This window comes from Girardinichthys multiradiatus, chromosome 2 (genome assembly GCF_021462225.1).
Source record: "Girardinichthys multiradiatus isolate DD_20200921_A chromosome 2, DD_fGirMul_XY1, whole genome shotgun sequence".
In the NCBI taxonomy this organism is placed as follows: Eukaryota; Metazoa; Chordata; class Actinopteri; order Cyprinodontiformes; family Goodeidae; genus Girardinichthys; species Girardinichthys multiradiatus.
Genome location: NC_061795.1, coordinates 19,794,462 through 20,362,267, shown reverse-complemented (window position 1 = coordinate 20,362,267; position 567,806 = coordinate 19,794,462). Strand labels below are relative to the sequence as shown.

Here is a 567,806-nt window from a genome sequence, read left to right as displayed (position 1 = left end):
CCTCAGTAATAGTGCCTATGCAGGTCTTCGTGTAACATAGAACACTGTCTGTTGACAGCTCGTGGTCTGGGGCTTCAAAATCTCCCAGTTTGTCCTGTCAAAGCAGTCCTGCAGCTGTTGGGAGGCATCATCGGGCCATGTTTTAACAGTTTTTGTGATGATAAGAGCAGTTTTGTTAAGGGGGGAATAAGCAGAAATACAAAAAAGGTGGTCAGAATAGCCCAGGTGTGGTAGTGTCCTAGCCTGTAACCCACCTTGATGTTGCTGTAGACCAGTGTGGTAGCTCTTCTGTAGCCCACTTAACATGCTGGTGGAATATGGGGAGCACTGCCTTTAAGCCCGCATGATTGAATTTCCCCGCTATAATGTTCACAGTGTCAGGGTTGTTGCTCTACTGGTCGCTGATGCCGCTGTGTAGAAGTCTAACAGTCGAGCTAGCATTAGCATCTGGTGAGATGTAAACAGCGGTTACCTACACTATGGTGTCTGCTCAGCCAAGTTAGCCTGCCGGCTGTACAGCCTTGATTCTGCTTCTGCTCACAGTGCTGCCTTCGTCTCCTTCCCCTGGGGATGGTAATCCACGCCAGGATTGTGGGTGCGTTAAGAAACTCAACATGCCGTTCAAAACAAACCTATTTTAAAGAGATTGAGTCGATTGTAGTTGTTGGTTGCTCCACAGAATCGAAACAAGAAGCAACACCCATAAATAAACAAAAGCACGGAACGGGAAGGACTAGATCCACTGCAACTGTGTGCGCTGCCGTGCCGAGACAAACTCCTCGTCCATTTGAGCCTTTCTAAGAAATAAGAGCAGGAAATCATAGAGATAAAGAAACAAAGAAGCATCAAATGTCTTAGCTAACCTTTAACATGCTTCACAAATAAGCTTCAGATTCATTTTCCAAGTAATACCAGACCTATCCATTTTGTTTGAACATGCTTTCTTGTCTTTCAAGGGTCTCTGGATGTGCAGGTCTCTAACTCCACCAGCTCCTCTGTGTGGACAGTGGTTGGAGGTAGTATTTAAGTGGCTCCCCACCTGTCCTGACCTTTTTGGGGGCTTTTTGGGATGCTGTTGCAGGACTCAAGCAATCGATGCCCACATCAGCCCCCAAAAAACAGCACTTCAAGTATAGTTCAAATTTTCCACAGCAGATTTGCCAATGAGGTGAAAGCATAAAAACTGTTGAGCCCTTGAGAAACACCTCTTAAGCTTTCTTTGTGTGTAATTTACACAGAAAAAAAGGCTGTGGCCAAGAATCATACAGAGACCCTCTTTAAGCAACAGTCATGGCCTCTGAGAAATTATCAAAGCCTGCTCTTTAATCGTTAGCATTCATATTTTCAGAATGAGCTAATCTAAAATGGAACTGCTCCACCTAAAGTCAACCAGGCAGAATATTTGACAACATTTCTTCACAGTCTATTCTTTACTGAACCCGGTGAAGAAATGAAACAACTCGGCATCGACAGGCACTAATAATTTATTGAACATGAAAACCAGTCAGCAGTTACATAAAGTTGAATAGGCAAATTAATTATGAAATGCTATGTTGTATTTGGAAATGACAACGTATCTCAAATGAACACGAGCACCCCTTGTACATGTCCTAAAAGAGGATTTCTGATCATTTAGAAATATGTTGAGCACAGACTCCTCGGCAGAGTTTGTCTTGGATTTTCAATCATTTCTGAACCCCAGTTGAGCCAACCACAGAAGTACCTTAGGAAAAGTGAACCTTTACCGCCCAGAGTATGTCTGATCCAATTCCACTGACACAACAAAACATGCACTTGCAAAATTAATCAATGCTACAGTGTTTCAGCTCCCTACAAGATAACAGGCATGTCCCTTCTTTGGTATACACCACATGGATCTGCATAATTCAAACATTTTGGATGATAATGCACAACAATATATTTTTTCTTTCTCTCCACTAATCTATCACAACAATCTCTTATTCCCTAAGGATGCTATTACTAGTGCCAAACTAATTACGTTTAAGCCCTTTGCAGTTTCCTGTACAAAAATGAGGGTGGGATGTGGGCAACAGGGGCAGTGTTTTTCAACAGAGTTGGGATTTGTGTCTCCTGGCTTCGGAACAGCCCTGTAGTAATGCTAACACAGTATATTTTCATCTGTTGACAATCTAAACTCTACTTTAAGGACACACACTTACTTACTTAGACATTTCTGTCAAAAGGAAAAATGAGACTGCTTCTCTGGCCTTGTTGATGCCCATTTGGCTACCCGCCTGTTTGTATCAAAGGCACTACTCCGTTTATTTGCATTACTATTATTTTTTGGGCTTTTCCCGTTTTATTTGGCGCTTGAATATGAAGACACACTTGCTCGTGTCCTCACTGAACTTAGGGCAAACATCATTGTGCGTGAAGTGAGTAAAGACACCCACACGGAGGATGCCATGGAACATGTTGCTGGATCATTCAGTGGAAAACTTACTGTCAATCTCAAATAGATATAAACTGAACCAGACTTTTACATAGACTGTAAAAAAACATACTTATTTTCCTTGCTGTATGACATTAAAACTGAGTAAAATTTTCCTGTTTTACGTTAGTTAGGATTACCACAATTATTTCTATTTGCTGCTGCGTCAGCTCAGAGGTTTACATACTCCAAGATTACTATACCTGTAAACAATTTGGGAAAGCACAGATGGTGATGCAATTCAAAACATTTGAGTTAACTGGAGGCACACATGTGGAGGTTTTTAAGGCAACACCTCAAACACACTGCCTACCTGTGTGGCATAATGAGAAAACTGAGAGAAATCAGCTAAGATATCACAAGGACAATTCTGGACCTTCACAAGTCTTTCTGCTATTTCTAGATGCCTGCAGATGCCACGATCATCTGTTCATAAAATGCATGAGTGAATTATTAAACGATGTAACTTAGTGTATTTACTCCATTTGAACTTCTGTGCACAAACGCTATGGTCTTTGTGCCCATGAATGGGTAGTGGTCTCTGGTAGGAATCTATCTATCGGTGCAAAAGTATTTTTAAGTCTGTGGTTGTAATCTGACCACATGTAAAATCAGTTCAAGGAGTTTGGATACCTGTGTAAAGCACTGTAAAATACATCAAGTAACTAGCAGCAAGGCCATACTTGTAGTGAAAAAGAAATACCACTTAGCTATTTATTTTATTTTTTACTTTTTTTTAACAAAATAAAAATAAATCTTCTAACATTATTAGTTACCAGATTCCTTACAAAGGACATGATGTCGGTGTTGTTTATGCTGTTCTAGTTATTATGTGTTACGAGGAATTTCTGTTCAGTTTTGTGTGTGTGTGTGTGTTTTGGTTTGTCCTGTAATTCTTACTCTCTTTAAATTTCCAGCTCCTGAAATCTGTCGTTAAACTGCAACATCTGTTCTCATTCAGTAATCACCTTGCCAGTTATTCTGCTAAGCAGTTTTTGCAGCTCACTGTCAAACCCTCCTGTTTTCACGCTGTCTGCTGAATGGCCCTTGCTTCTTGTCATGGTTTCTTTTAGGACAAATGACTTTCAGATAATTTTTAAAAGGTTCAATGTATCCTGATAGCCTACCTGTCTGCTCACATTTGGGTCCATCCTCAGCATCAGCACTTGGGACAACTGTGTTTACGTGTAATCAGTTTTGTAACGAATTAAGGGGAGGTCCAGAGGAAAACTCTGCACTTGTGTAGACTCACATTGGCAGTGCACTGATAAGCCTGCTGCAATGTTTTTTTCTTTTTGGTTAGTAGTTAATTATTCATGAGCCCTCTTGCATTCATGGAATCTTCACTTGTCTAAAGTGATTTCCATGTTCATTTTTTATTTAATGTGTCTTGACTGTATGTGTGATTCTGTATGAGTGTTTTCACCTGCCAGCCATTGCACTGTAGTAATGTAGAAGTAATTGCTTACAGTGTTCCTATATTTTGATACCTAATTTATTAGTGAACATAAAAAACTCAGAGTTGTATGTATTCCCAGGTAGATATGATTAAAAAGGTTTAAGAGTGCATTTGTAAATGGTAAATACACTTATAAAGCGCCTTTCCAGTCATAATGACCATTCAAAGCACTGTGCACTAGAGCCACATTCACCCTATCGCACTCACAAACGCGAACACATTCATGCAGATCAGTAGGCAACTTGAGGTTAAGTGCCTGGCCAAGGGGCAAATTAGCATGTGGCAGGAGGAAACTGGAGTCAAACCCACAACTTTCAGGTTGCGAGACGACTACTCTTCCCACCGAGCCACAGTCGCCATGTATTGTAGAAATAGTGGAAAAAACATTAACATAATTGTAGCAGGTAAAAATATACTTTAATATTTATAATCCCTAAACTAAGAATCTTTTCAGTCTGAGACCAATGTGATAATCAAGAAATATGGTATTATTACCATAGAGTATATTACTAAGAATGGCAATGGCAAATGGCTGCAGCAGAGCACGAGCTACAACTCAGATTGTGTGAATATGCTAGATTACAAAGAAAATGGTATACTCTAAAGGGTGTTTGCTTTGAAGTCACAACGATGACGACACAATCAGGAATATTGTAGAAGGTTTAAGGTGTAAAGCGGATAAATATTTTAGAAGATATTTTATGAAACTTTCTGGTATGAAGCAAAAAGTTTTCACAAAGACAGTTAAAGGCACCATCACAATAACGTAACCTGCTATTAATAAAAGTATGCAGCAGTTCTTCTGTATCCTACGCAGACAGAACAACTCTTAAGTCATTATGTCTTTAGGACGGTAGAAGGATAATGTAGCAGTAAACTTTACATTCATGTTAAAATTTAGCTTTGGGTCTGCCATCACCAAGGTTTCTTGCGTACTTTGTGGTTTATAGTTTCCATGAATCTGGCAGAAGGCTGATCTCCAATACTATATTTTGTGGGATTAATTCATTTCTGCCCATAAACTGGAGTAAATTCTGAAAATCCCCTTATCGATACCATGGAAACATTTGCTTAATGACTGCAAAAGCCTGTGGTCTTGTGATGACACAGGAGTATAGAGTTGTGTGTCATCAGGATTTGTATAGAGAGGGCATGGATACTTCATGCCCAAAAGTCTGCACAGCCATGATTCGAACCCTTGAGACCTTCTTGCTGTAATGTCTCAAAGGTTCTGAAGCCCAAAAAGTCTTTTTCAATGTTTAAAATTATACCTGGATGTTTGGACATATTCTGAAACTCATTGGTTCTGTAAATTAAGTGTAAAATGTATTTCAAATCTACGCAAACCTTCACTTAAGGTCCATCAGCAGGTGGGCCTTTCTGAAACATGTCTGACGAGGTTGAACAGTGCAGCAGATGGACTGAAATGAGAGGGCGACCTCACACAAATGACTACCAGACTCTTGGGTTAACAGGAAAGAAATATTTCTGTGCTTAACTTGGCGGACGCGCTTAACAGACCTGCCACTGCTTAGTTTTTTTGTCCGCATGGATGAACACTGGTGCTGGACGAGTTGTGGAAGAGCCAAAGAGCTCTCAGAAGAGTTGATGTGACACTGCTGTACCCTTAACTGTTTTATGTCCTTGGCTGGTGTCAGGGCTGAAAGTGCATGGCCTCTCTTCTAATTGAGTCATTTTACCTCATCACTAAGCTAACCTTATGAATGAGAAGTGGATAATTAACAGAGGCTTAACATTGCTTGTCGGTGCAAGTGCCAGATGAGCAAACATGCCAGCAATTCAGTTGTTTCAACATTTTTTAGCGAAGGTTGGCAGGCTTCGAGCTCAATTTTCAATAAGGTTCCTGAAAAGAAAATGAAGTGGATTTTATCGAAGCTGCCAACAAGTTACCTCTTTAGGGATCTTTGTGTGAGGTGCCTCTATAGACTGAGTTGAATGTGCTTCTGATTTCCTCACTGGTCGATGTGGGGTTTTTTTTTGGTGTCAAGTTATTCTAAGTAATAACCCTCAACTCTATATCTATAATAGCCAAGACAAACGTGGTACTTCAGCTGATATAATCGTATCTGTTTAATCTTGAAAATGGAAACTTTTAGGCCTCTGTGTGCCTCTCGCTGCAGATATGAACTGCTCCCAGACTGGCCCCCTTCAGCAGAGCTCATCATGTGGGGAAAAAGCACTTGCTGTCATGTTTACCATTCTTCCAATATAATAATAGAGGCAGTTGTGAAGGCTGGAATCTTGTAACCCCTCATAGTTTTGGGAAGTAAAACATCAGGGTTCTATCGATGCTCTGAAGCCTCGCAGCGTGGCTCAGCCGTGCCAGCGGTGAAGGACAAATGTGCCAAAGTCTGCTGTGTTTGGCTCTTTTGGCACCCCTGGCATCCAACACAGATGTATCCAGCTGAGGTACAATAATTTGACACCTCTTAAGCAGTTGGACGCTTTAGCGTGACAACCACTGCTTTGTTTTGTATTCCTCCCTATTTTGAACGCAATAAAAAAATTACAGTCAGCAACATCTAAACTGTGTTTTTATCCACTTTGGACCCCTGCCCCTTCAATTCCCTTTATTCCTCCCTTTCCTATGTGGGATTTAATGTACACTTTGTGGTAACCTTGCTAGGTTATCATTTTTTTTCTATGTTCTCTCACACTGAATAAAGGCTTGTTTCTCAGAGCTTGCTTGTTAAGACTTCAAGGACAGCTCCCTCCATCTGGTATTAAGTATTGCCGGTGCCAGTGTCGGGTTAACTGACACTCCTGCACTTAAACTAATGGCAGCAAACATTCATCTCCTATGCGGTGCTCACCTTGGAAAGAAAAAGAAAAAAAAATCACTAAGCCCCCTCATCCCCAATCACAGTGGGGCTCTCACCACCCACTGAATCAGACTATGGTCATGAAAAGGTGGATTGTTTCACGTTCAGGCATATGAGAGCCAAAAAAGTAATATGCATGTTCTGTCATGGATATGCTCTCCTTCCCATTTCAGCGAGATGTTGAGAGGTGTTAAAAATAAAGGGGAAAATGAGTACGTATAATAGGTTCGTTTTGGCTATGAATGACTATTGATAAGTGCCAAAGGCAATTTAAACACAGTTAGTAATTTTGATCAAGTCGGGGGACCACTTGATTAACAGAAATAAATAGCCAAGCAGCTCTCAGTCTCAGTCAGGTACCGTTCAATGAATTCCTGCCTGGTTAGGTGTGGCATTATAGAACAACAGATGAAGGAGTGAATTCACGCACTGGCTTTTCAAACAGCAAGCCCTTCACACATTTACACAACCTCTCCAAAAAAGAACAGAACAATTATTAACAAAATTATTCACTTCCAGTTAAAATACTTTATTCAACAAACTCTTTAACTAGACTAGTAACATCCAATTGAACTACTAGGAAAAGATGAAAAGAACAAGGAAACTACAAAAAAATATTAAAAAGAAACAAATGAGAATGGAACACAGCGGTTGCTTTGTGACACCTTTATGTCCCACATGTAGTTTTGAATTCCATTAATAATAAATATTATAGTGTGTATGAATGCTGGCGCCGTTCTACGGCTGATCACAGCACGTACAGAAGGAGCTCTGTTGTAAACACAACCGAACTAATGGTGGCTACCTTCTTAGCGTTAACAGAGCTTTTAGCTTTATCAACAGAGAAACAATTAAACATGTTTATAAGGACTATGAGCACATATTTTATGCAGGTTAGTGAGAGAATATGGAGTGAAAACACAAATAGAATGGGTTAATCTCATATTGCAGGAATAAAGTGACTCTTTAACAGTCATCAACTTTAAAAAAACACATTTGCAGTGCAGTGGTTGTTCCTAATGTCAGGGCTTTTGTCCTGTGCATATGTGGGTTTTCCATGGGTACTCCTATTTCCTTTCAAACTTCAAAAACCTGAATGTTAGTTTATTTGGTGATTCTAAATTGCCCTTAGGTCTGACAGCAGTAATAAATGGTTGTCTCCTGTGATAAGCTGATGTTGGTATCTATCACCAGAAAACTCCATGCAAAAAGACCCCAGGCCAGGAGTTGAACCCAGGAACTCCTTGTTGCCGTGCTAACATCTGCTCCATTGTGCAACCCCAGCAAAATTCAGTCATGGAATATATTTTGGGCTAGTTTACTCAGACAACTCATGTAAATCTTTGTTAGCAAATATAGAATAGGTTTAAGGTTGGGGTCAAGGTTCCAATCTCCACTGGAACCTTGACTATGTTGCTCAACAGAGCATAAAATGATGAGCACATCTCTACCCCCCCGAACATGTCTTCCTCATGTCAGGAAGTAAGGAGAGTGTCTCTGACATCAGAGCCCTGGGGGGTGATGGAGTGCAGTTGAATGTTTTGGAGCTCAAATGGGGTTATGCTTGAAATAGTCTGAGAGTGTAAAAGTGTCTGAATCAGTGCACAAATCAAATTGACCGCTTAATGGAGCTTGCACCTGTTTGTTTGTGTTTTTAGTTTTCAAACAGTTCGTACTATTTTCTGTTTTCCAAGGTTTGAGCTAGAGGTGGAGAAGTGGCATCAGAATTTTATGGTTGTGAACCGATCCAACAGTGTTGTTATCACTTTTCTCATGCAATCTTTCTGCTTGTCTAAGCTGACACCATTGTGGGTCCAGGATGATAAAAGATCTATGATGAAAAGCAGTTTTATAATTTATAAATATCCTGTCCAGATGAGTTAGGAATAAAGACTAGCACTTCTCAAACCACAGCAACACAGCATCAGCACCCGTCCTCCCCTGAACCCCCTTCTCCGTGGAAATCTAAGCAGCTTTTTAAGAATGAAGAGGTTTTTCGGTTTGTTGCTAAATATAGGCCACCTGGTGGGCGGCGACATGTTCCAGAGCCATTTTCAACAAAGATGAGCCCCAGGTCCAGCCCAGGGCCTGGAGGGTGGCGAGTGCCGGTGGTCCGCCTTTCTCTTATGCACTGGCTCTTAAGTAAACATTGCAGTCCTGCGGTCAGCTACAACATGGCAACGAGCGAAAGGCCTCTCTGTGCAGAAATACACAGCTATGGTGTGTTGTCTCTCCTGGCCCTCTCAGTCTTGGCCCTGCCCATCACAGAGGCCTGGGCAGGGGTCGAGGACCAGAGACAGACCTTGATGTTTGATTCCAGAACTCTGCTGAGAACTTGGTGGTGGGGCCAGTGTTGGACTCCTCTAAAGAAACATCTAAAAACTGTCTGTTATATACACTCATTTTTGTTCATTTTGATTAATAGAGTTATTAAAATCTGACAAGAAACATAACCTTTGTCGACCATTATCCAATTCTGTCAGCGATACTTGGAATCATGCCAAAACATGTTTTTTAAGTTTGAATAGAAGAGTTTTGTTTTTTGTTATGTGTATCTTAAAGAAAAGAGAGCATGGGGACAATAATCTGATATCCATTGAGGAACTGTTTAAAAGCACAAAAAAGCTTCTTGTTCGCACATTCATCTTTTGCTATAGAGTAGTGACAGAAGTATCAAGACTGAAATGGAAATGTATGAAATCTGAGCATTTCTATCACAGAGGCAGGGTAATAGGCCATTAATCTTCACTATCATTTCCAATAAAGACTCAAATTAATCAAATCGGAGGACAACTGAGGACCCCAGTCCTTATCCACTGAGGAAAATAATGGGCAACAGGTAAGCCTTTATCCATTCAGCGCTGTTCTTGCATTGCTCTCTCATGCACGAAGATCATAATTTAGAGAGTATCAGTGGCTACCTGTGAGGACCACAGGGGTGGCAAATAGTAGGGGCTGCGGCTTTCTGAGCTTCTTAGCGGTGCGAGCAAAAGGATTTACAGTAACTCTCAGACAAGCGTTCACAGCTTGGACGTTTGGCCGGGAATTGATATTGTGCCTGGCTGAGGATCAAACCCACTGATTCTGAGGTCCAAAAGTACCTACACAAAACTTGAGGATGTTTGAATGATAAATCGCCGACATTTAGTGGTGAGGCAGAAAAAATACTGGCCATGCTGGGGATATCAGCTTTAATCCTAATTTACAGTGAGGACAAATGCTGGGTGGCTTAATTGAGCAGAGATTGGCTTCTGGTCTAATTTACATGCTTCTTAGCTTCAGAGTAAGGATATGAGTTTTCCTGCAAATTTGGCACAGGTGTAATAAGAGAAAGCAAGCTCACAGCGGATAAAATGCAGTCAGTGGGGGCAATTTGGAATATTAGTCATTAGTTATTGACCAAGCTATCTTTTAGTTAATGTCCATTCCTTTAAGAACACCCAGTATATTTCTCAATGCAGCAGCAGCTTTTTTAAGTACCCCTGTTAGCCCTCAGTCATGAGGAAATTGTAGTTTTGATAATAGAGGAACCAGCTATGTGAAAGGTTCCTGAAAAGCATTAAATGAGAAAACCATACGGCTTCAATAGTTCAGGAAGTTAATATCTGACATGCAGAGGAACAAAATAACCCAACTGTTCAACCATTTCTGTCAAGAAGAACAAATGGTGACATAAGGATCTTTTGGAAATACTTGATGGTATTTTCTTCTGTGCTATGCTCTGGTAATAGCATTTTCAAAAGTATTCATATCCCTCGAACTATTTCACATTTTAAAATTACAACCAGAAACCTCCATGAATTTTACGGAGATTTCCAGCAATAGACCAACAAAGGTAGACATTAGTTGTGCAAGTGAAAGGAAAATGATATGTGGGTCACAATTTGTTTTACACAAACAACAAGGAATCTGAAAAGTGTGGCTTGCATTTGGATTCAACACCTGCCCTGATACCCCTAAATAAAATGCAAAAATTTATTGCATTCATAAGTCATGTAAAAATAAAGTCTGCTCACATGTAATTTAATCTCAGTATAAATACAGGTGTTCTGTGAATGTCTAAGAGGTTTTCTAGAGAAAGCATTAACCAGAGAAGCTGCCAAGAAGCCCATGGTGACTTTGGAGGAGCTGCAGAAAACCACAGCTTAAGTGGAAGAATCTGTTGATGGGACAACTTTTACCTATGGACTGCCCAATTCTTTATGGAAGAGTGGGAAGAACAAAGTTCATCCATTTATTTTCTATACAGGGTCGCAGGGGAACTGGTGCCTATCTCCAACGGTCTGCGGGCAAGAGGAGAGGTACACCCTGGACAGGCCGCCAGTCCATCACAACACAGAGACACACAGGACAAACAAGCATGCACACACCCATTCGTACCTAAGGCCAATTTCAAGAAACCAAATAACCTAACAGTCACGTTTTGGGAGGAAGCCGGAGTACCCAGAGAGGATCCACGCTTCCCTGGTCGAACGTGCAAACTCCATGCAGAAAGACCGAAAGTTGAACCAAGGACCTCCTTGCTGCAAGGCAACAGTGCTCCCAACTGCACCACCGTGCGGCCCCAAGAAGAAAGTCATGAGCCCAATTTGTAGTTTTCCAAAAGCAGTGTAGGCAAAATAGCAAATGTGGATAAAGGTTAGATGAGACTTCAACTAAACTTATTGGCCTTGACTCAAAATGCTAAGTGATACAGAAACCTAACACTGCACATCACTCTGAACACGTTATAACTTTAGGAAAACATGGTGGGAGCAGCATCATGCTGTGGAGATTCTTTTCTTCAGCAGGGATTGGGAAGGTGATTAAAATTGATATGAATCTATATGAATATGGATGGAGCTGAATAGAGGGTCATAATGGAAGAAATCCTGTTATAGGTTCCAAAACACTTGAGGCTGGGAAGGAGGTTAACAACCTTAAACATGCAGCCAAAGCTGCAAAGTAATGGCTAAGATCAAAGTGTATCCATGTATTAGAATGGCTTAGTCAAAGTCCAAACTTAAATCCGACACTTAATCTGCGACCTCGAGTAGGAGTAGAGCTTTGCAGATACTATCCAATCAATCTGACTGATCTTAAGCTATCTTGCAAAAAGAATGGTATAAAAGTTTGTGTAAAACTTTTAAGACAAACCCCAAAAGACTTACAGTTGCAATTGCAACAAGAGTTGGCTCTACAAAGTCTAGGAATACTTTTGGAAGACACTGTTGGCCTAATCAAGTGCTTTACACATCCATAGCACTGAGCTTAAGTCAAGAGAGGATGCAGTAATCCAACAGACTAACTACCACCCGGGAGAAAAAAATAACCATGGTGCTAATATTAGGAGGGGGACTGATTAAGGTGCTACTATTAGGCTTTGGCATCAATATTGGTCGAAAGTAGGAACGCCCTCAGCACTTTTCTTTGGTGTTCATGCCCTCCGTATTCAATGGCACACTACATGAAATTCTGAGGAGCCAGACCAAACATGCCAAGGCAGACCACAGGGTTACTCACAGCCCCTGCACATTCTTTTGAGGCTGAAATGCAACCTGGTCCCATTTTTCAGCAGCTTGTCAGACTCTATGCGGTGCAGAGAGGCAAACTAGGGAGAAAAACTGTTGTCACCTTTCTATAACTTTCACCCCTGCAGACGAGATGGAAGCCTTAGTTGTCAAAATGAGCGGGCTGGCAGTCACCATGTGTTTGGAAACAGATCTACTTAGAACCTCAGCAGGAGTAGAGGAAAATAAAATAAATAGAAATAACAGAAGTTTATTAGTGAAACTTTGCAAGTTGATGGACACACTTTGGCAGAGCAATAAGTGTAGTAACCACAAATAAACAATACCATATGCTAGACTGAAACTGAAGCGACAACATAATAATTTGAGGCAAATCCAGTAAAAACCGTTGTAAAAACTAAAGGAAACTGCACCTATTTGGTTGTTGCTAAAACTAGTTGTATTTAATTAATGCCTTGTCTGAGAACATATCTGTTTCTTTTTCCTGTCTCTTCTGTCTCCCATTGGTCCTCGCTGGAGACCCGTCAGACTTGGCCTGAAAACAGTGCAAGGCACTCAATATGTCCGAGCTTGTCATCAAATCATGCTTACTTTGAAAAATGCTTGTTATGACTGCAGCCAACCGTATCCACCAACACTGCGCCCAGCGAGAGAGGACGCAGCGGAGGAAGACTTTCAGTCAACCGCGTCATAATTAATCTAAGGAGACTTTGAAATTATTGGCCAGTAACAGAGAGTGATGCAGTACTAAGACAAAAAGTAGACCAAAAACTTCACATAGTGCCTTGCAAAAGTATGTTTAAGCTCCTTGAACTGCTAACGTCATGGTACAACCAAAAACATTTATGTATTTTATTGGGATTTTATATGATAGACCAACACAAAGCAGTGCTTAATTGTCAGGTGGAAAGAAAAAGGATACATGCTTTTTGAATTTCTGTTACAAATGAACATTTGAAAAGTGTGATGTCGTTATTGTATTAAACCCCATATACTATGATACACCTGAATAAAATTAATTCCAACCAAATTCAGAGTACACTTGCCTGTAATTTAATCTCAGTAGAGAGTCAGCTGTTGTATGAAGGCCTCAGAGATTTGTTAGGGAAGAATAGTCAGCAGCATTATGATGGCCATTGAGCAACCCCAGACAGGAGAAGAGTCTAAAGAAATCCATGAGAAGTCTCTTCCAAAGTTTGACACAAGCCATGTAGGGGACATAGCAAAAATGTGGAAGAAAACCTTAGGTCTACATGCAAAACACAACATGTGGTGGAAATCATCTCCCCTATAGTGAAACTTGGTAGTGGCAGGATCATGTTGTGGGTAAGCTGGGAAAGATGGTTTTACAAAGTGGGGCTAAAAACAAATACATGCCACATGTATCATTTCCTGTCTGCTTTACAATGTACAATGTACAAATCTTTGTTGGTCTATCACATAAATTGCCAAAAACACAGATTGAGGTTTGTAGTTGTAATGTGAAAATGTATGAGTGTGTAAAGTTTTCCACTGTAAGTACATTCAAATTCATTTAAAAACATTTTCTTCCTTTTGTAAAATGATTTGGCTGTTCTTTTTGGCAACAATATTGCCAATGCTGCAGGAATATTCCCTGTCCATTCCAAGGGCTTAAGCATCCGGTCAAGTATGTTATGAATAAACCTTCCACAGAGTCACTGGGATCAGACCACTAAAATCTGGCTTCACCATCTACATTTACTATTATCCACTTACGGTCGCCAGACGACAAACTTCAATCCCTTTAAACTGTCTGGTCCATTTTGTTTTAGTATTTTCTGACATTTCCTTAAGTGCCTTCTTGCATCGGCTGCCATTTTCACTGTTGGTTTCTGCTGAAGAGCTGTCGACTGATGGAAACAGAACGGCTCAACTAAGAAAGTCAACACTTTAATCAGTTCAAAGAGCATCAGGGTGGTATAACTCAATTTCAGACACGTATTACAATAAACCTACTGTGTATGATAGACTTTTGAGGTGGCTTTTGTTTTGTTCTTCAGCCAGGGATTGATGTTCTCCAGATTTGTGGGTCTACAAAAGCCATAAAAGTCATCAATCATCAGTCCAAAATAAAGATATCTGGAAAGTGAATTATAATACCACGTCTTTTTTCAAATTTACTAACAGTGTTTATGAATTGTTGCAAGATTTGTCCAGGTTTGTAGATAGACAAACTGCCAACAAGCAACCTTCTTGACTATTCCTTTTCTCTAGGAACACTCAAACACTGGTGCTGATGTGACAATTTCCTGGCGACTCAACTGCAGGAACCGAGAAAAAAAAAGCAGTTTTCATTTTAAACACGAAAGACTGCTGATCAGCTTATATTTTGTTTTTAGCACGCCAATCTACAAGTTCCTCTAAGTCCAGGCTTCCAACGGCCGCAAAACCTACACATTCCTCCTCTGGGTCCGACCGCAGAGGCAGCTCACCTCCTCCGTTGACCAAAACTCTCTGTGAAAGTTTCAAAGAAGAATTGACTCTCCAAGAAACATAGCCAACTTTACCACCGAAATAGATTTCAATAAATTTTTATTTCCGCAGCCACTTTTCTTGGTCTTGAGAAGGTAATGAATTAGCAAACAAGGGCCTCAAAAGAATTCCCTCCCAATACTCTTTACTAAATGAATTACTGTCGACCACACAAGAAAAACAAAAAATGGCAAGTTTATTTTGCTGCGGTGGGCCGTTTCAACAGAGCAATTATTCACTGACACCACCATCAAAGGTTTTTCACTCAAAGACATTAGACCACTCTGTAATGCATTGTCACATCATTATTAATAAAAAATTGAGGCATGTTTTGTATATTTTGACACAAGGAAAACTTACAGTTACTGAGTATTTCTCTTGGAAAAATGTTACCACAGCAAAACTGACTAAAATGACGTAAAAAGGTGTCATATAAAGTCAATAATCAGCCTAAACTATAGAACTGATAAATCTCTTCATAAAAACGCAAATTTATTTATAATGCTGTTATTTGGAAGAAATAAAGCATTACACACAATTAAACAAAACAAATGTCAGTTCAGTCTTATAACACAAAGTGCTTACAGCCAGGAACAATTCAGATCAGGTCAAAAATGTCTGTAGAAAACCTTTAAAAGTTACAATCATGACACAGATGATGCACAAAAACATGTTTTTTGCATATACTGCAATTTATTGGTATTTTATTTGAAAGATCAACATAAAGCAGTACACATAATTGTATGGAGAATGCCTGTAGACAACAATTATTACCTCTTCTTTCCTCTTTGACTGGGCCATTTTAACAAAAAAACTATCCTTTGATCAAAACCCTTCCATTGTAGATCTGGCTGTATGTTTAGGGTCGTCCTGCTGGAAGGTGAACCCCAGTTGTTTGTGGCCTCTTACATGTTTTCTTTCTGAATTTTCCTGTATTTAACCCCATCAATCTTCTCAGCTCTGGAAAGTTTTTCAGTTCCACGCAGAATAAAAAAAATCCCCTAAGAATGATGCTGACACCAGGTTTAAACATCCTGAACACGTGCAGGGATTGTGTTTTTAGGATGATGTACAGTGTTAGTTTTCCTCCACACTTTGCAACATACTTTTTGGCTTAAACGTTTAGTTTTGGTCTCATTTGACCAGAGCACCTTCTTCCACATGTTTGCTGTGTCCCATACATGTCTTGTAGCAAGCCTTAAATAAGGCTTCTTCTTGCCGTTCTTCCATTTAGTCCAGAATTGTGGCGTGAACAACTCATACTTGTCCTATATGCAGATTCCCTGTCTGAGCTATGGATCTCTGCAGCTCCTCCAGCGTTACCATGGGCCTCTTGGAAGCTCCTCTGATTAATGCCCTCCTTGCCCAGCCTGTAAGTTTAGAGAGAGATACATTGAACTTTATAAATGTAATGTGACAAAGTTCAAGGGGTGTGGATATTTTATGCAAGATACTGTACAGTATCTTAAAATATTTGCATTAGGATTAACTGATAATTTTGAGGATTTCCCAAATGTGAGAAAATATGACTTGTCTGGTAAATTTTGTTGCTACTGTTGCAAGAAATGTGCATGTTTTTGTTTGTGTTAGCTTGTATAACTGTGGCCGTCTGTATATGTACGTGTGCGTTTAAGTGGCCTGTGTGTGGCCAGACTCAATGGGCTGATTTTGGCCCCTGGCTCCTGCTGGCGTTCAGCGTGTCTGTAAAGAAACAGCTGGAGGCAAAGCCAACACCAGTCCCGCTCAGGAGCTGGGCCCTGCCAGCAGCGACAGATTCCAGAACTTTCCACGGTCCTGCGTTGCCATGCCAACAGGTCTTGGCATGCCACAACTGTCTTCATCTGCACACCTGGCCCACCAAGAGTCCAGAATCACCTCTCTTGTCACTGTGTGATGAACAGGTCATTTACAACCCAAGTGTTTGTGTGTTTTTTAGAGTTATGGGCCCAGGTAAAGAAAACAGCATGGCACTGGACCTCCTGTGCATTGCTTTAATCAAACAGTGCTGAGAATCTTTGCACTGTAGAATAGCTGAGCTTAAATTTGTTCAGATCTCTACTGTGGAAAACCTACAAACGGGAACAATTAAAAAGAAGACTGCATTTTTCAAGTTATGGTTCAATGAGGACTTGTTTTGATTGTCTTTGATTAGTAGTTTGAGTTGGAACCTTAAAGAGCAAGTAAAAAACTGGGATGAAAAAGCAAAAACTGCAACTCCTAAAACAGAGAGGTCCAGCCCACACTTCCATATATTAATTTGCAACACAACTCTTTTAGAGGCAACTCTCTTCCATGTGCAAAAATGGTTTTTGGTACATTTTGCTACATTGTGCATGTCTAAAACAACAATGAACCTGAAAAAAAAAACTAAACATTTGTGAGATTTCAATGTACTTTTCTGATATCCCACAAATGTTTTCTTCTTGTCTTGGAGTTCCTACCTGCAGACAAGATGGAGAATCTCCAACTGAAAGATGGAGCAATTACACCTGTAGTCCTCAGAATTCCTTGTTTGTTTTATAGATTATTATTACTATTTGAGAGTGCAATCATATCCTGGTTGAGAGTGCAATCAGGAAATATCGGGAAAGTGCAACATTGTCATTTGTAAGGGTTAGCTTATGTAATATACTTCAACAGAACTTATTACAAATTTTATGAGAAACTATTAAAATAAGAATCTAACAAATATCAGGAAAATGTGTATATCAATGTGTGAGTTATATACTGCTAGGAGCAGAAAAATGCTAGTAAAGCAACACTTATGAATCACGAATCAAGAATCTTTATTGTCATTATGTTGGACCCATAGTGGAATTTTTGTCCAGACACTCGGTTCAGAACACAGACAAAATCCATATATATTTATATGAGCAAACTTTTTTTCTTGTTCTTGTGATATATGTATGGGTCTTAACTCTGGATCTTTTGCAGGATCTCTCAGAAGTAACCCTGTATCTTGAAGAACTCTACTAGGATTTACTAGGTTTTGCAAGATCTTGCAAATGTAATTCTGGACCTCACAAAATTTTTGCAAGATCCTAAAAAAAGTATCTCTGGATCTCAAAAAACATTGACAGGATCTTGCAAAACCTGCATGAAATATCACAATGTAACTGTGGTTAAACCTCACAAAATTAACTCTGGATCTCCCAAAACCTTTACAAGATCTCAAAAAAGTTACTCTGTATCTTGCCAACATTTTACGAGATACACAGTTCTTCCGGTAAAGAGCATGTTGTCTTTCCCTCCTAATGTGTTTTGCAAAACTTTGTACTGACACTATTGCAGTTAAACTTCAAGCGTTTGCTAAAATTGTTCCTGTGTGAGAAGAAATAATAAAGCTAAAACTGTAGAGATGGAATAATCCAAACTCATTTGTGAAAATTCAAACACACTCCAATCACCTCACGCAAAATAAGTAAAACCCAAGAATACAACAGAGCCGTACTTTTTCTATTTTTACGTTCTGTTCAGATTAATAAACATCATCCAAGATATCATTCTCCTGCTGTTATTTTAATTACTTTTTAGAACTCTTAACACATCAGCTAATTGACCCAACTAAAGTATATTAATTACAAATACATTAACTGATATTACTAAATAAAGACATCAGCTTGAATCTGTGGTGTGAGGTTTTGTACAGTTAAGGTTGAATCATTTTAGAACCTGATAAAGACCACATGACTTTATGTTTAAACCCTTTGGTGTTACCATGACTCATAACATAAAAGTAAAAACATCTTTACACATCTAGCGTGACTGATTCCTGGTTACAAAGCAATTTTACTGTTGGAAACAAAAAAACAAAACAGAAAATGTACGAGAGAAGCATCACATTCCCTGACAAAATTGATTCACATCGGTTAAGCAATGAGGTAGGTGTAAGTGAATAGGAAAGTGTTTCTCAGACTACAAACAAGATAAAAGATTATAAAACCAGATAAACATACTATAACCTCAGCATAAAATAGTCAGGCTGAGACCATTTCTCTCATTAAAGGGGCTTAATGTTGCGTTATATTTACCTTGGGGGTTAGGGTTGGAACTCAGATTTAGAAATGACCTCACACCCTTAGCTATGTTTCATCTGTAAGTCAGAAAACAGGTTGGATTTGCCTATTGCCTTGCTACATGAACCTGGTAATACTTAAATGAGCAAATAACTATCACCCTGCTTTTCACGTTGTTAAACAAGGTATTCAGTTAAATTTAATCAGGTAAAATATATTTTTCAATGAGGCTTGTCTGTCAGACTAAAAGTACTTTTGAAAATAAGAACATTTAAGCAGGCATTGAAGACACTTTTCATTAAACCCACATTTCTGTATTAAAATGCTTTTCAATGGTCTGATGTAATATTCTAATCCTAAATGTCTGCATCTGTTTGTGTTTCTGTTGATTGCACTCAGTTGTTTTTAATGTAGTTCTTTTCACCTCAGTTGTATTTAAGTTTCTGTTTTCTGTCCCTTAGTTGCCAGGCTTCAGAGCTCCTCAGTTGGTCCCAGGCTTCAGAGCTCCTTCGCAAGCCTCCTGGCAAGGTTCTCCATGGGTGCCCCGTGCAGCATTGCCTTCCTCCACGGTCCCTGCATCACCGCTGCTGGCCTCCAGGACTCTGTGCCTCCTCAAGATGACCTCCTGGTCGCCCGCCTGAACTATTTTATTTTATTTTTTTAAGGTTCTTATGTAGTCACACAGGATCCAATTGTGAGAAAAAAGTTATTTTACCAAAGGAAGCCTGATTGTATCAAGTCATTAACTTTGCAGCATCCATCCTCCAAAGAAAGCATGTGGTAACAGTGGAAAGGAATGACTCCTTCTTCACAGGAAGAAATCTCCAACAGTACCAGGCCCTGCTGTGACTTACTGGGGTTGAGAGGCCAGAAAGAAGACAGACAAAATACGGCAGTTTTGGTCCAGGGTGATCTTTTAATCTGGAGGCATAGCTCTATCAATGTTTATGAGCAGAAAAAAAGAAACTACTAACCACAGAAGCAATGAGCTAAGAGTAATTGCTATAGTAGAGAAAAATGAAGTATTCATAATGAATTACAGCAATAGCTGTACTAATGGCTTTGTCCCCGAAAGAGACACAGGTAACCACAGAATCACTGTATCACAGGTTACTTTTTAGAAATCCTGCAAAAATCGTGGAATAAACTGAGAGACAATAATAAATAAAATGCCAGTCCAGTGTGTGTGAAACGCTGGGGGGAAAGTAATACTTATTTGAGATAAAAGAACCTTTATAAAACCTTTTCATCCTAAACTGTTTAAAGAGGTTTCCTTCATATTACTTCAATTGAAGCTTTGCTGACTCCAAACTTTTCACGTTTTGTTTCCCTGAGCAACAGTAGCTCTGTTTTTAGTAAGATATGTCTCAGTTCATTTCGTTTTATTACATCCTATTATTCATTTTACTTCATTTATGAGTCAGGTAACACTAACATTGGCATTTAAAACAATAAGATGGTGGTGATTATTACCATTATTTTTAATGTTAGACAGACTGTGGCCTTTATGCTATTAGATAAATGTATAATTACAGCACAAAAATACAAAACAATTTTGCTACCAACATATCTCTCTATGTTGGTAACAAAATAAAAACATCACCTGTCAAGTGGAAAACTGTTTTTGGAGTTTTGCTAACAAGCTCTTTAGTTCATGGCAAACTTTGAAGTGCTTTGAAAGTGAATGAATTCGCTCACGTTTACACTTTGGCATACGGATTATAAGGGATTTTGTGACATCATCCTTAATGATTACAATTCAAATAAATAAAACTGATTGGTAATTTAGCATATTTTGTTCCTTAAAGAGGAAATTAAATGAAGGTACTCATTTTAATTTGACAAACTGCTGCTGAGAAAGGATGACACATGATGCCTTGAAAGGGGATTTTATCTTCAAGACATTGAGTTGTTTTCACACATAAACTTGGGATCTTGTCTGCAAACTGTTAATTTGGTTTTGTTGTACTTGTGACCAGCCACTCTAATTCATTTTTGGGAAAAACTATGTCATAGCCTGATATTCAAGGAGGAGCAGTAAGAGGTTAGGCACATCATAAAATGCACATTTCACCTGGTTTCTTTTGGCTCAAACACTTTTAAAGCAAGCTTACTGGAGAAACTATTTTGAATTTGTGCTGGACATAGTTACCACCCAGGATTCTCGAGTGTAAATTTACACACAAACATTCTCTCCCACAGTTGAGGTGGAGTGTGGAGAGAAAACATGATTTGTGTATGGATGTTCAGCATGTGAACATTTTGATTGATGGGCAGCCACAGAACACAAGCTGATCCTTATTAGAGGCTAAAGGCTGCCAGTTCTGAAGGATGCGTGGGTTTGTTCTTTTTGGTAAATGATCAGGTGTTTGACTGTCTGGTAGGAAGGAAGTCCTTATTAATTTTGAGAAGGCCACAGCTCAGCAACCTCAGGCATGCCTGCTCCCACACACAGATACACGCTTACACACATACATAATCCCATCCAAACAGCACACACCTGCTCTCACTGTGGTTCATTACTGTACGGGAGAGCCGGTGTGCTGTTACACGAAGAGGCCTGATTGGGAACAGAAACGAACAGCTGCTATGGTGTTAAAATAAATCTAAAAACATCTCTAGCAGTTTTTTTTCCAGGTAATTTTCTTGTTAATTCCTAGATTTTGTTGTGGTAAAATTTAAATTTTTTTAAAACTGGTGGAGTTAAACCCATAGAGTTAGGACTGTCCCAATATGATTCCAACTGTCGCTGTATAAACCGAACTCCAATTTATTGATTCGATATCAGTGTCATCCATAGTGTGGACAATAAGCTCATGTGTAACCAATTTATTTTCACGTCTTGCAAAACTGCATCACAGGCCTTGTTCATGTTTTGATGATCTAACAATTGTGGGTTTTTCCTAAAAATCTAAATGTTTTTTCACCTCTGACAATGACTTTCACAGTGCAATGTGCTGTCCATCTGTTAAATTATATATATATATGATACCTAATCTGCAGAGTTCAGATATCACTAAACAACTGCTCGTGTTGATTAAATTGTATGTCTTTTAGACAAAAGCATTAAGTTATCAAACGTTTTAATTAACTGGAAATGCACTTAGATGTGATGAGGTTGATTATCAACAAGTCACATCAACACAGATTGATCAACACAGACCAGCATACATGGCAAGATAGAAAACAGTGATGGCAGCTTAAACCTTAATTTTTCTTTTTGTGGAACTGAAGAAAACTTTTATTACCATATTTTTTTATGTAGAAATTAAATCTGTACTACTATTAATATCTATATAATCATAAATACACAGCAGAAATATGTGAAACTAAACTAAAAAAAACAATGCTAACGGTTTATTTGATATATATTTTTTATGTACTTGATGCTCTACAGAGTTGTTTCACAATTTAAAGCAGTTTCAAAATGCTCTTTATGCTTGGTAGCTAGTATGGAAATTCCCCCTTACCCCACTGATGTGAACAGAAATGACTGACCTGCAAAACGAGCATATCACACCTACGCAGCCACTTCACTCCCACCATTAACACCAAACTTTAAGCGTCTACAACAGCTCCTTTCCCCTGTAATCCATCTGCACCACAAAGCTCCGCTCTCCCTCGGGGCAGAGTAATATAAACATGTTCAGCTTGCCTCACTATTTCCAATGCCACCCATGCAAGCCTTACCCCATCTGAGAGAAAGAGGATCTCAGTCTGAATAAGTGCTGCTTTATTTACGATTCTTACAAAACAAACTTTAAAAAGCTAATTCCCTTTAGCTCATGCAGTGGAGACGCAATGAAAGCCTGGGGTTATGTTACAAGGGCTGGGAGACCATGGGCAGCATTAAATAAACAGTTGTGAGCTTGGACTTCCTTCCTTGCATTACAAGGGGATGCAGATTGAAGAGATGTATTGGCTGTTGTGAGCAAATTTGCTTCATGGATTTAGACTGCTGGAAAACCACATTCTGACAGAAAACAAGATGTCTGGCTAGAACCAATGTTTTGAATTACACTTGGTGTTGATTCATCTCCTGCCCAAGGTGTTTAATTGAATGTTTAATAGACCCACTGTTCATTTCTAATTTTACATTTCTGTACATTTACATTATCAGAAACTTAATACAAGAAAAGGCTATTTTTGAAGTTTCTGCATATTGTAAAGTAAAGATACAAGTGAGACCACAACAAGGTAAAACATTCACAATGGTTGTCATAACATTATGTCATACAATATATTTATACATTTTATTGTTATGCTTAACATTGCTCTTTTAAAACAGTTTGTGTTCAAAAAAATGCCATGTAACAAAAAAGAAAAGGTAGTATCACATTTTTATAACCTTACTCTAGTTTCAGTGCCAACTGGGCTCCTGAATGTGAGGTACACGAGAGCAGGTCACAGTTTGTACATGTATGTCATTGCACAGTGCACACTCACTCATTAGACAGAACTCCTTGCTCCCCTATACTCTGAATTTTTCCTCAAAGCAGTTTAACATAGTATAATAACTCCCCTCCTTGAACCGCCACCTTAACGTGGTGGAGGGGTTTGAGTGCTCAAATGATCCTAGAGGCTATGTTGTTTGGGGCCTAAATGCCTCTGGTAGGGTCTCCCATGGCAAACAGGCTCTAGGTGATGGGTCAGACAAAGAGTGGTTCAAGAATCCCTCATGTGGACCAAAATATCGAGGCACGTGACGTCGCCCGGTATGGTGGAGCCGGGGTCCCACCCTGGAGCCAGGCCTGGGGTCGGGACTCGTCGGAGAGCGCCTGGTGGCCGGGTTGCTCCTCGCAGGACCCGGCCGGGCCAAGCCCGAACGAGAGACGCGAGGTCATCCCCCAGTGGGCCCACCACCTGCAGGGGGAACCGTGAGGGACCGGTGCAAAGAGGATTGGGTGGCGGACGAAGGTGGAGACCTCAGCGGCCCGATCCCCGGATGCTTAGGCTGGCTCTAGGGACGTGGAATGTCACCTCGCTGGGGGGGAAGGAGCCTGAGCTTGTGCGGGACGTCGAGAGATATCGACTAGAAATAGTCAGGCTCGCCTCCACGCACAGCGTGGGCTCTGGAACCCATCTCCTTGAGAGACCTGTTTCACCAGCTGTTTCAAAATTCATAAGCAAAGGTAACAATTTTCCGAAATATATTAGAACCTTTTCTGTCTAGGATTTTCAGCAGGCTACACAGTGATGCAGTTATGAAAACTGTTGCCTTGAGCAAAAAGGAATTAGCTTTTTAATTAAAGCTAGAGTTATCAATAATATGTAATTGCAGGCTCATATCCAGTCTACCATTTTTGGCAAAAGTAATTAAAAAAACAGTTGAATAAACTGATGTCAGCATCGTCGTCATCCAAGAAATGTCATGTTATGTTTACTCCCGTAACATGCTGCTTCAGGTGAACCTCATAAGTTCTACCCAAGTGACAGATGTCACTCCCCAGTTGCCTGCGTTACTTTCGAGGAACCTTAATAGCCATGCTGTTTATACGAATAACACAAAGAGAAGGAAGCGTGTGAAAAGAGGAGATATCAAGGTGCTCCTAAGGAAACAGCAACTAAACCAGGCTCCCCTGCCTTCGATCATAATATAAAGGTTCAGTCACTAAGGTAAAAAACAGATAAACCTCAGTAAAAAGTCTACATTTCAAAGAACTTTAAGAACTGGTATATTATGGCCTTTACTGTGACATGGCTTGGCGGGCAAGACCATGACACCACTTTTCATATCAACGGCTTCTGGATCCCCCTGTGTCTCAATCGCAACGCTGAAGAGACAGGAAAAGTCCAAGGTGGTGGGGTCTGTTTGTATGTGAATATACAATACTGTATCTCTATGACTGTTAGAGAGCAAATCTTCCTGGTAGATATCAAACTGCTCCCTGTGTCGCTGTGTCCTTTTTACCTGCCCCGTGAATTTCCCTAAATTTTTATCACAGTGGTCTACATTCACCCCAGGATAAACGCCAGGAACAATTCAGATCAGGTCAAAAATGTCTGTAGAAAACCTTTAAAAGTTACAATCATGTCACAGATGATGCACAAAAACATGTTTTTTGCATATACTGCATTTTATTGGTATTTTATTTGAAAGATCAACATAAAGCAGTACACATAATTGTATGGAGAATGCCTGTAGACAACAATTATTACCTCTTCTTTCCTCTTTGACTGGGCCATTTTAACAAAAAAACTATCCTTTGATCAAAACCCTTCCATTGTAGATCTGGCTGTATGTTTAGGGTCGTCCTGCTGGAAGGTGAACCCCAGTTGTTTGTGGCCTCTTACATGTTTTCTTTCTGAATTTTCCTGTATTTAACCCCATCAATCTTCTCAGCTCTGGAAAGTTTTTCAGTTCCACGCAGAATAAAAAAAAATCCCCTAAGAATGATGCTGACACCAGGTTTAAACATCCTGAACACGTGTAGGGATTGTGTTTTCAGGATGATGTACAGTGTTAGTTTTCCTCCACACTTTGCAACATACTTTTTGGCTTAAACGTTTAGTTTTGGTCTCATTTGACCAGAGCACCTTCTTCCACATGTTTGCTGTGTCCCATACATGTCTTGTAGCAAGCCTTAAATAAGGCTTCTTCTTGCCGTTCTTCCATTTAGTCCAGAATTGTGGCGTGAACAACTCATACTTGTCCTATATGCAGATTCCCTGTCTGAGCTATGGATCTCTGCAGCTCCTCCAGCGTTACCATGGGCCTCTTGGAAGCTCCTCTGATTAATGCCCTCCTTGCCCAGCCTGTAAGTTTAGAGAGAGATACATTGAACTTTATAAATGTAATGTGACAAAGTTCAAGGGGTGTGGATATTTTATGCAAGATACTGTACAGTATCTTAAAATATTTGCATTAGGATTAACTGATAATTTTGAGGATTTCCCAAATGTGAGAAAATATGACTTGTCTGGTAAATTTTGTTGCTACTGTTGCAAGAAATGTGCATGTTTTTGTTTGTTTTAGCTTGTATAACTGTGGCCGTCTGTATATGTACGTGTGCGTTTAAGTGGCCTGTGTGTGGCCAGACTCAATGGGCTGATTTTGACCCCAGGATAAACGCCTCATCTGCTTTTGAGCTGGTGCAAAAACTACAGTCCATATTTCCGGATGCTCCTAACTTTATACTGGGCGACTTTAACCATGTTCTCCTGCAAAGCACCCTTATAAACTTTCACCAATATGTCTTCTGTCCAACCAGACAGAATAAAATTTTGGATCAGTGCTACGGGCCTGTTAAAAATGCTTTTAAGTCCCTTCCCTTACCCCACTTGCTGATCTCAGCTGTGTGCACATTCACCCTACACACAGACAGTTCTGAGAAGAGGAATAGTCCAAACTAATGAGGTTAGAGTCTGGACAGATGATGCTGTGGCCTCCTGTTATGAATGCTTTGACTGTACTGAATGGGGGATGTCCTGTGGGGACCTAGACAAGCTTACAGGTGTTGTTTGTTCATATGCTGTATTTGGCAGAGATATGCTTATACCTACAAAGAAAAACACTTAGCATTTCAAAAAGAACACAGGTTTAGGAGTACAAACTTGAAATTTTAAAAGCAAAAAATATTTATTCAATAGCTTTGGAGAGTAAAATAATTTCTAATAAATTTGGGTCAGCTTGCTCCAGCATGAAAAGCATTGCTGGCCTTCACAATACTAAAGACACTAGTGCGAAACTGAAACTAAATGGCTATAATACAGAACTTTTTATCCAATTTGAATAAATAACTGAATCTGACTGCACTGTTCAATGGTTAGGATTAATTGGAATGTATGTACCTGACTTTTGTGAAGTGCCTTGAGATGACATGTGTTGTGAATTGGCGCTATATAAATAAACTGAATTGAATTGAATTGAACTTGACCTTGCTAATGCTCTCAGTTGTTTTTATAATGATTTGAACTCTTTCGCTTTTAGTCAGGACGTAAGGGAGTTTAGTCTTCAATTGAGTCATAACGAACATATCTTTGTGAATCAGCAGGATGCTGAAAAGACTTTCGATTGCACTAAAATAAGCAAACTCCCTGGCCCAGACAACATTTCCGGCCACTTACTGAAAGTCTGTGCACGAGAGCTAAGTCTGATCTTCCAACACATTTTCAACCAATCTCTAGAGACACAACATATTCCTGCTGTTATTGCCCTGGTCCCTAAAGGCACCTTCCCACAGCCTTGAATGATTTCAGGCCGGTGGCTTTGAAATCAATTGTTATGAACATCTTGGAAAAGCTGGTTCGCTTGGAAATCCTGCTAAACACAAAGGAGGAACTGAATCAACTGAAATTTGCTATAGGCCAAAAAGGGGTGTGGAGGATGCGGGACTCACGCTTCTTAATCTTCTTTACAAACATTTGGAAGGGAATGGGTGCCATGCTTGTTTTTTATATATTGACTTTTCATCTGCTTTAAATACAATTCAACCACACATATTAATCCAGAGGTTTTTAGTTAGCCAGTTACAGCTAATTTGCATAAAATGACAGAGCCCTAAAACAGCTCATTCTGAAAGGAGCTCAAAATAGGGGGAACTGAGGAGGTGAAATCTCATTACCTGAGAATGATTTTGTGCAAAAAATGTAATTAACATGTTTTGTATAGCCCATAGACCTTTCCCAAATGATTAAAAGGAAGCATAATAAGTCACCTTTAAGAATTGTTTTATCCTAAAGTATGCAGATGATTCTGTAAAGCTTTCTTCATAGTCATGAAGACCGCCACAGACCAGTTGTTGACTAATTTGTTCACTGGTGCGAAGACTCCCACCTGAAACTCAACACAGGACAAACAAAGGATATGGCAATTGATTTTAGGAAAAGGGACACTCAACCGCAGACCACCATTATAAAAGGACAGAAAATTCAACAACTGCAAACATATAAATATCTTGGAACCATTATTTACTCAAAATAACTTGTAAAGGAAACCGAAAGGTGTCATCGCTTTTCTAGCTGCTTTGACCCACATGCAGAAATACACTCAGGAAAACAGGAAAAGTTTATTAAGAAATATTTGTGATTGCTGGAGCAACAGGAACTCGCCGCTGTATGGAGAAGGGATTAATGGTAAGTGACAGGTAATATTTTGGGTTGTTGATCTGGTTGTTGAGTGGGTAATTAGAAGATCCGCCAGGGGGGAGGAGAAGTGAGATGATGGAAAGCTCCGGAAGGACTTGTGATGACAGGTTTGATCTGAGAAACGTGGAATGCTGGATGAATGCGGAGACTCGAAGGAAGCTTCAGGCGAACAGCTGAAGGACTGATAACTGCCTCAATCTCATTTGGGCCAATGAACCTGGGGGCGAGTTTCTTGGACATAGATTTTAGAGGGATGTCACGTGACAAGAGCCAAACCTTCTGACCAGGCTGGTACTGGGGAGCCGGAACCCTTTTCCTGTCTTCATATCTTTTGTTCTGCTCTGTGGTGCATTGAAGGGCTTGTACGGTGGCTGTCCAGATGTGTTTGCTTCTACGGATGTGATGACGTACAGAAGTGACAGAAATCTTTTCTCGTCAGCGGAAAAAACAATGGTGGTTGGTAGCCTAGAGAAGCTTTGAAAGGGGAGAAACCTGTGGCAGCAGAAGTGTGAAAATTATGAGCGTACTCGACCCATGGCAGGAATTGGCTCCAGTCTGTGGGGTTGGTTGATGTGAAACAACGAAAGATGGATTCCAGCTCTTGATTCATCCTCTCCATTTGGCCATTGGACTGTGGGTGATATCCTGAGGTTAGAGAAAATTTAGCTCCCAATGCTAAGCAGAATTGTTTCCAAACCTCTCGGTCTGAGAGGATCTAATTCAATTCAATTCAATTCAGTTTATTTATACAGCGCCAATTCATTACACATGTTGTCAAGGCACTTCATAAAAGTCAGGTACATAAATTCCAATTAATCCTAACCATTGAACAGTGCAGTCAGATACAGTTATTTATTCACATTGGATAAAAAGTTTTTCTATCTAAGGAAACCCAGCAGATTGCATCGAGTCAGAGACTTGTAGCATTCACTCCTCCTGGATGAGCATGTAGCGACTGTGGACCATCACTGCTGTTGACTTTGCAGTAATCCCTCATACTGAGCATGCATGTAGTGACAGTGGAGAGGAAAAACTCCCTTTTAACAGGAAGAAACCTCCAGCAGAACCAGGCTCAGTGTGAGCGGCCATCTGCCACGACCGACTGGGGGTTTGAGAGAACAGAACAGAGACAAAAAAAGAACACAGAAGCACTGATCCAGGAGTACTTTCTATGGGAAGGAAAAGCAAATGTTAATGGATGTAGCTCCTTTAGTCGTTTCACCAAGAAAGAAAGAACAGATAAACTCTGAGCCAGTTTTCAAGGTTAGAGTCTGAAATCAGAATCAGAATCAGAATCAGCTTTATTGCCAAGTTCGTACATACAAACAAGGAATTTGACTCTGGTACACTTTGCTCTTTTGTTCTGTTTTTGCATTACAGAATATAAAAATTTACAATGTACAATATACACATATATAATAAAGAGAGCACATAGAGTTAGTCACAGTAAAAGCTCAGTCAATCGCCATGTCTAGGAGAGAGAAAGGGTTAAACACTGAAAGACAAGGCCAAGTGGATCATCGGTAGAGGGTGAGCATTAAGTTGTTGTCAGCAGAAGCTTGGACGATGCCCCTCTCCAGAAAGGTGTCACAGGTAGACACAGAGCCAGGCCAGGTGTAGCTTCTAGGAAGAGAAAAGAGAGAGAACATAGAGTTAAAAGTTGAAATAACAGCAAATAATGCAAAATTGGAGAGTAGTGTGAGAATGTAGCGAAGAGGGTGAAAGTGGTTATTATGTCCTCCAGCAACCTAAGCCTATAGCAGCATAACTACAGAGATAGCTCAGGATAACCTAAACCACTCTAATTATAAGCTTTATCAAAAAGGAAAGTTTTAAGCCTAGCCTTAAAAGTAGACAGGTTGTCTGCCTCACGGACTAAAACTGGGAGCTGGTTCCACAGGAGAGGAGCTTGATAACTAAAGGATCTGCCTCCCATTCTACTTCTAGAGACTCTAGGAACCACCAGTAAACCTGCAGTCTGAGAACGAAGTGCTCTGTTAGGAACATATGAAATAATCAGATCTCTGATGTATGATGGAGCTAGATTATTAAGGGCTTTATATGTGAGGAGGAGAATTTTAAATTCTATTCTGGATTTAACAGGAAGCCAATGAAGGGAAGCTAAAATAGGAGAAATATGATCTCTGTTTTTAATTTTCATCAGAACTCTTGCTGCAGCATTTTGAATCAGCTGAAGGCTTTTAACTGCATTTTGTGCACATCCTGATAGTAAAGAATTACAATAGTCCAGCCTTGTAGTAACAAATGCATGGACTAGTTTTTCAGCGTCACTCCTGGTTAGGATATTTCTAATTTTGGCAATGTTCCGGAGATGAAAGAAGGACATCCTAGAAACCTGTTTAATATGGAATTTAAATGACATGTCCTGGTCAAAAGTAACACCAAGGTTTTTTATTTTATTATCAGAGGTCAATTTAATGCCATCCAGGTTAAATGACTGACTAAGCAGTTTCTTTTTCAAAGACTCCGGTCCAAAGACGACTACTTGTCTGAATTTAAAAGCAGAAGATTTGAAGTCATCCAAGTTTTTATGTCTTCAAGACATGCTTGTAGTCTATCTAACTGGTTGGGCTCATCAGGATTCATGGATAAGTAAAGCTGAGTGTCATCAGCGTAACAGTGAAAATGTATCCTATGCTGCCTGATAATTTTACCTATTGGAAGCATATATATAGTAAAGATAATTGGCCCAAGTACTGAACCCTGTTGTACTCCACAATTAACCCTGGAGTTTAAAGATGATTTATCATTTACATGAACAAACTGGAATCTGTCAGATAAATAAGATTTAAACCAGCCCAGCGCTGTTCCCCTGATCCCTACAGAATATTCCAGTCATTCTAAGATAATATTGTGATCGACTGTATAAAATGCAGCACTGAGATCTAACAGGACAAGTACAGACACAAGTCCATTATCTGAGGAAATAAGAATATCATTAGTGACTTTCAGCAGAGCTGTTTCAGTGCTATGATGAGCTCTGAAGCCTGACTGAAACTCTTCAAACAGGTCATTAATGTGTAAATGCTCACACATTGGATTGGCAACTATTTCCTCAAGAAGTTTAGATAAGAATGGAAGACTGGATATAGGTCTGTAATTTTTCAAGTCATCTCGATCAAGCGAAGGTTTCTTAAGTAAAGGTTTAATTACAGCTACCTTAAAAGCTTGTGGTACATATCAATTTACTAAGGATAAATTAATCATATCTAAAATGGGGCTGGTAACCAGAGGGAACACTTCCTTAAATAATTTGGTTGGGATTGGGTCTAACATACAAGTTGAAGGTTTAGATGAAGCTAATATTTCTGATAATTCAGGAAGCTCCACAGGATCAAAACAGTCCAAACACAGATCAGGTTCTACAGTTATTTCCAATGTTGTCTCACTTGCTGAGGATGATGTAATCATCTTCAGGAGTATGTCAAAGATTTTATTTTTAATAGAATAAATTTTATTAAGAAGAATCCCATAAAGTCATGACTGCTGAGAGCTAAGGGAATGGATGACTCAACAGAGCTATGACTGTGTAAGTTTAGCAACTGTACTAAAGATAAACCTAGGATTATTCTTATTCTCTTCTATTAATGATGAGAAATAAGCTGTTCTAGCTTGGCGAAGTGTGTTTTTATACAACAGTAAGCTATTTTTCCAAATTAAGTAGGAATCCTCTTGGTGTGTAGAGTGCCATTTTCTCTCCAATTTTCTAACATTGTGCCTTAAAGTACGCAGATCTAACCAAGGAGCCTGCCTCCTATGAATAATTACCTTCTTTTTCAAGGGGGCTGCATTGTCTAATGCATCACGCAATGATGAAGTAACACTATGAACAAGAGAATTAGTTTGTGAAGGGGAAGAAACAAAATGATTGCCCTCCACTGTGTTTTTCTGTGATAATGAGGAAATTAAAAGTGGAACAGATTCTTTAAAGGTTGTTACAGCATCGTCTGATAATGATCTACTATAATGAAATTTTCTTTCCGGTGTGGAGTACTCGGTTAAATTAAACTCAAACATTATTAAAAAATGGTCAGACAGGACAGGGTTATGAGATAATATTGTTATGTCTTTACACTCAATGCCATATGTCAGCACAAGGTCCAGAGAATGAAGACAATGGTGGGTAGATTTGTTAATGTTTTGAGCAAAGCCAATTGAGTCTAAGATAGCATTAAAGGCTATATTTAGGCTATCACTTTCAGTGTCAACATGAATGTTAAAATCCCCCACTATAATAACCATATCTGTATTTAACACAAAATCAGATAAAAGGTCTGAAAACTGATCTAAAAATTGAGAGAAAGGGCCTGGTGGACTGTACAAAACAATAAACAGAAGTGGTTTTAGTGCTTGGCAATTTGGATGAGGAAAACTAATGATTAAATATTCAAAAGAGTTGTAGCGATTTTTTGGTCTGGGACTAATCAATAAATCGGACTGAAAGATGGTTGCTACTCCTCCTCGCCCGGTATTTCGAGGAATGTGAAAATTTAAATAATTAGTAGGAGTTGACTCATTTATAGTAATATAATCCTCTTGCTGCAGCCAGGTTTCTGTGAGGCAAAATAAATCAATCTGATTGTCACAAATCAGGTCACTAACTAGCAAAGTCTTTGAAGAGAGAGATCTTATCTTCAGTAAGCCACATTTAATTGTTTTATTTTTGTTTTTAGTCTGAGTTGTGTTTATTTTATGAGATTTTCCTGATTTCCTCCTTTTAGATTATTCTTTAATCTATAAAATTTTGGCTGTGGGCGAGACACTGTCTTAATAGAGTAATGGGTGGGTAGCAGTACAGAAGCTGCAGAGAGGAGTGTTAAACTACGACCCTGCTTCCTGGTCTGAACCCTGGGTTGTCAGAGTTTTGGAGAACTAATAAATTCGGCCAGATTCCTAGAAAGAAGAACTGCTCCATCCAAAGTGGGATGGATGCCGTATCTCCGGATCAGACCAGGTTTTCCCCAAAATGTTCGCCAATTATCAGTGTAACCCACGTTGTTTTCTGGACACCACCTAGACAGCCAGCGGTTGAATGACAGCATGCGGCTAAACATGTTGTCACTGGTCAGATCGGGGAGGGGACCAGAGAAAATTACGGAGTCCGACATTGTTTTGGCAAATTTACACACCGAGGCAACACTAACTTTGGTGACCTCCGATTGACGTAACCAGGTGTCATTACCGCCAGCGTGAATAACAATCTTACTGTATTCACGCTTATCCTTAGCCAGCAATTTCAGGTAGGATTTGATGTCGCCGGTTCTGGCCCCTGGCAGACATTTGACTATGGTCGCTGGTGTCTCTAGTGCCATGTTTCTGACTATGGAGCTGCCAATTACCAGAGTTGGCTTCTCAGCGGGTGTGTCGCTGAGTGGGAAAAATCTGTTAGAAATGCAGGTGGTGACCTGTGGGCTGGGATCTGGGACTATGCTTTCTATGTATCGTCACTCAGCCAGTCTGAGGCCCCAGCTGCGCGGGCTTAGCTGAAGGACTGCTATGGGGAGCTACCCTCGGTGGCTCTGTGCTGGCTAAGGGGCCTCGGCTATCTGATGGTTTTTCAACAGCGCAGAGTTGTGCCTCCAATTCCAATACCCTCGCCTCCAAAGCTACAAAAATGCTACATTTATTACATGTACCATTATCTGTTTTTTCTTTCTAGATGAAACCACTAAAATAGTTACATCCATTAACATTTACTTTTCCTTCCCATAGAAAGGACTCATGGATCAGTGCTTCTTTGTTCTCTTTGTGTCTCTGCTCTGTTCTCTCAGTCGGTCGTGGCAGATGGCCGCTCACACTGAGCCTGGTTCTGCTGGAGGTTTCTGCCTGTTAAAAGGGAGTTTTTCCTCTCCACTGTCGCTACATGCATGCTCAGTATGAGGGATTGCTGCAAAGTCAACGCCAGGGACTGTCCACTGTCGCTACATGCTCATCCAGGAGGAGTGAATGCCACAAGTCTCTGACTCGATGCAATCTGCTGGGTTTCCTTTGAGAGAAAAACGTTTTAACCAATTTTAATCAATGACTGAATCTGACTGCACTGTTTGTTAGGATTAATTGGAATGTATCTACTTGACTTGAAATCTATATGATTTGACTGAATTGACTTAGCCCATTTTAAAGTTACCCACCTTTCACACAATGCAACAGGAAACAGCACTCTCCAATTACTCTTACCTCTGCCTTCCTCCCTCCCTGTTGGATGGAATATAGGGGAGTCAGGTTTAGCCTAAACCGGCTCAGTTATGGTTGAGGTGCAAACACACGCTCCATTTCTGCAACCAAAAATCATTACTTACTTGTTTTGATTATGGGCTCAAAACTCTTAATAATTACAATTAGTTATTTATCATTAATAATTGATAATGTCACTGTTTATTCAACCGCTTCACCGAAGGTGGGGGAACTTCGAACTTATTTTGACAGATAAATCACTCTTGCACAAAATAAACACAAACACTTCTCTTAAAAATATATGTGAAGATTTACTGAAGCCATATAGCCCTGCTGTAAGACAGAGCGCTACAGGAGATTCTACCGGCCCACAGCCATCAGCATCTACAACGGCTCTTTGAAGAAACCTTCATAATGAGCTACAACAACATTTAATTTCCCTTGGGGATTAATAAAGTATTTTTGAATTTGAATTTAATTGAATTTACCACCATTCTGGTCCAAAAACCTTCACCTAACTAACAAACACTATTCTACACAAAAGGGATAAAAATGACTACCTAACAATAATAATAAAAGAAAAATATATGCACATTTAGTGTCTAAGAAGATCAAACCGGCAGTTTTATGGACAAAATGTGCAATTTGGGTAAACTTGGAAAGTGAAGCCCTCCTGGTGTGCTGATGTCTCGATTGTGACTATCAGCTGGTAAACGGTGGGCTGCGCCCTTAGCCACTAGCAGCTGATTGCCCTGAATCTCAAACAAAGGGTCACAAAACTCTGAGGCGGGAACTCAGTGGAGAAACTCCAGTACTAAAACTGGGACAAAGGAGTGGTCAGACGAGGCCCAAACCGCAGCTGCTTTGAATGGAAAAACTTTAAAAGTCCAACTTCTAACTCCTGCCTGATTTAGGATTAGCCAGGTACAAACATAAACACGCACCTTGCTTATTGCATCCACGCTCCACGATTCAGCACACTTGCACAGCAGATTAAAACAGCTCAGCATAAACCACTTCAATCAGTATTGCATGCAACTAGTGGATACCTTGTATTAACTACTGGTGATTCTAAATCACCTTAACTATGCCTCACCCTACCCAGACCTCTTAATACACCTATCTGATATAATATAAAAAAAGGAACAAAATTACTTTGATGAAGATGTTGATTTCTTCTCTTTACCGGTTGGGTCAGGTCTGAAGAAAAACGAGGGAGGGGCGGATCACGCGTCCGTGACCAACTCAAAAAAAAAAAACGGTAAACTTCTCATCCGTCCAAAAGGGGAAAATGTGAACACAAGGGGAAACTCCTCTCCTTGGAAATAAAACCTCTGTGGGTTTTTCACCTGCGCCGTATCTACGCCAATCTTCTGACCTTCTTGTATCAGACAGATTTCCAGCTTTCAAGCTCTTGCGGGAATGGCCGTGTGGAGGAAAAGTTTGCCTGTGAGCTTTTGTCTAACGAGATATGCACCTCCGTTGCGCTGTCCTGTGAGACACGCTGGAAATGGCAATGAAAGTTTATTTTCCGCAGGTTTTTATAATCCCAGGTGAATTGAATAGATGCTCTTCTTTCAATAAGACTCACATAATATCCAAATAAAATGTATTTAGGTTTATGGTTGTAATGTGACAAAATGTGAAAAGTTTTAAGGGGTAAAAATAATTTTGCAAGGTAGAGCATCTAATCTTAAGATAAAAAAATAGAAATAAACCAACTGAAGTTTTCTTTCTATTATATTTTCTTGTATTTTGAGACCTACCACTCTGGTTTATATATTGTCCCCTTAGGTTGTCCAAACTCTAAAATCAGTGCCACGTTCTCCAGTTCTCTTGGAGAAGCAGAAAGCTGAGAGGTGAAAACTGAGGCCTTGGAGTGCCTTGCCAGTCACTGTACCCTGGTGAGAACGAAGCGGGTGGCCTCGTTCGAGTCAGGATAAAGCTGTCCAGAGGCCGCCTTCAGCATCCGCGTCCGTCTGCCAAGCACTGTTAGCATGTCCCAGGGCAGGACGAGACTTCCCAACAAGGCCTCTGCATTGAGTGCGGTCCATTTAAAATAACCTATGGATAAATAAATACAAGACCAAAGTTCACTGTGCCGTAATTGGCCAGGAAACCAACAGAGACAAGCTCATTTACTGTAAATGGATCAGCTTTGAGTCTGAGAACTACACTTGGCTAGGGCTGTGTTATAATGATTTAGACATTTTTAAGTGAAGCATAGTTTCTTGCACTGAAATATTCACACTAAGATGGCTTGTATTTTTTCAAAACCACAGCCAAACTCTATCTGTATGCCAGAGCAGGTAAATATAACATGATGTCAAATATAAAATGACTCTTATGATGTAGAACAAAGTATCACGCACACTCAAAGGATGACAGATTCTGACATCAGACTTCTTCAGCTAAGGTTTTTAAAGTATGAGTGTGTAAACCCTCAGACACATAGTGGTTAGCCAAGCCAACCTTGTTGACCCACTAGCTTAGCTGTGGTTGCACGCTGGACGCAAAGCACTCATTAACAATTTGAGCCCGCTCTTCACTTATGCAAACAAACAGAGTCAGCCATCATTACTGTAACACCATGTGTGTGTGGTCTTCTTAGTCAAACCTCTATTGATTATTTAGTTTTGTTTTTTGTTATTTTTTGCACAGGCTTAGGCACAAAATAACACAATTTGTCAGGTGGGGAAAGGACAGGAAGAATGGCAACTTGTGGTATATTACCAAGCAGTTTAAACACCAGTGGGCCGGTTTAAACACCAGTGGGCATACTATTATACTCAGATATTACAGAAGTTATAGTAGTTGCTGCAGCTCCACAGCCAGCCCCACCGCATCACCCAAAGCCACAGAACATAAAGCACCACAGTGGGTTTTATGTTGTGTGTAAAATGCCATCATAACTTAGAGCGTTTGCCCCTCTCCACCGGCTCCGTTTTCTGCCGTGAGACAGAGCTATCTTTACATGAACTAGTTTCGACTGTGAGCGCTGCCCTGTATGTTGTTTGGCAGCCGGGCAGATGTTTATGGTAATGGTTTGGGTTATAGGTCAGGGGCATGAGGGTGGTGGTCACTGTTGATGGCTGTGTGGGGTGTCAGGCCACGTCCAGCTGGCCTAGCAGCTACTTCTGAGGTCAGTGTGTTTGTATGTGGGTGGGGGGTTTAGACATTGGGCATCTTGTGGTTTAGGTTCGCAGGACAAGTGTGGGCTAAGAGCCCTCCCGCTCCCTTCTTCCATTAAGCCTGGAGCACAGGGCCAACTGCAGAAACCATTAACAGCTGCCAAGAGAAAAATGCTAATGTGCAGAGCACCTTCTGAGGCCAGGTCAAAGACTGAAGCTGTTAACTTATTTTCTGCATTTGGAATCAATCAAAAATATGTTCTAGGACAAGATCAAAGACACTATTTTTAATCACAGCAAAACAATGCAACTTTCTCTTGGAGGCTGAACAGATGAGTGCAAAAACACTACAGGTCAGATGGGCATAGCTGTGCCAGGCGGGAATCATTTCATCTTAGAAATACATTTTACAGGCAAAATGTCCAGTGGCAGATATTTCCTGTCTGAAAAATAATGACTTAAAGTACCTGCACTCTAGTCTGAGTCTGTACAACATGCTTTTGTCCTCCCAGGACCTCCCCGACTCGCTGTCTCCAGGAGTTTGACATTTATGGTTAACATAAAAACAACATGTAGTTGTAAATATGAAATCAGCCCTAAAGCACTACCTGAGGTGGATTATCATATATCAAGCAGCTAAAACAGAAACAGACAAATCCTGCAGCTACTTTAGGATCAAATAAACGCACAGCACAGAAGGCCATGTTTGGATAACCCAGAGCAGGAATTAGGTAATGTTCAGGATGTACGCTCTTTAAGTGGTGAAGTGGCAACTCTTCTCCTACACTCTGACTAAACAGTCCGTTGTGCATTGTTGGTCAAATGTGCATTTGGAATTGGAAATGAACAGAGTATTTAACTGAAGTGTGTAATGCAATTGACATAAAACGGTTAGTAGCCTACTGGGGTATGTTTTAAATTGTTAAAGTAATGTTTTGGATCTAAATTCTCAGTTTTATAGTGGGGTTTTTTTCAAGGTAAAATGTTTTTCTTTAATCTCATTATTTGATTGCATTTTCAAAGGAGTATTGGTAATATTACCACACATACTGTGACAAAAGGTGTTTTTTCATACTTCACTGGCATAATGACATTTCTAATCTCAATTACTCCAGTGTTTTTACATATTTATAAAAACTAGAGCGATTTAGATTTTTTTTTTAGGTTTGCTTTTTTTTGTTTTTTACTGAGAGGGACCCTATGTTTGCAATAATGTATGGCAACAATCAAGCCAAGTCCACATTTTATTCTGGCTTAATGATCGATAATATACATTTTTCTATAATAGGTTTAATAAAAACATGTTTTAAAATAAATCAATCGCCTCCTTATTGATTAGTGAAGCATTGTGAAGCTACCGAAAGTGATGTTATCATCTTTTCGGTTTGGTTAAGACTTTTGGTCTGTCTCCTCGCTCCATTTCTATTTTAGACACTCTTTCTGGAAAATGAACTGCAACTTGGACGTACAATTTAATGAAGTTTCAATTTGGACAAGCTGAAGAATAAGAAAAACTTAAAAAAACAGTTAAAATTAAAGCGATTGTTCAGATCTTTTAACTGAGTTTCCGTAAAAAGTATATAAGCTGTTAATATCTTACCCAAAGTGGATTATTCTCTTTTCATCACTTCATTTACATCCAGATTAGTTGGTTCCCGAGGCTGAAGCAAACAGTTACTCTGAAAACATTAAAATACTAAAGCAACAACTTCCTGGCTGATTCAACAGATCAGTCAGGAAGCTACAGTTTGGGAAAAAAATCGGTCTTCCAAATGGATAAAAGCCCTGAACATAGTCAGTAACACCAGTTCTGTCCAGAGGAATGGGCCAAAATTAACCTAAAAACAGTTTAACCTGATAATTGTTCGATAATTGTACAGCTACAACAACAGAACTACTGAGTTTTGAAATGCATATCAAAATCTATCTTGAGTTTAATAATAATCATGAGATTATTGTCACTGCTTTTCTTGGGATATGACAAACAAAACTTAACCATTAAGCTTATTTGTGTTATGCAAACAGAATTCTATTCAGTCATTAAATCATTGGCCTTTTTTTGTCAAATAAAAGTAACCGTAAATTATGATGCCGTGGTCAAAAAGCAGCCTATGATTATCTAACCCTAGCCCTAACATGTAAAACTGTTTTTATAGATGGTTTGAAACCTGGCAATAAAAAATGACCAATAAACCACTGACTGAAAAGAGAACCAGTTGGATCAATTCAACGCTTTGGTCTGCTGAACATTTATTTGATAAAAAAAAAAATCCAGCCTCAGAAACAGAGCTGCTGAAGCCAGCTGAACCAGGGAGAGGTAAAGGAGGCTAAAGAGCTTTCCTCAGATGACAGTTATGATTAGTAGGTGTGAATGAGCTGCAGAAGACTCTCCAAAAAAGGCTCACAATGCAACATTATAAGCCGTGCTTCAAATGAACTAGCTGAAATGATCCGTACAGTAACGCGTGTTAAGAAACCATTAAGAAAGGAAAAGTAACTCTGCAAAAGTCATTTTTCAAGTGAAGTCTTCCAGGATAACAAACATTAGGTACTCTTGTGAACAATTCAAAGCCATGAATGCACCATAAAGGGTCCATTATCAAATATATTTTTAACAGCTTGAACAGTTTTACTTTGAAAATAAGATTTTTGCTAAATATGACATTTCAGTTGTCTCAGTTTGCTAGAAACTTTATTTCGAAACTGCTTTAAAATGTTTTGAGTTTTAAGACTCTGATGAAGTTAAAGCAAAAGTTGCTGTTAAAAATAGTAGCATATATTGTCAATGACTGATGATGTGATTACGAATAAGAAAAATTGTAACAAACACATTACACATGCATTAATGACATGGTGAATAAATGTAACAAAAGCAGGAACCGTTGCCAGAGCAACCTAAGCCAGAGTTTATGACATAACAGGGTGGGTCTTTACAGGGAACCAGCACAACGCTTCTAAAAATAGGTTCTAAACGTTTTACATGAAATAAGTGTTTCTCTTGATGCCTAGTGCATGGGCCAGTTGTTTGTAGAACAACAGGCCCATGCAAAAACTTAGAAACCTAGATGGATGGGTGACTGAGTTTAACGTTTTGGACGTGTGAATATGAAGTAGGTGCAGTGCAAAAGGGATGTAAAACGAACAGGAATACTGGTCTGTGTTGAGAATGCAATTTAGCTTGAATCAAAAGCAGCTTTCCTGGCTCCCATTCCACAGGCTTCAGCCTGCCAAGAAATGGGATTTCTTTCTCTTTTTTTGCAGGTAAAGTCTTTGCAGAAAGGAATCAGATGAGGTAGTTTTTCCCCCCACGAAATGTTAGGGCTGACTTTCTGGAAACAGAAGAAAGTTTGATTTTGGAGAGCATGTGGGGGTCCCACAACTCCAAACCCTTTCTGGACAGGGCTGGACTGAATGATGACTACTTGTAATACATTCAGTCTTTAATTAAATAATATACCACACAATGAGATATTTTACAGATTTATTCAAGATAAATAAAGCCAAACAACTACTTCAATTTTACCTTTTTAATTGAATTTGGGCTTGTAGCTCGTGAACTTACGTGATACATGATTCATGTATTAATTTCATGTTCAATAAATAATAAAGACGTAATAGTAAGATAAAACTATGTAATCCATTAACCCAATTATTAATTATAGTGACTGTAAAAAGAACATAAAAGGATCGCTGAAATCTTTGGGTTTCAACACTGTAGCCCACAGAGTACTGGTTAAGACCCAGAAAGATATATTTAAATGGGTCGCACCAGACATAAACTGGATTGAAGCAAAAGTAAAAAAAAATAAATAAAGCCAAACAACTACTTCAATTTTACCTTTTTAATTGAATTTGGGCTTGTAGCTCATGAACTTACGTTATACATGATTCATGTATTAATTTCATGTTCAAGGTCAAATATGTAAAAATATACGAACGAAGGAAATCAAGCACAAGGCAGCCAAGAACATAAAGAGTAATACAATTAAAAATGGAGCCCAACTCTCCACCTCCAGTGTGGTTCATAAAGTGATGGTTCACATGGTGATTTCTCCAGTGTGATGGAGGAAATCAGGAGAAACTCTGTCTAAAAGGGAGCAACTTGAAGACTTAACAAACCAGCACCCTACCCAGGGATTTAAAAGCTTTGTGAGATGAGGCCAGTTTTTGTGCTATTTGCCACAGTGGCACATAACTGCTTGTGACAAAAATTGTAATTCAAAACACTACAATTCTAGTACCAGTCAGGTAGACATTGTAGTTTCTACTCTGGTTATGACCAGCTTTGTCACTTCCATTTCTCCCATTATCGATGTCACCAGAACACTTTATCTTGGTGATCTGTGCAGCGGCTGTTTAAAACATAGTGCCAGTGAACTGAGTTTTCTACACATAATCAGTGCATGTTTTACTTGTGAGGCTTTAATTGGACTGCAGTGTAGATGTCATAACATCATTTTCAGAACACCATTGGTGCTGTTCCCACAGGGAGCACTGAAGAAATTTAAATGTAATATACTTTGGGTAGATATCACAAAACGTTTGCAGGGTTTTCCAAAAAAAAATTCAGATCTTGCAAAAGTAATGATGTCATAAAAAAATATACGGAAATTTGAAGAAAAAAAGTTTTGCCAATCCACTGTTAAGGGCTGTACAAACTACGCAAGAATAGTCAAATTTGCTGCCTTACTCAAATTGCTAAGAACAAAGTTTTTTCTGGCCAGGAAATTTCCTTCTGCAGTTGAACTCTAGTGTTCCTCGGATGTCTCCATAGGTGCCGCCCACTGCAGCATTTGTCTGTGTGGCAACCAACGGCAATTAAAATTTCTTGCAAATTGCAGGATATTTATCGAATAAGGCACGAGAATAAAGTGGCCATGCCACTGCTCAGTGGATATATCAAGAACCAGCTGCAAGAACTCCCAAACCCATCCTGGAAGAACAAAATTATGTAATTGTGTTCCTTAGCTCTCAAAGAGAGAGAAAAAAAGTCTCTGTTCTTGCGGAGTATGTATTGGTCTTTAGTTTTCTTTCATACTGTTTTATCCATAAAAGGTATTTTTAAAGATTATGCTGTGCAGATTGAGGCTGTAAGTGAAGTAAGCATTTTGGTATACAAGCTGACAGTTATGTGACGCAGACAGTGGGAAAATTAATCCCTGTTGCAGCTTAATACCATAGATAAGCATGCATAAAGAATGCTTGTGGGGAGGAGTAATTAATTGAATTTAAGAATGATGATGTGACCTGCGGATCTTCACAGTTCCTTTGAACCTTTATGCTCACAAACAAACTCGTCTGCCATCTCTATGGGCTGGTTTTTTTGTTAATCCTGGAGTTATCTGTCATAGCATGAATTGTTTCATGTCTTTTTTTCTTAGCCTTGGAGCCTTGGCCACGATTCCATATGTTTTATGAACTTTTGGCAAAAAGTGTCTTAAAAAACTGAACTTTACAATCATTTTAAGGATCTCCAATAATCGGCCACATCTATTGGTCATTTTCCTGTTAAAAAGGTCTTTTTGTCAAGAACAATGTATGATTTCTGTCTCAAATAATTGGTAGAGAAGCTCTGCAGTCCCAGACGAAATGTCATCATCCTTATATGGAAGTGCATATTTATCTTAGAGGATGTGGCTCCAAAGGCCCTTTTTACATGGCTATGTGGTTAGCAAACATTTTTAATCATTAAGTCAACACCAGCTACTAAAGGTTAAAATCATGATAGGTTTAAATTACAAGCCGAAATGTTGACTGTAATGACCTGACAATGAAGCACAGTTAAAGTAAAGAGACTACCAGCATTATTTTAGTCCACCAAGGACACAAATGTCACAATAAATGTCATAATTCTTTGTCAAATAAAGACGTAATAGTAAGATAAAACTATGTAATGCATTAACCCAATTATTAATTATAGTGACTGTAAAAAGAACATAAAAGGATCGCTGAAATCTTTGGGTTTCAACACTGTAGCCCACAGAGTACTGGTTAAGACCCAGAAAGATATATTTAAATGGGTCGCACCAGACATAAACTGGATTGAAGCAAAAGTAAGTGACTTCTAAGTGCAACCACACTAAACCCAATTTTTACTTAAACTTTATGTAATGATAACTTTGAAAGCTTGAAGACACTCCAGAAATAAAACAATAATTTTAATAACAAAGCTTGCCAATTTCATTGTTAAGAAGAAAAAGAAGAATAAAATAGGAACACAGTCCTAAGCTCAGGGAACAGGTGATTTTGCCCTGTTAGAAGTATCTATAGGTCTTTCTGTCAAGATGGTAATGTGAAACAAGGAGTCCACAACAGTTTAACTGTTTTTTGCTTATTTAGGCTCAATAATAAATGCAATGTGTTGCAAAAATACTTTGACCCTATTACAACCAAATGCCTTCAAAAGTCACATAGTGTGTGTAATTTAAACTAATAAACAAATAAATAGAGCTTTTGTGTAAAGACCCCACAGGTTTGTTAGAGAACATCAGTGAAAAAAACAGCGTCATGAATACCAGGAAACACAACAAATAGGCCAGGCAACAAATATCTAAATGTTTAGGGCAGAGTTAGGTTATAAAACAATGTTACACACTTAGAACATCTCATGCAGCACTGTTCAAGCCATCATCTGAAAATAAAAAGAGTATGGTACAACTGAAAACCTACCAAGATATTTCTGCCCACCAAATCAGACAGGCCAGACAAGGTGAATGGTAAAAGGTAAATGGCTTGTACTTGTATACCGCTTTATCAAGTCCCCAGAGAGCCCAAAGCTCTTCACCCTACATTCAGTCATCCACACATTCACACACTGACAGTGGTAGACTACATTGTAGCCACAGCTGCTCTGGGGCACACTGACAGAAGTGAGGCTGCCAATCACAGGCACCACCAAGCCCTCTGACCACCATCAGCAGGCAAGGCGAGTGAAGTGTCTTGCCCAAGGACACAACGACCGAGAAAGACATAGCGGGGGCTCGAACCGGCAACCCACAGGTTACAAGACGAACCCCTGCCCCCCATGGCGACCTAGGTGAGCATAAGAAAGAGACGCAGCCAAGAGGTCCATCTCTAGAAGAGCTGCAGAGTGCCACAGGCCAAGTGGCTAACTTGTCAAAACGTCAACTATAAGTTGGTTTCTCCAGAGATCAGGCCTTTGTGAAAAAGCAGCAAAAAGAAGGCCATTGTTGAAGGAAAGACAGTAAGTTTAATTTGCAGTTTCTAACAAACCATGTAGAAAACAAGGCAAACATAGAGGAAGGTGCTCTGTCATGTGAGAACAATGTAACATTTTTGAGCTACATGCAAAATACAATATGTCCCAGGAAACGAACAATGCACCTAACCCTGAACACACCATTCCCATGGTGAAACATGGTGGTGGCACCATCATACCGTGGGGATGCATTCTTGACTTGACTTCAAGACTTGAGACTGAGGAGGACCTTCAAGGCATTCATTAATTTTAGACCTTCCTATAAACAGCGGTAACAACTAGTCAGTAAGAAAATCAAAAACATGGAAATACCAAGCAAAGATCAAAGGAGAATCCATCATAGATAGTCTATCCTAACAATACAGTCTGCTGTTTAATACATGTAAGGCTTTACAATATTTCAAACACCGTTGTTGCTTTCACTGCTGCTCTGAAGCAAGCAGCATGAAGTCATTGTGATACTAAAAATACTTGAATATTTCATCCCATATGCAGCTCCAACATCAATCTTTTGAGCTTGAATATTTCCGTGTCCTGACATCATCCACAATCCAAACAGTGAATCTGGGAATAAACAGAGCCACCATAAAACAGTACTCTTTCACTTTGCATTTGCATTTGATGAATATGTGATCCCCCCCCACAGAAGCCACTGTGACCATTCGGTGGTGAGTTGGTTTGCTGAGGCAGAACGGCGGTGAACTGAATGGTCTGCAGCAAGAGGCTGTGGGTTGGATTTCTTTGAGGTTATGGTCATTCTCCCCTGGGAGAGTGGTTAAGCCGAGGTGTTTACGTTGGAGGAACCCTGCCTCACCTTAAACCGTTCACTCTCCACTTGGTTAGCTTATGGTCACCTCTATACACCGGTATTTTTCTGAAATAATTACTTATTCATACTTTATTTATGGCCCTTTCTTGTTCAAGTACAAATGAAATAGTCTGATGTTTGTTAAAGAGTTTCTCGTCAGCATTGTTTGTGTGTGGTGGTCTGTGTGTTGCACATGGACGAATTTCCATGTCACAGCAGGTGTGTGTGTGTGTGTGTGTGTGTGTGAGGATGTGTGTGTGTGTGTGAAGGGTACATGGGGGAGGGACAAAGGTGAGGGATTGGAAGGTTGGGGAGGCTGCACAGCCGGGATCGGGGCTGAGGTTGCTGCATCTTCACCTAAAGCGGAGTTTGACTTTCTTGCAGGTCCTCTCTCTCACACAGGCTCTCTCACTGTGTTGGGCTGAAATGTTTTCTTTCTCGGCTCGGGCCACCAGAGATGATGATGATGATGCTTCAGAGTAACTCTTCATAAAGCTTGCTGGAGAACAGGGCAGAGTTGCAGCTCTGCAGCTAATGAACTGCTGCAGCTACTCTTTCTATCTTTATCCCTCTTTTAATTTGGATACTGGGATGAAATAGATCACTCCACACACTGCTGGGAGGCAAATGAATGGAGGAGACTGGTGGGGGATTTCCCAAGGCTGAAGCGACACCAAGAGAATCTAAATGGACTAAAATGCATTTGGCAAAGTAATTTCAAATGTTGTTTTCCAACATATTTTCGCCTGGAATTTAATTTCTCAATCTCTGACATTTCTTTGTGGAATTTACCTGGAAAGGTGGTGTAAGTTAATTTTTTTAAATTAATTGTTAATAAACATAAGAAATCATCTGCTGTAGACAGTGAAGCATAAAATCTAAACAATATTATATTTAATAGGTATGTATGTATGTTTGGTTGTTTGCATTTATTTATTTATTTATTCATTCAGTGACTCATAATATGATTTTGTTCTTCAGATGTTTGGGTCAAGCATGTTCTCATTAATGTTGCTTCGCCACTGGAGTCTGGCTGTGTTCTTGCTGTGCTTCCCAGTGACTTTCGAAGGAAGACCAGCTGACGCACTTATTAAGAGAACGTAAGTTATATTTTACAGCATATGACTAAATATATAACCTTTAGGATCAACATGAAAAACTATTGAAAATATTTTTACTTTTTCAGCTAATCTTATTTAGAGAGTACAGACCCATTTGACATGGACCTAATAAAGTGAGGAACAGGGGGTTTCTCTCTTTTAGACTGGTCTTAAAGTGAGAATACTGACAGGTCTCAGACATGTTTGTGCTGCCACCTACTGTACTGAGGTCTCCTGAAATCCTGACCATAAATTTTAGCTGCCCCACATAAACTTAACACTGTGGAGTAAAAGAAAACTCACTAAGAGCTCAAACAAAACAAAATTCATAAGAATTTTAATTCCAAATGTTTAGGATATAGCTCATTTTCAAAACTTTCCCTCTGTTTATGATCTGTTTTTATATCTTTTTGCTCCTGTAAGGAGAAGATCGGTGAGCCATGCCCAGCTGCTGCATGACAAGAGCCGCTCCATCCAAGAATACAGGCGCCGCATATGGCTACAGGAACTGCTGGAGGAGGTGCACACGGCCGATGAGCACACTCCATCTACGCAGAGCAGAACCCAGAGCCAAGTGTTTAGTGGGACCACTCTACACCAGAAGCCCCAAGGGGCCAGCAAGGACCTCCTAGAGAGGGTTAATATGGAGAGACCGGTTCCCCATCTCACCCAGGAGACCAACAAGGCTGTGGCTTACAAGGAACAGGACCTAAAAGTCGCCACCAAGAGGAAGAAAAAGGTCCGGTTAGGCCGACGCAAAGAGATTGACAAGAAGAGGAGAAGAGCCCGCTCTACCATAGGAATGGGTCCATGAAAGGACAAGGACCCTGCTTATAGACCACAGGACCTTTTATTTAATGGTGCTGCACTAAGACACTGACACAGACTGATACCTGACAGACGGTTTCTGGAGTCAGGGTTGTGCTTGTATGATAAAACTTGCATATTTTTGTTTCATTGGTTCATATTTATGAGGAAGATCTTCACACCTCTGTAACTTGGATGTCCATTGGATGTCCTTTGTATGCATTGTAATCCATAACCAAACCCGTACATAGACCATTCAGACGAGGAATGGTCTATGGTCTCAGTTAATACAGTCATGGTAAAAAAAAAAAAGGTATGTTTTCTATATCAGAATTTAATGATCTTAGTTTTACCATCTTCTAGAACAATTTTTATTTTTAGACCTTCAGGTGTATAAAAACTCACAACAGATTTCCAGTATTTCACTATTTATTAAACAAAGATACAGCCAGTATGGCTGAAACTCCACCATGAACGTACCGCCATGTACAAGATTCAGTAATTTGTTGAACGACCTTTAGCAGAAATAACTCGATATACTCACAAGTCTCTAGCATCACTGTGGGTGACCTTTTGGCCCACTCCTTTCTATATTATATTGTTTCATTTTTGTATATGACCCAATTCTATCTGAGTTTTATGTGATGGAAATATGGCTCCACAATAGCCTCCAGAATCCTTTGGTAAACGGACTAGTTCAAGGTCAGCTCAAAGGCCCAAAGGTGTGCCGAGATCCCGTGGGTGCAAATTGAGCCCCAATCATCAGTCCTCCTCCACCATGCTTGACAGTTGGTATGTGGTGTTTGTGCTGACGTGTTGTGTTTGGCTCCCACCAAACGTGGCGTTGTGCCTTATTGACAGACAGTTGGACTTTGTACAGAAGACATTGTTTCGAAAGTCTTGAGGTTCACACAGATGCATCTTTGCAACCTGACAAGCACTTTTCAGGCTACTCTTCTCAATAAGTCACATTTGTTAAGTCTTTTTTTACGAGTACCAGCATAAAAGCAAACATTTAACCTGCTGAGGCCTGTAGAGTTAGAGATGTAGCTCTGGGAAGTTTTGGCATTTATTTGGACATTGCACATTTGATGGAACGTCCTCTTCTAGGGAGACTGTTTTAAATATTTTTCCCTGAGAAATACACTTCTCACTGTAGACTTGAGGGCAGCAACAGCTGGTTTTTCTCCTAGACATAGTAACAGACATCAGCACACTCCAGATCACCAAACTGCTAAAACGGTTTTTATAGAGGTGCGGTTTTAATCAAGCCGGTTTGATTTGTGGAGGGCACACTCTCTTCTTGCGTGACTGTACCTCTGTTTAAAGGGTTCAGCCATAATTTATTTCACTTTGTTAGTCTATATTTATTTTGTGAATGTATCATGGAGCTGCTGATTTAATTCCATTATGCACTTTAGTTACATCCTGAATGAGTTCCTTTGTGGTTGAATTTTAGCGTAGGGACTGTTGTTGATGGTACTGCTTTCCTTCCTCACCTCAGATCCCTCATGGACTCATAACTTTCAGAAGCACCATCAGAAAACGCTTCTGTTGAATTAAGTTACAGTTTGTTTGTTTTGCTTGGAATAAGCCAAAGTCAAGGGCCTGACCCAGCTTCATTGTTCTGCACTGAGGGAATGCTGTACATGTTTCCAGTTAATCTATCATTAAAAATGCATCTATTAGGTATTTTTTGCTTCATAGTGTCTTTTTTTTTTTTTTTTACCAGATACACACATAGCCTACTTTGTGTTGCAAGACAGGTTCAATTCAAGGGATTTCTTGATTCTACAGGCCTAGCAGTAATCAGGCCTGGGTGTGGCTTGTGCAGTTGATCTCAGCTTTCCAAAATTGTGGTCAAAAACAGTTAAATCATGACTTAAATAGGGGCCATATTGGGATCACTTTGGTTTGGATAGCTCCTTTCCCTTCATAAATTACATCTTTATTTGACAACTGCATTTTGTATTACTGGTTTCTTTGTCAATAAAATGTGTTAGATGTTCTGAAATATTCAGGTGTGACAAAAAGGTAAGAATGGAAGAAATTGGTAAGGGAGCAAATTCCTTTTCTGGCACTGCTGCTCCCTGGACAGACAAAGACTTCACACTACAGATGAAATATGAACATTAATAAATATGTATGTAATTTCAACTTCTTTTCAAAAATGTATTCTACAACCTTCACATATAAACACCAGTGCTAAAACTGCAGATTAGGTATTTCTTCCTAACGCACTCACAACATGTACACTGAAGCATGTGTGGCAGAGTATAAAAAACTTCCTTTAAAAAAAATTTTTAGAGGGCTGTACAGAAATAATAAAACAAACCCATCAATGGTTTTTGTTGACCTTTTGGCGCAGGCAGCAGACAACCAAGCTGTTAATGTCCCACTTGAGAACCATGTGGTTTTTTTAACAGCCCCCGAAAGAAAGACACAGATACTGGTAATGGTCTGGTAACCAGATGCATCAACGTCAGCTATATCCTGTGCTAACAGTAGCAGTGTACACCACAAGCCATTAGCTGACACAGAGCCATAAATGCTGTAGAAAGCCTGATAAAGCCACTGTTCATAGCCTGCAAATCGCACTGGAGAAATCAATCAGATCAATGCAGAGAAACATCAACATCTCTGTTCTGAGAGGAGCTCATAGTGTTATGCGTGGCTGAAAAAACAAAAAAACAATGTTTGCACAGACAGTTGGAGTTGGGTGATTTCTAATCAAGGCAAGAGAGATCAGCACATAGGTAGATTTTAACGTAGCATTTAAAGACTAAGAAAATGTTACACAACAAACTGGAGAGCAGCTGTAAGAACTATAAGAGCATTTATGTTTCATCATGCTAAATAATCTCAGACTGTTTCTATCATGAAACTGCAGAGCTGTAATAATGCAGCTTTGTTAAAGTTTAAAATGCTTCCCTCTAAACACAGCTCGGGTGAATAATTTTACCATGAAATCCTTTTTTAAAATATTAAACAGCAGTTATATGTAATGATAAATCATTGCAGTGAATGAGGCAGATATAATCAGGTTGAAGATCTGGATAATTTATAAGAATCAGCACTACTGAAGTCATTTTATTTAACATTTGTCTAACAGGTAATACAGCATCATCAGGCATTTGTCTGGTTGACATGGGTGTAATAACTTCTTTAAATCATTGAGCACTCTTTGAAATGCTCCATATATTTGTTTGCAGCTACAGCATAATATAGTAAAGTATTTATTAAAAACTATCCGGTATCAACCTGCCAGGCGTGTATAACATGTTACTTCTCTCGCGGTCTCTAGACGCCGCAGAACATTTCTCTTTAAATCCAGTCAACTAGAATCAATTTGGTCTAAGTAATGTTTACCTATTGTACCTTCACCTTTAGCTTTCACACTTTGTAATCGGTCCAAAGAGGGTGGCCGCCTGCTTTGATTGGAACGTTTCAACAGGACAGAAATCAGCAAAACAAAAAGACGTATTCCCCACACTTAATGTGGGTCATTCATTTCCACCTGCAGCAAAAACGAGTCAGCTGAGGAACGGCAATGGTGGGTTTAACTATAATTATTCATCTTTTATTGTATTATTATTGGTAAGCTATCACTGAACTTTAAATATGCTTGTTTTACTCTATTGATATCTTGTCTTTACTTATAAACAAGCAACATTACATTTGAATATCTTTCCAGGATTAATAATATGCCATTTTTATTTTCAGAATATTTATTATGTTTATTATTTTCATTATCAAATGTCAGATAATTATTAACATGTTTTTAATTTGTTGTATCAATAAACACCTAAATATCTGGTATTCTTTATATACAGTGCTTTGCAAAAGTTGACAGGTTGATTGTTTAAAAAATGTACACAACCCAGCTGAAATGTCTGATTTTTGTGATGTGCAAAAATGAGACTTTGATGAAGCATTTCACAACTTTTTACACATATAATGTAACATATATCCAGTACGATATATGTATAAAGTATACAACTTAAAAAGCTATGATAAACTAATTGTATACATGTGCACAACTTTAAACAAAAATGGGTAATTTAAACCTAATACTTTGTTAAAACCCATTTTGAATTTATTTTCAACATTGAGTCTTCCTGGACTTATATAAATTATTTTATTTATGTCTGATAAATCTGAAATAAAGTTCAGCTGTCGTAGGAGGATGCTCCTGACATCTGCTCATTTGCATCCTTTAACTAAAGCCATAGTTGTAAAGAGGTTTCAACAAATCTTATTGTAAAAAGGTATCAGTCATGAGAAAAAATTTTAAAACTTCATTCAATAGCATCATCAGAGCAGAGTAAAGAATATATACGGCAACAGTTACATTACAAACACTGGATGTTTTTCCAAAACTGCTGAAAGACAAGACTGAATCTACAGACCCAGTCAATACATTGGAAAGTTTACTTATTTCTGTTAATTATGAGGATTTTCTGTTTACATCTAATGGAAACACAATATTTAAGATTAGAATATTATTTCAGAACAATAAAAACAACATATCATATAACATATAATATAGAAAAAAAGTACCAGCTTAAAGGTACTTTTAAACTGAGAGACGAGCCTCATAGGAATGCATATTCTAATTGACTGAATATGATTGTAGTCAGGGAGGCTGCCAAGAGATTGACAATAACATTGAAGCAGCTACTTGTTTTGTTTTACATATACATCTATGTGGTCTAAGAAGCAGGGTTACAAGAATGTATTATATGCTGTGAATAAATTACATTTAAACTTGTAGATCATTATTTCCAATATGTTTGGCACATAAAGCCACAGTAAGTGTACAGATTGAAAGATGATGGTGGCAGCATCATGTTTCTCTTCAGATGGAATTGAGATTATTGCAAGATGAATAAAATTAGGAAAATTTCAAACAGAACTTTCAGGCGGCCGTTAGAAAGCTGAAAAAGGACTTCATTGTTTAACTTTACAATGATATATGGTGCGTTTTAGGCAGAAAAGGTTTTGAAACGATTCATCAGTGTCTTATTTATTTACCAAAAAGTCACAAAAAGCTGCTATTTTAACAGTGGGGTATAGACTTTTGACAGTAACAGTACATATTGTTAGCCTAATAGTATAATTACCTAAATCATAATTTGGAAAATATGACTTAGGCATCAATATATTGAAGCTAATATGCAGGCCATCCATCCATCCATCCATCCATCCATCCATCCATCCATCCATCCATCCACTACATCTGCTTATCTTTACAGGGTATTCTTCCGTGGTAATTGGGAGAGAGATGGTGGATACCCTGGACAGGTTGTCAGTCCATGATAGGGCCAGACCTTTCAGATTTTTCTTTGAAAGACAAAACTAAAATCATGGATCCTTCTACTTTCATTTTGAAATTACAGGCTACTCTGTATCTGTATGTCACATAAAATGACTGTGGCTCAGTGGGAAGAGCAGTTGTCTTGAAGTCTGAAATTTGTTGGTTTTATTCCAGCTTCCCCCTGTCACATGTTGATGTGCCCCTGGTCAAGGTACCTTCCCCCAACTTGCCTACCGATGTGTATGAATGTGTGAGTCATTGGGTGAGTGTAGCTCTAGTGTAAAGCGCTTTGAGTGGTCGGTATTACTGGAAACATACAGTATGAATTTAAGGGTATACAGACTTCTGCAATGCACTGTTACATTTAGAGGAAATACATTAAGAAGACTTGAGAAACTTAAATAAATAAACGTTTGGAAGTAATACACAGATTTTTTCACATTTTTTTAGGTGTCTGGCTAGTGGCAACATGGCTTTTCCCAATACGTATGGGGTGATCTTTGCCTGTGTCTGCGGAGTGATCCTAGGCATTGGTTTCTGTGCCAACCTGCTAGTTTTCTCTTTATTTGCCAAGAAAAACACACTGCGTAAGAATCGCCTGGACATCCTTCTTCTAAGCATGACTCTGGCTGATTTCCTAACCCTCCTCCTCATTCCCTTCACTCTGCACTCCGCTGTAAGTCACTCTTGGCCCCTGGGCGACATCTCTTGCAAGGTTTACCAGTTCCTGCTGGCGTTCAGCCTGGCAGCAAGCACGTACTCACTGTGCGCAGTTTCCATGACTCGAGCCATGATCATCACCAACCCCTACCAGCCTCCCACCATGGACCTGGTCATCCTCATGTTTGTTTTGGTCTGGGCCCTAAGTTTCTTCATCAGCCTGCCCCTGCGAATGTTTGCTACCAAGGAAAGTCTTAACCCAAGCCTGGCAAAATTCAGCTTCTGCCTTCCAACCATTCATGAGCACCACTACCAAGTGGTCTTAAGCCAGTTTGTGCTTTATTACTTTATTCCAATGCTGGTCATCGCCTTCAACTATGTTCGCCTGGCACTTTTTCTCCACAAGAGCCCTGTAATGTCGGTGTCCAGTGCCAGGAACACCCGCAGAGCCTCTGTCATGGTATTTTTGGCTGCTGCTACCTTCTCTGTGTGCTGGCTGCCTGGATATGTGCTGGAGCTGTGCGTGTACCTGGGACTGTACCACCACGGACAGGCTTGGGAGATGTTCTACTTTATTTGCACTATGCTGCAGTACCTGCACCCCAGCATCAACCCGGTGCTCTATGTGCTGCTGTCCAAGCGCTACCGCCACAGGAGGGCAGCCTGGCTCTTCAGCTGCAACAGGAACAGAGTGCAGCCGCAGGTCACCAGCGTCACTACAGACAGTTTCTGAATACAGATATGTGTCATTTACACCTGCTGCCTGTACTTTAACACTACTGTATTTATTTGTTTTCTGTTTTGTGAATATTCTCAAAAACTGCTATTATTGTCAAAGAATGAACTATAAGAGGTGATTTTATAGAATGGATGCAATGCAAAGAATTTTAGAAATGATAAACCTGTTAAGGTCTTTGATTAAAACATTTTTTAAGGGTAAAAACAATTTACAAGTACCAAATGATGAGCTTAAATTTTCTAGTGTTTCGACATCTTAGTAAATTTTTCCTTTTGCTTTTTGCACCATCAAATCATCTTGCCACCAGTTTTCACAAGAACAGAACATGTATTATGATACAAAATGAAGGATCGGACATTTATCATTTCTTTTTTTGTGTACCAATTTTCACACAGGTTTTGCTCTTTTCACGAACAATAATAATACACACTGAAGCGAAAACATATTGCTGGTCACTTTTATTGGCACCCTTGGTAAAGATGTGTAAAAAGCCTTCAAATAAATTCATCTTTTATGAGAGTAGCATGATTTCACACTGTTGTTAATACTTACTTCACCCTTTTGCCAACAGGAAAGCACTTAGATTTTTCCAAACGATTTCACAAGCTTGGAGCCTACATAGACAGGGTTCTTTGATTCCTCTTACATTCTTTCTAAAGATGGTACAGAAAAGGCTTTCACCTGACATGCCTCCCAAACAAGCTTGGACATACTTACATATTCGTGCCTCGGGGTAACAGAAAGTCATGGCTTACTAATGAGAAATTCCTACAAACTCTGACTGACCTAAAAAAGTGAAGGACAAACTACAAGGGACATTTATTTTAAATGCAACTTTCAGGGATGCCAATAATTTGGTTGACAAGCAAGCATTGTTATTAATATTGGGATTTTTCTTCCACTGAGGAAATTAAAAAGTTGTATTTTTTTTAAAACTTTTTTACAGTCTAAGATTATCTTACTCTAATAAAAGAGCTTTACCTGAGTTGCCAAAAAGTGCAACTGGCTCTCTATAGCTGGTGTTCACTTCAAAGCAATTGTGTAATTAAGGCTATATGTTTTTTTGCTGAAAACAAAGGCGACAATCTAGATGACTGCTGGATTATTACAGTTAGGGCTCAGCAACATTGTTGTGGGGCAGCTTGGGAGCTATATCTGCCTACATGCTATTAAACTGTAATATATACAAGGGCGAACTGATAAATTTACCCCCTACAGCGATCTCTGTTCACAAGACGGCTATTCTACCAAACAGCAATAAATCACTCTGTGGGATCTGCTGTAAAAGACGGCCATTAAATGCGAGCCACATGATCCTGCACTCTGAGGCTACAAGAAGAGAAAGGTAAAACCGTGGGCTGAGCTGCAGCCTCTCACCTTTAGCCTGCTTTAACAGAGCCATCAAAAGAGACATTTCAATACCCCAGAGCTTTATTCTACACTGAACAGATTTAAGAGATTTATTTTCGCTAATGGTTGCTTTAAAATGCTAAAGCCTCAGTTAAATGCTGAAGATGTTCTCATATATTTCGGAAATATTTCTGCAGCATCCTTTGTGCCATATCAACTTTTCATTTTACATTTTATCAATTTAGTTTTCTATATGGCTTAATTCCTCCTACCAACATGTTTTTGTGTTCTCATACCACACACAATGAATGTATTTTTTCTGGCTTAAAGTCACTCAGTTAACTTCACCTGCTGACTAATGCTGTCATTATGTTTAATACACAAAGATAACCAATCAGTCAACTCGTTTTCAGATTTTCTCCTGTAATTAGTGAACATTTTGGACACCAGATGTAACACATACACTCCAGTATGTTGCACATTCAACAGAACAAAAGAGGTTGGAGTCATCTCCTGTTTTAAAATTATTGCTTCCAAGCAGTTAAATGTTCGTGTAATCTTAAAGTTGTCATGATAAATATTTTTATGTTTTCTAGGGGGTCTTTCATTGTTTTTCTTTGAACTTTGGCAGCTTTGTTTTACTCATTTTAAGTTTAGTTACAATTTTTAAATTCAAATTCAGACCAATTAGTGCTGTGTCGACACATGAAAGAGACCTTAGAAATTGGATATGTTGACACCTTGTTACCAGCAATCTGCCCAAAGAGACTATATGTTCCCATTTTGTTAGCAGAACCATTAAAAATGCAGTTTAACAGAGAAAAATGGACATACAATTCTATTTTAGCTGCTAGCTACATATTTGACATATAGTCAAAGCTCAACCTCAGGATGAGCAAGCTCCCAGGTCCTATGGATTGTTCCTATTTTTAAAGGCATGACTTTCAGAGACTGTTCTGCTGTAGATATATTTTCTACCTTTGTTTGTTTTTTTCTCTGCTTGTCCAAATTCCAGATTTTTGCTGTCATGAAAAAGCAGCCCAGGTCCTAAGATTTAATTCTGAAAACCTGGATATCTATTGGATATGATAAGGCCAAAAGGAATAACAGATGCTTCGGAAGAAGGCCCAACCAGAGACTGTACTTCCTGAGGCAATTCAAGAAGTACAACCTTCCACAGGAGCTGCTGGTCATCTTCTACACTGCCATAATTCAGTCTGTCTTGTCTTTGTCTATCTCAGTGTGGTTTGGCTCATCCACAAAACAGGACAGGTCCAGACTGCAACGAATAATCAGGACTGCAGAGAGAATCATCAGGGCTGACCTTCCCTCCATCCAGGACTTATACAGGTCTAAAGTCAGGAAAAGGGGCAGCTAAAATCCCTGCAGACCCCACACATCCTGCACACAAACTGTTTAGGCTTTCACCTTCAGGTCGGCGCTACAGAGCACTGTCTGCTAAAACCAGCCGCTGCAGAGACAGTTTCTTCCCCCAGGCTGTTTCTCTGATGAACACTTGACAGTCCACAACAACACCATGCATACTTGGACTGATCTCACATTATATTCCATTGTAAAGTCAATTGTGCACTTATGTACATTTAAAACAATATTTTCTATTTCCATTATTATATATATATATATACAGGGGTTAGACAATCAAACTGAAACACCTGTCATTTTAGTGTGGGAGGTTTCATGGCTAAATTGGACCAGCCTGGTAGCCAGTCTTCATTGATTGCACATTGCACCAGTAAGAGCAGAGTGTGAAGGTTCAATTAGCAGGGTAAGAGCACAGTTTTGCTCAAAATATTGAAATGCACACAACATTATGGGTGACATACTAGAGTTCAAAAGAGGACATATTGTTGGTGCACATCTTGCTGGCGCATCTGTGACCAAGACATCAAGTCTTTGTGATGTATCAAGAGTCACGCTATCCAGGGTAATGTCAGCATACCACCAAGAAGGACGAACCACATCCAACAGGATTAACTGTGGATGCAAGAGGAAGCTGTCTGAAAGGGAAGTTCGGTTGCTATCCCGGATTGTGTCCAAAAAACAAAACCAAATCACGGCAGAATTAAATGTGCACCTCAACTCTCCTGTTTCCACCAGAACTGTCCGTCAGGAGCTCCACAGGATCAATATACACAGCCGGGCTGCTATAGCCAAACCTTTGGTCACTCATGCCAACGCCAAACATCGGTTTCAATGGTGCAAGGAGCGCAAATCTTGGGCTGTGGACAATGTGAAACATGTATTGTTCTCTGATGAGTCCACCTTTACTGTTTTCCCCACATCCGGGAGAGTTACGATGTGGAGAAGTCCCAAAGAAGCGTACCACCCAGACTGTTGCATGCCCAGAGTGAAGCATGGGGGTGGATCAGTGATGGTTTGGGCTCCCATATCATGGCATTCCCTTGGCCCAATACTTGTGCTAGATGGGCGCGTCACTGCCAAGGACTACCGAACCATTCTTGAGGACCATGTGCATCCAATGGATCAAACATTGTATCCTGAAGGCGGTGCCGTGTATCAGGATGACAATGCACCAATACACACAGCAAGACTGGTGAAAGATTGGTTTGATGAACATGAAAGTGAAGTTGAACATCTTCCATGGCCTGCACAGTCACCAGATCTAAATATTATTGAGCCACTTTGGGGTGTTTTGGAGGAGCGAGTCAGGAAACGTTTTCCTCCACCAGTATCACGTAGTGACTTGGCCACTATCCTGCAAGAAGAATGGCTTAAAATCCCTCTGACCACTGTGCAGGACTTGTATATGTCATTCCCAAGACGAATTGACGCTGTATTGGCCGCAAAAGGAGGCCCTACACCATACTAATAAATTATTGTGGTCTAAAACCAGGTGTTTCAGTTTCATTGTCCAACCCCTGTATATATATATATATATATGTGTGTGTGTGTGTGTTTCTAGAGAGATCTGAATCAGGGGCACTGAATACAAATCAACTCCACACCAATCAGATTTTTATTTCGGATTTTATTTAAAAGCCATGTATGAATTTTTTTCCAATTCACCATTGTGCACTACATTGTGTTGGTTTATCATATAAAATCTCACATTAAACCTGTGAATATTTTAGAAACACTCCTTAATATTTTTGCTGTAAGTCGTCAAATTTCTAGGATCTAAAAGAAATCCACAACCTATTTCTAAATATTACCATCGGAGGCACGCCACTAAATAAGAAAGTAATTACACCTTTACACCATGTTAATAAATAATAGCTATATGAGAAAAGGCAGATTCTGTGCATTAGATTATCTGCTTTAGGACTTGGTTCTTTTCAAATATACAGAATATCAAAGAGTAATTTTTATTTGTTGTTATAGTAAAACATTGTTTATAATGATCTTGATCAATGTAAAACTTACAAGCAAGAAAATCCAAAATTCAGTCTTATTTTAATTGATGAAAATTATTATTGACACTCTTTGAGCCTTAAGTACCAACAGCAGTGCTTGTGCCACCCTATAAATAACGTCTATACCACTGCATTCAGATTGATCAACAGATTCCTTTACAAAGAGAATGGAAACTAATTTACCAACATCAAGATAAACCAAGATTCTCCCAAAGAAGAATAAAAGACCAAAACATGCTGCAACCCAACCGCATCATCTGAATTCCTTAGAGACCGCATTCTCAACAAGCTCCATGAGTTAACCAACGTACATAGCTGACAGAAAATACTTGCGGCAACAGACGGTAAGATCAGATAGCTACTGACATGAGCTAATCATTCCATGTGGCGAGCAGGCGAGTGCTGAAGGAGCGCTGGCTGTTTATTTATAGGAGTCTCTAAGGTTCCACCACAGGGCTTGCACTTTACAGATAGATTCAGTTACAGTACTGGTGAAAGACAAAAATACTGCATCTATACAGACACTACCATGACTTATTGATATGAAGCTACAGGGAGATAGTTTAGGTACATATTATACTAAATAAATGTTCATATCAAATTAAATATAGCATAGTGTGAAGAGCTATATGAAGTTAGAATAATACATTCAGCTACTCTCTGGACTTACATTGTAACAGTGCCTTGAGTCTTGATACCCCTTTGACTTTTTGTCCCTTTAAAATTGCAGACTTACAACATATTTCAATACGTTTTTAGATAATAGGGTAAAAAGTAGTGCATAATTGTGGAGTAGATGTAAAATTATACATGGTTGTCATCAATTCTTACAAAATAAAAAGCTGAAAAGTTTGGAGTGTATTTGTAATCAACCTCATTTATTGTTAAATGAATCTGGACAAACAATTCAATTTAATTAATCATACAGCTTCATGAAAACCAAGGAACAAAGCAGACAGGTCAGAAATAAAGTGAAAAGGTTTAAAGCAGGTTTAGGTCATAAAGCGATATCTCATGCTTTAACCATTTTACTGAGGATTGTTCAGTCCATCATCTGAAAATGGATAGAGTGTGGCACAACAGCAAACCCAGCCAAATACACCTAATCTGACGGGCCAGGCAAGGAGACGATTACTGTAATCAAAGCAGCTCCCAAGAAGGCCATATTAACTTTGGAGGAGCTGCAGAGATTAAAAGTTGTTGACAGATGAATACTAGTCATGCACTCCACAAATTTGGCCTTCAGGAAAAGTGGCAAGAAGTAATCCATTGTTTAAAGATAGTCATAATAAGTCCAGTTTGTACTCTAAAGGAGACATATCATGCTTTTAAATCCTTCAATTTCACCTTTAAATTATTCAGTTGTGGTTTGTATAAAGTGGAACTGCAATGATTTGGTCTGAACTCCTTGTTGCTGTACAACAACAGAGTGTCTTCAGTCAGAGGCTTCTTCAGATCTGCTGTAAGACGGAGCGCTACAGGAGATCCTTCCTGCCCACAGCCATCAGCATCTACAACGGCTCTTTGAGGAAACCTTCATAATATGAGCAATAACAACATTTAATTTCCCTTTGGGATTAATAAAGTATTTTTGAATTGAATTGAATTGAATGAAAACTAAATATAACCAAGCACTTCGAAGAGGTTCTGATGCTGGGGGACGTTGTAATGAATTCGCGCTAAAATGGTGGATTTAGCATGATATGTCCACTTTAATACAGCACATATAGGGGACTCAGCAAAACTGTGGATGAATGTTCTCTGGTCAGATGAGGCCAAAATTGAACTTTTTGCCCTAAATAAAAAAAAAAGAATTGAAAAATGTTTGACAACTAACACCAAACATCACCATGATAACATCATCCCCACAGTGCCATACGGTGATGGCAACATCATGCTGTTTATGCTTTTATCAGCTGAGAGGGAATCTGGTCAGAGTTGATAGGAAATTAAGGGAGCTAAATACACAACCATTGTAGAAGAAAATCTATTGGAGGTCTGACTTGAGACTATAGGATGGAGATTCACCTTCCAGCAGGACAATGACCCTAAATTTAGAGCCAAAGTTATAGTAAAAGGGTTTAAGATATTCATGAGCTAAAATGACCTAGTAAAAACCCAAATGCAAATCTAATTTAGATTTTGTGGCAGGATTTAAACATTTTCACATATGCTTTCCATTCAATATGACTGGGCATGAGGCATTTTGCAAATAAATAAATGGAAAGATTTCTGTCTCTAGATGTGCAAAGCTGGTAAGGACATGCCCAAAAGACTTGCAGCTTTACAAGTAGCAAAGGTCGATTCTACAAAGAACTGAATAAGGGAGGCTGAATCCAAATGCACTCCACACTTTTCAGATTTTTATTTCCAAAAGGTTTTAAAAAAACAAAAACACTTTTGTTTCTTTTAATTCTGTGTTATGCACCGCTTTGTTTTGGCCAATCATATACAATCACAAATACATACCCTTAATTGTAATTTGGAAGGTTTTAAGAAATATTAACCTTTTTTTAAAGCACTGTATACAAAAATCTGTGTAACAGCAACTAAAAGGAACAACTTACCGAATGCTGCTACCTTCCCAAAAGCAGGAAACCAGTTTTTTCAAAAACAAATCCAAACTCAAAGACTATGCAAAATAAAAAAGTCTGAAAAAATCCTCATTTTAAATTGATCCATTTGGATTCATAAGGCTTGCTTTATTCACATAAAAAGGCAAGATAGAGGATTCCCGTGCAGTGTGTTCAGTCACAGGGCAATAAACTGCAGCCCCGAGGCCCAGTGTGACCTGAAACTACAGTCCAGAAGTCTGTTGACATTGTAGGGCTTGCTGGAATATGTATGTACATGACAGGTGAGGTGCAAAAAATGGAAAATGCTGGAGTTAACACAGAGTAAACTGAACTTCAGAACAAGCGAGCCCTTGTAATTGCCAGTGTAAATGTGGTACTTCCTACAAAATAAATAATCAGGAGAAGAAAAATCTGTGCTTGCTTCAAGTAACTCCTGCAATTATTGTTACAGGCAGAACATTTTAATGATTTGATGATTAAAAACAGCCCTGGGCTTAGATTTGTTTCGGAACATACTTCTGTTAAGCATCCAACAGACTATTTAGGTTGCAACAATAAATAAACTAGAAATAACTTTGTATGGGATGGGTGTCCCACTAGCCTCACAGAGGAAACCATGATTTTTTTAGTGCTACATTCAGTGCATTTTATTGCCCAAAAACCAAGAAAGTCACACAGTAGCCGATGCTGGAGCTCACAGTGTTTGCCTTTGGATTTCCTAGATTGGAATTAAGATGTATGCTTTTGCTTTTATTATTCACTCTAGAACATAAATGTTGCACCAAATGTAATTTCAAAAAAATGTCAAGACAAACAGGTCAAAGTCATGAAATTATACACAAACCTGATTGGCCTAAGTCAAATTGGATTCAATCCAGTTAATTCAAATACATAATTACTAATTACAATCAGGGAAATTCAATCTGAATTATAATACAATACAGTCAAAATAAGATTTTTATAAAAACAAATTAGCCTGGTTGATTGAGTTGAGTCACCGACTCATTCCAAGCAGCAATCCCTTACAATCAACAGGCTTCTGGCTTAACAGACATGCCTGTTAAGCATAGTCCACAAATTTTTAATAGTGTTGAGGACAGGCTTTAGGAATTTTTTTTTTTTACCTCTTCTTTCAGCTCAGTGATATTTTCTGTATGACACGGAGCTGTCAAGTATAATTTTTGGGATAATATAAAAACCCCATATTTTCCTAATAATTTCTGGGACTCCCCCAGCTTTTCAACTCAGTCCATCACAAGAAACAAAAATCACCAATAATCAAGACAATCCTACACTGAAACTATGGGAACACCATGGCTGTAGTCAGAGCTCAGTGAGCTGGCTGGAGGCTGCAGGTACCAACGTTGGGGCTCTGGAAGGATGACTTGGAGGATGTAGAGGCAAGTGGTAAAGCTGTCATTGAAACATCTCAGGAGTCCATCATTAGGGACAGAAACTTGAGGGGGCTGACACTCCTGGGGTCCCTCTTCATGAACAACAACAGGGAAACAATGAGACGGACCCTCCTGGGTCTGTTCAGCAGAGACAGAAACTTAAGCTCGAGGCGGACCCTGCTGGGCCTAATTGTTCAAGACAGAAGTAGAAACTTGAGCTCAAAGTGGACCTTCCTGTTCCCCATTGTTGGAGATAGGAATAGGAACTTCAGCCCAAGGTGGACCCTCCTTGGCTCTCCTGGAAACCTACAGTCAAAAGTTTCAGGAAGACCTGATGGGATGTGTCTGCAAAGAGTTTGTTGATTTCAATCATTAAAGAAAGGAATTGACTTAGTCTTGAAAAAATGACTTGTGAGCATATCTGGTCAATACGTTCTTGTTTTCCTCTTAGGATTACCAAGATAAATCGAACTATGAGGAAAACTATTGTGCGTGATGTTTTTTTCAAATGCATCATACATCAGTCACACACAAAAATATGACCTCATGCTTAAACAAGCCAACAGGAGCTCAATCAGGTGGCTCTGCATGCTTATGTCAGAGTAAAGGGATAGCAAAACAAAGTTACCAATAAAAAATGTCTTTTGAAAAGAAACCTTTGAAGTTGCCCTTGATTAATAACCCATGTGTGGTCCTCCTGTGAACTGATCCTCCTGTGGGCTCCCCTAGCCTGAATGTTGGGCAGCCCAGTCTGCTAAAAAAGGACAAAGTTTGATCAAGGAGTGAAACAATAATTCGAGGTGGGTGTGGGACCTGCAATGCTGAGGTAATTCCAAGGAACCTAGCCCTCAGGATCCGAAATATCCAGTTTCATCTCTTGCTGCATGCCTCGTTGGTGATCAGCAAAAACATGAATACCAACTTCAGATGACACCAGGCTAAATTTGGTGGCTATCAAAACGCAGGAACTGGCAAGGAGCTTGGCCGGGGTGTCCGCTTTCCTGCGTGGAAGCCCTTGGTTTGATCACCTTAACGTGATGGATCTCTGCACTGTGCTAAGTTGCAGTGTGGGTAATGAGGACAGCATAAACATAGCGTAGGCTCACTGAAAGTTTCACACTAATAATTAGATGCAGCTGTGCAGACCTCAGATTTTTGCCAGGTGATCGGGTTGATGAGTATGGATTACATGTAGTGTTTACGTGTTTGCATCATTGATAACCTATCGCTTTCTGACTAAGAATAGCATAACTTCATCCAAATTGTACAACAAGGATCGAGCAGAAGCATAGATTCTTCAACTCTGCAATTAACAGCAGTCTCAAAATGAAATTGTTATTTAAGGCAGGGGTTCCCAACGCAGTGGTCAGAACCCCCCCCGGCTGGGTCAAGAGATACAGAGTAGGGGGTCGCGAGCTGATTTTCAGAACCATCGTAATGTGACCGCTCAGGTGTATCCAGGGCCAAAAGGGACAATGAAATAAATGCATTTATCATGAAATAAATTGATTTATAATAATATCAACCCTTATACTTGTAAACCAAGACTAGGAGATTGTGAGAGTATGTGTGGGAGTTTGAGAAAGATTACCTACATACCTGTTCTCAGTCACCCTGTGTCATTAACTGAGCTTATTAGTTTTGCTTTGTGGCAGCTGGCGGACCCCTGCCTCTTCTATAAAGTATTTGCAATATCTTGGTGCCAAAAAGACCTTCTTGTTTAGCAGCCTTTGTTTCTCTTAACCAGTTCTCTTAGACCAACTAGAGATGGATTAGTACTCCTTCGGAGTGTGTTATTTCGCTGGTTAGACTGATGTGTTCAAAGATACAAGTACTCCCTAACACACATCAGACATTAATGGGCCTGACTTTCAACTGCTTTGGCTAATATACAATTGGACAAACAACACACAACACTCGCTAAAAAAGTCACATTTTCCACATTCGTTTGAATAAATAAGGACAATAACTGGGCAACCTGAAGCACAAAGACATCCATGCATATTCAATGTTTGGAGGGAAGTGTTCCTCACTTCCCAGCATCGGTAGTTTATAGTTATATCATTGGTGCATCAGCTTACAGTGCTGATTTCACCACTGTACTTTCATCAAAGATGCCAATGTTTAAGACAGGAACATTAGGCTCAGTTTCAAAGTAAAATGTTGTGAATATTAGTCAGTGCTGAGTAATCTTACAAGATTTTTTTTCCCACTAACTTAACTTAATTTAAAAAGCCTTTCACAACGAGGCAACCTGAGAGTTCACGATGGTGTGGGTTTGTGCAAACAGAAAGCGGTACTAGCAGCTGCAGCTACTTCAAGTCATATTTTGTTTTCAAATATGATCCCATCACTCACATGCACTGTCCAGAGATTATCAAAGTTTTTTTTTTTTATGTTAAGTATTGCAGAATGAAAAATGGGACTAAGTATTTCTCTGTTTGGAGGAATGAGCTCATTCTTTTAAAAATACTGCTTTTCAACACGTTTTTTAAAGAATGTGAGGATTTAAATTTCTCAATAAATAATATTTATTTACTTGGTAGATGCAGTAAAGTAATTTACAAGGAGGGAGAGAGCAGACTGTACTTCTTGAAGAAGCTTCAGTCCAAAATGCTGCATATCTTCTATAAGTCTGTAGTAGCGAGTAAAATCTCTTCTGCCATTATTTGTGACTTTAAAAACAAATTCTGAACAAGCTGATAAAGAAAGCTGGCTCTGTTCTGTGGACTGCTCTGGAACCTCTGGAGATTCATAAAATGAAGAACATTATGGACAACCCAGATGTGTTTTCAGTCAGAGGCTTCTTCAGATCTGCTGTAAGACAGACTGCTACAGGATAAGTATTTTCTGGTAAAGTTCAGGAAACTACAGAGTAAGTTCAAGTAAAGTAATTTCAACATTACTGGCATTATTCAGTAAGTACCGTCTAAGTTCTGGGAAAGTAATCTGAAAGCTCTGTTAAAATTCTGTAAACAGCATGTAAGCTATGAAAAGTGCCATGGAAGGTGTAGAAAAATAATGTTAAAATTCTTAAAGGCGTTGTGTTACTTCTGGGAAAGGAACATGTGAACTAGAGGAAAGTTGCAGAAAGTCATCTGTAATGTCTGGAAAATTAACCTGTAATTTTCAGTAAAGAAACCAGTAAAGTTGAAAGTACATAATTAATGGATAAACAAAATGGATTTTTATTGAACTCATCCTCGTGTAGCTGTATACTGTTTAAACAATTTCAAAAATGGTGTTCAAAGGCACAAAATACGAGATTTCAAACCTGATATATTTTTCTTATTTACATTTAACAGTTTTTACTTGTAATGCATTTATTCATAATGTGACTTTAACATAAACATAAACATTAGACAGCGCTTTTTTAAAACAGATGTTTAGGCAAAAGGTGAACTTCAATCAAGTGCAACAAATTGGTTAGTAATTTTCGATCTTCAGCAATAAAGTTCACATCTGAGTATTACAGTAATTCAGAGGTGAACTTTACGGCCCAATTTTAGTTTAAAGCATTGGTGTTTGGACTACATGCCAATTATTTCAAAAAAATCTTATGTTTGTCATTTAAGAGTAATATGAATTGAAATGCCAGCAATTAATGTTCAGTGAAGGTTATTAAAAGCACTGGCAGTGTCATCACACACACTACACACACATCAGCCAGGGTCTATTTCTCTATTTTAATTTGAAAGGCTCTAAAACAATGTGAGAAGCACTGCTGACCATTTAAAAACTTCTCTTTCAATTTATTACAGAGCCTTTTACACTCAAACATAATATGCAGATGCATTCATTTACCAGTCATACTTCCACACAGACACAGACATGCATGCACACAGTTCAAATAGTTGGCCTAGGGTTCAGGAATACATGAAAGCCAAGAAGAGCTGCTGACACAAGTAGTTATTGGGATTACCTCATGTCTGTCATGGCTTCGGAAGGATCTCATCTTGAGTATATTTAGACAAAGGCAAGCTTTAAAAGAAGGAATAGAATAAAGCCAAATGCTAACAAATACTACTATATAGTCTTCCAAAAGTATCTATACTGTCTAAATATTTTTATATTGTGTCGCTTTATAATCACAAACTTGATGGTATTTTATTTAGATTTTGAATGCTGGACTAACACAAAAATTGTGAAATTGAAGGATAAGGATACATGCATTTCACATCTTTTTCCAATACAAAATTTTTTACTGTGTTGTGGATTTTCATGAAGCCCCTCTTAGTCAATAATGTGTAGCACCGCTTTTTGCTGCAGTTTATGTGTTTATGTGTGTTTATGTATGTCCCTAACAGCAAAGAATGGTAAATGGACCATTTATCATTCCAGTTATACTGGCCACTCTAAAGGCATTACACTAGAGCGCCATTCATCCAGTTGTACTCACATACACTGACACGCAACTCTGTAGGCAATTTGTAGGCCTTGCCCAAGGGCACATTGGAGAAAGCTGGAATCAAACCCACAACTTGTGGATTGCAAGATAACTACACTTCCCACTGAGCCACTGTTGCCTCAGTTTTGATCATTTGGGATGGAGAAGGTCTGTTAACAGCAATGTTCAGCTGCAGTCACAAATTTGTCAATTGGATTTGGTTCTGGACTTTAACTGGGCCCTTGTGGCACATAAATATTCTTTTATCTAAACCACGTCATACAAGATCTGAGTGTATGTTTAGGGTTCAGGTTGCTACTGGAAGATGAACCTCTTTCAGTCTCATGTATTTTGCAGCCTGTAACATGTTTTCTTTCAGGATTTTCCTGTATTTAACTCTATTCCATATCCTCATCAACTCTGATCAGCTTCCCTGTCTTTGCTGTGGAAAAGGATGCCCACAGGATGACGCTGCCACCATGCTGTTTCACTGTGCAGATGTTCAAGGTGAATGAAATTTTATTTTATAACCATACATTGTGTTTGCATATAGGCTAATAAAAAATAAAAATTGGACAAAATCTGATCAGAGTATGTTTCTCCACACGTTGCTGTGTCCTCTATATGGCTTGTGGTAAACTGCATATAGGACTTCATATAGTTTACTTCTTGTTTCTCTTCTATCAAGACCAAATTGAAAGCTGTCTTGTCAGCAGATTCTCCTACCTGAGCAGTGAATGTCTGCAGCAAACCTCTTGGCTAGGTTATGCTAATGTTCCATGCTCTATCCATCTCAAGATGATAGACTGAAGAGAGCTCTGTGAGAAGTTTAAAGCTTAGGATACTCTTTTATAGCCCAACCCCACTTTAAACCTTTCAACAGCTTTATCCCTGATCTGTCTGCTGTAACCCTTGAATTTTATGATGCTGTTTGTTCACATCCAAATTTGTATCTTTAACATCCTTTGAAAACCATGTTTTATTGTCCTTCTGTTTCACAATTATGCACTACTTTGTGTTGGTCCTTTAAATACAATCCCACTAAAAGACATTAAGGTTTGTTGTTGTAACATGACAAAATTGTAAAAAAAAACAAAATGTTATAAGAAATACAATGAGAACAAATGGCCTAAAATGCCTTTAATTGTAAGAATAAGGAATGCTGATGCTGATATCATAATACCAGTTGACAAATATGTTTCAGAATTATGTTGCAAAATCCAGTTAAGTTCCTCTTTACCAACAAAAACGATGTTCTCCTGCTTTGAGTAACTTGACGGTATCTTTTTGCTGAGAGGTTGTCCTGCCTTCATAGGTTGAGCCATTAATAACGATGGGAGGTTCCTCACTGTCAGCAGTCATTCGTCCTGCCAGCTTTATACTCCCTCAGGCTTCATAAGGACATTTAGCCACATGGCCACGTCCATGCTATACCCCCTACATAGCTATCCTTTATACAAACAGAGCAAACAGCACACTCATGTCAAATGGCTGCTTACAGCCATGCTTTTTAAAGTGGAGGAATGTCACGGCGATGCATTTTAAATAATTACCCTCTTCACATTTGTTCGGACTGAAATTAGAGTCACGTGTCTGTACTTGTTTGTTATTGTACGTTTCCGTAGATACAGTCATGGCCTGACATGGCTGCGTGACCCAGACAGACATTTGCCGCGTGCTATATGCTAACATACAAGCAGCAGGTGGCACAGAGTTCTGAAACTTGATATTTCAATTTAAATCCTCCTCTTTGTTCAGCAATGACATGAAAAATCACACTCCTGTGATCTTTCTGTAAAATGTAATCTCTGTGAACATAAAGAGCTTTTTTTTTTATGGCAAGTTTGGAGCTGCACATTAATTCAAACCATCCGTGTTGCTTTATTTGCACTGATTAACACCCTCTATGCTATTCTTGGAGTCATTGTTGAGCCTACAACTGTGGTCTCTTATTTACAATATTATGAAATCAATGCAAGTGAAAACAACTAGTTATAATTAGATCACAGGAGTTTACAGTCTGTAACTAGGCCACATTGTCTAAACCTTGAGCCACACACTCTGTGTGAGAGAAAAATGAAACTGAGAAAGACTAAATGTACTTTTAATCCAACATTTCTGCTTTTTCAGGAACTTCACCAGACCTAAGATTTTATATAGACATGGATGTATTATTTTCACTCATCAAAAACACTGAGACCACTTTGCTGAGTTCAAAGTTTTCAACTAAGCCTTTAAAGTGCAGCTAAGGATGAGTGTTATTTTGGCTGTGGCTTCCTGAAGGTGCTGTCCTCTCTCACTACTCAGGTGTCAGAAAAGCCAACACTTTCCACTGGCTGGGTCTGGGATGGACACTGCTTATACGAGCGTTCAGGGAGTTTTGGCTTATTAATTCCTAGGCACATCTAGCAGGAATAGAGGAGTGGAGAAACAACTCACTGTGACGCCAAAACAAATTCCTTGTATGTCCAAAAACGTACTTGGCAATAAAGCTTTTCTGATTCTGATTCTGATAACAAGCTTGATCTGTTTCTCAGGTTTATCTGTGCTCAAGAAGAGGGGCTGTGACTCAAAGTAGATGCAGTCTGAGTCCCGGAGGTTCCCTGTGAGACAAGAATAACCTCTTGATTTCATGAATGAAGGACTTGCAGGGAGCAAGATTTTGTTCCCGAGCTGAAAACAGCCTGGGTCTTCTGTCATAAAATCAATACTTGGTAAATATATTCACGCTCCTTAAACCTTTTCACATTTTTTTTCATGCACGCAAACTTCAACGTGTTTTACTTGCATTTTAGGGCCAACACAAATCGGTCTGAAACCCCTGATTTAAAATAAAGGGCAAATATTTGACTACAGATTTCACCTACTGAGTAAATAGAGTTCACCTTCGTATAATTTCATCTCAGGCCTCAGAGGTTCGGCAGCATCTTAAGGAACCTTTTTTTCAGCAGAGACAGAGTAGTGGGTCAGAGTGGACGGGAAGATAGATTAGGCTAATTGCAGAGCTCTCTTTGAAGAAAACCTCTTAGAAGCTGCAAACGACATATGACTGGGGCTAAGGTTCACCTTCCAGCAGAACAACAAAGCTAAGCATAAAGCCATGTTCTTGTGTTAGAATGGCCCAGTCAAAGTCCAGAGGTAAATCCCATTGAGAATCTGTTGCAGGACTTAAAAACCTATTGTCCATAGATGCTCTCCATCCAATCTGTCTGAGCTTGAGCTATTTTGCAAAGAAGAATAGGGAAAAAAAATCTTTATAACATTTAGAAGCCACGCATGATTTAATTCATTTTCATTATGTTATTTTTAAGTTTGTTTGTCACATGACAAAATATGGAAAAGTTTAAAGGACATAAGTACTTTTGCAAGGCATTGTAAATCAGAGTATCTGGAAGCAAGACACTGTAAAGAAACTACCAATAATTTGAAGGTTTAAGTTAAAGAGTGTTAGGACACTCACTGAAAACAAAATCCCAGTGCATACTCTGAAATGAAATAGTACGAGAGGGACAGCAGCAGCAGCAGCAAGTGTCACCCGGTCCTATAACATGGGGAGGGCTTTGGAGTTTAAAACGGTGTGAATATGATAGCCCATCTGGAGCCTTTGGTCCTGCTTATGCAAGTGGAGATCTCTGTGCGCGATTGAAAGTTGTCAGTTCGGAGGCACTAATCTGACAAGAGGTCGGTTTAAATACACTACAGGGAACGATTTGTGGATATCAACAAATACAGCTGCTTAGCGAAGCAAAAATAAGGAGACTGATTTCATCTTGGAAGAGAAGGGCCCGCATGAGAGGCAGATTTTGGAGGACAAAAGGCAGGCACCAGGGAGGTGAGTGGCGGATTTACCCTCAGAGGGGGTAAAAAAACATGACTGTAGTGTCCCAGGACAATAAGGAAGAGGCTGTGACGGTCACCCCTTTGTTACAAGATGCTGCGGAATTGGAACCGGCGGACCAGGAGTGCAGCGAGAGGGTGGTCATCAACATCTCGGGCCTGCGCTTCGAGACGCAGCTGAAAACACTGTCGCGCTTTCCGGCCACGCTCCTGGGGGATCCGCGTAAAAGGACGCGCTTCTTCGATCCGATGAGGAACGAATACTTCTTTGACAGGAACAGACCAAGCTTTGACGCCATCCTGTATTATTACCAGTCAGGGGGGAGGCTCAGGAGGCCCGTGGGTGTACCTGTGGACATTTTCATGGAGGAAATAAAGTTTTATGAACTTGGGGAGGAGGTTATGGAACTGTACAAGGACGACGAGGGCTTGCCGAGAGAGGAGGAGCGGCCGCTGCCGACTAACGAGTTCCAGCGGCAGCTCTGGCTCTTGTTTGAGTACCCAGAGAGCTCAGGACCCGCACGGACAATCGCCATTGTGTCTGTTATGGTTATTTTGATATCCATTATTATATTCTGCTTAGAGACTTTACCGGAGTTCAGAGAGGTATCCCCAGAACCAGAAAAGTGCGCCAATGGAAGCGCAGACAGCAAAGCGCCCAGTCCATTCACAGATCCCTTTTTTATGGTGGAGACGCTTTGTATCGTGTGGTTCTCCTTTGAGTTCACTATGAGGTTCCTGTCCTGTCCCAGCAAAGCAGCGTTCTTTAAAAACATCATGAACCTGATAGATGTGGTGGCCATCGCGCCCTATTTCATCACCCTGGGCCTGGATCTGGCAGAGCATGAGGGCAACAGTCAGCAGGCGGCCTCCCTGGCCATCCTGAGAGTCATCAGGCTGGTGCGCGTCTTCAGGATCTTCAAGCTCTCCAGACACTCCAAGGGTCTGCAGATCCTGGGCCAGACTCTCCACGCCAGTCTCAGGGAGCTGGGTTTGCTAATATTCTTCCTGCTCATTGGAGTTATTTTGTTCTCCAGCTCGGTTTATTTCGCCGAAGTGGAAGATCCCGAGACGGTATTTTCGAGTATACCCGACGCGTTCTGGTGGGCCGTGGTGACGATGACCACGGTGGGCTACGGAGACATGTATCCCTCCACTATCGGGGGGAAAGTTGTTGGATCCTTGTGCGCAATTGCCGGAGTGTTGACCATAGCGCTACCTGTCCCTGTCATAGTGTCGAATTTTAACTATTTCTATCACAGAGAAAACGAAGAGGAGGAAAATATGCAATACATTCATGTGACCTGTGGGCAGCCGGAGCAGCAGCTCTCATTTGGGGAAACGGATTCCACAAAAAGCAACCAATCCATCTCCAAAACCGAGTCCTATCAGGGGAGCGACGACCTGGAGATCCTGACTCATCCAAATGCGACTCAGTCGGAGACGTACACAGGAAAGCTGACAGAGGTGTAAACAGCAGAAGTTTTGTTTCTGGTGAGTTATAGTTGCTGGGGGTTATTACTGTGAGACACAGCCGGTCCAAGGTTTTATGAGGCCCTAAGCAGAATTTTATTTGGGGGCCACTTCCAGCTTAGCTCAAGGCAATACAAACTCTAAAACATACAGATTTTGACAGATCAATTTAATCGGGGTGCAAGTCACAGGATAAATCTTCTTTCTCAATCAAATATCAGCAAGAAAATTGCAACCAGCAAACAATAAAGTGTCTAAAGATCTACTTTTAAAATGAGAAGAGATTCAAACTGCTTGGATAGATTGCATTGTGAAGCCAATTATAAATATTTTTAAATCCTCCATAAAGATCAAAGTGTTTAGAACGGTTGCATATGTGTCCAAACCTGGAAACTCAGTAGCCACTTTATTAGGTACACCTTGTGCCGGGTTGGACCAGTTTTCAGAACTGCTTTATAGATTCAACCAAATATTGGAAACATTCCTCTGAGATTTTGATCCATATTGATATAAGTTCATCTCAGAATTGTCTAAGAGTTGGCGGCTGCACATCCATAATGCATATTTCCTGTTCCACCACATCCCAGAGGTGCTCTATTGGGTTGGGATCTGCTGACTCCGGAGGCCATTTGACTACAGCAAACTCAGTATACATGATGTTCAATTTGTACTAATAGGGCCTCGGTGTGTCAGGAAAATCTCGTCCAAATTGTTGAGCAGCCTGAATCGTTGATATATGGCAAGATGGATCCATGCCTTCGTGTTTATGCCAAATTCCCTACCAGCTGAGTGTTGCAGCTGAAACCAAGACTAATTGGACAAGATGATGTTTTTTTCCCCATTTTCTTTAGCCTGTGCAAACTGCAGCCAAGGTGTCTTGTTCTTAGCTGACACCCAGTGTGATCTTCTGCTGCTGTAACACCTCTGCTTCAAGGTTCGAGAAGTGGTAAATTTGCATTCCCTGGATGATTATTTTAGCTACTGTTGCCTTTCTACCATCTCAAACCAGTCTATTGCCCATGGCCTCTGAAATCAACAAGTAAATGTTTGTCCACACAACTGAGGTTCACTGAACGTTTCACAATTTTGGAGCATTCTCTGTGATCCCGAGAAATTGTGTCGTCTAGATCCCCTTCTTCCCCATTCTGATGCAAGTTGACTTCATCACCTCTAGATCTCTCCATTTAGCTGCTGCCATGTAATTGGACAATGTTAACAAGCAATTAGACAGGTGTACCTGACACAGTGACCAATGAAGCATCCATAATGCATATGCATATATCCATCCATCCATCCATCCATCCATCCATCCATCCATCCATCCATCCATCCATCCATCCATCCATCCATCCCCAGCGGTCATTGCAATGCCCTGGACAGGCTGCCAGTCCATCACAGGGCACAAAACATAATACAAAGAAAAAAAAAGAACATATTAAGGATTTTTTTAAACAACATAAAAGTCCATGTACAAATATATAACAAAAATCGCCAGATTTGAAGCAGAATTTAGATGTTAAACCATTCTTTTTAGCTTGATGTCTTCATGATTTTAAAGTATTGCAACTCTTCTAATGTTTCACCTAAATATGTGGTCCTGGTGTGATTGGACTGACTTATAGAGATTTACAAATGGGCACAAAACAAGAACAAAAACGAGCGACTAAAATAGACTACTAAAATAGATAAATATTACAACTCATACAAGGTTGTCCTTTCCGCTCTTATTAAGCATATATAAGCCTGTCTGGCCAGAAGGTACCAAGAAGTTTGTACATTTTTGCATTTAAATCAATGCATTCAAGTTTAAAAACACACAATTTCACATATGTAACTTCTCACTTTTCCCACCCAGTGGGGTTATTGTTAGAACTACATGATATCATGACAGCACACATGAATAAGGGCGCTACTTTTGGCACATAGCACGTGTCATGTCTGTGCCTTTAAGCTGTTCTGGTGTCATTTTACAGTGTTAAATATCAGGCAGGCCATTTTAAGGCGTTAAAATGATGTTGAGAATGATCTGGGGGGGTAAGATTTTAGGGTGGGCATCATTCCTTGAGACTGTCGCGTACATTTTTACATGTAAAGAAAAAGGGAGGGTTTATGGGGCACAAATATGAGAACCAAGCTATTTGTGACAAGAAATAAAAACAGGAAATAAAAGAATAAAAACATGGGTAATAAGTATACTGTCCTAAAACTAAAACAGAAATAAATACCTGAGAAAATCAACTAGCCATTAATTGCTTTTCTTTATTTATGCAAAAACTAATGCACCAAAATCTACACATCACATCTGTCTTTTTACAATGCATTACCTAAAGTTAGTCCAAAATAGTTTGGTAAAGTGTGAGAAAGTAGCTAAAACATCCATAACGCACAACGGGCTGTGGAGGAGAGACGGGTACACACATACTGACAAAGACAATGATAACTCTGTGTCCCAGTAGAGCTGGGATTGCAGAGATCATGGCTTGCCTGGGTTACAGCCTGCATGGGCTACTGTATGTATTTTTCTCTTGCACAACCTTTAACGTCATCACTCTCCCACAAGTATGGCATGCTTGCAGTCACAAAGGCTTTGAACTTTAAGAGATGGTGATAAAGTGTTACGATTTTTCTGATGACCATCTAAACCCATATTTGTATTTTATTTTATTTTAATTTATTTTATTTACTCAACTTCTCAGCCTCTGACCCACAACATGAAAGAGGCAAACCTGGTATACAAACATGTACAAACAACAGAAACATCTTTCTTTCTTTCTTTTTTTTTTCTTTCTTTCTTTCTTTCTTTCTTTCTTTCTTTCTTTCTTTCTTCATTAATTTATTTATGGGGGATCACCTCAATAATTCACACTGAGAAACATAAATAAATAAACAATAAGTTTTACTGATCAGTTCTCACATTTGAATGAATATTAATATTATTAATGAGAGCTTGCAGCGCGCAGCCATAATCTGATCAGTGCCGATCGAATAGGTGAGGCATTAGCGCCACTGTGTGGAGGATTGATGTTCTGCAAACAACAGAATAACTATGGAGTCTCTTTGCAATGCTGTCCTTTGGCTCACTGAAGCACTTGTATTAGAGACCGTGTTCATTAATCTGGAAATATTTTCTCCTCTATGTATACTTAACTTAGTTATCTTTGTTTTTTGCTTATTTGCAGGAGGCAGAAGACTGAATGAAGCTTTTTATTCCTTCAATCACAAGATATATGTGTGGCATTCTCTTCTTCAAAATCTGATGGATTTAATTTTTTTTTTTTTTTTTTTTTGTAACCTACAGAGACTTTAAGTGAACACGTACGGGAAAAAGGCCTCAGTCAGTTGTCATAAACATTATGTGCATTATCTGTAGAAAGCAACATTATTTGATTTTGGCTTTGTAAATTAATTTATATAAAAAACTTGATGTAAATATTTTGTAATTTTGTAATTCTCAAATTTCCATTTCTTATGCTTGTAATGCAACATTGTACCATGACTTTTTGTAGTTGCAAATATTCAGATTTTGTTTTGCAACCAGCTTCAAACAAAAACTCCTGGAGCTTTATTGTGCCAACATGCATGAGATGCATTCACTGTAAACTTTTAAATGCAATAAAATACATATATTTTTCTAACTTAAGCACATATCTGAATGTATCTTATGTTTTTCTTTTTATAATTATGTGTATGATATCATAATGCTACTAGCTTTATTAATTCAACTAGTCCAGTACCTGAACAGTGAGTTTATGTACAGGTGCAATTAAACAAATTTGAAAATCCTTAAAAACTTAATTTCTTTCAGTAATTCTATTGAGAAAGTAAAATTCATATAGATTAATTACATACAGAGGGATATAATCTGTTCTGTTTATTTCAGTTAATTCTGATGGTTATGATTTACAGGTCATATAATCTCCCAAAGTGAGATTCACCTTAAATTAGAAAAATTACATAATATCAATACATTACATAGTAAAAAGAAAGGGTTTTGAATACAGAAAAATCAACCTACTGATAAGGGTGTCCATGTACTGTACAGTATATCCAGTCAATACTTGGTCAGGGCTCCTGTTGCATGAATTACTGTATCAATACAGCATGGCATAGAGGTGTTCAGCACTACTGCTGTGTTCAGGAAGCCTAGTTTGCTTTGATAGCGACCTTCTGCTTGTCTTCATTGTTGGCTCTGGTGTCTCTTCTTTTCTTCATGACAATCCACTATAGATTCTCTGTGGGGTTTAGGTCAGGCCAGTTTTCCGGGTAGTCAATCCTAGTCATACTATGGTCGTTAAAACAGGTATTGATAGTTCTGGAAGTGAGGCCAGGTTAAAGCCCTGCTGGAAAAAGAAATCAGTATCTCTTTAAACCATACTCAGGAAATTGTGAATTCCTCTAAAATTCCCTGGTAGATGGCTGCACTGACATCGGACTGAATAGAACAAAGTGGACCAACAGAAGCAGATGACATGCCTCTCCAAATCATCAATGACTGCGGAAACGTCCCACTGGATCTCAAACAATTTGAAATCTGTTCCTCTCCACTCTTCCTCCACGCTGTGGTACCTTGATTTCCAAAGGAAATGCAAAATATACTTTTGAAAAAAGCAGTAGGGTTAAGGAATTCCTTACTACAAGGAATGTCGCATATGTAGCCATACTGGATATGCCTTTCTCTGGTGGCTCTTGAAGCACTAAGTCCAGCCAAAGTCTATGCCTTCTTATCTCCTTAATGGACATTTTTCACAATCCTTTCAAGGCTACTGTTATCCCTGTTGCTTATGCACCCTATTCCTATTGTGCTTGAATACATCACCGAATGTAGATCCAGCGTTTTCTAGTAATGAATTTTTAAGGCTTATCCTTCTTGTGGAGGGGTAATAATGACTCTCTACTGAACAACTGTCAAGTCAGTAGTCTTCCCTCTGATTGTTTGGGCTGTGGCAAACATTTTTATATTGAAAAGGCTTTCATTCGTTTTATTTAATAACTTTCTTAAAAGCTGAATTGTGGGTTTGCATTAGATGTAAGCCACAATCCTCTCTGTCAAATGAGCATACATGAATGGTTAAATATATATCACTATGTGTATACCAAATCTATTCAATTAACAAAAAACAAACAAAACAAAAAACAAAACACGTTTGAAATGAATAACTTAAATAAGCTAACTTCCAGATTGTATTCTAATTTATTGACATGCATCTGTATGAAGTTAGGACTTGTAAGATTTAAAACCCCATGGTGCCAAATGATGGGAAAAGAACACAGTAGCAGAGTTTGATTTGTCTCGCTTGAAAAGAAATTCCTATATGTGATGTCATAGGTATACGTGGATAGATTTTTGCAAATGAACCTAAAGTTTGAGGCAGTCGTTTTTGTTTTAAAGCGCCATTTAGAAAGTTTTGAATCCGGTTTGAGTGGGGAATATTTTGGTTTTCTGAGTTGGAGCCAGTTTTCGCGCTATCCGTGGTGCTGAAAGTCTTTTCTGTCAGTTTGCAGAACGTTTTGGTTTTCATCTCTACATGAGAAACGCAACAATATTCTCCCATAATAGAGCTGTCAAGCTTCAGTCAGTATAATAAAAACATAAGGTGTAAATGTTAGATGTCATAGCAGTCCCGCACAGCCGATCAATGTGTTGATTTCCCTCACTAGCTTTTTCCAAGCGAAATATTGTCTGAGTTGTCATAAATGGAGACTTTGGATGATCTGTATGTGCTTGCAGTCTGCAGTGCTGGCACACAGGCGCTCCTGTTTTGTGCTGTGTGGAGAACTTCTGCCGGCGTCCTTTAGTGGAGCCGGTCTGCATTGCGTCGAAACCCTCCAACTCCTCCCCCTCCTCCTCCTCCTCCTTCCTCCCCACTGCCTCTTCTTGTACTTGCATGTTAAATGATCAAACCAAACATGCTTGACATTGCTGAGAATCCGTGCGCACGTCGATGCTGCACTTAACCGTTTTACAGCTCTAATTTTTAATTGTTTATTTATTTATTTTTTATTTAATCGTGTTCACCGTCCTGCGCTGGAGCACATCCTGCCCGTCATATCGCCTTGTGGCAGATTTCTGCTGATGCAGGGATGTCTGGGAATGACAGGGGCTCGCTTATTGCCCCTAATGCATCTCTCTCCGAACTGCAGCGCAACATATGCGGTTTGCTTAAATGCTGTTTGCTCTGCTCACCGCCGTGCCGCTGCCAAAGCAAGTAGGGGCTTTGCAGCATAGCTGTTCTCTCGGTTTTTTTCAACCTCTCTTCTTTAGATCACATAGATTTCCCGTTCTGCTCTAATTTTGGAGGACAGATTAAATAATGCGCACTCCAACGTTTTAGGCTGGTGCAACTTTAAAGTTTCACATTTTACCAATCTCTGCTGCTCTGCAGTTGGATGATTCTACTCCAAGCCATTCAAGACCTCTCAAGATCAGACCACGGTAAGACTCTTAAACTGAATACAAAAGTTTATGTAGAGCTTTAGAGCTGTTTCCCCCTGCAAGACTAACATACTGCTGCAGTGCTGTGCCCCTTGCATTATCCATTTGCAAATTGCCACTAGCTCTGTAGGGTTAGGGGCATGCAGAAACTGTACAAACATTCTATGCGTCACAGTCCAACTCCGACTGGTGAGTCTGGTGGGGGATAAATCACTGCCATGCTACCTTAAGACAAGCTGAAACAAACATTCTTGTAGAGACATGATGTGACATGAGGAAAATGCTACCCCCCTCCCCCAACAACAATAAAAAGAGTTTGGGCTTGAAAACAGTAGAAAATAGGACAGATACTCCAAACTTGTACATAGAGCTAAAATGTTTTCCCTCTATAAACAGGATTGAAAATTCTTGTTGAATGAGATGTGATTGTTATCATTACTAACTGCTCTAATTGCAGCCCCAGGGAAGAAGATGACTAAATAAATAAACTGCAGAAAGTGCTGAGCCAGCAAATATCTCGGCTGTTTGATTCCATTATTCCCTCCATCCCTCCCTCCTTCTCTCTTTGGTTGACAGAAGCAGCAGCAGCAACTGCTTCACATGCACTGGGGAACAGCAATGGTCAAGTCAGCGAGAGCCGCAGTGGAGCCGCACTGAGGCAAAGCAGCCAACCGCCCCCCCCTTCGCAACTGGGGACGCCTCCAACGATCTGTGGGGTGTGGGAAGCTGAGGAGTGGAAAAATTTCTCCTAACGGTGAATGCCTGGTTAGTCAGACTAACCGACACTCCTGCACAATTCCTGCACCAACTCTTGCTCCACTGTGCCCTCCACCTCTCCCCCCCCCCCAAAATGACCGTTGTAGCGGGGGACAACATGGACGAGACCTCAGCTGTCCCAGGACACCCTCAGGACACCTACCCTCCGGACCACAACGACCACGAGTGCTGCGAGAGAGTAGTCATCAACATAGCTGGCCTCCGGTTTGAGACGCAGTTGAAAACTCTCTCACAGTTCCCGGAGACTTTGCTCGGTAACCCCAAAAAGCGGATGCGGTACTTTGACCCCCTGAGAAACGAGTACTTCTTCGACAGGAACAGGCCCAGCTTCGATGCAATCTTGTACTTCTACCAGTCAGGAGGTCGGCTAAGAAGGCCAGTAAACGTGCCCTTGGATATGTTCTCAGAAGAAATCAAATTTTATGAGCTGGGAGTGGAGGCGATGGAAAGGTTCCGCGAGGATGAGGGTTTCATCAGAGAGGAAGAGCGTCCTCTGCCTGAGAAGGAGTTCCAGCGACAGATCTGGCTTCTTTTTGAGCACCCAGAAAGCTCTGGCACTGCAAGAGGGATTGCCATTGTATCTGTGATGGTGATCCTCATTTCCATTGTCATATTTTGTTTGGAGACTCTACCACAGCTAAAAGGGGACCCGATGGGTCGATTTGAGACAATTGGGAATACTACAATTTACTACAAACCAAATATCCTTACTGATCCCTTCTTTGTCATTGAGACTCTCTGTATAATCTGGTTCTCATTTGAGCTGATAGTACGCTTCCTGGCATGCCCCAGCAAACCGGCCTTCTTCAAGAACATGATGAACACGATTGACATTGTGGCCATAATCCCTTACTTCATTACACTCGGCACCGAGCTGGCAGAAGACGATGGAGTAGAAAAGGAGGGGGTGGGGGAGCAGGCAACTTCTCTGGCCATACTCAGGGTGATCCGTCTGGTCAGGGTTTTTCGGATCTTCAAGCTGTCGAGACATTCTAAGGGACTTCAAATCCTGGGGCAGACCCTCAAGGCTAGTATGCGAGAGCTGGGATTGCTGATCTTCTTCCTGTTCATCGGAGTCATCCTGTTCTCCAGCGCTGTCTACTTTGCCGAAGCTGAGGAGCAGGGTTCTTACTTTGGCAGCATCCCGGACGCCTTCTGGTGGGCCGTTGTGTCCATGACAACTGTGGGTTACGGGGACATGGTCCCAGTCACTATCGGTGGCAAGATTGTCGGATCTCTGTGCGCGATTGCTGGAGTCTTAACAATTGCCCTTCCGGTGCCTGTCATCGTGTCCAACTTCAACTACTTCTACCACAGAGAGACCGAGGGAGAGGAGCAGGCGCAGCTGCTCAACGTCAGCAACCCCAACATCCCCTCCGAAACCAACTCCAGCCGCCGTAGCTCATCCACCGTCAGCAAGTCAGAGTACATGGAGATCGACGGAGACATCAACAACAGCATCGACAACTTTAGGGAGGCAAACCTTAGAACTGGAAATTGCACTATTGCCACTCAGAACTGTGTGAACAAAAGCAAGCTGCTCACAGATGTATAGGCATCAGCTGGAAACTCTTGCTCGTTCAGTCACATGGGGGGTAGACCATCTGATAGGAATGCTTCATTTAGCTCCCAGAGCGCTCTACTGGCATTAGGCCTACAACTATCCTCAGTTAATAAAAGAGAAACAAAGCTGTTACAGTATATACCAATGTAGATAGAATAATTAATTTGACTGATCCAATAACTATAATGTTAAGAAAACACTGATTATCACACAAAAACACAGCTCCCTAGAGGATGCAGAGCACACCCTGTCTTGTCAGATGATGCTGTGATAACTAAAAATGTTATGCATGCACTACAGATAACTGATCAGCAAGCTGCACAATGCACCAGAAAAGACTGCAGACATTCAAGCCTCTAAGCCAAGTGGTAGGGGTAGATGAGAGGGGTAGATGACCCCTCTCCTGGCCCCCTTCCTCCTTCCCCTCTCCCCCTGCAAAGGATCTGCTACTCAGCAAAGCACCTTATAGTAGGAAGATTGCTCTTCTATCTTGTTTTGGATGTGAACAGATGGTGAACTGCTTGCTTCATGGACATCTGCAATGCTGCTGGTCTTGCAGCAGCTGCCGTAATTGTGTTATCACCAAGTGATCCGATGCCATGCCCTTTAGATGCATCACAGCACAACTTGTAAAAGTGAGCTTCATGCGAGCATGATTTTAAAGACTTTCCATTTGATACCGGCATGCATGAGGCATAAGTCACAAAGTGGGGGAAGGATGTTCTTTTGGATGTCCACCTACATTTCCCACTTCTTCCAATATTGCCATACAGAGTGCACTGGATGAGTTCTTTTCTTTTGAATTGCTAATCATTTAAAAGTATAGAAACTGAATGTTAACTCTTAAGGGAACAGTACATAAATGAGATCATAGCATGAAAAAAGTAACTTGCATTATGGCCTAACCACTAAGGTACTTTTGTATCCTGGTATATTTATTGTACAATGTATACAGCATGATGTATACAGCTTGTTGCAATTCATGCATTCTGCAGTTCCCTGTCATTGGGGAAACTGGAAGAATCGAAAATCTGGGTCTTTTTGAATTGTGATCAGATTTACAGAAATCCACCGTTTAGGTTGTGGAGTTTCTCATTTATAAGTAGACAAAGAAAGTTACTAAATAATATTGGAAAAATGCATATAACCATAATAAGCACCAGTTACAGCATTAGTCAATAGAGCAGTGCATGGACCTTCTTTGAGAACAAAAAAAAGTTTAGATATTTTCAGTCATACTTCTTACTTTTTTTCATCGCTAAGTTTAGTAGAAATTAGTCCACAGAATAGATTCGTGTTTCCTAGATGTATTCTGAGATTAGTTTCCAGTGCCTTTTAATCCCCCGCCCCCCAAACAACAGGATCAGTGAAAGTGCCTCAGTATGCAAACGATGTTTGGGTTTAGATCCAGAGAATATCAGTGTTAAACACTGTTGGGTGTGATGTTAGTGATGCCACACAGGTTCACACAGCAGGTGACTGCAGTACATGCACAACCACATTTTCATGCTGGCATGTGTTTAATGATGCCATTAAGCAGCAATGGATTGTTCTCTGCATGTTTACCATATTCATTCAATAGAGTCTTCATTCACTCTGGTATTACTTTTTTTGTGCACCGTGCATCCTTTCAGGGTTTCTACCTCAGCGAGGTCATTGCAAACTTGCGGAGCTGAACGCTTCAATGCAGGGCTTCCGATAACAGTACCTACACATGCACATGCACACACACACATATATAAATATATATATATAGAGAGAGAGAACAGAGAATAGAACCTTAAGTGTAAACTGCAGTCATGCAATATTGAATGTGAGAGTTCCAAAGCAAAGCCTTTACGCAAGCACTTACATGTAGAGAAAGTAGGGTTTTGCAATCCTGCTCCCTTTTCCACTTAAAGCTGCGCACAATCAGCCCATTCATTTGTATGAAGTTTGTAGGGAACACATGACTCCCCCTTATTGTTGTAAGTGTAAGTTTCTTTGAAACAGTGCCATGTCAGCGGAGTGTGTATGAATACATTTGTGTAAAAGAAAAGCTGAGAGCTGTCATATTGCAGCAGTCATGGGGCATTATAATGCACAGCAAAATGCGGTCCATCTCTTTTGCACAACTGCTTCATTCCATCGCTGAAAGAAAAAGGCCATTTTTGATTTGTTTTGTCACAGTGCTAGCTCGCAGGAGAACAGCAAGCAGATTGGTACAAAATGTACTTGAAACTCTTCAGCTACTGTACACCAGTCTGCTCTCTATACTGGGAGGAGTTCATCCATATAATAGTAAGACTCTGTGCTGTACTGTACTGTAATGCTCTTTCTTCTTATTTAACACTCTCCCGACAAAGATCCTTGGGAAAAAAAGCTGCACTGCAGTGCTACTCGAATGTCTTAGCTGTTTCTGCTGGTGCAGTGGCCATCCTTTGTGGTGCTAGTACAAGACTACCACTGTTGTCTTGTTTCCACAACATAATCTGATGCAGAAAAATGACCCCCTCATTAATTATGGGGAGATGAATTATGCTTTTAATGCCTTTTTTTGAAGCAGGAAGGTTGCTTGGTGTAGGAAACTGTCGTTTTGTTTGAAATTGATCTTTGTACTGTACTTTTGAAGAGCATCTTCCTCAGGCATAGTGAAAAACCTTACTTATTACAAGTTAAAAAAGGAAGTGATTCAATTTGTCGTTTCTTTGTAGATTAGGATGACATATATATCGAATAACATAGAATATACAAGGAAATTATATCAGCCTCAAATGCAGCTGCAAAGAAACTGTCTGGTGTCATCACATTTTTCATGGAAAAAAGTGCAGCGATGAAGAAAATACAAATGATCTTAGCAGAGAGGACATATATGGATGGTGCTATGCATTCAGTTACCCAATGAAAACTGCATCCTTACAAGCAATAGTACAACATATAACCTGTTCATGTAAAAGACTGTACGAATCTGTTTCCACAACTGGACTGCTCATGTACCAACACTCTGATTGTTCAGTCTGGGACTTTTGTCCTCACATGTAGTAACTGACATATAGGGCTTCACTGGAGCAAAAAGCTGCTAAACGGCTCAGTCAAACCAACAAGGAAGAGCCTATAATGCACTTAGAGAGAATTGGCCTTCTGTTCTTGGGGCTGTTATGGTGTGAAAATAAGAGAAGGTGTCTGAATTTGTCTGTTGGATGTTATGCTTCTGTAAACGTGTAATCAGAGCTAAATATGGCTAAAATTTATAGGAAAAAGAAGTTAAATGCGTTATTTTCATTTTTTATTGTTTTGTCTAAGCAATGGCAATGTAACCTGACAAGTTTAGGACAAACAAGCCTTATACTGGAAAAATAAAAAAGAATGTGTTCATCCAGCAAGGCATGAAGAATGAAAACCACTGTATAATGATCACTTCCTGTACATCAGATGATAAGGAACAGTTCTAAAAGCACGTCTGATTTGTGTTTTTTAGTTTCAAAGCGAAAAAACAAAACAACCCAAATCATTCCTGCTGTTCACATTATTTTTCCAAGCTCTACTCCCCCTGTAATGTATCTCTACAAAAACCTACTAACTGCAAAAACATAAAAAAGAAACTGCATGGGCGATGGAAGACTGCATGAGCTTTAGCTTTCAAGCTGCGGATAAACTACAACACAGTTGCATCATTTCTGGAAAAAGAAACCCTTGCTTTCATCTGCAACCAAGCTCAATCATGAAAGCTGTCGTGGGATTTCTGAAAAGCACCTTAGTGCCGGGACAGAGCTCGGCGTCAGAGTCGTGGTCACCATCTGACGTGGGATTGATGTGCAGGTTGGTGCTGAATGTGAGCAAGGACAACAAGGGCTAGTTTCTTAGACTCTTAACAGCTCTTCAATGTGACACATTGTCCACTGTTATCTCAGCCAGACTGAATTGCTAGTGTGTTGTGGGAAACATGGAACACACAATCCTCTGTTCAGATTTCAGGGCATTCTGGGTTTTAAGAAGTATCAATGCTGGACTGATTTTCTTTGCCTGCTGCAGAAACACTAAATGGGATACATTTTTTGGGATGTTGTGTACCTTGCTCAAGGAGTTCCTGTTTGTTTAAGGAAGTGTGATGGTTATGAATTTGTGTTTTCTTTCCCGATCGCACATTTACCTGCTGTCAAGGAGCCTAGCGCCGAGGGACTGTCGATGCATTCTGCTCCTCTTTCCATCTACAAACAAACCAAACTTTAACTGTCATTCAATCCAGCTGCCATTGTCACGTTGTGTTTACCAAGGATTATGCTGGAATGTGTTCAGTTTGTCAGATGATGACAAAGGCATGGTCTGTGATCTATGCAAGGGTTTTGTGTTTCTATTTTTCTTTTGTTTTTGTTTCTTATATCACCTCTGACTTCATCTTCCATTAACCTAAATAAATTTTTAAGGATCAGCTCGTGTAGGCTTTGATCATTTCTGCTTGGGGAATGTTGGGGGAAATTTACACTTGAACCAAAATTTACATAAATGCATAAATACGGCCCCGGTCAGAAGCGTCCGTACACTCATCATTGGCATAAATGTTGTATTAACCTTGGTCTTTTAATGATGTTTTGAAATTTTTAATTTTCAGGGTGGATTGATGCTAAATTCCAACATTAAATTTACTGTTTATCTTTAATTCCCACAGGCTCAAATATTTAGTCACGTGAACAAATTAGAACACCCCTTTAAATATTCAGTTCAGTATTAAGAAATGTTTATGAATTAATGTATGTTTTTCTGGGGGTTCTTTCTGGAAAAGAAATGGATTTTTTTTTACATGTAAACACCAAAAGTTAACCTTGTTTTACCAATCAAGCCAAATATATCAACACTGGCAGCCAAACGGACCTTCAGCATGATGCTCCCACCTCCATGCCTTACTGTTGGTATAGTGTTCTTATGTTTGAAAGCTTCACATTCACTCCTTGTCTCTGTGGCAAAATAGCTTTGTGGGTCTCTTTCTCCTTTAAGTTTAAAACTTTTTTGATGAATGCTTGTTTCTGTGAGCAGCTGCAAATTTCAGTCATACTTGCGGATGTGAAATTTGGATGAAGTTCTACTCTCCTGGTTGGCACCCTCTCACTTTCTGCAGACATAAAACTGGCTTCAAAATGCACAGTGACACTGGTGTTCCAGTATTTTTCAGTTTAATCCAGACCTGAGCCTCTTCCTGGTTGTTCCTGAACATCCTGACCAACTTCCTTTATCTAAGGGTAAGTGTTTTGGTCAGATATAGAATCGAAACAGCAGCATAACATTAATGTTCTTTTATTTAAATTGATTGAAATTATTTATTGTGTCATAATTTCACCTTAAAACATCATTGTTACCTCTATGCTGATGATGAGTGTATGTAAACTTCTGACCAGCACCATGTTATACAAAGCCTTCTCTGCGTGACACTAGCAGCAGAAATATGCTGCAGTTTTTCAGAATTGAAGGTGTAATATAGTACTCTCTCCCAGGAGCCTTTAGTAGTGATTGATGGGAATTATGAATTAGTTTTACTTTAATCCTCCCATCCCAGGAGGGGATCACTTACCTCTGTCACCTTTTGCTTGCTGTCTCACACCTCCGACGCCTGAAGAACTGCTGTCTCTGCTTTTCTCCCAGACTGGAACTCTGATGTGCTAGACGGTAGTTGACTAAAGCTAGTCTAAACTTCTTATTCTGTAACACACGGGATCATGCTTTGTAGAGCTCCAAATCTCATCTAGACTGATGCTGAAAAACTTCAGGATTTAGTAAAAAAACAAAAAACAAAAACCCAAAAAAAACACTTAGCTCCTCATAGCGTAGAAGCTGTTACAAAATGGTATTTTTAACACAATGTGTATTATATGACCAATATTTATCAATTTCTTTGATGCTGTTTTGAGGATTTATACATTTTTTAGATGATGAAAATTCTCTCTGGGAAAGTGGAATTACTAAGATGTTACTGGTATAAAAATTATATATATATATATATATATATATATATATATATATATATATATATATATATGTATATATATGGACAAAGAGAGATAAATGGTTAGATAAATAGTGTTTTGTACTGGGGGAGTCACAGTACGTTCTTTTGTAGTTAGAGGGCAAAGTGGTATTGTCTTATGTGGCTGTTCAGAAGGATTTTTCAAGAGGCCTCCCATATATCTCAGTGTGTGTATTGGGAATATACTAACTGATGTAAACAATTTCTTTGTGATAACAATTTCACTGGCACAAAAAATGTATTTTATACTGTACTGTGTGCTATTGTTTCATTTGTTATCACTGCTGGGAATTCCTAACCAGCAATTGAGATACTTCTCAGTTAAAAACTGTTTTTACTCTGAAGAGAACAATCATGAATGTACTTGCTTGGTATCATTGTTAATTCTTGTCAACATACAGAGGAAAACAGAAAACGTGGCAATATGTGAACTCGCAAGCGACAAGTGCAATATCGGAATAGTAGATGATTGCTTGGAGGCACTATTTGATGAGATGTTATATTTTATGTGCCATGCATGCAAATTTTGCTTGGCAGAAACATTCATTGGCAGGTGGACAGACTTTCACTCCCCTCAAGGCATATGCCTGATGTATATTTTTAGAGGTTAAGATGTTTTTTTTAGCTTACAAAGCTTTGTAAGGACAGTAAGAACACAGCCCGGGAAAATGTGGGTTGATTGTGATTGCTATCGCTATCGCAATGTTCAGCAAAAGTATCGCAATTACATGCTTTCCTCATATCTTACAGCCCTAGTAGCAATACATTTCTAAATAAATTTTTTTTTTTAAAGAATAACAAACTAACAAAAACATCCACTGTTTTTAGTTTGATGTATGGCTGTCATGGTAAAAGAAAAGTTGTTCTTCAGCCAGTTCTATGGTTTAACATGTAAATGATCTTATCTTTACCAAGTTTTAAAGCTATTTAAATCTTTTATCAAGTATACAAAGCCATACGTCACAGAATTATCCGAATCAATATTCTATAAGTAAAGATGAACCCAATAGGAAAAAAGCTTTTTGAAAAGAAAAAACTAAGTACACCACCCCAAAAGCCAGAGAAGTACAAAATATGCAAAATCTTAAGATTCACCATCTGGAATGTAGTTTTTTTATCAGTGTGGCTGCGTTCAGTCGTAAAGTATTAAGTCTGTTTGTCATTTGTACTTAAAGGGACTGTTTGGATCCTGTGAAGTGAGGCTGTGTAAAATTATAAGGAAAGGTTTTCTGAGCTGTAGTGCACAGATGTCATATTGCACCGACTAACAAATCCTTAGAGTGGTGGAGGGCTAACAGCTAGTCAGAACCTCTGATACCGCTACAATCAACTTAACTCAAGCTAAGTAATGGACATTGTTCAGCTAAGAAAACAGCAACAAATGTTTACAAAGTTCTCCTGTGAAAGCGTAACCGCTGAATATTCGCTGGAACAGCAACGTGTCCCCTGGCTATAAACATTCTCATTTTGAGATGTTCCTAAAATTTCTAGAATCAGCTCAAACGATTCAATCTGTCTGACTAGCTGGTAGTCCGACACCTCTCAGAAGATTTAGTTTTCAACATATCAACATTTTTCTGCTTTAGGTAAGAGAAACTGTGATAAGAACTTCACACAATCAAACTTCCAATATATCTAAACTACCCCATTAAAAAAAAACGTACAGAAAGGATTTTGAGCAGTAATACATTTAAATTGTTGCCATCTAAACCTTATCATGATTACTTTTTGCAGAAGCTCTTTAAAATACACAGATGTTATATTTTCGGTTGGCCACTTTCATTTGTCTTGACCGATTTTCAAAATCACCAAAATCAGGAATAAGTGCAAGTTCTGAATATTTTTTTTCACTGCCAGTCAGTTTTTTTGTGCTGCTGACTTTGATTTTGGGGGCTCTTGTCAGGTTATAAAGAAATTTTTCCTCAGACTGTTTTGTGACATTAAATTAGTTTTAATCTTCATTGTTTTTTATTGTTTTGTTCCTTTGATGCTTTAAGTTCCTCTGCAGTATTATCAAAGCAGTCCCACAGCATGATACAGATTCAGACATATGTTCCTTTTAATAACGCCCCTCATTTGATCACTCGCAAACAGGCTAATTCCCAAACACCTCTATGTTGGTTTCCTATGTGAATGCTTAAGCTAAAGCATTAGTACGAATGTCATCTTTAACTTGAACTTATGGAGATTTAAATCCTGCTCCAAATGGCTCGCAATCAGCTTAAAGCTCTTAAAAATAATTTGTGTTTTGTAACCTTCACACACAGAAATGGTATTTTTAACAACAATAAAACTTCCCAGTAACTGAATTGTATTTAAGTTTCTTTGATTTGGACCAGGTCAAAAATTTTAAAAATTTTTTATGATATCTTATTTTTTATAAAGATATTAATGAAATGAAAAATCCCTCTTGCCTTCATCGGTTTAGGAAATAAAACCAGAGAAAATCTGTAAAATCACCTTTCAGGTTAATCTTGGACCATTTGATTCAGGTGAGTCCAATTTGTTGTCTATTTTTCAGAATTAGTTCCATTAAAACCCTGCCATTACCTTTGCAAAATGAAAAAATGGAAACAAGTCACGTGCCTCTGTCCTTCTCAGGTGGCTGCTTCTGTTTATTTTATAGTGTGTGGTGACCTGAACAGAAGTGAACCTCTTCCCCCTTCCTCTGCATTGCCCTCAGGAAATGCAGTACTCCTCTCTGCAGGCAGCAGCAGCAATAAGGGTGGGGTAGGTTGGCACTGGGCCCACTCTTCTTGCACCAATGCTCTCTCTTACTCTAACTCTGTCCATATCTCACTCTCTTCCTCACTTTACATCTATTAAGTGATTTCGGCATCTACCTGCCATTTTCCAGATTCAGATTTTTAATAATACAACATAAAAAAGAACATGAAATTAATATTTTTCGTTTTTCAATTTGTGATTTGATTGTTGGAACTGATGAGCCGGTCTGTTTAAAGTGTTTCAGAGCTGAAACAATCACCATAATACTGAGTCTTACTGTTTATATCTGATCATATAGCTAATTAACTTAATTAGGAAAGAAATGTCTTTTTGTTTCAATTCATCTGTCAAAGCTCTTTAAAATCACCTCGTCAGCATCATATTAAGAAAAGAAAAATCACACATTTTTACATTCATTTTCCTGCTCAGGGTCATGGGAGGTCTGGAGCTACTCCCTACAGTTAATGTGTAAAAAGCAGGAAATGCATTCAGGACATGTCCCCAGTTCAACTCTGATTAACAAACACTCATTCACTAACTTTCATGCTGTTATTAAAGAACAGGACTGATGTGTTGTTGGACTGTTGGTGGAAAAATTGGAGCACCTAGAGAAAAAGTCACAAGGAGAAGATGCGAAATCCAAATACCAGCTTTTGTGAAGCAACACCATCTTGCAGTCCTGATAAGGTACTGTTGGGATTATGAATCTGAGAATATTAAATATTTAAAATTAATATTTTAATATTTTATCAAATAATATTTCGGTCTGTTAAGGGTTGTCCTGCGAATACCAGCCCAGTAAGGCGATGGTATTAGGACAAAATAGAAAGGTGTGACACGAGCTCTGACATTATTGAACAGCAAAACTCTGCACATATATGGATTGAATTCACACAATTTCTTAAAATACAAGAATTTATCAACAAAAATAAGTCAACTCAAAGTCAAACATATTTCAATCAACAAACTCTTCACCATGCTAAAACAATCCAACTAAACTACCAAGCAGAATTAAAGAATAGGTAAGACTAATGGGCTATGTACAATATAAACAAGTTGATTAAAGATGTTTGAGAACCATGACCAAAAAGAGTGATGCAACATTACCATGCAATATTATTTATGTTTGAGAACCAAGGATTATCTTGAAGAATCTGGAAGTAAAGTTAAGTTAGTCTTTTAACTAATTTAGGCAATAATCAGCAAACGTTTAGACAACAATTCACAATGCAAGATCAGATAAAATATTATTTTAATAAAATAATGTTTTAAAGAATGATTTGCTGAATAAAACCAACCTTCTGGATGAATTCTCATTAGCTGCCTTTATTTATTGAAATAATATTTGAAGAAATATTAAGGGAATATTTTGGAAAGAGCCTAATCTTTTTGGAGAAATGGGGCTTAATGGTGTTTACTTAGTTATCAAATTTAGTAAAATTATGTTAGTGACATCAGTACGGAATGGATTTATCAACAGCTGCAGCCCCACAGTGCCGGGCTCTGCTTCTTCTTCTTTTCTTTTCCTCAATCATGGGCGGGCGCATTGGACTATTCAGCCAATCATGGCCGTTGTTCTGAGGCCAACGCATCACGTCACACGTAGGTCACATTTAGAAAAGCACGATTGGCTGGAATTTCCAGCATTTGTTTCCGAATCCGGAAACAGATGCCTTCAAGGTTCACAAAAAAACTCGGACAGACTTTGGCGATAAGCTGATGACGACTGATTACAACCACACATTCACGGAATGGTCAAATTATCGTACATTTGGCCTTTTTTAGGAATATTGATCGTACATCGTACAGAGAGCAAAATTATCGTACAAATACGATAATTATCGTACAATTAGCAACACTGGAGAGGGTGCTCTTATTCAGACAGTGGCATCATGGGAAGAGGCATCTGATCTGCTGCTACCCCCCCCCCCCCTCCCCCCATTTGCTGGAAGTCAGTTAAATGCAATTTATTTTGAAAGTTCGGGAATGTCTGTACCGGAGTTTAATGTTGAAATCCATGGCTGGGTCCCAACAGGTACTAAGTAAGATAAGGTCCCTTGTAAACCTTGTCATACCCATTGAGATTCCTAACATTTGTCACATTACAGCAAGAAACGCCAATGTACCTTCTTGTTTTGTCATAGATCAATACAAAGTCGCGAATACGTGTGAAGTGTAATGAAAATGATGACTAGTTTTCAAAATGTTTCACTTTTCTTTCACAAATAAAAGTCTGAATAGGAAGGTGGACTTTTGCATTCAGCTCCTCTGAGCCAATCATTTGTAGAAGCTGGAGCTCTTTTGGGGTAAGTCTCCTTCCAGGTTTGCTTATCTGCAGACTGAAATTTGTTTGCTCATTCATTTTACCAAAACAGCTCATTCTCTGTCAGATTGAATGGAAAACCTCTGTGAACATCATAACATCAAAATACTTAAAATAAAACAACAATACAGATAAAACTGATCCTGTATGAACATGTGCATGCTACGTCAGAGAGTCACCTGCAGTGCTGGAGAGCAAAATGTTCTTTGTGGTCATCATTTTTTTCTGTCAACTGTTGGCAAATTTATCCCTCTCTGCTGTTGTGAAAACTGCATTTGACCGAAGTTTGTTGTTCTATGAGAATGTTTTATCTAAATGGCTTTTATATGATTCTGCATCTACATCTGAATAGGTAAAGAAAAATAGCATTCAGTAAACTCAGGTCTCGTTTACGGAAAATCATCTTATATGCATGTATTTGAATTGTTGTTTATTCAGGAGCTTACAACAAACTGATGATGAAAAACTGAATGCACAAGTTTAAATGTATTTAGGACTTTAATCCATAAAGACTGAAGATTATATAGATAGACTCAAATGTATACACACACCCCCACTAATATTTGAATAAATACCTTTTAATAAGTTGCATACTTCTTTGTAGCCATAAACAAGCTTTTGGGATATGTTTTAGCTGGATACTTGACCACTGTTCTTATCAGATTTGGTAGGGTTGATTCCCCAGCATGGACCCAGCTTTTAAGCATAGTCCACAAATTTTTAACAGTGCTGAGGTTGGTACAGTTTCAGAAGCTTGATGTTAGCCTATTTTATCCATCCCCAAACCAGTTTATGTGTGCTTAGGATAATTGTGCGGTTGCACTTACCAGTTTTGTCCAAGTTTCAACTATCTGGCCCAAGAACTACCATAAATTGGAAACTCGAGGAACTTTATACTCCTTTTCCACCAACGCGGTTCAGACCCCGTTCCGGTACATGAACGTGATTTCAAACCGGTGATGGTTTCCACCATGTATAGAGGTTGTAGAGCAGCTCAAATCGGGCACCACAGAATACTTGGTTCTTCTGCGTGAAACATAACGCCAAATGTGGGTGGGTCAAAGCTGCAGACAACAGAAGCAACAAGTACGGTAGCGAAGACGAAGAATGTACCATATAAATATCATTTATATGTTTGCAATAACACACTAGACATGCATTTTATAACTTGTTTGCGTTACACTCGCAGATGCTGGACATATGCAAAAGGAAACATTGTACATACCATTGTTCTCGTATTGAGTGTAGTTTACGGATGCTCTGCTTTTGCATTAAAAGAAACATTGCGAGCAGCTCAGTAGGTTCCACTGTCTTGCGACCAAGCTGAAATGTGCAACTGTACAAATCAAATACCTTCTGGAAAGGTGCTTTGTTGCCAAGCGAGAGAAGGATGGAAAGGCTTCCAACAATTACAAAAATTGTTTGGAGGAGGAATTTAGGTGAGGCTTGTGAACCTGTGAACATTGTCCCAACTGTTAAGCATGATGGTTGTAGCATCACTCTGTGGGACCTTTTGACCATCAGTGCACTGCACAAAGAGAAGAAGTCAAGAAGAATGCTACGTCGAAATTCTTGAATATCAGTTTAAATCAATAGGTAGATGGTTCAAACTTGGACACACTTGAGTGTTCCAGCAGGACACTGATCCCAGGCACACATCAGAAGTGGTTCTTAGATTGGATAAAGCAGGCTGACATTGAGCCAATGGAAAGGCCCCCAACGGAGCCGTGAAGATTTATGAACTTTCTGGAACATTAACCCCAATCAGTTAAAATGAACTATTTCAAGAAGAGTTGTCAGGTACACAGCCTGAGTGTCTATATTTGATCATGTAGCTTTAGTCCTGTGTGGATCAGAGAACATCCACAATATATTAAATATTGTTCACCCAAATCTGGGTTTTAAAGTCACTGATGTGGTTTTCAGCCTGATCATGACACAACCGGAACCGTTGGTTGTATTCTAGAAGTTCTTGTGCTAGTGATAAATGAACAAACAACACAACCAAGTGTGTGTGTATCAATGCTATTGCAAACTGCCGTCCAACATGGCGGTGTCAAAATTTGTGCTCACATTAGTAGCGCTACCGCTAAGAGAAGGTAACTCTAATAGTTTTTGATTTTGGCGTAAGTATAAAATGTTGGTACTTTACTTTTTATGAAAAGTTGTTTTCCTTTTTGACCTTTGTGACAGAGGTGAACATCAGTTTTATCAGCTAACCTGGTCGACTGTTGGACTAGTTAGACAAAAACATATTTTGTGTAACTTGTCCTTTGACTAGTCAACATGAATTAGGCAAAATGTTAACACATTTCTGAATACATGTTTAAAGTTTAATGCTAAATGGTTTAGTCTCTGAGTAGGAACTAACAGGACATTTCTTTCTTTGTGAATGCTCATCTCACAACTTCTCCGGCATGTTTCCTTGACTGAAAAGTTACCTGTCAGCTATTAGGTAGGTGTGTTTAAGGAAAGAGAGCGTACAGTTAAAAATTTCCATTCCTGCATGTACGGACTCACTCTCCATTTTCATTTCCTTTCACCTTTACACACTCACAGACATACACACACACATAAAGAATGATCAGTTCGCCTGAGTCAGGCTTCTTGATATTCCCACATCGATTTCTCTGAAGACAGATGCTCATCCCATATCCTTTATACAAAAGTGCCACGCCATTCTTGTTGATGTCATCCAAAATGTCTCTCAGAGGGCTTTTTCTCTCTGACTCAATCAGCTGTGCATGCACAATATCATTTGATTATTCTATATCAAATCACAAGTGACCTCTGGTGTTGACTTCACAGCTCTGTAAAGCCAAATTGCAAAGTTGCCAGTGCACATTAGTCCATCTTTAACAGCAACAACTGCTTCTGAATGTTAACAATGTCCAAAGTAGCTTTGACAGCAGTATTGGATCTCCCATGCTTCATTTCAAATCTCTGGTGTCTAACACTACCCTACCGAGGTCCGAGGGCCCCCTCCTTTCCACACTCTTGGTCCCTGAGGCCTGCTCCCTGCCCCACTTCCTCTTTGCATTACCTCCATCAGGCCAGGCTGCTGACACACTTGTTTAATAATTAAGGGCAGGTCCATAATTTTCTCGTCCTTGTGGAAGTCCACAAATGGTTTCTGTGAAATTCTAGACAGTTAAATGTAGCTCTTCAGACTACTGACAGCCCTCCATCACTGTAGTAAATCATCGAATAAATAAATATGAAACCAAGGGAAGATGGCTGCAGCTCAGAAAGTTTCCACTGCATTACCAAAACTGATGGTGCTCACAACCTGGGAGCTATGAATGATCAGACCTCCACAAAAAAAGATTTCAAAACAAACCATCTACTGGTGGAACAAGTTCATATTTCTATCTAAAGCCACCAAGAAATATACACTGCCTTGCAAAAGTATTTGTATGCCTTAAACATTTTTATGTTTTGCAACCAGAAACTAAAATGTGTTTTAAGTGGGATTTTATGTGATCGGTCATCACAGGGTAGTGCATAATTGTGTTTTAATTGTTTTTCAAAAAAAATGTAAACATCTAGAAAGCATCATGTATGCTTGCATTCATCTCATTTTCCTTTAGCATCCCTAAATAAATGCTATTGCCATCATTGCTTTCAGAAGTTGGCTAATTAAAACAATACAGAGTCCACCTGTTTATGGCACATCTGCAAACCTACCAAAACACGGCTGTCCAACTAAGCTAACACGTGATAACTGTAGAGGAGCTGCAGACCACAGCTCAGATAGAACAATCTGTTGACATGAAAACAATTTGTCACTCCACAAATCTCCCCTTCCTGGATGGTGAACAAGAAGAAAGGCATTGATAGAAGGAAAGCCATAAAAGACAACTTACAGTTTGCCAAAAGGCACATAGTGGACACAGCAAACATGTGGAAGAAGGTTCGCTTCCCTTGTCAGAATAAAACTGACATGGGAAAAACCTGTAAACGCAGTCAGAGCTACAATGGAATGGTTAAAGTCAAAGCGCATTCATGTGTTAGAATGGTCCAGTCAAAGTACAAAACTAAATTCATTTGCAAATCTGCAGCAACACCTGGAAACTGATTTTAACAGATGTCGCCATCCAAACTGATTGAGCTTGGTTTTGCAAAGAAGAATGGAAAAAAGTTTTAATCTCTAGTTGTAAAAGGCTGATAGAGACATACCCTAAAAGAGCTCCTATTGCAGGGAAATACACATGCCACTTCTTGGATTTTAATTTCTAAAAAATCTTAAGATCTTTGGAATTTTTTCCATTTATCTCACCATGGTGTGTCACTTTGTGCTGATTGGTCACATAAAATTCCTATAAAACACATTGAAGTTTGTGGTTGTTAATATGATGTCAAATAAGTTCAAAAGGTATGAATCCTTTTGAAAGATTAACAACAGCTAAGACAACTTATCCTAAAAATTGTAAAATTTTTCTTTCAATCCATCTCTGCATTTTATCAGGTTTCCCATCCTGAAAATGTCCTTGTGGTTTGGGGCAATGTGGATCTCATCTTACATGCTTCAACCGCTCACGGTGCAGAGTCAGCAAGCTTGTCTGGGTGAGAAACTGTAAAACTTAACATCAACGAATCTGCTGCTGTGACCTTCCTGCTTCAGTTACATCACCACGCAGCAATCAGGGAGGGTGGCAAACACAAAACCACACAAAGATATCACAATGTGGCACGAGGGTCCTGCTGAGATAAAGACAACCTGAGCACAGTCTCTGCATGCTGACTGGACTTGTGTGAGGCAAAAGTCGGTATAAGTTCTGAATGTTTAGAGGAAGAAGGGTGTAAAATCTCATGAATAGTTATTTTCTCAAATAGCTTGACATGGGTGGGTTTATCATAATTAGGCTCAATAGATAAAAGGATGCTGATAGGATGAACTTAGCACATCTTAGGATTCTACAACTACTTTAGGATTAAAACATGAATATTTTTGTTTGCCTTTTAGCTTTAATATGAAGGAAAATGCAAGAATGAAGGGACACCCTTAAAAAACTACGAGGTCCTGATTCAGAACCACTGATCTTCAAAACACATATTAGCAATATGATTATGTTCCCTACAGAAAGCAAGTCCCTAAACCTATTACATTTTTCTCCTTTATTAAAACACAGGCAGTGTTAAGGACTGATGCATCGAAGAAGAATGATGATGGTAGTGATTAACTGCTAACATGATGATATACATACTCAGAAATGCTTTTTTTCACTTTGTGTAGTAGCTAACTCTGCTGTAGTGCTAACACTAGCTTGAATGTAAAACAGATGAAAAAGTGGAGATTTAGTTTCAGGTGTGATATTTCTCTATTTCTGTCCTACTTTATAAGAGTGATATATTTTATGCCTAACAGGGCCCGATCGGCCGGTCCTAAACCAAAAAAATGCACCATGCCAAGTGTTTCCTGGTCATGTTAACAAAGACACTGTTCAGGGTGGATGTTGTTACTGAGGGATGAAAACCTAGGTGATTTCAGTACCAGTGTTTAAAATGAAGTCAGAGGAAGCACAAAAGCTGTAAGAAGCATCTAGAAAGTAGTGTATTTCCCACAGAAGCATGTGGGATGACTGCCACAAGACACAACTAGACTTCAACACAAATAGAAAACTGAATGTTGTATGTGTTAGACAAGCTGCTCTGTTGTCCCCATTGGAAGAGTCCAGTCGAATTTGTCATAGAACATGCTGGATTAGGAAATGTTTCCCACCGTTTGAAAATCTCAGAGTTGAATTTGGTCATTTGGATTTTTTGAAGTGAGGTTCAGTGAAGTTTTTATCAGTTATTGTTCCCTTACATGTAGAAGAAAAATGTCTGTATGAGCTTGTTAAAATGTATATAAATCCTTGGACGTACACTGATCGATTTAGCAGACTTTAGCAAATCAAAACAACTCAAGCTGAATATTTATTGCAAGCACAAATGAACAGAAGTTAATGAAAAATTACATTTGGTACAGTTTTCTTCAGCCCATTCCTGTGTTCCTAAGTGGCGTTACTTACTAGCCTGTCTCTAAAATGTTTGTTTATTTGTTAAAAATCCTGTTTAATGTCCTTCAGCAACCACAAGGAGGCTGCAGACATTGCGGTTTTCCTGAAAACCATCAGACAAAAAGGTTGCTTTTTTACTGTAAAAATGTGGATGCTTTTCTACCGCTTCTTCCATAGTGGGTCGCAGGGAAGCTGGTGCCTATCTCCAGCAGTCTACAGGCGAGAGGCGGGGTACACCCTGGACAGATCGCCAGTCCATCGCAGGGCAACACACTAACAACCATGCACACACTCATTCATACACCTAAGGGCAATTTAGAGTTACCAATTAACCTAACAGGCATGTCTTTGGACTGTTGGAGGAAGCTGTAGTTGCTTTTATATGTCTTGATTTAAAGAAAAAAAGTGATGCTGCTTAGAATATCAATGAAACAAATTCAAACCTTGTCTTGCAAATCCGCTGGTCCCTTAACTAATCACAGAAACAGAAAATGTGACTAAATCGGCTGCCCAAAATCCAGCAAAAATGAATATACTGTCTGTTTCTTACAGGCAGAACTCATCGTTGGATTTAAAAGTGTGTCCATGTTGCGTTAAATTAAAAGAGTAGTTAGCTGCTGCTCAGTGTGATGATGGAGGACCATGTCTGACCAGGACACATTAACTGGATTACTGACTGAATTTACAGTAAAGGCTTGTGTGAGCCAGCTGGGAACTGTGTGCTGCTCTGCCAGATTAATCATTCTTCTGAACAGTTTGGGTAAGTACAGTCTCATCAAAATGAGCCAATAAAAGGGCTCAATGATGCTAATTTCCCTTTTATTGATATTAGCAGGGCTGCATGGTGGCGCAGTTGCCTTGCAGCAAGAAGGTCCTGGGTTCAACTCCCGGCCGGTGGTCTTTCTGCATGGAGTTTGCATGTTCTCCCCGTGCATGCGTGGGTTCTCTCCGGGTACCCTGGCCTCCTCCCACAGTCCAAAAACATGACTGTTAGGTTAACTGGTCTCTCCAAATTGCCTTTAGGTGTGAATGGATGTGTGCATGGTAGTTTGTCCTGTGTGTCTCTGTGTTGTCCTGCAATGGACTGGCGACCTGTTCAGGGTGTATCCTGCCCATAGACCATGCTGGAGATATGCACCAGCTCACCTGTGACCCTGTACAGAAGACCTGGGTATAGAAAATGGATGGATGACATCAGCAGACTTCAAGAGATGAAGATGCTGGAATCAAATAACCTTCATGGACAGTAATGGTTTTCAGGGCATCACTTGGGTAATCTCTTATCAATTATTTTGATCTGTATTAAGTGCTTTTGTATATTTCTCCAATGATACAATCACCATTTACCATCATTTATTATTTAAAGTTTTTTGCTCTGTCAAATATCCCCTTTTGACCTGTTTCAGCAGCCTACTCTGAGACTGAGTAACTTCTTTGTAACTAAAATGATAACTATTTGGAGTGCAATGAGAGGGCAATGAGAGGTCCTGTTAAAACAACAGACATATGGACAGTGTGCTCTAAGATAACTCCTCTAAGCCAGTCTCAAGTCTTTTGTAGTGTATTATGGATTTCCTCCATCATTGGTCCAACACATCTTCCCATCAACTTTCACCAGCTTTCCTGTCCCCGCTAAAGAAACGGTTCCCTACAGCATGATGCTACCACCACCATGTTTGTCCTGGGACAGTGTGTTCAGGTTAGTGTTTTTCTTTTTTTTTTTTTTACCACATATAGCTTTTGTTTTACTGCTGAAAACTTTGGTCCCATCTGACCTGACCACCTTTTCTCACCTGTTTGCTGTGTCCCCCCACATGCCACACTTTAGTAAAGCCAGATTTGTAGAGCTCTCAAGTCAACAGACAACCTAATCATGTTTTTAACTTCTCCACAGCTTTCTCCCTGACCTGTCTCCATGAAGCTGTTTGTTCTCTAATGTTCTCTAACAAACCTCTGAGGACTTCACAGGACAGCTGGATTTATTCTGAGACTAAATTTAACACAGGTAGACCGTATTTATTAATTAGGGAACCTCTGAAGGTAACTTGCCTAACTGGATTTTATTTAGGGCTATCAGAGTTAAAGGTTCTGGAAACAAATGCATGCCACACTTTTTAGATTTTCATTTGCAAACAGGTTTTGTGCACAACTTTATGTTGGTCCATCGTATGAAATGTCAAACGAAATAATATGAAATGTGTAGTTGTAATGGAACAAAATGTGAAAAGAAGTTCAAGGGGTCTTAATACTTTAGTAAGACATAATTTATATGAGTTTACTGGTGTATTAGAGGCAACTTCATCTCAAAAATATTTCGACTGAAACCAGATGTGTACATACACTATATAAAAAAGAAGCATTGCCTTTTTCTTCCTTGGTGTCTGACATAAGTAAGGGTAAATGTTTCATGTTTAGGGTCAGAGATATACCATAATTATTTGCTAAAGGCCAGGATAAAGAAAAAAAACTATTTCAAGCTAATTTCTTTTAACTTTCTTCAGATTCAGAAGTTTACATTTATTTCCTGCATTTATACTGAATGATTTGTGTCAAACATTTTTGGTATACTTCCTCAAGCTTCTTATAGTAGTTGACTGGACTTTTGACTCATTCCCCCTGACAGAACTGGTTAAACTGAGTCAGGTTTATAGGTCACCTTGCTCTCACACACCTCCAAAACAGTGTCCCTAAGCCACTTTGTAAATTTGACTGTGTGATTAAGATCATTGTCCATTTGAAACTACCATTTATGCCCAAACCTTTGTCTTGACATGTTGCTTTGTACTTCACAGTTGCGATGGTGTTCTCAGATTAGAAGCTTCCCAGTTTTTCTTCCAAAAGCAACAATGTTTAAATACTTTAATTGAAGGTTCATTCAGTTCTTTGTGAATTACTCTCTCAAAAGCTTGCACAGTCATTACATTATCATCTGAGCTTTCCCAAATTATTTAAAGGTATGATGATCTTAGGGCGAGTTTTAAAAATTGAACAAAGTAAAAGAAATATCTCATTCATTAATGTAACATTTAGCAAAGAGAAGTATTTTTGGTAATTCTAACAGACCTAAAACATGAAAATTGTATCCTGATTTAATTTTACACTGAGGAACTGTTTTATGTTTGTATACAGTGTATGTAGATATCCATGCCACGTTCAAAGTCACTTAAATCACCTTTCTTCCCCATTCTGATGCTCGGTTTGAACTGCAGCAGATCGTCTTGACCATATCTACATGCCTAAATGCATTGAGTTGCTGCCATGTGATTGGCTGATTAGAAATTTGTGTTAACGAGCAGTTGGACAAGTGTACCTAATAAAGTGGCCGGTGAGTGTATACAGTGGCTTGTAAAAGTATTCATACCCCTTGAACTTTTCCACATATTGTCACATTACAACCACAAGCATAAATATATTTTATTGGAATTTTATGTGAAAGGCCAACACAAAGTGGTATACAATTGTGAAGTGGAACAGGAATTAAACATGATTTTTTTTTTTTTTTTTTGCAAATAAAAAACTGAAAAGGGCATTGTGCAAATGTATTCAGCCCCCCTGAGTGAATACGTTGTGGAACCACCTTTTCCTGCAATTATTGCATATTTGACGGTGAGGATGGTGTGTTTTAGAGTGATGTTAACTGTTAGTTCTCTACCACACACGTTTTGCATTTTGGCCAAAAATTTCAATTTTGGTCTCGTCTGACCAAAGCACCTTCTTCCACATGTTTGCTGTGTCCCCAACATTGCTTCTGGCAAACTACGTATGGTTTTCTTTTAATAATGGCTTTCTTCTTGCCACTCTTCCATAAAGACCACATTTGTACAGTGCACGACTAATAGTTGTCCTGTGGACAGATTCCCCCACCTGAACTGTGGATCGTCCAGAGTCACCATGGGCCTCTTGGCTGCATCTCTGATTGGTTATCTCTTTAAACTTCTCCACAACTTTATCCCAGACCTGTCTGGTGTGTTCCTTAGACTTCATGATGCTGTTTGGTGCCTAATATTCTCTTAACCAACCTCTGAGGCCATCACAGAGCAGCTGTATTTGTACTGAGATTAGATTACACACAGGTGGACTCAATTTAGTCATTAGCAATTATCAGGCAACTTCTGAAGGCAATTAGTTGCACTCAGAGTAAAGGGGGCTGAATGCTTTTGCACACGCACTTTTCAGTTTTTTATTAGTAAAAAATGTTTTAAATCATGTATAATTTCCGTTCCACTTCACAGTTGTATAATCACTTTGTGTTGGTCTTTAACATAAAAATCCAATAAAATATATTGACGTTTGTAGTGGTAATGTGACAATATGTGGAAAAGTTCAAAGGGTATGAATACTTTTACAAGCCACTGTATCTTTGCAACTTTCAGGCTTGTTCATTCTTTTCTTTTGCAGGGTATGATTATAATTTGCCTTGTCTTTTCCTTTATGTAGACACAGTTTGCTTTCAACACCAGCCACTGCAGTTCCTGTGCCCTCTGAACATGCCCTCATCCGGTAGCTGCAGTCCTCAAGGAGCCCACAGCTTCAGCAGTTTAGTGGACTGAACCCCTGCAGAGGGCATCTCAGTGGAAGAAAGTAAAAACCTCAACGCTACTTGTATTTACCCATGGATTTAATGTACTTTAGTGCAGATCATATCATGTTTGGATGTTTTAGGACAGCAATTAAAGGTAAACTACAGGGGTTGGACAATGAAACTGAAACACCTGGTTTTAGACCACAATAATTTATTAGTATGGTGTAGGGCCTCCTTTTGCGGCCAATACATCGTCAATTTGTCTTGGGAATGACATATACAAGTCCTGCACAGTGGTCAGAGGGATTTTAAGCCATTCTTCTTGCAGGATAGTGGCCAGGTCACTACATGATACTGGTGGAGGAAAACGTTTCCTGACTCGCTCCACCAAAACACCCCAAAGTGGCTCAATAATATTTAGATCTGGTGACTGTGCAGGCCATGGGAGATGTTCAACTTCACTTTCATGTTCATCAAGCCAATCTTTCACCAGTCTTGCTGTGTGTATTGGTGCATTGTCATCCTGATACACGGCACCGCCTTCAGGATACAATGTTTGAACCATTGGATGCACATGGTCCTCAAGAATGGTTCGGTAGTCCTTGGCAGGGAAGCGCCCATCTAGCACAAGTATTGGGCCAAGGGAATGCTATGATATGGCAGCCCAAACCATCACTGATCCACCCCCATGCTTCACTCTGGGCATGCAACAGTCTGGGTGGTACGCTTCTTTTGGGCTTCTCCACACCGTAACTCTCCTGGATGTGGGGAAAACATTAAAGGTGGACTCATCAGAGAACAATATATGTTTCACATTGTCCACAGCACAAGATTTGCGCTCCTTGCACCATTGAAACCGACGTTTGGCATTGGCATGAGTGACCAAAGGTTTGGCTATAGCAGCCCGGCCGTGTATATTGACCCTGTGGAGCTCCTGACGGACAGTTCTGGTGGAAACAGGAGAGTTGAGGTGCACATTTAATTCTGCCGTGATTTGGGCAGCTGTGGTTTTATGTTTTTTGGATACAATCCGGGTTAGCACCTGAACATCCCTTTCAGACAGCTTCCTCTTGCATCCACAGTTAATCCTGTTGGATGTGGTTCATCCTTCTTGGTGGTATCCTGACATTACCCTGGATACCGTGGCTCTTGATACATCACAAAGACTTGCTGTCTTGGTCACAGATGCGCCAGCAAGACGTGCACCAACAATTTGTCCTCTTTTGAACTCTGGTATGTCACCCATAATGTTGTGCTCATTTCAATATTTTGAGCAAAACTGTGCTCTTACCCTGCTAATTGAACCTTCATATTCTGCTCTTACTGGTGCAATGTGCAATCAATGAAGACTGGCTACCAGGCTGGTCCAATTTAGCCATGAAACCTCCCACACTAAAATGACAGGTGTTTCAGTTTCATTGTCCAACCCCTGTATATATCTGAAGTAAATACCTCTTTATTATTATGATAAATAAAAGAAACAACAGCTGACAGCTTTTGTTTAATATTTTCTTTGTGCCCTCCCTTGTGTCATAATAAGCTAAAACACAACATTTCAGTGAAGATAATCAATAGACTAATTGTTTTTAGAGGTTGGGCTTTAAAGGCATGTTTTGTACCAGTCTTTTCCCACCAGAAAAAAAAAAAAAAAAAAACTCTGCTGCTATTTCCTGCAGCTCCATGATTAACAGATGGCATTGCTGTTTACGTCAGGCATGCATCATCTCCCCGATCACATAATCAACCCCCTACTACTCCACTCCCCCTATCTTCGCCCACTGTATTGCTGACTCATTGTCATAGCCCCTGAATCCTCTGCCTGTCTGCATTTCTCTGCCTCCACGCCGGGTGCCTCTTCGGCACCCACAGCTACAGACCAGATGGGGCTGCCCCGGCCATCCTGTGGTATATGTTTAACTATGTCTTGTTAGACCATTACAGCTGACTGCTCAGCGGGGGTCGTTTTTGTATAACTATCATCATGTATTTTTCTCATTTAAAAACTGTCTATTTTGGCCATGTCAACCATATTCTTGGCTGTTAGGTCTTACCATTGCTGTTTTGCTTGAAAGCCTTTACATTATAAGGCAAGTCTTCAAACGCTGCGTAACATATTATACCTTCAAAACAAATATCTTGATTTATAATTGTTATGCTGAAGTCCAGTTCCACCACGAAAGACAACAAAGCACCTCCATAGCATGCTGGATCCTCCACCAAATATTGGTGTAGCGTTTTCTGATCCCAGAAGTTTTGTTTAGGTTTATAAACAAAGTATTGCATTTACATTTTCAGAGAGCTGGTCAATGATGGTTCTTACATTGATAGTGCTCTGGACAAGCCCTTTCTTCTGTGCCAGATTTGTTGTACCAATAGAAGGCTCTATAATATTATTTTGAATTAAAGTTTCAGAAATCTCAAAGAATCTGCATAGTTGTCTATATAGCCCAGCTTTCACTGTTCTAAGTATACTCCATACAGCAATTTTTTGTGTCTTCACAAGTAGAATGAAGAATTTTAAACTATGTTTTGAAAAGATCTTAGTTGCGTGTAGAACAATCCAGAACAGGCCAGGCTGGTCGAAGCATTTTAAACTCTGATATAGAGAAAATAAAAGGTTCCAGATAAATAGGAGCACCACATAAGAGGCAGAAAATGGCTAGTTTCTTACTGTGTGCAATACATTTTCTATTGTCTGGGCATGCAGCTGACAGGTAACCAGTTTTTTGTTTTTGTTTTGAGTGTTCGTACTGCTCCATGATGGGATAACGTCCAGAGTGGTGAGCCATATTACCCATATTAAACACAGCCAACAGTGCTGGTTTCCTCTGTCAGGTTTACAAATGATTGTGTGTCTGGCCTTTTTTTTGCCAGAAGTAGTTTTGCCATGTTTTTTACAGATCTCCGCTGTAGATAGCTCCAGGTCAACCAGACCATCTTGGCTGGTGGTCTCCTCAGACTATTACATAATGTTTCAGTCACTTCTCAGTGTGATAAATGTATATTTTGTTGTTATCCGTCTTTGTAACAACATACAGCCTGATTAAAAAGAAATAAAAAAGCAGAATTGTCCAGTCATTTGTTGAGTATTTTTGAGCGTAGCAACGTTGCTGAAAATGAACATGATTTGTGTTTTTGAATTGGGTTTGAAACATGTAAATTCAAAATTCAGGTTTAACTTGACTGCAAAAAATATTTTTTTAAAGGAAGACTTTGGTTTTTGTTCTTTAAAGAAACATCAAGAAATATACTGCATTCAGGTTTTATAACGTTGGTTTGAATCTATATTTGTGTTTGTGTTATCACACTTTAAAACATTAATTTATCAAAACACAATGTTTTCATAATATATGTACCTTGCAGATCTAATTTAGAGTAAATCCATTTCAGGTTAAACTGCAATTTTAACAGAAAATGCTTGATTTTTTCTTCTATGCAGGACTGTTGGCTACTTTTCAGGTGGAACAGTGTGTGGCAATTTCTAAATAGTAATCCATGACTTTCTTCTTCTTTTGGGTAAAAACATGTGATGTAGAGACCCATTTCTTTTAGCCACTCCTCCAAATGGGAAAGACAAGTGAACGTGCTTCACCTTTAGAAATCAGACAACAGTTACATCACAATGGCTTCTTGCTTAAACTCGCCCATATCTACGGTGAGAGAAAAGCTCCTTATGGCCACTGATCGGTAATGCTGTCTGTGGGCCAGTTTCTCTTCCAAAGTCCTAGAGAATGACAAACAGACTCTCCACATGAACCAACTCCTACCCTTAAACACCCTAACTGGATTTAAGATCTATGAGGAAGATGTAAATAGGCTCTTTCAGCGTCAGAAGACCAGGAAGGCTCCAGGACCTTACAATGTCTTCCGCTCATGCCAGAGAACCAGCACTGACCAACTGGAACCCATCTTAACTCAGATCTTGACGTCTCTTGAGCTGCATGAGGTACCCTCAAGCTTAAAACACTCCATATCACCCAGGTCCTCAAAAAAATGCATCATTATGGGGTTAAATGACTAAAGACCTGTCATCCTGACGTCTGTGGTTATGAAATCCTTTGAGTGACTGGTGTCGAAGCATCTGAAGAACATCACAGGCCCCCTGCTGGACCCTCTGCACTTTGCTTACCAGGCAACAGGTCATCAGATGATGCTGTCAATTTGGGACTAGACTTCATCCTGCACCACCTAGACTACACAGGGACGTAGGTCAGGATCTTCAACACCATCAGCCCAGATATTCCCCACCAGAAGCCCACCAGCTTCCTGATTGACTGGCAGTTGCAGGTGAGGCTGGGGAGCATCATCTCCAACACAAGAATCATAAGCACCGGCACCCCCAAGCTGTGTGTTCTCACCCGACTCATTTTCCACTACATAAATGACTGCAACTCAGCAGAAGTCTGTGAAACTCCTGAAGTTTGCAGATGACACCGCTATTATTGGTCTGATCCAGGACACAAGTCTGCGTGCAGAAAAGAAGTGGATCGGCTGGTCCACACGTGCGGTCAGAACCACCTGAACTTAACCCTGTTCAAGACAGTGGAGAAGATTGTGGACATCTGGAGAACACCTTCTCACCCTCCTCAACAACATTGTATCTACAATGTCCAATGGTAGCTGCTGATCATCTTCTACACTGCAATTATGCAATCTGTCCTATAGTCATCCATCACTGTGTGGTTTTGGCTCATCCAGAAAACACGACAGGTTCAAACCACAACAAAGAATTAGGTCTGAAGAATCATCAAAGCTGACCTTTCTTCCATCCAGGACTTGTACAGGTTGAGGGTCAGCAAAAGAGCATCATATAGAAAACCTGTGGGGTGACTTGGAGAGAAAAAGAGAAGACATAGGACGGTCTAGAGACATTATGCACGGAAGAATAATATCAAAGGTCTCTCTCATAAAAGAAAACTGTCTCATTAGCAAAAAAGGGTTTGTGGCAGTAGTGAGTTTCTTAAAAATATATATTTCTCCACTCAAATGCAGTCATATTAAAGGTTTGGGTTTTTAGTATGAAAATATATGACTGCAATGGAAGATTTATACATTTTAAGGCTTTCAGCCAATGTTTAGCTAGTATGCCAATTGTGCAATTATATTTAAATTCATTTTGAAAAACTATACGAGTAATGATTTTGTTCTGTACCAAAACCAGAAAACTGAGACTAAAAATACCCCAAACATATCTGATGCAGGTGTTCATAAGCTGCATTCACCTGGGATGTTGCAGAGCTGCAAACCAGCGTAAAGCACATGCTCTTCTTTCTGCAGCGATGCTTCCCTGACTGAAAAGTCAATGTAATTATGGATCATTCTGGTATGTATTTACATGAGTAACTAAGCAAGAGTGTTAAATGTGCTGTCTGAAATACTGTACCATTAAAGTCATTCAGTGTCACCTTGTGTGCTCTGAGGTTTGACTGCTGCAGAGGCTCCAATGTGAGAGAAACCAATCTGCCTCCTAGTGGTGAACAGAAGTAAAACGCAAGGCTGATCTAAACTGGATAAACTTCCCGATCACCCTCTGGTGTTTTCTATGGAAGCAGTTTAATATAGTCAGTGGACACGTTTGATGAGTGACGGCGAGAACAGAACATCAGTCAGTGAATCACAGGCTCTGAGTTTTCAGTTTTATTTAAGGTTTATTTATCCAGACCTGCAGAGGACAGTTCATTTCCGTTAAGCGCCTCAAAATTGTTTTTTTTCCTCGCAACATCATGTTAAAACCCACTGAATGATGACTTTGTGTTGATTTCTCCTGGATGAATTTGTTCATCTTTGTGAATACTGTTAAATAGGGAACAGCGAGGGAGAGATGGTGAGAGGTGGGAAGGGGGGGGGGGGTAAGAGAGAAAAGACAGAGCGAACACAAATCAGAATTAAGACTTCAAAAAGGAAAAAGACGGCGGTCAGAGAGGTTGATCTCATTTCTATAGGCTTAGGGCTCTTTGATTTATCACTACAGTACTTGGGACAATCTTGCAGCACTTTGTTTTGCAATGCAATCTTGCATACAGCTTCTGAGGTCACATACAATATTGCGCAATTCTCAGCAGTCAGTAACACTCCCTTTCGAAATACTCCAGCTCCATTCTCTCCCGTTTCTATTTTAAGGCCTCGTTTAAAAGCCCTCATGGATTGAACAATGGGGCCTGCTATCCTCTTTACTACCCTCATTTGTATTTTGGACATTTCCTCTACCACCTGGTCACTGCCGCTCCCCCATCTATCTGGTGGCTGCTTATGTTAGGGCTAGCTATTGTAGGTACCACACAGTGGCACTGTGAGTAAGACTCTAACCCTAGTGCTCAGGATGTGTGCCATGATTTTCCACAGCCCTCGCTCCCTGTGGTAAGGCGCTGCTCTATCCTCTGATACAGAGGTTCAGCAAAACTCTCCCTCCAGCAGGATGGGGGCCCATGGGAGCCCCTTACTAAAGAGAGTATGAGCCAAGTGGCCTCCGAGGCTGGCCATTTGTGTCCGTACCCAACAGGGAGCCCATGCATAGCCTGTGCCCTAAACTTCTGCAGTATCCGAATCCGCTCTTCAACCCAGTGTAGTTTGTTTTCCACTCGTTTGCGTTTAACAGTTCATAAAACTTACTCATGTAAGCGCCAACCCCTCTCATCTCTCTCCGTCACCTCCACCAATTCCCAACAAGCCTGTAAGGCTGAACTGTTTTACAGTCTCCTGCTTAGAGGGGGGAGAGTGAGCGTCTTTGGGGGAAAAGCTTCAAAGAGCTGATTCACAGCTTGTTTCCTCAAAAATCTAATCATGACTTCAACTTTCCAAAAACACAAATGTTATCATGCTTAATCATGTTATGTTTTTTTTTTTTTTTTAAAAGACTTCACTTCTGCTAATTTGTTTCTTTGCCTGTTTGTCGAGTTAGCTTGTGTCACCACTGGGCACTTAATGCTATACTGATTCTTGTGCTTTCTGCTGACAGTAAAGCTACACAATGAATCCCAAGTTACACCCAGAACTAGGTCTAAGAAGTGGTGATGGCAGCAGACAAAGGGTACTGATAATCATGTGCCACAAACAGAAACAAAACTGCCTTCAGAGTAGACAAAGGAAGGAGGAAGAGAAAAAGAAGAAAGCAAGTTTGTTATTTAGTTAATTTTTCATACTCTGCAGATTGGTGTGTATTGCATTAGGGAAAAGGGCGGGCAGGGTACAGGATGAGTGGGTATAAAGTAGGGTGGGGAGGTGGGATGGTTTGTCTGCTCCAGTCTGTATTCAGTGGCGATCCACAGCAGCACTCTGTAATAGCTCTGTGGCAGGCTGTCCTGGGGGTCTGAAGGCGGTCTGGAAGCCTGGTGGAGGGGAGTGGAACTGACCGGTGGGGTTGGCTGTGGGAGGGGGCAGGTAGGGAGCCCAGCCGCTGGGAGCTCTGTGGTGGAGGGGGAGGTGGCCGTCGAGGAGGCCGCTGTGGAGGGGCTGGGGAGTGGGCACGGCTGAGCTGGCGGGGCCGTCCATCTCTGTGAGGGCCTGCAGGGACTTGAGCCAGTGTGGCGGGTTGTCGTCTTGGAGACAGTCTAAACTGCTGCCTGTCGAGGCCGGGATGCCTGAGGTGGAGACAGACCAGGCATGAGATAAGAGACAACAAAGCTTCAAACTTTACACTATAACAGAAATTCTGGTTTCTTCAGTAACGCAGCTTATGGTTGGCAGATCCATTTAAGTTCTGTTGATGTACTTTTTAGAGGTAGAATCTGTATCAAACATGTGGCTAATTGACGCAAAAGTAAACTACATTTACACCTCTGATTCAAAATCTAAAATGCTCCTACAATTAAAACAGGCATGATGTTATTACATATTTCATGGTTCAGGGTCCAAGAGTGGAAACATTTTAAAACGCCGGTTTCGTGTTTCCACGTGTACACAAGAAACGCATCTAAACTGAAACGTTGACATCCTGGCTCCAACCTGCCTGCGCCACTTTGGCGCCATGTTGCTGTGTTTACCTCGCATGAGTTGTATGGAAATGCCTGGTGTTTTTGGTGGTTTTCTGTGGCAGTGTCACAGCGCCACCAATGGACCTGGCATACATACTACATCGTTTTCAGTGGTGCTGTATGCATGCACGTTACTTTTAAATAACGTGCATGCATACAAGTTTTCATCTTTCTGTGGACTAGGCCTCAATTTATTTGGAAAACACAAAGGGAGCAAGTTGTTTACATCGTTACACGTTGCAAGCAGAAAACCGCAACTTATGAACTAATCAAACCTGGACGTATTACATATTAAACTTATTACAGATTATTTAAAACACAGTTTGTGATTTTAGAAATCTTCAGCTTTGGGAAAAACAAAAACGTGGATTCTTAGTTTTCCTATAAATACTGCTAAACTCATCTCATATTGTGAGCTTATGGTTACAACCACATGGTCAATCGAAGCTGCAAGTTTGATTTAGGACACACACACACACACACACACACAAAAAAAAAAGCAACGGTGCAAGAAAAAGTAGGAGTATGCATTAGATCGTTACATTACATTTTTAGCAGTGTCCATTCATCACCGTGTAAAATCTGTTATACTCATTAATTGGTTATAGGTTAATGAGTGTCATAATATGTTTCCAATTTAAAGATGGCTGCATTCTCAAATCTTTACCACTTTAAGGTCTTTTCTACACATGTCCGCTGATTAACTGAGGTCGAACGTTTAAGGTTTCCTTCAATAAGCTTCTCACAATAGTTTGCTAAAATTTAGGCCCATTCCTCTTGACAGAACTGGTGTAACTGGATCAGGTCTCTTAGCTGCATTGCTTACACACACCTTTTCAGCTCTGCTGACAGTTTCTCTATGGGACTGAGATGTGCGTTTTGTGACGGCTACTCCAAAACATTTGACTATTTTTCTTAAGCAACTTTGTGACTAATTTTGCAGCATGTTTAGTCCCTCCTGCAGCAAAACACCCACACAACATGACTCCACCATCCCCGTATGTCTCAGTTTGCAAAGTGTTCTGAAGCTGGCAAGTTTACATCTTTTCCTCCAAATGCAGCTTCAACAGATCACAAACTGTAATCGAACTTTTTCTGTCTATTTTTTGGCCCATGTCGGTACGATACTTGACACTCTTACTTACAAGCGTCAGGCAGCATCTTCACAAGGTCTTTTGCACAAAACAAACAACAACAAAAAACATGTTCATCACTGACACCGAGCTTGACTCCTTTAATAACACCATGATGGCTGAACCTCCCCATGCTGTTTGTACTTCCAAATAATTGTTTGCACAGATGCACGTGGCACCTTCAGGCATCAGGAAATTGTACCCAGGAATTAACCAGGCTTCGGGAGGTCCAATATTCCCTTCCTGATATCGACACCAATATCTCTTGATTTTTCCCTGATGTCACAAAGGAAGGCAGCGTGTTTGGTGTGCCATAAGGTCAATCTACTAAAATGTCCATCTACCAGAAACTTACAGTTGCCTTTGATTAAAGGAGTAGTATTTTTAGGATTCAAGGATTTTTATTTTTATTGTCATACCAGCTCACATTTACATGTTAAGGTTCGAAAGTATCTACCTTTAAGAAAGTAACTTAAAAAAAAAAAGGTTTCTCTCTCATTATTCTGGTATTTATATATATAGCAAATATAAATACTGTTGGGAATCCCAACTGAGGTAAAAAAGGAAAGGTGCAGTGTGATGTCATGTCCGACTGTGAAAGATAAAGTGTTTGTCTCTTCCTAAACAGTATATATGAATATCTGGTTCTAGTCAGACAAACCATAAATGGAAAAAAGAAAATGAAATCAGGTTAAACAAAGATTACCGCAGAGTCAATATATTTGTACCTGTGATAATAGCAGGATCCATCCAGCTGGCTGTGCCGTCCCAGCTCAGGCTGTGTGAAATGCCTGCCGGCCCGCCGATGTGGTTGACACTGTTGGAGGATGAGGACGATGAAGAGGAGGAGGAGTTTGGTAGGCCACCGAAGTTGATATTGATGTTGGGCAGGAGAGCTCTCAGGCCGTCCTGCCACTCTTTCACATTTAAGCCCTCTATAGAGCTGCTGTTTTCTGCGGGAGGCGACAGAGACACAAATGGATCAGTTCCTCCAGAACTGCATACAGCACAGCTTTCATTTTCTGTCCTCAAGAAAAATCAATATACACAAATTGAAAAACATCCATCTTAAATGTTAAGCAGCAGTGTTTTCATGTCGTGATATTAAATGTTTTCATAATGCATCTCAGCTAATCTCTGTTTTAACATGCACTACTATTAAAGGGACACATTAAAGTGACCGAGCCGTTTGGTACCTGAGATGGGGATCCCTCCCAGCCCTGTGTTGTGCTGAGGGGGCAGATTCAGGTCCAGGATGTTACTGTGTGAGGCAGCACTGGCTGAGTGGTTCAAGTGTGCGAGGTTATTTCGTGTGGGGATGCCCATCCATGGGTGTCTGGCTGCTGGGGGCTGCTGCTGACTGGCCTGGCTGTTGTGACCACCGGGGAAACTGAAGGAGCTGTAGATGGCTCTGTGGTGGAGCTGGTGGATGCGCGGCAAGCCGCTGGGGAAGTGATGGGATGTGCTGGGATTGGATGACGGCAGGCCCGAACTGTGGCTGCCCCCCTGTGAGAGTGGCCCGGAGGACAAGGGGCTCTGATCCTGAACTGATAACTCCTTCTCTATCAGGTCAGCTAAAGCCTTGCGGGTAACGTCAAAGGGATCAAAACCCAGATCGTCATCCTGCTGTTTGCTGGATGAGCCGAAGCCAAAGGCTGCTTGCCAGTCTGTTGAGGAGGACACTGGTATTGTCTCTTTCAAAAGGAGAAGAAGCAGGTTAGTTTGGTTAAAAATTTAATCAGGAGGTTACGTTTACATTTCAACAAGTGTTCTTTTGTTTAATTACTGCATCTTCGGTGACAGTCCAACAGCCACTGTATTAGGAAGACAAAGATGCACAATAAAGCAGCTGCAAGGCTATGCGGTGTTTTGCAAAACGCTTCATAAATCTTGGACATTGTCCACATTTTGCCTCATTATAACCACAAACAATTATGTATTTTCTGGTTTATAAACACAAACTAGTGCATAATTGTGAAGAAGAAAATGTAATGGTTTTCAAACTTCTTTTGTGTTGCACACCTTTGTATTCAAACTGAAATATTTGCCCATTCCTCTTTGCAAAATCCCCCCAGCTCAGATAAGTTTCTATGAACATCAATTTGAACATCAACTGTTTTTCCACAGATTCTACAATGAATGTATGTCTGGACTATGATTGGGCAATTCTAACCTATATGCTTCGATCTAAACCATCACATTGTGGTTCTTGTCGTTTGCTTGGTGTTATTGCCCTACTGGAAGGCGAACCTCTGCCTCGGTCTCAAGTCTTTCGCAGCCTCTCGCAAGTTTTCTTCCAGGAGTCTTCTGTATTTAGCTCCATCCATCAACTCTGACCAGCTTCCCTGCCTCAGCTGAAGAAAAGCATTCCCACAGCATGATGCAGCCACCAACATCTGGGGGTGGCGTTGTCAGGGTGACGTACAGTGTTAGGTTTTCTCCACAAAGCAATTTGCATTTTGGTCTCATACTGTCACACCAACTTCTTCCATATATTTGCTGATTTTCCCTACACAGTTAGAGGCAAACTGGGATCTTTTAAGGCTTTTTTCTTTGCCATTCTTTCATAAGGGTCGGATTTGTGTAGCTGTGGATCTCTGCAACCATATCCTGTCAGTTTACTACCATGTAGTACATTAAATTGTTCTGGTTTATGTTGGTCTATTACATAACATCCCAACACTGAAGTTTGTGGTTGCGAACGTGACAAATTTAAAAACATTCAAGGACATTTTTTTTGTTTTGCAAGGCATTGCATAGTTGAACAGTGTTTCTAGGATGTAATTCAAATGTTTAATGAAACATTTTACAAGACGTTTAAGCCACACAAAAATGGTTTAAATCAATACCTGGTGTGAAGAGTATCTGTGGTTCCGGTGTCATGGGCCAGTCAGAACTGCCGCGTGGGGAGCTGGGGAAGGGGGGAAGGCCAGCAGGAAGCGGGTTTGGATGTCTAAAGTTACTGTTGTCTGAAAAGAGCGACTGGGATTCTGCTGCAGCACCCTCAAAGGGTGAACGGGCCGACAGGTCCGACATGCTGATAGGCACCACCAGGATGGGCTTTGTTAGTCCCGGGGGAGGGGAGGGGGAGTCACTTGTGGGCATCTACAGAATGAGAGAATTAACGCACGTAAGATGACAGAAGATCTGACTCAGCTTGATTTTTTTTGGCCCAAAGGAACAACGCCCATCTGTTTCACCTGTTGTAAAGTTTCTCCATTCACCAAACCGACTGATTCTGGAGGTTTGTCATTGGGACTGCACACAGAAATTGTGGAAACAGATTAAAAAAAATAAAAATAAAAAAACAATATATATATATATATTAAAAACTGCTGACTGCAGAGAGCAGATACTTGTGGTGTCTTCATTACCTATTACTGTCACAGTTGGAGGAGAAGGGGGATAAGGTAGGACGCTGGCCAGGACCCAGCTCTGATTCTAGCCCATCTGAATTAATAGCTTCTTGGTCTAAATAGTCTAACAGCGGAGGGGACTTGCGGTCTTCTGAAAGTCCGTTGGCCAGTTTGTTGTGTCCCGACAGCGTCGGCCAGCCATCTTTACCATTGCTACTGTTAGTTCTGTTACAAAGCAGGAGAGAATTAAACCATCAAGCACTACGCTGGGAGGAAGCAGCACAGCAGATAAAGAAAACTAAGACTAACCTCTGTGTGGAGTTGGGTTTACTCTTTGACTTTTCTGTGCCACATGTTGGAGGTTGTAGAAAACCCGGGTTAATTTTATAGAGGTCTTGGAGGAGTTTCTGCTCGTATTCTTGATGCTTCCCCGCCTTAAAATGAATTCATAATTACATGAAGAAAATAAATACATAAATTATCCCCTTCAAGCAAAAATCTAAGTAACTTCACATATTTTAAAGAGAAAACCTTGAATTTACCTGCATCTCCTCTTTAGTAAAGCTAGCCGCTTCATCCCCCAACTCATGTAGATACATACAATCAGGTTTGGGACATTGCATACTTTTGAGGAAGTAACTGCAGTACTTTGTTGTGCCTAAAGAAGCCTGTAAGTGGAAGACAGAAACAGGGACTCTTATGAAAACAATTCCCTATATAATATACAATCCTACAGTCAATACACAGGTGTGATAACTGTGCTTTGGCCTTTTTAACAGCAGCATTAGAAAGTAAATGTCTTTGATGATGATGATACAACTTTTGATTTCATTTTGTATGATTTCAACATACAAAATGAGGTTTAAAAACCTGGAGAAAACCAGACGTTTACCTTGAGCGTTCTGCCATCGACGACCACATTGTTCACACACTGTATTGCTCTTAAAGCATCTTCAGAACGGATGTAAGTGACATAAGCGCTGGCACTAGGCCCCTGAACGGCAAACAAAATAAAAGTAAACACATAAATGAAACAGAGCATTCATGGTGGTTTTATGTTCATGTACTCTTTTATTGTTTCAATGGAACCTTCTGTCCATTACAAACTTATTACACAACTTTTAGTTTGTTTCCAATTGATCACAAATGTATTCAGAAACACTGAAGCTTTAATTCACAAACAATTTATTCCTTGGAATATTCACACACTGACCTGTGAACCTGCATACGATGTGCTGTTGTTGATGACTACTTTATGAATTTTCCCAAATCTCCCAAAATACTCTGGTCGTTTTAGGACCTGCGAGGAAAAAAAAAATCAAACAAAGTGTGCGATGTATATTGTCAGTTCTTTCATACACACTAATCATTGTCAGTCCTATCAAAATATTATTTCTAGTGGGTGACTGGTGCAATCAGTCAGATTGATTGGTGCAATCTGATTGCACAATTTTCTCTTAAGCTGTGAGTCAAATGCAAAAAAAAAAAAAAAATTGTCTGACTTTTTTACCTTATTCATTAAATGCATCAGAACTAAGCAGGCCCACCATTTTTGGTCTAGAAATGTATCAACTGGTATTTGTTTTGAAGCGCTTTTTGATTTTAAACAAAATTAGACAACAGTTAGGGACATGTGCATTGATACATACAATGACCAAATCTTGTAATTCCTTTAATTTCTGTTAAATGTATGCGAGATTCATGGTCCTTGAGAAAAACAATAAAACCTGAAACAAGAAATCGGTCTTGGCCAAGAAAATCATGTCTCGGTATCTCACAGATGTAACAGAGAGCACCTTTGGTTTATTGCAGCACACCATTTTTTCACTAGGCTAAAAGGCTAGAATTTCCAACCCAGCGTTAAGGCTTGGTATATTCACCGAGACTGTAAACCATGATGTTGTACTCACTTCAGGATCAGCGAGTCGCTGCGAGAGCCCCACCACAAACACCAGGTTCCTCTGGACCACCCTCACGCTGGCCAGGTGCTTGCGATTTTCTGTCACCTTCTGCTTTTTTTCGTTCTGTTTCTGCTTCTTTTCGTTCTTTATCCTCTGGATCTCCTCCTGTGACAGAGGCTTGTACACAGCAGGGTCTTCTGGGTATGGCTGAGTACGTGACAACAAACAGAATTTAGACAGTGATTTATGGGTAATGTAAAGTGTATAAAATGATGAACTTAAGAAAAAGAAGTATGTGAGCACAACGCAATCATCCCTGCAGATGAATTCTCTCTTATCACGATAAATCTCGTCTGCACCTTTCTGCAGGCAGGGCAGAGGCCATTCTCGTCTGTGCGGATGCGGTGCCAGCAGAAGCGGCAAATCTGGTAGCCACAAGTGCAGGGGAAGAAATTGACGTCATCAATCTCCAGCGGCTCCATGCACAGAGGGCACTCCATGGGGTCGTCCTTCATTTCAGGGCTGTGGGACATCCTATTGCACAGCGATGTTTAGTACTGAAGCTGGTCACAGAGCGCGGGGCTATGAGAAGGGAAAAAAATAATAATAATATATAGGAACTATTAGCAGAGGAGATCTTGGCTACCAGTGGATTAAATATAATAGGTGCTGTTTTAGTCAAATGGCCTCTTTTAAGAGCTACATTTGTGATGCGTTTGAACTACCAAAAATATATCACTAATATACTATCTTCTTTAGAACCCAGTAGCATACTAAAGCTTTTGTGTTTTTTTTAAACTGGATGTGATGTAAAGATGGCATGAGACTTGTCAACATGTTCACAGAACCCATATCTGTGTAAGCAAAGATGAGATCAAAGTCAATTTTTGTACATTCAGGTCACACTATTTTATGCCTTCAGAAATGGGACAGCTGAGATAGAAAACAGCTTTAAACCTTTAAACTATTTGTTTAATTTTTAATAACAAAAAAAAAAACTTAAACAACATGGAAACAGCAGGTGATCTGGAAATAAAAGAGCAAGAAAAATCTACTCAATTTAAGGCTGGAGGAAGCCCAAAGAGATGAGGGTCAAATATTTCATGTACCAGTCTTGATAAAACTGGTGTATTAACTGGGGATAGGGACGGGTACCTAATTCGGTACTTTTATAGGTACTGACCGAATTCACTCAGTACTGCCGAGTACCCATTCACGTAAAATCAAACAGTACCATGTTTTGGTACCAAAACGCATCATTGTGACACCGGGGGAGTGGAACAGTGGCCGATGTTCCATGCCGGACATGAACACAGCATTCAAGAGTGTAATGACGTCAGTAGCCGCTGGTACCGTCAACAAAGCATGGCTGATAGAAAGCGCTCGAAAGTCTGGCTCTACTTTTCAAAATGTGGTGCAGATTACGCTCACAGCAATATTTGTGACGTGAAGTGCATGGCCTTCGGCACCGTTAGCACGCCTGCATCCGTTAGCAACTCGTCTTCAGCAACATGGGAAAAGAAATGTTTGAAACAACTGAGATGTTACAATACAAACAACTGGATGTTGTTTTGTTATATTCATTATAATTTACTCGTACTCGTCGTCTTCAGCTTATCCGGGACCGGGTCGCGGGGGCAGCAGACTCAGTAGAGACACCCAGACGTCCCTCTCTCCAGACACCTCCTCCAGCTCCTCTGGGAGGATCCCGAGGAGTTCCCAGGCCAGCCGAGAGACATAGTCCCTCCAGGGTGTCCTGGGCCATCCCCTGGGTCTCCTCCTGGTGGGATGTGCCCGGAACACCTCCCGAGGAAGGCGTCCAGGAGGCATCCGGTATAGATGCCTGAGCCACCTCAACTGGCTCCTCTCGATGTGGAGGAGCAGCGGCTCTACTCCAAGATCCTCCCGGATGGCCGAGCTCCTCACCCTATCTCTAAGGGAGCGCCCGGCCACCCTATGGAGGAAGCTCATTTCAGCCGCTTGTATCTGGGATCTCGTTCTTTCGGTCATGACCCAAAGTTCATGGCCATAGGTGAGGGTAGGAACGTTTATATATTGAAAAATAAATATGTTGAATTGAAAAATTTTGAGATTTTATTAATAGACAAATTAACATTTATTACCACATAAACACACACAAGAGTACTGAAAACCGGTGCCGCTGAGTACCGATACCGATTCCCAGGGCATCGGTGCTGTAACGGTTCAAATGTGAAAGGTACCCATCCCTAACTGAGGAACAAATAAAACTGTTCAGAAGGACAACCAAGGCAGATATGGATGCACAACTAAAAAAGACAGAGGTCATCAGCAAGAGGGAATGAAGTGACACTAAAATTTCATAAAAGAAAACCATGTTTTAGAGGATCTCCCATTCATTAAAGCTGTTCTATATCTGAAACACAGTAGCGTGTGTAACATTTATGTGTTACACACTGAACTCAAGGGGACCTGAAACAACAGCAGCAGCTTTACATTTACAACTCAGCCAAAACAAAGGACTTGGAAATGGGTTGGGGCACATCCTCCTAAGCTTAAGCATGCTAAGCATATAAAGCACTACTTTGTCAGTGTTTCATTTAAATTCAAATCCTGTTTTATTTTTTTTTTTGGTTTTATTTCTGGAAACTCCCTTTGAGTCAATAAATAATTTAACTGTAAAATCAGGCAACCTGGGACTTAAAACATATCCGCTTGCACACCAGACAAATAGTCTCTTCAAACTTTCCAGCAGCTTTTTATGTTATTTGGCACAAAAAAAAAAAAATCACCAGAGATGTTACTGTGTTTGATTTCTCAAGTGAGGCGCTAATGTCAACAGATGCTCATTTAGAAGCAGCCTGTTGAATATTAAACGCTTATTGGTATTAGCAGCTGGGGTCAGAAGAACCACAGCACAGAAGCAGATGCACATAGAGGGAGAAGAGTGACACCATGACCCGTGTGTCATCTCTAACATCTTTCATGAGCACTTACAAACAACGCTTACATGGGCCAGGTTACAATAAGTTACGATTTCAAAACCACTAAAGCTTCCCGTCACACAGATCCTACAGTTTAAAGTCACCATTCAGATATGACAAAGTGCCAGGGTGACCGGAGCTTTCTCCCGACTGTATGTATCATAGAGTAGCACAGCACTCCCTCTCCCTTACGTGTTGCCGTGCACTGCTGGTGAGCTGGCTGAAACAAGACTCCTACTCTCTTCCTTGACAACAACGACACAGTCAGCTGTCTGGAAGTGTCTCTGGTTCTCTCTGGACAGCCAGTGTGTACAAACAAAAGAAGCACAACCAATTACTGTTTTTACGGTAACACGGTTTCAAAACAACAGTTGGTTAAGCTACAAGCAATGTCTGTCAAGCAGCAGGCTGCAGCTGTGTACCTTTATAAAAAACAATTATTGTTAACAATAACTGTTATTTCAGGTGCAACTGCAATAACTGTTGCTTTCCTGTTTCAAAATAAAGCAGTTGGACCAGTTATCTGTAAATACCAATGATAAAGAGGTATTTTTAGTCAAGGTTTTACTGTATGAATCTCATCTCTCACCACTGCATGCTCAAACATTGTGCAAAAATAACGCAACAAAGAGGTTATGTAATGATTTTATAGGCCCTGTTGACAATAAACAGAAGCCATCCAATGGAGAACAAATAGGTACGCTTCAACATAACTAAAGCAATCTGAAAGCTCAGAAAATCTGTTATGGACCACATTTCACAACATAGTGAAACATGTCAAGCAAAAGCCGTTGTAACGTTGGTGGGGTTAGAATTTACTGAAGGGACCTAATTCTTGCTAGGTGAGTTTAAGTAATTGTCACACATCTTCCAAACCGAGCTAAAAATCAGATCTGAAGCATATATGTGTTAATGCGGATGTTGTGCATATCTCTAGCGGGCTGACAATACCTGACACGTCATAATAAACGTTAAAAGGAAACACAACAAGACGGTAGCTTTATAAAAAGACAAAAAGAGCCAATTTTCTGCAGATGAACGCCAGCTCTGGGTTCTTCGTGACAACACCGCAACCAGCAGACGCACTCTGTGACCAACACGGACCGACAAAAGCTAAACGGGAGGAAGTTAATTTAAACGAAACGCAAACATTTCGGATGCTTTGCAGCGGTCCGCAAATAAACTCACATTTACAACTGTATCACCATCTCGCTGTATCGTTTATAAAGCCAGAATACATACATTTAACCCCCGGCGGGTAACTTAAGCGGCTCTGCCAGAGACTGACTGTGTCTTTTGGATCTGACGTTATGACAGATGTTATTTGACTGACGCTGAGCTAAGCTAACATTAGCTACGTATTGGTAAGAGAAGCCGGTCCGCTCGTTGGCGCATACCCAGCTCTACGGTAACACTAATCCCCAAAACAAAACACAGTAAACCCTAATATTGACGTTCGTGATTAATGAGAACATGACATGACGTTACAGAGCGCAGAAAGTGACAGCTTCGGCAATGCTAGGCGCTTAGCCTGCATGCTAACAGTATCACCAGAAATGTACGACGCGGCCTAGAAGCTAGCACTAAACTCCTGGCCTTATAAACAACTGACATTGGTCTGAGGGTACACAGATTATCTGGACAATAGTTCAATGGGTTTGGAAAAAACCTTCAATCAGTTATTGAGCATCAAACGGAGCCACCTATCTTTTATTCACTGGATGTAGGATGAAACCCAACTTGGCTATCGTTAGCGTTACTTACCTTGTCCGTTTTTAGCTTAGGACTCCACTCCAAAGGAGTCACACCAAACCGGGCGGGGGCTGCAAGCCAATGTACCTGAAATGGCAAAATTTCTAAATATGGTCACTTACGATAGCAGTAATTGCGGGGTTCTGTTCTAATCGGGAGGCTGTAAAGATGTTTTACCCTTTCTTTTTTTGGTATTGTTAAGACAAATTACGCTCAAACCACCATCTTAGCTAGCATTATAGTAGGGAGGAGGGAGTGGGGCAAGTATTCGGTGCCAGTGAGTCTGCGCAGATGAATAGAGGCATTGTGGGAAAATGAGTTTTTAGACTGGTGTACACGCCCGCTACCGCCCGGCATATAAATTTAAATTTATTTTGATCCTTTGTTGAACACTATACCCATCTGGAGAGTTTGCTGCTGAAAGGCTCGATGCTAGTCTAATCTGCAAATCACACAATTCCAGTTAAAGTCCCAACTGAGTTTAGCATTTTCCATGTTTAAATTTGTGGTGGTAGGACAGAAAGGGCTTTTTTCCTGGCCTGCCTTCTAAACAACTGGTTGGTATGTATCCAGGTGCTTTCCAATGGCTATTGTGGAGACTCGATGCCATTCTTTGCTGCAGCGCTTTAACAGTGAACTTTGAGATTTTTTTGTACCTCCATTCTCATCCTCATCACTGTGCATGGTGGCAAGACAAACATGGGTCCTCATCCAGCCTGTTAACATTTAGGTGGCTTCTAAATTATCTGCAATGTCCAGTTTAATTAAGGAAGTTTTCTCTTTGGAGTTACTGGCTAAAGTTAGTAAATGTGAGACACAGAATTTATAGAATTATTATAAAAAATTTCCAAAATTACAGTATGATCATTAGAAACTGTGATTGTGAGATAACAGAGTTAAAAAAAAAACTGAACTCTCTGTGAAACTGAGGCCAACGCTTCAAGTATTTTATTACAGAACAATAACAAAGTAACAGACACATCTGGATGAAAAGCTTGAGAAACAGGGAACCACATTAGATTCTGCAGTCACAATTTATATCGGTTTCCTGACAAAAACAGTGTTTATATATTAAAAATGAACAATTAAAACTCTGAAATTTAAATCTTAGTCTACCCAAATAAAGCGTGGTGTGGGCCACTTTTGTGCCTGGACTTTGTTGGGATCCACAGAATCTAAGGTGAGAATGGGTGAGATGGGATGTGGTGATGCCAGGGACATCCTCGCGGCCAGCAGACCCATCCGAACGCAACAGTCTGTGTCTCTTCCATGAAGAATCCCTGCCATTAAGGCACCTGCAAAACTGCCAACACAACAGGGACAATAAATAATTATGAATAAAGTAAAAAATAAGCTGGGAAGTGGAAATACAGAAGATTAATTAGGTTGTGTAAATTTTTAGCACCTGTCTCCTGCTCCTGACACATTCATTGTCTCTTCTGGGGTCACAGTCAATGCTGGGTAGTGTAGCGCACAAAGCTGCCTCTTCTGCAAATGCAAGCACAGTAAGTACCATCCTCAGTGTTGATGTTGTTGTAAATATAATCTTCATCATCAAATTGCATGAAAAGGTGCTTACTATTTTTTGTTTCCTTGGTTGCAAATTAACTGAGCCTGCATTGTGTTCGCCACACAGCAGCACACCGTCAGGCCCAAGAGTCACCACCAGACAGTGAAGATTCTCCAGAAGAGGGCGTGAGAGAGCCACAGCAACCATCAGGGTCTCATCAAGAGAGCGTGGCAGCACTGGCACGAGATCAACCCCAACCTTAGCTACCATCAGATAATGTGAATTCACGAGAACTCTAGCTGTGCCAACTGTAGAAACTGAGGCAGTTTGTCTTTTGCCAAATAAGTGAGTGCAACGAAGGGGAATGTCTACAACTTTTAATGTTGATTAAAGATCAAGGGTTACCTTTAGGAACCATGAGACCCAAAGTTTTATTGATCATGCACAACTCTGCAAGGTTTGGAGACGAATAGGACAAAGACTTCCAAGCATCTGAGAGGAACGGTTTACAAGCTTTTTCTGCATCTGTTGGTTCATACCAAACTGTGACAAACACAGGGAGCATTATTTTAATAATAACAAAAGCTTCTGTATATGATCATTTATTATTATTGGGTCACCATCTTTTAATGCTTACTGTTTAAGTTGTACTTCTCAGTCAGAGAGCAGACATAGTTGATGGTGGGGACGGGGATGTTTCCATCAAGACACACAAGTGTGGCGGATGAGATCTGTTTTTCAAACTGCGAAACCTATCAAAACACATTTCAGGATGCATAGTAGAAGTGGTAAATGAAGTTTATGTTGTGGCAGAATAAAAAAAAAATACAATGTAACGTAGAGGTATTTCAATAAGTCAACAGACAAAAAGTTATTAAAAAGGTTAAAAAAAATTAAGATAGATAGCATTTAATTACATAAAATGATTAGTCATTCAAAATACAAAATTAAATGGTCCATTTCAGTTTTTGAAAAGCCAAAAGATTCAAATAGGTTTACCTCACTATACTGCACTCTTCACAATGGATACCTCACATAAAGATGTTTACAAAGCCTAAATATAAACCTTTTTCTCTCCCTTTCATAATATGATATAGGAAAATCCAAACTTTAATGTAGGTACATTTATTCAGTAGGAAACAAATATTTTTAAAAATATAATGATTTTTTAAAATAAATTACTGGTGCCACAATAAAATGGACTGCTGGTGTAATTACTTCTCAAAATCTCTTTTTGGCCAAAGGACATTACTTTTTTGTCTGCTTAAACATTTCAGAAGTTTGGGGCATACAGAGAGAGGGATCTTTAACCATTCCTCTCTGCACACTCTCCCTGAATGGTCCAGACACCTGGGTTCTCTCTCTTAGACTCTTTTCTTCAGATCACCCCACAGGTTTTCTAGAGGATTTAGGTCTGAGGACTAAGCTGGGTGTGGGAGAAGGTTGATTTTATCTCTTTAATAACCACTCCTTTTTAGTGTACTTGTAGACATCAGTAGATTTCTAGTTCAAATCTCTCAATCAAGTTCATGATGCTATAAATGAATATTTACATCGTGGCAAACATCTGGAGTGTTTGTTGCTGAAAAGCTGAAACTAACGCCTGGACGTACTGGTGGCATGACTGATATATGTTGCAGTAGGACAGCTCTTTTAGGATTCCAAGGAGTTTTGCACGTTTGTTTGTAGTGAAGTTTGAAATGTCCTGTTCTTGCCATCTCAAGGAAAAGAACACATTTCTCTGTTAATGTGGAACATGTACAGGTCTTTTGTCCCATCTGACCAAAGTTCATGGTTCCACTTAAAGGGGACATATGCAAAATCCACTTATTAGCTCTTAAATATATTTTTTTGTGTCCTTGGAGTCTGTAGGAGTGCAGAAAAGTTTAATTTAGTCTCTCCAGGTGTTGCGGAGATATCTTTATATTCTGTTTGGGTCATATTTTTCAGTCCGTTCAGTTTTCTTTATTCTCTGTTACGTTTTCCAACTGTTATGTTACAGTATTTGCTGCAAAACAGCTAAATAACGTCATGGACTTCCGGTTGATCAGTTTCACACATCCTCCATGTTTATTTCTCGCTGTGATTTTGTAGTCCAAGGTGAAAGAGGATAAGTTTGATTTGGTTGTTGTTTGGTTGTTGGGTGTATTAACCCATACAAATCATTACACTGTCCCCCAGCATCAGAACCTCTTCGAAGTGTCTGGTAAAATTTTATTTTTCATGAAAATGTTGCCACATCAGTGGATAAATTCTTATTCCCCCACTTCAAGGACAAGTTCTTCAGCAACTTCTGCCAGTGTCAAGAAGGATTTGCTGAAAGACTTCATTTAATTAAGGGGTCGGTTCCTTCTGTCTATGGAAACGACGGACGCTGCAAAGTCATAAGCTAAAAATAATAATAAGATGACAACAAACTTTATTTTACACATGAATTTATTATGTGTTGGCATGACATCCTGGCCATTGTTTTGATAGCAGCAGCATTGTGTCTTCTGCTTTTGTTAGTTCTGTGTGCTGATTCAGGTCCCTAACCCTAACACCGCATTGTGTGTTTTGAATAGTTTTATTACATAATCAGTTTTGCATTGTATTGCTGTTTTTGTCTTGTTTCTGTGGCACTAGATAGTTGTTATCATACTACAAAAATGGCCAAACTGGTCAAAGTGCAGTGCTACTTGACCTGAATGGGGGCGGGTTGTGAAGTGCCTCAGTAGCATTTAAAGAGACCGCACCAAAACCTCAGAACAGGTCAAAGAGGAGCCTGTGGAGCTATAATAACAAGGAGTTCAGACCTAAGCAATGCAGTTCCACTTTATACAAACAACAACTGAATGATTTAAACATGAAAAGGAAGAATTTCAAAGCATGATAGGTCTCCTTTAGAGTACAAACTGGGGGGTATTCCTACCCCCCAGTGAATACATTTACTCAGATTAATGGTTGCTTTAAGTATTTATTTTTACAAATCTTTACCAGGGTGGAGTGTGCAGTATGTAGGACAAAGTAAGCAGTCGTGTATTTAAATCTGGTCACTAACAAAGTTTCTTAAAGACAAAAAGCCATGGTTTTAGTGCTGAATGTTAAATGAACAAGAATCTAAATTATATGACATGTTTTATTACAATAAGGTGAACCTGATTATTTAGATTTTCTCTTTTAGCTGAAATGATGCTTGCTAGTCCAGCGCTAAAACTGCAGAAGCTGCCCCTTACATTAAAATCTACAGAGGCAACTTTAAGGGACTGACGCCAGGTTTGATTAGAATATTTTTTTACCCGGTCTGTAAGACACTCTAATACTATTCTGGCAGAAGAATGACTTGCTGGCAAAACTTACATAGTGTTCAGTAATTTGCTGATGAATGTCCATGTCTCCCAAGCCAAGACTCAGTTCTCCATTTTCGTTGATAACAGCACAGTATGTTGCTGTGTTCTGCTTCTCCAGCCTGGCCACGCCACTTGTGTTCTAAACATGACATAAGACATGTGTTTTTAATACATTTTCAAGTGACAAGAGTTTAACTGTACTTAACTGAACTAGCTGTTCATGTTCCCTTACCATATGTTTGCAGTAGTTAAAGACTGCATCACTGTTTGCATCAGCTCCTGTGGCTGAGATGAACAGAGGCTTGTTGTCTAACCTACTCAAAGAATCTTGGAGGAAAACCCACGAGTCAATGTGTGGGATATAGACAGATGCGTTGAAAACGTATCAGATAAGTAAAACCAACCAGCGATGTTCCGCCCCACGCCGCCAAACGACTGACAGACGCTTCCTGGGTTGGTCTGTCCAAACTGAGAGACAAAACAGATTCTCGGAACCTGTTCTCATCTTGTGCTCTGTGGTATTTGAGATAAACGTGTGTTGTGATACTTACATGAAGTGTTTTTGTTTTCCCCTTGGCGATGAAATCTACATTTATTCCTCCTATGACAACCTGTACAAAGGTTTTATAACTTTTGCATCCTTCTTGGTTTTTATTGGACACATTATTGATTAAAAGGGAAAAAAAGAATCTATATTTTTTTCATACTTACAACATCTGAGTCTTTTGGGGGTTTTCCAGGATGCTGTGCTTGACTTTTTGATCTTTTTTCACTCATCCACTTTGACAGTGCACAGGCTATCTGACTGCCAACTTTAGCATTGTTATAAATGAGAGCAATGTCTTTAAACACGACATGTTAAGGACATGATGGTAATACCCAGCGGTTGGACTGTAGACATCAGTGCTGATGTTAAAAGCTAATATGCTTTGTCATTGTTAAGGTAATATTCTTAAAGTTGTCTCATCTTTTCCACTGAAATATTTCAGATAGTCATGTAACTAGAAATTCAAATGTTTCCTAAGGATACTGGCCTGGAGGGACTTTCCTTGAGTCAAGTCGTTGACCTTTTGAAGAATAAAAGGTGTTACGTCTCTGCCTATAATACCTTCAGAACTGAGGAAACCAGAGAGACAACAGAACGTGATGAGCAAACTTCTGTAGATATGATTGTTGTTCCTCTGAAGTCATTGATCAGTATCTTAAAACCAAAGATGGCCTTTACCATGTTAGCGAATGCAACCAAAACAAAGAGACCTTCTGTACCTGACTGCTGTCACTGCAGTTTGTATAGTTTCCTGTATCAGATGGCCTACTGCTGCATGCTCCTCTGGGATGGGGACTGCTAGCAAGACACCACTTTGAAGACCCAGAGACAAAGCACTTGCTGTTAAAAATAACAGACATGCACATAAACAATGTTATGCAATCTTTATTGTAAGACAAACTGGCTGACCAAACAGAGTTAAATGTACAGTCCTGTCAGAAGATTACATCCAGTAACCATCAATGTGAATGTGATTTAATTTAATGATGTATTTGAACCATTCCTTCTCCACTGTGGACTGATGATACAACAGACCACTTTCATTACTTTTAAAAGCAAATATTGGGTTCAAAAGTTTGAATTTATTGTGGATTTTCCCTGATCCACACAAGGTCAGAATTATACATACACAATTTGATATATACATCTTATTGGTAAAATCTCCCTTCAAAAGTTGCACCTCAACCACACACTTTTTTTAGCCATCAACATGTTGCTGGTAAAATTCTGGTTGGATATCTGACCACTGTACTGTACAGAATTGGTAAGGTTCCTGCTATTGACCCAGCTTTTAAGGATATTCAGTGGGATTCGGGAGGGAGCGATTTAGGAAGCCCAAGGAACCCCTTTCAAATGTGATGTGTTGGATCATTGTCCTGTTGGAAGACCTGATTGGATCCAAGTTTCAATTATTCATCTGACTTACAATGGCACCGTCCTACTAAAGGAAATGCTTTAGAATGCTGAAAATTCATATAAAGTGGAGACAGATGGAACACCAGCGTTAATATCCACAGTGAAGTTAGTTTAACATTAACATGGACTGAGAGAATGCAATGCGATTAATAAGCCCTTGCTCCAAAAGGGACATCTTCAAGTATGACTGAAATTTGCAGCTTGCAGATGCACAAACCAAATGATTCTGGGCAAAAGTTTTATTGTCAGATGAGACAAAGATTGAACTATATGGCTACAATAACGATAAATATATTTGGAGGAGTCAATGTGAGGCTTTTAGACAAAGGAGCACAGTGCCAACTATTAGGCATGGTGGTGGCAGCATCATGCTGATGGTCTGCTTCTCTCCCATTGGCACTGGTGCATCACACAGTTGGTTAAATAAAGAGGATGGGCGACTACCTCCAATTTTTCCAACATCACCTCATATTATTAGCTAGAGATCAGAAACTTGAACATAATTGAGTGTTCCAACAAGACAATGATCCCAAACACAGATCAGAACTGGCTTTGAAGCATCATAGCATTAAGCTTCCAGAATGACCCTGAACCAAAACCTTTGAAAATGTGTGAACTATGCTTAAAAGTTGGGTTTGCCATGAAAACAACTAAAGATTAGTATGGGCATATGTATATATTCGAGCCTGTATGTTTAATTTCTACCCTGTGTGGATTAAAGAAATTCTATTATAAATCAACCCCCCCATGATAACTCTGAAAAAAGAATGATTTAAAGAAATAATTACGAGCCCCGAATTAATATGGCGAGTAAGTGCATTTAAACCTTTGCCTGTAACTGTAATACAAAAAGAACATAAATCATAAACATTTAGGATTTGAGTGTTAAGGCTTCATGAATCAGCCAGTCCGTGTCTACAATATAAGATGATGATTTACCAATGAGTTCTGCAGCCTCGCTAGGGTTGTGGACATTGCAGGATGAGGTGAATCCACTATTTGGAGTGAAGAATGCTGGGAAATTCTTAGATGCTCCATAAGTTGCAACACACACACCTTGTGTCTCCTACTTACAGAGAGATAAGGACAGCAATAAAGGTTGTTGACCTCTGTAAACTTCAGTCACACGTTAGAATCGTTGTCATTAATAAAAAGCTCATTTACTGTTGTGTGACAACTCTGCCAAACACGTTGTACATTTTATCAGGAATAATGCATATTTTCTCACAAGAAACTCCAGGGTACGACCAATATCTAGGATAGACTTGACTCCAGCAGAGACGACAGCGATGGGAGTTCTGCCAAGCTCTGTTAGGTCTGCACTGATGTCCAAACCTCAAGGAAGGATAATTTAGTCAGCGGTAATACACGTTTTGATTTTGATTTGATGCCAGAATTAGACTTTTCAAACACTTTATTTTTCAACAACAGAAAACATCCATCACGTTTTTCCTTCATAGTTTTGATTATCTAACCTGTAGAGACCTTTCTGTCCTGAGTTTATCTTGTTCTTTAAACCAGCCAATTACTGACCTTTGTTTTGATGATTTCTTCTCCTGAAATCTAATTTAACTGATACTAAATGACACCTATGTCTGAATTTCTCTGTAAAAAAACTCCTTGTTTAAAGGATGTAAAAACTATATGCTCATTTTCAGTGACAGTGAGCGTGGTGTCATTTAGCAGCAATGTACAAGTCAGCTCACTGTTCTGTCCATTTCTGTGAACTCCTCCGATGCCTCCTGTGACAAAAACAGGGATCCCAGCTCTGTGTGCTGCTATCATTGTGGCTGAGACCGTTGTTCCCCCAGAGAGACCCTGAAAAACAGTGACAGATATTGGATGGATCAAGATGTTCACTGAAACTTTTCCATACAATGCCTTGCAAAAATATTTAAAACCTTTGGCTTTTTCACTTTTTGTCAGATTACAAACACATATTTCATTGTATTTTTGTGGGATTTTATGTAATAGATCAACAAAAAGCAGGGTGATATAGTTTTTACAACTTTTGCAAATTAAAATAAAAGTGTTCTGTGCATTTTAGTCGACTTCCCCTGAGTAAATACTTTGCAGAACTACTTTTCCCTGCAAAGACATCTGCAAGCCTTTTTGGCTATGTCTATTGCAGCTTTGGACATCTTTGCAAAGTAGCTTTTAGCTCATTCAGATTGGATGAGAATCTTAGACAAGACCTCAAAATTGATTTTTGAGGTCTTGTCTAAGATTCTCACTTGGATTTGGGTCTAACACATGAATATATATATATATGGATCTAAGCAATTCCATTGTAGTTATGGCTGTATGTTCTGCTGGAAGGTGAACCTCTATCCCAGTCTTTTGCAACATTTCTTCCAAGATTGCTCCCTATTTAGCTCCATCTACCCTACCATCACCTCTGACTAGCTTTCCTGTCTCTGCTGAAGAAAGCCATCCTCACATCATGATGCTGCCACCACCATGTGTCACAGCGATGATTCTGTGTTCAGGGCGATCTGCACTGCTAGTTTTTAAGCTGCTCCTCACCTTTACTGACCTGTCTGTTTTAGTGACAGCCATGTCCTGTTGGCTGTTCACCTGTGTCATACTCTTTCCATTATCAGTTGATGGATAAAACAATCCTCCATTACACATTTAATCCTCTGGAAAATATATTCTAACCATTTTTTCCAAATAATTTCTGAGGCCTTCACAGAACAGGTGTATTTATCTACAATGCCTTGCGAAAGTACTCGGCTCCCTTGAACTGGTCAACCTCTTGCCACATTTCAGGCTTCAAACATAAAGATATAAAATTCTAATTTTTTGTGAAGAATCAACAACAAGTGGGACACAATCGTGAAGTGGAATTAAATTTATTGGATGTGTCAAACTTGTTTAACAAATAAAAAACTTAAAAGTGGGGCGTGCAATATTATTCGGCCCCTTTACTTTCAGTGCAGCAAACTCACTCCAGAAGTTCAGTGAGGATCTCTGAATGATCCAATGTTGTCCCAAATGACTGATGATGATAAATAGAATCCACCTGTGTGTAATCAAGTCTCCGTATAAATGCATCTGCTCTGTGATAGTCTCAGGGTTCTGTTCAAAGCGCAGAGAGCATCATGAAGACCAAGGAACACACCAGGCAGGTCCGAGATACTGTTGTGGAGAAGTTTAAAGCCGGATTTGGATACAAAAAAATTTCCCAAGCTTTAAACATCCCAAGGAGCACTGTGCAAGCAATCATATTGAAATGGAAGGAGTATCAGACCACTGCAAATCTACCAAGACCCGGCCGTCCCTCTAAACTCTCATCTCGAACAAGGAGAAGACTGATCGGAGATGCGGCCAAGAGGCCCATGATCACTCTGGATGAACTGCAGAGATCTACAGCTGAGGTGTCCATAGGACAACAATCAGTCGTACACTGCACAAATCTGGCCTTTATGGAAGAGTGGCAAGAAGAAAGCCATTTCTCAAAGATATCCATAAAAAGTCTCGTTTAAAGTTTGCCACAAGCCACCTGGGAGACACATCAAACATGTAGAAGAAGGTGCTCTGGTCAGATGAAACCAAAATCCAACTGTTTGGCCACAATGCAAAACGATATGTTTGGCGTAAAAGCAACACAGCTCATCACCCTGAACACACCATCCCCACTGTCAAACATGGTGGTGGCAGCATCATGGTTTGGGTCTGCTTTTTGTCAGCAGGGACAGGGAAGATGGTCAAAATTGATGGGAAGATGGATGGGGCCAAATACAGGACCATTCTGGAAGAAAACCTGTTGGAGTCTGCAAAGACCTGAGACTGGGACGGAGATTTATCTTCCAATAAGACAATGATTCAAAACATAAAGCCAAATCTACAATGGAATGGTTCACAAATAAACGTATCCAGGTGTTGGAATGGCCAAGTCAAAGTCCAGACCTGAATCCAATTGAGAATCTGTGGAAAGAGCTGAAGACTGCTGTTCACAAATGCTCTCCATCCAACCTCACTGAGCTCCAGCTGTTTTGCAAGGAAGAATGGGCAAGAATTTCAGTCTCTCGATGTGCAAAACTGATAGAGACAAACCCCAAGCGACTTGCAGCTGTAATTGCAGCAAAGGGTGGAGCTACAAAGTATTAACACAACGGGGCCAAATAATATTGCACGCCCCACTTTTCAGTTTTTTATTTGTTAAACAAGTTTGACACAACCAATAAATTTCATTCCACGATTGTGTCCCACTTGTTAATTCTTCACAAAAAATTAGAATTTTATATCTTTATGTTGAAACCCTGAAATGTGGCAAGAGGTTGACCAGTTCAAGGGGGCCGAGTACTTTCGCAAGGCACTGTATGTATAAGATTAAAATGCTGACAGGTGGACCCTATTTACAAAGTAAGTAGCGTATCAAGGCAAACAGCTGCATTGGATTTTATTTATTTAGTATTAGGGGTAATTAGGTATAGCAGGGCTATATAGATATACTTTAAAATCCTTAGAATTGTATCATTCTTCTTTCACTTCACCATTATCCATCACTTATGTTGATCTTCCACAGAACATCTCTTTAAATATATATTAAGGTTTGTGGTTTGACGTGACCAAATGTGAAAGAGCTTAAGAGACTTTAAGGTTTGAGAATTATGTTTGAAATTCAAGTGTGGAAGCCTCACTTTGCTAATAACATAAGGCAGATCTCGTCGCGACACCTTCAGGGGGCTTTTGGATCGAGCGAGGTGCTCAAGCTCCTCTGACGACAATCCGACACAGATTTCCCCTTCAATGACACCGACCGTGGCAGGAGTGGCTCCTTCGTCTCGCACAATGGCCTCAACCTCCTTTGCAGTGCTGAACACAAACAGCAGCCAAGCTTATAATTAATGTAAGAAATGCATTATGAAAGCTCTAAAAATCTGATATAGACTTTTTATCTTGATGTCACTGAAGGTACCTCAGGTTGTGTGGATAGGGCATGCCATGTGTGATAATTGTGCTCTCGAGTGCAACCACTGGCTTGTTTTGTGCCACAGCCTGAGACACAGATGGATGAACTTTGAAGAGGAAATCTGAAAGAATAGGTGGAATCATCCTTAACTTGTCTACAATGAACAATGTGAACTCCATAACTCTTAGTGCTAGAGGTTTGAGGTAGTGTATTCACCCTTGGTCCACATAGTTCTGTGAAAAGTCTTTCCTTCTCTTCTGAGGAAGAGCTGGGAGACTCTCTTCAGGATCCTCATTCTGTTAAGACTATGAATGAAGTAGAGTAACCTTACAATCATTTGGAATAAATCAGGTTTCAGGCAGCTGAAGCTCAGATTTGTGGACGGCTTGGCGCAAACACAGAAGTTCAACCTAAAATATTACTTTTCCCAGAGAATCAGTTACAAATCTACAGACAATACCACTAGTCAGGTCGCTTCTTTAAAATCCATTAAACAATACAACCCCACAAGATTAAAGTATGTTACAAGAAAATAAACCAAAGTTCAAATTTTAAAAGACTACAGCTTTTGTTACTGAAAGTGTAAAAAAAGGGATTTCTGGGAAATTATCTCAAAAATATATATTAAAAAAAGATAATAGAATTAAGAACAATTTAACCTGAGGTTCTTCAAGAGTAAATGCACTGAAGGGTGAGTCATTTCTCACCCTTCAATGCGGTTTTGCCTCTACAGGGTACAGATGCAATTCAGCCATTGTGAGGATTTTCTTTATCCCAACTAGCTGGCACCAACTCTAATCATCCTCTCCCCCTTTTCTGGGGCCACTCACCCAAACAGACACAAAAGCGCCAAAACAAGAGCTCTTTCATTCTGTCCTACTCTACTGCACTGCAACAACAGCAACAACGAAAAATGCTAAAACCTGGAAAGTGGTGCAAAAACACACCCCCCCCCCCCAAAACAAATCCTCTTTTGTCTCTTCTTAAGTTGAAACTACAAAACAAAAAGAAATAAAATAGGTTGTTCGACAGTCAATGTTTTAAAATACAAGTCATCCTTTATGTTTCAATACATTGTTTTAGTTTTGAGGCACTTTAGAAAAATCCCCCCAAAAAAGAAACAAGAAAAACATACTTTGAAAAAAATGGCCTAATACAAAAAAAATAAGCTGTGAAAAAAACATAACTAATGTCCAAAGAAAGGGTTTTGAAATCCTGAAATATACTGTAAATATGTTAAGACTAAATTAACTGTCCCTCAGAGTAGTATTCACTTACCTTCCAGTCCAGTGAATTATTAAAAACTAATTTTTCAGGAAAAGTTGGAAGCTTACCTTCTCCAGTCCAACAAAAATGCAACAAACTTTGGCCAGGGAGCTAAACTTTGACCCAAACACTGTTTACACAGCTCACAACAATCAACTACAGATCTCTACTGTCTGAGCAGTATCCTGGCAAAGCCCATGATCACACTGCGATATGGAAAAACAATTCAAAAAGAGAAACAAATAAAGTAATCCAGCAAACATGTTTGTGTAAGAAATGTCCACACAATGCTAAGTCCTTAATTATTCATACCCAGATAGATTTAGATTTTAAAGGTATTAATTTAATTTAAACACAAAGTTTTCGATTATCTCTTTAACACCTCTCAAGAGATAATTAAACTATGAAACAAAAGTATCATTAAAAAAAAACGTTTTATTGACATTTCATGAAAAAAAAAAAGCATGTCGAATATCATTTGCCAATGATAGAAATAAGTTTTACGTAAACTGTAAATATAATGCAACAATGACAACAGAGTTATATGATTTTCCCTTGAAATAATTGGGGGGGATGAAAACTTTCAGGTAATCTTGTTAAAGCAGCCGCATGCCCTCTACAGTGTGAGATTTGAACTCCGGAGTTGAGCACATCTGATGTGTTTCAACCAGTTGAACATTTGTTTTATTTACTGTGACGGCACAGTCTTGGATCTCCATGTCGCTGATAATTTGGACTGAATTAAGCACAGAATATGTTAGGTGGTCTGTGATTGTCATTATCTGTTTTTCATCAGATGCAGCCGTGGCCTCCTCATCCTCCAGCTCTGGGCATTCCAGCAACTCCTCCTGGAACCAGTGTGGATGCTCCAGCTGATATTCATGAAAAGCCTCTATAGCATCTTTTAGGGCCCTCCCTGAAGGGCACTCGTGGTATGTATCTTCTGAGAGTCCATCAATTTGCTTTACTCGACCTGGTTCATGTTTTTCTGTGTTCAGGATTCTGAAAAAGACCTCCTCAAACTGTTTCATTAGCTTGTAGCGCACTGTAATCTTAAAGGGCAAGGGAATGTCTTCCTCAGAACAAATGTCATCAAAGTAAGCCACAATATACTTTTCAAACGATGCAGACCGGATAAAATAAGGCACCAGGAGAGTGAGGGATGGAGTGAGTGTGTCACCTATTGGAGAGAGGGTGTCCTCTCTCAAAAAAACCTGTTTGCCTCCACACATGGCTCTCCATTTAGCTTTTACTCCTCGGGAGCAAAGAATTAATATCTTATCTGAAGATCTCTCTATTTGCTCTTTGTGCCACTCGAGCCACTGGATGCTCCCCAGTACTCCCAGTCTGGTTGAATCCAGCATGTCCAGGACCACATCTGTGCCACATTTTGCTGCTAAGAAGGACGCTAACTTCAGAACAATGTTCTTATATAACAGATGGTCGAGGGAGTAAATGACGAGGACACGTTTTCTCTCTTGAACTTGAACAATTTCTGGTTGTTGTTGGTCAGCAGAGGGAGATGTGGTCGGAGGTCCTGAGATACAAATAAAGTCACCATATTATTTATTTGCCTGAGCTTCTTGTTATATACTATATTGCCAAAAGTATTTGTGCTGCAGGTGTATAGAGTTTGTTGTGGAGAAACTTGACTGGCCTGCACAGAGTCCTGACCTCAACCTTCTTCAACACCTTTGGGATGAATTAAAGCAGAGGCTGCAACTCTGGTTTTCTTGTCTAACTATGAACACACTCCTAAACCTTGTGGAAGATGTTTACAGAAGAGTTAAAGTTGCTATTGCTGGCAACGGTAGGTCCATCAACAAATTTGACCTTATAGATTAAGAATTGGGTGCCATCAAAATTAATGTACATGTAAAAGTAGACAGACAAGTACTTTTGGCAATATATTGTAAGTTTTCTATTGAAATTAAAAGAAAACCAACCTCTACGAAATGCTTTCTGCAGGAAGTAAACAAGAAAACCAACAAAGATCAGCAGCAGCACCAAACAGATCTCAATAAACTTGCTGCCTGTTGTTGAAGAGAATGGTGAAATATTTACAAATGAAAAGAAGTATTATTAGAAGTAAAAGATAAGCAAAAATACATAAAACAAAATTTTTCATATGAAAACTTACAGGCAAATATGCAACTTTGGGAGAGTTTAACAGTTTTCCTAGCACTCTCACAGTTATTTTTGCAGCGAATAAAAAATGGCTGGATCTGTTAAACAAACAGAGTAAGATAAGCCCTTAAAATGTTCTCACAACAGGAAGAGTTACTTCATTAAGATTTTTTGGAAATCTGTCTCACCGTTATTAGCATTTCACATTGTGAGAGCTGAGAAAAACCACGCCGCAACGTCACATTCAGCAGCGTTCTGTTTTCCTGTCAGTTTGACAAATACAAAATAATTATTTCTTGCCTCAAAATAAGGAATTTTCACTGTCAATGTTTTTCTCAGTTTAGATATAAGGAACATTGGCATGAAATTTACACCTATGGTTGGCAACAACTGAATTAATCTCCAGACACAAAGCAATCCAAGCAATTTTGTTAATAAACAAAGCTATGGGTAAACAACTACAATGACAAGGAAAAATATTAAACACACTGACAGAAAATGCTGTGAAAAAAGACATAAAAAGACAAGAAGTCTGGTAAAATCTGTTAATATTTTGAAAGCAATCCTTCGGTTGTGAGTAAATTGATAAAACACAGTGGACCTACACCAGCAAAAGACATAGCATGCCAAATCATCCCTGACTGTGGAAGTTTTTCACTAGACCTCAAGCTAATTCAATTCTCTGCATCTTCACTATTTCCCCAGACTCTGGAATCTTGATTTCAAATGGAATGCAAAATTGACCACCTGAAAAGAGGACTTTGGACCACTAAGTTAAATTCCAGTCTTTTTTGTTATAATCTGCCTGGTTTTGAGTTCCCCGTCTGTTTTCTCTACACTTTCCTGTTTATGTTCTTTAGTTGCTGTTACTTTAGTACATTTATTGTAGTTTAGGTTCATGATTCATTCTTGTGTTTAGATGTTTCTGTTACTTCCCATGACTCCCTGCTCATCTGTGTTAATTAGCCTCTCTCCTACCATTGCCTTGCACTCTCCCTTTCACCAGCTGCTCCATATTTCTTCTGATTAGCCCCCCTTGTTTATTGATTCATTCTTCACTTTACCTCTGTACTCATACTCTCTGGTTTTCTTTGCTTGTCATTGGATTCTCTTGATTGTCATCCCTAGTCTGTCCATGACTGCTGTCCACCTGCTCCATACATGTTACCCAGCCAATGCTCCATAACCAACCGCTACCTGTAAGTTGCTAGTTCATTTATTAAACTTAATACTCACCATGTGGCTCCCCCGCTCTTGTCTACATGTTGGTCCACCAAAACCCCAACATATGCTGACACTTTTGTCTTTAGTCCATTGACTCTCCCCAAAATGCTTAACTCAGCTGTACTGCGTAATCATCTCAAGGCTGTGGTTATATGTGCTGCTTATGCACATTTTTTCTTACTATGTGTACCTTTTTTCTTATCATGCTTTACAATAAAATGCCTAGATACAGTTTTCCCATGATTATGTAGGCAACAATATAACATTTCTGAACAGAAATACATTTTTGTCAGTCATATATAATTTTCTTATTTTACACATTACTCTCTCTGTAATTAGTCCACACAGTTTGAAAGTTTCTCTTTTTTGATTTAATTCCTGGAACACATACATTTTCAGATAATGTTTTTTATTAAGATGCATCTGTAAAGTTATTACCTTAAAGATCCATCGGGAATCATTCAAACTGCCACTCTGGATGAAAACTCGATATCTCTCTGAAAACTCAGAGGAGTAGAATTCCACAAGAATCAAATTTTCCTTCTCAGTAAACACAGTTATCTTGGGATCCCACAGACTACCTAAATTATCCAAAGACAGACCAAAACAACATGGGTTTTAGTCCTCCATCTCCCCAAGTACTACATTTAACTCGAAAGAAGATTAAAAAAAAGGAAACATTTACCACTCTCCTGACACAATTGGGCCTTTTTGATCCTCTGGTCTTCACATCCTGGCCGGTACAAGAAATATAAAAAATAAACTGATTTGAATATCACTGTCAAGACCACAATCAGTATCAAAAGGTGTCTCACCTGGTATAGTAGTTTGGTTTGACATCCTATAATGTCCCTTCTGAGGTTCAGGCAAGTTTAACACTACCGTGGTATATGTATGCTTAGGCTCGACCAAAACATCCAAGGAAAAAGTCCACTAGCAGCAATAAATAAAATATACACAATACTAGTTACACAAGCAAAATTCATTCTTGAAATTTAAATGAGTTTAATTAAAGGTATTTATGTAACGCCCATTCACAACAAATGTAATTTTAAGGCAGACGGATTCAAATTCAATAACAGAAAGTTATGATACAATGCAGTCAAATTCAGTGTATATTACTAATTGGTAAAACGTTTTCTAAGGAAGCCCTTTCCACTGCATCAAGTCCCTTAATTTAAGGCATACCCATAAATGTACTCCAATGTTCAATCACGATAATTCTGTCATAAATATTCTTAAACACCAACTTTTTACCAAAGAACACTGTTGCCAGGTTAAAGTAAAGGAAGTGTGAACAAAGAGTTGGGCATGTGGTTGCTCATTCCCTCTAGACTGAAGCTGCATTGTACAGAGGGATGGTATTTCTCTAAGGAGAATACCATGGTCAAAGGAAAAGCATAAGACTGGATGATTGTGTCCAGACCTACAAGAAGAGATGAGGTGAAGTATAACTTTGCCTCATCAGCAGTTGGGTGGTATTCTGAGTCAGAAATTAGCAGAGTCCGTTTATAATGTCAAGAAGAAAAAATGGTCATTTGCTATGACACTCAGATTTCCAAAGCCACAGAAAACAAACAACAGCAACAAAATAAAAAAGAAGCATCAGTACACATTGTCTTTACTTTAAAACACCAATGTTTTTATTGTTACAACATGCCAAAGGTTACATGCAACATTTTATTGCAATAGTATGTGACAGACCAAGATAAAATAGTGCATAGTTGCCAGAAAGAAATAATATGATGCATGGTTGTAAAAAAAGTTTACAAATGAAAAAGTCTGGTGTATATTCAAATGAGATTCTTACTCGAACACCCTTAAATGAAACCCAGTAAAATGAACAGTTTTCAATAGTCACCTAGTTTGTAAATAACTGATCTGTGCAGGTCGCACAGCGCATGCTCGCCGACCAGATACTGAGTGTGGAGCGGACCAACCCGGACTCCTTAGTAATCCTCGCTGGTGACTTTAACAAAGGTAATCTGACCCACGAACTTCCCAAATATAGACAGTTTATAAAATGTCCGACCAGAGAGGACAACATTCTGGATCACTGTTACACCACCATCAGAGACGCTTATCACGCCGTCCCATGTGCTGCACTTGGCCAAACCGACCACATCATGGTCCACCTGATTCCTGCATACAGGCAGAAACTAAAGCTCTGCAAACCTGTTGTGAGGACGACAAGGAAGTGGAGCAGTGAGGCTGTGGAGAATCTCCAGGCGTGTTTAGGCTGTACAGACTGGGATGTGTTCAGGACTACTACCAACAGTCTGGACGAGTACACAGAGGCTGTGACTTCCTACATCAGCTTCTGTGAGGACAGCTGTGTACCATCATGCACCAGGGTGAGTTACAACAACGACAAACCCTGGTTCACAGCTAAATTCAGAAGGTTAAGACTGGATAAGGAAGAGGCCTTCAGGAGTGGGGACAAAGACATATACAGAGAGGCAAAGTACAAGTTTGGCAAGGCAGTGAAAGAGGCCAAACGACTGTACTCTGAGAAGCTCCAAAACCAGTTCTCAGCCAACGACTCTGCGTCTGTCTGGAAAGGGCTCAAGCAAATCACCAACTACAAGCCGAAAGCCCCCCACTCCATCAACGACCGACGCCTCGCCAACGACCTGAACGAGTTCTACTGCCGCTTTGAAAGACAAAGGGACAGTCCTGCAACCATCCCCCATGACGCCCCCCAACAGCTGCAGCCACAATCCACCACCCCCATCTCTCCAACCTCAAGAGGGGCCATGGCACCTCCAACCCCCACCCTGAAGTTCCCCCCCACCAGCCCCCTACCCACGCCGAGGACAGCTCTTTCCATCCAGGAGAGGGACGTAAACAAACTCTTCAGGAGACAGAACCCCCGGAAAGCTGCTGGTCCGGATTCTGTCTCACCAGCCAGCCTGAAGCACTGCGCTGATCAGCTGTCTCCAGTCTTCACAGACATTTTTAACACCTCACTGGAGACATGTCATGTGCCAGCCTGCTTCAAGTCCCCCACCGTCGTCCCTGTCCCCAAGAAGCCAAGGACCACAGGGCTTAATGACTTCAGACCCGTCGCCCTGACCTCTGTGGTGATGAAGTCCTTTGAGCGCCTTGTGCTCTCACACCTAAAAGACATCACCGACCCCCTCCTGGACCCCCTGCAGTTTGCCTACAGAGCCAACAGGTCTGTAGACGATGCAGTCAACCTAGCCCTTCACTTCATCCTCCGGCACCTGGACTCCACAGGAACCTATGCCAGGATCCTGTTTGTGGATTTCAGCTCTGCCTTCAACACCATCGTCCCAGTTCTGCTACAGGAGAAGCTCTCCCAGCTGAGTGTGCCCGACTCCACCTGCAGGTGGATCACTGACTTCCTGTCTGACAGGAAGCAGCGCGTGAGGCTGGGGAAGCACGTCTCTGACTCCCTGACCATCAGCACCGGTTCCCCCCAAGGCTGTGTTCTCTCTCCTCTGCTCTTCTCCCTGTACACCAACAGCTGCACCTCCAGTCACCAGTCTGTCAAGCTTCTGAAGTTTGCGGACGACAACACCCTGATCGGACTCATCTCTGATGGTGACGAGTCCGCGTACAGATGGGAGGTGGACCATCTGTTGGACTGGTGCAGCCAGAACAACTTTGAGCTCAACGCTTTAAAGACAGTGGAGATGGTTGTGGACTTCAGGCAGAACCCAGCACCACCTGCCCCCATCACCCTCTGTGACTCCACAATTGACACTGTGGAATATTTCCGCTTCCTGGGAACCATCATCTCACAGGATCTCAAGTGGGAGCCAAACATCAGCTCCCTCATCAAGAAAGCCCAGCAGAGGATGTTCTTCCGGCGGCAGCTGAAGAAATTCAACCCGCCAAAGACTATGATGGTGCACTTCTACACAGCCATCATTGAGTCCATCCTCACCTCCTCCATCACCATCTGGTACGCCGCTGCTACAGCCGAGGATAAGGGCAGGCTGCAGCGTGTCATTCGGTCTGCTGAGAAGGTGATTGGCTGCAGTCTACTGTCGCTCCAGGAACTGTACACCTCCAGGACCCTGAAGCGGGCAGGGAAGATTCTGGCTGATCCCTCCCACCCCGGTCACAGACTCTTTGAGACTCTCCCCTCTGGCAGGAGGCTGCGGTCCATCCGGACCAAAACCTCACGCCACGAGAACAGTTTTTTCCCATCTGCCACCAGCCTTGTTAACAAAGCCCGGAAACCACCCTGACACTCCCCCCTTTTTTTTTTTTGCTGACAGGACACCTGTAACCTGTAACTCTATGCGTTACATTAACGCTCAGCTTGGACTCCTGCTTTACTTGCACTGCCATACTTGCACAATGATCACCTGCACTGTTGTACTGCTCTTGCATCTTATACTGCTCTATATTTATCCTTGTATGTCCAAAAACGTACTTGGCAATAAAGCTTTTCTGATTCTGATTCTGATTCTGAACTTAATCTGTGAAGGCCTCAGAGGTAGAGAACATTAGTAAACAAACAGCATTATGAAGATCAAGGAACACAACAGACAGTTGAAGGCTGAAGTATTGAAGACGTTTAAAGCAGGGTTATGCTTTAAACATATTCCCAATCTTTTTGGAACACTGTGCAATACATCATCTGAAAATAAAAAAGAGTATTGCACAACTGGAAATCTATACATGATTGTTCCAAGCTGGACAAGAAGAACATTAATCGGAGCAGCAGCAGACAGGCCCATGGCAACTTTAGAGGGACTGCATAGTCCAACAGCTCAGGTGGGAGAGTCTGTTTAGGGCAGCTATTAGTCATGAACTCAACATGCCCTTTACAAAAGAGTGGAAAGAAGAAAAAACGATCTAGAAATTAGCCACAGAGAGGTCCTTTGTGCAAAGGCACGTCAGCGGCATGTTCAAAGTTGTCAAGGAAGACTGACTTCTTTTTCTCTGCTCCATTAACCTGGAATCATCTCCAAAAAGAACTGAAAATTTATCTGGGTGAATTTAATAGGAGGGTCAAAAATATTGAGAAAATGGCAGCAGGCTCATGTTTTTGTTCTTGCTGTGTAATTATTATCTTAAATCAAACAGCAGACCTGACAACAGTGTTTGTTCTTTGATTTACGCACGTCTGGAAGTGGTAATAGGAATACATTTGAATACAGCCAATTTTAAAGAGATCCGCTGTGACTTGGGAATGGTATACAGGTGAAATACAGTCATATTCAATAAATTAGAATACGTGTTCCGATGAGGCTTGTTTGTCAGATTAAAAGTACCTTTTGAAAATAACCTTTACAAGTTTTAAACATACTTTCCATTAAGCCCAGATTTAGCCCAGAATTATTATTTTTATTGGTCTGACATCATATTTTAATCTGAACTGACATGTTTTCTTTAGCTGTGAGTGGAATAAAAGCTTGAAAACATCAGTCTGTGTGTAATAAACCTATACAATGTGTTTCACTCGGTGAATTGAGTTACTGGCATAAATGCACTAATAATAACAATAATAATAATAATAAATTCACAAATTTATTAAATATGACAGTATAATAATAATAAGGACAAACCCAGTTTCAAATGACCTTTATGTTGCATTGAAACAGTAAAAGCATGTACCGTTATAAGACAGTCACATCAGTAATTTGAAATGTTTTAAATATAAAAATGCCAGAAGTTGCAATTGTCTGGTGACTAACCAGTTTCGCTCAATGCCATTATTATAGGAATTATTTATAGGCTTTCCTAGATTCCTGTTGCACTGATAAGAATTAAATCAAAGTATTACAAACGAAAAAATTTTTATTCTAGATTTTCTAGCTGAAAAGATCAATGGAGTGGATTCTCCAATTTTTCAAGTTGACCTCCCTCCTGAGAAAGAAACATTTTCAATACCCCTCAACAAGACCTTAGAGGAAAAAAAAGAGTCACATTTAAATTTAATTAAAGGAATAAATAAAATTAAACGATTCAGTTTTTAAAAACCCTCCTTTATTTTCTAATATTTTAGTTGTGTCAACAAAAAAGTAGAACTAGAGTATTCGACTGTTTGTTATTGTGTTGTTTTAAACACAATAACAAACAATGTATACTCAATGTATACTGTACACACTGAGAATTTACTCAAAGTAGTGGACAATACTGGGAAACATTACGTGTTATACATTTTGTGAATTTCTTAGCCGTATGAATACCTTTCCAAGCCACTGTATATATGAAATAAAAATATCAGGAAGGATCTTAACCTCTCCTGTTATGACATCCATGTCAGGACGTCAAAAGTGTTATCAAAGTTAAAAAGTGTCAAATTTATCCTGATGGCTGTATTTTAAATGCTCAGGTTATTGTGTTTTTGAAATCCTCATTGGTGAGCTTGGTGGAATCACGTAAGAGTAAAAAAGCGTAAAAAACAGAAACAATTAATTAAAAATTAAGAGAGCAAATTCAACAACCAAAAGATACATTGAGCTAAGTTTAGTGAGACAAAAACTTTTTTGGCCTTACCCTTTTATGACTTGGATTTAGTAAATCACCAACAGAGTAATGAAACTGCACACACACACTCTGATTTGTATTTTCTTCTGTAACCTTTATCTCTGTGCCGCGGATTCTATAAATGGATGCTGTGAACAAAAACAATGTGCAGTTTGTAAGGCAACTCTTTATTTTGCCAGTAAAATACATTAACCAGTCCCAGCTGGCTACATAGTCTACAAAAATAAATAAAACAAATATTGCTTTTTGATGGAACAGGACATACTCACCATCAGCTTTTAGATCCCAAGCCACATTCATGACAGGAACAGGCCCATCCTGGCCCATGCTGGTTTTTATTTGCACAGAAACCTCTTGTGGGCCGGTACAAGCATTTTGTCGAGGAACCTTGTCCATGTCTGAGCAGTTGGCTAACATTGAAGGGTTTTGTATTACTTTATGTCATATACAGTGCCTCATAAAAATCTTCACAATCTGCCCTGTTAAAATGCCAGGGTTTTGTGATGTAGAAACATTTGACCAAGACGGATAATAAAAACAGAAAAAAAACAACAATGTGACATTTATGCAGGACAATTTAACAGGAAACTCTAAAACTTTAGAAGGAAAATATAAAGATGCAACAGCCCAGTTCCAAGAGTGTGCACACCTTCAAACTAATAGTTTGTTGTTTGGCGTCTATCAGCATCCCACATATTGACTTAGTAATTTATGCGCACTCCACCCAATAAAGGTCCTGAAGACACCTCTTCAGGCGACCCCGTGGGTTATCTTTTAACTTTAGCTGTAGTCTCATGGTTAGCTCAATCCAAAACATGATTTTCCCTCAACAAAGTTATTTTGTTGATTTGGATGTATGTTTGGATTCACTGTGATGCTGAAAAATAAAATATTTCCTCAGCTTTACAGCAGAGAACTGAAAGTTTTGAGTCAAAACTAACAGGAACTATTCATAACTTCATCCTGCTTGACAAAAACTACAGCTCCACCTGAAGAAAAGTAACCCAACAGCATTATGCAGCCATTCCCATCTTTGACTGTGATGTGAAATGTTGGTTTTGTGTCAAACATACATTTGGAGTTGTGGTCTCAAAGTGAAGTTTGGTTTTGTCAGACTAACACATTCTCCCGCATAGATCTGGGAGAGTTTGGCCAGGCATGGATGTTTCCTTTGAAATAAAATTTCTCTGTCTTTCAACCTTATTCCTTGTAGTCCAGACTGAGATTGATGTCACGCGTAGAGCATTTCCTGTAACTCCTGCAGTCTTGGCGTTGATCTCTTGGCAGCTTTACTGATCAGTTCCAGTCTTGTCTTTCATCAAGTTGTAAGAAATCTCCAGTTTTGTTGTTCTACATTTCCTCCAACAGTTGGTGTCTGTCTTCACTGTGCCATGGTACTTCTATAATGCAGTGGAATTTTTTTTTATCTTTCTCCTAACTGATACCTTCATACAATAATATCCATTTGAACTATTTTTTTTACATCTTTGCAACTGTCAGGAAAACCTTAAACTATAGTGTGGACATTTATGCAACAAAGTTATGGCAGATTTTTTTCTCTGGTTGAATTGTACAGGATAAATGTCACATTATATGCGGTAAAGGGAAATGATTTATCATCCTTTTACATTACAAAAAACTGGCATTTTAAGAAAGGCGTGCAGACTTATGAGAGCCACTGTACATTTAAGTGACACGTTTGAGAAAAGTAAAACGAGTTACAGAAAGTATTTATGCTCTTCTTAAATACTTCAACATGTTGCTTTTTTCTATATTATTGCTTAAAACATCTACTAATAACTTAGCTACCTCTATCATGTAACAGCAATAATTATTCTTCTCAGTCATAAAACAAAAATGTCCACACAGAACACAAATAAAAGTAATCTTTACTATTTAAATCAAATACTGAATGATGAGCATAGTTATTAAATAGAAGCAACATTTTCAGGGAACTAAAACTTTTTTTTATATCGTTAAATCTTTCTGCTGAAGTCAAGTTAATCTATTGATTCACTAAAACACTTGTCATATAAGAAAAAATGTATTATAATCACTCACAAAACTGATTTATCTGATCATTGTAGTATATAAAATTGGTATTAAAACTTTATCCACCTGATCTGGTAGAAAATATACTTACAAACTGTGCAATGGTGAAGGCCCTGTAAATACAAAAATAAAACATAATACATGCATGAATTCAACTAATGTTTCTCATTTGAGCAGAACCAACAGTTCATTTGAAGGCAATACTTAAATCTCACCGTTTGGTTGCAGACCAGATCCAAAATCCTAAGAGATGAAGGTGATGATGATGCTGTGAGTCCAGCCATCAAACCGAAAACTAGAAAAAACAAACTGATCATTATGATGTTGTGGACACTTGAAAAACTGATCAAAGCATTTGAGCCATTGCAGATATGTATATTTTTTAACATAGTTTGGAAAGAGAAATAATTAGCTTCAGGCAGAAGTAGAGCTCAGAACTGTTTGCCTTCAGCCAGTGTTGATTTGTCTGATTTTATCAGGTTCTGATTTCTGAGTAACACAGGAAGGAGGTGTTCCCAGCTGTGGTTAATGACGTCAATTGTCACAGAAAAGACAGCACAATGCGCTGTGTTCATTGTCAGTCATGTCTGCACATACAGGTCCTTCTCAAAATATTAGCATATTGTGATAAAGTTCATTATTTTCCATAATGTCATGATGAAAATTGAACATTCATATATTTTAGATTCATTGCACACTAACTGAAATATTTCAGGTCTTTTATTGTCTTAATACGGATGATTTTGGCATACAGCTCATGAAAACCCAAAATTCCTATCTCACAAAATTAGCATATTTCATCCAACCAATAAAAGAAAAGTGTTTTTAATACAAAAAACGTCAACCTTCAAATAATCATGTACAGTTATGCACTCAATACTCGGTTGGGAATCCTTTTGCAGAAATGACTGCTTCAATGCGGCGTGGCATGGAGGCAATCAGCCTGTGGCACTGCTGAGGTCTTATGGAGGCCCAGGATGCTTCGATAGCGGCCTTTAGCTCTTCCAGAGTGTTGGGTCTTGAGTCTCTCAACGTTCTCTTCACAATATCCCACATATTCTCTATGGGGTTCAGGTCAGGAGAGTTGGCAGGCCAATTGAGCACAGTGATACCATGGTCAGTAAACCATTTACCAGTGGTTTTGGCACCGTGAGCAGGTGCCAGGTCGTTCTGGAAAATGAAATCTTCATCTCCATAAAGCCTTTCAGCAGATGGAAGCATGAAGTGCTCCAAAATCTCCTGATAGCTAGCTGCATTGACCCTGCCCTTGATAAAACACAGTGGACCAACACCAGCAGCTGACACGGCACTCCAGACCATCACTGACTGTGGGTACTTGATACTGGACTTCTGGCATTTTGGCATTTCCTTCTCCCCAGTCTTCCTCCAAACTCTGGCACCTTGATTTCCGAATGACTTGCAGAATTTGCTTTCATCCGAAAAAAGTACTTTGGACCACTGAGCAACAGTCCAGTGCTGCTTCTCTGTAGCCCAGGTCAGGCGCTTCTGCCGCTGTTTCTGGTTCAAAAGTGGCTTGACCTGGGGAATGCGGCACCTGTAGCCCATTTCCTGCACACGCCTGTGCACGGTGGCTCTGGATGTTTCTACTCCAGACTCAGTCCACTGCTTCCGCAGGTCCCCCAAGGTCTGGAATCGGCCCTTCTCCACAATCTTCCTCAGGGTCCGGTCACCTCTTCTCGTTGTGCAGCGTTTTCTGCCACACTTTTTCCTTCCCACAGACTTCCCACTGGTGCCTTGATACAGCACTCTGGGAACAGCCTATTCGATCAGAAATTTCTTTCTGTGTCTTACCCTCTTGCTTGAGGGTGTCAATAGTGGCCTTCTGGACAGCAGTCAGGTCGGCAGTCTTACCCATGATTGGGGTTTTGAGTGATGAACCAGGCTGGGAGTTTTAAAGGCCTCAGGAATCTTTTGCAGGTGTTTAGAGTTAACTCATTGATTCAGATGATTAGGTTCATAGCTCGTTTAGAGACCCTTTTAGTGATATGCTAATTTTGTGAGATAGGAATTTTGGGTTTTCATGAGCTGTATGCCAAAATCATCCGTATTAAGACAATAAAAGACCTGAAATATTTCAGTTAGTGTGCAATGAATCTAAAATATATGAATGTAAAATTTTCATCATGACATTATGGAAAATAATGAACTTTATCACAATATGCTAATATTTTGAGAAGGACCTGTACCTTAGTAGAGCTTTCTTCACTGCAGAGTGTGAGGTGTGTCTATTAGCTCCAGTGCTACCTTTACATCTCAAACCATGAAGCAGTCACAAGGGGGCAGCAACTGACAGATATACAATAATTTTTAGGTCATTGGGACCTTGCACTGTTTTATTAGTTTATTTGAACACTGAATGAAGGGATTACAAATTTAGCACAATGAACTCTCTAGGTCAAACTAAATGTCTCATCAACTCATTTTCACCCTCAGACTGACTCAGAGCCAAAACAGACAAACGGCAGAATACCTGAGAAGAAAATGTTCAGAGTTTTAAGATTTTGACAGCTAAACCTATTCATTATTCTTCACCAGGGACTAACATAGAGAGCCTTGCAAATGTTTCCATGACACTTTAAGCTTTTCACATTTTGCCATTGAATAACCACAAACGTAAGCCTATTATATTGGGATTTGATGTGCAACACTGACAAAATGTAACTAATTACCTCTAAGAAGTCAAGTAATCATCAAATAGAGTCCAACTCAGTAGAAATGCAGCTGTTTTATGAAGGCCTCAAGGCAGCATCATGAAGACGACAGGAAACAGCAGTAAGGTCAGAGAAAAGGTTGTAGAGAAGTTTAAAGCAGGGTTAGATTATGAAAAAAAGGCAGAGGTGATGCCCATTGTAACTCTGGGTGAGCTGCAGAGATCCACAGCTCAGGTGGAGAAACTGAGAGAAACTGTTAGTTAGACACTACAAAAGAGCTGCAACATTTTAGGAAAGCCAGTGCTATGCAATCATATTACTGAAAATTAGGATAATTATATTACTTACATTATATTATATTACAGGTCCTTCTCAAAATATTAGCATATTGTGATAAAGTTCATTATTTTCCATAATATAATGATGAAAATTTAACATTCATATATTTTAGATTCATTGCACACTAACTGAAATATTTCAGGTCTTTTATTGTCTTAATACGGATGATTTTGGCATACAGCTCATGAAAACCCAAAATTCCTATCTCACAAAATTAGCATATTTCATCCGACCAATAAAAGAAAAGTGTTTTTAATACAACAAACGTCAACCTTCAAATAATCATGTACAGTTATGCACTCAATACTTGGTTGGGAATCCTTTGGCAGAAATGACTGCTTCAATGCGGCGTAGCATGGAGGCAATCAGCCTGTGGCACTGCTGAGGTCTTATGGAGGCCCAGGATGCTTCGATAGCGGCCTTTAGCTCATCCAGAGTGTTGGGTCTTGAGTCTCTCAACGTTCTCTTCACAATATCCCACAGATTCTCTATGGGGTTCAGGTCAGGAGAGTTGGCAGGCCAATTGAGCACAGTGATACCATGGTCAGTAAACCATTTACCAGTGGTTTTGGCACTGTGAGCAGGTGCCAGGTCGTGCTGAAAAATGAAATCTTCATCTCCATAACGTTTTTCAGCAGATGGAAGCATGAAGTGCTCCAAAATCTCCTGATAGCTAGCTGCATTGACCCTGCCCTTGATAAAACACAGTGGACCAACACCAGCAGCTGACACGGCACCCCAGACCATCACTGACTGTGGGTACTTGATACTGGACTTCTGGCATTTTGGCATTTCCTTCTCCCCAGTCTTCCTCCAAACTCTGGCACCTTGATTTCCAAATGACATGCAGAATTTGCTTTCATCCGAAAAAAGTACTTTGGACCACTGAGCAACAGTCCAGTGCTGCTTCTCTGTAGCCCAGGTCAGGCGCTTCTGCCGCTGTTTCTGGTTCAAAAGTGGCTTGACCTGGGGAATGCGGCACCTGTAGCCCATTTCCTGCACACGCCTGTGCACGGTGGCTCTGGATGTTTCTACTCCAGACTCAGTCCACTGCTTCCGCAGGTCCCCCAAGGTCTGGAATCGGCCCTTCTCCACAATCTTCCTCAGGGTCCGGTCACCTCTTCTCGTTGGGCAGCGTTTTCTGCCACACTTTTTCCTTCCCACAGACTTCCCACTGAGGTGCCTTGATACAGCACTCTGGGAACAGCCTATTCGTTCAGAAATGTCTTTCTGTGTCTTACCCTCTTGCTTGAGGGTGTCAATAGTGTCCTTCTGGACAGCAGTCAGGTCGGCAGTCTTACCCATGATTGGGGTTTTGAGTGATGAACCAGGCTGGGAGTTTTAAAGGCCTCAGGAATCTTTTGCAGGTGTTTAGAGTTAACTCATTGATTCAGATGATTAGGTTCATAGCTCGTTTAGAGACCCTTTTAGTGATATGCTAATTTTGTGAGATAGGAATTTTGGGTTTTCATGAGCTGTATGCCAAAATCATCCGTATTAAGACAATAAAAGACCTGAAATATTTCAGTTAGTGTGCAATGAATCTAAAATATATGAATGTTAAATTTTCATCATTACATTATGGAAAATAATGAACTTTATCACAATATGCTAATATTTTGAGAAGGACCTGTATATTACTTTTGCGTGGGTTCTCACCGGGTACTCCGGCTTCCTCCCACAGTCCAAAGACATGCCTGTTAGGCTGATTGGTCTCTCTAAATTGCCCTTAGGTGTATGAATGAGTGTGCGTGGTTGTTTGTGTGTTACCCTGCGATGGACTGGCGACCTGTCCAGGGTGAACCCCGTCTCTCGCCCATAGACTGCTGGAGATAGACACCAGCTCCCCCGCGACCCACTATGGAATAAGTGGTAGAAAATGACTGATTGACTGACTGATATTACTTACAATAAAAAAAGGTGTAATTGTTTTTCTGCTATGGATTCATACCAATAATAGACACCAGATAATAAGTAATCTAATCAGGGTTTATTGAAAAAGTTGCTTCTGACTGATTCTGCTGTTTTGGAATTGAAACAACTTAGTTGCAATTTCTGAATGACTTGGCCACCTTACCTCCTCTTTACTTGCTAAAACTTTTTATGTTGCATTAAACAACAGAAGTCACCAACTATATTACAGCCTGAATGCATGGCATTTAGTTAACTAACACATATTGCAGTCCAGGCAGTTTTTTGAAATTTGTGTATTGCCCACCGTGATTTTGCAATACTGATAGTTTTTTATTATATTACACAGTCCTACACTACACAAACATGTTCTTAATTGAAGACTGGCAAGAAGTGAGTCACTGTCAGAGACAATGAAGGTGCTCAAAGGTGAATGGAAGATGGATAGAGTTAAACACAGGGAGCTTTTCAAAGAAAACCTATATTATGCTGCATATTAGACTGTCCCAGTCAAAGTTCAGACCTAAATCCATACTGCAAATATGGGCCAAGAGATGTTTATAGAAGCTCGTCATCCAATCTGATTATACTTGAGCTATTTTGCAAAAAAGAATGGAGCAGCAAAGGTGGTTCTGAAAAGAATTGGGTTAGAATGACTGAATGCAAAACTTCAAAAAAATCATGTGTAATTTTCTTTTCATTTTACACTAACCTTCATACCCAAAAAGCACGTAATAGTTTGGTTTTAATGCAACAAAATGTGACATAATTCAGTGGGTGTGAATAACTTTGCAAGGGACTGTGGTAAAATGGTCTAAGCCAGTCATGCTGACCACTCAAAGGGCTCTACGCTCGAGCCAAATGCACCCAATCGCACTCACAAATGCACATACATTCATATACCGATACGCAGATTGGTAAGCAACCTTGCATTGAGTGCCTTGCTCAGGGGCACCACATAGACATGTGGCAGGAAGAAGCTGAAATCAAACCCCACAACATTCAGATTGCAGGATGTCTACTCTCCCCACTGAGCCACAGTTGCCTCTGGAGAGCATAGAGATGGACCTGTGACAGTGTTCATTCCTATCGCCTTGTCTCGAGGTTAGTCTGTCTCTTGCTGGACACTGAGGTCAGATGTATCAGTTTACATGTCACCAGACCGACAGATAGACAGGTCTTTTGAAACCCTTCCAGAATAGAGGGTATGCATTGTGTCCCTCTACATACAAGGGATGTCAAGGTGTTTATGAGTTAGAAAAAAGATAAAAAAAGCATTTTATACAAACAATAATACACTTTATTAAGTGCAGGGTTTCTGGATGCACTTCCAATGTTAAGGACCATTTTGCTACTTTATTCACATCACGTACTTTACTTAATCCATGTCGTTAACCAGAATAAAACTGTGGCATTCATCTAGTGTTTGAAATTTATAATTACTTACCGGACCATATAGCCTATTGTATTACCAACATTAAAAGCTTCCTTAGAACAACACATATTTCAAAGTATCCTCTGACCACTGCTTGGCAACACCATGCCACCAGTATAAAAAGACCACGTGCTCTGAGTTCTTAGCTTTTGGAAAGAGAGTAGCTCAGCTGTCATTGCAGAGACGTGTGAGGTGTGTCCGTGTGCAAGACAATCACATGAAATAAATGGGTCATGGGTTGAGGGCAAATCAAAAAGGCATTGTGGATTGTGATGTGGGAACTGTCAGGTGGACAGGGGTCTATTTTAATGAGCCAATAGCATGATTGCTTGAATACAGACAACTTTTGCTATTTATCATAAAGTGCTTTTCCTTTATGTGACCTGCAGCTAAACTGCTGGCCTGTCTGTTGTTCTCTCGCCGTCAAGGTAAGCACAGCAGTCATTGACGTTTCTCAGTATCAAATGAAAGTCAGTTAGGCTTATTGAGAACACTGCATGGAAATGTCCAACTGGCACTGCAGGATAGTGAGAGGGAGAGAAGGCAGTGACAGCAGCCGAGGCATCTACGTAATAGTATCTACAATATTTGTCTGGGTCAAGTCAAGTCTAGGTTTGCTTAAATAATGAAGGCTGCATTCCCTGAAACTTACACTGCCCTGGTATTTATTTACAAGAGGTACGGCCAGGTCATTACTTTTGTCAAGGTCTTTACATGACTTTTTGAACATGGCAGCCTCCTCTTGACTTTCACCTCAACCGTCTTTATAAATTCTTGATCCCCTAGGTTAGCCAATGCAATATGAGACTAACAAATTTTGGTTATTGATATGACAGCTGATAATAATTAACCTTTATAAAATGATTGGCAAGCTGCAGACTATTTAGGAGCAAGCTCCCTTAAATAGTCTGCTTTTTTGTTCAAATTTGCCCTTCATTGCTTCAAAGTCAATGACAAGAATAGGCAAAAAAAGCAGATCTGACTGCAGCTGCTCGGGCATTTTAATTAACTGTTGTTGATTTGTAGCTTCTCTGGAATCATCAAAGCAACAGAAGAATTGGTCACTCAGGAAAGAATGGTGGCAATGTGGTCAAATATAGCTGTACAACAGGCTCCTCCTCAGCTCTTTTTATCAAGTGAACTAAACAAGTATCTGGAAGAGAACAGAATGTATTTTAAAATTACTGAGATTAAATACTTGTATACAAAATTAACTCACATGAAATACTAAAGGAGGTATCATAAATGGCTCTAGTTAAGGAATAAATATATTAAAGTTAAAATGGCTGGTAAAATCCTTTGTTTCTTCTCAGGAACGATAAGCTGCTGTGATGTCTGAGGGGTGAGTAATAACCTCATAACTTGCAAAAAATGAGACTGAGAAATCATTTCAAATCTTTATCAGCCAATAATGTAATATATATCCTGTACCATTCAAGTTAAAAATTATTAGAGCCAAAACCATAAAAAACACCAGAATAACCTTGAAATATAAAGGTGCCAGCTCTAAAAGTAATAATTGGTTGAAGCATCTTTTGATTCAGTTACCAAGCTTATCGAGTTCACAGAGTCTTGATTGATTTGAAATTAAGTTCAGTTGTCCTAACACGATTTTTCTCACATTTGCTCATTTGCACCCTTTAGCAAAGCCAGACAGGATTAGTTTGACAGCAAGTTAAATTGGATCAAAGGTGTCACCAAAAACTGGAGAAAATATGGGACAACGGGGATGCCACAAAAAACGCCCATTTCTCCAAAACTAATGAAAAAACAAGTCTGGCACTGGCCAATGAGGTTACCAAGAGGCCGAGGGCAAGGCTGTAGGAAATTCCAACAAGGATTTGTCGTGTTCTGCATGTTACAACAATCTCCTGTATTTTCCATGTTTAGACTATGTAGCAGGACGGATTTCATTCCCCTCCCTGGCTAAAATTGTCCCAAGCCTTGTAGGGGAATGCGTTGTTGTATGATGAAACAAACCTGGAACATTTGGGCCACTCTTCTTTAATGTATGTTTTGGCACAAAAACAATACCAAACATCACCAAAATAACACCATACCCACAGTGAAACATGGTGGTGGCAGAATCATGCTCTGGAGCTACTTTCCTTCTGACAGAACAGAGTCTTATGTCAAGGTGGATTAATTATTTGTGGATAGTTCCAGCCATCTCTGGCCAGAAACCTTCACATGTCTGCTGACAACCGGAAAGATGGATTTTATTTTATATCACCACAGTGAGACAGAGCATTTGTCAAAATTGGAAAATGAAGGTTTTAGATTAGCTTAGGCAGAATCCAGAAATAAAACTGAGAGAAAAGCTGTGGGGTCACCTGAAGAGGACTGTGGAAAACTTCAACAAGATAGAGTGGGCAAATATTGTCATGTCAAGATATGGCATGCTGACAGACTCTTACTAAAGAAGACTGAATGCTGAAATTGAAACAAAACATCTAAGGGTGTGCACACTAATGCAACTGGGTTATTGAAACTTTTTTATTTATTTTTGCCCCATATTTGTTTGTTTTTCTGTTGAATTATACAGGATAAATGTTGCATTGTGTATGAACACGTTTTAAAAGGATTGATGATTGTCTGATTTTTTTGCATCTCAAAAAGGCTTTTTCAAGGCATTAATTTTTTTTGTGTATTTTGGTCTGGTTTTTTATGTTACATGATGATGAAGACCGGTGAGTCAAAGTGCTGTAATATAAAATTACTAAAAATACAACAGAAAAGAATTCATAGTAAATGATGCAGAAATGTGTCATGTTTTTTATTTATCACAGAGAAGGCCAAAAAGAAAATTTGCAGCTACACGTCGACTGCTCATAAAGGTAAAGTCTTGAAGCTTTACTATGTGGGAGTACTCCAAAGTATAAATCTGATATCCCAATCTCAGGTATGGGATTATGGATCCCAATGAAGGCATTTTTAAAAACTCAGCATCAGAGTCCATGATGGTCCTTATATTTGGCATACTGTCTGAATTTATTTTGCTGCATTCATAGTGTTAGCCAGTTTATTTCACATTCTTCATCCCAACATGCACACACTATACAAAATGGAGCAATCTGTTTAGATATGCCAACATACAGTTATATGAAAAATTCAGGATAACCTATGAAAGCCTGTGTGTTTTTCTAACATATTTTGAGATAAGGATGCTTAACATCAATTTTAACAAGATTGAAGAGTTGAAATAATATGAATATGTTTTAAAAACTGATGAAGAAAAACCTTTTCGAAAATGTCTGTAAAATGTAACAACAAAAAGTGATGATGAATACATTAGGACACCTCTACATTTATTGCAGTTTAAATTGGCTGAAATTACACAGAATAGTATCACTTCAGTACTTTCAAAGAGGTTTGCCTTGTTTAAAGCTCAGGGATTTAGTTTGGTGCTCTCATGACTGTTGAAATGAGAGTAAACACCATGGTGAGATTGAGACAGGTGTTTCTTAGACAGTGAGAACGTAGATCAGGCTAACTAACACTTTACCAACACGCTGTTGTTAGCCTAGCACTTCAGCAAACGGCTCCGCACAGGCATATTGTCAGCAGACACAAAACGTGAGTTGCATTTGAATGAGTTTATTTGTTTCAAATGTATCTTTAGAAACCTAAGGTACTGCTATGAGCATTTTAAGGGATGTGCTGTCAGAACATCATAGTAGCTTTCCTAACCTGGTCAGTGTTGGAGAAGCTTATTAAGGCTGTCATACAGAAATGCTAATAATTGTAGACCATGTAACAGTGAGGAAACAGGAATCTGTTATGTTGATGCACTTTGCAGCTGTGTTTTTAAGCCTAAACACTGTATTGATTCAAGCAATGATATAGATCAGTGTCAGGGACACTAATCTAGGCATCCCTTGTTTATAATGCTTTTTGCAAGCCCAAGTGGTCTTCAAAGGCTCTCTAATACTGCCACGTTGTCTTTCAGGAGAAGCTGCTGAAAAAGGCAGCGTCTATGCTGGTTGCTGAAAATGCAGAGAAAGAACTGGAGAAGGAAAGAGTTGTGAATGAGACTGTTCCTCCTCTAAAGCTGTCAGGCCTGTCTGTCCAGGAGCTCCAGGTACTTTAGCAGAAAATACTGGTAAGTAACACATCACTGTTTTACATCCTTTTGACTGCTGTATTTTCCTTTCCACAGGAACTTTGCAAAGACTTACACCAGAAGCTAGACGTTGTTGATGAGACGCGTTATGACATGCAAGTTAAAGTCACCAAAAATGAGATTGAGGTAGGTCTGGATCTGGGTTTAAGAGATGCTGTGGTCTTTCCTAAACTAAGATGCTTGTTGTGCAGATTGTGTCACTGAAACAGAAGATCATTGAGCTGAAGGGTATGAAGAAGCCCAGCCTGAAGAGGGTGAAGAAAACCACAGACGACATGCTGGGTGCATGCACGGATGCTTCCAAACTGAAGAAGGCCGACTTCAAGGCTAAACTCAAGACGGTGAAAAAAGAAGATGATAAGGTAAAATAGCAAAATCCACTTAAGTATGAAAACAAAAAATGACAAAATTGTTCACAATCATTTGCATTTTTTTGTTTTTTTCTAACAGAAGGAAGAAGTGACCGACTGGCGAAAGAATGTGGAGGCCCTCTCTGGCATGGAGGGCAGGAAGAAGCTATTTAATACAGGGCAATGAAACAATACACATTTTATAAAGTTATTGTTAGTCATTTCTAAATGCTAACGTAACAGCTTGTAAGTGTTGAATCTAAGCGTATTTCTCTGACTGAAACCAGAATTATTGTGTGTTTGAAAAGTTCGAAATTTTATGCTGAAATAAAGTGATTACAACAATGTTTAGTCATGATTAAATGTAAATTATGCTATACCTGCAGGAATAATAGCGGTAATGTAATGCAAATTGATTGTGATAAAATAATAGTTTTATGCATTAGGAGTTTTATGCAATGGAAGTGCAGTATTTGTAATCGACAGATGATGGTGCCGTCTCCCTATTTGTGATACACATAAAGCTGAATAAAGCACAATGACCAAATGGCTGAATTATCGCCCTTATTTTTTTCTTTTGTTTCCTTTTTTATTTTTTTAAAACGATTAAATATTCAGTTTGTAACCTTCCCCCACCAGCATCAACAGTCTAGATTACTTTTTTATTAGTCGCTTACAGTCGCAACCACCCAAGACAACCCACAATTGTTTCAAGGCACACAGATTACTTATTGTCCACAAATATTGGATATATATATATCTTGCAAAATCATATGAAAAACCACTTGGGGAAAATTTGCAAACACATACAACTTGCTCTGTAAATATTGTTGTTTAGACTATAGTGTGCTACAGTGCTGCCATAAACCTGGCATGAGGAGATGGGAGAGTAGTGATATACAGTTTGCTGGCTGTCAGGACAGAAGACGCTATTTTAGTTGGCCACTCACAGAAGGCAATAAATTGGAGTCTTGAGTTAAGTTCTTGTCATTTAAAGTCAGAGACATATCATATCAACTCATTTTCCCGCAGAGATTAAAGAAAAGGTACGTTAATCTTTCTCGTAATGATAATGTGGTATATATAAAATAATTTATAGATAAATTTTATCTGATATAATATGGTAAATAGCCTGATCTGAAGTTTGAGTCTGATTAGAATATGATAGCATTTTCAATGGGAAACTAAAAGTTAGCTAACTGCTTATACATTTAAATATTTTAGAAAGTGATGCAAATATACCAATTTTTAAACCAAAACCTATGTGTTTTAGATAGTGATGTGACTTTTTTACAAAGTAATTGCTGAGATCCTGAATTTTAATAAAGGCTTCTATAATTTTTTTAGCATTAAAAACTTGCTCAATGTTCACTTTACAAAAGCTAAATTTCCTCGTGATTTTGAGATGTCTACTCTCTGGTTGGATAGAGTCCAAATAGGATTAAAAAAGGAACATCATTCCAACTATCCACTGCACTTGCATGAAGTGTTACTAATTTAAACGCTCAGTGTTAGTTTGTTGCAGTTCCGAGATCTGGATGACTTGGGAGAGTGAATAAATGTGAATAAAATGTGCGGGTAATGGCAGAAAAACAATAAAATACGTTTTGTTTGATCAACTGTAGCAACTACCACCGATCTGATAATAATAAAAGTACAATCTTCCAACAGGAGCAAACAAACATGTCTGAGGCGTAAGTGAAACATTTTTCCAATTTATGAGAATGAATATTTATTAGCTAAATTAATAAATTCGTAAATTTACAAGATTATAGAAATTGTTAACACTAAATCTTTCCCCTATTTGTTTTTGTTTTCTCATATCTTAATGTCCAACGCAGCCCGGTAAGAAATTTATATATTTCTTGCAGCTCATATAAAACCTAATTAATAATTTTGTTCTAAAATCAGCTTTTCTTTTATTTAAGAAAAAATCAAAGATCACTGCATCTCGAAGACTATTTCTTAAGGTAGTGTCTCCTTTTATTAAGTGTCTTTTTTTATCCAAATGGTGGATTATTTCAACTAAGTTTTTATGCATGCCAGACCAAGCTGCTAAAAACAGCAGCAGAAATGTTGGAGAAGACGAAGGAGGAGAGGAGGCTGCAGAAAGAAGTAACTCTCACAGAGAAAGTTCCTCCTCTACAGCTGTCTGGTTTGTCTGTTCAGGACCTTCAGGTAAGCATACCGGGTTATCTGCTTTCCAAGAAAAGTTAGTCAGATGCTTTACACATTGTAGACCTGCTGTGCTGTAGATTGTATATTTAATAATGGCTTTAACTGTAATCTCATAACATTAGCAAGTCTCAATAGTTTTTTAAATTTCAAAAGGTAGAAAGCACATTCCATAAGTGGTTTTATATTAGTGGGTTGCCTGCTATATCACCTCAGAATGATGCTAAATGCAACATAGTTAGACTGAGTAACACATGCAGGAACTTTGAGATGCATGATGTTAAACCAGACAGGAAATTATAGGGCTCTGGTCTTTGCTCAAAGAACGTGTTACTGATCTCAGTTTTTTTTGTCTGTTTTCAGGCTTTGTGCAAAGAGCTCCACCGAAAGATAGATGTGGCAGATGAGGAACGCTACGACATTGAAGCTAAGGTGGCCAAAAACGTCAAGGAGGTCTGGATTCATTCCTTCATGTTGTCTGATTTATGTGTCGATTCAATTCTGAATTGAACTGAGAATCTATTCTTTATACTGTTATCAACAAGATATGTTGAACAGGTTATTGTAGTTGACTTTTTTACATTTGTTTCCACAGATTGAAGATCTGAATCAGAAGGTTTTTGAGCTAAAGGGTAAGATGAAGCGACCTGCTCTCAGGAGAGTGAAGATCTCTGCTGACGCTATGCTGGGAGCTCTGCTGGGCTCAAAAGTGAAAGAGTCTGTGGATTTTAAGGCCAACCTGAAGACTGTGAAGAAAGAGGAGGAAAAGGTAAATTTCCTCACTCTAACAGCAAAGTGGTTCAAGTGTATTTACAGTCATGTGAGAGAACCAGAACATCACATCACTATTTCAGTTCATCATTCAGAAATGTTCATACATCAATGCTTAATTTGATCTTTTAATCTCTGGAAAAGAAAGAGATTTAGTTGCACTTAAACAACAAAGGTTATCATGATTTTCTTTTTTACCAGAATATATCAACAAAATTGGGTCTTCCATCTAAAGAAAGTCAGGACACCCTGCCCCGTTATTAAAGTCTAACCCCCTTTGGTAGAAATGACTTCAGTGAGACACTTCTTGTAGCCATCAACCAGTTTCTACTACCTGTTTGAGCAAAGTTTCTCTCCTCATTGTTAGCTGTGAGATGTTTGAGGGCTTACTTGTATGTAGAGCCCATTCCAAGTCCCTCATGCTGCCCATGACTTTCCATTTCTCAGTTCTCAGCCAGTTCTTGGTGGATTTACTGGTATTGATTACTTTACTCAACAGACTCATGGTCCACAAGAAAACAACAACACAACATATAAAAATGTATGTTTTGGGTCATTGTCATATTGCAGGGTCATGGTCTCATGTTTTCCTCAAGCTTCCTTCTGGTAGATTTAATTATATGATGGTGAGCTGGCCAGAGTTCTGCTTCAGCAAAGCGTCCCCAAATCATGACACTTCACCCTCTTACAGTTGGTATGGGTTGCTTTTCCATGAATTTAGTATTAATGTATATTTTTAAACATGTAATTTGCTCTGGTGTCCAAATGACCCATTTTAGACTCATCTGTCCAAAGAACAGCATTCCAGAAGTCCTTGTCTTGGTCTACTATCTCTCTAACAAACTTTTTTTCTCAGAGAGCACACCGAATATGAAAGTTAAACTAGTCCAGTCTCTTTTTGAGATTATACAGACATGCACTTTCATTTCAACAGTTGAGGGAACCTGCTGTAGGTCCTGTGATGACGCTTTAGGGTTTTTGGAGAATACTTGTAGCATCTTGCAGTCAGCTCTTGGGATGAACTTGTTTAGACTGCCAAACCTGGGCATGATAGCAGTTTTTCAAAATCTCTTCCAGTTGTGGACTGTTTTCCGTACAGTTCAATGGCTGATTTCAAATTCTGACCTTTATAAAATTCTCTACCAGAGTCATAGGTTGTTAAAGCCCTCTCTCTCAGGACCTCAAACACCTTTTTTGATCTCACCATGGTGGTCAGTCTCGCTTAACAGTGCATCAGACCAAATGTCTAAGGTTTCAATGGGGCGAAGGTCTTTTATAATGCCGGCTAATTCTGCTCAGATAATATGCACTTATGCACTTTCATATGATACACCTGTGTGTTATTTTTCACAATTTCAGGTATGAATATGAGGGTGTCCTGTTTTATTCCTCACAAGAAATTGCATTTTTTTTCCCATCAATATAAAAACAATTCAAGGTCTTTTCTTCAGATTTTATTGTTTATTTATACGAATTAAATTTTTCATCGTTGTTAAAAATGGAATTAAATATAAGTCCAAATATGTTAGAAAACATACAGGCAGTTGTAGAGTGTCCTAATTTTTCACATGACTGTATGCTGTATAGTTTATCTACTTTTCTCAATATTGCTGAGAGTTGTTCTCTTTGCCTTATCAGAAGGAGGAAGTGACTGACTGGCGGAAGAATGTGGAAGCCATGTCTGGAATGGAGGGAAGGAAGAAGCTTTTCAATGCCAACCAGTAGATTTATCTTTGTGGACATGTTAAGATTAAACACTGTTTTACAGGATAAGAAATGATATAAGGCAATGCAGAGATTGTCTTTACTCGGAAATAGCAAACACACACGACATTTAGTTTAAGCATGATTGTGTCTGTAAACTTCACGTGCAATATTTAAAGTTATTCAAATTATTAGAGAATTATAATTGCAGCAATTTTTTAATTAGATTTTTGCACATGTGAAACATTTGAACTGCCCTATGTCAACCCTAACAAGGAAATGTTTGACCTCAAAAAGCCTGAAAATAACAGTGTTAATAAAACCTAGTGAAAACTGAAAGACAATCTTGTAGTTGTTCTTTTTATCCCTATTTTATGATGCTGACATAAAATATTTGCTTACATAAATAAACCAAACGACTCTAGCAGTTCTGCAGGTACTTGTCAGCAAAAGCTAAGAAGAGAACATTAAGTTCTTGGCTAAACAGAGAAGCAATGTTGACCAGCAATCTCCCAAATCCTCAACTTTACTGCAGCATCAACACTTGATTAGTCAAAATGACTGAAGGTTGTATAAACACAGATTACTATAACATCAACGTGGCCTGCTGGATGCTGGATTGAATCTGGACTTAATAAACTTAGTCACGCAAAAGGGATACAGTCTTGAGATATCCTTTTTGTAGAGCAAAACTGCCTAGGCACATGTAGGCAACCATCTTCTCCATAAAGTATGACTGAAATGCCTCAACTGTACACGTAAAAAAAAACAAAAAACAACGAAAAATAAAACTTTTAACTAATTAAAATAAAGACAGGAAGTGAATAATCTTTATACATCCAATAATCCGTATATCTATATATCTGTGCTGGAGCACATACTCGTGTGTTTAAAATTAACACAAAACCATCTGCATTAACTTCAATTCATATAGAATCCATTTTCTAAGTGAAGGATGTGTAAATTTAAATACAGTGCCTTGTAAAAATGTTTACAACCTTTGAACTTTTCCACATTTGATATGATGTGGAAAAGTTTACAGGGCAACACAAAGTATAGGGACTGGGAAATTCTGCCCAAGTCAAAGGTTTTGCACTGCAAGGATTGTACTATTTTCAAATCCCCATCACCTATGACCAGATGGTGTGTGCATGGCGAATTGCTGTGTTGGATTTCCATCACACTCAGCATTTTGCATGTAGGCGTAAAGTTTAATTTCTGTCCCATCTGACCAGATCACTTTCTTCCATTTTCCCTACATGACTTATGGCAAATTTTAAACAGGACCTGTGATGGTATTTGTTTTACCGATGATTTTCTTTTTGCCATTCTTCCATACATGCCAGGTGTGTGGAGTGCACAACTAAATATTTTCATGTAAAAACATTCTCCAACTTAGCTTTGGATTTCTGCAGATCCTCCTGAATAACTATTGGGCTCTTGGCTGCTTCTCTAGATAATGCCCTCCTATCCTGGCCTGTCAGTTTGTGGACTGCCATGTTTTGGTTGGTTTGTAGTTGTGGACTGAATAGAGCACAGCAACCCTGGGAAATTGTTTTATAAACTAATTCTGCTTTAAACTTCTCTACCATTTTCTAACTGGCCTGTCTGCTGTGCTCCTTGATTTTCATGATGCTGTTTGTTCACTGATGTTCTCTAACAAACCTTTCAGGCCTTCACAGAACAGTTGCATTATTACTGAGATTAAATTACACACAAATATGGCCTCTATTTACTAAGCCAGAGACTTCTGAAGGCCTTTGGTTGCACTGATTTTTATGTAGGAGTCTCTGAATAAAAGAGGCACACCAAACCTTGAAGAATCCTATGTTAAAATGTAAAATTATGCACTACTTTGTGTTGGTCTTTCATGTAAAAACCCAAAAAATACACTAAAGTTTGTGGTTGTAAGGTGACAAAATCTGACCCAGTTCAAGGGGTGTGAATATTATAAATACTAGAAATCAGGATATCTTAGTGTATTATTTTCCTTCTTTCCAGGGTAAAACAAAGTCAATAAAGGTAATGGTATAAAAGGTTCTTACTTATGTAAATATATGGAGCCATTCAACCCAAGATGTCTGCTTGGCTGTTTTTATTTGATGGTTTGCTTCCTATGTGTCCTTAAGTGAATGTAAAGGTGTGTGAACATGGAACCACGCCAAGCTTACACTTCACTGTCCTTGTTCTTCTGCAGGCCAAAATTAAACTGGATTAACCTTTGGCTTTTGTCTTACCTCAATTCTGTTTGTACAAAGTGTTTTAAGTCTAATGCCATAGTTTGCAATTACAAATATAAGGAACAATTGTGCTGAAAATGGTTGATGGATGGTGTGCACTGAATATAAAATGAACATTGAATATTGTCTGTTTTATTGACATGTAAGACAGGAGAAAGCAACTTTATGGAAACAACATAAGGCATTTTGTGGCAACTGAACATATGTGGGAATGAAACACCAGTTTTAGTTAATATGAAGATTAGATGACCAGAAATGGATACTCTGGGATAGTCTAGCTCACTTCTGGACCTCTTGGACTATAATATTTTTTCTATAAATAAAGCCAGTGCATAAATGACATTTTTCCTTTTGCTCGACTCCTTGACAACTTTATCTGAACTTTACCAGCTGGCCCTGCTCAGTCATGGACATCTGACACTGTTTTTAGCCCTCTCTAAGGATACACTGCCATTTCCACTAATAGATCTTGCAGAAATATTTCAACATACCCAAATATCTGAACCCACGTGGCAGATTTTATGACCCCCTTTGCCGCTTGAATATTGTTGCTAACCCCTGTAAATGCCACTGTTGGTCGACCAACAGTGGCAGTAAAACAGATATGACTCTATTTCAGTAAGTCATTCTCCTTTACAGGAGACACTATAAATCTGAGTGATGTTTTTCCATCGTCTTTCAGGAAGCACAAGGAGCTCTTCTAGGAGGTGTGTTGCTGCCTGTAGGTACAGATCCTTGTGTTTGGTGTATTGATTAGTGTTGCATTTTCAGTGTAAGTATTTTTCTATTTATTTTATTACATTTAACAGCTACTGCTACCCCTCACTATGTCATAGCAGCATCTTGTCCTCTCAGGTCATGTTACTGGGCAGTGTTGTTGTTTAACATTAGCAGCTGGTTGAGCAGAGTCTGTGTCACATGCCTGTGGATTATCTGGTCACTCACCTGGTTTTGTCACCTATGGAGAAACTTTCATCACTTATATTAACACTTGCACTGTTTGTGCTCTTCAAACGTTTTGAAACTTGCTAAAGATTTACTATGCAAATCCACTTAATTTTAGCCATCATAAACATTTCTAATTTGCACTAGTTTGTAGAAATGCTTGCATATAACTTGTGAAAATTACGAAAGAAAATGTGCAGAATGTATTATAATGCAAATTAAGCAGCAATGTTGTCTACAAAACATTTATGTTTATTATACCTTTATTTTTCAAATTCTAGAGTGGTGATTTAGGGCAGTCATGTCAGATGGGTAAGTGCTATCATCTTGAGAGTGTTTTTGTTTGCTCAATAAATCAAACTTCACTGGTTATTGTGCCGTAATGCTTAAGATTGAAAACTATATTGTGTTTTATTTCTCCTAAATTACACCCCGAAAGACATGTAAATATCAGATATAGTACATTTTTTATAACGCACACACATATTTTTGTTTGTCCCTGTAGACTTTAGTAAAATATAGATGTAACCCAGTCTGTCCCTCTGTGCGTCCGTAGCTTGTGGAAGACACTCCGTGAACTCTGCGTTGTGTTTTAGATGTAGGTGAGGTGTGTTCCAGGCGGAAACAGAGGCACCAGACACAGGATTCTGCGTTGTGGCGAGACCTTGAAGCATTTATTTCCTCCAGTCACTCTTCTTTCACCTTACAGGCAGTAAAAGCAAACTGTCTTTAGCACGTTCAGTCGTTTAGAACAAAATAAAACAATAAAATAAAGTAATTGTCTTCTTCAGTTCAACAGCATACAACAGACAATAGTATGCACCCACATTGCACTAACTGTACTTTGTAACAGTGGTTCTTCTAGCGTCATCTTCACCATGTCAAATATCAAGCATAAACACTGCTCTAATATGTGTCTGTGTGATAACTTAAATCTTGTCAATAAAACAGTAGTTTGGTAAACATACATTAACTCAGTTATTTAACCCTTCTAACATGCTAAATAATTAGCTGCATGAACAATATTAGTCACCTATTGGCGTATATTGTATTGTAGTACACAGCAGATGCAGCCCTCCTTACAGGAAGTAAAAGCAAACTGTGTAGGATATGGTAGCTTTCGCGGCAAAACCTCAGAGCTACGGTGTCCCTACTAGGACAAACATCCCAGAACTGCTGCATTTCCAAAGAACACCCACAGAACAACACCATCTGTTGGAATATTTATGTCACTATCTTACATAGACATATATATTTGATGCCAGACAATAAAAAAGCTCTTTATGTGTGAATTACAGAAAAAAAATCAAAGATCTGCTCCTCTAGAAGGCCTCAGTTAAAGGTAAGACTTTCAAATTATTTTTCTTTTTTGGGTTGTGTTAGATTTTTGATTTATTTGACATTAGTCCCTAAGTTCATTTTTTTAAATTATGCAACAATGTCCCTAACTACTCTATTTTGTTTAAATTGATGTGCACAGAGTTCTGTAGTATGAGAAATGGGTTAATGATTCCATTAAATCCATAGTTTAATTAAAGGCATACAAAGCAAATAATTTTTAAAAACGCAGGTTTATACTCCTAGTTAGGCTTTAGCATGAATTATAAATATTGTACATTTTAATAAACTGGAAAAGAATAAATGCTGCTTAAATCCACACATTTTAATGGTTTTTCACTCTTAGATCAGACTGTTGGCCATTGCTGCTCAGATGCTGGAGGAGGAAAAAAAAGCAGAGGATGAAGGAGAGTGAAGCTGTTCTGGCAGAGAAACTTCCTCCACTGAATCTGTCTGATCTGTCTTTACAGGAGCTGCAGGTGTTTCCACATAATCACAAAACCATTTTCTCTGTTTCATCCCAATTTATTTTCAGTTTTAGGTTATTCAATATTAAATATACCACAACATTGTGCCTCCTATACAAAGAATTATACGACAAGATTGATACAAGAGGATGGTTACTCTACATATACCAATACCGATGATAAATACTGCCATTTTGTGACTCATTTGTTAGGTTATTCTACAATTATATCTAAAGCTGTTTTTTTTTTTTTCCTAAATGACGGTTGCCTACAATTACCAATTATTGATAGAGTCACTAATTACTTTTGAAATTTCACTCATTCTGGAGAGGAATGCATTAATTTTAAGGGACGTTTAAAGTTTAACGTTTTTCTTTATAATACAGCTCCCACTAGTGGCCAAAATCATTATTTTATGAAAACAATTCCCAAAATTAAACTTAAAATTAAACTTTGTGAAGCTGAGGGGAGCAGCATATTCTGATCATTCAAACAGACTCAATCACCTTTTCACACCTTCCTTAAAGATACACTAGTGTTTTTGTGCATATTTTCAAAGAATCTCTTAAAGTATGCTGAAGCAGAGCACAATTTACAGTGGTGTAACAGAACAGAAAATTGGCAGAAACAGTAAAGTTAGTGTGAGCAAAGACCTATATCTTTAATGAGAAGCTCACATCCCTCTACAGGCTTAAACCAAGTACAAATATGTTGCTCCCTAACCCCTACTCATGCTGCACATGAAGGTCACTACAAGAGCTAAGAAAGATACAAACAATAACTAGTGCTAGATATGTGGGGCTTATATCTCCAATTATGCCAGTTGTTTCAAATTGAGATTTATCCCACTACATGTCTCTACATCCTTTATGCTTAAAATCAGCTGCAAACTGTGCAAGCATCCCTAAGTCATGTTCACAAAGTAGACATAACGCGATGAGAGTACAGAAGTAGAGCGAGTAACACACGTTCATTGTAATAGAGCTGCATAGGTCAACTGGAAAACCCCTGCAGCCTCACCAAGAGGGTCTGAAGGCATCACACAGCTTGCCTGTAAATTTTGTGTATCTTAAAAAATACCACTGAGATTATTATGCCTGCCTGTACATGTTCATTTATTATGTTGATATAATCGTGTGCTCTCTTGGGCAGATTGAAAACATGAATTTTAAGATTACTGAGATTCAGAGTGAATTCGAGAAGGCTCACCTGAGGAGAGTAAAGATATCAGCTGAAGCAATGCTGAGTGTTTTGCTGGGCTCTAAAAACAAAAAGTCCTTTTACTACAAGGCGACCCTCAAAACTGTCAAGAAGGAAGAAGAAAAGGTGAACATGGTTTTCAACAACCTGAACATAGTGGCGTATTTTCCTCAAATAATTTTTTCTAATCTGTGTTTTTGTCCGTGGTGTTTTGTTCTCCAACAGAAAGAGGTGTTTACTGACTGGCGTAAGAATGTGGAGGCCATGTCAGGGATGGAGGACAGGAAAAAGCTCTTTGATGCTTCTGGCAACTAAAGAAAAATAATTTTTGCTTTCTGTTTTATCATATTTCCAGATTATGGAACAGGCTTTACTATTAGAGAAGCATTGAAGAAACATGATCTTATCTGCACATAATTTTGCTGTATGCAAACAGACACTGATAACTCTTTTGGAAAATAATTGCTGCGGAAATATCCTTTTAGCTCCAGCAGGTGGCAGCAAAGCCCTTTAAAGCACCTGTAGAAACTTGAGCGTTCAAAAACGTTTGGCAACTTTAAGCAATATTGTTTGCTCTTTATTAACCATTATCTGTTGTAAATGCCTTGATATAGTTCAGCTTTAAAAAATGCAACGGCCAATAGAAAAGCGTCTAAAATCCAAAACAGACATTATTATCATTCTGTCAGACTGTTATATATTCATATGCTCCACAAAAAGGAAATTATATGTTTTAGGGTTTTTCTTTCCTATTTATATCTAGAAATCTTCTTGGTATTCTTGATAAAAGTTTAATTTGACCCACTATGGTAAAAAAGGAGAGTAAACAGTCTGCCACTTCTGGACTTTTTTTGTTTTCAAACAATGTGGTCCTTATCAGGTTTTAAAATTATTTTAATCTCACCTCAAGTGTACAAAAGCACAGAACTTCAATTTGTCTGACAGATGCATCAAAATAAATTAAAACATCACTGAAAGTTAATTTTTTTCTGCCATTCAGCTTACAAAGTGACATAACATGATATATTTTAAGTATTTATTTCTGCTCATTTTGATATTATGGCTTACAATGAAAACCTGAACAAAAATAAGTTTTTCAGAAAATGAGAATATTACATGATTTTAGCCTAAGTCCAAGAGTTGTGAAGATCTCTCAAGATTTCTCAAGGCTGTGGTTATCCCTGTTGCTTGTGCAACATTCTCTATCACATTTTTTATTCTACTCAAACAGTAATTGATTTGTATGTTTAAATCCTTTTTTAATACTCAAAATGTATGGTTTTCATTAGCTGTGAGCTATGATCACCAAAAGTAAGTGAAATAAATGCGTCAAATAAACAAAAACATAAAAAAATTACTTTTAGAAAATATTTGTATTTATTAACGTGCCTGTATAGTGAACCCAGAGTCCAAAATGGAAATGTCTGTGAAAAATTAAAAAACCCTTCATACCTGGAAAATGTTTAAACCTCAAGAAGTTGAAGGAGTAGCACATTGTTTTTTGCGTATCTGTAAAACACTATCAGATTTCACCTCCTCCTCTTAAGACACACCAAGAAAGCATCACAGGTTGATGAACTTCTAAGAATTTCCCACCTCATACATGTGCAGTCTGAGAGATGCAGACCAAGAATGGTGATCACACAGAGTCTATTTCAGTGAGCCACTCACATGAGCCCTGAAATCTATATATCTGCCCTCTTTCGTCCCTTGTGTCACAGACAAGGGCACTCTTGACCATTTGAAACCCACTTTTAAAAGGTAAGGATTTTTTAAGGAGGTATAAACATGAATCAGACCAAAGGAAAACAATTTACAGTAGTTTTAACTGAAATTTAGTCACTTTTTTACATTCAAATACATTGTATGTATACCCTAATATACCTCTCTTTTACTTATTGTTCATCATTCACATTTTAGCTGCAGTTTTTAATGATCTTCAGGTTTAGGTTCACTTCTGATTCCAACTGTACACAGTAAACATGGAGAAAATAACCAATTCTTTTCATCCTATCTGTCTGATGTTTGTAGATCTAACAAGGAGGAACTAGGACTGTCTACCATGTCTGAAACGTAAGTTCTTCTGTAGAACACCTATTTATTTATTAAATAAGTGCATATCGAATACAATTGATCTATTCTTTCTCTTTGCATTATTGGCACAAATTCTTACCTCAGCGCCCATTCGGTGAGTCAGAATAGTTTTGATGGGTTTATGTCAAATGTTGTACAGACATGTCAGTGTCTAAAAACAATGTGTTCTAACAGCTTGAACCTTTAACTCCACAAATATTAGCCAAATAGATGACAATCATACCAAGAAAACAGTTGGTTTTATGTTTTAGTCTGTGTGCTTTAACTCTGCTTCTACCATTGTGTGTGGAAGGTAAAATAATCTTAATTTTTTTCATGATGTTACAGAAACCAAAGCCAAAGATCTCTGCATCTCGTAGACTGTTCTTGAAGGTATACCCTGAGTGAATAATGGCCAACTTTGCTAATGTGTCCACACCCGTTGAGAACAGAAAACACTCGTTGTCTTTCCAGACCAAACTGTTAAAGAAGGCAATGACCATGCTGGAGGATGAAAAGCAAGACAGACAGGCTGATCGAGAGAGGATCCTAGAAGAGAGACATCCAGCCCTCCAACTGGCAGGCCTGTCGATGCAGGAGCTACAGGTATACGTATTACTTTTAATTGAATACATTACGTTTTTTGGTTGATGATGTAAAAAGAATAGCATACATTTATCCAGCTGTCCAACCATTTTTAATTGTTTAGTTGTCTCAAATAACCTCTTTTATACACACTAATTCCTGGTCATCACACCTCAAAGCAATTAGTTTAAGTTTTATTTGGTCTGGATTGGTCTGTATTTAACTCCATCTCTTCCCATTAACGCTCTAATTTTGCTGCCACAGATTACATTGTGCATCCATTTTGTGCTCTTCTTCATGATGCTGTTAGTTAACCTATTTTCTCTAACAAACTTCAGAGGCCTTCACAGTTGCATTTATGCTTAGATGAAATCGCACACATGTGCCTTTGTCAATTATTAACCTTGATTTTATTTAGTGGTATAAAAGTAAAGGGGGCTGGATACAAATGCATACCACACTTTTCAGAATTTTATTTGCAAAATCATTTCTCACCATATAGGTATTACATTTTACTATTGAAACAGGTTACCATTAAATAAAACCCCCTTTAAGATTATTGCAGCAAATTCACTTAGAATTATTGTTGGTCTTAATGCAGCTATGGTGGCGTATCAGCTGATTTGATGAATCAGCTGATTGTGAGTCTGCAGGGATAAGGTGCCAAGGTCCTTCAACGAGCATGATAAACAAAACGTTTCTATCCACAGAATCTTTGCAAAGAGCTCCACCAGAAAATTGACATGGTCGATGAAGAGCGCTACGACACTGCTAGCAAAGTGGCAATAAATGAGAAAGAGGTGAGTGATTCCACTAAATAGAGCACAATCCACTTTTATTGCCCCCCTGTTGTAAAGATGTGCAAAAAGCTTTAAAATAATGTCAAGTTGCATTGAAGAAGCACAATCTCACACTATTTTTGTTCTTAATAAATCTAATTATAGTTATCTATTCAATGTTGTTAAAAAAAATAAAAATTCCTAAACTAAGAAAATAATTGTTTTTAAGCAATAAAAGTATCACTTACTGGCACTATAAAATAAATGCAATTGAAGCATTTTCTTAATTTAGACCTTACTTTCTTACGTTGATTAGAGTGTCTATGAACTTAAATAATAATCTATGACTTCCTATTTCCTGGGAAATAAATATGGTGTGACAAAGAGGCCCATTCTCTTTGCCTTTCTTTAAGATAGGAAAGACAGTAGAACATGCCCTTTGAATGTGCATTGAACTTGAAGTCAGAAAATGGATACAAGAAAGAAAATCTTCAAAGCTCGCCATTAGAAAACTGCAACAACAAATGGCATCTTGGTGTTACCAAGTCTCCATAACAGCAGTGCATTTTAAGATGATTGAGTGGGATTGTGGAGAGTGTTGAATTTATCTTAATAGGAAAAAAAAAAGACATCTCCAACAGCAGACATTTAAAAGAAACATATGCAGACTGCATACAATGGAAATTTAAAGTGTTTAAATGTAAAGACGGGCTTGTGTTTTGTTTTGCACAGATACAAAACTTGTCTCAAAAGATCTTTGAGCTGAAGGGCAAGATGAAGAGACCGAACCTGAGGAAGGTGAGAGTGTCTGCAGGAGCCATGCTGGGAGCCCTGCTCGGGGCGAAGGTGAAAGAGTCAGTAGACTTCAAGGCAAACCTAAAAACTGTGAAGAAAGAGGAGGAAAAGGTAAGTGCGCAAGATGTAGACTTGCATGTTTGGTGGTGTCAAATATTTATTTAAGCAGTTTAGGGGAAAACACAATGCATTATGTGCTTGTGTTTTTAATTAAAAGAAATCTGAAATCTATCTATTAATAGAGGAGTGATAAATAATTTCGGAATGCTTTACTGATAAACTATTACTCCTGTCTAGAAATAAACCCTAATCTGCAACAAAGATCAGTTACTGCGCAACGATATTTAATGCAGCAACGTTAACAAGCATGCACCTGCATCCTCACTGAGCTTAGAATCATCTCAGGTGTATCATTAGAATAAACCGATTCATATTTTCTGTTCTAACGCCACACAGAAAGAAGAAGTGACTGACTGGCGTAAGAACGTGGATGCCATGTCTGGGATGGAGGGCAGAAAAAAGCTGTTTGATGCTGCCCAGTAGATTTGTGATGACGTCACAGTAGTCACTGCTGTAGAGGGACTACCACTCTGTAGATTCAGTATAAATTCTCATACAGTTTGGATTTGTAGACGACAAACTGACCATGCTGACTATGGGATCATTTTTGCTGAATACTCATTAATGCATAATGTGTATTCAACTCTATTTGTGTCTGTTCCACTTAAGAAATATTACCGTACTATTTCACCTTTTCTTCTTCATTATAGACTTCAAAATCAAACAGCCATAGGACAACGTATGTAAAACAGTCTTAAGAGTGTCCTAAAAGCTTACACTTCTTTGTTTTACTTGATTAAAATGACAACGAATAAACATTCTAATAGCAGTTTATACTGGAACCGGCCAATCGTTATTCACACTGAGGTGCTTATCCTTGAAAATATATGGAAAACTAATGTGCATTATTGAGATAAACCAGTCTTATGATTTATGTCTAAAAGAAACACATCTGAAAGTTCAGAGTACTGTTGTTTTTATTGAGAACACTTGCAAAATGTCTGTGTATCCTCAAAAATACTTGCAGTACCTTTACTGTATTTTCTTGGTGTCTGATGTAAAATGTTGCTATTCACATCTTAGAACTGTTTTATAAAAATATGTCTAACATTTTAGTACATGTACCAGTTTTTTGCACTCTGCAAAAAATCTAAATAAACTACATCATAATTTAATGGCTTTGTCTGCTTTAATAAACAGTTTTCTGCAGAGGTTTGCTTGAAGCCTTTTGTAAATTGCATTTATAAGACTGTCCCATGGTTTTTAGCATAGTAGAAACACACTGAGAGTACTTTACATCCATGCTGTACTGCGCTAATGTTTAAAAATTTAAAAAATTATCATTTTGCCTTGCTGCCAGTCGCATTGTTTTGTTATGGCACAATATTGCTTTCTGTCAGCATGCTCAATAGGCACTGTAAGGAAATATTGCTGTACCCGAGCTGTAGGGGCAAATGACAACTAAGTTAGTATCTCACTAACAGCTTATATAACCATTGTTTTGTTCAGAATCTTAAATACTGAAAACTGGTCCCCTCAATGGGTTAATTCTACGGTGAACACAACCAAAGTGTGGCAAGCATTTGTATTTAACTCTCCCAAGTCAGTACTTTGTAGAACTACTTTCTGCTGCAATTACAGCTCCAAGTCTTAGGGTATCTCTCTGCCAGCTTTGGATTTAAATCTTTCCTTGACTGCACCATTCTTTTACAAGAATATGCTGTGATCTAACCACTCTATGGTAGCTCTGGTTCTGTGCTTAGGGTCATAACCCTTCTGTATTGCAAGCCTCTGCCTATAGGTCTTAAGCCTTTGCAGCCTTTACCAGGTTTTATTTCAGGATTGCCCTGTATTTACCTTCATCCATCTACCCTGCATTTCTATTCAGCGACATCCTCCAGCTCATTTGGGGGAATATCAAGGTGTTCCCAGGCCAGATGGGATAAATAGTACCTCCAGCGAGTTCTGGGTCTTCCCTAGGGCCTCCTCCCAATGGGATGCGCCCGCAAAACCTGTGATGCGAGGCGACCAATGGGCATCCTGAACTTTCACATGCAATATTTGTCATTCTGCAGGCTAACACAAATTAGTACTCCTAAATATATTGTTGTATTATAGTTTGAATATCATTTCAAGAGGGAGGGGGAGCGGGTCGTTTGTCTTCCTTATAAGGAGGGTCTCGCCCAGGGAAATTGATAAAACTGCCAATGCCTGCTCTTTTAGTACTAAATGCATACATGACTACAATAATAGATCCACTGTAATTGTACACAATTGAAGACAATACTGAAAATATCTTTAAAGAAGGGAATCACTCCTCTACCCCATGTAAATAACAAACGCATCAACAGTGCGCTAGTTCCGTCTCTTCTTCTTCTTCTTGTTGGTTTTATTGGCGGTTGGCAACAAACTTTTAGTAGCATTACCGCCACTTACTGGTATGGAGTGTGGTTCGTGTCGGTCTATCTATTTATATATATATATTTAATTCTACAAATTAAATAAATAAATATATCTTACCTATATGTATATATATACAAATAGACATTCTTACACATTACTTTGTATTCTACCCTTCTATATCCTCCATACTTTCACAATTTTATCTACTATAATCAAATTCTATGAAATAATTTTGTTTTCTTTAAAAAACAAATCACTATTTGTATATGTTTACTCCCTAAATTCTTCCTCAAAATATCTAATAAATTAACCTTTTCCTTAATACCTTCAAACTCTCTCCTCATATATCTTCTTTCTCTTTCATATTTATGACATTCTAATATAACATGTTCTATTGTTTCATATTTTCCACAGTAATCACATTTACCAGTATCATGCTTTTGAATTTTAAAAAGTGTATAATTAAGTCCTGTATGCCCAAATCTCAACCTTGTTATCACTCTTTCCTCCTTTCTATTTCGTCTTCCATTTCTTCTTTCTCCTACTATCTTCTGAATTTTATAAAACCATCTTCCTGTTTTTCCTTCATCCCACCTTTTTTGCCATTTTTCTATCAGCTTTCCTTTAACAATACTCTTTCCCTCAGATTTACTTGTTTTAACTATAAAACTAATAGGTTTTTGAATTATCCTCTTTCCTATTTTATCTGCCCTCTCGTTTCCTTCTACTCCAATATGTGCTGGAACCCACACAAATATAACTATTACGCCCATTTTTTGTATTCTGTATAATGTATGAAATATTTCTAATAAAATGTCCATCCTACTATCTGATTGATTATATTTTAAACTTAATAATGCAGAGCTTGAATCTGAGCAAATGACTGTTTTTAATGGTTTTATGTCTTCTACCCATTGTAAAGCTAATAATATAGCCAACATTTCTCCTGTGTATACTGATAAGCCGTCTGTAATTCGTTTTCCTATTTTTAGATCGAATTCTGGTACTACAAAAGCTATTCCTACTTTTCCATTTATTTTTGATGCATCTGTATATATTTGAATATATCTATAATAATTATTTAAATGTATCTGTACTGAATAACTATCTACTATGGAAGATTTATCTTGCTTCTTTTCCATTATTGACATATCTACTGTTGCTTCTGGTAGAATCCATGGTGGTATAATTGATGTTTGACTAATTTCTAAATCAATCATTTTAAATTATTTTACTTTATTTTCAATTGTCCATCCAAAACTCTTCATTTCTTTCTTTTCTTTTTCCCAACATGGATTTAAAATTTCCCAAATTGGATGATCCAAGTTATTACCTTTTAAATTTAACCAATAATTTATTTCTAGTTTTATTCTTCTTAACTCGAACGGCATTTCTCCCATTTCTATTTCTATTGCTGCTGTTGGTGTAGTTTTAAATGCTCCAGTACATAATCTTAATGCCTGATGTTGGATAATATCTAATTTAACCAGATGTGTTTTAGCTGCTGAACCATAAACTATACAACCAAAGTCTATGTTAGATCTTATCATTCCTGTGTAAATCTGTTTTAGTGATTTCCTATCTGCTCCCCAGTCACTGCCAGCCAAGCATCTCATAATATTTAAAATTTTCTTACATTTATCAACAACTTTTTGAATATGTATATTCCATTTGAGTTTTTCATCAAACCATAATCCTAAAAATTTTATATACTTTACTTGCTCTAATTCTTGGTTATATAATTTTATTTCCTTGTTTATTTTTTTCTGATTAAATATCATTACTTTGGTTTTTTCAACTGAAAACTTAAATCCCCATTGTAACGCCCATTTCTTTATTTCAATAATAACCTCTTGTAATTTCTTTACAATGAAATCTACATTTTTTCCTCTTTTCCAAACAGCTCCATTGTCTGCAAAAAGTGAACATCCCATTACTTTTCCAATATCTTTAAATACATCATTTATCATAATTGAAAACAATAACGGACTTATAATACTCCCCTGTGGAGTTCCATTTTCTACTATATATTTTCCTGAGATCACTTCCCCAATTCTAACTTGTATTTTCCTATTTGTTAAAAAGTCTTTAATCCATTTAAATATTTTCCCTTTAATGCCCAGTATTTGTAATTTAATTAATAATCCTTCCACCCACATCATATCATATGCTTTTTCTATATCAAAAAATACTGCCACTACACTTTCTTTATTTACCTGTGCTCTTCTAATTTCATGCTTTAAGCATAGCATTGGATCATTAGTACTCCTCCCTTTTCTAAAACCACTTTGATACTTTGACATATATCCTTTATTATTTAAATAATATACTAGTCTACTATTAATCATTTTTTCCATTATTTTACATTGATTTGATGTTAAGGCTATTGGTCTATAATTTCCTGGATTTGATTTATCTTTTCCTGGTTTAGCTATTGGTACTATAATTGATTCCTTCCAGCTCAGTGGTAACTTTCCCTCCTCCCATATTTTATTATATAATTGTAATATTATATCTTTTGATTTTTCACTAAGTTGCCTTATCATTCTGTACCAAATTTGATCTTTACCTGGTGCTGTATTTTTTGTCTTCCTAAGTGCATAATTTAATTCAGCTTTTGTAAATTCAACATTTAACAGATTATTTGTTTCTTCAACACTCTGTAATGCATCTTTATATATAAGTTTTGTATTTTCTCTTCCTTTTCTTCCCTCTTCACTAATATTATTTGAACTGTTAATTTTACTAAATATTCTTGCCAATATTTCAACTTTATCTTCATCTTTTACTATATTTATATTATTTATTTTTAATATAGGATATTCAAACTCTCTCTTTATGCCATTCATTCTTTTAACTATTTTCCAAATTTTTTATATTTTTGTTTCTTTCCCTATTGTGCTACAGATATTTCTGCAATATTCTCTTTTTACCTTCTTAATAGTTCTCCTTACTATTGCTTGCTTTCTTTTATAATCAATTAAATTCTTATAAATTGGATTTCCTTTTAGTACCTTAAATGCTTTATTTCTTAACTTTATTGCTTCTTTACATTCATTTGTCCACCATGGTACCATTTTCTTATTACTTTTACACCCTGCTTTCTTTATAGAATTATCTGCTGCTTCCATGATTACCTTACAAATGTTTAAATTTACATCATTTATATCCATTCTCATATCTACTTTCTCTAAGTTTATTTGACTCAAGTATCTAAATTTAGTCCAGTCTCCCTTATTAAAATTTAGTTTTTTATTGACATTTATATTCCTATTATTTAAAGTTAATCCTACTCTTATTGTAATGGGATAATGATCACTACCTATTGTTGATTTTTTATCAATGCCCCACTCACAACTACCAGCTAAACCATTTGAAACCATTGTTAAATCAATAACTGATTCCATCCCTGTTCTTACATTGATTCTTGTTCCCCTCCCATCATTAATACATACTAGATTTTTTATTTCCATTAATTCTTCTATAACTTGTCCATTTTTATCATTACAATTACCCCACAATGTACTATTTGCATTAAAATCTCCACACCAAATTACTTTCCCTTCCAAATATTCATTTAACTCCTCCATTATTTCAATTGACAATGTTTTACATGGATTATAAATTTTTTTTATTTTAAATTTACATTCTTATTCCCATATCTCAATTACTATATATTCAAGTTCTTTCCCTTTTCCTAATACCTGATATTGTATCCCTTGCTTAATAAATATTCCACATCCTCCTCCACTTCTCTCCTGTCGATCTCTTCTTACACCATCATATCCTTTTATCACAAAATCCAATGTTGTTTTTAACCATGTTTCCTGAACACAAATAATTTCTGGTTGTTCTTCAAGACTATCAATATAACCTTTAAATTATTGTCCGTTAGCAATTAAACTTCTTGCATTCCATTGTAATATTAACATGTACTTTCACCAGATGTTCCTTGTCTCCCATCTACCTCCAACTTTTTATTTATGTTCTCCCACGATCCCTCCTTAAACCCCAAAAACTTTTCAGCTCCTCTCACTATTATTTTAATCTTCTCAGTTTTATGCTTGGCTTGGTCAGTACAGTTGATAACATATGCTACGAATAATATTAGTTTTTCTACTGATATTGTAACATTTTCTTTTGACTGTACTTTGCTTTGCTGTGGAATTTGATTTGCTATTTGTTCAATCTTTCTTGTTTTCTGTTCCTTCACATTTTTAACTGCTTCTGCATAGCTTATGTTTTTAGTCATTTTAATCTGTATGATTTCTTTTGCCTTCTTCCTTACTTCACATCCTCCATACGTAACTCTATGTTGCCCTCCACAGTTACATTTTTCTTCTACTTCTTCTTTACATTCTTCAAACTTGTGATCTTCACCACATTTAGGACATCTCTGCTTCCCTTTACAAACTGCTGCTATGTGTCCATACCTTTGACATTTGAAACAACGAAGTGGCGGAGGGATATAAGGTCTAACCTGAAAGCTAAGATAACCTATTTTGATGTTTTGTGGCAACTCTTTTTCGTCAAATTCAATGAAGATTGACATACTTCCTACTTTTTCTCCATTTATTGTTTTTGACAATCTCTTCAAGTTATTCACTTTTGCACCAATAATACGTCTCTTAATTTTATCAAGATCTTCATCTAGAGGGATCCCATAAATCACTCCTCTAATTTTTTTATTTTCTCCCATGATTTTTTTCTCCAACACCGTTTTCTTGCAGATATTATCCACCTTTAAAGCCTTGTTCTTTTGTTCTTCATTTTTACAAACTACCAATAAGTTTCCATCTCTCAAAATCTTTACCATTTCAACATCTCCAATTTTCTTTTTTTATCTCTCTTGACACCACAATGGTGCTGATGTTATCCAGTTCTTCCTCGTTCTTAAGTTTCAATATTATTTTAAATTCCTCCCTCATAACTTTCCTCCTAACTATCCTTTCTTCTTCTGAACTGCTTCCTTCCAATTCTCGCTTGCTACCTTGGATATCACCAATTCCCTTTCCTTCATCTATTTTATTTCTTCCACGTCTTTTCCCTCTTCCTCTCCCAGCTGGCGTCCACCCTTCAAAATCCATCTCTTCCTCATTTCCTGTCTCCATTTCAAACCGAACCATTCACATACCAGTTTATGCCCAAATCCGATATATTTCTATTTTTGTTTTTCCCGCGCCGCACCAAAACCGTTCTTCTTCGACGTAGTCTCACCACCGACCCTCGCCACCTAGTTCCGTCTCCTCGTCCTCTTCCCCTTTTTTCTTCTTCCGCCACTGTCAGCTTGCCTGAACAGATTCTGCACCTCCTAATATGGGCATAACATGCACTGGAGGCAACGCCCACATGGGGTAATAGACCTTTGCGATTGGACGACCGCCACATAAATCACCTGCTGTGGCCTGGTGATTGCTGTCCACAGTTTCAGCTGCACTTCTATGGGGTTTTAAACTCATCCAAGGTAAGGTGGCGCATTATTTTTTAAATGCATTCTGGTTGTTTCGGGAAAAGACTCAAGATTATATGTACACGCCGGCCTTGTTTTCCTGAACGGCGGTGATGACACGTAGTTTTAAATGAGCCGGTCACCCATCCTTTAGCTGCACTGTAGACCAGGTGATGCTCATGTTGTAGATAGCGGTTGTTTACACCTGCTGTTGTTTTTGGGGCTTAGTGCTGTTGATGTAGCCGCCTTCAGGAGCTCTCTGTTTTGCTCAAACTGGCTCTCGAAGCATCCACCGCTTCTGAACTGAGATCACCTACTTGTGACTTGTGTTAATACACCTGTAAAAATTTTCCAGCCCTGTTATTGTCACACACATATCCTGCTTTGTTTAAATGCTGTTAAATAACGTGCATGATATTTCTGCTGCCAGTTCTTAGGATGTCAACGTACAAACTGGTTCTGCTGAGGCATGGAGAGGGTACCTGGAACAAGGAGAACCGCTTCTGCAGCTGGGTGGACCAGAAGCTGAGCGAGGATGGGGTGAAGGAAGCCCAGGATTGTGGCAGGCTTCTCAAGGAGCAGGGCTACAAGTTTGACTTGGTGTTCACCTCCATACTCAGCCGCTCCATCCAGACAGCATGGCTGGTGTTGGAGGCTATGGACCAGGAGTGGGTCCCCGTTGTCAAATCATGGAGGCTTAATGAACGCCACTATGGAGCCCTGATCGGACTCAACCGGGCAGAGATGGCTCTGCAACATGGGGAGGAAAAGGTGAAGCTGTGGAGAAGGAGTTATCACATTACTCCACCTCTGATTGATGAATCCCACCCTTACTATTTGGAAATCTACAATGACCGCAGATATACCACATGCGATGTGCCAAAGGAGAATCTGCCCCGAGCAGAGAGTCTGAAGGAGGTTCTGGACAGGCTGCTGCCATTCTGGCACAGCACTGTGGTCCCTGAGATGCAGAGAGGCAAGACTGTGCTCATTTCTGCTCACGGAAACAGCTGCAGGGCCCTTCTTAAACACCTGGAAGGTATACTACTGTGTTCCACTTCTTTGTGTTTGACTAATATAGTGAAATCAGCATGTACTTCTCATCTTTAAAGGCCACTATCACTCATCAGAGTCACTGAATTAAGAAGTACATACAGCATTTCAGGTCCAGAAATGGAAGCCTGAACTTGTGGAAAAAGGTCAACAAGTTTATGTTACATTTAAGTGTAATATGAAATCTGGGCTGACCTTTAACTACACTTGTAAGCGTTAGGGTCTCACTGGGTCATGTCACACTCAGCAGCTTATCAGTGGTCATCGAATAATTATTGGACAGCAAAAGGTGCTGAATAGGAGATTATTTTTACAGAATTTGAACTAGGTGAAGCTAAAGCTTTGCCTCTTGAGGTGTTCTGGATAGAGCATATTTACCATCAAAGGTTTTTCATCTTAAATGCAAAATGTACATATTTTTGAGCAATTTTGGCCTGATTGCTGCTCTGAGTGGGTTGTTCTTTTAGCAAATGGCATATTTTAGTGTCTATATAGTCAATTTAACAATTATTCAATTACTAAATTAGTTGACGATTATTTCAATAATCAATCTGATTAATTGTTTCAGCCCTACTAAAGATTGGGTGTTTAGGGGGATGAGCAGTATTAGCTTGGTGTCACAAACATCATTTTGCAAAAAAGTTAAATTTTCAGCTCATCTGATCACAGCATTTTCCTTTTAGTTCCAATCAGGCACATCTTTGTGTTTGTCTCTACTATCATATTCCAGTAAATCCGTAAAGGTTTCTGGTTGTAATGAGACAAAATGTCTGCAAAAGTACAGGGAGTATAATTATTTTCTTAAGGCACTGTAGACACCAGTCTGCCCACAAGAGATGAGTCTAGGAAAATATTACTATTAATGGCAATGGTGGACAATTAATTGCATCAAGCCATTAGCTTTGCAGCAATACCTCATACTGAGCATGGATGGAGCAACTGAGGGGAACAAAAAAGGTTTTAGGAAGAAACCTCCAAGAGAAGTTGACCATTGAAAGCAAAAACATAGAGAGAACTTATTGCTAATGCAATATTGTTAACGACAGCCAAACCTGCAGATGATGCATAATTGAGGAGGAGTAGTAGGAGAAAGTATAAGTGAGGAAATGTGGTCAGTATGTCCTTCAGGAGCCTAAGCATATAGTAGCATAACTACAGAGATAGCTCAGTATTATCTAAGCTACTCCACAAGCTTTATCAAAAATGAAAGTTTTAGGTCTGGTCTTAGAACTGGAAGCTGGTTCTGCAGGAGAGGAGCCCGATAACTGAATGATCTGATTCCCATTCTACTTTTAGAAACAAGTTAAGATGCAGCTTTATTAATCCCTATGGGGAAAATTTAGGTGTTGAAGCAGCACAAAATAAGTCACAGATAAAGGTAAAGGCATTAGACTGAGAACAGCTATATGTAATTACCTTTTAAATGTACCATCACAATAAAGTGGCGTTATGGCATATGGTCTTGTAAATGTCACAATAATAAATAGACATAACTATCTTCATACAAAATACTGCAAATATACTATTGCGACACGTTATCCTAATGATCATAAACTTATACACAGAAATCCATTCTAGACAGCTGGCATGAATACATCAGCTTGCTTTATATGTTTTCTTTCAATTGTTAATTGTTATCAACTGTGAATGGACAACAATTCATTATATTTATAATTTAAATTCTGTTACTTCTTCCAACAGGTGTTTCAGATGAAGATATTGCCAATGTGACTTTACCAACCGGGATACCTGTGCAACTTGAGCTGGATGAGAACCTCAAACCATTGAAACCTCGACAGCTGCTGGGAGACCAGGCTAAGATTCAGGCAGCCATTAAAAAGGTGGAGGACCAGGGCAAAGCTAAACAAGCAACTTAACTACATGTGCACTGTTCTTCCTGCCTGCTTGCTGGATCATTACATCCGTAGAAAGCCAGAGTCTTAAACAGACTTGAATTACTCTGTATAACAATAGCCAATAACAACAACACATTGCAGTTGTGAGATGGCTCTAAATGTTACAGATAAGTTGTGTGTGTGTGTGTGATTGTTGGCTTAAGCAGGATATAGTTTCTGTGCACTGGAGGTCTAGGTGATCATTAAAAACTTGTACTCCAAATGTAGCAAGGTGCTGGACTGTTTTGTGTGTAAATGTTGAGGAAAACACTGGTCTTTGTCTTGTCTGTATGTTGAACCTTATTTATTTGTTCAACATCTTCTTTACTGTCTTGCAGAAAGTAATGAAACAAAATAACATTTAAAGCTCATATTATTCCTTTTAATGTCAATTTTCCTTTTACATTAGGACTTGTTCCCTTAATGCTAAAACTGTGCTTTTGGTATTTCAGCTGCTTTTTAGGTGTGTTACAGAGCTCCAGATACTGAAACACCTATCATTTTAGTGTGAGAGGTTTCATGGCTAAATTGGACCAGCCTGGTAGCCAGTCTTTGATTGCATATTGCACCAGTAAGAGCAGAGTGTGACGGTTCAATTAGCAGGGTAAGAGCACAGTTTTGCTCAAAATATTGAAATGCACACATTATGGGTGACATACCAGAGTTCAAAAGAGGACAAATTGTTGGTGCACGTCTTGCTGGCGCATCTGTCACCAAGACAGCAAGTCTTTGTGATGTATCAAGAGCCACGATATCCAGGGTAATGTCAGCATACCACCAAGAAGGACCAACCACATCCAACAGGATTAACTGTGGAGGAAGAGGAAGTTGTCTGAAAGGGATGTTTGGGTGCTAACCCGGATTGTATCCAAAAAACATAAAACCATGGCTGCCCAAATCACGGCAGAATTAAATGTGCACCTCAACTCTCCTGTTTCCACCAGAACTGTGCGTCAGGAGCTCCACAGGGTCAATATACACGGCCGGGCTGCTATAGCCAAACCTTTGGTCACTCATGCCAATGCCAAACGTTTGTTGGTTTCAATGGTGCAAGGAGCGCAAATCTTGGGCTGTGGACAATGTGAAACATGTATTGTTCTCTGATGAGTCCACCTTTACTGTTTTCCCCACATCCGGGAGAGTTACGGTGTGGAGAAGCCCCAAAAAAGCATACCACCCAGACTGTTGCATGCCCAGAGTGAAGCATGGGGGTAGATCAGTGATGGTTTGGGCTGCCATATCATGGCATTCCTTTGGCCCAATACTTGTGCTAGATGGGCGCGTCACTGCCAAGGACTACCGAACCATTCTTGAGGACCATGTGCATCCAATGGTTCAAACATTGTATCCTGAAGGCAGTGCCGTGTATCAGGATGATAATGCACCAATACACACATCAAGACTGGTGAAAGATTGGTTTGATGAACATGAAAGTGAAGTTGAACATCTACCATGGCCTGCACAGTCACCAGATCTAAATATTATTGAGCCACTTTGGGGTGTTTTGGAGGAGCGAGTCAGGAAACGTTTTCCTCCACCAGTATCATGTAGTGACCTGGCCACTATCCTGCAAGAAGAATGGCTTAAAATCCCTCTGACCACTGTGCAGGACTTGTATATGTCATTCCCAAGACAAATTGATGCTGTATTGGCTGCAAAAGGAGGCCCTACACCATACTAATAAATTATTGTGGTCTAAAACCAGGTGTTTCAGTTTCATTGTCCAACCCCTGTAATTTGTGCAATACCTGTGTTTTCATGTTGTGTTTCCCCATCATGGTTTTTCTGTGCACTGGCTCGCTCTGTCATAAGAGTAAATGGACAAATACTTGAGTATTTGCAAATACTTAAGGGTAGGCAACACTGATGTTTTTAATTTCATGTTATTTGAACAAGTTGCCACTAGTTGAAAGGTTGCTATGTAACCTTGACTTTAATGTGTTTTTTATGTTGTTTTTCTAAGCTTTGTCCTATCTGGTTCAATTTTATTTTACTACATGGAGGTATGTTTTGATATGGCTGATAATATTGAAAACAAATCAGAAAATGTTTGATTGTTTGGACAGCGCACAAGTTGGATTCTTGTTGCCCACAATAGCCTGGAAGCAATAAACAGCTATGGGATAAAACAAATGGACCCAGACTATTTGCTCTTCTTTTGCATCCAATATTAGACTGATGATTCAAAGAGTAACTTGTTAAATCTATATAAGCTAGGCAATTCAGCATCATATTAACTACAGTGCCTTCTAAAAAAGTTTTAAGATGAATTCAATCTGGTTACATTTTTTCACATTTTGTCAAGTTACAACCCCAGACTTCAATATATTATATAGGGATTTAATGTGAAAGAGCAACACAAAGAAGTGCATAATTGGGAATTGGAACGAGATGACATGTACCTTTCAGAAAAAACACTGAAAAGTGTAATGTACATTGGCAATCAGCACACCTGAGTCAAGACTTGGTAGAACCATTTATTGCTGCTGTTGCAACAAAGCAGGGAGAGACATACCTCAACGTTTTTTGAGGTATGTCTCTCCCAGTTTTCCATGTGACTTCCTAACTTCCATCATGTATGTAGAAATGAAACAAAACTGGGACAAAAGTACAAGCTCAGTTGATTGGATAGACATGAATGTCAATTTTCAATTTAGGTAAGGTAAGGTAAGTTTATTTATATAGCGCTTTTCAGCAACGAGACACTTAAAGCGCTGTACATACAATTACAATACAATCACAAAGCAAATAAACAGATACAGACACAGAAAAACAAATAAAATGATAAAATCAAACAGCAGAGGTAATTTAAAAATGTAAAATAAAATAAAGAGAATAGAATGATGGACAAGAAAATGAAAGGAAAATTGGACTGAAAACGCAACTAATCATGCCTAGATGGCACAGTCAAAGGCCACTCTAAACAAATAATTTTTTTATCTTGATTTAAAGCAACTTAGGGTTTCGGCGCTTTTACAGTTTTCTGGCAGTTTATTCCAGATTAGTGGAGCATAAGAACTAAAAGCTGCTTCTCCATGTTTGGTTCTGGTTTTGGGTACGCAGAGTAGATTTGAGCGAGATGACGTGAGAGGTCTGGGTGGTTGATACACTGACAACAAGTCTGTAATGTATTTTGGTGCTAAGCCATTCAGTGATTTATAGACTAACAGAAGTATTTTAAAGTATATTCTCTGAGCAACAGGGAGCCAGTGTAGGGACTTTAGAACTGGGGTGATGTGCTCCACTTTCTTAGTTCTAGTGAGGACAGCAGCGTTCTGGATCAACTGCAGCTGTCTGATAAGTCTTTTTAGGCAGACCTGTGAAGACACCGTTGCAGTAATCAATTCTACTAAAGATGAACGCATGAATTAGTTTTTCAAGGTCCTGCTGAGACATTTGTCCTTTAATCCTGGAGATGTTCTTTAGGTGATAGAAAGCCGACCTAGTTACTATCTTTATGTGCCTCTGAAGGTTCAGGTCTGAGTCCATCACTACACCCAGGTTTCGAGCCTGACTGGTGGTTTCTAGCTGTATTAACTGAAGCTGTGTGCTAACTTTTAAACGCTCTTCCTTTGGTCCAAAGATTATTACTTCAGTTTTGCTTTATTTCAGCTGAAGAAAATTTAGGCCCATCCATGCATTGATTTCTTCTAAGCATTTACCCAGCGCTTGAATGGGTTCATGGTCACTTGGTGACATCGTAACATATAGCTGTGTGTCGTCTGCATAGTTATGATAACTTATGTTGTTGTTTATTAAAATCTGAGTTAGGGGGAGCATGTAGATACTGAATTGGAGGGGGCCTAAGATGGAGCCTTGGGGAACGCCACATGTGATTTTTGTGCTCTCTGATGTAAAGTTACCTACTGACACAAAAAAGTCCCTGTCCTTCAAGTAGGATTTAAACCAACTGAGTGCTGTACCAGAAAGGCCGACCCAGTTTTCCAGGTGCTCTAATAAAATGGAGTGATCAACAGTGTCGAATGCTGCACTAAGGTCCAATAATACCAGCACTGTGGTTCTTCCACAGTTTGCATTTATACGGATGTCATTGAACACCTTGACAAGAGCAGTCTCTGTACTGTGGTGAGCAGGAAGCCCGACTGGAAGACATAGAAGCGGTTGGTCATTGTTAGGAAGTTGTTTAACTGCTGAAACACAGCTTTTTCAATAATCTTACTGATGAAGGGGAGGTTTGATATAGGCCTGTAGATCTGTAGTATCAGCTTGTCCAAGTTGTTCTTTTTCTATAGAGGATTGATAATTGCTGTTTTTAGGGCCTGGGGAAAAACACCTGAGAAAAGGGACGTGTTTATTATTTGTGTTAAATCAGATGTTATTACAGGCAAAGCTTTCTTAAGGAAAGCTGTGGGTAAAAGATCGAGACAGCAGGAAGGAGAGCTTATTTGCTGTACGATTTCTTCTACGTTTTTGTAGTTTATTTGGTGAAATTGGGAAATTTTGTCAAAATCAGTTCTAGTTGGAGACAACATTGGTACTGGAGTTGATGTGGATGTGCTGACTGCCCCTCTGATCTTTTGGGTTTTTTCAGTAAAGAATTTAGCAAATTCATTCCAGGCCCTGGTAGAGAGGAGTTCAGATGCTACAGTTACAGGAGGCTTTGTTAACCTGTCGACCGTGGCAAATAATGCACGAGCATTGTTAATGTTTTTGCTGATGATCTCAGAAAAGAAAGATTCCCTTGCATTTTTCAGTTGTAGGTTATATCTGTATAGTCTCTCTTTATAGATAATATAGTGAACCTGGAGTCCAGTCTTTCGCCACCTGCGTTCAGCTTTTCGACACTCCTTTTTTTCACTTCTGACTGGTGGAGCATTTCTCCACGGAGACATTTTCTTCCCAGAAACAACTTTCGCTTTAATTGGAGCAATTGAATCGATGAAGTCCGAGATTTTAGAATGAAAGTTATCTACCAGCTCATCTACAGTGTCACAAGGCAAAGTAGAGGTAGAAGAGTAAATCTGGTTAAAGGTTTCAGCAGCACCGTCCTTAAAGATGCGTTTTCTTATCATGTCTCTTCGGCAAACTGAGTCATTGCAGATGATGCTTTCAAAAATAACAGAAAAGTGGTCAGATAGAGCAACATCAGTTACAGACACCTTGGAAATGTTTAGACCCTTAGTGATGATCAAGTCCAAAATATGTCCCTGTTTGTGCGTTTGCTGTTTAACATGTTAAGTCAAACCAAACGTTCTAAGAGTGTCACATAGTTCTATTGCACTTCTGTCTTCAAGATTGTCCATGTAAATGTTGAAGTCTCCCACAATAATTAAGCAGTCATAATAAACACATATCACAGATAAAAGCTCACTAAAATCACTGATAAAGTTTGAGTTGGACTTAGGAGGCCTGTAAATATTCAAGAACATGGTTCGGACCGGGCTCTTTACCGAGAGAGCCAAATATTCAAAAGAGTCAAATTTGCCCAGAAATACTTTTTTACACTCTAATAAATCTTTAAACAAAGTGGCCACCCCTCCACCTTTTCTTTGCTGTCAGCTCTCACAAAGAAAATTGTAGTTCGGAGGCGTCGCCTCTATCAGAATGGGAGCTTCATTAAATTCATGTAACCATATTTCTGTTAAAAACATAACATCAAGACCGTGGTCAGTAATGAAGTCATTGATTAAAAATTATTTTCCTGACAGAGATCTAATGTTCAGTAAAGCCAGTTTATATGACTTAGTTGCTGATATTAACTCTGTGTGTGGTTGTACCTGAGAGTTTATGGCTTTCCTTGATTGTTTATTACTGTCTCTTATCCTTTTGGCTTTGTTCTTTCTGCCACCTAAAAGCACACAGATTTTACAACTATCTCCTTTTAGGGGCCCAGGTTTTTCCTGGACATGCTCATTTCTGATAGAGTTACCACTGGGGCTCAGACTGTATCACAGAGAAGTGATTTGAAGGTCCTGATTAGGAGGAGATAGATTAGGAGGTGGTGGAGGTCTGCGGCATTTGGAAGATGTTGGTTTAGTAGCAGGGCCTCAACCACGGGGGGTGTTGAATGGAGAAGATGTCAGAGCCATTTGGGTCCCCATTTTAAGAGCTCCTTTCATCTTATCAGAATCCAGTAAAGCAAAAAGAGGGCTCAGTGGGGAGATGGGAGAGTTCTGTGCGGTGTGGGTCTGGGGTAAAGGGGGTTTACCGGGGGTGTCGGTCTGGGTCTGGGTTTTGGGGAATGGGGTATAATGGGGGGGTCCACTTCTCCTGTGGATTTCGACGGGGAGACCTTTTGTGATGACCTCTCTTTCTCAGCCAACTGGCTCATTGTTTCTGCTGGAGCTGTTGGAGGCAGCGTTATCATTGTTGTTGATACTCCATGTTCTCTGCTGAAGGTCGAAGCTGCTGGCGGATTATTTACTGTATAGAAGAGATTAGATGTGAGACGTCTGGCTCCTGGCTTGTTCAAACAGAAACCATCTTGCTTGAAGAGTTGTCTTTTTTCCCAAAAAATATTAAAGTGGTCGATGAAGTTCACAGGTGTGGTGGCAAATGTTTTTTTCAACCAGTTATTAATCGTCAGAAGTCTGGAAAAAATCTCATCTCCACAGAAAATCCGCAAAGGGTCCGCTGAGAAACACCTTGATATTGAGACCTCCAACAATATTCAGAAGACGAGTGAAATCCTCCTTCAATCCTTCTGATTTTTTCTTAGCCACGTCATCCATGGCTCCACAGCGTATAATAATGTTTTCTAGAGACGGGCACTTTTCTGTGATTGCAAGAATATTCTCTGAGATATCAGAGACCACGTTACTGGTACCAATCATAACTTCTGTGTTTTTCTTGTTGCAGAAGTTTTTAATCCCATCCACAGCTGTGTTGCCCACTATTAGGGTTCTTGGTCTGGTGGGGAACATTTTCTCTGGCAATTTAGGAGAAGACGGTTTAGAATGAAGGTTATTCTCAAACCTTTTATTGTTCTCAGAAGATGGATCATTTTCCTGCTTTTCATTCTGTAGTGGAGCAAATCTGTCTTGGACGGGAACTCCATTATTTCCAGCTGTCTCACTCCTATCAGTTGTTGTGACAGCAGCTCGCTGTCAAAGTCTCCTTTTCCCAGGGGAAACAGGGGCATTTCTCTGTAATTCTGGCCCTTCTAATTTATTTAATTGCTGAGATCTTCCAGTGAGTCATCCACCTTAATTTTTTGGGCATGCCCCTAAAACATGCCAGGGGGGTCTGCCGGTAGGTTTATTCTCAGTATTCTGATTGCCGGCTGAGTTGTTGAGCTGGCTGTTACTGTTTGCGATCACAGACGGAGTTGAATTATCGTTATACCCCATATTCCCCTCCACATTCACTTCTAGTCAGTGGATTTTCATCTCCAAAACAGCCAATTTCTGTAAAGGTTTGTCGAAGTCCTCTGTGGTGAAGGGAGGAATTTTGTGCTGATTAGCTGGCATCAACTTGTCCTGCTTTCGAGTTCGAAGTTCTTTAAAAACAAAATAATAATAATAATAATAATAATAATAATCCTTGGGAGTCGCTGGTAAGAAGTTGTTTTAGTCCAATATTTCCGTAATTTTGGCTAAGAGATAAAAAGTTAGGAGTAAAAGAGTGCAAGCAAGCAGGGAGCTTAGGAGAAAAGCGTCTGAGCAGGCAGAGAGGCGGAAGCAAAATAGTCACAAATGCATTTAGGTCTAAACTTTGACTGGGCCTTTGCACTACATGACAATGCTTTGATCTAATCTGTTTTTCTATTTTTCCTCTGTAGCTCTGGCTTTGGAACACCAATTTCAAGTCTTTGTATCCTCTAACAACTTTGTTATAGGATTTATTTATCGTCTTATTAACTTTGATAGGGTGTGTTGGTGGTAATTAGTAGTGTGAGTTTCCCCTCACACAGCATTTTGCATGTGAGTCAAAACGTTCCAATTTTGGTCTTAGTGGACCAAATCACTTTCGTTTTTTTGCGTCCTCTATCAGGTTGTGGCAACCTGCTCTTATGACTTTCCCTCAACCGTGTCTCTCTTCTTTCTACCCTTCCATAAAGTCCAGATTTGTAAATGCATATTTCTACCTAAACTTTATGCCTTTACCAAGGCATCTGCCCTGTGCAACATATAAAGTATTGCAGCTTCAGCAGGCGGAGCTCGACTACTTATGCTTTGCTTATAAACCCTCCGGCTGGTCTTCATCTGCTGATTTCCAGCAGGAGCAATCACTGTCTGCACCCCTGGTAAGTTTGATCATCAGATTTGGTGCAATGATATGTTATGTTTTCTGTGTGAATAATAAGGGACGTTAGCTTTTGCATTTAATATACTTATTAGATAAAAATATGAGGTTTGCAATAAAACAGGGTCAGAAAAGGTTTTCCACATTTAAGTCTGCCTGTCTTTATATGATGACTAGTACAGAGGTCATTAAACAGAGAACTCGAATGGAATACATTATGAACAACAGATAATCTTAAAGAGGATCTGTCTTTTAGGTCAATTGCTTTATCTAATGAGAGTTTTAGAAACTGATTTTCCATCCCAAAGCAGCTTAATTTATTTTCGAAATAAACAAGTTAACCATTCACAAATCTACCACTTGAGGAATGTTATGAACTAAACCGATCTAATTCCCATGTAAGACTAGGATGTGGAAATATATTCACGTTGAATTTGAAGACACAAGATAGTATAAAGGCATCTGGTCAGAGACAGGATAAAATGAGATATGTGAAGAATATTTGTTTCATTTGTATCAAAAAGACAACAGTTACACTGAAGCATGAATTTTTCTACCATTTTCAGCTGTAACCTGTAGCAATTAACTTTATTTTACCTCAGTATAAAGTGTTGCGGCTGCATGGTGGCGTAGTTGGTGGCACTGTAGCCATGCAGCAAGAAGGTCCTTGGTTTGAATCCTGGACTGGGGTTTTCTGCATGGATTTGCATGTTCTCCCTTTGTTTACTCAAGCTTCCTCCCATAAAAACGTGAATTTTCGGTTTGACTAATTAGGTCTTTCTAGGTTAAAAATGTGCGTGTGTGCGTAGTTGTGTGTCCCTGTATTGCGCTGTGATGGACTGGCGACAGCATTAGTTGTGAAAACGTAAAATAAAAAACAAAACAAAAAGTGACAAAAGAATTCCTAATTTCTCGTTTACAAAAGCTAAAAGTCTGTGTTTCTTCTTTTACCCTGGATCTGACTTATTACCATAGATATCTTGTATCTGCTCTGTCCAAAACAGGAGTCAGGGCCATTATATGTTTTTAAAACCTGTTTCTCATACACTGAGCAGATGTGTGGCTGTGGACACTCAGAGGTGGACATGCCAAGTCCAGTTAGACTCCTATTCCTTAGATGGTCTTGAAGGTAAAAGCTGCAACCACATTGGACTGCAGTGAATGGAAGCACAGGCTCGTCTCGTTGGGGACTGAAAATGTGTTTGGACCTCCAGAGCCTGCTCTCTCGCTTCTGTTGATCACTAAGGTCAGATTGTGTGAAAATGTAAACGGTTGTGCATGTGCTTAAAGATCTACAGCTGTTTAAGTCCCTCGCAAAAGTAGTCACATTTTCACATTTTGTCACAGTATAACCATAATGTTAATGTATTTTACTGGGATTTCATGTAGACCAACACATAGAAGTGGATGTAAACGGAAACATGGTTGTCACAATACTTTAAAAACATGAATCGCTGCTGTCAGACGCAAACCTTGCATCTGCAATAATGTAACTTTTCAGAAAATGAAGAAATCTTCTTGCCACTAGATGTAAATCTAGATGTAGTGTTAGGTCAAAGGTACGTCTTGTTTTTGATTCTTTTTCACTGGAAAAGTAAAAACAAAAGCAAAGGCCTAAGTTGAGGGGGTCAATAGATTTACGTTTCACAAGAAAACCAAAATGGCTGAAAGTGGAGATACAAGGTTTTTACCCAACAGAGACAAAATCTGAATAGTGCAGCCTGCATTTGTATTCAGACCCTTTTATTATGATACCTGTAAATAAGCTCAAGTCTAACCAGTTGCTTTCAGAAGACACACAATTGTAAATAGAGTCCACCTATGTTTAACGCAATCTTAATACACTCTACCAGTCAAAGGTTCGGACACCCCCTTTTCATTTAATGGCTTTTCCTTATCTTTATTTCTCTCTACATTGTAGTTAAATAGTCAAGACATCAACATTTCTAAGTACAATATATAGAAGCAAACAAAAAATTGTGAAATAGCTCAAGACATCTTACTGCTTCGCACACTCTAGTCATTCTCCTGATAAGCATCATGAAGTAGTCACTTGAAAAGCTTTTCCATCAGTTTTAAAGGAGTTCCCAGTGGTAGGAATAAAAAGAAAGAACATTATTGAGAACATTAGTGAATGAACAGCATTGTGAAGATCAAGGAATACAACAGACAAGTCAGGCAGAAAGATGATCAGAAGTTTAAAGCAGGGTTAACACTAATTTTGGACATCCCACGGAGCACTGTTCAATCCTCTATCTGAAATAGGAAAATGTATGGGACAACTGCAGACCTACAAAGACATTGCGGTTCACCTTAACTTACAGGGTCGGCACAGAGCTTTAACCAGAAAGCAGCCAAGAGTCTGGTGGTAAGTCTTATGACCCTGGAGGAACGGCAGGTGGGAGTATCTGTTTGACAGAACAAGTATTTACTGTTTACTTCACTAATTTAGTCTTTATGAAATAGTGTCAAGAGGAGAGCCAGTTGTGTGAGAAAGCCATAAGTAGTTCCATGTAGACACTTTTTAATCCACATGCAAAACACTACAGGTCCTTCTCAAAATATTAGCATATTGTGATAAAGTTCATTATTTTCCATAATGTCATGATGAAAATTTAACATTCATATATTTTAGATTCATTGCACACTATCTGAAATATTTCAGGTCTTTTATTGTCTTAATATGGATGATTTTGGCATACAGCTCATGAAAACCCAAAATTCCTATCTCACAAAATTAGCATATCATTAAAAGGGTCTCTAAACGAGCTATGAACCTAATCATCTGAATCAACGAGTTAACTCTAAACACCTGCAAAAGATTCCTGAGGCCTTTAAAACTCCCAGCCTGGTTCGTCACTCAAAACCCCAATCATGGGTAAGACTGCCGACCTGACTGCTGTCCAGAAGGACACTATTGACACCCTCAAGCAAGAGGGTAAGACACAGAAAGAAATTTCTGAACGAATAGGCTGTTCCCAGAGGGCTGTATCAAGGCACCTCAGTGGGAAGTCTGTGGGAAGGAAAAAGTGTGGCAGAAAACGCTGCACAACGAGAAGAGGTGACCGGACCCTGAGGAAGATGGTGGAGAAGGGCCGATTCCAGACCTTGGGGGACCTGCGGAAGCAGTGGACTGAGTCTGGAGTAGAAACATCCAGAGCCACCGTACACAGGCGTGTGCAGGAAATGGGCTACAGGTGCCGCATTCCCCAGGTCAAGCCACTTTTGAACCAGAAACAGCAGCAGAAGCGCCTGACCTGGGCTACAGAGAAGCAGCACTGGACTGTTGCTCAGTGGTCCAAAGTACTTTTTTCGGATGAAAGCAAATTCTGCATGTCATTCGGAAATCAAGGTGCCAGAGTTTGGAGGAAGACTGGGGAGAAGGAAATGCCAAAATGCCAGAAGTCCAGTGTCAAGTACCCACAGTCAGTGATGGTCTGGGGTGCCGTGTCAGCTGCTGGTGTTGGTCCACTGTGTTTTATCAAGGGCAGGGTCAATGCAGCTAGCTATCAGGAGATTTTGGAGCACTTCATGCTTCCATCTGCTGAAAAGCTTTATGGAGATGAAGATGTCATTTTTCAGCACGACCTGGCACCTGCTCACAGTGCCAAAACCACTGGTAAATGGTTTACTGACCATGGTATCACTGTGCTCAATTGGCCTGCCAACTCTCCTGACCTGAACCCCATAGAGAATCTGTGGGATATTGTGAAGAGAACGTTGAGAGACTCAAGACCCAACACTCTGGATGAGCTAAAGGCCGCTATCGAAGCATCCTGGGCCTCCATAAGACCTCAGCAGTGCCACAGGCTGATTGCCTCCATGCCACGCCGCATTGAAGCAGTCATTTCTGCAAAAGGATTCCCGACCAAGTATTGAGTGCATAACTGTACATGATTATTTGAAGGTTGACGTTTTTTGTATTAAAAACACTTTTCTTTTATTGGTCGGATGAAATATGCTAATTTTGTGAGATAGGAATTTTGGGTTTTCATGAGCTGTATGCCACAATCATCCGTATTAAGACAATAAAAGACCTGAAATATTTCAGTTAATGTGCAATGAATCTAAAATATATGAATGTTAAATTTTCATCATGACATTATAGAAAATAATGAACTTTATCACAATATGCTAATTTTTTGAGAAGGACCTGTATGTGAGACAGAAAACTAACACTGCATCTCATCCACAAACTCACCATCCCCAACATGGTGGTGGTAGCATCATGATGTGGGGATGCTTTTCCTCAGAAGGGGCAGGGAAGCTGGTCTGAGTTAATGTGAAGATGCATGCAGCAAAAATAAACATACAGCCTGAGCTACCACAAGACCAGACCACAATCCAATTGAAAATCTGCAGCAAACTTAAAAAATTGATGTTCACAGATGCTCCAAATTAAATCTGACTATGCTTGAGCTATTTTGCAATGAAGAATGTATAAATATATACTAAGTCTCTAGATGTGGAAAGATGTAAAGACATAAAGTGGTTCTACAAAGTTTAAACGTAGGTGGTGTAAATACAAATGCACGCTACTCTTCTCAGTTTTTGTCCTTGAAAAAAAAAAAAAAGTGTGAAATTAATGTATCACTTTCCTTCAAATTCCCTCAAAACATAAAAACTACAACTTTTTTAAAGTTTGTGGTTGCAAGGTACAGTAATGCCACTCCTGGCTTCCATAATGTATGTAGAAAGGAAATAATGTTGGAACACAAGAAAAGCATTTGCAGAATAAACATTGCCTTTAAATGACCGGTTCTTCTGTTTATGACATATTTCATGAGAATAACAGTTGCTCAATAACCATGCAGATGTCAGCATGGGGGCAAATGCGAGATACAAACATAATGGAGATGTTCCCTTTCTTTAAAGTGTGCATGCAGAAAAGAAGCTGTTAATCATGTATGCCGAGTGAGAAATTGATACAGTTTTGAGGCAAGTGTTGATGTATTACTCTAAACATAATTGGACCTGGTGATACTGAATGGATGCAAGGGCTGTTTTCTCTTTGGTTAAAATGGCTGGACCCTCTAAATGGGAGAGGATGTCAGGTTACACATTAGCAAATCATGGAATGATTGTAAAATGCTTTGATGTTATTAATCGTAAATCCACCATTAAGAAATAAAATCAAATATAGATTAAATTTGCTCTTGAAGTCCTGTGTTTAGAACGCCCAAAAATATCACACCAGCTTCCCAAAGCCTTTGTATTCAGTTTATTTAGAGCACCAACAGTATGCCAAACAGCAGCATTATGGGAAACTGTTTGTTTTCAGGTTGCCACTTTCCACAGCAGCAGGTATTTACTAAAGTAAACTTTGCTCTCATTCTGTGGCTTTGTGCATCACCAAGCTGGGACACTACAAATGACACTGTCTGTGTGCTTCCATAAAAGGAGGCTGCGTACACCGACTTGGGAGGCACGTAACCACATGCCATTTATTTCCACTCAGTCCTCTGTTGTGGAGACAATTGCAGTTCACTCTAAAATTTAGGAGTCTTCCGTCCCAACATTTTTCAATACAGTTTCTGCATCTGCTTGCGAAGTTGTTTCATGAATCAGTCTCCCAAAAACAGTTAACAACAGAGTACTGTCATTATACATTAAGACAAAAATGCACAAACAGGAAAAGAGCCTGAGCATCTTCTTGTGCCTACTAAAGTGCGAGATATGCTTACTTTTCTAACTTCATCAGCCAATGGGCCACAAAACAAAACACCAACCTGTACACAAACAATCCAAGGCGCCACATAAAAGGTCATGACTGCAGCATTTTGTGGCTTGTAAACTGTGAGGAATTTGTATCCTGGTCTGGGATCTTTTCGTGTCTGACCATGTTTGGTCAAGTGGAGTAAGGAGCTGCAGCTTCTTGATTGATTGCAAACGTTTCTCTGGCAAATGTTTATCTATAAGCATGTTGAAGTGCTTTCCCCGTCCTACTGAGAGACTCATCTGGTTTGGAATATGGTCAGCTGATTATCCATATACTGAATATATAACATATGTGATCAATTACAGGGAGAGTGTTAAGAAAAGCTTCTATAACATCTAAATAACCAGAAATAAGCTTATACAGTAAAAGAGAAAATATCAGGTTTTTGTGACATAAAAAATACACTATTGTAAGTCATCTCAAACCTTTTTTGATCTTTAATTTAAGTATTATTTTGTACTAGAAAACAAACACATATGTTAGGGTGGGGATATAACAGCTGTAAAAGCCAAAGCAGAAATCTGCACACTCTTATACTAAACCTTATTTTACTGTTCAGTTTCAGTCTTCTTTAGTTGGAGTTTATCAACATGCCACATCCTGACTTTTCAATATTTGACCCCTCTACCTTAAAAAGGATTTCCAGGGTTGGACAATCAAACTGAAACACTTGTCATTTTAGAGTGGGAGGTTTCATGGCTAAATTGGACCAGCCTGGTAGCCAGTCTTCATTGATTGCACATTGCACCAGTAAGAGCAGAGTTTTGCTCAAAATATTGAAATGCACACAACATTATGGGTGACATACCAGAATTCAAAAGAGGACAAATTGTTGGTGCACATCTTGCTGGCGCATCTTTGACCAAGACAGCAAGTCTTTGTGATGTATCAAGAGCCACGGTATCCAGGGTAATGTCAGCAAACCACCAAGAAAGATGAACCACATCCAACAGGATTAACTGTGGATGCAAGAGGAAACGGTCTGAAAGGGATGTTCAGGTGCTAACCCGGATTCTATCCAAAAAACATAAAACCACGGCTACCAAAATCACGGCAGAATTAAATGTGCACCTCAACTCTCCTGCTTCCACCAGAACTGTCCGTCAGGAGCTCCACAGGATCAATATACACGGCCGGGCTGCTATAGCCAAACCTTTGGTCACTCATGCCAATGCCAAACGTCGGTTTCAATGGTGCAAGGAGTGCAAATCTTGGGCTGTGGTCAATGTGAAACATGTATTGTTCTCTGATGAGTCCACCTTTACTGTTTTCCCCACATCCGGGAGAGTTACGGTGTGGAGAAGCCCCAAAGAAGCGTACCACCCAGATTGTTGCATGCCCAGAGTGAAACATGGGGGTGGATCAGTGATGGTTTGGGCTGCCATATCATGGCATTCCCTTGGCCCAATACTTGTGCTAGATGGGCGCGTCACTGCCAAGGACTACCGAACCATTCTTGAGGACCATGTGCATCCAATGGATCAAACATTGTATCCTGAAGGTGGTGCCGTGTATCAGGATGACATTGCACCAATACACACAGCAAGACTGGTGAAAGATTGGTTTGATGAACATGAAAGTGAAGTTGAACATCTACCATGGCCTGCACAGTCACTAGATCTAAATATTATTGAGCCACTTTGGGGTGTTTTGGAGGAGCGAGTCAGGAAACATTTTCCTCCACCAGTATCACGTATTGACCTGGTCACTATCCTGCAAGAAGAATGGCTTAAAATCCCTCTGACCACTGTGCAGGACTTGTATTGTATTGAAGAATTGACGCTGCATTGGCCGCAAAAGGAGGCCCTACACCATACTAATAATTTATTCTGGTCTAAAACCAGGTGTTTCAGTTTCATTGTCCAACCCCTGTGTCCTCCAACTGTACCTGTCTCCTCCATTGCTCTGTCTGCAGCTAATGTCCAGTCAGTTAACGTTTTTCGGGAGGCATGCACTCTTTCTGCAATTCAAACAAACTTTGCACATCTATAGCTTGAACATGTGGGAAATCAGAAAGAAGGGGGAAACTCCCCCAAAGTTAAACATGTAAACTTTTAACATGCAATGTTTTGGTCACAGAGTCAGGCAAACATGTTACAATGGTTAAATATAGATTTGATTGGTCAGGCACTTAGAATCACTTTCTATTTAATGGAGAATTTAACCATTGTAACATGTTTGCCTGATAAAGGTCTGTAACCTAAACGATGCATATTAAATGTTTACACGTTTAACTGTAGGGGAGTTTTAGAATGAGAATGTTAGATTTATCGACCTCAGGAATGAAGCATTTTATAATGGAGCAGACTGAAAAAAGTTTATTAATTTGGTTTTCTAATGCTGGAGTGGGGTTGCTGTGGAATGAGAACAAGCCAAGTGAAGATTTACTTGTTAATAGTGATGCAAATGAACAAACGTCAAACTTAAGGTAAACTTTAGTGCCAGGAAAAAGAAAAGGCTAATGTACTCTTTGTTCATCTTTCACACTGTCTTCTCTCTGGGTCATATGTCTCAATGCTCTGCAGTAATTATTCAAAGCTCTGGATTCATTTAACTTTTCAGGATTTGCTGTGAAAACATATCAAAGCTGTTGGAAATTGAGGCTTTCTTTCTTTATCTGTTAATTTTTACTTTTATTGCATATTTTAGAACACTACTGAACCACAAAAGTGCTCATATGAATGCTTCTTGCTTCATGAACATTTATTTGTCAAAGGTACCTCAAGTGCCCTAAAAAGTGTTTGTCCCCTTACAGATTTATTCTGTTTAGCTTTTTTGTCAATACTTGAGATCATCAGTTGAATGATTATTTCATTTATAATAGGAAAAAAACTAACCAAACATACCCTATGTAAAGAAGTAAATGCCTTAAATATAAGAACCATTTGTTCAGCCACAGCAACCACCAGACCTTTCCAATAAGTTGTAATGAGTCATTTATATCACTGTAGGAGTTTTTGGTCCACTCCTTCTTGCGTAATTGTTTTGACTCGGCCACTTCAAAAGGTTTTTAATCATGAACAGTCTGTTTAAGGTTGAACATCAGCATCTCGATTTAATTTAAGTCCAGCCTTTGACCTGGCCACTACGAATTTCCATCTGTCTGTCCGTCCTTCTGTCAATCTGTCCATCCATCTGCATGCAAGGGGACAACATGAAAAGCATAAAAGACTGGGATGTTTTCCAAACAAGGGAACAAGGCTAATGGAATCATTTTTTATCTTCAGTGGTGGGCCTTCTGGTGTGCTTTGCTGCATAACCCAAGTGTGCTTGGGCTTAAGGTCACAAACACAAGTTTTTTGTTAGAGATTTTAATTTATGGTTCCATCAAATACGACAAGTTGTCTCGGTCCTGAAACAGCAAAGCAGCCACAGACTGTCAGTATCATGCTCTTGTTCTGAAATACGGAGTTAGTTTTACACCAGATGTAACAGGGACACATACCTTCCAAAATGGTCCACTTTTCACTGGAGTCCCCTGCAACCCATTTTATTGTACCAGTCTAGCAGTAATTTCACCTGGTTTGGCTAGTAAAATTTAACCAAAAATGTGATAAATTATAGGGGAAGCAATTATTTTATAGCATATATGGACAGTTTTTTTTAGAGCCTTTTCCCCAAAAAATGGGGGAAAACTACATTTTAAGCTATTTTTGTCTGATAGAGTAAAAAACAAAGGCTGAATTGTGTAGGGTGACACTTTTTCAGAGCATTGTTTGTATTAAAGTCTGTCCTCTCGACTTGCCATGAGAGTGTGATCTGTCTTAATTTAAATATATGAACAAGATAACTATATACCAAGTGTGTTTAAACATATGGCATTCTCTGAGGGTACTCTTTGTGAACGTCTGTGTAAATCTTAATGCGAACATGATAAATATTTTCCTCTAAGTGAGGCAGTGGTACTGCTTTTAGAATATTTCAGTATTAGAGCAGAAATAATTCAGCCCAGCAGACTTTAATCCACACAAATCATCTGTCTGCTGATCGATGGGACAGCTGTTCCAGGTTAGCACTTGTGTTCAGGCTGAATGTGTTTGCGCTGACATTTAAACACAAAGTGGGTAGAAAGCTATATTCCTGCTACAAGTGGTGACTTTTCACTCTTCTGAGATCCAGAGGTCTTGTTGGACCCAGGCCGGTTTAAACAATGCTGGGTCTTTAATTTAAAACATCTGACAGCTATATTAGTCTGAATGTTTTATCTGGTGTGTTCTGGTTTTATCTGGCGCCTCAGCAAAAATACAAGTAATTCTTTTATGCCCTATAAAAACCAACTAGAGCATCTTTTTTTGTTTGTTTGTTTATTTACCATTCTTTGACTAATGCAAAGGAAATCTGGCAATAATTTGGGCATTTAACCAACATGTTGTATTTTTATTATGTACATTCCTCCATCCGTCCACTAATAGTTTTTATTTTTCAGTGTGTGAGGTGCAGAGCACACATAGCACACACTGTTAAAACAACACGGATTAAAGAGTCAGAGATTATTTCAAATGTTCAAAGAGAAAAATAAATGTTTAAGCCTAACATCCATCAAATTTTCATGAACATTAAATTTTCCGTGCCTAGTGTGCCTTACAGTTTGGAAAATCTATTTATTTAACAAATGTATTGGTTTTATCACATCATGTTACTAAGGTTTTGCACCAGCATTAACTAGCTACCAATAAATGTGAAATAAACATATATATTTTACGTAATTGGTGAAATATTATGATGGAGAGTCATAATTCCTTTCATTGTAGGGGACATACAATAACATACAATAACAAATTCTATTTTAGATTTTTGTCTCTTTTTCTATGTTATATGTTGTTTAAAAGCATCAGTTTTTATGTTCGGATGCAAGGTCAGGTGTAAACCTCTAAAAAGCTTTTAATTGTACTTCTAACAATACTGTGATCTATCTCCTGGCTGTTTCTTTCATTCCCTGAAGTTTTTCCTTGTAAGACTTCAAAACAGGCTTCATGTAACTGAATTTACTTTCTTACACTGCAGCTGGTAAGTGTTCAGCAGAAGAAAATAGTTATCTGGGTTTTATTGGCCATGGTTTATATTTAGTACTAAATTCCAAGCTTGTTAACTTAATACGGAAAATTTTAATATACATATTACAAATAACATTGCCAGGGAAACCACCTAATTCTTTACTCCACAATGCGTACCAAGTCATTCCTTTGAGGTCATCATGTTTTGCACTTGTTTGCACCCATGCATATGTGATCATATATTCTATATTCTCCTTTCACACATAAATGGGTTGTAGATTATCAGAGTTGAATGGGCTTCCCAGTTTTCCAATTAACATGATAAATAAAGAGTTCAACCTCTATTGCCCCCCCCCCCCCGTGTTTTGTAGACACTAAAATAAAGTGTGACTTTTTATTCCTTCTGTTCCACAAGTAAGACTTCAGTATAGCAACAGAAAACCTCCAATTAATTAAAACAAACTTGTGAAAATGGGCTTTTGGCTTTAGAGCAAGGGAAACTGAAGTCAGCCTGAGGAGGAGGAGGGAGAAAGAAAATGGGGAGAGCAGAGAGACAAGCTTTGCCTTTTCTGGTAGTCAAAGTCACTGAAAGAATAAATAGGAATTCTTTAGCTGCAGAAGAGCTGAGATACAAACCAGATTGTGGAGGCTGATGCATGACAAGGGAAGAGACTACACTTCAGAGCTGCTAAGGTATTGTAAACTAACATGCACTGTAGTTTTTTATCTCTTGCATATATCATTGAGTTGTCTTTGGTGGTCTGTGTGCCTGGTGGGCCACATATACGAAGCTGGGAATCACTGATGCTTTGTCTTTCAAATTTTTGGATGGTGGTAATGATTCCCACAGAATTGCAAAATGAACATACTGGTATAACTGTATGCTGAAGTGAATAGCAAACATGTAACCATCATATTCGTGTATTGCAGTGAGAAAGTGAGCCAAATCCTTGGGGCAACATGGACGACGACTTTGACCGGCGCATGGAGCTGAGGAGGCAGAGGAGAGAACAGATGCGTCAGGACGCAGAAAAGTGAGTAAACCCTGAAATATGTGCACACATGAAAGAGATTTCGAATGCAAACATGAACACAGTTATACATGTAGAGTTCCTGTCAGAAGTTTACATACACTAATTATGGGAATTATTGTCATTTTAATATGAGTCTTTTAACGAGGCATTTAAATAGTTCATGATACAACATACAACCTTTATGCATTTTGAAAGAATTGGGTACATATGGTTGAGTTTGTTGTTGTTTTTTTTTTTTTCCAATCCACACAAAGCCAAAATTATACATGCAGGCTCAAGCAGATATATAAACCTCAACGAGGTTAGCTTGAGCAAATGCTTTTTTGTCACCATTAAAATGCTACTGGTATAATTCTGGCAAGATATTTGGCCGCTTTACTTGGCAGAATGGTAGAGTTTAAATTGTTGGGTTGGCAGCCACAGACTGAGCTTTTAATCATTTTAATGCAGGGTTGATATTGGGGCTTAGTCTGTTATATCCATTCTAAAACCAGTTCTGTCCAAATCATTTTCCTGTTAGAACACCCATTGTGTTTATGTTTCAACCATATGACTCAAAATATCACCCCAAAAAAATAGAAATTAGTTAGGATGCTCAAGAACTGCTCAAGAACCACAAAACCTCAAAGGTATCATAAACTGGAATCTAATGAAGCATCTGTGTCCCTGTCTGCAGGGGAAAGAAAGAAACCCCAAATCCAAGCTGAACTGTGCAAAAGATGCTGACATGTGCAAAGTTTGAGGCATTTGTGCACCATGACAAGAATAATAATTTTTAGAGGAGTCAATTCGGGGCTTTTAAGCCTAAGAAAACAGTACCCACAAGCATGTTGGTGTTACTATCATGGTGTGGGCTTCTAGAGTGGATGGAAAATGGAAAATGAGGTAGACTTGCAACATTCTTTAGCTTCAGATCAACAGCTAGCCTATCATGAGCTTGAAGATCTTTGTACATCAGTGCTTTCTCCAAACAATGGCAGTATTACATCAACATGGTTTGACAGGCTTTCCTCCAAGAAAAATATCCTTCTCCAAAATGGGCACACTGCAAATTTATGCCAACTAGAATTTTGCCTATATTCGCTGTTATCCACATGGACAAGCCAAACGTTTACAGATATGTGTTTTAAAAGCCAGTTGAGGATTTCAAGCCTAAAAGGACTGTATCAACTGTCATGGTAGTGGTAGCATCATGCTTGGGTTGGTTTTACTGCCAGTGGTACTGGTTAACTGCACAAAGTAGATGGAATAATGAAAAAGATTTGTCACACATTATCGTTTACTACAAAACGCCAGTGGCTTCTCTGCAACTGCAGAAGGGATAGTTCTTCTGAAACTTGGGCAGTTGTACTGTGTAAGTCTTTAGAAAGGATTGTAAAATATGAATGACTTACTTTTTCATAAAGAATTTAATTGGATTTCAAACTATGATGTTGACTTATGCAACAGAGATTTAACTCTATAACTGTAGGTCAATATAAAAAAACAACTCAAATGGCTCTGAAACCTGGAGTGAAATTGATTTTTTTTTTTTTTTTTTTTGATCTGGACCATAAGATTTCCTTGTTTTCTGTAAGCAGTAAGGGAAAATGCCCACAGAAATAAACCTTAGCATTTCTTAATTATGCAGCTGGCGTGGTGAGAGCTGTTTACAAAAGGCTAATTTTATGGTCGTCCGTTTTATGTGACTCATACATGGAGAGAGTGGAAGTATTGACAATAGAGAAAATAAGCAACAGCCAAACAAGACTCAAGTTTCCTTCAGCAATAACAACTTTTCTGCAAACAAATTGGTCTGTTCCTCAAATGCAGTTTTTTCCAAAAGGTGTTCACCACTAGGACTTTTATTAACTGCTGTTTGATTAGCAATACTCTCCCTGGTCTAAATGTTCATTGTGAACACAATGGTAGTTCTAGTATCTTCCACAAATGTAGGCAACACCTTTTCAGAAGCAAACAGGGAAAACTGCACAAAATAAGAAGACATCCACATCCCTATTGGCTGAGCATTCAAATACGCATTGGAAAACTCACTTAGTGTGTAATTTACAGGATTTGTTTAGCACTTATTCCACTACTGCCCAGATGCTGCCCTGGGCAGTGAGCCCTGTCATCCATATCAATAACTGCAACTGGCTTCCTCCAAAATGTGTGCAAAAGCTTTTCAGCATCAAACAGGGAATCTGCACAACATAGGAGGATACAAACCCCCATTGACTTGACATTTAAATAAGCAACAAAAAACTTACTTAGTTTGCGAATGACAGAAACTTATTTTTGCGCCACCCCTGACAAGATGCTGTCATGGGTGGTGAATCATATTACCCTTATCAAAAATTGGCACTGCTGTGAGCACAATGATTCACAAATAACATCCAACAAAATCTGAAAAACAAGTGTTTTAACAGAACTTGGCTCCACTTTCACATAAGATATCCATGCACCATATAACGAGTGGGTAAGCTCTGCTAAGAGAGTTCAAATTTGGTTCCCACAAAAAAGAAATAAATATGAACAAGCATTTGGTTTTGGAAAGTTAAACATTGTTTTTCAATCACAGTATCCCACATGAATATGATGCTTGGATGCTTTATATTATAGGTTAAGCTATGGTCTGCAGTATATTGCTGACAATTAATAACATTTAAAATCAACTCTTTAACAAAACAAATACAGGGCCAGGTATAAATGTGCTTCATGTTTCTCTTATTGTGGAGCTCAGATTAACATATTATTTACGATTTTATCTCCATGTGAATCAAAAAATACATTTCAATGACAGTTAGTTCATGGGTAATTTTTTTGGTACAGAGCTCTAAAATTATTTATTGAGTTTTTCTTAAAATGCAGAACTATGACGTTTACTTTTTGAAAGACTTGAACGAAGATTTTTGGTAAATACTGTAATCAAATCAGTATAATTGACTTGATTCCAGATCAGAAGCCATTTGTGTTATCAGAGCCCCGGCAAAAAGAGCATTCCGAGCTATTTTCTCACAGTCTTTCTGCCAGCTCCTGCCAGTCAGGTCAACTCAGCCTGCCCTCCAGCCCATCGGCTTCTCTTCTCTCTAAATGTGGCAGACACTGGAATGTTTTCACTGTCTTTCTATTTCAGCACACCATGACTTGTGCTAATACTCTCAGGCTGTTTTAGTAGTTTTTGCTCTCTTCATCTCTTTCTCTTCCCCTGTCAGCAAAACATTTATCCTGTTTCTCTCTATTTTATATGTGATGTTCCATTGGTCAGTCATCTAGATGTAACAACATTTTGAGCCCTGCTGTGTCTAATGGCCTTTATGTTTGGGTTTTGTAGCATCCTATTTAATATATTGGAAGAGGACGGATGGAAGAAGAACAGTAGAAAACAATAAAAACTAAAAACCTTAATGTCACTGTTCAGTGGCAGATCTAGAAAATTTTACATGCAGGGGCAAAGTAGGCACAAAAGGTCTAGGCAGGGTGGCAATACTGGACCTCTTCATTGATCTAAAAAAATATGTAGCGACAATTAGAATGATCTAATACTGTTTCACTGCGTTTCTGCGTTGTAAGATTTGCTTTTATTATAACATCAGATTATAACATAAATCGACTACATCTTTAAAGCCTGGACTATAATTTCATAAAATAACGGGTACACTTAAACAACACAATGTAACTCCAAGTAAATCAAACTTCTGTGAAATCAAACTGTCCACTTAGGAAGCAACACTGATTGACAATCAGTTTCACAGCTGTTGTGCAAATGGAATAGACAACAGGGGGAAATCTTTGGCGATTAACAAGACACACTCAATAAAGGAGTGGTTCTGCAGGTGGGGACCACAGACCACTTCTCAGTACCGATGCTTTCTGGCTGATGTTTTGGTCACTTTTGAATATTGGTGGTGCTTTCACACTCGTGGTAGCATGAGACGGACTATACAACCCACACAAGTGGCTCAGGTAGTGCAGCTCATCCAGGATGGCACATCAATGCGAGCTGTGTCAAGAAGGTTTGCTGTGTCTGTTAGCGTAGTGTCCAGAGCCTGGAGGCGCTACCAGGAGACAGGCCAGTACACCAGGAGACGTGGAGGAGGCCGTAGGAGGCCAACAACCCAGCAGCAGGACCGCTACCTCCACCTTTGTGCAAGGAGGAACAGGAGGAGCACTGCCAGAGCCATGCAATTTGACATGTTGTCAATGGCATGTGTCTGCACAAATACACAATACTGAGCATCATTTTGACTTGTTTTAAGGACATTACATCAAAGTTGGATCCGCCTGTAGTGTGTTTTTTCACTTTAATTTTGTGTGTGACTCCCAATCCAGGCCTCCATTGGTTAATAAATTTGATTTCCATTGATGATTTTTGTGTATTTTTGTTGTCAGCACATTCAATTTTGTAAAGAACAAAGTATTCAATGAGAATATTTCATTCATTCAGATCTAGGATGTGTTATTTGAATGTTCCCTTTATTTTTTTGAGCAGTGTATATAGTTTACAGGTGGAGAGTAACAGGTGCCTGCCATAGCGACCCATAAATATTTTTTCGGTTACTTAATGTTTAATGTGAAGGTTGTAAGAGGCTTTTGGACAAACAGGCTATTAGTGATTCTTGATATTTTAAGGACATAAAAGTAGGGGCGCAAGGCTCTACAGCAGGGAGGCAGTTGCCTCCCATTCGCCCCCGTAGATCCGCCCCTGTACTGTTGCTGTTCAGGTCTTTTGTTTTTGTTATAAAGAAGGAGGCAATACCTTAGATTTGCTCAATGTATTTTTAGTTTTTTCCAGAAAAGAAGTTCTCTTCAACATCTTACAGACTCACTCATCTAATTAATGGTTCACAAGTTGGAAAATCCTTTTTTCAATGAAGTGACATAAATCTTTGCTTTTTAATCCATAATGTTTAACTGTTAGAATAAACTCCTCCTTATTGGAAAAAAAAACAACTAATAGATTTATTTCTCTGCTGTTAATGTGAACATGTTCTGTTTGCATGTTGTTTAAGGGGTGTTTACAGTAATGATGATGATGATGAGGAGGCTCGGGAGAGAAGGAGACGTGCAAGAGAAGAAAGAAAGAAAATGAGAGACATGGAGGAGTCTGGGACAATGGACCTGATCAACGCTAACAGGTACAGGACAGTTGCACAAGAAAGCTAATTTCCCAGGGCCTTTTAGATAGACATGGGATTTATATTCTATGTAATGGAAACTTACAACCAATATTTCCAATGCAGCTGTTCATATGTTAACAGTAGAGTACTGTAACCTTTGCTTATTTTTGTGTTTATCATTGCAAGAATACTGTCAACATAAAGTAAACACTTTTTTTTAAGGTGTGCTAGTAATCATCAGTTAGTATAACATCCCATGCAACACCAATGTTAAAAACTACTGGGCACACTCACCAGAACAGTTATCTATTTAAATGGTGCCACTTTGCGCAATCTAATAAATGGATCATAAACAATCCCACAACTTTTGAAGCAGTGGCCCTTGAAAGTTTTAACAGGCTAGTTTCATGAAAGGTCTGGAAAGTACCTGAAAACATCCAGGAATATTTTGGAAGTTCCTGGGAGGTGCAGGCTGTATTATGTAGTGCTACCAAAGATGTTTTCTGTAAAAGGTTTTTTCATAAAGGATATTTTTTATTTTGGCAACAATAATTCACTCTGAGCCTCCGCAGTTTAAGGCTAAAGCATTTTCTCTGTTTCACCAAAGCTGATAAAGCATCCACTCATTGATGTGACATTTGATTGTAGTCAGAACTGTGAACCTATGTAAAAATTTTCAAGTCTTATGAAAAAATGTACTCATGTTCTTTCAGCGTGACAGAGATCGAATCCTCTACAACTGCTACTGGAGGAGCAGAGGACGACCAGGCTTTGCTGGAGCGTCTGGCCAAGAGGGAAGAGCGCAGGCAGAAGAGAATGAAGGAGGCTATGGAGAGGCAGAAGGACCTTGACCCTTCAATCATCTCCACAAACGGCATGGACAACAGCCTGCAGGAGCAATCCTCCATTAACAACAGCAACAAACAGACAGAGGAGGAAGATGGGAAAACAGAGGAGAAGTCTGCTGAGGAAGAAGTCACAGATACTGAAATTAACTCTTGGGGGAGGGAGGAAGAGGAAAACAAGGAGGATGAGAAGGTGAGATAAGAAGTGATTGTATTTTTCATGTATAAGTATTAATAGTAATAGAAAAGAAGAAATAGCTATTTTCTCTTTATAGATATCAGCATATTACTAGAATGTTCATATGTAACTTATTTTTAGGAGACTGAAGAGAAGAAGGTAACAACTGAAGTGGAGCCTGGGGAACCTGATTCAGAGAAGAATGATGCTGAGGAGGAAGCTGTTCCTGATCAAAACAAGGAGGAAGAAGAAAGGAAGAGGAAAGAGGAGGAGGAAAGACAACGCAAAGAAGTGGAAGAAAAGCTAAGGATGGAGGAGGAAGAGAGGCAGAAAAAGGAAATGGAGGAAAAAGCAAAGAGAGAAGAAGAAGAAAGGAAAATAAAGGAAGAGGAAGAACAGAAAAAAAGAGAAGATGAGGAAAAACAACAAAGGGAGATGGAAGAGAAGCACAATAAAGAGGAAGAAGAAAAAGAAAGAAAGGAAATAAAAGAAAAAATGAAAGATGAAGAAGAGGAAAGACATAGTAGGGAGATGGAGGAGAGACAAAAGAAAGATGAGGCAGAAAAACTAAAACAGGAAGAGGAAGAAAGGCTGAAAAGGGAAGAGGAGGAAAGACATAGAAAAGAGATGGAGGAGAAGATGAGAAAAGAAGAAGAAAAACAGAGGCAAAAGACTGAAGACCAGAAGATAAAGGAGGAGGAGGAGAAGCTAAGGAAGATAGAGCTGGAGGAGAAGAAGAAAAAAGAAGAAGAGGACAAGCTGAAAAAGGAGATGGAAGAGAAGAAGAAACAAGAAGACAGGAGAAAACAAGACGCAGAACAGAAACAGAAGGAAGAGGAGAGGAGGAAAAGGGAGATGGAGGAGAAAAAGAAAGATGAGGAGGAGAAGAGGAAAAAGGAGGCAGAAGAGAAGAAGAAAAAAGAAGAGGAGGATAATCGCAAAAAGAGAGAGGCCGAAGAGAAGAAGAAGAAAAAGGAGGTAGGAATGTGACTTACAGCAAAAACTCCAGTATTCAGGTTGTCATTAAGGAAGAAACATTATTTGTATTATAACAGACACTAGAAGACAGTTATTTTGATTTTATAGATTATCAGATTTATTCTGTTTTTATGCTGAGGGCACAGGGCAGTCTCAGAATCATCACATTCATAGAAGAGCTGCTATTATCCATAGATTACAATGCTTTAGTCATTATCATTGTTTATCTGTCTGTTCCTTTTCTGTCTAGGAGGAGAAACCAAAGAAACTTGGCTTCAAAGAGAAGGTAAAGCAAAACTAGTAGTTCTTTGTATTTAAAGTACCAATCAAAGGTTTACATACCCTGATCATGGGCATCAGCATTGAAATACACCTTTAAAAATGTATATTTTTTTGGTGGTATAAATATGTTTGAATTTATGAATGGGTGCTACGAAGATAACTTCAATTATTTTAGATAACCGGAATTGGGTCGGAAAGTTTAAAGTTGTTCTGGACGTTCTACAAACACAGAGCCAGAATCCTACATACAGGCATAAAGATAGACAAACAGCTCCATTAATATCTGGATAAATATCCATTAGCAAACTGCAAAGAAACCATAAACTTTTTGTAGTCATTAACAAGGTGGCATAATTCAGATATTTGACCACAGTTCTTATTAGGATTAGGTAGAGATCATTAAACTGGTTAGTTTTCTGGCCTGAGCCAGACATTTAAGGACGGCCATATATTTTCAGTTGGGTTAGGGCTATTTGAGTATTGTGTATTTGGTTTAATTTTCTTGTTGAAAAACCCAACTATGATCTGTTTTTTTCACCCATTTTGTGCAATGCTCCAGTGCATGTGACAGCAAAACTGTCTCCATAGCAGTATGATGCCACCACCGTGCTTACCCACAACGTCACTCCTCCAAACAGACTTCATCAATCTGGCCAAATAGCTCAATCTTTGTCTCTTCATAAATATTTTCTCCAGAAGACATCTGGACATCTTTGTCTTTTTTGACATCTGCAAATTTCAATTGAGCCTGAAAGAAGTTTTTCTAACACAGGCTTCATTCTTGATCAGCACCCTCTTGGGTCATAGCAATTTAAAACTGGCTTCACTGTGGACAAGAACAGTGATGTTCCAGAATCTTCCAGGTCCTACAGACTACAGTCTCTATGATCATTTCATCCTGAAAAAAACAGATATATCTCAACAATAGATGATACTCTTGTCTATGATGAGGGTATAGACATTTCTCACTTGCACTGTGTTTTTTCCTTCAGCTTAGGTAATATGTGTAACTAGTTCTTCCTCTTTATTCAAGAATGAACCTCCCAAACTGAATGGAGCCATCTTTGAGAATAAACTGAAGAAAACAGAAAAAACATCAAGGTAAAACTTGAAAAAATGTTTCCCCACACTTTTATTATTATTATTGGACGGGCAAATAATGTGTTAATGTGTTTTGCACATCTATAGCAGTTTTTTCCACTTTTTTACTTTTACGCTCCATGTAAATAAACTTGAATTAGAGTCACTGATACACAAAATTAATGCTAAGCTGACAGAGGACCTACTGTAATTCGACACTCTTTAATGTTCAGTGCTGGTAGAAATAATGGATTTACAATACTGTGCTAGCAGGGACAGTGTTCCTTCCAGCAAGGCAGATGATGCTGAGCGTCAGGAGGCAGAGCGTAAGCTGCTGGAGCTGAAACAGCGACGGAACAACACGGAAACCGAGGAGCTCGAGAAGATGAAGCAGAAGCAGCACAATGCAGAAGCTGAACTGGAGGAGCTAAAGAGGAAGAGAGAGGAGAGGAGGAAAATCCTGGAGGAGGAGGAGAAGCAGAGGAAGAAGGAGCAAGAGGAAAAGAAAGCCAAGGAGCAGGTGAACGTGTGCTTCTTGTAAAGGAAATATTTGCAGTTCTAGTAAGAGGGTTACATGGAGTCAGGGTCCTGTTGAAACACTTTGATGTTTCAAAGCCTCAACCATCTCACTGATGATTGCAGGTAAAGTTGAGGAATGAATCTAGTCTTCCTTTTTCATTACTCTTCCAACTTTGTGCAATGCATTAGTACAACTGGTAGTGAAACAACCCCTCAGCATGATGCTACCATCACCATGCTTGATAGGTGGTACTGTGTTGTTGTTGTTGTTGTTTTTTTTTTGCAGCACTAGAGGCCTTTATTTTAGTTATTTTTCCAGAGTAGGCAGACAGGGGGGTGGAGAGGGGGAAGACATGCGGCATAGGTTCCTGGGGTTCTGACTCAAACCCAGGATAGCTGCCCTGAGGACTGAGGCCTCCATATATGGGTTGCACAGTCTACCACTATGCCATGCGCCATGCTTGGTGATACAGTGTTTTTAGGTGTAAAGCCTCATCTTGACCCATTCAAACACCATTCCTATCAATGAGGCAACCTAGCGTAATCTTTGTGTTCTCTGACTATAAAACATTCCTCTAAAAGGCATTTGGCCTGTCTATACCAGCAGCTGTAAATTACAATCAGGCTTTTTTGATCTTGCCATGTCTTTGTTTTCTTAGTCCATGTTGATGTTAGACCCACTTCCCTGTGGACAGTGACACCTGGGTTCCAGCATCCTTCAGTTTCTAAGTTCCCTGGATTTCGCTTGACATCCTGACCAATTTCCTTTATTCTGATAGTCATAGGTTACGTCTGATCATCAATGCTAGGATATACCTGGGTGTTTCAACAGAAAAATGATCCCAAAAATGCATCAGAACTGGTTTTGGAATGAATAAAGTGGACAAACATCAAACGTCTAGAATGGGCTTCCCAAATATCATATCTGTCTGGAATGGAGATGATTGACCAAGAATTCAAACCTGTGTACCATCATTCTTTCTTATTCAAATGACTAACCTCTAGATCTGCAGTTATAAGCAGTTTTAAGTGGTTTACCACTAAAACTTTTTAAAACTTTGTTCAATGTCTTTTCTTCCTAAAACACACAGGCTAAATATACATAGCCATTTTGAAAAGACTAAATCAAGGCTTGACCTGGCAATATCTGAATTATAATTCATACAATTCGATTATATTTAACAACACGCTGGGATTTTTATAACAGGAGGAGAGAAAGAGGATGAAGGAAGAGATAGAGAAAAGAAGAGCAGAGGCTGCAGAGAAGAAGAAACAAATGGGCGAGGAAGCAGCAAAACCTGATTTCACCATCAGTCCCAAAGGCTCCTCTAAGGTGAGATTTGGAGAAAAAGACTTTCAAATTTAACATAAATTCAAACCACACAGCATGTGGTTTCTGAAAAAAGTTGCAAATGTATATTAGTCATTTTCAATCATTTTCAGTACATATAGTCATCTATGTGGAGAGCAAGAGGCGAGGTTACTGAAGAAACATTGGCTTATTTCTTTCTTTGCAAATATGCAAAATACATCAGAGTAAAATAAAATATTACATTAAACCGGAAGCCTGACCTTGAATTTCTGCAAGTTTGGAAACTATAAATGACAAAGTAACAAATGAAGTTACATAAAATAAACCATTATACTGTAAAGAATGTCAGCGTGTAAAAAAAAAAAAAAAAACCAGCATCATTTGTCAATCCTTAAACATTTCCTTCCAAATAGCAAAATATACAGGTCCTTCTCAAAAAAGTAGCATATTGTGATAAAGTTCATTATTTTCTATAATGTAATGATGAAAATTTAATATTCATATATTTTAAATTCATTGCACACTAACTGAAATATTTCAGGTCTTTTATTGTCTTAATACGGATGATTTTGGCATACAGCTCATGAAAACCCAAAACTCCTATCTCACAAAATTAGCATATTTCATCCAACCAATAAAAGAAAAGTGTTTTTAATACAAAAAACGTCAACCTTCAAATAATCATGTACAGTTATGCACTCAATACTTGGTCGGGAATCCTTTGGCAGAAATGACTGCTTCAATGCAGCGTGGCATGGAGGCAATCAGCCTGTGGCACTGCTGAGGTCTTATGGAGGCCCAGGATGCTTCGATAGCGGCCTTTAGCTCATCCAGAGTGTTGGGTCTTGAGTCTCTCAACGTTCTCTTCACAATATCCCACAGATTCTCTATGGGGTTCAAGTCAGGAGAGTTTGCAGGCCAATTGAGCACAGTGATACCATGGTCAGTAAACCATTTACCAGTGGTTTTGGCACCGTGAGCAGGTGCTGAAAAATGAAATCTTCATCTCCATAAAGCTTTTCAGCAGATGGAAGCATGAAGTGCTCCAAAATCTCCTGATAGCTAGCTGCATTGACCCTGCCCTTGATAAAACACAGTGGACCAACACCAGCAGCTGACACGGCACCCCAGACCATCACTGACTGTGGGTACTTGACACTGGACTTCTGGCATTTTGGCATTTCCTTCTCCCCAGTCTTCCTCCAGACTCTGGCACCTTGATTTCCGAATGACATGCAGAATTTGCTTTCATCCGAAAAAAGTACTTTGGACCACTGAGCAACAGTCCAGTGCTGCTTCTCTGTAGCCCAGGTCTGGGGAATGCAGCACCTGTAGCCCATTTCCTGCACACGCCTGTGCACGGTGGCTCTGGATGTTTCTACTCCAGACTCAGTCCACTGCTTCCGCAGGTCCCCCAAGGTCTGGAATCGGCCCTTCTCCACAATCTTCCTCAGGGTCCAGTCACCTCTTCTCGTTGTGCAGCGTTTTCTGCCACACTTTTTCCTTCCCACAGACTTCCCACTGAGGTGCCTTGATACAGCACTCTGGGAACAGCCTATTTGTTCAGAAATTTCTTTCTGTGTCTTACCCTCTTGCTTGAGGGTGTCAATAGTGGCCTTCTGGACAGCAGTCAGGTCGGCAGTCTTACCCATGATTGGGGTTTTGAGTGATGAACCAGGCTGGGAGTTTTAAAGGCCTCAGGAATCTTTTGCAGGTGTTTATAGTTAACTCGTTGATTCAGATGATTAGGTTCATAGCTCGTTTAGAGACCCTTTTAATGATATGCTAATTTTGTGAGATAGGAATTTTGGGTTTTCATGAGCTGTATGCCAAAATCATCCGTATTAAGACAATAAAAGACCTGAAATATTTCAGTTAGTGTGCAATGAATCTAAAATATATGAATGTTAAATTTTCATCATGACATTATGGAAAATAATTAACTTTATCACAATATGCTAATTTTTTTAGAAGGACCTGTAAGGTTAAAGGATTGCTATTTGTGCTCCTATACAGTTTTAAGTTTAAATTATCCTGTGAATGTATTATTCGGACATCCTGTTTTTTAAACACCAAAATGCATATCTAAAGTTAAATTACCTTAATTAGTAGATCAGAAAAAAAATATTTCAAAATTATGTGACTTAAAATGAGTAAAAAATAAGTTAAAAAAAAGTCCAAAAATGTATCATCTGAAAGGTATCATCCAACATCAGCAGATGTGTCTGTCTCTATAAGCCAGCTCAGTTGGTCCATTCTGTTTCTGTGTGTCAACAAGTCCTGCTTGCTGACATGCACTGTTAACTTTCAACAATGCTGTCTTGTGCAGATTGGGGAAAAAGCCGAATTTTTGAACAAGTCAGCTCTGAAAAGGTGGGACACAAGATTACTAATACATGAATAAATATAAATGAATGAACCAGTCACTGTTTCATCACTAACATACAGACCTTTTTTTTATCCACCCAACAGCCCAACCAGGTTGTCGCATACTCCATTGGTGCCCAAGATTGGTAACAGATTGGAACAGTTTACCTCTGCCATTCAGGTGAGACATATTAGTAAATTTACCCTCAACAAAAAATAAAAAAACATTACTGGAAATTCATGTATTTAAATTCTTGCTGAAAATAAAAACAAATAAATTCTGTAAAGTTAGACATAGCATAAGGTGCATTGAAGTTATACTCTAATTACAACCACAACTTCTGATGATTTCATTGAGATTTTAGGACCAAGGAACGCCACAGATAAAGCAGTGGAGACTCCTAGAGCAGAGTTAAGTGAAGTTATTCTTAAAAACAATATCCCAAGCTTTAAACATCTTATAGAGCACTGTTCAATCCATCACCCAAAAATAGAAAACAAACCTACTAAGACATGTCATCCACCTAAACATATAGGCTGGGTTAGAAGTACATTAATCAGAGAAGCAGCCAAGAAGAGCATGGTAACTCTGAGCTGCGAAGATTCACAGTTCAGTTGTGAAAATCTGTTGAAAAGAAAACTATTAGTGAGGCACTCCAGAAATCTGATGGTGGCTGCATCACAATGAGGGGATATCGTTTTAAGTGGGGACAGAGAAGCTGGTTAAAGTTAATGGGAAGACGGATGGAGCTAAGCACAGAGCATTCCTGGAAGAAAACCCAGTAGAGGCTGCAAAGAGTTCAGGCTAGAGTCGAGGTTCCCCTTACAGCAAGACAATGATGCTGAACCTAGTCAGAGCTACAGTGTGATGGTTTAACTTAAAGCATATTTGTGTATTAGAATGGCCCAGTCAAAGTTAATTTCCTAAACCCATTGAGAATCTTTGTCTAGACCCTGAACTTGATGCTCCTTAATGTGCTCTAACCAATCCGACTGAGACCAAGCTATTTTGCAACAAAGAATGAACAAGTTTTCGTCTGTAGATACGGAAAGCTGTGATCCTCAAAAGACTTGTTGCAGCAAACAATGGTTCTACTAAATATCGGTGAGGCTGATTTCAACCCCCTCGCCACATCGGTCCTTTCACAAAACACATGGAGACAGCAAAAGACAAAGAAACACACCACACACCACAATGTCTTTTAAAATATCCAAAACAGTCATCTTATGTATAAGACAAACATACTTTCAATTGCTGACCCTGAATCTGTGCATTGCTGTATATGTACAGGTCCTTCTCAAAATATTAGCATATTGTGATAAAGTTAATTATTTTCCATAATGTCATGATGAAAATTTAACATTCATATATTTTAGATTCATTGCACACTAACTGAAATATTTCAGGTCTTTTATTGTCTTAATATGGATGATTTTGGCATACAGCTCATGAAAACCCAAAATTCCTATCTCACAAAATTAGCATATCATTAAAAGGGTCTCTAAACGAGCTATGAACCTAATCATCTGAATCAACGAGTTAACTCTAAACACCTGCAAAAGATTCCTGAGGCCTTTAAAACTCCCAGCCTGGTTCATCACTCAAAACCCCAATCATGGGTAAGACTGCCGACCTGACTGCTGTCCAGAAGGCCACTATTGACACCCTCAAGCAAGAGGGTAAGACACAGAAAGAAATTTCTGAACGAATAGGCTGTTCCCAGAGTGCTGTATCAAGGCACCTCAGTGGGAAGTCTGTGGGAAGGAAAAAGTGTGGCAGAAAACGCTGCACAACGAGAAGAGGTGACCGGACCCTGAGGAAGATTGTGGAGAAGGGCCGATTCCAGACCTTGGGGGACCTGCGGAAGCAGTGAACTGAGTCTGGAGTAGAAACATTCAGAGGCACCGTGCACAGGCGTGTGCAGGATATGGGCTACAGGTGCCGCATTCCCCAGACTTGGGCTACAGAGAAGCAGCACTGGACTGTTGCTCAGTGGTCCAAAGTACTTTTTTCAGATGAAAGCAAATTCTGCATGTCATTCGGTAATCAAGGTGCCAGAGTCTGGAGGAAGACTGGGGAGAAGGAAATGCCAAAATGCCAGACGTCCAGTGTCAAGTACCCACAGTCAGTGATGGTCTGGGGTGCCGTGTCAGCTGCTGGTGTTGGTCCACTGTGTTTTATCAAGGGCAGGGTCAATGCAGCTAGCTATCAGGAGATTTTGGAGCACTTCATGCTTCCATCTGCTGAAAAGCTTTATGGAGATGAAGATTTCATTTTTCAGCACGACCTGGCACCTGCTCACAGTGCCAAAACCACTGGTAAATGGTTTACTGACCATGGTATCACTGTGCTCAATTGGCCTGCCAACTCTCCTGACCTGAACCCCATAGAGAATCTGTGGGATATTGTGAAGAGAACGTTGAGAGACTCAAGACCCAACACTCTGGATGAGCTAAAGGCCGCTATCGAAGCATCCTAGGCCTCCATAAGACCTCAGCAGTGCCACAGGCTGATTGCCTCCATGCCACGCCGCATTGAAGCAGTCATTTCTGCCAAAGGATTCCCGACCAAGTATTGAGTGCATAACTGTACATGATTATTTGAAGGTTGACGTTTTTTGTATTAAAAACACTTTTCTTTTATTGGTCGGATGAAATATGCTAATTTTGTGAGATAGGAATTTTGGGTTTTCATGAGCTGTATGCCAAAATCATCCGTATTAAGACAATAAAAGACCTGAAATATTTCAGTTAGTGTGCAATGACTCTAAAATATATGAATGTTAAATTTTCATCATGACATTATGGAAAATAATGAACTTCATCACAATATGCTAATATTTTGAGAAGGACCTGTATATGAAAGATTTGGACTCCTGGCTTTTGTCCCACAGGGAAACAAAGAGGTGAAATCCCCCAAGTCTCCTTTGGCTGATATTCCTGCAGGAGGCACACGTAACATCAAAAGCATGTGGGAGAAAGGCATCGTGAGCAGCCCCCTTGAAAGTCCAGCTCCTGCAAACAAGGTGAGGTGCAATGTCTGACAGGATTAGATAGGTTATCTAACATCAGAAGAAATATTAAAGGTAAGAATCTCTCCCAACTTTTTCAGGATGTGGTTGGTATCAGAGGAAGTGTGGCAGGACGCGTCAACAGCTTGAAGGCAAAGCCAGCAGAAACAGAGAAGACACCAGCTCCAGCTCCGGCTTCAGCTCCAGCTCCAGCAGCAGCAACATCACCACCACCAGCTGCAAAGCCAGCAGTAAGACCTGATAAATCCTTTTCTTCATACAACTATAACAAGACACCCGTGTTGCTTTGTAATAGTAATCCTTTGATATTCTGTGCACGCTAATTTCTTCCTTTGCACGTCAACATATCGGTCTTTTTGTATCAGAGCTCCATGAGTGAACGTTGGAGGCGACAGTAGTCTGGTGACCCCACATGGGCTGTTTAACCAACAGCATCTGCTATCACAGTTCCCTTTATATTCCTCACAGCTTTTCAAAGATTTATTGTGTATTTTTATCAAAACATATGAAAGGCTCTTCCAGAAAAAGAACATACTTCCAATGCTGCAACCTTTTGGGGATCAGTTCTGTGTTGGTGTTTTGTTTTTAACATTCAAAACATTATACTTTAGGTTCACTTTAACTTTATGTACTTGACTAAGCAGCAGTGAGTTGTTTTATTCTTATTACCTTCAAACAAAGAACTTATAATTCTACATCACAATGTTGACAAAAGAAAAAAGTCAAAGAAACATGAGAAACTGAGAGACACATTTACTTTATTTCCACATGGTACCTGTGAATACATGAGTTGTGTCACTTCAGAACCTCTACTCGGTGCACAATGTGTTCTTTTCCAGAAGTAGGACACAAGCTGCTAATCCCACCAGCTTCTCTGGAGACATCACACCATATCCCCTTACGGCAGCCTTTCTGAATTACGTGTCACATTGTTCTAAAGCACAATTTATGAGCAAAATAACTTTGAGGTCAAATGTGTTGGCCAGGGTGGGACTTGTTGGCTACGCGTGCTGAAACTTTTGCAGCAATACTTCCCCCTGATGGGAAAAGGCTACACAGCAGTCTAAGAGGATGGCTGTCATTTACTATTTCTGGGTTTATTTGGTATGTTTCCTATTTGTTGTTGCCTTTGCAATTTCTTTTTTATTCTACGTTATTCCCTCACTGCCTGAATTTATTTACTATTATGTAAAAAAATAAGTGGTTTTTTTTTGTTTGTTTTCCTTAGATTGCTTTATTTTGCCATAAAGCAGATGCTAAATTCAGTGGAAATGGTAATTGAACATTTTGAAAGAAAATGTCTATATGAATATAATTTAAACATCGTACATACAACAGAAAAATGTAGGTAGGTTGCAAATTAGCAACATTTGACATAACTGGGCACAATAGTAATCAGACCAATTTTCCAGTCTCATGTATGTACATGTTTCATTGATGCTGCTTGCAAAACAGTGCTATAAATGACAACATAAGTTTGTATGCAATTCATTCTGGTCCATCATCTGAATTTTAAATACAGCTTAATACTGTAAAATCACAACTACATGTCGTTCACACTGACCGCCAGATTGCTCCCAATATGATCCTTGGTGGTCTACAGGGAAAATCAGCTGATTAGTGACTAGCAATGGCAGTTAAAGGTCTCTTAATTATATTGCACCCCATGCAGCCTGGGGTCGGCTCTGCAGGACGCCATTTTTGTGATCAAGATTTTAAATTTATGTGTTTTCACATGCTTATTTAAATCCACTTCTTTGTCTAATATTGAGTTCCTTTAATGTAACAGGAAGCCAAACCAGGTGAAGTGGGTAAGCGTGGCATGTGGGAAACCAAAAGAGCCTCTACACCAGCCAAGGTAGCACACACAGGCACGCTTTATGTTGATGTCTTCAAGGATAATTGCTGATGTAGAACTGTTAATAAAATCCATCAGGCTTCTTGGGTTTTTATGTGACTTTTAAGACATTTAATGTGCATACAGCAACCAAAATGACTCCTAAATATAACTAAGTTATAGCTGTTTGGAAAAGTATTAGTTTTAGGAGCTAAATTCAACTAAGGTATGCTTGGTCTATCTAGCATTGTTAATGGACAAACTCTCTTCAGCTTGCTATGACTACATTTGATAATGTAACAGGGTGTTATTGGGATTGAATCGGCCTATATGATTGAATTGAAATGAATTGGACTGATATAAAATACACTCGGGCAGAATTGTATTTTGCATAACTAAAAATGAATTGGACCTCTTTTTCTTTTAAAGTTCCTTCAAACAATATGTTGTGAGTTGACACTATATGAAAAACGGAATTAAACTGAAATAATTTATGAAGATCCTTCATAGCTGGAGTAAAACGCAAGCTTATGTCATTAGTTCATGCTGTCATTCTTGTTTCTAGGTGGCGGTCGGAGGAAAAAGCAAGTTTAATTAGGAAAACGGAAACTGTGAGTAACAGATACACATATCCCAAAATACCTTTATCCATGAGATTTATTTATCCCAAAGTACATCTATGCCGTTTTAGAGTAGAGGCAAAATTGATAAAGCAGCTGCATGATAAATGTACCTTTAAAATTATTTTAAAAATGGTTGTGCTGATTACTAATGAGCAAATTGTATTTTACCTTCAGCATACAGCACTCAGAGCAGTACGGATTTAGGGAATCAGTTATTCTAATGGAAGAGTCTAGCTTAGACCTACTCAGAAGAGGATCCACAACCCAACTAAAACTCAAACCTTTCTTATTAGCTCAACAGAAAGCTTTTTAAACATTGTTAAACCATATAACCTTTGCATTAAACAGTTTTCTTTACCTATACTTGTTGTTATGACATCAGTCTGGATGTCATGGCTGTACCAACTGAGTTGTCGTAGGAGTTATTTAAACAAGCCATGTAGGGAAGACAGCAAACATGTGGAAGAACGTGCTTTGGGTCATATGAGACCTTCATTAAACTTTCATGCCAATATGCTAAACACAACATGTGGTGTAAAAGCTACACATCACTGTGAACCCATCAGCACAATGATGAAACACGGTGGTGGCTGCATTAGGCTGTGGAGGTGCTGTCCTTCAGCAGGAATCTGACTGAGCTTGAGCTATTTTGCAAAGAATGGATAAACATTTCAGTCTCCGAATGGTTCAAGCTGGTAGAGACTTACCCCAAAAGACTAGCATCTATAACTGCAGTGAAATGTGGTTCTACAAAGCATTGATTTAGGAGGCTAAATACAAATACCTGCCACACTTTTCAAATTTTTTCATTTGCAAATGAATTTGAAAAACAAGTATCCTTTTTGTCCACTTCAGCATTATGCTAATGTTTTTTGGTTAAAAAAAAGCAAAGGTCAAAAACAATAATGTGATTTTTTACTGGGCTTAAGTGAAGGACTTTGTGTCAGTTTAATTTTGCCTACTTCTACTTATCAATGTTGATTTAAAAAAGGTACCTTACTAATTGAGTCAAATGAAGGGCCAGATCAGTTTTAGTTCTCTCTGCAAATGTGTTAGTTCATGTTAAACCAGTGTTTACCTTTATCAGTCTTGTTGAAGTATATTTCCCTGTCATATGCCTGGTAAGAAGAGCAAGCTATGACTGATTTATACACCATAGGAAGCCCATTACTACTAAAGCCCACCTACAATAGAAGAGAAGCTGCTCTCTGTAAATCAGATCTCCTGCAGAGGATTTTTGGGCACAGGTTCAGATCTGTGGCACCAAGGCCTATATTTAAAAACGTTCACCATGACCTTGTTTCCCAGTATAAAGAAAGTTCCAGACTCCTGACGTATCTGTCGTGTTTTTGAAGCACACTGTTCACTGAGTGCCACCTGGGTTGCAGAGAGCCAGTAAGCTGTCAGGCATACCAGAGTGCAGCTGTTTGATTTTCACATTAAACCTGAGTGCTGGGAAGGATTACTAACACTTTGTGCAGCAAGTCAGCCTTGTTCACCAGGCTTATTCGCATTGTAATGATTAAGACTTTAACTTTATTGAACAGCTACACAGGGCAAGATTAAACCAGTGAAATTACCATAAATTTGTGCAAATTATGATATTGAAGATTTATTTTTAATAAATATTGATATGACTTTCAATTGAGGTGTGAACAATATGTTGTGCATCCTGAAAGGCTTCGCAGTGTTTGAATTTTTCCACATATGATAGACTCCACATTTTATAACATTACAGACCTATTCTAACACCGTTTGAGTAAAGTTTTCTTTAAAACAATCCACACAACACATCCCGTTATGTGAAAACATGTATCAGACATTTTTTGTAAATTTGATTGAACATTATTTGGAATAGAACAAACCTGTCTACATAACCTCACAGCTGACAGAGCATATCAGAGCAGAAACCAAGCAAAAAGTCAAAGCACTACCAGTACTGGACTTGGCCCCCTCACCACAATATGTAATCAAGAAAGAAGGGCCTTGGTCTGAGAGGTGACCAAAAACCCAAGGGTCGCTTGGATGGAGCTCCATGGTTATCTTGTGGAGATAGTAGGATGAACCAGAAGGTCAGCCCTTGCTAATATTCTCCACAAATCAGGCTGATAGAGTGGCAGACATGGCAGACTACTTGAATTTTGCAGAAATGCACCTTAGAAGTTTTGAGAAAAGGACAAACAAAATTCTCGAGTCTGATAAAAATCGAAACAGAACGTTTTTGTCTTAACTCCAGTTGTCTAGTCTGCAAAAAAGCAGGCACAGCTCATCCCCTTGCCATCATTGTCTCTACTGTAAAGCATGATGGTGGATGCAACATGCTGTGGGGATGTTGTTTGGAGGCAGAAACTGGGAGCCGTGTTCATATAGAAGGACCATGGTGTATTCCAGACTGACAGTGACCTCTTTCCTCATATCTTTGAGTGGCCTAGCCAAAGCCCTAACTGAAATCCAACAAAACATCTCTGGTAAGACCTATAAGTGGCTATCCAACAACACTGACCATTCAACCTGGCTGAACTAGAAAGGATTTGCAGAAAGACTGGTAGAAAATACCCCAAAATGGGTGCGCCAAACTTGTAAAAACATAGACAACAAGAATTGTGCTTGTAATTGCTGCCACAGGTGCTTCAACAGTAAATTAACAAAAGACTGCAGATAAGTATACATGTGTGATTTTTTTTTGTCTATTTTGAATTTAGTCCATTTAGTAATAAGATTGTGATATACAAAAATGTGGGAAAAGTGACCTGGTGTGAATACTTTCTGGATGCACTGTAAATGGAAAAGCGTTTGTCAGGTGTCAGCTTCAGCCATAAATAGTGATCCTTGTTTGTTCCCTTCCAGTGTCTTCATGAGTAATGACAGCTGAGGAATGAAGTGAAGGGCAAATGACCAAGTTTCAACCACAAAAACACTTGTATTGACTTTGTAGTTAAAGTGACTAAAAAGTGCTAGCTTGAGCCAGAAAAGTATATTCACAAAGGAAAAAGGGGTGGGAAGGTTTTGATTAACGACCTTGAGACTAATGCTGTTTCAAACCCACTAAACTTTTTGAATCTATACATAGCAACTTTGGCAGATGCAGTGACTAATAGATCTGATGTCTTACTCTCTGCAGGCTTGAAACAAACAAAAAAAAAAACAACTGGTGAAAGTTGTTTCCTGACTGAAAAGGTTTCTGCTCTCCTTCGTGCTCCTTTACCCTTCACCACACTTATAATTCCCACGTAGGCCCCACCAGAACGGGAACAGAGGATCCAGGCTGCACGTCACCAGCATCAGCTACCATCCACGCTCTGTAGTATCAGTAATTCTGCACTGTTGCATATATAATGACCTTTAACCCCAATCAAGGTGAAGTTGAAATTATTACACCTGATTCCAGCTATCTAGATTACTGCCATGACTGTTAGAGAGGAATCATAACCACTTATTCAACTCATTACAATATGACATAGAAATGTTACAACAAGAATGAACATTTAATAAATAAATAATTTATTTAGAACAATAACGGTAATCTTCAGACATCATTGTTGGGAGTTACTCTTCACAAGAACTGGCCCAAGGAATAAGTGAACTTAGCAACTTCTTAGGTCCTCCAAACCAACTGGGGGACCCCAACAGCACTACTACTGTCACCCAAGTCGAGTTTGCAAATGTTATTTTATGTAGAAAGAGACGCAGGCCTAATTATGACTTAAACGATCTTTGCTGTCATCATCACATAGAGTAACATTAACTTAGTCTTAACACTTTTAACTTGACTATGACACTGCTCCTGGAGACAGCCCGTCATCTGGATATTAGGAGAAAAGCCTGTATATAATACATGTGTTTCGGTAAAATTATTACCTTCTACGATGATGCTCTGTAGATCAGTTAGAGGCCATCAGTTTAAAGAGCTATATAGCTTCTAAATGTTTGAAATCTGTTTGTATCACTTAGTTTGTTTTCCAATGAATATGTTTTTCTTTAACAAATCTTTTTTCCTGTTGCACAACAGATCAGTTTTTCTATTAAAGTAAGGACCATTTTAAGCTTATCAAACAGACCACTGAGTTTTTTGTCTATTACTGCTCCTGGTTATACAAAATGCTTCACGTTTTGTGCAGATAGCAACAGAATCCTTACATGCCACCTTTTTTTGTACTGTAGCTCAGTCTGTGATACGTTGGATATCTATGGATCTATTGGTTTATCATCTGCACCAACAACCTGTTTTTTTGAAAACCTGTAATTAAGATCGAATGTCAGCAGTGCACATTACAGTAGTTTAATCTTGCCCAAATGGTGTTGTGGTTGATTGCCTTGCTTGATTTGTTTTGACAATATTGGTTTTGGCAATAAAAAAAATGAAAAAAAGTATTTTGGTTTTGTTGCATCACTTTTTACCACCAAGACCTTGTCCCTTCAAACCACTGGTGAAATTATGGCTTGTTGAAATTTGAGGAGGTGGTGAAAGTTTAAATGGCTGCATGATGTTATACCAGAGCAGGAATACACCTGCAGAATGTGTGTGTGAGTGAAACAGCGCTCTGATGTCCAGCTTCCTAACAATAGACTGGTAAGCCATAGGGTGCAGCAGTCACATGACTAGGGAGGGTTGGACCGTGTCTCCTTGATGCTCAGCCTGCTGGTGAAGCTCAAGGAGCTGAAGTCTGAAGTTGCTCATCTCTGAACTCCCTCTGTCTGGGTCACAGGTAAGACTGATCAGAAAGATCATTAAAAAAAAAAATTGTGAATTCAATTATTTTACTGCTTGTAATCGTAGTTTGTGATCCTCATTAGGAATTTCACAGTGAAACTTTTCTTAAGTCTTTCACAGTTTTATTCTGCCTGTTCTCTTGGAGTCACTTTGATTTTCTCACTAATGTTTCTTATTGGCATTGCAAAACAAATATTCATAATTAATAGAAAATGAGTGGTTAATTGACATATGAGTGTTTGCATTCAAAATACTCATGAATGGATTATAAAATAGTTTTGTATTTATCTAAAGCTTCATCTAATCTGGAGGTCATCACTGTATTATTTGCTTTTTAACATACACAAAAAAACATTTTTGTCATCATTGTATCATTTTAGGACACATTTATGTCTATTTTTCGGGTGACAAAGGCTTTATGATCCCTTTCTTTTACCAGCGCTCTGATATTTAATCCAATCCTAACTCCAATATTGAGTTCCCTGTGAGCTGTTGCCAGCTCTGTTGTGTTGTTTAATGATCAGAAATAATTGCCAGTGTAAATATAGTCTGATGGGAGTCCATTTTGCAGAGCTCAACCTGAACCAAATGTCGGACACAGAGGAAGTAGCGGGCGAGGAGGCTCAGTATGTAATCAGTTTTACTTCAGCTGTTGGCTACTTTTGGTGAAACAATTGTGCAAAATAAAATATTCATTTAGTGAATGTAAAGTACTTTATTGAAGATGTCTTTTGTTAATGTCTATTTGTGTGTGTGTGTGTGTGTGTGTGTGTGTGTGTGTGTGTGTGTATGTATGTGTGTGTGTGTGTTTCTGTCTTTCTGAAGAGAGGGAGAAGGTAAGAAAATTGGCAGTTTACATACGTGATCTATATTAATATATTATCTACAACTTATTATTAATTATATAATATTATATGTCTCTTGCAGTTTATACACTTTTTTCAACCAGCTGCAATTCCTTTTTTTATTTTAGGATATTTATATTTATGATGGACTCAAACTGAGGCCTTTCAACAATTTCCTTCTTTGTTAGCAATGCCTAGCTGATTTTTGAAATGCTCCTGATTGAAGATCAGCCTCTTTTATACCTTCAGCTGTTGCAGCTGTTGCAAAGAGGAACATACTATGGCTGAAAATAAATGTATACAGGGTATTTGTGGTGCTTTTCTTCCTGGTTCTGGGATGGGTATGAATATTTGAGATTACTGTAACTGAATTTTCTGGGACACTTTGTCAGATCCATTGGCAACTCATGTCATTGATAAACATCAGTCTCACCTATCAGCGCTATATACCCTGGCTTCATTGAATTTATGTTTTATGGTGGTAATGTGCAAATGAGTGTTTACAAACCTTCAGTTTTATGAACTTTGTGAACATCCACTTTAGTCTGCACTGTTTCGAAAGAATAAGCTGCTTCCATGAGATGCCCTCACTTTTCTAGAACATCCATGCTTTTCCTCTTTTATTCTGTAAGCCTAGATTCACCAGACACACCCCAGTACCATGTATTGGGTATTCAGTTCAATTAAATTAAATTGAAAAAACTTTATTTATCCCCAGGGGGGCAATTAAAAGAGGCATGTAGAGCATACATAAAGAAATACAAATAAAAATACCTAAATAGAAAAAAGTGCAATATACATTAGCAAAGTGGAAATGGGCAATGAGATAAATTAGTCCTTTGTGCAACTAAGGTCCTGTGATAATATGTACGTGTATGCATACGAGGGGTGGGCTTGTAGGGTGTGAATGTACTGGTCCTTCTCAAAATATTAGCATATTGTGATAAAGTTCATTATTTTCCATAATGTCATGATAAAAATTTTACATTCATATATTTTAGATTCATTGCACACTAACTGAAATATTTCAGGTCTTTTATTGTCTTAATACGGATGATTTTGGCATACAGCTCATGAAAACCCAAAATTCCTATCTCAAAAAATTAGCATATTTCATCCGACCAATAAAAGAAAAGTGTTTTTAATACAAAAAATGTCAACCTTCACATAATCATGTACAGTTATGCACTCAATACTTGGTCGGGAATCCTTTGGCAGAAATGACTGCTTCAATGCATGGATTGCATGGAGGCAATCAGCCTGTGGCACTGCTGAGGTCGTATGGAGGCCCAGGATGCTTCGATAGCGGCCTTTAGCTCATCCAGAGTGTTGGGTCTTGAGTCTCTCAACGTTCTCTTCACAATATCCCACAGATTCTCTATGGGGTTCAGGTCAGGAGAGTTGGCAGGCCAATTGAGCACAGTGATACCATGGTCAGTAAACCATTTACCAGTGGTTTTGGCACTGTGAGCAGGTGCCAGGTCGTGCTGAAAAATGAAATCTTCATCTCCATAAAGCTTTTCAGCAGATGGAAGCATGAAGTGCTCCAAAATCTCCTGATAGCTAGCTGCATTGACCCTGCCCTTGATAAAACACAGTGGACCAACACCAGCAGCTGACACGGCACCCCAGACCATCACTGACTGTGGGTACTTGACACTGGACTTCTGGCATTTTGGCATTTCCTTCTCCCCAGTCTTACTCCAGACTCTGGCACCTTGATTTCCGAATGACATGCAGAATTTGCTTTCATCCGAAAAAAGTACTTTGGACCACTCAGCAACAGTCCAGTGTTGCTTCTCTGTAGCCCAGGTCAGGCGCTTCTGCCGCTGTTTCTGGTTCAAAAGTGGCTTGACCTGGGGAATGAGGCACCTGTAGCCCATTTCCTGCACATGCCTGTGCACGGTGGCTCTGGATGTTTCTACTCCAGACTCAGTCCACTGCTTCCGCAGGTCCCCCAAGGTCTGGAATCGGCCCTTCTCCACAATCTTCCTCAGGGTCCGGTCACCTCTTCTCGTTGTGCAGCGTTTTCTGCCACACTTTTTCCTTCCCACAGACTTCCCACTGAGGTGCCTTGATACAGCACTCTGGGAACAGCCTATTCGTTCAGAAATTTCTTTCTGTGTCTTACCCTCTTGCTTGAGGGTGTCAATAGTGGCCTTCTGGACAGCAGTCAGGTCGGCAGTCTTACCCATGATTGGGGTTTTGAGTGATGAACCAGGCTGGGAGTTTTAAAGGCCTCAGGAATCTTTTGCAGGTGTTTAGAGTTAACTCGTTGATTCAGATGATTAGGTTCATAGCTCGTTTAGAGACCTTTTTAATGATATGCTAATTTTGTGAGATAGGAATTTTGGGTTTTCATGAGCTGTATGCCAAAATCATCCGTATTAAGACAATAAAAGACCTGAAATATTTCAGTTAGTGTGCAATGAATCTAAAATATATGAATGTTACATTTTCATCATGACATTATGGAAAATAATGAACTTTCTCAAAATATGCTAATATTTTGAGAAGGACCAGTATATGTCCATACCCTACATGCTGTAGAATACAATCCTCACACTTATTAGTCCCAACGTTGTGTGAAAAATTAAATATATAAATAAAGCTCATGAGGAGAGAGCCAGAAACAAACGGAAAGTTGTTGATGATGTTGCGGGCCAGTTCAATATGTGAAAAGTTTTGGGGTTTTACTTGTGGTGGGTGAGTGCTCCAGTCCTACGCACATGAACACATGGGTTTACACACCGTTGACCTTTGGACAAATCCTTTTCACTGAAGAATGGCAGGTTTTGAGAAGGTGTGTGTTCTCACACCATCTTTTATAATTCAGAAGAACTGGGCAACTCAAAGATCTGGGATATTCTGAGATAAATAAAACAAAATAATAATAAAACATTTTGTGACTGCTGCATTGCTAGCTGTGCCTTTTCAAAAGTATTCATACCCTTTTTCACAATTTCTCCCATTATAACCACAATTTATTGGTATTTTCCCCTACAGGCCAACACTTGTGTAGGACATAATTGTGAAGTTAAAGTAAAACAATATTTAACAAATAACTTTTTCAAACAGATTTGTATTCAGTTTTTTTTTCCTGTATCTATGAATCAAATCAAATTTTAAGTCTTGCCACAGACTCTCAATGGGATTTATTTAAATGACTGGGCCTAATACAGTAATATGTTTTGATCGAAGCGATTCCATTGTAGCTCTGGCCGTACATTAAGCACCATTGTCCAGTTGGAAGGTGAGTCTCTGCCCCAGTCTTGAGTCTTTTAAAGCTTTTAGCAGGTTTTCTTCTAGAATTGTCCTGTATTTAGCTCTAGCCACCTTCCTATCAACTCTGACCAGCCTCCCTGTCCCTGCTGGAGAAACGCAATCCCACAGCATGATGCAGCCACCTCCATATTTCATGGGCGGGGGTGGTGTTCAGCATAAGGTGTAGTGTTAGTTCTCAGTGACACACAACGTTTTGCATTTAGGCCAAAAAGATACATTTTTATGTCCCTTTCATGGCTTGTTGGAATCCGCAAACAGGACTTCTTCTGGCTGTAAATCATTTCTTCTTGCCTTTCTCCCATTAAAAATGGAACTAACAACGGTCCTCCCACCTGGGATGTGGTCATCTGCAGTTTCTCCAGAGTTTCCACGGGTTTTTTGGCTACTTTAATGTGTGACCTGTCAGTTTGGGTGGACGGCCATGTCCTGGTAGTTCTGCCGATGTTTCATACTCTTCCATTTTGAAGCGATGGACTGAACATTGCTTTTTGAGACCCAACCCGGTCTTTAAACCTCTCAGTAACTCTATCCCTGACCTGCCTGCTTTGTTCTTTGGACCTCAAGATGCTTTTTGTTCACTATTGTTCTCTATCAAATGTTTTTACAAATTCTTGTATGTATACTGAGATTAAAGAACACACAGATGGGCTCTATTTATTATTTTGGTGACTTTTGAAGTCCATTGGTGCTACTGGATTCTATTTAGGGGTATTGGAGTAAAAGGGGCAAAATACATGCGCAGGTTACATTTTCCAATTTGTGTTTGTACCCTGTTGGTCAATCACTACCCTAAAAAGAAGTTGCTTGTGGTTTTACTTTGACAAAATGTGGAATAAAAGGGGTGTAAATATTTTTGCAGAACACTGTATATGCTTAAGTGTTTTCAATAACTGACTCACAATGATCTTAAAGATTTATATTTAATGATATATATTTGTTGTAAAAAACATACAACTCCTTCATGAATAGAATGTTTTCCTTTTTTCAGATGAATCCAAACCCAAGCCCAAGTAAGTTTAGTTTCTTTTTATTTTAGCAGTTTGTCCACTTCCATCAGGATATATAGTGTAGTAACAAATCTTTACCCTCTGTAGGTTCATGACAAATATTACAGCCCCAAAGATGCCTGAAGGTGAAAAAGTAGACTTTGATGTAAGTTTACTAAGTATATATTAAGTATAGTAGTTTGAATTTTATTAGATATTCTAATAGATGGCCCTTCGTTCCATTTCTGCTGTCAGGACATGTACAGGAAGCGACAGGAGAAAGATCTGGGTGAGCTCCAGGCTTTGATTGAAGCTCACTTTGTTCAGAGGAAGAAAGAGGAAGAGGAGCTCATCGCCCTTGTTAACAGAATTGTGAGCATTTCTGTTTTAGGGGAGTCAGGTTTATTTGACTCTTTAATAAGCTCTAACTGTAAATCTTTTGTGTTTGTGTGTGTTTGTTGGTGTGTGTTGCGGATGTTTTAGGAGAATCGTCGTGCTGAGAGAGCTGAACAGCAGAGAATCAGAGCAGAGAGGGAGAAGGAGAGGCAGGCCAGACTTGCTGTAAGGTTTCTCTGTACATGTACTCACTTCTTCACTTTGCTCAGTTAATACCTGACAGCATAGAGAGAGGTTTTTTTTTTCTGTTCTTCTTAATTCATCTGCAGGACGAGAAGGAGCGCAAGGAGCAAGAAGAGCAGCGTAAGAAGCTGGATGATGACGCTAAGAAGAAGAAAGCCCTCTCAAACATGAGCCAGCAGTACGGCGCCGGACAAAAGGTCTTCATTTGAACTTTAATTGGCTAAAAGTTTGGATCTGAATGATGAAACAGCTTTGAAAACATTGCAATCATAACACATCTTCACTGAAAGTATATTGACAAGTTAAAAACAAGTAGGTGTGTCAAAAAAGTTAAAGAGTTTATTCGTTTTAATTAGTTGATTTTAATTGAATGAAGTTTTTATCATCCTCAAATGAAATGATAGCTGAATGTATTTTCACATATGGAGGGCTAAAAGTGCCACAGTTAGTCATAAATATTACTAACGTGCATAATTATTTTCATTTGTAAAAACAATTTCAACCATAAATATTTTACTGTGTCAATAATTTCTGAAAAAGATAATTAAGTAATTAAATGTTTTTTTTTTTTAATGTATATACATTATATGTTAAAAGCATATACAATTACTTAAGTATTTATTAGTTTGGCAGCATACTGTGAAATTATTTCATCAGCCTTACCTATCATTTTCAGTGGGCGGGGTTAACACCGCCATAGACAAAGCTGATTGGTCTGCAGTTGAATAGCTGTGCAGGTTGACATATCAGATGTTGACAAACGATGGACTGCTGTGAGATATGAAATAATTAAATACTGAAACAACTATGTGTGCTTTTAGCACGTAAAGAATTCAAGTTTCAATTCATGATTTTAAATTTTTTTTATTTTGTATAAACAGTTATCATGTTTTGATTTATTTAAAATATTTATTACATTTGTATTAAAATTGTATATACATCTTTACAAAAAAAAAATTCATGACAGGCATTGCAGCAATTTTGGTATCATTGATATTGTTTTTTTTAATTTAGACAACCTTTCTAAACTATAAAACCACTCTGTGATCAGGAAGGCCACCTTAATCACAGAAGATCCTTCCTATACCCTCCATCACTCGTTCCAGCTCCTGTCAGGGAGAACGTGGCCCGTAACGCCATTTACAAAAAGTCATTTATTTTGTTTGCAATATCCACCTTGAACCCTTTGAAATAAGAACTGTACTTTAACACATTTTAGCGGTTGCTTTTAACAGCCCCTTTTATGTGTTTTAATGTGTTTTTTAAGTACGTTTTTAAAATGTTTATTGTATTTTAAGTGAAGAAATACAGTTGGTGGAGCCCTGTCAAAGAAGAATTTCTGTCACCATCTGGGACAGACAAAGTTTTCTATTCTATTCTATTCTATTCAAATTAAACTCCATCCAATATTGTTTTTTTCCCCGTTATCTTATGATTCATGGATAAAAAGAAGCCCATCTGGGTAACAGTTGTTTGCTCTTGATCTGATGAATGCAGAGTGACACCAGGAGAGGAGGCAAGAAACAAACTGAGAGGGAGAAGAAGAAGAAGATCCTGGCTGAACGCAGGAAGCCTCTCACTGTTGATCATCTGAATGAGGACAAACTTAAGTATGAGACGAGCGGGCTTCTTTTTTTGTTCAATATGCCCCAGAATATTGGTCTCGTTTCAAAAACTTGAATATGTTATACGCCTTTAAAAAGAGAAATTAAGACTTGTCTGAATTTAGGGAGAAGGCCAAAGAGTTGTGGGATTCACTGAGGGGCTTGGAGTCGGAGAAGTTTGATCTCAGCGAGAAACTCAAAAGACAGAAATATGATGTAAGTCTGGCAAAACAAAAGAAGAATCTTCATTTTGTTTTTGGTCACAGTTTAAGGTATTGCTTATATGTCAAAAATAAATAATATGCAGGTTATGCTAGCTTCTAATGGAAATCCTTTCTGTACCTCCATGATTTTCTGCACGCTGCTAGATACTTAAGGTTTGTTTCCTTGCAGATTAACCAACTTCTCTGTCGCGTTCAAGACCACCAGAGGTAAGTTCTCAGCTCTGAATAAAAATTAAAACCTAATCTTGAATCTGTTTTGGAAACATTCAAATAATGTCTCTTCACCAAATACCTGCTATTCTTTTCATTCCCTCTAAGGCAACAAATTGATCGAACAGAACTTTCAATTTGAGTACAGATTCATTGGGGGAAAAATCTCTTTAGAAACTAAATATGTTTTATAAAATTACTGGTGCCAATTACTTCTTGGTACTCCTGCTGTTAATACTTTGCACAACTCCTTCCGCAAACAGAACAGTCTTCTCAATAGGTATTCCACCAAGTTGGAGCTTACAGAGCGAGGAATCGTTGACCCTTCTTCTATGCACATTCCTGGTTCCTCTCATGCTGTCCTCTCCAGCTTACTCCTCATGTTTTCTGTAAGATTTAGGTCTGAAGAGTCCGGTGGTCTTGGGAGATTTTTTTTTGTGGTTGCGGAACCATTTCTCTATGGATTTGACTATACGCTTTAGATCATTATACAACTGAAAGACCCAAATGTCCTGGTATTTTGCAGAGTTCATGATACCAAAGATGTTGCCAGGGCATTTGGAGGAAAAAAACAGACCCACGAATTGCAGATCCATATATTTATCATTTGTTTGTTATATTTTTTGGTGTGTGAGATTATCCTACTGCAATAAATACAACAAATATATTCAGAAGCGTTTTAGACATTTTAAATTGCCAGTCTAAGTGAAAGTCCATGCAGGGTAATTTTGTTACTTTTGAAAGAGGCATAAAAGTTAAGCAACAGGCTTTTTAGCCATATTATAATGAAGACAAATCATATAGTGCATTTATTAAATATGACCTGACCTAAAATCAGCCCTCAAAGTGCTGTAAAGTCAAAATTAAGAAGCAAAGGACATGTTCAACTAAAGTCCACAACATTAGGGCAAAGAACAAAAAAACATTTCGAAATATTTACGTCTGAACCTGTGAAAGAATTGCCCTAACACTAATGATTAGGATTACTGCTTTTACTGCAACACAAGCCAAATACACCCTGTATGCTGATGTTCTGTGTGTTTAAAGACTTTTTCCTGCATGTTTCAGTGCCAAAGGTCGTGGTAAGGGCAAGATGGGCCGGGTGAGGTAAAGCTGCTGCGAGACCGAGTCAAGGAAGACCTTCACAGCAGTGGCTGACCTACTTTAATACTCAAATTCTGTTCATTTTCCTGATGTCTTGGGGTACATGTCAACCATCATGAGATCAAAAGAATAAATACATCACTTCACCCACTCTGATGCCTTTCTATAAACCATTAACACCCCATGTGTACATTTGTCCAAAATAAGGAATCAGAAAAATAACACTTTGATAAAGAAAAATGTTGAACATCAAATGTCTTATTCAGCTTTGTTCTATTGCTAAATAAATTGGCAACAAACGTGTAAAATGGTTATTAGATCTAAATGACAATTTAAGTAAATAAATTATGGAGGCTTCTAATAAAGAATATCGACATGTTTATTACCGTTTAATCATTTATAACTTTTATTTCAATCTAAAATAAGAGCGGAGGTTTCTCAGCAAGGCTCCACACAGTGGTGACATAACATATGAAGTTTCATATATTTCTGCCTTTAATTACATTAACAAAAATATAATCTGCAGTATGTCCAATGCTGATAAAGAGGGGCGAACTTATACCATCCCCTATTAATAGACAGTCCTCGCTGTTTTCTACATTACAATGTTGTACTGGTTAGAAACGTTTTCATGTCAGTGCATTTTAAAGTGGCCTCATAGCTCTGAGATGCAGCATGACTCGGTGGGAGGTGGATGGTCTGTGAGGATGAGGAGGGTCCCAGAAGCCATGAAGAGTACTAGTGCCATTGCTCACCACATGTGGGTTTCTCTGATCTCTGCGATCACCTGGCTGGCTTTCTGCAAAGCCTGGAACACAGGGAGAGGAGAATTGATGAAAATTAAAACAGTCTTTAATATCATTCACCACTGAACATGCATCGTAGCGTTTCTACATAAAACTATATTTAACAAAGCTTCCACTGTTTTTATTTTTTGGAATACAGGTACATCTAAATTAAGTAGAATAAAATGAAACAAACTGATTTATGTTCAGGGGACTCCTCTCGAACCTCTGGAGATCATTGTACAAAGAAGGATGATTCATAAAATGAAGAACATTATGGAGAACCCTGAGCATCCTCTTCATGAGACTGTCCTACAACAACAGAGTGTCTTCAGTCAGAGGCATCTTGAGATCTGCTGTAAGACGGACCTCTACAGGAGATCCTTCCTGCCCACAGCCATCAGCATCTACGACTCTTTGAAGAAACCTGCATAAAATGAGCTACAATAACATTTAATTTCCCTTTGGGATTAATAAAGTATTTTTTGAATTGAATATACTGCGCAAGGGCTCCATTTGAAGGAAGAACTGCATCAATGTGGCAGCATGAAGACAACAAGCCTGTGCCTGAAATCAGCATCTCTATAAAGCTCGTCAGCAGAGGGAAGCATTCAAAGATTTACTTAAAAACAGCTGCACTGACTTTAGACCTCGAGTACTTGGACTCTTAGACCCTATGAAAGGCAGCATTAACTTTCACCTGCCGACTTTGGACCTCTTGGTCCTTCTTACAGCGCCCTTTAAATAATAATAATAATAATAAGCTTTTAATCCCTGGAGGAAAAGCTGATGTATGTCACCAGGATTTTACTAGCTAAAATTATTGTAACTTATGTAATATTATTTCGGAAATGTACATTTAGTGACAATGTATGATTGACACAGACGCTGGTTTCTGCACATTGCAGTGATATGTAAAGAATCTGTCACCTTTAGCATGTCAGCGGCCTCGTTGCGTCTCTGAGCCATGTCCACAGACTCTGTCAGCAGGTCATTCAGCAGAGCCGTCTTGTATAACTGACCCACCAGCTCGCTCTGCAGGCTGTCCTTGACGTGGTTCACCAGGAAGTGCATCACTGCCTTTGGTACACTGAGTTCAAATAATAACATGTACCAGGGAGTAACAAGGAATGTCAGTTTTCAGCATTTGTTTAACGTGGTGAGCAGATAGATATAATAAAACTAATAAAATAAAATCGGCTGGGTACCTGTCTTGGATATTTTTCCGAACAATAAGGAAGTATGACTTGATGAGTCTCTCGATGACCTCACAATCTCTCTGCTCCCGAGCAGACAACTTCCTGGATACTGGGACAGGCTGGTGGCAAAAGGCAGAAAATTATCTTCTTAATTCTGTAACAGATTTATCCAAGAAAGGTTTATACCAGAGCTAAAACAACAAATGAACCGAGCATAAAATATGTTTTTCACATCTCAGTGTGAAAAATTATCTATAGCAACCTTCTTAACGCAATGTTTTATGAAACTTTGTTGTTCATGTCTTTCTCTTCAGTAATAGCACGGAATTTATGCATATTAACTAAAAAATAAATTCCTTTTTTATATGTATATTTAAAATGCCTTCATTAAAAGCTAAGTGAAACTTCAGTTAAATTCCTTGTTTGTGTGCACAAATAAAGCTGATTCTGATCACAGAGTAAAAACTGACCTCTTCAGAATTACAGCCCTTCCTGTCTGTTAGTGGTTTCTGACATTCAGTTGTCTTGTCTCTCTCTCTCTTTACAATTGAAGTCAAGACTCTAAACAGACCATCCTATTGTTCTCTTTGTTCTTCATGAAGTTGTTATCCTGTCAAAACAATTCAACTCTTGGTCTATTTTCCTTTTTCTGTACAGAAAGCTAAGAAGGCAGAGTCTTTTCCATAAATGGGGCCAGCTGAATGGTTCACAGGTGGCTTGAGATCAGAGAGATGAATTACAAGACAGAGAAAAAAGTGGGAAAAACTATTAAAAAAAACTAAGCAGTACATGTGAAAATATACAGCAAATATAACAGCTGCACAGGGCGGTTTTTATTCTTTTTTTACTTTCCTTTTAGGCCAAACAAACAATGGCAGTCTTTTATAAAGCAAAAATAACAAACTACTGTAAAAAAAACAAAGAAACAAAGTGCATCCACAACTGTCCCCAAATAATGAGACTGGCCCCAAGTGTCAGCAGTATGCAACAACTTGCTAGCAGATCCGAAAGTTGCCTGTAATTGTATACGAGCTGCATCATGAGCTTATCTTCTTGGGTTCCTGAAAGCTCTCATTAGAATATTCTTTAGGATTGAACAAAAACAGATACTTCTTACAGCAGATTAGATCATTTGTAGTCACTTCTGAATCTGCCATAACAAATACAGCCATATTTCATTGCAGTAAAAAACATATTTAAAAAAAGACTGAACTTATATGCTGATTCAGAGAACTTACCACATCTAGCAGGTTGACAGCATGACCCCTCTGGGGGCTTACAGACAGGGGCTGAGGTGTTGTCCTGTCACCCAGTACACCCTCCTCTCCTTTCTTGAGCATGCCCCTCCAGTTGCCTGTCCCACCATCTACCTGCTCACCAACAGGAGGGCTTTGAAGGCTACTGGATGCTGCCTGATATCAGAAGACAGAAGAGAAGAAGCATTTGTCAGGAAAGGAAGTCTCCCTTACATAATGGAGGTAACGTAACTGATCATGATCAAACCACATTATTTTCCAGCATGCCATAGGTTCTCCAGACAACAAAGTAAGTTAAAGATATCTCCTTTGACTTAAAATCGACAGGCAGAAAAAATGACAAGAGACAGACTATAAAGACGCTACTTCAATTTTGGTGTCATCTGACCAGAGTACCCTCTTCTGCAAACTTGTTGTCTCTCCAATATGACGTGTGCCAAAATGTAAGCAGCACTTTCTGCAGTTTCCTTTCAACAAATGCTTTGACGCCCTGATCTGTGGCGAGCATCACCAATGGCTGTCCTGTCATCAGATTCTCACACCTGACCTGTGGATCTCCGCAGCTCCTCCAAAGTTAGCATGGGTCTTTTGGCTTCTTCTCTGATTAATACTCTGCTTCCCAGGGCTGTCAGTATAGCTGGACTCCCATGTCTTGAAAGGTTGTGCCATACTCTTTTCATTTTGATGGTGTTACAACAGTACTCCATAAGATGTTAATTCTACTTCTTTACTACTTCATTCCTGACCTATTTGGTGTATTTCTTGGTCTTTGTGATGCAGTAGGTTCACTAATGTTCCCTAAGAAACCTCTGAGGCCTTCAGAGAACATCTGCATTTATACTACGATGACAGTAGACAGGCAAACCGTATTTTTCAGTTCAGTGCACTTCTACGATTAGTTGATTAGTTACACTGGATTTCATCAAAGGACATCAGAGTAGATGGGACCGAGGTAATGAACACAGATGCATGCCACATTTTTTAGATTTTATTTGCAAAGAATTTAGTGAAACACAAACCTTGTCTGTGTTGGAATCACAAAATCCCAATAAAAACACATTGAAGTATGTAATTTAAATATGACCAAATGTGCAAATGTTGTGGGGGTATTAATATTTATGCAAGTGACTGTAAATCGGAAGTATCACAAACAGCACAATTAACCTTGGAGAGGTTTTAACCTCTCCTACAATCCACCAGACTTTTAACAACTGAATTTACTATTAATTATACTAGAAATGGCTGTAGGTGTTTGAAAACAAATAAAAACAAAGTTTAGAGATCATGGGAAGCCAATGCAGGTTATGCAGGCAGCAGGAGAAAGTGACACACCTTAATGGCCTCACCCTCCAAGACAAGTGGCTCAGTGGGGGCCACAGACTGCCCAACAGGGCTTTTAAAGGACTAAACGCAAAGAAGAGGAGGAAAAGAGCGAATAGAAAACAGGGTGAATATGCAAACAGCCACTTAGGAGGGAAAGATACTATACTGTGGAAAGAATCACTACACTAGACTTATATAGAAGCAGTTGAACATTGGCAAAAGCTTCAGTAAAACACTGAACTGCATGAATGACAAGAAATCTTGGCGAGGCTTTAAGAAGGGAAACAGAAGTATTGAGACATTCACAGAGGCAGAGTGTACCTTATCCCTGGGAACGGAGGGGGGTAAGTCTCTCAGTCTGTTGCGTCTCTGCTCCTAAAAAAGTTAAGAAATTATTTGAAAACGTAAGAGCAATGTGCTGCCAACAGCATTAAACATTCTACAGACAGAAGACTCAGATCTAATCTCCTTACATCCAAATTATTGTTCATAAGGCCAATGGCATCAGTGAAGTCGGGGTGTTTGGTGTTGATATAGGCCAGCTCAATGGCTACCAGGTTATGAACCTGCAGAGAAATTAGAGAAAAAAAAAATAAAACTGGTCAGATTGTAACTTACTGGTCTTAACTAAGACAAGACTCTCACCATGTCATTTGTGACTGGAAGTCTCCGTCTAAGGAGGGAGGTGACCACCTCCACTATGGCATCATGGAGTTTCGGAAATCTCAATAATTCCTGCAGAGAGAAAATAGATGTTTAGCACCAATGTTTTATTTTTCTACATTTACAGTATGCTTGTGTACATTTATGCGAGTATTTCTTACCTGTGTGCTGTAATTGCTGCAGTGCTGGATGATCCTCTGCATCTCTTCATGAACCAACTCGACACAACGCAGACTCGGCTCCTCCAGACGTTTGACCTGCCGCTTCACCAGCAGTTCAAACGAAACCTCGGGCACGAACAAAGCCGGCCTCGGGCCCTGTCAGAGATATTTAAACTGTAATCCACCCTAAAGATCTCAGTTAAGACAGAGATTGGTATAGAAAAATGTAGCAAAAGCCACCGTTGCGTTTCTGATTGCTGTCAGCACGTCGATGGTCGTCAGGCCACCCAGAGGATCCACAGACTCTAAAGTGCGACCAAACGTCTCGTGGAAAATATAACAGATTCTTGCACCACCACATCTGAAAAAACATCAAAACAAACAACTTTAAATCGTTTAAAATGGTGGAACAATTTGCATTCAGCTCCATTTCCTTGAGTTACAGATGAAGGCAGCTCAGAGAATTGTGCAACTTACAATTCAGCTGTCTCAATGTACTTGGCTGTGCCCTCTATAGTGTTGCAGTACTCTGCAGCAAACTTGGTGATGAGCTGCAGCAACGTGGCACTTTTGTCGTCGATGGGCTCGCCGTAACTGTTCAGTAAAGACTGGTACTGTGCCGCCAGCACGTTGATCCTGGTCTTCAGCTCGGGAAGACAGTCTCTGATGTGATGCATCAACAACCTAGGATGATAAAACACAGACGTCTAGTCAGCGTAGCAAGTGGCAACTTAATTAGTAAGTAACCAAACTGTTCATAAAGAAAATGTAAAAGTTAAGTAAATCCTCTACAGTGCCAGTGAAAAGTTTCCAAACACTCACCATTGGTATCCCTGTCCTTTTAGCCATTTTAGCATTTGAATCGTCCTTTCTTCAGGGTGGAATATTTATAGGTACATCTCTCAAAAGACTTAAATATCGTGAAAAAGTTCATGTGTAGGATTTGGTTAAATTTCCCTTTAGCAATTTGCACCTTAATGGCATGCTTTCTGTAACCATTACAAAGCTTCTGGAATATTTCTTGGATAGTTGACCCCTCTTATTGGCTGGTTTCCTGGCGCAGACCCCATTTCTAAGCACAATCTATATATTTTTAACAGCATTAAGCTGAAGGGCCTTTCCATTCATTAGGCTGCTTTATCCATTTCAGAACCAGTTTTGCCATGTATTTGGGGAACATTTGATTTTGTCATTTCAATCATGTAGCTGTGGATTTGAGTATTTGGAGGTAATCATCCTTCATTATTCCATCCACTTTCTTTAATGCACAACAACCACTACTCGTAAAACTGCCCAAGACCTTGATGCCAACACCACTGTGCTTCTCTGTGGTTGCAGCGTTCTTAGATTTGAAGCCTTGCCATAACTACTCCAAAAATTATTCTTGTAACAGTTGTGTCCAAGAAGCTCAATCTTTGTCTCAATTCCATAAACATTTTTTCCCCAAAGGCATTCAGCTTGTCCATGTGGGCTGCTGCTGATTTCTGTTCTGCTTAAAGGTGTCGATTTGGAACAAGGGCTTTTATTTTGGTCAGCACCCTCTCAGTCCATGTTGATCTCATTGATGTTCTGGGAGTTTCCATTTAGTGTATTGTCTTGCGCCTGGGTGATTCCTGAGTCGTTCCTAAACATTCTAACCAATTCAGGGAAGTTCGATTATTATTACAACTATTTTGGTCAATAATAATCTATATTATTTAAAAACTCCATTTTTAATAGAACACAGTTGCCAACTGCGAGTGTATGTAATCTGTCACTGGCACTGGACTTTAACTTTATACCTGTTTAATGTTCTAGCCAGATATTTGGTTCCATTTCTGTTTGCAAGAGACGGGTACTTCTTCTGTAGGAAGGCATATTCATCACGAATTGAATCTGCCACTAATTTCTTCTGATTAATATCCAACTGACTCCTGTGAAAATGCACAAAAACAGCTATCAGAATATGTTGATTTACAAAATTCAGCTCTATTTTCAGCTATTACTGCCTGTAAAAGAACTGTATGTGAATTTGACATGCTTCAGTAATACCTGTTAACTACTCCAATAATACCCAGTTTGACAGGAATGACTCTGCCCATCAACACGTCCATGGCATCTGTCCCTGCGTCCATGAGATCCAGCTTGGTCACCACAGCGAGCGTCCTCCTGCCTAAACATAAAAACACACTCATGAGGTACAAACACAGCACTGAGGCAAGGAATACAGAGAGCACACGACTCAAAGGCTAAATTATAGATAATAAGATATCAAAACAGACAAAAGGGAAAAAGACAAAGATGGCATTTACCATCTGGGTCAACCTCTCGGGCCACCTTAAGAGCCTCAGATGTTGCCATGTCGGTGTTGGCAGCAGTCACAGCCAGGATTATAGAGTTAGGGTTGGAGATGTATTTTAGAATCAGCTCCCTGATCTGGAGCTCTATATCATTAGGTTGGTCTCCTACTGGCACCTATTTACAAAAATAAATAAAGGTTTGAAACCAAAAGGCAGTACAAATAACAACTTAGACCTGAGCTAACATGTTCCAATTAGTCATAATCTTATAGTAATTACACAATAAAATTACAGCTGGTTATTTAAGAAATCTAAATTGTAAAATAGATCAATTTTGAAAATCTATTAATTTACTTAAATTTTGACTAAATATATTCAATAAAATCCAGGTACTTAATTAGCAGATCCAAAACTGGCCATGTTTTGACCCAGATGTATTGTTCCACAGAGGGGATATACAGCAGTGGCCGCAGCAAAGTGAGAGGCAAATGCAAACATGTAGATTTACACGAAGGTAAAAAAAATAATAGAAAAACAAAAAAGAATAAATAGAACAAGTGCCTGTGCTGCAAGACAAAACTCTACAACATAAGAAAAAAATACTGTACAATCATAATAGGGTGATTTTGAAAATGTACAAAATGCGTATGGATAATTGTGCATAAAAAACAACAACCGACTATTTACAAGAAGATGAAAACCTGCAAAAAACAGCAGGGATGAAAACACTTGAGTTCGCTGGAAGCAGTGATGGTTATAATGTCTAACAGCTGCTGGGAAGAAGAATCTGTGATAACGCTACTTTGTGCGCCTTGGATGCAGCAGTCTGTCACTGAAGGAGCTCTCCAGTTCTGATAATAATAGAATAACAATGTGTAAAAAAAAAAGTGTATAGATTTTGTAAATCACATTATTTTTGGGATCATTTGGAACCAAAATCAAAACGGAGCAATAAATTTGATTAAATGCACAGTCTTAAGATTTCCCTTCATCAATTTATATTGAAGAACTGAGACTGATGGCACTAAGGTGTAACATGCCATGAAAAGTTGTGTTACCGCAGTAGACTAAATATTTTTAGAAGCTTTAAGCAGAAAGAAAATAATATAATGCATTGGTATCGCAGTTTTCTTAGTGATGACTATTAAAAATCTCAGGAGACTGCAGTACATCCTGATCTGTGCTGCTCGGACCCTGATGAGAGAGCGGAAACATCAACATAGAATACTCAATCTATACTCGCTCCACTATAAGAAATGAATATAAGGTTTCCCTTCTCACACACCATGGAAATGCCCCGCCCTATCTAAAACACCTGTTACCCCACAAACCTCGATCCATTCCCTCCGCTCCACACAATCGAAGTTTCAGCATTCTATGCTGCTGCCACCAGAGTGAGGAGTCATCTTCCTCACACTTTAAGGACATCGCAGCTTATGAGAAGTTTTAAATGTGATCTTAAAACAGAGCCTGTCTCTAAATCTAAGTTGCAAATATCTGTTGTGAAATTAGGCTTTTTGTAGCACTATGGGATTTTCCTCTAAAACTGTAAAGTGCAAAATAAAAACAATTTCATTATTCAAATAAATTGCATGCATGCCTTATTTGACATGACAGAAGATAAGGAAGAAAACAACTTTTAGCTTCTGAAAGACATTTTTTTAAACAGCTGTGATGGAGCTACAGATTTCTCAGGTAGATGCCTCAAAGACAGAAGCGATTAGTCATTAATACAGACGTCCAGGGTTCAGGTCCCAACCTTTGGACTTTTGCTGTATGTTTTTTCAGCGTCTCTTAATGTATCATTAATCTTCTGTTGCGATGCTGTCACCTTAGAATTTTAAAGAAACATCTTTCATTCATCCTTGTCACAAATTCTCTGGACGAGGCCAATCAAACTATGATTAAATAAGCAAGAAAGTGTAAAATAAATCTTCATATTTAAAGGCAATTTAAGGTTTCCAACACTGCATAAAACAAAAATCACACACGTAAGCTGGAGACTTTGGAGGTGAAACCAAAACTTATCTTACTTTTGTGATGCCAGGAAGGTCCACTAATGTGAGATTCACAACATTTGGAGAGAAGATTTTTAGGTGAATGGGTTCATCACTAATACCCTGAAACAAAAACACGAGGTTTATGATTATTTGTAAACAACATTTTCAAGTTATGCGACTTTTTGTTTTAGTTTTTAAGCATACCTTGTTATTACCCGTAATTCTTTCTGTCTCCACTTCAATTTCTTTCCTGATCTCCTCAAAGTCTGCGTAGATCTGAATGTGAATTTTGACCAAATAACTTAAGGACAGCATGAACAGGTAACAACCATTAAAGTAGCATTTTCTTAACAAAGATGAAGGAAAGGAGCAAAATAAAAACAGAAGATTTAAAAGGAACGCAGTGATATCTTTATTGTAATGAGGAAGCTGTGAGTACTTTAAGAATCACTGTTCATGGTAACTAAACATGGACGCCATTTTCCATCCAGCCAAATATATTTTTAGCAACTATGAGAAACCTCCACAGCTCTCATTACAGATTAAAGATCTTGCTGTTGTAGATGTAGCACAAATGTAGAATATACCCCTCCGTAGCTGAGGGTATATTCAGATGTAAGAGCCTAATATTCAGACTTTTATATGCAGCAGACTGTCTGTGGAAACCTCCATAAAAAGCATAAGGATGCAAGGAGAAATGTTGGTAACTTCTACCTTGTTTTTGGTGTGCAAGAATTTACCCCATTCCTCTCCTTCGATGCCTGCAGAAGTAAAAAGATAAGAACAGATGTGGTCATGAAAACATGGCTGCTGCTATGGCAACAGTCCCCTTGTAAATGTCTCCTGGGACGATTTTTCTAACAGCAAAGATGGTAACGGAAAAAGTAAATTTAATGTGGACAGCTGCTGCGTTTACAGGATGTTAGCAGAAACTGCTACTGCCAAAAGGGGAAGAAATAAATAAATCAGGTAAGCGAAACACAAAGGTTCTATGAAGCAGAATATACAGTGCTAGATATATTTATTGGCACCCCAACAATCCCTTTAAAAGAAATGTAACTAAAGCCGTTTCTGATTTATACTTTACTTGTTTAACTTTGTCCAGAGCAATCAAGAAAAATGTTATTTATAGTTTGTCTTTATCCATAAATTTCTGTTGTATAAATATGTAACACAAAGGTTTACTTTTTTGCTAGTTGCCACTAGGATGGATAAAGGATCCAAGTTTATCTTGCAATCACTCACAGGATGGTAAGGCAGATGAATAAACCTCAAAGAACTGCAGGACAGAACACCATCTTAGAGTCACAAAGTCTCCATAGCAACCATTAGACGCCATGGTGGCGTGGGAGTGATGGCAAAGAACTACGTCGGTCCCACCATCACAAATGTAAATAAAAGGAGTTTTCTCAACTCTAATGGGACATGCGATTTGGTCAGATGAGAACAGGTTTGTAGCTTTTCAGCAACAAACACTCCAGGTTGATCTGGCATGAAATAATGACTGAATATGTCAACAAGTTGAGTATGGAGGAAGATCCATGATGCTGTGGGTTGTTTTGCTTCCAAAGGAGACTTGATGAAGTGTATGGAATCACAAACGTTTTCAGACTGGAGGATATTTTAAATAACAGTATGGTAACATCTGCTAGAAAACTAAACAACGGTTGTCACTAGGCAGGAGAATTATCCAAAACCTTTGGCCAAATCAACAGAGAAAGGGTTTACCAGACAAAACCTTCTTCTTCTATTGTCTTCTCAGTCAGCAAACCTCAAGCCAACAGAACATAAGAGAGGACCCGGGACTCTGGAAGTTCCAGAGGATTTGTGCAGACGGGTATGATCAAAGGTCCCTCCCTCTGTATGCTGTAACTTTGCAAAACATTTTAGGAAAAGACTAGTGCAGTCCTACTGGCAAAAGACGACTGTACAAAGTATTGGCAGCAGGGGCGGACATAAATGGAGGTTTTTTTTAAAGCAAGTATTTCTTAAAATTGGATTTTTTCCCTCATTGAATAAATGTACTTAAATTAAAAAGTAAAATTCTTCAAAAATGTTTAGTGTCAGATTATTTGCCAATAAATGTATCCAACAATGTATCAATTCTGGCTACAATAACAGGGTGGAGTGTGTTAATCATTACCGAATTCATAAAAAAGATTTTTTATTTAAAATGTTATTTAAAATTATTCATTTCTATTCAACACAAATATGCCCCATTCCTTTCTTTTTCTTACTCCCGCTGACACAGATCCACTTGGAGTGCGCAAATGAAGAAACATGATCAGGCACTTTAAAAAAGCTACAAAAAAAAACAAGGGAGGATGACGAAAAAAGAGCCAAGAGCTGAGCAAGTGGGGTGGGTTCACACGTGGGGGTGACAGACAAAGAAAATGGAAAAGGAGACCTTTGTGAAGGCGGCCATTTTTCTTGGATGCTGTGGTTAAAGAGAAACACAAAGGTTAGCCTGGCTATCTGCAGCATCTGTATGGTAGTGAAGCAATGCAGCATCACTCTGAGGCAATTCCAAGAGGAAGAGGACAGCATTAGATAGACCAAAAGAACCTGTTTACAGAACTTTCTTGGAGTGTAAACCACATATGTACTGAAATAGAAGCATATCAGGAACTTACTGTATGTTGTTTACAGCATTTTAAGACATGTATAATTAGTAACACCTAACTAATTCTAGTCAACCAAGGTAAAAGCTTGAAAAGGAAGGAGAGGTGACTGTCAGGTTACCATTCTCTTCATTGGTTTTTCTGCGATCCTCTGCGTCAATGTGTACAAGCTGCAGGATGAGGGGCCGGCGTGTGACAATGCCGGTACCGCGTGGTAGGATGTCTCTGCCAACCAGGCTCTCTAAAACAGAACTCTTCCCACTGCTCTGTAGACAACAGCAATGATAAACACTGGTAAGCAACAGTAACAACATATGACTTTTGGAACAAACTAATCCTTTTTTGACAGGAAAAACCAGTCCCATCAAGATAGGAACAAAGAAAAGAACGTATGTGACTACGGGTTACACCTTCAGTGGCATTTAATCCGGTCCAATCTTTGAGGTCACTTCAACTGAGTAAACACAGAACTTCCTGTTTAAGTTGCACAGAGGAATTAGAGCCTCAAATTAAGCTGCTACTTGTTAAGGGAATCCTAAAGGGGTCATTATTTTAGGGTAGGACTAGGAGGACACTAAAGCACTATAAAAAACCAGTGCCAGTAAAGAGGGGAGTTGCTCAAAACTGTTCCATCAGGTTTGTGACAAAGTCTTACATTTTCTGTCCGCTCCGTCATCCGTGCAACAATTCACAGCGGATGCGTTTTTGCATTTAGGATCCATTGATGCGTCCGACAACAGAGCTCGGTCATCTGTGATTTTTAACCCCATTGAAATTCACGTGTTTGTGCTCCGTCATTCGTGAAAAACAGACTGGATCCGTATCTCTGACTGACGACGAAGGAGGGCTCTCAGTCATGCCGCAGCGCCATCGAGCCAATGTGAATTACCGCATCGACTAGAATGGTTTCTATTTGCGACGCAGAGCAAAACGTATCAATGACGGAGTCAGTGTGAACAAAGATCTGCACTGAAATTCATCACTTTCCTTGTTGGTTTCTCGTAAAATGTAAAAACTCTTACAGAGCTTTGTTTGTGTATGTAAAAAGTCTTAGATTTAACCAATTAAATTTTAGGCCTTAAAAAGTTTTAAATTTGCCAAAATGTTCTATAGATTAAGTTACATTTTGAATTTGTAGGCCAATTTATACATCGCTTCTATTAGCATCTTTTTCTTTGGTGTTGTTTTTGGGATAAATGAGCTGGTGGTGTTGATTCTGTGATTTTTACCTCTTCAGGTGTTATCATGCTGCAACATAACTACAGATCCATGGTTCAAGATGCACCAATAAATCAGCAAGTTTTGCTTGATCAGCTCGGATCAGAAATTGGAACGTCCGATGCTGAAAAATCGGACATCTTTCCCTGTTCCATTTTTCTAACAACACTGAAAACTCCCAACATTTTCTGTCTAGAAACACATCAACCAAAAGCATGCACATTTTTGAGAGTTTAATAATGAGACAAAAGTCAAAATCCCCTGCTTTGATAAATAAATAAGGATTATCTTGTAATTCCTTCATTTTCTTTTGGATTTAAAACTACAACCTCAATCAAAGAACCATCAGCACATGTTCTCATTTATGTGTCACGGCCCTAAGAAAACAAACTTCAGCACGGCTGGTCTGAAAGAAAAACACAAATCAAAACTGGCCAGGAAAAGCCTGACTGATGCATGTGTACATTAACTGCTGGAAAGCAGCAATGTATCCTAGATCTTTAGGTTTCCTTGTAAACCTAAAAGTAGTTCTACTAACTTACTGACTTAAATGTAAACATATTTAGGCAATTAAATTCAAATAATTTTTGTTATGTTCCTCATAACCAGTTTTTTTGTAAAATAAAATGCTATTAAGATGTACCTGTTTACTGTAGGAAGCTCCTGAAATAACGTTGTAAAATACCTTAAAAATCAAATGCCAGGCCCCCCCCCCCCCAAAAAAAAACACCAATTTGAGTTGATAAAGTCATATTTAACTTCCTTAAGTAATTAAGGAAGTTAAAAAGGCTTTCATTATTGATGTATGTTCTAAACTAAGATTATAATGGTATTAAAAGGTTTTACTGAAACTCTGTCTTATTTACCTTGTAGAAGAATAGATGAGATTGTGACCCTGCAGCTCTAATGTTCTTTAGAGAACACAGACTAGGCCAAGCAAAACAAAGACATTTAAAATATCCTTCCCCTTGCCTTCCCTCTCCCTGACAAGCCAGGGCAGACTGTCTAAATTAGTCACATCCCATTAGCTGACCAGTGAAGGTAAATCTGTTAGACAAAACTTGTCACTTTAAACCAATTAGGCTCGAATGTTTACACACGCTAGAGACTCCGCATCGTTTTGATTTTTAAGCAATAAATACACATGTCCACAAACAACAAGCTTAAAAAAAAAAAAAAAAAAAAGAGAGCTTCCTCTTAGGCTGATCCGTGAATTATGCATTCATTATTCATTAGATTGATGTACCTTATAGACTCTCAAATTAAACAAAAAAAGGATCACCATGAATGCGACAGGCGGATGAAAACAAACCAAACTCTATATCTAACTAAACTGGTCAGATAATTAAGAGGGAAAAGAGCAGTAGCTGTAATGTCTAAGGTTGAGATAACGTAGATTCATGTTGACTGTCAAAACAGACAGGCGAGAATATCCAGCTAACGCTAACTTAGCTCGAGCGGCAATTGTTCAAATAAAAGATAAAACTACAGTGTATGGTCAAGTGAGTTAGTTGTTAATACTGTTAAGCTGAAACTGAAAGGAAAATCATGATTAATTCAACACTAACAGCCACAACAATTAGTCTACGCTGGCTGAAAAACTTGCTAGCCTTTTAAGCACAGAAACGTTTCTCACCTGGGTTCCAACAACAACTATCTGGGGCAACTGAATAATATCCGCACCGACAGTGTTAAACACATCTTGTAACTTATTAATGACAGGTATAAGGGCCTCCATTAGCACCGATACCAGCACCGAACTGTCCTCTACAGAACCTTTCTTTCAGTCAAAGAAAACGGGGACAAAGTCATTCAATGTCCCCTCAGCTAAAGCTACTTTCGACTCTTAGGATTTGCCAACAACTACGCAGTTTACCAGAGTTGCATTGTGGGAGTTGCAGTTCGAGAGACCCCGCTCACCATTCAAGAATGAGGGGCTGGAACTCGGCTATATTTTATCTGATCTTGCATTGTGATTGGTTGTCTAAATGTTGCTGATTATTCCCTAAATTAGTTCCAAGACTAACTTAACTTCACTTCCAGATTCTTTAAGATAATCCTTGGTTCTCAAACATAAACATTGCATTGTAATGTTGCATCACTCTTTTGGTCATAATTTCCAATCTTTAATCAACTTGTTTATATTGTACATAGCCCATTAATCTTCCCTACTCTTTAATTCTGCTTGGTAGTTTAGTTGGATTGTTTTAGCATAGTAAAGAGTTTGTTGATTGAAATATGTATGACTTTGAGTTGACTTATTTTTGTTAATAAATATATATATATATAAATATATATATATATATATATATATATATATATTTGTCCCGCTGTCAGTTCTCGGGCGCCGTAACACTGTTTGTTGCCATAAAAAAATATGCATGAGCCAAAAGGTTAGATATTTTATTTTACAGGTTTCTGTCAGTAAATTACAATATTATCAAGAATTGATATTATTTAAATAATTCTATTCAAAGAAGTTTAAAAGAGTAATGTACAGACAGAATAATACATTTCAAGTAGTCTACTGAGAAGTGTGTCCATATACTGTACAATATATGCACTTAGCAATTGGTGTGTGCTTTTTTTGCACGAATGACTGCATCAATGCAGCATAGCATGGAGGTAATTAGCTTGTGGCTCTGATGAGATGTTAAGAAAGTTCAGTTTGCTTTAATGACGTTTTACAGCTGGTCGGTATTGTTGGGTCTGGTGTCTCTCATCTTCCTCTTGAAAATCCCCTTTAGATTCTCCCTGGAGTTTAGGTCAGGTACGTAGGCAGGGAAATCAATCATACCATGGTCGTTAAAGCAAGTGTTAGGTTGAAATCAGCATGTCAATAAAGCTTGACAACAGAGGAAAGCATGAAGTGCTCCAAAATGTCCAAATAGATGGCTATTTTGATTGTGGACTTAATAAAACACGATAGATCAATGTGAGCAGATGACACGGCTCCCTGAATCATCACTGACTGTGTCAACTTCAAACCAGACCTCCTTTAACTTCTTTAGTCTTCTTCCAGACTCTGGGACTTTGATTTCTAAATGAAATACAAAATGTACTCTCATATGAAAAGAAAAGGACTTTGGACTACTGTGTAAGTCTTTAGGATTGGCCTAACACAAATAACGTCCCAGCTGTAGCATGTCTAACACGTTCTTGACATGTTTGTGTGTGATGGATCAGTTAGCACCGACTCCACAAGAGTCCATGCCTTGTGAATTTCCCCCAAACTCTTGAATGGTATTTGTTTCACAATCCCCTCATAACCGTGGTTGTCGCTGTTGCTTGAGCATCTTTTGCTACCACATGTTTTCCTTCCACTAAACTTTGGTTGCATGCAGCACTCTGAACAGCCAGCTTCTTCAGCAATGATCTTTACGTGGGCTACCCTCCTTGTGGAGGGTGTTAAGTCAGCAGTCCTCCCCAGGCTTGTGTAGGCAATGACATACATAGGTTTTATGTCTTAAGTAAAATAAAGAGTCTAATCTTAACAGGATATTGTTTTTTTTTTAGCTTTAAGCAAAAACAAGTTTAGCAGTCTGGTGGTTTGGCTGAAGGTAGCAATGTAAAAATGTTTATGGAGAGAGTGTAAGGAGTCTCTGATAATGTTCTGAGCCCTTACCTCAGACCAAGGGTGTCCAAAGGGCTGCACAGGGGGTATTTACGCCCCTTGGACTGATTGTGTGCCTCGACCAGATTTCAAGAGCGATACAAAGTTGGTCTGCCTGCACAGGTTGTTGATGCAGATGGACACTTGTAAAAAATTTTTAGCACAAGATTTTTACCCATAAACTAAAACCCTCTGCAGCAGTTTTTTTTTTCTTAATCACGCTTGTTGCTTTTCCTTTAATAGTAAATAAGGCCACGCAACTTTCACTCAGGAGCAGACTTGGGCACACATACCCATTAAACTCGGCTAAATACAGCAAATGCTTTTCAAGAAAGAGTGACCCTTCTGCATTTTATGTTGCTCAGCCACAAAAAATATGTTTCTGAAAAGGAGAAAACAATCCAACCAAAATAACATTTCATTTAATGACATTTGAGCAAAACCCTTTTTATTTATTTATGCGTGTTTAGTTTATTCTTAGTAAAACAAAAGATAAATCACAATACATTTACTTTTGCATTTTTAATACAAAAAATTTGTTTTTGGGCCCTCGAGTACTTCTGACCTGACGATTTTGGCCAACATGGCAAAAATGTTTGGACACCTCTGCACTAAACAGGGGGAAAGAAAAACAAATGACGCTTTCAGTTCTGCTCACTATTCACGGCTTGTCTGCCATGTCGCAGCTGGAATGCCACACTGCAGTGTAGTACATCCACTCCATCTCCACTGTGGTATGGTAGTGTGTTGTAAGGATGCTGGTAGGAAGTGATACTTGTCTTAGTTTCCTCAGAAAGTGGAGTCTCTGCTGCACCCATTTTACAACCGCAGTGGATAACTGACACCAACTAATAATATTAGTATGAGCTCAGCTGTGTGCGTGTCTTTAAGGGAAAAGCCATTAAGATTTTAATCAATGCTTGTTTTTAAATGTAATTGGTCATTTATTAATAACTCAATTAAACTGCAATCTACACTTTGTCACTATTAACAAATAGGTACAACTTTTTTTCTTACAATTTCTTTACATTTAAAGTGCCTTTAAATATTTTACAGTAACAAACCAATATACGAAAACAAAAATAACCAACACAGGGGGCAGAATAAAGTTAAAGAATACAAAACAATCTTTTGGAAGATGTGTTTTCAAGAACCGAGCCAGGAAGTCCTGCTAATCAAGCATTATCTTTAGAGTGCATTGTGGTTATCTTACAGTTTGACTGCCTCCATGATGTAAAATCTGACACACAAACACATCTATGATACTAGAATTCTCTGTTTCACTGATATTTAAATTACTTTGCACTAAGTGCGCTGGCAATGGGTTGACCACGAACATTGCAATAAAAACATGTAAAAAGGACATTACTGGCACCATACAGTGTAGGAGTGTTTTAGGAGGGTGTAGAACATCGACTGAAACAAAGGTTTGAACAACCAACATGCAAAGGATGTCAAGTTATTGTGATTCCTGCTTTCAACTTAGAAGCCCTAAAATAACTCAAATTGCTAATGTTTCTGCCTTCAGTTGTAACAGAAGACAAAGCAGATCCTAAAGAACATTTTAAAAGTACAAAACTGAAAGGTGCTTCGAGAGAAAAAACAAAATACTTTCAGCTTACATACACAGTAAGCAACATTTACTACATTCATTCACAATAGCCTTTTTGAAATTAGAGCAACACTATCTCTAAAGTGAAGGTCTGCTTGCAGCCTACATACTGCTAAATGACCCTGACAACACTGCTTTAACAATCTTGTTAAAGCAATTTAAGTCCTAAAATAATTTTATGATGCAGTGCAATCCGTGTAAGTGGTCACCATGTTTCCTCTGCGCTGCGTTACCGTTCTGCAGTGTTGCTTCGTTGTACCCTGAAACCTGCTCTCGGTCTGTTTCGTTTGTCTCTCAAAAGTAAACATTCTATCGATGTCGTCAAACATGTCATCGAGAATCCCTGCCCCAAAGCCACCCTGAAAGTGTCTCCTGTGTCTGCTGTGGGACTCCTTGTGGGACCTGGAGTGTTCTTCAAAGTGTCTTTTGTGACGAGAATGTCTGTTTTGGCTGTAGATGTTGAAGTCCTTAAACATGTCATCAAATTTGAAGGTGAAAGGTTGGTGGGTGCCTGGTCTCTGCTTGCCATTTTGCATCTCCCCAGTGAAGTACATATTGTTGCCGAACTGATCATACTCTCTTCTTCTGCTCTCATCGGACAAAACCTCATAAGCTGCACACACAGTAGAGAGAAAAACAAATCAGTCAGTGAAAACCCACAAAGACGCTGTATTTTTTTCCAGCGCTTTGCAAAACATTCACACTCTTTGAACCTTTCCACACTGTTTCATGTTACAACCACAAACTTTCATGTATTTATTAGGATTTAATGTAATAAACCAACACAAAGTAGCACAGAATTGTGAAGTGAAATGATACATGGTTTTCAATTATTTTAAATAAAAATCTGCAAAGACAGGCAAGCATTTTGTACTGAGCCCCTGCTACCATCAATATAAAATCCACTGCAAGTGCTTGCCTTAGAAAAATCATCTAAATTAGTAAAGAGAACACAGGGAACACAGCAGACAGGTCCGGGATAAAGTTATGGTGATGTTTCAAGACAGGCTAGGATATGAGCAATATCCCGAGCTTTGGTTATGTAGATCTGTGATCATTTGAAAATGGAAAGAACAACTGGAGACCTACAGGTCCTTCTCAAAATATTAGCATATTGTGATAAAGTTCATTATTTTCCATAATGTCGTGATGAAAATTTAACATTCATATATTTTAGATTCATTGCACACTAACTGAAATATTTCAGGTCTTTTATTGTCTTAATACGGATGATTGTGGCATACAGCTCATGAAAACCCAAAATTCCTATCTCACAAAATTAGCATATTTCATCCGACCAATAAAAGAAAAGTGTTTTTAATACAAAAAACGTCAACCTTCAAATAATCATGTACAGTTATGCACTCAATACTTGGTCGGGAATCCTTTGGCAGAAATGACTGCTTCAATGCGGCGTGGCATGGAGGCAATCAGCCTGTGGCACTGCTGAGGTCTTATGGAGGCCCAGGATGCTTCGATAGCGGCCTTTAGCTCATCCAGAGTGTTGGGTCTTGAGTCTCTCAACGTTCTCTTCACAATATCCCACAGATTCTCTATGGGGTTCAGGTCAGGAGAGTTGGCAGGCCAATTGAGCACAGTGATACCATGGTCAGTAAACCATTTACCAGTGGTTTTGGCACCGTGAGCAGGTGCCAGGTCGTGCTGAAAAATGAAATCTTTATCTCCATAAAGCTTTTCAGCAGATGGAAGCATGAAGTGCTCCAAAATCTCCTGATAGCTAGCTGCATTGACCCTGCCCTTGATAAAACACAGTGGACCAACACCAGCAGCTGACACGGCACCCCAGACCATCACTGACTGTGGGTACTTGACACTGGACTTCTGGCATTTTGGCATTTCCTTCTCCCCAGTCTTCCTCCAGACTCTAGCACCTTGATTTCCGAATGACATGCAGAATTTGCTTTCATCCGAAAAAAGTACTTTGGACCACTGAGCAACAGTCCAGTGCTGCTTCTCTGTAGCCCAGGTCTGGGGAATGCGGCACCTGTAGCCCATTTCCTGCACACGCCTGTGCACGGTGGCTCTGGATGTTTCTACTCCAGACTCAGTCCACTGCTTCCGCAGGTCCCCCAAGGTCTGGGATCGGCCCTTCTCCACAATCTTCCTCAGGGTCCGGTCACCTCTTCTCGTTGTGCAGCGTTTTCTGCCACACTTTTTCCTTCCCACAGACTTCCCACTGAGGTGCCTTGATACAGCACTCTGGGAACAGCCTATTCGTTCAGAAATTTCTTTCTGTGTCTTACCCTCTTGCTTTAGGGTGTCAATAGTGGCCTTCTGGACAGCAGTCAGGTCGGCAGTCTTACCCATGATTGGGGTTTTGAGTGATGAACCAGGCTGGGAGTTTTAAAGGCCTCAGGAATCTTTTGCAGGTGTTTAGAGTTAACTCATTGATTCAGATGATTAGGTTCATAGCTCGTTTAGAGACCCTTTTAATGATATGCTAATTTTGTGAGATAGGAATTTTGGGTTTTCATGAGCTGTATGCCAAAATCATCCGTATTAAGACAATAAAAGACCTGAAATATTTCAGTTAGTGTGCAATGAATCTAAAATATATGAATGTTAAATTTTCATTATGACTTTATGGAAAATAATGAACTTTATCACAATATGCTAATATTTTGAGAAGGACCTGTACTGTAGTATGGTTGTAAGCCTAACCTAAACTGACTAGGTAAGGTGGGTGTTAATGACAAAATGAGGGGAAAAACCCTGGTAACTCTGGAGGAGCTGCAGAGGTCATCGGCCAGGATTGGCCATAATCCATAGGATCTCCCATTTGAAGTTTGCCACAAGTCATAAAGGGGAAACAACAAACATGTGGAAGAAGGTGCTCTGGCCAGAGGAGGACAAATATAACTTTTTGGCCTATATGCAAATATTCTGTGGGTTGAAACCAATTTATTATGTGTGATCTATGTTAGCTATGAACCCAAAGCAAAAATACATTAACAATGTTCAACTAATTGTTTATTTATGGAATGTGATATTGTTATCAAAATATTCACCAACATTATCACATGTTTTCCTAATATCAAGCAGCCCTCAACTAGGGCTGCTTGATATTAGGAAAACATGTGAGGCAAAGTTCAAAGGGTCTGAATACCTTGGCAATACACAGAAGAATGACAATAAAAAAAAAAATGCAAAAAAGTTATATATTGCATACCTGACATGAAACTGAAAGCTAAAAACAAACATCTTCCTATATGTCCAGCTTCACGAATTGCTTACCTTCAGCAATTTCTCTGAATCTTATTTCAGCATCTGGACTTTTGTTCTTGTCGGGGTGAAATTTAATTGCAAGCCTGTGGAAAGCCTTCTTTATCTGGCGTTCTGTTGCACCTTTGGGCACTCCCAGTATATCGTAGTAGTCCTTCTTAGCGAGAATCAGCTCCGTTATCACGAGGACGCACGCCGCAAACATTAGAACAGACTGTACAGCTGCCATGGCTACACTGTCCCCTGCACTCAAAAGAAAAAAAACTGTGATATAACAACTTGATAAAAACAACATGTATTAGTAGCTAATTACTGTAGTTAAAGATATGTTTTTTTTTATTTTTAAGCTGGTCCCAATAACAGTCGGGAAAAATACCACTCGTGAAAAATCGTCCCAAAAATATTCTGTCATGGTGATATATTGTATAGCTATTCAGTCACTCCTAGCTTAACCTGCTAACATTAGCTAATATCTTACGGACTCTCGTTAGTTTAGACTCACTGAAATCACCTTTTTGGAAGCCTAGTGGCGTCCCCCTCACAAAATCTTTAAATATTTAACCGACACAATCCATTATGACGATGTAAAGCTATTTGCTACTGATGGAAACCATAAAACCCGGCTAAATTTTCTTCTTCTTCGTCTCAAATTTGGCTGGCGGTTGGCTTGGCAAACCAACTTAAGCTCCTTTACCGCCACCTACCGGACTTGGTTATGAACTGGGGGCTCGTCTGAGGTAAGTTACTTATGGATACGGATGCCTCGGGGTTTATATATGTATTTGCATAAATTAAATACGATTAAATAATCTGGTGTTTTATTTTTCTTTTAGAAATCTCATCAGTTGATTCCTGATATTTTTACACATTCCTGATACAAATAAGTGCGTTATCCCTCTGTACTTAGAACCGATGTTAGACGTTCTTCTGTGTGCTTGGTATTGACTGATCACAATAACCACATGTTCCCGTGTGATGTTTTCCTATAAGGTGAAGAGATTTGTTGAGGCCTGTGTGGTACTGAATGGCTAATCGGTTGAGTTCCTTTTCTTCCTCGCTAGCTTTATTGCGTCTTCTAACCTAACAAACCGTAATTAAGTCCTTTCGCGCCGCCTAGTGGCTTTTGCTATTATCGTTCACCTTTCAACTGTGTCTGTTGAAAACAACTTTATATTGACATTGTCCAATCAGAAAAAAAAACAAAAAAAACATGCTTCGTAAATTTAATCAAACTACATAGATGTTTTTTTTAATTAAATTAACTTTTTACTAATTGATTCCATTTTCGATAAATAAAGAAATCCCACAGTGAACAAATCACACAAATCTATTTTATGCAAGAGCTGAAAATGCTGTATTGGTGAAATATACACTATCAGTCAAATGTGTTTTTAAACTTTTGACTGGAAGTGTACCTTAAAGAGTGCATTTAAAAAAGATTAACATCACCAGCCAGAATAGTAATGGAACATTTCATATTTCCTATTTCTGCAATATTAAAAGTGAAAAGGATCCCTTATAATAAGTCTTAATAATATTTTTAACCTAGTTATTCAGGGTACACGACCCCAACAAGTGAGTTGTCATCCGAAACAATGCAAATAAGTATATGAGCGTATATGAGAAACAAATAGATTCCAGAAGCTGTCAAAGTGTCATGTCAGAAAATTGTAATTAACTGTAATTAAGTCAATGTTTGTGACCCAACTTTTTAAAAATGCTGAAATACAATGGGGAGAACAAGTATTTAATACACTGCTGATTTTGCAGGTTTTCCCACTTGCAAAGCATGTAGAAGTATTTCATTTTATCATAAGTACTCTTCAACTGTGAGTGACAGACCCTAAAACAAAAACCCAGAAAATCACATTATGTGACTTTTAGGAAATGAATTTGCATTTTATTGCACCACATAAGTATATGATACATCAGAAAAACAAAACGTAATATTTGGTACAAAAACCTTTCGTTGCAATTACAGATATCAGACATTCCCTGCAGTTCTTGAAGAGGTTTGCACACACTGCAGCAAGATTTTGGACCACTCCTCCACACAGATCTTCTCCAGATCCTTCAGGTTTCAGGGCTGTCGCTGGGCAATATGGACTTTTAGCTCCCTCCAAAGATTTCTGATTGGTTTCCGGTCTGGAGACTGGCTAAGCCACTCCAGGACCTTGAGATGCTTCTTACGGAGCCACTCCTTAGTTGTTAGAAAGAAAGAAAGAAAGAAAGAATCTGGTTCATAGTTCTACAATAGTTGCAAAGATGTACTTCATAAGATGTTTAATGTATTCTACATCTGAAAACCTTGAAAAGATATATGTATCAGTTTAGTAACATGCCTGCAAAGAGATGCATTCAGCTTATTCGATTTGGCAATTATTTGATTAATGAGCAATGTGGCTATTTAGCTATTTAATTGTAAAGTTTATTCTTCAAATGTAACCAAAAAGTCAAAGAAGGTACCACTAAGGGTTCATTCCAGAGAATGCTACCAATACAGTCACCATGCTTTTTTCCTGTGTTTTGGACTATTGTAATGCTCTCTCTGACGTTCCAAAGAAAGGAACAGCAAAGTTACAATTACGTCAAAGTTCAGCTACATGGTTGCATGGTCATAAAAGAGTTAATTTCACACAATGTTTAAAGTATTAAAAATAATACTACCCACAAATACTGCATTGTGTTTGCCTTGAAATTATAATAAGCTTTAAAATAAATAATAAAGAAGCAAATGAGAAGAAAATGTTTGTGACCAGTTGTAAGCTTTCTGATGAAATAAGCAGGATTCACACAGAAAGCCTAAATGTAGATAGGCATTCTATATAAATTTTTCATTATTCAGAGTTTCCTGGCAGGCAAGTCTCTTATCTTCTCCAACTTAAAGGACAACCAGATGGACAGTCGGATAATATATATAAAGAATAAACAATGAGTACGGCTAAGAGGGTTATCAATGATCTTTTCCACTCACTGCACACAGAGGGTTTGTAATATAACCCTCACGGAAACCATATAGAATTGCAGTTGCTTTTAATATGTTTTTTTTTATCTTTGTTTAATTGTAGACATTTTTAGGAATTTTTTTACATTAATTGGTTAAACTATTGAACCTATGCTATTGTCATTATTATATTCATTTTATTGTACAGATATTTAATAAAACTTAAGGTTTTTATATATTTTGTTGTGAAAATATGTATGGGTTTTACATACATTTGCAGAGTGAAACGGAAGACAATAAAGTATGTTTTCTATTTGTATTCCTCTTTGGCGCGTTTGCTATTTTGGTTTATATTTTAATTATAGGGGGTCATTTCGACCGTGTTGTGTGAAAAGTGGTGTTTTAGTTTAAATGACTCAAACCCAAATTTTTATACATGTTTTGCAAAACCAGAATGTTCGTTGCCAATCGAACAAACGTTGTTCGTTTTGGTGAATAAAACGTTTTTTTTTGGAGTATTGTCCTCTCAAGAATTGGATGCTGTGCATCTGGAAGGATTTTTGCTGATACTTTTGACTTTTGGATATTTGTTATGATGCGTCACCATGGCAACGGGGTTGTTGTTTTTTTACAACCAGGAGCAAGTGGTTAATATCTGACAAGTTTGAAAGGGGTCTTGATAGTTTATTGTTTGCTTACTTAGGTGGGCAAACAGGAGTCTCTCTAGAACCTTCATGATGTGAGATGTCAGGGCAACAGGTCTATAGTCATTGAGGACTGATGGGTGAGTTTTCTTTGGTACCGGAACAAGACAGGAGGTCTTCCACAACACCGGAACCTTCTTCTAAGCCAGGCTACGGTGGAAGAGGTGCTGCAGAATCCCACAGAACTGCTCTGCACAGGCCTTCAGGACTCTAGGGCTGACACGATCTGGACCTGCAGCCTTATTCCGGTTCAGTCTTTCCAGTTGTCTCTTCACCTGACCTCTTGAGAGACACAGGTAGAAGGGGGAGGCAAAGGGAGCATCAGCATCTTCTGATTTGGTTGAAGGCAAACATGTAGAAGCAGAATGGTCCATGGCTGAGGTGGAAGATAAAACATTTTAAGGGGGAGCAGGAAAGCAGTGGGTCAAATGAGGGCGGATGTCTGTGAGCAGGAGAGGAGGATGCTGAGCTTGTTTCTGAACTGAACCTTTTGAAGAATATTTTTAGTTCATTGGCTCTGTCCATACATCCATCGGTCCGATCTTCCTTCTGCATGAAGCCTGTGATCTTCCTCATCCCTCACCACACATCTCTGATATTGTTTTTTTGGAGCTTGCTCTCCAGCTTCTTCTTGTACAACTCCTTGCTGTCTTTTATCCCGACTTTAAGTTGCTTCTGTATACTCCTCAATAATTTCCTGTCTCCCTCTCTGAAGGCTCTTTTTTGCTTGTTAAGCAGGCCCTTCAGGTCTCTGATGATCCAGGGTTTGTTATTGGGGAAGCACATTGGGGTGTTGTGTATGTAGCTTAGCAACTGAGCTGATGGCATCACGCAGTGTCGGCAATAGCTAATGGTGGAATCAGTTGCCAAAATAACACTGATGAACTATCTGGGTAAATAATATGAATGAAAACGTATTGCTAACAGTTCAATATATGGACTGCAGAGATGGCGCTTCACAATAACATGTCCTAGATTACACCATCTGTTGTTCACTAGTACTGCCAGTCCAGCTCCTTTGTGTTTGCTGCTCCTCTTTATCTCTGTCTGCTCGTATGGTCGGAAAGCCTGGCAGAGAGACGCTGGAGTTAGGGACATGATCTTGCAGCCAAGTCTCTGTGAAACACATAATACTGCATTCCTGATACCGTGGCTGGGTCCTTTGTAGGACTTGGAGTTCATCCAACTTGTTTCCCAACAATTCCAACAAAAATATTCTAGAATTGCGCCGCTCAAGGTGGAAGCAGATTGGAGTAGCTCTGTTACTTTTGATTCTGACTTATTCTTTTTTGGGAACTATTCCTCTTGTGGTGGATACAAATTATTTTTTTTTGGACAACTGTCCACTCTGGTGTCGGATGCTGTGCAGTTTGGAGGATTTTTCTGAATACTTTCTTTTGGACATTTGTTATGATGCATTGCCATGGCAACGGGGTTGTTTCTTACAACCGGGAGCAGCTGATTAATATCTCAAAAGCTCAAATAATACTTCAACTACAACCCCAAATCCCAGATGAGTTGAAAAGGAGACGCCGTGGATGCAGAGAAGGAGCTAAGAGAAGAGAGAGAAGGAGGAAGTTCAAACCATCTCTTCCGTCGATTTTGATGGGCAATTTGAGATCGTTGGGAAACAAGTTGGATGAACTCCACGCCCTACAAAGGACCCAGCCAGAGTACCGGGCATGCAGTATCATGTGTTTTACTGAGACACGGCTGCAGGATCATATCCCCGACTCCAGCGTCTCTCTGCCGGGCCTTTTAACCATACGAGCAGACAGAGATTTAAAGAGGAGCGGCAAATGTAAAGGAGGTGGACTGGCAGTACTTGTGAACAACAGATGGTGTAATCCAGGACATGTTACTGTGCAGTGTCATCTCTGCAGTCCAGATATTGAATTGTTGGCAGTAAGTTTTAGTCCATATTATTTACCCAGAGAGTTCACCAGTGTTATTTTGGTAACAGTTTACGTTCCACCTTCCGCTGTTGCTGACACTGCATGTGATGCCATCAGCTCAGTTGTTGCTAAGCTACAGACACAAAACCCCAATGCTTTTGTGGCAATTTCGGGTGATTTTAACCATGCTTCACTCTCTGCTACACTTCCAACGTTTCAACAATTTGTCAGCTGCTCTACCAGAGAAAACAAAACATTGGATTTGTTTTATGCAAATGTCAAGGACTCATACATCTCTACAGCACAACCTCCTCTAGGCAAATCAGATCACAATCTTGTTTTTCTCTGCTCGAAATATAAGCCCCTTGTTCAGAGACAACCTGTAATAAAGAGGACTGTGAGAAAATAGTCACAGGAAGCTGAAGAAGCTCTGCAAGGTTGCTTTGAGGCTACAGACTGGGACGCACTGTGCCAGCCACATGGAGAGGACATCAATGCCATGACTGAGTGTGTAACTGACTATATAAACTTCTGTGTGGATAACATAATCCCCACCAGAACCGTGAGATGCTTCCCCAATAACAAACCTTGGATCACCAGTGACCTGAAGGACCTGCTTAACAAGAAAAAAAGAGCCTTCAGAGAGGGAGACAGAGGATTATACAGAAGCACCTTAAAGTAAAGATAAGAGACAGCAAGGAGGTGTACAAGAAGAAGCTGGAGAGCAAGCTCCAGCAAAACAATATCAGAGATGTGTGGACAGGGATGAAGAAGATCACAGGCTTCAAGCAGAAAGAAGATCAGACCGATGGAGGTCTGGACAGAGCCAATGAACTGAACACATTCTTCAATAGGTACAGTTCAGAAACCAGCTTCACATCCTCCTCTCCTGCTCACAGCCAAACAGACATTCCATCTTCCTTTGACCCACAGGACCCACAGCTGTCCAGTAACACCTCACATTTTTTATCTTCCACCTCGGCCCTAGACCCTTCTGCTTCTACATATTTGCCTTCAACCATATCAGAAGATGCTGATGCTTCCTTTGCTTCCCCCTTCCACCTGTGTGTCTCAAGAAGTCAGGTGAAGAGACAACTGGAGAGACTGAAGATCATTGTGGAAAGAAGGATTCTTCATAAAATGAAGAACATTATGGAGAACCCTGAGCATCCTCTTCATGAGACTGTCCTACAACAACAGAGTGTCTTCAGTCAGAGGATTCTTCAGATCTGCTGTAAGACGGAGCGCTACAGGAGATCCTTCCTGCCCACAGCCATCAGCATCTACAACAGCTCTTTGAGGAAACCTTCATAATATGAGCTATAACAACATTTAATTTTCCTTTGGGATTAATAAAGTATTTTTGAATTGAATTGAATTGAAGAAATCAAGTGAAGATGCAACTGGAGAAACTGAATAGGAATAAGGCTGCATGTCCAGATCATGTCAGCCCTAGAGTCCTAAAGGCCAGTGCAGAGCAGCTTTGTGGGATTCTGCAGCACCTCTTCAACCTTAGCCTGGCCCAGAAGAAGGTTCCGGTGTTGTGGAAGACCTCCTGTCTTGATCCGGTACCAAAGAAAACTCACCCATCAGTCCTCACTGACTATAGACCTGATGCCCTGACATCCCACATCATGAAGGTCCTACAGAGATTCCTGTTGGCCCACCTGAGTAAGCAAACAGTAAACCATCAGGACCCCCTTCAGTTTGCTTATAGCTGTGGAGTTGGAGTTGAAGATGCCATCATACACCTGCTTCAATAAACCCACTGTCATCTGGACAAAACCAGCAGCACTGTGAGGATCATGTTCTTTGATTTCTCCAGTGCATTTAATACATTCCAACCTGATTTGCTTTGTCAGAAACTCCAGAAGACTCAGGTGGAGGCCTCAACAATCTCCTGGATCAAAGACTACCTGACAAACAGACCACAGTTTGTGAGACTGAAGGGTTGTGTGTCTAACCAGGTAGTCAGCAGCACAGGAGCACCACAGGGGACTGTACTCTCACTATTTCTTTTCACGCTGTACACCTCAGACCTCCAGTACAAGACAGAATCCTGTCTTCTGCAGAAATACTCGGATGATTCTGCAGTCGTGGGGTGGATCAGAGATGGACAAAAAGCTGAGTACAGGAAGGTGGTGGACCGCTTTGTGGCATGGTGTGGAAACAATCATCTCATTTTGAACGTGACTAAAACAAAGGAGATGATTGTAGATTTTAAGAGAAACAGGAATAAGTCAAAAACTATTTCCATCATGGGAGAAGAAGTGGAGGTGGTGGAGGAGTATAAATACCTTGGTGTTCACCTGGAGAACAGACTGGAGTGGAGATGCAACTGTGAAGCCATCTACAAGAAGGGACAGAGCAGACTGTACTTCTTGAGGAAGCTTAGGTCCTTTGGTGTTCGCAGCAAGATGCTGCATATCTTCTATAAGTCTGTTGTGGAAAGTGTGATCTCTTCTGCCATCATCTGCTGGGGAAGCAGCATCAGAGACAGGGACTTAAAAAAGCTCAACAAGCTGATAAAAAAGGCTGGCTCTGTTCTGGGGACTCCTCTGGAACCTCTGGAGATCATTGTGGAAAGACGGATTCTTCATAAAATGAAGAACATTATGGTGAACCCTGAGCATCCTCTTCATGAGTCTGTCCTACAACAACAGAGTCTTCAGTCAGAGGCTTCTTCAGATCTGTTGTAAGACGGAGCGCTACAGGAGATCCTTCCTGCCCACAGCCATCAGCATCTACAACGGCTCTTTGAGGAAGCCCTCATAATGAGCTACAACAACATTTAATTTCCCTTTGGGATTAATAAAGTATTTTTGAATTGAATTGAACAATCTCACATCTCCCATCATAATCGATGGAAGAGATAGTTTGAGCCACCTTCTCTCTCTTCTCTTTGCTCCTGCTCTGCATCCACGGCACCTCCTTTACAACTCATCAGGGATTTGGGGTTGTAGGTGAAGTAGTATTTTAGCTTTTGAGATGTTAATCGGCTGCTCCCGGTTGTAAAAAAACAACTCTGTTTTCATGGTGACGCATAATAACAAATGGCCAAAAGTAAAAGAGTATCAACTAAAATACTTCCAGCTGCGACTGAAGGGCTGTATACAATGAGCTACAACAACATTTAATTTCCCTTTGGGATGAATTAAGTATTTTTTGAACTGAATTTTAATTAAGCAGTTTGGGTTGTATCTCTGTTATTTGTTGACTATTTAAAAGATGCAAAGAAACATCCCATATGATTTAATCACCAACAATACCTTCGTTATACCAGAGTTGTTAGTAAAGAGTTAACCGAGCTCACTTCCCCCTCTCCGTCAAGTCACCAGTCAGAAGGGAGAATTTCCTCTGCCAATCAGCGCCTTCCCTTTATGGGCCAAGTTTTAGACAGCCAATAGGGAAGCAGATGGAGTACCACGTGAGTGTTGTTTTTCTTTCGACCGTCATCCTGTCCCTCTGGAAATTGTCCGGTCAAATAACGTCTCATGTAGTCGGATGGGGGTTCAAGTTAAATGTTAAAGCTGAAAAAAGGAAAAATAATTATGGCATGTTTTACCTCATTGAGACGACAGCATAAGAAGACAGGTATGACTTGTTATTTGAACCGCCTTTATGAAACTAGCAAGTTGCGCTTAGCTAGTTACTGATGTCCAGCTGTTTTCAGCAGTTAGATCTGAGCTATTCCATCTGATCAAACCGACTAATGCTCACACGCTAGTTTTATTTTTCACCATTTCATCGTTATTTGCCTCATTTCTGTGTTCATTATGTCATTTTTTCCCTCTGTACTGCTTTATTGTTCATTAACAGGTCAATGACAGAACGTGTAGAGATAATATTTCATCGGAGGGTGTCCATCTTCTTCCTCTGACACAATATGAACCATAGATGGGCTCCAAATATCTGGGTGAAAATAGACAGAGCATCTTTAATGTGTCAGAGTCATTCTCGCAGGTCAGCGGCTTTACTGCTCTTGTTTGGTACCTCTAACTGTAAGATCCATGTGCAACAACCTGTTGGCTACCTCAGCTTCAGGCACTTCCATCATCTGAAGATTAAAGGCAGAAAGGGATGGATATTTAAAGCCAGCCAGGTTAGGCAGCTACTTGGACTTCACACCAGCTCCGTGTGTTTGAATACTTCAGCTTCCAGGTGGTCTGCGGGTCTGAGCCAGCACATGTCGCGGGTCAGGAATACCTTGGACACAGTTTCGAAAGCTGTGAGTGGGACACATACAGAACTTCTGTCCAAAATCTCTCGCCTCAAACCAAAGGCTGTAAAGGCACAGAAACAGTCCGAGACCAGTGTTGAATCTACATTGAAAGCTGAGGAAAAGGCAATCACCTCCACTCTTGCTCCCACTGCATCCGCTACATCCAATCCTGCACACACTGATCTTTCTACTTCTGCAGCTACATCTGATGCGAGGAACACTACCTTCACTCCTCTCGCTGGTTCCGCTCAAGTGACTGTCACTTCTGCAGTTGTCACTGTGCGTGATGTTGATAATAAGAAGCTGAGACGAGTTGCTCCCACTGTCAAAGCTTGTTCTCACAAGAAGCCAGAGGAGCTTCCAGCACCTTTGAATACCACTGAGAACAAGACCACAACTTCCAAAGAAACTCCAGGACTTTTCCATCCCAGCACCCTTTCAGCCAACCTGGATGAGACCTACAACTACTTGTCTCATCACATCAACTCTTACTTTGGCAGCAGAGCAAAGACTCAGAGCCAGAAAGGTGATGATGTTGACAACAACCGACCTCTGTCTCAGCCTCAGCAACCCTCCAACCTCGTGCCTGTGTCTGATAAAGCTGACCCCACCGCTCCAGTCACCCCACCCTCCTCCAAAAAGAGCTTAGGACAGTACCTGTCCTATTCAGCTCCCACTGTGCAGGCGTTTGTGGGGAACTACATTGCTCCTCTTGTTCCTAAATTCAGACCAGTAGAGTCTAAAAGCACAGCAACAGAGGAGAAGAAACCTGAGGGTGTGATGGTAAAGCAGATTGAAGGCCCAATAAGTAAAGAGCAGACTGCTGCAGAGGAGAAAGCCAGGAAGCTTCTGCTCCAACGGGAGAAGGTAGGTTGGCAACAAAGGTATATTTTGTTCACTGACTGTTACTTGCTCAGGATAAACTAAAGCATTTAGAGGGAGGAACCACTTTATTCTATGGGATTTTTATTTTATTTTACACATTGGTGCGTTTTAAGTCCAGGATGAGATATTTTCTGTGTGAGGTTTGATATTTGCCTTGCAGTTGAGTAGAATATGATGCCCATGCATGTGGGCTGGGAGTATATTATTGCTGGTTGCCTGCTGTTTACTCAGTGACTCCCTCCATCACTCTATATGTCAGCTGGTAGTGTGCTTACATCCTCTCTCAGTTCTGAGAATCTGTTTTCAAAAATAACCCCTCCCAGAGACTCTTAGGCACATATGTTGTAAACATGAAAATGTCTAACAGCTAGTTATAGCAAAGCGGATTAGCAGTAAGCAGAAAGAACGTAGATTTTCATATAATAATTTAAAAGCTTTCTATTGAAAACACAGAAATGAAACTCTTTTTTTATCAGTAAAAATGTTAAAAAAAGAGAATTTAATGTAAATCATTTCAGGTCTGATTTTGATTTTGAATGTATGTGGTGCATGTATGCTCTCTCTCTCTCTCTCTCTCTATATATATATATATATATATGTATATATATATATATATATATATATATATATATATATATATATATATATATATATATATATATATATATGTATATATATATACAGGGGTTGGAGAATGAAACTGAAACACCTGGTTTTAGACCACAATAATTTATTAGTATGGTGTAGGGCCTCCTTTTGTGGCCAATACAGCATCAATTCGTCTTGGGAATGACATATACAAGTCCTGCACAGTGGTCAGAGGGATTTTAAGCCATTCTTCTTGCAGGATAGTGGCCAGGTCACTACGTGATACTGGTGGAGGAAAACGTTTCCTGACTCGCTCCTCCAAAACACCCCAAAGTGGCTCAATAATATTTAGATCTGGGGACTGTGCAGACCATGGGAGATGTTCAACTTCACTTTCATGTTCATCAAACCAATCTTTCACCAGTCTTGCTGTGTGTATTGGTGCATTGTCATCCTGATACACGGCACTGCCTTCAGGATACAATGTTTGAACCATTGGATGCACATGGTCCTCAAGAATGGTTCGGTAGTCCTTGGTAGTGACGCGCCCATCTAGCACAAGTATTGGGCCAAGGGAATGCCATGATATGGCAGCCCAAACCATCACTGATCCACCCCCATGCTTCACTCTGGGCATGCAACAGTCTGGGTGGTACGCTTCTTTGGGGCTTCTCCATACCGTAACTCTCCTGGATGTGTTGAAAACAGTAAAGGTGGACTCATCAAAGAACAATACATGTTTCACATTTTCCACAGCCCAAGATTTGCGCTCCTTGCACCATTGAAACCGACGTTTGGCATTGGCATGAGTGACCAAAGGTTTGGCTATAGCAGCCCGGCCGTGTATATTGACCCTGTGGAGCTCCCGACGGACAGTTCTGGTGGAAACAGGAGAGTTGAGGTGCACATTTAATTCTGCCGTGATTTGGGCAGCCGTGGTTTTATGTTTTTTGGATACAATCTGGGTTAGCACCCGAACATCCCTTTCAGACAGCTTCCTCTTGCGTCCACAGTTAATCCTGTTGGATGTGGCTCGTCCTTCTTGGTGGTATGCTGACATTACCCTGGATACCGTGGCTCTTGATACATCACAAAGACTTGCTGTCTTGGTCACAGATGTGCCAGCAAGACGTGCACCAACAATTTGTCCTCTTTTGAACTCTGGTATGTCACCCATAATGTTGTGTGCATTTCAATATTTTGAGCAAAACTGTGCTCTTACCCTGCTAATTGAACCTTCACACTCTGCTCTTACTGGTGCAATGTGCAATCAATGAAGACTGGCTACCAGGCTGGTCCAATTTAGTCATGAAACCTCCCACACTAAAATGACAGGTGTTTCAGTTTCATTGTCTAACCCCTGTATTTATATATATATCTATCTATATATATATATATATATAGATATATATATATATCTATATATATAGGTATATATATATATCTATATATATATACACACATCTGCATATATATATAAAAATAATTGTAATACGCTTGCTTGATTCTTCAACTAAATCTCTTGGTCTAACTAGTTAAGCTATAAAAACCAACATCGCAACAACTGTGTTTCCGCTTGAATATGTTAGACACTGGGTTTTTACATTTTTTTAACCAAGAATTCCATTTTGTTTAGTACCCACTCTGTTTCCTCATGCATAAATATTCCCATTATTTCTGTAGAGGCCAGCCAGCATAATAATTTTGAACTAAGAACGTAGTTTTAAACACAACTTAACTGTTTTTTTCCCCTCCCAGATCATAGCCAGGGTGAGTGTGGACAACCGAACCCGGGCTCTGGTCCAGGCTCTCCATAGAGCATCAGACGTTAGAGTCTACATCAGCAGGGTGGAGGACTTAAGTTACCACCTGCTGGAGTTTCCGGAGACCCGCGGTGTAGCAGTCAAGGTGAGAAATCCAAGTGAGCTGACAATCTGTCTTCTTTTCCGCTTTTATTGGTTCTGGTTGATGCTTTTGTAAACGTTTACATCAGTGAGACAGATCAGTTTGGGTTGTTAGGAGCAGAGAATTAATTCACTGTGTAACATAACATTGATCTGTTTATTTTTTGTTTTTTTTAAGTGTAAATGATTAATAAAACAGTCACCACAATGTTTTTTTTAATTAAACACAGATTTACTTGATTTTAATGTTAGTTTTGAAACACATTGAGATTGAGAAACACAATTGTCATCTTATACGTGTACAATTATCAATGTTATTTGTTAGTTCAGTATGGTGTTGAGAAAATCTGAGAAAGGGTCTATAAAGATTGCGAACTGTAATTGTGATTTAAATTGAATGTATGTACCCTCTCTGGACACTTTATTGGGTACACATTTCTAGCCTTCATGGCATCGATTCAACAAGGTGTTGTCATATTGTTGACGGCCGACTTGACCCACATGCAGAAAAATACGAAGAAACAGAGAAACGTTTAGTAAAACCTTTATTTTGGAACTCAGGTGCAGGGAACTGAAGTAGCAGGGAGACTGCAAGGGAAAACGGATGCAGGTGAGAAACCACAACTGAAATTCTCAAATATGTTCTATGGTGAAAGCTTACATTAAGTAGAGTTAAGTCCGCCGGGGAGAGAGGTTGTGATCCTGGTGAGCGGTGGCTACGCAGCACGGCCGTAGCAGGTGAGTTCAAAGAGGTTTGGAGGAGGGTGGACAGTGTTCGCATGAAGCTGTGAGGACAAAATCTGATCAGGCTGCCAGCGGAACAAAAACAAGGATCCAGAGTCCATAAAACAGTTTGAAAGTTCCTTCTGATGTCTCACAAGAAGGAGGCTTAGTCAACCTGAGTCAAAAACAAAATATTAGTCAAGGAGCAAGGAACAGAATCTTCTCAGATAAGCAATAATCTTAAACCAAGAATTGGCCACGTAAAATACCACTAAGAGGCAAAACACTCAGGCGTCGAAGTACTGGCTCGCCTCCTTCTTATAGTCCTCAGCTGATGACAATATGCGAAACACCTAATGAACAGCTCCTCAGCTCCTAACGCCCCTACTGGTGGAAGAGGGTTAGTAGCAGGCAAAAATGACCAGGATCTGACACCACCTCCCCCTCAACGACCGCCTCCGGGCGGTCCAGACAAACTGGCCTGGGACGACCAGAAGTCCTGAATCAAGTTAGAGTCCAAGATGAAAGACCGGGGAACCCAGAGGCGATCCTCGGGACCGTAACCCTCCCAATCCACCAGGAACTGCCATCGTCTTCCCCGCCGACGAGAGGCCACGATCCGGCGGACCGAGTAGGCAGGGTGGCCTTGGAACTCCCGGGCGGGTGGAGGGGGCACGGCCAGAGGGGAGAGCGTGCTGGACTGGACAGGCTTAATCTGAGATACATGAAAAACAGGATGGACTCGGAAACTAGGGGGTAAACGTAAACGTACAGAAGAAGGATTAACCACAGAATCAATAACATAAGGACCGATGAACCTGGGAGATAATTTCCGGGACAGAGACTTAAGCGGAACAGTACGTGTAGACAACCACACCTGCTGACCCGGGCTATAGGCAGGAGCAGGGGTCCGTCGTCTGTTGGCGTAGTGCTTGTTGGCTGCAGCAGACCGCTGTAATGCCCTGGAAGTGGCCACACATGTGAATTGTGTGAGTATTCAATCCATGGCAAATGGTCGCTCCAGTCAGTGGGACTGGAGGATACTGCGCAGCGTAGAGCTGCCTCCATCTCCTGATTAAGTCTCTCTACTTGGCCATTGGTTTGCGGATGGTGACCGGAGGTTAGAGAAACCTTTGCCCCCAATGCTGCACAGAATTCCCTCCATACCTGGGCGGTGAACTGAGGTCCCCGGTCAGATAGCACGTTCTGGGGAATTCCATGCAAACGAAACACGTGTTTGACCAAAAGCTTGGCAGTCTGGAAGGCGGATGGTAGTTTCCTGAGGGGTACAAGATGGCAGGCTTTAGAAAATCTGTCCACTATTGTCATAATAGTCATCATACCATGAGAATCTGGAAGGCCAGTAACAAAATCCACGGCAATGTGGGACCAAGGTCGAGGTGGAACATCCAGTGGTTGTAGAAGGCCAGCAGGCGGTCGATTTGATGTCTTGTTTCAAGCACATGTTCTACAAGCAGATACATAGTCCTTAACGTCCTGATGTAGTGTGGGCCACCAGAAGCGTCTGGTTATTGCGGCAATGGTCCGACTAGCTCCTGGGTGGATCGCAAACCTTGAAGCATGAAACCAGGTAATGAGGCGAGACCGGACGGCGTCGGGCACATACATCCGATTAGGTGGTCCAGATCCTGGCCCCGGGTCAGCAAGGAGGGCCTGCCGCACACAGTCCTCAATCTCCCAGGTCATGGTTCCAAACGTGCAACTAGGAGGTAGGATAGGTGCAGCTAATTCCTCCGTCTCATTTGTGGAGAATTGACGTGACAGGGCATCTGGCTTTATATTTCTGGTACCAGGTCTGTAAGAGATCAACAAATTAAAACGAGAAAAGAACAAAGACCAACGTGATTGTCTAGGATTTAACCGTTTTGCTGACTGGATGTATGATAAATTTCTGTGGTCTGTCCAGACCAGCACAGGGTGTTCAGCGCCCTCCAACCAGTGCCTCCACTCCTCCAGGGCGAGCTTAATAGCCAGGAGCTCTCTGTCACCCACATCATAGTTTCTTTCTGCTGTGGATAGTCGTCGAGAGAAAAAGGCACACGGATGTAGTCTTGCGTCGAGATCCTGGCGTTGGGAGAGCACCGCCCCCACCCCGGTGTCCGAAGCGTCCACCTCCAAGACAAACTGCTTAGCTGAATCCGGATGAATGAGTACTGGTGCATGGGTGAACTTAGTTTTCAAGGCGTTGAATGCGTTGTCTGCCTCCGTAGTCCAGGTGAACGGCACCTTGGAGGATGTCAGGGCTGTAAGGGGAGTGGCCGTCTGGCTATAGTTCAGAATAAACTTCCTGTAAAAGTTGGCAAAACCAAGAAAACGTTGTAGCTCCTTTTGAGTTGTTGGAATAGGCCAGTCCTCCACCGCCTTGATGTTGTTGTAGTCGGCGCGAACCTGCCCACCCTCAAGGACAAAACCCAGGAAGCTGATGGAAGACTGGTGGAATTCGCACTTCTCGGCCTTCACGTACAGCTGATTCTCTAAGAGGCGCTGTAGGACTAGCCGGACGTGCTGACGATGCTCTGCAGAAGTCTTAGAGTAGACCAAAATGTCATCGAGGTAAACAAAAACGAACAGATTCAGGAAGTCCCTTAACACATCGTTCACAAGGGCTTGGAAAACAGCAGGTGCGTTACATAATCCAAATGGCATCACAAGGTACTCAAAGTGTCCAAGTGGGGTCTTGAAAGCCGTCTTCCACTCATCTCCCTGGCGGATTCGAACCAAGTGGTAAGCGTTTCTAAGATCAAGCTTGGTAAATATTGTGGCACCATAAACTGGCTCCAAAGCTGATGAAAGCAGGGGTAAAGGGTACTTATTCTTGATCGTGATGGCGTTTAGTCCCCTGTAATGTATACATGGACGGAGGGATCCATCCTTCTTGCCAACAAAAAAAACCCAGCTCCCAGTGGAGAAGAAGATGGACGGATTATCCCTGAGGCTAATGACTCCTTAATATGTTTCTCCATTACCAACCTCTCCGGTCCCGAGATCTTATAAAGATGGCTGGAAGGTAATGGAGCCCCCGACAAAAGGTTGATCGCGCAGTCATAAGGACGGTGCGCCGGGAGAGATTTAGTCCGAGACTTACTGAAAACTGCACTTAAGTCATGATACTCAGTTGGTATCTGAGCAAGATCGGTGGGTTCAACCTCTCTCTCCCTCTCAGGAGTACTATGTGGAACAGCTGATTGGAGACAGGATGACAAACACTGTGTTGACCAAGACTTTACCCTTAACTCCGCCCGGTTGAGATGCGGGTTGTGATGCTGCAACCAAGGAAAACCTAGCACTAAAGAGCTCTGAACGATGGGAAAAACAAACAGGGTGATGAGCTCCCTATGGTTACCAGATAAAACCAATTCTAAGGGAAGTGTTCTATGGGTTATGCTGGGGAGCGTCCGGCCATCTAAGGCTAAAACGTGACGTGGCATAGTTAATGGTTCAGTCTTAATCTGATGATGTTTTACCAGGTCTTGATCAATTAGGCTCAGTTCACAACCTGAATCTAGTAGGGTGGAAGAAGTGAAGCTCTGTTGATTTAATACTAATGTTGCGGATAAAGTGAAACGTGAGGGCATGCCAAGAGGCTTCTGGTCCACGGGTCGCCCTGCTAGAACCGGTGGACCCGACCTTTTGGCCAAACCGGGCAAGCCAAAACAAAATGCTTGGGCGACCCACAATAAAAACACTGCCTGGCCTCATGTCGATGAATTCTCTCATCCTTAGACAACCGAGCCCAACCGAGCTGCATGGGCTCGGACTCAGCCTGACCTGAGGCCTGTACCGGCCGGCTCGGCGTCTGGTGAGTGGTAGAAGACTGCACTCTAGGAAAGAACCGCTCAGCGCGGTTTCGCCTCCTCTCCCGCATACGGGTATCCAACCGGAGGGCTAAATCAATATACTCATCTAGGTTCTCTGGCTCCTCCTGTAATACTAGTTCATCCTTTAAATTTTCGTCTAGAGCTTGAAAAAACATTGACTTCAGTGCGCTGGAATTACAACCAGACGCAACCGCTAAGGTTCGAAAATCTATAGAAAAATCTGTGAGCAGTCGATTGTGTTGTTTAAGCGTACACAATCTATGAGCCACATCATTCTGACCCATCTCAAGGTCAAAAATGGATCTAAAATCCTTCAAAAATCCTTCGTAAGTGCAGCCAAAATGGTTATAGTTAGTAAATCTTGCTTCTGCCCATCGGAGTGCCCTACCAGATAACATCCCTAAAATATAAGACACCTTTGCATCATCATGGAGAAAAGACTGTGGGGAACGGTTAAATACTAAGGAACATGGTAACAAAAATCCACGACAACCTCCCACCTCATCTGTTGCTGCAGATTTGTCGACTGCACAACCAACATTATTTAAAACACAGTTGCAAATAAACATTGAAGAAGGACACAAATAAATACGACCAAAGTGTGACGGTTGAACCTAGCCAGTACTAGCGTCTGCTAATTACAACTAAATGTTAAACGTTATCTAAAGCGATCAAAGTCATTCTTTAGTGCGACCTATTTTCAGGAACGCAACCCGCTGGTATTAGTGTTATTATTGAGGAGCATAAACCCAGCATTTGGGTTTATGCATTTTGTGATATGTTTAATATCTTTCTAATACTCCACCTGTTCCTATTTTCTAGGCACCTCCGTATTTTACTTTGTACAGCTTATCCATGTATTGTTTCTGTCGATATAACATCATAGTCGGTCAACAGCACGTCTTTACTCCCACTGCTGACTGCTGGTGTATATTTTCATGTTTGTCAGGAGAAGGTCATCCCTTGTCTGCTGCGTTTGGAGCAGGCCAACGACCCGGGCTTAAGGGCTGCAGTCAGAGAAGCTCTCGCCTTAGTTGGCCATCATAAACCCGTTAAAGGCCGGGGGATACGAATCTTGTCCATAGACGGAGGAGGCTTAAGGTACAAATTTAGCTCTTCTTCTCCTTCTCTTTGCTGCGAAATATGTGTCATTTATATAAAGGCTTTTTTAAAACAGATCAAAATTGCTTTTTGAACTATTTAGTGTCATATCAGGAGTGTGCACTTCTGTGTGAACAGACCTCCTGCTCCTGCGTCATTCTGCATGCATTTATCTGTGTGAATGTCTGACATTTTTCTTTCAGGGGAGTTCTTGCCCTTCAGACCTTACAGAAGCTGGAAACCCTGACTGGCAAACCCATCTATAAACTGTTTGACTATATTTGTGGAGTCAGCACAGGTATGTTGCCCTCCTGTGTGCAGACTAAAACATGTTGGTGGATTATAAAAGCAGAGTGCAACAGTAAGAAGGGTACTGGTTGAACTGGCAGTGAAGATCACTTCGTGACCCATTTGTCGCTTGGCTTTTGTTTTGACCTAGATTTCCCTGACAGTGTTGAGATCAATGTTGAGACTTTATATGTGTGCTGGTGCAGGGCCTGATTATAGAAATATAAAGTTTCCATATTGTTTATATCTTGTTTATTTTTTTTTTTAGGTTTTTTAGGTTTAGAAATTTGTTGAGTCCTACAATTAAGTCCAAAATTATTCATACATGGCAAATTTAAATTCAAAATAATTTTCATTTAGCCAAGAAGTTTGTTTCTGATGGGATATAAAACTGTATCAAAAGTTAATAAAACTATGAAAAAAAGTTTTAAAACAGAATTTCTCTGTTTTTATTTACTTTTTGATTAAAGAAAATTGCATGTTAAGAATTATGCATGCCATTTTCAATCAGTGCCAGAATCTTAATTGGCATTACAGCAATAAAATCCTTCTTTTAACTAGGGCTGTCAAAATAATTGGAATATTGATATAATCAGTATAAAAAGATGAATCAAAATCGATATAAACGGACCCATTTGTATGTACCCAAATTGCCGCACTTCCTCCCTGCAGCCTCACCTGACCAAAACAAAGAGCTGGTGCTAGAAGTTTAAACTCTCTGCTAAGATGGCGAGTGCATCCAGAAAAACAATGTAGCCGACAACTTTTCCCAATGACACAGACCGACAGGGAAATAACGAAATACCAACTGATGTAACATGCTCGCTACGACACTGATTATTGAGAGCAACTTAAATAGGTCAGTAAAGCCCTTTTAACCCTTTTCCACAAAGCTGGAGGCAACGCTACTGCGGTACGAATTAACGCAGGAAAATGTTGATCAGCTGACATCTCAGTCTGTTACTAAATAGTGAAGCAAAGAAACAAACCTTCATTACTCCTCATTTAGTTAGCAGAAAGAAGTAGGAACATGTAGCAACCTACATCGCTGCTGTAGTTAATCACTAAAGAAAATATTTAGCATAATTACCAGAAAGACAAAACTTGGACATTTCTGCTCCTGGATACATTATCATGGACTAGATTCTCGTTTATATCGGATTACGTCCTTTGTTCCTGATTTGCCACATGCCTACTTACATCTTTGTCCAACTTTGTGATAGGATATGAGACTGTTTAAAAAAAAAATTTCAGTTACTGACTGAACATCCACAAATAAGCGCTGTAAAACAAATCATAAAAAGGTCATTTCACAGATTTTTTTGTTTTAAATCAGGGATATAATCTGGTCGTGTGGTTCTTTAAAACGGTTCTGTTGAGATTATGCCAGATGCCGAACAAAGCGGGGTTTTTTTTTTTTGCAACAATGTATCACAAACTAAAGACATTTGCTTTAAACAATCTGTATTTAGTTTAGGACGTTCCAGTCTAGATTGAACAAGTCTGAAGTGGTCCTATGATCCAAGTTGGTCAAGATGCTTTAAAAACTGTGAAATAGGCCTTTACCACGCTGATGAATTGTAGGCCAACATCAGATAATACAACCCAGCCAGTTTGATATTTTTTGCTCATATCTCCAGAAAAATCTAAGTTCTAAAAATTTGTTGGAACCAAGGTGGTTTTAATACCCTGTAATAAGTAAAAATACCACAAGGGGGTGCTGTAGCCCATCTTCAGACTGTTCTCCATTTGCTGGTTTGTTGTATTTTATGTAACAGCGGATTAAAAACAAGCATTTTATAAGCTGAGCACATTGGAATTTTTTATGGTTCCCTCCGGCTTAATGTCCCACAGTTTGAGGAGGTTTTGTATTTTCAGATTTAATGCATGTTGACAAATAATAATGCAATCTGTGTGCCAGATAAAACTGTGCTTACACATTTAAAACTCCTCTTGACTGCATCTGCCCAGTTTGATTCCCCACATTACTCCTTTAGATCTAATCTCTGCTCTTACGGTACTGTTGTGCCTTTCTAATAGTGATCCTTTAGCAGCAGAGAGAGTTGATATTATGACTCTAAGAAATGTAATAATAATGTTGACTGTTCTTCATTGCTCTATTTCCGATTGAATGTTCTCCAGCCAACAAAAGCATTATTATGATATGCTTAATCCACCAGCATATTTCAGTCTATTTCTTTCTTTTTAACGGTTTTATGTGTTTTTACCTCAGGAGCTGTCATAGGGTTCATGCTGGGCGTGATCCAAATCCCTGTTAAAGAGTGCGGTGATCTGTACTGGAAGCTGGGTTCAGATGTTTTCAAGCAGAATGTGATTTTAGGCACCGTGAAGATGGGCTGGAGCCATGCTTTCTATGACAGCGAAGCCTGGGAGAACATCCTCAAGTCAGTTTCACTGTTGTTGTTCATTGCTAAATAAAATGGTGTGGGAAACAATGTCTGAAACAATTATGGCTTCTTTTATCTTTGTAAGTCTTTTCCCTGAAGAGCTGCGTTATTTTTGATTGACTATGAAAAATAAAACAAATAGGAAGATTCTGGGTTCTTGTAATGGGAAAGTGAATGAACTAATACGGAAGATTAAACCAGAGGCTACAAAATCTGGTCTACAATCCAGTAAAAAAAACCAAAAAAAAAAACGCATTTAGCTAAACAGCTGAAGAAATGAAATGCATCCTGGTTTAAATATTTGAATTCTTTCAACATGCAGTGCTGTACAAAGGGCTTGAGGCACCTATAACCTCTTATATTTTGCACCCTGGCATTCAAAATCTTCTTGGAAGTTCTTTCAAAAGATTTCAATGATTTTCTTTGAACATGAAAGTGAACAATACTTGTCTGTTCATCGTGGCATCTTGAAGTGGTGCTCCATATTTTGTTCTCAATGTCGATTTGATAGAAGCAGGAAAAATAAGCAAGCCTAAGGATATGAGTCTGAGAAAGGCCAAATTGGGTTTGTTAGCTCTTGTGGGTTGGTTCCTGGTTTTCATTGGCCAGTATCTATTAAAAACAGTCCAAGGAGGGACAGCGGTTACCCTGGAGACAGGATCAAAGTGTCTTTGATTCATTTGGGGCATGAAGGCTGGCCCAACAATACACATGTGAGGATCAGAGCATTGGAAGAAGGTGGAAGAAGGTGACCTGGTGTGATGATTCATGTTTTCTTTAAGATCAAGTGGATGGCCAGGTTTGTGTCTATCTTACACGTGGCACCAGGATACACTATGGGAAGAAGGCAAGCTGGCATAGACACTGTAGTGCTTGGGCAATCCGCTGGGAAATCGTGTGTGCTGCCCTCTATGATGTGGATGTTACTTTGACATCCACCACCACTGTTACATGGAAACAGTATTCCCTAATGGCTGTGCCCTCTTTCAGCTGAGTAATGCATCACATGAGGCAAAAATGATTCAGCAATGTTTAGGGAAGCAAAATGGCAAGTTTTGAGGTGTTGAATTATCCTCCAAATTCCCCAGATTTTCATCCAGTCAAGTATCTGTGAGATGTGCTGTTACAGTTCCCTGCAAAAATATTCACCAAATAAACAACATGCCTACAACTGTGATAGTGTATTTTTCTTTTATTGTGAATCAAACAAGAAATAGGACAAAATAACAGAAAACGTTAGGGTGCATAAGTGTTCACCCCCCCTAAAGTCAGGACTTTGTTGAGCAAACTTTTGTGGCAATTACCGCTGCAAGTGGCTTTGGATCAGTCTCTATGAGCTTGCCACATCTTGCTACTGGGATATTTACCCATTGCTCCAGCCCCTTCATGTTGTATGGTTTCAATTTTCAATTGAATTGTGTTCTGGACTTTGACTAGGCCATTCCAACACATTTAAATGTTTTCCCTTTAACCATTCGAGTGTTGCTTTAGCCATATGCTTCGGGTCATTGTCCTGCTGGAAGGTGAACCTCTGTCCCGGTCCTCAAATCACACTCAGACAGACTGACAAGAATATCCCTGTATGTAGCACCATCCACCTTTCCCTTGATTCTGACAAGTTTCCCAGTTCCTGCTGCTGAAAAACATGATGGGATGGTGTTCTTGGGGTGATCGGATGTGTTAGGTTTGGGCCAGAGATAGCATTTTCCTCGGTGGCCGAAAAGTGCAGTTTTAGGCCGTGTCTATGCGGAGCCAAAGACGGTATCTGCACAGAAAAGTTTGACCGTAAAAATGAAATCAGCCGTAGCCGGAGGATCCGCAAAAGATGTTGTAATATGTATGCCACACCTATGAGTGGCGCAGTAATGCTGCCACAGAAGTAAAGTCTTGTAGGAAGAAGAGCAGTAACAGTACCTTTCATTGGTGGCCCTTCTAGTTGTTCTGCACTGAGGAATTAAGCACCTGTAACGAAGTGGCACAAAGGGAAAAAATTGTTAAATAACAGTGCTGTATATAACCAAACTGAACCTGAAGAAAATGTAATGTCGCTATTTCTTTGTAGAGAGAAAGTGGGCTCCCACCTCTTAGTGGAGACTTCCAGGAATCCTGAATGCCCCAAGGTGAGCTTTAGATCTTTTATTCCTGTCTCCTGTTAGTCCTTCATAGTTTTATTTGTTTCATTATGAAATGCAGCTTCACACTAACAGTCACTTTTGTTGTTGCTCTCTAAACCTGTAGGTGGCAGCTGTGAGCACCATTGTGAACCAGGGCCTTCCTCTGAAAGCTCATGTCTTCAGGAACTACAACCTGCTGCCCGGGGTGCGCTCCCACTACCTGGGGGGCTGCCAGCACCAGCTGTGGCAGGCCATCCGTGCCACATCGGCAGCTCCCGGGTATTTCCAGGAGTTCGCGCTGGGAAATGATCTCCACCAGGTCAGTCATAAAAGGTCGCTGAGGAAATACTTGGTATTCATGTTAATAATTCCTGTAGGTTTTGTTACATAAATACATAAAAAGTACAATCACATTTAGGATTATAGCCTTGGGTATTTATGTCAAACATAAAGTTTTTTATTACCTGTACATTTGAGATGATTTCACGTTTAATTGGCTCTGCATTAATTGAGCTAGTATACATTTAGTGGTCCCAGACAGTCAATTAATGTCTCGTTTGTTAGAACAGGCAAAAAACATTCTTTTTCCTGCAAATCCACTTTAGTTCTTATGCCGCTATTTTTATGCAAAACATCTAATTGCTAAAGCTGTTCAAAATATGCATGCATTTAGGCGTAAACATATCGATCCTCTCTGTGCACAATATGCTGTGTTGGTTGACCTTTTCTTGGCTTCTTCTACTTCTTTTTCTTGTAAAGGTTTTAATATAACAATTCTTTATTTCACATTCAGTCAGCATACAGCATTTTTACTCTGTATGACAATGTAACAGTGGTCCTCTGCTACACACTGCAGACTTTATCGTTGGGCTGCTGAATTAAAATGCTTTGTGCATTCACGGCTGAGGATGAAGAAATTGAAGTATTTAAAGCAGCCTAATGAGAAAACTCTCCTACACAAAAGAGGGAAGCCGGAAGTCCCTTTCTTTTCTGACTGGGGTTATTTCCAGTCAGCTGCATTTTGACCAGAGAGTGAGGCACACTTACATCCATCTGCAGTAAAGTGGGATGCATTAGCCATCAGAAACCTAACGAAGCGCCTTTCTACTCAAGCAATTCATGCTACTACTTTACGCTGGGCTCAGGCAGAAAACTGGGATGACATTTGTAAAAACACCAGAGAAGACTAGTAAATATGTCACTTATTTAATTTAAAATTGCAATTTTAAGATTGTTGCAGTTTGAGATAAAAAAGCACATGTTTTCAGCTTCTCTTTGGGTACCTCATCCGACGGTCATTGACAATATAGATGTAATCTTTGCATCAAAGGCCACATCCAACTTCGGCAAGCTTCAGCACTTCTAATTGGAAGCTGTGTTCTCTGTACATGTGAGTTGGGAAGTGCAGGCTGAGAGAATGAAAGAGACTCTTTGATGAAAACCCACCTATGGCGAGAGATTTCCCCAGCAAGCCATCTATAGGTCTTCCTCTACTTTCAGATGCATAATTTAATCCCGACCGCTGCGTCCCTGCTCACACACCACCATTTGCCAGCTGCATCTGCTTTGTTGGAACGAGGAGACGGACTATCTAATTATGGAATCACTTTTACAAACTCTGTTTGTTTACAGATGCCAAAAAGCTTCATACTGTGCAAGGTTGAGGTGGCGTCAGTAATTTACACTATGTGCAACATGTCTGACATATAGGTTGGTTACAAGTTCATTTATTATCAGTAAGACAAAACTTCTCATGAGAAAATATTTTAAGGTTCCAGTTCACACTAATATGTGTGAAGATTTCTAATATAAGCATTTGCTGTTTTATTCCAGTTTTATCCCTTTTCTAATTTAGCACTATTTCAATGACACACCATCGAGTCCTCGAAATTGGCCAACTTTCCGCATCAAAACCTTTTCATTCTGCAAACGCATGTTCTTCACTTTGTTATGAGTTTAGTAAAAAAAAAAAAAAAAAGGTAAAGGTTATGGTAGAGATGCCGTTTGGCCATTTTTGTAGTTTGATAACAGAGATACGATTTTCTAGCGACGCACAAACAAGACAAAAATGGCAAAAACAATGCAGAACTGTTTATGTAATGATACTGTTCAAAACTCGCAGTACAGTTCTGTCCTCAAGGAGCTAAATCAGCACACAGCACTAACATAAGCAGAAGGCACGATGCTGCTGCTATCAAAGCAATGACCAGAACGTCAAATCAACACACAATAAATTCATGTCTAAAATAAAGTTTGTTGTCGTTTTATCATTATTTGCAGCTTACCGCTTTGCTGTGGCCGTCGTTTCCATAGACAGAAGGAACCGACCCCTTAATCTGATGAAGTCTTTCAGCAAATCTTTCTTGATACCGGCAGAGGTTGCTGAATAACTCATCGTTGAAGTGGGGGAAATAAGAATATTCCCACTGATGTTCTGTAGATTTCCATGAAAAATAAAATGTATCCAGGCACTTTGATGCTGGGTCATGGTGTAATGAATTGTGTGGGTTAATACACTCAACAACTGAACCGAACGAATCCTCTTGCAACGTTGGTATACTTGAACTTGGACTACAAAATCGCAGCGAGAAATAAAAATGGCAGATAAGTGAAATTGGTCAGCCGGAAGTCCATGACCTTGTTTAGCTGTTCCACAGCGAATACTGTTGGAAGAGTTGGAAAAACGTACGAACGGACTGAAGAATAAGACCCAAACAGAGTATAAAGATATCTCCGCAGCACCTAGAGACTAAATTCAATTTTTCGGCACACCTACAGACTCCAAGTACACAACAAAATTTATTTAAGGGCTAAAAAATGGATTTTGTATATGTCCCCTTTAAATTTAAAGTGATCCCACACTTTTGAAATTCGTTGTTTCATTGCTTCTTTTTGCCCCTCGCCGTCTCCCTCCACAGCTGATAACCGCAGGTGCCATCCACGTATCAACAGTGCAGGCCATCATTAGTGGAAGTGGAAGCTTTGGGCAACACAAATAAACACCGTCCAGGACACAGTGAGCTGAAAGTTGAGCAGAATTCAACAAAGTGTCGTGGCAGAATATTTGCAGTTTATAAAGAAAACTGTTTTATTTGTTCTAATCAATAGTTTAGCTTCAGGACTACTTCTCTTTTTCAAGACATTTTCAATTAATCAAGCCTTTCCACTGTTTAATGTCAATAATAATGTCCAGCCAGCTTTAAATGCCATCCAGTCGCATGACTATTTACTGGCTACTTGAAGCCATTGATGAACACAACATGCTTTCAGTATGATGTCAGGATTCCCTAGAGAGACAGTCATCTTAGTCTTTTCCATTACCGCCCACAGACTCGTCCATCTAATCCAAGCTCCAAACAATCACCCTGTTGTACAGCAAGTGCAGGAGTTGGTATGCCATGTGCAGACAGACCAGTGGAAATCTTCTCTCTTGGCTGAAGCAAGTCGATTGTTTGTAGGCATTTTTGTGAGCCAGCAGGCTGATATGTAAATCTGATAGCGACTCAGCTGGCGTTTCCGATCAGTGATGTTGGAGAAATTGCAACTTGGGGCTTGACTTTTGAAGCAGAGCAGCTGTGGCATTATCAAAGCCTCACCCTCAGATGCAGTTTCCTTGGAAAGGATGCTTTCTGAAGGGACAACAAATACAAAAAAGCGTAATTAAAAAGTGGTGATAAAAGGTTGGAGGAGGACTATGTTCCACATTAAATCTTTCAGTTATCTCATCCCTAAAGAAAACAGAAGTGGAAGACCTCAGGCATTTCACAAAGGAAGCTACGGCATGCGTGGAATGGCGAGAAGGACCCAGTTTTCTTTCCGCCTAGTTACCATGACATCTGTTGAGGCGATGGAAAGAAATGTGGAGAGTGTTTTGTGCCCATCTTTGCCAGCATTCGGCAGAAGGCATTAGACAAGTGACCACCGACCCCCCAGTGTGACCCGATGAGAGGCCCAGCATGCCACCATGCTAAGCAGAAAGACTTCACACAGCTGTAAAAGGAGTAGGTCAGAACAGTACTCCCATTTTTTTCACTAATGAAGAGCAAATTTTAAACATTAGCTCAAGAAGACATTAAATCTGGCTGCTCGGAGCAGAAAGAAGAAGGTGTTATATAATGAAGTGCTTTTCTAAAAGGGCAACTGAGGAAATCGCAACCTTTTTGGAGCTCTGTTTTTACTTTTTTCTCTCTCAAAAGCCTTTCTGTGTGAAGCTTTTGCTAGCAAATTACGCATTCAGTCCCATAGTGAGGACAGAAGAGATGTAAGATTTAGGACAGTAACAGGGGATCCTTCTGGATGCTGTCGTGTCCTAGCCGTCCCTCTGTAAAAATCTTTAAAAGCTTGGCTTGAGGGATAGGGCTTAAGCATTTTAGCCCTGCTACAGAGAACTTTCTTGTTACGTTCATGCCCAAAGGAAAAATATTGACTTTAAAAAAAACGAAAGATGTTTTTGATGCTATCGTGTAGACTTTTCTGTCGCACAATTTCCCCCAGAGTGCTTTTAGGTTAGGTTGTTTAATTTCCGATGAACCTTTGGGATAGGTGGGGTGAATGTACAGTGCATTGCTTGTAAAACGTCTCCTAACCCTTTGACCCTTGTCACATTTCAACCACAAGCTTTGGTGTATTTTCTTAGGATTTTATTTGATAGACTAGTAGAGTGGCACATAACTGTGAAGTGGAAGCAAAGGTTTTTTTAACATTTCTAACTAATAATCTGAAAAGTGCACCATGCATATGTATTCAGATCCTTCTAATCTGATACCCATCAATAGAATTCAATGCAATTCCCTTCAGATGGCACCTAATTCCCAAATGGTATTCACCAGGGTGTAATTGGATCTCAGTATACATCTGGCTGTTCTCTAATGGCCTCAGAGGTTTGTTGGAACACATCAGTGAACAAACAGCACCACGAGGAGCACTACAGACAGGTCAAGAGTAATAGAGAGAAGTGTTTAGATTATAAAGCAGTATTCCAAGCTCTGAACGTCTCACAGACCACAATTCAGTCCTTCAGAGTGGCCATCCACCTAAACTGGCAAGGCCAGGCAAGGACTCTGGAGGAGCTGTAGCTATTTACACCTCAGGTGAGAGAATCTGTGGTGTGGTCAGGACAGAACTATTGACTAGAAAAAAGACGTTAAAAAAAAGACATCAGATATACAGTTTAAGGTTTGCCACAAGCCTTATAGGGGAAACGGCGAACATGTGGAAGAAGGCATTCTGGTCCGATGGATCAAAATTGAACTTTTTGGCCTACATATAAAATGCTATGTGTGACTTCATCCAGAACACAACCGCACAACCCATAGAGAAAAATGGTGATGGTGGCAGCATCATACTGTGGGAATGCTTCCTGTCTGCAGGAACAAGAAAGCTGGTCAGAATTGATGGGAAGATGGATGGTGCTAACCTTATCTGTTTGTGTCAGTAAAAGATTTAAGCTGGGGCAGAGGTTCACCTTTAAAGAGTTCAACCAAAGCCCTGTCAATGGTAGCTCTCTAACGTATTAACTCAGACAGCTGAATACAGGTCCTTCTCAAAATATTAGCATATTGTGATAAAGTTCATTATTTTCCATAATGTCATGATGAAAATTTAACATTCATATATTTTAGATTCATTGCACACTAACTGAAATATTTCAGGTCTTTTATTGTCTTAATACGGATGATTTTGGCATACAGCTCATGAAAACCCAAAATTCCTATCTCACAAAATTAGCACATTTCATCCGACCAATAAAAGAAAAGTGTTTTTAATACAAAAAACGTCAACCTTCAAATAATCATGTACAGTTATGCACTCAGTTATAACAGTTATGCACGGGAATCCTTTTGCAGAAATGACTGCTTCAATGCGGCGTGGCATGGAGGCAATCAGCCTGTGGCACTGCTGAGGTCTTATGGAGGCCCAGGATGCTTCGATAGCGGCCTTTAGCTCATCCAGAGTGTTGGGTCTTGAGTCTCTCAACGTTCTCTTCACAATATCCCACAGATTCTCTATGGGGTTCAGGTCAGGAGAGTTGGCAGGCCAATTGAGCACAGTGATACCATGGTCAGTAAACCATTTACCAGTGGTTTTGGCACTGTGAGCAGGTGCCAGGTCGTGCTGAAAAATGAAATCTTCATCTCCATAAAGCTTTTCAGCAGATGGAAGCATGAAGTGCTCCAAAATCTCCTGATAGCTAGCTGCATTGACCCTGCCCTTGATAAAACACAGTGGACCAACACCAGCAGCTGACACGGCACCCCAGACCATCACTGACTGTGGGTACTTGACACTGGACTTCTGGCATTTTGACATTTCCTTCTCCCCAGTCTTCCTCCAGACTCTGGCACCTTGATTTCTGAATGACATGCAGAATTTGCTTTCATCTGAAAAAGTACTTTGGACGACTGAGCAACAGTCCAGTGCTGCTTCTCTGTAGCCCAGGTCAGGCGCTTCTGCCGCTGTTTCTGGTTCAAAAGTGGCTTGACCTGGGGAATGCGGCACCTGTAGCCCATTTCCTGCACACGCCTGTGCACGGTGGCTCTGGATGTTTCTACTCCAGACTCAGTCCACTGCTTCCGCAGGTCCCCCAAGGTCTGGAATCGGCCCTTCTCCACAATCTTTCTCAGGGTCCGGTCACCTCTTCTCATTGTGCAGCGTTTTCTGCCACACTTTTTCCTTCCCACAGACTTCCCACTGAGGTGCCTTGATACAGCACTCTGGGAACAGCCTATTCGTTCAGAAATTTCTTTCTGTGTCTTACCCTCTTGCTTGAGGGTGTCAATAGTGGCCTTCTGGACAGCAGTCAGGTCGGCAGTCTTACCCATGATTGGGGTTTTGAGTGATGAACCAGGCTGGGAGTTTTAAAGGCCTCAGGAATCTTTTGCAGGTGTTTAGAGTTAACTCGTTGATTCAGATGATTAGGTTCATAGCTCGTTTAGAGACCCTTTTAATGATATGCTAATTTTGTGAGATAGGAATTTTGGGTTTTCATGAGCTGTATGCCAAAATCATCCGTATTAAGACAATAATAGACCTGAAATATTTCAGTTAGTGTGCAATGAATCTAAAATATATGAATGTTAAATTTTCATCATGACATTATGGAAAATAATTAACTTTATCACAATATGCTAATATTTTGAGAAGGATCTGTATGTGCATGCCACACTTTTTAGATTTTTATTGAACAGTTGTACTTTACTAATTAACACATCACAGTTAAAACTTAATAAAAAACTGTACACTCTGTCTTTATGTGACGAAATGTGACAAAGTTCAAGGACTATGACTCCTTTAGCGATGCACTGTATAATTTTTAGCACTGGATAGGTTTTTACCATAGAAGGTTAAGACAGTTTGTGAATGACTGTCAAACTGAGTTATAACTCTGTCCATGAACAAAAATGTGCACAAATGAATTCTCCCCTTGTGACACTACCTCTGTTTCCCTCACTAATTGCTCCTCTACACACGCACATGTTTTTGCTCATCTTCAGACACATGTTTGTGGATTAGACTGGTCCGCTGATTATGCAGACAGTCTGCTGTTTAATAGCTCTCGCAAATCTGATCCCCTACATCAAGCTGTGAGGAGGAGAAAGATTTGCTTTTTTCTACAGCTGTGACTCCAGATGTAATTCTTCAGGATTGAGGTCCAAGTCTGTGCGCAATATGAGAAGAGTATGGAATAAAATTTGTATTATTAAATAGACAATTAGTACATGCTGTTTGTGCTGTTGTGGAGTAGGGACATAAAAAAATCTGATTTTCAGTTCAGCTGCTTAGTTGTTTCATCAGAAGGTGTTTGTGCATTTAGAGAACGTGTAGGAAAAGGCCCATCTCACTTCTCTTGTCTCCCTGAGGCAATGTTGGAGCATCTACATGTGGATTCCTTTCCTGTTCGAAGCTTGAGAGGATGAGCTGAACCTTAGCATGACCTTTGGCGTCTGTGAAGCTGAAAGGCCAAACGGAGAGCTAGTCGACATAATCATATACAGGTCCTTCTCAAAATATTAGCATATTGTGATAAAGTTAATTATTTTCCATAATGTAATGATGAAAATTTAACATTCATATATTTTAGATTCATTGCACACTAACTGAAATATTTCAGGTCTTTTATTGTCTTAATACAGATGATTTTGGCATACAGCTCATGAAAACCCAAACTTCCTATCTCACAAAATTAGCATATCATTAAAAGGGTCTCTAAACGAGCTATGAACCTAATAATCTGAATCAACGAGTTAACTCTAAACACCTGCAAAAGATTCCTGAGGCCTTTAAAACTCCCAGCCTGGTTCATCACTCAAAACCCCAATCATGGGTAAGACTGCCGACCTGACTGCTGTCCAGAAGGCCACTATTGACACCCTCAAGCAAGAGGGTAAGACACAGAAAGAAATTTCTGAACGAATAGGCTGTTCCCAGAGTGCTGTATCAAGGCACCTCAGTGGGAAGTCTGTGGGAAGGAAAACGTGTGGCAGAAAACGCTGCACAACGAGAAGAGGTGACCGGACCCTGAGGAAGATTGTGGAGAAGGGCCGATTCCAGACCTTGGGGGACCTGCGGAAGCAGTTGACTGAGTCTGGAGTAGAAACATCCAGAGCCACCGTGCACAGGCGTGTGCAGGAAATGGGCTACAGGTGCCACATTCCCCAGGTCAAGCCACTTTTGAACCAGAAACAGCAGCAGAAGAAGCAGCACTGGACTGTTGCTCAGTGGTCCAAAGTACTTTTTTCGGATGAAAGCAAATTCTGCATGTCATTCGGAAATCAAGGTGCCACAGTCTGGAGGAAGACTGGGGAGAAGGAAATGCCAAAATGCCAGAAGTCCAGTGTCAAGTACCCACAGTCAGTGATGGTCTGGGGTGCCGTGTCAGCTGCTGGTGTTGGTCCACTGTGTTTTATCAAGGGCAGGGTCAATGCAGCTAGCTATCAGGAGATTTTGGAGCACTTCATGCTTCCATCTGCTGAAAAGCTTTATGGAGATGAAGATTTCATTTTTCAGCACGACCTGGCACCTGCTCACAGTGCCAAAACCACTGGTAAATGGTTTACTGACCATGGTATCACTGTGCTCAATTGGCCTGCCAACTCTCCTGACCTGAACCCCATAGAGAATCTGTGGGATATTGTGAAGAGAACGTTGAGAGACTCAAGACCCAACACTCTGGATGAGCTAAAGGCCGCTATCGAAGCATCCTGGGCCTCCATGAGACCTCAGCAGTGCCACAGGCTGATTGCCTCCATGCCACGCCGCATTGAAGCAGTCACTTCTGCAAAAGGATTCCTGACCAAGTATTGAGTGCATAACTGTACATGATTATTTGAAGGTTGACGTTTTTTTGTATTAAAAACACTTTTCTTTTATTGGTCGGATGAAATATGCTAATTTTGTGAGAAAGACATTTTGGGTTTTCATGAGCTGTATGCCAAAATCATCCGTATTAAGACAATAAAAGACCTGAAATATTTCAGTTAGTGTGCAATGAATCTAAAATATATGAATGTTAAATTTTCATCATGACATTATGGAAAATAATGAACTTTATCACAATATGCTAATATTTTGAGAAGGACCTGTAATATGGCATGAAGACCTCTCCCTTGACCTGTTCACCACGTGGTAATGGTGCTCACACAGATTTTGTTCTCATCTTTGCTTTTCACAATGGTGTCTTTCTTTGTGGTTTGGTTGTGGTTTGGTTTCCAGTTGGCGAGCGGTATATTTTAAGTATTAAAAATGTTCTTAATAAGGACTAATTTATTTTTCTGATTACATACGCTAGAGTAATGAGTCCTTAGGCACCTCATGATTACGAATCAGATGGTTACGATGTGATTATAAACTGATTATTTGCATAACATGGTGCGCCCCCCTCATACACAAACACCACCAGTTGTGTTCTGTGTGTCTTGAATAATAAAGTGCCAAAGAATTTTTAGCTCAACAAAAAAGGAGAATAAATACCTCAGACAATAACATTTAAACAACAAAATCCACCAAAAAATATTTGGATCAGCGGCGCTAAAAGAAATGCTTGTTGACCTCTGCACATTTGAAACTAACAGACAGCTGACCTTATTCACAGGTTAATGATGAGCCCAGGATCTCTCACCTTATCTGTATATCAGCATGTGAAGTTCTTCTGCTCTATGCTAATAGAGCTCATTGTGAAGCTCATCCACAGTTCTCGCTTGGAGCATGCAACACACTATTAGGGGAAGCTTTTTCCTGCGCTGTCCAGGGGTTTTCGGACTTCTGCCAAGACCATGTCAACTGGGACTGATCACTCTGCTAAGAGTTTCCTGCACATTTAATGTAATTTAAACAAATTAAATCTTGCCAGAGGATTAACATAGTGACACAGCATTAACCTTTACAAGTGGTTGTTTTGTCATTTCTAAGAGAGTCCCTTGAGAGGTAATGTTTCCAGCATGTTAAATTTTAGCAGGCCATCTGATGTCAGCTGGAAAGCAGATTCTCTTTGGAAATGAAAAGGTCAAAGGTCAGTACACACTACAACTACAGCTATTTATATAACACTGACAATTTCTACCAGAATAATTAAAGTGCAGCGGAGACTATTTTGAAGACCTAATTATCTAGTTTAAAATTGAAACGCCTTTAGTGGAAAACGATCAGCTCGCGAAAGATGTCAACGGATGTCTAAGGCTTATGTAACGCTTCCCTAATATTTCCCTAATGAACTGGGAAAAAGGACCCTTATTTGCGAAGCTTCATTGTGAATCATGGCAGAGCTCAGCGCCCTGTCCTGTCCCTGTCAAAGAAACCCAAAGGAAAAAATATAATGACCACCGTTGCTCAGTGGAGCTGTTACATGAACGCCTCACCACATGTATAACAAAGTTTCACCTCATTAAAACTTAAACAAGAGGTGTCTTCATCTTTCTCTTATGGTTGTTAAGACAGGCAGTCTTTGGACTTTACCCACAGTTTAGAGTGAGCGAGATATTGAGAACTACAAGCAGAGTGGAAAGGATAAAGTTTTTCTGTCCCAGCTAATGTGGGTTGACATACTCTGGGGCATGAAATTACTTTTCCTGATCCTGAAGATAGTACCTCTTTCCCATTCAAATCAGGCCTTCAGCTCTAAGACAGCCTAAACGGGCACAATGAAGATAAGCTCCTCAATATTAATGAGAACTGATGCATTTTTAACGGGAGTGCATGCGACATCATGCAAATGTTCAGGAATTGCTCTTGGACATCTTAGCAGGGCAGGGTTACAGATTTAACTGAGATAATGATGAACTGATCTCTAAAAGGCATAAAGTTCAAACTGAAACATTCTTTTCACAACTTGGCTATCTTTGAATTATTTAAATTAAGAGGAAATTTAAATGTTTATGTAAATGTTTATGCTCCCTCACACAATTCAGCTCTTTATTAGATTGTAAGGACTACAGCTTTTACACACTCACTGCTAGGAAAGGTCATGAAATGCAAATTTCCAAGCTTCAGGAATTATCCTAAAACATTATTCTAACAATCAGCAGCCATTAGATTGTCTATAAAGTAGAGTAAAATAATAATTAATACTAGCAAAAAAGCTGCAAGTATTAGTCACCTGCTCACATGATCATTTCATGTAGCTTTTCAACCTTTTGGCTAATATCTAATCAAATCAGTTTATTTGAATTTCATTTGATTTTCATTTATCAAAAAAAAAAAATGGGAGCATTCAACAGATTGGTGTAGAACATTAATCACATTAATCAACATTGAACCATACAATAAGTGCTATAGTATAAGGTACATAATCATAAGGCCAGTTCAATAAGTCAACATCCTGAGGCACATCCATGTAGCAGTCTGGTGTTTTTGCATTTTGATTTACCACCACTCTGAGTGAAGAATGTTGGTTGGGAGGGATTTTTCTTTAGTTTTCTTTCTCTATTCTCTCTTTACCTCAAGGCTACTATTACTGAGGGCTGTGTGTTCAGGTAGTGACCTGATGATCATCATTAGCTTTTTATGTTGTTTCTGCACCAGTTATCTAGCTGTTTGAACCCCTCCCTGTACATTGATTCATCTTTTCCATGAAGTAGTACCACTACTGTGGTATCAAGTGCAAATTTATAACAGCAATGGACTGATCACACAGCCTTGATGGACTCCAGTTCACAGCATGATGGAGTTGAGATTAGTTGCACTGTTCAGGTCAAGCACAAGTTTCTCTAATAGTCTCTGGAAAATGATGTTAATGGATGCTGAGCTATAATTATGTAAAGAGTTCTAGCATAGGTGTGAAATTAATATGAGCTCTACAGTTAGGTATCAGACATGTCTGCTGTATGACTTGTTTTTTCTCAGATTTGTCTTTAGATCAGTAAAGTCTGTATATCTGTTTTTAGAGATGTGTGTAAGAATGGCAGAGTTCAGGATGATGAAAACGTTTACTTGAGAACTGCTTGTTGGGCCCCCAATAGGGAAAATCACCTGTCATTCAAAGAAACTATTCAGATTACTGAGTGAATTACTCAGTTACTATTTACTATTTTGTGACAGAAATGCTATAAAAACCCTAATTTTATCAAAGTGTTCACCCTCCATGACTTAAGACTGAAAAAGTATGCATACTTTTAAAACAACACCTGACTAGCTGTTTGACATTGGAGACAATCGAAGCTTACTCTTAAGATCTTGAATCCTACCCTTTATGTAAATGCCACACTGTTATATATAAAAAATAAAAGGAGAATGAGCTGTATAATGATCCTAAAAACAAAATGGACAATGAACAAAAACTCCCAACGTTTTCGCAGAATGTTTTGCATTGGGCTGTCAGTCACAAGACTTATGGTGCATTGACTTTTAAACAGATAAGTCAAAACTGGGAAAATCTAATAGAAAGCTCAATCTAAACTGTACAAATTTTTAATTTAAGGTAGAATTGTACAACATGAAACAGAAACGTGGCCTTCCAACTTCATGTCCTCCTTAACTGAGGCCATCTTGGGCTCAGTTAGAGAAACCTTGACCAGAAGGAGCTGAGTTGTACATGCAACTGTATACACTCACCAGCCACTTTATTAGGTACACCTTGCTAGTACCGGGTTGGACCCCCTTTTGCCTTCAGAACTGCCTTAATCCTTCGTGGCTCAGATTCAACAAGGTACTGGAAACATTCCTCAGAGAGTTTGGTCCATATTGACATGATAGCATCACACAGATGCTGCAGATTTGTCGACTGCATCCATGATGTGAATCTCCCGTTCCACCACATCCCAAAGGTGCTCTATTGGATTGAGATCTGGTGACTGTGGAGGCCATTTGAGTTCAGTGAACTCATTGTCATGTTCAAGAAACCAGTCTGAGATGATTCGTGTTTCATGACATGGCGCGTTATCCTGCTGGAAGTAACCATCAGAAGACGGGTACACTGTGGTCATAAAGGGATGGACATGGTCAGCAACAATACTCAGGCTGTGGCGTTGACACGATGCTCAATTGGTACTAAGGGGCCCAAAGTGTGCCAAGAAAATATCCCCCACACCATTACACCACCATCACCAGCCTGAACCGTTGATACAAGGCAGGATGGATCCGTGCTTTCATGTTGTTGACACCAAATTCTGACCCTACCATCCGAATGTCTCAGCAGAAATCGAGACTCATCAGACCAGGCAACGTTTTTCCAATCTTCTGTTGTCCAATTTTGGTGAGCCTGTGTGAATTGTAGCCTCAGTTTCCTGTTCTTAGCTGACAGGAGTGGCTCCTGGTGTGGTCCTCTGCTGCTGTAGCTCATCTGCCTCAAGGTTCGACGTGTTGTGCGTTCAGAGATGCTCTTCTGCATGTCTTGATTGTAACAAGTGGTTATTTGAGTTACTGTTGCCTTTCGATCAGCTCGAACCAGTCTGGCCATTCTTCTCTGACCTCTGGCATCAACAAAGCATTTGCACCCACAGAACTGCTGCTCACTAGATATTTTCTTTTTTTCTGCCCATTCTCTGTAAACCCTAGAGATGGTAGTGCATGAAAATCCCAGTAGATCAGCAGGTTCTGAAATACTCAGACCAGCCCGTCTGGCACCAACAACCATGCCACGTTCAAAGTCACTTAAATCACCTTTCTTCCCCATTCTGATGCTCAGTTTGAACTGCAGCAGATCATCTTGACCATGTCTACATGCCTAAATGCATTGAGTTGCTGCCATGTGATTGGCTGATTGAAATTTGGATTAACGAGCAGTTGGACAGGTGTACCTAATAAAGTGGCCAGTGAGTGTATTTCTTCTCTTTATTGTCTCCCTCTAAATGTTATTGCAATAGTGTCCTTTTTTCAAAATTTTATATGTGCTGTAATTGTTGAAAAGTTAAACATTGTCTCCCCTAAGTGTAGATCTCCTAAATAATTAGCTAGTTCATCTAGAAGGTCTCTTCAGCAGGAACTACCAGCTTCATACAAAAATCAAGAGATGCAATCAAAACAAAGCACTGTGTGTTTCAGGAAGCTGTATTTCAAAGTTGAAATTTCTCTGCATTTGATAGACATTTAACCTCAAAAGGGACAATACATCCATCAGAGAGCAACGTCTGACAAGAACGAACCCTCTGAGGACATTTATCTTGTGACACACGACAAATTGCAGTTTGAGCAGCTTTAGTCCTGCAAATCCTTCTAGATGGAGGCAACCTCTGCCTCACATCATGCTGCTGCTTAGACTGACAGCTAGCGTTTGAGAGTTTTGTATGCACAGTAGATCATTGTTGTAAATTGCATTGTTCATAGATTCAATGCAACATATCCAGCAAACAGAATTTTTTTCAGCTTTCATCTTAGTATTGTATTTTTGAAGTTGCTTCATGCTACAGTAAAAAAAAAAAAGAATGAAAGATATCTTTGTGTAACCTATTTGTTTAAAAAAATCTGTGCCCTGTTTTCCAGTGGTAATTAAGACCTTTTTTGCTGTCAAGAAAAATTCATATTCTTCTGAATTACCCAAGCAGGTGTTTTGAAATTGAGACAAGTTCCAGCATTCAACCATGAATGCTGTAATGTGATTTGCCTTGGCACATGGTGTCAAACAAACCACAGTTCCTTGTGAAACTACCCTTCAGCCACCAGCACAGAGAGGCCATAACTGGACCCGGGCTTGCTGCCTTAATTGACAAGAGTTCAGAGAATGGAGCTTCACACAGAACGAGTTAGTGATAAGAAAACTGCTGAGTTGTTTTGTTTCCAGCTGGGTTTTCCTGGTGCCCGCTGCAGTAAGTCACGCTTTAGTCTCCATCAGGAGCTTTTCCAATCCAAGCATTTTCTCCTGTTTTCCCTCCTTTCTCCGATTTATTTCTGTCTTTGCCAGACGAGCTGCTGCTGCTGCATAATGATGTGTTTTGGACAAATGGCCACCTCAGCAGTTCCGCTGTGCTTTGTGATGGAGTTATGCCCTCTTTGTGGGATTTTTACATATCAGCCAGTTAGATGAATGCTCTGTGAGACTGGTTTGCTTCAGAAATATTAACTAACTTATAGGTTTCTTCAGAAATGACTTATACACTAGGTTTTTTTTTTATTAGGGATGACTTCCTTCAGCGTATAGGCTGTTAGACGATTCAACTTCAATACAGAAAAAACAACACACTTTGGCTTTGTCAATGTAGCATCTGAATACTATTTATCCAGTCAGTTCACTAGTTTGTTTAATATACAAGTAGCTTAACTAAATAAGGCCTATTTTATAAACCGCCTATTTGTTTTTTACAAAAAATAGAAATCATGTTGTCGGTTGCATTTACCGATCTCAGAACCTGGCATGGGTCCATTTTGGGCGCCCAGACTGCTCAGCATGTATTTATTTATTTTTTGTATTTTAGCACATTACAACTTCCTCTGTGGTTGTTTTTGGGGAAATTTGACAACTCTGCGCATGTCAAAGCGCTCCTATTCTGAATGAAGCGTGGTGCATGCGAACGCACGTCATAATTGGATTATTTGATTTTGCGCCCATATAAATGGTGAATTCTGATATATATATATATTTTTTTTCAATCTGAAAATCTGATCAAGAAATTTGGCGCATGTAAACACTATTGACTACCCTCCTCATTGTGCATGGTGGTAAGATGAACTTGAGTCTTCCTCCTGCCTTGATCCAGTTTTAAAGTTTTTTGCTATTATTCTTACTGTAAATATGGTCAGGTTTAGCTCAGTAGCTATTTTCTTGTTGTCACTTTCTAATTTATGAAGATCAACACAAATCTGCTTTACTTTACTTTTACTTTTAGCATTCTCTCTTGTCTTTCCCATTTTGAGGTTTAGAAAAATAGCCATAGAGGCCTAACAGGAAGTCGTGTATTCCTTGGAGCACTTCCTACTCAAAGATTAAATGTCTTAATGCTGGGTAAATGTAATATTATCATGTAGTAACATAGAAACAGCTACACTACCTCTAAAACATTGTCTTAATTTATAAGGCAACTACCTTGTTCATGAGCATGCGTTTCTAGTTTAAACTGTAAAAAAGGTGCACCAGTATAACCACTGTTGCCAAAGCATTATCATATAGTAACCAAAAGGTTACTGTAAAGCAGCTGGATGCCATCTAGTCATCCTGTGTCACATGCTAATAGCATGTGACACAGGATGACACTAATAGGTAATTAAATGCTGAGAATATTAGTTATGTTAGTTATAACAACTTTATTACCACGTTATTAACCCATTATTACCATGTTATTACCAGTTCTTATACAAAGTGCTACCTTATTAATTAGACACTCTGGTCCCTTTAAGGTACTCGTCAAAAAAATGTGTCACGTTGAATGCAGACCACAAACCCTTATTAAATCTATATATGTAATTATTAACATTATAAAATGGTAGCATGCAAACAGTAGCAAATAATTCAAGAGTCCCGTGTCTGGGTCAGTTATAGTAGCCGATATTAGCCTTTTCTTTTTGTTTTTACTTTTTTATAATATTGTTGCATTAACACACCTTTCTCTCGATAAATACTTAGGCTTACACAAAATAAGTCACTGCTTTGTATGCTTACTTGATGCTGTGTCCACTCTTTATGCTATCCATTGCTATCTGTGCTATTTTCATGTTTGTACTAAAAATATTTTTTTTTTGTAAACCTTTGTCTTTCCAGGCAGTTGTAATATTTTCCTTTTCATTGTACACTCTTACAAATTTGTACTGAATTGCATTTTGGCTAGAACAGCACACAGAGGTGTATGTGTGCCTTTTAAATGCTCAATATTGGTTACAACCACATAATTATACACATTCACTCAAAGCAAGAATGATCTTTCAATCAAACATCCACATATACCCTGTCACAAAAACAAGAACTCTTCCCTTTGCGGTGTTCCAAGACACTCGGGGCCCCTGCGGGTCCCCTCACCCCCCAGCCAGGCCTCTTTAATGAGTACCGTCCCCAGTGTCTTTGATCCTGCTGCCAGCTCGGAGCCCCGCAGCCCCTCACCCTCATGCCTATTCAACAATCCCCCTGGCCTCTACAGTGGCTCCCCCACCGCCTTGGGTACAGTATGGATCCAAAGCAACAGCACTCCTGGGCAGCTGTTAGATATCAAAGCTAGCTGCACTGAAAATGTTGAGAAGGGGTGAACAAACCTCAACATTTTAGCTCAGGTTCTTTGCAAGCAGCTCTTCAGCTGTACATTGATGTTTTTTTCAATGAATTTTCCAAACAATGCTATCCTTTGCCTTAAAAAATCTGTTTTTGGATTTTAAACATTCATTAATTGGTGTTGCTTCTGATGGTCCTATGATATAAGTAGATCCAGTGTCTAATATGGGACCTGTTATGTTTTTGCTTAGGATGGAGGTCTTCTGATTAACAACCCAACAGCGCTCGCAATCCACGAGTGTAAGTGTTTGTGGCCCGACACACCCCTGGAGTGTGTGGTTTCGCTCGGCACAGGACGCATCGAAACGGCCGGCAAGACCAGTGCCACATATACGAGCCTCAAAACTAAACTTACCAACGTCATCAGTAGTGCCACAGATACTGAGGGTAGGTGACAAAAAGTTTGGAAATATACTTATAAATTGAACAAAATTTGTAATCTACTGTAACTTTATTTTTCACACATTATGTCCTCTAGTATGAGACCAATTTGTTGTATTTGTTGTTGTTTGTTTGTATTGCAAAACAGGACAATACGTCTGTCACCAGCCACTCTTCTTGCTCTGTGGTAAAGATTTAACAATATTACAAAGAACCCTCTTCAATCTGGTCTATAACCAAACAAATACAAAACCAAAATGTGATTTTAAAATTTCTTCAGCAGAAACTTTTCTAGCCATCTGTAAAGCAAAACCGTTGCCACACTATTAGAAACAATTCTGCGTTTTATTTCTCTGACATGCTCAATAATTCTGAAGCAACTCTTGACATGTCTCCACGTGTCCTAAAAACAGCAACATACGTGAGAATTAAAAGAAAAAAACTACCGACATGTGCGAGTCAGAACAAAGCTATCTGTGGGAAAACTGAGTATGCACAGCACTATATTACAAGACATTTTGGTGGCTTCATCATGTTGTGCAGATGCTTTAAGTCAGAAATTGCAGAGGAGCCGGGCAGGGATTACGAGCAGCGGGGTGAACCTAAATGCGGGACATTCCTGGAAGAAAACCTGTTAGATGCTGCAAAAGACTGGTACAGAGGTTAACCTTTCTGCTGGACAGAAAACCTAATCATCAAGAGCTACAGTGGAATGGGTAATGTTCAAGTATATTCCTGTCTTGGAATGGCCCTATCAAAGCCTAGACCCAAATCTATTTGGGAATCTGTAGTAAGAAAATTGCTGTTTACTGAAGCTCTCCATCCAATCTGACTGTGCCTGAATATTTAGCAACGAAGAATGGGAAACTAAAAAGTGCCAAGCCGGTAGACAAATACCCCAAAAATTGCAATTTACGTTGAATTACGACTGTAATTACAGCATGAGATGGTTCTACCAAATACTGACTCATAGAAGCTAAGACAAAATACATTTTAAAAGCCCCGTATCGTTTTCCATCCACTTCACACATATGCACTACTTTACGTTAGAATGTCGTGCTGAAGGCCTGTGGAAAGCATCTGGTCTGTGGTACAATTATTGCCTGTTATTCACCGCAGCGGTGGCATTTGTCTTGGCACAGTCAGATGCAACAAGGAAACTTATAGCACTTTCCTCATTGCTAAGTAATGACACACCAAGTCAGCTTTACGGATTCCCAAGTGAACATTTACTGAGTTTACATGGCACTTCTTTGAAGCACAATCTGGAACTGTTCTGTAATCCATTCTCTTTTGGCACGGAGAGAGCATCTGCGTCCATATGGGGCTTATGGAGCTGCAGAGAACAGCACACCCAAGGTAAAGTATAATTGAGGCAGAAGTCCTCTTACTGATGTGCACTTGCGAAGTATTTTTAGAAATTCCAATAAGGACACCAAACATTAATGAACCAATAAATAAAGCCTAGCATGCTGCTCAGACCAAAGGACAGAGAAAATGAAACATGTCCTTTGCCCCTTTTCCACTGGCTCTTTTTAGCCCGGCTCCATTCTTTGTGTTCACTCTTTCCGTTACTGTTTTTTTCCATACCGGTACCTTTTTTTTTTTTTTTTTGGTCCCTGCTCCTAAGCAGGTACGATCGGGGCTGAGTAGGGACGACACGTGACGTAAATAGCCTGCTGCTCACGCAATGGCGATGGGACCAGGAGAAATGAGAAGGTTGTCGAAGAGGTAGTGCAGGAAATAGTTAATAAAACTCAAGAGTGACTACAATAATATTAAGGACCACAATGGCCAGAGCAGGTCAAACCAAAATATAGTTTTTCTATTTGCTAATCATAAACTATACCTGAAGGCTGAAAGGAAAGAAAAAGGAGACGTCAGCTTTCTGAATTACACCGTGGTCAAAATGTTGCTGTTTTGCACTTTAAAGTCCTTGTCTTTGATATTGCCCTGAGACAAAAACTCGCTTATAAAAGGCCAAAAATAATAACTTCTTCAGGCAAACCTTGGAGCTTCACCAGCCCAGACAGCTCTCTAAATATATTGCACTAGCTTGAATGCATTTATTTATTTGTTTGATTGTTTTAATAAGAAAAATAAACACATAAAAAGTCCTGGTTAAAACAAATCTATTTTATACTAATGAATACATTTTCTTCCGGTTTGGCCTGGAAGTAGTCCATGTTTCATTTATTCTCTGCACCTTTCATGATTGAAAGTGGTATAGCCCAAAAAAGCTCCAAAAATACTTGGAAGTTTGAGGTTTTTGTTTGACGACATGTGTAAATGTTCAATGGGTCTGAATGCTTTTGTGAGACACTGTACACATATTTGTATATTTGTCTAAACCTGAAGCTAAAAAGATAATCAGAAAATATATTCTAAGCAAGCATCATGTTTTCATGAGTTTAGTGCTAAAACAAGGACTTAACTTTATCTTTGATGGATCCCAATGTGGCCTTGTGAGGCTGCAGCCTTTTCATGTCCTTATCACCTCACGACATGGGCACTTCTGCTCTGCCTAAATTTGGCTCCCTCCCTCCCTGCTGATGCTGTGCTGCAGTGTGTGACCCAGTTGCTTCTTTGTACTTTTTCTGCCTAAGAAATTAGACCTCATCTTGTCATTTGGCTCTTTTTTCACTCTGAAACTTATATTTGTTTTCAAGCTTTGTCTTCAAAAAGGCCCCTGCTTGGGTATGGTCAGATATGACTAAACCTGGAGTTAAGATGCGATCTTAGCCTTTTATGGAATGGGCTTTACCATAATGGACAGCTAAGCACAGTTTTGAGTGTGGCGTAGCAATGCTCTGAATGTTAAGCATGTCTTGGGAAGATGACCTTCGGTCAGTTATCTCTTGAGGCCACTGCACCCTCTTAACCCTTTACAATTTCTTTGTTAAGGTACTGAAGCACAGCGACAGTAACCTGTTAGTGAACACATTAGGATGCTCCGAGTGGCCTGAACCCTGCATAAGAAATCCTGAATTGTCGACAGTTGTAATATTTATGGATACTCTTTCTTTTTTGTGACCTTGGCTGTTGTGAAAAACACGCCATCGTTTTAGAGTCTGTGTGTAGTTTTTTTAAAGGTCTTGATTCTTGGTTTATTATTTTTAGACCTAGAGAGAAATAACATGCCACAGTGCTTACCTTGTATTCTTTTCTGCTGAGGAAAAGCCTCGGTACTGTGTACCTGACTACAACGTTTTAACCTGAAGCACTTTTTTCACACAGCACTGTCTGATAAAATGTCAGTTTTGGTGTCATCTGACCAGAGCACATTTTCCTCACATCTGTTGTGTCACCTACACAGCTTGTGGTAAACTGCAAACATGATTTCTTATGACTTACTTGGTATGTCCTTGACACTTTTTATAAAGGCCAGATCTGTGGGCTCCACAACCAATAGTTGTCCTCTCTAGATTCCCCCCTGAGCTGTGGATCTCTGCAGCTCCTCTAGGGTTACCATGGACCGCGTGGCTGCTTGCCCAGCCTGTTGGTTTAGGTTTACAGCCTTGTCTTATGTAGCTTACACTTGTGCCATCCTCTTCCAATTACAGATGATAGATTGAACGGTACTCTGTGAGACATAGTTCCTTCACAGACTGGATTTTTTACATAAAAAATGTGTCATTCTCCTTTTGTCCACTCCTAATATTCTTCTTTTGCTTCCTTCTTTACTTTGTTTCTTATGTCTGTACTTCTTTCTCACCTTGTCTCTTTTTCCTTCCCGTCTTTATGTCCTACCTCCATTCCTCTCTTGTGTCCCTCCTTCTTTCCCTCCTTGTGTCATTCTTTCTTGCTTATGTGCTTTTTTCTTTCCTTGTGTCATTCCTGTCTTTTTCCCATTGTTTTTCTTTCCTTTATTCACTGTTATTCCTTCTTCATTCACTTTGTCCTTATTTTTTACTTGTGTCCTTCATTCCTTTTTCATTCTTTTCTTCCTTGTGCACTTCCTTTCTAGTGCCCTTCCTTCCTTTCTTTCCATCTTTATGTCATTCATCTTTGTTTTTGTGTATTACCTTCCTTCCTGTCTTGTACCCTCCTTCCTTTATTCCTCATTTCCTTCCTTTTTTCATCCTGTTTGGCCTTCCTTCCTTTGTTTCCTTACTTATATACCTTTTCCTTAATTTCTTCTTCCTTGTGTCCAACCTCTGTTCATTCCCTCTAGTTCATTCTAGTTTTTGTGCCCTACCTTGGACCCTTCCTCTTTTTTCCTTTGTTTCCTTCCAACCTTTCTCCCTTCCTTTTTGTTCCACCTCCCTTCCTTTCTCATGTCCTTCTTTCTTTCTTTTTTTCTTTTCCTTTCCTTCTTTCTTGCATCCTACCTCTATTCCTTCCTTGTGTTCTTCCTTCCTTACTTTACTCTATCTTGCCTTCATTTCTTACTTTCTAAATTGCTGATTTTCAGGAAGGTAGGAGTTTTAATATTAAAATACAAGAAATGTCTGGTCCATATTGTTTTATAACCTAATCCTGCTTTAAACGTCTCCACAATTTTCGCTCTGACCCATCTGATGTGTTTCTTATTGTTCATGATGCTGTTGGTTCTCTTCTGAGCCCTTCACAGATCAGATGTGTTTATACTGGGATGACATTTTACACAGGTGAATTACTCCGGCAACATCTGAAGCAATAGGTTGCACTGGCATTTATTTAGGGGTGTCAGAGTAAAGGGGGTTAAGTATTAATCCATGCCATCCATTTCCTTCCACTTTACAGTTATGTGCTGCTTTCTGCTGTTTATCAAGTTGAAATAGAAATTAAAACAAAGCTAAGGTTTTTGGTTGTATGTAGGCAAAATGTTGAAAAGAGATGTGAATACTTGTATTCAATGTAGTAGCTCCTTTCACACTGTGTGATGGAGTATGGCTGCTTGATTTATTACTACAGCAGAATCGGATCAGAAAGACTTGACAAAGACATTCATCCAACACCGAATGTGCATCTAAGTGAGGGAGTTAATAATGATGTAGGAGCTCTGATGGCTGGGAAACATGAAGAGGTTTTTACTTGTTGCACAATCTCAGACGTTGTTTGATATTTGTCTTAGGTCATCTTTCATTTCGTTAGTTCTTTTGGAGAGCCTGTTACTCTGGGGTCTGCAGACCACCAATTGAAGCTCACAACCAAAGATTTTGTCTAAGAGGTCGACAATCACACTGTGAACCCGGCTTTAGGTGAAGCATATCCTCGCCGTCTCTGACTGTACTTATAACAGCATCCTTACGAGACTTTTAACACTTGACCTGTTCATAGCTGTCAGTGCGAGATACTAATCAGTCCAAACAAATATGCCTTGACCTTAAATGGGGCAGTCCTAGCAAGCTGAAATGTTAGTGACCAACCACTACGTTAGCCTCTGTAGTGTCTAATGTATTTTTTCAGGGTTAAAGTTTTTAAGACTCTTTGATTGGTTTTGACACCTAAAGTGAAGTACACAAAATGTTCCACATGTTCTCCAAATAAGCTACTAGACTCTTGCAAGCCTCCGAGGAAAGCAGTTTTGATAACATCAGTCTGACCTAGAGGGGAAACAGAAATAAATACACATATCTCTTTGGATCCATTAGATGTATTTACACAGTTTTTTTTTCCTTTTTCCTGTTGCCTGTTTGAACTGAAAAGCTGCTGATTTTAAAATTGGTCATGCAGTGCAGATGGAGACAGCTATGGCAGATAAGTCAGACATTTTCTCCTGCACCCTACCTCAGGCTTTCAGTTCCAAGTGCTCACTCAGTGACACATGTAACACTGTCTCAGTCCTGACCAGAAGAATTTGGCTTTGCATGTACGTTTTGCACCAAACACAGCTGTTGAATGTTTGTACATATTGCAGCTATTAGCAGGTTAATTGTGTGCTTATTGGTTTACTTGTGAGGCCTCACTCTCTGTGTTCCTCTGTATTACAGACGTTCACGCTATGCTGGACACCTTCCTCCCTCCTGACACCTACTTCCGTTTCAACCCCTTCGTGAGCGAAGAAGTCTCCATGGACGAAAGCCGGCTTGAGAAGCTCAACCTGCTGCAGGCTGAGGGCATCCGTTACCTGGAGAGGAATGAGGAAAAGCTGAAGAAGGTTGCTTGCATCCTCACTCGAGAGAAAAGCTCCATCCAGAGGGTGACCGAGTGGGCCAGGCTCAGGGTTGACATGTACAACGGTCTGTCCTCAAAGCTGTAGAAACAAAGAGAAGTGACTATTCCCAACCCAAATGCTCTCCTTGATCTACATTTACATTATGTCATGTTACTGTGGTTGCTGTAGTGTAGTTAATGTCTGTTTTTGATCATTAGCTGTTAAAAATAAAACACTGTGTGAGATGCATCTAAAATGCCTTCTCCACTCACCAACCTGGTAATGTACCAACAGCTTTGGCACTTCCCACAAAAGCAATTTTCACTGCCAGCTACTTTGGCAGAGAACATTAATCTTGTTACAGCTTGTGCATTTTTAAATTATAAATTGTAAATTTGAGGAGCTCCCTGAACAGTAATTTAAGCAACACTTAACACCGTCTTAATGCTAAATGATGCTAACGTACTGATGTTCCTTGTTGTATATTTGGAGAAAGACAGATAAGCTATGTTAATGTCACTCTAATCTTACCATTGATATAGCAGCCATAAAAATAAAAATATTTATAGCACCATTTTATTCTAACGATTATAGGATTTCACAAATGAGCACCTTTTATTTATTAGTTTTTCTTTAAAATAAGAAAATTAAGATCAGAGATTTGTGGCCGACTTTCCATGTCCAGTTTTTTAAAGCTCTGACCTGCCAATGCTGATTTTTAGCTCAGTACGATTTATCTTTCGATTTCCAAATGTAGCATGATCAATGAGAGACACAGACTGGAAGCTCAAAAGGATAATAGGGAGCTACTTGGCTGTAATATCTTCAGCCATTTTAGAAGTCATCTGCTGGTCATTCTTTCAGCAATTTAACAAAAAAAAAACCAAAAAACAAACTCAAGTATGAATTGACTTTCTGTGGCAGACTGCGTCTTTTCGACCAAAGCTGCAAAAGTAAAAAATGACAAAGAAGCGGAATGATCAGCATCCACCAATGTCAAGCTAGCTGCTGTGAAATCCTCCTTAGGAACTTTCCGTTCCTTTTAAAATATCTTTTACCAACTTCTGTGCTTCCTCTGACTTCATTTTTACAGTAAACACTTAACTCATACTATAATCAGCTAAATTTAGGTCTCCGTCACTATGTAACTACTTCAACACTGAAAAGCGTTTTTGTTAGCGCAAACTAGCATGTGATGCATTCTCGCTGCTCAGAAAAAGATTGGAATTTTGAGTTTCTGAGCGGCCCATGGCGGATCAAGATGAAAACAGACCATTTCTGGTGACTAGTTCTTGGTGCAGCTATATTTCAAATGTTTCTTTATGACAGTAAAAACAAAAACCTGTGTTTGCAAAAACTCAGAATAGTCGTTGCATTATGTTTTACTGTACATTTAAGAGAGATCTAATTGTAACTGAACCTGTGGTACATTTTTGTAAATGATCTAGTCAGGGTCGAGTCCAGCACCTAAATGGCATGTGACATATCGCAGCTGAAATGACTAAAATTTGCACGTTTGAACAAAGCAGCTATTGGTGAACTATGTGTGTCACACAATTAGTAGATGAAAGCCACTTCAGGCATAGCAAGTATTACAGATACGATTCTAATATAAATAGGATGCTATAAAGATGTTAATCACACATATATTATTTAACAGAGATCCAAATGAGGTCTAACCATCATAATAATGTGTTGTTTAACTTTGGAATATTTAAATTTCACTTGTTTCAAACACTTTTAAATTGCATGCGTGTTTGCTGCTGCTTACATGTTGTGCTGTCTTCAGCTTGCCCTCTTTGATGCCTCTCTCACTCTGTCTGTGTAATGTTCTCTGAAACGATCCAGGTTGTATCCGAACGGTTGTATTAAAGCAGATGTTTTTTTTGTTCTGTTGTGATTGATTGGCCACAGTGGAAAAGTGGGTCTCTATTTGCTGCTGTATAAACAGCAGTTGTACATTTCCAGACCCTAGCAGGTCAAGCACTGTGTGAGAGACAGCTCCTCCCGGAGGAACCTGACGTGAGACGGCTACAGATATCATCCTGATTATTTTAATTCTACCGTCCATCTCCTGTTGGTCCAGTGTAAATACTGTTTGAGAATGTAATTAAAACCTATCACTGAACCATAACGCATCACGCCTCCTAATTATTTCATGATAAGCCGATTGTGATCTGAGTAAAGCTACAGTTTCACACAGCTCGTGGATCATCTCAGGAGAAGTGTAGATTTAAGTCTGTAATGTGTGCTCACAACTGCCTCGTTATTGGACTGATACACCATCGACCTTTTGGAACAGGATTCGAAGTGCTTGTTCTGATTTGCAGATCTAGTTTGTCAAAATGATACCTACCACAATAGAATCCTGCTGCAAATAAGTGTGTTTTTTCCTGCCTTAACTCAAATGTGTGTTGTAGAGGCAGGGGTGTGTTTGTCAGGGGAATGTAATTTCCCCGCTCTTCCCTGAGCTACCTGTCATAAAAATGGAGAAAGGTGAGGCGAGTTGACTGCAAGGCTTTGCTCAGGCAACTGGATAACAGCCCGGTCCAGTGATGGATCGTGTTTCCCCCCAGCATAAACTCCACCACCTGCTTCCATGCATGAAAACACAAGAATGGCTTCAGAAAGCAGAGGATGCGAGGGACAGCTTCAACAATGCTCACCAGAGGGAATAGACAGGACATTCAGAAACAGTTTGGTCGGAAATTTAGCAACAGTGGAAACAGAAGAAAGTAATGTTCACCATTTTATTTATGCATTTTTGTTTTAATGAACAAAAAGTGTTAGCAGCAAAAGGCACTGCACTTTGTGTGAAGATGGTAACAGAATGCATTTTGTTTTTTTAGCTGCGATAAAACAAGGCCTACATAGCTAACAAATTGTCTTATGTAGAATAAAGTGTTAACTATTAAGTTTTCCTTCTTGTAACTACCTTTACATCACAAATTATTATTATAAATTAATTAAAAAGCAAAAGGGTACAATTTTATTTATTTGTTTTGCAGACCTGTTTCAATCTGTTTGGCTTGTCATTGTTAGCATAATAACATCGTACATTTTGCTGTTAAAACACATTCAATTTTAAATTAGCATGAGAGCATAATATTTTTTTATTTTTATATTTTACTTTACTTTAACAAAAATTACTTCTTTGGTCTTTTGGACTTTTAAATACATTTTTATAGTTTAGGTGCAGTACTTTATTCATTACTAGCTGTTGTTAAATATCCTGATAAACTAACAATCCAGTAAAGTAAAAAATAAACTTTGGAGAAAATCTCTTCCCATCTGTACCATGGTAGGACAGTTTGAAATCTGACTTTCCTGGCCTTGCTCCCCTTCCATCTGGTCTCCTGTCCAGATAGAATATCTACCTTCCTATCATGTCTGCCAGCTCTCTGCCTTTTACTCTATTTTCAGTTCTAAGAAAATCTGTGTATCTTGAAAATGTTGAAACCTGTCTCTTAGACTGTGGGCTTGAAATGCCAAAATTGTTTTTACTTGATGAGACAATAAGAGGTAAGTGTTTTAATGACGTGAACACCAACACACTATATTTTTCTGTAGTTTTTTTAGATTTTACATACACATTTTTTCTGCTTACAAGACCTTCCTACAAGAAAAAAATAAAGAAGACATATAGAAATGTGACCCTACTTCTATTATTATATACATCTTCCACCCATGACAGAGATACAGGTGGTCCACTGGTTGTATTAAATACATTCTGGTCAGGTTAGTGACCCCTGTAGTTGACATGGTTATCTAGGTGTTAAAGGCTGCCCCCACTCAATATAAAGAACTCATAATGTAATTACAGACCCCACCCTGTGAAAGGAAATGCATCTCCCCTCTGATGTAAACAAGTTTGACTCTTGAACCTGTCCCCCAGCAGTAATCACATGACTAATTTCATTTCTTTTGCACCTTTGGCAAAACATTTACTCTGCGAATAACAACATGTCTCCTTAGTTTAAGCCCAGGACTGTGCATGTCAAGGAGTTGTTCTCTCGCCTTTGTTTTCATGTAGCAACTACTTATCCTCAGGGTGGTTGCTCCTCAAAGAAACTCAACTCGTTACCCTTTAATTAGTTTTGGAGAGCACCAGACTGATAATAAGATAATACATTAAAGGTTTCATTCCCAAAGTACCATTGCAACATAATTTACTGTGCCGTGCAAACCTATTCATACTGTGTGAACTTTTTCACATTTTGATTTGCTAAAACAGCTTTATCGGGATCAAATTTAAAACCAGTGCAACTAATCGCCTTCAGAACTCCTCTAATTTATAAACAAAGTCCACCTGTTTGTAATTTAATGTGAGTATAAATCCAGCTATTGTGTAAAGGCTTTGGAGGTTTGTTAGAGAACATTAGTGAACAAATAGCATTAATTAAAACCAAGGAACACAGCAGACAGGTCCAAGGTAAAGGTTTGACAAAGTTTTAACCCGTTAAATAAATAAAACAGGATGCCAAGCTTTAAACATGTCTCATAGCACTGTTCAGTCCAGAAAATGGAAAAACTGCGGCAGAACAACAAACTTACCAAGGCAGTTCAGGAAAGGAGATCGTTAATAAAAGTAGCCAAGAGGCCCAATGTACCTCTGGAGGACATGTCGAGATCCACACCTCAGGTTGGAGGATCTGTTGACAAGATAATTATTAGTCATTCTCTCCACAAATCTGTTTGTAATGGAAACGTGATAACAAACAATTCAATGTTGAATGAAAGCCAAGACAAGTCTCGTTTGCATTTTGTCACGTGTCGTATGGGGGCACCGCAAACATGTGGAAAAAGGTCCTTGTATCAAACTCAACCAGAGCACTGCACGGCACTCAGACACACCCTGTGAAACATAGCTGCGGCAGCATCATGCTGTGGAAACACTTTTCCTCAGCATAGACAAGGAAGCTGGTCAAAGTTGACCGGTGCAATGCACTGTGATAAAATGATGAATGATGTGATAAAATGTAAACTTAAAGGGGTATGAAAACATTTGCAAATCTTTAGACAGAATTGCTTGCTATTTTTCTTTGTAAATAATAAACTCCACTTTAAATAAATTATATTTCTTAGTCTGTGTTAATCTCTAATGATGGTTATTTAATTTCAGGGCTTAGTATTGCAAGTTCTCACAAAAGTAACAGCACAGAATTGCGTAACATGAGGATTAAACATGCATAAACACGTCATAAATATGTTGTAGTCAGTCCAATAATGGGTTCCACAGTTGATAATGCACCAAGGTAGAGACACCATCCTCTCTAAATGGCTTTTTGCATTTCAAGATGACGTCCAGATGACATTCAGGATGCAATTTGGAAACTGCTGTACTTATTCTCCATGCTGCAGTCCTTAAACCTAAGAAAATCCCTCTGAGTATTTTACAAGTAATTTGCACAGGAAAAATTAAAGCATATTTTAATGGGATTCAAGACACATTCAGATATATCTCGGGGGCAAACTGAAAACTGAAAGGGGGAAGACATTTACAACATTTCTCAGTGTGGTGGTGAGAAATCAGACATGAGAGAAAACCCCAAGGTCTGGTGGAGATTTAGATTTTGGTCTAATTGTTCATTCCATCAGTTTCCTGTCATTATTTGACAGTTTCAGTGCAAATAGAGGAACAGTTTACATGTGGATTAACAGCATGTACTTTGGGTCAGACAATGAAAAAGAGTAGACAAAGGTTGAGCCTTTTGAAGCTAATTTATCGCCCTAAAGATGTCTTGTTATCTGCCCCTTTGCTTGCTCCCAGAAGAATCCTCATCCAGAACATAAACCCTTTCTCCTCTTGCTTCATATCTCGGCCAAATTTGTTTATCTCAGTGAACCAGATTCTGGAAGGCATCTCAAACCATAAACCCTGTTTCCATGCCAAACCAGGCATATCCTTAAATTAATAACTGAGTCCCTTGCTCTCTTTGTTTGAAGCCATGGCTGCTAATGGCTGCCAGTGCTGAGCCTGAGATAATGGAGGAGTGTGAGGTACATGCAGAAAATCAGGGTATTGCTTCCTGGGAGATGATTTAACTAGGAGGAAATGTGCCTTTAAGGTCACGTTACCCTATCTAACAGACACTGACTGATTCCAGAGGCTGATGTGTGATTATCAATGCTCTCAGTAAGAGCTGATATAATAATATAATAATCACTGGCAAAATCAGTTTTGAGAGAGATGTGACTGCACTGTATACTTGAATGTTTAAAGATTTAGCTAAATACTGCTTTAACAGAACAATGCGCTAGGGTCAAGATTAAACATTTTCTGCTACAAACACTTCATGTGGGTTTGATGTAAAACAAAGGATGGATATATGGACAAGCGCCTCATATCCACTGGTGGATACAGTGGAAAGTCTATGATGCATTGGGCCTTTTGGTCTTCCTAAGGTCTTGAAAGCTTTGTTAGATTGCATTATCTCATCAATTGATTGACATATTAGGAGGTTACAAAAATCTGAAAAGGGCTTGTTGACAATTATCTAAAACATATGGCCCAAAAAACAACAACAACCCAACAACACAGAAATGGTTCACCAAAAACAGTGTTTACAATTAGATAAAAACAATATAAAGGTTGTTAATATTGTTTGCATTGTTATTATGTGCATATATTTGGCTTAGCAGTAGGCTTGCATACTTAACCAATAATCGGAGCCATTGCCTTGTCCTACTTTTTTGTTTGTGGTTAATTCATTTGAGTAAGAATTCATGAAGGGAAAGACATAATATAGACTACTTACACACAGACTGATTTTTTCCTGCCTTTTTTCAGTTAATTATGATGATTTTCAGCTTACAGCTAATGAAAACACAACATTTATTATTCCAATACTACATCACACCAGTAAAAAAAACAAAAACATTTTTCATACAGAAATGTGGGCTTTGTGAAAATTATATTTAATACCTGGTCAAATGTTATTTTCTAAAGGTACTTTTAATCTGACAAATGAGTTTCATATTCAAATTTTTTGAATATGACTGTAGATCTCTTTCTCTGTGTGCTCCAACCCAGGGATGATCCAAGGTTCAAGGTAACTTTGAGCCCGCATTAGGGCCCCCTGCTGGCCTGGCGGCCCTAAGAGAGCTTCAGTTCACATGCTGCAGGTGAAATTTCATATTTTAAAAGTATTTCTAACAGTGTCATAAATTTAAGCTAATGACATTATTTTACTGTTATGACCATTTTCACGGTCAAATTTGAGGCACACAGTTACTGGTTGTAAACACATCAATAAGTACAAGCCTTTTGCTATATTACTCTAAATTGTATGCTCTGGAAGTAGTTTAAGTAAACTATCAAAGGTTATAATTTGCCTTAATGCAGGTTTTCTTTACCTTAAGAAAAATTTTGGGAAAAATATGCAAAAACTCTATAACAGCTTAGAAAACACATAATTTTCCCTTGAAGAAAAGGAGGATCTATAATAATTTTCATCCTTTTTTATGGAACATGTGTTATCTTTTCAGTTGAAGAAAACATCCACAACATCCCAATTTCAGAGGCAGACAGGGAGCACAAAGGGACCATAAACTTCAGGCAGAAGCACTGCTAATGGTGGACATCAAGATAGGTGACAGAAAGAACGGACAATGAGCGCATAAACTGACAAACACAAAATCTAAACAGGCTGAGTAGTGAAATGCAAAAAGGTGAGTCTAATGAACGCCAGGCTGCAGCTACATGGTGAGAAGCAGGGATCAGGAGAGTCCTCGAGAACACCAAGAGATGAATGAACACCATCAGGGAATACTAAAAACAATATCTCACCAAATCATGACCAAAAACAATAAGCTATAGGATGACAATAAAACTCTAAAATAAAAACAAGAACTGAGCTTGAGAAAGGAAAGCCAAAATTCTGAACAAATTTTAGAACAATAGGCTACATGACGTGTGAAACAAAACATGAGATGAACACCTACCATAAAACCAAAGTCATAGGATCATTAAATTATTTAATTTATTGTAATCTTCCTCATTACTGTAAGTTGTGTTAAATTCAGACTGCAAAATGATCAAGCATGCTTTCATTAAGATATTAATTTAATCATCACGTTTTTAACCTTTTTTTTTTTTTTTTTTACTTTTAATCGTGTTTTATGAATGAAACGCTCAAATAAACGTCACATGGTCAGCTGGAGGTGGGCCCCCAAAATAAATTCTGAGTAAAGTCTTGGGTCGGCTCGGATCCAACCTTGAGATGGTGCAGGTTACAACTAAAACTGTCCCACTTTAAAAAAAAAAGGGGGTTTGTACAAAGTAAGCACAGTAATCATATGATTTCATATAGACTATTTATAAAGTATTTATTTATATAACTTGGTTTCTTTCCCTCCTAAATAAATGTGCTAGGGTTTTACTACCATTTTTATTGTTAGATTACACTAATGTAGTAGATAAAGTTATTTTCATTGGTTTTGCACATCTTTACACGGCATGTCAATAACAGGCTGCTTCTATGTACTTAAAAAGCGGCTCCCTGCTGCTAAATAACAGACAGCTGACGTTGCTCAGCTTTTAAATAGCAGCTTTTGACCTGTTTCATGCTAAAACCTGGCCCAGCTGTTGTCCAGCTGTTCTGTTCCGAACCCGCAGAAGCCTGAAGCACTAATAGCTTGTATATTTGTGTTACACTTTGCTGGAGCGGCTCAGTGCCTTGAGGCCACCGCGCGTCAGTAGCGGCTCTGCAGTGCATGCGCACAACCTGGAGGATGTAGCTGCTGCGCGCCCCCGCCTGCGTGTGACAGCGTGTGTGTGTGTGTGTGTGTGTGTGAACCGGTGGGAGAGGAGGAGGACCAGTGAAGAGCAGAGGAGGAGGCAAGTCCAGGAGGCTCGGCGCTAAACGGGACTCCGCGTAAATAAACAGCGAAGCAGCACAGCACTCCGTGGCGAAGGAGCGGATGAGACCGAGCCGGACTTGGTGTATCGCGTCGAAGCGGAATAATCAGGTAGGCAGAGCTAAATTACACCATTTCTAATTTCTAACACACACACACGCGGCGCGCGCATACACACGCGTGTGGTGCAGTTTACAGTTAACAATCCGGAGTTTGTGGATGAAGAAGCAGCCCGAGCACTCTGAGCTGGATGCTGGGTTTCTGCAAACACAGACCTCTATGCAGTTCTCTCGCTGGGGTACAGGACTCATTTGAAAGCCAATTGTACTTTTCTGGTATTCACATTTCTGTTCTGCTGGAGAAAATTATTTGGAATCATGTATACTGTCAAAGCGAGGGGTTGTGTGTTGCTCAAAAGATGCTGAGAAGACTGATTATCACTCACCTTCTAGACCTACCTTTACAGGTGATCTGTCCTTCATCACACCCTGTGCTATATTTGTGTTAGATGAGTACAAAGATTGATAGCTCTACTTTAATTAAATAGTTAGAATTTACCCACTAAAATTAGTCACAACTAGCATACATTTTCTTTGGCTACATTTTAAGCAGTATTTCTGTGCAGAAATTATGAAGGTTTAACAGCTGAAAGATACTTGAATAAATTAGTTAAATTCCCATTAGTTTCAAAAAATGTACTTACTCAGCAAAGTCAGTTAAAATCTTGATGAATATTAAGCTAAATTTGCTCACCCAGCTTGTCATATCATATTAAAAAGAAACAAAATAGGAATTTGTTTGTAATTAAGCCCCAAAACGTTACTGAAGTTGTAAGACACATTTTAAATCTATTCTATTAAGGTCTATTAAGGTATTTGGTTCTGTTGACAACAAGCTTCTCTGAAGCAGACTTGGTGATATTTTTTTGGAGTGAAGGGGCATTAAGTTTGTTTAGAACATAGTGTGTTTCTGTTGATGGAGAAAAGAATAGTTGCCTGAAACCTTTAATAGTAGTCCCCCAAGGCTCAATTTTAGGCCCAGTTTTATTATCAGTTTTTATCAATAACAGAGTAAAGTATATGGCTACAGCTAAAGTGCACCTTTATGCAGATTAGACAATACATCTCCTCCTTTTTAACAAGCCTTTAATGGCCTTTAGCTGCTGCAGGCAACTGTTAGTTCTTAGCCTGTTAAGCCCTAAGGGGTTTTAGAGCAATTTCCACCCAAAATTACATACATATGGTTGTTTTCCAGAAATTCTTCCCATATCTCAGATAATGTTATTTCTGCCCTAGGCTGCGAATTTATTAAGAAAATATCATCCTAGACTATATTTGAATATTTGGTTGGATGACTTGCCTTTGTTTAAGAATGCATATGGAGAATTTTGTAAAAATATGTTTAAATATGGTAATATTATTCTTTGTATGCTTTTTTTGGAACTTGGTAGAGCTGTGTCCTTTTATTATTTATATATATATAGTAACCTATATATATAGTAACAGTAACCTAACCCTATATATATATATACATATATATATATATATATATAGGGGTTAGGTTACTGTTGTTAAAGTTTCTGCAGCAGGACACAAACCTAAATTGCTTCTTCTTCAACAGAATATTCCACAACCCCAAATTTAATGAAATATTATAAATTAAATTATAAAATGATAAAATATACATTTTTGCTAAACTGACATATATATTCATATTACAAGGCGTACAAAAATAGCCTTACCATTTTGTGCTTGACATAGCACATGACGACTGAAAATAACGGTGGATTGAACGAACATCTTCAGTTAAGCCACAATCAAAATTAGGCCTGGGCCGATTACGTGTACCAAGGTATGCCAAGACCTAAAAGTTATGATTTCAAAGCCACTAATAATTTCCGTTATAGGTTTAAAGTCCATTTAAGGACTGCATGCTGGCAGTCAGCTAACTGAAACAAGGCGGCATCACCTTTCCCTCCCTTTCAAGAAAGACAGAAATCATGGAAAACACACCATTGTGTGAAAAACTAGAAGGTTTTCATCCATCACTCCTATTAAGGTAATTCTGTTTAAAACTACAGTTGGAAAGCTTTGAGTGGCATGTCTGTATAGCAGCTGGCTGCAGGCACCCGACTAGATAACCCAACTTATTTTATACTGTGTTAGTCTACAAAGAGCAGAATAGTGAAGGGTAATATGCTTCCGTACTCTCTCTTTTTTCATACCATAGATAAACTGGCCCAGTTGTTTTCTGTGTAACTGTTTTTCTTTCCTAGATATATACACTAAATGAGCTACTACGGCCAATTACTGTATATGTGAACATAGATTTTCCTTCTCATAGAAAGTGCTCCTTGACAAGTGTTTTGTATTTTTTTAGACTATTTTGTATTACATTTACAATCAGATTGAATCAGATATTTACATTTAATATACGGTAATTTATCTATAGAATTGAATTGTATTGCTATGAATTGGATTTGTATCAATATTTCTGTGTAATAGAAATGAGATGACATTTGTTTGGCACTAAAAAATAAACTGAATTGAACTGACTTAAATACGACTACCAGATTTAGTTGATGTTCAGTCTTTTTTGCTTAAAGCAATATATTGAAATTAAAATAACAATAAATGTTAAAGAAAATATCTATATTACTAATGCAATTATTTCCTGGGCTCTTTATTTTTGTTTTGAATTTTGGTGGAAATCGATGATACAGAGAAACTGTGACATTGTTAGTCATGGTTATCATAACATGAAAATCTCATAACCAGTCCATACCGGTTCAATCAATATGTGTTGGTAGGATTTAAAAAAAGGAAAATAAAGTAACTAATGTTAGAGTTCATTGGCTATTAAATATTATTTTTACAATCTAATATGTTTGATTAAAATGTAGATAATTTTAATGACTAATACCTATTGCCTTCCAGAATTTATTTTTGTTTTTGTGTATTGTAGCTTACAGTCCCTTTTTTGACCTGTGTGGATCAAATTGCTGATTTAATACAGGAAATCCCTCACATCCTAAGCTGATTTGCTCTCCACATGTTTAATTCCTGTCATGCTCATATCACAACTCTTTCTTGGCTTTCACTGACCAGTTTGTTTGGGTTAATTTTCCCACATCATCAGCCTCCCATTGAGGCTTCACCAGTTACATCTCTCAGACATCATTTCACAAATCAAACAATTGCCGCACTGAGAAAAATCCAATTCTCACCCAATCCTCTCCTTTCTCCCCCCTCTTCCTTCCGTCTGGTCCCCCTCATCAAAGCTTTGGTCAGGGGGGGAGCTCACAATCATCCAACAACCCAATAACATCCCTCTTTCCCCTTCCCCTCTTCATCCTCCTAGACCAGACGCTCTCACTCATGTGCACAGCCAAGCACACATGCCTCGACTGCACACTTTCGCTATCTGCTCAGCTGGCCAAATTAATGCAATGCTAATGACCTCTGCTTCATTGTCTGAAGCCTCACTACTCTCTGAAAAGGCTGACACACTTTCCAGTGATGTTTATTCACTCCGCATAGACTACAGTTAATCTGTTTAAGAAGATAACAATATCCCCTCTATCCCTGCCTTATGTCTTGTTAGCATTAATGCAAAAAAAGGGTCAGAAAAAGGGATATTTCAGTGTTAGTGGACTTTTCGGTGGTCTCTTGACCAGGCATTACTCTGCAGCTGCCTGAGATGTGCTAATGGGAAAAATTTCAGGCTCACTTGGCAAATGTGGAGAAATCGGGACAAGATAGTGACCTAGATTATGCTGCCATCTTTTACTCTCAGCATTGGCACAAACGGCACCAAGGCGGGTGAGATTTGCATAACTAAGGGATTACGATGACACGTTGGCCAGAGTTATTGAGAGAGCACCAGTCAAAGTCACACTCCTGACCCAAAACCAACAATGGCACTATTTCGCCACTCTGGGGGCTGTGGGAAAAGCTTGGGAGTTTGGAGGGAAAATGCCACCAATTCCACCCTGTGGGCTGAAGAAGCACGCAGACTATGCTCTGAGAAACGATCGTTGCTTCTTCTGTAAGCAGCTGTCTGTGGCCTTGTGAATGCTGCAGGATGGAACAAAGTGCCTCACTGACAGAGAACGTTCTTCTGTGTCACTGTGTGGTGATGATTACATCATCTCTTTGAGGAACTGGACAGAACCTGGGAGCCTTTCAGTTGGCGATTATCTCAACAAGGACACTCATTTATGTAGCAGACAGATTCATGTCAGTCATTCTCAGGCACAGCCGAATAAGCAAGCCAGCTTAATGTTGCTGAAGTCAATAGGATAAACTATAGTCTCTTGCATAAGTACTCCAGATGAACTTCTTTTACAATTTGTCACTATACAACATAAATATACAACCCCAATTCCAATGATGCTAGGATATTGTGTAAAACATAAATAAAAACAAAATACAATGATTTGCAAATCCTCTTCAACCTATATGCAATTGAATAAACCACAAAGACAAGACATTTAATGTTCAGCTAATAAACTTAATAGTTTTTTTGCAAATATTTACTCATTTTGAATTTGATGCTTGCAACACGTTCCAAATAAGCCGGAACGGGAGCATGTTTACCACTGTCTTACAACCCCTTTCCTTTTAACAACACTCAATAAGCGTTTGGGAACTGGGGACAATAATTGTGAAAGTTTTGTAGGTGCAATTCTTTCTCATACTTGCTTTATGCACATCCTCAGTTGCTCAACAGCCTGGGGTCTTCCTTGTCATATTTTGTGCTTCATTATGAGTCACACGTTTTCAATGGGAGACAGGTCAGGACTGCAGGCAGGCCAGTCTAGTACCTGGAATCTTTTACTATGAAGCCATGCTGTTGTAACAGGTGCAGAAAGTTGCATGGCATTGTCTTGCTGAAATAAGCAGGACGTACCTGAAAAAGACCTTTATGTACCTTTCAGCATTAATGCTGCCTTCACAGATGAAGTCACTCATGCCATAGGCACTAACACAACCCATACCATCACACATGCTGGCATGTAAACTTTGCTCTGATAACAACCTGGATAGTCCTTTTCATCTTTGACCAGGAGAACACGACATCCGTGATTTCCAAAACAAATTTGAAATGTGGACTCATCAGACCACAGCACACTCTTCCACCATGCGTCAGTCCATCACAGATGAGCTCGGGCCCAGAGAAGCCGGCACTGTTTTTGGGTGTTGTTGATATACGGCTTTAGCTTTGCATTGTAGAGTTTTAAGTTGCACTTGTAGATGTAGTGATGAACTATGTTAACTGACAATATTTTTCTGATGTGTTTCTGAAAACATGTGGTATTTTCCATTACAGAATGATGTCGGTTTTTAATTCAGTGCCGCCCGAAGTGTTGAAGGTCATGGGGATTCAATGTTTGTTTTTGGCCTTGCTGCTTACATACAGATTCTCTGGATCTTTTGATGATATTTTGGAATGTAGATGATGAAAATTCTTTGCAATTGTACGTTGAGAAACATTGTTCTTAAACGGACTATTTGCTCATGCATTTGTTCACGAAGTGGTGAACCTTGCCCCATCCTTGTTTGTCAATGACTAAGCCTTTTGGGGATGCTCCTGTTATACCCAATCATGAGACTATCTTTAAAATTGACCCTAATTCTTATTATGGATGCTTTGAATACTTGCTTATACTGTCTGCCTACAAATAAAACTAAGATGACAATGGCAAACTGACTAACAGGAAGAAAAAAGGGTCAATGAACCAATGGGTGAGTCATTCTTTTCCCCACTGTCTCTAGAAGAAAACCACAATCAACCCTAATCAATGCACATTGATGTTTTTCTTGTCATAAAAAATTGCACAGGCACAATTCAATAATTGACCATCATGTGTCAGTCCTGCTGATTGATCGAACGATTGAGTGTGCTTTGGGGACCCATAAAGGATCCCGCAGTCACTCTGAGAAGCGACGGTGTGCTGCTCAGCTAAGATGAGGCCAAATCTCCAGGGACTGATGGAGGCCCGTGCCTATCCATTAGTGTCACTTCGGCCTGGGTGTTTCTTCCCAGCAGAGCATTCACACACATCAGCGCATCTCACTAACATTGCCTGGACCCCCTTGTCACAAGCATTTTTGGCTCACTTTGGGACTGATGTGCGCCTCATTAGAGGAATTGACATTAGCATCTTCCTTCACGGGTGCTTGGATACTTAGTTGTAATTCAGATATATGTATTCAGAGCCAGAGGAATACATCAGAAGAGTGTCTTACAGACACGTTCAATATGTAAAGGTGCAAACACATCTCACTTTGCATCCTTGTCTGTGTGTGAGAGGGTCCTGTGTGGAGGCAAGGTGGTTGATGCAGTTTAAATTTCACAGGCAGTTAGGCAGCAGCTCTAATAAGGACTGACATTTTCCTGTGAATCCTCTTAATGCAGCTGCAACTGTTGACGTTTACAGCTTAGACTTCTATTATTCTGTCAAGGAGGAATAGTGACGTATAGCTAGGAAAAGATAAATTCGATGATTTATGTTTTGCTCACAGCACCACTCCTGAGTAATTAGCTGCAAAGATGTGAAGACTTGTTGCTTTTATCCTCTTTAATTGTTGCAGAGCTTCTCAACATGTTAATTTTTGATGACCCTCCTGAACATGGCTAAAGCAGTGTTTGTCATAAGGTGGTGGTGTTGTGCGGAACCAACATGCGGCAAGAGCGTGGTAGCCGCATGGTGAGTAGAAGAATTTAATAGTTGAACTGAAATAACAGAGGTGAAAACAGGACACGGAACATGGGTGACGAGACAGGCATGGAGTAAACAGGCAAACAGTAGGATCCAGTGACGAGCAATGAAAACGAGGGAGTTTGTGTATACAGAGGCAGAATGGAGAAATGACCACTGAGCAAGAAGAGCTAATCAGATGAAATGTGGAGCAGCTGGTGGCAGGGACAGTGCAGAGCAAGTGAAGGATGGAGGCTAATTAACACAGATGAGTAGAAACACAGACGACTAGAAAGAATCTAACAAAACTCTAAATGTACAGGAATACAATAAATAATTAAACAGTAGGATGTCCTAAAACAGTAGCAGATGAATAATGACATTTTTAGGCTAAAGATTTGGAAGATCTGCCCCAAAAAACTGGAGCTCTTGTTTATGTTGATACAGTCTATCGTTTGCTTTGAGTTGTATATCTTTCCAAGCTTACATTTAACGTTTAATGTAAACAGTCAAAAAAAAGGGATTGACGTGTATGATGGCAGTGTCTTGGTATTATGATATTAATAAAACTATTCAAAACAAAATAATATATTAGCTCATTGCTTTTATCTAAAATGGCTTGTCAACCAGCTGATAGCTTGCCAATTGTAATTTTCAAACAGCGTTGCCTTAATAAAAGTGATGGGTGGGGCTCAGTTAGCTACCTCAACATCACTGTCCGTGTTTTTCACCCCAGGAATATTTGCAAACAGTGCCACATTTTTTTCGTCTTTAATTATGAGATTAAAATGAATAGCCTACTTTAAGCTAGCTACACCCACTCTGCATGTGCCCTCTCTGGCTATCTTTGCTGGAAACCTCAACCATGGAGCAGTTTTTATTAAAATTATTTAATAAAAAAGATGTAAATATGTCTCTATTCAAAATCAAGTGTTACTTGAGGAAGTGAGTGACTTTGAGAAAAGGGCAAAACTGTGTCAAAGAACAATCAGGCTTCAGAATGTTTGGCTTTGCATTGCTTTAGCAGTAATCAGGTTTTTTTTTTACTAAGTTTGGATGCTGTTAACATTACCCCTCTCACTAACTGCTTTTGGTGCACCACCATTAAAGCATTGAGAAAAAAAATAATGGTTTGTAAAAAACAGTCCAAGGTGTGAAGCTGTGGTTTAGTGGGTGCAGGGCCTAAAGGTTAGTTAAATTTCAGCTAGATTTAGAGTCTTCTTTAGCAGAGACAAGACAAATATGTGTATCTACAGGTACATGCTAACTTGTTGAAGATCTTCTGTCTCTAGAGTATGAAATGGGAATATTCATTGGAGCTTTTATGCACTGAATGAATGGTCAAGCTCCTTTTCAATAAGGTCAATCAGGAAAAACTGGGATTGGAGAAGGGTTGCATCCAGGTTATTTCCGAAACATACGGATGCTGCCTTTTCTGATATGAGCAACAGTTTCACTCTAAAATTAGGCTGTTATTTTTGGGCAGTAGGTGCTTTGATAGATTGTGGATGGGTAAAAGTCAATGCAGAAATCCTATGGTGGCCCACTGGGACGACATTATTGTCGCAGCTTTACAGCATGACAGTCATCTAGCTTAATCACTCAAGGTTGCCAAGGGAACACTATTACCAGATGTGTCACGTTATTTCACCCCTTTTCTGAGTAAAGGGGTGTAATAACATGTTGACATGCTCTTTTTTTGTTGCGACAAACTGCCGGGGGGTGGGAGCAATCGAGCCGTCTTTTGAACTGGGTCACTGGGATAATGGAAAATAATGGTTTGGGTTTTATGCTTATACTCTCTGGCCCCAGCAGTTCAGGTTATCTTACTTGGAATTATGTCTAAAAGTGAATAAGTCAAATTCAAATTTAGAAATAGAATTATGAGGAACTGGACACAACATTAAAATGTGGGTTACTTACTGGGTATATTTCACTGTTTTGTGTATGAGAAACACTAAAGTAAGGGGGACAAGTGGGAGTGTTTTCACGCTTTCAAGGGTTCCAGGGAGGAGGGGAGGATCATGTACCACCAGCAATGTTGAGAAGGGGTAGGGGGAACAAAGGGGGTCTGTTTTTTCAGTCTGTACTGGTGGAGCGGCTTTTCTCGCCTCTCCCTTGCAGCGTGTGTGTGTATGGAAGGGGTGTTATAGGGGTTACATTGGAGATTCATAAGAGAAAGTTGGGTGCTGTGCCTCTCTTTGAACATATAGTTGTTGCTGTAGAAGTGGGGATAAAAAAGGCAGTTTTCATCACAGAGAAGCACTGGGTCTACTAAAGCTCTGGCCAACCTAGGAAGGGCAGCAGATGTTTGGAGAGGTTGTGGGTGACCCAGTAGCAGCACGTAATAATGCTCAATGCTTCCCCTTCCAACGGGAGGTTGACTTTGCCTCATTGGCAGGGTCATGGGCTCACCAAAATCTAGGGAAGTTAAAGAACAAGCCTCCATCATCCTTTTATTTAGAAGGAGATTACATAAACCTGTGTCATATATCTCACTCCAGGATTGGCACGATGATCAATCCCATTTGCGTGGTCAATAGCTCATGACAATCGTAGGCTCCTGGGAGGAGAGGGGGGTGGGGGGGTGGGGGGGGGGGGGGGGGGGCTGGGGGGGATCTGTAATCTGAATTACAGATTTCTACTATAAGCTTCTATGTTCTTGTCCAACTAGAAGAAGGAGCTTTTAGAGACAAGTGAATCACAGGTGTAGATTACGCCCACACAAGATATAGCCACGAATCAACAGGAAAGAGGGGGACACTTAGCTGTCAACTCATGAATGAAGTTGACATGAAAACACAAATTTGTCATGGTTCACGTGTCTCTCTGACCTCAAGATCTTATTTAGGCTGGGCTTTTCTAATGCCCCCACCCTCTGATCCGTCCCCTAAACCCGCCTACAGCCCGGTCCTGGCTAAAGAGAACATGTTAGCAGCTCAGTAGCCACCAATGAAGGGCACTTAATCCAAGTGGGATGACAGCTTGGCTCTGGAGGCTGTTTCTGCAGAGCTGAGACCAATGGGCTTTTCTTTCCTTCTTTTTTATCCCTTAAACCCCCCCAAAGACAACCATAGGATTCCTGATGTGTCCCAAAGGAGACAGAATAATAAGATGGTACACAAATCTAAGGGTGGATCTGAGATTCCATCCATTCAGCAGAAGATAGATAGGAACATCCTTTCAGAAATCAAAAGCAAAAATAACAATGAAACATCAGTATTTTTTTTTTTTTTTTATCCCTGGTGCCACATGTTGTAAAAAAACATAATCTATACTCACATAATCTTTTTCCAGGCTACAGAATGATTAGGTAGGATTGAGGTCAGAAAACCATTTAAATCATAAAATTTAGTGCTGCTGTCGCACCCAATCCCTTTTTCCTTCCTTTAAACCAATCAGCTGTGCTGTTATGAGATCACATGTTTACAGAGGTTCAAATGGAGCTTTAGTTAATGTTAATGTCAAACAACAATGGACACCGCATGCACATGTTTACCAGCAGAGTTAGTCACCCTCCCAGGCAACTACAGCAAATTCTTCCTTTTCTATGAGGATTATGTCGCAACACTGATATAACAGCATAGTTTGGAACAAAATATGAATCTTACTGTTTTTCATATACAGTTTTTCATATATTACTGGCAATGGATTTTCTTAAAGGAACAGAAATGTAGCCTGTTATACAAGCTGTACACTGACTATGTTACATTGTATTAAAGTGTCATATCTTCAGTGTTGTCCATAAGAAGATTTAATAAAATATTTACAAAAATGTAAGGGCATATTCACTTTTGTGAGATATTCTATATAATATGAATAGAACATGGAAAATGACTTCAAATCAGTGGTTGTTTAAGTGGGTACAACGCATCTCCCCGGGAGGTTCGAATGGAAGGATTGGTGAGTACAAAATATCCCTTGGCAAATGACTCGATTTCATATGTGGAAAAGTTAGGTACAAAATGACCAAGACTACAAAGATATGAAAGAGCAAAGGGTGAAATGATCAGGAGCCGAATTTTCAGATTTGTTCATTTATCGAATAGTAAAAATGTCAGACCACGAAAATAAGAATGTGCAAAACATGGCGTCTTTATTGGTGTAACTCTGCAGCTAGAAAGTTATGTTTGACTTCTGACTTTTTATAGATCTTAATCTAAATAAAAAAAAAGGGAAGAGAAAAAAGTGTTGGCCAATATTTTTAAAACTTGGGTTGGAGAAAAGAAATTGACGAATTAAACTTAAACTAATTAAAATTTTATTTGTGGACAGAAACCTTGTCTATATGTGGACAGAAACCCTGTCTATATGTGTTGTTAAGGATTTGCACCAGAGCAATTTAGGATCAAGCAAAGCATCAAAGGAACAACAATCAGCATAATCTGCCAGTGGTCAGTCCTTTTACTGCCTTCTCACCCGGCATCTTTTGAGGCTGGAAGACAGTAATTGTCCTAGAGATAATTTTCTCACTGTGAGCTAGCTGGGTTCGCTGATGAAGGGCAAACAGACAAATGGCAGCTTCATTTATCAGGATCTCCTCTAAGTCTGGCTGGCCTGATAACCCAATCAAATGTCTGAAAGCTGTCTGTGGCAACACTGAACGTTTTCACTACTGTGTTTACCTCTATTTATGTGTAAATATCAATATGTCCTTGTGGAAATATCCATGATCTGTGTGTGACTGGTCATAGCCAAATCCCTGTGGTTTTAAAAGCATATTTCCAATGACTCAAAAAAAAGTTACTTTGTTTACCATTTTCTTTACATTCCACACTATTACACCATTGTGTATTGGAAAGTTGGCAATGAATGGCTTTCCTTCTTTTGGGTTTAGTCAGTATTGTGTTGGTGGAAGCTGAAAAGACTTGGGTCTGGAGCAGACCTAAAGCTTGGGTCTTCAAGGTTGGCTGGTTTTGGGCCTCTGAGGGCTCAAAGAACAATGACCACATCTCTCCATGAGAGGAATCATGGTGGATGTGTTACTCAGAGGGCTCCCTGCGTGACATGGCACACGCCTCCACAGTTCCTGGGAGAGAAAAATAGGACACTATTACTCATGGTAGTTTGTAATATATTACTGAGGTGGAATTCATATAGCTCCTGGTTTTGATGTTGTTCCCTTTATTTTTGTTGGCGTTTTGGGATTTGCAGAAGGCAAAGGCCATTTTTTAGATGTTACCACTGCTTTCATGAAATAGGTTTGGCTTGGAATAAAGGATTACATTGTTGTGATATTCACACAGTGCTTCTATATGCATTTTATCAGCTGGCCATAAATCCACTTTCAAGGCAGTGGCCAGGAGTTTACATACAGGAGCAGGAATATCCTATTAATTTGGGAATTTTCACATTGCTTTTGAATTAATCTTTTTTCCAGGGTGGAATCATTATACAACAAACACATCTGTGATTTTTGTATAAATAAATAGCATGCACACATTAAGGTTTATTATAAATTGTGTCTAACCCCAGTCAAAATTATACATAGAGGTTCAAATATGTACATACACACACCACTAATATTTATAGACACTTTCTATGCAAGTTTTATCTGCATCGCTTACTTTTTGAAGCCACATTTAAGCTAATGTAATTTTATCAACAATGTAGAACAATGTAATTTCTTCTGGCTGGAAGAACTTTTAATGTTCTGAAGTGGCCAAGCCAGAGTACCAATTTGAATCGGACAGGGAATCTTTGGAGGGACTAAATCAACCTCAGGCTTAGAGCTCATCATCAAAGATGAATCTTCAGAATACCATTGAAAACATGCAAAAAGCTGGTCAGCAATTATAAGTAAGATTTGATCACTCTAATGCCAATAAAGATTTTCACATTGACTATTGATAAGATAATAAAGAATTTTTGACATTGCATTTTAAGTAAAATACGAATAAACAGATAAATTATTCCAAATTTCTACTCCTTTTAAATTGTTTTTTTCATCTTGACATGCCTGTCTCATTTCCTATCAGACACTAACTTCTTGGTTGAATGAAAATGATTTTAAATCTAAATAAACAAGCTTTTGACATGATTCTGGGTAGATATCTCACCAACTACTGATCATTATTGGCCATTCGGGAAAGTAATTTTAGCCCTCAAAAAACAACGTTAATGTTTGTTCAGGATAATTGCCCTGATGGAAAACATAGTTCCTCAGCCTCACCTCAAATTAACAACTAGATGGCTAAAACTTTGACACAAATGCATTTTCCAACAGGACAGTTATCACAAACATCCAAGCTTTATTTAAATAGATAAACCAGACTAACTTTAGGTTATAGATTGGTCCCTGTCCAAACTCTGTCAATAAGTATATTAATAATCAATAATCATAATAAGAATATACTTATTGACCAGCTCTGTGCCAAGAAAAAAAAACAACAATTGTCATTCCAGCCAGAAAAATTCTTCAAATAAATAATAAAAGCCCAAAGTAGAATTATATTCATGCCCATAATAAGTTTGAACATTTCATACCAGAATGTAACTTAAATCTCTATAGGAGTAAGCATTAGAATTTTCGCTGATGGAAGTATGATGATTAAAACAATAGTTTCATTTCCACATCTGTCTTTGAGATCCTGAAGTGCTCAGAGCTTAAGGACTTATTTAAACCTCCAGGACTTTAAAAAGGATCCTTCGCTGCCCTGAGAACAGATTATCCTCGGATCTCTACCTCTTTCTGTCAGTCTCTCAGTCTCAGACCGCTTTCTGTTCCTCACATCGTTTCATTTTCAACCTGACTCTTTTGTTTTCATATCACTTTTAATATTTTTCATATGTACAGTTGCCAACTCTTGTTGACCACTAGTATTATCACCCTGATTTACATTCTCACCTAGGTTAACATTGTTATTCTTCAAGCTTTGCAACATTAAAAGAAGGGTTGATCTAATTTTTCCCCAGCTGCCTTAAAATGTCTGTGTATCGATAGTGTTTAATCATCCAGAAAAGAGCAGCTACACAGAAGTCAGATTGATTCGATTCTCCTCGGTTGTGAATTGTAAAAAATAATAGTCTAATTAAGCCTCCGGTGTCCCAAGTCATACTCTTCAGGATTACGCTGGATGTGCACCTAAAACCCAACCATGGGAGATAGTGATAACCAGGATCCGATTATCTGAAGCTGGAGAAGTCTTAAGGGGGGTACTGATGATGAAATCCATTCAAACTGAATCCACCCACCCAAACCACTCTACAGGTTCAAAACGTCAGTCATACTATCCCAAAAACAATCAAAACTTATTTGAAGAGGTGAAATTAAATATTATAGTGTGTGTTAAACAGCCTGGCAGGAAGACGTGTTTGTTGGCAGAAGAGATAATGAGAGAAGGACTGATTTCATGTAGAGTTTTATCCAAGTCATTCACAACCCCCAGGCTTTGAAGCCAAATCAGAAGTATGTCTGTCTTTGAACCCCCTTCCTGCTTCTCTTCACCTACTTCCGGAAAGCGTTTTATGGTTTTCTTTTAACTCAGTTTCGTGCCTATTAAATGAATGTTTTTACTGTTGTCGTTGTCTCTAAGTTATCCATAAAAACAACCACAAGAGTCCTGTATTGATCGGGTGTTCTTTGGATGGAAGAATGCATTAAGTGTGAAAGAGTTGGGAACAGAGATGCTTCTAGTAAATGGTTATTTGCAGGAATTGATGAATGCTGCAACTGAAACACAAAAATCCTATATGTTTCCAATCAATGAACGCACCAGGTTGTGTTGACTTAAGGGCTGCTTCTAACGATTATTTTGCAAATCGGTTAATCTGTCGATTATTTTTTTGATTAATCGATTAAAAATTGGATAGCAAAAGGTGCTTCATAGGAGATTTTTTACAGGATTTGTACGAGGTGAAGCTACAGCTATGCCACTTGAAGAGTTCTGGATAGAGCATATTTACAGAAAAAGAAGGTTTTTCATCTTAAATGTAAAATGTATATATATGTTTGTACAGTTTTGGCCTAATTACTGCTCTGAGTGGGTTGTTCTTTCAGCAAATGAGATGTTTTAGAGTCTGTATATACTAGTAAACAATTATTCAGTTATTAAATTAGTTGACAATTATTTCAGTAATCGATTAATCCCGATTAATCTGATTAATTGTTGCAGCCGTAGTTGACATCAACACTGTTTTAGTGTGGAATCTGTCACTGAGTGAGGAAGACTCAAAGTTAGCTATGTCCAGTATCAGTAGGTTGGGGTGCAACAGTTTATATAATTATAAGAAGTTATTATGCGGAACTGAGGGGCAAAATTCTATTTTCCGCTACATAACTTTAAAAAGCGACACCAAAACAAAGTAGACAGCATTTAACGTAATCACTAGCTGCGTTTCCATTAGAAATGTGCACAAAACTTTGTAGATATTCGGCCAATGTCGAAAAAACACAATTTCACAATTCTTGTGTTTACATTAAATAAGAAATACAATTAAAATCACACGTGAATAAGTTTGTTCATGCAATAACTCATTAAAAAACATGGCGGCGACGGATGGCTGCTTCAAGATTTTGGTAAATGCTCGCATTTCTTTGCTTTTTGGAATCTGAAGTGCTGGTAATGCCCCTGTCGCAAACTAAATATAAAAAATGCTTCATCTCCTGGTGAATCCAAACATGAAGCGCCTTCATCCTCCTACTGCTTCCTGTTGTCTTCTTCGTCTTTTTCGCCAGTAGTACCATCTTGTCATAGCTTTTACTGCTGCTTTAATCCACATGCAGAAGCACACTCAGGAGCCAGAAGAAGGTTTAACAGGTTTATTATAAGGATTTGTTTTGCTTGAATCTGGAACCGGGAACTCATCAACTGTGCGGCGAGGAGGACAGGATGGTTAGAAAGAGTGTGAGGATTTCTGTGAAGATATTGCTGAATATTGGGCTTAAGGTTAGTTGACAGGATCACCGCCAGGGGGGGAAACGATGTGGGTCTGAGAGTGGAGAGTTAGATGAGTTTGATCTTGATCCAGAACTGCCAACTGCTTTGCTGGTGAATGTTTATATTAAGGATTTTTTTTTTTTCGTAATTACAATTTGGGCAATTTGACCGTCAATGGGAACGCAACTACTCAAGCCTGCTATTTGGGAACATTGAGGTCTGTTATTTAGCAATAGTGACGATGGAGAAAGAAATGTGGACTGAATCAAAACATTCTTCAACACTAATCAGGTGCATAGCTCGCTCTACACTTAACTACTCACCTGAAATTATGTCATGCATCAAGCATTACTGGTACAAAGAAAAATCAGCAGTAGTATAAATCCATTTGCTTGTAACATCCAACCAGCCCTAAATTGGAGATTTTATAGCATCACACAGGCAAGCAATCCAGTGCTGTGTTGAGGAGAGGTGGTTTCCCAACAGAGACGCTTCAAGTTCAACACGCATTCAAGTACAACCTGTACGCTGGATTGTACTCGTACTCGTACTCGTCGTCTTCCGCTTTATCCGGGACCGAGTCGCGGGGGCAGCAGATTCAGCAGAGACGCCCAGATGTCCCTCTCCCCAGACACCTCTTCCAGCTCCTCCGGGGGGAGCCCAAGGCGTTCCCAGGCCAGCCGAGAGACATAGTCCCTCCAGCGTATCCTGGGCCATCCCCTGGGCCTCCTCCCAGTGGGACGTGCCTGGAACACCTCCCGAGGAAGGCGTCCAGGAGGCATCCGGTATAGATGCCCGAGCCACCTCAACTGGTTCCTCTCGATGTGGAGGAGCAGCGGCTCTACTCCGAGCTCCTCCCGGATGGCCGAGCTCCTCACCCTATCTCTAAGGGAGTGCCCGGCCACCCTACGGAGGAAGCTCATTTCAGCCGCTTGTATCCGGAATCTCGTTCTTTCGGTCATGACCCAAAGTTCATGGCCATAGGTGAGGGTAGGAACGTAGACCGACCGGTAAATCGAGAGCTTCGCTTTTTGGCTCAGCTCTCTCTTCACCACAACGGACCGGCACAGCGCCCCTATTACTGCGGCAGCCGCACCGATCCGTCTGTCGATCTCCCGCTCCATTCTTCCCCCACTCGTGAACAAGACCCCGAGATACTTAAACTCCTCCACTTGAGGCAGGAACTCCCCTCCAACCTGAAGAGGACAAGCCACCCTTTTCCAGTCGAGAACCATGGCCTCGGACTTGCTGGATTGTTTATATATCAAAACAGCTCCTATGTAATTAAGAATTTATATCAAATTAGGGCACACCCTTTTCGAAAAGTCCTAAACAACATGAACTATTTTGTTGTGATACTATCCATTGTTTCATTTGTTGTCAATACTCGCTTATACTTTATTATTTGACTAAATTAAACCAAATCTGCACTCAGTTCTATACTGGTGACGCTTTGAAATGCTAGAACAATTTGATAAAATCTAAATCATTGCCTTTGTTCACTGCTAAATAAGGTTAAAAAAATTATTTTGAAATTTTGATTTGTTTCTGAAAACATGCTGAGCTATGAGGACCAACTGAGGTGCACACCGCACTGGGATTTTTGTGCACACCTTCACCCCTATCAGCGAGCCTGTTCAAATGAAATTAGCACAAATGCACAAAAATGTAAGATGCTATTTACCAGTATATTTTCTACGATATATTGAGACATGCCTTCAGTTCATTCTTGCTGCTAAGAGAGAACCTGACATCAAATTTCAGATACCAAGAAGGCTGATCAGCTAAGTTGTTTTATTAGTGAGATTTCAACCCCTATCATGGAACATGCTGGATTTGAATAGATTGGCAGCCTTTTGGTAATAGTCTACACTGCAAATACACATGGAGACTGCAGTTTTAGTAATGCTAGCCCTGCCAGCCACACTCTTTGCTAATACAGGATGCTATAACGGTTAATGGACTGAATTTTTATAGTTCCTTTTCAGTCATACCAACCACTCAAAGCACTTTACACCCAGCTGCACTCACAAATGCACAAGCATTCATACACTGATTCAAGCACCAATATGCAGATTGGTAGGCAACTTGAGGTTAAGCGCCTTGCCCAGGGGCACATCAACATGTGGAAGGAGGAAGCTTTAATTGAACCCACAGCTTTCAGATGGCAAGACCATGTGTCTCAGACACATGGCATGACATTCCCTCTTCCTAATATAAATAATTAATGACTGTTTATTACAGGATGGCTCGAAACAATATAATATAATATAATATAATATAATATAATATAATATAATATAATATGGGTGATGGCTACAGAAAATGCAGAGGTTGGAAATTGGCCATAAAATGATGATTGTTGCGTCTCCTGTAAAAAAATAAAAAAAAGGGGGTCAGGATTTGGTGAATGATCAAGGAGAGTAAGTGACCATCTCAACCGGATATGTAACCTAGATACATATGTCTTCTTTCAGTCCTAAACAATGTACCTGTTGGAGGCCTAAGGATAAGTCTTCTCCCAGAAGTACTTTTCTTATGTCTCCATTGTGTCACTACCTATGTGGGAAAACTTATGGGATTCCACTATCAATAGCCAAGCAATTTTCTTCTCTTCTATTTCACTACAAAAGTTAAGACGTTGCAAGGGCTTGTCATGTCTGCTTCCCTTCTCGGGGGATGTTTTTGTTCACGAGATGTTTTTCTCCGCCTTGCATGAAAATACAGCCAAAGCACAAGCTGATGATTTGGCATCAAAACAAAAGTCTCTGAGTTTAATTAACTCAGGCTGTTTATCTAAGCTGTGATTTAGCTGAAATTGGACTTTGGATCCATATTTTGAGAGGGCACAGAACATAGACAGGGGCAATATTGTATCCTTGACAGTCCTCATGGAAGAGCACTTTCCAGATGACTGGTTTAAAGAATGAAAGCTTTTGAGTTAAACTTTCAGCAGAACTAAATTATCTATATGACTGAGGTCCATCATTTTCCATGACGCTTTTAAGCGACCCATATTGTGTTCAGTGGAAGCATAATGGAGTAGGTAGGAATAGAAAATCTATCCAGGACAGCTCGTCATTGGGCTTCAGTCTGACTGACACGCCTCCTCTGTCTCACCATTAGACATGGTAAACTGGTATAAAAGTGGCTCTTTTACATAACATTGGACAACTGCACTGTTAAACTCCATTCATCACTGAGCTGAACTAGAACCGCCTTAGCATATCTGTGTTTCCTGATGCTAAAATTAGCAGAGTTGGAGGAATGTGCATGACAAGATAATTAGTCAAAGAAATTATTAGAGTGCTTATTGGTCTTTTTATCACACTTAAATGTTTCAGATCATCACTCAACTTTTACTATTGTAAAAAACATGATGTTAGTAAATACACAATACAGTTTTCAGATAAATACCATATTTACCAGGGGAATAGAGCTATTCAAATCAACCTGGTGTTATGACAAAAAGTGATAACATCTATTGTTAATTCATGAATTAATTATGATTAACTACATTTTTTTTGGTTCATGTTTCATTAGCCACACCCAGACCTGATTACTACCAAGACTTTTTGAAATCAAGACATTGCTTAAATATATCTTGTCTGACAACATCAAGTAGGATAAAATATCTCAAAAAGGACTACATCATGCCCTTACTTGCCATAATTGATGAAATCCTCAAACCTGCTCTTTATCAGAAAATCCTAAAGAATGTCCAGCCATCTAGTCATGACCTTAAGCTTAAGTACATTCAGGTTATATAGAGAGCTAATGATCCAAAACACCCCTGCAAGCCCAGCACTGAAAGGCCGAAAAAAAAAATTTAAGGTTTTGGTGTGGCCTAGTCAAAGTTCAGAGATAAATCCAACTGAGATTTTCCATGACCATAAGAATTTAAGGCATGACCTTAAAACAGGCAAGTCATACTCAAAAACCTTTTACCTTTAATTTTATGTAGTTTAAACACATTCATCATTGTGTAGAAACGTGAATTTAAAGCCAGTTATTATTGATAAAAACAGAAAATTATGTAAATATGTAAAGAGCTGGCCTTGAATAAGGATAGAATTTCACATTATTATGTAAAACAGAGATTTAAAACAATATGCATAACATGAACCTATTGCTTTTATTAAAAATGGAAACCCTACTTTACTACTACTACTCTCAGTAAGTTTGAAAAAATTATATTACATTTCATATGATCATGAGGTAGGTTTTAAATCATTACCAGCTACATATATCCTGAAAGTATAATCTTGAAATTCCAATTAAACTCCAAACAAAAAAAAAAAGCCCCTTAAGATGTTCACAACACTCACAATCATAGTCATGTTGTTAGGGAAATGTATCTACCAACATTCCTGGAAGCATTGTACTATGAAATATTAATAAAACACATATTTAAAGCTACATCTGTTTTTGTAGCACTGGCACTAGACTTCTCTAGGTTTCAACTTCACAAGAAATTTGTCCATAGGCATTTACTTTTGCCTGTGCTTGATAGTGTGATAAAAGTGTGTCATAGCATTGTTATATATGATTTATGACTCTGAGAGGCTTTATTTTGTGTATTCTGAACAGCAAAGTGTTGCACTACATTGTATTTGATCGCCCTTGAAATTAACATCTCTACCTCTGCTTTCATCGGCTGCTTTGCTGACATAGTGGCAGGTGCAGGAGAAGCAGGGAAAACGTCACAGTTCACCACGCCCAGATACTTTTAAGACGAAAGTTATTTTAACCTCTGGCAGATTTCATTCTAAAATTATTTTCATTCAACCAAAAAGTTTGTTTCTGATAGGAGATGAGAAAGAAATCTCTTAAAAGATAACAAAACATGTAAAAGGAGTATCAATTACATAAACGTTTTTTCAAAACTTTTTCTATAGACATTTTATTTAATGGCATGTTGAAAACTGTTTGTACACTTCTGAATAATTAGTAGATAACTCTTAATTTACACTGCAGGACTCAAATGTTTCTTAAACTTGTTGACCTGCCTTTTGCATACAGGTCCTTCTCAAAATATTAGCATATTGGGATAAAGTTCATTATTTTCCATAATGTCATGATGAAAATTTAACATTCATATATTTTAGATTCATTGCACACTAACTGAAATATTTCAGGTCTTTTATTGTCTTAATACGGATGATTTTGGCATACAGCTCATGAAAACCCAAAATTCCTATCTCACAAAATTAGCATATTTCATCCGACCAATAAAAGAAAAGTGTTTTTAATACAAAAAACGTCAACCTTCAAATAATCATGTACAGTTATGCACTCAATACTTGGTCGGGAATCCTTTTGCAGAAATGACTGCTTCAATGCGGCGTGGCATGGAGGCAATCAGCCTGTGGCACTGCTGAGGTCTTATGGAGGCCCAGGATGCTTCGATAGCGGCCTTTAGCTCATCCAGAGTGTTGGGTCTTGAGTCTCTCAACGTTCTCTTCACAATATCCTACAGATTCTCTATGGGGTTCAGGTCAGGAGAGTTGGCAGGCCAATTGAGCACAGTGATACCATGGTCAGTAAACCATTTACCAGTGGTTTTGGCACCGTGAGCAGGTGTCAGGTCGTGCTGGAAAATGAAATCTTCATCTCCATAAAGCTTTTCAGCAGATGGAAGCATGAAGTGCTCCAAAATCTCCTGATAGCTAGCTGCATTGACCCTGCCATTGATAAAACACAGTGGACCAACACCAGCAGCTGACACGGCACCCCAGACCATCACTGACTGTGGGTACTTGACACTGGACTTCTGGCATTTTGGCATTTCCTTCTCCCCAGTCTTCCTCCAGACTCTGGCACCTTGATTTCCGAATGACATGCAGAATTTGCTTTCATCCGAAAAAAGTACTTTGGACCACTGAGCAACAGTCCAGTGCTGCTTCTCTGTAGCCCAGGTCAGGCGCTTCTGCCGCTGTTTCTGTTTCAAAAGTGGCTTGACCTGGGGAATGCGGCACCTGTAGCCCATTTCCTGCACACGCCTGTGCACGGTGGCTCTGGATGTTTCTACTCCAGACTCAGTCCACTGCTTCCGCAGGTCCCCCAAGGTCTGGAATCGGCCCTTCTCCACAATCTTCCTCAGGGTCCGGTCACTTCTTCTCGTTGTGCAGCGTTTTCTGACACACTTTTTCCTTCCCACAGACTTCCCACTGAGGTGCCTTGATACAGCACTCTGGGAACAGCCTATTCGTTCAGAAATTTATTTCTGTGTCTTACCCTCTTGCTTGAGGGTTTCAATAGTGGCCTTCTGGACAGCAGTCAGGTCGGCAGTCTTACCCATGATTGGGGTTTTGAGTGATGAACCAGGCTAGGAGTTTTAAAGGCCTCAGGAATCTTTTGCAGGTGTTTAGAGTTAACTCGTTGATTCAGATGATTAGGTTCATAGCTCGTTTAGAGACCCTTTTAATGATATGCTAATTATGTGAGATAGGAATTTTGGGTTTTCATGAGCTGTATGCCAAAATCATCCGTATTAAGACAATAAAAGACCTGAAATATTTCAGATAGTGTGCAATGAATCTAAAATATATGAATGTTAAATTTTCATCATGACATTATGGAAAATAATGAACTTTATCACAATATGCTAATATTTTGAGAAGGACCTGTATTTCCGCCGGTATTTTGATTATTTATCTTTGGTGATGAGCTCCTCCTAAGAGAGAACTAGACATCGGATTTCAGATACCAGGAAGGCTGATCTGATTACAGCAAAATTGTTTTATTAGTTTGACATTTCAACCAGTCATGGAACTCCAATGTACTCTTACAAGTATGAAGGTTTGTTCGCTAGCGGAAAACTTTCATACATTTAATTTTATTTATTTATTTTTATTTTAAAGGGAAGAAAGTTTAGAAGGTATTATCTAGGTTGACTGGAGTACACAGCTGACTGACTGCTTGCAGCAGCAGTTAATCTCAATCTCAGTCAATCTCATGAGTTTAGTCCACAGGCTCCATATGACACAAAACCTTTGCAGTATTTAAATCATGACTTCAGAAACCAGCCCATTCCTAGTGTTGAATGGCTTGTATTTTATGATGCTAGATTTTAGTCATGCAATAATGACAATATCAGGTGATTCCAGGCCATTTAAAATCATCAATCAATTGCCATTTATTGTTATGTTTACTGGTCAAATTGTGCATTTAATATCTACTGTCTAGTTACACTAAACTGTAGTTGTGTTTTTTGTTTCATTGTTTACTTTTTTTTTTTATTGCTCCGGTATTTGCTATGTGTACACCATTTGCTGTCCATTCCATTGTTTACTCTGTTTTATGTGTCAGATGCACCTTGGAACAAAATTTTTAGGTCAGGTCTTAGAATAGATCTTTGTCTTAGCTCTTATTTCACCATTACAGAAAAAAAACTCATTTGCTCAACTTTAATCACTCAAATCCTTTAGCGTGGATTAAATATAACTCAAGATAACATTTTGTCATTCCTTGAGGCCAGATTTAAACAGCTTCAGTTATGGTGCTGTCCTTCTTTTCTCTCTGCTTCACTCACCACATATTTTTCTCAAGAAAATAATAAAACTGGTCTAACTATTGAACAAAACCATAAATTGTGCTGTATGATTTATGAAAGTGTTGGTAGAACTGGCAGAGTCTTTACGTTTCTGTGATCCTAAAAAGTTTTTCCACCAGGAGCAGTAGCAGCTTTCAGTGGCGGAGAACGCAGAAGTGGTGCTCTAAATGTTTAATGGAGAGTTAAGGGATAAGAGGCATCTTCTGTCTCTGGCTGCATAGTGTCTCATTCCTGTCTGGCCAAGGTCCAGTGCTCAGTGCAGCACTCTGACCCACTATGCTGCTGCACTGAGAACGAATAAATTCATTGGAGTCATTTTGCTCCACTGAAGTTATGTGGGATATTGACTAGTTTGTATAGCACAGTCTTCTTAAGCATGGCCAGACTACAAAGAGCTTTTGTCTCTGGAATCATCTGCAACTACATTTGATTTTCTGGCCTGGCCAATACTTCACAGCAGTGGTATCCAACTAGAATGCAGGTTGCTCGACCACCACCCACCCGCTCTTGTCACTGTCAAAGCCTCAGCATTTTGGCGAGGCCCTGGTGGTTCCTGAATGGCTCTTTCAATGCCACTTGGTGACAATGCATTTTTTCCATGCCATAAAGCAGATGCTGTATTATAGCAGTACAATACAAGGCCCATTTGAAACTGTTTACCATGTGAAAGGCACACCGGGATCAGGATGCCTGCCACTCTGTGGGGCTATTTAACTTGCCACTCAATAATGAGTACACAGTGGAAGGAAAAGAAGCAGACAGATTTAACTGGCATTGTGATCTCTGCATGGAGAGAGGAAATGCTGAATAAAGTGCTGATCCAGGCCATTCTTCTGAGGCTGGAACATTTCAAACTTTCTGAATACAGTGATTACTGCAACACCAAATGAGCTTGTCAGCAGCAGCTATAGCAGGGGAATATTGCAGTTTAAATCCTGACATACCTTAATAAAAATTAGAATTTCACCTTTACGTGGCCTTGCAAAAAAACCTCTTCAACCTTTTCTTATTTTGCTGTTACATCCACAAACGTCAATGGATTTCACTACGTAGTTATGCATAACTACATAGTGAATGGAAAATTATACATGGTTTAAATTATTTTTTTCCGTGAAACCTCAGAGGTTTGTTAGAGAAGATTAGTGAACAAACAGCATCATAAAGACCAAATAATACAGTGGACAGGTCAGGGAGAAAAATGGGCAAGTCTAAAGCAGGATTAGGTTATAAAACAATTTGACAAAGCTTTGACCATCTAACAGAGCTCTGTTCAATCTGTCATCTGAAAATTTAGCACGCAGTGCACAGCTGTAAATCTAACAGGCATGGCCGTCTACCTAAACGGACAGGAGATCATTGATCAAACAAAGAGAAGCCAAGAGTTCAATGGTAACTCTGGAGGAACTGCAGAGATCCCTAGGTTGGAGAATCTGAAGAAACAATAACTATTAGTCCTGCACTCCACAATGCTAGCATTTATGGAAGAGTTGCAAAGATAAAGCCATTGTTGGAAAAAACCAGAGTCAATCAGTCATTTTCTACCGCTTATTCCATAGTGGGTCGCGGGGGAGCTGGTGCCTATCTCCAGCAGTCTATGGGCGAGAGGCAGGGTACATCCTGGACAGGTCGCCAGTCCATCGCAGGGCAAAAAAACCAGAGACCAAATACATTTTTTTTAGCCTACATGCAAAGAATTATGTGTTCCAGAAAACTAATACTGCACACAAAACATGGTGGTGGCAGCGTCATCTTATGGGGATGCTTTTATTTAGCAGGGACCAAGTTTATGAAGTTAAGCAGAGGGAAATCCTGCAAGAGGCTGAAAAACCTCTGCAACTATAAACTAAACAAGATGTGAACTGAAAAGAAACTGAGAACAGAGGCTTATACACTGGATGAGAGAAGCCCTGCGGCTATACAATTGAATCTTTTATTCATGGTTTGTAGACTATAAAGTTGACCTATACCCAGTTTTCACCTTTCAAAGCCTGTTACATGGTAGTTACACCACATCTTATGAACCTCAAACTCGAATATTTTAGATTAGTCCTGCTGTTAAAGTTACTATTAGTCTGTCCTTGAATTCTTTATTCTGTGACAAAACACTCAGGAAGGACCTTGAAAGGTCAGATGTACCCAACCAGACAGAGTGCTGGTTAGTCACTCCTCACTGTCCTCTCAGATTAGATATAAGGAGGAGATCCTGAAGACAGAGAGCACTCAGACCCACTTCTGAACCCAAGCTGTCTTTGGCCCCTCAGCACCACTCAGAGGGATAATCCCCCCTGACAAGAGCTCTCGACTGGTCATCAGTCTTGTCAAGTGCCTGAAAAACATCCACCAATGGCCCAAACACGCACACGCATGTAGGAGCCCAGATGGGGACATTTTTAGATGAATTTAGTTCCCACCTCAGAGGAAGAATATCACTGTGGAAAATAATGATGTAAGTGTTATATATATAACACAGTTGACTGAGCCAATCTAATTTCAGCAGTGATTACAGTTGGTTGAACAGGAAGCTGAATTAATGTATGTATTACTGCTGTTTGGAGTTCAAATATATATATAAGCAAGCTTTGAGGTTCAGAAAGTGGCTGTATACCTGTGCTGCCTTCGGATACAGACTGATGGTGGGTTTTGCAGAAATAGCTTGGAGAGAGTCAGTATGGGAAGAGATACAGAGACTTTTTGATGAAGATGAAGAAAAAGTGAAAATGGTGAAAGATGGAAGAGAGGGTGTGGAGTGAATGTGGTGGAATGGGTAAAGAAAATAACATTGGTTCAACTCTTCATTTTTCTTCTGTGGAGAGATCTTGCTGCTAGCTATGAATTTTCTTCTCTACCTTCATTTCATTCCTCTCATTTTTCTCCAATCTTGTAAGAAACGATAAGTGTTTGTGAGCTTTGAGATTGAAATGTGTGCAAGGTGCTGCAACCTCATCACAGTTTTACATTAATGATGGTAAACCCAGCTCAGCTGTAACAGCAAGTTCATCTAAAGCTGCCAATCCAGGGCAGATGACCTGTAGGTGTGACCAAATGTCATCCAGATGATCAAGTTATACAAGTTACTTTTCTCAGTGGGTCTCACCTTATATCCTACATTTTACTGATAATAATAGAATAATAAAATATCAAGGTGTTTTTTGAACAGATTTCAGCTAAATGTCTGGCCTGCTACATTTTTGTTTTTACCAAACTGTGATTGGTAGCTCTACCCCATGTGTGAAGGCACAATTGCATTCCAGTTTTTGTTGCACAAACACAGGTAAATATAGATGAAGCCAGTTTTGTGGAACCACAAGAGGCGTTAAGAGGAATTCAGCATCACACCGTTGCACTGGAAAAATCCAATTTTTGAGTTTTCGACTGACCAGCCACAGGTCGGGACCAGCTGATCTTAAAACTGAGCAATAAAGGAGTTTCTGGCGTTTCTCTACTTTTTGTTGCACGTATGACTACAGTTGTGAAAAGAAGTGAAAAACCTGTTGTCTTTCAGAAGTTCTTCATATTTTCTTTTAGTTTTTAGTTTTATATTTTGTGCAAAACACGGGTACAAAAATATTGACTACTAATGCTTTTGTTACTTGTCCCTAAAGGGTTTATGAATCGTTTTTCCACCATTGTCCATGGGAGAGCAACAGGCTTTGCAGGGTGTCCTTTGCTCATGTTATTGGCATTGGCAGGAGCAAAAAGGAGAGCATATGAAGTGCTATTATATCCATACAGGGCGGGGGAAAGTGGAGGGCACTGTGCCAGCATGTTGGTGACTAAAGATGATGGCTGCACTTTAGTTAAAAGCACCATTTTGAAATAACTGCTAGTGTGGCTTTAGACTTTCTGACACATTCAGTCCCAGGATGTTAATTTAACTTTATTATAACAAATTCAGTGATTTTTTAACTTATAACTTAAATTTTTTTCTCTTAAAAGAAAAAGCAAAAAGAAAAGGAAAATGCTGACTCTGGTTTAAATACAACAAAGCTAATGCATCCCAGATCTCTACCTCACTATCCAGTCTGTACCTACTAGACAACACGTGTAGATCACAATAAACAATTTCCAACCTTTTGAAAATATGTTTACCTTTGAAAATATTACATTACGTATGTAACACGCAGGCTGCATGAACTCCCTCTAGGTTGTAAATGACTGAGCATGTTGCACAGATACCAAAGAAATCTCATCAGCGAGCAAATTCAGCCCCAGATGCCTGTAAATGACAAAGCTGTTGTCTCCAGATAATCAACTAAAGGGTTTTTTTTTTCTCCAAGGCTTCTTCTTATCCTTGGAGGCAGTGTCTCTGACATTGTGCATTGAGGCAGAGCTTGTCTGTTTGCTTTGTTTTGTCACTAATTTATTCATTTCAGCAGTGGCAGCTATATTCAAAGACAATAGTGCACAAGCTCCAAGTTGAATTAACCTCAATAATTATGCAGTTCTAATGAATGAAAAGACCAATTGTTACTCTTTCCTTAAAATTCCTGCCCCCCTCCAGTGCTTGGCATCCAAGTGAAGAAATGACTAATCCAAGAAGATATCTAAACTCCGCTCTTTGAAAGATGGGACAATGCTCTACTTTATCTGTACCTAGGCTTGTAGATTATATCCTCCAAGGTTAAGCATTCTAGCTTATGCTTGCATGTTTATGCCTTTGAAAGCATATATCCACTATAAGTGCAATTACCATGTGCTAACCTTCTGTCAGTGCAGGAAATTAGTTGTCTCAGAACATTTTACAGTTATCTGCTTAAAGCATCTCCAAAAAAACATGGATCAAAATGCTTATGGAGCCATTTGATCAATACATGATCTTTTCAATATATACCTTATTACACTAATACCTGAACATATAGAGGGCATTTGAATCCATTAGGGTTCTATTTCAATAAAAGGACTATTTCAGTCATGGTTGAGTGTTTATAGTATAACATCCTGAAACAGTGAGTGGCCCAGGTATTTTCATACCAAAGGATCTTGGTATGTTAAATGTTTTACTATTGTTATGTGGTCAGTCAAACTTACTTTGCAAAGAAGCTGAACTCTCATGAGATTCAAAAGAAATCCTCTAGGCTCCAAGATATTCAAACAAAATTCCAGACAAATAAGCTTCTATTCAGGTGGCTCTGGGCGTGTTTTTGCTGTGATGATCAATTCGCTGCTCCTCTTCATATATTATTTCCATTTGGTGCTTCACTTAGTCAGACAGATGCCTTATTCTTTCATTTACCATATTCTTTTCAGAAAAAGGGCAACCTTTTTCAAAAAGGGTTTACATGGAGCTGCTTCCAGATGGTTATCTACAAAATTACCATCTGGAACACTACCTTTATGTTTTCATATTCATTTTCAAAAGCATCCCAACTCTGCCATACTGTACAGGTCCTTCTCAAAATATTAGCATATTGTGATAAAGTTCATTATTTTCCATAATGTCATGATGAAAATTTAACATTCATATATTTTAGATTCATTGCACACTAACTGAAATATTTCAGGTCTTTTATTGTCTTAATACAGATGATTTTGGCATACAGCTCATGAAAACCCAAAATTCCTATCTCACAAAATTAGCATATTTCATCCGACCAATAAAAGAAAAGTGTTTTTAATACAAAAAACATCAACCTTCAAATAATCATGTACAGTTATGCACTCAATACTTGGTTGGGAATCCTTTTGCAGAAATGACTGCTTCAGTGCGGCGTGGCATGGAGGCAATCAGCCTGTGGCACTGCTGAGGTCGTATGGAGGCCCAGGATGCTTCGATAGCGGCCTTTAACTCATCCAGAGTGTTGGGTCTTGAGTCTCTCAACGTTCTCTTCACAATATCCCACAGATTCTCTATGGGGTTCAGGTCAGGAGAGTTGGCAGGCCAATTGAGCACAGTGATACCATGGTCAGTAAACCATTTACCAGTGGTTTTGGCACTGTGAGCAGGTGCCAGGTCGTGCTGAAAAATGAAATCTTCATCTCCATAAAGCTTTTCAGCAGATGGAAGCATGAAGTGCTCCAAAATCTCCTGATAGCTAGCTGCATTGACCCTGCCCTTGATAAAACACAGTGGACCAACACCAGCAGCTGACACAGCACCCCAGACCATCACTGACTGTGGGTACTTGACACTGGACTTCTGGCATTTTGGCATTTCCTTCTCCCCAGTCTTCCTCCAGACTCTGGCACCTTGATTTCCGAATGACATGCAGAATTTGCTTTCATCCGAAAAAAGTACTTTGGACCACTGAGCAACAGTCCAGTGCTGCTTCTCTGTAGCCCAGGTCAGGCGCTTCTGCCGCTGTTTCTGGTTCAAAAGTGGCTTGACCTGGGGAATGCGGCACCTGTAGCCCATTTCCTGCACACGCCTGTGCACGGTGGCTCTGGATGTTTCTACTCCAGACTCAGTCCACTGCTTCCGCAGGTCCCCCAAGGTCTGGAATCGGCCCTTCTCCACAATCTTCCTCAGGGTCCGGTCACCTCTTCTCGTTGTGCAGCATTTTCTGCCACACTTTTTCCTTCCCACAGACTTCCCACTGAGGTGCCTTGATACAGCACTCTGGGAACAGCCTATTCGTACAGAAATTTCTTTCTGTGTCTTACCCTCTTGCTTGAGGGTGTCAATAGTGGCCTTCTGGACAGCAGTCAGGTCGGCAGTCTTACCCATGACTGGGGTTTTGAGTGATGAACCAGGCTGGGAGTTTTAAAGGCCTCAGGAATCTTTTGCAGGTGTTTAGAGTTAACTTGTTGATTCAGATGATTAGGTTCATAGCTCATTTAGAGACCCTTTTAATGATATGCTAATTTTGTGAGATAGGAATTTTGGGTTTTCATGAGCTGTATGCCAAAATCATCCGTATTAAGACAATAAAAGACCTGAAATATTTCAGTTAGTGTGCAATGAATCTAAAATATATGAATGTTAAATTTTCATCATGACATTATGGAAAATAATGAACTTTATCACAATATGCTAATATTTTGAGAAGGACCTGTATATATATATATATATTTATAAAAAATGTTTTTATAGATACATATAGGACTGCAAGCAGGCCATTCTAGTACCGGCACTCTTTTACTATGAAGCCACGCTGTTGTCACATGAGCAGAATGTGTCTTGGCATTGTCTTGCTGTATTAAGCAGAATGTCCCTGAAAAGACATAGCTTGTATGGCAGCAGATGTTGCTCCCAAACCTGTATGTACCTTTCAGCATTAATGGTGCCTTCACAAATGTGCAGGTTACCCATGTCACTGTCACATAAATCCTTGTCATAAATCCATGCAACTGAATCCTTGTCATTCAGTTTGGTTTGAAATTCAGCAATTCATCTTTACCATTTCTAGAGGCCTAAATGCAATGAGCTGCTGCCTTGAGTTTGGTTGATTCACTGTTTCCGTAACAAGCAATTGAACAGGTGTGCCTAACAAAGTGTATTCTTTGGTACAGAGAAACGTTCATGGTCATCCAAGCGGCTGCAAGATGCAGGCATAAAACAAGACCACATCATGACCTCTCCATCATCGTTTAATGTGTTTGATGTTGGCCAGATTTAAGGGTGAACATAATGGCCAAACATCTTCAATGTTATTTGTTCCAAAGAAATTTAAGAGACCTGGTGGTTTGTTCTGATGCAACTTAGTCCAGTTGGTGAGATGACGCATTTTCAGACAATCCTTTAAAATAAACCGTAGTGGCTCTGTTTAAAAAAATCTAATTGCACTGTTATAAACTTTAATATCCAACACCCTTAACTGAGGCCCACAGAGTCTGAGAGGTGTCTCTAGGGTATTTTTACAATTTCAAAGTCTGACCTTGTGGTGATCTTGTGGGTTCACTGATTCCTGAGAAGATTTGGTGCAGTCATGAATATCTTATGAATATTCATTTTCTCTATGTAATGAAAAGGCCCAAATTGTTGAGAAATGCCACCATAACTACTCATTCATCTTTTTAAATAAATTTGCAAAAATAAAGCTTTTATGTGCATGGTTTAGAAATACTCTACACATCATTACATACAATATATAAGTAGCATTAATATTACATAAAATTTTGCAAGTATAATAAATTCATTCGAAGTCTACAGGTGGCTTTTATTGTCTCTCACACTCTCACACTGATACGTTATACTGAACCTATACAATCTGTTTGAGGCTAAAACTAACAAAACCATATACAACATAATAGTTTGCATAACCTAAAGTCAGAAAGCTCAAGCACAATAGATTCCTTTGTAATGTCATCTCCCAGCTGAGGAATAATTATTAGCTGACTGTGGAGAACAACGAAACAGCAGCTTTAAAGCACAACACCAGAAGCACATTTGCATCGTGCATTTGGCTGCTACATGAAGGACGGCCAAAATTCTGGCTCATGCATAACGCAGTTGTTGAGATAAAAGCCTGCCTTCGTCAGTGTTCCCAGCGAGCAGCAAGGGGTTTTGGAATTTGATGCCAAGAGATGATTTTTTTTAAGTCAGGTGTTTCTAAAAATAGAAAACTGCCAGAAGCCATCTTATTGTTTGTGTTTGCACAGCCTTAACCAGTTTGTTTTTCTAGTTTGTGCTAAAATGATCAGTGATTGGTCAATCACGTATTTCCTGCTTATTTCAGCATTGTTATATGATTCTGCAGTTTTTTGGCCATTCTTGAAGGAGAGACCCATATTTGCTGTGTTTTCTGTGTTCAGGGATATATGGGAGAGTGAATTATTGATGCTTTGTAAATCCAATCTTCCTCATGGCAGGTGTGGCATGTACTGTTTTTTGTGTGTGTGCCTGTGTGTCTGACAGTGACACAGAGGAGGAGGAGGAGGAGGAGGAGGAGGAGGAGGGAGCGATAGTATAATTAAAAGGAAGCCCAGTCTGCAGTCCTACCCCCACACACAGCCACACAGACTATCGCTGAATACCTTCCTTATAGACATAATGACCATAAATGTTCTCATATATCGAAGTTTGAATCTCTTTCCTTCACCTCTACCTTTCTTTTTTCCGTGTATATGACTATGCTGCATGTTGGACTTCTCTCGTCCACCCAGCCCCTGCTTCTCTTACTCTTTACACTTTATATTCTTTTGCCCACTAACTTAACAGTGTGCCTGACTCAGACTGCAGTCGTCTGTTGTTGTGCAGCACCAAGACAAGCTGCTTGCGTCCGACCAGTGATATCATCTCATTGTGCCTGAGCTGTCACCTGCACCATGGAGCAGGGGCTCCAGGAAAGAAAGGAGAGATGAGCGAAAAGAGGGGAGGTGGGTGAAGAAGAAAGGGAGGAGGATGAATGAGACAAGAATGCTAGCAGGGATGAAGAAATGTGTGGTTTTCTTCCACTGAGTGACTTGGAAAACATGGAGAAAAACAGGGTAAACTTAAAAGACAACTATTTACCTTGATTCACTTAGACAATGCAATCTCATATCACATATAAATGTGTATTTGTTTTACTGTAGTGATCTGGTCCTATTGGTGTTAGATAATCAGGATTTAAGGTGTTCATTGACATATAACCTTACCAGTTTCAAATTTATATTTTACAATTATAATTTAACTGAATTAAACAATTAAATTTAAAACAACAAATAGTGACTATAAAGGAAAATTGTTCTCCAGGTTGCTTCATAGCAGTAAAGGAAAATTGTTCTCCAGGTTGCTTCATAGCAGTAGATTTGAATTCAATGTGCATTAAAGAAAATTTTATTTGTTGAAACAATAAACGAGTACGAGTACTATTTGTTGTTGCATTTACAATGTCCAGCTAACAAAAACTAATTTTTTGACATGCCAATCACTGGTCAGACCCAATAAATGGAATGATTTTCATTATGCATATTTGCTTTATGGTCTGTTAACAGCTTGATGTGTAATGATGTGGGGATTATTTGATGGTAAACCATGATAGCATGAATTTATAATTTGTTTCTACCAGTATATGCGAGGTGTGCCATATGGCCTAAATATGAATTCAGATTAAGTGAGTAATAAAGCAGTTTCAATGAAAAATGCTTATCTCAAAATACCTTCCTGTCAAAATAGTAATTGATGGGAAGTGACTAAAAGCTGAAAAGATGGGTCTAATAACTCTATATTAGATTTAGAAATAACTGAAGGCTGGTGGAAAATTTCTCTGCCCCTGCTTTTCAGTCTAGTCTCCAACCGGTTAGGCTTTCAATCTGAAAGGTTTTAAACGAGTTTATTCTCCCTAATAGTTTTTTGAAAACATTATTTAAGATTTTATTAAGTGTGCTTGTCTATTCCTAAGAGATTAAGCTTTGGATTTGGATTTCTAATGAGTCATTTACTGTAAGTAAAATCAACAACAGACAAGATATTTTAGAGCTGATTTCATTTCAGTGTGTACCTGGCTTTATTTGATTGTGCGAGTCATTCGTTTGACTGTAAACACACACACACACACACACCCACACACTCTTGTTTTGCTATATGTAGTGAGGACCATGTGTTGACTCCCATTGACTTCCATTGATTTTCAGTCATTTTCAACCCTTTCTATGCCCTAACCCTGACAATAACCCTACACCTAACCATTACCAGTGCATGCCTAACCCTAACCTTAACCTAAAGTCAATTCATACCTTAGTCCTAAACCTAACCGTTAGCAAAATAGGTCGTGAGGACCAGCAAAATGTCCTCACTTTGGTACAAACGGTCCTCAATTACAGGTCCTTCTCAAAATATTAGCATATTGTGATAAAGTTCATTATTTTCCATAATGTCATGATGAAAATTTAACATTCATATATTTTAGATTCATTGCACACTAACTGAAATATTTCAGGTCTTTTATTGTCTTAATACGGATGATTTTGGCATACAGTTCATGAAAACCCAAAATTCCTATCTCACAAAATTAGCATATTTCATCCGACCAATAAAAGAAAAGTGTTTTTAATACAAAAAACGTCAACCTTCAAATAATCATGTACAGTTATGCACTCAATAATTGGTCGGGAATCCTTTTGCAGAAATGACTGCTTCAATGCGGCGTGGCATGGAGACAATCAGCCTGTGGCACTGCTGAGGTCTTATGGAGGCCCAGGATGCTTCGATAGCGGCCTTTAGCTCATCCAGAGTGTTGGGTCTTGAGTCTCTCAATGTTCTCTTCACAATATCCCACAGATTCTCTATGGGGTTCAGGTCAGGAGAGTTGACTGGCCAATTGAGCACAGTGATACCATGGTCAGTAAACCATTTACCATTGGTTTTGGCACTGTGAGCAGGTGCCAGGTCGTGCTGAAAAATGAAATCTTCATCTCCATAAAGCTTTTCAGCAGATGGAAGCATGAAGTGCTCCAAAATCTCCTGATAGCTAGCTGCATTGACCCTGCCCTTGATAAAACACAGTGGACCAACACCAGCAGCAGACCATCACTGACTGTGGGTACTTGACACTGGACTTCTGGCATTTTGGCATTTCCTTCTACCCAGTCTTCCTCCAGACTCTGGCACCTTGATTTCCGAATGACATGCAGAATTTGCTTTCATCCAAAAAAAGTACTTTGGACCACTGAGCAACAGTCCAGTGCTGCTTCTCTGTAGCCCAGGTCAGGCGCTTCTTCCGCTGTTTCTGGTTCAAAAGTGGCTTGACCTGGGGAATGGGGCACCTGTAGCCCATTTCCTGCACACGCCTGTGCACGGTGGCTCTGGATGTTTCTACTCCAGACTCAGTCCACTGCTTCCGCAGGTCCCCCAAGGTCTGGAATCGGCCCTTCTCCACAATCTTCCTTAGGGTCCGGTCACCTCTTCTCGTTGTGCAGCGTTTTCTGCCACACTTTTTCCTTCCCACAGACTTCCCACTGAAGTGCCTTGATACAGCACTCTGGGAACAGCCTATTCGTTCAGAAATTTCTTTCTGTGTCTTACCCTCTTGCTTGAGGGTGTCAATAGTGGCCTTCTGGACAGCAGCCAGGTCGGCAGTCTTACCCATGATTGGGGTTTTGAGTGATGAACCAGGCTGGGAGTTTTAAAGGCCTCAGGAATCTTTTGCAGGTGTTTAGAGTTAACTCGTTGATTCAGATGATTAGGTTCATAGCTCGTTTAGAGACCCTTTTAATGATATGCTAATTTTGTGAGATAGGAATTTTGGGTTTTCATGAGCTGTATGCCATAATCATCCGTATTAAGACAATAAAAGACCTGAAATATTTCAGTTAGTGTGCAATGAATCTAAAATATATGAATGTTAAATATTCATCATGACATTATGGAAAATAATGAACTTTATCACAATATGCTAATATTTTGAGAAGGACCTGTAGATGGTGAAATCGGGAAAATGGTTCTCACTGTGATGCCAAGACAGGAACACACACACACACACACACACACACAAACAAACAGAAGATTCTTATGTGTCGGTGCTCTTAAGCCACACAGACATACAGCTTCCCATTTATAATATCTCTCAAAACTGAAAACTGTCTCAACACTGTAGATATGATATTTCGATACAATTTAAAGTAGTCAGTGTACAGATTGTATAACATTGTAAATTTGCTGTCCCCTCAAAATAACTCAACACACAGCCATTAATGTCTTAACTGTTGGCAACAAAGGTGACTACACCCTAAGTGAAAATGTCCAAATTGTGCCCTAAGTGTTAATATTTTGTGTGGCCGGTGGGCAAAGGAGAGATGAAAAAAAAAACTGCCTTAACTCTCCTAGGCATGGAGTTCACTAGAGCTTCACAGGTTGCAACTGGAATCCTTTTTCTTTCCTCTATGACATTATCAAGGAGCTGATGGACGTTAGAGACCTTACGCTACTCCTTGGTTTGAGTATGCCCCACAGGGTCAATAGGGTCCTCAGTTTCTTTAGCAATGCAGTGTTCATCTTGGAGATGTGTTTGAGATCTTTATCATTTTTGAATACTGCCCTGCTTCAGTATGCCACTGTTCACGTTGGCATTCATGGTTTCCTTAATGAACTGAAGCTCCCCACAGCCAGCGGCACTGATGCAGCCCCAAACCATGACCCTCTCACCACCTTACTTGACTGTGAACAGACACACTTGTCTTGGCCAACATCCTGAAACTGCAGCTCAGTTTCAGGATGTTGGCAATCTTTCTTTGACCTAGGCCATCTTTATGTAGAGCAGCAATTCTTTTTTTCAGATCCTCAGAGAGCTCTTTGCCATGAGGTACCATGTTGAACTTCCAGTGACCAGTATGAGAGAGTGTGGAAGCAACAACACCAAGTTTAACACACCTGCTTCCCATTCAAACCTGAGACCTTGTAACACTAACGAGTCACATGACGCCAGGGAGGAAAAAATTGTTAATTGGGCATATATACAGCATCATACACATACACATCTGGTCAGCATCTTTACTTCTTCACTGTCCTTTTAATTTCATTTGCTTTTTCCCTTATCTCTATATTTCTGATTTATCAGACTCCCTGCATTTACTCCCATCACCTGCAGTTACATAATGTGTGCGCCTGTTTGTGTACATGCTCGTGCATGTTTGTACACACACAGTCTGCTATGGACAGACTGATCTCTCCTTTACCACAGAACACCGTAACACTCCCTCCCCGCCACCTGCAGCTTGGATCAGAGTTGTTTATTTTTAGCAATATGCGCATTAACAGAGTGCGGAAGTTATCCATTTTTCTCTTTTGCATTTTCTGTTGTGTCATTCATCACTGTAGGGATTTCCTTTTGAAAAGGAAGGCAGGAAGCAAAGGATGACACCTTTTTTGGACAGTTTTGTTTGGACTGGCTAAGAAGGTGTTCTTTTCTGCTTTGTGCTCACCAAAAAACAGTCCAAGTATTTGCTGCAAGGCAGATTGTTTGAGGTTTTTAAGCCTGTCTTCCTCTTCTTTGCCATCTGTTTCTTATTTGTATAGGTGTGTACTTGTGCAAAGCTTTTTTAAGAGTTTAGAAACTATTTTTTGCTTACCTTTCTGTGCCCATTCACTGGAGGCTACCAATGCAATATGAAGTCAGAAGGCCTATGCACTCAATGGAATAGATACATGTAAATCCTAAGGTAAATGTTTGCTTTTTTCATATCCTGTTTGACGTTAGGAATTCCTGTTCTTACTATGAGCCATTGATTTTATTGTACATCAAACATGTTTGCATCGAATATTTAACATATTTTCAATATATATTTACATCTTTAATCTGCTAATGAAACATCTGTCTTCTACAAAGTATTTGTGTACAGTGCCTTGGAAAGACCTTCTGAACTTCTTCACAAGAACAGCACAAAGTAGCACACAACTGTGTAGTGGAAGGAACAATTCTTTGCAAGTTTAAAATCTGAAAAGTGTGGGGTGCATTTGTATTTGTTAAAGAACATTGATGAATAAAGGTGAAATTATCATGCTGTGGGGATGCTTGTCTTCAGCAGGGACAGAGAAGCTGGTCAGAGTTAATGGGAAGCTGGATGAAGCAAAATTAAGGACCATCCCTGAACAGAAAATAATAGAGGCTGCAAAGGATTTGAGACTGTGATGCAGGTTCAGGTCATTGACTCCAGACATGAGTCAACATGACACAGTGTAACATTGTAACATGACACATTGTAAAGTACACAGTAGGGATAAGACTGCTTTTTCAAAGCCACATATGTTCACCATTTGTTTGGAAACAAAACAGCCTATTTAGTCACAAAGTTCCATGTTTGGATACACAACTGTAACTTGAACCTTTCTATTATTAGAAATTACATGATGGTACCTTTGTTATGGAAGGTGTGCCAAAACATCTTTACAGCAATCTTACAAACCTACTGCACTGTCTGATCAGACCCTCTGAGTCATGTGATGCCACAGGTAGTCCTGACCTTAAAGCAGGAAAAGTGAGGGAAACAGGTGAGAAACTGAAAGAGAATTATACACTAATTTGTGCTGTTCTATCTTACTAAAATATGTTGAAGTTTGTGGTTGTATCATGTCAACAAGTGAAAGAGTTTAAAAAGTATGAATATTGTTTTAGGGGGCTGTGACCCTGCTCAGTTGTTCTGTATGTGCTGGCTTGAGGAGGCAGGTGGTCTGGGAGTACGAATCACAGCATGGGTAAAGCTGATGAAGATTAGAAGAAGCGTAGAAGAAATATCTCATTGCCCTCCTGGTGCCACAAATGTGCACATCAAAGATAGCTTTTGGTGACACCAAGCTGCTTTAGCTGGTTATCTAATGAAACTAATGAGAACTAATGAAATTTAAATCACAAACACGCCTCAGCAGCAAGTTCTGCTCTTCCGGTAGTTGCTTGTAAACTAAAGACTTAATGCTGTAGAGCTGTGTAAAATGAAACTACCATTCACCCACCCAGCTCTAGCTGTTGTGTTAAGCATCAGCGGGCTGGGTTGTTTTGCTTATGGCCATAGCTATTCCCGCAGTAATGAACAGCCTGGATGGCGCGCTCCATGCAGCATCGATCGTGCTCTCTCACACAGACAGCTGATGGAAATTGGTCCTTGTGGGGAGGCATAGGCGGCGCACACATGCCTATGCCGTCTGTTGATGCATATGGACACAGGGATCAGAGCAAATACACATACAGCGAGAATGAAAATGTGAAGACAGTGTGTGTTTATTATCACCCGGGGATGCTCGATGCTCACTGGGCTGGAGATGATATTCTTATGGGTGACAGTATGGGCCATATAAGAGGAAGAAACCTGCTCAGTTGAGCACTCCCTCCTCTTGCTGAGCAGTAGTCCTGGAACTCTTCCACATCCCCTCATGTCCTCAGCTGGTATTCTCTGCAGTTGGATGCAAGCCCCTTCCAGACACTGTGTCAAAGCAGGCAACAATGCTTCCTCTTCTGCTTCATTAGCACACAAATGCTTGCCAATTTGCTGTATACGTTCTGTCATTTTCTGGCAAGCCACTCAGAGTCATTGGCTAGTTAGCAATACATATGAGGACCTGGACTTTCATAAAATGATGCATAAGAAGCAAAATAACAATACATCAAAATCTCCTGGCCTCATAATTAGACTAGTCAAGAAGGAAAAAGCTGTTTATCTTGAATGAAATAACTCACAGCGGAAATATCTGCATAATATCTGAACATCCTCAGGGAGGTTCTGCAGCACATAAAATAAGAATAGAGTCTGTACAAAAACACATAAAAACAAAAAAACACATAAAGAAAAAGTTCTGGGAATTGGGTATATAAACTAAAAAGAATTGCCAGTGGTAAAAACTTTGTGATTGCCTATTTAGAAAAAAGCATTATATTTTTATTTCTTAGCAGTAAAAATATTGATGTCCACAGGGTGGAAAAGATTTTAGAAACGAATATTACATTTGTTATAGTTATAGATCTGCTTTTCTTGTGCATTAAAGTGGGACCATAAACATCAAAAATCATAAAAATTTAAATATAGAACTAAAACATCAAAAAAGGTTTAATCATCACAGCATGCAGATCTGCAGAAATGCACGTAGATAACCTATGATCAGTGAATGCACCATATATAAGAGAAGAGCTACTATGTCACAATGACAACACTTTTTGATTTGAATACTGTTGCTAAGTGAAGAACATTTTAAGCTAGCTATTTCCATTATCAGTGGGGTGTCATTAGACAAATTTAGGTGAGGCATGATAGATCTGAGAAGCTAACTAAAAATAATATTTTGTACAACAATTTCTTTCACTCTGCAAGAGAGAGACTGTCTTTAGCAGATAACAGGAAGGCTGAACAGAGTACAACAAAGTTGCTTCACCTCATCCTTTTGAGATTTTAACCACTTTCTGTTATGTTGTGTGCTTGATTTGAAAATAATGGGAACATTATGTTAATCTCAGATTGAAAGTAAGGATATACTGTTCAGCCCAAAATTATTCATGCCCCTGGCAGATATCAGTTTAAAGTAGTAGTTTTAATTTTAACATAGTATTTCTTTAATCCATCTTCTAATGAAAAAAGTTCAGGTAGTTATTGTCTTTGAGTTTTTGTTTTACCTAGTTAAGTAAAGGTTAAATTAATACAATAAAAATTATAGAAAGTATCTGTACACTCTACGTGATCTTTTGTGTATTTTGTGTATTTGAAATAACTTAAAAATGATTTTACTTCAAATACAGAATGATGATTTAGAAACATGTTTTGCTCCAGTTTTTTCTTGGTATAAAAAACACTGAGCTTTTTCCAGTTAAGGAATACAAAGTTAATTGAAAGTAAGCACATATCTGGGAGAATAAAATGGTTTTAAGCCTGTTTTTGTTGCAGCCACTTAATAAAACTTATCCCTCATAAATTGTTTTTTGTAAGTGGATGGTTACAAAAAACAGGATTCATATAAAACCTACAGATGGAAAACACTGTTTTAAAATTAAACACCTTTCTACTTTATTATTTTGCTTTACAAAGACCATGCAAGGTGTAAATACATAGGTGGAAAAGAAAAGTACTTGCCACCCCTCTGACTTTCTGCTGTTGGAAGTTTTGTGTGTTTTGGGTTGTGTCTGTGAGGCTCTTGAGTAAAAAGGAAATACGATATGTACTGGTCCTTAACCTCGGGGATGGTCTGCTGCCTGTGTGTGGTAAATCTCTTCTATACCACACTTGCCTTGTGTTTTATTATACTGCTCTCTCTGTGGCACTCTCTCTCTTCGCCTGTCTTGTGTTTGTCCATGTTAACACTTCAGTCCTGTCACTGAGCCTCATGGCACCATGGAAACCAGTAACACCACTCTCCACCAACAGTGTGTCACTGTGTATAGGTGTGTGTGTGCAGATGGGGCGGCACCAGGGTTTTGTTTTGTTTCAAAAAGCTGAGGAGAGGTCACGGCCGTCTCTCTGGGGCTCTTGGTGTAATTCGTGTAAATTCTCTAAATAACCCAACCTTTGTTTTCAGCTCGGTCCTTTGATTGATGGGCTCAATGCAAAGTTTATATTTGTTTTTTCATTTATCTGCAGTGCTGGTCAGAGGTTTACATACACTTTTTGGCTTTTAAGGATTCATTTTAACTGATGTTTTTAAAGGTGGAGCTATTATACAACAAACAGCTACAGTTTTAAAACAGGAATTAGGTGCACACATATGAATGTGTTCTGGATTTTATTTAATCCAGATGGGTTTATAATTAAACAAACAGGCTCAAATATATAGATACAACCCTACTATTTTGCAATGAAGCCATATAAATTTTATAGGCATCCACAAGATGCTGAAATAAGTCTGGCTGGATATTTAACCTCTAATGTTATTAGAAATGGAAGGTGTATTGGCAAGGACTGAGCTTTTAATCATAGTTCATCAATATTTAATAGGATTGAGGTCAAAACATTGGTAGGGAGGCATTCAGGACACCTGTAAGCCTTCAAAAACCATTTTTAATATGTCTTTGGGATCACTGTCCTGTTGAAACATCAAACTGTCAAGGTGTCAAGCATTTGACCTAAACTGTGATCTTCAGAAGAAAGAAAAGTAGTTATAATTTTCAGAAACAAGTCAGGAACCACATAGACTCAAGCTCATAAACAGGAAACTGCTGGAACACCACAGGGCAGCACAACTCTACAGGGAAGCGAGTTTATCATCAAAATGGACTAAGAGGATGCTGAGAAAAAAAGAACCAGCTTTAAAACCTAAGAGCACTGAAATCACTGTAAAGCACGGTGATGTTAGCGTCATGTTGTGTTTTTTTTTTTTGCTGTCTGGCTTACTGGTGCATTAGACAAAGTGGGTGGAAAAATGAAGAAGAATGACTACCTTCAAATCATTCAACCTCATATCAGGATAATCATCTAACATTAAGCTTTTGAAATGACCTCGTCCTCAACCTGCAGAAAAATCGCATACATTGTTTACAAACTGGTTTCCTGACATGAAACCAGTTTTAATTAACCAGAAAAATAGTCAAATATCCAGTCAGAATTATGCCAGGAACTTGCTCATAGCCAGAGAAAAATTAGTTGTTTGTTGCATGTTGATTATATAATGAAAAGAATTGTTCAAATGCATATTTAAAGGCCCAGAATTACTACAACAATCCTGCCCATGATGCGTGTATGTAAACGTCTGGCCAGACCTGTACATGTCACTCTTTATCACCTCAGCACTGCTAGCCTCCCTTCCCATTAGGTTGTAATGAGTTGATCCAGAGTTAACAAGACTTAAATTGATACAGACATGGATGAGGACAATGAAAAGCAATTGCCTGAGGACAGTGCTTTCTATTCCTATCATGTTATTGTCATGCTTTATTAGTTCATCCAGGAGAACATCTAAATGTTTGTCTCCTCGACGTGACATGAAAACATAACAGAGCACCTTATTGTATGATGGGCTCAAACAGACAATTGTTGAGGATTACTAGTGGAAGCGAACATTAGATAACTAAATCAACCACACTTCTCTTTTCATTCTGTTGCACAGGGGAGTGAAGTGGTTCACAAGTGTCCTTCCACCCCACCTTGATAGCCTTGTGAACCCAGAACCCTAGCCAATCATATTTCATTCCCATTCACATTTCTGAAAAGAAAATTCAAAAGCCAGCCCTCACCATGGACACCCACATACACATGCACAAACATTAACTCTAGTTAGGGCTGCATAGTTTTACTGCAGCGTGAACTTTGCTCTGACAAAAGTTGCCATTGAAATATTGTTAATCTATTGGTGTCATGACAAAGAGCAGGGAGGGCTGCGCTCCTATCACAGTGTGTTGTCTATAGGAGCAATGGGCTGACGGGGATCGCCCAGTGTCTCTGCTCTACAGAGTCAGTGTGCAGAAATAATGCCCATTAGACTTGGTCAATCACGCCCCTCGCTCAGAGAAATATGGCCCTTTCTCCCATTTCATACAATAATCCATGCACTTCGGTACTATCCATCATCTCTCTGAAAGGTGTCTGCTCCCATGAATGTTTTTATTAGCATTTTGTAAACTGATGTCATTTCATGTGGTGATGTTGGAGCTGAGAAACATGCAACTCAGATTTACATCCTGAGTTGTTTACATATAAGACTATAGGCTGTTCATTAGGAAATTAAGTGGTTTCATTTAAGTAAAACCACAGTTTAGGCAAGTGTTGAAAATGTGTAGACTGCTAGTAGGTGGAAATGATATGCATGCAGTGCAACAATAAGTATCTTGTGGGGCCCAGTTATATTTGGATATCTTGCATTTTTAAATTCCCCTCTTTGAACCGCCGCCCTAACATGATGGAGGGCTTTGAGTGCTCGAATGATCCTACAGGCTATGTTGTCCGGGGCTTAAATGCCACTGGTAGGGTCAAATATCCAGTCAGAATTATGCCAGGAACTTGCTCCTAGCCAGAGAAAAATTTGTTGTTTGTTGCATGTTGTTTATATAATGAAAAATATATACAGGGCCTGTTTCCATGGCAAACAGGCCCTGGGTGACGGGTCAGACAAAGAGCGGTTCAGACGCCTTCATGAGGACCATTAGAACGACGCACGTGATGTCGCCTGGTACGGTGGAGCCAGGGTCCCACCCTGGAGCCAGGCCTGTGGTCGGGACTTCTACATTGAACTCCATGTTCAAGCATAACGGTGTTCATCAGAGCACTTGGCACAGGACACCCTAGGCAGGAGGTGATAATCGACTTTGTAGTCGTGTCTTCGGACCTTCGGCCACATGTCTTGGACACTCAGGTGAAAAGAGGGGCTGTGCTGTCCACTGATCACCATCTGGTGGTGAGTTGAATCTGCTGGAAGAGGAGGAAGTCGGACAGACTTGGCAGGCCCAAGTGTATAGTGAGGGTCTACTAGGACTGTAATCCCAAAACCCGGTGGTTGACACTGGCAATAAGAGATACTGTCAAGCTGAAGAAGGAGTCCTATCGGCTGTGGTTGGCTTGTGGGATTCCTGAGGTGGCTGACTGGTACCATGAGGCCAAGCGAGCCACGGCCGCTGTGGTAGAGGCAAAAACTCGGGCTTGGGAGGAGTTTGGTGAGGCCAGCGTCAATCAGAGATTTGTGGGCGATTTCCAACCTCTAGGTTTGTAAAATGCTCTCCTGTTGATACTAATTTTGGTAGACTCCAAATTCTCTTTAGCTGTTTTAGCAATACCCGTTAGTGCAGACAGGGTTGGACGTGAGCTTTTCATTTTGCCCTTAAAACTGGTATTACAGGAAAAGACAATATCTCCAAATAACTGTCAAATACCGAAAATAGAAGTCCTCTTGTAAAAAGGGGCAGAAACAATCCCTCTCTGCACTATTTAGAAAAAAAGAAATACCTCTATGTGGCATGCATACAGTTTTGCTCATAAAATGCTATAATTAGCCTTGCTTTCAGCAGTCATTAATAATTAATAACAATCTAAAAACAGATGACGTCACACAGCAAAAGCCTTGTGAAGATGCTGGCTGAAGCTGGTAAGAAAGTGTCATTGTCCACATACTGGGGACTAAAGGTCAGTCAGCGAGGAAGATGCCATTACACCAAAATAAATATAAAAAGCCAGATTGCTAATGCAACCACTGACAAAGATTTCTGAAAACATGCCCTGTGGTCTTGTTAAACTAAAATTGAAATATTTGGCAAAAAAGACCATTGTTATATTTGGAAGAAAAAAGGGGGATATTGCAGGGTTGACAACACCATCACTACTGCAGAGCGAGCATCATGTTTTGTGTTTTTTTTTGCTGCAAGACAGACAACTGCACTTCCTCAAAAAGATATGGAGACTGTGGAGTTGATGTGGAGATAATAAAGCTAGGAAGCTAAAGCTTGGGCACGACTGAACCATAAGGACACTGCTAAGTTAGGCTTAAAAGACACTATACAACAAATACACAGAGGAACACCAAGATGGCCACAAAACATGAATCACAAAACAGGACAAACATTTACAAAAGCTAAATTATATCACAAATGTACATTACAGAGATACCGAACCCTCTGTCTTCACTGCCAAGTGGTGATCCTAACTAAACAAAAATAGGAAAGGTTTAGTCTGATTTCACTGAACAAGAGAGAAAAATAGATGTGTCCTTTTATACAGAGTATATAAATATCTGTACCTTATTGTTAGTGGTCCATTGATTCCAAACCCTGCAGTTCCTGCTCTTTGCTAGAGTAACAACATCAATGTAAGGGTTTTGTGACATGGTTTATTGGGTTGAATAGATTTTTAAAAACTGCTGCTGCGACACAAGAGTTCTTTCAGTTTATAAAATTTTCTCCCTCTTTTCTTTTTTCTGTGACTCAGTGGATTGTTTAAACACTTTCAAATCTAGGACCAGCCGTAGGTGTGACACATTAGTTTGATGTTTAATGTTGTTTTTTGTCATTATGAGGTTTGTTTTTCTAGGCTGTAGGTTGTTACTTCAGGTGTGAAATAAATGCAGGATTTTCCACTGCGAAGAAAAGAACAAACATATGATACTTATTTACTTAAAAAATCTTAACTTGTACATGTCATGAGTAAAAGTACTGCATATTGTTACAACTGGTCAAAAGATGTGGTGCAAAGTGCATTTAGGACAAAGGGGACTAAGTGATTGTTCAGTGGGATGGACATTGCTCTTTGATGCAGATAATGTTACATTTTCTGTGCTTTTGTCATGACAGGAGTGTTATTTAAGGCTGGGTGCAGAGAAAAGCCATTCTCTCAAACCATTGTTGCCCTCTGCAACCATAGCTAACAGACGTCAAAAGACTTTTCACATCCATTCTCTTAAAATGGGCCACAATAATGATGGTGAGGAGTTGGCAATAAATAAGCTTCCCCTCACTGAGTCAACTAGAGTAGATTGCATGGGGACATCTGTCGGGTGTAGGTGAGCACTCTGTGGCTTCTAACTGTATTGTAAAAGGAAGTCTTTAGGATGAGCCTTGAGGCTTTTTATTCCTTTTTGTATTTAAGTTGCTGCTCCATTTCTCCTCTACCTCCACCCTCTATTGAATGTTGAGGAAGCTCCATTGATTCGAGCACAATCAGCACAGCTGACAGTTATTTTCTTTTACACTATGCGCCGTTTGACTTAACATGAAATTACAGTGTCATGTTGTCTTTAATGTTCTGCCAAATTCATATAGCCCAATGTTACGCTCTGCCTTCTCCTTGTTCTGCCTGACATTTGTTTCTGATCCAAAACAAATAACTTTCTGTAAAAAGTCTGAAGCTCCTGCACGAACACGTCTCCAAACCTAACCTGGTAACTTTGTGGATTTGGGTAGCTGTTCATGCAATAGCAGGAAATGTTTAACCCCTTTTGTGGATAGACAAAAGGTTGTTTTAATCCCAGCATGAGAGGGGAGGGGTGGGTTTGTAGCTGGGGGGAGAGGGAATAGGAGGGCTGGTGGGTGTGTTAGTAAAGGCTGATTTTGCAAGGGGAAACAGCTCCTCTCGCCACTGTCACTCAGTCACAGCAGATACATCCAGGAATACACAGCCGCAGGGATTATGACCGCCGAACTCCGCTCTCATGCAGCAAATGCACAGGCTGACAGGATCTGCCCAAACTGATATATACAGAGATAGAGGTGAGGCATCCTACGTGTAATTCAAAGGTCAAGTAGTAACTTTAACTATTGTAAAAAGTACAAGTGTTGATGCTCTTCAGGTATCTGCGGGTGATGTACAAAAGTAGCTTCTTGTTGTATAAAATAGTGAGACAATAATTACGTAATACTCACTGATGTTAGAGTCAAAACTATTACTTATGACTATATACAGTGTTGATATCAAAAAAGATACTAACAGGACATAGGTCCCAATCTAAAGGATGATTATTATAAATTAAACCTGTTATTTCAATGACTAAGCTTCTCAACTGAAATATTAAAAGCATTTACAGTTAAAGCTGATTTTCTTGATAATTTCTAGATGAAAAAAAGATGAAGGGGAAGATGAGCCAGTGAGGATATCTGTCTTTATTAAGCTGTTGATTTTCATTATTCTCCTCTCATTGTAAATCTAATGCCAAAGAGAAAACCTCCCTTTCTCTACAAGCCGGGTCTTCTGCAGTAAAGTGTTCCGATTCTAATTATTTAACTCATTTCTGGCATTAATGATGCTTCTTCTGTGACCACGCTTTACCTCTCATTAGCCAAGACTCTAAATTTCAACACACAGCCTGCTTATGGCTGGTGTTGAGCCCCCTTTACTTCACTGACATGCACTCAAACTACACACACACATAATAACACACACACACACACACTCTTGTTTTGCTATATGTAGAGAGGACCATGTGTTGACTCCCATTGACTTCCATTGATTTTCAGTCATTTTCAACCCTTTCTATGCCCTAACCCTGACAATAACCCTAAAACTAACTATTACCAGTGCATGCCTAACCCTAACCTTAACCTAAAGTCAATTCATACCTTAGTCCTAAACCTAATCGTTAGCAAAAGAGGTCGTGAGGACCAGCAAAATGTCCTCACTTTGGTACAAATGGTCCTCAATTTGATGGTGAAATCGGGAAAATGGTTCTCACTGTGATGCCAAGACAGGAACACACACACACACACACACACACACACACACACACACACATATCTGAAGTCATGTTTGATCAATTTGTTGACATTAGATATGGGCTGATTACTGATGTGAGCATAGCCAGGTTTTAAAATGCTTTGATTTCAAAGCCTCTTAAACCTTCCATCCTTTTAAAAAGACGTCAGAGAAAGGGTCAGGGTGACCATACTTTTCTCCAGCTATACTGTACACTGTAGAGCCTGGAGCAATAAAGGACCACACTCTGTTATACCTTCAAACCATGGTATCTTCACAAAAGTGAAATTATTTTATTATCTACAACAGAAAAATATATAAAACACTTTACTAGGTTTGAAGAGCGTGTAAAGAGTTAAAAAAATCTAAGCACATTCCCAGTGCTTTGATGCCAGTTTAGATGGTATCTTGTTAGTAAAATTGCATTACCTTCAGTCAGGGTGCTGGTTATTTTTCTCAGAGAAGAAGCAAATTTACCTGGAGCCCGGTTAATCATCTTTGCTTAAATGTTCTACTTCCCTGTAACCTAATTAACATCAAAGGGAACAAATTTTTTGTGCTATTTATCCACTTACAGATTTCTTTGTTTTTTTGTTTTTTTCCACACTTAAATGTTTCATATCATCAGACAAATTTTATTACCATTCAAAAATTACTTTTGTCTTTCATTTGTTCTTGGTTTTCTTCAGATTGTGGCATGGTGTGTTTGATTGTTTAGCCTACTTCCTGTTGTCAGACAGGTTTGTTAAGGTGATTTCTTGATCCTAGGGGCGTGGTAGTAGTAATCAGGCCTGGGTGTGGTTGGGGAAATTGAACCAGCAGATGGCAGCACAATAAGCTGTAGAAAAAAAAACAAAAAAACAAAAACACATTCAAACCTAAGCTAATGTATTTGTGAAGCGTTTGTGAAATACCTTTCTTGTTCGTTTGGATAAAGATTTACTTAACTGGTACCAGTCAGTTGTGCTCACTATGGTTAGCTTCCAGCTTGACAAGTTTGTGATTCTGTGATTGCTGAAGCAACATTGAAAAATACATAAATATTGAAAATGAGATACTAAAACCAAAGTTTTCTGGTTGAGAGATGATAAATGATCCACAGAGGTTAGACGAGCAGCAGTATCCGGCACCAAAACATCAGTTTGGGTTCATCTTGCTTTTAATTGGACTAAAATCTGGTTTTGCTCTCAGTCTGTTCAACAGCCTGTTAACTCTGGCTTTACTCACTTCATGAGAGTGTTCCCACAGGTATTGAGGACACTGTGTCTCTTGCTCTTTGGTATTCTTACTCACTTGCCACTGTCAGCATACGGTCTGGCTATTTTCAGTCCCACTACCACGTCCCTTTCTTCTTATCTCCATGGCAACAGATCTGGACTGAACTCTGCACGGCTCTGTGGGGTTCGAGGGCAGAGGTGGGGCAGTGGGACAGCGGGCCTGACGTCGTGGGGCGAGGCGGCTTTTGATGGGATCAGGATTTGGATCATTTCAAAAGGATCTGGAAAGGTCATTTTGTTGCTGTGTCTTACTTAGAGTTATAAGCGGGTTCAGTAGAAGAATACTGAGGTGCATGTTTGTACTACTGCTTGCGAAGTCAGCAGTGGTGTCAGCAATAATACAAGGTGATATTTGAAGAGAAAAGCATCTATGTCAGTATTTTTTAAATCTGGGTCAGAAACCTCTTAAATCCAGGGCTATGAGAACATCCTTTTTCATTTTCGTTTTTTCCCCTATGTTTTTGCAAGTAGAAATTTATTGACTACCCCTAAGTTCTTTAAGTCAGGGAATTGCACAACTGGTTGAAGTAAATAATGTAGGGTTTTGGGAAGGAGAAGAAAGATAATAAGTTTAATAAGCAGAGAGTTGACGAAAAGGAAACCTGCAACTGACAAAAGCATCACTCTGACCGCCAAGAAAACAGTGTTTATATTTACCCATGTGGATTTCTCTCAGTTGGGTCTCCTGACTCTTATTTTGACTGGCAGACTGAAGTCGATAAGCCTTTTGCTAGAAGTAAATTGGATTGGCTTCTTCAATCATTTTGCCTGTCATTCCCTTGGAGCGTGTTTGCTTTCACCATCAAACGCTTTAAAAAAAAGTTGCAAGTGGGCAATAAAAAACTAACGTCACAGCAAAAGAGTTCTTACAGATGGTTTTGAATGAAACTGTTTTCTGAATTGCTTTCACAACTACTTTTCTCGAGAGATTCAAAATTTGGTGTGTTCGATAGGTCAAGGCAAATCTCTCACAGCTGACTGTGCAGGAAGATGGAAAAAGGTGAAGAGAAAAGATAGATAAAAGCATGATACTGTAGGTGAGACGTGACAGAAGGAGATAACTGGATGTTTAAATCCTTTGTGCCAACTTGCTTAAAATGTACAGTGCCTTCCAAAAGTACTCATACTCATGGAACTTATGAACAGTTTGACAACCAAGACCAATCAAAAACTTGTATATTACCACAACAATGTACTGTTTGTGGAATTTTTGTGATTGACCAACTCAACTCAAAGTTGAGCATAATTAAAAGATAGAAGAAAAAGGATTTAGAGTTTTAAATGTTTTCACAAAAAAGACAGTTTGTACTTGGCCGTCTTTGCATTAATACCCCTAAATAAAATCCACCACAACTGTTCAGTTAATCATTCTAAAATGGAGTTTAGCAAAACTGGAAACCTACACGAGACATGGACGCCCACCCAAACTGACAGGCAGGGAAAGGAGAATATATATTGGAGTAGCAGCCAAGAGCCCCACAATAACTCTAGGGGAGCTGCAGAGATCCAAAGCTCAGGTGGGAGAAACTACAACTATTAGTCATGCACTCCGCAAATCTGGCCTTTTTGGAAGAATGGAATGATGAAAGTTATATGTGCAAATAAAACCTTTAAGAGGTCCAGTTTAAAGTTTCCCACAAGCCATGTAGCAGACACATCAAAAAATGTGCTCTGGTCAGCCAGACAAGACCAAAATTGAATATGTTGCCCTACAACCAAAACACAATGAGTGGTGGAAAACTAAAGCTGCAAATCTGAACCTGAACACACCATCCACACTGTCAAACATGATGTTGGGATGTTTTTCTTCATCTTCGGAAAGGAAGTTGATCAGAGTTGATGGGAAGATGGTTAGAGCTGAATACAAGACAATTCATAAAGAAAACCTATTAGAGGCTGCAAAGTCTTGAGAATGATTCATCTTCAAGTAGAACAACAACCCTAATCATACACCCATAGCTACAATGGGATGGTTTAACTCAAAGCATACTCATGTGTTAAAATGGTCTAGTCAAAGTCCAGATATAAATTTCATTTAGAAAGTATGCCAAGACATGAATTTTGTCATTCACAAATGTTCATTTTATCTGACTAAGCTTAAGTTATTTTGCAAAGATGAATGGGCAAAAATATAAAATCTCTAAATGAGGAAAGTTGGTAGAGACCTTCAAAAGACTTGAATTTCTTTTGCAATCCACTTCAAATCAAAAATGGTAAAACATATATAATTTAATTTCCACTTTATTGTGTGCCTGTTTGTGTTGATTTGTCCCATAGAATCCCAATGAAATATGCTAAAATGTGTGGTTGTAATGTAGAAAATGTGAAAATATCACATTAAAGGTATGAATACTTTTGCAAAGCACTGTAGGTCCAACATTTTCCACAAAAGCGATAAATATATATATCTTTTTAATTCAAAATTGCCATAAGCTATTTTGCACAATAGCTTATTAATAAATGATAATTAATAGAATTAATATAATTAATAAAAAGCGTGAAAACATCTTTAAAGCCATCTTACAAATGTACCACACTGTCTGAGAACCCTCTATGATCTCCACATGTCCCTACATGTAGCCCTAACCTTAAAGCAGGGAAGGTGATGAGACAAGACAAAGGTGAGAAAATGAAAGAGGGCATCAAGGGAGAAAAGAGGATCAGGTATGGCTGGGTGGTTATACTGAGTGGAATGGGGGTGTTGGGAGGGGAGACAAGAAAATTTAGACAGTAGAGGGGACATGTATTGAAAATGAGAGTCTGAAAAAAAAGGAAAGCACAAGGGGAAAGTCAGTAAAGGATGACAAATAGGTGGAAGAAAGAAGAGATCAGTGATGTTAGAGAACAACAGGGGATACAAGAGGTGGAGATGCGTGCCAGAAGACGGCCTTTTTTTGCCTTTATTGAACACTTTGTGTCTGGGAGTCCAAAATCACACTGGTTTACACAGCTTGGGTGTTTGCTTTCTTTTAACCTACAAATCCTTTCACAGTTGGGTGTGTTTTAAGTGCATTTCTAAAGACCCAACACACCCACAGATGTTTACACGTGTTCTTTAAAAAGGCAGAGCCTTTGATTAGGGGAGATTTCATGTCGGAGCATCCCATGGTGGGACAAAGGGCTGAAGAGACATCCAATGTGAAAAGGATTTTCAGCAGATTGTAATAAAACCAAACACAGAGAAGTGAATCCATTGGGGAAGGAAGTGGATGTACAAAACTTTCTGCTGTGAAATCTTCTAAGAGGGATTGAATTTTCCTTTCTGGTTGCTTTGAAGTCCCCATATTATTAAAAAAAAAATATCGCAATGCTGTAAGCTGAAATAACATTTCTTATTCTCTCGTATTGTCGTTTCACCAGACTGAAAAAAACCCAGAGGAGGAAGGAGCAGACATCAACCCAGAGAAGAAGAGGAGAGTGGATATTTAGGTTATTCTGGTAAGCTGAAAACCTTTTTTTGTAACCTTTTTTTCTTCATCACATTATACCCACCCCTGATATCATCATTTCCTAAAACTGTGTGAACCTCCAGCCTTTTTAAAATCAAACGCTCTCCTTAAAGGCATCTCTAGTCCCGCAGGCTGTAAACACACAGATGTCACTCGGCTGCCACACTGTGTAGCTCTCCCCGGCCTCAATATCTTCATCGGTGATCCTGTAAGCTTATGAAAGATATTAATACGAACACTTTTCTGTGGAGCTTGTGAGTCATCAAATATCTATCCAACCTTTCTCTTTCTCTTTTGAAATTTCCGCCGGGATGCCTGCTTTTTTACTGTAGCTGTGAGGCAAAGGTCACGGCTTGCTTGACTGCCATTTGTCTGCTGGCGGAGAATTTTGGCTGCAAGGATTGGCGTGGGAAACAATGTGTTTCAATGGTCTGACTGTCTTTTTGACGCATTTGTTTCTCAGTGTAACAAACCCTGTCGCCACTCGCCCACTGCTGCGGTAGTGCTGCGGTCAGTGCTTAGAAATCACAAAATACCCCTAAGAGCCTGAACTTTGCCTCGTTCCTTACTCCTATTAGCACATAATGGCCTACAGTGGAGAGTTCAAAATTAGGAAAGGCTTTGGACATTCAGAGGTGGAAAAGGTTTTTGAAGATTTCAGATCACTTGACCTTTTCCACTTTTTGTCTCATTACAGGCACAAACCTCAATGTATCTTATGGGGCTTTTATGTTGTCACATTATTTTCTGATACGTGATCCTAGTTCAGCAATTAATTTATTTTTTTACAAACAATAATTCCGAAAAGTGCTTATGTTGAGCCATCTTTGTTTTTATACTTAATTATTAAAACCCAGTTCAACCATCTGACTTCAGAACTCACCTATTTATTATTTAAAATCAGTGTAAATACAACTTTTCTGTAAAGGTCTCAAAGGTTTCATACATAACATGAGCAGACAAGCAGCATTGTTATGAGCAAGGAAACACACCTCCAAGACTCTCTCCATTTAATCTGACTGAACTTGGGCTATTCTGCAACGAAAAAGGGGAAACAATTTCAGTCCCAAAGCAGTTATACAGATAGCTAATAGACTTGCAGCTGTAATTGCACCAAAATGTGGGTCTACAAGTGGGGCTGAACACAAATGCACTCCACACTATTCAGAGTTCTATTTATGAAAAAACCTGAAAACCATGTATCGTTTTACTTCCACTTAATATTATTTGCTATTTGTGTTTTGGTCTTTCATAATAAAATACATATAAGATTATGGCTGTAACTTGACATAATGTGAATACTTTTGCAAGGCATTGTGTTTAGTTATAAAGTATTTCCCTGAGGTTTCAGATGTTACTGAGAACTGGTTTCAAAGCAACCCTTGATGACCTTTGGCTCTCTCCCTTCTTGTGCTGAGCTGAAAGTGTCTATGATCCGACTCGGACTTGATCTGATACTCTTTGACTGAGGTGATATGGAGTGATGTGTGTCCACCGTCCAGCGGACTGTGAAGGAGGGATTCCACGTCAGCCTCGCAACACACTGTGTCAGGCGGGGAGCTTGCATGCAGACCTCAGAGCTGAGGGACCTTAGATGGCTCGAAGCTAATCTGTCTCTTGTGTTGGTGGTGCAGTTGTTTTATTTATATCGGTAGCGGCTTGCTCCCGACCCATCCATTTACAAGCCTGTTTCAGTGCTCTTCTCTGCCTGTGCTTTCATCTGTGTTGTTCTGTTTGTCTCTGAATTCTTTGCATTTCACCCGTGTCATTGGGCTGTGGCAGCGTGAATGTGTGCTGTGGGCCAGAGAGGCTGAGTCTACAGTTTTCAATGGCCGAGTCACAGAGGACCACACTCAGGAGCGGCACACTGAATTTTGTGGTTTGAAACACAGTGAGGCGTGAAGCATCTATTGTCAACAGCTGCATTCAGGGCCAGGGCCCTCCATTAGAAGGCCGCAGAGGTTTCTGTTTATCTCCAAGCTGCTGTCTTTCAACCAGTTCCTCTCACATGGTCCTTCAGGAGTGTGACTTATCGTTTCAGTTTTTGGATGCCAAATAGGGCTGGCTGGGAAAACAGCCTTTTCTGGGTTCTGGTACAAGTGATGGACTTAAATCAGAATGGTTTCTTTCTACCTTCAACACTCTTATATTTTATTTTAGTAAATTGTGCAAATGTTTTAAATACATTAAAACAATAAATAACAGTTTTTATGCATTATGTTGAGAATGTGAGGTTTGATGCTATTTACAAACCTTAAATGCTATTTGCCAGTGAAAACATAGCTTTAGTTTTTTGAATAGGGGTCCTGTTTAGTTATTATCAGTAGTTCGTACCAGCAGTGGACAGCATTTAGAGTCATAAACCCCTTTTCCATTTCTATGGGCTCTACTTTGGCTTCATTCAACTCAGCTCTATTTCTGACCGTTTCTGTGACCAGAGCTAAATGCCAGTATCAGGTCAGGGAGTCCTGCATTACTATATGCTCCACTGAGTCAAGGGAAACTCGGGTTTGCCTGGCTTTTCTTCAGCATCTTGTAAACTATCTGAACAATATGATGGAAATGTTCAGTTGTTATGAAACTGTAACTGTAAAACACTGATGTACCTTACAAAGAAAAACTGAAATACACCTAATTTCTTTCATTTACATTACTCGTACTCGTCATCTTCCACTTTATCTGGAACCAGGTCGTGGGGGCAGCAGGCAGACTCAGCAGACGTCCCTCTCCACAGACACCCCCTCCAGCTCCTCTGGGGGGAGCCCAAAGCATTCTCAGGCCAGCCGAGAAACATAGTCCCTCCAGCGTGTCCTGGGCCGTCCCCTGGGCCTCCTCCCGGTGGGACGTGCCTGGAACACCTCACGAGGAAGGCGTCCAGGAGGCATCCAGTATAGATGCCCGAGCCACCTAAACCGGCTCCTCTCGATGTGGGGGAGCAGCGGCTCTACTCCGAGCCCCTCCCGGATGGCTGAGCTCCTCACCATATCTCTAAAGGAGTGCCCGGCCACCCTACAGTGGAAGCTAATTTCAGCCGCTTGTATCCGGGATCTTGTTCTTGACCCAAAGTTCATGGCCATAGGGGAGGGTAGGAACGTAGACCGACGGGTAAATCGAGAGCTTCGCTTTTCGGCTCAGCTCTCTCTTCACCACAACGGACCGGCACAGTGCCCCCATTACTGTGGCAGCCACACCGATCTGTCTGTCGATCTCCCGCTCCATTCTTCCCCCACTCGTGAACAAGACCCCGAGATACTTAAACTCCTCCACTTGAGGCAGGAACTCCCCTCCAACCTGAAAAGGACAAGCCACACTATTACGGTTGAGAACCATGGCCTCGGACTTGGAGGAGCTGATCCTCATCCCAGCCGCTTCCCACTCGGCTGTGAACCACCCCAGCGCATTCTGTAGGTCTTGGCTAGAGGTGGCCAGCAGGACCACATCATCTGCAAAAAGAAGAGACAAAATCCTCTGGTCCCCAAACCAGAACCCCTCCGGCCCTTGGCTGCGCCTAGAAATCCTGTCCATAAAAGTTATGAACAGGATCGATGACATCGGGCCCCCGATTCCATACTTCTAGAGCACCCCCCACAGGGCATCACAAGGGACACAATCGAATGCTTTCTCCAGGTCCACAAAACACATGTGGACCAGTTGGGCAAACTGCCATGAACTCTAGAGTACCCTGTAGAGGGAATAGAACTGGTCCAGTGTTCCGCAGCTGGGACGAAAACCACACTGCTCCTCCTGAAGTTGAGGTTCGACTATCGGCCGTACTCTCCTCCCCAATACCCTGGCATAGGCCTTACCAGGGAGGCTGAGGAGTGTGATCCCCCTGTATTTGGAACACACCCTCCGGTCACCCTTCTTATTAATGGGGACCACCACCCCAGTCTGCCAGTCCAGAGGCAATGTTCCCGACCGCCAAGCAATGTTGAAGAGGCGTGTCAACCATGACAGCCCCACAACATCCAGAGACTTGAGGTACTCAGGGCGGATCTCATCCACCTCCGAAGCCCTGCCACTGTGGAGCTTTTTAACCACCATGGTGACTTTAGCCTGGGTGATGAAAGAGTCCAACCCCGAGTCCCCAGCCTCTGTTTCCACCAGGGAATGCGTGATGGCAGGATTGAGGAGATCCCCGAAGTACTCCATCCACCGCCCGATAATGTCGCCAGTCGAGGTCAGCAGCTCTCCGCCCCCACTGTAAACAGTGTTGGCGAAGCACTGCTTCCTCCTCCTGAGGCGCTGGACGGTTTGCCAGAATCGCTTCGAGGCCAACCGGTAGTCCTTCTCCACTCTATGTCTCCAACATCCCTTGGAATCTGGTCAAAGCTTTCCCAGAGGTGAGAGTTGAATACATCCCTGGCCAAGGGCTCCACCAGACGTTCCCAGCAGACCCTCACTATGCGTTTGGGCCTGCCAAGTCTGTCCTCCTCCAGCGAATCAAGCTCACCACCAGGTGGTGATCTCTGGACAGCTCAGCCCCTCTCTTCACCTGAGTGTCCAAAACATGTGGCAGAAGGTCTGATGATACGACAACAAAGTTGATCATTGACCTCCTGCCTAGGGTGTCCTGGTGCCAAGTGCACTGATGGACACCCTTATGTTTGAACATGGTGTTGATTATGGACAATCCATGACTAGCACAGAAGTCCCATAACAAAACACCACTCAGATTCAGATCGGGGAGGCCATTCTTCCCGATCATGCCTCTCTAGGTGTTACTGTCGTTTCCCACGTGGGCGTTGAAGTCCCCCAGCAGAATAATGGAATCCCCGGCAGGGGCACTATCCAGCACCCCCAACAGGGATGCCAAGAAGGCCGGGTACTCCGCACTACCACTCGGCCCATAGGCCGAAATGACATTCAGAGACCTGTCACCGACCCGAAGGCGCAGGGGTGCGACCCTCTCATCCACTGGGGTAAACCCCAACACGAGACGGCTGAGCTGGGGGGCAACAAGCAAACCCACCCCAGTCCGCGGCCTCTACCCGTGGGCCACTCCAGAGTAGAAGAGAGTCCAGCCCCTCTCGAGGAGATGGGTTCCAGAGCCCACTCTGTGCGTGGAGGTGAGCCCAACTATTTCTAGTCGATATCTCTCGACCTCCCGCACATGTTCAGTCTCTTTCCCCCCCAGGGAGGTGACATTCCACATCCCTAGAGCCAGCCTAAGCATCCGGGGATCGGGCCGCCGAGTTCTCCACCTTCGTCCGCTGCCCAATCCTCTTTGCACCAGTCCGTCACGGTTCCCCCTGCAGGAGGTGGGCCCACTGGGGGATGGTCTCGTGTCTCTCGTACTGGGCGACTTCACGTGCCTCAATTTAGTAGTCGTCATGAGGGGTTACATTACTCTTACCTCAAAAAATTTTACAGATGTTAATGCCAATGCTACTGTATAAATCATTACACTTCCATCACTTTCACTTTTGAATTTGACTGCATTGTATTATAATCAAAAATGAGTTGGACTGCATGTAAATAGATCCAAATCCGACTATATGATCAACTGTAATGGATTGATATGAACTGAATTTGGACCCAACTGCATTTTACAGAATTGGATATAAATGGAACCTTGTTGTCTTCCAAAGTTCTCCCAAGATGACATTTGCTGTGAATTAGACCTATATAAATGAACCAAATTAAACTGAACTTGAAATGACCAAAGTCTATAATTATTTACCCAAAGACTGAGATCAAGTTGAGCAATCTGTCTGTTGTTTATAACAGCAACATGAAATCCTCCTTCAAAAACAGCCAAAGGTTTGGATCATGTCGAAGGAAAAAGCTAAAATAGTGCTTAAAGCTGTTTCAGGGTCAGATATTTACACTTAAATAAAAACAAAAAAGTAGCCAATTTTGAATGAGTTTGACAATTTGAAATATGGATCCATGCTGAATGTTTGATGACGGGACATCAAATATGTAAATGCTCACACATGAAAAACCTCAACCTCATCATAAGCCTGAAAGGTGTCCAAGAGATCAGAAATCTGTAGAAGGAAATGTCTTCCATCATAGAGAAATAAAGATGTGACATGGAGAAGAAGCAGCGGTGAACTGAGCTGGAGGAATTGTGAATTACCAGTGCTTATTTGCAGTAGTAGTGTGTCCTTACTTAGAGACCAAGATAGCTGAAGATAATACTTAAGAGGTTCAGACAGACACGAAATTGCTGAGAACCCACCAGTTACCCAAGTGTGGTGGACTGGTGGGCTGTTATCTATGTCACACTCTGTTTAATGAGTAAATGACATCTAAAATTATCTGATGTTTCCCCAGCTCACAGTAGACAAATATTTGGTCTCCTTACCAAAGACGCATAGAGTTTATTTAGCTGATATGTGATAGAGAAATTATAAGGTATTTGTGACAGGTGCGTTAACTTGGGTGGACTAGTTGAGTTACTCAGCATCTGTACATTGTTTGTGGTTTGATGTTGTATTGAATTGTATTTCACCTTCCAAAGGGGGTCCAAAGCTCTAATGCCAAAAAGACTGTCATAATGTTATATAAAACAATAGCAAGATAAATGATGGTCAACAGTCAAAATGAAATTTTAATGCCATCAGATGTTAATTTCACACATTGAAATGTAGGGCTTCATGTGTGTGTCTTGGTGCACATTTGCAACATCTATCACAGTCAAATGAGTGAGAGGTAGGGAAACACCCCTGACAGTTTTGCAGATCTGCATCATGATTTGGGAAATTAAGTAACTGAACCATAAATTAAGTAAATTAAATTAAATTTGTTTTTTATGTCAACTGATAATCTAGTTGACCAAACACATAGCTCAGACTGACCGATTACAGGTTATCCTCTGGTGTGCCTCCAATCATTGTCCTACTGCATAAAACCCTAAGTGCGAATGGGCTGAAGGTCACGATTGGAAGTTGTCCGGGTCCTAAAGAAACAAAGCAGCTCCAGACCATGACACTACCAACACCATGTTTTTCCCCAAAAGTCTTGGGGATTGGACAGATCCTAGTTAAGTGATTACTTAATTTTGTAGATCGTGCAGAAATCAAACCTGGGTGTGGCAAGTGAAAATTAACTTAGCTCCCCAAAAAATGTGGTTAATACAGTTAATTCAAAAGGGTGGTATTTACATTTTTACAGGGTCAGGTTGGTTTGAATAGTTTTGTTCCTTAATGAATTAAATCATCACTAAAAAACACTTTTGTGTTTACTCCGGTTATTTTTGTCTGATATAAATGTTTCTGACCTGAAACATGGAAATGTGACCAAAATGGAAGATATCTGTAAGGCAATAAGTTTTTTCATGACACTGTACATCCTAAAACTGAAAACATATATACAATCAAGAAGGCTGTTAGTTTTCAAGGTCATATTTTATTTGACCCTAAAATGTATCTTACTAATAAAATGATCAGACTTAATAAATATATGATCAGTTAGAGAGGTTTTCAGCTTGGCATTTGAACACACGTGTGTGCGTGCATGAATACCTGTGTATGTATGCGTATGTGTGTGCTCATCTTCCATGAAGCAGCATTTTTTCTGTTTGCTGCTGTTAGAAGTACAACTCCCATAAAAAAAAAATGGTGACCATTGATCATGCCTTTTAAACATTCTCCAAAAACACACACACTGCACACACACACCGAAGACACAAAGAGTTGAAATTCAAGTCAAATATCTCACTGCACCATCAACCACAAAACCCAGCTTGAAAGAAGGGTTATATAAGGGAACCTTGGTACTGTACTCTTGTTGTATTTCAGTTAATATAGGCCTTTATTAATACTGAATTTGCATTGATTAAACCACCAAAAGTGGGACTTAACATGTCTCCTTTTGGAGCAATTCACATTTTAGTTGAAGTTTGAATATTTAATATAGTAAAAAGAAAAAGATACTTTCTGACTGTAATCTTTAGAGGAGGAGTTCAGGTATTTCTACAACCATTTGTTTCACATAACAACGATTAGACTGAACGCACAAAGCCTCCAAAAGGCCGGAGGTGCAGATATAGCATATATAGAAGCCATGTTAGAAAATGTGAGATTTGGGATTTTCACATGGATTTTTTAAACTTATTTTAAAAGAAGTGTCCACGCTGAGAAGAATACTGACCTTGAATTGCAACATATCTCGATCCAATCTCACCAGTCCTTTTGTTGCATCATTTTCCTCCCTCTTTGTTTTGTATCATGTCTCCAGTGTCTTCAGTCAAACACTGGCCCTACCAGTACTGTTGGCCATTTCTCTCTCACATTTGGCTATAAAGCAGTACCACTACACAGCTGTAGTCCTGAGAACAAATGAGTAGTGGGACTCACACATTCATGTTGGGCTGCTGGGCTGCTTCTGGCACACATTGTTTCAGATAAACACATCGAGATCTTTCTGGGTGCCTTTTTGATAACAGCCAGGCAACTTTTCTGACACTGAACTGTTTCAACAGGCTTCTCCATGCATGTTGTGTCTACTGCGAAGGAGAGCGAAGGTGTCTGTGGATGTACTTGTTTTTCTGTGTCTCTGTGGTTGTGTGAGAAACAGAAACAGGACAGGGACACGCAGAAAGAGACAACTGGTTTTAAAAAGGACATGAATAAACAAATAGATGATTGAATGGATACAAAGACAGCTTTGGTGAGAAAATGGTTGGGGAGGCCCCTCTCGAGGGGTCTTCTGCTCTTCTTCACTGTCTTTCAGGGATGCTGGAGAAAGTTAGCTTTGTGCAAATCTTACTCAAACTGACAGCCTGGGGATGTCTGTTGTGTTTCTGAGGTTGCATCTCCATCCTCTCAGCTCCTCTCATCTGCTTGACCTTCCTCAGGGCTTAATTCTAACTTCACCTCTCACATTATGTACAATAATTGGAAACACAGTGCACTTGTCAAATGTGTTATTTGATGGAATGCTAAGCTGCCTTTTCTGCTCACATTTATGAATTGTTCTATTTTTGCAAAGCTGATAACCAGATCCGAAAACCAAACTTGACAAAACATGAACAAAAGCATGACCAGGAAAATAAACAGAAACATGATTCAAAACTTGAACAGTGAAAAACATAAGGAAAAACCCCGAAACCGAAAACCAAACAACACTACATCATGACAATTTGAGAAGCTTAAAGATGGATTATTTTTCTAAGGAATGAATGTCTGTTTAGACGCAAAGTGAAAGATGTCTTTCCTCAAAATGCCTAGGAGTCTTGTTTTTCCCCCACTCCTGAAGTCTGATTTGTCTGTGCATGAGTATCGACTTCGCTTCGAGATAGAGATGATTGTCCTGCTGCTGTCTGAAGCTGGTTGAATCTGTGTGTTTGAAAATGGCCTCTAAGAAACCAAATGATTTATGTGAGTGGCAGGCGAGGGTCTCAGTTCAGGGCCAAGCCTATCCGCTCATCACTGTAAACAGGGAGCTCCCCGGGTGTTGAGGTGGAATACAAATGCCTGAATTTAGATGTAACCGCTGGCTCACCTGCATCTCAGCCAACTCTAATGAGAAATCGCTTCTGCTGGGAAAGTAAAAGAAAGAGTAAAGGATGCAATCTGACAGCACGCTGACAAACCATGCAGCACACAGACGTTTGTGTAGATTTCTTCTGCATGGTAAATTATACCAAGTTTAGACACACCAATATGTTATTTTTTCCATTTATTTTGTACTATTGGTTCATTCAGTGACATGCATCAGGCACAGGCACGGTTATATCTGTACAGGGGTTTTTGGTCATTGTTATATATAAATCAATTATGATTAGATAACACAGGTACTTCCAGCATTACTGCTGCAATTTTTGCCTAAGGCTCCAGTTGTATTTACATCTACATGATTGCTAATAACATATTAACTGTCAGAATAATCTGTTCATGTCCATATTGATTAAATTTTGTCGGCTGCAGAACTGTTCAATCTGAACTACAGGGTGAGGAGGAACAGGGTCGGACACAACGGACTTCAAAACGTAACGTAGGATTAATAAAACTCTGTGGCCGTGAACTGTGTTGATTTATTAAGGAAAGTTCACTTAATGAGTAGATCTAAAAAGCTGGAAAATCCACCAAAAAATACTAAAAGAGTAACACGCCTTTCTGAACTGTTACGTCGTTGTTTTCTTTTTGTGGGATTATCTGTTTAGGAAGTAATTCATTCCTCTACCTTATTTAACCCATGCACTTAGGACCAGCCGGAATCACCTCTGTCCGGCAGGGCTTTTGGAGCTCGCTGTTTCAGCATGTTTCTGTACATTATCTGACGCCTAGAAGCAGTCTGAATAAGCTCCATAGCTTCATCCAACCATTATCCAGCACTCAGGGGAGCCTTCCCCTGCATTAGAGACTGGCCTCATCCCTCAAATTGCAGACGCAGGACTGAGGCTATTAGCGAAAGATGGGTTGACTCTTAGTGTTAAATGAAAGCAACGTTTTCTCTGGAATCACTATTTGACTTCTGAGGGCTGATGGAGCAGTTTGTATTGGGGCTGTTATTTCTGATGGGGTTAGATGATGTGTAGGGATGGAACTGTGTTTGTCTGAGTTGCAACGTCCCCCGGGCAAAGCACCAAACCTACTCACTCAAACACTCTCAATGATAGACAAATTGGGAAAAAGGCGATACAACCAGAAACCTCTTTTATACTCTATGTCCCTGGTGTGTTTTTTTCACACTGTATCATGTAAACTTACACGAAGAGTTTCAAGAAACATAGAGAGAACTTCTTCATTGGAAAGCTTTCTTTAGCGTAAGTGTCTCCAAACCTCCAATCATTCATACCCACGAGCCATACAGTAACAAGTCTCAGTGAGGCGCCAGCAATTGCTTTCAGCTACTTACCACTAGAGATTTTCTGTTTTATTCTTAAATCTCCAAAACCCTCTTTAATTTCATAAATCCAAAAGCTCAAATAAAATTGGGTCATCTAATTGCTGCATAAGGGAGATGATATTTTCCCTCTTGTTTCATATTTGGTTAGCGATAGCAAGTTTCTGAGCTTTAGAAATTAATTGGTCTACATCCCCCTCCAAACCCATTGGAAGGTAAATTTGCAATAATTTTCAGTCTATGTACGATCAAAAGGCTTTATTCTCTGATGTATTTGGTGATTTATCTGCTGTACCTGGAGATGTGTTTGTTGAGTTTAGCATGTGAAAACCTCTCTCCTGAAAACAGACTTGCAAAGGCCAACGTCATCAAAGCTCATTAAGACTTATCTAGTGTTTGGATCAGCGCAGTTATGCTCAATATTAACATAACAAGTGGCATATTTTCATGTCTTCTTGTGTATGTGGATGAATCATGGTTCTAATGTGGATTTGGTTGTGTATAATTCATCCTTTTGTCAGGCTAACCTTTTGAAAAATTATATACATGTGCACAAAATTATGAACTTCCAAAAAAGCCCAACTTGGGGCCAGTTTGAGGAAATGTCTCCAAGGCAGTTTAAAAATTAATATGCTCTGGTGGATAACTCTTTTCATGAACAAAACGACTAAAACTGCTAAGATAAATGTTTTTGCTATTGCAACCGGATAGCCTTAAAATCGTCCAATTGTGTGCACCAGATGATTTCTTTCTGCATTTCTAGGTGACCATTGTACACATCATTTAACTGCTGAGAAATTAGATATAGGGCTTTTAAAATATGAATTTAAGCATTTGTATAAATTATTTTTATGTCATTTGCAGATATTAAAAATAAATGTCTAACAGAAAAAAAAAAAAAAAAAATTCTCACAACTGGTATAATTCATGATTGTTGCCTTCAGTAATAAAAAAAACACTACAATTTGATTTTCTCACACTTTGAAAGGACTATTGTTTGTCTGAAATTGGATGGTGAGTCCTTTTGGAAAGCAGCGGAGGGGAACTGATTTGTATTCACCTGCTGTATCTGAAAAGAGCTGGGGAGGGACTAAGAGAAACCGAATGGGGGCGTTACATAGTGCATTCTTTATCTGATAATGGATTGCTCTGACATTCACCCATATTGTGGTGTGGTGTGTCTATCAGGAAGTGCTCTAACCTGTGGGAGGAAGGGGAATTTTTAAACAAATGACACAAAAGACACCTGCATTGCCACATCAGATAACCGAGGTTACAAATTTACAGTTTTTTATATCTAAAGAACAAGGAGAATGGATGGCATCACACATTCTATGAATGTGTCCTTTTAGTCTTCTTCCTAGCAAATTAATTTCTTATTCCTATTTTTCTCTTTTTTAATGTGCTTTTATTGGCCCAGCTGGGCAACTGGATTCTTCTGGCAGGAACACAAAAGACACAAAGTAGAACCCAGGATAGGCAGTAATGAGCAACTCCTCTTACAGTGTTACATATGGACCTGCCGCAGTGCAGGGAAACCTTCTGGAGACAATGGAGGGGTTTAAGAGGTCTCTAGTCCTCTGAAGTCCTCTTTGATTGAGTTTTCTGGGACTAGGCTCCAGTGTTTGGGATGATTGTGGAGTGGGAGCTATAGGTCTGGAGGGCTGGAGGAAGGGGTGGGGAAGACCCTCCTCTACGCTGACCTTTCACAGACACAGGTGGGGTGGAGTGGAAGGAGCTGTTGGAGGATGATGAGAAGGAGAAAACTGTAGGAGAGGCCTTTTGTGCGGCGAGAATGTCGAGGCGCAATTCATCAGCAGTAAACTAACTGCCTCTATCCACCTGCAGCAGATTTTCTCACAGCTTACTTTCTCCCCAGCTTTGTGACACTTTCAGATTACATGCTCAGATAACATGGTGTGGTGACAGATTATCTGATCTCGGTCAGAAGCAGTCAGAAGATTTACTGCCAATTTTAGGATGTTTTGTAAGAACTGTTCTTTGTTACGATTTTTTTTTGGCGGTATTGTAACTTTTCTTAAAGCCTGCGCTCTGTTTAAGAGCACAAGGCGTCTTCTTCAACTGACTCTGGGTCAGTTTTCTTCCTCACCATTTCATACTCACCCGTTGCTATTTAATTCCAACTTACTTCCATTTCGTACTTGTCAAAAACAATATATGTTTTTTAAAAATAAAACCAAAGGATTCTTTATCCAGATGACTTATTAAAGGCTCTGGAGTGTGCTCCTTTTCTAGTGTTGCGTTTTACATAGAATAGATTAAAGGAAACCCATCCACATACCAAATTCCATTAAACTCAGGTTTGAACAATTACAGACCCATTTAGTAAATTAGAATATTGTTGAAAATTTCATTTATTTCAGTAACTTAGCTTTATTTAGTGAAACACATTATATAGATTAAGTGCACACTAACTAATGTGTTTGAGCCTTTATTTCTGTAAAATTTGGAGTTTCTGCTTACATACTAATGAAAATACGACATTTAAGATTAGAATATAACATCAGACCAATAAAAAAAAAATAATTTCAATACAGAAATGTGGTCTGCTTCAAAGGTATGTTTCATAACTGCTTAAAGATTATTAAAAAAATACTCTGACAAACAATCCTCATTGCAACACATATTTTAATTTACTAAATATGACTGTACAGTACGATTAGAACAACATATATTAAAACTATATTTAAATTAAAAATAATCCCTGATGCATAAAGGTAAATACAGTTTATATGAAACTCTTTTACTTAATTTAATGTGCAATTTTCCATGAAAATGAAAGTATCCTGTTCATATGAGGATGCCTGATGTCACTCACTCACTATTTCTCCACAACAAGAGAGTAATTTCCAGCACTGTCGCACATTGTGTATTTTTTGAAGCATTGTAAGACTTCAGAAGACAAATTTTAAACCAAAATTCCCAAAACTCAGTTAGTTCTGCTGAGAAGGGAGAAGAATGATAAAAGTTGTACATTGTGTCCAACGTTTGCTGAAAAAAAACAAAAAAAAAACAAATTTGAATTGAAACTTGTTTCAAAGGTTCTAGTTCCTAAGTAGATGAATAAGTATTTTGAAAAATAGTAGTCTATTGGAAGTACTATACGTAATTAGGCTGATCTTAGACAAATAACATCATTAAGTGACTTCTAGCAACTTTTAGTGCTGACAATAGCTACTTTCCTTACTGAGGCATTGACAGCGGCGATCACCATGTCCATTGTCATCAAAGTAGTGTTTTTAATTGGAGGATGATCTCAATCTCTTATAGCTATTGTCTTTTTAAAGTATTTCAGATATGCTGATACTTACTTCAACACGTTCCACAGTCAGAAATTCATGTTGAGGCACGTTTCTAATTTTCCCTTTAACTGTGTAATATCAGCCTTCTTATTAGAAGGATTTTGGGTTCTAAAAAGGCCAAAGGATATGTTCTAGTCAGCAGTACTTAATGTCCTTCTGGTACTTTATCAGTTGTGATCTAAATGTACCAGTTCACACAGTCATTCCAGCTCAAAGTCAGTGTTCATGCCGTGTTATCTGATGTTGTTGGCAGGTTTAAAAACAATTAAAAGTGCAAACAACTGTAACAGCCAGTCGGTTACTGCTTACATACTCTAGCAGCACAATTCATCAGACAAGTGTTCGCCATACAATTAGTTTGCTCTAGAAAGGCATTTTTATTTATTTATTGGTAACTCATAGGATTCCCATAGAGAGCTTTGTTGTCACCATTGCTGACATGGTCCACAGGACTCTAGCTGCAACAAAACCTCACACCTGCGTTTGTTTGAGTCTGCACTGGCTCCATATCCTGCACACCCTGTGTTACAGACTTTTTTTTTTGTATCTCTTTAACTTTAGGCTCAGTATAAACTCCACATATTGACCCTTTATAGAGGGACCTTTCAGATGCAGAGTAAGCCATCCGGTACTGATATGGTGCCAAACTGAGATTCTAATCATACATCTTTTGTTAAACTCAGAGGAGGTAGAGAGGTTTTTTTTTGTTTTTTTAACCAAGCAGCTCTTAACAGCAGAGTTTCTGTTTTGTATTAATTCTGGGCTGACAAATTGTTTTGTTTCTCTTTGTCTCTCTTTTTTATATATATTTTGAATATGTTTTTGGTGACAGAGTTGACATATTTTTGTGTGGATACGACTCTAAAAGCATTATGGGAATTGCCATGGATACAGAGTGCCATTTGGAGTGTACTTTTGCACTCATTCACGCTAAAATGGGATGAGTACCTATGTTTAGCTTCCAAACACTTTCTACCATTTGCTGATCTATAAAACTGAAGAAATGGATTGCAAATTTGATTGCATATTATGCATGGAAATTTGTTTCTGTTTTCTTAAAGGATTTGCATGCTTTCCAGTAGGAGATTAGTTTTATGTAAACTTTTAGGTTTTTGAAATTTGTTACATTTCAGTAGCTGAAGTGTGTCTTGTGATGTTGTGTACAGAGGATTTTGAGAATGCTTTAGCCTTTCCGCAAGCATCCCTCTCACTCTCCTGCATTTGTTCAGCACAATGAATGTCTACTCAGCATATGAATGGCTTCACCCATAACAGTCATGTGAGAGGGCAAGCAAACTTGAGCCCTGTCCATAATGTCTTGCTCTGGTTTAGTGTGAGAAAAACTATAATGAATGTTGAATTGTGGATGCCTATGCAAATACAGAAGATGAATGAATGCACAAACTTGGATGTGCAAAATTGTTTGGACATACCAAATAATAATAAAGAATGAAAAAACAAAGATGAAATTAACTATCAAATAAAGATCAAGTTTAGCCACGGCTGACCATACTGCCTTCCTATGTTTTGCTTAAAAAAGTAATCCATGTGCCGCTACTGACTTGTCCATTCTTTATTTATTCTACAATCAGGTTTAAGACGTGAACGAATGTACCAACTTTGAGAAAAAGTGATATCCTTTGCTGCTTTGTTAACTGATAATTTAAAGGTTTTGCAACATTATCAAGCAGAGTAAGAATATAGAGACCCAGGGTGCGGCGCTGAGACCATGTGCAGAGGCTATAGTTCTTGATGTGGCTGTCCCGGGTCCGAGTCCCGGACCTGGCAATCTTTGATTATATCACAAGCAGTCCTTTTCAAACCTGTTTTATTCAAAAGCATTGATAATTCTGATAAACTATCCACAGCTGGAGTCTAATAATCTCTGTTTTGTGTCAACACTTTATTTACCCATCACAAAACCTAGAGAACTATTGATTAAGAACACCTTAAAGGGTTGCAAATATGTCTGGCAACTTGAAAGCAAAGTATAAGAAAATTAGTGATGACTTTTGAACAGCACTGTCTACCACATTGCAGGTAACTCCTCCATGGGAATGTTGGTGTAATCTGAAGAAATTACTTTGTAATGATAAAATCTTTTTCGTCGTTAATCGTGAGGTGAAAGTATAACTCTTGTTCTTCCCAAAAGCAGAGCAGGCCAGAATTTCCCCGTTAACACCACCATCTCATGAAGAGATGCTTCCATCTGCATGCTAAAAAGGAACCCTCTCTCTCAGAAGCACCGGCGCCATTGCTGATTAGCATTTGGACACAGGGGACAGGGAGCAAATCCTGGAGTGTTGTTGCCGTGTATGTGGAGGAAGCTCAGTGAATGCCAATGGGCTGTGCGCTGAAAGAAGGGGAACTAAACAAATTGCCGGACATGTTGCATTAGCACCAGATGTCAAACAGAGTTAAGGTATGTTTTGTAATGAAATCTGAGGAAGGTTTGTGGTACTTCAATCAAGCTTGTGTGGAACAGTTATAAAGACGAATGGTAAAAAGGGACGTTGTTTTCATGTTTGGCTTGTAGTAGCTAGAAAAAAAAAAACACCAAAGCATACAGTTCCCATGATGCCAGCCAATTTTCATTGGCAACAGTGATAGTGGGGGGAAAAAAAACAACTGATGTATAAATGATGGTTGAGTTCCTTTAAAGTCTTCTATCAAAGTGCAGCTGGGCATCTGCAGGACCTTTTTCCACCAGACACACTAACATCATCAACACACCGGTATGTGCAGAAAACAAAAAAGGTCTGTTACTCCTTGAGAAGCTTTTACATCATCAAAGTCCATCCTGGATTTGTATTTACTCTGTTAGACTAATGGAGCCCACATCATAGGCAAAGATTATATGCTTGTCATGTTGTACTGTTCTCAGACAAAAGCTTAGATGTACAAACAAAGTGTATGGGATCTCTTTACATGAATGTTCTTGCAGTTTTGAACAGCATTGTCCACCTAAAATAAAAGAGCTGAAAGAGGAGAATAAAAACAACGTACAGTATTTAAAGAGGAGCCGATGACTGATGATATCTCATTGTCTTGCATTGTACAGTGCAGATGAAAGGGCTCGGTTTAGTTTTTGGACTGTGAAGTCTGCCCGGAACAACAGGATGCCAGTTCATATGTTAACCACACAAATTATTTGCATATGGTCTCCCAATTATAAAGGCTAATGAGAAGATTAGGGGAAACCCACACTGAAGCCAGCCAGTGGAATTTCTATTGTGATCAAGCAACGGCTCAAAGAAGGGTGTGTGAGAGCCAATGAATGTCGGGCTTCTTGCGTCCTGACCATGGTTCACATCATTGCTCAAAAACAAAACCTCAGCATACATTTACCCACCGGTTTTTATACTTTTCAAATAACCTTCCACAGTCAAACCTTTTGAGGAACCTGCTCGTCCACTTGGTTTCTTAATGGCTCAGAAAACCATATGTGGTACTTGGCATGAAGAGGAGCATCCTCAGAATTAGAATAAACTCTTACAGCCATTTTTATTTTCTCCTCTCCATTTTCCAGCATATATGGAGCCATTCTTGTCATTATAACCTCCCCATTCAGATGCCTGTAGGGGATCCCTGCTGCTCCATTAAGGCCATACCAAGCTTCACAAACTCTGATTGCGTGAGCCATCAATAGCGCTGATTATGGGAGTTAATTAGGATGCGTGGCATAAGAGAATGGCTCGTTTTTGTGTTTGTTTTTTACCGGAGATGTTAAAATTTGGGGACTGCTGATGCAACAGCATTGATTCTGTCAGGGTTGCCACATTGCTGTGTAACATAGATAACGGCAGCATCTTTCCTAGAGGTTAGCATGTAGCACAAAGATATTGTATTAACTATGTGTTCTAACTGGATCAAAGTTAGGACTTTTCCCTGATAACTGCTTTTCATTTACACGTCCATTCTCAGTCGTCATCCCCTGACACCTCCATTTGTGTGCTCAAACGAGCCCTACCGCTCTTTGTCCGTGTGTGTACTTTTGCGACATGTGCACAAAACCAATTAGTTTTGGGATGTTGAAGTAGCTGGCTATGGCAAAATGACAATAGAGTAATTGAAGAGGCCGACTGAATTAGAGGCCAAGCAGCTGAATGCAGCTCTGACAGAGGAGTATGCTTTCTTCACTGGCAAAATAAGTCAGGACTGTATGAAGGTGGTCTTACATAGCTGTTGACAGTAAGGAACAAAACAGCCTTTAAGTTGGTTGACATTAATTATAATTAGGTTTTTGGTTGCCAAATGTTATTTAGGTTAACCTTACATCAAATCTAGACAGTTTACGAATTATGTTTGGATTTTTATTCCTGCAGCCTTTCTATAAAGTTTCTGATTAATATTTTGATTTGAGCATTTTTTGTCCTTGACACGCTCTGAGTCATTTAGGAATATTAGGCTATTTTGAGACTCATCCGAAGTTTATGAAATCATTATCATGTATATTTTTGCATAGCTGTAAATGGAGTAAAATAACACACTACCTCAGTGTCATCAGTGTCACAACTCAGTTACCAATGGCATCCCGGATGCTGCAGTTGCCCATGTTTTTCTTACTACTCTCCCTTTATGTGACCGTGAGATGTATTTTGGACCAAAGTTTCTGCAGGTCTTCTTTAATGTGCTGCTCCAACATGGTTAATTCAATTTAAAAAGCTACCACAATATTCTGACAATGCACCACTTAAAACATACATATCTGTATAATTGTATTATTTGAACAGATACTATTTTATACAACTTGCTAGTCCGGGCTCAGAGACTTTGTTTTAAATTGACATGATAATCTTCTGTTCCACCACATCACAAAGACACTCTGTAGGATAAAGAGGTGGGGACTGCAGATATCCTTGTTTACACAATATTCAGTTTCTACTCAGGGGCCCAGAGTGTGCCACGAAAATGTCATCCACATTTACATCGCCACCACCAGCCTGAATGGTTGGTACAGATGTTGTTAGGGTGATGTTGTTGATGTCAGATTTTGACCCTACCATCTTAATGTTGCAGCTGAACCACATAACATTTTTCCAGTCTGTTATTATCCAATTGAAGTGGGCATGTGCAAATTGTAGTCTCAGTGTCTCGTTCTTAACTGACAGAAGTGGCATCTGTTGTCTTCTGCTGCTGCTGCCCATCTGCTTCAATGTTCGACATGTCAGAGATGGTTGTAACAAGTGGTTATTTGAGATACTGTATCCTTTCTGCAATCTTAAACCAGTCTTCCGATTATCTTCGGACCTTAAAAGGCATTTTATTCCACACAACTGTGACTTGCTGGATATTTTCTTTTTTTTTTTACCACTTCCCCATTCTGATGCTCAGTCTGAACTTCAGAAAGTCTTTTTTTACCACATTTATATGCCTACAGGCATTCAGTTGATGCCATGTGATGCTGATTTTTTGATTTCTGTTAACTAACAATCAAACTAGTGCTCCTAGTAGTAAATATCCAACTTACACATACAGCTACAGTCTTCAAGAAACTCACATCTTGCCTTGTTGAACTTCTCCTCTGTTTGCTTTACTGCTAGGCTAAAATTAGCATATTTACTCTTTTTTGATAGGACTTGATAATTCAGCGTGGTTCTATTTAAACTTGTGCTGATAGAACCTGCAGAAACTGGTATCTGGCTTTGCTGTGTTTTTAAAGTTGACACTTTAAAAGCGCTAGGGAAGGTCATATGAAACAGCCAGGCAGGGAGCTCCCTCTCTCTATAATTAGCACAATCATGTGTGTAAACTATAATATAGTTTTACACATTCACAAAAAATGTAGCCTCAAATTGTTTGGTTGTCACAGCAATCACAGACAGTAAACCAACAACAGGAAGTAGGAGCTGAGTGTTGTCTTTGACTCCAGATACCAGTCAGTTAAAAATGCCCGGAGACCCCGAGCCAATGCTAGGGATTGGATCAAGACATCCCTGTCTTGAACCTCAAGTGCAAACTGGTTCTGAAAAACTGCCTTCAAATACAGTACAAGGTCAATTTGTGATGCAATGTGCGGGTTATGTAAAGAATAAATAAGTTTAATGGAAATAAAAATTCACCAACAATAAGAACAGTATACATTCAATGTTAATTAGTCCCAGGAGCTGTGTTGTTTAAACCGGTGTATGTGTGTGGGATCTGAAAACAAAATAGCATCTGTGATAAGAAAAAGTCCTTGCGGTTTCATCCACTCAAGTGGAATGAGAAGCATTAGAGGGGGACAGTTTTCAATTAATTGAAGAACACAAACTTAAATAGTCCATTCATTGGAGCATTTAGCAGAATTTTATAAAAACTTTGTGTTTTATATTTTGTCTTATAAAAACACTTGATTTTGTAAAGATTTAGTGGTTTGAAAGCTGTCATAATTACCTACTGGTATTCACAATATTGAGGTTTCCAAGTGAGGTAATAGTAGGGTTTATCATCCTCTCAGACTAATCTACGTGATAGATAGCTTTAAAAAAACATCAGCAAATCTGTCATTACCAACCTATCATGCTTCTTTCTAAGAGGTTCGATTTTATCAGTTGCCTGACAGCTTTTGGCACACCACCCTAAACAGTACTTTAGATTTATCTGGGCCTCACCGAGAGCTTCATTGACTTTGGCTTTCCTATCTCTGTCAGCAAGGGATGCATAGGAGGCTTTAACAGTAGAGGCAGATATTATGTGTTCTTGAAGAACCATATATCTATATAAGAAATAGTTTTTCTCATTTCTCTTGCTCTAATTTACTTCAGCCTGTATTGGTGGAGTGAAAGTGTTAGAATTAACAACATGAATGTCTTATTATTACATTTGAACAGTTGTGCTCTTTTGTCTGCGGGCTGCTCTGTTGGTCTTAAGAGCCCCACTTGAATTTTCACTGCCATCCTGCTGTGACAGGGATGTGAATGGTTGGCTCCATATCACTGCAGCTCACATGGATAATTATATCACACACACACACATACTGCACAGTCACACTCTCCTGCAAGTACAGACAGTGCACATGCAGACTAAAACATGCTGACCGGCTGGAGCTGGGCTGCTACGGCTCATTAAATTGGGAAATGAATCCTGGACGGAGAGCTGGCTCCATTCCAGATAAGCTTCAGGTGTTTTAAGATTCTATATATAAGTTACTGCGGCCGGTGTTAAAATTTTGTTGCCAATTCTGATTCCTCTCTAAGACCTTCAGTCTGAGAGATAGAGAGACATGATATATTGTATCACAGTTGTCATCACATAATCGATGTGTGCAATATCCCAGTCACAAAGGACTGCTTTAATGCAATATTTCGTGAGCTGTTATATTTCAAGTGAATGCAATTGCGAATGCAAATGTATTTGGCTAATTGGATGGACACTTGGTGCCCAAACCTGAAAAAGATTTGGGTGGTTGAAATACTTGAACAGTGGTGGATAAATCATGATGATGGGAAACAACAGAAAAGTAAGCTAAATGTGGGTTAATTGCAGCTAGAACTGGCATCGCTATATTAAACAAAAATATCCTAATTGGGCATTTTCCTAATATGGTGTAGCCCTTATGAGATGATAAGTTAAAACCAAAATGATTGCCAAGCTGACATTTTGAACTTGCTTTTGTATCTCATTTTAGCCGTTTCTGTGTGTTCCTAAGAGTGTATGCCCTTATTTAAACTCTTGTACTCCAAAAAGGCTGCTAGCATTTTATAACAGAGGGAGGTTGAAAGCTAAAAAGGATAATGCAAAGCAACTTTGCTATATTCTGTTCAGCTTTCCTACTATATCACGAAAGACATCCTCTCTCTCGCTCTTTCGCAGCATGAATGAATCTCAAAAATGTCTCAACAGAAAATGCACTTTCCTTTTAAAATGTTTCCTACAACTTTTGTACTTCCTTTGGCTTCACTTTTAAACATCTTACTGATACTGAAAATAACTCATTTGGATCCTTCTTGCCTCAGTTATAGTTTCCACACTATATAGGGTGCATTTACGGCTCATAAAAAGATTGGATTTTTGAGTTACTAGGCCATGTGGTCCCCAATCAGGACTACTTAGACTGAAAATTGTGTAAATCCAGTGACCAGCAGATTTTCTATGTTCATCTATAATCTTTTGTTGACTGCTTTTTACACAAATGATTTTTCACATCCAAGTCAGACTTTTAACCATTGTATTTAATGAAATATTTGTAAATTCTTAAATTTCTTACAGCATGTTGAAAATAAATATTGAAGGAAGGAGTATGTTCAGGTTCTGCAATCCTGCCTGCAGCCTTCAGACGAGCTGGGTGAAATGCTCCCCCTTTATCTTTCTGTGTCAAATCCCAAGCCAGACCTACCTTTTTGTAAAGAGAGCCCTGTGATTGGCTGAGCTGGGCGAATAATACAGAGCTTCCCAAGAGAGATGTAGTTGAAGCCCAAGGTAACAAGTTACCAGACACCAGCTTTGGGGCCTATAACTGTATCATGACCCTGGGGCAGCACTAACGAGCACATTGACTCCCCAGAGAGAACCAGGCCCAAATCCATCCAGGTCTGGCTGACTCGATGTTTAGCCTCTGGTACCAGACACAACTTCCACTACCTTATCTAAAACCTTGTTCTTTCAGCCCGAAAGGCAGGACAGCAACAGACATCTACAGCTCTGTCTCTAAAAGGCTCCATTAGATTCTTCCACGTTTAAACCATCATTAAAATCCAAAATTTGCTAATGTGCTTTTGTGATAATTGAGAAAATGGGTCTGCCTGAGCTCTAATTGAAGATGTGACATTTTAATGCCAGACTAGTGGGTGCCTTGGCTGAGACATGCAGGAAGAAAAGATTCAAAACAGGTCTCACTGCAGTCATTAAAAGATAGATAATGACGTCTTTTTAAGCAGTTTCTCTATTCTTTCACTCATCATCTGAGAACGACACCCTTACTCATACAAAATACTGATAAGTTCCTTGGAATAACATTGAATAAAATTACAGATGCACTGCTTAAAATTTTGTAGCTGATTTCTTATCTTCGGTTTCTATGAAGCTTTGATCTGGTGATTACCCTTTATCAATTATGATATAAGAAGATATAAGAACAGCATTCAAAATATTTCCTTAGAGTGCCAAAATCCTGCGAGAGGTTGATAGTTTGCTGCATTTCATTCACCCTTCCTGTTATCTGTTGAAATTCTTGCACTTTCGCAGCCTAAATAAATTGCAAACATTTTTCTATACACCCAAGCCCAAACATTTTAAATATGCCTGGCAAATTTTTGTTAAAATCTTTTTATTCAACCTAGAAGTCAATTTCTAATAGGAAATAAATGCAAGCAGCTCTCAAAAGACAATAAAACATTATATATTTACATTTTAATAAGAATGACATGATTATTTTCAATAATCAATAAAAACATTTTTTTGGTCATTTGAGTAATCAAACTGTTTTTATAACCACTGACCAGCTTTTTGTGTGTTTGCATTGGTTTTTTAAAAGATTTACTTCTAGTGTTGAGCTCCAAGGTAGAAGCTATACTTGCCATCTCACTAATACTGAGCTCCCTCTGCAGATTGTCTGTCTGATTCAAGTCGGGACTGGCTGGAACATTCCAAAACATCAGTACTACTTCCAGTCAGTAGGAACATGTTGGTAAAATAACAAGATCTCTCCAAACCTAAATCTGCCTGGGGTATGAATATTTTGGGGATTAACTGTGTATTACATTTTCCTTCCACTTAGCTTCTTACTTCTCTGTTCTATCTCTGACTTCACTGTTAAACCCCTCCCTGACACTGAAACTAGCTGACTTGTAACCTCTACCAGCGCAACCTGGTTGAGGTTACATATGATGTCTTCACCAATCAGAACAGGATCCAAACTTCTTGTTTCCGACCAGCTGATCATTGGTAAGGGCCGTTCGGTTGAAAATTGTCCGATTCAGATCACAGACCAATTTCTCTTTAGTGCTTTTATAACTGGTTTAGAAAGTGAGTCTGCCTGAGCTCTAATTAAAGCTGTGACACTTTACTACTAAACCAGCAGCTTGGATAAAACATGCAGGAGGAAAGATAAAAAAATAGGTCTTATTCATTAAAAGATAGAAAATGACTCCTTTTCATCCAGTTTTTTTACTTCTCATCTGTGAACTGAAAATTTTATTCATACATAAAACTAATGAGCTGTTTGCAGTAACATTAGATTGTAACAGAGTGAATTCGGGTGCATTTGGGTTGACTTTAGTGCTTCTTTGTTTCCAAAGCTTGTTTCACATTCTTTTTTTCATTCTCTTGATTTCTTAATCTTGCTATTATTCTTTGTTTTAGATTTGTCTCACAGAGCAATAGCATCTATTGAAGGTTGGTGTTACATCTTAACACTGGGCTGCATACTAACAATGACACGAATTAAAGAAAACATGAGTTTTGCTGTTTTTTTTCTCCTTGGTTACAGTCCATGTATCATCCTGCACAAACATCATGCTGTAAGAAATTGGTGTGAATAATGATTAATTAACGTTTCACTGTTTTGTTTAAAAATTCCAGACAAGTCACACTTGTTGAACCTGTGGTATCTGCACAATCTGTCTCTATTAAGCAGCTATCAAACAGTCATACCTGACATTTCCTGCTACAGCTGCTGTGTCGTGAAAGACTGATGGTCCAGTGTCACAAATCTGACCTGACTGCAGATCAATTTGTCACAGGCTTAATCTGCCAGTCACTCACATTGATAAAACAAAGAGTGAAATGTGTTGGAATAAAAAGTATGACTCCCTGTCCTGAACCTTGGCTGTGCCATCTGCTGCCGTTTGAAAATCGACGCTGCAGCAAAGCCCTAATGTCACAGAGCGATGAGTGCGGCGAGATGAGCCCGTTTGGCTCCCTGTCGATCCCTGTTGGAATGCTCTACATCAAAAAGATAGCTCCCAGCAAAACGCAGCACACTCTAGCAGACATCGATCTGTGACCACAGATTCGGTGTATGTAACTAGCTCGCTTGTTCCACCTCTGACCCTCACGCGGATGCAGAATAGAACAAACGCAGTATAATGATTAATAGCTTCTGGATATACTGTGAGATTCTTAGCTTTCATCATCTTTTCATCATCTAATATTCACTTCCTCTGTTTTTTCTATTTCTCCTTGCAGTTGTGGAGGTGCCCTCAGACTGTGTGACTGAGCAGCAGAGGGGCAGGGGCAGAACACTGTGACACACGATGAGGATGATGATGGAGATGAGTTTGGAAGCAGCGCTGCTTCTAGTGATACTGGGACACCTCGCCTCTGCACTGGAGGTCCCACTAGACCGTAAGGAAACAGATCACACCACACATCATAAACCAAGCAAATCCTAAGGGTCTAAACATAGTTATTTGAGGACTGGTCAAAGAATCTATAAATATTTAAAGATTTAGTGTATTATGGAAGAGCGTGGACTTCCGTAATATACTGAATCTTCAAAACAACATTATAGTCAACAGTTTTTTTCATCAGAGGGGCAGAAATGGGCTTCCATGGTATATAGTTTTAGTGGGAATGTTTTGTAGAAATGAAGCATAAAGTGCATAAATATTCAACAAATTAAACTTTTTCACATTTTGTCACATTTTGTCAACCACAGACTTAAATTCATTTCATTGGGATTGTATGAGATAGACTAGTACATAATTATGAAATTTAAGATAAAGTGTACATACTGTTTGTTTTTCAATATTTTTTTCTGAATTAAAATCTGTGTGTTGTGCATTTGTAGCCATAATAAGGTTTTGCCTATTCTTTGAAAAGTAGCTCAACCTCAACCTTCAATATCCTTGATGGTTTGTAGTGTCAGGTGACCAGTGCAGGCAGTAGGTTGCACTACATTTCACTTAGAGGTCTCAGAGTAAAGGGGGCTGAATATATATCACCACACACTTTTATGATCTTTGTAAAGAATTTAGTAAACTGTGTATCCTTGTCATTCCAATTCACAATTATGCACTACATTGTGTTGGTCTTTCACATAAATTCCTAATAAAAGACACTGAAGTCAAACAGCTGTTGGCTGCACTGGGTTTTATTTGGTTGCATCAGGTTAAAGGTGAGCTGAATGCAATTGCAAGTTAATCTCTGTGGATATTCTCATTATAATATAATATTTAGAAAGTGTGTATCCTGTTCCATGCACTTCACATATTGTGTAAAATTCAAGAGGTTTGAAGAGTATTTTTCCCTAAACTCATAATCTTTAACCTTTTTTCCCATTTTCTTTATCTTAGCATTATTAATCTAACATTATTGGACACTATGTACTCATTTTTACTCACATAGAAAACAAAACGAGGAAGTCAGAGTGTAACCTCAGGGTAAATTTTATGTGACAACAGGCTTTATTTGCAACATATCTAGTTGGAAATGTTGGCCATCACAGACTGCCTTTGTCCAAAAGTTGGACAACCATTTTTTTAACCACTAATGTCTGCATCTCTCTATTGTCACATTGTTTTCTTGTTTGCTGATTCATTGGGGGAAAACACAAAAGTTCTGCCAGGATGTAAGTCACAAATAAATGCATTTTTGTTAATGAGATTGCGTTTGCACTTTTGTTTTTTTAATCAAGATGCTCGTTGTTTACGTTTAGTTTATATTAGTAGTAGTGTGATTTGGAGTGTAATTTTGCATGCGTTCATTCCTGTGCTTGCTTTCTTTTGCTTTGTGTGTTTCTGCAGAGGTGGAACATTTTACCCAGAGCAATATTGCACACAGCATGAATTTGTCAGTTATTTATTTTGTCATAGTCCATTAGTTATCTCCCCAGCACTGACAGGAATTCAGTAAGCATCAGGTAATTGCACTAAAGTGAAATGCACCTCTGTGTTCAGCATGCTTTTTTGCTGTTGCACACATTAAGAGAGCTCATTATGTGTATGTCAGGAAAGCCCAGTGTTGTTTTAGACACAGTGGTGAGTCTCAGCGTGTTTGGTAATGACTGCTAGTGTGGTCAACACGAGAAGAAAAAAGGCTTATATTAAGCAGTGAAGATCATGGTTAAACGTCCGCCCTCTGTTTGATCTCCCTGTAGTGCCGCAGCCTCCGACAATAACTCACCAGTCCCCGAAGGACTACATTGTGGATCCTCGAGAGAATATTATAATTCACTGCGATGCGAAGGGGAAGCCACATCCAAGGTATGAAGAAGCCAACTGCAGTCTAAAATTGTAAACACCCCCTCTACCTCTCAGATGTGAAAGGTTTCAGCTCACAGCAGGTGTTACTTTATTCCGTCTCAGTTTGCTTTTAAAGCTTATGAAAAGTTAAAACATAGAAAGTGAAATGTATTTGTTGTCATGCTGCCCTTGCCGAAGGCTGATTGTTGCTAAGCCTTTTGATTGCTGCAACAGCTTTATTGCCTTTTGTGCAAATATTTATGTTTTCTTTTGTTCCTTTATCTTTTTCAGTTTTGTTTTTTTACTTTAATACACATAAACAAGCTTATATTATGTAGAAAATTACCATCAACCAAAGTTAAGTGAAAGGGAAATAATCCTTTCTTTGCTCTGATTAATAGTGTGATTTGTAGGAGATTAGAAAAGCAGGGTCGTCTCCAGAAATTTTTAAAGAGCTGGGCCTGATGGGGGGGACAGGGATAATCTTGAGCTGGCAAACCGAAACCAAAAGGCAAAACTCAAGTTAATAGTTCCATTTTCTTGTTGTCAAATAAAGACAGTTTTGTGCAAGTTCAGCCTTAACTAGTTTTAAGTTTAGTTTCCACGAGTTAAAACCAAATTAGTTAATGTTTTATGGTCACTACCTTAACAGTCTAAATTCACACTCACAACATGAGCCAGTTCTCATTCGTTTCACATGTTATGTGCCGATTAGTAGACTAAGTATATCATTGAGATGTATTTCTGTCACATTAATATTTGTTGTCGGACCAAAGTGCAGGTAAGAGCTGGACAGCCGCATGTTGAATGATCTTCAGCTTTATTCAGAGGTATCCAAAACGTAACATAAATCACTGCAGGAGTTAACCAGAGTCAAAGTCCAAAACTTACATCTCCAAGCTCTGCAGGAACATGGAACACATAGCAGTCAAGGGTAGAGACCCGAGTTGAGAGACGAGGAACCAGCAATGGACACATGAACCAGACTAACTAATATACTAAGGGAATACAAAGGGCAGGTAATCAAAGGAAGAGGGAACAGGTGAAACTAATGCATAGACTAAACATGGGCGAAGGGATTAATTAACAATAAAAAGACACAAACCAAAAACCACAAAGAAAGTCCAAAATGTCACACTGTGACCATTTCCAGCCTGGTATTTTATACCTTATTTACTTCTTCATTTTATTATCTTGTGATCTCATTGCTCATATAAGCTCTGTGCTAATTTGTCATTCATATATATTTCCTGCTTTAATTGTCAGAAAACAAAATGAGTCTGACATAGATTTGAAAATTTCTCTATTAACACCATGTCTGTAGCTGCAGCCACTTACATTACACTTCAAGCTCTTTGATGAAATTCTGATTCTGTTTAAATTATGAGCGTTAAGATTTTGTCAGTTGACATGTTTAAAGATGACTTCTGTCCTGTTATTTTGGTTATACTCACCTGTGTGAAGGTGAGTTCAGTCACTTTTTAATAAAAGGTAAAAGTTCAACTGAATTCAATTCAGTTTTATTTATATAGCACCAATTCACAACACATGTCGTCTCAAGGCACTTCACAAAAAGTGACTAAATGCATTAGGCTGCAACTACTGTACATGCCCCTGTTCATCTCTGCTTTACCTTCAATCCCACCTGGTCTTGCTCGCTGCCTTCAGCAGGCTTGAGCACAGTAAGAGACACAATTTGGCTTAATATATAGTTTTGGATTGTTAGCGCATAAGCCTTCAGTTTATATTAAGTCTAAAGCAAACAAGCTCCCACAGTGTCAGATACACACATACCCACACTCACGAATACATACACATCTTTCTAACTTTACAAGGACTTTGCATTGACTTCCAATAATTTTCCATTAATTTCTATGGCCTAACTCCTAAACCTGATCATTACCAGTACATACCTAACCCTAAACCTAAACTCAGTTCACATCTTAGGCCTAAATCTAACCCCTAACCAGAAAACAGCACTTCTTTTTATGGGGCCCCATAAGGAAGAGTGGATTCTCACATTGTATTACATGTTTGAAAAATGGGCCTTACACTGTAACAAATGCTAGAACACACACACACATCATTCATCTAGTTTTTCAAGGGAACATGTCAACACTCTACTCTGCAAAAGGAAGCTAAAGTTTGTCCTAAATGTCTGGTAGCTGACAGCTGATTCTCAAGTGGAGCGCTGTCTAATTACATCAGGGACAACTGTGCTCAGTTCGATTTCGTTGTGTAAACAACATCATTGTTACGTTTAGACTTCTCCGCATTAGTACACAGCACTGTGTGTATGGAGTTAGGGGCTAACCCAGGATATAGATGGACATAAAAAAAATAAACATATGAAGCCGCACTACATGCGTAGATTAATAAATAAAGGTTGTGTCGCATGGCAAATTTTCTTTTAAATTTCTATTAACAAAAGATTTGTAGTATATCACACTTTTAGACAGGGGGCACCAGTAATGAAAAGGCAATACCCCCCTCTGACATCCCTGCCCCCATAATTAAACTGCAGACAGCAGTTTCTATTGTCCCTATATGTAATATTTAATTTAAGACTATAATTACACTTTTTTTCCTTACTGTAAGTCTTATTGCTATGGTTTTTCCCTGCCAGCTTCTCCTGGACGAGAAATGGGACCTACTTGGATGTGGACCAGGACCCTAGTGTGACCACGAGGCCTCACTCTGGGACACTGGTAGTGGACATCAGTGGAGCAAGGCCCGAAAATTATGAGGGTGTGTTTCAGTGCACAGCGAGGAACAAATACGGATCTGCTGTGTCCAACAATATCGTTGTCAGACAGTCAAGTAAGTGTGGTTTGCAACTTTATTTTATTCCAGACATTTTTCTTACATTTTCTTACATTTCCTACACAGTGAACATTTTGAATCATTTCCTACTTTCGTTTCTTTTTTTCTGTAAATTAAGTTGCATTTTCCTTCCTAAGAGGGCTTATGGAAGGTAAAGCTTGTATGTAGAGAAAATGCATGTTAGAATCTACAGGGGTTGGACAATGAAACTGAAACTCCTGTCATTTTAGTGTGGGAGGTTTCATGGCTAAATTGGACCAGCCTGGTAGCTAGTCTTCATTGATTGCACATTGCACCAGTAAGAGCAGAGTGTGAAGGTTCAATTAGCAGGGTAAGAGCACAGTTTTGCTCAAAATATTCAAATGCACACAACATTATGGGTGACATACCAGAGTTCAAAAGAGGACAAATTGTTGGTGCACGTCTTGCTGGCGCATCTGTGACCAAGACAGCAAGTCTTTGTGATGTATCAAGAGCCACGGTATCCAGGGTAATGTCAGCATACCACCAAGAAGGACGAACCATATCCAACAGGATTAACTGTGGATGCAAGAGGAAGCTGTCTGAAAGGGATGTTCGGGTGCTAACCCGGATTGTATCCAAAAAACATAAAACCACGGCTGCCCAAATCACGGCAGAATTAAATGTGCACCTCAACTCTCCTGTTTCCACCAGAACTGTCCGTCAGGAGCTCCACAGGGTCAATATACACGGCCAGGCTGCTATAGCCAAACCTTTGGTCACGCATGCCAATGCCAAACGTCGGTTTCAATGGTGCAAGGAGCGCAAATTTTGGGCTGTGGACAATGTGAAACATGTATTGGTCTCTGATGAGTCCACCTTTACTGTTTTCCCCACATCCGGGAGAGTTACGGTGTGGAGAATCCCCAAAAAAGTATACCACCCAGACTGTTGCATGGCCAGAGTGAAGCATGGGGGTGGATCAGTGATGGTTTGGGCTGCCATATCATGGCATTCCCTTGGCCCAATACTAGTGCTAGATGGGCGCGTCACTGCCAAGGACTACCGAACCATTCTTGAGGATCATGTGCATCCAATGGTTCAAACATTGTATCCTGAAGGATGACAATGCACCAATACACACAGCGAGACTGGTGAAAGATTGGTTTGATGAACATGAAAGTGAAGTGGAACATCTCCCATGGTCTGCACAGTCACCAGATCTAAATATGATTGAGCCACTTTGGGGTGTTTTGGAGGAGCGAGTCAGGAAACGTTTTCCTCCACCAGTATCACGTAGTGACCTGGCCACTATCCTGCAAGAAGAATGGCTTAAAATCCCTCTGACCACTGTGCAGGACTTGTATATGTCATTCCCAAGATGAATTGACGCTGTATTGGCCGCAAAAGGAGGCCCTACACCATACTAATAAATTATTGTGGTCTAAAACCAGGTGTTTCAGTTTCATTGTCCAACCCCTGTACATTGCAATGCCCTGTTGTATTTTTCCTCTTAGCATTTTAGTTAGCCATCATCCTCTCATCTTGCCCCATTGCTTCTGTCATCATGTTGGCAGCAGTCCATTATCAGCCAGCATTTTATGTCCACATTGTGACAATACTTATCCTGTGATGTGCATGTCAATTTCCAATCCATCCAGAATCTCCCTTGTGGTCAAAGGAGAAAATCAAGCCATTCGAGGTTCGGGAAGGTGTTTCCCTAGTGTTGCCGTGCCGACCCCCTGCAGGACTTCCACCTCCCATCATATTCTGGATGGACAATAGTAAGCCATTATCAGTCATTTAGTTACTTTTAGTTACTTACTATGTCCTTCGTTCAATGTTGGGTTTCTTTGTAAATATTATAGGTATTCTACAGTTACCATTCTTATCATTGTAGATTAAGGCCCTGTCCCAATACCTGCACTTCCACCCTTGTGTCCCTGAATTGCGCGTTCCCGTTGATGGGTTCGAGTGCGTAGTGTGTCCCAATTCTCCAGAGTGGTCCTTAGCCCCGCCCCATTTGTGCCCCACATCCGCCCTTCGGCGAAGCCCGCATCGAAGCGGACTTCGCCGAAGTATATTACCCACAATTCACTGCTGCAGATGACGTTCTGAGCAAAAACCAATCACAACCGTCAACGTAACCAGCCATCAAATCAGAATAATAAGAACTGTGTAAACTTTAGACAGCAAGCCGACAAATATTTTTTTTTACTGGTTTTCCAGGCTCAACATTGTAAGATACCACTGAGTTCAGAGTGAGTCTGGGCAGTCAGTAGGCCATAACACTGAAGTTACCTTTCAAACAAACACTGGCGCAGCGAGAGTCTGGTGTATAAACCTCTGTCGCTTCCTGCACTTTCTTCTCCTCAAAACAATTGCTTGTTGCAGTTTTAAATAGTTTTTTTTAGCAGCAAGACTGTGAAAACAGCGCTGGTTCCTGCCCTTTTTGCCTTTTTGATGTTTCAGTTACGGTGCAGAGGTGCAAGTCGATGACGTAACTCCTACTGTCCCAATTCTCCAATTTGGCACGCTTGTAACCTGCGCACTTCAACCCTTACATGCACTTGTACAAAGTAAACACTTCATAGAGGGACGTAGGGTGTAGTGTGGGTATTGGGACAGGGCCTAGATTCAAAACTAGGTTGCAATAATTTTTGAATAACCTCCCTCAAACATCATTTTATTTAGGTTTTTTGTTATTTATCCAAGATTAAAATCTCTTTGTCAAGAGAAAACTGATCAAAAGGACTGTGCAACAAATATGTAATGAAGCACAATATAACTGCAGCTAATTTTCAGTATAAAAGCAAAGTGAACAGCCAAACCATGTGCAACAACAAAGCAAAAGCTTTATCTGCCCAAGTATTTCTTCTCTTGTTCACTTAAAATGACTCAAACTTCTGCATGGTAACAATTTCAGATTTCAATTTCACTTCCTTTTGTAACTTATTATAGGAAGCAGGGTCTGCATGCCCTTTTTTTGGTCATTTTGTTCTGACTCTAGGAACAGACTTTGTAAAACATTTGCAGAGCGCATATAAACACTGATATAAAGGAAGCAGCCGAAGCAGAGATTTATTCATAAAAACATGGATGGAGCAGATTCCCATTAACCAATAATGGCCTATCAATTGCAGAAACCAATTTATTACTCAATTGGAGTCAGAAAAAAACAATACCAAACAAAAACTCTAACTTTGGTTTTAAATTAAACACAAGTCTTTAAGTGTGAGTTTTAAATGAAAAGTTCTGATTGATACTGATGCCACTGACCAGCGCTGGAGGACTTCGTAAAGTAATGTGACAATCACTTTTTCAGATAAACAGAGCTACAAAGACTGGGTACAGTCATTGACAAATACTTAAAAAACACTTTTAAGGTGGAAAAAACATGAATGGTTTTATTCTCCAAATACTTTATTGAATCAATCTTAACTTTTGTATTGTTTCATGGTATGGCAACCTTACAGTGGAGAGGAAAAAACGAATGTCAGACATTGTCAAAGCTGCCAATAAAATAACGGCAGTACAGCAAAAAGGCACAGGCAATTTTGGCTAGCCCTGATCACCCCTTCTCAGAGGAGTTTGTGCTTTTCCCCTCGGCAATTTATGCTCCCGAGGGCTTAAAGTGAAAAGTAAAAATTTATAACCACAGCTATTAAAGCGTTCACTCTGCACTAGATACTTACCTGATGATAACATTTCTGCGCTGACTGAAGCATTTTTTTAAACAAATTTTATTGTTGGTTACTATTGTTTTGACTGTTGTATATGTATGTTGTCTGTCACCCCACACTGCAAAACTAATTTCCCCGCTGAGGGACAATAAAAATCATTCTGATCCTCAAAATACGTATAAAATGTTATAATTTTAGTTTCGGCCCCTTGAATAATATTAATTTTAGGAAGCCTAGACAACTCTGCTAGTTGATCTGCTGTTTAATTCCATTAACCAACATCAAAAGCTGACTTTTACTGATTATGGTGTCATCTGCATATATTATAAAGTAGAAATGAAAGTAGGGGTCCTAAAATGCAACCCTAAAGAATTCCTTTGGAGAATATTTCCTGAAATTATAATGAAAGTTATATACTTTTCTCAGACTTCCACAAGCTGCCTCAGAGTCAGAGGGTGTCCCAGTCTCTGAATGGCGACTTGTACTTCTCCAACATTCGCCAAGAAGATTCCAGGAATGACTACATCTGCTACGCTCGTTTCACAAACACGCAAACCATCCAGCAGAAACAGCCCATCACTGTCAGAGTGGTCAACCGTAAGTCTGTGGCACTGAGATTTAAAGATGTGATGAAGTTTTACATGACTGAAACAAAAAAGAGGAAAATGGTGTTTGTGTGTAACGTGTGTGCACAATAGGCGGTTAATTTTCAGCAGGATAGTATGTGCCGAGATGGCAGCGTGGAAGGGAAACTCTGCGTCCCATCACAGATCCTGTCCTCGGAAACGCCACTGGTCGTCATCTGACTCAAAAGACATATTGTCTGGTTGTTCTCTGAGCTGTCTGCTAAGCAGCTTTTTACCGTCACTTCTGTGTGACGTTTTTCTATACGCATTCTCCTCTAGCAACAAAGACTGCTCTCATCAATCTAGCCTTTACATCTGACATCACTAGAGACTCTTCACTACATACAGTATATTGCCAACCATTCCCCATCTAAAGCTTTTAATGTTTATTCTGTTGGTTTTCTTTTTTGATTTCTGTCATGATAAGTTTTCCAAACATGTTTTTTTACTTAATGTCATAATTTCAAATTGTTGCATTTGTGATTTTTTTTTTTTGTGTGTTGCTGTGTTACAGTGGATGCAATCAATGACACAATGGCAGATTATTATAATGACACTGAGTTGTTAACTGGTGAGTTTTTGGCACCCTCCAGGGTTTATTTCATCCTGACCCAGAGCTCCAGACTCTAGCTTTCACCCACTAACACCAACCCTTCAATCCATCCATCCTTGGGGCTTTTTTCAGAAGCTCGCTGGTTTCTTCCAGGGTGAGATCTGGCACCCCCTTGTGGTTATTCCTAAAGTAGCGCTCAAAACTGTAGCCTACTGACTAATACACACCCTAAATCCCAAGAATCACTCCTGCTTTATCCTTCTCAAACCCTTTTTACAATTACCTTTCCTTTGATTTACTTGAATTAAAGTTGCATGCTGATTTCATTTAAGACTGAACTTAGCATGTAACATGTAACAAGGGGCATTTATCATCATTTGTACAATTTAATTTTCAATTATGTTCGGACTTGTAGCTTAAGAGAGTTATATTCATTTCCATGTCTGAAATCAAGAAATATGAGAAAAAATAAGTAAAAGAAAGAAAGTTGCCAGGATGGCAGCATGGGAGGGAACATAATCTTTGGAAATCTGTACTTGGTCAATGCATAACATAATATTTATCCACTATGAAAGTAGTAATAACAATGTCTCATGTTTAAATGTGTTTGATTTGTTACTCCTATGACCCCTTTTTCTCAAATAAGCTCACTAAATCTGTCACCAGAACACTTTATAGCAGTGAGCCAAATGTTTTTTTTGTACATCATTTTGACAGTGAATGGAAGCAGCTGAAAGTCTCACTTTTTTACACATAGTCAGTCAGTGCTTTACCTGTGAGTTTGTGAGGAATTGCATTACACTATTGTTAAAGCACTGTAAGTCATGGTAACCAAACTAAGTATTTCTACAGTTACTTTTGTCACATCAACATGTTGTCTGGCCCTTAAAAGTCACTTTAAGCTAATGCTAATACACTTTTTCTACACAGAATATCTTTGGGGAAAGTAAGAGTACTCACTTTATCCCCTTTTGTGTTAACAATTAGTGACCAGATGTCCGTTCCATACATTCCAGGTAAAAAGGTGTATAGTTGTGAACAAAACGATAGTCAGTCTCCTTATGTAGTTCTAGAAGACTTGTAACTATCCAAATGTGTCAGGGCTGTTGAGTTTTTTGACAGGTGAGGCTCTTTTAATGTCAAATTATAAAAATTCTCTAAATGCACCAAATATGAATGGAAAGACAGACTGGGATTTATTTATGTTTCAGACTTTTAAGTTTCTTGGTTGTTTTGGCTCTAAGATATGATGATATTTGCCCTTTACAAAGAAACCAGAGATTTAAAAGTGTAGCACATTAACAAACATGATTATAAGAGGTAAGCTGATAACTCAGAACTTTAAACATATTGTTATGGGTGATTATATATTTTATATTAACACAGCTTGCTAATGTGTAAATGTTTCTTTAGCTAAACCTGCAGCTGCAATCTTCATATCTCCAGCTAATCATTATCTCATCTTTGATTTAACAAAAACTTTTTAACCATGCTATTTCTTTTATTTCCACCTTATTTCACTTGCTTTTGAATATATAAGAAACCTTTTAAATGTTTAAACACCTTTATTCTCTTCAAATTCAGGGAAATTACCACATATAAATGTTTAGTCTGTTTTTACTTTAATAATTGATTCACTTTAAATTATCATTCTTGTTAAATCAGCTTATTATTTGTAAGTATTTTTTACATTATAAACACTCACAGCACACATAATACACACAGTGTGCCAGTAAAGGCCACATATAACCATAACACATGACCATTTGTGTGCAGAGAATGGTACATTTCACAGCAGATGGTTTCATTGAACAACTGTGTTGAATGGTGGAGGGTTAGTGAACATGAAGGGTATGGTTTACCTCAGTTCCTCTTTACTCTCGACAAATGCAAAAGAGGAAACTTTTTTTTTTTTTCCATTTTTGACTTGGTGTGTGTGTGTGTCTGTGTAACTACAGATGCCCCAGCTGATGAGAGGCGGCCATCCTTCCTCATCCCATCTGGCCTCTCAAGCTCCATGACGGTGCTGAGGGGACACGTACTGGAGATGGAGTGCATTGCCGAAGGACTGTAAGTCAGAGAATACGCGAGTATTGAATGTCTCAGTGCCTCGAGTGCCCATCTCCTTGACCACAACTCTTAAATCCAGGCCCACCCCTGAGATATCCTGGACCAAATTGAGCGGAGACCTCCCCAGCAGGCGCACATCCTTCCTGCATTTCAACAAGACCTTGCAGATTGTGAACGTGTCTGAATCAGATGCGGGAGATTACCGCTGCACAGCCAGGAACCAGCATGGCTTTGCACACCACACCATCAGCGTTGCAGTCAAAGGTGTGTCTGCTTCATCTCTGCCTTTCCCTGTCCCTGTCCCTTCCCCCTCCTTCTCCTTCTTCCTGTTCCTTCTTCTCATAATTGATTTATGCACAGATGCCACTAGGATAGTCTGTTCGGTAATTAATTATCCGCTCTGTTGTCCTTCCAGCTGCCCCTTATTGGATCAGTGGGCCTCCAAAGAATCTTGTTCTTGCTCCAGGAGAGAATGGAGTACTGACCTGCAGGGCCAGTGGCACACCGAAACCCTCCGTCATCTGGTTAATGAATGGTGACCTCATAGAGAGTAAGTGCAATTTGCTCCGCTATCTGAATTTCTTCCACCCTTAAAATATACATCACAACCTACATAAAGTTTGCCATACTTTATAAGAACCTTTAAGATTTATAGATCAAATTTGAGGGAATTTCAGATGTTGCTGCGCCGGAGGAAAGGTAACTGGTGGCTTGCTTTATCTCTATGTAATATGCTTTTAAAATAATTGAAGATTTGGAACACCGAAATTAAAAGTTATCTGTGTTGCACACCTAATCCACATTCCTTAAAGATTTTATCAGTCAATCAATAAATAATAAACATTATTTGTTGAGCACATTTCATACAATGGCAATACAAAGTGGTCTACAGGATTAAAATCAAATCCTAAGCCTTACCAAAAACTAACAAACTGTTAAGAATGCAAGTAAAAAAATAAAAATAAAAGAAGATGACCGTGTAATAAAAGGTATTTTCATTTATCAGTTATAATATTGACATGAGTAGGATTGTTGCAGAGGAATGCTTTTTTTACTTTTTCTCTACAGGAAGACACTTAAAAATTCAAAAGTAAAGTATGTATAAAAAGAAGCAAAAAGAAAGAAAAACATTTGTTTCCTCTGACTATTAAGGAGGGTATAAACAATTGTTGTCATGCTATTTTTAATGACAATGTTCATAAAAACAGAAAAATATATATAGAGAGTTTAAATGAGGGCAGTCAGGGGTCAGTCAGCTGAATAGTCCCTACAGATGTCTCTCGAAAGACCAACTTACTATTCACATACCCACAGTTCTTTAACACTACCTTACGCTTTAACAGATTCCCCTAAAGATATCAGTAGAAACGTGGAGGACGACACAATCATCTTCTATGATGTTCAGATCGGATCTAGTGCTGTGTACCAGTGCAATATCTCTAACCCGTACGGTTACCTTCTGTCCAATGCTTTCGTCAACGTCCTCTGTAAGTTGATAACTTAGCCTTCATGATGGTTTTTAATGCTATTTTCCATCTCTGGCATTTTGTGGAGAGTAATAATCCGTAAATAATTTCTGCTGACTCAATGCAGCTGAGCCTCCCAGAGTGCTGACTCCAGCCAACAAACTCTACCAGGTCATCGAGAATCGTCCGGTCCTGATGGACTGCTCCTCTTTTGGATCACCCATTCCCAAAATTAAGTGGTGAGTTAATATACATATGATAGAAATTAGACTTAAAATCTTTCCTTAACCAGAATGCAGAGTGGTCACCTCTCTGTGCCTTAGGTTTAAAGACAGCAGATCCAGCACCCTGGATGGAGACTCTTACATCCTGCATGACAACGGCACTTTGGAGATTCAAGTAGCTCAGGCCCAGCACAAAGGCAAATACATCTGCGTTGCCAGCAACATGCTTGGAATCTATGAGAACCATGTTTACCTGGAAACAAGAGGTGAGCGCATTAATTTCTTTGAGGATCTTTAAAACGATAATCCTGAGAATGCATTCATTATATATGATGGCTTTATGTTTGAAATGTATTGTATTGATTTGATAAAATATTTCTGGACATGATTTGAACCTGTTTGTCTTTTTAAATTCCTTGAGATGACATGTGTTATGGCTTGGCGCTATATAAATAAACTGAATTAAAAAGAACTGAAGGAAAATGGCACAAATGCAAAACTAACAAGACTGTACCTTTAACCTAAACTGACAGGCCGGGCAAGAGGATCATTAATTAGAGAAGCAGCCAAAGCCCGATGGTAACCTGAAGAGCAGCAGAGGTCCATATAGAAGGCCATATAGAAAACACAGCCTAGACGTGGGAGAAGATGAGGAAAACATTTAATTGAACGTTTTGACCAACATTCCAAAATGCTGTGTATGATGTCAAACTAACACTTTATAACACCCCGACCACACCACCTCCACTGTTACATATGGTGGTGGCAGCATTATCCTGTGGGGTTGTTTTTCTTCAGCAGGGATAGGGAGGCTGGTCAGTATCCAAATGATAATCTGTGGCAAAACATAAAAGTAGATGACTGAGCTGGTGCTATATTAGATAGATTCCAGCCTCTAGATAGTCTTTACTCACAAAAATGTGAAGTTGTAATTGCAGAAAGGGGGGATTTAATGCTTTTTAGGTGTAAAAGAATTAGTAATTAATTCTTTCATTTGCTGACAAATTCACAATTATGCATTTTTTGTTGGTTGGGGTATAACCAAACACCAATGTTTTTAAGCAGTCCAAATATTTTTTTTAAAGCATTGTAATAGCTAATATGCACAGAATGATTACCACATTGAATATTTGTTTGCATTTCTCTTCAAAAATTCTTGTGCTGCCAACCTTTGTATGTAAAATTCAAAAGAGGTTATTCATTACTCTATGTTTTTGCTGTTCCGTCAGAGCCTACCCGCATCATAAATCAATCGGATGACATGGTGGTTCAGAGAGGTCGATCTGTGGTGTTTGAGTGCAAAGTGAAACACGACAAGGACCTCATGCCCACCATGACTTGGCTCAAAGACAATGAGGAGATGCCTGAAGATGAGCGGTTAGATGCATCGTTTAAATACCTCTGTTTAGTTCTTAACACTAGTTAAATATCTGAAGTTGCACATAACTACATGGACTTACTGATTTTTCATTGTTTCGCAGATTCGTTGTAGAGTTTGACAGCCTCTCCATCACTGATGTGTCAGAGAGAGATGCGGGGGTGTACACATGCATCGTAAACACTACTCTGGACCATGATTCGGCAACTGCTAAGCTAACAGTTGTTGGTATGTGACCCTGAGCTTAATTTTATAAACTTAAAACATGAAAGTTATTAAAACGTCAGAGAAATAGGTTTGTTCAATAATTTGATTGGCCACTCAGCTCTAAGGTGAGGAATTTAATGAGTGATCATGCACGTATGTTAAATATTTGATGACGTCCTCTTAGCCAGCCAAGTTATCTTTCCTGTTTACTTATGGCTGATTTGTCCACCAAACTTTATATTTCAATCCTGCCCTCCAACTTCACAGAGTCCACGCCAGCTCCAGCTGTCATCCACGGTAAACCTGCAGCACGCACGAGCACCAAGATGTGCTCAGCAAGCATGCGATTGTGTTTTTTGTTCGATGGTTTCAGTTTAATGCAGCATGCTATGACCCAGAAGAGGCCATTGGGATCAAACAGTCTGGGTGCTGGTTTTTTTTCAAATTCGATCTACCAGTTTGATTTCCATCATATTTTTGTGTTTTTTTAAATCTTCCATTTCTGCAGAATGAATAGCATTGAGGCCATGTGTCTGCCGGCATAAACATTTGGGAAGCTGGAGCAACCTCCTCTTGTTTTTATATCAAAGCTAATTTTGGAGCAGAAATAGCCCCTGAGCGCTTCTTGTGATATTTGATCATTGCTCATTCATTTGAAGCATGAATTTATTATCAGTGCAACACCACAACATAAGCATCAGTTCATTTTGTCTGGTGGGTTTGAGACGAAGTGAAGACTGAACTCTAGTCAATTCATAGCATGATGCAGTGTCTGCATGTGTTATCATCACCAGTGGACCAAACTAAAGAAAAACATTAAAACGTGTATATAAATGAACTTGCAATGGGGAGTCATCTGATTGTGGTGTTACTGTCATATGTTCAAAATATAAATATATGTGTCTCTTTCTTTTGCTGGTTTTCTCCCAGGGCGACCCGACGCCCCCACAGACCTGGAGCTGACGGACCAGAAAAAGAGAAGCGTTCAGCTCACTTGGATCCCTGGGGAGGAACATTACAGCCCTATTCAGGGTATGTGTGTCTATGTCTTCATATGTCTGTAAATATATTGACCAGGCAACATTTTTTTTTCATAAACACAAGATGAATATCTACACTGAGGGGATGTTGGTTAAGTGTGTGTCAGATTTACTAGCATTAAAATATTGGTGTTAGTTGTACTGAGTCTTTTCGTACTAACAAACTTGGTGGGTATTAGGTTCATGGTCGCAATACGTGTCTATCATGATAGTGGTTTGATTATCAAACAATTGTGTTTTCCCTTGTTGAATCTATCTGGACGTGAAACTGCCTAATTTATCCTGATTATAAGTTTACTTAACCTGCAATTTTGATATACGCAAGTTGATACACATGGGTTTAATTGACTCCAAAAGGTAACCATAGTAACCTGTGATCTGTTTGCTTGTAACTACTGTGTGTGTATCAAAAATCTGAGATTTTCTGGGCCCATTACAACCCTGTGTCTTTCATCCTGCGAGAATCAGAGCCATGAGGGAAGCAAGGTAGTTGAACTTTTAATAACAGGAAAACAAAAAAAGATACCCTTGGAATTTAAAATCAGCAGTGTTTCAACTCCAATTAAGAAGTGGAGAGTGAGGGATTCTGTTTAAAACAATTATGGTCAGGCTTACCAAAATGAAGTTCTAGCAGTCACAGCCACGCACCCTCCTACATAATCCTGAGGCCACAGCAACAGTTTTTCTCTTTAAAGTATCAGAGCGGTGCCTCGTCCCGCTCGGGATGCTATATTTTGCCATGCCTTTGGAAAGCTCAACGTTCCGGGAGCACAGGTACCTTTTTTTTTACGTAAACACCAGTAGACTCAGACGGTTAACAAACAAGGACTTTCTCTCAGGGTCTGGAGTTGCTGCAGACTTTCAGAACTTCACACACTTCTCCTTATAAACTCCCCAAACGGAGTACAGACTGAGAGCCCATTTTATTTTACTAACGGTTCCCCCTCAGTGTTCTGCGCTCGTGTTGCTTCACTGTAAGGGCTGCTTGTAGACAAAAAGCTCGTTTCATGTTATTGTAGGGACGTACAGCAAATAAAGCTGCAAGTTGATGATTAATTTCCCCATGGCTGTATATTTTATAATCTCCTCATTACCAATTTTCCATTTCTGTTTTTCTGGAAGGAAGGTTTTCACTGATTTTTAAAATGTGTTTAGCTGATTCTCCTAAATTGTGAATTGGATTTTATCGACAAAACAGAAAAAAAATATTCAAGTTGTACCAAATAGCTATCTACTAATATTTATCCTTTCAAGTCAGTAAATAAATTCTCTTACCAAATCTATTAGTTTTTCTTAGGGAAAATTGTATACATGGGATGTTCTTTGACCTTGCCGACCTTGTGTTAAAATGCTCAGCATGTTGCAAACACTCATCTTTGATAAAAACCATACCAAAATCCACCATTTAATTGCAGACTTAGTCTGAGCTAGGTGGCTTTTGGAGTTCAAGTGGCATTATCACATTAATCCCATTATGCAAATATGTGGCCAGTCAGTGTTAAGAAGTGTAAAAAATTGTCTTTTTGCAATACAGAATTTGTAATCCAGTATGAAGACTCACTGCTTCACCCAGGTCATTGGCATGACCTTGCACGGGTTCCTGGGACCAAGACAACTGCTCATCTCAAACTTTCACCATATGTCCACTACACCTTCAGAGTGTTGGCCCGTAATGCTGTGGGCCTGAGCATGCCAAGCAGCCCATCTCGAATGTATAAAACTGATCCTGCAGGTATAGAGGCAGCTGGTCTCATTCAAATATTTCAAATGTTATTCCATTTTGCACCAGTACATATATAAATGGTTGACAGGTGGCACTTTTCCAGAACTGAGAAGTAACTTTCTCTGGACATAGAGGTTAATTTCCAAAACTTTCTTGGTGCTTTCTTGGATTACTTTCTGGGTTTTACCAGTGAGTTTCCTGGAACCTTTGTGGATCGTACTGTTTACTTTTCTGGATCTTGCCTGGTGCTTTCCTGAAACGCACACATTACTTTCTAGAACTTAACAAATACTTTTATGGAACTTAGATGTTAATCTAGAGAATTACCAGGTACCTTTCTGAAACTTTCCTGGAACTTGGAGGCTACTTTTATGGAACTTACTAGGTACTTTCCCAGAACAATGAACAGAACTGGAAAATACCTGGATGTTTCTTAGATAGCGACCATGAAGTTCCAAGAAAGTACCAAATAAATTCTGGGAAGTAGACCTCTAAAGTCCAAATAAGTACAAGTTGTATTATCTAATGTTACCGAATAATTTGTTAGTTTAACTAATTCATGTGAGTTCAGCTACATTTTAGTTACATTGTCTCAAAAGCCCCCAATTTTTTCACCAAGTAATATTGTAGAAAAAAAATATTGCTTAGAGATAAGAACTACAAAAAAGCCTTTTCTTTTGGAAGTTGCTGATTTTTCTTTAATGTTCTATTTTCAGCTCCTGACCAGAACCCAAAAGGTGTACGTGGATCTGGAACTGAACATAACAATCTTGTAATCACCTGGGAGGTAATAATTGTACAGTTAACCGTTCCGACTTTGATCTATTACCTATTGTGCTCTAACCATGCTGTACAATAACCAGTTTTTTGATATCATATCTTAATTAGATGTTTGTTGTATTTATTTAATAAAATAATAAATGAAATGGTTTAATACATTAAAAAAATTATAGTGTCTTAAGTATTTGTTTTTGCAGCCTCTTACAGGCCTTCAGTCTAACGGTCAAGGACTTCGTTACAAAGTGAGTTGGAGGCGGAAGAGACCGGGCAGCGACTGGACTACAGTGACCGTGGCCAATAACTCAAAGTTTATTGTGTCTGGAACACCCATCTTTAGTCCATATGAGATAAAAGTTCAGGCTGTAAACGACCACGGAGAGGGACCAGAGCCTGCTGTAGCCCTCGGCTACTCAGGAGAAGATTGTGAGTCCAACTCAACCTTTTAAGACATTTAGACTCCTAAAAAGTTGTACTGTGTTAGACCCGGGGGTGATGTATTTTACTCTGGCCTTTTCATATTAGCCTACTTTAATGTCATGTGTCTTTTTTTAACTCTACAGTGCCCGTAGCAGCTCCAACAAATGTTCAGGTTTCAGTACGAAACAGTACTTGGGTAAAGTTACACTGGGATCCTGTGCCTCTTCATTCAATACGAGGGCATATCCAGGGATACAAGGTAAAAGACTTTGACTCATATGTTGTATGGCAATCAGACTCAACCTGTGAAAAATAAATGCTAATCTTAACATGTCTGGGTGAAAGCTGGGTCTGTAATGTCTCTCCTGTTCAAACGTACAGAGTTGTCCCAGTTGATGTGTCATGGTATTCAACATTATAGCTTTAATGATATGCGTTACATTAACGCTCAGCTTGGACTCCTGCTTTACTTGCACTGCTTTACTTGCACAATGATCACCTGCACTGTTGTATTGCTCTTGCATCTTATACTGCTCTATATTTACTCTCACTCACTTAAAACTGTGCACTTATATTTATATTATATTGTAGATATGTTTGTACTGTTTAATTTGTATTGTATTGCACCGACTACGCCAAAACAAATTCCTTGTATGTCCAAAAACGTACTTGGCAATAAAGCTTTTCTGATTCTGATTCTGATTCTGATCATAAATTCAACATTTTGTTTCCAAACAATATATACAAAATATAGCTTTGTTCAGTTTTGAAGCATGAGGTCCTCTTATTAGGTTCTTGTAACACAATCAATGTCATTCAGTCTGAGGAGCGATGAGGGAAATCAATCCCACATATGTTTCAGAAATCAAGTAGGAAACGGTTTAAGAAAGCTTGGGTACAAAGTAAAAATTAGGAATTCAAACAAATAGAGCCACGTATACCAAGATGTTGGTGGTGGATTTCTGATCTCCAGTTTGTGTGAATTCTTTACATGTCAATGTGGATGTTAGCCAATTCTAAATCAAGTGGGTTTTTTTTCTTGGCTTCCAGCTGTTATTGGTCATCAATTAATATAATATAAAATGTTTTAGGATCACGGTGGTCATGATAAATTAGAAAAAAGACAAAATGATTAGGAGTTAAAGGTGTAAAACTCGTCTTAGCACTATATGTTTGCAACTAGACTGGTTAGCATTATTGTACACTCGGTTAATTTCTTGAATTGTTTTATTTGAATCTTAAAATTTTGAATCTTACACTTGTCATCTTACAACTTGAACATTTCCAACATTACCAAATCCAACCTATTCAGTCACAAAGATTGAAAGCTCGAAATGATAAAACCGAGCAACTTGGTTGTGATAGGTTTAGTCTTGTTGCTATCTGCTAAAGCCAACTTCAGGTTAGCTGACTCCTTCTTTAAAGTTGACAAAATATCCTCAAGGCAAGTAAGTAGACAACTGTGACAACGGGGCACTAAATGACCAAAACTGCAAAAGTACAAATAAAGAATGAGCAAAATAACCAGCAACTGACAAAATCCAACTCTTGTATGTAAAGGCCATAATTATTCAAACCCCTCCCAGATTTAGATTTAAAAATTTCAACCAAGAAGTTTGTTTATACAGGTCCTTCTCAAAATATTAGCATATTGTGATAAAGTTCATTATTTTCCATAATGTCATGATGAAAATGTAACATTCATATATTTTAGATTCATTGCACACTAACTGAAATATTTCAGGTCTTTTATTGTCTTAATACAGATGATTGTGGCATACAGCTCATGAAAACCCAAAATTCCTATCTCACAAAATTAGCATATTTCATCCGACCAATAAAAGAAAAGTGTTTTTAATACAAAAAACGTCAACCTTCAAATAATCATGTACAGTTATGCACTCAATACTTGGTCGGGAATCCTTTGGCAGAAATGACTGCTTCAATGCGGCGTGGCATGGAGGCAATCAGCCTGTGGCACTGCTGAGGTCTTATGGAGGCCCAGGATGCTTTGATAGCGGCCTTTAGCTCATCCAGAGTGTTGGGTCTTGAGTCTCTCAACGTTCTCTTCACAATATCCCACAGATTCTCTATGGGGTTCAGGTCAGGAGAGTTGGCAGGCCAATTGAGCACAGTGATACCATGGTCAGTAAACCATTTACCAGTGGTTTTGGCACTGTGAGCAGGTGCCAGGTCGTGCTGAAAAATGAAATCTTCATCTCCATAAAGCTTTTCAGCAGATGGAAGCATGAAGTGCTCCAAAATCTCCTGATAGCTAGCTGCATTGACCCTGCCCTTGATAAAACACAGTGGACCAACACCAGCAGCTGACACGGCACCCCAGACCATCACTGACTGTGGATACTTGACACTGGACTTCTGGCATTTTGGCATTTCCTTCTCCCCAGTCTTCCTCCAGACTCTGGCACCTTGATTTCCGAATGACATGCAGAATTTGCTTTCATCTGAAAAAAGTTATTTGGACCACTGAGCAACAGTCCAGTGCTGCTTCTCTGTAGCCCAGGTCTGGGGAACGCGGCACCTGTAGCCCATTTCCTGCACACGCCTGTGCACGGTGGCTCTGGATGTTTCTACTCCAGACTCAGCCCACTGCTTCTGCAGGTCCCCCAAGGTCTGGAATCGGCCCTTCTCCACAATCTTCCTCAGGGTGTTTATAGTTTATAGTTAACTCGTTGATTCAGATGATTAGGTTCATAGCTCGTTTAGAGACCCTTTTAATGATATGCTAATTTTGTGAGATAGGAATTTTGGGTTTTCATGAGCTGTATGCCAAAATCATCTGTATTAAGACAATAAAAGACCTGAAATATTTCAGTTAGTGTGCAATGAATCTAAAATATATGAATGTTAAATTTTCATCATGACATTATGGAAAATAATGAACTTTATCACAATATGCTAATTTTTTGAGAAGGACCTGTAATAGGAAATGAGAGGCATATCTATAAAGATAATAAAGCAATGTAAAAGGAGCATCAGTTTTCAAATATATGTTTTCATTTAAAGTTTATTAAAAAGGTATGTTGAAAATGATTTACACCCTTCTCAGTAATAAGTGGAAACATGTTTATTGCCATTGGAGCAATTAAATCCCTCTTATAATTGCTGAGCTGCATTTTGAATGTTTCCACTGGTATTTAAATTATTTAACTTTGGTCTTGAGCTCCAGGTATTTGAGGTTGGAAGGCTTCCTTGTCATCACCCTGATCTTTAACTCCACCACAGAATCTCTGTCAGATTCAAGTCAGGACTCTGGCGGTGTCACTCTAAAATGTTGGTATTATCTAAAGTCAATTGAAACAATAAAATTATTACTTTAAACCTAAATCTGCCAGGGGTATGAATAACTTTGGATTGAAATATTGCAGCCAGAAAGAACTGTTGACTTGCCTCTATAGAAAATACAGTTTTCTTTTAATTAGCTTCTTAGACCGTTTTTACTTCCTCTGACTTAATCTCACCCCACTAATACCTAAAACAGACAACTTTAAATCTTCTTCCCACAGTAACAGCCAGTCCTCATACATGCATGTACCTCAACTTTATTATAGAGTTGTCCATCTATCCATCCATTGTCTACACCTGATCATCATTTTGAAAAACAAGTTTATTTAAAGTAGAACATTTTATTTCCTGTATTTTTTGAACAAAGCTTTCTCCTGTGCTTGCTTATCAACATGTATGCTCAAATGACAGAGATTAAGCTTGTGGGTATGACACTATTTGTTGCAGGTTTATTACTGGAGAAAGCACAGCCTTCATAAACACAACCCTGATCACACTGAGAAGCGCATCCTCACCTTTAGTGGGAACCACAGCCACGGCATGCTGCCTGGTTTACACCCTTTCAGCCAGTATTTATTTAATGTAAGGGTCTTTAATAAGAAAGGGGATGGTCCCCCAAGTACAATGCAGCAGTTTGAGACAAATGAGGGAGGTAAGAAAATCTGACTTTAACAATCTAATTAGATTACATTTAAGAATCTTTTGTTTTTTCTATGAAAAAAGCTTTAGTACATGATTATGCACGTTTTCCCTCCTAAATTTAAAGGAACAGAAAGAAGGGTTTGGAAATTGCATCCAGATAAGAGAGAGAAATACATTATATTGCCAAAGGTATTTGTCTGTCACTTTTATATGTACATTAACTTTGATGGCATCCTATTCTTAATCTATAAGGTCCAATTTCTTGATGGACCTACCGTTGCCAGCAATAGCAACTTTAACTATTCTGTAAACATCTTCCACAAGGTTTAGGAGTGTGTTCATAGTTAGATAAGAAAACCAGAATGGCAGCCTCTGCTCTAGTTCTTTCCCAAGGTGTTCGAGAATGTTGAGGTCAGAACTCTGTGCAGGCCAGTCAAGTTTCTCCACAACAAATTTTATATACCTTCAGCTATGGAAGTGGTTGGAACACCAGAACTTACTTGATTTGGTGGTGTGACCCAATACCTTTGGCAATATGTTGTAAATATTTATATTTGTATTAACCTTTGACAGACTGCATGGAATAAACCGTGCATCATCATATTGCTTCTTTCTCATCGCTCTTCTTTCTTATATTATTCAGCTTTCCTTTCACTGAATTGTGTTCATACTCATTGTTCTTGTTTTTCTGCAGAGCCTGGCCCTCCCGCCTCGCTGTTTGTCACAAACCCCAGTCTAGATTCTTTAACCCTCGAATGGAGTCCTCCTCGTGAACATAATGGGCACATCACCGGCTACAACCTCAAATATCAGCCAGGTGAGAGTTTTTTTTTTTGAAAGACAGGTAGTGAGATTGTAAATCTATGTCATGTGAGCGTCATCCTTTGTCATCTAGTGTGTAGCCTCGTAAGTCATTCTTTTTCATGACTTTAGCAGTCATATAGGAAAAGTTTAGAGTAGCTTAACTGCATTTTAAATGTTCTTACAATTATAATAACATAAGTTAACAAATCCATTCTGGTCACTCCCAACTTCTGTTTCTGAACCCTACTCCTCTGTTATCCAAATCTTTCAATTTTCACCCTTTTCATTATTGACACTCCATCTGCAACCCCTCATCCTCCTCTTACCGCTACACAACATCCTGCTTCCCATCTTCCTTCTCTATTCCATCGTTGTCGTCATCCGTCCCTCACCCCTGTAGTCAATAACTCCAATGAACTGGGCCCAGAAGAGGAGCTGGCCCTGGCTGCCAATGAGACCTCAGTCACTTTGCAAAACCTCAAGTACAGCCCACGCTACAAGTTTTATTTGAATGCGAGAACAAGCGCTGGAGCGGGCCCAGCCATTTCTCAGGAAGTTGTCATCATGCTGGATGAAGGTAAGTTATCAAAGGCAGACAAGTGCAAAACAATGAGCATGTGGGAGAATGTTTAAGATGATTAATAGCTAACATTTCTAAATTGTTCTCGGAAGACTATTAAAAGACACATACAAAACATTCAAAGTACCGCCAATTTACAATAAAACACTATGACTTTTAAAATTGACATAATAGAAACCTGTAGGTACATTTGCTATGTAAATGTCTTTATTTAGGATAAATACATCTAGAAATTGCATGGTAGTGTTTTGAAATCTGCAGCAGTTTTGATCTGCAGCATGCAATCTAAACAAACAACAACCTGGGCCACAGGCTGCATGTAACCAATGTGCTAACACCCACAAACGTCAGACCTTTGTTTTTAAGTCTTAAGAGTGTCACCATAGCAACAGCGATTAGTTTAGCAGGGAATTGTTAATAACTGGGAGGCTACACTCTGAAGCACAAACAAATTAGATTATAATTTATGAAATGAACATCATGCCTTATTGAAACTAGTGACTGAAACAAACACATTAGCAAAATGTTTATAAAAGTCTTCAATCATGCAGTTTAGTCACAATCTGCTTTTGACATCTAAACTTTATTTAGTGCACAATCTATGCACCTCTACCTGTTTTTTTCATTATTGCTTTTATATTGAAGCCAATTTCCTCTGCAATGTAGACTTTTTGTTTTAGATATTTTTTCAGCACTAGTGGCCTTTATTTATTTTTTTTGACACTAGACAGACAGGAAAGAGGGATTGAGAGAGGGGGAGACATTCGGCAAATGTCGCTGAGTCCGGGACTTGAACCTGGGACAGCTGCTTCGAGGACTGCAGCCTCTGCATATGGTCGCGCGCTTAACCCCTACACCATCAGCGCCGCGCCAATGTAGACTTTTGGGTTAAAATGAAGAATGTTTATGGTGAAGGAGGCTTTGATCTATTGTTGACTTTTTGTATGACAGCAAAGGTTACTCTAATCAGGTAAAAATCAGTTGGCAAGACAGCAATATGGAGCAAAAGAATGTCTTTCAGCTTCAGAAATACGAAAGTGTTTTACTTTTATTCTGAAAATCTTGAACTGCTTGGCTAAAAGAAAAGTAGTTTAAAACATCTAATTTACAGTTGTGGTCAGAATTTACATGTTCATTTTAGGCTTTTAATGGCTTATTTTAAATGTTATTTTTATATGATTACAGTGATTGTATAACATAAGTCTAATATTAAACTATCACATGTTCTATTATTGGCCGTAACTTAATTAGGTTAGCAAGTTTAAATTTGCTGTCATTACACATATAGGTTTAAATAGTAATCGTGGTTGGTTGCAGTTGCAGTTCTTTCCAAACATAAGATGGATTTGTTTGGCAGCAGTCATTTGACCTATTGAAGCTCAATACAACTGGACAAATACTTCTCCACATGGGCAAGCTAAATGACTTCTGTGGGAAGCTTTTATGGTCATATGAGAGCGTTTTTATACAATGACGTAATACATGTTTGGAAGCAGTAAGACAATGCTTTCAAACCGAAGAAATTTGAACCAACTGTAAAGCATGGTAGTGGCAGCATCATTCAGTCAGGTGCTGGTACAATGTGCCAAGGGGAAGGAATAATAAAGAATGACGGCTACAATCTAAATTCTTTAAATTAAATGGTTGAAACTTTGATACAACTTGGTGTTTTAACAGGGTGATGATCCCAAACACTCATTTAAACTGATTTTGGAACAGAAAAAGCTATCTTACTTTAAGTTTCTGATATTAGCTTTCCTAAGGCCTGACATCAGCCTTACTAAAAACTTGTGAACTTCTGAAAAGTCATGTATGTGCTCAGAAACATGGATGTAAACATTTAATCACATCTGTACAAACATTTTAAATGGGTGGCTTTTTTACCTGAAGATTTATAGTGTGTGACATCAGTGTAAAAATATTACCTCAATTGATCAAACAAGTGATTGAAGCCTTTGCAACCTTTTATCACATCACATTGTTGTTCAAAGAAAAGTAGTAAGATAGTAAGATTTGTGCATTGCACCATTAGCACAACTTTCTATCCATGTTTTATTAGATTCTGTTTCTCATTTACCTAATATGACTCATGTTGATGCCCTTGCATTGAAAACATGTCTCTGATGCAAAAGTGACAAAGGCTGAGGGATAAATGGTGAGCTTTCTGTAGCTCACCTTTTGTTTTTCTATGTCTGTTTCTTTCTTTTAGCAGCAAATGTTGATAGATTTGAGTGCATCTAGGTGGTTTTCTACAATAAATCTAAAATTATATGTGGAGAACCCACTGCAAGCATGCTCATCTCTGAGGGTGTTCTTCTCTCTCTTCTCTCTGTCTTTCACCGACCTAAATGTTTGAGTTCAAAGCCACATAGATGAAGATGCTATTTGACATGTGCCTTTTTAATTCTGCATGATAAAACAAGATAAGAATTCATTAAAGTGCTGCTTTTCTTCTCTGTTGTTCTTGACAATTTTGACCCTCTGTTACCTCTTGCACAATGGATGCTGGTTGTGCTCCTTGCTGCATGCTCGAGGCTTTTCCTTGCATGCTAATCAACTCTGTGCTTTGTGTATAATGGTTCTGTGTCTGTTGTGCTCCCCCTTGTGGAAGTTGTGTGTGTTTTTGTGTCTTTTGCATATGTGTGTCTATGTTTGGGTGTGGTGCCATATTTTATCATTATGGTGTTGTTTAGCACCCAAACCTCTCATCCTGTTGCATGGTCTCCTTCGCACCGTCCAATCAACTAGGGTACAGACTATGCTGAGATCTTACTAAACTTCATGTCTGATCAGTTTATTATGAGCTTGATTGTGAAATTTGTTTTTCATGGAATATATTTCCCATCCAGTGCTGTTGCGCACTTTTGCGTGTGTCAAGGCAGGCATGTCACAGAACTACAAGTGCTTCTTAATAAATTAGAAAACCATCACCAAGCTAATCTATTTCAGTCATTGATTTCAAAAGGTGAAACTCATATATTCAAATGAAACCAGACATTTACATGCTTCGTACAAAAAGAAACATGCTTTTTCTTCTTAATATTTGCATTAAATCAAACTAAACTTAAGGGTCAGTTAGAATTGCCTAAATTATTTAGATTTGCAAAATGCAGGAAAAATGAGAGAAATAATTTTTTTAAAGATGTTTTTTGTAATTCTGAAGTTTATATCACTGGGGTTTTGGTCCATTACTTCTGACAGAACTGGTGTAACTGAATCAGGTTTGTAGGCTGCCTCGCTTGGACACACCATTTTGGATCCACCCAAAAATCTTCTTTTGGGATTAAGATCAGGGCCAGATGAGCGCCACTGCAGAACATTGACTAAGTTATCTTCAAGCCACTTTGCATCTAATTTGGTAGTATGCTTAGGGTCATCATTCATTTGGAAGACCAATTTGTGTACATTGTTTAACTTTATGGCTGATGGCTTTACAAAATACTGTATGATGCTTAAAAATGTCCACATAATATTCTCTCCTCATGATTGCATAAACTGTATTTTGTAAAGTGGACCAGTCTTTTCTGCAGCAAAGCACTCCACAATGACGCTGCCTGTCTCACACTTAACAGTTAGAATGTTGTTCTCAATCCTTCATACTTTACCCTTCTCCTCCAAACACTTAAATCACAGTTTAATTACCACAGGACATTTCTCCAAAAATAAAGGTCTTTGTCAGGGGGGCCTGATCACAGTCTTCTGAAGAGTTAGCAGTCTCCTTCATGATTGTGTACACAACATGTCTGTTTAAAAAAATCCTTTTTTATTGGTCTTATGAAATATTCTTATTTTCAGCGAAACATGATTTGATGTTTTCATAAGCTCTAAGCCATAATCATCAAAGTTAACAGAAATAAACACTTGAATTAGATCACTCTAGGTTTAGTGAATGTATGTAATAAATAATTTTCATTTATTACATAGAAATAAATGTTTTGATGTCATTCTGATTTAATGAGATGCACTTGTATAATCAGGACAAAACATTTGATCGCCACTTGTTGGATTGCCCAATGCCCTACAGGCCAGTCTTGATTGTTGTCTCTTTTCTTGTATGCGCAGCCCAGCCTGCGAGTCCTTTCGCAAATGTTAGCTCCTCAGTTGAAGAAGATGGGGCCCTGATCACTTGGGAGTACTGGGGGCCAGAGAAAAATGTTTATGTTGAGTACATTGCAGACAACAGTAAGAAAAGCATCATTTATATTTCTCTCAGCTCCATGCATGGGTGGGAAGAGACTCCTACTTCATCACTGGCTTGTGCAGGTGATTATAAATACTGGCAGTCATGGTAACGCTGGGTCCTTTTAGAGCAGACCCTGATTTGATAAATGAAACTTCCTGTGATTGGATTCTTAATGGGTCAGTGCTGGTATTGGATGGAGTTCTCATTTCCATCGACAACACTGATAGAATTTATGAAGAAAACCTGACAAAAAGCAGCTCCCTCTGTCTTTTGTATGCCCACTGAAGTTTCCAAAAGTACTTGTGGTTGCTTTTTTTCCACCTGCAGTGAGGTTAAAAGCAGTGTGGTATGACTCTCTCACACCTACTGTTTCATGCATTCAATTAGGAAATGTCATTATTTTAGTTCCAACTAATTGGAAATGTAATCCAGTGATCATCAGTCATGACACATTTCATGTTTAGCTCATTCCCATGTGTGCCTCTTTGGTGGCCCTGACAGCCCAAATGCAGATAAACAGATAAACCAGTGCAACAGCTTTGAAAGCATTCAGACAAGCCAAATGGAGATTTCTATCTCAGGGACAGCTTAGCTCTGACATAAGTGCTCCAAGTGACAGAGAAATAGGTGGTTTATTTCTTTATCTGAAGGTCTGGACATTCATTGTTTTCTCTAGCGGGTGCTTATCTGTGTCAGATCATACGATTAGGTTTTTTGTGAGTAGGAGTGCAGAAGACCTCGTTTTTTGGTTGGAACAAATTGGTAAAAAACAACTGAAAAAAAACCAAACCCCTCTTTGAACCTCAAGGTACTTTTGTACCATACAAATAGACTGCCTTTCAAAATGCATGAATACCTCTTGAACCTTCTCACATTTTGTCATAATACGTGTTAAGCGGAAGGAAAAAGATAAATCATTTGCCACATGTTGGTGTTTTCTTTTTTTTTTTAACAAATCTGAAAGTATGGCTTGCATTTTTATTCAGCCCCCTCAATTATTGTGGCTACAAATATGTTGTGGTATGTCTCTACCATCGTTGTACATCTAAAGATTGAAAGATTTGCCCATTTCTTTTTACAAAATAGCTCAAGGTCAGTCAGATATGCAGAGAACAGCACTTTTCAAGTCTTGCTATGATTTCATTGAGTGGATTGATTGGATTGAATATGCTTTGATGTAAATCATTTCATTGTAGCTCTGGCTATATGATCAGGGTTGCTGTACCACCCCAGTTGAATGTCTTTTGTAGCCTCTAACAGGTTTTCTATCAGACTTGCCCTGTATTTAACTTCATCCAATCTACTCCTACATGTCCCTTTCAGGGCCTGCTGAAGAAAAGCAGCCCCACAGCATGATGCTATCACCACTATATTTAGGGTGATGTGCAGTATTTTTGGCCACACATGCCATTTGGCATGTAGGTCAGAAAGTAAAATTTTCGTTTCATCTGAACAGCACACCTTCTTCCACGTGTTTGCTTTGTCCCTGATGTGGTTTTTGGCAGCCTTCAAAGACTTCCCAGGGCTTTATTGACAGATTTGTGGAAGCAATTTATCAGTACAGCACATTTACATACAACTCATTGTAGTCCCAAAGCACCATACGTTTCGTAAAAGAGTCTAATAGTTGTCCTGTTGACTGATTCTCCCAGCTGGACCGTGGAGGTTCTGAGGGCAGTTTATTGCGTTTGATTTTATTTAAGGGTATCAAAGTAAAGGAGGCTGAATCAATGCCCACCACACTTTTTAATTTGTGAAGAAAACAAAAAAAAACTTATAATTTTTCTTTCACTTTACAAATATGCACTACTTTTTGTTGGTCTAATGTATAAAATCCCATTAAAATACATCAAAGATTCTGGTTGTAAGCTGGCAAAATGTGGAAAAGGTCAAGGGTTCTTTTGTTGCTACATTTTGTGACTATTTGGTTTGATTCATTAGTGTTAAGTCCTGAAGGGATTTGTAAAGTTTTGACCTAAGTTTGGAGCAGAATGACAAGCCAAAATAGTGTTTTGTGACAATTTATCATAAACGACAGCACATGAAAACTAGTTACTGTACAACGTGTTTGAATATTTTCTATGTGGTAGACATCTCTCTTGCTTTTTCCTACCTAGATTATCTTTCTAATTAAGAATGTGTTCTTAGCAACAAGCAGCTGTTCTAAACTAAGCTGGCTTCCTTCCAGGTATTTTTAGGCTGCACTAATTTTTCAGTTTTTTTCAATCTTCATGGGCTTATTGAAGTTGCACTGCATTGAGCTTTAAGGGCCACCACAATCATTTATTCAAAGCCCTAACTGTTTTTTTTTTTTTTTTGTTCTACCCCATAAATAGTCACAATTGCCTGCAGAATAATGCCATATCAATAGCATTTTATTTTTAAATCAGCCAAGTAGCTCCCATCGTGTCATAATTTCCATGGTCCATTTAGAGCACTGTACACTCCCTCAAATGTACCTCTCTCCGTCGACGTCCCTCCTGCAGGTGAAGGTGAAGAGCAGTGGCAGAAAGAGCTTGTGAACGGCTCTCAGAACGTTAAGCTCAAGGGCCTAAAGGTGGGCCTCTCCTATAGGGTGCGTGTGGTGGCTAAGGGTCACCATGAGCAGCCACTCCACTCTGAGGAGCTGTTTGTCACGGTCCCAGGTGAGGCGCTTCCTGGGGCATAGCCTCCACCTTGACCTGGTCCGATTCAGGTCTCACACTGTTACTTGTGTAGAATTTCAAAAATGTTGTACCATTGTTTCATTTTGCATAAATTTTGGGTTTGAAATTATATTTTGCTGTTAGGGGTGTAACGAGTTCTCGCGATATAAAAATGCCACCATGTTTCTCGTAAAGGTGAAGTCTTTTCGCATACTCTTCCTCTGGTGAAGTAAATGTAAGCTGTTTTTTTCAAACCTCAGACATGAAGGTTGCTGCTTTAAGCTTGAAACTATCTACAGTTGAGCCCGAAATGTTTCATACTCCTGGCAGATTTAGATGTGGGTGATATTTATTTTTTATTTTACCAAACTTTTTTTTCTGACTAGAAGTAATATTAACATTTTGGAGTCCCAACTTCAATATAATAAAGAATCTGTATAGGGAGCTCATCACAAAGTAAAAAAATCAAAATACCAGTGTAAACATGCAAACACCTTTCAGTAGGAAGGATTGTATTGCTTTGACACCATAAATATTATTTCCATTAGTTATTAAGAAGGGTGTACATCATTTTCGAAATGCCAGTTTTGTTCAAATGTAAATAAATATTAACCCTTGTACATCGTCTTGCTATCCTTTGGGAGATGCCTGCCTAATTTCCTATCAGATACAAACTCTTTGGTGGGGAGAGAGTAACTTTAAATCTAAATCTGCCAGATTGATAAAACAAATTGACACTTGTTTTGCAATAAGAGAGGAAGTATGTCTTGAGTTGCTCTGTACAAAAATCAGTAAAGAGTATCAAAGAAGGCTTCACTACTGGCTTTATCTGACAGCCTTTTTTTGTAGCTGGTAGACAAAAGAAACAGTGATAGCGGGACTAAAAGGGTAGCTGCAAATATTTTTCAAACACTGAGAAAACAGTGACTGGCTAACTATTAGCCACTAGCAATGCTAAAGTCAGTATCAGCTTGTGAGCTTACTATCAGCACAAAGCAAAGGGTCTATTTCACTTTTTTGATGAGTCCGTATTTCAAAATGTTCAGATGAATCTTGACTTTTACACTGAACAGGGATCCTTTGTGATCTATGAAATTTTTGTTCTTTTGTATAAAAATAGTGTCCAGGGTGTACCCTGCCTCTCGCCCATAGACTGCTGGAGATAGGCACCAGCTCCCCCGTGACCCACTATGGAATAAGCGGTAGAAAATGACTGACTGACTGTATAAAAATATATATTCTTAGTTTTACCAAAGATTATTGCTAATATTTCTTCTTGTTCTCATGAAACCAGTATCGTGTATCGTCTTATCTCGTGAGCTCAATGTATCGTTACACCCCTAGTTGCTGTAGCTCATTACAGTATAACAGGCTTGTAGAGACACAAAGTATAGCAGTTTGCATGAGTGTTTGGTTTTAAGTTTTGCACATTGTATGTCCGTCTCATTCTGTAGATATGCAGATAAGAAAAAAACAATATTCTGATATAGAGGTTTATTGTATAGAGTAATAATATCCAACCTAATGTCACACAGAACAAACTTGTGTCTTGCTCGGTGTGTGTATATATGTCATTGTACCTAAAATTATTTCATCTTATTCTTAAATTAATCCAGACGATTTCCTGCTCATCTAATCTAACATTATAATTTTATCAGTAAAAATCGTGATCATGGTTCACAACTGAAACGACTAACGGCTATAGCACCTGCCAAAGCAATGTATGACCATTTCAGCACATCATCAGGGGGAGATTTTCCTCATCACCGAGAAAGAGTGTCGAAATATTGCTTTTACCATTATGACATTATCTTTCCATCTCTGGCCAGCTGTGACGAGCAGACAGGTAGACATCGCCACTCAGGGATGGTTCATTGGCCTCATGTGCGCCATCGCCCTGCTCATCCTGATCCTTCTCATTATCTGCTTCATTCAGAGGAATAAAGGAGGGAAATACCCTGGTGAGTCATAGCACAAACAACAAACCCAATGTGCAAACCCAGTGTGTGACATATTTCTACTACTGCGGGCATATTGGTTGGTGTATATTTTGTTGATTCCCTTTCTATTAGCAAGATTTAAAACTTCTATATAGAGCAAATATTTCATATTGGCACATTTTTTTTTATCTTGCAAGAAGCATTTGGCTAAAGAACCTACCAAAAAAATATATGCTTCATTTTAAATATTGGGAAAGTCAGTCTAAATCACTTCGTTTATCTCACCAGTCAAAGAGAAGGAGGATGCACACACAGACCCGGAGTTCCAGCCAATGAAAGACGACGACTGTACTTTTGTGGAATACAGGTGAGAGAATGCGGTCCTGCCACTGGATCGCCCCCAGAGTCCATTTCTATCCATCAGCCCCCTCGCCTTGTGCCCACCTTTGTCCCAGATGTGCTCTGTCTGGGCTGGGCTGGAGCTCTTTACTTCCTTCCTTTTCTCTACCATTACAGCTGACATTAAACCATCCAAAACCACCAATATCAATCACAGCATCAAGAGGAATGCAAGCAATTGAGCTTATGCCAAGATAAAGCACAAGGTGTTTTTTTTCTCTATGGGTTTGGGACGTCTTGGAGGCTACTCGTGTTGGACTGGTGTGTCTGTTGGACATCACATTGTGGTGCCACTTAAGGACCAGGAATCTTCAGGTTTAATGGATTTTGAATTGTATTGTTATAAAGGCTTAGAATTGACTGGTTTAAAAGGTGAATAGTAAAAACAGACATTCACTCTCATCTCAACTAATAAGCTATTCACAAGCATTGTGCATACAGTAAGTATAGTGTTAACTTAACCTAACCTCTGGCAGTTTTTCAGCTATGCTTGTTAAGATCCTCCTTCTGGGCTGCTTCTCCAATAGCATGCTGAATAAAAAGACAAAAAAGAAGCACTTTAAATCTGTACATCTAACGTTTTTGAATATTGTTTTTTTAAAGGTCGATTTATAAGAAAGTCTTGATTTTATATTTTGTATTATATTCCTTTTTTGTATGTAGATATAAATATGTTCTATGGCTTTTATGCATGGGTACATAACATTTTGCTCCAGGGAATAATGTGTTGAATGGAATTATTGTTTAAATATAGATATAATAGATATATATTATATAGATGCATATGGATCTGATGTGGAATTTAAAGCATGACTGAAGACTGAGAAAGCTGGTTATTTGTGCTATTGACCGATTGATGGCCATTTTTATTGTTTGGATAATTTTTTAAGCCTAAAATTCTCCACATTTCTTATGTTTATAAATTCCATAAAAAGATCAAAACCAGCAGTACTGGAGGCAATATTTAAGTTTAGCCCAATATTATTTATTGTTTTTGTTCTATCTTGATGAAGACGTTTTTAGTTATCGAAACAACTCATGACAATGTTATTCTACTTCAAAAGGACAGACATCTTCTTAAACTAGTTGGAAAAAGCTCGTATATTAAATTTTGAGGATATAATGTTTTATGTGCTCAATTTATTTTTGTTAATATTATGATTAGACACTTATATCAGATTACCTTGACAATGGGGATCATAATTAGAAAAAAGAGGCATATTATACAGCTTAGGGCTGTATAATATGCATACATGATCATTTTCACTAGTTTTCCTATTCAGTTGTGCTTAGGCTTGTAGCTTACAATGCTTATATTAATCTCCTTATCTGAAGTTCAGAAATAAGTAAAAATAAAAGTGTACAATCAGGAAACCGAGCAAAAGGCAGCCGAGAACACAGCTGGAAGTTGCCAGTGAGCAATGCTTCATATGGAACCAAACTCAGTCACCAGTCCCAGGATTGCCACCCGGGAAGAATGTAGAGATAGTTAAAAAGTCTTAACTTTAATGTGAGTTCACACGGCAGAGACTTGTATGTTGATTTGCCCAGTTAGGAGAGAGAAGTCAGGTGAAATGCTGTCAGATAGCAGTAGCTTAGAGACATAACACCCTAGCACCCTCCCCAGCAATTTAAAAATAATCCATTGGAGAGTCATGAATGTCTGTAATTCGAGAGTTAAATAACTGCATTCTGGTAGACAAAATGTTTAGTCCAATTCGGACCAGTACTGTTACTGTGATGTGCACTGGTTTATGTCTACAACTGTGTTGTTTGAAATATAGCAGCAGTGAATAGAATATACGGCACGCTGTTCTAGAGCGACATGGTTCCAATTACTTTTTAGCATAAAAGGGCATTTATAATTACTTATCTGCTTTAATAAAAACAGGTTGAAAGTGATTTATGTTTTATACTTTCGAGAATTTTACTAAGAAGTATGATATTCAAGCACTTAAGGTGTTTGGCTTTTTAGTTCCACCAGTACATAATGGTTTTGAACTTTTTATTGTTTAAAATGCCAACAGTCTACTGTATTTATGGAGAATGAAGAATATAACAATTGATGCTGACTAAAAGAAAGATTTATTAGACAAACCACACCACAAAGTATACAAATAACATAGTGCCTTTGTTAGAGAATTCTTTCTTTTCATCCTGTTTTATTTTATTCAGCAGGAACCTTACACTATGTCAATAAAAGGCATAACCTAACATACCTGAGCTCTTCTTGTTTGACTGTAGAACAACTTTACGTTCTGTCTAAGGCATCATTTGGTTTGTAAATAATATAAAAATATAAAAGTCTCCCAAGTGTGTGCGTGGAGTAGTGAAATAATGTCTAGGAATGACTGTGTGGGATTTCATTGAGATGTCCTCATCTGATCCCAGGGGTGTGGGTCTCAGTGAAGGTAAGAACAATAACTATCTATGTGGGGGTTGTTTGAGCTCTGTGGAAGTCACTGTGGAGAAAAGCACTTGCTATCATTAATTTTAATCTTTGCTCATAAAGCCTTGATCATGCTAACTGTAGCACATTTTCTTCATGAAAATGGCCTTACTGTGAAACTCCATAACTTTTTTATGCTTACTGATTGTGATCTCCTGTGTTAAATTCGGATAACATCGCAGCATTATGATGGCTTTATGATTGCATCTCATTGACGTTCAGCTCATGTAACCATGGAATGTTTCTTATATCCAAAGAAAACTTTCTTTGCAGATGTTTTATGCATTGTGCCAGGTTGGGGGTATTCTCATGCTTGCTTTGCAGGATGTGCGTCTGAGATCTTTGCTTTTCAAGTTTTATTCACTTCATTGCGCCGGAGCTTCTTGTTTGTCATCAAACCCTCTGTCTTGGGATGGGGAATGCTTTTGTCCCACAGCACATTCACCACCTCATGTTTGGTTCCAAGGGGAATTTAGACAGAGTATGATGGCTCGAGCTTTATTCCCTGTGCCTGATGGAAACCAATCAATCATATCTTCTGTTTTTTTAGACATGGAGCAAATCAAATTTAAATGTCATTCCAATTTGCTGCTTTTTTTTTTTTACTTATTAAATTTTCAGTCTGAGGTATAATTGATTGTTCCATGCTCCATCTAAAAAAAGTAATCACTAATCTTCTTACATCTGCCACCTCATCTCACCTGTAACATCTGCGTGTTATTTTCTCCTTCAGTGACAATGAGGACCATAAACCACTAAAAGGGAGCCGGACGCCGTCTAACGGGACGGTTAAGAGAGATGACAGTGATGACAGTTTAGTTGACTACGGGGAAGGAGGAGATGGGCAGTTCAACGAGGACGGCTCCTTCATTGGCCAATATAGTGGAAAGAGTTCCAGCAGGGACATTGCTGAGGCCCATGAGAGCTCAGGGGCCCCATCTCCGATTAACGCCATGAACTCTTTGAACTCTTTTGTGTAGGTGGTCAGTCCTAACAGACCAGTATGGTGTAATCGCTGCATCCCTGCAATGGCAACATCTCCTTTTAGCAGGGGGGAGAGAAGAGGGGGTCTCGCAACGCTGCATGGCTTTATAATTACGCATTTCAGAGACATCCACATATGGCACAAGAAACATAGAAAGACTGATGATGCTTTCACTTGGAAATCTTCATGAAGAAGTTGGACTTAATAGCTGAATAGAATGATATTGATTTGAGTGTACCGTACATGTTTTTACATTAAGACATATATTATTAATACTTTGACATTAACTCATGTTGCATCTTTTAAAAAGCCTCACAGGAACAGTGCAGTGCTTTCCTGAAATACATATTTTATGTTGGTTATATTTTTGCTACTCTAAAACAGTGTTCTAGCTAACATGTATATATCCAACAGAGAACAGGAAATTGTCATTATGTAATGCACTGATATAATGAATGTGCTATATTAATCCAGTTTCTAAAGGCATTTACAAACCAACTGGCAGGATCATGTACACCTGCTAGCCTATATTACTGTTATGGCTTGCGAGATATAGGACCCCAGAATGCAGACTAGAAAGCAGCTTGTCGGTAAGTAAAAATGTAATTAACAAAAATTTACTCTGAGAAGAGGCAGGAACAAAACAACGAACGGGCAGGCAGAACAGGCAAAAAACAGACTTGGCCAGGCTGGCGAGACTACAGGACAAGGGCATTATCTGAATAATGTTTCCGTGAAAAACAACTGAACAGGAGTGAATATATGGAGAGTAAACCAGGTGAAGCTAGGAGACAGATTAGTTTGGAGCAGGTGAACCGGATAAAGATAATTAACAGACAGAACAGAACGTGGCTGGAGCGAGAACAGAGACTCTTGAATACAAATAAAAACTAAAGCAAGGCCAGAACAAAAAACCAAACTTGACAAAACATGAACAAGACTAAAACATGACCAGAAAAATAATAAACAGAAGCATGATTCAAAAACTGTGAGAGAAATATAAGAAAAACCCAGAAAGCAAAAACCAAACAACCCCAAATCATAACAATAACTGAGCTTTGAGAGTACACTCCTGCAAAAGTGTTCACACCCCTCAAATAATTTTAAATTTTCTCCCATTACAACCTCATACTACACAGTACTTTATTGGGATTTTATGTGACACACCAACAGAGGCTGTAACAAAAGCTATTTTGTAAGCAATGCCACAATTTCTCTGGATTTAGGTCTGGACTTTGACAGGGCCACTCTAGCACATGAATGGTCTTTGATTTAAACAAATCCATTTTAGCTCTAATGGGATATTTATAGACATTGTCATTCACAATTGTTTTGTCCCCCAGGATTGTTTTGTATTTAGATCCATCTCCATACCATATTTTAATAATTGTTGAATGCTAAACAACAATGGAGACAACAACAACGACTTTCCTTTTGGTAGTCTTCCAAAATGTGTGGAGTGCAGGACTACTAAATAGTTTTGTGTTTCTCCCACCAGAGCTATGGATCTCTGTGATTTCTCCGGAGTTACTATGCCCCTCTTGGCTCATTCTCTGATTAATGGTTGCCTTGCCATTCCAGTGTAGGTAGATGCAATGTGAAGATGGAAACGTGTAGTGTGCTAAACACATTTTTCCGATGATGCTAAACACATTTTTATGATGTACTGAACAGTGCTCCATTAGATGTTGAAAGCTTTGGATATTGTATTAGGACCTAACTCTTCATCAAACCTCTCCATAACTATATCCCTGACCTCTCTCCTGTGTTCCATGTTTTGCACGATGATGTTTGTTCATTAATATTTTCAAACAAACATGTAAACAGCTGGATTTCTACAGAAATTAAATTCAACACAGGTGGAGACTTACAGATTTGGTGACGTGTAAAAGTTGTACTTGAGAGCTGAGAACAAATGCATGCCACACTTTTAAGCCTTTTCCTTTAACTCAACAATTATGCACTGCTATTATGTTGGTCTATCAATTAAGATCCTAATAAAATATAAATCCGTGGTTGTAACAAGAAAAAATGTGAAATAATTAGAGCGGGATGCGTAGATTTGCAAGTTGAAGCCTACACATTGCTCTGCTGACAGGTCATCCTTTGTCACCTCTATGTTAATCTGCACCTGGAAAAGTAGAAGCTAAAATACATCTTCCTTTTATTTTGTAATTTTTTCCCCTGCATTTTTTCTCTCTGCTCGATCTGAAGGTCAGAAGTAAATGCTATCGGTTCGGCAGCTTGCAGGATTCCTTCAGCAGGTAGTGCCTTTCTAAAACTGACTCAGTTTTGAAGGATATTCAGTTGGAGTTTAATCATTAGAGTGAAGACAATGACCATACTTGTACAAGTTGTATCCAAGAATAGATAGCACACTTGTCACTTGCGTGAGGGAAAACTTCATAAATTCACACCTAATACTGTTTTGAAATGCAGAACGTTTTTCTTAATTCGGATCAGATCAAAACATTGTTAAAGCTACTTTTGGTGCATCAGAGATGCTATTGATTGTATTTCTGCCATATTTGAATGTATGTGGATCTGAGGGTGAATGCGTGTGTGTGAGTATTTGTGGACGCCTGGCATTCAATTTCATTACGGCAAACGTTGTTCAAATGTACTAACTACACTTGGATGGGATCAAGATTTTCCTTTTCTTAACTTGCATCAAGTTTTATTTTTAAAACACTTAGTTGATGAATATTTGATGACTTTGTAAATACATTTAAATACAAATTGATTGTACAGGGACAAGCAGAATATGAGTGGCAATACTGTGCATGATGTGGTTTCATTTGTTTATTGGCCTGTAATAAATACAGACTACTATAGACTTGTAGAGAATATATATATATACAGCTGCAACTGTTTTGTTTTTTTATTTCAGTGCAAATTGTAAATTGTAATTAACTAACTGGACTGAAATTTGCATGTATATTTGTTTTTTTCCTTTTCTGATGCACATAACATCATAATTCATAGGCTGATATTCTTATTTAAACTGGTTTTAATGGTTTCTATTATACTCCTGTAGGTATTTTTTCATTTTGTTTTTTAAATATCTCAAATGTTTTGTATTTTAGAGCCAGATTTGTACTAACAGATTATTTCATTTCAGCAATTTAAGTTTTTATTCCCTACACTGTTGGTTTGACTTTCAGACTACAGGAAATATGATACATAAATAAATAATCTGCTTTAAGTGTTCAAACTCCTACTTTCTTGAATGAAGTGAACACCTTTAATCAGTCTGTGCATGTTAAGTAGTAATGTAGCCATAAATGGTCAATTCTGTAAAACATGTGAGTTTGCTCTTTTTATACATATTACAGAAACTGTTTCTATGGAAATAGCTAGAGGAGAAGAAAATATGACAGCTATGGCAAAAGCAGATTCACAACAAAAATATAGTGTTTTTGTCAATGAAAAGTCATGAACCCAGAAATGGTGGAGAGAAAGTCTATAGTACAGTGCTTGTGAGTTTTGAAAAGAGTAACAACGCAGGCATGAAGACAATTTGTTGGAACCCTTCCATGATAAAAAAAAAAGAAATCCAACTATCTTTGAAATAGCTTGACACAGAACTGCTTATTGGCATTCCTGATTGTTCCATTTCTATGCTTTTGATTATTAATTCAGCTGAATCATATGGATAAAAAAATGGTACCCTTAACTGAATGTTTATAGCAACATCTTTTGCCATAATCACATCCAAAAAGCGATCTCTGTATTGCAGATCATTTGCCAACAGGTAGTTGGGTCCACTCATCCTGAGCAAACTGTCTCAGTGTCATTTTTAGATCTTGCCATTTACAATCTTATTCATTAAAAATGTAAACGTAATTTTGATTGAGCCCACACTTCTGTATTAAAAGTTTAAAACATCAGTCTGTGTTTAATTAATCAATATAATGTGTTTCACTTAGTAAACTGAGTTTCTGAAATAAATTACATTTTGTTAATATTCTAGTTTATTGAATGTGACTGTATATTCCATCAGATTGAGATAAGTGCTAATGAAGGCCCATTTTGGAATAGCCCAATGTTTATTGCTTTGTTTTCCCAGCCATTCTTGAGTGCTTTTTGCTGTATGTTTTTGGTCATTATCTGCTAGTGGACCCATGTCTTCTTCATTGGAGGCAATTATGACTGAAAATGTGACAAGAGCTGCAATCACTACGTTAAATACTTTGACCTTGGTGAACAACTTCAGTTGTTTTGGCTTTTTTTCTACCACCTGTATCATCCATCTGATCTTGGACATGGTTGTACTATGTGAACCTGACATCCACATGGATGTCAGGACCCAAGGAACATTGCCCAAAGCATCACAGTGCCTCCGTCAGCTTGTCTTTTTCTCACTGTCATGTGGTGTGTGTTGGGTGAAGGACAAAAGCACAGACAGGAAAGTGGGATGAGCATAGCAATATTTTAATAATACAATGGAAAAACTTACAAAACAACACAAGGAGAACAGGACGTAAAGCATGGGAAGAAAAATAGGAATATAACAGGCATGGAAACAGAAGGATTCAGTGAAGAACAATGGGAACTATTGAGTTTAAAAAGGCTCAACAAGCTAATAAAAAAGGCTGGCTGTGTCTTGGGGACTTCTGTAGAACCTCTGAATATCATTGTGCAAAGAAGGATTCTTCATAAAATGAAAAACATTATGAAGAACCTTGAACATCCTCTTTATAGGGCTGTCGTTTTGCTTTAAAATCAGACCGCTACAGGAGATCCTTTCTGCCCGCAGCCATCAGCATCTACAACGACTCTTTGAAGAAACCTGTATAATACGAGCTACAACAACAATTAATTTCCCTTTAGGATTAATAAATAATTTTTTTATTGAACTGAACTGAATTATTTAGTGTCATTTTTCACTCCTCCCTCAGGGGAAAATGTGGAGCAGCTGAGGCAGTAAGTAAGCAGGGATACTGAGTGGGGTAGCATAATTACCAAGAGGAAGCTAAACTTGGCACCTTTCGTGAAGCTAAGGGTCAGGATAGGCACCCTCACTGGTCAGCAGCTATTCAGCCCTGCAAGCAACAAAGTGCAATGTGCTGTATATTCTAACAACTTTCTATCAGAACCAAAAAAATCTGCTGTGCCAGCTACAATAGCTTGGCCACTGAATCAGACCACATGGGCCAGCCATGCTTCCCATGTGCTTCATTGAGCCTTGGTTGCCCATGATTTTATTGCAGGTTCACCACTGTTTCTTCTTGAATCACAGTTGATAGATACTGACCACTGAAGACCATGAAAAACCCACAAGAGCTAGAGTTCTGGTGATGCTCTCAGCCGGTTGTCAAGCCTGCAAATCTTTGCCTTGTCAAACTCTCTAAAATGCCAATGCCAGCTATTTTTTCCGGCTTTTAACTCGATGTCATGATCCGCATCTCTTTGTGTTTTTTCAGTTGCACCGTTGGTGTATAGTATTTCAGAGCTCCCCAGACAGTTTTTGCTTTTGCTTACTCTGGTCCATGTTGATAGTGGTACACACAATGATAGCAAACTGCACAGCAGCATATTTTGCTCTCTTCAAACAGACTTGAAGACACCTGAGATACTAATAACGTTTCAAACTTTAGTTTGACACTAGGCTGTAATGTAAGGATCAATAATCTCTTTAGAGGTATGAACAATTCTGCTCATTCTGTTTGAGCAGATCTTTGTTAAATAAACAACGTATCGTCTTCTTTCAGATTTTAATTTGTCTGCTCTATTGTATCCTGAAACTTGCTTTAAACTGATTGACTTTTCAGGAGAAAAAAAGGATTACTTCAATGAGCAGCAGGGGCAACAACATTTTTCTTCATGTATGAAGAAAAATCTATTGTTCAAGTATTGTAGTAAAGCTAAATGAATCATGTTAAGCTCTTCATTTAATTTGCTTTTTTTCACATGAGCGCTGATAAGTCTCATTGCCTTCTAGGAATAATTTGAATGCTTTCCAACACAAGATATTTAAAAATTATTATTGCAAAAATTTACTTCTAGGGTCCACAAACTTCCTAAATATGCTTACATGAACATAATAGAACTCCAACAAAAAAGAGAAAATAACTTTAAGCATATGGATGATTACATCTGCCTTGTCTCCTCAGTCTGAAGTGTCCCTACGAAGGCCTTATGGACCATGACAGTTGGGCTCTATCTTTGTGTAGCTTGCTTGTGGCACTTCGACTTCCATTACAGTCATATTGTCACAGTAATGTGCAGAGAGCAGGCTGCCATCTGTTGCATTGTCACACAGCAATGGTGTCAGGAAAGATGGAAGTCTGCTGCGTTAAAAACACCCTTTGGCAATGGGGTAATGTTTCTTTGAACACAGATGTTTCACTGATTTCTACAACTGCCTAAGCAATGCCAAAAGTATTGAGACCCCTTTTTACACAGCACAACTTTAATACATTTTATCAGGATTTTATGTGACAGACCAACACAAAATAATACATATTGTGAAGCTGAAGTAAAACGATACATGGTTCTTTACCAACAAAAAGAAAAAATGGGAACGCGTATGTGTGAGACATTACCCCCTTTTAATCTGGTATAATCCAGTATAACCAAAAACCTTAAGAATTGACCTAATTTGTAAATAGAGTCTATCTGTGAGTGTAATTTAATCTCAGTATAACTCCAGCTGGTTTGTGAAGGCCTCAGAGGTTTGTTAAAGAACAGCAAACAGTGTCATAAAGACCAAGGAACACAGCAGTTCTAGTTGAGAATCTCTGACATGAAAACTCATGTTTACAAGAAATGTCCTCTGTTCAATCTAATTGAGCTTGAGCTATTTAGCAAAGAGGAATGTGCAACCCCAAAAGACCTAGTTTTAATTGCAGCAAAAAAAAAAATCATTAAATAAATGTCAAAAAAATAAAGTATTTTTTGGATGTACCATCATAAAGTGCAAGTATAATGTGATGCAAATAAATTTGCAAGGCAATGCAAGAAATTCCTTTTCAGCCTGTATGACAGTATATTGTGTTTAACTAACTCTATCTCTTGATTTTAGTGCCATCTAGTGAAATGAGACAGCTGAACTGATCAACAGGCTTTGATATAATCAAATATAAATGTTGCTTGATGCAAGAAATGTCAGAAATCGGGTTATTGGTAATTCATTCATTCATTCATTCTTCTTCTATCTTTCATAGTGGGTCACAGGGGAGCTGGTGCCTATCTCCAGCTGTCCACGTGCGAGAGGCGGGGTACACCCTGGACAGGTCACCAGTCGATCGCAGGGCAACACAGAGACATACAGGACAAACAACCACGCACACACTCATTCACACCTAAGGGCAATTTAGAAAGACCAATAAACCTAACAGTCATGTTTTGGACATTGATAATATTATAGTCAAATATTTTAATAATTAAAAAACAGCATACAGATTTTAGACAGTGTATGCTCTAAAATATACACTACAGGTCCTTCTCAAAATATTAGCATATTGTGATGAAGTTCATTATTTTCCATAATGTCATGATGAAAATTTAACATTCATATATTTTAGATTCATTGCACATTAACTGAAATATTTCAGGTCTTTTATTGTCTTAATACGGATGATTTTGGCATACAGCTCATGAAAACCCAAAATTCCTATCTCACAAAATTAGCATATCATTAAAAGGGTCTCTAAACGAGCTATGAACCTAATCATCTGAATCAACGAGTTAACTCTAAACACCTGCAAAAGATTCCTGAGGCCTTTAAAACTCCCAGCCTGGTTCATCACTCAAAACCCCAATCATGGGTAAGACTATTAACTATTAACACCCTCAAGCAAGAGGGTAAGACACAGAAAGACATTTCTGAACGAATAGGCTGTTCCCAGAGTGCTGTATCAAGGCACCTCAGTGGGAAGTCTGTGGGAAGGAAAAAGTGTGGCAGAAAACGCTGCACAACGAGAAGAGGTGACCGGACCCTGAGGAAGATTGTGGAGAAGGGCCGATTCCAGACCTTGGGGGACCTGCGGAAGCAGTGGACTGAGTCTGGAGTAGAAACATCCAGAGCCACTGTGCACAGGCGTGTGCAGGAAATGGGCTACAGGTGCCGCATTCCCCAGGACAAGCCACTTTTGAACCAGAAACAGCGGCAGAAGCACCTGATCTGGGCTACAGAGAAGCAGCACTGGACTGTTGCTCAGTGGTCCAAAGTACTTTTTTCGGATGAAAGCAAATTCTGCATGTCATTCGGAAATCAAGGTGCCAGAGTCTGGAGGAAGACTGGGGAGAAGGAAATGCCAAAATGCCAGAAGTCCAGTGTCAAGTACCCACAGTCAGTGATGGTCTGGGGTGCCGTGTCAGCTGCTGGTGTTGGTCCACTGTGTTTTATCAAGGGCAGGGTCAATGCAGCTAGCTATCAGGAGATTTTGGAGCACTTCATGCTTCCATCTGCTGAAAAGCTTTATGGAGATAAAGATTTCATTTTTCAGCACGACCTGGCACCTGCTCACAGTGCCAAAACCACTGGTAAATGGTTTACTGACCATGGTATCACTGTGCTCAAATGGCCTGCCAACTCTCCTGACCTGAACCCCATAGAGAATCTGTGGGATATTGTGAAGAGAACGTTGAGAGACTCAAGACCCAACACTCTGGATGAGCTAAAGGCCGCTATCGAAGCATCCTGGGCCTCCATAAGACTTCAGCAGTGCCACAGGCTGATTGCCTCCATGCCACGCCGCATTGAAGCAGTCATTCTGCAAAAGGATTCCCAACCAAGTATTGAGTGCATAACTGTACATGATTATTTGAAGGTTGACGTTTTTTGTATTAAAAACACTTTTCTTTTATTGGTCGGATGAAATATGCTAATTTTGTGAGATAGGAATTTTGGGTTTTCATGAGCTGTATGCCACAATCATCCGTATTAAGACAATAAAAGACCTGAAATATTTCAGTTAGTGTGCAATGAATCTAAAATATATGAATGTTAAATTTTCATCATGACATTATGGAAAATAATGAACTTTATCACAATATGCTAATAGGGCTGCACGGTGGTGCAGTTGGTAGCACTGTTGCCTTGCAGCAAGAAGGTCCTGGGTTCAATTCCCAACCAGGGGTCTTTCTGCATGGAGTTTGCATGTTCTCCCCGTGCATGCATGGGTTCTCACTGGGTACTCCGGCTTCCTCCCACAGTCCAAAGACATGCCTGTTAGGTTAATTGGTCACTCTAAATTGCCCTTAGGTGTATGAATGAGTGTGTGCATGGTTGTTTGTGTGTTGCCCTCCGATGGACTGGTGACTTGTCCAGGGTGTACCCTGCCTCTCACCCATAGACTGCTGGAGATAGGCACCAGCTCCCCCATGACCCACTATGGAATAAGCAGTAGAAAATGACTGACTGACTGACAATATGCTAATATTTTGAGAAAGACCTGTATATGTAGAGTGTTTGTATAAAAGGGGCAAAATGTGTTAACATTTGGATTTCTCTCCCTGCAGGGCATAATGAATTCTCTCAGGCTTTGCTGCTCATTTCCTAAGCAACAGAATGCCATTTATCTGTCAGTTGCTGATCATAGCTGCCCCATTACCCTTCTGAACTCTATCCACCCCCTCTTACTCTGCCACTCCCCCATCAGCCGCTTCCTCCACCTCCTCCATCTTCTCTCACTTGTCGGTGAATTCATTCTGCACTGACTGAACGTTTGCCACAACATCCATTAGCCGCTCCCAACTCCTCCATGTAGCGCTCTTTGATTTACTGCTCGGTGGAAAGACCTACTCTGAATTGATCTGCAGCTGCTTTTAAACGTGCTTGTGCGATGGAAGAAAAGATCATTACGCATTCTTGTTGTGACCTTCAATTTCCAAAACAGTGCATCAAAAAAATCCCTGATGTTCGAAGTTAGAATACAGGCTAGCTTACCATGGACACTTTAATTTGAAGACACAAAAACAGATCTTGTAAATACCTAATGATGTAATCTGGGGTCTAAATATGTGCAGAGCTGCAGGGAATCTATTCTTGCATTCACCCAGATGAGCCTTTGTGTCTTTTTATGTAAATTTGACCTATTCTTGTGCTCTGAAAGCTGGGGAGGATAATTGTTTATGATTACTTGGTGACATTTCCATATGGTGGATGAATGGTTTGCAGACACAAACCAGCTTACACAGACACATGATGCAATAAACACACATAGTTTTATTTTGATTTAAACACTAATTTGACACAATCCAGTACCTCCAAATCCTTAACATTTACACTCTAAACCAGTGGTGTCCAAACTTTTTCCCATTCGGGAATCAAGTTGAACACAAGATATATATTTTTTTAAATTAAAATTGCTGTTTTGTAGATTTTATTTACTTGCTCAATAATAATTGCAAAGATCTTTGTAGAAACCTGATCTTTGAATTAAAATAAAAAGGATTTTACATGTTTGTTGTATTAAAAGAAAGGCATACAATTTCCAAATTGTGCGGTGGTTGATTATTTTCTCTTTTTTTGATCTATAAATGTTTTCTGTTTATTCTTAGTAACAGGACAAGAATTCAGTTCAGTTCAATTCAATTCAGTTTATTTATATAGCACCAATTCACAACACATTTTGTCTCAAGGCACCTCACAAAGTGTTTGGAATGGTGCGGGGTTGTTGGGGAGTTTAGAATAAACTACTGAGTGTTAGAGTTTGGACATTTTAGAATGAGCTATGTGTAGGGGTACTAAATAAAATAATAAACTGATAACGTTTGTCCATCTAGAGCCCACTGGTTGCTATTATTATACTAAAAACCACAAGCATTGGGGGTACCTCTCTCTGTCAGACTGATTATAACCACTGGAAAAGAGAAGGGGTCATACAGGTAGTAGAAATGGAGGGTGTGTTGCACCTCAACCATAACTGAGCCGGTTTAGGCTAAACCTGACTCCCCCTTACTTCATCCAACAGGGAGGGAGGAAGGCAGAAGTAAAAATAATTGGAGAGTGTTGTGGGCTAAGTCAATTCAATAGAATCATATAGATTTCAAGTCAGGTAAATACATTCCATTTAATCCTAACTATTGAACAGTGCAGTCAGAATATGAAGAATATGGATCACTCTTTCTACAAAAATCCTTGCGGTATTTATTGAAAAATGTTATAACAAATCACTGGATGTGTGTTGTCCCACATACTATGGAAACAAAATGAAAGCAAAAAGCATGTGTATTAGGGCAGCATTGTTTAAACCCATGGAATCAACTCAGCTTTCTAGGACTTTTTTCTGTAATACAATTTCACAGCTGAACAGCATCTTCAGAGCAGATCACAAAAGGAAGGTGGGGATGTCACGGTCTGAGGTCGTTTCGGACCAAAATGCCAACAGGGACTAGGGCTCGGCATGTTGCAAAGTAGATCAGTTTTAATAAGGCTTGAAATCAGCACTTACAGGCTTGCTGGAAGGAAATACTCCGTAGCACAAATACAGGAAAACATGAGGAGCTCGAGGAGAGACGGGACATTACACAAGGAACCAACGAGGAGTATAGCAAACAACCCAGTAAATAAACAGAGGGAGGTGGAGTGTGGACCCATGAGAGAAGAAGGCAGGTAATCAGATGGAAGTGGTAACAGGTGTGCAGGCCAGCTGAAGGGAACTGAGGAAATAGGTAGCTATGATACTAATGTTTGACAGAGGCATGGGAAAACTAAACTAGACACAACCTACAAATGAAAACAAACCTGAGAATAATAAACCAGAAGCTAGAAAGGAAAAATAGAAATAAACTCTAGGAAGAACTAAACCAGAGAACATGGGGGAAAGATAGACTCAGGAAAATAACCAACAGGGTAACAACAACAAAAGGGTCTAAGGCCAAAGGGGAAAAAGAACTAATGAAGCAAGAGTAAATAAACCTAACAGTAAACAAGCACAGAAACACTAACCCAAGAAGGAAATAAACAAAGAGAACTGTACTAACAATAATAATAACCAGAGGAAACAATTCTAAGGAATAAATAACTGAGTAAAATAATAACCAAAGGGACCTGACAACGAGGGGAAAATGACCCACTAACTAGGGGAAATAACCATGAGAGTAACAATAACTGAAGGGGATCCAAGGACAAGGGGAGGGACTACTAAGGGGCATGAGTGAAGGAAAGTTAGAACACAGAAGAACATAAGTAAACTAGTGCGTGGGTGGACTAATAGATGAGAAGAAAGAATAAATGATAGAAACTATAACCAAACTAAGAATCACAACATAAGGAAAAAATACTTCACAACAAAACCCAAAACAAAGCCAAAACTGGCAGATCCTGACAGGGGATGTATTTTATACCCTTTATAGGCACCAATTTTGGAAGTTGTTGTATGTGACACTTTGCAAATTTAGCCAAGATTTGCCACACTGCCTAATTGAATGAAGCTTAAAAGTTAAAATTGTTGCTTTGGAGACCATTTACATTATTTTCGCCTACAACATTAAGATGCAGAGTTTTTTTGGTTTGGATCCATCTTCCTCCTGTCACATGTCGATATGCCCCTGGGCAAGGCACTGAACCCCAAGTCCTGTTACGATCTGCGTGAAAGAATGCCTGCTCGTTTGTGTGTGCAAATGGGTGAATATTGCTCCAGTGTGAACTGCTTTGGGTGGTCAGTATGAGTAGGAAAGCCCTATATATATATATATACAGTCCAAAAGCAACTTTATTAGGTATTATTAGGCCTCGTCCAATGATTCTTGATTACAGGTTGAATCAGAATTTGGCACAAATGGCATGAAAACATGGATGCATCCTGCCTTGCATCAACAGTTCAGGTTGTGTTTTGGAGGTATTATGGTGTAGGCAATATTTTCTTCGCACACTATGGGCTGCTTGGTATCATATTCTAATGGCATCTTCCACCAGGATAATGCTCCATATCACAAAACTCAAACAATCTCCAGGTGAATTGTTGAACTTGACGGTGAGTTCATTTTACTCCAGTGGCTTCTACAGTCACAAGATCTTAATCCAATGGAGATCCTTTTTGATGTGCTGGAACAGGATATTTACATCTTGGATGTACAGCCAACAAATTTGCAGTAATTGTTTGATGCCATCATGTAAATATACTGTATTTTTGAGAAATAGATAGATAGAATCTATGCAACCAAAAATAAGGCCATTTCTGAAGGCAAAAGCAAGACCAACCTGAAGGTTCATCTGATAAAACGGCCGGTTAGTGTACACATGGATGCTGTGGTACATATCTGAGTTAAAGATTAAATCTGTTAATGGGAGAAGTAGAAACTACCACTCCTCCTTAGCCAGCATGACAGTTCGTTACCATGGAGACTGAATGCAGGCCACACAAAATGCTACTTCATCAATATCATAAGCACAAAAGAAATACAGTGGTGTTTCATTAAATGAATTAATTACTTCTTAAATTTGTAAAAAAAAACAAAAAAAAAAACAAGTCAAAAACCTGTGTGAAATATAACAGGAAATGCTGTTGGTAAAACTTGTTAACATAAAACGGGACTATAACACAAACCAAATTCAAGAACAAAACCTACTTTAAGAAACTATTGTAATAGCAAACACAGTAAACACACAAACATCTGTAAAGGCCAGGATAAAGACTTTTACTGTTGGGGGAAAATGCATTTCTTCTAGAGGGAGGTTATAACTTTTTACACCAGTGTTTCCATTAACCCAAGTACCCTGTTACTCCTCAGGAGGTCAATATGCTCATATGATGGCTTTCTATATTCTCAATGCAACCCCCCACTGCTATATGTGTTTGGGTTGATGGGTGGGGGTTTATACCTTTTTGCATGAGGCCCTGTGAAGATTATTGGGGCCAAATCACATTTACTCTCCCTCTCCCTCCCTCCCTCCCTCCCTCCCTCCTGTGGCTCCATGTCCCTCCTCCTCACCCTCTGCTGCCAGGCGGATACATGACAGCCACCTATTCTTTCCCTCAAACAGCAGGGTGTTTGCTGTTCCTCTTATCCACCCTAGAGACCGACCTTGTAACAATGTTTTTTTAACCAGCAGGATCCATCTCTATTTGCGCTGCCTAGTAGGAAAAGGAACAAAAGTGTTTTTCTGAGAGTTGAATGCATCTCAGATAACCCACATACAACATAATATCCTTTTGGGATGCACATTACACCGCTCTTTACGATTCTATGAATCTGCTTGGTCTTACTGAGATTCTTTGACTAGTTTTTCCTCCTGCTCCCCTTGGTGGATAGCATCTTCTCTTGTTCTGTAATAACAGTTCCTCTCTCAGAGAGAGAGAAAAAAAAAAGCGTTTTTGATAAAAAACAAAACAAAAGTCAGAATAATACCTTCAAAGGAACAGAGCTTTCACCCTCACCTTAAAATGAGGCTACAGCCAGAATGGATCACATTAAAAAGAAGTTCTGCAACATCTTCCCTCCCCAAATTCATCCAGTAAGGTTAAGTCCTTCAATTAATTCGAGTCCGACTCCATCGCAAAGACTCCTGAATTATTTATGGGGGCAGGCGTCTGCCGAAGCAGATTATTATTTGGCTGTTTGGTGTTTACATCCATGATTTGAATCTAATCCCAAGGGATTGAGATGGTTTTATGTTTGGTCTGACACATGCACAAGGCGTTGTAATTAGTAGAGGTGCCCTTTTGATACTCGTCAGATGAAAAGCAGGGCCTTGGTTGAAAATACACACATATTTCTCATCCACCGCTGTTGACGGGCAGACAAGCAGATCAGTTTATTTGTCTGGAATTGAAGGTAATTGGCTCTTCAAAAAAGTTGTTGATGCACCAAATCAGTGGAGTGAAATTTAGATTAAGCCATCTTTAAATATATATATAAATTTATGGAAATATCTTGTTTTAACAATTTTCTTTCTGTACATGGGATCCTGTGTACAATGCCTTGTAAAAGTATTTATACTCCAAATCTTTCACATTTAGTCGGAATACAAGCACAAACCTCAGTCTGCTTTATTTGGATCTTTTGTGAAAGACCAAAATAATAAAAAAAAGCCTACTTGTGAGGTGAAAGGAAAATTATGAATGAATTTTAATGTTTCTTACAAATAGAAATCTAAAAGTATGGCATGTGACCAGCAGTTTGCCATAAGCCATGTAGGGGTTAGATCAAATATGTGAAGGATGGCTTTTTTCGTCAGATTGCACCAAAAGTTTGCCTTTTGCTGGCTTACATGCAAAACAAATCAACACTTGAGCAAGACTTCAAAACTGATGCCTCTCAATCCAATTTGAGTTTGCAGTTGTTATTGCAGCAAAAGATTGCAGGTTTAAATATTGAATCAGACGGCGTAGATACGAAAACATGCCGCACTTTTCAGATTTATATGTGTGACATGAGAAAAAAAAGTGCATACATACTGTTGCAAGTTACTGTAAGTTATAAAACACTAACAGAAACTCTACATAAGCATGTTAGAGTTATTACAGTTAAATATAGATATGCTTCAGTCATTACGTGATCAATACAATGCAGTGTGAATACATAAATACATAAAATAACTTCATCTTCATTTTCACAATGCATGAAAGATAATTAATTGCCTTTATAACTATGAACTGTGCACAGTTAGTACTACTGGTCTGAAATAAGTGATCAATTATACACACTAGACAAGGAATACCCGGGAAAACCAGAGAAGGAAATATCACTGGGGAGAAATGCTAGAAAGTGATGAATCTAATGAAAGCGGTTCAATAGGATGGACGTAGTCAGTTTTGTTGCTGCCCCAGATTAATTTATTAATGCAGAAGCTCTTAGTTGTGTACTAAGCTCACCAAACTGCTTTTTAGCTTGAAGAAATGTTCATTCTGTTAATCAGTAATTAAAGGAAAAAACAAACCAAACTCTGTGGTTTTGGTGTTCATGACAACACTATTAAAGTTGATACACTGACTGATACAAAAACTAAAGGGTAGTTTATGCAGAACAAATATGCAACTGGGCATCTGAACAAAGGTGTCATCATGCAGTAGTTTCTCCTTAAATGTTATTTCCTTTAGCTGGGTTTGGCAGCTTTTACTGTCATAGCCTGGTAAAATGTCCCATATGTTGTTTGTTCAACACCTGAACACCACAAACTGTTACACTGAAATATTTTAATATGGATATAGCTTTGGCAGATAAAGTTAGTTATAGAATATTGAGGTTGCTGACAGGTCTAACAGAGAGAAAATACAAGCATTATCCTTTAACCTCAGGAAATGCCATAGAAATACATATTCAGCTTGAAAAAAGTGTCTTGCAAAAGTATTCTGACTTCTTAAACAAACCTTATTGTATTTTATTGGGATTTTATGTGATAGACCAACATAAACTTGCACATAACTGGAAGCAAAGGTTCTTTATGGTTTACTTTTCTTCATAAAAATAAAAATCTGAAAAGTGTGATGTGCATGTGTATTCAGCCTCAATTACTTTCATACTCTTAAATAAAATACAGTGCAACTAAATACCTTCTGAAGTCACCTAATTAGTAAACAGCGTTCACCAGTGTACGTTTTAATGTTCGTTTAAATGCAGCTGTTCAATGAAAGCCTCAGCACTTACAGGAACATTAGTGATGAAATAGCATCATGAAAATCGAGGGACACAGCAGAAAGGTCAGGTAGAAACGTATGATGAGGTTCAATGCAGGGTTACCTTATGGAACAATATACCGAGCTTTGGACATCTCATAAAGAACTGTTCAGTAAGTAAGTAAAAAGTATGGCCCAACAGAAAATGTATCAAGACTTGCCTGTCCAACTAAACTGAAAGGGCAGTGAGATGATTATTAACATAAACTGCCTAGAAGCTCATGGTATTTCTGGAGGAGCTGCAAAGGTCCAATGCTCCGGTTGGAGAATCTGCTAACTGGAAAACCTATCAATTATTCACCATACAAATATGGCCTTAATGGAAGAGTAGCAAAAACAAAGACGTTATTGAAAGAAAGTCATAAATAATCCCCCCCCCCATCAGCTCTGAAAGTTGATCAGAGCTGATAGGAAGATGGTTTGGAGCTCAATATACTGCAATCCTGCAATAAAACCTGTGAGAGGGTGTGAAAGACTTGATAACTTGATAGGTGTCACGGAGGGACATTTTTGGACTCTGTTTGTGGCTTTGTGTTTGTTTACCTTTTGCTTAGATGTTTCTATTTTGGTTTTTGTATCATGTTTTCTTTTCTCCCTCTTCCGCCTCCTAGTGTTTACTTCTTAAGTTTTTTAGGCCCGAGCAGGAAAACTGCAAGGGCCTATTGTAATCGCTCGAATTCTTATTATTATTCCGGGGACTTTTGTCGGGGCAATATGGGGACTTTGCCATATCCCAAAACTCACCAAATTTTACACAAAATTGTCCCCCGCGTGAAATTTTTGTTCTTTAATGTCTTCGTCAGTGGGCGTGGCCAAACCACTTAGCCACGCCCCCAAACGTGAGATAGGCCAAACCCTAAGTCGTACAGATCTGAAATTTGGCACAATGCTATAACTCCTCAAACCAAGAAAAAAAGTCTCTTTGGGGTATGCCCTAAAATGCACAGGAAGTCGGCAATTTTGGGTCAAAGGCCGATTTTTGCCCTTTTTTCAATTTTACTCACCTCGAACTTTAACGAACTCCTCCTAGGGATTTTCAGCTATCGGCTTCATATTTGGTCAATATGCAGTTAAGGCATGGGGGATTAAAAGTTATCAAAATTTTGAGTTTTCGGCCATGTTTAGGGGGCGTGGCCGGGGCACGAACTTGCCGTTCGCGCTCAAAGTGAAAAGATGCAATAATTTTCCCAATGAAACGACAAATCAAACCAAAGTTGCCATGAAGGAGGACCTTTGGGTTCCCGATGACCCTATGGGGTCATATTCTGACATCATCAAAGCCACGCCCCCTGAAAACCGGAAGTCACTTTTTTCACTTGGAAAGGTGCCTCTCTGACCCTCTTGACCCAATCAACTTGAAAGTGTGTCAGAAGACAGACAACTAGTGGGTCTAACTTCGTTTGAAGCACAGTAACTTTTTAGAAAAGGGCATGGCCGTGGTGGCGCGGCGAAGTCAGATGTCACGCCATGGCCATACGTTTGGCTCTAATTTCCACATAGATCATCTGATCTGCACCAAATTCAATGTGATTGATCCTTGTCCAGTCCCCAACAGAGATCTGATGACATATTTGGTGGGCGTGGCCTAATTCGTCCACAGCGCCCCCTAGACAATTTCAAAAAAACAGCCCCAAGCCATGCTTTGACCAAGGAATCTGAAATTTGGTACACTTATGTATCTTCTCTGGACCTACAAAAATGTCTCTTGGAGCATTGGTCTAAACCCCACAGGAAGTCGGCCATTTTGGATTGAATTTGCCATTTTGACCCTCTTTTGGGAGTTTTTAGCCCGCATATCTGAGCTAACTCCTCCTACAGCTTTTGACTTAGAGATTTCAAAATCACTCAGTATGGTCTTAAGGCACTGGGGATCAAAAGTTATCAAAAGCTTTTTGCTACATGAAAGTATGTGGGTGTGGCTAAGCCTCAAAATCTGACTTCTCGCTATGAAACACGAAACTCTTATAGTTTCTACAAAGAAAGTCACAGAGACATGAAACCTTATGGGATTGATCTACCTCTGGCCCTGAACAATATTCACTGATCAGATGCTGACATCATTGAAGCCCCGCCCTCTCAGAACAGGAAGTGTCATGTTTCACTTAGTGTGGGCCATATTTGATCTCCTTCAACTAATCAACATGAAACTGTCTCCAATGACAGATAACACGATGGTCTAACTTCATCTCCAGTACTGACAGGTTTGGCTGGAGGGTGTGACCGTGGTGGCGTGGCGAAATCTGATGTGACGCCATGGCGATACGTTTGCCTCTAAATTACACATTCAGGGTCCGATTTACTCCAAACTGTTTAGGGTTGATCCTTGTCAGCCCCTAAGCAGCTCTATTACATTACATATGAATTTACCTCAACGGCGCCCCCTATGACACTTCAAGTGCTCTAGCTCCCTCATGCCTGATCGGATCCACTTCAAACTTCCTATACATCATCATGTATCAATGCTGGACATGTTGACACAGTCAATACATTACATCACTCTAGCCCCGCCCACTAATAAACAAATGACTGTAGCTTCCATATGGAAGGTCCGATTCACTCCAAACTGAATATTCTTGATCTTTGTCAGCCCCCAAACAGCTCTTTTGGATTACATTTAAATTTGGATCAATAGCGCCCCCTAGGACACTTCAAGGGCTATATCTCCCTCATTCATCATTGGATCCACTTGAAATGTAGTATACATGATCATGAGTTAATGATGGACATTTTGAAACTGTCAATTGATGATGTTCTTTTAGCACCGCCCACAAACAAACAAGCGACTGCAGCGTCCTTCTGGAAGGTCCGATTTACTCAAAATTTTGAATGCTTTTTGCCAGACCGAAACTCTGCATGACCGAAAATCATATGACATGTTGCTCACAGTGCCACGTAGTGACGACGTGTTGAAGTGAAGCGGTGTCATCGTCAGTGGCGTGTATGAGGTGATGCCAGGCTCCTGCGGTCGTTCAAAAGCCCGAGTTGCGCTGAGTGGTGCGAGGGCCTTCAAAGCTGCTTGCAGGTTTCTAGTTTATGGTTGTTTTCTTATTACTTTGTATGGTTTATTATTATTATTATTGTAATTATTATAGTTCTTGGTCTTCCCTGGATTCTCTAGTTTTATTTCTCTTTAGTAACTTTGTGTTTATTGTGTTTTATTATTTGTTCTTTGCACTCTTCTTGTTTACTAGTTTATTTTCTGTTTCCTTTCCAGTTAATTCAGTCAGTGTGGTTAGGTTTGTTTACTTTTGTATTCAGGTTTTCTTTATGAGTTCTTTGTTTGTTCTCCGGTTGTTATTGTTGTTCCTATGTTCCCTCTAGTTTCTCTGTTTACTTTAGTCATGATTATTCTAGTTTTCTTCCCCATTTGATTATTTATCTTTGTCTATAGGTTTGCTTGGTCTGTGTTTCTGTTTATTGTTAGTTACTTTGCCAATGCTCAGTCTTTGTGTTTGTTTCACCTGTTCCTTCTGCCTCCTTGCCTCCTTGTCACACCTGTTCCCTGTTTTCTCTGATTACCTGCCCTTTGTTATCCCTCAGTATATTAGTTGGTTTTCTGTCATTGTTTGTGGCTGGTTCCTTGTGTGTGTCATACCCCGTTCTCAACCCACGTATTCGTGCTGAGTTTTTTTAATGTGCCTGCAGAACCTCTTGTAAGTTTTTGGATCAGGACTTTGTTTGTATCTGCAGTGCCTTGTTTGGTTTCTTTTGAAAACCTCTGGAAATAAAGCTAAAACCTTTTACAACATGTTGCTGCCCAGCTCTTGTCTGCTCTTTGGTCTGCCCTCAAACCACATCATGGCAATAGGTTTACCTCGCAGCAAGACAACAGCCCTAAACATACAGCAACAGTTATGATGGAATGGTTTAAGTCAAGCATATTTACATTTTAGAATGTCCTAGTCAAAGTACAGACCTAAAAAATGTGTGACAGGAATTGACACTAACAGTTTATACAAAATTCACTGTCTAACCTGCCTTAAGCTTGAGCTATTTTGAAAAGAGTGGGAAGCAATTATAGTCTCTATATGCCCAAAGCAATTCCAGAAATACTCCAGAGGCTTACAGCAGTTATTGTAGCAAAAGTTGTTTTTTAAAGTATTGATGCTGAGAGGTTGAATGCATATGCAGACAGGTTTTTTCTTCAAAAAGTTTTTATTTGTAAAAATATTTTAAACAATGCATCAGTTTGTTTCCACTTCACAATTATGCTCCAGTTTATGTTTGTCTATCTATTAATACAATCCTGATACATTACTGTTGGAACATACCAAAATATGAAAAGGTTTAAAGGTTATGACTATTTTTGTAAGGCACTGTATTTGCATTAGCGGGAGGTCAAAGGTGTTGTCTGCAAAACAACAGGATAATACAAGCATGGATTCAGAGGAACGGTACTATGCTGAGAGAAACTAAGGGAAAAGAATATTTGATTACTAAAATTGATACTTTTTAATTGCAAAAAAATCTGTTAAGATCTGTTATTTACACAAAAGCACTGCAGAACTGAGTGAAAATATTACAGTTAATAAGGAAGAATTCAACACACTGTGGCGAACCTGATCACCCAGCTCCGTTACCATGTGGCACAAACATGTCTAGCGCCCCCTTTACCAAGCACAGCCCCTTCATCCAATCCCACTGGGACCGGACCGCGGCTCCGTCAGTCTCTCTCATCGCTCCTGCTACTTAGCGCCGGGAGATGCGATGCCGTGCTGAGCAGGTGCGAGCATCGTGAAGGACACGCAGACGGACACAGGGAAAGGTAAGGACAAGCGGCACCTAGGGCAGATGTAGGGAAAATAATAATATGAAAAATACTGTTTGACATTATTTCAGGGGAAGCTGGACGCTTTAATTTGAAAGCTGGGAGATCAGCGTTGTTTACTTCGGGGTGAGTGGGAAGGAGGTTCATGCAAACCTTCCGCAGTGCAGATTTGTAAAAAGATTAAGATATAAAATAAACTAGAATGAACATTTTTATGTGTCATAGGATTCAGAGGAATGCGATTGTTGCATGATAATTACAGCTTAGGACGTAGGATGCTGTACGTGCGCATCCTGGAAGGCATTATCGGAATATTGCTTATAAATGTTTCATCTGTTCATATGTGTTTCATAGTTATATTCTGTTAATTTTAAATCTAGCAATAATCATAACAAGCCAGAGGCCATCGCCTCACAGCGGCGCAAATACCGATGATGAATCCCTGCCTTGCAGCCAGATAAGACGACTGTAAACACTCGCATACGAAGGAACTAAAAAGCGTCTCCGAGCGCTCTTACTGCTGATTGAGACATATACGGGTTGGCTCTGTCATGTTTCCGCACAGGCTGAGCTGTAATGTCTGCTAACGGCCCCTTTACAGGGGTTTTCAGTATGATGTGAGGTTCTGCTGAGGGCTTTATGGGCGCGTCCTGACTCACGGCTTCAGTAGGAAGAAACTGCTCCTGCTACATGTTGGTCAGTTCACCCTTGGACATCTCCAGTGGTCCTCGTAAGACTTGAAATAAGCTTCAGTATTTTGTAAAATCATAATTTGTTTGGTGGTTGGGGGTTTCAGCGCGGATCCTATTCAGAGTAGTGACCAGCATTAAAGTGGCGCCTTGGTGATAGACTGTTAAATGTGCAGAGTTCAATAAGTATAAGATGGACTTGTCTCCAAAATGCATTTGGTAAGACGTATAGATTTTGGTTATACATGGGTGCACCTCAATAAATTGCAATGCCATTGAGATCATTTTCTTCAGTAATTCAATTCAAATAGTAAAACTCTTATTATTGATTCATGTCCAGTGTTCATTTCTGTTAATTTTGATCATGATTGCTTACAGCTAATGATGTACAATATTACAGAGGACCAACTGGGTTTTCAATACAGTAATGGTGTCCTACACAATGTACAGTGTATGTGCTTGACACTTAGTTCTATCTCATTTCATAAATTCCTGCTATCAATCTGTCAATCAGCTGTACATCAGGTACTACAGTTGATATGCCTGTGTTTGGTAGTCCTTGAAGCACTGTCTCCAGCTGCAGGGAATATCCCCCAAGTTTAAGTAAATTTTCAGTGCTGCGGATTATCCATTTTATTTGTGCAACTTTTTTATATTACACTTTTTCCTTCCACTAAACTTTCCATTAATATGCTTGGATACAGCACTCTGCAAGCATCCAGCTTCTTTAGCAATTACTCTTTTGTGGTTTATCCTTCTCATGGATGGCGGTTTGACAGCTGTCAAGCTAGCAGTCCTCTCTATCCTTGTGTAGGCCATTATGCAACATTTCTGTTTAAAACACATAATTGTTATTGGTCTTATGTAATATTCAAATTTTCAGAGACACAGGGTTTTGGGTTTTCATTAGCTGTGATGCAAAATCTTTAAATATAATGATGAGGAATCAAATATATGTTCGACTTTTTAACTGAATCACTCAAGTAAATCACATTTTCTTTTCTTTTCTTTTTTCTTTTCACCTGTACTTAAATTGATCTTTTGTATTTAAAGCTACATTAACAAACTACTTTGCTGATATTGTGTTTTTTTCCATTTTTCTTCAATTTACAAAAAATATTAAAAAAGGATAATGAAAATAAAGACAGTATTTTTATTTAAACTATATATGATTGACTATTGAGCATATTGGTTAAGGTTTGCTTTTTGCTTGTGTTGCAGCCAGTAGTGAGGGTGACTTTTAGCGAGAGAAATTAAATAAGTTAAATATAGGCAGCTTTTGTCTCTGTCCTTTGAAAATCTTAGAGTGTATTATATTTATTTGTCATTTTATATACACTCATGGGCTACTTGATTTACAAGTAGTGCTTGTAATTCTGTTTTAATTCTGCACAGCATAGTTTCAGCCTAGCTGTTGGAAACTTTCATTACAGATTTGGTCCATATTGACATGATATCAGCACAGATTTGGTAGTCTTTGCTGTTGCTAGCGGCACATCCAAGATATGGATCTCCTGTACCACCACACCCTGAAGACGCTCTAATTGCGCTCTAAATGGCCATTGTATAGTGAACTCATTGCTATGTCCAGGAAACCAGTTTGAGATGATTTGAGCTTTGTGACATGGTGCTTTATACTTTTGGACATAGCCATCACAAGAGGGGTACACAGGCATCATAAAGGGACGGACATGGTCAACAACAATTCTTAGGTGTGCTGTGGCTTCAAAGCTAAGCTTAATCAGTACTAAGGGGCCCAAAGTGGGTGAAGAACAAATCCTCACACCATTACACCACCAGAACCAGCTGGAATCATTGATACAAAGGAGCATAAACCAAGCAGTCTGCCCCAAGGTTTGACTAGTTGTCTGTTTAGATAGTATTCTGCATACCTTGCTTGTAATCATTTGTTATTTGAACTATTGCTACCTTTCTAACATCTCTAACCAGTCTACCGATTCTCTTCTGACCTCTGACATAATCGAGGCCTCGTTATTCACACAACTGCTGGTTACTGGATATTTTCCCTCTCTCTGTAAAATGGAGAGATGGTTATGCATGAGAATCAGAGCAGATCAGCAGTTCTCAGGCCAACAGCCATGTTTTTAAATTCACTTTTATCCCCTTTTATCTCATTCAAATTTGAACTTCAGACAGTTCCACATTAATCATCTCCACCAGTGTTAAAAATAAAGTGTCCACTGCATATGTATAAAAATGTTTAATGAAGCAAAATTACATTTCTCTTATCTGGATAATACTGATGAAGTAATATCTACTATCTGTTGTAAGAGGTCAAACAGCACTTAGGAGGGCACAAGCATCTGTCACATTTTTTCTGCCAAGGCAGCAGGGAAACTTATCTAGACCTTTATTGAAACTACTATGTCAACAATGTTTGTCAACCCACCTGCATCCACTTTCTATCATAATCAACTACTGTAGTAGCAGGAGTTCCCACCACTACCTTACAAATACAGGCTTTATCTCAGAGGTTTTGCAGAAGACATCCTGCATTGTCCCCTGAATGGAAAAATATTAGTTGCAGGCACAGCACATTCAGTTGGATTTAGAAATGTTATAATGGAATAGGTCAAAAACAAAAACACAGTCTCTTACTTGTAGGTACACATGCTCTATGTGCAATTGCAGCTGTAAATAATCCATCCTGTTAGCCAGAGAACAAACATTGGCAGGAATAAGCAATGGTATTGTTGCTTTGTGCGGGTCAACAGAACTCGAGTGCCTGATCTATGTTAAGAGCAGCTTTGGCTCTGGTCAAAAGACACTCTGAAGTGGAATTTTTGCCAGCGAGGCTTACACATCCTCAGAAATTAATATTGGGATGAAGTACATTCTTAGTTGCTATGATGAGTCTTGGTACACACAACAGGGCCTCATTTCAGCTCACAGAACGTCCTGCTGGGAAATAATTAGCAATTATTGGTGATTTCTGATGTAATCAGTCAGAACAAATCAGTACCTGCTATTTACAGTTCTACAGTTATTTTCTTGTTCTCATTATGTAGATGTACTGGATTACAACCTTGCATTTTTTGACTGTCAGCCTCCAGCCACAGTTCTTAACAGTTTTGGCTGAAAGACGTTTGAAGCACCTCTCAACCCTGTGTACTTTTGATTTTTGACCCAGATTTTCATGTTGGTTTTGTCTTCCCGTCAGTGCAAGTGTGAGACTTATGGCTGAGTAGGTTCAGACTGAATCTAAGCAGTAATGTGGCATATATTCCAGAGGAATTCCATCGTCGTCTGTCAGGTGAAGCGCTTTTATAAATCTTGTAAGCTCAGCGACAGCTAATGCATCCTGTGCCGGGCTGTGTGCACCCTGAGGACAGACACACTGCTAAGTGAATGAATTTACCCTTCTAAGAAGCAACCTGACCCTCCATGTGCAGAGTAGCTTTTTGCACTGTATCCCTTTTTTTTTTTACAACTATCTGTGGCTCAATGTTTCCATAATTTGTATTTTTTTTCTCTGCATGATGAGAAACTTTTTATTCATCCACTTTATATAAGGAAGAAATGACTTTGGCTTTAGTCTGCATGCACTATGTGTTGATGAACTAAGGTTTATCTAAGTGCATTTCCTGGCAAACTGAAGAGATTATCTTTTCTATCAGGTTGAAGACTTGTAATGTAAATGTAAATGTATTCTACTGCAGATCTGTTCTTTTTCATTTCCCCAAGACCTTTATTGACTGTCTTAATTTAAGTAACAATCCTTGGATGATTGCCCTTTAGGATTACAGCAATTTTAGACTCATTCCAGCAGATTAGATTAATTTTCAGATGTCCTTCCAAGCCTTGGGCGAGGAATATCTTGTACAAAGAGTCAAGGCAATGGCTGACTTGAGTCAGATAAATGTTTGAGATTTTAAAAAAGTTGGCATGGTTTGAATTTGGGAGCGTCAGGGACTCTCTTATTGCTACACTGAATGCAGTGCATTCACACGGGAGCCAGTATAAGCGCTTGTTTCAAGACAGCGTCTGCAGATGAACAAATGCAACAGGATGGGCTTTTATTACCAAAACACACTTCACTGTCTGTAGAAGAACTTCTTTGTGTCCTGCAGACAAAAAGATGAAAATGCAATGCCCTTGTGTTGATGCTTCAGATTGATTGCTCAGCAATTTACACACCAACAATCAATAGTGAGATGCACTTATGGTACTGCCAAGAGACATGACGTCTTTGGTGTTTGCTCAGAGACAAACCCCTCCTCTGTTCATGCCTGAGGAGGAGAAAGAACCCTAGTCCTCAGTTGCCATCCCTGAGTACAGTTTGCACCAATCATGCCATTGATTCTCCCAACGTGCACTGCTTTATGCTGTATACATGGATGCTTCAGTACGGATCCTGAAGCCAAACAGAACTAATAGACAAAATCCTGATTAAAGTGCATGTGTGCCCTACCCGTGAATCTGATTTTAGCAGTGGTATAAATTTATAAATTAAAAAAAAATTATTAATCAATATGTATGTACAACTCGGGAGACAAGATGATGGAAAATATTGGGTGTACTAGAATTAGAAGAGACAGGATTTTAGCTAGATTCCCATCTTTTGTTTTCAGACACAGAGTCGAGGTTTCACAAATCACAAACTGTGTTTTAAAGAGTCTGCACTCAGTGTATAAAAATTCAGTCCATGTATTGTGGTTTTTATGTTTATTTATTTGAAGCTGGTGATACTGACATAAATAATTGAAAATGCTGCCTCTCTGTGTTCAGTCAGTCATTTTCTACCGCTTATTCTATAGTGGGTCGCGGGGGAGCTGGTGCCTATCTCCAGCAGTCATGGGCGAGAGGCGGGGTACAGCCTGGACAGGTCGCCAGTCCATCCCTCTCTGTGTTTTTACAAACAAAAAATTTGATGTCATCAGTTTACCATGGTGTTGGGAAGCATCTATTGAGTGTAGAACTGTCCACTTATATCTTAAGCAAGAGATTGTCAATGCAGTTTAGACTGCATTTGAAGGTTTAGCATTGCCAGTGGATAACGGTTAGCAGGGGTTTCACATTATTTGTTTATTTTCTGTCACTTTGTCAACATTTTTTTCTACCCAAAATGCTGCCACACTTATGGTGTAAAAGTTGCGGTGGCTTCCTTAAGGCATTTGTAAGAAAGTGTTGTCAGGCTGTTGGGTCTTTTTAGCTCACTTTTAGCTCACTTTTTAGCTCATTTACATTTACTCTCACTCACTTAAAATTGTGCACATATATTTATATTATATTGTAGATATGTTTATACTTTTTAATTTGTACTGTATTGCACCGACTACGCCAAAACAAATTCCTTGTATGTCCATAAACATACTTAGCAATAAAGCTTTTCTGATTCTGATTCTGATTCTTTGTCAGTTAAACAGAGCAACTCAAGAACTACTTCCTTTCTTACTTCAAAATAAGGATGCCTCTAAAGTATGAACTCCTGTATGTAGTGATGAGCCAGCTTACCAGACTGGAAGGGTTGCGCTAAAGTGTGCTGAGACACTGCAGATTATTGCCTAATTTTGAACACAGAATAAAACTAATGCCCGTCGATGTGTAGAATGGAGGCTTTCCAAGCACGCGTTGTCCACATAAGTCTCTATATCAATCCTGCAGAGTTCCCCTCTAGACCTCGTTTGGTGCTGCAATGCCATCTTAATTTTGAAAAGCTCACCTGTGTGCAGGACATTGCTAATAATATTGATTTATGAACTGCTAAAGGCGGCTCAGACATGGAGCCAGACCTGGGGGTTTATGACAGACCTGTTTTGCTAAACAAAAGCTCATAACAAGCAACTGGAAGGCACTTTAGAAAAAAAAAAAACTTTCACAAGAAATATTGGCATTTTGTTATTTTGAGATCTTGTTCCACAGGCTCTCATTTCCCCCTCTAGTAAAATGATATTATTTTTTTACAAACTAAACAAATAGTTTCTATCCTAAGGTTGACATCATCAATATCTATTGTGTGACTCCATATTGCTGTGCTAACATTATGTTTCTGATTGCTTATGTGATTCTTTTGATTCTACGTAACTGTACCTGTGAAATCAGCCTCACTTTGGGTGTGTCGAATAAATGCATGGATGTTTATCTCATCTTTCATCTGGATCAAATGAAGAACTGCATGTCTGAAAACAGCACATGGCTAAGAATAAATTTATTTGATATCAGCTGCTGGATTTTTTTCTATTTATAGTACTAAAGGTCTAGGAGCAAAATGTTGAATGTTCTGCAGAACAACAGGGTGATTCAAGCATAAAGCATGAGAATGTTTTTACTAGTTCTAAAAACATCAAAAGTCCAACCACCTTTCTAGAGTTAATTACAAAATTAATGTATCGGTTTTTTCCTTTGCTATATCAGTGTGATTTAATCTTTTTAATGAAGTGACAAGCATCTGTGACTCACTCTGCTTCTCTTGTTTGTCATTCTGGCAAAATGATGTCCCCTTGAAAATCAGCTTACTACAGGTTTCTACATCACGATAAAGACGTCGGTACAAGCAGTGATGTCTACCTCTGCCACTTAGAGAAGAAACAGGATGACATGGATCAATGTTATCAGTCTGACATCAACGATAGGGGAGTTGGTTCGGGGGCAAGAGCAGGATTTGACTGCTGCTCTTTGGAATGACTGAGGAGCTGAGGAGCTCTCTATTTTTCTAAAAACATAATCCAGGAAAAACGAAAAAAAAAAAACAAGATTTATTTCCTTTTAAATGTGATAATGGTGAATTATATAATGCTATCCATATAGTATTATATATTTATAATGCTGTGATGCTTTATCATAAGCAGCCAGTGTATCGTTTCTCTAACCCAGCTTGCAATGGATAAAACATTGATGACAGAAGAAAATAAATCTAAATGAAGGACATGAAATGTCTGCGCTAAAACATGTGGGGCGATATGAATTTAGTTGTTTTAATCTAGAACCATCTTCATATTTTAAAATCTTAGATTTCAGTTGGTGATTGTAGTTGAACTTGAGAGCCATGGCAGATTGGAGTCTTGTCTGACACAAATTAATTTTCTCAGCTTTTTTTTTAGACTTTATATTTAAAGAAAGTCCTCTGGGATTTATGGACTCAATTAAAAGGATATACAGATGTATAGTTTTCCATCAGTTTTAATTAGAATCATCAGTCTTCAGCCATCTGAGAGTATTAGCATTTTTTTTATGATGGTGCCAGTCTAGTCCAGTTTGTTTAGGGCCAACAAAATCTTCTTTTGGCTGCACTGTAAAGTTAAATATTTAAAGCAATAGTTACCAAGCCATTAAATAACTAATTACAATTTAGTTTTTGTTAGCTAATGCTTTAGAGGTTAGTTTTAAATGGTGATAACAAGCACTTTTGCTTTTTAAGGATAACAGGTTCTTAGGACATTTACCTCTATTTAAATATTCAGTTTTAAATATCAAAATGTGAATGGGTCTTAATTAAACTACCCCTTCAAGTGTTGGTTTCTCTCTTGTGCATTTATTTACCGTTTCACTGAGCAGAGATGTTGTATTGCACCACGTGGACCCATTTCTCACGCAGGAGACTGTAGAGCCATCTGTTTTTGCACTTTCAAAGGTGTGTTGATTAAGTAAATGATGACTTTCACAATGTTGCTATTTGAAAACTGGCGAACTGTGTCTGAAATATTTCCCAAGGTTGAGATGTAAATGCATACAGTTGTTTACAGAGGCATTTTCGGAACTTTGATGTTCTGCAGTGTAAGAAAGTTGCTTTAAAGTCTAGATCCTTTAATAGGTCCTTTAATATGTATTTCACAAGTGGTACTTGGTTTGCCTTTAGTAGTACTGAGAAGCATCCTTATCAGTTGTTGTGAGGAGGGCTGCTGTGGTGCAGTGGTTAGCACAGTCTTGTAGCTGGTTTTAATTTAATTTAACTCTCCAGTGCATGTTTGGGTCCTCTCCAGCTACTCCCGGTTGCTTCCACAGTCCAAAGACATGCATGTTGGTTGAATACCCTCTCAAAGTTTGAATATGTGAGTCTATAGTTGTTTGTCATGTCTGTGTTACCCTGTAATGGTGACCTGTACAGGGTGTACCCTGCCTTTTGTCCAGTGACGGCTAGGAATAAGTACTGGTGGCTACTTATGTTGTGTTTTATTTTCCTCTAAAATCTGAACATGGTTCTGGGAATGGCATCAAAATAAACTTAAAAGATTTTCCACTTTGAAATTGAGAAGAGTATGAGATTTCTGATCTCCAATTAGTTGCAAAGCTTTATATAAAGAGCAAAGACGACTAATTACTTTTATTCATATTTTAAAACAAACAGAATCCCAGCGGAGCTGAAATATAAAGCTATCTTTTGTATCTTATATGAGACATTTTTGTTCAGTTAGTTCAGTTAGTGTCATAAAATCAACAGTCTGGTGAGAGGTTTAGTTGCTGATCCCTGAACCTTTAGGTGAGGATGGTGGAAGTGTATGACGGGCTAATTGCCCAGAGGCAAAGTCTTCCTGCACATGAATGGAATACCAAGGAAGCTGGGCCCTTGGGAAGCTTCATTATACATTTAGGGGCATTCTGTTTTTCTAGTCTTTGGACAGGTGGGCAACTAAATTGCTTGTGGATCAATAGTTTAGCTTCCTATTTGCCTCCATGCAGTAAGTGAAGTGCATTTAAGCTCAAGAAATTCCATTACCTTTGGAAGAGATGGGGAAACACCACTAAGCACTAAGATCCTTAGTAAGTGCTGCTGCGATGACTATTATGCAGTGTTTACCTGCATTGTCTCTCTGTAGACCACAAACAGTTAGAACCTTGGTTTGATCTGAATTTGTATAATGTTGAGATTTTCTGTTGCTATTCTGCTCTAATAAATATCCCATAATGATTTTGGTTCTGGTATTCTGGTAAATCCTTTGGTGGTTGCTGCAGTTTCCTGGTTGTTGACTATTACAGCAAGATGCAACAGGATCAATTAAACCTCATTAGTTTATGCTGTGATCTCCAGACCAGCTGATTGTTTAATAATGCAGCTTGATGACCAGAACCTGGTTGAAGCCTGTGTGGATTTATCCAACACTTCATAGGAAATACCTTTTGTTTTTTAGTGCACTTCATTAGCAACGAAAAAAGGCAGAAAGAGAGGAAAAAGGTGGGGGCAGGGGTAGTTGGAGGTTTTACAAAAACACAACGTTTGGAGCTCTCCCTTCATTCTTTAGATCAGTGTAACCACAAATAAAAGCCGGTGCTGCTGTAGGGCTCGTTCTTGATGTGAGCCGCTACTGTCCTCTCCTGGCTCCTTCGCTGTTCTGCCAGTGAATTTGCGTTTTAGTGGTCAGCCTCTGAGCTCCTGGCTGCATCTTTACATGAAGAGACCATTGAGATGGTCAACATTAGCATTCAGTTGTAGCAAGCATGACAAACAGGTTGGTTTTCAATCAACAAACATGTCTTACTGGATCTTTTCAAATCAGCTCAACTCAGTTCTTTTTATTGTGTTGCTAGAGAGTGTTAAAAAAGAGGTCGAAGAGCATATAGTGTACTCTTCCTTAGGCTGACAAGTATAGTCTATAGCAGTTAATAGTTTGCACTCTGTAAAATAAAAGTGTTCAAAAAATGGTAATACTCTGGCAACTTGGGAGGTCAGAAAAAGAAGATAAAAACATAAATGAAATATTTGTGATGTAAAAAAGAACAGTTTTCTCTGGTCAAACTGGTCAAATATGAGTTTAAGAAATATATATTTCCTAAAATTATTTTGCAGAACTCCAATGTAAGAAAAACAGAGGGTGCCAGAGAAAGTCTGTAAAAACAAACTAAAAAACTTTTGGATTTAATATAAAACAGGAAAAAATAAAATTGTGTTTTCCTTCTTTTTTAGCGTTAAATCAAGGATATTTTTATGTAAGAACATACTTTACATGTTTTAAATGTTGGATTCTGAGAGGAAACTATGTGAAAACAAGTTTCTCCAGTGAGAATGAAGAAAATGTCAATATTTTGTTCCAACCCCTACCCATACCATAGCAAAACACGCATAGCACTCAATATCAGTCATTTTAAGTATAATGGAGTAATTCAATATAATTAAATAACAACATTGTATTGCAAAACATTAAGGAAACAGTAAATAATAAGGCAATAAACACAGTTTCCATTTTGACATAATGGAGACACCTGAGAGGTGGGGTTATTGGAAAAAGTTTTAGTCTTTTTTGTTTGAAACGTCTTCTATTATGAGTTCAAAGAAGACGTAATGTAGTGCTCTAAATCCTAGTGCATTTTACGCTGGGCTTAAAATCGAACTCAATGAGGACTAAGTTTAACAGCACATTTCTATCTGTAAAAGCACTACCAGTCCTTACATCACTGTCCCTGGGCTTGCATTTAAAAAGAAATTGGTCCATGGGGAGTTTTCTGTGCCTGCCCTTTATAACATTGTTATTGTATCGATAACAGTGCTTCAGACAGCAGTTTTGTTTGTGCTGTGCATAGAAACTTTAAACTTTTGTTCCGCTTGCACACAACTCTCACAGCCTGGATGAATCACATATACGCTCTCACCGATATGAGAGTGCTTCTCCACCACCATCAGGTTTTTTGTAGACGTCATTGCTTGCAAAAGAATCTGAAGAAAAACGCAATGTAGGCGACCTAGAAGTCAGCTGAATGGCTCATGCACCCCTACCCAAGGCCTTCCTTCACATTCAGGTTTGGGACATGCGCTGTTCATGTATTATTTTAAATTAACCAGGCAACAAAAATCCCCTGAATTTAAAAGCGTTTTATTATTCAAGGAAAAACAGTGAAACTTATAATAAAATCAGTCTTTGCTAAAGAACAAGCAAAAAAAACCAGGTGCTGGTCATTAAACCTCTTTGGACCTTTGTAGTTTTGGCTATTCCCATGCAACTTTTTGCGTGCAAAACAGTCATCTGCCTCAGGAGGTTTTACGCTGACGATTCCTTAAATTCACCTTGCCACAAGGGGGACATTTTGTTCCTGACTTAAAAACTTATGGTGTAAGTAATCCTAGATCCTACTCACAGACTGCTGTAGGGAAATGGGATTTAATAACAAGTAAAAATTGATCTTTAGCAGGAGATGGATTAAACGTATTTCTGTGTGATACAATAAAATAAGGCCATGCAAGAAAATACATAACTGCAATACTATTGCTGAAAATTTGCGATGGCGATATTAATAAAGATAACTATATTTTCCAGACTTTTTCTTTCTTCAACATTACAGATGTCCTCACCACTCTCTTTGAGCTTAGGTACTGTATAATTATACAACATTTAAGCAAATACCTATTTCAGTAATCAAACAGGGACAGCATAATAATGTAATTTTACAATATTTTCATGCACTTAGCCATTTTCTGAAAAAGTCTGTAAAAACAGAGGAAATCTGTTTTTTTTTTTATTTTTTTTTTACATCAAAGCAGCACATTTCTGTTTATTTGGCTCACGGGCACATGAGATGATGTAACAACCTACGTCATATTTTCACAAACACCTGTCAATACCCTGCTGAAAAATGTCCCTGGACAAAAGTTCATGTTTTGTGTTGCCATATCATTATTCGGGCCTACAATGAGCATTCTGGTGAGAGCTGCCTGACTTATGCATGAGACGGGAGCACTAATTACAACCCAGATTTTCTTCCTTCGCTGAGTTCATGGCTGCAGGAGCTTCTGTTGCAGTCTGCTAATTCATGCTGCTGACATTATTGTCACAATTTTGCTTCGCAACAACACTACACCCTAATAAAAGAGAGGCTGCTATTGAAGGCACAAAAAACAAAACATGCCTTCTAGTGTTCATTATCTTTTTGTTGCAATTATTATAAGTCAGACTGCTGCTTTAGCAAGTCATCAATGTGATGGGAAAACAGGGAGAACTGGATGCCAGCTTCTTAATTATAGATTTTTCTTCTCTTTGTTGTATTAGGGAGGACTTCATAGAACCAGGTGGATAATAAGGATGTGACTAAGGGTTACTCTCACTAGGGCTTGTCTAGACCAAGAGAGATGCCAGCAATTACAACACACAACCCTCTCTAACTGAAAATAGTAGGGTACAGTGGTGGACAGCCTCCATACTGTACACATGCCAGTATAAAGACTAGTGTCACTGGTTGGATTATTTATGAGGAGAGGGCATCCAGAGGTGAATGTGACGGACAGAAGGAGCACTAAATCCTTTTCTTTCCTCTTGCTCTTCACACATGCCATCCCCCCGCCCGCCTTAAGTACGCAGACTCTTATCTGCAACCCACTGCTCCACTCATGCTGCACACACAGAGGACCACTGAGTGGAGGACAGCCAGAGTGAAGAGAGCCCAGTGTCAGAGGACAGTAGGCATTTTCCCCTGTCACAATCACAAATACGCACTCATGAGCACAATGGATAAAAAATAAGAGGGGCTACAACTACTCTTAAATCTTTTGAAATTGTGAAGAAATAAATAGTGCAAAAACCTGCTTTTTTGTAATACTTATGGGGGATGGGAATAATTCTTTGTAGATATACAGTAAAACCACATACTGTTGCTCGCTGTGACTCATTACAATGATTTGGGTTAGATGAATTATGTAACTATAACCTTCCTTAATCTAGTAGCCAAAAAAAGTTTTCATTGCATGTACAATATTGACATGACCTTACAGTTTTAAGGTTGGCTTCTACTGTCATCAGTTGTTTCAGAAATGCTCTGGAACATACTATCTTCATGATTTAACCCAGTGTACCTAAGGAATGAAATGATGAATAAACAGCCACAACTGCAAAAGTACAAAATAGCGCCACCCTTTCATCTGTTGTTCTAGCGGCCAGAGTGACATCCTACAGTTTCCCTCTAAATATGTTTACACACCTTTTGTGTTTATTCTAACATTTTCTTAACAACTTAATGAAAATAACTTTAATTCTCCCTCACTCAGTTACATATTTTCCACCCAACAGTGCTGTTGGCAGCCCTACTTGATTGGTGTGTTATGTCCACAGATTAAATAATTTTGGATTTTTGAGTTCCTGAATGGCCAGTCACTGGTCAGGGCCAGACATGCTAAAAATTGGTCAATTCCCATCACCAAACAATGCCTTGTATCTGAAGAAATCAAACTAATGTAGTTGTTTGGAGAGAAATTATATGAAACACATTCAATTAACAGAGATTTTCTTTTGGCTCTGGAGGGAATCACACAACCTAGATGTGTGGGTTTTCTGAGTCATAACAGCTCTTGAACTGTATCTGAAAAGCTTCCCAGCAGAGAGGAGATCATTTCCTTATGTAAACTGATAATCTTGTTGTCCCAAAGCCAGAGAGTTTCCAAACATCAGCAGGTCCTTAGATGACTTTGCTGAGTAATGTCATAATGTAGAGATTTATTTTCCCTGGTCAGCATTTGTTTTCAGTATCACGCTCTGCTTTTCTGTGTGGTTCTAAGTGGGGCACCTGTTCTGTGTTCAGAGCCATGATCACAGCGTGGGACTTGGCCAGCAGACATGAGATGACTCAGGTCTTTGCCCAGACTGTTCTCATTGTCAGGCGGAACACACACTACTGTTCAATAGGCCACCTGACTGTAGCCATGTGTTCGCTGCTAAGCACAAGTGACTTGTTCTGCTTACATGGACACCCTGTTCCAGACGTGATTGTCAGTGGTCGACTGCCTGTGAATACTGCTTACATGCAGGGATTGACCACTGTTTTGTGCAATTAAAAAGTAAGAAATCCACAAACAACTAAGCATTCCTGTGTTCATACAATGCCATGAAAAATTTCTAAGGCCATTTCTTAGGCTTCATGACCCCAGCCTACAGCCGTGACTCCACAGTGAACAGAGAAAATGTGAAAACTGCCTTAATGACTCGTCTTGTGGTATTTTTTATAATGGTTTTAAATTTGATAAACAGGTCAGTGCAGTAGTTCAGTCTAGCTTCTACCATCTGAGGTTGATCACTAAAATCACACCCTGTCTACTTCATAGTACTCTTGAAAGAGTGATTCACTCTTTTGTTAATTCTAGACTGGACTACTGCACCTCTTTCTATACTGGGATGGACAACTCCCTTCATCATCTGTAGCTGCTCATCTGCTGACCGGTAAAAGGCAACGAAACAACATTACTCCCATATTATCATCCCTGCATTGGCTGCCTGTACGTTTAAGGATAGTTTTTAAGATTTTACTCAGTGTTTAAACAGTCAGGCACCATCAGAGCTCCTACACAAGCATGTTCCCAGCAGAGCTCTGAAATCAGGTAACCTGCTGCTTGGAGACAGAGCTTTCTCTGTTGTGACTCCAAACTTAGAAATGATTTCCCACTCACTGTAAGGATTACCAACACATTAAATGATTGATTAACTTTTTAAGGACTTGTTTTTTCCTTGGCTTTTAACTCCAGTTGAGCAGAAGTATAAGGCTAGTTTTATTAAAAGTTTTATTTTCTTATCTTTTATTGTTTTAACTGGTCATATTCTATTAGTTTTACTGTAGATGTTGTATTTCATTGCTTTTTTCATGTTTTGTTTTATTTTATTTCTTTTATTTGATGGACCTGTACAGCAATTTGGTCACTTCGGGTGTGTAATAGGCTCTATAAATAGTCAAGTCAAGTCAAGTCAAGTTTATTTATATAGCGCTTTTCAGCAAGAAGGCACTCAAGGCACTGTACGTAAGGAAAAACATTCCAATGATACAGAAAATCAAACAACAGAGGTAATTTAAAAAAATAAAAATAAAGAGAATAGAATGATGGATAAGAAAACGAAAGGAAAATTGGACTGAAAACATAACTAATAATGTTTAGATAACACATTCAAATGCCACTCTAAACAAATACGTTTTTAATCTTGATTTAAAGCAACTTAGGGTTTCGGCGCTTTTACAGTTTTCTAGGAGTTTATTCCAGATTAGTGGAGCATAAGAACTAAAAGCTGCTTCTCCATGTTTGGTTCTGGTTCTGGGTATGCAGAGTAGATTTGAGCCAGAAGACCTGAGAGGTCTGGGTGGTTGATACACTGACAACAGGTCTGTAATGTATTTTGGTGCTAAGCCATTCAGTGATTTATAGACTAACAGAAGTATTTTATAGTCTATAGTTCATCACTACACCCAGGTTTCGAGCCTGACTGGTGGTTTCTAGCTGTATTAACTGAAGCTGTGTGCTAACTTTTAAACGCTCTTCCTTTAGTCCAAAGATTATTACTTCAGCTTTTTTTGATTCAGCTGAAGAATATTTTGGAACATCCAAGCCTTGATTTCTTCTAAGCATTTACCCAGCGCTTGAATGGGTTCAGTCACCTGGTGACATCGTAACGTATAGCTGTGTGTCGTCTGCATAGTTATGATAACTTACATTGTTGTTTATTAAAATCTGAGTTAGGGGGAGCATGTAGATATTGAATCGGAGGGGCCCTAAGATGGACCCTTGGGGAACGCCACATGTGATTTTTGTGGTAAAGCATAAATCATTGACATTCAGTGTTACTGATTCAACAATAAGAAAGAGACTGGGGAAAATGGTCAGAGAATATCGGGCCAAAACGAAAATGGCCGGTACCTGTTATAGCTGGCGTAGGACTAAAATTAACAGAGCATTTCAGAAGTATGACAACAGTTAGACATGGTAGGGATAGCGTTGATCTTGATAACTTGTTAAATTTGATGGAACTGTGATTTTTGTTGTCTTATAGAAAATACTGTATAAAAATGCCCCACTATTACTTTCTGACATTGCGTTAACACACTCTTTGGTGATGCAGCAGGACAATGATTTCAAGCACACCAGCGATTACTTCTTTTCACATCAGTCCAGGTGGGTTTGTATGCCGGAGTCTAGTTCGTTATCAGAATTAACTAGACAAATCGCTCCACCAACTAAGAATGGCCATGCACCACCACCCACAGAATCAAGCTTTTTTCCCCTTAACAAATTTAATTACTGTTTGAAAACTGTGCATTTGTACTTATTCAGTTTATAAATAAAATACCTTATCTTTTTGATGATCTTAAACATTTAAGTGTGTTAAAAAAAGCACAAACAGAAGAAATATGTTAGCAAGCAAAAACTTTTTTAGAACACCGTATATTGACAACACTAGATTTCTGGCGTTTTAAGTAAGAACCCATGCTGATAGCAAACTGTTTCTTAAAGGAGCAATATATGAAAGTCAAATAAAAGGCAATTATTATTTTACACATACACAGGTGGACAAAAGTTTTGGTACCCCTTGGTTATTGAAAGAAAAACCCACAATGGTCACAGAAATAACTTGAATCTGACAAAGGTAATAATGAATAAAAATTCTATGAAAATGAACAAATGAAAGTCCGACATTGCTTTTCAAACATGCTTCAACAGAATTATTTAAAAACATAAACTTTTAAAACAGGCCTGGACAAAAATGATGGTACCCCTGAAAATAATGTGAGCAAAGGGACTTATTAAATCAAGGTGTGTCCATTAATTAGCATCACAGGTGTCTACATTCTTGTAATCAGTCAGTGGGCCTATATATAGGGCTACAGGTAGTCACTGTGCTGTTTAGTGACATGGTGTCTACCACACTCAACATGGACCAGAGGAAGCGAAGGAAAGAGTTGTCTCAGGAGATTATAAAGAAAATTATAGACAAGCATGTTAAAGGTAAAGGTTATAAGACCATCTCCAAGCAGCTTCATGTTCCTGTGACAACAGTTGCACACATTATTCAGAAATCTAAGATCCATGGGACTGTAACCAACCTCCGTGGACGTGGCCGCAAGAGGAAAATTGATGACAAAAAACAGACGGATATTACGAACGGTAACAAAAGAGCCCAGAAAAACTTCTAAAGAGATTAAAGGTGAACTTCAAGCTCAAAGAACATCAGTGTCAGATCGCACCACCAACGTTGTTTGAGGCAAAGTGGACTTAATGGGAGATGACCAAGGAGAACACCATTGTTGAAAACAAATCATAAAAAAGCCAGACTGGAATTTGCCAAACTACATGTTGACAATCCACAAAGCTTCTGGGAGAATGTCCTATGGACAGATGAGACAAAAACTTTACTATTTGGCAAAGCACATCAGCTCTATGTTCGCAGAAAAATGAAGCATATAAGGAAAGAACACTGTCCCTACTGTGAAACATGGAGGAGGCTCTGTTATGTTCTGGGGCTGCTTTGCTGCATCTGTCACAGGGTGTCTTGAATCTGCAGGGTATGATGAAATCTCAAGACTATCAAGGGATTCTAGAGAGAAATGTGCTGCCCAGTGTCAGAAAGCTTGGTCTCAGTCGCAGATCATGGGTCTTGCAACAGGATAATGACCCAAAACACACAGCTAAAAACACCCAAGAATGGCTGAGAGGAAAACATTGGACTGATCTGAAGTGGTCTTCTATGAACCCTGACCTAAATCGTATTTAGCATCTTTGGAAGCAGCTGAAACATGCTGTCTTGAAAAAGCACCCTTCAAACCTGTGACAACTGGAGCACTTTGCTCATGAGGAGTGGGCCAAAATACCTGCTGAGAGGTGCAGAAGACTCATTGACAGTTATAGGAAACGTTTGATTACAGTGATTGCCTCAAAAGGTTGTGCAACAAAATATTAATTTAAGGGTACCATCATTTTTGTTCAGGCCTGTTTCATGAGTTTATTTTTTTAAATAATTCTGTTGAAGCACGTTTGAAAAGCAATGTCTGACTTTCATTTGTTTCTTTTTCATATAATTTGTATTCATTATTACCTTTGTCAGATTCAAGTTATTTCTGTGACCATTGTGGTTTTTTCTTTCATTTACTGAGGGGTACCAACAATTTTGTCCACTTGTGTAAGGGCACCAAAATAAAATCATTGCTTAGCCTGCAGGCCAGATGTAACAGAGTAAGGCTTCCTGCATGCATGAATACACATGGTGTTGCTTAAAATCATGGCACAGACCAATACAGCGTGTCAGTCAAAGCTGAGGTTTGTTGTGTCTGCTTTGGAGGAGGTGTCTCTTGTTTGAACTACTCAGCCCTAAAGAGCCTCTGGAGAAATTTCAGACTCTGATCTTATACGAGGAGCAATATCTTGCCTTGAATACATTTGCTCACGCACAGCTTAATTACTTATTTATTAGTAAGATCACAGGGTGTCTGCAATCCTACTCACTCTGGAATTATGATATTTCTTTTGGGATTCAACGAGTCAGGGTTACTTTAATGGTGTAGTTAGTAATAAGTTAGAAAAGTAAACAACTCAGCATCAGCTATGAGGTTCAGAGATTTTTAAAGCTCCATTAATGACTCTTTCCGAATATCTTTGAGTGGTTCAGGCATAAGGACAGTGTGTCTCCATGCAAGTACTGTTTAGCAAGGTTTTTTTTTTTCTCTTTTTCTATGTTCTAATATGAGTTTTCATCCTGTTCACTTCTGTCTAGCAGGGAATTGTTGAAATATAAAACAAAAGGAAACAAACAGGGCAGAGCTTGGTATGTATTAAACCTAAAAACTGGTCAACGTTGCTCTTGGCAAGCAGAGTTGCTGTTGGATTTAAGAAATGGCAAAATAGGGAGTCACAATTAATTCATCAAGTTAAATTATTCCTCAAAGCTTGGGCAGATCAGTAGGATGCTTTCTATTCACATTTTCACTTCAACTTTAGAAGTATGTGTGTAAGGTCATACAAAAGTATAAGTAAGACACACAGTGCAGTTTTAGTTCATTTAGAAAATAACTAAAAAGGCGATGTGTGATTTCTGTCCTGATCACGTTCAAAATGGCATTACTGTGTTCCCTGCAGTCAGAAGCACATTGATTGGACTGTTAACCTACTAACTTGAATTTTGTTTGCAATATCAGTTTGCCCTCATATCTGCTTAAAGGGCAATATTGTTTTCTTGATTGTACTTTATAAGTATTAAGTGACCACAGACTTAAATGTGTTTTATTTGGATTTTAAGTGATTAACCAACAAAAAGTGGTGCATAATTGAAAAGAGGAAGGAAAGTGACCCATGGTTCTGAAATTTTAATAAATAACAATCTTAGAAGTGTGGCATGCATGCAGTGGGGTTGATACAGCAGGGAGAGGGAAGCTGGTTAGAAATTATGGGAAAATGAAGCACACATGTTAGAGGCTGCAAAAAAGGATAATAATGACAGAATGGCCTAATCAAAGTCCAGTCCATCTGTGGTAAGATTTCAAATTGATGTTTACAAACCTCTTTCCATTCAGACTAACTATTCTTTAGCTATTTTGCAAGAAGAATGTTCAGAAATTTCAGTCTCTGGATGTGCAACGCTTGGTTTCTCTGACAAAACTAGGAAGTACACCCTAGTAAACAGGGGTTCTACAGAAAAACTGATCCAGGGGGGCTGAATACAAAACCCCATATCACTTTTAATATTTACATTTGTAAAACACTTTTGAAACTATGTATTGTTTTCTTTCTGCTTCACAGTCATGAACTGCTTAGTGTTGGCCTTCATAAAATCCTATCAAAACACATTGAAGTTTGTGTAAAATGAGAGAATTTGGAAAAGTTCAAAGTATCTGAATACTTTCACACTGTAACAGTGGACTTTAATTTTATTGTCGTCCACCCTCTCTTATTCTCCAACATCCACCCACACAACTACTGTCGTCTGACATGCTGGGTTTCTCTGGCAAAACCCCCCCAAAACAACTAAACTACATGTTTGACTTTGTGTCAAACTGCATCAGAGGAAGGTAAAGAATAACAGTGTTACACACACATACAGCAGGTAAAAGTCCCCGTTAAAGACATGTCTGCTCAAACAGCTCCTGCAGTCTGTTCAAACAGTCCTCTGAGCAGATAATGAAGACAGAGCAGCCCAACACTGAGATGTTGTTTGTGAACAGTAAAGGAATGGGGTGCAGGCAGCTGGAGAAAGACACCGAGGCTTTATTTCTCTGAAATAATTACCAGCCAAGTTAAGGCTCACTGCGTAGTTCTCCTTCCTTTAGTTGGTGGAAAGAGATGATAAAGCACTTAAGTGCACTGCAGAGAAACAGAAAGAAAGGAAAAATGTCAAATTGTCTCAGAAAGCAGTGACATAAACACGAGTCCTGGGTCACGTTCTGTGACCTTGTTTGCACATTAACTGTCAGAGCTATTATTCCACTCCACAAAAAATCCTGGGTTTCAGGGCTCAAGCTTGCCAGAAGACATGGAAATATTGATTTTTCTGCAATGGCTTATTTGCAGGTTTCTGTCTTTTTAGATCAGGGCTGTCTGTGTGTATATTGTTGTATAAGAAAACTAGCGATTACCATTAGAAATGTAGCCACATTGGTGATCGATTCTCAAAAATACTGTATAATGCTGAGAATGTAGATGTACAGTGTCATGATATGACATCCTGGGACTTGGTTTGTGTTTTTGTGTTAACTGTGTTTAGGTTTATGTTTTCCTTTATTGTTTATTAGTTCCACCTGTCCCCTCTGCCTCCCTGCCAGCTTGTCACACCTGTTCTTAGTTTCTGTGATTACCCGCCTTTGTTTTCTCCCTGTATATTAGTTGGTCTGTGTTCTTTGTTCCCCGCTGGTTTCTCCGTCACTATTCCTCGTCACTACCCTTGTTGATGTTCAGTTTTGCTACGTTGGAGAACTGAGTACTCATGTAGGTTTTTGGCTCTGAACTCGATTATGTACCTGCAGTGATTTTTGTGACGCTTTTGACGGTTTTGGAATAAAACCTCAAGATTAACTCATCATGCGGCTGCCAAGCTCTTTTCTGCACTTTGGTCCGATTCAAACACTTAACGTGATAGAAGAAACCAGCCAGTACCAGGACCAAATTGCAGAAAAGAGCTTGGCAGCCGCATGATGAGTTAATCTTGAGGTTTTATTCCAAAACCGTCAAAAGCGTCACAAAAATCACTGCAGGTACATAACCGAGTTCAGAGCCAAAAACCTACATGAGTACTCAGTTCTCCAAAGGACTACCGAACCATTCCTGGGGACCATGTGCATCCAATGGTTCAAACATTGTATCCTGAAGGCGCTGCCGTGTATCAGGATGACAATGCACCAATACACACAGCAAGACTGGTGAAAGTTTGATGAACATGAAAGTGAAGTTGAACATCTTCCATGGTCTGCACAGTCACCAGATCTAAATATTATTGAGCCACTTTGGGATGTTTTGGAGGAGCGAGTCAGGAAACGTTTTCCTCCACCAGTATCACGTAGTGACCTGGCCACTATCCTGCAAGAAGAATGGCTTAAAATCCCTCTGACCACTGTGCAGGACTTGTATATGTCATTCCCAAGACGAATTGACGCTGTACTGGCCGCAAAAGGAGGCCCTATACCATACTAATAAATTATTGTGGTCTAAAACCAGGTGTTTCAGTTTCATTGTCCAACCCCTGTAAGTGCTTGTTTCCTTCAGTCGCTTAAAAGCCCTGTTATTAAATGTAATTTTACATAAATACAAGCATACTAACTATGCATCCAACAGCAAAGAAAATTTCAACGATAATTTCAGTTCAGTATTGAAAAAAAAATTATTTGATTGAATTAAAACTGTTACCAATATCCTGAGAAAATGCCCCTGCTAAGTTTATTTCTCCAAGTTTACATCTTTTTTGTGTTTTTGAAACAAATGCTGTACAGTTCTAGTTGTTGAGAATACATTTCATCTGTTAGATGTTTGTACTTGCCTTTATATTAAGACTTTTTTTTAATCATACTGGCTTGAAAAGTATTTTTCCAGACATATTTCCTCTTGTCTCTTCATATCAAGTTTCCCTCTTTACATTCCATTTTGTTCAGCAAGCATGAAAATTGCCCTATTTAACAATGCTCTCCCACGTCTTTCAGAACACATCTCTAGAAGCCACCAAACACAACCCACTGACCCTTCCTCTTAAAGCTTCTAACTCAATGAAAAGCATCTTTAAGAGAACAACAAATTTCATCTCGCATTTTGGGTTTACCTCTATTGTATTGAGGATTGTGATTTACTGGCCCTGAAGGCTAAAAACCAATTGTTGAAGTCTTGAAAAGAGCAGCATAATGAGCGAGACATATATTTCATTGTAAGGCTAGGCTGACCCATAAAGGGCTGGGTCAAAAGAGGTCAGAGCAGAGGGTAGATATCTTTTCAAATTAGCCTAAATGTGGCATTCAGTTAGGAGACATGAGTCAGATTTTTGCACACTAATCCAAGCAAGAAGAAGATTCACAGTGCACACTTTTGTCATGTTAACTACAAAGTGAAATCAGGACTGCATATCAGGAGTACATGTAATGTCAATATTGCTGCTCAATCATGTGATTATGTCATTGATTATAATCACATTTTCCAGATTTTTTTCTTTTCCATCATTTTAGTATTCCGCCATTTTCTGTGATCTGTAACTTCTTAGTCTCTAAAAATATATATTTAAAATCAGTGTTAGTAATATCACAACTGCAAAGATTTACTTGGATGCAGATTTTGGTAGGATATATTTGAACTACCATGTGTTCAAACTCCACATACCTATAATATATGTGGCCAGTTGGGGAGACTTTAACTGCCCTTGATGCTCAGTAGGATTTATCTGGTACAGCATGAGGGCATATTCTTTCCATTCTATTTTGCAAGATAGCTCAAGCTCAGTCAGACTGGGCAGTGAGTGTCAGATTTATCAAATTTCCAATTAGAGAATCTGGATTTTTATTGAGTTTTTCTATGATTAGGGCCATTGTCCTGCCTCTGTCCAGGTCCTAAGTTTTTATAGAAGATCACTGGTTTTCTTTCAGCTTTGGCTTGTATTTAGCATCCATCTTCCTATCCCCTCTGCAAAATATGAAATTCTTCTAGCTTTCATTCAACAATGGCTTTCCTCTTGACATTATTCCGTAGAATCTCCTGCAGCTCTAGACTCTTGGCTGCTTTGGTGATTAATATTTTCCCCCAGCCTGTCAGTGTACGGGGGTGGCCCTATCTTGGTAGGTTTGCAGTTGTGCAAAATTCTGGACTGTTGTGGTTCTTGATCTTCCTGATGTTTTCTCTAGCAAACCTCTGAGGCCTTCATTAATAAGCTGTAATTGTAGTGAAATTGGATGACCTGAAGTAATTTGTAGTCCTGGGTTTTATTTAGGGGAATCAGAGTAAAGAGGGCAGGAAAGAAAATCCTGCTACAATTTTTAGATATTTACTTATAAATTAAAAAACTATGTTTATTAACATAACAACGATTTACCGTCGGTCTACGTTCCTACCCTCACCTATGGCCATGAACTTTGGGTCATGACCGAAAGAACGAGATCCCGGATACAAGCGGCGGAAATGAGCTTCCTCCGTAGGGTGGCCAGGCACTCCCTTAGAGATAGGGTGAGGAGCTCGGCCATCCGGGAGGGGCTCGGAGTAGAGCCGCTACTCCTCCACATCGAGCCAGTTGAGGTGGCTCGGGCATCTATACCGGATGCCACCTGGACGCCTTCCTCGGGAGGTGTTCCAGGCACGTCCCACCGGAAGGAGGCCCAGGGGACAGCCCATGACACGCTGTGACACGCTGGAGGGACTATGTCTCTCGGCTGGCCTGGGAACGCCTTGGGCTCCCCCCCGGAGGAGCTGGAGGAGGTGTCTGGGGAGAGGGACGTCTGGGCGTCTCTGCTAAGTCTGCTGCCCCCGCGACCCGGTTCCGGATAAAGCGGAAGACGATGAGTACGAGTACGAGTACGAGTACAAGTACGAGTGTTTATATAATTTTGAGGTTATAAGGGAACGAAATGTAAAAAATAATCATTGGTTTGTAAGAAACTGCATAAGGATCTTTAGTGAGTTGTTCAAGCCAAGACAGGGATATTTTTGATTTCTGATTGTAAAATCCAGAACCTGTTCTTCTAAATGGCGTTGATGTGTACAGAAACTACTGGCACAACTTGCTGTTTTAGCCCTTTCAGTTGCTTACTGTTACATATAGGCTAGCAGATGAACGTCTGGTCATTGTTCAGTTTCAAATCAACAAATCCACTTTGACAGGGCAGACGGCAGATGACAGGAGAAGATGGGCCAATTTCCTGAGGGGGAAAGAAAAGATGCAGAAAATCCGGCAAGACTCTAAACCCCATTATATATGCCTTTATGACTCCTCTGGGACAGAAATCAATACAGCCTGACTGGCTCCGGGGGCACAGGCCCCACCAAGAGGAGGAGACTATTTCCAAAATATCCATTATAGATGAGAGGAGAACTGAAAGGATAGAAAATCAGTATAAGCAGAGATAACAGAAAAAAGTAAGGGATGTAAGGAGGGATTGATAGGTTGGGGGAGAATAACGAATTAGATAATTGCAACATTGTGCTTTGATACCACTTTTTCTATGTAAAGTTCATCCTGTTTGTTTGTTTCCAGCTTTGTTTATATTTATGTTTCCAGCTGTGGAAATATCTCTTTTATCCTTGCTTTTTTAATACAAAATTAATTCCCATGTGAGTATCTTTGTCCTCCGAGTTGCTGCCACACATTAAGTCAACACCCTGTTATCACTCTTCATGTCCCTGTAAACACCCATATGTAGCCCCCTCCCCCTCCTATTATTCCCATGCTCTTTCCTTCCCTGTTTCATGAGGTCACAGCTGGGAAGCCCTGTGATTTGACAGCCCAATGTTTACATGAGGTTGCATTGATGTGTGTGTGAATATGTGATAGAAGGGCTCAGGATGCCACGGCAGCGGCTGCTAACAGTTTATCCTGAGGCACACTCTTGTGGAGAGAAATACAGCTGATATCCACACTGTCAGCTCAAGGCTAAGAAGACTGCAGGCGCTTTGGGGTGTGTTCACTTTAGATTTATAGCAGTTTTAGCTTGGTGTGTGTGTTTATGTGACTGCAGAAATCAACCTGAGTTGAGGGGAAAGTTGAGAAGTTTGCTTTCTGTTCTGTGGTTATTGTAAGCATGTGCACTTGTGTTTCCCACTCTGCTCAGCCCTGCTGGCTCTGAGATTCTGTCCTCTGCAGAGGGAATAGCTCATTATCTGTTGTAGAATGAAGCTTTCTACATAGACCTGCAGAACTGCACATTTGAAGGAAAGATGAACCTACTGAAGCAATATGTGTGCTCAGCTGCATCTGTGCGTACGGTAACAATAAATCCTTGGCTCTTATTAAAAAATGTTGGAATTGTACCACAAAGTCAGTCTCTAATCATATGACTCATCTTATGCCAGCCTGTAAAAATTTCTTTGAGTCGTGATCCAAAGATCCGGCGATTCTCTTATTACTAGTTATTACCTCTTTAGGGTTTATAAATGCACACTTAGCGACTAACACTTGTAAATTGGCACCTTTATTATATATTTTTGTATCTATTTTTTGCATAAACTGTATTAGCTTCTATTCATTTTTCACACACACAGTAAAGGTACTACAAAAAATTGCAATTTGTGTAAAAATTCCATTTCAGATTTGCTTTTCAAATTCTATTGCGGACCTTATGCCAAAAAAATTTGAAAATTGCTCCCTTTTTTGCTTCCATGTGTAGATTAAAGGTTTCATTAATATCTGTGTTTTGAGGAATCTCCCTTTAGTGTCGGACTATCCTGTTAAGGTTTGATCAATTTAAATATTGTAGATTTTTTATTAGAGTCCAGGCTCATTAAAAATGTGAAATAGCGCTTTAGTTTTGCAGAAATATGAAGTTCAGAAGTTGATGCAACGTTATCATTGTTAGCACCTAAGGATAAGCCATTCACTGTTTTCTCAAAATACCTACAAATTGTTCAGATCTTGACTCTCATTCATTTATTTCTATCAAGTATCCAAAATGCTGCCACTCAGTGGAACTAAAAATGTTCTTCAGTGGTTTGCAACTTTGGTTTTGGGAGTTGTTGGCTGTCTCTTCAATACAACAACTCAAAAACTACTTCCTTTCTTATTTAAAAATGAGAGACTCATACATAGCAACAAGGTGTCATTGTTAAAACATTTAACTTCATATCCAGGGCTTCTTATAGTAGCTTAGATTAATGTTTAGCGACTGTATCCAGTTAAGCTCCTACTGGCTTCATGACTGTGTTTGTTATAATAATATTGGTCCAGTATGACTGATGTTTATGTATGTCTTAGAAAATGTTTGGAGTCGAGTTACTAGAGTCAAACAGACTGTATGCCAAAGAATGTAGAAAATTCAAAACAGAAAATTGCCGCTTCTTTGTATTGTCAGACACAGATTTTTTAGTACGTAACAGGAATGATAGGAGTCCAGTATAAAAACATTTGATATTTGTCAAGCAGAAATATTTGGTGAAAGGCACAACTAAAAAAGAGCAAAGCGGAAGAGAGAAGAGAGATTATTTTACGGCCCATCATTATTTTCTGACAGTTTAAAGTGGTTTAAGAACAGAAGTAGAAAAAGCATAAAAGGATTAAATCAGCGCTCCGATGTTTGAAATAAGGAATGAACACATTGGCATGTTAGTAGAGGTATTTTAGTATAGAGCAGTTTGTCTAGATCCACATTAAAAGTTGAAAGCAAATTTACAGACTGTTAATCGTAAATAACTGAAACACATTTTAAAGAAAAACATTTTCACTGCCTGAAGACCAAAGAATGCAGGATCAACATTAACTCAAGCACAGTGGTTTTACAAAGACAAAATAGCTACAGAAGAATCTGCGTTGAAGATGACTGTTAAAGATCGACCAAGTCAAAGTCCTGAATCCATCTGTGTTTTTGAGCAAGAACCTTACCTAACTCACATACGACGGAAGCCTGTATAACCAGTGAGGGGGAATCTTATATAACTGTGCAGAACTGACCAATTTATTAATTTGATCTCTTTTGGGAAAAAAGTTATTAGGGTCACTGATTAATTCACAATTTTGTTTTAAAAAAAATGGTATCTTTGAGTTGTGCATGAAAAATGAAGGGTTACAAACTCCTTTTCATTAATGAGTCCATCCCTTCCAGCCTGTTTGACAGTGAAGCTGGTGTGATGTAAATGTGTATCTGTACCTGCATCTTCTGTCTGCCAATTGTTAGAGATTGGAAATATCAGCAACTCGGCCATGAAGTGAAAGGCAATGTAAAATCACAGCGCCAGGTCAGCAGATGCTGAGAAGCGTGGGGCTGTGGTTGCCTCTCAGCCCTACACAAGAATGATGTACAGCATACCAAGACATTTAAAAGAATTTCATGCTCCCAACTTTGCGGGAGCGGTTTGGGGATGGCCACTTCCTTTTTCAATTACAGCACACCAAATTCAAAAAGCAAAGTGCTTGGAAGGATATTGTGTGGAAGAACTTGTCTTCCCAGAGTCCTGACCTGAATAAGATAGAAAACCTGTGGGATGAATAAAGGCAGATAATTGCATACACAGACCTCAAACATATTTGAAAACTTGAAGCTTACTGCAAAGTTTAGGACAGAACAATACCCCAGTTATTTTTATGAATCGGAAGGTCAATATTTCTTTACGTTTTGTCAGGACATAATTAACTGGACGCATGAGAATACATGTGACGACCACTAACAAGCAAAGAGTCACATCAAAAACATGGAGAGGAAGCAAGCTAGCACGAGCCAGTTACACCTTCAAAGTTTTAAACGTTTAACTAAATCAGTAGAGGTGAAAGTTTATTGAAGATTTTCCTTTAGGAAACATTGTCGTTTTTGGTAAAACACTATCTAAACACAAAACACTCCAAAGCATTACTGTTTTACAAATTTTGTTTTCAAATGTGAATATATTTGAAATTCTTTTCAAATGGTTTGATTTTTCTATGGTTTTTGTTCTTAAAAAATGATTTAAAAAAATGATAAATACTTTTAATATTGTGCAAAAGCACTCGGTGTTCCACAACTACAGCACTTAAATGTAGAAGTTAAACATGTTAAATGTTGTTAAATGTGGAACTATTTAGTTTTGGATTTATTGAATTATTTTTTATTTAATCCATATTTACATTTAATTTGGGTTAAGAATTAAGATTAGGATGGAAAAAGTGGAATAAAAAAAATGAAGATGGAAAAAGGGAAATTTTTGAAAAAATAAATGGATTTCATGGGGTTCTTCTTGTAAACAGATGTGTGCATGTCGCAAAGTCCCAGTGGTTTGCATTTTTTTTGAGATGGAGATAATTATGGAGATATCAGTCTCTGATGGCCAGTGAACAACTGCATCAAGCAGGCTTGCTTGAAATAACACAATTTCACACATTTATGCACACTAGTCAAGATACAGCAACATTTCCGCCTGATTGTTTTCCTGGAAGCTGAAAATCTAATTTAATCTAAACACTCACATATTGAAGCAGATTTGTATTTTGTTGTGTTTTTAAAGATTGATACAAAAACTCTGGTCTTTCTGAAGTGCTTGTCACCAGTCCAACACTAGAAAAAGGCCTTATCCCCTCACACTTCTGTCTCTGTAGGAACCAGTAGGTATAATGTTCAGCCAGCTTTGCAGAGGTTAGAGAGGAACAGGGCTTTGTACTTTCCCTTCCCCCTTTATGTGGCACTTCAGGGTCACTATAACTGCACTGGGTGTCCAGTTGGACATCACGTCTCAAACAAACTCCAACCCAAATCACAATGTATAGTATAATATCTTGATTGCTATGGAAAATGCCACGTCACACAATCATCATAATTAGTAACATTAATCATTTGCCTGTAATTTTTATTTATCTTTTCTTTTTGCAAAAAGAGAAATTTGTCTATCTCTTTCCTTCTTGGCACACTAAAAGAGCTCTAACAATGAGAGCTAAATCTCTTTCAGGGTGCCTGCTTTTACTAAAACCTCTCAGCACAGCCCACGTGAACATGCATACAAAAGCTCTTTTGGATGCACTGGGTGCAATTTGGTCTCTTCTCTTAAGTCAAAGCTTTGGCTTATTGTGCGTCTGTTCTCTTCAGCTGACTCACTGAGCAGTAATAAAAGGCTGATGGAACAGTCAGATCTACACTATTGAGTGCCATTTACTCTGCTCTTAATTAACGCATAACAAAAAATAGTTTAAAAAAAAAATACTTTTATGGAAAAAAAACAAAAAGAAAGAAAAAACATGCTGGAATTATCTACATTAAATTATGTTAATGAAAGCTAAAAGAAGGAGAAATCAATGAAGAAGGCATTTTATACGTGTTACTCATAAACACAAACAGAGTCAGTGTATTCCTTTTATATTCTTTGTTTTATGCATCCAACTGCTTTATTATTTTGTTGATATTGACAATCAAATAAAATATGATCAAAGCAAGCAGAGACTGTGAGCTTGACAGGTTTCAGAAGGCAACAACACGAATCAGAAATACGAGACATTGATGGTATCACCAGAGCTATTTTCTGTTTTTTTTTTGTTTTTTTATGTGGGATGAGATTAGGGTGATTTGCAAAGTTGTCATCATAGTTAGTCATCTGTTGATCATAATGAGCAAGACAAAATAAATTCTCAAGACAATAAATTTTTGAATGACTGACTATTTCTAATTTCACTCCTCATGACCACAAATTAGAATCTGATTCGTTTATTGAACTGAAAATACAATTTCAGAGAATCATTTATCCTGTGCATCAAGTTTGTTATCAGCCTTTGCAGAAACAGCAGATGTAACAGAAACTTTAGAGTTCTTTAATAGTTCTTATAAAGCCAGAGTTGATATTTATGGTATAGAATACAGGTCCTTCTCAAAAAATTAGCATATTGTGATAAAGTTCATTATTTTCTATAATGTAAGGATGAAAATTTAACATTCATATATTTTAGATTCATTGCACACTAACTGAAATATTTCAGGTCTTTTATTGTCTTAATACGGATGATTTTGGCATACAGTTCATGAAAACCCAAAATTCCTATCTCACAAAATTAGCATATTTCATCCGACCAATAAAAGAAAAGTGTTTTTAATACAAAAAACGTCAACCTTCAAATAATCATGTACAGTTATGCACTCAATACTTGGTCGGGAATCCTTTTGCAGAAATGACTGCTTCAATGCGGCGTAGCATGGAGACAATCAGCCTGTGGCACTGCTGAGGTCTTATGGAGGCCCAGGATGCTTCGATAGCGGCCTTTAGCTCATCCAGAGTGTTGGGTCTTGAGTCTCTCAACGTTCTCTTCACAATATCCCTCAGATTCTCTATGGGGTTCAGGTCAGGAGAGTTGGCAGGCCAATTGAGCACAGTGATACCATGGTCAGTAAACCATTTACCAGTGGTTTTGGCACTGTGAGCAGGTGCCAGGTCATGCTGAAAAACGAAATCTTCATCTCCATAAAGCTTTTCAGCAGATGGAAGCATGAAGTGCTCCAAAATCTCCTGATAGCTAGCTGCATTGACCCTGCCCTTGATAAAACACAGTGGACCAACACCAGCAGCTGACACGGCAACCCAGACCATCACTGACTGTGGGTACTTGACACTGGACTTCTGGCATTTTGGCATTTCCTTCTCCCCAGTCTTCCTCCAGACTCTGGCACTTTGATTTCCAAATGACATGCAGAATTTGCTTTCATCCGAAAAAAGTACTTTGGACCACTGAGCAACAGTCCAGTGCTGCTTCTCTGTAGCCCAGGTCTGGGGAATGCGGCACCTGTAGCCCATTTCCTGCACACGCCTGTGCACGGTGGCTCTGAATGTTTCTACTCCAGACTCAGTTCACTGCTTCCGCAGGTCCCCCAAGGTCTGGAATCGGCCCTTCTCCACAATCTTCCTCAGGGTCCGGTCACCTCTTCTCGTTGTGCAGCGTTTTCTGCCACACTTTTTCCTTCCCACAGACTTCCCACCGAGGTGCCTTGATACAGCACTCCGGGAACAGCCTATTCGTTCAGAAATTTCTTTCTGTGTCTTACCCTCTTGCTTGAGGGTGTCAATAGTGGCCTTCTGGACAGCAGTCAGGTCGGCAGTCTTACCCATGATTGGGGTTTTGAGTGATGAACCAGGCTGGGAGTTTTAAAGGCCTCAGGAATCTTTTGCAGGTGTTTAGAGTTAACTCATTGATTCAGATGATTAGGTTCATAGCTCGTTTAGAGACCCTTTTAATGATATGTTAATTTTGTGAGATAGGAATTTTGGGTTTTCATGAGCTGTATGCCAAAATCATCCGTATTAAGACAATAAAAGACCTGAAATATTTCAGTTAGTGTGCAATGAATCTAAAATATATGAATGTTAAATTTTCATCATGACATTATGGAAAATAATGAACTTTATCACAATATGCTAATGTTTTGAGAAGGACCTGTAATCCATAGCAGTACGCTGCTAGTCTGCTGTAGTTTAATTTAATTTTTTAATGACCTGTCCAGTGTGTACCCCCTCTTGCCCAATGGCCACAGGAGAAAGGCACCAATCCTGTAACAGCAGTATTTCTGTGGCTATTTGGAAAATATAAATAACTCTACCTTGTGTCAAAGTCATCCGATATTGGATAAAATTGGTCCTATTGCTAACAACAATTATTCCTGGTTTAGTGGTGAAATAAAAGCCACTGTGAGGAAAAAGGATTTTTCCATCTGCCGGCATTCTGCTACACACAGCTACTACACGCTTGCCTTACTAATATGAAGTGTTGTGCAGCTAATGGTAAAATACCTATGAGAGTCTATTTTTCTTGTATTTAAAAAATATGTAAAGATGGGTTATGTAGTTTTAATTATGTCCATCACTTTCACAGTTGGATCTGAATGAGAATTATTTCTCTAAAGATACCAAAGTTAAAAATGTTTGCTGTTTGCTTCGATATATTACTCTTATAGAGCCAAATTATATAAAGGGCATCTGAAATAGTTCAGATTTGTATGGCTGTATAATTAAAAAACCATGTGCAGTGAGTAAAATCTCCATCCCACTCGTATGCAAAACATCTCAACTTTCAGCGTGAGGAAGTTATTAAAAATGTCTGTGTGTTTTTGACTGTCAAAACCAGTTTAAACTGCAAAACAAAAAGCACATGCTAAATCCCCCCTGTGCCAGTGGGATGGTAGTAAGAGGGTTTTAATTAGACTTTTTATAAACATCTGATTAAAATTTACCTGAAGTGACAAACACATCAACAGTTTGTTGTGGTCAGACTGACCCTTGGGAACAATCTAACTGTAGTGAAGCTCTTATTTCACATTAAAACGAGAGAAGCAAGTTTCTGCATGAGGACTAGAGTAATTGTGCTGAGTCAGAAATCATGAATACCTCTGAAAGGAATGGGTTTCAAAAAATTAAGGCAGTTATTTACTTATGCTCTTCCATTACACTCTTTCAGCTATGTGCTTCTAAAGCGTTTGCTTTAGTTTTGATTAGCCAGGAAGCTCATTCTTTATGAATAACAGCAGAGTGCCTGATAAAAGGGAGAATTTTCTACTTCTTTGCATAATTCTGCTGCCTGGTTGATTTAAATTAAAGCCATCAGATTAGATTTGTTCCTGAGCATCAACTACAAATCTCTTGACTTCATCCATTAGCCTGAATGACTCAAAGGTTAAGTGCAGACATTTGGAGGTGGCTGATTTTATTGAGTACATTCTGGCATCAATCCAGTGACTTTACCTTCTCGCAAAAATAGTCTGTCGTAACCTCTTAATGTCTGTTGGCATTACTTGCAACCTCTTTATGCTGAATGAGCAATTGTATTACAGCCTCACATAAAAGGTCTCACATTCAGTTTTACAGAAGTTAATCAAGCCTCAGCAGAGTATCAAGGCCAGTTGGGATTCACTTTAAGATTTGGGATGTTTCTTTAGCTAAAATGAAATTCAATAATGATAAGGAGTCCTGTTATTGGTGGTGTCCCAGGACAAAGCTTGCTGTGCCATTTTTAGCCATTCACACAATTTAGTTTGCTTATTTTGTGAGGTCTGCTGTCTTAATGTACATCCACATCTAACTTAGTCTCAGATAATTATTTTTCCTGTGACTTTGTTGCAAGACAGAACACCCCATCTCCCCCCCCCCCCCCCCCCCCCAAAAAAAAAAAAAAAACAATCCATCGTATACCTTGTTCCCCTCCACAGGCTCAGTAAAGAAAACCTACAGCTGGAAAGCTGAACAATATATCATCTTTTGCTGTTTACCCATGAGTAGCTCATGCTGAGAAACTGTGCAGATATCTTCCTGGGTACCTCTTGTTTCCTGCAGTTATTTTCTATTGCATGTGGTAAAAAGCCAAAAACATTTTTTCATAGATTACAGAAACTGCAGGTGTTTAGTATACGTTTACAGCAACCTTTAGAATTAGATAAGGCTATACAGTGCTGATAGTATAGGGTTAAGCCTAGGATGAAGTGGAGAGATGGTGAAATTGGAGAAATTGTGTGTGTGCCCCCATGTATTCAATTTGGCGGGTGTGTCCCTTGGTGTGTGTGAGTAGGACAGAAGGACTTAAAAGATTAAACCTCGGCCACAGTGAGACGACCCCTCTCTGGGGCATTCTCCCTGCAGGGAAGCTCGCTTACTGGTGTCCCATTTGCATGACTCCCTGTCCTACTCAGGGAATTGGCCTTTTTCCTTCCCTATCATCCCTCCCTCCTGCTTTGCACCTTGAGAGACTGCTCCCATCCAGCAGCACGGCTTGTTTGTTAGGCAGACAATAGAGAGGAGTGTTTAGGACACTTGGCAGGGTAGGGATGTTGGAGGGGATGGAGAACACAGGCTGCTAAGGGCCTTTGCATGGTTTCCACGTCCATCTGTGCAAGACCACTGGGACTTTGCCGATGCAAATTCACTTTAGCTTTTTTTGGGTCAGGATCGCACAAGAGTTTGCTACAGTCTCACCCTCCTGTCTGCTGATGATATTTATTGACAAGGAAATTTTGCCATATTACAGCTACAAACCTCATTGTATTTTGTCCTGTTAATTTGATAGATGAAGTACTTCATAACTGTGATAAGTAAGGAAAATAAGGTATGGTTTTAATGTTTTTACATGTAGAAATTTGAAAAGTGGTTTGTGTTTTTATAATTAGCCCTTTTTACTCAAATACCCTAAATAAAAATTGTGCAACTGTTTAATGTTGCAAATCACCTACTTAGTTAATAGATCTGATCTGTGTGTAATTTAATCTCAATATCAATTCAGCTGTTCTGTGAAGGCCTCAGAGGTTTACTAGAGAACATTAGTGGAAAAACTACATCATGAACCCATAATGTTACTCTTAGACCTACATGCAAAACAGGCACATCACCCTAAACACATCATCTTAACAGTGAGGTATGGTGGTGGCAGCATCATGATGTGGGGATTCCTTTTCTTTAGTGTTTACTTAGAAGTTGGTGAGAGTTGTTGGGAAGATGGATGAAACTAAGCATAAGGCAATCTTAAATTTGTGAAGCAGGTAGAGATGTCGACCCACTGAATGCATTAGAATATTATTGAAAAGTTCATTTATTCCAGGATCTCAATTCCATAAGTGTTACAAATTATTTAGATTTATTACACATAGACTGATGTTTTAAAGCCTTTATCTCTCATAAGTATGACAATTTTCTGTTTACAGCTAATGAAAACATGACATTTAAGATTAGAATATTACATCAGACCAATAAAAAAATTGGGTTACACAAATGTGGCCTTAAGGAAAAGTATGTTTAATACCTGCTTTATGGTTGTTATTTTCAAAAAGATAATCTGACAAACTAGCCTCAACGAGCACATGTTCTAATTTATTGTATATGACTGAATACCTGCAAAAACCCTATAATTTAAGCAAAAGGTGCTTTTACAAAGTACTGACTCATTGGGCAGAATATAAATGCGTTCCAGATTTTCAGATTTTAATATAAAAATACAATTAGAAACTGTCTGTTAATGTCTATATTGCAATTGTGCCCTATACTTTGTTTGCTCAATCACATAAAATTCAAGCCAATAAAATACACTGAAGTTTCTGCTTGTAATGTTGACAAATTAAGAATATGTTTAAGTCGAATAAATGTTTTGCAAGACTCTGTATGTGTGTGCAATCGAACCACAAAAAACTTATTTCATACTATCTCCTTAAACCTAAAAAACTGTTTACCTGGGTTTTTTTTTTGTTGCTTTGTTTTTTATTGGTTCCTGCATTTTCAGCACACAATATCTGCTAAAACTAAACTTTGATTGGCTTGTAATAGCCTTGATATTTACTTTTTACGAATCCTACTAATCACATTCAGTCACTTAAAATATTTCATGTTTGCATTAATTGTAAACCTCTTTATGCTTCGAAGCAAAGTTATAAGACACACATTTCATGTCTCCTTATTAAACATCTTGGTCTGGTTAATCTGTTATGTAAGACTCAGATGCTCTAATCAAATAAGGGGAAGGGGAAAGCCTTTACTCAGATTAATCTTTACATTAAATGTGTATCATTGTAACTACCCAACAGAGAATACTGCATAAATATTGCAGTTAGTCCATCCAACATTTGTCTTTTTACAATCCGTGCTTATTGATTGGTTTTCTTGATGTAAATTAAGATGCAGTAATTGAGCCCATCAGCTTTCTGTTTCATCAGTGGCACATTTCTTTCAATTCAAATTCAATTCAAAGATACTTTATTGATCCCCGAGGGGAAATTAGAATTCCAGTACAACCCATCCAAAAGGGGGGGACGGATCACAGAGGCTTTGCTGCCCACTCACAGGTGCTGCCCTTTCAATTGGAAGCTGCTCTCTGTCCTCTAGTAATTACAGTTATTTAAGGCAGTTTACTGTAACGGTTATTGAGGACCATGACATAAAGGAACAACTTCCTCAAAATCTTCATTGACCAGATGTGAATGGACATGCAGTGCCCTTTTCTTGTGACTGAGAGCAAGTTGTTTATTTTTTTTTTGACCGTTATAATACAATTTATCACACATAATGTGACACACTTTAAACAGCTGGAAATACACAAGTGGAGGCTTTTGTGTAATTATTTGAAAACAGTGAACAATAACCGGGCTCATACAAAAGCTGCCCTGCTCTGTTTCTGTTTCTGAAAACTTAGCATATTTTTGTTGGTGGTCTGCTAGAGTCAGAAGGGAGGTTAGCTTCTGGTTCTGACTAGTTTCTGCTCCAATTGTCAACTTCAGTCTGTGTTGACCCTTTATTAACATTTACTTGTTTTATTACGAACCACATTAGCTGCTAATTACTTTACTACTAACAGAGGAGTAATGGAGGGGGGCTGGTGATGGTCATTTTCTGTTTCACCATTTTGTACCTGATGAAGCTGCCTACAGCTGGATGTTGTAGGCTTGTTAGTACGGTGGGGAAACGCACCTCGAACGGGGCACTGAGACTGATGTAAGACAGTATTGGGGCAATTTACTAATAATGGTCAAGTTGCTAATATTCAAACAGACTTAGCTCATACCATCTGGCATGTTGACACCTTCACTATTGCAGATATGGGAGCGTTACTGACCATCTCAATCCATGTCAGTCAGTGTGTCAATCTTTAAGATTTTTCCCCAGGTGTACAGTGCTACTCCTCTTTGTAGAACAGCTAACATAAGAGCTAAACAAACAACTCTTTTGCCTTTGCCTTTATAACCAAAGTGGGTTGCAAAGGCTTTTTTCTGGGCGTTCTTCAAATGTAACCAGGATATCAAACTTCAGTGCTGCTTTGTGAACTTGGGGAGATGAAAATGTCTGTTTGCATAGATTGTGACATAAAAGAGCATATTTAAATAATTAATTGTTTAGTATTGATTGTATCAAAAATATTAATTACGTTAACTATTAGAGCATCAATATATTGAAAAGTACAACTAAATGCATTTAATGTGTGGTGTTAAGCAGTACACTTGCAGATCATTTGTTTGTGGGACTCTGTATACTTTTCTGGTCACTTTTATTGTTATGGTGAAAAACGGCACAAATTCTTGAGATACAATTTTAAGTCCTATCGCCTATCCCTAGTTGAGGTTTGTATTCCTGTTCATTAAGTTAAATTACTTTGGCTTCATATGTCACCTTGTTGCTCGTCAAGAGAAATGCTAGGGTAATAATCATTTTCCAGAAAGCGTGCTTGACATTGAGCTTTCACGCTCCGTTAAAGATACTGCCTGATTTAGGCTTAATGACATGCATAGAGAGAACCTAGCTTTACTGTTCATGGGCTGAATGACTGGGATCATTGGTATTCAGGCAAGCTGAGGGTACTGAAACATCTTGGCCCTGGATGGCATAGTGTTAACAGCAGGGGTTAGGATAAATAGCTTACATTAGCATAGCTCCTGCTAGCAGGTAAAATGCAGAGAAGAGAGAGAACGAGGTAGGTGGATCAAGACAGGGTTACACTGTGAAAAAAGAGTGAAAGAGCAATAGTCTGATGATTTTGAGAAAATTACATCATGAATAATAATATGATTGATAGTATGGCAAAAAAGTAAAATGGGCACAACACAGATATCTTGCTAAAGACTTTAACCTTAAAAAAACATATTTTTCCAGCAGTGAGAATTCACATTTAATATTCAGCTGCATATTATTGGCATTTTACAGTGGTTACTAACAGGAAATACATCTCTGGTTGGCAGCTTGAAGTTGCAATCATGATGTTTTATATTTTGACACAGGTTCTCCATGTCTAAAAATGCTTATAATGTGGATCCAAACATGTAGGAATAAAGTTTTTGTTTGTAAAACAACAAATACTTTCACATCTCTAAAGTCCTGTTCATACCCCTGAGAGATTCAGTTTAAAAATATGTTTTTCCAACCAAGAAGCTTGTTTCTAAAAAGAAATCAGACAGACATCCCTCAAAAGATAAAACAATGTAAAAGGAGTGTCAATTTAGAAAGTAAATTATTTATTTACATCGTAATAAAATATGTCATGTCATGTTGTACCCTTCTCAATAATCAATGGAAAAATCTTTATTGTCATTATAGCCATCAAACATTTCTTTTAACTGCTGACCCATTTTTCTTTATATTTCTTAAGGTATTTTGATGAATTATCTTTGGCAATGAGCTCCAAGTCTTTGAGGTTGGAAGGCTTCTTTGCCATCCCCCTAATTTTTAGCTCCCGCCACAGATTACCCATCAAAATCAGGTTAGGGCACTCTAAAATATTAGTATTACTTTAGTCAGAAGAAATGTTTTGATCAAATAAAAAAAATAAATATATTTTAAATCTAAATATGCATGTGTAATGCATAAGGTGTGTTCCCATTACATATATATTGCATTTGTATTGGGATGGGTTTGGTATAATGCACAGTGTACTACTACATAAGGACAAAGTAAAAAAAAAATCAAGGACGGTGTGAAATCACATTGTGTATGCTACAATATCAGAGATGTACGCATGTACGTATTTAGAGCTATATAATTTTATACGACATAATGTTGATACACAATAGTGTGACTGGTGTACTATCAGGAAGCATGACTTTCAGAGTTATGTCAAAGTAGCATATTGTTTTTTAATTTTCTTATTTTGTCTCACTTAAAAATACATTTTAAATCACTAACCATGGTTGTGCTGTTGCTAATAATTTACCATAATCATATAATGTGTAATATAAAACCTTACACATATTGTCATACCTGCTTGTGTTTTGAGTTCTTGAGTTTGTTTTTTGTTAAATTACGTGGTCTAGTCCTTTGTTTTCTGTCTCCCTCCACCCCAAGCCCACACCTGTTCTGTGTTTTCCCTGATTGTCTGGTCACGTGTGTCATTGGTTTCCCCTACTGTCCAGTTTTGTATTTAAGCCCATTTGTTTCCTTTGTTCCCCGCTGGTTCCTTATGTGTTGTTTGTGTTTGTGTGCACGCCTGGTACCCTGTCTGTGTCCAGCCATGTGCAATAAAGTGTCGTCTTACCTGCAAACTTTGAGCTTCAGGAGTTATTCCCCGCATATTGGTCCAAGAGAAACCCACACTATGACAGAAGGAAACAGCCAAGAGGAGTGAGGTTCTGGCCAAATTATTTTTTCACCTGGTGACCTGTCCCAGCTCACCATGGAGAGGGCTGGAAATAGCTGGCAGCCTCCAAGACAGGCTCGAAGCGAGGAGGGATTTTTTCCCTGAACCTCGGATCCACCACACTATTGAGGCCGAGCGACCAAGGGCCCTGGGAGAAATTGCCGCTTCTATGAGGAGATCTCCGGCTCTTCCACTCGCCTCTCCACCGAAGCTCGACACGGGCTCATGGTTTAGCTCCTGATCAGCCATCGCCGCTGCTTCCGACTCCTAATCCTGTTCCTGGTCCAGTTCCGGAGGGGTTCATGGAAGAACCGTCTCCACACCCCGATCCTGTTCCTAGTTCGGTTCCAGAGGGTTCCCAAGCCAAGACGCCCTCACACTCTGTTCCTGTCCGTGAGGGGCTCGTGGATAGACTGCCTCCACTTCCTGCCCCTGTTGCCGGTCCTGTCCTGGAGGGCTCCGAGGACAAATTGCCTCCATCCCTGATTCCCGTTCCAGAGGAGTTCGTGGAGGACCTGTCTCCACTTCTTGTTCCTGTCCCTAAGGGGTGCGAGGACGCACCCTCTCTGCCTGTTGAGTCTCGGGGGTCCCAGCGGTCTTCGCACCGCGCCTCTGAGCTCCACCGTGGCTTCTCCTGGTCCCGCTGTCGGCCGACAGATCATCGGCCCCTACGTCGCCGGCCTGCTGATCGCCTGCTCCTACGACGTCAACCCGCTGATCGCCGGATCTGCCAGAGATGGCCACCGGTCCGGCCGCCTGAACTCTGGGTCTGCCGGGGAGGGGCTCGGGCTGGCTGCCTGAACTCTGTGTCTGCCAGGGGACGGCCTCTGGCCGGCCGCCTAAACTCAGGGTCTGCCGGGGACGGCCTCTGGGCCGGCCGCCTGAACTCTTGCCCTCCTTCCAAGGCCCCCTCCACCCGCCCTGGTCGGGTTGCTTTGTTTTTGGTTCTTTGGTTCTGCTTGTGTTTTGAGTTCCATTCCACATTATGACACATATAGTTGCTGTTGTGCGAAGGTGTGATAATATAAAAAGATAAATTGACTTTTGTCCAGACGTAGAAAGGATAAGATTGCATTAACTTTGCTGCAATCCCTCATACTGAGCATACATGTAGCGACAGTGGAGAGGAAAACTCCCTTTTAACAGGAAGAAACGTCCAGCAGAACCAGCTCAGTGTGAGCGGCCATCTGCCATGACCGACTGGGGGTTTGAGAGAACAGAGCAGAGACACAAAAAGAACACTGAAGCACTGATCCAGAAGTACTTTCTATGGGTGTCACGGTCTGAGGTTGTTTCGGACCAAAATGCGAACAGGGACTAGGGCTCGGCATGTTGCAAAGTAGATCAGTTTTAATAAGGCTTGAAGTCTGCACTTTCAGGTTTGCTGGGAAGAAATACTCCATAGCACAAATGCAGGGAAACATGAGGAGCTCAAGGAGAGACGGGACATTACACAAGGAACCAGTGGGGAATGATGAGCACAACCAGGTATATAAGCAGGGAGAGGAGGAGAATGGACCAGTGAAAGGAAGGTTAAGGTGATCAGAGCAATAGTGGAAACAGGTGCAAGGACCGGCTGTAGAGACTGAGGGAATGAGTGGTTACTATGACAACAGAGCAGAGGGAATGCAGGGACACGAGGAACTAAACTAGACTGAAAGCGCAAACAAACTAGAAACCAGGAATTGGGAGACTGGGTAAAAAGTGGAGCAGAGAATGTGAAGACCTAAGATAATGGATAACCTAAACAAAAACAATAAGTGGAAACTAAACTTAGCCGGAACAAATTTATCAAATACAACTAACTGCCAGAAAAGAACTGAAACATAAGGGACTAACACAGAGAACTATACTAGAATAAATAAACCGAGGACAACAAAATAAATATAAAGAACTAATATGGGAGGGAACTTTACTACAAGCAACGCTGGAGAGAACAACTCATCTAAAGGGAAACAAACCTCGGAGTAAACAATAACTGAAGGGGATCTAAGGACAAGGGGAGGAACTACTAAGGGACACGAGTGAAGGAAAGTTAGAACACAGAAAAACAAAAGGACTTAAAGAAACAGTGAGTGTGTGGACCTAAAGAGTAAGAAGAAGAAGGCAGAAAGAATAAATGACAGAAACTATACCCAAACTAAGAATCACAATATAAGGAAAAAGTACTTCACAACAAAACCCAAAACAAAGCCAAAACTGGCAGATCTTGACAATGGGAAAGAAAAGTAAAACATTATTGATTATAGCTCCTTTAGTGGCTTCATCAAGGAGAGAAAGACAGCCAAGCAGATGAACTCTGAGCCAGTTTTCAAGTCTAGAGTATGAAAGAGAGTACATACTGTTAGTCATGGTATCAGCTCAACCAGTAGCTATGTCTAGGAGAGACAGGGTTAAACACTGAAGGACAGGGCCAAGTGTATCATCTGTATGAGGTGAGCATTAAGTTGTTGGCAGCAGCAGTTTGGCCGATATCCCCCTCCAGGAAGGTGCCCCAGCTAAACACAGAGCAAGGCCAGATGTAGCTTCTAGAAAGAGAGAAACAGAGATAAAACATAACGTTAAAAGCTGAAATAACAACAAATAACGCAAAATTGGAGATTAGTATGAGAATGTAGCAGAGAGAGTAAAGGCGGTCATTATGTCCTCCAGCATCCTAAGCCAATAACGGCCTACATACAGAGATAGTCCAGGATAACCTAAGTCACTCCAACTATAAGCTTGGTCAAAAAAGGAAAGTTTTAAGGGTTGTCTTTAAAGTAGACAGGGTGTCTGCCTCATAGACTAAAATTGGGAGCTGGTTCCACAGGAATCAGAGCTGCAGCCAAGAAGCTCCTGGATAACTCTGGAAGAGCTGCAAAGATCCACAGCTCAGGTGGGACAAGCTGTTGATAGGGCAAGGGTTAGCTTTCCACTTTACAAATCTTACCTTTATGGAACAGTGGCAACAGGAAAGCCATTGTTGAGAGAAATCCATAGAAATCCTCATTTGGAGTTTGACACAAGCCATGTAGGAGAAACAGCTCACTTGGATGAAGGGACTCAGATCAGATAAAACCAAAATGTAACTTTTAAGCATTCATGTAAAATTCACTTCACATCACCCTGAACACACCATCCACACAATGAAAACTGTTGGTGGCAGCATCATGCTGTGGGACAGCTTTACAGTCATAGCTACAATGGAATGGTTTATCTTAGCTATTGTGTAAATTCATGACAAATCTTTAAAAAAGTAACTTTGATTTTTGACCAGAAGAGGTCAGGAATGTAATCAAACTGTGATGGTGTATAAGGATATCTGCCAACATGTCCAACATCTTAAAATACATATGTTTTTACGGCAAGATTACATAGCAGGTTACCTTAGCTGATGCCATCATTCATAAGTCATGTTCTTTTTTGTAAATTGCTAAACAATTTCCTGCCTAAAGACAGAATCTGTGTAGCTCAGATTATTTTGAGCATTTTCTTTTTCAGGTTTTGTGTCTGTCCTGGGGTTATGGTTTTTTTGTATTGTATAATAGGCTCAGATAACTGATGTGCATATCCTCTTTTTTACTGGATCACTGTGTTTTGGGAGATAAACATGCTTTCCTGTAAGATGGCTTAGTCTTTTTTTCCACAGATACAGTACACCTAGAGAACATGTTTCAGAGCAGAGCGTTAAAGAGACAAACAGGCTGAGGGGGGCCTTTTTTAGGGCTAGGGATCAATAGTTTTTCATAAATAATTCATTCTTTGTGGGAAAATAGGATTGATTCAGATTCAGAAAGAAATCCATCAGAGCTTGTGTCTCATTCTGGGACATATGTAGTCATATCAGGTTTATGAGGTCATGTTAGGTGAAATGGTTTTTTCTTTCTTTCACCATTTAACCATAAACTGGGACAAATTGCATTCCACAGAAAATTGTTTTCAGACATTAACATTTTCCAATGAGAATATACTGCTAAAGGATATGTCATTAAATAGGCTAAACAGTAGAAAACAGCAATTTGCTTCTAAAACTAGCCTGGAAAATTGTCTGTGGATAAAGGGCGTGCTTTAAGTTAATTTTTTTTTTATTTTTATTTGCAACATGTCTTTATTAAATGACACTGCAGCTTCAACACATCACCAGGATATGCAGTTTTATAGAGCATTGTAGTTACAAAAAGCTTTTTTTGCATACCTTTACAAAGACATATAGTATGACACAATCAAACAACCCACAACTAATTATGTGTTGTTCTTGAAGACTGACAAAATCATAGTTTCCTCTCAAAGACGATGTCAGACTCCATATCGCTCTGTTTCATATTAATTTGATCTCAGTCGATGCTGCCCATTATCTTGTTTTTTTCAGTATGGTTTTATAATGACATTATCTACTGCAGTAAAAAAAAAGAAAACTATGTTTTAAAATGAATGGGTACTATTTTCTGCATTGTCGTCCCTGTTCCAGTAACACATGGTGTGGCTCTGTAATATGCTGCTTGTAGCGGTGATTTGATCTAAAAAGAAATCCCATATTAACCAGTTGTCCCAGTTACCTGCTTTCCCAGTTACCAGGGGAAAACAGGGGGAACATATTAATGTAATTCCCTCTGAGAAAAAGATTACAGGATCAATAAAGCTCACAATAAGTAAATTATAGCCTGGAGCCTGGCACAAAGTTTAGCAGAAAGACGTGGAACAGGGGTTTATTGCAGAGTTTGGCTGATAGCATTTATGAGGGCAAATGAAAAGGTTAAATTAGTGAAGTATGCAAATGCTGCATGCAAGTGTTTAAAAAAATGACTTCCATTCAGACAGTAAAAAGTAACATAATTCACTTATTTCATCAAATACCAATACACAATACTGGTCAAACGTTTTAGAGACATTTTCTCTTTTAATGGTTTTCTTTATGTTTATGTCAATTTACATTGTAAATAGACTCACTGAAGGTATCAAAACTGTGAATGAAAACATGTGCAATTATGTAGCAAACGCAAAATATGTTTCATAATTTGGATTTCTTAAAGTAGCCGCCCTTTGCTGTGATGACTGAAATATTAACCTTTGGCCATCTCTCAATGAACCTTTGGGAAGTTCTTTCAAGACTCTTTGGAAAACCATTTTCGGTGACCACCTCATGAAGCTCATGGAGAGAACGCCAAGAGAATGTAATGGAATTGTCTTATCAAAGTGGGTAGAAGTTGACTCATAACAAAAGAAAATCCAGACTTTGTCTTTATAAGTTTTATTCAAAGGCATTCAGCGTTTGAATGACTCTGTCACCGAGCAAGTCAGTTAAGCAGAGCCCCGATCAACAGTTACACACAGTATTTATACCAGAACATGACAGTGTTATCTCAAATTAAAAGAGTCTGTGTTTTATGACCCCAGACCCTTCTCGGGTTCAGAGGTGACAAAGTTATCTAGGAACCCATCTGTCCTTCCTGAGATATCACTCTTAAAGCATGAGTTTTAACCATTAAACTTGTGATAATGGCTTTTACAGCTTCCTCCTCTAACACAGATTTTCTGAGGAGTGAGGTAACCTAAAGGTCACACACTATGGAACATTTAATAAAAGAATTTCCATTACAACTCCTTTCTTCTGATTACACGATAATCACAACTAAAGGAAAATTCTTCAAAATCATCACCCCTCTCAGCTAACAGATAACCCAAAGCCATTCTATTTGCAAACTCATCGTTCTAATAGCCTGCTGTTCTGTAGTCAGAACAGCGAAACCTTCCTCAGATAAAGCAGTAAGATTAAAAGTTAACACAAAGGGATCTGGGACCAAAGATCCTGAAATAGTATAAGGATCAGTTCTGATAGGACATGACTCAAATTTATGTCTGTTGATTAAAGCACATAAAACAGATATAATAGCTTCACAACCTACTGTCTTCCCAAGGAAATAAGGTCTACTTTCCTCCTGTGTAATACAAATATCTGGATCTTTAATCGGATTTCTAATACCCCGAATTATATAAAGAGTTCCCGTAGACGCACATGTTAAATTAGTCTCACTAGAAAATCTACTAACATTTCTGCTTTCCCTAACAGTATAATTCCTCACCCAAGGAAAAATGACCTCCACCAACCTGTTATCTGGAAAGAAAGTAGCTAGGGTATAAGCAGTATCAATAGGAACAGGTACCAAAAATGGTTGATCATTAATAGCATGTGGAATCAAACAACAAACATAGCAACTATCATTTCTTATCTTCCTCACAGTTTTGATGCATCAGTTGCCACCAGACATTATCAGCATGATCATAGTAGTCAGAAAAGTGATGAATCTCTCTTCAAATCCGCTGATGAGTATTATTAGCATAATTCCTCAGATTAGCCACACATTGTCTTTGCTGCACCTTTTCCCAAATGAACACAAGAGTTACAAAAAGACTTGCAATAACAATCATTAGCATCAGAACAAACCATCTTCCATATAGCTGAATCGTGACCTTGAAGTGGAATGTCCTTTCTTCTGGTACTAAAAGCAAACAGTTTTTTCCAAAGAAAACAAATTATACACACAACTTAAAAAACAAAAATCCTGCTGCCTCTCCTGAGTGGCTTAAAGCTGCCCTGTTACCAGTCTGGTACAGGTGGGCGGTCGTAGGAAGCTCCTCTAGAAATATATTTAGAAACAGGAACTCTAACCTGCTGGAAGTTAGGCTTCCATAGTCCAACTAAACAACAGTGGAAATGAACACATTCAAACTTGCAATAATACCATAATGATAAATATCAAGCAATAAACATAAAAGTTAGATAAAAGCATCCGAGATTTCCTCCTCAGAGTCAGTCTCGCTGTCAAAGTGGGAGGAAAGAATCTCTCACTGTGGTGTGTGTGTGCAGTGAGGCAAATGACCTTATGATTTCTAACTTTCAGGCAATGCGATGGCCTTAAGTAGATTCTGAAATAACGTTGCACTGCCCAAGGGATTATTGTGCCCTTGTAAGAACAGTGTTCTTCAACCACCTCTTCAATCACTCGCCAGTGATCAGCTTACAGGTCTTTGTCTTGTGGTGGTCCGCTGTCCTCACACCTTTCAGCCGTGGATGATCCAGTTGGAAAATGACTTGTGTCCTGGAAGCCAGATGAAGCTGGAGGAGCTTTCCTGCAGCTTTCCTGGGTGTCTAGTAGGATCTGATATGGGCCATTCCAGCCCTGGACTTCCTGTGTTTTCTCCTAAATTCTCTGAGCAGAATCCAGTCGCCAGGAATAAAGGACTGGAGGGTGGAAGTGGCTGTTTCTGGTAATGCAGCCTTCACCGTCTGTGAAACTTGAGAAAACACAGTGGACAGGTTTTGACAGTAAAACAACATCCTACATTCACACAAAGATGTGGAAGAAAATGATCTTGGCAATATCCCCATGTCCAAATTAGGAGACCTGCCACACAGCACTTCAAAAGGACTGAGATTTGCCTGTGTTCTTTGTCTCAATCTCACATAAGTGAGATCAGGGCCTTCACAATGCTTGGCTAATTTTCAATTCAAAGTCCCATTCTCAAACCTAAGTGCTTAACTACATGAACTTCATCAAAACAACCAACAAAATCCAAAGAATTGATCTTCTGACTTCACCTGATATACTAGCAGTGACCATCAGCTAAATATTCTGAATATCAAAAATGTGACATAATGTTTGAGGAAGGTCTGATTACAGGTCAATATTTCATAGTTTCAGAAAACCCAAAAAGAATTTCAAAAATGGTTTAATCTGTGGAGATGTAAAATTTCACAAAAGAATCAACAGCATACTTTCAGAGAGGTTTTCAGAATGTGGTCTTAGGGAGCTATGCACCATTTATATAAACAAAGTACAACGTCTCTCTCACATTTTCACTAAGTCCTCACTGGAGGTATGAGGTCCAGCCCATGCGACAATCCAGCAAAAAGTTGGTACAAAAATGTTCTAGTAACCAAGATCACATAACCTAGAACCAAAGAGATTAATTCTGTTACTATGAATTTAACAAAAGCAACATAAAGAAAATCCAGATGTTTTTAACTGCATTAACAACTAAACACAAACTTTAATTATTCAGTTCATCAATGTCTCACTTAGAAATTAGTCACATATCATCCTGATTTGTCTTGTATGAAGATGAGTATTAGATTAATGGACATCTAATATAATTCAGATGCATAAACCCTACAAATTCAAATCTAATAAATAATTCCCACCAAGTATAAAGTCATAACTCAGATTCTTTATCAAAAATATATTCCTTACTTTTGCATATCTTGAACTGTCAGTTAGTTTAATGGTACCAGGGAAACTTCCAATCTAATAAATCACCAATGATTCTGCTTGCAAAACTAATTCTTCAAACTAGTTTAAACTATTTCATTAACCTTTTAATAGTAAAACACATAAATCTAAAAGTCATGCTACATCCAAAAAAACATGTTATTAAGGCAACAATCACTACAAGCATTTTGATTCTATTGTCTCTTAAACAGTGTTAAAACTCAGGAAGGGAGGTGCTGAGCGTTACCATGGGAGCAAAGGTGTGAACCAACCTGGTAGGTGGGCGGAGTCAGGCAGAACTAACCTTTGATTGGCAGCCTATGGGCAGGACCCACAGTTTCTTCATTCAAACCCATCTTAGTGAACCTTAAACTGCAAAGCTGTTAACATGCACCTACCTCATAAACAAGCTGCTTCTTAACTCTCTTGAAAACTCAAAGTTTTAATCAATCTGGGATTTAGAAACATTATTCTAAACATGGATTATTGTTTCATGCAACATATAATCAAACATTCAGTCCAACAAAACAAAGACAAAACATCAGACAGACAAATGACCAAATTTGAAGCTTCAAGAATTAAAAGAAATTTTTAACAATCTCTTTTCAGAATATGTTTTCTCAGCCATATCTTTTAATGCTATAATTAATAAATTTTGTTATGACAATCTTCAGGATCCTTCTTTAAAAATGAGTGCACATAGTCCAAAATATCTCAAAGTATTTAGAAGCACAGCAACAGTTTTCTCTTAAATGAATCCAAATTTACTGATGCTGAAACCTTTTGCTAATTCTTTATACTGTAACTCTGTAATAATAATAACTACAATCCTGAGAGTTATTGTTATAATTCTCTTTTTGTTTGGCTCAATTTGATCGCAGCTGCATTCCAGAATTTCTCTGCTCAGGTTAAATGCAAAGAAGTATTTTAATTCAATTCAATTCAAATTCAAATTCAAAGATGCTTTATTGATTCCCGAGGGGAAATTAGAAAAGTCGGCATTGACATTTTTATGTTATACCCAAACTAAACAAAAACTGCAGTGTTTGACTTAATCAGAAATTAAGATAAGAAGCTTGACTCCAAAATGGACTTTTTTCCCACATAGTGTTTCAAAAAGAACAAACATTATTTTCTTTAATTTGGCCTATTTAAATTTTGAGAGTTGGGGAGAAACATTAGAAAAATTACTAGAACCCCTCTTTAACAATCCAAATGCTGATAAATGTTCCAATATTTTATCTCTTAGTAATCTGAAATCACCTTGTGTACCTTTGTACTCCTATGTATTATTTTAATCTTTAAACCCTAAGAAATCAAACAAGGAGACTGGAGTTTGAGCCGACCATCCTCTTATTGTTAAGAGAGCCTTTATTTCTTTTCTTTTCCTAAAATGAAGATTTTACTTGTCTTGATTCTGTAATAAAAATCCTAACCTTGGTTCCAAAACTAAACTCTTCAACCCCAATCTGTGTTCCCCAGAGTAGAAATTTTGAGTATTATTGCATTTCAAAGCCACCAAATGACTGGAACTCATCATTGGCTTAGATCTATTTTAATAGGTAATCGGTCTACCTTTAATTAAATATTATAATTTTATGGACCCAAAATCTATGGCTCACGGGCTTCAGGAGTCCAGGAACCACAAGTTGAGTACTACTGCATTGAACAATGGTGTTAACTTTCTGCAGAGATTGAAGGATTGGCTAAATATATTATTTCTGCTTGGACAATAATCAGATTTAAAATTATTAGTTCACAGCTCCTAATTTACCTCAGATCATATTTGCTTCTATCCCAGTTCATAATAAGCTACAGACAAACATTATGCTAAAAAGCCAAAAACAAAACAAACAAAAACCAGATCTGTTTTAAAATAAAGAAAAAGCATGCTTAAAAAACTTGGTACTGTGGTGGAAAATAACTACATGGTTCTGAAGGCCTTTTCATGCAGAATCTTTTAGGAAACATGAGATTAGTTTAATTTTTGTGTGGTACCACTGTCCAATCAGATTCTTACCTTCTAAAATAACCCAATTTTTTTCATTCTCATTTTAAAGGTTTGTTTTACCAAGGAAAATGTGTTTAACAAAACCAATTACTCTCAAAAGTTTTAAAAAGTTTTAGCTGGTGATATCTTAGAAAACAACAAGTGTTTTAAGATTTCTATGCAACACAGAACTTATTAGGTTTCTCTTTCCTTCTCCAAAGGGAGAAAAAGGAAACTGCAGAACCAAGACTTTCATAGTTTTTGTCAGGACCTGATATAAGGTACAGTGTAAATCAACACGCTGCATGAATCAGAAGAGGGAAGAAAACCCTAATATAACCTCTTCCCAGCAGCTGCTGTGAAAAACAATGAATTTGTACTTTCCATAAGCGTCAGTTAACACTTGCGGACAAAACTGCACCAAACTGTAAGTACTGTGTCAGAAACTGTATGAAGACCATCTGCAGTAAAACTACGCCTGTTTTAATGAGGTCTCTAACCATTAGATTTATGGGATACAAACTCTGACAACAGAAAATAATACCTGAAAGAGAAACCCATCAGGTTTTACGCATGCGCTGGGTTTTAAAAATACTCCTTCATGAGATCTGTCCTGAGAATAACATAGAAACACTTGGTTACTGCTGAGCTTTGGAGATGTTGTAACTTCCTCTGCTTTTAATAACTTTTAATAACTATAATAATTGACCCTGAATATTCCACGACGAAAGAGAACTTGCTTCTCTGAAATAATTAACTGGAAAGTATCAAATGAGCTAAGTTATCACCCTTTTAAAGATACTTTTCTAACCCTAAAATAATATTTTAACCCGCTATATCTGTCAACATCAAGTAAGCGTCACATGAGCAGCGGTTAATAAGCGTTCTTCGTTGCAGAAAATAGGAAAAGATTTATGCAAATGTGTGTGTGTTTGTATGTTACCACCATCAGTTTCTCAATCGCTCCAGAGTCAGACTGTCATGGCACACAGTCCTCTATCAGTCCAAAAAAACCAGGCCCTTCCCCGGTCTATTGGTGAGACATTCAATCATTCTTTGTCCACTTTAACTTCTTTCAGGATGGAGAAAGAAGAAACTTTGCTCCGGCCTGTTTCTCTTATGCCCGCATAAGATGCTTTCAATATAAATCCAGTGCATTCACTCTTCTGGCTCTTGCAAACCGCATGGATCGTTGTCCATCTCAGTGGGGCCAGACTTCTTCTGAGTTGAATTTTTTTGTGGAAACTCACACTGCGATTTGCAACAAGCAGGCAGACAGGAAGGCAGATCTCTCTCTTTCAGGCCATGCTGGAGAAGCGTCTCTGTGTAGTAGCCATGGAGAAGGGCAGGTTTCTAAAATCCAGACTCAAAAACGCAGATGTTGAACTCAAATCCCATATATGTGTGCATTTGTGTGTGAGAGAGGCAAAAGAAAAAGTTTAGTATAGGTTCAGATTTTGCACAAAGAAATATTATTAGTCAGTCAGTCAGTTGTCCACCTGCCTGTCACTTCCTTTCATAACATGCACTATAATCCTTTCTAAAACAACTTTCTTTTCAACTCTCTAATGTCCCTTTTCACTTTTTACCTTCTTTTCTGACTGATCGCAATATTTAAGACAAATGAAACTTCCTTCAGAAAAGTTTTAACTTCTTTTTTTTGTTTTTTTTACTTATTTACACTTAAACTTCCATGCTGTGAAAAACCAATGTTATCTTCCAAATTAAAGCACATTTAACACAATCATCCCCACTTTTTCCTTTCATTATTTTATAAATCAGAGTATGAAGAAGGAGGCACCCCTGATGCCTCAAGGTTCCGGAACCATTTTTTTTTCCTTTTAACCCGTTCAGCGGCACATCTGCCATCTGGCTTTTCTCCTTTATGAGGTGTAGAAAATTGCTAAAAACCACCCGCAAAACCCTGTGTTTTGCTTTATCCCATTGTTACCAATGAGAACCTCCCTGTCATTCCTTAACAGGGTAACCGGGCCCTCAGCTGATGTCCTCCCTCTCGCAACTCTGGAACCTAATTAATTAGTTAGGAGATGATGGTTAATGTGTTATAAAAAAAAAATATACATTATATCATACAGAGCAACTTCTCACCCAGATATATTTGAAGACAAATAGTTCGGATCCAATCGGCCAGAAGCCGCAGGCGGGCACCCGGACTCCCCTCCGTAAAATGGAAGTGGACTGAGAACAACTCTCAGGCTGGCCAGGCGTCCGTGTCCCTCCTGCGGTCTCCTCTGGCACGTTAGATCCTGTTCGTGATGCTAAAATTGTTGTGGAATTTTCTTATCAAAGTGGGTAGAAGTTGACTCATAACAAGAGAAAATCCAGACTTTGTCTTTATAAGTTTTATTCAAAGGCATTCAGCGTTTGAAGACCCTGACACTGAGGTTAGTCAGTGAAACAGAGTCCCGATCAACATTTACACACAGTATTTATACCAGAACATGACAGTGTTATCTCAACTTCAAAGAGTCTGTGTTTTATGACCCCAGACCCTTCTCGGGTTCAGAGGTGACAAAGTTATCTAGGAACCCATCTGTCCTTCCCGAGATATCACCCTTAAAGCATGAGTTTTAACCATTAAACTTCTGAAAATGGCTTTTACAGCTTCCTCCTCTAACACAGATGTTCTGAGGAGTGAGGTGACCTAAAGGTCATACACTTTGGAACACTTAATAAAAGAATTTCCATTACAAGAACAAAGCAGTCATGGCTATTTTGCTATTAATCAGTCGACATTTAAAAGTTTTTTCAGACTTTTTGTTTACTACATAATTCCATGTGTGTTCATTCACAGTTTTGTTGCCTTTGTTGATAATCTACAATGAAAATAAAGAGACCCATTAAGTAAGAAAGGTAGCATACCTATGATCAGTGAAAATTGGGAAGTGTATTTTTCTCTGAATAGTCAGACTTTTAAATCATGTATTTTGAAAATGTAATATATTTTAATTATGTCAGCTAACTAACAGCAGGTTTTACTTCTTGTGTACTGTAAGTGTAAACATTACAATAATTATAAATGTCTCAATTGTAGAAAATTGGCCACCTCTTACAGCTTTCTTCTCTAAGTTTTCTTATTATATCCTAATGCTGGATCCTGGAAAGCTCTACTCAGGGGTGTTGGAAAGGAGCCTCCCATATATCATCAAACTTCTGAATGATGAGAAATTGTATGGCTTTCATCCTGGTCGTGGAACAGTGGACCAGATCTTTACTCTGGCAGAATTGGTGGGGGAGTCATGGGAGGGAGTTTGTTTGTCTGGTCTACAATTATTTTGTGTATCTAGAGATAGCTTTTTACTGAGCCCTCCAAATATTTTGTTGGGGTGGTAGCTGCAGGAGTATGTGGGGTCAGTGAAGGTTGGACTCCAGCCCTGCTCCTTGTCCCCAATCATCTTTAAGATTTTTATGCACAGGAACTCAATGTGTAGTTGTGAAGAGGAAAGTTTGGGAAACTTATGGTCTCATCTTTGCTTTCTGAGTCTCTGCTTCTAGCCGGGGGTTCCATTATAATGGTGTTTTCTTTACTAGTTGGGGAAGGATGGATCAGGAGATGAATAGATGGATTGGAGTTTCTCCTGCAGTATGAAGCCCTAATTCATGCATATACAGGTCCTTCTCAAAAAATTAGTATATTGTGATAAAGTTCATTATTTTCCATAATGTCATGATGAAAATTTAACATTCATATATTTTAGATTCATTGCACACTAACTGAAATATTTCAGGTCTTTTATTGTCTTAATACGGATGATTTTGGCATACAGCTCATGAAAACTCAAAATTCCTATCTCACAAAATTAGCATATCATTAAAAGGGTCTCTAAACGAGCTATGAACCTAATCATCTGAATCAACGAGTTAACTCTAAACACCTGCAAAAGATTCCTGAGGCCTTTAAAACTCCCAGCCTGGTTCATCACTCAAAACCCCAATCATGTGTAAGACTGGCGAACCGACTGCTGTCCAGAAGGCCACTATTGACACCCTCAAGCAAGAGGGTAAGACACAGAAAGAAATTTCTGAACGAATAGGCTGTTCCCAGAGTGCTGTATCAAGGCACCTCAGTGGGAAGTCTGTGGGAAGGAAAACGTGTGGCAGAAAACGCTGCACAACGAGAAGAGGTGACCGGACCCTGAGGAAGATTGTGGAGAAGGGCCGATTCCAGACCTTGGGGGACCTGCGGAAGCAGTGGACTGAGTCTGGAGTAGAAACATCCAGAGCCACCGTGCACAGGCGTGTGCAGGAAATGGGCTACAGGTGCCGCATTCCCCAGGTCAAGCCACTTTTGAACCAGAAACAGCGGCAGAAGCGCCTGACCTGGGCTACAGAGAAGCAGCACTGGACTGTTGCTCAGTGGTCCAAAGTATTTTTTTCGGATGAAAGCAAATTCTGCATGTCATTCGGAAATCAAGGTGCCAGAGTCTGGAGGAAGACTGGGGAGAAGGAAATGCCAAAATGCCAGAAGTCCAGTGTCAAGTACCCACAGTCAGTGATGGTCTGGGGTGCCGTGTCAGCTGCTGGTGTTGGTCCACTGTGTTTTATCAAGGGCAGGGTCAATGCAGCTAGCTATCAGGAGATTTTGGAGCACTTCATGCTTCCATCTGCTGAAAAGGTTTATGGAGATGAAGATTTCGTTTTTCAGCACGACCTGGCACCTGCTCACAGTGCCAAAACCACTGGTAAATGGTTTACTGACCATGGTATCACTGTGCTCAATTGGCCTGCCAACTCTCCTGACCTTCCCCATAGAGAATCTGTGGGATATTGTGAAGAGAACGTTGAGAGACTCAAGACCCAACACTCTGGATGAGCTAAAGGCCGCTATCGAAGCATTCTGGGCCTCCATAAGACCTCAGCAGTGCCACAGGCTGATTGCCTCCATGCCACGCCGCATTGAAGCAGTCATTTCTGCAAAAGGATTCCCAACCAAGTATTGAGTGCATAACTGTACATGATTATTTGAAGGTTGACGTTTTTTGTATTAAAAACACTTTTCTTTTATTGGTCAGATGAAATATGCTAATTTTGTGAGATAGGAATTTTGGGTTTTCATGAGCTGTATGCCACAATCATCCGTATTAAGACAATAAAAGACCTAAAATATTTCAGTTAGTGTGCAATGAATCTAAAATATATGAATGTTAAATTTTCATCATGACATTATGGAAAATAATGAACTTTATCACAATATGATAATTCTTTGAGAAGGACCTGTAATCCATAGCAGTACGCTGCTAGTCTGCTGTAGTGAGCAAAAAGCTGAGCCAAAAATGTAAGCTCTCTATTTACCGTCTATGCTCCAACCGTCCCCTGTAGTCATGGCATAGTGATCATGATGAGAACAACAACCTTGAAACAAGTGGCTGACTCTTGATCCACCCATAGAGATATCATGATGAACTCTTTCAGCTGCTTTTCTGCATCCAAAGGAGTCAGTTGAGGTGGTTTGGGTTTTTAATCAGGCATCCTGATCAGGAAACTACTGCACCACTGCTTCATTCTACTAATGCTCCTCACCAGTATGAAGTATTTACAGCTGTAAGTAAACATGCAGCATGTCCACCCATAATCAAGAGACTGCTGTGTTTTTGTTTTTACCAGCTCCACTAAGTTAGAACAGACGAAGTGTGAGCCAGCATTAATACTGATTGTAAAGACATGTATAAACATTTCTGGGTGGTGCTGATTTGATATGTTGTTATCACCTATCAATCCAGTGACCATTCTTAATGGCATAGAGGGGAATTATTCTTTCACCTTTCTGACACTTTAATGGTGCTTCTTTTGTTTACCTTTAATTTCTTAAGTGTGTCTATTAGGAACATTTATGATTCATGAGTAACAGAAAGATTGCCTACAGTTGCAGAGTGAGGTGAGATTGTTTTAAATAGATGACCGGAGCACCACAGGCCATCTTCCCACATTCACAATGTTTTTTCACATTAAAATTATAGTTTCATTGCCGGCTACAAAAGACACACCGACCCAACCCCCACCACCCTACAGCCAACAAACTGCTGATTTTGAAAGGTTTGTTGCTAAGATACAGCCCCTCATAGATATGAAATCTCCACTGTATGGCTGTCTCACAGCTGTACAGTTCAGACGTTACCCTGTTTTCAACATACTGGACCCAGAGTGTAGGTTACAGTATGTCTGGCTTTCTCTGTCTGTGTGCAGTTTAAGCTGCAGTTCTACTTGTGTTATGCAAGCTGCCAATTACATGTGCTTTCCCTGTTGTAATCTGTTGTTGGCAACATGACTCTATTCTTCCTGAGAGCTCTGAGATCTCACTCCTGTCAGATCCCTGAATCTCTCCCAGCTGACACCTCACAGCTCACAAACCATCAGTAGTTTCTGCCTCATGTTCAGTTACACTCTAATCCAGCATGAATGAGGAACAAGTGGTCAGGTGCATCATTACTGATCTGAGTGCTCAGACACCAGAAAAAATTAAAAGCTCTGATAGCAAGATGATACCAGTTATGCTCAGACGTTAGCCACGTCAGTCTTTGATTCTACTGCTTGTGGTTTGTTCATTCCTTATTGTTTGTTGTCCTGATGTCTCTATTTGTCCACGACTACAAAACACTCGCCTACACTCTACTGGTTTACAAACATTTGATCTATGGGGAAATTCATCAGACCTTTCTCTACATCAGTCAAACATACCTAGGCACATGCCAAACTAGCCATGCTTTGTTCACTGCAGCCTATGCACAGGGAAAAGACTTGGGAACCAGGGAGGCGTGCAGGTGAGGATCAAGACCTATCCAAAGACACACAGACTCAACAATCCTGCGTTTCTCTGAAACGGATTCCATCAACTTCAAGCAGCCCACTACTCCTTCAAACTTTGTCATTGCTGTATTCATCCCATCGTTCCATCTGTCTTCTGTTGCTTCACCATAATCAAACACCTATTGGCAGGCAGACAGGGTTGGTTGAGGTGGCATGAACTGCAGGAATCTTCACCTACTCGGTTGGGCTTCTGTCCTTGACGCAGGACAACCTCTCTGTATGGATCTGTTGAAGGCGAGATTAGTCTTTCACAAGACCTTGCTCCTTATGACTATTTCATCTCTGGAGAGCTGAATTTTAGGTTTTTGACAGAAACATGGCTTCATGTTGGTGAGTGTGCTCCATTTTTTAACTTCTTCCTTCTGACTGCGCATTTCATAGTTTTGCTGAGGACAAACGTTTGGTCTCTTTAAAAATATTAAGTGACTGTTTGTCAAAGTACTAAGGGGCTATGAAGATCACTAAGCTTTTTGGTCCAGTACAGTTCTAAATAACACCAACACACCAAGTGTTTTTAAATTTAATTGTAAATCTGTGTGTTACTAATTATTGTGTGGTGTCCTCTCTGCTATTTGTGAAACATTTCTACAAATCTTTGTTGAAAAGATTTCCTTTGACATATTCAAACTACATATTCTCTCCAAAGTTTTGAAGAAAGTGGTTTTTAATTAACTCACAATTTTTTTATAAACCTGTGACATTTGCGAGGGGTTGCTGTCTGGTTCTAGACCACGCTAGATCAGTACAGAGACACCCCTTTTAAGAGTTTCTTTTAACAGTAGACTCGGGGAATTCTGTTGTTTTAGTGCTTTTGGACTTTGACCACAGCCATAGACCACAATATTGTGCTACTTTGGTTGGAACATGTTGGTATTAAAGGTACACTTCTGTCCAGGTTTAATTCATACCCCACAGACAGGAGCTTCACTGTCAATTTAGGGTCTTATTTCTTTTCAGCAGCCCCTTTTCATTTTGGGGTTCCCCAGGGGTCCATTTTGGGACCATTGCTGTTTTTTTAGGTTATATTTTTAGAAAGCATAAGGTACCTTTTCAATGTTTTGCTGATGATATTTAGGCCTTTTTGCTTGTTAAACTAAACAGCTGTAATGCATCAACAACCTCATTAAACTGTTTGGCTAAAATAAAAGTCAGGATAAGGTTACATTTTCTAAACCCTAATGAAAAGAAGACTCAGGTGGTTTGGAAAATCTAATTCCAATCCCATTGTAGATGACTTTGTCAGTTCTTTAACTACTTGCAGTCAGGAATTTGGGTGTTATTCTGGATAGTTCTCTTAAGTTAGGCAAACGGATACAAACAGAACTGTTATTAAGTCAAGCTTTTTCCAACTACAACTCTTTGCTAGAGCAAAGCCTTATCTCTCTTTTAAGGATCTCTAAAAGATTATTCATGCTTTTATCACCTTGAAGGCTGTTGCAACTCTTTTCAAATTGGACTAGATCAATCATCCCTGCAGCATTTACAGTTCAAAATGCTGCAGCTAATCTTTTAACAATAGAAAACAGGAACACTCCTGGCTCAAAATCTCTTCATTGGCTTCCTGTCTATCATTGCATAGATTTTAAAATTGTATTGCTCACTTTTTAAGTTTTAAATGGTCTAGCCATATTTTACATACGTGATCTCCTCAACATCCACATGCCTTTGAGACCACTACAATCAACCTGCCAGGTTCTCCTTGATCTTCCGAGATCATACCTAAAAGGTGATCGAGCGTTTGCTTTGGCTGCCCCAAGACTGTGGAATACTTTATCTGTACCGCTCAGAGCGTGGAATCATTTAAATTCATTTTAAAAACTCATCTCTTTTCTAGCCTCTGGTCAACTGTTGTTATTAAATGTGCTACTGTATATATATACATTTGTCATTGATATTAACATTGACAATAACTAAATATGAGTCTAACAGCATGTTGGTGAAAAAACATAGATGTTCAGATTGGTATTTTTAACAGACAGGACTAATGCTGCAAACGAGAACCTGAAAAAGTTGTTAAAGGTCAGAAAATGGGTGCAGGTGGAGAGACATATGAAGACTTCCCAGGGATACTTCACTTCAGTTCTTGTGAACTAAGAAATAGACCTGCATGTCTGCAGACCTGGAAGATAGAACACATTTCTTTGTTCTAGTAAAGTATATACCAGCCATTTTAAATAATCCTGAGAAAAATGTCCAAAACAAAACAGCAGAAACATGTTGGTAATATTAAAAGATTACTTTTAACCTAAATCTGTCAGAGGTATGAATAGTATTGGACTTAACTGTGACATGATCCAATTGGTTTTATTGAAAACATAAGAGTAAGAGTTATTTGAATTGCTGCTAAAATATTGTTAAATATTCATTATTTATCATATCTATAACATTTATGTATTGTTCTTTTGATTTGATATATAGACTTAAGCAAACATATACCGACTAATTTAGCTGAGGCTTTCAAATGCTTATTGTGGAGAATATTATCCCATCTGCTATTGTAGTCTCTATAGAGTAATACAAGTATTGTGTTGCCAACTGTAGTTTATAACAGCTTAATGTTATTAAAGGAGATGGGTGGCACTCCTTTAGGATCAATATCATGATTGTCCACATTTTACACAAGAAAAGCAGTCCTGTGCCAAGTCTATGCATCATATTCCCGGATAAACTTCGGTCCATCTAGCACTTCCTATGTCATTTTATTTGAAGGATTTTAAACCATAGGAATGGGATAATTGTTAGGGTTTGCTAAATGGTGGACCCCAAAATGTAGACGAGCAGGCAGCATGACGGTGAATGAAAAAAGGATTTAATTAACAAAAACTCACTACAGAAGGTGACCGCAAAAACAGACATGGGCAGGTTGGCAAGACAGGCTTGGCATGATGAAAACACAAGACATGAGCATGATCCAGAAAGCAAGACTTGAGCATGATTTGAAAATGTTTCCGCGAAGAATAAACAGAACAGGTGTGTATATATGGAGTGTGAACCAGGTGGAGCAAGGAGACAAATTAGCTTGGAGCAGGTGAACCAAATAAAGGTAATTGACAAACAAAACATGGCTTGAGCAGAACGAAAATCCAAGGATACAAACTAATAGAAACATGACCAGAAAAATAATAAACAGAAACATGATTCAGAACTTCAACTGTGAAATAAGACCAACAAAACCCAAAAACACCCACAAATCATAACAATAATAGAAAGATTTAGCGCTTTTGAAAACTTAACCTTTAAAATCTGTGTACACCTTTGCACTGGTAACAAGCAAAATCCTGTTTATAACTGAGACAGCTTTTTGCTTTCAAACTGAACTGCTGGGCATCAAACTGAGAGATGGTTCTATCTTGCCTGGCACAATCACTTCTTTAGGGAAGTGATTGTGCCTAATCTGGGAATGTTTCAACAATCATCCAAAAGTCCCTCATCAAACGTCAATCTATCAAGAGACTTTGCCTTTGAGGCTGACAGGAAGTGGAGATGTCTGTGCTAATATGTGCTAGTGCCAGAGATTGGCTGTTGATTCATTCATTCATCAAATGTCCTCTGCAACACTGGTGGACATTTGATGAATGAATGAATGAATGAATGAATGAATGAATGAATGATTAAATGGATGGATGGATATAAAGGAAGTATAGTTAGTTGTATGCCTTCATATATAATATAGTCAGAGACACTCAGCTTTTAAGGTTTTTTTCTGTTGTAAGGATAAATGATCTAATATTAAATCTGCTATTCTTTTTAGTTTTTTTCTTTTCTTTTTAATGAAAACTTGAGATTTACTGACTGCTCAAGTGTAATTTGAGCAGAGAGAGGCCACACAGTTTAAGGAAAATACATACTCTGCAAGACCAGAGAAATGTGTTTTCTCTACCTGGGATGCAAAAAAGAAAATTACATGGTTCTGTTCTTGTATTTTGTTCTTTACACATAATCTGGACAGACCTTTTTTTCACATGTGATATCTGAATAAATTCAGTCGGTGTACTGCAGTGGGAGAGACATATGAAGACTTCCCAGGGATTCTTGACTTGAGTTCTTGTGAAGTATGAAATACACCTGCATGTCTGCAGTACCTAGAAGAGAGAACATAATTTATTTGTTCTTGTGGAGTATTTACTGACCTTTATTGTTCAACTGGTAAAAAGCTTTTATAATGCATCTAGTTAGTATCTTTTCTTAAAAGCCAAAGGAATTTTCCAATAAACTAATAATAAAACCTATTAATGAAACGTTACTCTACAGAAAGATTTTTGTGCTTTAAACACTCTTTCTTACTGTTTTCCCATCTCATTTAGGAAAACCCTGGAGGTCCCGCTCATGTTTCATCATCCAGGTTTCTAGCAGTTACCCCACCAGGTGGTTCTCGCTTCAGCACCATGCTGCACCTCGCCCTGCTCTTTCATCTCCTGGCCTTCTCGCTTGCAGGTCAAAATTCATCCTAAAAGAAAAGTCAAAAAGTACCTTTAATTTCTGCAATAATGATCACATTTTTTATATGCTTCATTTTTTATACAAGAAAAGTTATTTCAGTAATTCTATTGAAAAAGTGACATTTATATATTATATGGATTTGTTACATACAGAGTGATATTTTAAACACATGTTTCTGTTAATTATGGTGACCAGGGCTCACAGCTATTTAGAAACCCAAACTCAAAAGGACTTCTAATATAGAATCATCCACTTATAGAAAAGTATGTTAATTTACTCTACAGTATATGCAATCAGTCCTTGGTTGGGGTTCCTTTGGCATGAATTACTGCATCAATGCAGCATGACATGGAGCTGATTAGTCTGTGGCTCTGCTGAGGTGTTCAGGAAGCCCCGGTTGCTTTAATAGCGGCGTTCAGCTTGTTTTCATTGTCTGATGTGGTGTATCCCATCTTTCTCTTTAGAATACTCCATTGGTTCTCTGTGGGGTTTAGGTCAGGCCAGTTTGCTCTTCAATCAAGCACAGTGATACCATGGTCATTAAAGCAGTTGTTGGTACTTCTGGCAGTGTGGCCATGTCCTGCATGAAAATAAAATCAGCATCTTCATAAAACTTGTCAGCAGAAGAAAGCACAAAGTGCTCTAAAATCTCCTAGTAGAAGGTTGTGCTGACTCTTGACTTCGTAAAACACAGTGTACCAACACCAGCAGATGACAAGGCTGTGGAAACTTTACACTGCACCTCAAGCAACTTTGATTCTCTCTTCCTTCACATAGTTGTTCCTTGATTTCATAATGAAATCTAAAATTGACTTTTATCTGTATAGAGGACCACCGAGTAACATTCCAGTCTTTTTTTCCCTTATCCTTCTGATGTCTCTAGTTCAGGGGTTGTTTAATACAAGGAATGTGACAGGTATAGCTCTTGTCCTGGATGTGTCTGTGTGTGGTGGCTCTTGACCCACCGACTCCAGCAGCAGTCCATGCCTTGTGAATCTTCTCTAAACTCTTCATTCGGCATTGTTTAAAGTCTTTTATGGGTGGGGTTCCTCCTACTGCTTGTATACCTTTTTATACCACACTTTTTACTTCTACTAAACTTTCATTTATTTTGCTTGGATACAGTACTCGGTAAACAGCAAGCATCCTTAGTGGTTAGCTTTTGTGGCTTACCCTCCTTGTGGACTGTCTCAAAAACCTAAAGCTGGTCAACTGTGAAGCAGTCTTCCCCCAAAGTGTATGTGCTGATATTTCTGTATAAAAATTTTTTTTGGCTTTATGTAATGTTCTAACTTTCTGGGAGGTTGAATTTTAGGTTTCTATTAGGTAAAAGCCACAATCATCAAAACTGCATTCAGTAAATGCTTAAATTACATCACTCTGTCTGTACTGAAGCTTTCTGAATCAAGTTACTAAAGTAAATTAACTTTTTGATGTTTTTCTGAGATTATCTGTTTTACTTCCCAAGTCTTAACATGTTTCTTGACTGAGTTGTCCATTGAAATCACAACAATGTCGATGCTTCGATCAGTAGTTGAAGCAGTTTTCTCAGTTACAATTGACTTGAGGATGTAGAATTTGAAATGATTTTGCTCTTTTAGATTCAGATAAAATTTTTACCCTTTATCATTCAAGTATAACCAATCAACATCCCATTTGTCAAAGATTTGTCTGGCACCAAAGTTTAAAAAAAAAAAAAAAAAAAAAGGTTCAACAGTTCCAGAATAGGGCCTATGAATGGCACAATCAACAAAGTATGAAATTCACACAGGTGGATTAGACTGAAGCACACAATCAAGTCGTAGTTGCTAGTTTACCCCTTAAATGAGGTCGAGGAAGGCAATGTGTAAACAAGCTGCTAAAGAACTGTCGGTTTTAGTAAATGAAGTGGAGAAAGTGAAGCAGGGAGTAATTTGAGCTGCGTGAAAACAAGGGAAATCTGATCTTAATGAAACTGTAAAGTAACTTTTTTTGTTATACTTTAGCTTTCAGATTTTGGTCACTTTAGGGTAAGTAAACATTTAATGGGTAACTAAAAAGGAGCGCGAGATTTCATGAAAGATACATCATGTATATTTGAAAGGTCATTGTGCATCTAAGGTTTTAAAGGTTGCACAGGTTTATTAAGTGCGTTGCTGTGCATTCAGCTTGAAACAATGCAATCCAGACAACTACTAAATCAGACAGATTTCTTGTGTTCCTATATCGTAGGCAATTCACAATCATCTCAGACTGATTTCACATGAATCAATAGAAGAAGAACATGTGAATCCAACACGTCCATGAGACTTAGGTCTGGTTTCTCTTGCTTTTCACATGTGGCGTTGAGACAACATATTGTAAATATTTATTCTGATGAAAATATAAGCATGTTGCCCTTCAAAAAGATTTTTGACAACTAAATCCATCATATGTTACACTGCTTTTACAGTTTTAAGCACTTTTTTAAATCACTGTTGTATTGAGAAAGACAACAGTCAGTGGTCTTCACTTCAGTGAGATAACATCGGCTTGACATGTTTGTTTAGCTGCAGCATGAACAAAGTGTGATGTGACATTAACGCTGTGACAGCTCGGGAAATGTCAAGCTCACTCTACGCTACATCTGCAGTATAGGGAGTATGCATGTTTCAGGGTTTTAATTTGTCCTTGGGAATAATTGTGCTATTTGCTGTGCAACAAATCTTTTAACATCACCATTCAATCACTCAGGAAAGGAAAACCACTAGGCTGCAAGTAAATTGTGAATTTTTCAATGGTTTAAAGGTTTAATATTTTATAAACAGTGGAGATGTTCTTAAGCAAATTGTATCTGTTTAATTTGAAAAATGGAGTGTCAGTCTTTTATAAATAAATTAAAAAAAAACAACTGAGTCTTATTCATACTTGTATTTGATTCTGTACCTGTAGCATATTTGCAGAATAGTGATTTGATGTTTGGCATGAATTCTCTGCTACAGATCAATCTGACCACGGGGGAGTGCTTGACCCGTTTGAAGGTAAGACTAATAATCTTCCTAACAAGTTGTACTTGTTCAATATTTTTCTACTTGTACTGTCATGATTTTTTGTTATGCTATCTGAAACCTGTAGAGTCTGAGATGTGACTCTTTGGTTTCCTGCAACTCGCCTGAACATTGCACTTTCTTCACCTGGAGTGAACATGCTAGGACATCCATTCTTAGTATGATTGGCTCTAATGTTTTCCACTTGTGAATAATCTTTCTCACTGTTGAACGATAGACTTCAAATTGTTTGGAAATAGAATCAAAACCCATCCCAGAATAAGTAAGAGCACAATTTCCATCTCTGAGGTCATTGCAGGTATCTTTCCTTCTTGGCATTGTGTTACCACACACACCCACAATGTCCAGAGTAACACCCCCAAAACCCCAGGTAGGTTTTATAGTGATGGTCATGTCTGTAGATGGCTGGTTATCAGCAGCACATTTCATAAGCACCTGACTGCCATTTCCCCCTTTAGATCCCAGACAGCAGCAAGGATGTATTTATAGTCAAGAAAACTTCCTTTTCCCATGAATTTATTAGATGTTGCCAACCTAAAATTATTTCAATGTTAAAGATTTATGTTTACCGAAGAATTATAGCCAGTGGTTTTCATTTATTTTCTCCTTAATACCTATATGACAATAAAATATGCCTCTTAAAAAGGAAGTAAACTGAATAATAGCCAATCATCATCTAATCTTAAATTTAGTAAAAAACATACAGAAATTTAAAAACAATGTTACTATCAATTAAATAAACCAGTACACCTGTCACATTATTGTGACATAAGACACACATTGTTACTTTGCCTTACAACGAATTGAATACTTTAACATACACAATCTCACAACATATAAGGGAACAAATTATGCTAGTTTTGGTTATTGATATTCCTAATTTCTCATTCCAATTAACCATGTAGAAAAACAGTTACACTGAAAGGCTAGCTTCCACTGGTTTTACAGGTTTTCATAGAAAGCACAGGACCAAGGTATCCTCATGTTTTCTGTGATGAGGTGGTGGCCTTGGAGGAAGCTGTTATTTATAGTGAAGCCTCTGGGTGTTGACAATGAGCTTCTCCTTTAGTCTTTAACGTTTGTTTTGCTCCAAATGTTATTCCTGTAGTTCTCGTACTAAAACCTAGGTATTTATTATTTAAAAAAACATCAAGGTTTGTTGTTATAATGTCCTAGTTTGTGTTCTGTTGTTTTCCTCATTCACAATTCACATAATACTCCATAAAACCAAGACTAGAAATATGTGAATTATGTAGGGATTTTAGTTATGGCTCTGTTACATCTCTACAGGGCTGCGACTGCTTACTACAAAAAATGAAAAACTACAGCTGCCAAGGATCAGTGTTCATTAAGTGGCTTGTTTGGACAGATGAGCATCTCACTGAAAGAGCCAAAAATAAATGAAAACTGATGGGTTCAAAACTTCCATTGGTATGTGGAGCAGAGCAGTAATTTTGACTACTTTGCCAAGTTGAGCAGAAAAATAAAGCTGATCTTTAAACATTTATTTTTAATTAACATAAACAAATTGAATGCCTGAAACCAACTGTTAACACTACAGCTGGCATGCAGAGGGAGGATTATAGCTACACTGATGGAAAACAACACAACTGGGTAATGATATTTTTTGGGGCTGGCATTGGCTCCCCAATACTAGCATGATGTGGAAGTAGCATGGTATACCTAATAAAGTAGCTGAGGAATGAATATCCATGATAGAATAACAATGTCAAGGTTGAGGGTTTGGAGGTAGGACCAGAGCGCAGAACATGGTGAGTCGTTTGAGGTTTAATGTGATAATTGCACACAGACTTACAGGCAGGCTGAGTTCAGAATACAGGCAGGTCATTCCAAGAGCACAAGATCAGGAGGCAAACAGAAAACAAACCACTAGGAGGAACTTGGGAAGACAACAAGGGAGTAGACGAAGAAGTTTACAGGAGGAACCAGTGAGGAACAATGAAAACCAGGAAGCTAATATACTGAGGTATGTAGTATGAACCAATGAAAAAGGGAGACAGGTAATCAGGGGAAACATGACACAGGTATGGAACAGGCTGCAGGGAGACTGAGGGGAATGTGTCTAATTAAACTAATGAGCAGTGGAAATGAACATGAGGAACTGAGCAGTAAAGGAAACTAGACTAAACAAAACCTGGGGAAACTCTGACCTAAAAGGAAAATAAACCAACACATGAACACAAGAATCTAAATAGTAAAAAACTAACAAAAAACCCAAAATGGCAGATGCTGACAAACAAAAACAAAAATATACAGTACTCTGATGTATTCAACTTCTCATTTTTTCATTGTTCAGATAAGGAATCTCAGTTTAAAACAGTAATAGTGTTTATCACAATTGAAGATAACTTGGTGCAGCCTAAAGATTGAAAACAATTATTGCTGTTATTGTTCTGTCATTTTGAGCAGATTCCTTTAACGGCCAATATACAGGCCACAAACATGCTCTATCAAGCTAATCTCATCAGAATAAATTCCCAACTTTGTGGCACAAGTTCTTTAAGTTATACAGTGCATGGACAAAGAGAGTGGGTGGCGGGGTTGTTCAAATACTTCCTGGTGGCACATTTTATGATATCTTGATATCTAAAGGAAATCCTGTGCTATTAGAGATTTAACATACTTATTAAGCCAAAAATATGGCTAAAGTGGTGACATTTAAAACACCTAAGCATTTAAATGACCTGTTCTGGGTTCAGACTGACTCATTTGAGCTTACTATGTGAGGTTGCTGAAATGAGTCAACCTCACACAGTGAGGTTGCTGTGGAGACTTGAGAAATAACTGGGACAGTCCCAAAAATAGCCCGTATTGATTTTGTCCAAGTTACAAGAAAAAGTGTCAAATTTTGCAAGAGCATGTCAGAGAAAATTCTGTAAACCCAAACAAGTAAGATACAGTATATCAGTGATAAACCTGTGTAATAAACTTTTATCTCTGATGTTTTTCACTTTTCTTGTGCAGGCTGCAGTTCATGTGTGTTTTATTAATTAAATATAGCCATACATATTTAAAACATTTTCAAGCACTGTGAACGGTGTGCATTATTGTTTCTGAGTAGAGTAAAAGGGATGCAATGTCAACAGGGTAAACTAGACAAAAAATGCCAGTCGATTTGCTTCTTGGGAGCAAGCTAAGATGCTGGATGTAGGTTGATTAGTTGATAGAGTGAATAATCGTCCTCTGTGATGGTCTCCTTTGTTGAGTCCCCAAATTCATTTCTTTTACTAGCAAGCATGGGTTGTGTTTTTCCTTTTTAGAAAAATAACAATATGACACTTGCTCCGTGTTTTTTAAACATATCTCAGTTTGACAGGCAGTAGCTTTTGGCTTTAAAAGTCACTCAGCAGTAAAATGAAAAGCATGTAGGCAAAATGCTCCTTTAGTTCTGTAATTCAACCTCTTTATCAAATCCAACAAAGAAGATGGTGCATCCAGGGAACAAGAAATAATCAATACCAAAACCCCCACCTACACAAACACACTGCAGAAACTGCTCTGTCTCTTAAAAGTGAATTGTTTAGTCCTCTTTTATACCAAGGCTGCACCACAAAATTAAAACCACCTATGACATGGTTGGTCTCTGCAGGGTCTTGGTGAGATTTTCTGGGGTGCATCAAGAAAACAATGGGATTGAGCAGGAACGTAAAAGTTCCCCAAATCTTCTGAGCATGCAAAGAATGATAGCAACATTTTGCGCTAAGGTAGTGATAGTTCATGACCATGTTGGCAGCGTTTCTGGGTCATGGGTGCTGTGTGGAGTTGGCTGGTAGCCATAGTGGTAGTTTATCCATGTTTTGTTGCCTATGCCAAGATATGCATCTTAGTCATTCCAGCAGTTTATCAACCTCACCATTTTTACACTATGCTGGAATTTCTTAAAATAATATACTACAGGTCCTTCTCAAAATATTAGCATATTGTGATAAAGTTCATTATTTTCCATAATGTCATGATGAAAATTTAACATTCATATATTTTAGATTCATTGCACACTAACTGAAATATTTCAGGTCTTTTATTGTCTTAATATGGATGATTTTGGCATACAGCTCATGAAAACCCAAAATTCCTATCTCACAAAATTAGCATATTTCATCGGACCAATAAAAGAAAAGTGTTTTTAATACAAAAAACGTCAACCTTCAAATAATCATGTACAGTTAGGCACTCAATACTTGGTCGGGAATCCTTTTGCAGAAATGACTGCTTCAATGCGGCGTGGCATGGAGGCAATCAGCCTGTGGCACTGCTGAGGTCTTATGGAGGCCCAGGATGCTTCGATAGCGGCCTTTAGCTCATCCAGAGTGTTGGGTCTTGAGTCTCTCAACGTTCTCTTCACAATATCCCACAGATTCTCTATGGGGTTTAGGTCAGGAGAGTTGGCAGGCCAATTGAGCACAGTGATACCATGGTCAGTAAACCATTTACCAGTGGTTATGGCACTGTGAGCAGGTGCCAGGTCGTGCTGAAAAATGAAATCTTCATCTCCATAAAGCTTTTCAGCAGATGGAAGCATGAAGTGCTCCACAATCTCCTGATAGCTAGCTGCATTGACCCTGCCCTTGATAAAACACAGTGGACCAACACCAGCAGCTGACACGGCACCCCAGACCATCACTGACTGTGGGTACTTGACACTGGACTTCTGGCATTTTGGCATTTCCTTCTCCCCAGTCTTCCTCCAGACTCTGGCACCTTGATTTCTGAATGACATGCAGAATTTGCTTTCATCCAAAAAAAGTACTTTGGACCACTGAGCACTGTGCTGCTTCTCTGTAGCCCTGGTCTGGGGAATGCGGCACCTGTAGTCCATTTTCTGCACACGCCTGTGCACGGTGGCTCTGGATGTTTCTACTCCAGACTCAGTCCACTGCTTCCGCAGGTCCCCCAAGGTCTGGAATTGGCCCTTCTCCACAATCTTCCTCAGGGTCCGGTCACCTCTTCTCGTTGTGCAGCATTTTCTGCCACACTTTTTCCTTCCCACAGACTTCCCACTGAGGTGCCTTGATACAGCACTCTGGGAACAGCCTATTCGTTCAGAAATGTCTTTCTGTGTCTTACCCTCTTGCTTGAGGGTGTCAATGGTGGCCTTCTGGACAGCAGTCAGGTCGGCAGTCTTACCCATGATTGGGGTTTTGAGTGATGAACCAGGCTGGGAGTTTTAAAGGCCTCAGGAATCTTTTGCAGGTGTTTAGAGTTAACTCGTTGATTCAGATGATTAGGTTCATAGCTCGTTTAGAGACCCTTTTAATGATATGCTAATTTTGTGAGATAGGAATTTTGGGTTTTCATGAGCTGTATGCCAAAATCATCTGTATTAAGACAATAAAAGACCTGAAATATTTCAGTTAGTGTGCAATGAATCTAAAATATATGAATGTTAAATTTTCATCATGACATTATGGAAAATAATGAACTTTATCACAATATGCTAATATTTTGAGAAGGACCTGTATATTTGTTTTGGTGCCACGGCTGTAATGTGCAACAAATCACCGCTCTGGCTGCAGCAAAATGATCTCACCAAACATCTTGAAAAGGACAACCTATTCTCTTTATGCCAAAAAAAAAATTGTTGCTATACCAATGCTCTCTCCACATTGAAGTTGGTATCTTCTGTACTTTCTGTAGTATTGTCCCCAGCACACACCTCCATATTGGACATATAGGCTGCAGAATCATTTTATGTAAATTGATGCACCTTGTTTGTGCAGGAGTTCTAGTATGCTGTGCAGCAGGTTATCTAGCTGACAACATGGTCATTCTTTAATACCAATAATAATACTACTATACTGGAGGTTGACCTGGAATATTCTCAGTCTGTAAGGGGCATATATAGTGCCACTACTTTGCTCTTCCTCTACATCAAAACAAAGCTGTGACACTCCTACCATTTTGCAAAAACCTGGAAAAATAGAGGTTGGGCTAAATAATAAGGCAAGGAGAAAAAATAGGATTTACATCATGAATTACTTAGACTAGTTAATCCTACATTTGAATATTGTACACTCAGGAGAGATACTTTAAAACACAGTTAGAATTTTTTTAAACCAAAATTTAAGTTCTGAAAACATAATTCAGTAGAAATTGTAGAAGTAATATTCTTAAATAATATACGGATAGAATAAAAAAATGGATTATCCTCCGCAGGGACAATTTGGTTTGTTTCTATGCCTCATTACATGGCTCAGGGGTTTGCGGCTAATTATTACTACACTGTGCCTGTTTTGCCTCAAGGACACAATATGTTATCTGTCCCACTTGGACTCTCAGTTGGTCATTCAAATAAACCATGCCGCAAATGTGGGAAAACATCAGTGCACATAGAAATAAATAAAATGTAATCATCAGAGAATGACGTTTCTCTGGGATTTTTAATAATCATGTGTCCATGGGGATATTAAAACAAACCATGTAAACAAACACATTTAAAAAAATATTGCTATTTACTAAGCAATAAAACATAGACATACTAAAATCTCTATTAATGACGTATGTTACATTAGTACTCAATATGAGTATGGAAAACAAACTCTGAAATAAAACAGTTTCATTTAATTGAAACTCTAAACTCCACTGCCATTGAGTTGAATAGAGCTGTCTGTGTTTGATAAAGAAGTCTGTCCAGAACAAGATCACTTCCACTAGGCCCTGGAGACACATCTATATTGCATTGTGTGTCCCTTTGTATGCGGACCATTTATTCCATGTTTTTGTGGCTTTCTCTATAAAAAAAACTGTCCAGCTTCCTTCCTTTTTGTGTTGGCGAACAGGAGGACACATAGTTGACTATTGTGTGAAAAACTACTTGCCTGTTGAAACAGTCAAAGGCGAGTATCCACAGGAAAAAATACCAAAATAAGAAACAGAGTAAATGTTTGATATGGGGAAAAAAAAGAAAGAAACTAAGATCCTTAAAGATTAGAGCAAAAGAAGATGACTGAAGGAGCTGTTGAAAAGAGATTTTTACTGTTTTGTAGAAAGCCTTATTTTAGGAATGAGAGTGGGAGGCTTTGAGAAAAAGAGTAGGACGATTTGAGATCTGTGTTGACAATCTTGCAAATGCTTCTGGGAAGCTGCGTTGAGCACTGTGATTCTTAAAGCTAAAGTCTAAAGTCACTCCTTTTTCCTAAGATGGGAAATTTCTTTATGTGGTATGTGATTTCAAACTGGAGTGCATACACATTATGGATTTTACTAGGACACTTAGTTTGTTGTTGCACCAAAATATTACACGAGACAAATGTTGGACTCAGATGTAAGATACAGCAAATATTGGAGTCTCAAAAAAGACTAAGAAAATCAAGAAACATAAAACCAGTCAAACATGAAGTCACCAGTAAAAAAAAAATGAGTGGGAACTGAGGCAATCAAGAGGCAAGCGCCCTACTGAATGGACTGATTACTTGAAAGGCAGCAGGTGATAGAAATTGAATAGAACATGTGAAGCGGTGGCTACAGGGGACAAAATCAGGGAGGCAAAATTTATTAAATTAAATGCATTTTGTGAATCATCATCATAACCGTAATCCACCTGGTATTACATATTATACCTGGTGATTTAATGATTACGTGTCCAACTCTTTTTGATAGAATTGTTTAAATTCAGCTATATTGAAGGATTTTTAAGCATCAATGACCTGTTTAAGGTCACGCCACTGCAGCTCTGTCAGAGTTTAGTCCACTCTTTGAATAGGCCACATCAGACTCCTTTTTTATTTTAGTTATTTAGAGGTGGATTTGCTGTTAGGCTTAGGATGGGATCATTGTCCTGTTGCACAACCTAAGTGTGCTTAAGATTAAGATCACAAGTTGATTGCCAGATATTTTGCTTCAGGTTATTCTGGTAAAGAGCAAAATGTATGATTGTGTCAACAATGTTCTGGTAGGCTCACTCCTCCTGAGAAGGATCACTCGTGCTACCATGTTTTCAGCATTTCTGTGATGTGTCTACAATGTGTTGACTTGGGGATCTTTTTGTTCAAACTGCAAATGGTTTTTTTTCACAGGACTGCACGCTAGAGCATCAGAGGTGTACATAGGCAATGCTGGGATATTATGCACATGTTAGAGCTTAAAAAGAGTATTGAGGAGAATTCAATTTGACAAACTAAAAACAAACCAAGACATCCTTTTATTGTTTTATTTGGCTTTTTAACCAGGATTGCTGCTTATTACTAATACATCATCTACCAATCTTGTTATGGCATGCTGGAGTTATGCTATTATCCATGTCAGCATGCATGGATAATAGCATGCATGCTGTTATCCATGCTCTCGTTGGACAGCAAATGCTATCCAAATGCTTTTGGATAGTATTTGGATCCAAAGTCGAGCATCACATGATTGTTTAGACAGTTGGGTTGAGAACATAATAGCGATGCGGCACTTGATGTTAAGGGGACACATTAGCAACACATTGCAGTGTTTAAATATAAGGTAAAGTGGAGAAAATCAAACACTATAGATGGGGAAAAAACAACAGTAAAGAGATCTTGGAGGGCAAAGTAATTATGGAACATTGTTGATTAAAGCTAACAGCCTTCCATAATGGAGAAACAACAGAGTGAAGCCAGGGGGAGTTGGAAACATAGAGAAAGTAAAACAAGCTGGAGAGAACGTTAAAGGCCCTATGTGTATCTCCAGGCAGTATATGTGCCCTGCTTTAACACCCTCTTCACCATCTGTCACATCCCACGTAACTTAGAGCTCGTTAAATTTCGACTGCTATTTCAGCATTGTACCAAACCTCAGCAGCCACCACCACCAGGCTATCTAACATTTATATTTTATTTCTGTGTTAAGAATTTATTTGACACATATGTGGTTTAAGCTTAAGTCAACCGAAAATAGGGTCACTGCAGTCCCTTTGCTCTTTAGTTTGAGCTTTCAGTTTTTCCTGATTTATTCTTCTTTCTACTCCCTTGTTCCCTGAGCACAGATTCTCACTTCATTCTCCTGCCATCAACCCCTCAAAGGCCCATTTTTAGCATTTTTTTAATTTCTCTCACAGCCAGCAGTAATTCTGAGTCCTTGGGATTTTCATCAATGTCAAGCGCTCTTTTATGGCTGACTGCTGAGTGGAAGTTGATCCCGTATCTTAAATTCTTTGCACGCACCGCCTGCTTGGCTGTTCAGGGTGTAACGAACTTCTTAATGTGACTGTAGATGTGTCCTCATATGTTTTAGCATTACTAGATTTTTAAGATCTTTAGCTCCTGATGTCTGACATGGGAAAAAAGGATTTAAATTCTAGATGTGCAACTAGACCGCCAGTTTTGGAGATTACTCTACATTTGGGTCAAGAGCCCACACATATTTGGCTACAGGAATGTTTGCATAAGTCCACCTTCATTTTATTACTGCTCTACATAACTGTTTAATATCCTGCTTTTGGGATGGTTTATATTACTATGATGGCCTTTTCCATTTACAATGCAATTATAAATCTATTTTTCCACTTCCTAGCTCAATGTTTAGCTCCTCTGTGTTCTAATAACCTTACATGGAATCCAATACTATCAATTGTCCTGAGAACTCTTCTGAAAAGTTGTAATGAGTGTAATTTAATCTCAGTATAAATGCAACAGTTATGTTAAGGCCTCAGATGTTTGTTAGAGAACATTTCAGAACAAGCAGCATCATGAAGACCAGGGAATCCACCAGAAAGGGTGAGAAGTTTAAATGGTCATTAGTTTATAAAACAATATCCCAAATTCTAAACATCTCAAGAAACACTGCCAGGCCATCATTTAATAATTAAGATTACGGCAAACTGCAAAGTACCAAGACAGGACCACTCGCCTAGGTCCAAACAGCCATTAGACCCATAATACCTCTGGAGCAAAATACAACGTTCCAGAGCTCAGATGGTAGAATCCATCAACAGTACAACATTGCCATTGTTAAAAGAAAGACCTAAGAAATGTTCATACTATGGGGAGGCTTTTCCTCAGCAGAGCAGGGAAGTTGTTCCAAGTTGATGACGGGTGGAGCTAAGTACAAAGCAATCTTGAAAGAAGACAAGAGCAAAAACCCTAAGCACCTGGTCACAGGTCTCGGTCCACCAGATTGTTTAGCACCAGGTCACAGAGAAAAAAAGGCTTTGTAAGTTTGGTAGTACTGATGATTACACCGTGAGAAGGCTTTACTGAAGCATCTCTCTAATCTGTTGGTGGAATCTGTGGAAAGATAAAAAAACTGATGGTCGCAGACTAGGATGACCAGATATCCCGAAACCAAATGTGGGACAACAAGGATGCTTGTGAGGGACATTGTGGGACACATTACCAACACTATGACAACATCATACATTTTAATTTAACAAAGATCTCACATTACGTTCATCAATCTCTGCTTTGCCTGTTAGTGCAAAACAATGAATTAGCACAAGTTTGAAAAAAACTTTACAAGTTTTTTAGTTTAAGATTGTTAATCTCAGCTGCTGCTAGCTACCTTGTCTGTCTGGCAGTCATCTCTGGGTTTGAGTAAAAATTAGTCCATAGATCAGCATGCGGCTTTTTCAGCTGTGCATTTCTTGTGCAACTACCTTTTACATTGTCACTTCACATTGTGCTCTCCTCTGTGTAAAATTGAAAAATAACTTTGACAAACTTCATAAAAAATCCTCAGAGATCACCTTCCACTGGCCTCACCCAGTTATAAACCATTTCAGTCTTTGTTGTAGCTGCATTTTCTTTTCCGTGATATACTTTCCATTATATTTTGTATAGTCTACCGATGTAGGCTAAACAAGAAACCATCTGAGTCAAAACCATATTCATTCTACTAAACAAACCATATTCATTCTACTTAAAAATCAGGAGAATTCACAGAAAAATGCACTGCTTTGTAAAATCTATTAAAGTTTGTGGTTGTAATGTGAAAAAATGTAAAAAAAAGTTTAGTCTTTATGCACAGATTTGCAAGGCACTATATGATATTATCAGGGTGAGTGAATTCTTAGCATTGGCCTGGTTCCATGAACTGAAGCAGAGCAGCATATTACTGTCTGAAATAGCATACATTCCCCATTGAGGTGTCAGCTGTGCATTCTTGGAACACAGAGACGCAGGGGGAATAACACCCATGTTCACAGGCATTCACACTGTCATCTCATTCGCAATCCATGCATCCACCTACACACAATTGATCTTTGAGAAAAATCAACATTTGGGAACATTCTGCTTCATTGCTTATTCATGGCCCAGGATTGTGTTTATGCCTTATTCATGCCACCGCTCATGATGTTTGTCTGTTTTAATGATTAATTGCAGGAGATTGCATGTGTGTGTTGGCATTGTAAAAGCCAGATTGAACCAAAAAATGCGTTCTCATCAAGACGGCTCCTCATCCCAAGGTTTTCTTCCATATCTACAACACATGGCTAAACATGACGCATGCAGTATAAAAAGGGTTTAGATGTGGTCATTTCAGGCATCTTTTATAAAAGCAACACATTTAGTGGCAACAGACGAATGTCTCACAAGGATATTTGTTCAGTAAGCAACAGAGGAGCCCATCATTTCTGTTTTGGATTTATTGACTGAGCAGACCAGGACACGCTGAGCTTTAGCTTTCTTATACTACCAGCTTGTGAATCCGCCTCATAACATGGTTTTTCATCCTTCTCTGCTTTGTTTCTTATCAGCAGATGATGCCACAGGTTTTGGCCCGGTGTTTGAGGAGCAGCCGGTAAACACCATCTACCCTGAGGAGTCGCCCGAGGCCAGAATTATCATGACCTGCCAGGCTAGAGCCAATCCACCTGCCACATACGGGTAAGATATGTTCCCAAAAACCCAGCCTCATTACGACACACTTTGAATTCCACCTCTCTAGGTCTGTCAGTAAAAGGCAAACTCACATGCATTTTCTTCTCATTAATAATTGTCAATCTGTTAAAGAAAGTTAAGCTAAAAATTATTACCAGTAGATACAGATTTTGGTTTAAAGTAATCTTTTAATTTTACCAGCATGTTTCTGTTGACTGGAGGTAATATTTGTAATATATTAGCAAAAAGCCTGAAATAGATTTATCTTTAATTGCAATAGCATAATTTTACACCATTTAAAAAAAAGTACAAATTCAGGCTTTATATAGATTAGACGCATTCACATTCACATGGGGAAAATTTTAGGAAAGAAATGTACTGGTACTTTTTTAGATTGATCAGATTCTTAAATAACTTTCAAATGGTAATGAATGACTTGTACATGTTTCCTGGGGATGTAAATATGACAAAAGACAAAGTCCCATCATTCCTTGGCCCTCTTCAAAGTGAGAAAGACCAGAGAACATACCATTCAAGTAAGGTAGACATGTGTTGACCTACAAGTCAAGAAATATGCTACTCAGCTCATCAGTTCTAATTCAGGGCAAAAATAAAACTTGAAAATAACTGAAAATGTAATTAACCAGGGTGCATAACAACCATAACAATAGTTACTGAGCAGGGATGGCAGGAAAAGCCTTTTCTGTTCTACCATCGCAAACATAAATAAATATGAAATTTGCTTAACACATCAAGGATTTTAACTACAATCTTGTGTGTTGGCATTAAATGGATGAATATGTGAAAAGGTGATTCCTGAAAACGTATAGTGAAATGTGATGTTGTAGGACTGATTATTCTCTGAAGGCCCTGGGAAACTTGTTAGAGAACACGAATTCCAGCACATTTTAAATAAAAATCAGGAGAATTCACAGAAAAATTGAGAATGATCAGTAGCAACCAAAACCTAATATATGAATTCAATACATATGGCGAAATCAACATAGATGTGGTCTAAATGCCCCGAATCCTATAGAAAATCTGCGGTGTGAGTGACAGATATCAGACAATAAGAAAGCAGCCAGGACTCTGCATCATCTCGAAGGGTTGTATGAGGAGGAACGGTCAGACATCCCTTCATCTGTTATGCTCCAATCTTGTGAAAAGACACAGTGCAGAGATACAAGGCATTAACAGCATGAGTAACAAGACTTAACCCCCCTCCAACCAAACAGAGTAAGTGTACTAAAAATACAAGATGTTCAAAAAAAAGAAAAATAATAAAAATCTCTGTGAAACTATATTACCATAATTTAAGTTTAGACATCTTTACAAGGGCAGCCAATGTGGAGGGTGCTGTTCTGTCTGTTAAGCTGCAATTTTAAAACCCATTGCACAAACAAATGATAATTTTGCTCAAAATACATTCTATCCTGCACATTCATTTTAATTCTAAAACATGACGAATCAGTTTGTGTTGCTGCAGCATTGCCATTGTATCTTAACCCCATTTTGCAGCATTTTAATTTGTCCACTTTGATTTTGTTGCAAACATGTCTTAACATATTTCTCTGCTTCCCCTAATTTGGTTTTTCTGACAGTGAGCAATTCATTAGATGGCAGAGAATTAATTTGCTTTGACCACAGCTCACGTTGAGAGGTCTACAGGGTTCATTTGCAATGCAGTGTGTTCAACCTTTCCAAACATCAAATTAATGTTTGATGCTTTTTTTTCTTTGAAATAGTCCACAGTATATGCATCTTTGTTAAGGTGTGAACGGAAGAGGGAACAGATTTAGTTGCAGAAGAAGTCGCAGATGCATCCATATAGACTTGTGACAGTTAATGTCAAAACCCTGACCACTTATATAAGTGTACTGACCCAGGTTGTTTTCCATGCAGATGGAAGCTGAACAACACGGACATTGACCTGAGCAAACATGGCAGCCACTACAGTTTATCGGGAGGCAACCTGATTATCAGCAACCCCATTAGAACAGAACATGTGGGGAAATACTCCTGCTTGGCTACCAATATGTACGGCACGGTCATCAGCCAAGAGGCATCTGTCCTGTTCGGATGTGAGTTGTTTGGATTAGAGTTAGAATTTTTTCGAGGCGGGAATGTGTAGCGTCATCCAGATGTTAAACAGCTGCCTCCGAGGTGTTCATTCTTTCATAATTTGCATATCAAGTCTACAAAAACATTTCGTGATGAAATTCATCTTCAGACAAACCTTGTTTATTGTGTAAAAATTGGTAATAGAATTTGGATTTAAAGCATTAAATTCAAACTGTAAAAGGTTTATCTGGTTTCTATCTCTGTTTTTCTTAGATCTCGACCTTTTTTCATCGGAAGAGAGGCTGGCAGTGCATGTCAAGGAGGGCCAGGGGGCAGTCCTGCTTTGCGCTCCCCCTCCACATTATCCAGGTATTTAGTATGTGATAGCAGATTCCACCTCTGCTAAAGATAAACGCCCCTTTTCCATTGGCTTCGTTTAGCCCAGCTCCACTCCACTAAGCCCACCACCCACTTTTTTGGTCCCTGCTCCTGAGCAGTTATGATCGGGGTTAAGTAGGGACGACATGTGACGTGAACAGAATGCTGTTCACTGATTGGCTGTGGGACCAGGAGAAATTTGAAGGTTTTTGCCGAGGTAGTGCAGGGAAAAGTGAATAAAACTCAAAAGCGACTGCAATAATAATAAGGACTACAATGGCCAGAGTGGGCAAATTTAAAAGCTTTGTGAATTACATGCAGGTGGGGCGTTGTATTTAATCATCCTAAACCAGATGATCACACATACAATCAGCTGTTCCGATGCATATACATTTCCCCCCAAAACACACAAAACAATACCACTATGAAACAGCGTGTTTGGTTCGGAAATTTATTGATGGGCTTAAGCAAACAACTGTGTGCAGGAGGACGGAACAGGCAGAGAGCATCTGCCCATAATCAGACTAACTGCATAGGATTAAGTGGGAGGAAGACCTCGGTGAATCCACAGAGCATTAATATCTAATATCCAGCACTTTAAAGTTCTTGTCCTCATTATTGCCGTGGCTGAGACAACATACTTCCTCATAAAGACAAAAATTCTAACTTTTTCAGGCGAACATTGGAGCATTACCAGTCCTGACATCCATATCTCTCCTCTTCTTTTCTCCTGCCACACCCCCTCACATCAGAACCTCTGAGCTTTATTTTATAAGTTCAGGCTGGGCTGTGGTCCAGATAATTATTCCAATGGATCATTTTATACATGAAAAAAGACATTCTTGCATATACATTAATAGTTGACCATTTTCTTGTTTTCTAAGAAGTAGAAGAAGAAGTAAACTAACATGGTCCGCAATTAGCTCGCTGCTATGTCCAGCCCTCTGTTTTTCATTGACTGTTGGCAACACATTTGTCGTTGGGTCAGTTATCACCTGACTGTGTTCAGCTTTGGCTAAAAAAATTCAAACATTTTTTACTGTGATTTTATTTATTTAGTCAAACAGATTTTTGTGCCAACTGGCCATGCAGACTGTGCCCAACTAGTGCAAGCTGGGGCAGACTTAGCCCTACTGCGAATTGCGGGTAAAACCTGGCCAAAATAACTTTCTAGTCTGTCCTCTGCTTTAGCTGTCATTTCCAGTATTTAAATGTGACTGACCAAATTGTTTCCCCCTTCCATTAGCATTGCTAATGTAGCTGTAACCAACCGTTACATCAAACAGCACCGACATTTACAATATTCTCACTGAATGCTAATCTGTAACCATCCATTTATTATGAAATCACCAGCAGCAGCATTATAATTACCACAACAAGCTGGACGTCGCCACAGCAGACCCAGTTAAGCCTTTCAGCTGAAAGAATCCTACAAATCCATCTACAAGGACAAAGGATGCTTGAATTATAATTGCCCTCAGCACTGTTTAAATGTTTACAGCTATTCATACGTGTCATATATTTAAGCCCATGCTCATATCCAGACTCCTCGTCTGTTCCTATAGATGTTGCCTTGTGTTCAGACCCCTGATTGACAGGCGGCATTTCAACATGTCTCTCTGTGTATAGGCAAGCTGTCATTTCGATGGATCCTCAATGAATTCCCCACCTTCATCTCACTGGACAAGCGACGCTTTGTCTCCCAAATAACTGGCAACCTTTACATCTCCAAGGTGGAATCGTCGGACAGGGGCAACTATTCCTGCATCGCATCCAGCCCATCCATTTCCAAGAGTGTATTTTCCAACTATATTCCCCTTAAGCCTCTTGCTGAACGTTAGTATTTTTATCTTAATGTCTCTTTATTCTGATTTACAAACTGAAGGTGACGATTTAAGAACAGGCTCGTAGCTTCCATATTGTCTTTAGCATTTTTAAAACCCAATAAATCATTAATAGCGGTTTGAAGAAGAATATTTGCTTTAAATACATTAACATAATGGTAAAAAAGGTTTAACATGAAATGTTTTTGTATTACATATCTTCCATGCCTTTCATGTAAATATGCTTTGTGGTATGTGTCTGTACCTGTTGATCTTCTGCTCAGGCTCAATCAGGAAATACCCTGCTGACCTCAGAGTGAAGTTTCCACACACCACTGCTTTGGTGGGACAGGACATCATCTTGGAATGCTTTGCGTTGGGAAAGTAAGTAAAACATGTTTCAAATTTACTGTTTGCTTGATTACAATAAATTAGTCCTAATGTATGTAGAAAAACGCCATCCATTATGGCTTCGTCTCCTAGGAGCTGAGTTAAGGATTTCTGTAGTGTATGTTTGAATTAGATCATACAGTGAGAAAAACTGACTGCATATCACCCTGACCACATCATCTTCATTATGAAAATGGTGGTGGCAGCATCATGGTGAGGGAGTTCTGCAGGATGGACCCAAAAACAGGGCTGAGTCGATGGAAGATGGATGGACATAAATACAGAGTAAACATAGACCTGTCAGAGGCTGCAGAAGACTTGAGGGTGGAGCAGAGGTTCAGAATATAGCCCAACAATATAGCTAGAGCTGCAAAGGAATGGGTTATTAAAGTGTTAGAGTGGCCTAATCAAAGTCCAGACCAAAATCCAGCTAGGAATCTGTGGCAAGTCTTTCACAGATGTTCTCTATAGCCAATCTGACTAGACTTGAGATATTTTGCAAAGGAAAGTGACAAAACGTTCAGTCTCTAGTTTTGCAAAGCTAGTAGAGACTGAAAGGAATTTTAAAAATAAATGAGCATAAGCAAATTAATGAATCAAGGGAGCTGAATACAGAGTACCTATACAGTCTTGGAAAGTGTGTAATTTGATTTGATCAATTTCCGAGCCTGGATTACAATTGAAAAAAACACATTTGTGTCTGGAACACAGTTTGAGTTCCTAGACTCTTCATCTAAAGGAAGAAAAGCTGAATTTCTGAAAAATATTCTTTTAGATTGGTTTTACATTTAGATAATTTCCTTTATCTTATATTTAACACATCATTGATATTTTATATTATTATTATATTGGCAGAGAACCCACACACATATTAAAATAAAAATAATCGTTTTCCTTTTTATGGATCTGTACACCCTCCCAGATCAAAGTTTTCAACTTGAGACGTAGTTCTTAAACTAGATATGGTTTGCTGTAGATCCCTAACAAATATGTCTGTCTTGGGGAATCTTTTACAAACAAAATAAAGGTATAAAGGATTACAGATTGTGACTTAAAGAATTAGTATTTTTTTCTGTTTTTTAAAGAGTCAGTATTTATTGTAGGATATTCCAGTCCAGATTTTACAAGTCTCCATATTCTAGATTTTAAAATAGAGGCGGTCTAAGTTGGCCCAGATACAAAAACAAAACAATTGCATAAATATAGTCTTTTTCTACACTGCTGAACAACAAGGTGAATTGCCTCATGATTTATGGAATATGGGGATAATAAAACCCAACTATGTAAATGTGCTCAAATTTCAAGAATAGAAAAACCTATGGAAATAGACAAATATTTTAGTCTTAAAGTATTGCGTTGCCTCCTCCTTGAACTGTCACTGAACGTGGTGGAGGGGTTTGAGTGCTCAAATGATCCTAGAGGCTATGTTGTCTGGGGCCTAAATGCCCCTGGTAGGGTCTCCCATGGCAAACAGGCTCTAGGTGATGGGTCAGACAAAGAGCGGTTCAAGAATCCCTCATGAGGACTAGTATATTGAGGCACGTGATGTCGCCCGGTACGGCGGAGCCAGGGTCCAACCCTGGAGCCAGGCCTGGGGTCGGGACTCGCTGGAGAGCGCCTGGTGGCCGGGTCGCTCCTCGCGGGACCCTAGCCCGAACGAGAGACGCGAGGCCATCCCCCAGTGGGCCCACCACCTGCAGGGGGAACCGTGAGGGACCGGTGCAAAGAGGATTGGGTGGCGGACGAAGGTGGAGGAATGGCCTCCCCGATCTGAATCCGAGTGGTGTTTTGTTATTGGACGTCTGTGCTAGTCATGGATTGTCCATGACTAGATTGTCCATGTTCAAACATAAGGGTGTCCATCCGTGCACTTGGCACCAGGACACCCTAGGCAGGAGGTCGATGATCTACTTTGTTGTCGTATCATCAGACCTTCGGCTGCATGTTTTGGACACTCGGGTGAAGAGAGGGGCTGAGTTATCAGGAGGAGGAGAAAGCCGGACAGACTTGGCAGGCCCAAGCGCATAGTGAGGATGTGCTGGGAACGCCTGGCGGAGCCCTCGGCCAGGGATGTATTCAACTCCCACCTCTGGGAGAGCTTTGACCAGATCCCGGGGGATGTTGGAGACATAGAGTCCGAGTGGACCATGTTCTCTGCATCTATTTTCAATGCTGCTGCCCGTAGCTGCGGCCGTAATGTCTGCGGTACCTGTTGCGGCGGCAATCCCAGAACCCGGTGGTGGACACCGGCATTAAGGGATGCTGTCAAGCTGAAGAAGCAGTCCTATCGGCTGTGGTTGGCTTGTGGGACTCCTGAGGCGGCTGACGGGTACTGTGAGGCCAAGCGTGCTGCGGCCCAGGCTGTGGCAGAGGCAAAAACTCGGACCTGGGAGGAGTTCGGTGAGGCCATGGAGAAAGACTACCGGTTGGCCTCGAAGCGATTCTGGCAAACCGTCCGGCGCCTCAGGAGGGGGAAGCAGTGCTTCGCCAACACTGTTTATAGTGGGGGTGGGAGGCTGCTGACCTCGACTGAGGACATTATCGGGCGGTGGAAAGAGTACTTCGAGGATCTCCTCAATCCTGCCATCACGCATTCCATGGTGGAAACAGAGGCTGGGGACTCGGGGTTGGACACTTTCATCACCCAGGCTGAAGTCACCGAGGTAATTAAAAAGCTCCGTGGTGGCAAGGCTTCAGGGGTGGATGAGATCCGCCCTGAGTACCTCAAGTCTCTCGATGTTGTTGGGCTGTCATGGTTGACACGCCTCTTCAACATTGCATGGCGGTCGGGGACAGTGCCTCTGGACTGGCAGACTGGGGTGGTGGTCCCCCTTCATAAGAAAGGTGACCGGAGGGTGTGTTCCAACTACAGGGGGATCACACTCCTCAGCCTCCCTAGTAAGTCCTACGCCAGGGTATTGGAGAGGAGAGTCTGGCCGGTAATCGAACCTCGGCTTCAGGAGGAGCAGTGTGGTTTTCATCCTGGCCGTGGAACACTGGACCAGCTCTATACCCTCTACAGGGTGCTCGAGGGTTCATGGGAGTTTGCCCAACCGGTTCACATGTGTTTTGTGGACCTGGAGAAGGCATTCGACTGTGTCCCTTGTGATGCCCTGTGGGGGGTGCTCCAGGAGTACGGAATCGGGGGCCCTTTATTAGGGGCCTTCCGGTCCCTGTATGAGCGGAGCAGGAGTTTGGTCCGCATTGCCGGCACTAAGTCAGACCTGTTCCCGGTGCATGTTGGACTCCGGCAGGGCTGCCCTTTGTCACCAGTCCTGTTCATAACTTTTATGGACAGGATTTCTAGACGCAGCCAAGGGCCGGAGGGGGTCTGGTTTGGGGACCAGAGGATTTCCTCTCTTCTTTTTGCAGATAACGTAGTCCTGCTGGCCACCTCTAGCCAAGACCTACAGCATGCGCTGGGGCGGTTCGCAGCCGAGTGTGAAGCGGCTGGGATGAAGATCAGCTCCTCCAAGTCCGAGGCCATGGTACTCGACCGGAAAAGGGTGGCTTGTCCTCTTCAGGTTGGAGGGGAGTTCCTGCCCCAAGTGGAGGAGTTTAAGTATCTCGGGGTCTTGTTCACGAGTGGGGGAAAAATGGAGCGGGAGATCGACAGACGGATCGGTGCGGCTGCCGCAGTAATGGGGGCACTGTGCCGGTCCGTTGTGGTGAAGAGAGAGCTGAGCCGAAAAGCAAAGCTCTCAATTTACCGGTCGGTCTACGTTCCTACCCTCACCTATGGCCATGAACTTTGGGTCATGACCGAAAGAACAAGATCCCGGAGACAAGCGGCTGAAATGAGCTTCCTCCGTAGGGTGGCCGGGCACTCCTTTAGAGATAGGGTGAGGAGCTCGGCCATCCGGGAGGGGCTCGGAGTAGAGCCACTGCTCCTCCACATCGAGCCAGTTGAGGTGGCTCGGGCATCTATACCGGATGCCTCCTGGACGCCTTCCTCGGGAGGTGTTCCAGGCACGTCCCACCGGGAGGAGGCCCAGGGGACGGCCCAGGACACGCTGGAGGGACTATGTCTCTCGGCTGGCCTGGGAACGCCTTGGGCTCCACCCGGAGGAGCTGGAGGAGGTCTCTGGGGAGAGGGACGTCTGGGCGTCTCTGCTGAGTCTGCTGCCCCCGCGACCCGGTCCCGGATAAGCGGAAGACGACGAGTACGAGTATAAGTATTGCGCTGCAAGTGGCCATTTTGTACTAATGCATGCCACTCTAGGTATTTGTTGACAAACAAATGATGTATTATTTTAGCTCCATGTCACAATTATTTACTTGTTCTGTGTGTTTTGTCTATCACAAAAAAATCCCAATCAAATAAATTTATGTTTATGGTTCTAATATGGCAAAATGTGACACTGTTCAATACTATTGCCTTCCTGTCTGACCCAGCCCCGTACCTGAGATTCGTTGGAAGAGGATGGGCAGTACGTTACCACATAATCACGAAGTGCGGATGGCAGGTGCTCAGCTGCTCCTCCTAAATGCCCAATTCGATGACAGCGGCACCTACAGTTGTGAGGCAGTAAACTTGAAAGGAAAAGACTACCACCATGCAAACGTATCTGTCGAGGGTATGTCGATGTTGAATGACATGTCAGACCTTTTAACTCTCCAGCACCACAGTTTTACAAAAAATCCCTATGTACTGAATTACTTTTCTGTAGGCCACTTTAACTTTCACTCCCATCATTTGCAGCTAATCCAGAGTGGGTGGAGCATATTGTCAACACGGAGAAAGATCTGCACAGTGACTACACCATGTCTTGCAATGCCAAAGGTGTGCCGAAACCTCAAATCCGCTGGCTGAAAAATGGAGAACCGGTAAAATTCTGGCCTAGAAATCTTTGTTTGTCTCAGCAGTTTGCAGTATAGTCAGCATCCTCTGTTTAGCTCTTCACTGTTCAGGATTCAGGATGTTGTTACTGTAGCTCAGCTCTGTGGGTACACATCATGACAGGGGAAAGTACCTGTTGTTAATCAGGCTTGTGCAATGCTTCCCTAGAAACAGCTGTCATCAGGTCTGAAATCCCCCATGGGAGCAGCAGCTAGTGACAGAAAAGGTTCAAATAAATAATAAGATATGCTGTATTAGTGTCATCATGTAAATAAAATACATAATGTAAAATGCTTTGTGGAGATGGCATGTAAGTGTGAAGCATTCAACTTTTAATTTAGGTGGTTAAACTGCATAAAATCAGTGTAAATATTCTAACATTACTCTGTTATTTTCTACAGCTTAATGGAAAAGAGTTGAGGTTCAGCAGGCTGACATCAGATGATGCAGGGATGTACCAGTGCATAGCAGAGAATCGCCATGGAGTCATCTATGCCAATGCAGAGCTGAAAGTGTTTTGTGAGTCAAACTTTGAATCTAGTCACTGCAAACATTGTTGTGCTAAAATTTAGAGCTTGTAGGTAATAGGTTTCTGACTAACCACACTGAAAAATGCTGGGTTAAAAACTGGTTAGGGTTATTTTGCTGGGATACGGGGCTGGAAGGTGGCGCAGTTGATAGCACTGTTGCCTTGCCTGTTGCCATGCAGCAAGAAGGTCCTTGGTTCGACTCCTGGCCAGGGGTCTTTCTGTATTGAGTTTGCATGTTCTCCCCTGTACATGTGTGGGTTCTCTCCGGGAACTGCGGCTTCCTCCCACAGTCCAAAAACATGACTGTTAGTTAGGTTAATTGGTCTTTCCAAATTGTCCTCAGGCATGAATGAGTGTGTGCATGGTGGTTTGTCCTGTGTGTTGCTCTGTGATGGACGGGCGACCAGTCCAGGGTGTACCCCGCCTCTCGCCTGTAGACTGCTGGGGATAGGCATCAGCTCCCCGCGACCCTGCGCGTAAGAAGCAGGTATAGAAGATGGATGGATTGGTTGAGTTATGGATTTAATCCAAGCTTCTGGTTTAGGTTTTCAACATAAAATTCTTGGTAGAAGTGACTCATGTTGGACAGTAAGGTCTTCATAAAGGTCAGTGTAAAGTTGCTAATAACTTAATATAAAGGCTTTTTTTTAATGGTGGGAAGCTGGAGAAGAAAGAGCTTTGTTGGGATTTGAACCCCGGACCTTCTTTTGGGGAACCATGGAACCCTGATGGGTTTTTACTTTTAGTTTAATTCTGCATTAAAAATGATCGGACTTAAAAAATAAACACGATAATCTCGTAATGTCATAATAGAGTTGAACTGACCAACAGCTGAATTAGGGGAACAAAAATAACACTTAATACATAACACAGTTTAAAATATTGCCTATCTCTTTTGACATTATGACCAATTCTATGGTCAAAATGTCAATGTCAAATATTGAGGATATTGCAAAAAGTATTTGCTTGCCTGCCATTGCAAACGAATGAAGTTAAATGACAACCCATTCTTAATTTAATATGATTACGAATGGGATGACTACAACAGCTTTAACTCCTCAGGGAGGTTTAGAAGTGTGTTTAAGGGAATGTTTGCTTATTCTTCCGTAAGTGCATTTGTAAAAACCATTGATGTTGGATACAAAGGTCTAACTACTATCTCTGCTCTAATTCATCCCAAAATAGTTATTTTGGGTTGAGGTCAGGACTCTGTGATGACCAAACTGGCTCATCAATGTGTTTATAAACCTTGCTTTGTGCAAATGTGGGAATTTATATTGGAACAGGAAGGCACTACTCTCAGTTGTTCCCACAAAGTTGAGAGTATGAAGCTGAGAAAACAGATCCACCCTCTAAAGTCCAATGTTGGTGCAGTTTCCATCACTGCAATTGACGTGTTACATTGCACTTTGTGATACAAGGCTTGGATGCAGCTCCCCGGCCATAAAAATCCAGCTAGGCTAATACTGATGAGCCGATGGTTTAAAAAATGCCAAAATAGGGACCTCAATCCAATACCTTGTATCAGATTGTGAAACTCCTGAAACACTATTATACAGCATAATTTCACCATTTTACCATTTCTTACGTCATCTTGTGGAAGAAGTTTAGTGAAGACTGATCAGGTCGTTGCATAATGAAAATGGCCGTCAGTCAAGAATGATGAGTTTCTTTCGTAGTCACTTCTCTAACAACCCAACTAAACAAACTGGGACACAATTTTTGACCCAATGTTTGATTAAAATCACCAAACCTTTGTCATAACATTATAAATCCAGCAGTCGGGTTAAAGAAAGAACCCAGAAGTTTTTTGTGAAGAAATTCTGCTTAATAGGGCATATTAACACTTATTGAGTTAGTTTGGGAAGAATAATCACTCCTGTTAATCCACAGTCGGAGCTCCAAAATTTCCCAACAACCCAGTTAAAAGAGTGCTGGCACCTAAAAATGGCCGGGTGGTTATTGAATGCCGACCCAAAGCTGCCCCGAAGCCCACCTTCACCTGGAGCAAAGACACCGAGCTGCTCTCTAACTCTTCCAGGTCAGTTGTCTCTTAATAAGATTGAAACACTCAATTTTTCCCACTGAAATGAGTGAACATTTTATGTATTTTTTAATTCAAATTCATTTGAATGAAAATCTAATGAGTATGAATAAATATTCATATTCATTTATTTCTATTCATTATATTCAGTCTGGTTTGTAAAGGTTGAGTTGTCCTTTGTTGTTTCTAATGCCAATATTCATCAGCTGCCAATCATTGTGTGTCGTCGTGAGACACATCTGGGCCACAAGGACAAGAATTTGTCATTTTGCTTTGAAAGCAAACTGAAGTCACAAGAGAAAAGCTTTACAAAATTCTGATCTAAATAAGCTCTAGATTTGTGGCACCCATAATATTTGGAGGAAAAGTCTTAAATATTGTTTTTGATTACTGAGCATGAGCTGCTCTGTCTGTCATTGGCTTACATTAAGCTTGTTCAGCAGCTCCGTGTGGACAGAGTAAAGCCCTATCTCGTACTCTTCACTGGCAAAACAAGTGTAATCTGAGTGCAATAAGACCCCCCAACTCTGATCTCTGACGCTACTCCATCTCCCCCCCCCCCCCCCCACCCCTGAGTCCAAATGCTGACACTCACATACTGTAGAGGAGGATCAGCAAGCTATTTACTATGTAGCATTTGCATACTAATTCTCTCTATGGCTTCTGACTGAGCAGGAGAGTGTGTGTAGTGGTGATTGGGGCGTCTGGCATGCCATTCGTTATGCATGAATATGAGTGCAGAAAAATGAATCTGTATAGTACCTTAGAGGGGAAGTGATGAGGCCTCATGCTGAGTTGTGCACATAGTTGTTTTTCTGAAGAAACTGACTACTATCACTATTTTTCATCATCTGTTTGTCTGTGGAATACCACACGGTGCACTTTCGACCTTTAAAATTTCTACTGACTCGGAAAGGGGAATCTTAAGTGTCACTATTTAGTCTGCTTCCTCCTCAGGATGTTCATCTGGGAGGATGGGAGCCTGGAGATCCTCAATGTGATGCCAGCAGATGAGGGCAGGTACACCTGTTTTGCGGAGAATGACTGGGGGAAGGCTAACAGCACGCACCCTCTGGTGGTCACAGGCAAGTTGCTGTTAATCTAAAACAAGATTTAATAAACAGACCTCAGTTATTTTTGATGTTTGATAGATGGCAGAGTTTGTTTTGATGGATCCAAACGTTAGCTGGGAATCAATCTCGTTTTTTTCAGTCTTAACAAAGAGGGCCGACCTCCAAATGTCAGCTGATGTTGAATAACACAGAGCCCACAGAGCAGAGTGACAGTATACAGGCATCTGCTGGATATTCACTCATTCCTCCAAGGCCAGATGCATGAGGGAGTTGCTTTGGATCCAATGTGTAGAGACAAGGGATTAGGCATTAAGTGCCCTGAGAGAAAAACAACAGTTGTTGGTTAAGGATCTGCTAAGTAATACATGAAAGTTAAAGATTTTTGTTACTTTGCCTGTCATTTTATATAATTTCATCTGTCAAGCATTTGGTTTGTTCACAATTGAGCTCTGGCATTGCTGTATGTGAAGCTCTTTTCTGCCCTCTTCTGGAGATGTGTGCCTACTGCACCTTTTTCTTTTCAAAAGGACATACAGTTTATAGAGGGATGTATAGAACACAAGACAAATGACTTTCAGTCAGCACAAATAATGTGCTTTTTGTTTGCATTCTGCAAACTTTCGATAATCAGTATCATACATTATTATAAATTATTCATTGTAATTGTGGTGCAGTCTCTGTGTTGCTCAACCGGTCCTCATTTATAGCTTGTGTTGCAGCTGAAATTGACAGAAATAGTTTGTAAAATATTGCTTTAGTGTCTTGTATCAAACTACATTATATGTTTAGTAAAACCATCACTTTTGCAATTCAAATAGTGGGTTGCTGTAGGTTTGGACTTTTCCAGTGGTTGGGAAACATACTGAGACATATGATGGAAACAGCTATGAGACAAGCCTCCCTCCACAGGTGTGTTTATGGGGATTAGTTGATGCAGTTTCACAATATTCAGGTGGTTATACATAAAAAGTAAAATTAATCAAAACAGATAAAGAGCCACCGTATTGCAACAAGAGTATTAAAGAGATCGGCATCTTTAACGGAGTAAAAAAAAAAAAGGTTTTAGATAGTAAAAATCTTCCCGGCATAGGATAACTCTCTTGGTGTTGTTTATACATTTTTGAGAGCAGTGAATATTAATGACACAGTGAGTGAGGAGAAAAACCAGTAACAGCTTATTAATAACATTTGTCATTGTCCACTAAGAGTGTCCGATCAGTCTTACAGGCAGGAAGCATGGAGGGCTCATCATCTCCTACTAATAATGAATGCAGTAGATTAGGTAACAATGACAAAGGCTGCAATTTCACAAAATATAGAAAGTGCCAGGCCGAGAAACACAGCTTCACTTTCTGAAAACAGCTTTGCTCTTACCACAACAATGCCTTCATATAGTACAATCCAAATGAGTTCATCCAGACAAAAACTAAAGCAGATTTTATCATCTTAAAACTCCAATCTCAAAAAAGCTATAATGGTTTAGGCAAAAGAAAATGTATATGCCTATTAACCGTTCTCATGTTTACATTGGTCGGTTATTGACGCACAAAATGATGATTATTATACTGAAATGGACGTAAAAGGAGGTTCCTGTGTGAAACATACTGAGCACGAAGCTTGTAAAATGTTTTAGGTCACAGTTATTGTCTGATAAAAAACAAAAACAAAATCCCAAAAATTCACTTAAACTGCAGTAATGGCTTAGTTTTTTACATACTTTACATTAGAAACCAGATGTTTACATACACTATACAATGCATGTTTATTCCTCAGTGTCTGGCACTAAGTCAGTTAAAACATTTCCTGTTTCGGTTTAGTTAGGATCATCAAAATTAACAAAGTCAGTGTCCCCACATCAATAGTATGCATATTTGCACTAATTCAACCTTTTTCTTCTCTTTTGTAAAAACAAGGTATATATACATAATTACAAATAAAAAGATTTCTCACAATTCTTTTTATATATTTAAAATGTCTATATTAAGAGCAAAGTTGATCCAAAGTCATTCCCTTGTTTTTGTTCACAAACTTGGCAAATAAAGTCGATTCCGATTATGTTTAATTGCAAAATGACAGAATAATGAGTGAGAGAATTTCAGAAGTTTACAAACATTTCCTTAGTATTTGGTACTATTTGCCTTTTAACTGTATGATTTGGGTCACACCTAATTTGCTTGATATCTGGCCTAGTCCTCCTGTGTTACTGAGTTAGGTTCATTGGCCATCTTGCCTGCTGACACCTTTTCAACTCTGTCCACAAATTTTCTATGGGACTAAGGCTTTGTGATGTCACCTTTAAAACAACAACTTTGTATAACCATCGGAAAAGGGCGACCCCTTCTCTTTTCCAATGGTTATAATCAGTCTGACAGAGAGAGGTACCCCCAATCCTTGTGGTTTTTAGTATAACAATGGCCACCAATGGGCTCTACATGGACACACTTTATCAGATATATTACATCCATATTTTAAAGTTGGGATGGTATTGTCAGATAAGTCCTTAACCCCCAATTCCTCAAAATGCAATGATGGTCATTGTGGCCACACTTCAGTTTCTGTTTAACTGTCTCCAAATATCTCCAAAAATGAAGGTGTTTGTCCCTGAGTGCATTTGCGAACTGTAATGTTGCTTTTGAAATAATGTCTTCTTCCTCTCTGAGTGGCCTTTAAGCCTAATTTGGTACAGAAATCTAACTGTAGTTAATACAGACGGGAACAGGGCACCAGCAGGCATCTGGATATTCTCTCCCTGATATTGTGCTTAATTTTTTTTCTATGATGTCACACAAGGAAGCGATGTGTTTAAGGTGTTAACTAAGTGTACACTAACACTCCCTGTGACTAACTGTGTGTGCTCTCTCTCTCATACTTTAAACTTGAAAACTGGCTCAGAGTTTATCTGTTTTTTCTTCCTAGATGAAACGACTAAATGAGCTACATCTATTAACATTTACTTTTTCTTCCCATAGAAAGTACTCCTGGATCAGTGCTTCTGTGTTCTTGGTCTGTCTCTGCTCTGTTCTCTCAAACCCCAAGACGGTCGCAGCAGATGGCCAATTACACTGAGTCTGGTTCTGCTGGAAGTTTCTTCCTGTTAAAAGGGAGTTTTTCCTCTCCACTGTCGCTACATGCATGCTCAGTATGAGGGATTGCTGCAAAGTCAACGCCAGTGACTGTCCACTGTCTCTACATGCTCATCCAGGAGGAGTGAATGCTACAAATCTCTGACTTGATGCAATCTGCTGGGTTTCCTTAGAGAGAAAAACTTTTTAACCAATTTGAATAAATGACTCAGTCTGACTGCACCCCTGCACTGTTCAATGATTAGGATTAATTGGAATGTATGTACCTGACTTGAAATCTATATGATTCGACTGAATTGACTTAGCCCATTTTAGAGTTACCCACCTTTCACACAATGCAACAGGAAACAACACTCTCCAATTATTTTTACCTCTGCCTTCCTCCCTCCCTGTTGGATGGAGTAAGGGGGAGTCAGGTTTAGCCTAAACCGGCTCAGTTATGGTTGAGGTGCAAACACACCCTCCATTTCTGCTACCTGTGTGACTCCTTCTTTTTTACAATGGTTATAATCAGTCTGACAGAGAGAGGTACCCCCAATCCTTGTGGTTTTTAATATAACAATGGCCACCAGTGGGCTCTAGATAGACAAACTTTATCAGTTTATTATTTTACTTAGTACCCCTACACATAGCTCATTCTAAAATGTCCAAACTCTAACACTCAGTAGTTTATTCTAACCTCCCAAACAACCCCACACCATTCCAAACACTTTGTGAAATGCCTTGAGACGAAATGTGTTGTGAATTGGCGCTATATAAATAAAACTGAATTGAACTGAATTAAATTAAAAGAAGCTCTCAAAGACATGGCATCATCATTTGGGCTTTCCCAAATTGTTTAAAGGCATTTAAATCTTAGTGTATGTAAACTTCTGAATTCAAGGTAATAAAGAATTATTTCTTTTTTTATTCTGCCATTTATTAATTAGAAATTACTTTTGGTAATCTGAACTGCCTAATTCAGGAATTGTTTGTTCTGTTTTAATGTTTGACAGTGTATAAAAAGTTATGTCTTTTCATATAGTCTTTATTTGTTTCACACAGGAAGATTACTGGTGGTGCACCATATTATTCCCACATTTCCCATGCAAATGATCATAATATGCTCTTAAATAGAAATTGTAGCTGTTGGGCATTTTAATTGTACAAGTCCACTTTGGTCTTTGCTCTCTCAGATCGGGCCTCTGGTCCCAGCTAATCTCAATTGTAATGCATTACAGTAATAGAAATACCTCCTGTCTTTCTACAGTCTAGTTAAAGTCAGTTTTTTTCCTGTTGTTGTTGTTGCATATTTTGTTGAATGCTAAAAAGATGTGATTTGGCGCTTATGTTTTGTGGAAAAAGTCTCCTGATGCCGTTTCGGTAATCAGATTTGATTCTTCCTCATTCTTGCCATCATTTTTTATGCTTCTTTTATTTCAAGAGTCCACAAAGATCACATTGGCACCCTCAAATGCTGACGTTCACGTTGGGGACAACACCTGGATGGAGTGTGCAGCATCTTATGACCCATCGGTGGACATCACCTTCATCTGGTCCCTGAATGGACAAGACATTGATTTGCACAAAGACAACAAACATTATGAAAGCACCTTAGTGAGTAATCACAGTGATCATGTTTGTTTTTTTCATTGTGATGGCTAAAGCTTGGTTAAATTTGTTCAAAATCTTACTTTGAAGTTTGATGTTAAAGTTGTTTTCACTGGAATATCTGAAATGGAAAGTACAGTCTAGTTTAAGTGGACTTTATGGCTCCAAAATTAATCCTCCATGCCTTCTTGAAAAGAGCATTGAGGAGTCATCTACCAGTTGAAATATAACCGCCATTATATCCTAGAATGTGGACATGACCTCTTCTCTCTCTAAGTGCATTTCTTACCATAAACTAGTGGTTTCTCATTTGTTTCTCCACTCGCTCAGCAACCACCAGATTATTACTGTGATTGATGATATCCTATTTTTGTGAGCAGAAATTTTCCCTTTTTAAAAAGGGAGTTTAGTTTCACTTGTGTTTGTGATGTGTTAGCGCAGCCAATTTGAGTCTGTAGTGCCGTGGTTTGTTCTATGGGACGATGTTGCTTTCATCCAGGGTGAGTGCTGACCTCATAATAGCTCAAATAAAAGAGGTGAAGTTTAGTGTAAATCTCTTCACATTTTGGGCTGAAAGAGGAAATTTGAAAATTGTTTTTTCCCTTAGATAAATTGCTCAAATGAATTAATTATTTGTTTTTCATTGTGTTGTTTGATGCAGAATGGAAGTTCAAATGCTAAGCTACTCATCAGAAACGCTCAACTGAAACATGCTGGAAGCTACACCTGCACTGCAAAAACCCAGGTTGACAACACCACAGCTTCAGCCCATCTGGTTGTCAGGGGTGAGTTGTGAGGCATGGGTGGAAGTTATTCAAAAGGCCCTGAAAACAGCTTCAATCTAGACACTTTTGATTTAGTGCCTCTGTAGTTTTAGTTTACAGACCTTTGTTGTTTGGGTCATGGGGTTTTGGTGAACAATCTGAATTTTCCTGCATTTTCATGTTAAGCTGGTAACCACTCCAGCCAAAGTGTAGACTGAATTAGTTAGAAGTGGATTTAACCCGAGCCCACCTGGAAGTGTCAAAACTGTGTCTGAATAACAAAGCAAATATAGGAAATTTTTCTTTTAGTTTACTAAATCAATAAAAATTGAAAAAAGCTGTTAGATTTTGTGAGCAAAAGACAAAAAAAAAATGCAGAAACCATAATACATTAACATGCTGTTATCTTTCATGTATTTTTCTGACTTGTTTTTACCCAGTTTAATAAAAAAAGGTTTTACTAGGTTTAAAGGGATGGTTTGGAAATTTTGAAATTAGGTTACACTACAATGTCATGAGTTACAATCTTATTTGCAGTAGATACTGTAACTCTATTGGCATCTTCATTTAGTATAAATCCCAATGATTTAGTCCTAAGGAGGATGCTAGCAGGAAATGCTAAAATGGACTTCTACCATCTTGAAATGACCTATTTCTCAAAAATCTGACAGCACTTTCTGCAAAGGTTATTTTATTGACCTCTATCTAAACCATCGTGAAGTTTGCATTGGGCTGTTATTTAAATAAAAGCAGATAATTGTTTCATGCAAAACTGAGGTAGGAGGAGGTGTACCATCAGAGATGTTCCGAATTGAAACAGGTAACATGTCAGCATATCTGGTCAGAGTAACTTTCCAAAACATGTTGCTGCACCGCCTCCTGTACTGTACCGTAAAAAACGTTATGTGTCTTCATTTAGAAACAAAAGTTTAAAAGCTGCCTTAAAACTGTGAGTAAAGTCGTACTCTTATTCGTACTCGTCGTCTTCCGCTTTATCTGGGACCGGGTCGCGGGGGCAGCAGACTCAGCAGAGATGCCCAGACGTCCCTCTCCCCAGACACCTCCTCCAGCTCCTCCGGGGGGAGCCCAAGGCGTTCCCAGGCCAGCCGAGAGACATAGTCCCTCCAACGTGTCCTGGGCCATCCCCTGGGCCTCCTTCCGGTGGGACGTGCCTGGAACACATCCCGAAGAAGGCGTCCAGGAGCCATCTGGTATAGATGCCCGAGCCACCTCAACTGGCTCCTCTCGATGTGGAGGAGTAGCGGCTCTACTCCGAGCCCCTCCCAGATGGCCGAGCTCCTCACCCTATCTCTAAGGGAGTGCCCGGCCACCGCTTCACACTCGGCTGTGAACCGCCCCAGTGCATGCTGTAGGTCTTGGCTAGAGGGGGCCAGCAGGACCACGTCATCTGCAAAAAGAAGAGACGAAATCCTCTGGTCCCCAAACCAGACCCCCTCCGGCCTTTGGCTGCGCCTAGAAATCCTTTCCATAAAAGTTATGAACAGGACAGGTGACGAAGGGCAGCCCTGCCGGAGTCCAACATGCACCGGGAACAGGTCTGACTTAGTGCCGGCAATGCGAACCAGACTCCTTCTCCGCTCGTACAGGGACCATACTCCTGGAGCACCCCCCACAGGGCATCACGAGGGACACAGTCGAATGCTTTCTCCAGGTCCACAAAACACATGTGGACCGGTTGGGCAAACTCCCATGAACCCTCGAGTACCCTGTAGAGGGTATAGAGCTGGTCCAGTGTTCCACGGCTGGGACGAAAACCACACTGCTCCTCCTGAAGCCGGGGTTCGACTATCGGCCGGATTCTCCTCTCCAATACCCTGGCGTAGGCCTTACCAGGGAGGCTGAGGAGTGCGATCCCCCTGTAGTTGGAACACACCCTCCGGTCACCCTTCTTATGTAGGGGGACTACCACCCCAGTCTGTCAATCCAAAGGCACTGTCCCCGTCCGCCACGCAATGTTGAAGAGGCGTGTCAACCATGACAGCCCCACAACATCCAAAGACTTGAGGTACTCAGGGCGGATCTCATCCACCCCTGAAGCCTTGCCACCACGGAGCTTTTTAACCACCTCGGTGACTTCAGCCTGGGTGATGAAAGAGTCCAGCCCCGAGTCCCCAGCTTCTGTTTCCACCACGGAATGCGTGATGGCAGGATTGAGGAGATCCTTGAAGTATTCCTTCCACCGGCCGATAATGTCCCCAGTCGAGGTCAGCAGCTCCCCACCCCCACTGTAAACAGTGTTGGCGAAGCACTGCTTCCCCCTCCTGAGGCGCCGCACGGTTTGCCAGAAGCGCTTCGGGGCCAACCGGTAGTCCTTCTCCATGGCCTCACCGAACTCCTCCCAGGTCTGAGTTTTTGCCTCTGCAATCGCCCGGGCCGCGGCACGCGTGGCCCCACGGTACCCGTCAGCCGCCTCAGGAGTCCCACAAGCCAACCACAGCCGATAGGACTCCTTCTTAAGTTTGACAGCATCCCTTACTGCCGGTGTCCACCACCGGGTTTGGGGATTGCCGCCGCGACAGGCACCGCAGACCTTACAGCCGCAGCTACGGGCAGCAGCATCAATAGATGCGGAGAACATGGTCCACTCGGACTCTTTGTCTCCAACATCCCTCGGAATCTGGTCAAAGCTCTCCCGGAGGTGAGAGTTGAATACATCCCTGGCCAAGGAGTCCGCCAGACGTTCCCAGCGGACCCTCACTATGCGCATTGGCCTGCCAAGTCTGTCCGCTTTCTCCTCCCCCAGCGGATCCAACTCACCACCAGGTGGTGATCAGTGGACAGCTCAGCCCTTCTCTTCACCCGAGTGTCCAAAACATGCGGCCGAAGGTCTGATGATACGACAACAAAGTCGATCATTGACCTCCTGCCTAGGGTATCCTGGTGCCAAGTGCACTGATGGACACCCTTATGTTTGAACATGGTGTTCATTATGGACAATCCGTGACTAGCATAGAAGTCCAATAACAAAACACCACTCGGATTCAGATCGGGGAGGCCATTCCTCCCGATCACGCCTCTCCAGGTGTCACTGTCGTTTCCCACGTGGGCGTTGAAGTCCCCCAGCAGAATAATGGATTCTCCAGGAGGGGCACTATCCAGCACCCCCAACAGGGATGCCAAGAAGGCCGGGTACTCCGCACTACCACTCGGCCCGTAGGCTGAAATGATAGTCAGAGACCTTTCCCCAACCCGAAGGCGCAGGGATGCGACCCTCTCATCCACGAGACGGCTGAGCTGGGGGGCGACAAGCAAACCCACCCCAGCCCGCCGCTTCTCCCCGCGGGCCACTCCAGACTAGAAGAGAGTCCAGCCCCTCTCGAGGAGATGGGTTCCAGAGCCCATGCTGTGCGTGGAGGCGAGCCCGACTATTTCTAGTCGATATCTCTCGACCTCCCGCACAAGCTCAGGCTCCTTCCCCCCCAGCGAGGTGACATTCCACATCCCTAGAGCCAGCCTAAGCATCCGGGGATCGGGCCGCTGAGGTCTCCACCTTCGTCCGCCACTCAATCCTCTTTGCACCGGTCCCTCACGGTTCCCCCTGCAGGTGGTGGGCCCACTGGGGGATGGCCTCGCGTCTCTCGTTCGGGCTTGGCACGGCCGGGTCCCGCGAGGAGCAACCCAGCCACCAGGCGCTCTCCGACAAGTCCCGACCCCGGGCCTGGCTTCAGGGTGGGACCCCGGCTCCGCCGTACCGGGCGACATCACGTGCCTCGATTTTGTAGTCGTCATGAGGGCTTCTTGAACCGCTCTTTGTCTGACCCGTCACCTAGAGCCTGTTTGCCATGGGAGACCCTACCAGGGGCATTTAGGCCCCAGACAACATAGCCTCTAGGATTATTCGAGCACTCAAACCCCTCCACCACGTTAAGGTGGCGGTTCAAGGAGTGCTTGTTCTTATGACAAGCATAAGAACAATGAGGAGCATTTACAACTGTAAGGTAAACACTGGAAAACACATAAACTTACATCCTGCGTAAAAAACTCATCATAAGAAGTTAAGTTTCAGATAAAATAAGTGCATTTAAACTAAGGGGGCTGTCGATTTTTACAGTGTACTAATATTTCTTGTTTACTAAATAGTCACAGGTTTCTTTATACCAGAACCTCACTTAATGTTGTTAAAGCATTTCATAAGAAAACCAAACCATGTAGGAGTTAGAGTGCAGAGATGCAGAAGAATAGTTTGTATTTTAAACTCATATAAACCACGTCTAAATATCTTTTTTTAAATAAATGCTAATATCTGAATATTATGATTTCAGAGATAAACCAATAAGTGAAAATACCAGAGTTTATAGCTAGAGAGTGTGTTGAGAAAACCCAGAAGAAAAAAAAAAACACTTTTACCGCTGGTCAGCCAAATACTCCAAAACTTTTCATTAAAGTGTTTCAGATTGTTAATTAACATGTGGAGATAGACATTGTGTGTGTTTAAGAAGGAAAATAATCAAACACACTGACAGAGCAAAAGTGCTGTGGAAAATTATTTCCAGAACAACCGGATTGGAACCTTTTTTTGCCAATTAATCTGTCATCTCCAAGATAACTTGCGAACAAAAGTTTGAAGCAAAATCTTTTTTTTTTTAAATAATGCTTCGTACCTTTAGGTCAAATCTAAAAAGAGACACTAGTGCTGAAAAGATAACTGGAAAAATAGATAACTTAATTAAATTTCAAAATCCGTTTAAAGCCTTTCTTTAATTGCGAAAAAGCTGCTCTGGACTGAGAGGGGTGTCTTGTGGTAAAGTCTCTCTGTATGTCATGCTGTGTTATGCTAGAACCACAGTACAGCTGCTTGTAACCAGGACCTGACAGGTCGAGCCAGGAAAGAAGCATGGGACGGACTGTTTTTGATTGTTAGGAATTGTGATACGTTGTTGCTCTGGTTGCAGCGTTACAGTAGCTGATTAAACTGAATGGGACAAGCAATGCCTCTGTGACTGTAAAATATTTTTTTGAAAAGTGTCAACTCCCTCCTGGCCTCTTAATGAATGAATCAAATGCGATGCCAAGTGATGAGGACACATTGACTCATAGATTTTTATCTTTCTTCACCGTATTTTGACAGACAGCTGCTGTTTTCATCACTTTATTTCAGTACATGCAACGTAAACACTGCCAACCTTCAGTAGTTTATCTCTCCTTTTACTGTAATTCAGTTCCTGAATGATTCATCAGGCTTTGTTTTTTCTCTCTCCACTTCTCAATGACTGAGAGCCTGCCTTACAGCCATCTCCTCTGGTCATGAAACAGGCTCAGTATTACAGGACAAAGACTCTCTTTAGATTTGCACTCAGGAATTCTAGTAGTGATCCAGGGTGTCAATGATCCCTGCAGTGTCTTGGCTGGGCTGCAGTGACTCTCACGGCAGGTGCTGACAGACGGCCTGGTGAACGCAGAGCGGCTGAGTGTGACGATTCCACAAAGTGTAACCAAAGCACACATCCTGGCTTCTCCCAAGGGAGTGCAAACTGGCATCAGATATTAAATACAGCCAATTCTTCCCGGCATACGAAGAAATACATTTGCATCAGGAAATCATTGAAGCTTGAAAAACACAGCTCTGCACCTGTAGGTTGTCATTTGTCACGCTATGAGAAAGGCATTTATGAGTCATTTTTCATATGTTGTGTCTGCAAAGTTGCTGTTTTCATCTGAAGATGTGCTGAAATGTGACTATCTTAAGTACCCATAAATAAGAGAAAATATTCAGGAATTTTGCCAATATGTTGGATGCAATATGTGACAAAAGAGGCCTTAAATTGTTGCCCTGCCTTGTTTTAAGTGTCGTGCATACTGGTACATCTCAATAAATATAAATAATAGTAAATATTTAATTTATTTCTTTAATTTGATTTAAAAATCTGATTGTGTATATCAGATAGATTCATTAAACACAGAGTGATAAATAAAAATTTGATTAAAATTTCAGATTCACAGAAATTTACAATAATACATAAGATGAAATAAAAAGAATCTGTAATATAGAAATATATATTATATCCACATCCACGCTTGTCTGTATGTGGTGGCTCATAAAGAACTGGCTCTGCCCACAGTCCATGCCTTTTGAATCTCCCCCAAACTCTTGAATGGGCTTTGCTTCACAATCCTTTGAGGGCTGTTGCTCCTGTTGCTTGTGCACCTTTTCTACCATACCTTTTCCTTCCACTAAACTTTCCAATAATATGCTTGCAAACAGTGCTGTGAGCCTTTGTGGCTTTATCCTCCTTGTGGAGGGTGTTGGTGACTCTATGCTCGACAACTGTCAAGTCAGCAGTCTTCCCTTTCATTTTGTAATTCATAATGTAAAATTTTTTTAAACATATTTTAACATAAAGTAAATGCTTGGAATATATCAATTTGTGTGTAATGAAAATGCACTATATATGAGTTTCACTTTTTTAATAAAAAAACTACTTTTCAATTATATTCCTGTTTCTTATTGAAATGTAAGATAAAGAATAATACCAGCGTTAAATATTGTAAAGTAGATCATCTGTTTTTTACATATATGTATTTGCATGTCACTTTGCATTCTTTGAGGTTTCTTAGGTTAAACACTGAACGTATTCCTTTTACTTCTCTCAGCTCAGATTCATGGTTTTCAAAAGGGAATTTTGGCTTTCTGAAGTTGTGGGTTGGGATCACCAACCCAGACATTTCTTTTCAGTCCCAATGGAAGAATTAAGAGTTGCATCAGAACCAAGAGAAACATTAGATTAAAAAGCCTTTGACTATGTTTAATTTAGAAATGTCACTGCGCTATAAACTCCGCCCGAAAGTGAGACTTTGTCGCTGTCTTTCAAAGAACAAACTTTAAAAGAAATAAGTGATGTGTTTTATGTTAACTTTGTTATTTCTGTTTAAACTTGTTAAATAAATCAGGGTTACCACCAAGAATTTTCCTATGAGGCTGAAGCTCTCCTAAAGCCATCACTCTTCCTGTCTATAGCTTATTCACAGCTTAGTGAATAGCCTTAGCATTGCTTTTCTGCCACATCGGCCTTTAATTTTAAAACCTATCTTTTAATGTCCTCTATATTCCAGGGCCACCCGGTGCCCCTGGTGGGGTGCGAATAGTTCACAAATCTGACAGAAGCGTCACGCTGCAGTGGAGCTGTGGAGCAGACAATCACAGCCCAATCTCCAAATACACCATTCAATACAGAGACCAGTTCTCGAAAGATGTCTGGAAGAACGCCACAACATGTGAGTACTCCCACATGCAAGAGAAAGCACTAAAAATGATGTTGGTGTTGAAACTAACTACACAGTGACAATGTAAACTACATAGTGTGTAATGCCTAATAAAACTAGTTAGAATATAAATAATAAATGCATCATTCACTTACTGTTGGATAAGGTTCACAAATTAGAACTTCATGGTGGCTTTAAGTATGTACGGTGCCTTTAACTTTTTTCACTCTTTGTCACATTCTTCCGTACAAAATAGATCCAGCTGAATCAGATTGGATGGAGAATATCCATGGACATTTTCAAAGCTTAGCAGAGGTTCTCGATTGGATTTCTGTTTGGACTTTGACTCGGCAGTTCTAACACAAATCGGCTTTAATCTATCATTCTATTACAGCTCTGGCTGTCTGTTTAGCTTTGTTATCATCTAACAGCTTTTAGGATTGCCTAGTATAAAGGTCAATCCCTCAATTCATCCATCCCGACCACCTTCATGGTTCCTTCTAAAGATAAGCATCCCCACATCATGATGCAGCCACCACTGTTTCACTGTGGTGATGGTAGATGCAGCCACTTCTTGCATGTTTTCTGTTTTCCCTTGTGTGGCTTGTTGTAAACTGCAAACAGGACCTCTTATGGCCTTTATTTCAACAACAGCTTTCTTCTTTCCACTCTTCCATTAGCTTAGACTTGTAAAGTATGTAAAGCAATTATAATCGTAATCCTGTCTAAATAGATTCTCCCTTCTGAGCTGTCTCTACAGCTCCTCCAGAGTTACCATGGGCATCTTGGCTGCTTACCTGATTAAGGTTGTCCTTGCCCAGTCTGTCAGTTTAGGTGGACAGCTGTATCTTGATTGGTTTTCTAGTTGTGCCATACTGGTTCCATTTTTTGATGATGGAGTAAACAGTAAGTAAGTCCATGCAATGTTTAAAGCTTGAGATATTATTGTATTTTATTGTAAAGGCTAACCCTGTTTTAAACTTCTCAACAGCTTTATTGTTGACGTGTCTGCTGTGTTCCTTGGTCTTCGTGATGATGTTTGTTCACTAATGTTCGCTAAGATACCTCTAAGGCCTTCACAGAACAACTGGATGGACTAAATAAATGACCTTGTTTATTGCACTGGATTTTATTTATGATATAAGAGTAGAAGATACTGAACACAAAGGCATATAACTCTTTTCACATTGTTTTACTTTCTGTTGTTCTATTATAAAATCCCAATAGATTTTGGAAGCTCTTGGTAAAAATGTGACAAAAATTTTAAAAAAGCTTAAAAGTGATAACTTTGCAAGACACTGTTATTGTAAAATTTAACATTTTATCTTAATGTACTTACCATCTATGTTTTTTTTCTGTAGCGCCTGCTGATGTTGAGGGGAATGCAGAGACAGCGATAGTGGTGGATTTGTTCCCTTGGACAGAATATGAGTTCAGGGTCATGGCCACCAACACTCTGGGGACAGGAGAGCCAAGCAGGCCGTCACACAAAGAAAAAACCTTGGAATCAGGTAGGATCATGTCCTGATTTTATATCTGTTTATTCTAGTTGTAATTTGTAGAATTATAAAACAGATTTTTTTATATCACATTTTCAGTAAAATGTAAAAGAAGAAAGAAAAATGTGTCACTGCCATCCATCTTTCTATTTTGTTAGTTATACCATGTCCCTCTATTGTTGTCTGTTTAAATGTCTAACATATTACTGTGGAAGCGAATCAGCAGTGTTTACATTAGGCTCTGCTTCCAAAAACCGACACGTTGTGTCAGACTCACCACATGAACCATTACAAATAAACACTTTGGTGAAACCTCACACTGAAATTTAGACCTTCTATGACATCTTTAAAAAAATAATCACCAAATGAAGGTGAGCCTCTAAACTATGGCTGGCAAGTTTCCTACATGTACATTAAGGATCATGTTTGACGCAATAGAGGACATTGATACTGTGTTTGCAAGGGGAAGATGTCTCAGTTGTGAAGCCAAGGCTAGGTTACAGCCTGTGTGGGTTTGGCTTTGTTTGTGTGGATTCATAGCATGCGGGCTCAAAGTTTTGCTGTTGCTGTCTCATTGTAGCTCCTGTGGTGGCGCCCTCAGATGTCGGCGGGGGCGGAGGGGCCAGCAGAGAGCTGACCATCACGTGGACGGTAGGTCTTCCTTTTACAACCAAGAAATCTCTATGTAAGAGCTGACAAAGAATTGTGTATTTAGGCAGTTTGTAATAGTGGTTATTTATTTATAAATGTTATACAAAGTTTTATTAATTACATTTTACAGTCCTATACTCATTGTAACTTTTCGAGTTGAAATTAAATTTTTTCCCAAAGCAAAAGCAAAATTCAGGAAAAAAAACATTTTAATATTTTATAGCATTATTATCATATATAGCAGAAAGCCAAAAGCTTCACCTTTTAACAGCTGGGCTGGCCTTCCCTTGCTACGTTGCCTTCCAACCGACAACCTTGTTTGGCTATTTTGGTATCTGTGTCACATTTTTTATTCTTTATCTGCAAAATCAGAGCTCTAAATGTTTAACTAAAGATTTAATAAGAATAAAAGGAATTTACAACACAATCAAAGGAGGAATAAAGCTATGAGACAAACTGGAGGAATAAAATAGGCGATGAGGAAAAAACAGAAGCTGGAGCAAAACCATGGAGCACCGGGGAACACTGAGAAAAACAAAGTTTATATACTGAAGCAGGTAAGAGAAATGACAACAAACCAGCCAACATAATCAGAGGGAATGAGTTGCAGCTGAGACAGAGGGATAAGGAGAGCAGCTGACGGAGGAAGAACTAATTAACCAGATGGAGCACAGCAGAAACACAGGGAAACCCAGGTAAGATATCAGACAGGTTCTAACAGAAATGATCTAAAAGTACAAAGAATAAAAGAATTAACTAATAGTCTAACATCAATAATAAGCATAAAGAAATGACAGAAAGAAAAGCTAGACGTAAGGAACATAACAGCAAAGAATTAGTCAAAAACCATAGTTAAGAAAATCAAAACCGAAAGAAATTATGATAGATGATCTGATGCAGTTCAGATTCCTTTGAAAAACAGAAAAATAACCCCACACTTTAGGAGGCTACAAACTAGATAGCAACTTCAGTTGCAAGATTCAAACAAATTCAGTTTGTCTGACACTCTTCGTTTTCTACCAGGTAACCAAACTGTCGCACACAAATAATTAAGACATATAGAGCAGTTTTGTCAGCCAGATCGTTATGCAATATTTACTAGTCTACTCAATCATAACAATAAGTAATGCCTTTTATACTTCAAAATAAAAGTCTCAAACACAGATATAGAGTGTCATTCATATCTGGGGTTGTTAACAGCCTAATTCAGGTGAAGTCACAATAGGATAGCTTTTTGCAAAATAGTCTATGGTTTGACAAGAATTTTCCTGCCAATATGTGTTGTTTCTGTGTTACCCTTTAACATTATCTTTCTATTTTCCCATGTGGTTACAGTTGGTTCCGCTGTACTATAAGTGAGCATTGCATAGCATAATTTCATGCTGTGGCGCCATATCCTTCAAAAGATCAATTCCAGAAACCCTAATATTTGGCATAATATATATATTATTTGTTTAAATCTTACTCTCTTACAGGTTTTATTTTACAACCCTCTGATCACCTGGCTGTTAAAGCTGACAAAAACAAAAACATGCTGTTTTAACAGTCCAGAATGTAGATATCTAGATGCAGATTTTGCTAAAGTGAAAATGGTCAAAATTCTAAATTCTAAAGACTATTTGCTACACATCAAATGAAGGAAATACAATGTCCATCTAAAAAACTGCTGGTTTTAAAAACCACTGAATCCTTATTTACTTTTTATTAAAGAAAATAGGATCTGCATTGGTTAAAAGATGGTACGAGAGCTAATTATGCTGAATTACAAGTCCATGATATAAAGAAGTGCTGTCACCCTGTAAATCTAAGCCTAAATGTGAGTTCAATGCTTCCGATACTCAAACCTGCCTGTAAGCACAGGTCAGATGGACAGACAGCCAAGGTGTCTTATGAGACCTTGAGAAAAGCACAATGTGAGAAATAATTGTATATCTTAATGTTACTTTCCTGGCTATATAACAGCAAATATTTAATTAAGCACTTATGTTCCAGATCATGATCATCTTTTTTGTTTTCTTTCTCTTTATTTGTTGCGTTTAGCCAGTCCAGCCACAGTACTACTATGGGCCTGATTTTGGCTACATTGTGGCCTTTAAACCCCATGAAGAAAAAGAGTGGAACAGGGTGGAGGTGAATGACCCTGAGGCCAAGCACTATGTTCACAAAGACCCCAACCTTCCTCCCATGACAGAGTTTGAAGTCAAAGTTAAAGCCTTCAACAGGCAAGGAGAGGGACCCTACAGCCTAACAGCCATCATTTACTCTGCACAGGATGGTAAGTGCTGAGTCACGGCTCTCAACAATCTCACTTATAACAAGAAAACACGTAAAAGTGAAAAAACTCAGAAAGCAGTCAGTTCAGTGAGAATCAGGAATACTTTAATATGTTTTCTGCTTCTCCAATCTGTCTGTGTCGGCTGTTTATAATTATTCTTGTAGCACGAACGCGAAGGCTGATAGTTTGAGCAGGGATGTGAAACGTTTGAACTAGTTATTAACTTCCAGAGACAGATACTTGAGATGACCGCTGGCAATCCAGACATGATGCCTTACAGAGTTGCCTTGCTGCCAGGATGAAATTCTTAGGAAACGCTTGCCTTTTTAGGTAATGCATATGCCTGCAAAGTAATCCGGACAAATTGCTTTGCCTCCAGATTATTGAGCATTACTGGTTCAATGTCCAGTGCCAGTTTGATGGATCCGGAGAAGCATGTAGCTCTTTAGGTGCTCTAAAGGGAGTCATAATAACTTTTGGCCGAAAATTATACAGAGGTCTGCGATGTTCTTGAATGGAAAAATAATTTAAAAAACCTAGTTTAACATTTTAGGTATTTTCATGCATTATTTGCATGGAATTTCCACAAAAGAATGACAATAATGGTGCATTGAATACATTTGTTTTGTGTCTTTTCAGTCAACCCTCTGATACACTTTAGAATTAATGGAGGATTCTGAGATAATGAGCTGGATAGGTGCTGTTTTTGCTAAACATACCCAAAATATCACACATCCACCTCCATGCTTCACAATCTAAATGTTTTTTTTTTCTTTTTCTTTTTCTGGGAAAGCTGTATTTGGTTTACACCATACATGTCCTCTGTTCTGGTGTCTAAATAATTCAGTTTTAGTCCCATTGGTCCAATAAACATTTTTCCAGAAGTCCTACTTTTCCTCTGCTAGTCTCTGGTAAACTTTACTGTGGCCTTTACATTTTACTTAGAAAGCAAAGGTTTCCTCTTTGAATCGCTCCCATAAACATTAAATGGCTGATTTTAAATTAAAATTATTTTGAGGCATCTTTAAATCCCATAGTAGACTCATGAGCTGCTGGACTATTTTTTTCTGAAGGCCTCCATCAAACCTCCTTTAAAAGTATGAGTGATGCTGCTCTAGTCACCTGATGTGATATAAAAATGTTCTCCTGTAACTATAACTTCTTGACAACTTTGTATTCTGGATCCCTCTTTAGCTCCATCTGAAGCTCCTGCAATTCCTGAAGGGAAAGCACTTTCTGCCACAGCGGCCTCTGTATCCTGGTTGCTTCTGTCAGAGAGCAATATAGATGGATACCAGGTCAGTAAAAAACTCCTATTTTGATAAAGTAAGCTGCTGTACGTCCTGACCATTATAAGATTTTGATTATTACAGGTGTAATATCTGAGTGAACAGGCACAAATATTTTGCTTTGGATGCCAAAAATATAAAAGAAGGGTGAAAGCATTAGGTTTTGAGACATTTTTCCAAACATTGTATTAGGGGCAGAGATGAGGACACATTTCTGTAAACAGGTTTTGCTGTAAACCTTTTAATGGTATTCTAAAACAAATACAAAATTAATACAGAGTTGACATTGTTTATTCTAGAGAATGAAATATTTGCCTTAACCCTGAGATTTTCAAGAGGCTGTCATAATTTCCATATTCCAGCATGTTCCATGACAGATATGTGTTGAGAGCACAAAAATAGGTAAAACAGAGCAACATTTCTGTAATGCATTTAAGTTTCTATTTCTTCCTCTTGAGAAACGTCCATCAGCCCCAGAAATAGAATAGATTAAAGGTGTACCTGTCAGAGATTTTGTAGACAATTGCCATCTCACCTTTTTGTAAAGCTTTGACCTACCAATACAAATTTAGCCAATCACAGTTTCTCTTAATGATCTCTAGAAGATATCACAACAACATTCAAAATATTTTTTCTAGCCTTCCTGCCATGTCTTGCCAAGAAGAGAGGAGGTGACCTCACACTGTGGGTTTGTGAGTGCAGACAGTGTAAAATGTTTTCAATATTGAACTTTACTATTTAAAAACAAAATAAAGTTTTAAACTGTCTTTAAAATCTTCTCTTACTGCATGGCTAGCAGTAATAAAACAGCAGTCTCTATGTGTATTACATTTTTACATTCTTTCCTTATAGACAGAGGTTGAAAACTTAAAAGGATAAAGATGTACTCTGTTCAGTCTTCACATTATCTGCTAAAAATGTTGATCTCCCTTGTGCTGTTACTGTCTCAGTGAACTGCAGACAAGTCTCAACAGGTCATTGGAAATACTGTTTCCTTTTGAAAAGCTTTTGTGATTTTTCTGACTTTATTTTAAACACATTAAACACATTAGATATTAAAAAAGATAAGAAAAAAGATCAGATCTCTTCTGCAAAATATATGTTCTTCCCCGATGTAAAGCACTTTACGTATTTGTCTCCTAATTATGTTGCTTACTTCACCTCTGCAAAACCACTGCTAAAACAAGGTGCATCATTACCATAACGCCTTAATATTATGTTTGTCCTAGGTGAAGTACTGGAGACAAAATGAAGACAGTGAAGGTGGAGCCCACAGGGTTGTGGTGTCAGGGAAGATAAACCACACAAGGCTGGAGAGTCTGAAGCCCAGCTCAGTCTACATCATTGAGATTCGAGGCTACAACTCTGCAGGATACGGACCACCAAGCAAGCACATCAAGATCCACACCAAGAAACCCCGTATGTTTCAACATAACTTATGTTATCTTTGAAAAATAAACACTTTACAGCTGCTCAGCTTATACACAACTAATGACAGTTTTCTAATTTGACCTACTGTTACTCTTCTTAACTTACCAGCTCCAGATCGACCTCCGAAAATAACAGTCACAAAGTTAAAGGGCCAGTTTGTAAATGTTACCTGGGAACATCTGGAACCACTTTCTAATGAATCCATAATAGAAGGGTACAGGGTAAGGAAACTCAATACTTTCTCATTTCTGGGATCAAAAACTGAATCTGCTCTGAACTTAATGCTTTTTATTTACACTTGTCGTGTACCCAGGTGCTGTACAAGCAGAAAGGCATGTCTACAGGCACACTGTACACAACCAACAAGCGGTACATAGAACTTCCCCTGCATACAGATGGGGAATATGTGGTAGAAGTCCGGGCACACACAGAAGGAGGAGATGGGGCGGTGGCACAAATCAGCGTCCCTGGAAACAGCCCAACACGGGGCCGCTCTCAGAACTACAGTAGGTCCCTGCTGTTGTTAAACACTAAGCTACACTCAGAGTTTTATATGTTTTGAATTTACAATGAATATGTGTCCATGTCCCAAAAGTAAAAAAAGTCATAATAAACAAATGAGACTTTGTTAAAGTAGAGTTATCTCACTGATAAAATGAAATATATTGAATGAGTGTAATCTCCTTTGGGAATTCTCATGCTAGTTTTTCATTGGTGGAAGACATTAGTGATCAAATGACATTTTAAATCTACAGTGCTGAGGTAAAACAATGTGACCATTCATTCTGACATTAGAGTATGAGATTATACTGGGCTTAAAGTCAGCAGTAGGTTATCATTTGTCCAAACCAATGGGCTCGAGCCGAGCTGTCATTTCAAATTTCATACCTCAGATTGGAGGGATGAGATGGTCCGTGACTAAAGCCTTGGTAGCGCTCTGACTGATCTACTTGCTGCATGGGTGACCGGCTGGCAGGCCGACTGGATAGAGGAGGATTTAAGCCTCTGTAATTGATCTTGATGAGAAGAGGAATTCTCTCCTGTGGTTCTCTTTATCCCTTATCATTCAGTCCAGACCCCACCTGACAGCTTGATTTCACATGCCCAGGAATTTAAGTTGTGATGGATTTTGAATGTGGGTAACTGACGAATCGAGTGGCATTTAGGGTCATTTTCACACAGTCCGGGTACATCACAGTCCTCGTGCAAGTCCATGTTTAATCCATGGCTGGGGCACAACAAAGCTTAATGTTAACTTGCTTCTATTTTATGTGTGTTTGGGATCATTGTCCCAGGTGGACCACCCAATTTTGTTGAAGATTCCACCATCTAACCCAAAATCTCATGCTTAGGACCAAGGATATTTGTTGAGGTGATGAGGAATAACAAAATAATCACCTATGCTCAAGCGTGCCATGAACTGGAAATACCAGTTTCATTGTCCACAGTGAAGTGGTTTTCATCACTATTGACTAAAGGGGGGTTCCAACCAAGAAAGAAGCCCCTGTCCCAAAATACAATCATTCAAGTTCATCTGAAACTTGCAACAGCCTTCATGAACAAGACAAAAACAATTTAGAAAAAGGTTTTAAGATCAGACGAGACAGAAATAGAGCAATTTAGATACAAGGATTAACGTGTGTTTTGGTGAGTCAGGGTAAGGCTTTCAAACCAAATATCAATGTACCAACTGTCAAGCATAGTGGTGTTAGTATCATGCTGAGGGTTTGTGCGGGTGCATTGCACAAAGAAGAATAAAGGAGCACCACCTAGAAATTCTTCAACTTCATCTCAGATCCACAGGCAGTTGGTTGAAACCTGAACACAACTGGGTGTTCCAACAGGACAATGATCCCAAACACACACCAGTATAGTATATGACAAGAAACAAATTAATAAAACAAAGTCTAACAATTCTGGTAAGAATAGTGGTCGTATATCCAGCCATAACTATGTTACAAGCTTGTTGCTTCCATGGTTTCAGGCACTTTTTAGTGTCTAGATGCAAATTAGCTTTTTGAAGTTGGTACCATGTTTTGTTTAGCCTTATTTTCTCTTGGCTTTGCTTTTGTCATGAGAACAGGTGAGATGGACACATTATAAAGAAAGCCTTAGAGGTATGAGATTCTTGACAGTTGTCTGTCCATTACATGTCTTTTTTACAAAAATAAATGAAATCTATAATTATATAATTATCACTATAATAAAAAACCAGATTGTAGCAACTTTCTTTAAAATAAAGTGCAGAATTGGATTTAGTACAAATCGCACTCTATAAGCCCTTTTAGAAACTTGTTTAGTTATTTACAAGATTTTGCATTGTTTAGATGTTTCAATGGGATATTTCTAGTAATGGATTTTTTTTTTCTCCATCAACCAAGCAATAAATGTCAGAGTTCTAGTCAAAGCTTTTCTAAGGAATGAGCCTTTTCTCTCTTTCAGGTGGAGCCATCATGTCCTCCTTATCACTTGATGTCCTCCCAATGCTCCTGCTGGCTCTCCTCCTCTTGAACCTCTGAATGTAGCGCCATATTTGTCTTCTCTTAGTTAGGATGAAGACTGCTTGTGGTTGCTAAAGGTTCACACCTACAAGGATTTGAAACCCTTTCCACAATATTCTATCGTCACTTAGATGTGTCACTTTCCAGCTCTTCCCCTATGGGATGTGTTTGTGGAAAATGGACATGGAAATGAAAAAACAATTGGAAAATGGACAAAAGCCTTCCTTATTTATCTACTAAAGGCCTCTCTGGAGGAATCTCAAAGGAGTTCTGTCAACTTAAAATGCCTTACATAAACGATTGCTCTTATCTTTCACAGTGACCTGTTTCCAAATGGGTCACGACCGAAATTGTAAAACCTGTAGTTTTGCATACCTTGTCTCCTCTATTTTTTTTTCTCCTTATTTCACATTTCAAGCCAGACATTTCTGATGCTGCATTTTCTGCCTTTTTTGGACTGGGAAAAAATATAATTGGGAGAAAATATGTTTTTCAGTGCATTCCCTCGTAAAAAGTCAACAAATAGCTGTTAAGGGCAAGTTTATGAGTTTATAAAAATTACAAATTTTGTCTTAATTAATTTTCAGTTCAATTATTTTTTTTTATTAATCACTGGCTTTCAGCGATACAGTCAAAGTAAATCTCAACCACTTGCATAGTGGATTTTTGTTTTCAGAAAAAGAACAATTTATTTAATGTGGAATTAATATATTCAATGATTAAATAATATTGATGATATTGTTATACTAAACATACTTTGCTGTACTGATAATATATGAAGGTTATAGCTTCTGTTTTAGGCCATAATATAAACTCTGGTAATCCCGATTCCAAAGTGGGAACATTAATGTTTACATCGATGAAAAATAGACATATTTGGCTAATGTGTTTAAATGTATAGTTTTAAATCCAAATCTCTATCCAACACTGATTACTTTTAGGTTTATTGGTCCGACTGTGCAGTGATCCCAGCTTTGCAACAGGTTTTGGCCAACATCGAGAAAGAAGAAAAAACAAACAAACAAAGCAAAAAAAAAAATCGGAAACTACTTTGTTTTGACTGTATCATTAGATCCTTAGTTGTACCAGCTGGTGCTTTGTAAAGAATGTTAGCACTTCATTTAATGTAAGAGATTTCATTTCATGTCGCTCATCATCTGCTAATAACAGTAAAAGTGAAACAGTAGTGCACCTCATGCCCTTCTGCAAATGTGCAATGTCTGATTGAACTGTGGCAACTTCATGTTTTCTAACAGGACTATTTGCTGAGCTTCTGTAACAGGAGTCATGTTTAATGCATTTTTCATTATCTGATATAAGCAAAAGGTAAGCAAAGCCATCTCTATCAGCAGTAAGAGCTCATCCGAAGCTGATGACGTGTTTCAAATGCATTAGCTTAGTGTTTTTATTAACATATGATCAGAGTTTTATGGACATTATCGCTTGTCTTTTTTATTGTTATATTTGTACATTTTGACCTGAGTCCGGTTGGTCAAATTTTAAAGTTTATGTCCCTCAAATAGAGGAACAATTGCTGCGTTCTGAGTTCCTCTGAATCATTTTGTTGTATGAGAGATGCTTGTCATGCTTCCACATTGTGACAGTATCAGTGTCCACCACAAAGTGCTTTTCCTGGTTTTGTCTTCATGCCACGATTCATTAAAGTAAAAATTGCCAAATGCATGAATGCCTTGAACTTTGACATTTCAGACAGGGCTGTGGCTCCGCATAATACCATGCATGAGATTGGAGACAACGCACCAACATTGTGGAAACTTCTAAGAATATTGTAAAACACATTCCAATCCCGAGTGGCATCTCTTTAGGTCCGAGACAGTAGACATCTTAGACTAATATGTGCGTTAGCTGCTATGCTTCAGTAGGCCTGTCATCTGGTGTGAGGCCCTTAGGAGAAGTCCGTTATTAAAGATAAAAATGTAAACTGACTAAAGGCATCTCACTCTGCTAAAGAAGGGTCCAGCAGTCTCCTGCACACTTGATGCTTGGGATTTAGTTGCATCATTGGTTGTACTGGCATCATGTGTGACTGTCTGCTGGAATTCAGTACTTTGATGGGAATGGCATTTATAAGGGAAACTGAAAGCTCTCATTGACTGGACAAGGAACAATAAAGGTGTAGTTAACTATTATGTTGCTCTGTTGTTTTTGTGTCTTGTGATTTAGACTACAAACCTTCTATTTGTGATTGCCTTTTTAGTTTAGAAGAAACAATCCCTATTTAATTATGTCACCCAAAAATTGGGACATAAAACTTTAGTTTATGTGAATATTGTGAATTATAGTTTTGGATCAAACAAAGATAATGGAGAGAGCTGTTGTTAAAGGTCTTTGCAAAAATAACCTCTGTTTTGTCGCTACGTAGTCTAAGCAGGTTTTGTTTTCCATCCATGATATGTAGTTGAGGCATGAATGTCTGTAGGGGTAAATACAATACAAAAGTCATATGTGCTAAAATGAAAAGACATTGCGTACTCTACAACTGTTTAAAACAACAACAAACCGAATGGACCCAAAATAGACCCTTATTGTATCCAATAGGAGAGATGAGCAGAGCATGAGAAAATGCACGAATTAAATACAGAAAAGTACTTATTTTGAACATACAAACCCCACTTATGATGGCTGGCTAGAAAAGTTTTTTTGTTTATAATTTTATCATCTTTCACATAATTACAATTTCCATGTGGTTTTATGTAATTTTTCCTGTAGGGTTTGGCTCCCACATGCAGGATGAAAAAGATCGGAGTATCATACATGAGAGAGACCACCAATATTTACAAAAATGCGGTAAACCCCAAATGTTCACATCCAAATCAAATATCTTTGAAGTAAAGAAAACAGTAATTAATGCAGCTAGTGAATTAAGTTTAAAGCAATGGATAGTATTGTAAAAGATAATCTAATCAAATGAGTAGAGATATATTTTTCTGTCTTTCTTTGGAGCAGTCATTTGGAGTAGAGGCAAACACACACCATGCGTGAGAGAGTAATGGCTGTAAAACAAGGCATTACTATTTTAAACAAAGATTTAAAAAAAATGTTGGGCTTAATATGTTAGACAGTCATACTAGCAATTAGCATGATTACCTTTGCTAACTATGAACAGCAGTCTGTGTTTTCCCAATAGAATATAGGATCTTGCCTTTGACAATTCCTAAAGGCTGCCAACATTTCTAAATCCAGCTTGTTCCAGACAGGAAGCACAAAAGGATAAAACAATGACTTTGCTATACTCTGTTTAGCCACTCTGTTATTTGCTAAAGTCTCCCTCTCTTGCAGCCTGAATGAACCACAAATATGTCTCAACGTGTTGCAGAAAATAAAGTTTCCTTTTAAATAGCTTCTTAGATCGCTGAGGTTCTTTTGACTTAGTTTTAAACACCTCAACAATCCTGAAAGTTTCTAGCAAAAAATCCTGACAAGGATTAGGCAGGTAAAGAAAATAGATGAATAGATTTCTTCAACTTAAACAAAACAACTTTTCTAATATCTGCTGGGTAATTTGCTAAGATAGTGAATAAGTGTAATTACATATATTAAATTTATAAAGCACATTTAAATACAGATCACACCAGATAAACTGCTATACATCATTTATAAAATAATGCAAAATAGCAAAAACAGAAAACCCAATAAGAACAAAAATACAAACTAAAACAAAAACCAACAAGCAACAAAACAAAACATAAGTCATGGAGTCTATTTACTTATTAGGTAACTTTTAAAGGAAATAGATTGCACTGAATTTATTTAGGAATATGAAAAAAGGTGCTAAATACAAATGCACAGCAAAATGTTTAGATCTTTATTTATAGATACAAATGAAAACCATGTATTCTTTCTTATTTTCATTTCACAATTATAGGCTATTTTCTGAGAGTCATTTATGTAAAATTCACATAAAATACGACACAAGTTTATGATGCTGATGTAACAAATTGTTTAGTTATAAAAGTGCCTTTCAAACAATTTTATGCAAGGCACTGTATATATCAATACTATACAGTATTCCAGCGTGTTCTTCACTGCAGATAAGGACAGCTCCAGTTTTCCATTGTGAACCATGGTGAACCAGCCATTTTTTGTTTTTTTTTGTTTGGCATCATTCAGATGAAAGGTAAACTGATAACACTTCTCTTCATGGATTAACTTAGAACACATTAGTTTGATTTACATCTGTAATTTAAGTCAGTCCATAGCTGTCATTCAGTGAAGTCAGCTCACAAGAGAACAAAACACAGAACCATTTTTTCTACTGCTATGAGTTTGAAGCTTATCAGTACAAACATATGGTCTGTGTGATAAGTCTGATCCCGGGCAGCTGTGTGTAATATGTTTTTTGCCTCTGTAGTAAGCAATGCACGTCTCCAAAATCCTGGAGTTAAAAGTCCACATGCTCTCTGATTACCCATTTTTTGTCAGGTTGTACGGAAGCTTTTTTTCACAAGAGTGAAGTATTTGACAATAATGCCAATTACAAGAAGGGTTAGAATGTTCTAACAAAGGTTAAAGGGTTTGTCAGTAGGAGTTGATTATATCAAAGAAGGGGCGACCTCTGGTGGAGAAGATTTATAACAATAATTCTCAACACGAACTTGAATAAAGAAAGAAAAAATATTTTGGAGTTGGTATGTTCGACAATTAAATAATAATAGGTGGCAAAATTTTTAGAAATCGTGACTCTAACCAAAATAATCTGAGGAAAGCCAGGTTTCTGTTCATAAGTTTTAAATCTCACACTCGTCTATGTCTTGTGTTGTAAAGTGTAGAGAAAGCCAGAGGGCCAAATACATATGACTTTTTATATGTCTTTGACATGCTGTTGACGTCTTATTTGTACTTAAACAAGACGTATGTATGTTAAGTATGTGCCAAATTTTAACACATAGACATGAAAACAACACATAACAATGTAACATGTGTACACAGTACACAAAAACATGTTAAAAATGCATTCATCATTTCGTCTGATTTTCTAATCTGTTATTACATCAGAGTCGACTGGTCCTGATGGACATCAAAAATGAAATAACTGAAGAAAGGATGTTACTCAAAGACCTCTGAGAATAACATAAAATTAAATTATGCAGGAGATGTTATAAGACATATTTACCAAAAATACACATTAAAAGAATAAACTTGAAACCGTTAAGTTCATTGGTGCAGTACACAATGTGACTCTCATCTTTCCGTACTCCCACACTAAAGTTTCTTGCGCAAAGTGTGTGCGTGCGCTGACTCAGAAACCTGCAGCGGGTCAAGCTTTTAAGCCCAGATGCGCGATGGAGACGCGACAAAGAGCATTAAAACCGCGTATCTGTGATCAAAGTGTTTGTCAGAAGGGATGCGGTGTTCTGCTGTCCGGTCACAGCATGGACACCGCAAAGAAGCACTCTTGCGTGGAGCCGCTCCGGGCAGTTAAACGTGCGTTGGAGGAGAGGGGCGCGGGTTTGGAGCACGCATCCCGGATGGCACGGCTCAGGTGGAACAGAACGGAGCAGTCCCTGGTGGCTCAGGTGGCAACGCTACAGAACGAAGCTCAGCTGGCTGCCCTTACGTACCAGCAGAGACTGCAGCGATACCTGCTGCACATCAGCAGCATCGTAGAACAGATCACTGGATACTGCAAGGTAAGAAGCATGCTGAAGAAATGTTTTTCTATTTAGCTTTGAGTATAGGCAACATAAAAAGCTAAAGTAAACAAGTGTCTGTTGTCAGAATCAGAGTGATTCCAGTACAGCCGCTGACATGCAGAGCCACACATCAGATCATTCAACTTTAAAACAGCTTCAGGTAAGCAGACCTTTCCGACCGTCTTCTGTCTCACTCTTGGTTTTACTGACAGTTAGGTCTCATGCTTACAGACGCTTCTGAATGGTATCGAAATGTCATTTGAATGCGACCTAGAACTTCTGGTGTCTCCTGAGACACTGCTGGTGTTGTTAATCGATCATTTGACACAGCCAGATTTTTAGGCTCTTGCAGCAGGATGTTGCTTCCTTCTCTGTTTCACATGCAGTATGGCCACTTGTTTTTCTTCCTGTATATGTTGTTGACTGAGATCACTGAGGGTCAGTGCAATCTCTCCTTACATCCCACGGTTTAGTATTTGGAGTGGTGCTTTCCTTCACTTCCTGCAAGAATCGTGTTTGTGTAGATGGTTGCTAACACAAGTTGTTGCAGCATTGTACACCCTCTACTTTGTAAGATATTAGCTTACAAAAGCCTTTAAGGCACGCTTGACTCTGCTGAAATGATTCCCGCTTGTATCCATATAGTTCTGTTCAATTTGGGAGGTGAATTTAAATTCGGTATCTTATTACTATGTTTACCATTAGAACACGATGTTGTAAATAACATAACTGGAACCTAACAGAACGTGGTTTCTGACCAATCAACAAGCAGTAAGTCACCCCCCCCCCCCCCCCCCCCCCCCAAAAAAAAAAAAAAACAAATAAAAAGGATGATCATGCAGTTCTGATTTTGACAATACAACAAAGCATTGAATGATTTGTGATTATTACAGTAAATCATAAATAAAAATACCATAGGTTCTTAATTTCACTGTGTTTACCCAAATGTTCTTTGAGGATACCAGGATATATCAGTTTTATCTAAGAAAAGAACAGTAAATAATATTCTTATATTTTGAAAAATAACATAACTGAGTTTTACTACTATAATTTTGTTATCTAAAAAATTTGTTTATAGCTAATTTGATACATAGACAAAACAAAAACACCCATATTTTAAAAGTTTAGTTCTGTTAATTTGATGATTATGGCTTACAACTGAAGAAGACCCAATATTTGGATTCTCAGAAAATCTGAATTAATAACAGTTTTTAATAAAAATAAATTCTGTTATGGTCATGTTACAGCCATGATATGGATGTATGCTCACTATAAAGCTTTATAGGATACAGTACCTGGCACGTTGTACAAGGAAGTACGTAAAGGTAAAAGGTGTTTTAAGAGTATGTTTACAAGAATATTAACAGAAAGTTAAGTGGAGGGAAAATGTGTGCTGAATAGTGTGCATGAACTTATGATTTATTGAGGTCCACATGTAAAATAAGCTGATATTAACTGATAACTTAGTCTTGCTATCTGCTCATGTAGCCAGCATGCAGTTTGTGGCTTTATAGACATGCTGCTCATAGCTTGCTAACTGTGGTTTTAAATAAGCAATAAGTAAGTGGTGTCACCCTTAACTTCTGTACCATGCTGTCTGTTTATCACACCCCCTCCCAATAAAAAAAAAGATTTCTAAACTCAAAAGCAATATAGCTTCTGAATCCACATAGA

At 39.3% G+C, this 567,806-nt stretch overlaps 19 protein-coding genes, 1 long non-coding RNA gene and 1 pseudogene across 55 annotated transcripts in view; 15 read left to right on the top strand and 6 right to left on the bottom strand.

Annotated features, from left to right (window-relative positions):
• The first annotated feature begins 45,553 nt into the window (after nucleotides 1–45,553).
• Nucleotides 45,554–49,336, top strand: pthlhb (parathyroid hormone-like hormone b). Of its 2 annotated transcripts, none has more exons than XM_047350772.1 (3): nucleotides 45,554–46,013; nucleotides 46,195–46,313; nucleotides 46,737–49,336. In XM_047350772.1, exons 2-3 carry the CDS (start codon nucleotides 46,195–46,197, stop codon nucleotides 47,125–47,127), a joined length of 510 nt encoding a protein of 169 aa, XP_047206728.1. In that variant the 5' UTR covers nucleotides 45,554–46,013; the 3' UTR covers nucleotides 47,128–49,336. The 2 variants fall into 2 exon arrangements, with proteins under 2 accessions (XP_047206728.1, XP_047206718.1); XM_047350762.1 differs by having other exon boundaries at nucleotides 45,554–46,018.
• A 3,570-nt stretch (nucleotides 49,337–52,906) lies between these two features.
• On the top strand, nucleotides 52,907–53,830 carry LOC124883346 (galanin receptor 2a). Its single transcript, XM_047390424.1, has one exon. The coding sequence runs from the start codon at nucleotides 52,907–52,909 to the stop codon at nucleotides 53,828–53,830; it is 924 nt and encodes a 307-aa protein (XP_047246380.1).
• A 16,503-nt stretch (nucleotides 53,831–70,333) lies between these two features.
• LOC124880175 (shaker-related potassium channel tsha2-like) lies at nucleotides 70,334–75,527 on the top strand. Its single transcript, XM_047385123.1, has 2 exons — nucleotides 70,334–72,269; nucleotides 75,428–75,527. Exon 1 carries the CDS (start codon nucleotides 70,809–70,811, stop codon nucleotides 72,246–72,248), a length of 1,440 nt encoding a protein of 479 aa, XP_047241079.1. The 5' UTR covers nucleotides 70,334–70,808; the 3' UTR covers nucleotides 72,249–72,269; nucleotides 75,428–75,527.
• Nucleotides 75,528–78,127: 2,600 nt separating this feature from the next.
• Nucleotides 78,128–85,430, top strand: kcna1a (potassium voltage-gated channel, shaker-related subfamily, member 1a). The gene is made up of 2 exons (XM_047380756.1): nucleotides 78,128–78,681; nucleotides 79,258–85,430. Exon 2 carries the CDS (start codon nucleotides 79,532–79,534, stop codon nucleotides 81,011–81,013), a length of 1,482 nt encoding a protein of 493 aa, XP_047236712.1. The 5' UTR covers nucleotides 78,128–78,681; nucleotides 79,258–79,531; the 3' UTR covers nucleotides 81,014–85,430.
• A 22,783-nt stretch (nucleotides 85,431–108,213) lies between these two features.
• cnot4a (CCR4-NOT transcription complex, subunit 4a) lies at nucleotides 108,214–121,918 on the bottom strand. 2 transcript variants are annotated; one of them, XM_047348522.1, is made up of 14 exons: nucleotides 121,844–121,918; nucleotides 121,679–121,753; nucleotides 117,311–117,533; nucleotides 116,961–117,158; nucleotides 116,264–116,350; nucleotides 115,943–116,044; nucleotides 115,593–115,718; nucleotides 115,360–115,484; nucleotides 115,069–115,275; nucleotides 114,895–114,952; nucleotides 114,544–114,799; nucleotides 112,891–113,388; nucleotides 112,423–112,647; nucleotides 108,214–110,168 (listed from the first exon to the last, which is right to left on the bottom strand). In XM_047348522.1, the coding sequence occupies exons 3-14, from the start codon at nucleotides 117,482–117,484 to the stop codon at nucleotides 109,840–109,842; spliced, it is 2,385 nt and encodes a 794-aa protein (XP_047204478.1). In that variant the 5' UTR covers nucleotides 117,485–117,533; nucleotides 121,679–121,753; nucleotides 121,844–121,918; the 3' UTR covers nucleotides 108,214–109,839. The 2 variants fall into 2 exon arrangements, with proteins under 2 accessions (XP_047204478.1, XP_047204469.1); XM_047348513.1 differs by having other exon boundaries at nucleotides 121,679–121,916.
• Nucleotides 121,919–122,599: 681 nt separating this feature from the next.
• On the bottom strand, nucleotides 122,600–134,764 carry zgc:136858 (uncharacterized protein LOC678543 homolog). Of its 4 annotated transcripts, XM_047382417.1 has the most exons (19): nucleotides 134,721–134,764; nucleotides 133,603–133,691; nucleotides 133,393–133,507; nucleotides 133,115–133,289; nucleotides 130,175–130,286; nucleotides 129,697–129,803; nucleotides 129,408–129,534; nucleotides 127,772–127,892; nucleotides 127,536–127,621; nucleotides 127,217–127,347; nucleotides 127,057–127,116; nucleotides 126,910–126,973; nucleotides 126,738–126,832; nucleotides 126,516–126,644; nucleotides 123,814–123,928; nucleotides 123,582–123,719; nucleotides 123,246–123,439; nucleotides 123,072–123,154; nucleotides 122,600–122,969 (listed from the first exon to the last, which is right to left on the bottom strand). In XM_047382417.1, exons 2-19 carry the CDS (start codon nucleotides 133,679–133,681, stop codon nucleotides 122,774–122,776), a joined length of 2,127 nt encoding a protein of 708 aa, XP_047238373.1. In that variant the 5' UTR covers nucleotides 133,682–133,691; nucleotides 134,721–134,764; the 3' UTR covers nucleotides 122,600–122,773. The 4 variants fall into 4 exon arrangements, with proteins under 4 accessions (XP_047238373.1, XP_047238380.1, XP_047238360.1 ...); XM_047382424.1 differs by lacking the exon at nucleotides 134,721–134,764 and having other exon boundaries at nucleotides 126,738–126,790; nucleotides 133,603–134,702; XM_047382404.1 differs by lacking the exon at nucleotides 134,721–134,764 and having other exon boundaries at nucleotides 133,603–134,701.
• A 303-nt stretch (nucleotides 134,765–135,067) lies between these two features.
• On the bottom strand, nucleotides 135,068–146,947 carry LOC124878477 (interleukin-17 receptor A). Its single transcript, XM_047382435.1, has 11 exons — nucleotides 146,742–146,947; nucleotides 146,618–146,639; nucleotides 144,744–144,884; nucleotides 144,484–144,602; nucleotides 138,819–138,936; nucleotides 138,689–138,736; nucleotides 138,442–138,584; nucleotides 136,968–137,042; nucleotides 136,793–136,877; nucleotides 136,599–136,685; nucleotides 135,068–136,189 (listed from the first exon to the last, which is right to left on the bottom strand). Exons 1-11 carry the CDS (start codon nucleotides 146,913–146,915, stop codon nucleotides 135,249–135,251), a joined length of 1,953 nt encoding a protein of 650 aa, XP_047238391.1. The 5' UTR covers nucleotides 146,916–146,947; the 3' UTR covers nucleotides 135,068–135,248.
• A 6,191-nt stretch (nucleotides 146,948–153,138) lies between these two features.
• On the top strand, nucleotides 153,139–157,903 carry LOC124859878 (troponin I, slow skeletal muscle-like). Of its 2 annotated transcripts, XM_047352748.1 has the most exons (8): nucleotides 153,139–153,311; nucleotides 154,197–154,225; nucleotides 155,570–155,573; nucleotides 155,673–155,720; nucleotides 156,833–156,964; nucleotides 157,043–157,132; nucleotides 157,198–157,368; nucleotides 157,457–157,903. In XM_047352748.1, exons 2-8 carry the CDS (start codon nucleotides 154,215–154,217, stop codon nucleotides 157,541–157,543), a joined length of 543 nt encoding a protein of 180 aa, XP_047208704.1. In that variant the 5' UTR covers nucleotides 153,139–153,311; nucleotides 154,197–154,214; the 3' UTR covers nucleotides 157,544–157,903. The 2 variants fall into 2 exon arrangements, with proteins under 2 accessions (XP_047208704.1, XP_047208713.1); XM_047352757.1 differs by lacking the exons at nucleotides 153,139–153,311; nucleotides 154,197–154,225; nucleotides 155,570–155,573; nucleotides 155,673–155,720 and adding an exon at nucleotides 156,052–156,459.
• A 380-nt stretch (nucleotides 157,904–158,283) lies between these two features.
• On the top strand, nucleotides 158,284–162,345 carry LOC124859887 (troponin I, slow skeletal muscle-like). 2 transcript variants are annotated; one of them, XM_047352768.1, is made up of 8 exons: nucleotides 158,284–158,402; nucleotides 159,028–159,050; nucleotides 159,198–159,201; nucleotides 159,285–159,326; nucleotides 159,403–159,534; nucleotides 159,895–159,984; nucleotides 160,127–160,300; nucleotides 161,941–162,345. In XM_047352768.1, the coding sequence occupies exons 2-8, from the start codon at nucleotides 159,040–159,042 to the stop codon at nucleotides 162,025–162,027; spliced, it is 540 nt and encodes a 179-aa protein (XP_047208724.1). In that variant the 5' UTR covers nucleotides 158,284–158,402; nucleotides 159,028–159,039; the 3' UTR covers nucleotides 162,028–162,345. The 2 variants fall into 2 exon arrangements, with proteins under 2 accessions (XP_047208724.1, XP_047208733.1); XM_047352777.1 differs by having other exon boundaries at nucleotides 158,370–158,402; nucleotides 158,982–159,050.
• A 2,022-nt stretch (nucleotides 162,346–164,367) lies between these two features.
• LOC124883340 lies at nucleotides 164,368–169,553 on the top strand (annotated as a pseudogene).
• On the bottom strand, nucleotides 165,578–166,274 carry LOC124859901. The gene is made up of 2 exons (XR_007036219.1): nucleotides 166,225–166,274; nucleotides 165,578–165,893 (listed from the first exon to the last, which is right to left on the bottom strand). It is a non-coding gene; the product is annotated as an uncharacterized LOC124859901 (long non-coding RNA).
• Nucleotides 169,554–169,696: 143 nt separating the features above from the next.
• LOC124859870 (troponin I, slow skeletal muscle-like) lies at nucleotides 169,697–173,663 on the top strand. The gene is made up of 8 exons (XM_047352735.1): nucleotides 169,697–169,957; nucleotides 170,228–170,269; nucleotides 170,375–170,384; nucleotides 170,618–170,662; nucleotides 170,744–170,875; nucleotides 171,565–171,654; nucleotides 172,366–172,539; nucleotides 172,885–173,663. Exons 2-8 carry the CDS (start codon nucleotides 170,259–170,261, stop codon nucleotides 172,969–172,971), a joined length of 549 nt encoding a protein of 182 aa, XP_047208691.1. The 5' UTR covers nucleotides 169,697–169,957; nucleotides 170,228–170,258; the 3' UTR covers nucleotides 172,972–173,663.
• Nucleotides 173,664–180,216: 6,553 nt separating this feature from the next.
• On the top strand, nucleotides 180,217–183,515 carry bpgm (2,3-bisphosphoglycerate mutase). 2 transcript variants are annotated; one of them, XM_047383719.1, is made up of 3 exons: nucleotides 180,217–180,355; nucleotides 180,771–181,379; nucleotides 183,095–183,515. In XM_047383719.1, exons 2-3 carry the CDS (start codon nucleotides 180,779–180,781, stop codon nucleotides 183,268–183,270), a joined length of 777 nt encoding a protein of 258 aa, XP_047239675.1. In that variant the 5' UTR covers nucleotides 180,217–180,355; nucleotides 180,771–180,778; the 3' UTR covers nucleotides 183,271–183,515. The 2 variants fall into 2 exon arrangements, with proteins under 2 accessions (XP_047239675.1, XP_047239684.1); XM_047383728.1 differs by lacking the exon at nucleotides 180,217–180,355 and adding an exon at nucleotides 180,396–180,510.
• A 7,923-nt stretch (nucleotides 183,516–191,438) lies between these two features.
• On the top strand, nucleotides 191,439–225,763 carry LOC124884171 (caldesmon-like). 4 transcript variants are annotated; one of them, XM_047391929.1, is made up of 16 exons: nucleotides 191,439–191,494; nucleotides 203,137–203,240; nucleotides 208,232–208,357; nucleotides 209,053–209,377; nucleotides 209,504–210,340; nucleotides 210,591–210,626; nucleotides 211,656–211,723; nucleotides 211,976–212,222; nucleotides 213,429–213,554; nucleotides 215,863–215,906; nucleotides 216,006–216,081; nucleotides 218,795–218,926; nucleotides 219,013–219,162; nucleotides 220,722–220,790; nucleotides 221,335–221,380; nucleotides 224,514–225,763. In XM_047391929.1, exons 2-15 carry the CDS (start codon nucleotides 203,167–203,169, stop codon nucleotides 221,365–221,367), a joined length of 2,343 nt encoding a protein of 780 aa, XP_047247885.1. In that variant the 5' UTR covers nucleotides 191,439–191,494; nucleotides 203,137–203,166; the 3' UTR covers nucleotides 221,368–221,380; nucleotides 224,514–225,763. The 4 variants fall into 4 exon arrangements, with proteins under 4 accessions (XP_047247885.1, XP_047247859.1, XP_047247876.1 ...); XM_047391903.1 differs by having other exon boundaries at nucleotides 191,440–191,494; nucleotides 211,973–212,222; XM_047391920.1 differs by lacking the exon at nucleotides 191,439–191,494 and adding an exon at nucleotides 192,605–192,739 and having other exon boundaries at nucleotides 211,973–212,222.
• Nucleotides 225,764–225,967: 204 nt separating this feature from the next.
• tnnt2d (troponin T2d, cardiac) lies at nucleotides 225,968–235,091 on the top strand. Its single transcript, XM_047391942.1, has 12 exons — nucleotides 225,968–226,098; nucleotides 226,675–226,729; nucleotides 226,929–226,939; nucleotides 231,222–231,243; nucleotides 231,328–231,385; nucleotides 231,475–231,591; nucleotides 231,703–231,780; nucleotides 231,885–231,995; nucleotides 233,296–233,408; nucleotides 233,528–233,618; nucleotides 233,796–233,833; nucleotides 234,905–235,091. Exons 2-12 carry the CDS (start codon nucleotides 226,692–226,694, stop codon nucleotides 234,945–234,947), a joined length of 720 nt encoding a protein of 239 aa, XP_047247898.1. The 5' UTR covers nucleotides 225,968–226,098; nucleotides 226,675–226,691; the 3' UTR covers nucleotides 234,948–235,091.
• Nucleotides 235,092–235,301: 210 nt separating this feature from the next.
• Nucleotides 235,302–250,350, bottom strand: dnm1l (dynamin 1-like). Its single transcript, XM_047391956.1, has 19 exons — nucleotides 250,082–250,350; nucleotides 247,349–247,493; nucleotides 247,014–247,043; nucleotides 245,321–245,367; nucleotides 244,811–244,882; nucleotides 244,640–244,726; nucleotides 242,619–242,781; nucleotides 242,359–242,479; nucleotides 242,109–242,240; nucleotides 240,805–241,011; nucleotides 240,568–240,688; nucleotides 240,328–240,483; nucleotides 240,149–240,238; nucleotides 239,977–240,069; nucleotides 239,825–239,878; nucleotides 238,163–238,336; nucleotides 236,934–237,043; nucleotides 236,656–236,815; nucleotides 235,302–235,748 (listed from the first exon to the last, which is right to left on the bottom strand). The coding sequence occupies exons 1-19, from the start codon at nucleotides 250,181–250,183 to the stop codon at nucleotides 235,692–235,694; spliced, it is 2,121 nt and encodes a 706-aa protein (XP_047247912.1). The 5' UTR covers nucleotides 250,184–250,350; the 3' UTR covers nucleotides 235,302–235,691.
• Nucleotides 250,351–252,978: 2,628 nt separating this feature from the next.
• Nucleotides 252,979–257,598, bottom strand: dnajb9a (DnaJ heat shock protein family (Hsp40) member B9a). 2 transcript variants are annotated; one of them, XM_047346581.1, is made up of 3 exons: nucleotides 257,416–257,598; nucleotides 256,926–257,156; nucleotides 252,979–254,283 (listed from the first exon to the last, which is right to left on the bottom strand). In XM_047346581.1, exons 2-3 carry the CDS (start codon nucleotides 257,140–257,142, stop codon nucleotides 253,847–253,849), a joined length of 654 nt encoding a protein of 217 aa, XP_047202537.1. In that variant the 5' UTR covers nucleotides 257,143–257,156; nucleotides 257,416–257,598; the 3' UTR covers nucleotides 252,979–253,846. The 2 variants fall into 2 exon arrangements, with proteins under 2 accessions (XP_047202537.1, XP_047202529.1); XM_047346573.1 differs by having other exon boundaries at nucleotides 257,425–257,594.
• An 8,118-nt stretch (nucleotides 257,599–265,716) lies between these two features.
• Nucleotides 265,717–306,742, top strand: LOC124856631 (calcium-independent phospholipase A2-gamma-like). 2 transcript variants are annotated; one of them, XM_047347307.1, is made up of 11 exons: nucleotides 265,717–266,050; nucleotides 266,276–266,419; nucleotides 266,495–267,545; nucleotides 269,910–270,059; nucleotides 275,567–275,718; nucleotides 275,922–276,016; nucleotides 278,240–278,411; nucleotides 280,477–280,534; nucleotides 280,653–280,847; nucleotides 298,340–298,535; nucleotides 304,445–306,742. In XM_047347307.1, exons 2-11 carry the CDS (start codon nucleotides 266,343–266,345, stop codon nucleotides 304,711–304,713), a joined length of 2,415 nt encoding a protein of 804 aa, XP_047203263.1. In that variant the 5' UTR covers nucleotides 265,717–266,050; nucleotides 266,276–266,342; the 3' UTR covers nucleotides 304,714–306,742. The 2 variants fall into 2 exon arrangements, with proteins under 2 accessions (XP_047203263.1, XP_047203253.1); XM_047347297.1 differs by having other exon boundaries at nucleotides 265,718–266,050; nucleotides 266,276–267,545.
• Nucleotides 306,743–313,366: 6,624 nt separating this feature from the next.
• Nucleotides 313,367–428,150, top strand: LOC124882776 (neuronal cell adhesion molecule-like). Of its 22 annotated transcripts, none has more exons than XM_047389330.1 (31): nucleotides 313,390–313,578; nucleotides 365,674–365,751; nucleotides 390,989–391,147; nucleotides 392,361–392,372; nucleotides 392,901–393,006; nucleotides 395,612–395,805; nucleotides 397,431–397,553; nucleotides 399,879–400,049; nucleotides 400,593–400,649; nucleotides 402,590–402,701; nucleotides 402,781–402,965; nucleotides 403,117–403,251; nucleotides 404,045–404,188; nucleotides 404,295–404,406; nucleotides 404,491–404,657; nucleotides 405,621–405,768; nucleotides 405,873–405,997; nucleotides 406,244–406,273; nucleotides 406,907–407,008; nucleotides 408,551–408,748; nucleotides 409,456–409,526; nucleotides 409,717–409,942; nucleotides 410,080–410,195; nucleotides 413,690–413,894; nucleotides 414,579–414,701; nucleotides 415,089–415,265; nucleotides 419,331–419,450; nucleotides 421,938–422,096; nucleotides 423,926–424,057; nucleotides 424,325–424,403; nucleotides 427,618–428,150. In XM_047389330.1, exons 3-31 carry the CDS (start codon nucleotides 391,057–391,059, stop codon nucleotides 427,862–427,864), a joined length of 3,867 nt encoding a protein of 1,288 aa, XP_047245286.1. In that variant the 5' UTR covers nucleotides 313,390–313,578; nucleotides 365,674–365,751; nucleotides 390,989–391,056; the 3' UTR covers nucleotides 427,865–428,150. The 22 variants fall into 22 exon arrangements, with proteins under 22 accessions (XP_047245435.1, XP_047245444.1, XP_047245452.1 ...); XM_047389425.1 differs by lacking the exon at nucleotides 427,618–428,150 and adding an exon at nucleotides 424,553–426,649 and having other exon boundaries at nucleotides 313,391–313,578; XM_047389339.1 differs by lacking the exon at nucleotides 313,390–313,578 and adding an exon at nucleotides 359,933–360,057.
• A 20,901-nt stretch (nucleotides 428,151–449,051) lies between these two features.
• On the top strand, nucleotides 449,052–562,628 carry cntn1a (contactin 1a). Of its 2 annotated transcripts, none has more exons than XM_047392571.1 (24): nucleotides 449,052–449,202; nucleotides 510,076–510,205; nucleotides 513,172–513,210; nucleotides 524,915–525,041; nucleotides 526,938–527,116; nucleotides 527,370–527,465; nucleotides 529,104–529,310; nucleotides 529,582–529,681; nucleotides 534,083–534,264; nucleotides 534,390–534,514; nucleotides 534,929–535,046; nucleotides 536,951–537,098; nucleotides 538,059–538,186; nucleotides 542,681–542,853; nucleotides 543,509–543,632; nucleotides 550,683–550,844; nucleotides 552,194–552,343; nucleotides 552,912–552,982; nucleotides 555,023–555,257; nucleotides 556,452–556,555; nucleotides 557,776–557,965; nucleotides 558,086–558,198; nucleotides 558,291–558,483; nucleotides 560,420–562,628. In XM_047392571.1, exons 2-24 carry the CDS (start codon nucleotides 510,157–510,159, stop codon nucleotides 560,494–560,496), a joined length of 3,090 nt encoding a protein of 1,029 aa, XP_047248527.1. In that variant the 5' UTR covers nucleotides 449,052–449,202; nucleotides 510,076–510,156; the 3' UTR covers nucleotides 560,497–562,628. The 2 variants fall into 2 exon arrangements, with proteins under 2 accessions (XP_047248527.1, XP_047248517.1); XM_047392561.1 differs by having other exon boundaries at nucleotides 524,912–525,041.
• Nucleotides 562,629–565,781: 3,153 nt separating this feature from the next.
• Nucleotides 565,782–567,806, top strand: part of LOC124883336 (E3 ubiquitin-protein ligase PDZRN3-B-like) — a 6,894-nt gene continuing 4,869 nt past the window's right edge. The window contains exons 1-2 of the mRNA XM_047390401.1: nucleotides 565,782–566,129; nucleotides 566,218–566,292. Coding sequence (XP_047246357.1) covers nucleotides 565,782–566,129; nucleotides 566,218–566,292 — 423 coding nt within the window. The remainder of the gene's footprint in view (nucleotides 566,130–566,217; nucleotides 566,293–567,806) is intronic.

Coding starts and splice junctions, on each gene's coding strand:
- pthlhb (XM_047350772.1), top strand. CDS start 46,195: ATGTTTGGGTCAAGCATGTTCTCATTAATGTTGCTTCGCCACTGGAGT. Junction 46,314..46,736: donor GACGCACTTATTAAGAGAAC/GTAAGTTATATT, acceptor TGCTCCTGTAAG/GAGAAGATCGGTGAGCCATG.
- LOC124883346 (XM_047390424.1), top strand. CDS start 52,907: ATGGCTTTTCCCAATACGTATGGGGTGATCTTTGCCTGTGTCTGCGGA.
- LOC124880175 (XM_047385123.1), top strand. CDS start 70,809: ATGACTGTAGTGTCCCAGGACAATAAGGAAGAGGCTGTGACGGTCACC.
- kcna1a (XM_047380756.1), top strand. CDS start 79,532: ATGACCGTTGTAGCGGGGGACAACATGGACGAGACCTCAGCTGTCCCA.
- cnot4a (XM_047348522.1), bottom strand. CDS start 117,484: ATGTCCCACAGCCCTGAAATGAAGGACGACCCCATGGAGTGCCCTCTG. Junction 115,719..115,942: donor TCGATGGCAGAACGCTCAAG/GTAAACGTCTGG, acceptor TTCCACTTACAG/GCTTCTTTAGGCACAACAAA. Junction 114,800..114,894: donor ATGGAGAAACTTTACAACAG/GTGAAACAGATG, acceptor CTCATTCTGTAG/ATGCCCACAAGTGACTCCCC.
- zgc:136858 (XM_047382404.1), bottom strand. CDS start 133,723: ATGATTGTAAGGTTACTCTACTTCATTCATAGTCTTAACAGAATGAGG. Junction 133,290..133,392: donor CCCTATCCACACAACCTGAG/GTACCTTCAGTG, acceptor GTTTGTGTTCAG/CACTGCAAAGGAGGTTGAGG. Junction 122,970..123,071: donor GTGTCAGGAGCAGGAGACAG/GTGCTAAAAATT, acceptor TTGTGTTGGCAG/TTTTGCAGGTGCCTTAATGG.
- LOC124878477 (XM_047382435.1), bottom strand. CDS start 146,915: ATGTTAAAAAATATACATATCTGCAATGGCTCAAATGCTTTGATCAGT. Junction 136,878..136,967: donor AATGTGAAATGCTAATAACG/GTGAGACAGATT, acceptor TTTGTTTAACAG/ATCCAGCCATTTTTTATTCG. Junction 136,686..136,792: donor CCAAAGTTGCATATTTGCCT/GTAAGTTTTCAT, acceptor CTTCAACAACAG/GCAGCAAGTTTATTGAGATC.
- LOC124859878 (XM_047352748.1), top strand. Junction 157,133..157,197: donor TCACCAAAAATGAGATTGAG/GTAGGTCTGGAT, acceptor CTTGTTGTGCAG/ATTGTGTCACTGAAACAGAA. Junction 157,369..157,456: donor TGAAAAAAGAAGATGATAAG/GTAAAATAGCAA, acceptor TTTTTCTAACAG/AAGGAAGAAGTGACCGACTG.
- LOC124859887 (XM_047352768.1), top strand. Junction 159,535..159,894: donor TGTCTGTTCAGGACCTTCAG/GTAAGCATACCG, acceptor GTCTGTTTTCAG/GCTTTGTGCAAAGAGCTCCA. Junction 159,985..160,126: donor TGGCCAAAAACGTCAAGGAG/GTCTGGATTCAT, acceptor TTGTTTCCACAG/ATTGAAGATCTGAATCAGAA.
- LOC124859870 (XM_047352735.1), top strand. Junction 170,876..171,564: donor TGTCGATGCAGGAGCTACAG/GTATACGTATTA, acceptor TTCTATCCACAG/AATCTTTGCAAAGAGCTCCA. Junction 172,540..172,884: donor TGAAGAAAGAGGAGGAAAAG/GTAAGTGCGCAA, acceptor AACGCCACACAG/AAAGAAGAAGTGACTGACTG.
- bpgm (XM_047383719.1), top strand. CDS start 180,779: ATGTCAACGTACAAACTGGTTCTGCTGAGGCATGGAGAGGGTACCTGG. Junction 181,380..183,094: donor CCTTCTTAAACACCTGGAAG/GTATACTACTGT, acceptor TTCTTCCAACAG/GTGTTTCAGATGAAGATATT.
- LOC124884171 (XM_047391903.1), top strand. CDS start 203,167: ATGGACGACGACTTTGACCGGCGCATGGAGCTGAGGAGGCAGAGGAGA. Junction 209,378..209,503: donor AAAACAAGGAGGATGAGAAG/GTGAGATAAGAA, acceptor ACTTATTTTTAG/GAGACTGAAGAGAAGAAGGT. Junction 216,082..218,794: donor AGTTTACCTCTGCCATTCAG/GTGAGACATATT, acceptor TTTGTCCCACAG/GGAAACAAAGAGGTGAAATC.
- tnnt2d (XM_047391942.1), top strand. CDS start 226,692: ATGTCGGACACAGAGGAAGTAGCGGGCGAGGAGGCTCA. Junction 233,619..233,795: donor TCAAAAGACAGAAATATGAT/GTAAGTCTGGCA, acceptor GTTTCCTTGCAG/ATTAACCAACTTCTCTGTCG. Junction 233,834..234,904: donor CGCGTTCAAGACCACCAGAG/GTAAGTTCTCAG, acceptor TGCATGTTTCAG/TGCCAAAGGTCGTGGTAAGG.
- dnm1l (XM_047391956.1), bottom strand. CDS start 250,183: ATGGAGGCCCTTATACCTGTCATTAATAAGTTACAAGATGTGTTTAAC. Junction 247,044..247,348: donor AAAAACCAATGAAGAGAATG/GTAACCTGACAG, acceptor CTTTAACCACAG/CATCCAAGAAAAATGGCCGC. Junction 240,070..240,148: donor TTCCAGTCACAAATGACATG/GTGAGAGTCTTG, acceptor ATTTCTCTGCAG/GTTCATAACCTGGTAGCCAT.
- dnajb9a (XM_047346581.1), bottom strand. CDS start 257,142: ATGGCAGCTGTACAGTCTGTTCTAATGTTTGCGGCGTGCGTCCTCGTG. Junction 254,284..256,925: donor ATTCAGAGAAATTGCTGAAG/GTAAGCAATTCG, acceptor CTGTGTGTGCAG/CTTATGAGGTTTTGTCCGAT.
- LOC124856631 (XM_047347297.1), top strand. CDS start 266,343: ATGAACCATAGATGGGCTCCAAATATCTGGGTGAAAATAGACAGAGCA. Junction 267,546..269,909: donor TTCTGCTCCAACGGGAGAAG/GTAGGTTGGCAA, acceptor TTCCCCTCCCAG/ATCATAGCCAGGGTGAGTGT. Junction 275,719..275,921: donor ATAGACGGAGGAGGCTTAAG/GTACAAATTTAG, acceptor TTTTTCTTTCAG/GGGAGTTCTTGCCCTTCAGA.
- LOC124882776 (XM_047389348.1), top strand. CDS start 391,057: ATGAGGATGATGATGGAGATGAGTTTGGAAGCAGCGCTGCTTCTAGTG. Junction 414,702..415,088: donor CAACCTCAAATATCAGCCAG/GTGAGAGTTTTT, acceptor TCACCCCTGTAG/TCAATAACTCCAATGAACTG. Junction 419,451..421,937: donor TGAGTACATTGCAGACAACA/GTAAGAAAAGCA, acceptor TCCCTCCTGCAG/GTGAAGGTGAAGAGCAGTGG.
- cntn1a (XM_047392561.1), top strand. CDS start 510,157: ATGCTGCACCTCGCCCTGCTCTTTCATCTCCTGGCCTTCTCGCTTGCA. Junction 529,682..534,082: donor GAATGCTTTGCGTTGGGAAA/GTAAGTAAAACA, acceptor TGTCTGACCCAG/CCCCGTACCTGAGATTCGTT. Junction 535,047..536,950: donor TGCAGAGCTGAAAGTGTTTT/GTGAGTCAAACT, acceptor GTTAATCCACAG/TCGGAGCTCCAAAATTTCCC.